This window comes from Lagenorhynchus albirostris, chromosome 17, assembly GCF_949774975.1.
Source record: "Lagenorhynchus albirostris chromosome 17, mLagAlb1.1, whole genome shotgun sequence".
Classification (NCBI taxonomy): Eukaryota; Metazoa; Chordata; class Mammalia; order Artiodactyla; family Delphinidae; genus Lagenorhynchus; species Lagenorhynchus albirostris.
Genome location: NC_083111.1, coordinates 15,420,216 through 15,983,609, shown reverse-complemented (window position 1 = coordinate 15,983,609; position 563,394 = coordinate 15,420,216). Strand labels below are relative to the sequence as shown.

The 563,394-nt window shown below is 39.4% G+C and overlaps 1 protein-coding gene and 1 non-coding gene across 8 annotated transcripts; one reads left to right on the top strand and one right to left on the bottom strand.

Moving 5' to 3' along the window:
• The first annotated feature begins 91,172 nt into the window (after nt 1-91,172).
• Nucleotides 91,173-419,333, top strand: EYA1 (EYA transcriptional coactivator and phosphatase 1). 7 transcript variants are annotated; one of them, XM_060127902.1, is made up of 19 exons: nt 91,184-91,204; nt 102,718-102,825; nt 263,608-263,657; nt 265,211-265,329; nt 288,918-288,995; nt 300,606-300,675; nt 301,003-301,145; nt 304,883-305,005; nt 322,246-322,328; nt 322,739-322,925; nt 343,142-343,281; nt 344,610-344,693; nt 369,818-369,907; nt 399,013-399,071; nt 399,182-399,342; nt 400,277-400,391; nt 400,507-400,628; nt 404,542-404,642; nt 417,300-419,333. In XM_060127902.1, exons 2-19 carry the CDS (start codon nt 102,793-102,795, stop codon nt 417,378-417,380), a joined length of 1,839 nt encoding a protein of 612 aa, XP_059983885.1. In that variant the 5' UTR covers nt 91,184-91,204; nt 102,718-102,792; the 3' UTR covers nt 417,381-419,333. The 7 variants fall into 7 exon arrangements, with proteins under 7 accessions (XP_059983888.1, XP_059983887.1, XP_059983885.1 ...); XM_060127900.1 differs by having other exon boundaries at nt 304,868-305,005; XM_060127901.1 differs by having other exon boundaries at nt 301,000-301,145.
• An 82,024-nt stretch (nt 419,334-501,357) lies between these two features.
• LOC132508475 (small nucleolar SNORD12/SNORD106) lies at nt 501,358-501,449 on the bottom strand. The gene has a single exon (XR_009536610.1). It is a non-coding gene; the product is annotated as a small nucleolar SNORD12/SNORD106 (small nucleolar RNA).
• Nucleotides 501,450-563,394: the final 61,945 nt, after the last annotated feature.

Below are 563,394 nucleotides of genomic sequence, written 5' to 3'. Positions count from 1 at the left end.
TGGAGAATAAAATCCAAGCCCCTTTCCATGTCCTGTAAGTCTTGTGTGCTCCAGCTCCAGCCTCTTGTCACTTTTCTAACCTCACCTCATCAGGCTCTCCCTCTCGATAAGCAAGCTTTGGGCCCTGGACCTTCTGTCCCTTCCCACCACGTGCCCTGCTGGGTCCTGCCTAGGCACTCAGTGCCTGAGATGTTCTTCCCTCCCCTCTTCACAGGGCTGGAGCCTTCTCCCCCTCGCCTTGGATGCCTTAACGCAAATGTCCTAACGGCGTATGTGGCTTAAGCAAGAAAGCTTAAAGGGAAGCATTCTTGGACCAGCTGGTCTTTACTCCCTTCATTTTATATTATCAACAAACCCTGCTTATTTTCTTCCCAGTGCTATTAACAATCCATTATTATTACTATTATCATAATCATCTTATTGTCTGACCCCAAAGGAAAATAGTGTTCTTTTGTTGGCCACACTATCCCTGAAACCTAGTATTTTTACTGGCCTGCAGTAGCAACCTGGTAAATACTTGCGTTTAAATAACTGAATAAAGGAGTAAGGCTGCTATCGATCTATTGTGTGGCAAAGCATGTTTTAAATATTGTTATTGAAGTATAGTTGATTTACAGTTCTGTGTTAATTTTTGCTATATAGCAAAGTGATTCAGTTATACATATTTTTTTTCATATTCTTTTCCATTATGGCTTATCATAGGACATTGATTATAGTTCCCTGTGCTATACAGTAGGATCTTGTTGTTTATCCATCCTATGTTTAATAGTTTGCATCTGCTAATCCCAAACTCCCAATCCTTCCCTCCTCCACCCCCCTCCCCCTTGACAACCACTAAGTCTATTCTCTATGTCTGTGAGTCTGTTTCTGTTTCATAGATACGTTTATTTGTGTTGTATTTTAGATTCCACATATGAGTGATATCATATGGTATTCGTTGTTCTCTGACTTACTTTGCTTAGTATGATAATCTCTAGGTCCATCCATGTTGCTGCAAATGGCATTATTTCATTCCTTTTTATGGCTGGTGGTATTCCATTGTATGTATATACCACATATTCTTTATCTGTTCATCTGTTAATGGACATTTAGGTTGTTTCCATGTCTTGGCTATTGTAAATAGTGCTGCTGTGAACACAGGGGTGCGTATATCTTTTCAAATTAGAGTTTTGTCTGGGTATCTGCCCAGGAGTGGGATTGCTGGATCATATGGCAACTTTATTTCTAAATTTTTGAGGAAACTCTGTACTGTTTTCCACAGTGGCTGCACCAATATACATTCCCACCAACAGCGTAGGAGGGTTCCCTTTTCTCCGCACCCTCTCCAGCATTTATTATCTGTAGACTTTTTAATGATGGCCATTCTGACCAGTATAAGGTGGTACCTCATGGTAGTTTTGATTTACATTTCTCTAATAATTAGCGATGTTGAGTATCTTTTCATGTGCCTGTTGGCCATCTGTATGTCTTGTTTGGAGACTCGTCTACTTAGGTCTTCTATGCGTGGCAAAGCATTTTGAAGCCCTTGATTCAATATCATCCCTCTTGGCAAACTTCTATTTACCACTGAAGCATTTAACAAAACACCAGCGAGGGCTGAAGGGAAGCAGCAGCAAAAGCTAGAATATTTGAAATTTGCTGACAATATCATCAGGTCACACATCTTTTGCAGTCACTTTTGTAGTCACAAGTAGGGACCATCTCATCACCAAACATGGTGTCAGGCTTCTCTTGCCTGGGACCTTGACCTTGTTCACTGGGCCTGGAGTGCTCTTCTCCCAGATACGTATCGATTTTTCACTTTCCTCAGCTAATGCTCCAGTGTCACTTTCTCAGTGAGGAGGTCACTTCTCTGACCATCCCATAGAAACTGCAGTCCCTCCACACCCACACAGGAACACACATGCTCCCTACTGCCCTTCCACACCCTATTTTTTTCATGACACTTGTTAATATCTGATATGTTATATTTATTTATATGTTTATTCATTCATTCATTCATTCTCTGTCACATTTCAGGAATTTTTGTTTGTCTTCTTCACTGTGGTATCCCCAGCCCCACAAAATGATCCCTTGCACCCTGTTGGTGTTCAATAAATACAGATAATTAGATAGGGCTGTGTCACAGGAGTGAGAAATTTGGTCATTTTCCCAGTCTTCAGTTCCGTCTGTGTTGACGTCATCTATGATGTGTCAAAGAGTTATGTGCCATCAGACCAGTTAAAATGGACTGTATTCGCAGACCTCTGCATAAGACCTCCGTTCAGGTTGTGCACTGCTCAACTCTAGTGGCTCACGTTCACGGAGACTCACCCCCTGGAGCTGGATGGTCTCACAGCCTGCACAGCCAGGCCCAGAGCCCCAGGGAGGAGTGAATTCATGTCCTTGTGGAGGGGAGGAAAAAGTGAGAGGAAAGAAGGAAAAAGAATAAAATGGCGAAAGAAGTAGAAAAAGAGACTGAGGAGGAGAGCAGGAAATGAGTGAATAGTAGGAGAGGGGAAAACTAAAGAAGAAAGGGAAAGCTGAAAAGGCCAAGGGAGGAACCGGATCCTGGCTTCACACCTCATTCCTCCCCCCAGCAGCCCCAGCCTGTTCACCCAGGACCCTCCTCCCACTCTTCAGTGATTCCCCTGCTATTAATCATGTACAAAACTTGGATTATATATAAAACTCACTTAGGCCACTCAGCTTCAGCTCCACCGATATCTAACATATTCACATATACCTAATTGTCCACTTTAATTTTTAAAAGAATGCTTTCCTCCTACAGCTGAATTTTAATTCATTTACAAAATGCCTGCTTTTGATGTTTTAGGGTGACCAAGCCTGCAGCTGTATGAACAATACATTGAGACAGATCGAGAGGTAGAAAGAGGACAAGCTAAGAGACTGTCAGTGTAACAGAGGTGGGGGATCTGGCAGTGATGGAAGCTTGGGCAACAGTGGTAGCCATGGCAATGGGCAGGAATTATAAAACTGAGAGATACGCATGAAGAAATAGGCAGATTTGATAATGATTGAATGCAGCAAGAGAAGGAATAAAATAGGATCCCAAGTTTAGGGACCCAAAAAACTGATATTTGAACAGAAGATTCTGTATGGGAGCAATTGGGTAGAAGATGGAAAATTCATTTTTAAATATGTTTAGAGGAAATTAATCCTTTGGAATTTAAAGCCAGTCCTGTTGAATGGAAAGACTTATTAATAAAACAACATACCGCAAAGGTATCTACATAATAAATTTCTCATTTTTATCCTTAGTTCTGTGAGGACAGCTCAATTATGTAAGAAAAAACTTTGATTTAGACTGTATCCATTTTCATTTCCTCTTTGCTAATGAAGTTATACAGGAAAAATAGCAAAAATACAAAAATTTGAACATAATTAGGAAAGGAAATTTTTAAACTAAACTACACCAGTTTCCAGAGATGTTTAAAGAAGGAAAAGAAAGAGGTTGCACATATTTTCTTTGGCTCATAGCCCAAAAAGTTGTACTTCAAGCTTCATAAGAAATGAAAGTAGGGAAAGATCTAGCAAAAGCAAAAATAACACAGGGATTGGGAAAGTTTTCAGTAGATTATAGCTTGGTTAGAGATAAAAAAATTAAGGAAAAGAGTAGCATTTTTTAAGAACTATACTAGGAATAAAAACTTTACGCCTTATTCATAAGAAACAGGTAAAGAAATATAAGGATTTCGCTGATACGGAAACAAAAGAATATGCCTTTTCCACTTTCTGCTGGTAAATCTTAAATCCGCTTCTGCACTAACATATAACCATGTGACACTGGACAATAAGAGTATCAACCTCAAAGGCTGTGGTGAGAATTTAGTGAGATGATCCACCGAAGGGCTTGGCATAGTGTCTGCCATTGAATAAGCTCTTCCATAAGCTGTTGCTCTTCCAACTCTCTGCTGATTCCACAGTGAGATCTCATGTTTGCTAAAAGACTAGATACTGACTTTTCCTTGGTTTTTCCCATTGTGCATTTAGGTCCTGGGCAAATACCTTTCCAGCTTCATAGCAGAGGGCAGGATAAAATGCCTGGCTTCCAGACCAGTGTTATTGGCTCTTGGGCATTTACCAAGGAGAGTCATGCTCTTCTGGGTAGGATCATTGACTCCTTTGCTCCTAGTTTCTAAAGCACTGAACCAAATATTTGAAATATTTCAATCCCTAGCATGTGCAGTACCATCATTCTCTGTCTGTCTTTGCCTTCTGTACTGTACTGTGGGGACTCTACCTCTTGGGAGGCAGTAACCCCCTCAGTCTCCCTTTATCCCACTTAAACCACCCTCACCCTTAACTTTCTTCCTTACATTTTTCTGGGAGTTTCAGTTTTCCAGTGAATATAGAAGTGCTTGGGATTAAGTTGGCCAAGGATAATAATAGTAAGAACCAACAATATTGGGTACCATGCCATGTTCTATATATTTTATATACTCCCTGAAAACCTCATTTAATTCTCAGACCAACCCTATAAGGTAGGTTGTCTTACTATCTTCGCTTTATAGACGAGGAAACAGGCACAGACAGTCAAGCTCTTTGTGGCAGTAGGTGAGTAGTAGAGCCAGTACTTGATCCTGGGAAGTCTGGTTCTAAGGGCCATCCTCTTAACTGTACACTAGCCTACCTATCTACAGAGAGTGTCCCAGCACCTGGGTGGTAGAACAGTGGCAGTCAGTGGTATTATATGTCCCTGGTCTAGAGGCTGCATACCCTTTACAGAGTCAGGAGGCAGATGACACCTCCCCTATTCTTTCAGGAGAAGCAAAGCACAGGCAAGCCACTTTTATTACTTTTCTTAATGGAACCCTCTTCATCTTACTATCAGAGGAAATTCCTCCTATAGACCTCCTCCACACTTTTCTTTGGGCTGGATCCTGGGACTTTCTCTTGAAAATTGGAGGAGGGGGCCTCTTCTTTGGTTCTTAGTAGCCGCATTGCTTCTTCTGCTACACAGTATCCCCTCAAACACAAGTTAGGCTCCCAATTCTGCCATCAAGTTACTACCCAGTGATAAAGACACAGCACAGAGACCTCACCACAGCTTCCAAGGCTAGAACGGGGGCCGCCATGAAGAGACGTGTCGGTTGGCTACTGCATGACCCAAGGGGGCGCCATATGCACTGTTGACATCATAGATACACATAGTTATTATGACAAAATTTTTATCAGATGGCAGTGAAGTCTCTTGTTCTAATAAAATGTGTACTGTCCAAATTTTCTGACAGATGATGGACTCTTGAGGAAAGAGTGCCCTTTCCTCATTTTTTAAAGAAGGTATTATGTGGGATACTGATGGCTCTAGCTGATGTCAGCAGTATTCAGGCTTCTCAGGCAGGCTTCCTCTGAGCTCCCTAAAGCGCCTCACAGCCATGGCCCATTCCCACCCACCCTATTTAGACTAAACACACTAATTTTCTAGCCTCAAACTAGCCTAGTCCTCAAAAAGAAATTATCTTCCAAGAAACTCTACGTCCAACTGGCCCTGAAATACAACTATCCCTTTTTTCTTCCCAGGAAGAAAGGGGTAGGAGTAACTGGTAAAAGAAATATGTACTTTCATTTTTCTTAGGGGAGTATAGAACAAGAAAAAAAAATAAAAGGCCCCAGTTAATCCTCCCTCCCCCAAGGAATCCTCTTATTGGGTTAATATTTGCAATTCCCCTCTCTGGTCTTTAAAATAGGATGTGTCCAAAGAAATTTCCCTTTGATTGGCTGAAGGGTGGAATAGATGAGGATGCATGTGAGGTAGATCTCAGTGTTAATGAGCTTGCGAATACTTAGAGGGGGAAAATATTTGAGAGGGACCATGGGGGCTGGGTACAGGGGACAGGTTAGAGAGAGATTTGTGGTGATGCAATGAGGCACAGAAATTAGGGAAAGGGTGAAGGATATAAATTGGATTTTTAGGAAGTTTTGCTGTATTTTGTGCTATACCACCCTCGCCTCAGTTTCCTTAAAGGACTTCAGAAAAAAATATGCATTACTTTGAAAGGCATTTGAGGGTCAGGCTTTATTTCTTAAGAATATGACACTATGCTGAGAGGAGACTTAAGGGAAGACCAAGAAATATTTGGATTATGTTAGTTTTTGGTATGATGTTAGTTTTTCCTACATCTTTGTTGTTCAATCTTTCCTAAATATTGTTACTTAAAAAACTTGTTTCTAGAGGCATTACTAGGTGATAACAAAGAAAGGCTGTAGTTAAATAAGTATAAGAAATCTCACACCGTAGACTCCTCTATTCCTCTTAGCATGTTAAAGGACACAGATATCCTAGAGAAAACTCTATAGCACTTGTTATCATCCTGCAGCGTTCCATGGGGTACTGATTTGGGAAATGCAATAGATAGATGGATAAAAATTAAAAGTGGCTGCATCAGGGTCTACCACCTGACACCATCTAAAACGGGAAGGCAGTTTTGGTTTTGTTTTTGTTTTTCGCGGTACGCGGGCTTCTCACCGTTGTGGCCTCTCCCGTTGCGGAGCACAGGCTCCGGACGCGCAGGCTCAGCGGCCATGGCTCACGGGCCCAGCCGCTCCGCGGCATGTGGGATCTTCCCGGACCGGGGCTCGAACCCGTGTGCCCTGCATCGGCAGGCGGACTCTCAACCACTGCGCCACCAGGGAAGCCCTGGAAGACAGTTTTTTTTAATGTAGGGATAAAACGTTTTTTCCAAAACACTATGGCCAAAGATTGTTGACTCAAATTAAAGTTGTCACAGCAAAACAAGTAAAAATGAGAAATTTCGAAACAACTATCGTGTTGAAGAGTAGGAAACAGTAGAGAATTATTATAAATTGAGGCAAGTTTGGTTTCAACTGAAAGAAATGTATGTGAAATTATCTGTGATTCTCTTAGAGTAATCATATACGCAATGATCAGACTTGTTTCATTTCATTCGGTGGCAATGCTTTCTCAAAGGTACCTTTTAAAAATTAGTAGTAATGCAAAAACTACCCCAGTGGATCAGCATTCTATCATAGGTGGCAAATTTTGGCAAAGTTTGCTTGTTGATATTGTTTAATCAGCTAGCACACTTGGCTTTATTAATTTTGAATTTTCTGTGATGAGCAAAGATCTATTAAGTTTCTGAGGAATTACTCCCAATTCACCTGTAAGTTCAAATGTTTATGTGTCACTTAAATGCATGTATGTAGGAGATAATGGAAGGGGTAAAGGAAGGATAATGACCTTAGGGTTACAGACAACATTTAAGTTCATTTAAATCAATGGCTCCTGTTTATTTTCCTTTGGGACTGTGGGCTCTATCAGATTTCATCACATCACACACCTGCATCTTCTCGGTTTGTTTACTTTCCACCCCATGACTGCATTCAATAAACAGTACTCAGAGTGAATAAAAACAGAGATGGAATGGTGGAGAAAATCAGTGATAGAAAATCCATACTTTATTCTTAAAACTTAATTTGAGTAAATGCAAAATGTCATTATCTTAGTATTGGGTAGTTAGTTGAAATCTCATGTTTTACATATAAACTTTACAACAGGTGACTTTACAACAAAGTTATTTTTTACATATCACTTTACAACAGAAAATAAATGCATCTGAGAGGGTGCATCTGAGAGGATTATTGTTTTCGCATATAACAATGTTGGTTTCATTTTTAAAAATAAAGGAATACCATGCTTTACTCATCTCAGCAGGAAGCAGAAATCTGTCACCATGTCATTTCTGCACAACTTCTTAAAGAGACACCTTTCCATTTATTCTTTGAGATTTAGTTTTTTAGGATGAATCTGAATGGTTGTTTAGAATAATGTAACACCTCTTCATGTCCCTGTAGTCATGGAATTGGATTTGAAATTTTCACACTCCGGTCAGAATACCTTCTTCAAGGAAGAAATGCACACCAAGCTAACAAGTAACTATTTGGTGACATCGGTCAGCACAGAGAGAACATTAGAACCCTTCCAGTAATAGAAACTGTGCATACTGGAATGTGCTAGTTTTGTTTTTTCACACAGTGTAAAACCAGCTTGAGGACACATCCCCATAACCAGGTATAAAACCAGGTTGAGGACACATCCCCATAACCAGGTATGTGCTCCCCTCAGACGGAGAGCCTGAGGAGATTGAGTGAAACCCCAGTCTCTGTACCTTGCATGGGGCCTGGTATGCAGTTGACAAGGAGTGGATATTCGCCGAATTGATTTGAAACTCAATTATATAAAATCATCATATATAGCAGATTATAGGATCAGAGGATGTTATAACTGAAAAAGTAACAGTGATTACCTTAACTAGTCTTCTCATTTTTTCCATGGGAAAGTAAAGCAGTGGACAAGAGCAAAATTACTGATTCAGTGTTAAAAGGCTTGGAATGTGGATACTCACTTGCCTTCTCAAGTTTACAGAATCATGTAATCTCAGAGTGGGGACAGGTCTGAAGTTAGAGACAACCTGTGATGCACAAATATCCTTTACAATATGCTCTTCAAATAATCTCTCGAGAAGACTGGGCCAGGTGACTTGATTCCCTGGGCACGCAGGGGAGGTTGTAAGCTCCTAGAAGAATCCCTTACATGGCAACTTCTGACATGGTGCAGGAGCCAATGTGAGGAGGTGTCAAGGCAGACAGGTAAGTGAGTGAGCCCAAGGCACGTTCATGGTTCTCATGGGACCTAGAGAGGGTACAGGAAAGGTTCATGATCACAAGATATAGGATGAAATAGGTGGGGACTATTGACACCAGTGGGAAATAACTGGAACCATGGACTCCAGGGATGAACCAAACCACTGTCCCCAAAATGCCAGATGGGACCAGTCGCACCCAAAGGCACTGGTTCATAGAGCCATATCAACCTATCTGCTTGTATCCAGAGGACACAGAAGGGATTATGAGGACCTGTACTTTACTGTTAACATTAGATTATGCAGAATGCACACACATGCACATGCAAGCACACATGTAGATACACACACCTCCCCAATTCCCCAGATTATCATGGAGAGAACTGGGATCAGGAGATAGAGACGAAAAATCCAAGAGGCTGGGCATTTTTCATAAAGAGGATGAGGAATTTCTTGTGCCAGCCAAATGGAGTAAGCCGACTACTGCCTATCTCTTCTACTGATTTCAACTAACAACTCCAGACAGAGTAAAAAAGCAACTACGTGAGCACTCTGAAAAGTAAACAATAGCAAGCAGATTCGGGAAGGAAGTCAAAAGTTGCAGAATGACCAGGATGGCACTGAGTTTACTGGGCTCTTTTCCCTCCTTTATCTTTTGACTTTGACGTGAGGGCAACTGATGTCCTGGAACAGAGTAGCAGTGTGGACAGCAAGACCTCCAAGAGACACCTCCCTGTTTCCAAGAGGACAGGGAAATGGGGACCCTGTGAGCTAGAAAGTGTGTAGGAGGGGGGAATCTCCTTTCTCTCTCCCTCTCCCCTCCTCTTTCTCTTGCCCTCTCTCTCTCCTTTAGCTCTTTTCTGAGGGCAGCACCAGTGATGGAATTGCATTGCCAAGTGATGGTAGCAGTAAAGGCACCTACCATCTCTAAAAGAAAATGCATCTCTCTAGCCAAAATTGGGATGAGGGGGGTCCCTGCAGTCTGAAGAGTGTAGGGGAATCTCATCTTTGCTATTTTTGTCTCTCCTTTATCTCACTGCTTAGCACTTAGGGTGAAACCAGTGCTAGGGGCTAAATATCTGAGAGAAATCCCAGATTTCTAGCCAGAGAGCTAGGAAAAAGGACTTCTGAAAGCCAGAGAGAGTGGGAGAAATTTCAGAGAGGACAGAGCTGGAGAAAGGGATCCCCTATCTATATATCAACCAACCCAAGTTCCAAGCTCACCCCTGAGCTGCATCAGCAAAGAAATATAGCAAAAGCTTTAGGGTCTGAGCTATGATAAAAACTACTACCCAAATCTCAGACTAAACACTAAGTGACACACATGCAGAGCAGATTCGAAAACAGCATAACAAAGGCTTCGAAAACCTAACTGGAACCACTACTGAGGGAAGGCGAGACAGAATCTGTGAGCTGAACACAGCTGGGCTTATTGTCTCCTAAAACAAACAAGCAAATCAACATTCTCCAGAGGGTTTTAAGAGATCCCAAAGTCTCACAAGATTATATCCAAAATGCCTAGCATACAATCCAAAATTATATACCAAAAACAAACAAATAAAATCCCAGGAATATATGGCAAATTTCCAAGGAAAAAGACAAAGAACAGTTGCCAGTACCAAGAAGACCCAAATATTTAAATTATTAGAGTCTTTAAAAAGTGAGATAAAGGTGAACACAATTGAAAGGAGTGGACGGAAGTTCTCAACAAAGAAGTAGAAACTATGAAAAAGAATTAAACGAAAATTTTAGAATTGAAAAATTCAATAGTTGGAACAAGAAAATTCACTTGATGGGCTCCATAACAAAACAGAGAGAACAGAGGAAAGATGCAGCAAACTTGAGAGAAATAATCTAATTTGGAAAAGAAAAAAGTGGGAAAATATTGAAAAATATGAACAGATCCTGAGGACTTGTGGGGCAATCACAAAAAGTCTAACATTTGTGTCATTGGTCTCGAGAGGATAGAAGGTGAGGCTGAAAAGATATTTGAAGAAATATTGGCCAAAAACTTCCCAAATTTTGTGAAAGAAATCAATTTACAGATTGAAGATCCTCAGAACATGTACCCCCTCCCCAAAGGAATACACTCAAAGAAAACCATGCCCAGTCACATCATGATCAAACTGCTAAAACCCAGTGATAAAGACAAATCCTGAAAGCAGCCAGAGAATGATACATTACATAGAGGGGAACAATTATTTGAATGACTAGATTTCTCATCAGAGGCCATGGAACCTAGAAGACAGTGGAACCATATCTTTAAAGTGCTGAAAGACAGGAACTGTCATTCTATGTTCAACAAAAAATATCTTTCAGGAATGAAGGCTAGGTAGACATTCTCAGATGATTGAAAACTGAATGTATTACCAGCAGGTATGACCTAAAATAAATGCTAAAGGAAATTTTTTTTCAGACAAGAGGGAAACATGGATCATCAAGAATGAAGAAAGAGTAACAGAAATGGTAAATATCTGGGTAAAAAAATGACAGACTATTTTTTCCCTGAAAGATCTGTAAAATATTTATGACTAGGGCTTCCCTGGTGGCGCAGTGGTTGAGAGTCCGCCTGCCGATGCGGGGAACACGGGTTCGTGCCCTGGTCCGGGAAGATCCCACATGCCGCGGAGCGGCTGGGCCCATGAGCCATGGCCGCTGAGCCTGCGCGTCTGGAGCCTGTGCTCCGCAATGGGAGAGGCCACAGCAGTGAGAGGCCCGTGTACTGGAAAAAAAAAAAAAAATTTATGACTATAAAAATAAAAAATTATAACATTTCCTGGTTGGACTTCTCATTGCGTGTAAGACCTGTGGCAACTATAACATAAAGAAACTGAGTATTTACCTATTGATCTGTGATAATTACTGAATCAGTACACTCTACTGACTTTTCCCCTGCTACCCACTGGGGTGAGTGTTTGTGAAGAAAATCAGAGCAGTTATAGAGAAAATAATCTAAAGTTTCCATATACAACTCAGTTGTACTTAAGTAAATTAGAGACGTTGTCACACATATATTTTTGTTCTTTTTGGAGGGAGAGAGTGAGACAAACTATTTGCGTGATTACCATGTAGTTTCTGATGATCTTCATATTCCAAGTTGACAGCCCAATTCAGGACTTCCAAAAAGTTTGATACAGGTGGAAAATTCTTCTGCATGCCACTTTCTTTTACCTGATCCCTGTTTATCTCCCACTCCAAGAGACCATTTGTAAACTGGGAAATTATGGTATTACCTGTTTTTTGTAAACTGAACAACTTTTGTTAGGTAGCCTAAGCTCTATTCTCCCCCGCTGATTTTGGTAACTGTCCTGTCCCAGATTCAGTACCACCCAGACCCCAGCCCCAGCTGAGATATATTTTATTCCCTGGGGGCATACTCCTGCTTTGGATCTTTAAGTTTAGAGCACGATCTCCTAAAAATTACTGAACACAGAATTTTTTCACATCTCTGGTAAGCTGCTGATGGTAGTAGCTAGGGGCTCCTACTCTTAAGAATTTTTCCTCTAATTTTTAAAATTGCATACTCATTCTTTTAGGATACTTCCTTTCACACAGGGGCATGTAAGGAAGATTCCTTTGGATTTTCTTGTCTCACTTTCTTTCCCTGATACTGTGTTTTTGGAAGCACAGGGGTGATGATTGGAAACCACATCGAAATACTGGGTTTTTTTCTAAATTTCATGTCCTGTAGTTTTGTCAGTTTCCTTATCAGCTTGCTATTGGTATTTTTATTTTTTTGGTTTTTCTCCTTTTGGTTGGGGGTAAAGGAATCTCATTTTGTGAGGTATCAGGGGAGGAATTACTAATGATCTGGTTTTATTCTGCTATCTTTATTCAGAAGCCTGAGCATGAGATAAAGGTTTTGGCTTCAACACAATATATGCATTTCTGAATAACTCCACACCCTGCAAAATTGTACTAAAAATAACTGGGCTAATAGAAAAAAAGAAAATTATGTATCGATCACTGAAAACCTGCGCAACTTTGTAATCAGAGCATCAACAAAGAAAATAATCATCTAATTAAAATACTGGCATATGGGATAGGGAGGGTAGGAGGGAGACGCAAGAGGGAGGGGATATGGGAATATAAGTATACATATAGCTGATTCACTTTGTTATACAGCAGAAATTAACACAACATTGTAAAGCAATTCTACTCCAATAAAGGTGTTAACTTAAAAAAAATAAAGGTGAGATATAATATTATACAAATGCAGTAAGACAAAAAAAATACTGGCACAGCTAAAAGACACTGATGTTTTTTTTTTAATGGAGAACGTAGCTTGGTGGAAAAAGAAATGAGGAAAGGTTGAGGTTACTGAGTTATGGAGGCCAGGACAAAATGCCCACATGTCAGGAGGACGTCACAGCAAGGACTTCAAGGACAGAGCATATAGCTAAAACGGAGCTAAGAGGATGGTTGTCAGGTACGAGGGCATCCATGTGATACTGAATACCTCTGCAGCTTGTGGTCAGTGGCACTCATGTAGTTTGTGCTTTACTATTATTTGATGATGTAAAACATTATTGTGCTGGGGAAAAGCCCATAGGAAAATTTCATATGAAGATTCTCAACATATCCACAGTATTCTTTTATTTCCCAGTCAGCATGAGCTAGCTTGGATTACTGAAAGACACACGACAATGAAACAGATTGTACCTATTCATATGTAATATTTTCTAAGAGGATCATTTCAGCAAAATCTCTGGCTATATATTAACTTATAAAAATGATGCTACGTCACAGATTTTAAAAATGATCTTGTCAGTGTTTTAAAATACTAAAATAAGAACAACTAAAGGCAGAAAAAATAATGAACATAATGCTTACTAAACATGCTTATGTTGTCATTCAATATGGAAAGACTGGGAATAATCTCTACGTGCAACAGGAAAAAAATTGATAAACTAGGGTACATCAATTCACTGGAATACAATGTGAACATTAACAAAGATTTATGATTACATGTATTATCAAGGAAAGATATTTAATATTATGTAAAAAAGTATGTAATATACATAACTCTGTGTGCATATATACCAAAATGTTAGCTGTGGTTATCTCAGCATCTCAATGTAGTAGGATTCCAGTGATTTTTGGTTTTTCCCCCTTATCTGTATTTCCGTTTTTTCTGTAATAAACTTATATTACTCTTGCAGTAAGATGAAGGGAAGTTATTTTGAAAACTCACATCTGAAAATATTTTAGCTCTCTCAGCATTTTATAGCAGGAAACAGCAAGCAATATAATTTCAAAACCATAGGGGGCTAGTTTTAAAGAGCCTCTTCTGCTTTGACCTACTAGCATGGTAGAGCTTGGTGACGTGTGGACATGGCATGAAATGTGGGGCTGGGGTCTGGAGAGGTTATACCAACATTCACTTAAAAGTCTGTTAGATTTGGTCTATTGCAACATCCTAAGCTTATCAACAAACTTTATTTTCAGGGACCATCCATCTCTTATGGAAACACTATTTCCTCCGAGGCACATGTGTATGCAACACAATACAGACTCTTTGCTGGGGGAAGAAATGAGTGACTATAACAACAGGAAAGCGGGTCAATGCTACAGCATGAATCAAGGCACCAAAAGGACAAAAGAAAAAAAAAAAGTGTTTTCTTGCATTTGCAAGTGTGACCACAGCATGGTTTGGGCCATCCAGAACAGGGACGATTCAGTTGGGTCTCTCTTATTTCTGAAACCGAGCAAACAGGGCTGGATCCCAGTGGCTCTGAAACAGATATGGTTCTTTGTGTTAGTAACATCTGCATCACTGTGAGTCAATGATTTACCTCCTCTGGGCCTCAGCTTTCCTAGTTGCAAAATGTTTGTGATGATCCCAGAGGTTCTCCTGTGGCTCTGAAATTCTACAGTTATAATTTAAGGGAATTCAATTAATATTAGTGGAGCACCTACTGTGTGCAAGGTATTATGCTAGGTTCTTCAGTGGGTACAAAGTGAGCAATATGTAGTCTCCCTCCTCAAGAAGCTGATAGTCTGATAGGAGATATAGACATACAGATAATTAAGGCAAAGTAAAAGTGCCACTAGAGCAGAATAAATACGATGCCCTGAAAGTTGTAAAGAGCTAGGATAGCCTCAGTAAGAGTTCTAAAGCGTTTCTCCTGGACTGTCTTCTTTAGCCATTTTCAATTTTTTGGCCCTCTAGCTCTCTAAAATATGAACACATTCTTTTCAAAAACTCCAAACTGTAACAAGCCAATAAAAATAGGAATCTGCTTTGTTGCAAACACTAAGGAATTCGCTCCAATAAAATAGAATAAACCCTCAGTAATTCAGACCAAGGAAGGTAAGAATTGAGATTTAATGTGAAGTCCATTATAGGATATGTGCATTATGTGATTTTAATGACTTGTAGTTTTACTTTCAAGGGTATACAGAAACATTGCCTAGAAATCTTTACAAAGTGACTTTTGTAGAATATAAAATTTGAAAGCCCCATATATGTCTAGTCCAACCTTCTCAGTGTACCGGTGGGAAAACTCATACAAACAAGGCCCCAGAGAGAGGAGACTTTTTAAATGACACAGCAAATGTTCATAAATGTTTATTTGATGAGCTTGAATTTACTTGAAAGTGCCTTGTTCTCCAATGTTCTCCACATTTCCTACAGTCTTGTTCAGTCTATTAATTTGAACTTTATGAATAGGAGAGAGATTTGGTAGCACAAGTAAGCCTTCATCTATTTGCAGCTCTTTCCATTCATCTTGGTGCCAAACATGCAATTTCTAGCCTATATTGTTAACATGAGGGGCACTGGAGGAGGAAGAAAGTCGACAGATATTAACTATCCTGGTGGTATTTTTCCAGGACAGGGGCCTGACCTTCTGCAGATTAGCTAACCATCTAGCAGATATTATTGAGAAAGGCTGTCAAGGCATCTTAAGGCCCCCAATTTTTCCTCTGCTGGACTGCTAAGGCTAAATTACATTGTTCTGAATTCACTCCTCTGGAATATAATTTTGTGTCACCAGCTGTCATGTGTGAGAGGTAATAAAACTTCACCTATTAGGTTAAATCATGTAAAATTGCTGCTTTGGTAGGTCCAAAAAATGGCAATTTCATTTGGTTGAACCTATATTTCACAGAATTAACTAATTAGATATTAACCACCCTCTTAGCAGATAATAGGACTCTAAAGGGAAGAGACACAGAAAAGTTACATATTGACAGAAAAAGGAGTTAGGAAAAAAAGGCATAGGATGGGAGGTTGCCAGGATAGCAGATGTGGGTGGAGCATCAAAAAGGGAAAGGATGAATAGTATATAAATTTGGTCTACTCTATATGGTCTTCAATGCCAGTTGTGTTCAGAGGTGCAAAAGAAAGCAGAGACATGATCTCCCTCAAAAAGAAAAGAGCATACAAATTGCTAGTGAGCCATACAAGCCTATATAAAATCAAGAGCTGGATTATTTTCAGACCACACATATTACAATAATTCCAGAAAGAGAAAGATCACTATAGGTGGTCAGGCAAGAGGCTAAAGAGGTAATATCTTCAGCTGAGCTTTGAAGGATCTGAGTAAGTAGGGGGACATGTACTCTACTCATGGCAGATTTTATCCAAAAAGAAAGTTGGCAGTTTCTAATGTGGATACAAAAAGGGGCCTCCATGCTCCAAAAACTGCTCTTCTTCTCTTCTTCCTTCCCTTGCTCGGGGTAGCATAGCATTTCATCATTTGTGGTATAATTCCATGTGAATTAATTGATTATGTCTTCATCTTTGGATGCAAAAGAAAAAAAGGGGTGGATAGAGAGAGGGAAAACTCCCCTGGAAACAATGCTTATATAATTCCTGCCTCAATTTCCCTGTCATTGAGTGAAAAAACTCATGGGAATCCAAAAAATTAAAGTCCCATCTCCTAGGCTTGTGAATTCAATTTGTTTGAATTGGTTGCTAGAAAATAAATAAATAGACTGAAGGCAGGACCAAGTCCTTAACATCAGCACATTGAGGTTAAGCATGCAAAGGTTTTTAAGCATAAACAGAATACCTAAATAGCCCAAGAGGGAAGAAAATCATGCATTTGGGCTCAGTACAGGTGGTGTGACAGGGTGGCCAGGAAAAGGTAGAGGTATTCTGAGCAGAGTTCCCAGATGCTTCTGCATAAAAACAACTCTACCGCAATTATACCCCAATAAAGATGTTAAAAAAAAAAAACTCTACCTATATTTCTGAAAATATGTCAGATAATGTATTTAGAGAAGGTATTTTTAAAGCTGTTTGCCCGTTTTGAACATTTGCGATCTTTGGATTTCTAGTGGGTTTCTGTTTTGTTTTTAATCATACAAACCGAAATATCTTCAGGATATGTTTTTACTAAGGATCGGGTGTGGAAGATATGAGATAAGGTGTTGGCAATAAAATTTTTTTAAAAAGTGACATCAGAACAAATCCAATAAACTGCAAGAACATTATCTATTGCAATAGTTTTTAAACTTTTCACTACCAGGCACAACTTTTATTATTCCTTCTCCTCACCCCAGGATTTGTGTTTTATAAGATAGTTATTGCTATCCAATAAAAATTTCATTCCATCTCTGTTCCCACAACTTTTCTACTTCTGTTGTATTCCAGATTTTTAACAATCTACACTTAGGAAAGGGTCACAATATTATGAAATCATGTATCTAACTATGTAAAGTTAAGAAACAATAACACATGCTAATCGTGGTATAGATTTGACTGTTCCTCTGTACTCACATCTAATAGGCATGGCATCCTCAAAATTCACGTCATAATCTTCAAGAAATAATCAGTGGTTTGGATCAGGGAAGAATAGCCTTTTTATTCCTTTTCCCCCTCTTCTTCTTTATCTTCAGCCCTATTTTATTTATTTTTTCCTTCCAGTTGTATTAAGGTATAATTGACTTACAGCACTGTATAAGTTTACGGTATAGCACATAATGATTTGACTTACATACATCATGAAATGATTATCATAACAGATATAGTGAACATCCCTCATCTCATATACATACAAAATCAAAGAAATAGAAAAAATGTTTTCCTTGTGGTGAGAACTCTTAGAATTTACTCTCTTAACAATGTTCATATATAACATACAGCAGTGTTCATTATATTTATCATGTTGTACATTAAATCCCTAGTACTTATTTATCTTATAACTAGAAGTTTGTAGCTTTTAACTGCCTTCATCCAATTCCTCCCCTAACCCTGGCCTGCCTCTGGTAACCACAAATCTGATCTCTTTTTCTATGGTTTGTTTGTTTGATTTAGAAGTATGATTGACCTACAACGTTATGTTAGTTCCTGTTACACAATATAGCAGTTTGATATTTCTGTACATTTCAAAATGATCACCAGGATAAGTCCAGTTAGATATAAAGATATTACATAGTTATTAACTATATTCCCCACACTGTACATTTCATACCTGTGACTCATTTATTTTGCAACTGGAAGCTTATACCTCTTAATCTCCCTCACCAATTTCTTTCCTCCCCCCACTCCCTCCACTCTGCCAACCACCTGTTTATTCTCTGTATCTATAATTGTTTGTTATATTTGTTCACTTGTTTTTTAGATTCCACATATAAGTGAAATCACACAGTATTTGTCTTTCTCTGACTTATTTCACTAACCATAATACCCTCTAGGTCCATCCATGTTTTCTCAAATGGCAAGATTTCCTTCTTTTTGGTGGCTGAGTAATATTCCTTTATATTCATATACCACATATGCTTTATCCATTCATCTATGGATTGCATTCATATCATAGCTATTGTAAATAATGCTGCAGTGAACATAGGGCTGCATATATCATTTCTAATTAGTGTTTTTGTTTACTTCAGATAAATACCCAGGAGTGGAAATGCTGGGTCATATAGTAGTGCTATTTTTAATTTTTTGAGGAATCTCCATGTTGTTCTCCATAGTGGCTGCACCAGTTTATATTCCTGCCAACAGTATGCAAGGGTTCCCTTTTCTCTACATCCTCTCCAACACTCGTTATTTGTTGTCTTTTTGATAATAGTCTTTCCGACAGGTGTGAGGTAATAATATCTCATTGTGGTTTTGATTTGCATTTCCCTAATGACTAGTGATGTTGAGCATTTTCATGTGCCTGTGGGCCATATGTATGTCTCCTTTGGAAAAATATCTATCCAGATCCTCTCCCCATTTTTAAATCAGGTTGTTTGTATTTTTTGATGTTGAGTTGTATGAGTTCTTTGGATATCAACACCTCATCAAATATATCTTTTACAAATATCTTTTCCCATTCAATAGGTGGCCTTTATGCTTTATTGATAGTTTCCTTTGCTGTGCAAAAGCTATTTAGTTTGATGTAGTCCCATTTATCTATTTTTCTTTTGCTTCCCTTGCCTGAAGAGTCATATCCAAAAACATACTACTGAGAATAATGTCAAAGCGCTTACTGTCTATGTTTTCTTCTAGACACTTTATGGTTTCAGGTGTTACATTTAAGTCTTTAATCCATTTTGAAATTATTTTTGTGCATAGTGTAATAGAGTAGTCCAGTTTGACTCTTTTGCATGTAGCTATCCAGTTTTCCCAATGCCATTTATTGAAGAGGCTCTTTTCACCATTCTATGTTCTTGCCTCCTTTGTCATAGATTAATTGCCCATATAAATGTGGGCTCTATATTTCTGTTCCATTGATCTATGTGTCTACTTTTGTAGTACCATACTGCTTTGATTACTATAGCTTTGTAGTATAGTTTGAAATCAGGGAGCATGATATCTCCAGGTTTGTTCTTCTTTCTCAAGAATGTTTTGGTTATTTAGGGTCTTTTGTGTTTCCATGAAAATTTTAGAATTATTTGTTCTAGCTCTGTGAAAAATGTCATTGGTGTTTTGATAGGGATTGCATTGAACTGTAGATTGCCTGGGTAGTATGGTCATTTTAACAATATTAATTCTTCCAATCCATAAATACCATATATTTTTCCACCTGTTTATGTCAACTACAATTACTTTCATCAGTGTCTTATAGATTTTTGAGTACAAGTCTTTTAGCTCCTTAGTTAGATTTATTCCTAGGTATTTTATTCTTTTTGATGCAATTGTAAATAGAACTGTTTTCTTATTTTCTCTTTCTGAGGGTTTGTTGTTAGTGTATAGAAATGCAACATGTTTCTGTATATTAATTTTGTATCCTGCAACTACCAAATTTATCGATGAGTTCTAGTAGTTTTTTGTGGTCCTTTTAGGATTTTTTATGTATAGTATCATGTCATCTATCATTTTATGTATAGTACATGTCAACTGTAAACAGTGACAGTTTTACTTCTTCCTATCCAGTTTGGATTCCTTTTATTTCTTGTCTGATTGCTGTGGCTAGGAATAATAATGTCTTATTGAATAAAAGTGGCAAGAGTGGGCATCCTTGTCTTGTTCCTGATCTTAGGGGAAATGTTTTCAGTTTTTCACCATCCAATATGTTATCTATGGGCTTCTCATATATGACCTTTATTATGTTGAGGTATGGTCTCTCTGAACCCACTTTGTTGAGAGTTTTTACCATAAATGGATATTGAGTTTTGTCAATAGTCCTTTCTGCACTTATTGAGATGATCATATGATTTTTATTCTTCAATTTTTTAATGTGGTGTATCACACTGATTGATCAGAAGATATTGAAAAATCCTTGCATCCCTGGGATAAATCCAATTTGATCATGGTGTATAAGCCTTTAGTGTATTGTTGAATTTGGTTTGCTAATGTTTTGCTGAGGATTTCTTCATTTATGTTCATCAGTGATATTGGCATGTAATTTTCTTTTTTGTATGTGATATCTTTGTCTGGTTTTGGTATCAGGGTGATTCTGGCCTCATAAAATGAGTTCAGAAGCACTCCTTCCTCTGCAATTTTTCAGAATAGCTTGAGAGTAGGTGTTAAATCTTTAAATGTTGGTAGAAATCATCTGTGAGGCCATCTGGTCCTGGACTTCTGTTTGTTGGGAGGTTTTTTTAAATTACTGATTCAATTTCATTACTGGTCATTGGTCTATTCATATTTTCTATTTCTTTCTGGTTCAGTCTTGGGAGACTGTACATTTCTAGGAATTTGTCTATTTCTTCTAGGTTGTCTATCTTATTGTCTAATTGTCTGTGATAATCTCTTATGATTCTTTGTATTTCTGAGGTATCAGTTGTAACTTCTCTTTTTTTCATTTCTGATTTTGTAGATTTTGGCCTTTTTTTCCTTGATGAGTCTGGTAAAGATTTGTCAATTTTGTTTATCTTTTTAAAGAAACAGCTCTTAGTTTCATTGGTCTCTTCTATATATTTTTTACTCTCTATTTCATTTATTTCTGTTCTGATCTTTATGATATTTTTCCTTCTACTAACTTTGGGTTTTGTTTGTTCTTTTTCTAGTTCCTTTAGGTATAAAGTTACAATATTTATTTGAGATTTTTCTTGTTTCCTGAGGTAAGCTTGTATCACTATAAACTTCCCTCTTAGAACTGCTTTTGCTGTGTCCCATAGATTTTGAATAGTTTTGGTTTCATTTTCAATTGTCGCTAGGTATTTTCTGGTTTCTTCTCTGATTTCTCCAGTAATCCACTGGTTGTTTAGTAGCATATTGTTTTGCCTCCACATGTCTGTTTTTTTTGCATTTTTTTTCTTGTAGTTGATTTCTAGTCTCATAGCTTTGTGGTTGGAAAAATGCTTGATATGATTTCAGTTTTCTTACATTTACTGACCAAATTTACTTAAGTTTGTGGCCTAGTACGTGATCCATCCTGGAGAATGCTCTATGTGCACTTGAAAAGAATCTGTGTCCTGATGTTTTGGGATGGAATGTCCATATATTTTTTTATATATATATATATATATATAAAGTTCATCTTATCTAATGTGTCATTGAAGGCCAGTGTTTCCTCATTGATTTTCTATCTGGATGATCTGTCCATTATGTAATTGGTGTGTTAAAGTCCCCTAGTATTATTGTGTTACTGTCAATTTTTCCCTTTATGTCTATTAATATTTGCTTTATGTATTAAGGTGCTCCAATGTTGGGTGCATATATAATTGTTGTATCTTCTTAGATTGATCATTTGATCATTATGTAATGTCCTTCTTTGTCTCTTATTGTCTTTGTTTTAAAGTCTATTTTGTCTGATATAAGTATCACTGTCCATTTGTTTGGAACACTTTTTTCATTCACTCAGTTTCAATCTGTGTGTATCTTTAGATCTGAAGTTAGTTTCTTGTAGGCAGCATATTTATGGATATTGTTTTTGTTTCCATTCAGCCATTCAGTGTCTTTTGACTGCAGCATTTAGTCCATTTACATTAAGTAATTATTGATAGGTATGTACTTATTGCCATTTTGTTCATTGTTTTCGGGTTGTTTTGTAGTTCATTTTTGTTCATTTCTTCTTCTTTTGCTTTCTTGTGGTTTGATGACAATCTTTAGTGTTTGGATTCCTCTCTCTTTTTTATGTGCATATCTATTATAGATTTTTGGTTTTTCATTACCATGAGGTTTATATATAGCTATATATATACATTGTTGTTTTAGTTTATTGATCTCTTAAATTGAAATGCATTTTAACAATCTTGTATTTTTACTACCTGCCCCCCCCCATGTTTACTGTTTTTGACATTATATTTTATGTCTTTTGGTTTTGTGTATTCCTTAACTACTTATGGTGGATATAGATGATTTTACTCCTTTTGTTTTTTAGCCTTTCTATTAGCTTTATATGTGTACCAGTGAGATTTTTCCATTCATAATTTTCATATTGCTAGTTGTGGTCTTTTCTTTTTTGCTTAGAGAAGTCCCTTTAACAATTCTTGTAAAGTTAATTTTGTGGTGCTGAATGCTTAGCTTTTGCTTGTCTGTAGGACTTTTTTTTTTAAGTTATTTTTGGCTGCATTGGATCTTCATTGCAGTGTGCGGGCATCTCATTGTGGGGCTTGGTAATTGTGGTGCACAGGCTCAGTTGCTCTGCGGCTTGTGGGATCTTCCTGGACCAGGGATCGAACCCATGTCCCCTGCACTGGCAGGCAGACTCCCAAGCACTGAGCCACCAGGGAAGCCTGTCTGTAGAACTTTTCATCTCTTCTTCAAATCTGAATGAAAACCTTGCTGGATATAGCATTCTCTCTTTTTTTCATAGTAATTGTAATAGTTAATATTTATTGCCATTTAATATATGTCAGGCACTGTTTTAGGATCTTTATTTAATGAATGTTGATCTTTAACATTGAATGATCTCAATCCCAAAGAATTAAAATTGTAAGTTTAGTGTTTTGCTGTTTTAAGACCTGTCAACTAGTGTGTCATTGGAGTTCTTCCTTCCTAGAAATTTCTCTTACATAGGAACTATTATATGATGCAGTTGACAAACATAGGGAAGGGATGTGGATACAAAAACTCTATGATCACCCTCTAGACCATTAAAGATTGAGTCATTATTCTATGACATAAGCCAAAATTGTGTTTGTTTTTGCTGTCTCTCATTAGTGTTTTGTTTAGGCACAGAGGGTAGGGCAACAACTCCTCCTCCTACAAAAGCTCCAGGCTTTACCTGCTATCACCTTACTTTTTTTTTTCTAATTAGTTATCTATTTTATACATATTAGTGTATATATGTCAATTTCAGTCTCCCAATTCATCCCACCAGGATATAGTATTCTTGATTGTAGGTTTTTTGCTTTCATCACTTTAACTATATCATGCCACTCCCTTCTGGCCTGCAGGGTTTCTGCTGAAAAGTCAGCTCATAGCCTTATTGGAGTTCCCTTGTACATAACTTGTTGCTTTTCCCTTACTGTTTTTAATATTCTCTCTTTATTTTTAATTTTTGCCATTTTAAATACAGTGTGTCTTGGTGTGGTCCTCTTTAGGTTGATCCTGTTTAGAATTCTCTGTGCTTTCTGGTTCTGGATGTCTGTTTCCTTTCCCAGGTTAGGGAAGTTTTCATCTATTATGTCTTCAAATAATTTCTCTGCCTCATTCTCTCTCTCTCTCTTCTCCTTCTTGGACGCCTATAATGCAAATGCTAGTACATTTGATGTTGTCCTAGAGAGTCTCTTAAGCTGTCCTAATTTCTTTTTATTCTTTTTCTTTTTTTCTGTTCTGCTTCTATGATTTCCACTACTCTGTCTTTCAGATTACTGACCCATTTCTCTGTATCATCTAGTCTACTGTTGGTTCCTTGTAGTTTATTTTTTTTTCAATTATTGTATAATTCATCTCTGGTTCTTCTTTATATTTTCTAACTCTTGTTAAAACTTCTAAATTTTCATTCTGCTCATCCCATCTTTCTCCAAGTTCTTTGATCTTCTTTATGATCATTACCTTGAACTCTTACTGGGTAGATTGCTCATCTTCACTGTACTTATTTCTTATTCTGGGGATTTATCCCATTCCTTCATTTGGAACATAGTTCTCTTTCACCTGATTTTGCCTAATTTGCTGTTTTTACTTCTATGTATCTGGTAAGTTTGTTACATTTCCTGACCTTGGAGAAGTCGCCTTTTGTAGGAAACATCTTATGTGTCCCAACTCTGGTCACTGGAGCTATATGCTGTAGGGATTCCCCCTATTTGGGTTGCATGGATCCTTCTGTTGTGATGGGTTGACTGCTGTGGGTGGTCTTGTAGGTGTGGCTGGCCCTTGGTCTGGTTGTTTGTCAGGTCCTGCCTTGGGCAGAGGCTGCCAGCTGCTGGTGGGCGGAGCTGGGTCAGGAAGTGGCAGGCTGAAGAGCCCAGTGTCTCAGGGCTAGTGCTGGCCCGCTGGTGGGCAGAGTTGGCTTCTGGGATGAATGGTTGCAGGGCTGGAGGTCCCCAGTCTAGTGCTGGCCTCCTGTTGCGGGGGGTGGGGGCAGTTATTTACATGGCTGGCTGCAGGGTCCAGGTTGTCCCAAAGCTATGTTGGCCTGCTGGTGGTGAGACAGTATCCCAGGTTGATTGGCTAAGGGGCCCAAGGTGTCCCAGAGCTGGTGTTGGCCTGCTTCTTGGCAAGGCTGGAGCCCAGGGGGTTCCAGGTCTTGTGCGGGCCTGCTGGTGCATCAGTTGGGTCCTGACATGGGCAGGCTATGGGGCTGCAGTTGTCTTGAGTCTGGTGTCTGCCTGCTGGTGTGTGAGGCTAGGCCCAGGGCTAGTGCCCACCCACTAGTGGGTGGAAATTGGTCCCAGGGTCTCTGGCTGCAGAGCCCTGGTGGTCCCATGGCTAGTGCTGATGCACTGGTGTGCAGGACTGGATCTTGGGGTAGCTGTGGGGTCAGGGGACCTTAAGGAAGCCAGCCTGCTGGTGGGTGGGGGTCGTGTCCTTGCCCAGCTAATTGCTTGGCTTGGCCTGAGGTGTCCCAGTACTGGTGCACACAGGCTAGTAGGTGGGGAGGGGTCCTGGTGCTAATAAGCTAGAGGGAGAATTCCACAGTGGTGCTTGCCAGCAGCAGTGTCCTCATGGTAGAGAAGCTTCTACAGATGGCTGACATCAGGCCAGTGTCTGTGTCCCCAGGGTGAACTCCAGTTGCTTCCTGCCTCTCCGGGAGGCTCTTTAAGATCAGCAGGTGGATCTGAACCAGGATCATTTCAAATTACTGCTTCTACCCTGTATCCTGGAGCGTGTGGGATTTTGTGTGCACCCTTCAAGAGTGGAGTCTTTATTTCCCACAGCCCTCTGACTCTCCCAAAAGTAAGCCCCCCTCTCTTTCAAAGTCAAACTTTCTGGGGCCTCATCTTTCTGGTGCAGGACTCCTGGGTTTGGGGAGCCCAGTGTGGACCTTGGACCCCTCACTCCCTGGGGAGAACGTCTGCAATTGTAATTATCCTCCTGCTTGCGGTCCACCCACCGGGGAATGGGTACTCTGTCTCCATCCCTCCTACCTGTCTTACTGTGGTTCCTTCTTTATCTCTTTGTTGTAGAAGATCTTCTCTGCTAGATTCCAGTCTTTCTCATCAGTAGTTTCTCTGAAAATAGTTGTAATTTTGGTGACCTGTGAGGGGAGGTGAGCTCAGGCCTTCTCTACCATCTTGGCCACACACTCTTAGCTGCTTCCTTCTAATGAATAGAATATGACAGACGTCTCCAGCCCTATTTTTAATATTTTATTCAGTCCTTCTGGTCATTGTTTCCCTAACGCTAAAAAATTCATGTGTACATCTATGTTCTGATTTTCAAGTTTTAACAGAAATTAGTAAATCTTTCCTATGCCAGATGAAGAATTTGTTTTACAGTACTCACTCTCCCTTTCCCATCCTTTCACCAATTTTGTTACTTATATTTTGACCTTAGTTCTGCACCTGTTTATCAATATAACTTTAACTGGTAGACCTAAACTTATAACTCTTAATACATGAATCTTCAACAGCATGCCTTAAACTCCCATTATAGAAGCTGAACTTCTTTTCAACTCCACCTTCCAATCTGTTAATCCTACCACTATAATTTTTTATTATGAAAATTTTCAAATATGTACAAAGTAAAAACAATAATATAGTGAACTCCCCTATACTCATCACTCAGTTTCAACAATTATCAAAGATCTGCTATTCTTGTGTCATTTATATCTTCATTCTTCACTCCTTCATTTGATTATTTTTTCCATTACTTTATTATTTTCCATTACCTAAAACTGTCAAATGTTACATTTGCCTTCTCCAGCCAGTTTTTTATTTTCCTGAGAAGTAATATAATTCTAGCAAAAAGTTTAAAAGTTTATTTATTTTTGGCAACCTGAGTAGACTATTTGAAAATGGATGTACAATTTCTGTTAGCTTCTTTGAGGTGATAAGAATAGTTCATGGCTCCACCATGACTATCATCCCCATCTCCTGAGTCCATAGTTCAAGTCCATAATTCCCCTGAGAAGCTCGTAACCCAAAAGTGCATACAAGATTCTTACAGCTCAAAAGCAGTACGACGTGGATGACAGATGCAATGTCTCAGCAAGACGAGGCAGGAGAGGAAAGGTACTGTTAATTAATAGAAGGATTTGACTGCCAGGCTAAGTAAGCATTTTGAAGTGCAGTAGAAAAGATGCTCGATGAAGAAAAGATATTTGGGGGTCAATGAGATCTAGTATTTTCTTCTGGATTTCTCCACTAGTATTTTTGCATATTTGTCTGTTCTAGATTCAGTGTCTACTTTGTAGAACAAACGTGTCCTCTGCTGCAGTTTGCCTCATATTTAACTTGAAACAGACTTGCCTAATTTCCCGTTATGACACCACAGAACAAGAATTAGTTTATAATAATAAATCTCTTATGAATGTCAAGTGTCACTGTGATAAGCAAATACAGTGTTGGGGGCAGAGATTTGTTGGGAGTGGAAGGAGAGCCCCACTACCCAGCAAAGAGGCTCCACCTGCCTGGCTCTGGGTGGGAGTGGGTAGAGTATGGGCCTGCTTCGGACAGTTCTGACATGGTACTTATTTCCCTTACCTTGTCCCTCCCCTCCCCCCATCCCCCGTCTACTGCTGCAGCCCTCTCACCTGCCTAGGACTTTCATGCCATCCTTTGGCTTCTGGAAACTTGATACAACCTAATACTTCATGTCTGCGATGGACTTTTGATGGGACCACTTAGCTGGGCTACAGTCTCCAGTTATACACTCAAACACTACTCTAGGTGTTGCAGTGAGGTATTTTGTAGATGTGACTAAAGCCCATAATTACTTGACTTTAAGGGAGATAATCTGAAATAATCCAGGTGGGCCAGATTCAGCAGCTGAAAGGCCTTAAGAGCAGAGCTGGTGAAGAAGAAATTCCACCTTTGGACAGCAGCTTCAGCCTATACAGAGAGCTCCAGCCTGCCCTTCCTGAGAGCATGTCCTATGGATTCCAGACTTACTGAGCTGGGCTTCACCAGGATCTAAGCCAATGCCTTGTAATAAATGTCTTATATATTATCTCCTATTGGTTCTGCTTCTCTGGTTGGACACTGACTGGCGCAGTGTTCCACAGTTTGCCCCAGATTGTATTTGGTCCTGGAGCAGAGCTAGAACTTGTATGTGAAAGTTAGGGCAGCCTCGTAATCAAGAGATGGTATGGCAATCTGTCAGAGAAGATGTAGGAGCAAATGATTTTACAATTTTACAGCTAGAGAGTCCTGCCGATCCCAAGTGGAATTTTGGCACAGGCGATAGTAAACTCTGCTGCCAACTACATAAGAAAAAGGAGCAGAGACAGAAGGGGGAAGGCCTGTCATTCACAGACCACTTGCTAGGGAGACACATTCTTGCAGAGACTGCTGCAAGGGCAAGAAAACCACCAGGTCCTTGAGCTGTCCCCAGTCTGAATTACCTCTGCCAGAGGACCTCCCTCTCTTTAGGAGGCTTTTCATATCCATTAGACTATCTGATCACGTGAGCCACGCACAGTTGACTCTGGGAGTCCAGGAATCCCTGTATTTCCAGATCTAACTCTGGAATTTAAGAGATAAAGTCGAATTAGGGAGAAGAGAACAAGAAAGCAATGTTAACTGGTTGGCATTAACATTTGCCTTTGGGAAACATTTTTAGGTCCATGAAGTAAAAGAAATAAGTACAAGCTTGAGAGCTACCCACACTGAGAGCTTTAGCAAACTTTCTAAGCAAATCCACTCAGCTTTCCCATTTGTGGGACAGAGACAATACCTACCATAGGCTTTAGAGCAAACAAAGTATGTTAAGTTCTGGGCACATGGAAATGATGTTCCATAAACCTTAGCTCCCTTCTATATGCACAGACTCACAGGGAAAATAAAACGGTTGCCGGAGCCCTAAAATGAAGATTTCCAGCATCAGAGCCTATTCCTTCTTTCCTGTATATGTCTTTGCTAATGTTTTCTGATGACGTTTGAATTCATATTGTATTCTTCCCTTTTGTTTGAAGACAAAAATCATTTTACTTTCCACTCTGGTGAAAAGTCACTAGATTCGGGGTGCTCAGTAAGCATCGTTTATCCAAATACGTGAGGATTGCAATACAGTTTTGAAAAACAGATACATAGGGCTTTCCCAGTCTCCTGAGTCAACGAAAGAGTCAGAAATAGATTCTAAAACTGCTGATCCATTGTCCTGTGGTCTGCTAGCTCAAGGAATTTTTCTTTTAATACCTCTATATGTAATTAAGTGTTCAGTTCTTCAATCATGTAGTTTCCCTCTGCTTGTAACTTTTTTGCTGATGGCCAAGGGCATTAACTCCTTCCTTCCTTAGGCAGTAGAGCCTTGGGAAAAAACTCAAAGAGAAACTCTATAACCCTGGGAATGCACCACAAAAATGTAACGAAGGAGACGTTTATTGGCTAATGATAGAAAGAGTTACCCAGCAGGTTTGAAACTGAAGATGGGCCTCTAATCTCAGTGATACATCAAATACAAAAGTTAACGTTTCCAAATTCCTAGAAATATCACATTTCCTTATAGTCTTCCGCTGCTTTATGTTCCCTAGAGATTGTTTTTCCCTATTTCTTAAAATGAATTTGCTTTTCTCCTGAGGAGCTTCATAAAATTACAGAATTGTCTCACAATAGAAAAAAATTCTCTGAGCAAGAGGGTGAAAAGAGCAATATATCATATCCCAAGTTGTGTGAAATTCCTCAATATGTGATAGGAAAGTCAAGACATAGATACACAATGGATTCTTATTTTCCATGTTCTCCTCCAGTGGAAAGGGGCTCAAGCTCCAACTCAGAGCACATTCAAAAGTGTGCTGTGATCACGCTAGGGAGGAACCTGAAAATTCAGCCAAAGTGAGTTAATCCATTGTTGAGCGGTAGTTGAACTAAGGGGTGAATCAGCAGTTGAACACTTTTGAGAATTTCGGTTGATTCTAGTGGTCACAGGGTTGGCTACTTTGTCCAAAACAGAAAGGGAAAAACTAAAAATGTGTTCCAAGTGGATGGCTATAGGAAAGCTTTTCTTCCTTTGTTGGTGTTTCTGGCATTAAGTCTTCACCTCTTTTAAGCAGCGTGGACTGGTTGGAACTGGAGGCAACACAAAACCCTCCCTCCCCAGTGAAACCAAATTTGCCAGCTGTGGAAGTGATTATGGTCCCTGTTGCTAAGACTCCCTCTGACCAGTGGGAAGAGATCATTAGATCTAAAGTTGGCCTTGGGCCTGGCCTTGAATAGCAAGCAAATGGCAACATTTGGTACCATTCCCTTAGTGTTTCTATTTCTATTCACAGTACAAAATGGTTTTCTCAGCAGGATATGAACAATGATACGAAAGACCCAACATACTTGCTCTATTGAAAAATTGGCCATGAAAATTAAAAGCAGACATGTGTAAGGAAATTAAAACTAGAACGTATTAGGAATGCTTTCAGCAAAAGCAATAGAAAACCCAACTAAGAGTAACTTAAGCAATAAAAACATTGAATTAGCTCACATAATAGGCCTGGAGGTGGGTGGGCAGTTCCAGGTTTGGTCTGAAAGCTCACTAATATCATCGAGGTACTACTCTCCTTCTATCCTTTCTGCCCTACTGTCCTCAGCATGTTGGCTTTTAGCTTTATGGTCATAAAATGGCTGCTGCAGCTCCAGTCATCATGACCTTGTTCTAGCATCCCAAGCAAGAAAAAAGGGACAAGAGCAAAAAGCTATTTTCACCTAGGTCTAATTTTTAGTCCCAACAGAATCTCCATTATATCTCTTTGATGAAACTAAATGTCACATTCACACCTAGACTGGCTAAGGGGCATAGATGGGCCCAACTTATTATCAGTGTTCATTAACCAGTCGTGACTTTTATTCCCTGGGTCTGAGGAGGGGTGTACTTTCAACGAGATCAAGGGGCTCCACTTACTACCTGAATAACATCTAGAGTTCTTTTAGGTAGGAAGAATGATTGCGAGGCAATCACAATCACCAGTGTCTGCCACAATCCGTCCTCCCTCTCCCATCAGGCTGAAAAACAAGGTGGAATAGTACACAGTTGATGCCTCTAAACTTATTCAATCCTATACCCAAAATTAAGAGTACTGGACTCATTCCTTTTTTTTTTTTTTCCCAAAGAATTCCTAAAATAAAGATCATACAGTTCCTTTCAGGAAAACTTTTCTGGGACTAATCTTTTTTTGTTTGAGATACTCATTTATCACTCCTTAGGATTTTTTAAAAATTCATTTAAAAATATGAATTGACACCAGTGGTCAGCCTTGTTTAGCAAAGTTCAACATTTTTGAAACATACAATTGTGAATTTTTTAAGAAAAGGGGGGGTCTATTTGAAATGTGGTTGAATAAACGTGATATTTGTTGCACTATGAAATGCTGACAAATGACACAGCTGAAATGTTGCTCTATTTTTCTCAAAGGACTCTGTTCTGTTTCTCGATGTAGGTGATGTTTTGGGGAATGTTTTCAGGATGTTTAGGAATTTTTACTCAAAAATAAATTTGAGGTGATACTAACCAAACTCTCTCTCCAGAGACAATTTAAGTTATTTTTCCTTATCTCCTTATAGAGTATTTAGTTATGTGGCATAGAAATTGGAGATATTTCTTCCTACGTATGACTCATAGTTAGTTTTTTCCACAAAGCATTGTACTTTGTACATTAAAAATGTACTTTGAGAAATCTCTATATGTCCAGAAATGCCATAGTTTTTTTTTTCTGACAGTCATTTAACCTGTGGGGTGGGGAGTACTATCTATAAAATTACACATGTGAAAATGAGTTTCACAGCTTATTTGCTTTAAAATTGCAATGCAGAAAACTTAGATTATCTCACAACAGAGGCACAAAACTGGTGTTGACAAATGTAGTAAAGGAAATTAATCATGTGAAACTTTTGGAATTCTTATTTTTAGAATACCTGTCTGAGAACCTTTAAGATATTTTTTAGATTTCTTTATGTTTTAGTCATGGAGCAATACAGCAAGCATTTAGGAGCTTGGATTTGGGGCAAACATATAAGTTCAAGTTTTGCTTCTATCAGTTACTACTTGTCTAACCTCGGGCAATTTGATGAATTTCTTTGAATCTAAATCCCCTCATCAGTTAAATGGGATTAAAAATTGTTAAAGCATAAGTGTTTATAAAGGTAAAATAATTCTCATACAAATATAAAATGAATGCATATCAAAGATTTTTAACTCATTAATTAATGAGCAAAATGTTTAACTGTTGTAACTGGCACAAAGGAGAATCCACACACACACACACGCACACACGCACACGCACACACACACACACACGCACACACACACGCACACACGCACACACGCACACACACACGCACACACACACGCACACGCACACGCACACACACACGCACACACACACGCACACGCACACACGCACACGCGCACACGCACACACACACGCGCACACACACACACGCACACACACACGCACACACACACACGCACACGCACACACGCACACGCACACACACACGCGCGCGCACACACACACACGTGCGCACATTTCCACCAAACTTTATTTACATTTCAATTAACAAGAATCATTTGCATTGCATCAGTTTTCTACAACTTGCCAAGTTGTAAAATAACTCAGACAATGAAAGAGGCAGATAACCCACCCACCTGGAAGAATGTGCTAGATGGGACGGACTACCTAAGGCATCCATTGACTGCTTCTAGGGAGAATGAATGCAATCAAAAATATGAAGGCAATTTTAGACAATAATCGGGTACCTGAGTCTGAAATCAAAGATCTTCTGATTTGCAAGAGCTTGGCTTTTGAGAGTAAAAGATTTTCCTAAATTCCAAACACTTCCTTTAAACATCAAGAAAGGGTCTTTAAACACCAAGAAAGGGTCTTTAAACAAGAAAGGAGAGCACACTGGGTGCGGTGTCATTTTCTCACTCTTTCCAAGTCTGAACTGAGGAGGCTGGAGATAAAGGGAGAGGAAACCCAGACTGTGACTGAACGTGTTCCTCGATACTCGCCTCAGGGTTGTTACCTACAAAGGGCAAGAGAAGCTCCAAGATGGAGTTCTGGATAAGGATGCTGAGAGCAGAGGAGACTTTGACTCCACTTCCCACCTGGAATTCTGCAAGGAGGCATCCTCACAATATTTCCAACTTTTGTTTGGGGTGGTTGTGATAAAGAAAATGTGGCAGTATGAAATATGCAGGGTGAGAGAAAGCCCAATATAACAACCTCCGTCCCCGATGCCCTAGACCTGGCTTGGGGGACATCCCACAGGTGTGTATCCCCACACACACATTTGGGGTATCCTCAGTGCTGGGTGAGGAGAGGAAGGTGCAGAGGGCTCAGATCTCCAGAACCTGGGGCTCAGACAGCAGGAGATGCTGGCACTGCCCACAGGCAGACGAAGCCAGGTACAGCAGCTGCAAGACGCTGCAGGACAGAGGCCAGAACCATCGTCCACAGGGGACAAGACATCTCAACAGAGACCAGAGAGAAAAGAAGCAGCATCCCGGCATCCAGACAAGGCCCCATACACACACTCAGACACTCAGACAACCTCCTGAGGTTCCTTGAGAGAGGAGGAAATTCAGTATGAAGTTTGACATTTCCAATAACTGAGCTTGAGCCCTGAGTAGATTATTTACCCGCAAGTGTCTGTACTCCAGCCCACAATGACTGAATCAACCTGAACTGGACAGCTTCAGTTATTTCCACTATGGCGTTAGGCATTAGGCACAACAGTGACACACGTGAGACCACACATCGCTGATGTTTTACAAAAATACTATGAATAAACCCATCCTCCCCAGTAACTTACTCGCATTTTGTAAACACCTCTACTGGAAGCATCTCACCCTCTTTTATATATTATAATTATTCTTTATATAAGTATTGCTCTCTTACTAGATTCTGGTGAGGCCCACTAGATTCTGGCCAGACATGTTTTATGCATCATTTTGTAACACCTACCCTGTATATAGCAGGTGCTCAATAAATATTTATTGAACTGAGTTATGGGTTTTTTCTGAAATTAAAGTTTCAGTATTTCTTTTTTCAGTGGATAAATGTATTTTCCACTCTGCAACAATTTCAGAGCTAAAAGGGTATTAATGGTTTTAATTTTATTTCTATCATGTATCTTCTTTTTTATTGAGGGACAGCAAAGTGATTCAGTATATATATAACCGAATCACTTTGCTGTACACCTGAAACTAACACAGCATTTAAAATATGTATATATATATGTATATATATTCTTTTTCAGATTCTTTTCTATTATAGCTTATTACAAGACATTGAATATAGTTCCCTGTGCTTATCATGTATTTTCTAATTGCAAAATCATTAAAGTGTATGTGTATACACTCATACATGTATACATATGTGTATATATACATACATGTGTGCACATACCTATATAGTGATGGCATCACATGGCTCTTCAGTGGCTTGATTTCTCTGTATTGACCAGTGTGCCTTCACCATACAGGCCATGGTCATGGTCTTGTACTCCGCTGGAGTATTTGAGCAAAATCATGCGGGCACCCACGCCTCTCCTGAAGCAGGAGAGCACCTGGCTCCCTTTTCACGCAGCTGACCACGGTCGGGTTGCCGCCAGCCATGACACACTAAGCCTCCATTGAGCTGTCAAAGTTGTTTTATCCCACATGGCTAGATCATTTTTTTCCCTGACATGTTGAAATTAACCCGGAACTCATCACTGCACAAAGTCGCTGAATTGTTCTTTCCAATAGATATTTCCTTTTACTTAACAGTCTTGTTTTTACCTGCCTGAAATTACAGTGTCTGGCATATAGAGGTGCAAGCTGCATGAGTACAAGGACGACAGAAGCATGCAAATCTCAGCATTGCAGAGTGGCTGCTTGGCCCAGGCTGCTATCTGGCCCCAAGGACAAGTCCCTAAGTACCTCCTAGGAAGAGGACCTGCTGGCCAAGATGTTGCTGTGAGATCCCAGAGCATGACGTCAAGTGCTACCCCTCTCTCCCGTGATATCTTCCCATTCCTGGTGACTCTTGCCTCACTACTGATTCTGCACGCTGACTCAGCGCCCTTGCTCTGTTTGCTGACACCGGTCATTCCTCTTTTGAACTGTTCTCCACGATACTTGACTGCATCCTGATAAGCATTATCCTCCTCCACCCGACTCGTCTCCCACTTGCTAAAGGTGGTCTCAGGCTGCAGAGGTGAGTACCATTCTGGCTTGCCTTTAACTCATTCTCTCCCTGGATACTTATGAGATGTCTAAAGTGATAGCTCTGTTCATTGCCAGCCAAGGGAAGATTTCATGACCCATTGTGTCATCTCTCCCTGACAACCAATTCTAATGGCACTTTTTAAGCATTCATTAAGAATGTGCTTAAGTGTGCCTTACCAAACAGCCTGAGATATCACCAACTTTTGGTGGACTGTTCTCAACACGTGTTAATGGATTGGTTTTTTTGTCTTTTTACTCTGGGTGGCTAAAATGTGAACTTTTATGACTACTGAAAAATTTTGCGCCTTTGTAGTCCAAAATATGGGGTCTTCATAAAATCTTCCTGACTTTCCAACTGCAACAACTTAAGTTTAAAGTGCACAATAATGTTTAAACAGCATTCAAAACAGATTTATTAACGTTTCAGACCATATAACACAACTCTGCACAACATACTCTTATTTCAGATTCTATTACAAAAGATGGCTACCATACATGGGGAGGTTTTGCTGGCCCCCTTGGCTTATAGAATTCAAGTGCAGGCCAGCTGTGAGAAGGAAATTCACTGCTTACAACCAGGAAGATGCAGATGGTTTATATCATTCCTATCATCTAAATTATTAAAGTTAAAATGTTTAAAACAGCACCTGGACTTTATAAAACCTCTGTGCTACAGATAGATTCCAAATTGTTTAGCAATACAATCATAATGGCTTATGTTATTTTCTAAGAAATTTTCTTTTGAAATTATATTACTGTTTGATGCTTTCCAAAGTTGATTTGTGGGTAGGGGTCTAGTCTGAGAGGAATCTGCTTTTATTTTTGAGTGATAGCAACATGAAAGAAACATATTTTTACCTCTTTTGCCTTTTTTGTCTTTCAAATTTCTCAGAAACATCTAAACTTTAGAACACCAGGCAGTCCTTGTAGGTTGAGCTCAATGAGAAAAGCAAATTAGAAAAAGTTCTCCAAAATGTAATAAAGTGGTTTGAAAATGTCAGACTACTTATATGAAACAGAAGACTGTATTGGTTAAAACAATAAAGATTTTGGCCCAGTTAATTACAGCAAATTAAAAATTTCACCAATGGTTACTCCCTAGATACGAAGGCAGAAACAGTCAATTTAGATAACCAGTCAATTTGGACTTTTAAAAAATTAAACAGAACATTTGATTGAAATGGTTGCTGGACAAATTCTTTTCAGTGTCTATCTGGCTTTCTGTGCCCAAAAGGTCATGAATCGTGTGTGCAAAAAAAACTATAGGGCAACCAGTAACTTACCTAGGTAATACACATTACACTGAACCCCAGGTCTTCACTTGCAGAAGCACAGACTCAATAGAGGTTCTATCAAAATAGTGAAAAGAATACAGAGAAATGTGCTGTGGGACTCTTTTGAAGTCAGTTATTTTCTTTTGCATAATTTACTCCAATTTTGTCAAATTCATATGGAATTGACTTTTAAATAAATAAAATGACAGGAGATAGTTCTGGCCAATTAACTTTCAAAAAGATTTTGTTGTTTTTGCCTTTGTTTATAACTCTTTATACAACAGAATAGGGTCTTTACTTCTTGTGTAGGATCATTCAGGGTCTCATGCTCCTAATTCTGGACTTGAGTTCTTTTTCAAGACACCATATGTATATGTGAAATGTAGGTGATGAGGCTGAACATGGACTATCTCCAGGGTACAGGATGAGAGTTGTTTTGTTTTTACATATTCTATGTTACGAGTTTCTTTCCATCTTGTTCCCTTCTTTACTTTAAAAATGAATTGCAGTGTACTATCAATTATATGAGACTCTCAAAAAAAGATGCTTGCCTGTCATATTATTAGTATATATATATATATATATATATCTTTATACATCAATTTTTAGGTTGCATAATCCATTTTACCAATATTTTATTCTCTTAACAAATCAAATTCAACCTATGGAAGCAATCTCTCAAGACTGTCAGCTGAGAGTACACAAAATTTGCAAAGTACCTAAATTAGAATTTTGTTGCCAATATTTGAACAGCTGCAGGAGGCACACAGAGAATATGTTGTTATCACAATTTACTTACTTATTTGTGCCTAAAATATTGATTCCAAAAGAGTTTAGGGCAAAATGGGAAGTAGAGCCTTCTGATTAGAGATGAAACTATTATTCCATTTGCAAAACTACCAAATGGGACAGAAGACAAGCAGCCTATCAAATAACAGAGTGGTAGAGCTCAGGTTGAACTTCCCCTGTGTTCCTTTCAACATCATTCATCGTATAATCATCGAGAGCCTGCTGGATACCAGATAAGTGCTGGGTACTGGGAATACAAGGGTAAATAAGACATCATTCCCACCTTCCGGAACTGCAGGAAGAATGGGTGGATGGATAGATAAATGGGTAAATCACTATCAAATATGGTAGCTCTGGAGTTAGAAACATTAACTTGGTGAGCACACATGTGTGCGTGCGCGCACACACACACACACAGACAGTCTACCTGGTCTACCTCTAAATCTAAGTTTTTCATACACTTTAACCACAGTGTTCTTCAAAATGCAAATCCAATTACATCATCATTGCTCGCCCCGATTAAAATCCTTTTATGGTTTTCTACTCCTTTGAGAATAAAAACAAAACTCCTTAACATGGCAGCCTGCAAGACCCCAGATCACCCTGCTCTGGTGTCCCCCTGTGTCCTCTTCACTCTCTGGGTTCCAGCCATTCAGGCTTATGATTTTTCTAAACGACTTTATACAATCTATTGATAATACATACATACCATAATAGTCACTCTTCACCTGTTTAAAGTGAACAATTTAAAAAATTTTTGGTGTATTTAGAGTTTTACAAACATCATCACAATGTAACTTTGGAACATTTCCACCACCCTATAAGGAAACCTTACCTCCATTTACAGTTATTCCTTGAGGCAACCCCTAATCTACTTTCTATCCTTACATTTTTGCCTTTTCTGGACATTTTATGTAAATATAACCATATACTATGCATCCTTTGGTGACTGGCTTCTTTCCCTAAGCATTATATTTTTGAAGGTCATCCCTGTTGTGAGCATGTATCAGTACTTCGTTTCTTTTTATTGTAGAATAGTATTCTATTGTATGGATAGACCACATTTTGTTTATCCATTTCTCAACTGATGGACATTTAGGTTGTTTCTATCTTAGGAGTATTATAAACAATGCTACTCTGAACATTCATGCACAAGTCTTTGTGTGGGCATATATTTTTGCTGCTCTTGGGTAGATATCTAGAAGTGGAATTGCTAGGTCATATGATGTCTATGGGTTTTTTTGTTTATGAAAAACTGTTTTCCAAAGTAGTTCCACAATTTCATATATTCCCACCAGCAGTGTACAAATGTTGCAATTTTTCCACGTTCTTGTCAGCCCTTGTTACTGTCTACCTATTATAGCTATCTTTGTGGGTGTGGAGTGGTATCCCATCATGGTTCTGACTCACATTTCCCTAATAACTGATGAAGTTTAACATCTTTTCATGTGTTTATTGAATATTTGTATATCTTCTTTGGAGAAATATCTATTCAAATCGTTTGCCCATTTTTATTGGGTTGTCTTTTCATTATTGAGTTGTAAGAGCTCTTTATATGGATACAAGTCACTTCTGAGATATAAGATTTGTGAATATTTTCTCCCATTTTAAGGGTTATCTTTTCACTTTCTTGATGGTGTCTTTTGAAGTGCAAAAGTTTTTAATTTTTGTAAGTTCAATTTATCTATCTTTTTCTTTTATTCTGTGCACTTTTAATGATTTATCTAAGGAATCATTGCGTAACTCAACTCTGGCTTATTCTTACTCTCTTCTTTTTGTTGTAACCCCTCCCACCCCAACCGTTGTACATGCTATTCCCTCAGCCTAGAACACTCTTATCCCCCTCTTCCTCAGCTATTACCTTGAATCCATCCTTCAACTCTCAGCACAAACATTACCTCTTCAGAAACGTCTTCCTTGACAAACCCTTCAATAGGTCAAATGCCTATTGGATCATGGCATGTGAAACTCACTTCCATAGCACTGACTGACACAGGTAAAGGTTTTCATTTGCTTGGATGATTATTTGATGAATATTTGTCTCTCCCACTATAAACTTCTCAAAAATTTTGTCTATTTTTGCTTACCATTATAATCCTCACACCTAACGCTCTTCTTGGCACATAGGAGGTACTCGATAAATATTTCTTGAATAAATGAATAAACAATAAATAAATGTCTTAGAAAGATTTCACTGGGAAAATGTCATTTGAACCGGATCCTGAAGGACGAGGTAGGAGTTTAACCAGCAAAAAAGGCAGAACAGGGAACTGCAGGCAGAAAAAATAAGCATATACATACAAACGAGTTAGGAAATGGTAGAGAATGATGAAAGGGCTTGGCACGATGAGAAGTTCATTAAGACATACACACATTCATGCGCACGTGCATGCATGTGTATATTTGCATGTGAAGGTCTAAGCAGCTGTGCAGGGAATGGCAAAAGATAATGGATGGGATGAGGTGTTTCGACGTATGTAGGAGAGTGACTGGCAGTAGTCTGAGAAGTGGGGAGAGGGAACTGGAGTGAGAAGAGCCTGTATGTGCACAGAGAGATCTGTGAAGAGGTTATGCAGTGTCCTAGAGCTCCTGCCTTCTCTCTCTCGCCCCAGCATCTTGGATACACTAACGGAATGCATTGTAACTCCCAGGAGTTATGCTTTGTCAAAACGGTGTCAAAGAGAAGAATCCAAAAGGAGCCTAGTGACGGAATGTTAAACACCATGGCCCCTGTTTAGGGGAGACATTTTGGTTAGTAAGGCTCTTGTGTCGTTCAGAGTACAACCTGTAGGGAACAGGGGCCATCCCTAGATAGGAACAAGAATATTCAGGTTATCCTTGACTCTGCTAGTTCAGTGTTCAACTCCACAAACAATGCAATTGACAAACGGCAAACTCAGACACATTTTAAGGGCCCATCTAATGAGGAACTACAGTAATCCTAAGAAAGTTGAGCTTTGATAGCAGAACTCTGCACAAACTAAATTAATCCACCAAAGGGACTGTCACATGGCAGTCTGTAGAATAATTTGGGGAATCACATATTTCCACACTCTGTCTTTGTTTTTTAGATCATGTTTTTAAAAAAGTTGTGGAGTTTATAGTTTTAGCAAAAAGAAAAGATTGTGTTTACAAAGTGTTTAATCCTTTCCATTTGCACTCTGGCAAAACTGTTTTAGGTTTACCTTCTTAAATTGGATTTTTTTTGGCTCTTTGCAATGATTTATTTATGTTTTTGTTGTTTCTATTAGCATTTTAAGGATTGGATTTTTAAGGTGCTTAACATAAAATAAACTCACATACTGGTAAGTTTGGAGCCCAGCAAAATTTTAAAACCACGTGTTCACAATGAAACAGGGAGAGCTTTGAAATTCACAAATCCAAGCTAAGCTTGGGATGAAACCAGAAATGTTGCAGAAATGTCTCTGTGTTCCAGAGTTGGAGTCTGTGTGTACTGGTTTGCCTTCTTTCACTTATGTGATGGAAAATCCCAAAAGCTATCAAATGAGGTCATATGAAGAAATGAACACCTCCTGAAGTTAAAGGTTTCCATCGAGTCTCCTTTCTGGTTATTGCTCCCCTTGCCTATCTTCTTCCAAACTTTATGAGGGTATTTTCCCTTAAAAATATATGTACCAGATTCAATCCCTTCTCAGATTTAGCTAATTTGGGTGGTATGGAAGGGAGACTTTGCTAATATCTGTGAAACAAAGTTAACTTCTGTGCTTTCTTTTGATTTGTATTGATCTTGAGCTGAGTTATTTGTTCAGCTTTTGTTTAAGATAAATATTTCTGCAGATCTTTGCAGATTTGCATTTAAAAAAAATAATGCTCTCCAGACATTTTTCCAGACCCAACGGTTCATAAATTGTAGACTAGCATTTTTAGTCTTAATGTATGACAAAAATAAGTCTGTGTTGATATCTCAGACATGATTTAAAGCTACTATCTTTTATTTTTAACATTGTTGAAAAATGATTCCTTTTATCTGCTGTCATCCAGTTTGTTTCATAGACGTGAAACTTAAAGGCAAGACATGCATTTTCTATTCTGGCCACTTGAGGGAATCAGGCTTTAGAAATGGCAGATAATTTAGATCTTTATTTCAAAAGCTAGGAGAATAAATATTTATTTGTTGACAAAATGGTTCTCCTGTCTCCCAGACATGAAGAAGATCACAGAGCCCAAGTTCTGAGATAAATTACTCGTTATATGTTTATATGCAGGTGGAAAAGAGGAATTACTGATAAATGGGAGTCCTGGGAGGTACTGAGTGAGGGCCCCACATACAATTTATGATCAGCACTCTTGGACTTCAGAATGATTAATACCGTCTATTCTCACTGGAATAAGAGCTGTTTTAGCCTAGGAGAGGACTGTATATTACTGTTTATAGAAGCAGATAACATCAAAGTAACCCATGGCTTGTGTTAAGCAAATACAAAATTCTGGGTCAACGCAAATTAATCCTAAAGGAGTAACGGAAAGTTCTTAATGACTGTGAGATCTATGCATTATCACTTTTCATCCAAGTAGTGGAAACTGGTAGAACTATTGATGAGATTTGCAACTGGCCTCCTTTACTGCATTGTGCTAACAGCTGCTCAATAGCATATTCTCCAATCTAGAGCCTTATTATCTGTACATCTGTCATTTGTTAATGAAGTGTAGAAGTCTATGCAATTTTAAAATTACATTTGGGAGCTTCTGAACCATTTTAATATTATGTTTCACAACAAAAATGCAGCAAATCACATTATACTTTACATATCCTTAGACTTTAAGTGGCTGTGTGGATGGATGAATTAAAGACTGTTCTCCTATCTACATTATACTAAACAGATGTTATTTCAAGGGCATGTCATAAAGAGATTATTTTTCCCCCCAAATGATGTTACTCACTGAATAATTATGTATTTCTTTGATTTTAGGAAGATGAGAAATTTGTAGACAAAAGAAAAATATATGTAGACATTAACGTTAATATTTAAATGTTTTATGTACACATCTTAAAAAACGTCTTGGGGATTTTGAGCACAATTCAGAGGAACTGTGGATAAAATAATTTACTCAGCAAACATTTTATATTTCTCATTCAATACAGTTGGGTTTTGCTTTAACACATTTTTACCCAAACATTTTAAATTATTTCATTGCCCCATTTGGGTTAGGTCATGTATCTACATTATTAATTATTTCCAAATGAATTACAGAATGCCAGTCTTCTTCAGATAAACATAGTAATGAATTTAAATTTATTAAAATCAGCTTCACATCCTCTGTCTGCCATAAAATGTATAAAGTAACTTTTCCTTTTTTCCCCTACTGCTTCAAGTCTTTTACTAATTTCAAAAACCTAGGAATCTAATTGCCTTGAATTTCACATCCTTTTCCTCCTTGCACAGATTTTGCTAAAAGTTGAAATGACAATTGCCAGCCTGAATAATTTGCTAATTACTTAATCCAGTCTCTAATAGATTAAGTTGATTTCCTTTGGAAAACACTCAAAGGAAAAATAAATTAGTCAATGAAATTATGCTGTAGTAAAATATATTATTTAAATATTTAAAGATTATTTTATTTAAATTAGTGGCTTGAACTCAGATTCCTAACATTAGTATTTGACCATAGGTTTTATTACACAATTTAGGGCAAAAAGATTCCTTTAGTATAAATGATACCAAGAGAAATTAGATTATCCCGATGAAGCCTTCATATGACCTTCTAATTATTCAATGTTTACTGATCTGTGTGTGTTTCCAACAAGTCATGTAAAATTAGGACTCACTTTGTTCTGTTTAGTCATGAAATGGTCCAGACTTAACCAGCCCTGGATTTGAGCATTCAAACAGTAGTCTCTAAACCACTGGTTGCTCACACTTAAAAAGGCTGTATCCCTTTACAGAATCCTGAATATGTGTCATTGCTGATGTGATTTTCTTGGAAACTTAGCTCATAATGTAGGAGATTTTATCCCTTTAAATTGTTTACATCCCTTCTCTGGTAGGCCACATTTTCAGTGTTACAATCCAAATCCAATGATGTGTTTTTGACAGAGTGTTATGGTTACATTAATTTGCCCTTTGTATACCATTTTGTATTTATCAAAGCTATTTCACTTTTGGTTTTGGATTTTGGAATTTTTTTTCTTTTTTTTTTTTTTGGATTTTTGAAATGGCATGAGCTTATCAGGGAAGATAAAAGCCCATTTAACACATGAGAAACCTGAGTCCCTGCGATCCAAAATGAAGCCTAAATTACTAAGTCCAAGGTCAAGTGGCAAGTTACTTTGCTTCAGGAACCATACGCAGGTATTATGACACCTATTCAGTGATTCTTTTCATAAGCCAGTTGCCCGAATCAGTTGCACAGTTTTAAAGAAGCTATTTTCCAAAGCCCTGTTTGGGTAGCAGATTATTTCAACATGTCTATAAACATCATTCGTATTAGGTAAGTGACTCAACCATTGGGATTCTGATCTATGATCATTGTTGATGGTAACCCATGATGGAGATGCTGCCACAGAAAGAGTAGGGAGTGTATTGGACTACAGGATGATGACTTGTTTTGTTTTATTGCTGTTTTATATGCAGGGAGGAAAGGAATTCATTCCAATCTCTGATTTTTCAAAAAATAAAACTTTCTAAACCTTGTATTTATATACATATTTACCTACTGCATAAATTTCCAAACCAATATCTTTAAGGAATAGCATTTTACCTATCAATCGTGACACGATAGATAATTATTTCAACTTCTCTCAAGCACTTTCCCATTATTCCCCCTCCCCCCAAATGAATACCTTATATTTTTCTATCACTTATAAGGGGCAATGAAAATACTACCCCTCGACTGGAAGAGTGTAGGGTGCTGGCATGCCGTTTATTAAAATGGAGTTTATTCCACCTCTGGTTAGAATTTGCAGCTATCACTTTTCTTGGGTTCATATCAGTCATTTTATTAAGTACTCGCCACTTGGGCTACCCTGAGGGTTGAGAGTTTATAGCAACTGTAAATCTATTAAGCCACAATTTGCACATAATAAAATGAAACAGCAAGTAGTTAAATGAAAAAGGCTCAATTCTGAGCTGCCGGAATATTTTCCAAGAAAAGTCCCCGAAACTGCTGCTGCTACTGCTTTTCTGCCTTTGAGAAATTCAATCACGCTGATTGAGGAAACCTGGAGAGAGCTGGCTGTTCCTTCCTCCAGTTCATAATCGCCTTGTAGACCATTTAATCATCTGTAGATGAAACAAAGCGGGTGCTGTAGAGGGCCGGAAGCAAAGGCATGTGCTTATCAATTGCTTCCTACCACCCTGGAGAGCCAGCACCCATGTCTGAGCCATCCTGCCGGCAAGCAGGGGAGTTGCAAGCAGACTGGATCTTCCGGTTGTCAGTACGGTGGCCTTCCTGAACGCCTTGATTTTATTACAGTAAAGCGCACGCTGGCCAAGTTTTTAAGAGCTCAGTTCAGAGCAGAGAATGAAGTCTTTCTACTTGCCGGAGAATGCAGATGGGCCTGGATAATACTAGCAAGACCAGAACTTGCTGTGGACAGATCTGACAAGAAGACATTGAAGAAATCCTAACGCTATTGACTAAGCAAAACAAAATAATCGTCCTCCTCTGAATGACCATCTGCAAATAACTTTCAATATCAGAATGACATATATCTAGACTACCAATATTATCTGTGATATAAACAATCTGGTGCTTATATATGCGTATTCGGGCGCATCCCCAGGAAAGCTGAGTTTTTGGTTAGCAGTGGATTTCATTGCCCCGTGTTGGTGGGTGACCCTGGTATAGCACACAAAAGGTCTGGTCAGAAACCACATGCCCAGTTTTATTAAGTAAGGAAAGAAGACGGGCTGGCAAGTGGAGACACTGAAAACCAGAAAACCTGATACATCATGCTAATTGACTTGGAATATTAGTCTTTTGTAGAACCATGGAATTCATTTCCTCCTGAATATAGACAATGCACCCAACAGCTTAGGCCCCATAGGTAACTCTGTGAAGTTGTCATAAACCTCGACACCTGATTTGAAGAATGAATTTGGGTGAATGTGATGTTTACAAAAGAATTCCAGAAAGAATAGTTCCATTGTTTGGAGCCGTCCATTTGATAATCACAAAACAATCTTCTACGTTTTTTTTCTTTTTTAAGCTTTTCTTGTCAGTGGGAAATTTTGAAGGAATTTTAATTCGGAACAACACTCACTTCTGGCTAATGTGTGCCAATTAAGTTCTATTCATTGAATCAACAGTTTTCTGTTACCTGTTCCTTCAGGTAGAACAGAGTCTGATAGCCCTGCCCTTTCCCAGGCTTCTGTGCAGAGACCTTTGCTGCCTGCAAACAGTAGGGGCACCTGTTTTCTGAGCGGGGACGGCCAGCATCTGAAATCTTAGGAATGGGGCTGCTTTTGAAAAAGGGGTGCTTGATAAGGCAGTCGCTGTGATAGGCAGCGGAAATTTGATAATGAAAGGAGATGCCTAATAGATTAATCTGGTGCGATTTGCCAAAACACAGGGTTTTCTGGAAGATTATCCACACTCCCAATAGGAAGCTCTTTGTTTTGTGAAAGTCCCCACTTATCATTGTATTCTTTATCTCAGTAAGAAACATAATGGTTTGCTTGTTTACATGCATGGTAGATATATTCCGAGCTGGGTTCTGGGGCTGTGAACTCCCTTTCATTTGAAATGTCTCCACCATGCAAGTTATTAGCTAAGGGGGAACAAGCAGTTGGACACATATAAAATTTAAATCTGCCTTGCTTAGATTGGCAGAAACGACTGTTATTTTATCCACTGGGAAAAGGTTTTATTTCCTGCTCAAATACTTTCAGAGGAAAATCGCAAGGCCATTTGTAGCCATCATATATCAATGTGTATATGTTTTTAGAGCTAAGTGGTTTGTCTACAGAAGTGGACTTCTTGCTGTCAACCAGTTCTTTTCCACTAGTTTTAATTATTTGATTAGCTTGTCCGCCTCCTTCTGTTTTGTCCGGCTTACCATAAAGTGTGACTTACGCCTTTTCATTATTTACATTGACTGTGTAGCTCAAATCTGGCCCTTGTTGCATCTTGAACAGTACTGCTTTGGTTTCTGGAATTGATTTTTAAATATCTCACACATCCGGCGGGACAGGACTACCAAAGCACAGTTTTCCTGCTCTAAAAATAAACAAAAAATATCCCCATGCCTGAGCACAACTTGATTAAAGCTCTCCCTACTCTATTTTTTTAAAGTAATTCCCTCTATCGACAGAACTCTTTTCTTGTATGTGCTCATACAAAATAAAGCTTGCCAGAGCAAATAAATATCTGTACAAGGTAGTAGAAATACAGAATTTTATACGCCGTGCTCCCAGTGTCTCCCTGCTGGGGTTCAAATGATTGCATCTCTGACCTTTAGTACGAATAGCTAATATTTATTGGCTGATTATAATATGCTGGGCATTGTGCAGGGAACTCTTTAGGCTTTTTTTTTTTTTTCATGTAATCCTCACAACAATTACTCTCCCTTTTACAGGTGGGAAAGTGAATATGAGAAGGTTAGCAATTGCCTAGGATTGCAAATCTAGCCGTGACAAAATTAGAGCTCGAACCTAAGCGTTGGATCATCCAGAGAGTGTGCTCCTAACTCTTCCATTGCATTGCTTCTTAGGTGACCTGACTTTCCTTGGGATTCAATATTTCAGGAAACTGGGAGTCAGGTAGGGGGTGGTTATTCTTATGGTAGGTGAGGAAGGAATGATTCCCAACAGTAAAGTTTGGGAGGCCTGCAGAATCCACCATCCACCGTTCTTCTCTCCTGCTCTTTCCGCTGCTCTCGAAGACTTTAGGCCATTAATGACCTTCACCAGTAAATGTCATTATATCACATGTGCAAGCAGGAGAGACAGGAGGAAGTAGAAAATTATAAAGGAAAAATGGGGGTGGAAATCTGATAAACCTATCAAAAGAGAATGAATCTCAAAAGAATTGTCTGTCTAGACCAACTGACGGCTGCAAACAAAAGTGACTGGTTCATGGGGCTGAAAATGGATCCAGTGCTGGGAAAATGGCCACCAGGTAACACATGGCACCGTATGAACATGGCCTTGTGCCCTCTTCACACAGGTTTTAGACGTTGAGAGCACTGGAAATCTAGTCTTTACATTTATAGTTTTTGTTTCATATTTTATGGATGGTTGAGGCACATGTGGCTTTTCTGTCTCTCTTTTCCAGTCCTCTAGCTAATCCAAATTGGGGTTATTCTTGTCGAAAAATAACTTTTCATGGGGGGATAAATCTGTATCACATATTTTGAAGCTACAGTCAAGTGGTCTAACTTGAGTTTGTGATTTCAAGTTGTTCAGCTATTTTCTAAGATGTTTCCTGATTAAATATTTGCTTCAGGGTAAGATCCTAATATATTCTCATTTATTCAGCATTTGCTTATATACATATAAGCAAATGCTGAATAAATCAATCAGCATTTGATCAATCAAAGAACAGTAACTGTCAGTCATTTTGTCTCATGGGCAGCCGCACATATTTTCAATCAGTTTATTTATTTAAGAAATACACCCCCTCCCAGTTGTTTCTGAATGGAAACGTATGGCTGCGTGACCAGACCTGAAAACCATGGTATTTCCTTTTCATAGATGTTAAAACACCATGAATAAGCAGGATTCCTCACCATCAAGCACCTTCATGGTTAATTAAATCTCTGCACAGAGACACACAGAAGACCCATGTCTCTGTGGTGTAGTAATGGAGTCCCAGGGTAAACACAGGAACAAAATTGCTTGTTGGGCTTGGAATGTTTTCACTAGAATCTGACTACTTCAAATAAGTTATTTTTCCTTGACGATAATTATTTACTTCGACTAGACTGATTTTATTTTCAGGACTAGAAATGGTCATGTACCCTCCAAAATATCTTAGCCATGAGGAGTCCCATGTGAAAAAAAAAAATAACGTAAACCATCACATTACATTCTGGCTACACATTTATAGAAAGCTTTGAATCACATGAAAGTCTCCATTTTATAAGCCTTTTCTACCCAGCTTGTGTATTCAGTGCAAGCCACATGAGGTAGGATTGTTTTGGTGCCTTGAGGGTTCAGTAATTCTGCCTAGTGCAATGTCTTAGATATCTTATTTTTACTATTTATTATTAATTTTTTATTATTTTTAAAATTTGTCTTTTTTTGCATAAATAAATGCCTTTTCCCTCTCTGTATTTATATATATATATATATATATATATATATATATATATAAACTCTGTATTAAAGTGTTCAGTTCTCAACCTAAGAATCAGAAGCTGATCTACTCTACAAACGTTCTTTATAGCTTTTTCTGGGAAAATGCACACCTATATACCAAATATTTCTCAAGTCCCTTCCTGTGAATATATCTCTTCCACTCTCACCCTTGTCCAATCTGCCATCACTTTTCATCAGGGCCACAGTAGTCCCCTACCTACTTTACTGCATCTACGCTGGCCTCCCCCAATCCATTTTCCACCTTGCAACCAGAGGAAGTGTTCTGAAAGTGCAAATCTGATCATATCACTTTGTTTCAAACCCTTGAAGCCTTCCAGTTGCTCCCAGGATCAAGCCCAACATCTATGCCATGGTACAACCCCTCCAGGCCCCTTCTCATGCTCCCCTCCTGCTCTTTCCCTGCGCTCCAGGGACCCCAGCCTTCTTTCAGCGTCTTGAGATCCCTATGTCTTGTCCCGCTGCACAGAGTTTTGCACACATTCTTTTATCAGCCTGGAATTCTCTTCCTTCTTATCACTTTCCTTGAGATGCTTCCCTTCACCTCCCTGACTCAGTCAAACTTTCTTATGATCTCTCCTAACCCTGGGAACCTCTCTTCTGAAGTACCTGTTGCAGTAGCACTTTTATACTAATTTATGTCTCTCTTCCCTACTGGAAGTAAACTCCGAGACACCATCACAAAGGCCTGTCCTCCCTGTTGTATTCATGTAGTGGGCACTCAGTGAATATTTGTTGAATGCAGAATTAATGGATTAAAAAATGGAATGCTATGGTATTGGCACAAGAACAGACACACAGATCAATGCAACTGAATAGAGAGCCCAGAAATAAACCCACACACTAATGGTCAATTAATCAACAACAAAGGAGGCAAGAATATACAATGGAAGAAAGACAGTCTCTTCAGTAAGTGGTGCTGGGGAAACTGGACAACTACATGGAAAAAAATGAGATTAAAACATTTCCTCACACCATATACAAAAACAAATTCAAAATAGATTAAATGTAAGACCTGAAATTGTAAAACTCCTAGAAGAGATCATAGGCAGAACACTCTTTGACATAAATCGTAGCAATATTTTTTTTGGATCTGTCTCCTAAGGCAGAAGAAATAAAGGCAAAAATAAACAAATGGGACCTAATTAAGTTTAACATCTTTTGCCCAGCAAAGGAAACCATCAACAAAACAAAAAGACAACCTAATAAATTGGAGAAAATATTTGCAAATGATATGACTGGCAAGGGGTTAATATGCAAAATATATAAACAGCTTATACAACTCAAAATCAAAAAACCAAACAAATCAATCAAAAAAGTGGACAGAAGACCTGAATAGAAATCTTTTCAAAGGATATATATATATATATATATATATATATGGCTAACAGGCACATGAAAATATGCTCAACATTGCTAATCATCAGGGAAATGCAAATCAAAACCACAGTAAGATATCATCTCACACGTGTCAGAATGGCTATCATCAAAAAGAACGCAAATAACAAATGTTGGCAAGGATGTGGAGAAAAGAGAACCTTTGTATACTGTTGGTAGGAGTGTAAATTGATGCAGCCACTATGGAACAGTGTGGAGGTTCCTCAAAAAACTAGAAATAGAACCACCACATGATCCAGCAATCCCACTCCTGGGTATATATCTGAAAAAACTGAAAACACTAATTCAAAAAGATACTCACACCAAAATGTTCATAGCACTATTATTTACAATAGCCAAGATATGGAAGAACACAAGTGTCCATCAACAGGTGAATGAATAAAGAAGATATGATATGTGTATATATATATGTGTATATATATATATACACAAACACACACAATGGAATATTACTCGACCCTGACAAGAATGAAATTTGCAACAATATGGTTGGACCTAGAGAGTATTACACTTAGTGAAATAATTCAAAGAAAGACAAATACTGTATGTTATCACTTATATGTGGAATCTAAAAAATACAACGAACTAGTGAATATAACAACAAAAAAAGAGACTCAGATATAGAGAACAAACTAGTGGATAACAGTGGAGAGAGGGAATAGGGGAGGGGCAAGAAAGGGGTATGGGATTAACAGATACAAACTACTATATGTAAAATAGATAAGCAACAAAGATATATTGTACAGCACAGGGAAATATAGCCATTATTTTGTAATAACTTTAAATGCCGTATAACGTATAAAAATGTTGAATCACTAAGCTGTACACCTGAAATTTATGTCATATTGTAAATCAACTATACTTCAATAAAAAAACAATGCTAGATTTTGCTAATATATTTGAAGTAAGTCCCAAGTGCACTAAACAACCTGAGCTGACATTTCTTTTCAGTACCAAGAATAAGATATCAGTCGCTTCCCACAAACGGTGCTATCTGAGGCATAGTCAACAGCTGATGAAGTAAAATAAATATCCCTCTTGCGTGCCAGCCTAGAGCTTGGGATCCCTACCAGTGCTCTTTGAGTCAGGCAGATTTCTCAGCCCTTCTCAGGGATGCATCCTGTTGCCCCCAGCCTGCAGACCCCTGGGGGCATAGACACTACACTTTCCAAATATATAAACACCAGAATTATGTTAACAGGTGAGCGAGCATAGGAAATTCTTTATGAAATCATGCTCTGCTGTCTTTTATTTATTCAAGAAATTGATTCTGTGCACACTGTGTGCCTTATGATGAAGCTGATGCCCGGGAATTGTGAACTTCTGCAGAAAATAATTAATTTTTATCGACAGTTTCAGTGAAGGCAAGGGAAAATGTCCTTGCCCCAGCAGTTCATCCAAGCAGCATCACCTGCTGGGATGGTGAGACCTTGATACTGTCGGGGGACACGAGATTCTTCATCCAAAGCTGTCAAGAGACATGGTAAAGCAAAGCCCATTCAAGAGGTCTTGTCCCCAGCTGTTCCAACCGATGACCTGCCGTAGTGACAGCTCACCAAGGCTTGGGGCAGACTTCTGTTCAACAATCCCGTGATGTTCTCATGGCTCAGGGGCCACGAGAATTACCAAAAGCAATCAGGTCGGACTTCCTGCTCCCCAAATCCTTATCTTCGACAAAGGAGATCTGAAGCACAGAGAGACGAAGACATTTATTGCACCATGAGCTGGAGAACAGGAGGAATTCTTCACAGAGGAAATTACGCTTGAGCCAAACCTTAAAAGAAGAGTCAAATTTACCAGGGAAAGTCAGGGATGAAGAACACCTCAGGCAGAGGAAAGAGCTTGACCCAGAGCGGGAAGATGTGAGACTACAAGGCAAATCCAGAGAGCCAAGGCTAATTTATCGTAGCTGGAGCTCCATGAGAGGAAAGGGCAAAGAAAGAAGGTAGAACAATGCTGCTAATTCTCCATTCGTGGATTCATGGATGGGAAAAATAGCTGTGGCCCTTCCTACCTTGAATCCACGTGTGGCCTTTTCAAATCAAGTAACATTTTACATAATCTAACCTGTCCTCCTGCAACATTTATTGCTGCTTGTAGGGTTACATCTGCCATTTTGCCACGCAATGTTTGAGCATTAAGTGGCAATGGAAATGGGCAATCTTGAGCTAATCCATTACTATATCCGTTTTCTATTGCTGGATGACAAATTACCCAAAACTTAGCTGTTTAAACAACAAAAATATATTGTCTCACCATTTCTCTAGGTCAGAAGTCCAGAATGGCATGGCTGGATTCTCTGCTCAGGGTCTCGCTGGGATGAAATCACGGTGTCAGCCGGTGCTGCTGTTCTCATCTGGGCCTCAGGGTTCTCTCCCAAGTTCATGATTATTGGCGGGTCTCACCTCCTTGAATCATAGAAGCAAACCTCCAATTAGCTGAAAGAAATGTACTTAACCATAAAATAAAATAAAATAAAGTAAAATAAAATAAAACAAGATATTGAATACCAGAGGTCAGGGAAGGCTAGAGACGAGCTGGTCCCAGGACAACTGAAACCATTCTCCTCACTTGCCTCCAATCTCTGCTGCTCCCTGCACATCACTTTCTTTTGCCCTTGATATGAAATAGCTTCTTAAAATGACACAAAACATAGCTGCCCATGGTTTCCCCGCATTTGTCTTCCAGCCACAGAGGCAGGACCTCTCTGCATCTCTATCTCAAGTTTAGACACTTAGCCAAGAGAACAGACTTGGAAGTGATATCTTTTCCCCGATTAATCCATCAACTGTGGCTGGTGGATGGGCTACCACGAAGGGCCCTGTGTTACCCCTAAGCGGTTGTGTGAGGTCATATAAGGACATGGGAAACCCCTGTAGTAAACCATATGGACTGCGGGGGCAGGGTGGTGTCCTGGGAAGGAGCGTCCAGCAGTCATTTGGGAGCGAGGGCACTCAAAGGAAGCTTATTTGAAACTTTTTCCTTGAAGTCCAAGCAATTAACATTAGGTCTGGCTATACTTATATTGTTCCTTCAAGGTTACTTTAGTTCAGTTCAATAGCAACTTGGAAAGAGCATAACGATCCTGAGATGCACAGCCCAGTGAAACTAAATTGAAAAAAAAAAGAAAAAAGGCTTCGTCGAGCACACAGCAGAACCTCATTAATGGTGGCCTTGTTAAACACAGCTTATAGATATAACTGATGGGACCCAGCCCAGACGTTGAAAACGGTATCTGTAAGCAGGTCCAGGTATCAGAGCCTCGGGGCTCTCTGGACAGCTCCATTGTTTGTAGACCTTTAGCTGGAGCTGGAGCTTGGTGCCCTGTTGACGCCAGAATCTGTCTGCCAGGTTCCCGAAGGACTTGCTGGATTTCTGGATGCAGTACAAGTCCCCTGTGTGTTAGTTCAGTTGAGAAACTTTTCCATGTTCTTTTTTTTTTTTTCTTTTTCTTTTTGTAAACCCAATTACACAATGGCTGGGGCTAGAGTGTAAGAGGAGAGAGAGGCAGAAGGAAGCTGCTGGCCTAACCGAACTCTCTAGTTTTCCACAGAAAACAATAAATCATCCTGGTAAACCCACAAGCTGATTCACATCTTCTGGACCTAACAAAGATGACCGGAGGGAAATTTTTTATTTTGATGACTTCTGAGCCGTGGTTCTGAAAACTCAGCAGTAATCTGAAGGAAGAAAGAAAGAAAAAAACCATCAGCTCTTCCACCTATTCTTACTACATGCATGGAGGTCAACACCAGTGGTCAGAAAACTTGTAAATGACAGAGCAACAATCACTAAATCTTTTTTCTGCAACAACATAGGAGCCTGATGAGGATTTTAGGCTAAACCAGAGCCAAAAGAAATTTTAACAATCCAGGCCAACCCTCGGAGCCAGAGGGAGAAAGATATGTTATTCTTCCCTCCCTACTTGTGCAGATAAATGGTATATAGATAAGGGGGGGCCAGACAATATTTCTGCACCTCAGCTCCCAGATCTGTTTTTACTTCTCTGCAAAATGTTTCTGAGGTAAATTAAAGTTAGAGGAAAGGCACAGATCTAATCTGTCGGCTTGGTTTTGAAAATCTTAGGCCTATTCGTCTAAACAGTGCTTTTCAAACATTTCTTTTTTTCCTCCAGCAGTTCCACATGTAACCTCATTCAGAATTCCGAAATCTAAAACAGAAAACTGGGAGCTGTTGGCAGACATGAGGCGGGAGGCCCGGAGTTGCTCATGCTTGGCTTCCCCTCTCCCTCAGGATTCCACAGAAAACCACTCACCTAAGGCACTCTTAAATTGAGTCTCTGGACAAAAGTCACACCATGGTCGCTCCTAGACGCTTGAAAGAAAGATCTGGGCCAGATTCTCCAGATGGTGCTGCAGGTGGAGCCTGCCCTGGTGTCCTTGGTATCAAGTTGGTCATGCCACCTTCATGAAGGTGAGAAGACACAAATGGGAGACATGGAAATGGGGAGTGGACCACCTACAAAAGCAGGCTGGCCAATTTCCCTTGTCATGAAATTAGGCTAAATTTGCAACGAAGCAGTTATTGGCAGTCCTTCCCACCCCTAGAAAAGTACAAAAAGACACTGAGCTACCACACCGATCACCACCCCTGTACTCACTCCCTGGGAAAATCCAATCTTTGTCCCAAAGATTGAAGACCAAGGGTGTAGGGATGGAGAGCAGCCCCCGTCATGGCGGCCGTGGCAAGTTGAGACCCAGCTTACTCAGCTCTCAAACTAGGACCTCCCTGAGGTCCCAGCTGTCAGGCAGCAGTGAATTCAGATCGAGATGATGGGACTACAATCTAAGGGGATTTGTAGGATTTGTGGAGCAACTTGCTGCCTGATGGCTCCTACCTCTGAGCTCTAAGAACTTAAATCTGATCAATATAAAATCTCATAAGAATTTCCTCCTTTTTTCCTCAGAACATAGATTTCAGTGAGCTAAGTTTTAAATTCCAATCCAACTGCATTTTAAATTCAATTCAAAATTTAAATTCAAATTAGTATATCATTTGCAAACCACATTTATTTTCCCCCAATGACATCCTTGGGAGGTAGACAGCTGATGGCTGCTACGTATTTGCTCATATATAACATACCTAAGGCAGAATTCTTTGTTCTTCTACCCATGCACTCTCCGTCCCTGCTTCATCCCAACATTCCCCTAGTTATTTATGTTAAATCTTTAAAATCATCCTTAATTCCTCTCAGTCCTTTATATCTACATTTAGTGAATTAGCAAATCTTGTCAATACTACCTCGAATATACCTTCTTAATCTGACCACTTCTTGGCGTCACAAAACTCTAGCCTGAGCCATCATCATCTTTGGTATCATCTTATTGGTTTCCTTGCTGCCTACCCTCCATTCTCCAGTTAGCAGTCACAGTGATATGCTCAAAGCTAAACCAGATGATATCACTACCCTCCATAAAATCCCCAAATGGCCCATTATACCAAGAAAAATTCCAAACCATTCACCATGCTCTGAAGTGCCTAGTAATCTAACTAATCATTGCCTACAACTTTTACCTTCCACCCCCAAACCCCACATGAGTGGGGCCTTCTTTAGGTTCCTCGAACCCACACTCATTCCCATTCTGGGCCTTGGCGGTGCTATTTCTTCTAGCTGGAAAATTCTTCACTCAGGTCTTTGCAGGGCTGTTTCCCTTTTATCATTTACATCTCAGGTCAAATATCACTTCCTCAGTCATTTTTGACTATGTGAGCTAACATGGCCTTCCCCATTACCACTGACACATGCTCTGTGTCATTGATGTATCTTATTGCCTTTACGATATTAATCACTACTTAAAATTATTCACGTATTTTATTAATGTATTTTTTGCATTTTTCCCATACTAGAATAAAATTTGTGAAGTCAGGGATTTTTGCCTTATTATTCTACTTTCAGTGTCTAGGACTGTGTCTACCACATAGTAGATAATCAATAAGTATTGGCCAAATGAATGAATTTTTTTTCTCCCCTAACTGAGAATCAGGTGCTGTGCTAAGCCCTTTGTATATATTCTTATAGCAATAGTTAATCAGGGTGGCAGTAGAACACAATGGTAGAGTGTGGACTCTAGCACTAGAGTTCTGAGATTGAACCTTAACTCATCACCTACTAGCTGTGAAATCTTGGGTAGTTGGAACTCATTTTTTTATCTGAAAAAAGTAAAAATAAAAATAATACCTAAAAAAATAAATAAATAAATAATACCTACCCCACAGATACTCACGACAAACTTAGAACAATATGTTACCCATAATAAGCATTTAGTAAATACTAGTTATTCTTACCACATTGTTTCACTTTATCCTCACGACAACCCAATAATACTTATCTACATACTACATCTTAGGAAAAGTCCTTAGCCAGATAAAATAATTTCAACCCTAGTCCATGGAGCTAGTATAGGGTAGCACAGAGATTAAACCTCTGATAAGACAATACTTTCAATACTCTACCATGCTGCTTCATACTGTGGGCTATTTCCAGGATTCTCCAGATTTCTAGGTAATTCATTATACAATCATGTATAAAGCAACAACAATGTGCTTTATACATGATTGTATAATCATGGACAGTATGGTAGCCTTGTAGATACAAATATGGATATTTCAACATGCCTGCCTTTACTATTACACTTTAGAGGGGATAACCAACTCTTGTCCTGGCTAACTTTCTAACAAGGATGGAAAATGCCTCTTATAGTTCCCCACAGTGAGAAGGTAGGAGTGAGTGCTTACTGTCTTTGGGCAAGAGAACAGTTTCCTCCTCTTTTCCTGATACATGCACATGTTTCTTACATGCCACCATCATCTCTTAGATTTCCCTGAGTGCCTTCATTCAAAGAAGTCTTTCGTTGAAGCCCCACCCTTAGCCTCGTCCACACTGTTCCCCTACACAGGGATAGGCATTCACACTTGCTCCAGCTGGCCACCCAGGCTGCTCATATGGAATAATAACTCTCACTGGAGTAGGATGCTGGTTCTAGAATTGACCAGAGGCTGCATTGGGATGAATAGATGGAAGCCCGAGGAGAAGGGACAATGCTAAGAGGGACTCTGGGAACTTGAGGAGAGAAAAACTGAACCATATGTTTCCAATAGAAAACTTCTTTCTCTGTCATCTTTTCCTTGGAAAAGTTTAATGAAGCCACATAACTATTATGGATTGAAGTCTATCCGCAAAAAGAAATTTGGAGCTATTACACATCCATGGCACAAGGTGACAAAACCCATAATTCTCTACAAAGATGCTTGTATGAAAATAAAATGGATGGATGATAGGGTGAATGGATATATGAATAGACAGATGGATAGATGGATAGATAGATTGATAGGTAATAGATTTATGTCTTCCTCATTTTAAAAATATTTTGTCACCTTTTTAATCTTATATATTACCATAATATGATACGCTTATATATCTCAACTGTCTCCATATTGCAACAGATGTTGAAAATAGGCAATTAATCTTTGAATTCAATCGTTCCTTTGTTTCTAATCTTAGTGATACTTTTACAATAATCTCTTCTTTCAGGTATATTTCAACATAATTTAGTAGAAGAAACTTGAATATTAAAAGAGAAGTAGCTTTATTTTGGCATAATAGGAAGTCAAACAGCATTTTAAAACTTTCCTGCTAATCATATGAAATGACACATAAAGTGCCTGGCAGAGGGGTATGCACATGGCGGGTGTCCAATAAGTTCAGCATCATTCCTTTCAACCCTTACATATAAACCATCACTGTGTTGTGGATGTCAATGAGAATTAAACAGTAATTAGCAACTAAATACAAAAACTTCCTTACCATTCCTCATGATGATTTAAACATCCAGATGTGCGTTTTCCCCATTGTTATAGATTCTCTGAAGTCAGATTTTCTGGGGACCAAATTACGGTTCCACCATTTTCCAGCTGTGAGACCTCCCCCGCTTCCCATCGAGTCACTTAACATCTCCAGGGCTCAGTTTCTTTGTCTGCAAAGTGGGGACAATAAGAGAGTGTTATGATAATTAAAGAAGACAGTAAGACATATAAGGGCTTAGAGCAGTGTCCTGCATGTGGTAGATATTCTCTGAATACAGTGGTCTGGTCTTTTGGGTTGTAAGCTGGAGGAAAATTGGCTTCTTCATCAGAAAAACACCTAGACATTTGAAATGTACCAAACGCAGTGCATAGAAACCACACATAGGTACCGCTGCAACAGAAATAAGGCAATGATTTGAGCTTCGAATAATTCTTTTACAGACTTCATGGGATTAATTAGCTTTATGTCTCTAAAATCAGCAATTAGCATTTTAGGAGTATGTGAAAATATGCCTAATGCAGGTATAAAACAGCATTTCCCACCTTCTTTACAATGGTTTGTGGTTGTGGAATTGAATTTCAGCCAAATAATATCAATCAAAAACTAATTTAGGAGCAGCCCAAAATATGTAACATGGAAATATTACATGCAACTCGAAAGTAAATTATGTTTTTCACAAGAGTGAGGGAGAACTACAGAGTCTGGATTTTTGAAATGAGAAAGCTGTTTGAGGCTATTTGAATGATACTAAGTAAAACAGAGTACAGTTCATCTGTTCTTGGAATTACCACAAAAATATACTCGATTATTTTATGACAGCAATAAAGCAAAGATAAAGCAAAGAAAATACAAGCAAGAAGGTGATCTGTAAGAAAAAGAAATAAAATGCATCACTTGTACACTTGCAACATACACATCTTGAGGTTCACATTTGCAATTCTAATAAGCATGAGACCTCATTGGTTTTCTAAGCATGAATATGCCCCAGCACACGGTGATGTCTCTTGAAGAGAGTAGAAGAGGCATTCTGTGTACTTGCTGTCCTGTGGTTAGCATGTCCCATGGAATAATTTCAGCATGGAGTCTCAACTTTTAGATCACAGTTTTAGACACATAAAGAGTATGCAACTCAGAGCTCATCGTTATGAAGGGTAAATAAGACGAGAAACCATTTTATTTTTGTTTGAATTCCTAGTTCTCCATATTAGCAAGCTCTAGCAGCACCAGCAAAAAAGAGACCAGGAGAGAATTTGTTCAAAATAGCACAGAGAAGGAGGGGAAAAAAAATCCTGGAAACAACAACAACAAAAGGCCCCTTTCTTTTGGCATTGTTACCTCGGATCCCCATTTCTGTATATTTTAACTTTTATTCTGTTTATCAGTTTCTATCTAAAAAATAATGTCTGAGCCAAATTTTCATCCTATGTAACTCTATGAGGATTCTCTTTGGCTTTCTTGGAGTCTAATTCTCCCATGGCGTTGCACGAGATGTAAATCTGACCCTAAGGGAATATTATTTCAGTGAGAGGAGAAACTGCCTTTCATGGCAGCATGGTATCATTTAAGTGTTTTTTTAAATGTAATCTTTAAGGGAGATATAAAATTTATAAGTGGTAATGATATCATTTTAATCATTTCAAGCTAATAGGCCGACACAAAATGAGGTTGTTTTCTTCCTAAGTGTGTTTAATCAAATGCAGAGTTTGGGAGTCTCCAATTTAGAGATACTTCTTCAAATAAGCACTCTTCCTGCTGAGTCACTGTGGTTTTCCTGGAATGGGTTTCTGAAGGTTGGAATTTACATGGTGTAGCATTTTTTCTGTCTTAAAGAGCCTTTTCGACCCCCTACTCCAACCCATTCTCTGGTTCACTTGCTCTCCTAAATCACGAGCCTGAGGACATCCCTCCATGAACAACCTGCAGGATTATGTGGCTTCATCTCTTCCTGGTTGACCACACAGAACTCTTCCTGAAGACAGCAATGAGATCTAAGGGAGTCCAGGCTACAGAGATCCAATCCATTCTCAGTAACCAAGATATTCATCTCAATGCCCACGTACAATTTGTACTATTGATTTTTTTCCCTTACAACTATAAAGGTTTAGTGTCAACCAGTTCTACTACTCTAATACTGGTATGCCTTTTCAGTGCCTTGCCAATTAGTAAAGTTTAGGCTATGTTTTTAAAGAACTGATCAGTTTTTGTCAGCAATGCTTGCTCTCAGAAAAAATATACTATTGCTTCAAAAGGACCAGAGAACAACTTTTTGGAAAGTATGGATTTTCTGGTTAAATAAAAATTGAAGGAGAGAAAAAGGAGGAAAAGAAGGACCAACTGTGCTATGGATACTGTCCATGCACAGGATTTAGGCTCTTTTCCCTTTGATACACACGTACCTTTCCTCTCTTCTATTCTAGAGCAGTGCTGTCCAATAGAACTTCCTATGGTGATGGAAATATTTTATGTCTATGCTGTCCAATAAAACAACCACGGGCCGTATTTGGCTACTGAGCATTTGAAATGCTGCCAAATGCATTTGAGGAAGTGAATTTTAAACTCTATTTGATTAATTAAAATTTAACTTTAAGTAGCCCTGTCTCACACTGTTGTGGTTAGTGCTGGTCTTGAATCTTGAGTTGTGTAATTTTGAGTTCATTTTTATTGTTCCTGTTAGAGTAAGAGATATTTATATTTCCCCATGTCATTTTCAAATCTGATTGCAAAGGATGCAGCACAAAAATTCTTTACCTTATTTTTATATATCCCATGGGGAAAATGTTCTTTATCAGTCTCTCTAAAAACTTACCCTATTGCTGAAAGTTCGTTCACCTTTTATTTATTTAGACAACAGTTTATTAAATGAAGATAGGAAAAAGCCTAGCTTGATCTATAGTCTGGGAAACCCAGCTCCTAAGTGTAGTTTTGGTCTCTTTAACATAAAATTACTATAAGGTCAAATTTGATTGTATTGACTTGCTAACCACTTTTTGATTTTTAATTGTTCATTATTGCTCTAACAGAGCCTTCAGGGTCCATGCTATAGGACCAGGTCATAATAAATTGCTTCCAGCATTTCTAGATTTTTAGTAACTAACCTCTCTCGGAAGGAACCCCTAACATATTAGTGTTGTACCAAATTCTACCCAATCTTGGGTTACAATAAAACACCCATGCATTTTGTAATTTTTTTCTGAATGCTTTGTAATTTATTATATAGAATACAACTTTATTTAGGAAAATTATGATAAAGGTGTTTATAATCTAATTGATGAAATTCTAAATAAATGAATTTGAAGAAAATTAGGTATGTGTATTAGTGAAATACCTGATTTTCGTCTTTCAAATGTTTCAGTTTGTGAAAATTGTATAGAACTCATGTAAAAATCTATAAATTGATATTTTAAGTGTTAATATTCCCTACAAATATCACTTGATGGGTTACTAGTGTGTTGTTTAAAATATTGAGCACCATTTGAGATTTATATTAACCATTGTAATAGCATACTTTCTAATAGATAGCTATAATAAAATTTTTAAGTAAATTTAAAAATAAATGTGGAAGGATTCCTTAAGACTACACCCATACCTGTGGTAATATTAAAATTTATGTGTAGGTAAAAACAAATCCTGAAAAGTAGTAATCCTTAAAAGTATCTTTAGTTACACTTGAAAAATATCTCAGTATTAAAAACATATAATTATTCTATTCTAGCCCTGTTAAAAATGCAAGCTTGATAAAGTAATCAGTAAAATAATAAAGAAGAAAGTAATTAATATTTATTTGCTAAAATAAAATTATGTATTTAAAAGAAGTGGGCAAATATTTTCTTTTCTTAAGCTTCCTTCAACCATAGCTGAAATACAGTAAGAATTGTAACTGGGGAAACATAGGTGATCTTAAGCATGACAATGTGAACAAACCATAAATCACAGAAGATGGGAAAAAATGATACCCATGTGTATAAATCCTTTTGATGCATTACTAGGATTTAGATGTTAGAGAGCTAGCCTTGACATTAACCATTACCTCAATGCTTAGATGTTTCTGAAGAGATAAAACATAAGACCAGGAGTGGCTTTCAGACATTGGACACAAAGCCACGGAGGTCTTTGACTAGAGCTGGTTTACAGGCTTTGCTTTGTGAATCACCCTCTCTCCCTACTGAGCTGAGAAAGAACAACTGATGAGTTGGAGGAAATAGAGAAATTCCCTAACTCTCTACCAAGACATTAAAACCACCTAGATATTCTAATGGAGCTTATATATAGAAAAAACTATTAGCAATATGATTCATTCATATACTCATGAAATCATAGAAATGAGATACAAATTTAAAAGAACACAGTTCAAGTAAGTAGTAGATATTTAGGCAAATAACTTAGCTGTACATTAAGGAAGTAATGATTCTCAGGAAATTTAGATGAGAAATTTTGTTTAAATGCTACTTTTTTTTGCTGTCATTTAATTTAAAAACTGTTAAGGCGGGGAGAAATATGAAAGTCAGTTTGGAAATAAAGCCAGTCTCAAGAGAAGAAACATGATATGTAAACTGAGTATAATGGAGGAGAAAAGTTCAGGAAGTCATGAGCAAATTCAGGGATGTTGAGAAACCAGTTCAATTTCCCCGAGTTTTTATTTATTAAGTATCCTGATTCCAAAAGTAGAAGCTAAGTGATGAACTTCTAAGTACCCATATGCAACATTATTTTGACTGACCTAGAGTCTTACTAAAACGACTTTAGAGTTTATCAATGATGATGTAAGCAAAATAGCCTCTTGGAGAGTAAGTTTTAGCAGTGGTTTCTAACAAAATTCAGAAAAGAGCTACAAAGCCATTAACACTTAGAGCCACTCTGGTAGGGCTGTTGTGTTTGTAACCAAAAGGCATCATGGAGTAAACTTGCAATGGCTTTTTGGTAAAAAGCGCTAAAGTTCTCATCTATGGTTGTTGAATTAGAGAATCTTAGGGTTAGAAATCATCTTAGATGTTACAAATTCATCCCAACCCTTTCTGCAATACCCCTGCTGAGGGCTCATCCAGACTCTTCATAAACACTGACCGCATTAGAGAATTTAGCAGATGGTTTTTATTTTCAGAGAGTTTTATTTGTTAAAATGTTCTTCTTTGTAGAGTTCCTAAGTGCATCTATCTTTAACTACCCTTCTCTAGTACTAGTTCTATTTTCCAAAGACACTCAAATTAAGTTGACACCTCCTGCCCAGAAAACCCTGGCCACTTGTTAAGTTCTTTCTTCTCCTTAGTTGCTTTCATCATTGCTCACTTACCATGTCTTCTGGTCTTTGCCATCTTTTCTGGGTCTCTCCAGTTGGCCCACGTCCCTGTTAGACTAGGGCCCCTTGAAACCAGCACAATATCCCAGGTCTTGTCTCACCTAAGCAGAGTAAATAAAGCAGGACTTTGCCTTCCTGGAGCAAAGCACTGTGCTTCCTTAGAAGATCGGGTCAAGTGCTTTGGCAGCTACATCACACTGCCAGCTCATATTGACCATGTGATTCACAGTGTGATGTTAGCTACAGGCGTTCCGTAGGTAAGGAAGTTCCTTCTATGCCCAGTTTGCAAAGAATATTTACCATAAGTGATTGTGAATTTTGTTTCTGCATCTATTGAAATAACCATATATGTTTTCCTTTATTCTATGAAAGGAATGAGACAAACCTCACTGAGGCATTTTATAAATACATAAGTGGAACCAACATGGCATTCCTGCAGTCAATCCAATTTGGTCATAATACATTGTCTAATATATGTATTGCTGCATTCTACTTGCACGTATTTGCTTTAGAATATTTGAATCTATTTTCTTGAGTAATATTAGCCTTAATTATCCCTTTCTTATAGAAACTTTGCCAGTTTGAGTAGTAAGGTTAGGCAGGCCTCATAAAAATGAGGTAGGAGGTGTTCCCTCTTTTTCAATTCCCTGGAAAAGTTGGTGTGCTAACTCTCCCATAAATGTTTGGTAGAGTTTGCCAATGATCCATCTAGTTCCAAAGGGTTGTTTGGTTTTGTTTTGTTTGTTTGGGTTATTGTTGACGTTTTAAAATTACAGCATTAACATCTTCAATAGCCATGGGTCTTTTGGATATTTTTTCATGATAGCTATTTCATTAATGTCTGGCCTTATTTTATTATTTCCTTCTTCTTTTTGGATTGAGCTGCAGTTCTTTTCTAACTACCTGAGATAAATGGTTAACTCATTTCTTGTCAACCTTTGTTCTTGCTGTATATATGAAAACAGCACATAGTTTTTATTTAATCTGGTATAATTTTTGCCCTTTGATGGCATAATTTAGTATATTTAACTTTTAATGTAATTACTAATATATTTTGGGTTAAATCTATCATTTTACTGTGCCTTTCTGTTTGTTTTGCTTGTCCTCTATTACTTTTTTGCTCCATTCTTGTCTTATTTTAGATTAATTAGCTTTTCCATCTATTTCTTTATTGGTTTGGAAATTATATTTGGGGGAAGATATTTTATTAGTTCTTACCTTAGAAATTATAATATGTGCCTCATCAAAATCTGATGTTCGATTTCTACTGCCAAACAAAACTGAGAAGCAGGGACTAGATTTATCCTCCCACCTGAAACAACTGAAAAACTAGATGAAATATATGAAAAAATATCTCTAAAGACTCTGGACATAAGGAAACTAAGGCCTGTGCTCCCTGAAAGGCAAGAAATCAAGGTGTCAGGACTTGCAGTGACCTCCGCTTACTGCCTAGAGCAGGTCAGTAAGCCTTTGCAGGGGAACCCCCAGGAAAGCTGGTGGTATCTCTGAGGTGTGGAGATGGATCTGGGAGCCAAGGAAAAGCAGAGTTGCTAAGGTCTGTAAGGCAGAGTACTGAAGAGAAGAGCACTGCAATGGGGAGGCACTCTGGATGTCTGTAAAAGGTTTGTCTCAAGTACTCAGTTGGGTACTGATCAACACATGCATTTGAGGAAAACTACCCAAGTCCAGGGAAAGAACCACCGAAAATATTAAAGGGAACAGTGCCCCCAGATCACCAGGGCCAGGAAAAGTGCCTGCACCTATATTAACTCTATTTTCTGTATTCTTGATTTTCAGGCATCTGGGGCTTCACTGACAGAGGTGAGGCTACTCCTCCCAGGGCCAGCTAATTCCTAGAGAGACAAAAGACTCCACTGCAAGCATACCTTTCATATGTATACCAACCAACCCAAAGCCCATACTCCAGCTGTCTTCTTTACTGAACACTCATACTCTAGGAGTTAATAGTCCTCTGCCCTAATCTCCCTAGGGCCAGGTACCCAGACACTTAGGGATCACCCCTGTATCCCAGAGCCAACTTTAATTATTCAACCTATCGAATCCTAAGCCTGGTCAACTGCTGACCTTACTGTATTTCTTTATATTTACCTGCATTTTATCATTTTTCCCCTATCTTTTCTTGTATCTCTCTCCTTCTAACTGGGATGATTTTGATTCTGTCTGAAAAAAAAATCCTTAGGTATTTATTTTAATGTAGCTCTTCTGGTGACAACTGTTTTCATTTTTTTTTTTTTTTTTTTCTTGCGGTACGCGGGCCTCTCACTGTTGTGGCCTCTCCCATTGCGGAGCACAGGCTCCGGACGTGCAGGCTTAGCAGCCATGGCTCACGGGCCCAGCTGCTCTGCAGCATGTGGGATCTTCCCGGACCGGGGCACGAACCCGTGTCCCCTGCATCGGCAGGCGGACTCTCAACCACTGTGCCACCAGGGAAGCCCTCATTTTTTATTTGAAAATATTTTGTATCACCTTGATTCCTGAAGGATTTTTCGCTGGATAAAGAATTCTAGGCTGACAGGAGATTTTTTCATACATTATTGATATCATTCCTCTGTCTTCTAGCTTTGTTGCTATTAAGAAGCAGCTGTCAGTCTAATGTTGCTCTTGAAATAATCTGTCACCTACCACCACTACCCCTAATACTTTTAAGATTTTCTCTTTGTCTTTGGTTTTGGGCAGTTTGTCTATTATGTATCAAGGCATAGGTTTCTTTTTATTTTCTGTGAGTTTAGATTTGTTAAACAATTAAAATCTGTGGATTGATAGTTTTCAAAACCCTTGGAAAATTTTGGTCCAGAATCACTTTAAATATTGCATCTTCTACACTCTTCACCTCCTTTAGTTCTAGGTCCCCAATTGAATCTGTGTTAGACCAACTCACTGAGCTGTCTGTCTTTCACTGTCTTTCATGTATTCCTCATCTTTTTGTCACTCCATGCTTTATAATGGACAGTTTATTCTTAGCTACCATCAAGTTTACTGTTTGTCTCTTGCTAAGTTTATTTTGTTCTTAAACTCAACCATTGCATTCTCAATTTTAATTATTACAGTTTTTAGTTCTAAACTTCTATTTGGTTCATTTCACATCCACAATATCCATTTTAATTTAAAGCTTTTTGCTGAATTTAAGTTGAGCTTTTATTTCTCTAAACATAGAAATCATAATTGTTTATTAGTCTATGTCTGGTGCCTTTTCTGTGTGCAATACCTGTAGGTCTCTGTTCTTTGTTGTTTGTGCTGGTTCTTCTTCATGTTTTCTTGTCTTCTCATATGCCTAGTTATATTTTATTGTCTGTTGCACATTGTATTTGAAAAATAAATTTTGAACATGATTTGAGACCTAAGATGATATTACTTTCCTCCAGAGACAGCTGTCTTCTTTTGCCACATTTTTTTAAATGTTCAAAAATATTAAAAAATTTAAAGAATTTTACAGTGAACATTTGTAGAGTCACCACCTAGACTTTACCTTTAACATTTTTTAATGATTTACTACACTTTCTTTATCATGTATCTATCTATCTATCCATGTGAGAGGGTTTTTTTTTTTTTTCTTCCCTCTGCCAAACACAATTTGTTAGGAGAAAAATAACAATCCAGGATCATTTCAGTCTAATTTCAGGGCTTTATATTTTTCTGGACTAATAAAATGAGTTTAAGTGTGCATCAGTGTGAAAGCTGTTCTACTCCTTCCTTTTTCCTTATTAGCATGCATCTCTTCAGGGCACTAACCCAAAGTGTATGATGATTTAACAAGCCTCTCTCCCTTGGAAAACTCTAGACTAAAACTCTGGCTACCCAATTCTTTGAAACTACTAGATGTACTGCTCACTCTTTCATATTAATAGATACCCCAGGGCAAAAACAGCCCCATATTGCAGATTTCCATTCCCTGGATTAGCATCTCCTCCTTTATAGTATCTTTGTAGTGATTCAATATTTTGTCAGCTCGTTTATGCTTTTAGAAGTTTTTACAAATATTTCATCCATTTTTGAGTTTTCTTAGTGGAAAGAAATGAACGACCTAGGCTACCATGACCAGGGCATAAATCTCCCATTCTCTCATGAACCCATTCAAATCATAATTTCATCCCTATCACTTCATTAAAACAGTTCTTCTCAAGGTCACCAGTGACTCCCAAATTTACAATTCCAGTGGTGGATTCCCAATTTTCATCTTGACATTTCAGTAACATCTAGTATTAATGATCAAATTTTGCTTTATTCACTTGCTTTCCAGGACTTCCACCTCTCCTGAATTTTTCTCCCATCTCAACTAACTGGTCCTTCCCCAGAATCCTTTGCTGGAATCTCTTCCTTGAATTAGATCTTAAGTATCAGTGTGGACAGAGCTAAATCTTTGCAAAATTTCAGTTTTCTAGGCCTGCTTCCTAGGTGGTCTACTCCTGTTTTAAATAACATATACATCCATCTTGACTGTCAATATTTTTAATCAAATCCTAAATCTAACTATCAGAGACATTTACCTTTCATCTTTTTTTTTTTAGTTCTCTCTCTATTATAATTTGACTAGTTTAATTTCAGGCTGGTTTGATTTAAAGCTAAATTTTAAATTTAATTCACATTTAATATTTGAATTAAGGATTCCTCTGCAAGATTTTCTCTTGTGATACAGCCACCCTTCCCCACCCCATCCCTATGTTCACTCTAACTTTAACATTCAGACAAAAAAAGGGTGATACATATCATTGATTATAAAAATCTGAAGAACTCCATTGATCATCAGTTACAATCATGCCAATGAGAGCTGCGCAATCATAACCAGCTGCAAAGTACTTAGGATCTAATAAGTTCATCCCTTAAATTTCCACAAAGAGAAAAGCATGGAGTGGAGAGTAATAAATGCAAGACAAGATGACTGAATCAGTCCACTAAAACTCTAATGAGAAAATGAACACAGCCATACCAGAATTCCTCATGGCTCATCACCAGCAGCTACATTTCTTCAAAAACCAGATTTCAGATATCCCACAATTTATTTTGAATACAGATTCAAAATAACATTAAGTACTCAAATAGTCTTTGTATTTGAATAAAGTTTTTAATCCCTAATGAAAAATGACAAGTAATTCGTAGAGAAAGGAACTGAGAGTAATGTACCAACTGTCGCAAAGCAGCCTGGTAGGTAGAAATAGAACAAAAACCTATGGGTTCTGATTTTTTTCACCCATCTGTTCTGTATCAAATTGCCTATGCAACATTTTCAAGATATAATAAGCATCTTGACATTAACATATCTAAAACTGAATTCTTGATTCCTCTAATCCCACCCTGGTTCAAGCCTCTCCTCCTCAGTGTTACACATCTTTAGTAAATGTCATTATTATTAACCCATGTTTTCAGACAAAAACCTATATGTCATTACAAAATTTATAACTTTTATGGCTTCACCAATTTTGGAAAATTTTGACTTCTGTATCTTCAAATCTTTGGCCCCATTCTCCTTGCCTTCTTTCTGGAATTGAAAAACCAATTTGCTGAATCTTCCCACCATGTTTCACATGTCTCTTATACATTCTTCATACTTTTGTCTCCTTGTGCTTTATTTGTGTTGACTTGCCTTACACTTCATTTAATCCTCTTTATGGCTGTGTCTAGTGTGCTTTTAAACCTGCTGTTAGGTCTCTAATTGTATTTATTTTATTTTTCAGCCTTAGAATTTCTATTTAATACTTTTATTAATATCTAGTTATCTTCTGGGCTTCACCATCTTGCCGTCTATTTTTTAAATCATATGTGTTTTTTTCTTTGTTTGTTTGTTTGTTTTTTGAGTTCATGTCAGATACTCAAATAACTGAATCTCCAAGTGGTCTGTTTATATTCTATTACTTTCTTGGTTTTCAGTTATTTACTTACGTTTCCTGATATCCTTGTTTATTTTTGGTTGAATGTCAGACATTTGAGGATCTGCATGATATTTTCCTTTAGAGAATTTGCTTTTGCATTTAACAGGAAGTAGCAAAAAGTCTGAAAGACATCAGTGTTTGAGCTGATTCTGATTTGATTTTCAGTCTTAGGAAGCCTGGCCCATTTTTAGTTCAATTTTACTCATAGAGTTTAGCCCTTTAGTGGTCCCAACAGAGTATCTGAGGTTTTTCCAGGGCCCCTCTAGCTTGATGAGTCCCAAACTTCCATTTTTGTCTCCCTAGCTCCATGAGAGTGCTGAGAGTTCTGCTCAGTTTTTCAGAACATACGTGGATCTGTAAATGTCTCAAGGTGAAAAGCAGCACTGAATGTTGGGTTACTTCTCTGTACATACTCTTTTTGGGGGAGGAGAGTGGTCTTGGAACTTCATATTTTGGCTGTCTTGGTGGTTCCATGATGACTTTATACCCATGTTTTTAATATTTTATCCAATTTCTCCAGTTCTTAGTGCATGGTCTGATAAATTCAAATCCACTGTAGCCAGAGCAGAACCCATAGGAGTCAATCTTGATATTTTTTTTCTTTCTCCTGTATTACACCCATGTTTGAGCCACCAGAAGGTGCTGTGTATCCTACCTTATGAAAATACCTTGAGTGTAACCAATTATCACCTTTTACTCTAGGCTGACATCATATCCCACTTAGACAACTACAGTAGCCACCTAAATGGCAGAGGAGTTAGCTTTAGATGAAAAGTTAGAGGTTATTTTGAAATAGAGAAGGAATATAAAATAGATACGGATAAAAGTACTTTTGTATATTTGGTGTTAACTAAAAAACATGAGCAGGTTTCTCTCTGGTTTCTTCTGTTTTCTTTGTAACTTAGGAGGTGAGGTCATCTGCTGGGGAAGGGGCAGAGGTGTCAGATCAGAGGTTTAAGGAGAATGAGAAAGTGATTTGATCAAAATAATGAAGCATTGGTGAGGGCCCATTTGAAGTTGGCCATGAATGTAGTAGAACCAAGCTGCCATGTTATATGACACAGAGGAAATAAATAGTTGGAGTCACCAAACCTAGTGATTTGTAGGTAAATACAGTCAAAAGATAAGAGGTGGAGGAAATTTAGGTTATTGAAAAGATTGTTTTTGTTACTGGAATGATGGCTTTGGATAGGAATGAAATATTTTTTAAAAAAGCAAAGGCTAATATATTTGTATAAAGTGAAATGGTCAGTGACCTAGAGGTGCCAAATGAGGTGAGATGAAAGAAGCATCACCTCATGGGGTGTAGTTGAACAGACAAGCTGAAAGCAGGAAGGTCATGGTCACATATGGATTCCAAAATTAGTGATATTGGAGTTAGGGAAATTGCAGATGACGACAGTGTCTGGTGTGAGGTTATGGCCTGATGGACAGAAGTGGAGTGGAGACTGAGGTCAGGAGGAGATGAGGAACCAAGAGGCGTTGATTATGGCAGTTGAAACTGTGGGTCCTAAAGTAGCTCAAGGTGATGGCAGGGCTTGAGGGAGAGAAAAGGACCATAGCCAAAGGCCAGTGTCTTCCATTGGCTGGGAAGTTGGAAGAAGAACGGCCTAGCCAAATGGGATGGGTTTCAAACAGGAGATGACTAATAATCTGAGAGCAGCAGTGGGGAGGACCACTCCTAGGTCCAGAGTAGTATGAGGTGCTAGAAAATAGACAATTACTTGCCAGTACTTCATGAAAGTGGTTTCTTTGTCTCCCAAGTCTCAGAGCTGGGTCAAGGAAAAGTAAATAAAGGCTATTTCAGGAATGACTGAGAAGTGGAAGATGGATGGTCAAGTGTTTATAACACATACCTTCCAAGCTGCTATCCAACCTTGAGACCCTACAATAACAAGATGTCATAAAGTATTTGTATTGTCTGGGCATAATGCTTCTCAAATGAGACATACCAAAAAATTCTTATTTTCTGGAGGATGAAATTAGTTTGTGGTATTAAATAATATCTAAATATGAAAAAGCTACTGCTAAATAACTGTCTCATGGTGAAGGAAAGAAAAAAGACATTATTAGCTGATACTTATTTCTCAAGAATTTGAAGGAACATGCTAGTCATAAAAACAGCTCCCTTAAGAGAAAACAGCAAAGTTGCTCATTTTGTTGAAGAAGTAGCATTCCTGTGTCTATGAAATGATTTGTGTGGTTTCTCTCAGTAATGTGTCAATAATGGCTTGATTTTTTAGTAAATAATATGTTCATATTCATATATGTGTAGCTTCCAAAAAGAGGTAGAATGTGGTTTTCTTTTTACATAGAAATTTGGAATAAGGAATTTTTTCATTTGTTGATTAGCTCTGAATTATCCAGAGAGTTCCAGATTAACCAAAAACATCTTGGTTCACTTTTTCATCCATTCAACAGATATTTACTGAATACCTCATAAGTGCAACATATTGTTTTAAAAGCCAGAGATATAACACAAAAAGAAAAAGTTATATTTAGTATTCAGTTTTTAGTATTTTCCAAAAATGGTCGTGTAATCTAATTCAAAGAACAACAAATAGCATGGAATAATATGAATTTCTGACAACTCTCTTGTTAATTTGAAAAATTATTAGGTTTTAAAGATCCTTGTATATTTGTTTTCAATATGCTCTGGTATCAATATGGGTATTAATTGATAAAAATTGTGGCTTTTTTTCCCTGAAACCACCAACTTATTCCACAGTCTACAGAATTAAATCCTTAGGTTGATTAAAACTATGCTTATAGGTAGGCTGACTTTCCCTCACTTTTTCCCCAGGACAATCCCTGTTGTTCTGGATAATACTCTCAAAATATCCTGGTTCAGAAAATAAAATATATGGTCAGGTTACTCACAGACAAATGAGCTACAGGACAAAACTTAAGATTATATTTTAAAAGAAATAAAGAAAATATATAGGGGCAAAATATGAGTTTATAAAATTATAATATTCGAGTTAAAAGTTTCTATCCATAACCAACTATAGATTCTCTATAACTTTTTAAGTGTTATTTTTTGCATTAATTATTTGAAAATAAAGAACAATGTTGATTAATGGGAATTTGGGTTTTAGAACAGATTTTTAATGAGTGGTGACATATGATATTTATCTGCAGAATCAGTAAAAGCTATTAGCTTTGGGTTCTGCCACAGAAAGACAGCAGCATGTTATGCATGATATCCAGAAAAAACACTAAAATAGTTTAATGAGCAAATTTCACTGTACCCTCAGGAGTGATTTTTAGTCAAGATCACTCCAAGTCTGCTATAACAAAGGTCAGGATATAAAGAACACAGAGGTACTGTCCAAAGTGTCTTGTGACTTACAGTGTAGCTGTCATCCATGACATTCTCAACTGACAGTCTTTCCTTTAAGTCTGGAAATATTATCTTATACTTTCTTTCACTTATCTTTTCCACTGGCATTTGTAAGTTGTTGCTTAAAAACTATATGTATATACACAATGGGTTTTCAAATAAGGAAACATTTGTCCTGAAACTACTTTTTTAGAATTAAAGCTGTTTGGATAAATTATCATCCTATTCAAGCCAATGAAGCAAAATTACCCCCTGGGTTTCTGAGGTTAAGAATTTAGCCTAACAAAATTATAGCTCATGTCTAACTAAATGTCAGTTCATTAATAATTTTTATGTGCAGTACCATAGAGATTGCATTTTAAGAAATTCAATTCCGTGTAAAGATGGCTTAATGATATCTTCAAAACTTAAACCACGACAGAGTTAGAGGGGATATATACCCATTTCATAGGTGAAAAAAACTGAAGTTCAAATGTAAAAATCACAAAGGGAAATAAAAAGGAAATGTAGAACCTAGGCTTCCACTATATGGAAAACAGAAATTTATTATTCAGATTTTTTAAAGGGATTGTTAGAAAGGGAATTCAAATCCTATTGATTTGTTTTACTCTTTCTCAAGTAATGTCAATAATTATATTGGCACTCACTGAGCATTTACTCTACGCCAAGAATTCTATTAGGTGCTTAATCTACATTATCTGATATAATTCTCAATACAGTGTGGTAAGGTGGTTGTGTTCATAACTACTTTGCAGAAGAGGAAATGCAAACTGAAAAGGTTCTTTTATTTACCTCGGTCTCACAGAGTCGGGATTCAGACTCAGCTGTCTAATTCCAGAGCATCTGCCTTAAACCAGGCTGCTAAACCAGTTAAGGGGACATTGACACCCAGGATGCTCAAAAACCAAGAGATTGTCCTACCTCCATTTTGCAGATGGAAAAACTGAGGCCCTAGCCCTGTGCGAGATCACAGCCTTGCTTGATTCAAAGCGAAGCTCTTTCTCCTGTACCAGGCTGTCTCCTTAATCTCACCTTCCCCCTTAAAATTATTTTATTAAAAAAAAATGTAAGACGTAGAGATTGTCATTCTGAGTGAAGTAAGTCAGACACAGAAGGACAGATATCATACATCGCTTATACGTGGAATCTAAAATAAAAGGGTACAAACGAACTTACTTACTTACAAAACAGAAGTAGGGTCACAGAGGTAGAAAACAAACTTATGGTTACCAGGGGATAAGGGCAGGGGCGAGGGATAAATTGGGAGATTGGGATTGACATATACACACTACTATATATAAAACAGATAACTAATAAAGAACTACTGTATAGCACAGGGAACTCTACTCGATACTCTGTAATGGCCTCTATGGGAAAAAAATCTAAAATAAAAAGAGTGGATATATGTATAACTGATTCACTTTGCTGTACACCTCAAACTAACACAGCATTGTAAATCAACTATACTCAGATAAAAACTTCTTTTAAAAAAGTAAAATCCATATTCTTCCATTCTCCCTTTGTATAGGCTAGTACTTTACTCTTCCACTGAAGAGAATTTCTCTATGTGGCTAAACAGAAGTGTTTATACTAATGCACTTACAGGTCGCCTACCTCTCCCTGTCTCAGTGAGACCCTTTTATGATTGTCAACTGGCATGAAGTGTATACACATGATGTGTATATTTGAAAGACAATGGAGTGATGGGAGGAAATGACATTATCTCAAACTAATATAATAATATATTTCCACAGTAGCTATTTTTTATCTTTATTTGCCTATTTTTCACCTGATATTTTCAGATACTACTTCCGGTGCTAGGAAATTTTTAAATGAGGGTGGAGTTTTGTAGACACTTAAATCACCTTAAAAGTTGTTTTTAATATTTTCTGCACACTTTACAGCTTAGTGTAGGTCCCAGTGGAACCAGTGTTTTATCATTTGCCAAGAAATTACTTATGCTCTGATTTCCACAAGTTACTTCTCTATGACTCAGTTTTGTCATAAAATGGGAATAATAAATTCACCTACTCCAAAAGATTGTTGTGAGGACTGATTGAGTCAATTCATATAAAGATCTGGAATTAGGTCTCAGAATTCGTATAAAGAACCTGGCAATTGGGTGATCAGATTTCAATTTTCATTATACTAAGATTATGAAGGTACTTAAACACACACACAGACACACACAGACACACACACATCAAAGCCTTCCAATGATTTGTTGCTTGTCCAACTTTCCCTTTCCTTTGGCAATATCTTCATGGTAAATCTAAGCTTCATGAACACAAATTACATACCCTCCCTAGCTGCAATCATTTTGTTTTTGAAATTGGAGAAATGCTAAACTACACCAGAAGTGACCCATGACAAAGAAGACATTTTGAAACTAACAAAATAAAGAAACTTCCTACTAAAAAATGGCAGTTAAACATTGGACTCAAAATTGGGTAAGAGATCATCTTGTCTATATTAATCATCAATTATCTTCTGAAATAGATGGTGGCTATGGTTATTGTCAACCTTCACGGAAAAGAAATCTTGACCCAAATGACTACACAATGTGATGCCTTCCAAAAATTTTAGGGGGATGAAATATAGCATGTTCCTCATAACAGTGGGAAATCATACTTCTAAAAAGGCAAACCAAATACAGATTTTAGGCCCAAGAATATTAGCAACAAGTTCGCCTTGTCTATAAAACAAACGTGAGTGACAGCCACAACACTGAGATCGTTGTCAGAACTAAGCGCATACGCTCTACTGTAGGTCGTCCTCAAGGTAATAATATGATGGCTATAAGAACAAAAGGAGGGTAAGCTTCCAACATACACCATATTTGGGTAATTTTAAAAGACATCTGTAATGGAAATGCTGAAGTATACTCTTTCCCAAAGATTTATTGGCAAACTTAGATTAGCGTGTGTGCACACGCATACTTATAGTACATGTGGTTTTGTCCAACCTCATGAGTGAAAAACTTCCCTGGAAGTTTCATTGTTTCAAACTATATATTTTTTTTCTGTAAACTTCGCTGTTATGGCAAAAGTACCACGAATTTTGTTGATTATTATTTTCAATTGCTTAGATTTTCTCTGCTCTGAGCTGGTGCCAGAACCTACTCAGTGAAATCTGCCCGTTCTGGAAAGATTGTAGATGCAAAGCAAACATAGAAAGTGAAGGAAGACAAACATGCTCCCGAATGATAATTAATACAGTACATCACTGAACACAGCACACAGATCTTTCATGTCCATATGTGTATTGTGCCTATATTTGTAGTCCTGAGTCAACAATGTGACTGTTATCTTTTTCTGTGCACATTGCATGTTCTGATTTAAAATTTCAGAACGCTTTCCCATGTCAATGACAATCTTAATAGAGTCCAATTAGTTCCACAAGGCACTTTCTGATGCACAAGCCTCTGGCTTGATTGCGGTGAATGGTGGGTATTTCCTGTGTTTAAGCCCACATATGGATTGAGTAAGGCAGTGGCAGAGGGACTACTGTTTTCCTTCACTACATCTTCATTTCTTTTTCACAGGCTAAGGCTTTTTTGTTTTTCCTGGCTCTGTTGTCAAAATACTGACCAAAGTTTTGGCTCATGGTTTGGAACACCAGGCCAAAACAATCCTCTGGAAACTAGTGTGGCAAAACGTATTTTAATCTATACATTCGCCATTCAACCGTGTGCACTACCACACCCACTGACCCACTCTGTGGTTTAAAAACAACATGGGTTTGCCCCCAGAACAGCTTGATTTATAGGACAAGTTTTTTCAAGTCTGCTCTATCAACATTAAAAACTGTTCTGAGGCTTGGTTTCATCACATCTCTTGTGGAAAAAAAAAAAGGTATTACCTACACTGGGATCATTTTTGTTTCTGTTTTTAAAAACAAGGTGAATTCCTTTTGCATTCTACAGAATTTCTTTAAAAATGTGTTCAAATAATAGATTATTTTGATAATGCATGAAAAATATGTCTGAATCAGAAAGCAGTTAATGCAATTATTAAAAGTATCTCCTATCATGTTACAAATAAGAAAAGATTAAGAACTTTCCTAGAATGAGTCTTCATATTTTTCTTTTTAGGCTAACTCAAAGTGGTTAATTCCTTTAAGTGTCAGAAACCATGTTTTTTCCTTGTCTTTCCAGAAGTGCTGGATTACTTCTTTAACTCTGTCTCACAGTACAAAAGCATCAAGGGTTGATCTCCCAACCAACTTTGAATATTGCTTGAGAGATCAGATTGTCCAAAGGTATCCTAAAGAGCTTTACCAACAGTGACCCTGCTCTTAATTATTCATCCATTCCATTCCCTCCACTGAATATCCACTGAACCCACTTTTAAAGTTCTGAATATTTTAATGAACGCTAATTGCCTCTCTGTCAACAAAAAGAGATTTTGATTTGCATCTAATAATACCTGTTCCACTCAAGATGTTTGCCTTGAACAAGGCTACGTGGAAAATTTTGCTGAATGACATTAAATTTGCCACCTGGATTTTCTCCCAGATGAACAGGAAGAGCTAAAATGGTCAAGAAAATATCCTTCGATTTTAAATTAAGTATTAACCCTTTCAGCAAAATGCAGTTTATAGCATGTGCTGCAGAGAATTTTATGGCTCCCCCTTCCTCCTCTAGAGAGAGAGGGAGAGGGCGAGAGAAAGAAGGAGGGGAAGGGAGAGAGAGAGGGAGAGGGACAGAAAGAGAGAGGGAGAGGGACAGGGGGGGGGGGAGAGGGAGAGAGAGAGGGAGGGAGAGGGACAGAGAGAGAGGCAGAGGGACAGAAAGAGAGAGGGAGAGAGAGAGGGAGAGGGAGAGAGAGAGGGAGAGAGGGAGGGAGAGGGAGAGAGAGGGAGAGAGAGGGAGAGAGGGGAGGGGGGAGAGAGAGAGAGGGAGAGAGAGAGGGAGAGAGGGAGGGAGAGGGAGAGAGAGGGAGAGAGAGGGAGAGAGGGGAGGGGGGAGAGAGAGAGAGGGAGAGAGAGAGGGAGAGAGGGAGGGAGAGGGAGAGAGAGGGAGAGAGAGGGAGAGAGGGGAGGGGGAGAGAGAGAGGGAGAGAGAGAGGGAGAGGGAGAGAGAGGGAGGAGGGGCAAACTTTAAAAATGTTGCTTTCTCTCTTTCCCTCTCTCCCCTCTCCCTCCCTCCCCGCCCCCCTCAGATCTGACTACCTCAGTCTTAGTAAACGTTTATATCTCTAGTAGTTCAGGAAGGGTAAAGTTTTCGAAGGTCCCAAATCTAGAGTCTCCCTTTTTTTTTGAAATTAACGAACAATGTCGATTTGAGAACGCTGACATCAAGAGAGAAGGTGGAAAAAACGATAGGGCAGACGCCATGGCTTTCTGATTGCTGGTGGCATACCCTGGGCTATCCGATAGTGCAGTGTTTATGAGATATTTTGGTTAGCTGGAATCTTTAGACTTAATTGTTCAGTCCCCTATTCTCAACCCAATTACCATTTCCTAAACTGTACATTTCCATAAGCTAGAGACGTTCGCAGTTCGAAATACATTTGCATTTTTAGATTCCGGGGCTACTGATACCACCTAAAGGTTTTCACGTTCATTTGGGACAAGGGTTTAAGATCTTAAGTCAGAGGCCGCTTTCGGCGCTGTCACCGTCTGCGGGTGCCTGAGCCTGCTGTTACCGGACACGCGCGTTCTCTGCGCACCTCAGCAGCCCTGGCTGCCAGCTTTCTTCACCTGGAATCCGTCGAGGCTGCACGAACCACAGTAAATGCACCAGTGCCAGGCCCGCCCAAACCCAGGCACCCCAGAGTGGAGGAGGGAGTGGTGGCGACGTCACGCCTTTGAGTAGATGTCTGAACTGAGGACGCTGCGGCGGGTAACCCGGACTGCAACGCCCATCCACCCAGCAGGGAAAATCCACCAAAGAAGGCCGAAGGCGGATCTCCTGCACCCAAACGGGCTGTGACTTCAATGCGCCGAATCGTGTCTCGAAGTGCCCCTTACGAACAATTAAAAACGTTTAGCCATTTCGTAGGAAACAGAGAAAGGCTGCAAATACCTCGAGCAAAGAAAACAAAAGTGGGTTTTTTTTGTGGACAAAGGGCTTTTATTTATGATCTGTGATCTGTTTAAATATCGGTCCTAGAAATATTGGCTATTGAATTATCGAAGTTTTTATTCACTATACAACTAATAAAATATATCTCGAAAGGCTGAAAAGAATCAAGAAATTGTTATATTGCATTTATTTTTATTAGGAATGTGGAATTTATTACATATTAATAATACATTTTCACTCTGTAATGCAACAGGACTACATCTGTTTTCAATACTTGCTGTATAGATCATTAGCCTACTGGTCTTTCTGATCTGTTTCTGCAGTTGCAGAATAAATATCATAATTAATGCTATTTTTGTGCCTATGTGTGCCCTTTTTGCACAAGATCAGAGAGGTTATTGGGCCTGCCAATGTGACCCTAGTTTTCAACTCAGGTGATTAGCATAGGGAATTAAGTGTGTCTACTTATTATCCATTGAAGATTGCAAAGATACAGCAGACAATCACAATCATAATTCCAAATGAAAAGAAAGCATGATTCTTTAAAAGTGTTTAGGAGGGTGCACAGCAGGGCATATTTTCTTTCTTACTGGCAAGAGTTTGTAACTGGATATGTTAACATTACTGAGAACATGAAAACATGAAACAAAAGTATTGATTCAAGAATTCACTGAAGAATCCAAGTGCACGCTGGTTGGTTTTATTTTATTCTTTTAAAGCACAAGTTGCATTGGTTGTTTACGGCAGGCAGGTACAATGTGGCTGGTTCTCTCTTCATGCATCTTTCAACATACATGAAAGAAAGTGTTATTTGTATTGTTAAATTTACATTATCTCCTCTTTAATTGCATCAGCTGCTAACTAGATCTAGAAATAATGACATTTAAAGGGAAAATGGCAAGCATGTCCAAAAGACTGCAGTATAATGGAAGAACCTAATTAATTTAACCTCATCATCTTCCATAATGGCTGAGTTTCATCATTCCCACAGATGGAGCTCAGAGGAATTAACAGCGCTGTGCATCCCCGCAGACTCCACGGGATGACTGGCTAAGGGTGATTTGTCTTTATATTGCTTCGACTCACATGTTGGCAACGCTTGCTTGAAGTATACTTGGAAATACACTAAGAAGACAAAGTGTGGGGCATTAAAAGGTGGAATTAAAAAAACAAAAACCAACCCGTCTTGCCAAATGTCTTGCCTCTAGTTTTATATGGTAGAGGCAAAAGGAAATCTCTTTGTTGAGAGATGTGGCACGAAGAATTTCAGATTACCTATGATTATTCTTTCAAGTTTAAATTGCAACAGAAAGGGAAAGCAAAGGTTTAACCTCAGGGAAGTGAGAGATTTGCACGTGTCTACACGTCTTTGAAAATGCCATTATTCATTTTTTCCCCCTAAATGAGTTGTAATATTTTCTGGAATTTTTGCTAATATTAGAAAATAGATGTGGGGTTCTGTATGAACACATGGGTACAGCAATATACTGGGGATATTTTTAAAAGATAGTTGCATCATGAAAATAGCTTTACTACTATGATTTATTTCTCTGCTACAGTGACCAATTCCCTAGCCATTATGTACTGCCCAAATTCATTATCAGTAAAGAGATCTGAAAGCACCTTCCCCAGCCATTTTTTCTTCCAAAGAAGCCAGTTTCTTTCCACTGTCAAAAAAATAACTGTATCTTACTTTTTACATCCTTTAATTGTGCATATAAGCATGGATTCCTGTTTCTCTGATCACAATGAGCAGAGTTAATCTCAGAAAATATTGACAACAGTGTTTGAAGGAACCTCAATGTCAGACCATCCGTATCTCACTTGCATTCAATAGGCTGATAGTCAGGAAGTTGAAATTATTTTTGTGGGTCCCACAGCAGTCTTAAAAACAGGGAAAATGGTAGCTGCTGAGGCTCACCAGAGGAGAGAACGTGAAGTTATTATTGCATAGGGTCACGCTTATTCATTCAATGATCATTATACTTTAATGTGCCAAGTCCTGTGGGTCTTTCCCACAGGTGCTTCTCCAACGCGTGTCGAGTTTTACACACGCTTTTCTGTCAAAGAGTGGTTTGTAAGCTGCTGATCTAAATTTCGAAAATGCCCCACATCTCTCTCCATCTCCAGAAAACTGGCGAATCTGCCCTCTAGGGAAGCACGTCTTTATCTAGAAAAAGCCCTACTGGTCTTCAGGTGGTACCTTGGCCGAGAGGAATCACAGCCTCTCAAGCGCCTTCGCAAAGGTGTTTCTCCCGTCACACTGTGGACGGACGGTCCGGGCTCCTGCACGCTTTCCCGCGCCTGGTCACCTTTCCTCCCGGGACTCTGCCCCACGGTTCCCCCAGAGTAGTGGTGGCCCCAGAAATTCTAGGAGGCTTTAGCTCAGGGCAACAATTGGCTTGGAGTGTGGCTGGGAGTTGGGGGACAGAGGGTCTTCAAGCTGTGATGTACTGCACACAGGTTTTTATTTTCCACTTAGATTGTATGTTCACTGCGGGGGTGTTGGGAGGGATGCTAAAGCCTCCCCAGATGACCTTTAAAAGCTCCAGCCCTGCCCTGGAACGCACCTTGGCCGAGGTAGGTCGCCGGAAAAACAGGGGTGCAGGGTGGTATTCCTAAAGGAGAAAGGAGACCGAGGAGAGAGAATTCACTCCTTGTCATTTTCTGCTGCGGCAGTTCCTGATGCTGAGGAAATGATACTGACCACAGCAGAGTTGGCAGAACTGCGGAATGAAAACCGAGGAGGGGGTACGGTCGGGGCTGGAGATCGCGGATTCTTAGAGATCAGTAAAGGAGAGCGAAGGGCTCCGTTCGCCGGAATCTGTGGGCAAAGGAGCATCTGGGTTTGGGGATGCTGTAGCCTGGCCTTGGAGCGCGCGGGATTGCGCGGGAAACGGCCTGGCACGTGGTTACGCTTCGGTTAATGAGGGCGCACTGGGAGTCCGACCTCGGTTCGGATCCCGAGTCTTCGACCACCTGGCTGGGTGTTCATTCACTGAACACACATTGACTGATGGCTCGCCCTGCGCTAGGCATTATTCCAGAGGCTGGGCATACAGCCGTGTCATCCTGGACTGGTCACTTGACCCCTCAGAATGTCATTTCTTCATCCATACAGCTGCAGGGTTGGATGACTACAAGGTCACTGAGATCCCTTCCAGCTGTCAAATATGACACAGGCGCGAATGGGTGTGCCCTCCGCTGACGGATGAGCCCCCTACTCTCGGCGGTGGGCGGGGAGAAGGACCCGATAGGCCCTTTGCTTCGGTCACTTCTAGGCTGGCAAGACACTATTGGGCTAAGCCGGAAAAACACAGCTGTGCGAGGGTGCGGGAATCTAAGTCATCGCAGCCCCCGCAGGCTTGTTTTCCAAAATCCTACCGCACGCCTAGGTGCAACCTCTCTTCAGAAGCGTATTCTTACTTATCTGACCATCCTCGGTGTCAAAACAGGCCTCTGCAGCAAGCCGGCCGGCATCAGGCCCCTTTCGAGCCCGGGGCCAGGGGCCCGGCCAGTCCTCACCGGGCTACTCTTGCTGCGGCCCGGGGTCCCACTCTCGCCCGGCGCTGGGAGGAGAACCGACTCCAGCCCGTGGAGCCAGGACCACCGCGGTGGCCGGGTCCGGGCCTGCGCCCCCCGGCATTGCAGAGCCGAGCCCTGGGTCCCGCGCTCATCGCGGCGCCCCCCCACCCCCCAGCGTTGGCTTTCCTGTCCCAGTTTCCATCGAACCTTTGTGAGCGCCTGTTCTCGCCTCTCGGGTGTCTGTTTCTAGCTCACGCTGAAAGTGGAGTTCGAAGACGAGGGAGGGGGCCGCCCCGGCGAGCCGTGCCTCTGGGGGTCACAGAGCGCACTCCCAGTGCCGGCGCGGGCAAGCCGTTCCCGAGCCCCCGGGGCCCCGCGCCGGAACAGCAGCGCCCCTGCACCCTCTCCGCGCGTTCGATCTCCCCGACGCTACAGGTGGCGAGCAGGGCCCGGGCCCCCCTCTCTCGCCCAGGCCTCCCGCGCCTTCTTCGGCGCGCCCTGGCGGGTGAGAGGCAGCGGTCTCCAGCGAGCCTAGCCCGGCGCCCTTCCCGCCTGCGGCCTCCTAACATCACCGCCGCTGAGCCTTCCTCTAACCTCCCTCGGTGGGCTTAAAACCTCGTGGTCCTCCTGGCTCATCCCTCGCGCTCCCTACCCCAGCTGCAGCATCCCGGAGCTCGGAACCTGCGCGCGGGTCTGCGCCGCGGCGTCGACGGGCCGGGCCGCTGCGAAGCTGGCGGGGGAGGCGGGGAAGGGAAGGGAAGGGGAGGGAGGGGCGGGAGGAGATGGAGCCCAGTGAGAGGCCGTGGGTTCGGGCAAACTGATCCTCGCAGGGCTAAGCAGAAGCAGCTGCTGGTAATCGGCGCCGCCGGGGAGGAAGAGGGTTTCCCAGTCCCGGTCGCTCGCGGCTGCGGCGGGCGCGCGGAAGGCCAGAGCCACCGCTGGCAGGAGCGAACCGCACGCAGCGGAGGCGCCCGCTCCACCCGCGGGCCTCGATGCAGACCCCCTTCACCTTGCGGGGGACCCCTCAGTCCCAGAGGGCTTTCCTGATACACCCTCCTCACCAAGACGGGGTCGAAAGCCCCTCACACCCCACTTCCTACTTCTCCCACCCGAACGAGCGCTCTCCTTTTCCCTCATTGCACCCCAAGAATGGTGCTTAGATGGGTGTTATTCAAAGCCTGCTAAGGAGGTGGGACCACGGCCCGCAACCGAAGTCCCCTCACCTCCTCCCCCCACACCCAGCATCCTTGCAGAAGTGGCCAAACACTTCCCATTGTTCTGAGATCAGGCAGTAAGGACGCGCTTCACTTAGGAGTGTTTCTTTGGTTCTCTTCCCATGTACTTCTAAGAGGGGAAATAAGGAAATGGTGCCTGTTGCAGTTTCAGAAGCTTAAAATATTAGACAAGTGTTTGTAAATGAAAACGTTTAGAAACTTCGGAAAATTAATAAGCACCTGAAAATCCACGACAAGCCATAACAACTGATTTTTGATCTATCATTTTATATCCGTCCATGATCCATCTAAATATGAAACCCCCGTGATTTTATGTAGTTTACGTAAACCACAGGCATCTGGCTTTTGCTCTTGAGTTTTTATTCCAATACATTCATGAATTGGCAATTGGCCCTCAAAACCTACTGAATACGTATTTTAACCCTGGAAAAATAAAATTCAGCTCCATTTATCGCATTTACATCTTATGGAGTTTTTTTTTTTAATTGGGGGAAAGTTCTCCAAAGTCGTCCCCTCTCCCACCCCATCCCCCCTAGAGTCCTACTTTCACGGCCTCTGGTTCCACTACTTCAGCGATATCTAGTAATAAAATCTTTGCGGTCCCAGAATATAATCAATCTAGAATTTCTTTCTTTGAATGTTTACATCATGCAGTTTTCGTTACAATCTTGTTAACATGTTTTGTTTAATTCAAGACATGTTAGAAAAGAAAAACAAAACTGAACGTCCTTATGGAGGCAATAATTTTTCTTAAATCTTGATTGAGATATCAGCGGTAGCACTTTATCTTTCCTTCCCAAAGAAAATTTGTGTTCGATTTTATTGATCAAACGGTGCAGCTACATTGACAAAAGTTTGTCTTTAGATCCTGTTTACAATCATGTATACTTTTAGCAAGCAGAAGGTACATTTGGAAGCAAAACACCTTCCAGAAGAAAACCACTCTCTTTCACGCATCTGCCTACCTGTTTAGCCACCCAAAATATATCCTAAAGAGGTGTCTTTTCATCTTTACTTCTCTGGTACTTGAGGGCTTCAGATCTCTCTAAATAAATGAAATTCGAATGTCTTGTTGAAGGGAGACTATGCATTTCTGTATCTTGGATTTGGACAAAGGAACTGTTCATAGTCTTTGCGGGAAATAATCTACTCCTACTTGGAAACAGCCCGGGGAACAGCATCTCTCTCTGAGGTTTCCCGGAAAAATCCCCACCGCGGAAGCTGCTCCTACATTTATTTCCGTAGACGCGTCGCTGTCCCTCTTCCACTTCTATTGGATAAGTGCGGCTGTGAAGAACCAAAAACAATATGTATTGGGAAAGAAGAAGGGAGATTCTCGAATTCTAAAGCTGTACCGTAATTTCTAGTTTCACTTCTCTCCTCCTTACCTCCCCCATCCTCCTATCCAATTTTCAGGACCACGTGTGCGGTTCTACATCCCACAGTCTCTTCTCGAGTTTCTTAGATAGTTTTTGTTTTTTTCCTCTCAAGTAGTCAGAAAAACAATGCCGAGGTGGAGGGGGTGGGGGGAAAGGGCCTGAAATCGAACTGCAGAGCCAGCAGGCAGAGCGACCGGACGCGCCTGCACACAGTACCAGCAACCCAGAGTCTCCGGGGGCTTTTCCGAGACTGCCTCAAATGCAAATGTGCAGCGTCCTGGGCTGGAGGAAAAAGACGAGTCTCACGAAAGGAGCTAGACTTCCGTAATGTGAAGGCGAAATCGACAAAGACAATCCTCCTACCTGAGGTGAATTTCGCTTAACTATCTGAACCGGGCTCAAGTCGTTCCACGGTCTTTGGTCCTGCGATTCCTCCCACGTCGCCACAGACCCCGCGCGACCCCAGACTCTCTCGCTCTGTCCCTCTCCTCAGGCTTTCTTGCTCAGTTTTCACGTCAAATGAGCTCCTCGCAGCCACGTTCGCAGTATTTCTTGAACAGTGAACCCCTCTTTCCGAGGCAAACGGTTCGATTAGCATTTCTAGCCCACGTTTAAATTTCAACAGACATTCATCCCCCCCTGTGCCTCGCCTCGCTGGAAATCCACTTGCAACGACACAGGGTACAGGTAAACGCTCTGTGCGTGCGTTTTGCCTCCGACGATGTCATTGCATCTGATTGAACTTCAGTATTCCCCGTGTTACTGGAACAACACCCAAACCTACTGAATGAGTGACTTGAGGCTGCTGCGAAATTTTACATAACAACAAAGATGAAAAAATTGCTATAAGCAGTCGCACTGCAGTGACCACAGGGATGTTGTTTTCTTACATACGGAAGAATAACTCCTTTTTCACTCCAACAAACATTTTGCCCCAGCTGATCTCCAGTGGTTTCCTTAGCTGATCGTGAAGTGGTTTGAGTTTTCCTCTTGCCTACATAAATCAATTTTATGATTTGAAGGGAAATATCTGTATCGTGTTAGATTTAGGCAAATTATTGGGCTCGCCATTTACTTCAGAATCTACAGCAAATTAAAATATGAAATCCTGGGACAAATGAATCTACAGCAAATTAAAAATGAATCTACAGCAAATTAAAATATGAAATCCTGGGACAAACAGGAAAATGGCCATGAGCTGTCAGTCAGCATGCTGTGTGTTCTGAAAACTGAATGATGAAAAGTATCTGTTAGATTCCTTCCTTTCATACTCACTATAAACATCATGGGTTTGGGCTATGATTCAGTTAACATATAGATATAATATCATGTAAAAGCACTGGTTTAAATGATGCACAAAGCAATGTAAAGTGTTGTTCCTTGAAGGGTAGCTTAAGCTATCAGACATTTGGTAGATAAAATAGAATACCCTATCAAAACAAAGCAAGCAAACAAAATGTCTGGTGTTAGGAGAGAAACCACATGGAGGCAGAGAATAAAACAAAACCAAGGGAAAAAACAGACATAAACAAAAACAGGAACAAAAGAGTCAACCTCAATCAGCAGCTCAGCTCTCTGAATGTCTAATATTCAAGGACATGTTAGGTTTTCATTACCAAGAACATCTCTTCAGTGCCTCTTGTTACATGTTAAGAAATAAAGACAATTACAGTGTTGGAAACATAATTTTTCTCTAAATATTTTATGCTTACCAAACAAACAGTGGATTGTTTGCTCTCTCCTTTTCACTACTCCTTTGGCACTAAATTCGGCACTTAGATGGTGCTGGGCTTAGCGTGCAAGGCAAGGCAGTTTGAAAATTATCTTTACAGCTACCTCTGGTGCTATTCTTCAGGCGTATTGTTGGCCAATAGAGAGCTGATTGTTTCGTCTAAATGGGCCTCAGCCCACAATCTATGCTTTTATAGAATAACCCTTTATATTACATCTTTTCAATGAATCCAAGCATTCTTATCTTGGGCCTTCTGAAATCAGAGTGTACCTGCTTAGTTTTATTTTTGCATGATGACCGAAGTCACAAAATGGAATCGATTTTTAAAAAGTTCAACAGTAATTTACAACTGTAAACCTAAAGTCAATAAAAGTACTATCAGCTATCTGCCAAATACATGGTTAGGAAACAGCAAATGAGATTTAACCTAGATAAGTACAAGTAGTATGTCTGCAGAAATATAATCTAGAAGTCATAAACCAGAGGTCCAACTCCATACTCTTCATGAGTCAAACTCCCAGATATTTCCATTCTCCTGGCCATTAGAGTTTACTTATGAAGCATGCAGTTCTGTTCTAAACTACACTGGAAGAACAATTATGTTGGATATATATATTTTTTTAATGCACCTGCAATTTTATTCTTGGAGGAAGAGGTGCTATTTCTTAAATTTCCTAGTTGTGAGAAAGAAGAATAAATCTGATGCTTGTTTGTCATGTGATATTATAGGAACGTAAAAGGAACAATCAAGCCACTGCCTTTGGGGTGGAGGGAAAAACAAGTGATTTCCACATTGAGGAATCATATTCCCCCAAAACACTTGTTAAATATCCTCTCTTTATAAAGGTAAAGGCATAAAGATATGTTAATAAGTAGAATGATCTGGATAAAAGAAAACTGGAAGCTCAGGAAAGTTCCATCTATAACAGTAGTTGACAATGAAAAGCATATATATGCCAAGAGAGAAAAATGATAAGAAGAAAAAACAGGCAAGTTAGTTAAATATGCAGACGGATTACATCTCAACCACTTTGGAAGGTTCACCTAAAAAGAAAAGATCAACAGGTGTGGGTTGTTTTTTTTTTTAATTAGTGAAATATACAATTAAGTTTACCATAGTAATGATTTATGAGACAAAGGATATGGGTAAAACATCACCTGAAAATTATCCCAAGTCTTTGCTTTAGTAGAAATCTGGCCAAGGATCCTAGTTTTGCACCCCCCAGTTGGTGTCCTAAGCTAGAAGTGCATAAGGATGAAAGTAAACTTAAACTTGTTCCCTTCACCCCAGGTCCTCTCACCGCATATCTCCAAAATGCCTGGTGTGATTAAAGCATTTGATGATGTCCTTTTAGAAGTCTTGATAGGGGGAAATGTATTTCCTGACATGAGTCAACAATAAATGGTTTAGAAAACCAATCCTAATGTAACAAGAAATTGGATGGAAAAGTCAAAAATTTATGGTTCATGTAGTAAGTTCCTATGTAGTGAATAGACTTCTCCCTGGTTTATCTCACATGTTTTTTTAGGGGAGCAATAAGCATTTAGTCCAGCAAACTAAAAAGCACATGTACTTTTTATATATAAAGGTCCTGGAGTATAGGGACCATGCCTTGAGTCTTGTGTGTAAGTTTTCTTGGTATTATTATTCTAGTACCTTAAGTTGATGCTCTTCAGCGAGGTGCACTCTACACTGAAGGAATTAACATGGTTCCTAACAGTACTAAGTGATTTAACTGAGTGAAAGAAGAGAGGCCAGTATGGGGAAAATGACTGGTCTTTTAAAAGTTTCTTTAACTGGTTCCTGTACATAAGAGCATTTCCAACTCACACCTGGAGAGCTGACCTCCCTCTTGCCTGTTCCCATAGGGTCCAATCTTCTCTCCCTGATGCTTAGGGGTAAATCTTGACTTAAACCTGTGGGCTGGATCTTCACATCCTCCTTATGAAAACTCCCATTAGGTGCATTTGACAAGTTTCTCATGAAATTACATTGCCAAACTAAATAACAAAGGAATTTTAAAAAACGTGGTGTGTATGTGTGTGTGTGTGTGTGTGTGTGTGTGTGTGTGAGAGAGAGAGAGAGAGAGAGAGAGGGAAAGACAGAAAAGTCTTTTGAATCAGGACTAGTCATAACATACCTGTCAGTATAGGCAGAATACAAATACTCAAAGAACTACAAAACTCCTGTTGATTTTTGCCCACTGCCTTGTGTGGATCTGTATTTGAAACTTTGATATCAATGTACATTTCTGTCACATGTGTTCTATATTTATGCCATAAGCCACAGGATAACTCTACACTTAAGGAATTTTTGTGCCTTTTTGTGCAAAAAAACTTTGTCATTTCTTTATTGTACACAGTGTAGGTTAGGCTAGCAGTTAGGATTAGCATTTTATGACATGTAAACAGCTGAATGTTCTAAGTCCAATATAAACTAACAGATACGTAATTGAGTCCTTATGGCATTTACTAGTTACTCACAGGGCAATTCAACAGATAAATATATCTCTATATACACATCCATAGATGAATATAGACTCTCATATATATTCTCAAATGGAGAATTGTGAATATATGTTTTATTGGGTTTGGGCTTGGCGTTGCAAAGGACATTTAAGTTTTTATTGAAAATTTTATTCATAATCGCATTCATGTCAAATGAAAAAAATAAGTATATTTTAGGTAAAAAATAAACCGATCTTGGGTGGTATAATTCATTTGCAGATTGTGACCCTATGCCCAGGCAGGACCGTAAATCCACACCATGTGCCTGTGACTGATTTAGGATTTGGATTTCTGATTTGGCTGAGAGATGTGTAAAAACCTCAAGTAGTCAACAGCTCCCTACTGGCTGTGCATCTGAGGGGCTCAAGAACATTGTTTATTCCAGCAAGTGTCTGGAATACATTATCCTCGATAAATTGGCTCCCGCTACTCCCGTTTTGGAGAATAGGAAGAATTTGTATACTGCGCTAAAATAAATGTACTTTGCCCAAATAACAATTTTCCTTAAAAGAAAAGTCTAAACATGACTCTATCTTCTGAATCTAGGATTGCCAATATTTTAAACACATGGCATTTCTGAAAGAGCAATAATGAAATAATTCTCCACACTTTCAAATTCCGAAACTGGTACAAAATTTAGATCTGTTTCTATCCAAAGGCCATATGAATCTAGGTTTCGAGAAGTTAAAAAATTAAAACAATAGGACATTTGGGTTGAGAGTTGTTCTATATATATATATTTTAAGAAAAGACCAGGGCTAAGGATCAAAAGACTCCTTGTATTCAAACATAAACATTTTAGACTGTATGTTACTTCTGAATTACATTGATTTTTCAAAATATGATTTTCAAATAAATAACAAGCCTGTAGTTTTTGACAAGAGAAACTTTCATTGTCTTTGGTGAGTTCTTAGCAGACACATATTTGGTAGTTTTGGGTTATTGTTTGCTCCTTCCTGAAATAATACTTTTGATCACATACGCCTTAAGAGATTCTAGATTCGCTTTTTTATGTTATAGAAATTCCTTATATTTCTGAATGGGTAGAAATGATAAGCAATGAATTCAAAAAGGCAAAGCCATCCTCAACAACTGGCTGGTTTGGCTAATGTTTCTGTTTGGACAAGGTATTGGGGTCTTATTGGGCTAACATAATTTAGCAATGCTTTGACTTCTACCGGAAGTCCTCTTCACCCAACACACAGGGCGTATTTTGAAAAGTTTCCGGGTCTGCCTACATATAAACATCCAACAGTCAGGATCAAAAATCAGTCTTTGTGTAGATTTCCAATTATCTCCTGTGTGTTGGTTTTATCTTCCAATCTATAATCTGTGGTCTTTGAAGGTGAAGGATTAGGTCTCATTGTTCTGACTAGAGCTTCATAGTACTTACTACAAGTCAACAGATACTCGATGACTGATAGAAACAACAGCAAAGCGTGTGAATCTAGCTGATTCTGAAAGAGCCTGTACCATAATACCCGTATTCATGCCCTGCTTTATACTTTCCGAGGGCCTTTTGCTTACATTATCTCATTTGATGTGAATAATTGAGTGGGGGGTGGGAAAGGGATTTCATATGAGAGGGAGAGAGAAGTGCTAAAATTTGAAGGCTCACTGGAGGCCGATGAGTCCTTATAAGAGCAAATCATCAAAGTATTTGCATATCTTTCGCTGCTTGTGATTGGATCCTAATCAAGTAAGAGGAAGTTCCCAAAGAAGGTGTAGCTCAGATTACCGGCCTGTAATGGGTGCTTCATCCAATGCTGAAATACCTTACGCGTTGAATCAAGAGTCTCTCTGGCCCCTATTAAGTCACAGATACAAAAGAACTTTGGGGTGACAGAAACTTTCCCCTACCCTCCCAAAGGGTTCCTTGATGCCAAGAAAGACAAAACATTTAGTAGCGAGGATACTGGGCTAGACGTGGACGTTTCGTCCAGGCCCCCACGCACAATTCTGGGGAATCCACTTACCGCTCTTTGCCTCGGTTTCCCTAGCTCTAAGAACAGTACATAATTTTAAGACCACCTGCAAAACTATTTGATTTCTGATGTTTTGATAAGTTTCAGTCTGACGGCTTATTGCTTTATATCCTCCCCACACCACCAGGAAAAATAAAAAAATCACTGTGTCACTCCACCCACCTTTCCTTCGGGGCCACCTCCTGCACACCTATCTCCCCCGTGTTAACAGAGAAAATGCTACCACCCTGTGCCTCAGTGGAAACACTGCGAGGGCCCAGGCGGCGGAGCCACCCCTCGGGGCGTGGGCACCAGGCCCAGGCTCCAGCTCGGGCGCCGAGGGGAGTCGGGGCCCGGGGAGGGGGGCGGGGAAGGGCGGGGAAGGGGGTACTGGGAAGACCGGGGGTGCCGAGAAGAGGTCTCCCCTCGCCAGCGCCGGCCACCGCGTCGCTGCGCACTCAGAGCCGCGCCAAGGGCGCCCCGCGACCCGGAGGCACAGGCGCATTTCCGAAGGAAAGAAAGAAAAAAGCTTCGACTGGCTCGAATTTCTGGAAGCCAGAGCCGTTTGGGCCCTAAACACCGACACAGAACCCCTCTTAGCGCTGCCCCGGCCTCTCCGTTACCCATTTTCGGTTTGGTTTTGGAAGAACCGGTTCCTCGGCCCCGCGTCGCCGAAGCTGTGACCCAAGTAAGTCCAGCCGCCGGCCCCCTGTCGCTGGTCACCCTCCCCTCGCGCGCTCCCTTCCCACCTTCGCCCCCGGCGGCCGCGCTCCCGCCCCTGCCCCGGGCCGCCCGGCCGGCTCTGGCCTCCAGTGGGGTTGCGGTGACCGGGAGACTTTGTTGTGAAACGAAATCTGACCCTTGGGCGCCGAGGCCGCGGCCGAGAGCCCGGGACCGTGACGCTCGCGGCCCCAAACGGGCCAGGAGGGGCGGGGGCGGCGGAGGCGGCGCAGCCGGCGCGGCGCCCCGACCCCCACCCCCCACCCCCGCCGACGATCGCGCGCGCGCGCAGCGCCCGCTCCGCGGCCCGTCCGCCGTCTCCTCGGCCGCCTCCTCGGCGTGGGCACCGCCGCCAGGTACGCGGAGCCACCTGGAAGGACGCGGCGGCGCGCGCGCAATAATGGGGACGCGCGTCCGGAGAGCAGTGAGGGGACGCCGGCGTCGCCCCCGGCCCCGCGGCATCAGGGCGCTGCACGTGGAGGGATGTGTCTAGGGCCGGTGGGTTTTCCTTGAGGGAGGTGATGACTGATGGGGACGGAAGTGGGGGGCGTCATCTTGGCCTCATTTGCTGTTGTGATTGCCGTCTTGGACGTGTGCTTGCGTTTGAAGCTCCAGTGGTAGGAAATACTCGGGGAGTAGGCTGAACAAACGAATATTTATATTTAGTGCTTTCTGGCCTCCCTTCTTTTGGCCCAAAGTGTGTTGTTTGGTCCAATTAACAGAGACCAGTTAAAAGAAGTAGCAGATGAATTGGAGGAGGTCAACGACGGCGAGGCGTTATTATTATTCTATGAATAATTAGGAAAGCAAGGGAAAATAAACAGGATCTCTGCTTTAACTGTGGTGAGAATAATGCAAATGGTATAAACAACTTTCATTGTTTCCTTCATGTTAAGACCCACCCAAGTTTTTTGTTCTGGAAGCCAGACTGACTAACGCTAGCTAGGTAAGTCATCTCATAAAACTCAACGCTTCTTGAAAACATTTGGGTAGGAGAAGGACTCAAACCTGTCAAGAAATGTGAGTGGATTATATATTCAAAAGAATCAGTGGCGACTGTCAGCACAGAGGATCCCAGCTAGGAGTGGGAAGTGCAAGGCTACTGGAGGAGCAGTGTCTCTGTGGAGGCCAAGGAAGGCATTCTTCTATCCTGTTCAGAGACCTTAGTACCCTAAGAATCCTCTGTCTCTAGTCAGAGCTGCTCATTCAGCCAACACTGGGAAACGTGCCATGTACCAAACATCTTGTTACATGGATTCAAATGGTTTCTGCCCTGAAGGAGTGGTCTGGTAGACAGTTGTGACCTAAAATGACTAGTGCTAAGATGGGGAAACACAGATGGACCGGGCTTCCCGGAAGCAGGGCTGGATGGGCCTTGAAGGCTGTGTAGCAATCTGGGTGGAAGGTGCGTCCTCCAGGCAGAGAGCTGTTGGCACCAAGGGCATCTGGAAGTGGTCTGGTGTAGCTGCAGGTGAGCAGGAGAGACCTGGGATGCAGGACAGATGTGTAGGGACTGTAGCTGGGGACAGATTGGAAAGGGCTTCCATGTCAGACCAAACAGACTAAATCAGACTTGTTCCCTATTTGGAAGAGAGCAAAAGCTAACAAGTTTCACAATTTGGAACATGTGAAGAAAGCCTTGGGGAGAAGGCAGAGGAAAGTGTTAATGAAGATGTTACAAAATAGGAGGTATAAAAAATGATTAGTGGGATTGTGTAGCCTATAAAAAAGTCAAAGTGTTCACAAAAGGTAATTAAACAGAGGGAACACAACAAGAGCAATATTGTTTTACTAATTGTTATCTTAGTAACCTGAAATGCAGCTCTGAAAAGTGTCCAGTTATCCTATTCCACGATAATTTTTGAACGTAAAAACTAGAGACGGTTAAGCATATTGCATTATAGTTTTATGACCTTTCATCCTTTACAAAGTGATTGTTATCATCCACTCACACATTCATTGAGCATGTATTATGTGTAAGACGCATTATCAATCTTCTCCATCCCATTAGATGGTATTGATGTCATTGTGTAGATGAAGAAACGAGCTCAGAGACGTTCATTAATTTTTCCAAGATTGCAGAGCTGATGAGTGCTCAAGTTACTGACTTAAATCCCTACCCAGCTTCCCCAAGTTTTCCGTAGTCTTTTCCTCTACCCTTGGACGCATTGGGACTAGCTGTAGGGGGCTTTCTCTCCTTTATCATTTCTGTCAGTGACCTGAAAGAAGAAAACTAAAGGAATGGTTTTGAGGTTGGCATATTATACAAAGCCGAATGGATGCCTCCGGTCGTTTGCAGAAGCGTTTGTGTATCCCTAAGCTCAGTAAGTGCCCGTGGTGTTTGGATCCAGAGGCCACTGATCACAGACATGTCCTGTGGAGGCGGATCAGAAAGTTAAGTAACTTGTTTCTAAAAGGATGAGTAATTAAATTTTGAGCCTAGAGAGGAGATCTGATTGTAATTTTAGGAAATGTCATCGAAATCTTCAGATGTTTCAGGGATTATTTTGTATCAGGGGCATATTAAAATACATTTGTGCTTGTGCAGAAGAAAAATGGACCCTAGAAGAGAGGGTTTTGATCGGTCTGTTTTGGCTCAGTAGAAGGGAAAACCTCGTAAAGGTTAAACCTTCCAGCTGTAGACCAAATGGCTTGCCAAGTTGGTGAATTTCTGTCCCCAGAAGCGTTCATGCAGAAGCAGGTTGGCTATCAGTCAAAGAGGTTTCGGGTGATTCCTGCCCTAGATGGAATTTGGATTCTACGACTTCCTTCCGCGGCTCCATCACAACATCCCATACCATGTATATTGCCATTACATTGTACCACCCAGTAGCTGTTTTCTTAATGAATTAAGGGGAGAGAGATTTCTTAAACTTTTCAAGTTTCACTGTAAGTTGTCCTTTGATTTTTATTTATTTATTTATTTATTTATTTTTGCGGTAGGCGGGCCTCTCACTGTCGTGGCCTTTCCCGTTGCGGAGCACAGGCTCCGGAGGCGCAGGCTCAGCGGCCATGGCTCATGGGCCCAGCCGCTCCGCGGCATGTGGCATCTTCCCGGACCGGGGCATGAACCCGTGTCCCTTGCATCGGCAGGCAGACTCTCAACCACTGCGCCACCAGGGAAGCCCTGTCCTTTGATTTTAAGAAAAGAGTGAAATCCAAAGAAATCCTGAGTCAGCGCCTCTTTTCTGACAGCTTAATGCTTTCTCCATTACCGTCTTTATTTTCGGTGTTTTGGCCTCTGAGACTGCAGCCCTGCAGTCTTATTCTGCATCGAGCAATCCTTACTCTGGTGGAGACGCAACTAAAAATAAGAGTCAGCATCCAGGAAATGAGGAAATTGCTTTGCTAAACTTTGCTTGTGATTGTCAAAGGTAAAGGAGCAGGGAGGCATTTATTCTCCAGTTCCTCCTAAACTACACATGTCATCTTCATGCATTCTAAGGTCTAATGAGGAACGTGGGTCCCCTGTAGTAAATACGTTACCTAATGAGCTGAATATTGAAGTCTCTGCCTCTATCCATGGTTCAAATTGCCTTTGAATTTTAGCAGTGAAAGAAAAAGAAATGTCAGAATCTGAGAAATATGTTTTCACCTTATTTTTATGAATAAAACTGCTTTTTCTTGACAGCTGAACTTATTGTGGGTTAAACAGTCAAGCAGGAATAAATGTCACGTGCATCAGAGAGGAGTGTTCGTGGGTGAACACCGGCACTGACATCATGTTTGACTTGGAGGGGCAAGAACTTACCATCTCCAATGAAGAAGGCAGTCACTCTCAAAACCGTTTGTTGCTTCATTAATGGTACTGGGGGAAGAAAGATGTTGACAATTGTTAGGAAATATGAACTGTGGCACATTAAAATTGGGATTGACATATATACACTAATATGTATAAAATAGATAACTAGTAAGAACCTGCTGTATAAAAAAATAAAGTAAAATTTAAAAAATCAACTTTATGAAGTGTATAGTTCAGTGAATTTTGACAATTATGTACACCCATGTAACCACGACCTTCAAGATATAGAACACTTCTAAAGTTCCCTCATGCCCCCCCATAGTCCAATCCCTCCCCACGCCCATCTCCGTCCCTGGCTCCAAGCAATATCCTGCTTTCCGTCCCTGTGGATGAGTTTTGTGATGTTTTATTAGCATCTTCAGAGGCATTCAATGGTAGAGCTTTCTATGTAAAAGCAAAGGAGTAGATATTTCAGATCCCCTTTTCTTTTGAATAAAGTAAGAAAATTCATCATTTAGTTATAGTTGTTTGGACAGTAGCGAGCAACCACTGAATGGAACCAGTTTCGTTTGCTACCAGTTGTTCAAGAGCATAAGTTATTTTAAAAGTACAAGTATAGGGCTTCCCTGGTGGTGCAGTGGTTGAGAGTTCGCCTGCCGATGCAGGGGACGCGGGTTCGTGCCCCTGGTCCGGGAAGATCCCACATGTCGCAGAGCGGCTGGGCCGGTGAGTCATGGCCGCTGAGCCTGCGCGTCCGGAGCCTGTGCTCCGCAACGGGAGAGGCCACAGCAGTGAGAGGCCCGCGTACCGCAAAAAAAAAAAAAAAAGTACAACTACAGTTGTGGGAAACTGAGAAACAATTTCTGTGATACATTGTGGACTAGCAATGCCCCAAATTCAGTAGCTGCAGCAGAATTAATATGCCAGCCTGGTGAAATTTTAGGTGAATTTATCACGTGTGATTACGTTTTAGATTTTTCTCTTAGATGCCTGAATTTCCTTATTACATGTAAGATACATAGGCCTGTAGTTCTCAGGCACTGTGCTATCATAGCACACCCATATTCCTCAAATCCATCCTGGGCGTGCCGTCAGTCATCATCCGCGAGCAGCACTGACTTTTTCTGTGCTTCAGTAGAAATTATTTTCTGACAATGGCTGTCAGACTCAATCGACTAAGTCATGTGACATGGTGATTTACCTTGCTGAAGATAAGAGGGGAAAATGATTAGAACAGTGGTAAAAGATCCCATGTTCACTGGAATGCATTTTCACCGTTTTGTTTAAAGACTTTTTCTTTTTTTTTTTCAGATTTTTACAAATTGAAGCATAGTGGATATAATGTTGTGTTAGTTTCAGGCGTACAGCAAAATGATTCTGTTATATGTACATGTATATCTATCTTTTTTCAGATTCTTTTCCCTTATAGGTTATTAGAAAATACTGAGTATAGCTCCCCGTTTTGACTTTTTGTCTTGAGTCTATGAGAGCAGATTCCATTCAAAGAGCCGTGTTCAGCAAAAGAAAGAGCAGTTGACGAGTGTGTGATAACCATGCTTACATTTATCGGCACGGTGATAGCCTACGCCAGTGATTTAGTTAAGGCTTTCAAATGTCCTGCCATGGTCTTTGGTATTCAAAAGTTTGCCATGAACACAAAAATTCTGTAACCTCTGATATAGGGAGGTTCATGAATGTTGTCAGGTTCCTTTGTAGCAACTTTATTTGACTATTTTAAAATACGAAATCTATGTTTCATCCTTCCACTAGGGCCAGTGTTGTATGAGAGAAAAATCTGCATGAGTGAATTTGACTTCACCTTAAAAGAATTACTAGTTTTAGCTATCATACCTCTTGATCCTGTAATTAGATTGTTTGGATTGTTTGGAATTTATCCTTAAAGAAATAAGTTAAAAGAAGGAAAAAACTTGTTGAGTAAAGATATTCAAGTGTTATATGCTATAGTGAAAGAGTGGGAAAAAAAACCCCCAAATATCCCACTTTATAGGAATATCTCCCTGATGGAATATTACATGGACATTAAAAATGATAAGGATACAGACTGTAAGATACTTATGAAATGATGTTAAGAGAAACCAGAAAAACACATGCATGAAGATTTGCTCTGATTATATCTACGTAAAACTATGTACACATACAGACAAGTTGGGTTGATGGAATTACAGGTGTGTCTCTTTAGAGTTTTCTTTATATTGTTAATGTAGAAAGTACTACATTGAAATAATGTGTAGGTCTAATGCTCTTGAAAACATCATTTGAATTCAACTTTAGTTACTGAATAAACACATGTCATCATTTTCCTAATTAATGTCAACTCATTGGGTTGCCTTACATTCTTCCTCTGAAGACAGAAGGAACTTGCATATGGTGGAAACAGAAATCTGATCATATTTATTCAGAAGTTCTATATAGAATGGATGGGCTTCATACTTAAAACTTTAAAACGGCAGTACCAGTAAATCAGTGGAAAAGCTATAAAAGCAAATTGGTGTCGACATTTATTTCTATAGAAACTACATCTCCAGCTGTAGAAGACTTTCACCAGTGTAAAGAGCTGAACTTGATTTTCGATAATAGCTTCCGTGGTTGGGATGTGGTCCTTACAACAATTGGAAAGAGAATCTAGTTTCTGAATCTGACTCACCTGGGCATGCTCAACCTCTGTTTTCCTCGATATAACCGTATTTCTTAGGAACGTGAGGAAAGCAGAGGTCACCTTCAGACACAGCTGCTTATGGCTTCTGAAGCCATGGAACAGTGAGTTGAAGAAGTCTCTGGAGGTCATTTATCCAATGGTTCATTTCACTGCAGGCTTCTGTTTGTAAATTTTCTTAAAGACCCCTTGATTTGATATGTTTATTCAATCTGCAGTTGTAGTCTTCTGGGGACATACTTCAGAATAGCCCTTTTCTTTTCTACAAAGCAATGTTCAACCACTAGTTTCCTTCTGCCTCTCAGGAATGTTAGAAAACTCAACACTTGGTGAGAAGGCAAAGATGAAAGTGATGGTGTGTTGTAATGAAAATACTCTTTCATCCAAGGAGCCGCAAGTTATTAACAGTGTCTGATGGGTCTCTGGTTCATTAGAGATGATTTATGTGTCATCTAAACTGTAACCCATTTTTCAAACCCAGCAGGAAAAATTAAAATATACGTGATGTATAAAGTTTTTAAAAAGATTATTTTCTTCCCAATCATATCAATCCTCACCTCCAGGCCCACCTTGTTTTTCTTCAATCTAGAAAGTCTGTTCCATGCACCTGCCTAGAGCCTTTTTCTGCCTGCTTCACGCCTCTGTCACTTGCACACTTATCCCAACTTTTCTTCTCCCAATCTTTTGATCTGACAATAGATGGGATGTTTGTGATGAGCTAGAACTAAAGTAAAAGTAAGAAATGTTTACAGGTAAGATGAGGTGCAGTTGCTTATTTGATCAACTGCCTGATTTTAGCCAATGGGTGGAAAAGAATAGGAAGTGTGTATGTGGGGTGGTGAAAATGGATTTCCAGAATCCAGAAAGCTTGAGGTTCAAAGCTCTTGAGTACTCTTTTTAAGTAGCAAGTGCTGTCTGTAGAATTGGGGAGAAAAATTGTCATCCTGGGGAGAGTTTAAATTATAGCAGGAATGCACGGAATAGATGTGTTGTCTCATATATGTTAACGTTTTTGTATTTAGAACTATTTTGTATTTTAACAATAAGCTTGTTAGTTGCAGTGGGGCATAAAATATCATTTCCAAATATGCGTCACTGAACTCTATAGGCATCATTGTAATGCCATCACCAGGGGTGCAATTTCCTAATGCCTCTGTGCCCCCAAAGGGGATTTTGTGTGATTGCAAGATTTGTCAGATTGTCATGCTGTTTTGGTGTTTTCTGTAGAGTCTGTTTTATCAGTGTATAAATCTAACGTTTATTTACCATTGTGTATTCGCTAGTATGTCTACACTAATTTCAGCCCCTTCCCAGCCCACTCCCCCAAGAGTGCAAAATGAAGTTCCTAAGGCTTCTGTTAATCTTGTGTCAGAAGAGTCTTTGTAGTAAAGTTCACTTTTCCATGGTGTTTCATCAACTGTCCATGGGATTGGGACCGAAGAAGGCATAGTTCCCTCAGGTGTTGGAAAGATCATTCCAAACAGAGCCAGTACTTCCTGTTTCCTCCTGTCCGGGATGCCTCCCACTGTCCTTCTTGCCACCTGCCCGCTTCTGCTAGCAGCAGATGCCAAGATGGGCCTATGGCCTGGGGCTGTGAATGCAAGTCAAGAGCTCTAGGTGCCCCTTCCCTGTCACCTGTGGGCTTTGGTGGCCTTGGAAGGGGTTGCTTACCACTGTCTGTCCTGGAAGAGCATCTTCTTTAGGTGGCCTCATGCAACTAGCAAATATGAAATATGTGCCCAGCTGTACAGCTTTTTCTCACTGTTTTATTCAGTTGATCTCTTCTTCCTCCTTAAGTGGTTAGTGCAACCCATTCCAAGAAGAGGCTTCCAGGCTTTTTTGCTCTATGCTCAGAGTGGATAACTGACTCTGGAGTGTTGAATTTGGGTGGCAGAGCCCCAGGATGTGTCTCAGTCCCTTTTCTCTTTATTAGGGAACTTGCACTTGAGTGGCTAATAGAAAGGTGGCCTTCCATTGTGTACAACTCCAACCCACCCCCTACTTCTGGAGGGTACCAAAGAGTTGGCTCAGGAGTGCGTAAATCAAAGGTTTCGTCTTTGGAGATAGATGCACAAATGGGTAATTAACCCAACTCCCTGCTTTGGCGTGGTGAGTGCTGGGGATGGGCGTAAGGATGGGTAACTGCCACCAGGCTTATGGCATCCAGACATGTGGGGGTACTTTTGATATCAAGACACCTCCTGCCTGTACTGCCCCACAGATGTCCTGAAACAAATTTCATGTCACCGATCCTTCCATCAATGTGCACCTCCCCACACCAACACCTAGATCAGCCTCCTTGGACATTCTTCTACTTTTTTTTCTAGGAAGCACTCCTTGGTTTAAACAAAGTCCCTTTGAAGTTCACCTCTAAGTACTCTATAGGTCTATATAGTTTTATGAATAGCTACTCCCTATGTGCGTAATGTGTAGGTAGGCAGGTAGGTAGATAGATATGAACCAATTAACCTGTTTTTGCTTGAGCCCGTTTCTTAGGGTATTTGAACAAATATTGACGACCTAAAATTCGATGAATCATTTTTAAGTTGACTGAATGATAGCACCACCATTTAACTGCCCATCTAATTCTAGCTCAGAGTTTACATGTATTCAAAAATTGTCATGTATCAATAATATTCATTCATTCACTCATTCAGAATATTTAATGAATGCCATATGTGACCAGAACAAGAGAGTAAGGCGTGGTCCTAGCCCTCATGGAGCTACGGTCTAGTGGGGGGCAGGTAGAGAAATAATGAGATAAGAGCTATAATGGGGGCAGGCTTATTTATAAACCATGAAAGATCAAGTCCAACAAGGGAATTAAGGGTTTACCAGAGCCAGGCTCCTAAATATCAGTAGACCCAGTCATGGCATATATTTCATGGTTTGGATTGACATGTAGAAATCTGGAAACAACTATGCTGATTTAGCAAGCGGGAGGATTTGTAAATAAAGTCCATGGGTCTCTGTGATTTTGTGACTTCTGAGTGGTAGTCGTTCTTAGTGGAGACATCTACCTGAACTAGATGAATGCTGACTGTTTGGCTTCTCAATAATCTCAGTCTTTTCTTTTCAGGCCAGGAAACAATAACAAACAGAGTATTTAGTACAGAATAGTTTCATCTTCAGAAGAAATAAAATTACGAATGAAATACCTTTCATGCTCATGTAACTTGACCATTCTTAATACCTTAAACTGTTCAGTAAGTTCAATATGGAAATATGGAGAAGAAACACATGGGAAATAATCCTGGAATATCAAATATACAGACTTTGATTGAAACATGTTCTCAGGACAGGTATGGAGAGGATGGGAATTTAGGGGAAATCAGAGGGGGCTTTGTCTTGGGCCTGCCCCCTTCTGTGAGGAATGAGACCGGACTTTGTCTCAGCACATATAGGTGCACTGTGGGCGATTTATGTGAAGGTACTTTGTAAACTGTAAAGTGTTTTCCCAATGTAAGGCAGAATTATTATCATTATTTTAAAATGCTACTTTATCGCCTGGAAAAGTTAACGTGCCTCCAGAGAGTAACGGAAGCAATGAAAAAAATCTAGTTTCTGTAATATCTCTTCCCTAATTATGCAAGAAATCCTCTAAAAGCAATGCCGGTGGATTTTAAGATTTGGTTCTGAAATTTTGCGCAATTCAAAATAGAGTGGTATATTGTGTTTCCTTGGGTTAGCAGAACTTAAATACATCCATATGATTTTTATTTACTTGTAACCTGAAATTATGACATTGTTTTTTGTTAAAACTACAGAAACAGTCTGCTTTAATAGGGATTCTCCAAATTTTAGGAGTTAGTTAGTTATGAGTTTTGTTTTTTAATTAATTAATTAATTAATTAATTTATTTTTGGCTGTGTTGGGTCTTCGTTTCTGTGCGAGGGCTTTCTCTAGTTGCAGAGAGCAGGGGCCACTCTTCATCGCGGTGCACGGGCCTTTCACTCTTGCGGCCTCTCTTGTTGCGGAGCACAGGCTCCAGACAGGCAGGCTCAGTATTTGTGGCTCACAGGCCTTGTTGCTCCGCGGCATGTGGGATCTTCCCAGACCAGGGCTCGAACCCGTGTCCCCTGCATTGGCAGGCAGATTCTCAACCACTGCGCCACCAGGGAAGCCCAGTTAGGAGTTTTATGTTGTCCAAGAAGCATCACTTTTGTGTTAATGGCGGGTAAGGCATATGTTTTCCAGCATTGATAATTGTGAACAAAAAATCATAAATGAGAATTACTCTGGCATTTCAAAATTATATCCCAAATGAGCCATTCTTGGAATATTTTACCTGACAATTAGTGTGTAAATGCATACTTTCATTAAATTATAAATCTAAAATATATAATATCATCCAGTTGAAATCTCCCATTTCACAGATAATAAAACTTAGGCTCAGGAAGCCAAAATTATTTGCCCGAGGTCATTCAACTAGTTAGTGACGGAGTCAGAACCTGAATTCAGACCTTTTGCTTCCAACTGCGGTGTTTTTCCTACCATGCTGACATGCAGAAGTTTAAGTACCTGTACGAGAAGTGATACTAAAGTTTACACTACTACATGTTCTCTGTTCTGTAATTTTACCTTGGGTGATATTAAGATCGTGTCTATTTTTTTTTGGTTAAATTTACATGTCTATTTATCTGTGTTGAAGTTGATGTGAGGTGTGTAGATTAATTTCTTAGTTGCTAAGACCGAGCAAGAAAAACTGGGAGTTTCTTTTGGTTCCTCATTTGAGCATCAGTATGAAAATTAATTCTGAGAGTTAGGAAATGAGAATGGGTAGCTAGATGGCTATATTGTTATTATTTTCAGATAGCTAAACATAGACTGTATTTCAAAATACTACATTTATCGTCCATGTCTTGAAGCATGCCCAAACCCCACTCTTCTTGAAGGTGTTGAGTCTCTGAAGGTTCAGAATTGATCAACTGTGAAACTGTGACCTAAAATAAACTTGCTAAGAAATGGTATAATAATATCCTTGCCCTGAGGGTAAAACACTCAGCTCTAAATTTTTCTCTTTTATCCTTGCTCAGACTACAATCATATTTCTTTGTGAGTATTTCCTCTTGGCATTGTGATACAGCTGACGTTGATAGATAGCATGGAGAAACCGAATTCAAAAAGAAAAAAAAAAAAAGGGGGCTCTTGGACTGTTGGCTCAAAAATAATGCGTGTAGAAAGCTCTCTATCTGCCCTCTTCAGTCTTTTTTTTCCTTGGGCCGCAGCTGCTGACAGCAGACACACTGAGCTATAATTTGGCCACATTTGGCTCATGTAAATTGTGATAAACAGTGAGCCCATAATATTTATTTTAAAGATTCAATCAGTGAAGGTAAGCATTCTTGACTTGTGTATACATGCTAGTAAATAGAAAGCTACAGACGTAGAGATCAGCTCTTAATTTCATGCCACACAATTAATACGGCGGCTTGATGCTCTGTTCATCACAGGTGCTGGAGTGTTGGAACCCTTTGAAGAAGTGTGTAGCTAATAGCCCATATATAATTCGGAAGAAGAAATCTTCAATGGAAGACCCCCAGGGGATAAATGGACAGTCTGTAAGTAAACAGAATGTCAGTCCTAAGGCAAGAGTTATTACTCTTAAAATCGTAATTACTATTTTTGTTGTAACTTGAGTGTCTGGAAATTCCTCAAAAGCTCTGTACCAATTTTTAATGATTTTTAAAGTTATGAATTAAGTGGTACATTATTTCATCAGCCTAACCTAATTTATATCTTTTTTTTAAAGGTATCAGTTATCAAAAGTAGAGGTCTAGAGGAAAAAGCCAACCTTTAGTATTACTTAATTATACCAATACGCTTAACAAAATTTTTAGACTTACATTTTCCTTTGCCTCAGGGAAAACATAGATTTGTCTCGTGAAACTTGAAATTAATGTCTAAGTTTGGATTGTTTTGTATGTATTTGTTTTGATGTATACGTGTGTGTGTGCGCGTGTATCTTTAAAATGTGTGATAAAAAAGCAAAATAAAATAAAATGTGTGGGTGGTGTGGTAGTTTCACAGTTTGATAAACTCTTGAGTGGACTTTAAATTAAGGAGAACCTGAGATTTTATTTTGTTTGTTTATCTTGTGAGCACAAGAGAAAGGGTTCAGAAATGTTCCTCAAGTTCGTATCGGGAAGAAGAAAAGTTTCCTTTGGCTCATAAACAAATATTCCCAATAAGAGTTCATCTTATAAATAGCCTTTGTTTCAAACTTAAAAAAGTCAACGGATTTTAATTTTTAAAAAGCCTATTTCAGTAAGTTAGAGTTGTTTCCTTGGAAAATTTCCATAGCAATATTTGGGGTGGCACTATGTGACTTTGCCTTTAAAGGTCTCTCATCAGTTAAGATGCTTTTAGACCTGTGGTTTTGTAGCTCAGCTTTGTTCACCATAGAATTATTACAAACCGGAAGTGTGATCTTTAGTAATGACATTGTGGTTCCTGTAAATGTGTGTTTTACAAGACCTTCTGGTGGTTATGTAATAAGCAGTAACTGCTAATGGATTAGGATTTTAATAACAAAGGGTCACGTGCTATCAAGGTGCTTCTGCAGTCATACTGCATGCAATTACAGAGTGTATTTCATGGCTCTCCTAAATCATCTTGTGAGGTAATTCACATAAAGCATTTCGAGATCATTCTGTATGGTGTAGCTTTCACCCTAAACAGGAAAAGCACCCTTAACACGTTTAAGTTGTTTGTTTGGCCTTTTAAACTTATGTTATGGGCCTGTGATATTCGATGTTCTTATTATATGAAGAATAGTTTCGGAATGCCTATAAAATAAGTGAAAAATAAATGCACGAATAACTTACTGTTTTCTGCCCCTTGTGTGTAACTTTGCTCCCAATGTTCATGCAAGTTGCAGTGTTGGCGAATCCCTAACAGATTTAACAATCTCTGCCAATAAATGCTGCAGATAATATTTCTTTTGAGGTTTTGACATTCTGCCAGTTCTCATTTAAAACTTAAGAAATTAACTAAGATTTGAGACAAATGAAAAAAACAGGTAAAGAATAGAATGATTAAAATTTTTGTACCTGTCCTAACAAAATGGTGTTTATTGGGCCATCTCATTCCATATCATTTGGAGGTGTTTTGAAACGTGAAAAGTGAAGCAGTTTTATTCTTGAAAGATACTTGGCTGCCTCAGAAGTAGAAAGCTAGGGAGTGATGTTTCTCAAGGGCAAACAGTGTGTGGCATTGGAGAAGCCGTTTCCGGGCATTTTGGCCCCTGCCTACTCAACCACGAAGGGCAAGCAGTCTTTTCAGAGGTCCCTATGTGTTGGGCCCCAGGTGGGCTCCTCCAGGCTCACTTTCTTTGGCTCTCAGGTTTCGCCTTTTCTTAGGAAGGTGCGGAAACAGGCTTAAGATGGGAAGAGGGCCTAGAACTTAGCTGAAAGCAGTAAGGTAACTCAAGAAACTGAAGGAGTTTTTAAAATTTATTTTTTTATTGAAGTATAGTTGATTTACAATGTTCTGTTAATTTCTGCTGTACAGCAAAGTGACTCAGTTATACGCATATATGCACTCTTTTTTATATTCTTTTCCATTATGGTTTATCCCAGGATATTGAATATAGTTCCCTGTGCTATACAGTAGGACCTTGTTGTTTATCCATTCTATATGTAGTAGTTAGCCCCAAACTCCCAATCCATCCCTCCCCCACCTCCACTCCCCGTTGGCAACCACAAGTTTGTTCTCTATGTCTGTAAATCTGTTTCTGTTTCGTAGATAGGTTCATTTGTGTCATATTTTAAATTCCACATATAAGTGATATCATATGGTATTTGTCTTTCTCTTTCTGACTTACTTCACTTAGTGTGATAATCTCTGGATCCATCCACATTGCTGCAAGTGGCATTATTTCATTCTTTTTTTATGGCTGAGTAGTATTTCACTGTATATACGTACCCCATCTCCTTTATCCATTCATCTGTCAATGGACATTTAGGTTGTTTCTGTGTCTTGGCTACTGTAAATAGTGCTGCTATGAACTTTGGGGTGCATGTATCTTTTCGAATTAGAGTTTTTGTCTTTTCCAGATATCTGCCCAGAAGTGGGAGTGCTGGATCATATGGTAGCTCTATTTTTAGTTTTCTGAGGAACCTCTACACTGTTTTCCATAGTGGCTGTACCAACTTATATTCCCACCAGCAATGTAGGAGGGTTCTCTTTTCTCCACACCCTCTCCAGCATTTATTGTTTGTAGATTTTTTAATGATGGCCATTCTGACCAGTGTGAGGTGGTACTGCATTGTAGTTTTGATTTACATTTTTCTAATAATTAGCAATGTTGAGCATCTTTTCATGTGCCTGTTGTCCATCTGTATGTCGTCTTTGAAGAAATGTCTATTTAGGTCTTCTGCCCATTTTTCGATTGAGTTGTCTGTTTATTTTTTTGTTGTTGAAGGAAACTAAAGGATTAAAAGGAGACTTGGTACCAGAAATTCTTGTACCTCCCAACGTGACTCTCACTGTCCCTTACTTGCCACATTCATCTTTCAAAGTTTTGCTTAAAAAAGTCAATATATTCAGAATAAACACAAGAGTATACTGTACCCCCAATATTCCTAGGATGTAGCCTCCTGACCATAGTGGCACTTTGGAAATACATCTTTCATGTGACCAGACACCAGGGGCAGAGGTGAAGTAGCTTCTCATTTTGATCCTAAAGAGATACAGTCCTGGGCAAAACATTTAAATCAGAAATTCCACCTTTCTTATTCTGGAATTTTCTGCTTGTGTGTTTTCCGCATCTAGAAAGAAGTAGCTCATGAGATTTTGTAGGTTTTGTCAACTCTTCAACTTGCCTCATGAGGACCAAAAGGAGAGGAGGACATTTGTGGGGCTTTACATCATTTGGGTGATAATTCTAGCCACTCCAGTATCCCCTCTTGAGGAGTCCCATTTGGATAAGCACGGCCCCATTCTCTCTCCGTAGGTCCATGGTTGGCCTCTCCGAGGTAGACACCTCTGAAACACAGACATCGAAGGGCCAGGCTATAGCTGCATCTTTCAGTTTCTTTAGTTTATGAGGATTTCTATAGGGAAATTATGTCAAGATAAGAAAAGCATTTACGAACTCTTTTTAAAAAAGTGAATTAAAAAATAAATCACTATCTTTTCCTTAGAAGCTGTGAGCTCTGCAGTTACCTAAACCTTGTGTCTGATTTGGATGGAATCCTGGTATCATGAAAACTACGTTTTAGATATGGAATACGAAGACTGGGTTTTAATTTTTACTAATTGTATGATCTGGGGTAGATTTCCAAGCATCAGTCTCTTCAACTAGAAAACAGAGATGATAATATTTACCTTCTCTTATTTAAAATTATAATTTTGTAGGTCAAGTGGGGTCATGTATTTAAAAGTTCTTTGATAACTGAAAAGTACAATACACCTCTCATGCACTTTTATTGTAAATATCGCTAAAAAAGTGTGGTCATGGATAAAAAGTTATCTGGCCACCTTCAAGTCCACAATAAAAAATTTTGAATGCAACCATTATACCAGTGCCAAGTATTATAAACACCAACACTACATATGTTTGTTTATGTTGTTAGCTGTCGAGGGAATCAGGTCTCCTGAGACTCTAAAGGAGCTTTTTATTATAAATGGTAGATTGTTAATTTACTTTTATTACAAAAATTTCAGATGGTAATATTTTAGAGCTTTTTGGAATAATTATATCTTTGGACTCCATTGTATTCTCATAACTGCATCTTCTTTAGATTATGGTAAATTTGAAATGCTAACAGCAGTTTTTGCTGAGATGCTGGGTTTTGCAAGAAAACCATGAACTAAAATATGTATGTACCTTATTTCTATGTTTGGACATTCTAAAAAGGCAAAGTGACTTTTAACCAAAATGGTAAAGTTAAATATATATTTTATGAACAGAGAGAAGAACACTATTAAGCAGAGATTTCTAAAAGTAGTATATATATATATATATGTACATTACATCTGTATAAGTCAAATTAACTGGGAAATTATAAATTAGGTCAAGATTACATTTATTCACCTTTATCATGAGTGAGATATTTTACGTAAGTGAAATTTTTAAATAAATTAAAAAATATAGAATTCAGTAGTTTTCAGTTTCCTTTTTAAAATCATGAGCTTCTTGTTGGAAGCCTGTATTAGTTCCGTCAGGCTGCTGTAACAAAGTACAATAAACTGGGTGGCTTAACACAACAGACGTTTATTGTCTCATGGTTCCAGAGGCTAGAAGTCCAAAATCAAGGTGTTGGCAGGGCTTCCTCTGACAGCTGCTGAGGAATTCTTCCTTGCTGCTTCGTAACTTCCAGACCTCTATAACAATCCTTGGCATTCCTTGGCTTGCAGCTCCTGCGCTTTGATCTCTGCCATGTTGTCACATGGCATTCTCCCCCTTACCTCTGTCTCTCCTCCTCTTCTTGTAAGGACATTAGTTATATTGGTTTAAGGACCAACCTAATGACCTCATCTTAACTTGATAGCATCTGCAGAGACCCTTTTTCCAAATAAGGTCACATTCACAGATACCAAGGATTAGGGCTTCAACCTGTCTTTTTCGGCTGGGGTGGGGTGGGGGGATACAATTCAACCCATAACAAAGCCCAAGAAGAATGTGAGGCTTCAGACCTTATCTGTTTGCCTACCCATCCCACTTCCCTCCACCTTAGCACTTTGAATAACTCTAGTTTATTTGGTTGCAAGTAGTGGAATTCCCATGAGCTGGTTTAAGCAAACAAAAGAAAAGTCTTAAGAAAGACTTAAACAAAAGGAAAGTCTTAAGAAAGGAAATTCAAGCAATTTTCTTTCCATTTTTCTCTGCATATGTTTTTCAGTCCTCTTTTTCTTTGTAGACTGGCTTTTGTACTCCCCTTGTGTAGCATTGGCTGCCTGCTGACCATGGTTTACATGTTACTGAACCATCCACCATGCAGAAAGAAAGACTGCTTGGTGCTGCATGAGTCATGATTCTGCAGCTGATGCCCAGAGAAGGATGCCCAGATCATCCAATAGGTGCCCACCATGAACCTTCAAGAAACCCCCAGTTTGTACTCAGGGAGGCACTGGTATGAAACCACAGTTTTAGTCCTATCACATCATCTTACAGATTTAGCCTTTGATGTACCATCACCTACATGCTAATCATTTTGATGGAAATTTCTACTGGTGAATATATATATATATAAAATTCTTTCCTGATGATGTAAGTTCTTTGTTACAACTATCACTTATAAGTTGGATCCCTAATAAGTTAGTTTCTCTCTCTCACTTGATCTGACAGAAGCGGTGCTTTGCATTTTCAGCCCCAGGCAGTAAAGCCTAGAACTGGGGCTAAACTGGCTATGATGGGTGCACAGCAAATAGATGCTAACTTGAAAATGGAAGGCAGTTGGGCATAGTGAAGAAAACCTTGACTTGGAATCAGAATACCGAGTTTTGAGCCACAGCTTACTGACTAAGTCACCTTGGGAAAGTTATTTTAACTTCTAAGCCTCAATTTTGTTTTTATAATTACAGATAATTAGATCTATATTGCTGGGTCTCTGTGACGAAGAAATAAGATATCCCATGCCAAAGCACTTTGTAAACTATAAAGCAATATATACGGCCACTAGTATCAAGCCCTGTGGGGCATCTTTTTGGAAAGGGCAGGACACTTTGTGTCAGACATATCTGCTTCAGTCTTTGCCCTGCACTTGGTCAAGTATTTAAACCTCTCTCAGCCTCAGTTCCTCCTCATTTGTAAAGAAGGGATAAGAGTACCTTCTTATAGGATTAGAAATAGCATATGAACGACAGCTAGTGAATAAGAACACGGTTTTTGGAGCCTGACTCCCTGGGTTCAGATTTGAGCTATGATACTCACTGGCTGTGTGATGTCGGGCACGTCTGTGTGCCTCCCTGGGGCCATTTTCCTTGTCTGTAGACGGGGATGATGGTAATGACTTAGGTCACAGGGTGGCTGAGACGATTGAATGAGGTTATATGTGTGAGAGTACTTAGAATGGTGCCTGACATACAGGAAATGCTGTCTTAGCATTTGTTGATGTTACTAATCTTATCTCCACCATGCCAGGCACACAAATAGTAAGTGCTTTAAAAATGCTCATTGTTATTTAATTAAAATGGATTTGACTAGGGGGATGAGATACTATTTCTTAACTGAATTGTAATGGACCCACATTCACATGGTTAAGGTGAGATGATGTCTTGGGATGTCAGACCATGCTGGAAGGAATAAGACAGTACTTCCCTTTGCATGGGCAAGGCTGGTTTGGGCCCATTAAAAGAGCCCAGGTTGGAATGCGATATGAGAGTTTAGAAGAGACTGGCTGTTAAAGTTCAAATTGGGTACCAGGCTGTATTACCAGTTGGGTATTTTAGGTGAAGAATAAAACCTAGACAGGAAAATTGCTCCAGAGCCAGGACGGTGACTTGTTTATATTTCTAAGCCAAACACAATGTCAAGCCCTTTACGTGCACTCTGTAAACGTTTGTTTATCTGAGGTGACCAGCATCTTGTGTCCTGGGATAGCTCACTTGGTCCCGATGCATCAAACAAATAGAGTGTGACAAGGATGAAAATTGCTTGTGGCTGATGCTGGAAAAAAAGGAGAAAGGGGCTCTAACCATTTAGACTCACTGCCTCTGACCTTCTTCTGACCTGCACTCTTAAACATGCAGGGGGCTGAGAGCTCAGTGACCATGGTGCTTGGAACCGGATGTATGAGCAGAGCAGTTAGCAGTGATGGCATCTGCATCTCTCTTTCTGAGGCAAAGGCACAGACTTTGGGATCTCTGTTTTTGTTTTGTTTTGTTTTGTTTTGGAAGTAGAAGGGCAGCTTAAATACTTAAAAGAAAAATAAAACCACTTTCTGGTCTAGAGCTGTGATGTTGAAAAGTTACCAAAAGTGTGAGCTAGAATAAGAAATCGATTTCTTTTTTAAGAAATTGAAGTCTAGTTGATTTACAATATTGTGTTAGTTTCAGGTGTACAGCAAAAGTGATTCAGTTATACATTTTATGTATATATCTATTTTTTTCTTTCAAGTCTATTCCATTATAGTTTATAACAGGATATTGAATATAGTTCCCTGTGTTATACAGTAAATCCTTGTTGTTTGCTTTATATATAGTAGTGTGCATCTGTTAATTCCCTGCTCCCAATTTATCCCTCCCTGCCTCCTCTTTGGTGACCATAAGTTTGTTTTCTAAGTCTGTGAGTCTGTTTCTGTTTCGTAAATGAGTTCATTTGTACTATATTTTAGATTCCACATATAAGTGATATCATATAATATTTGTCTTTCTCTGAGAAAGCCATTTCACTGTAGTGAGAATACAATAAACTTTTTCTTTAAAGGATCAGATAGATATTTTGGGCTTTACAGGCTAGAAGATCTCTATGGCATGTGTTGTGGTGTGAAAGTATTGACAATACAGAACAGAGCCCCAGGGCGATATTAATGCCTGCAGATAAATGGAGGATCCCCGCCTTTGTTCCCATTAGCACTTGCAGGTCAGTCTACCATTGCACTCCCACCTCCGTCAAGGTTTCTCATTTTATTTCTATCAGGCTTGCTCCATCATCCTGGATTTGACTTATTTCTGCCCTTTGAGCCTCATTTTCTTCATTTATAAAATGAAGAACTGAGGAGAAGTTCTTTTCTGGTTCTAACAAAGTGTGAATCCATTCATTTTCCTATGGTACTGGATAATCAAAGTTAATAAAGTTTATGCATCACAAAATAAATATGTATTTGTTGCCAAGGGATGGGCAGGAGGACCCATCAGGACACAGAGTAACTTTGCAAACCCAACAAGTGCTCAGTTTGATGATCCAATACCACAGTTCCAGGATTGCATTTGAACCCTCATATGACGCATCTTCACATTTCTAAGGTCTCCTGATCATTCCTTTTGCAATCTCCTTCATCCCTCAGTCAATGAATATTTTTATTTCTAGAGCCCATAGGATATTTTTATATTGGCACTGATGTTGTGATAAGGGTTCTTTGATGTCCACATTTCTTCTGTACATATATAATTTTGTTTATATGTAATATCAACTATGTTTCTATGATTAATTTTAAAAGGTGCTTGGAATACATAAAGAAGCACTCCTACATTTTGTATCACCTTCCTGAATGTGTTTGTAGTGATCTAAAAATATGTTTACAGTACTCCTCCCTTTAAGACATGGAGTCTCTTGATGATGAACTCCTTGAGATGAATCCCTCCCCTTGGGTATGGTCTGGACTTAGAGTCACTCACTTCTAATAAGTAGAAACGAGAGCAGAAGTGGTGTGCCACTGTAGGTACTAGGTCATGAAAGCCACTGTGGCTTCCTCCTTGCTCTCTCTTGGATCACTCACTCTGTGGGGAAGCCAGCTACCATGTTGTGAGGACATTCAAGCAGCCTGTGGAGAGGCCTGTGTGCCAGGCTCTGAAGCCTTCTCCTTCCTCTCTCCATGTGAGGGCGTCTTCTTGGAGGTGAATCCTCCAGCCTCAGTCCAGCCTTCAGATGAAGCAGCCCCAGCAGACAGCTAAGGTACATCCTCATGAGAGCCCTGATATCCAGTAACACTTAGATAAACTGCTTCCAGATTTCTGACTCTCAGAAATTGTGTGAGATAATAAATTCATGTTATTTTGAGATGCTAAGTTTTGGGGTAATTTTGTTACACAGCTGTAGATAACTAATACAGTGATCTCATCAACCTATTTTTGCATTAAAATTATCTCTACTCAGTAGTTATATAAATATTATATAAATACAATTAATAAAACTCTAATTTTTCCTATTGCATTTCATTTGCAACCTGGGGACATCCAGATGTCGATTTATTTATCTTTTCTGTTCCCCCAAACAGAAGTTTTTCTTCTTCACACAATAAATGCTTTGAACTTCTAATTAGCATATATTTTATTCTATCTTAAATTGTCCACACTTATCTACAAATCTGCTTGCCTTCTAGACTGTGAGTTTTCTGAGGGCAGAGAATATGAGAGAGGAATAATCACCCTCCCTCTGACATTTAGCCCTCTCTATTTTGCACATTGTAGATGCAAAAAATCTTTGGTTGAATGAATGAATGAATGAATATAATTGCTATGTAAAAGGAGAGAAATATTCACATATGCTAGTTTGGACACTTTGCTACACGTGGCTCCAGGGAGCCAAGCATCTTTGGAAACATACCAGAATCAGGCTCAGAGCTTTTCCTGCTCTATTAGGTTTCATGAAAGTAGAGGTCCACTGAAAGCAAACATCACTGCTGTGAAACCTCATTAGTTGGACCTCCATTAATGGAAAATTTCTGATAATTTAAGCAGAGAATGAAGTAAATTCTTACATATGTTCTTTTATGAAAATAGGATTATAAAAGAAAATAACAATATAGATTCATTTTAACTGTATGTGAATATAGGAAAGTAGGTGGGCAAAATAACCTGACAATCACATACCAAAAATTTCATGTGCTTTTTGCAAATAAATCTTATTCATGGGCTTCCCTGGTGGTGCAGTGGTTGAGAGTCTGCCTGCCAATGCAGGGGACATGGGTTCGTGCCCCGGTCCGGAAAGATCCCACATGCCGCGGAGCGGCTGGGCCCGTGAGCCATGGCCGTTGAGCCTGCGCGTCCGGAGCCTGTGCGCCACAACGGGAGAGGCCACAACAGTGAGAGGCCCACATACCGCAAAAAAAAAAAAAAAAAATCTTATTCATTGAAGAAATCTTTCCAAAGTGCTGTTTTTGGTTAAACTAGTTCAATTAATGTTTATATTTCAAAGGAATTCTTGAAATTTCTTTGTGAGTTCTCCCAAATTCAAACTTAACATAAATCAGATTAACAGTGTCTTGTTTTTAAAAATTTTGATTCTTGCAAGGCTATGAACGTATACTCCCATCTCACATCAATAAGGCAATAACTGAGCTTATGTTCTTATCAGTTCAAGTCAGTGGATACCTGTGAGGTACAGGAGGGAGCATGGATTTGGCAGGCAGCTGGAGGCTGGGGCTGAAGTTCTAGCTGGAGTGTGTGCAAATCTCTCTGATCATTTCTAGCCAGGGTCTTCATCTCTAAAATGGGATATTTCAGTCCTGTGTATCTCAGAATTGTTGTGAGGACCAAAAGGAGAACAGGTGTGCCTTTATTAAGCAATATATGTACGCATGTTATGTGTTTATCAGAAAACAATAAATACATCTGTCTTCTTCCAGGTAGTGTTTAAAAAAAATAATCCTGTGTCCTTTTCAAAAATTCTCCCTTCTTTTTATAAGAGAAAGGAAAAATGAGAAGTTTTCTTTTTAATTACTGATTTTATTTCATTATTTTTTTCATTTTGAAATATGGTGTGGTATAATATAAGGGGACACAAGAGATAATTCCTAATGGGCTGTGCAGATATTGAAATGGATGGTTGTTCGTTCACTAGTTCTTGTTTTTACTTAAATACTGTATAAACTAAAATTCCTTTTAGGAATCCTAAAATGTATTGAAAGTAATTTTGATGCCTAGAAATTCTCAAATGTTTTATTATATCAAACATCATTTGGCAAGGTGTATAGTATATGCTTATTTATTTCTTTAATGAGGCTGTTGTATTTCTTTCAAAGGATAGCCATCTCGAATGTTTTTCAAGAATAAAATTTTATGCTTTGGGTAACCACATATTAACCTTAATATCAGTCATGTTTTACAAGGAAAGAAAAGATAACTGCTAGATTATTTATGATTAAAGAGATATGTTATTTAAAATTGCATTTCTAATTTCTATTTAAATAAAAGAAATAGATTTTCTTGGCATAGGAAATAATGATCAAATACACATTTTACTTTTTTTAACCTTGGTGTTTACGTTAGTGATTTTTAGTGGACCTGTCCATCGAAGATTCTCTGAAACATTTAAAAAACATACGTTTACCTGACCTTATCTGGTAGGCTGGGAGGGTTAACTTTAAAAACTTCAAAAATATTTTGTTTTCAGGTGTGTGAAATTATATGCCCTGAAAAATGTTCATAATTAGTTAGTTATGCCTGCATTTAACCACTTGTATTCTCAAAATAGGAAACTGTTGGTGGCAAAATGGAACCCAGGCAACTTAAAATAGTTTCATCCATGGAGTTGACTTTTATTAAAGTTCACATTAGACACTGGAATTAGTTGTTTGCTAAGATGCCAAATTATTTTGGAAAAAAATAGACTCATCATTTACTATGGACTAAAAATCAGATCTATATTTTAATTTAATCAATTAGCATTTCATTTTGTCTTTTTAAAAATAGTTATCTTTTGGGGCTTCCCTGGTGGCACAGTGGTTGAGAGTCCGCCTGCCGATGCAGGGGACACGGGTTTGTGCTCCGGTCCGGGAAGATCCCACATGCCGCGGAGCGGCTAGGCCCGTGAGCCATGGCCGCTGAGCCTGCGCGTCCGGAGCCTGTGCTCCGCAAGGGGAGAAGCCACAACAGTGAGAGGCCCGCCTACCGCAAAAAAAAAAAAAAAAAAAAAAAGGTTATCTTTCTGTCTGCCCTAGGGTAGTTTTTTAAATACAGTGACTGATTTTAATCAAAATTGACGCACCCTTTATTTATTTATTTTAAATTCAAACTGTGAGTCAGGCTACCATCTTAAAACAATAGAGCTGCCAAAAATTTTCAAATGAACGTGTGATCTATTTGTGATATTGAATGGGGACTGTAATTCACAGAACCATCTGCAATGGCAGCAGGGAGAGTACTGGGCTAATTCATACGTGACCATGAGTCTATGGTGAACTTCTTCATTACCTGGAGCATTAGAGTCCTTTGAAGTCTGTCTTAACTTGTTGGGACAAAGGTGATCCGCTGCAATTTTAACTGAAAATAGTGGCTTTTACCTATACTGCCAATAAGAGTTGAATAGATTCTGGTATTATTTTGGAAGACCAGGCTTGAAAATCTTACAATGTTCTCGCCTACCTTGAAAAATGAGAAAAGATAGTATAATATGAAGGGCATTTGGAAAAAATAAAGTTTATAATCCTATAGTTCAGTGAAAAGTTTTAAAATTGTAAATGTATTCTGCATTTATATTATAAAATATTACATATTAAATTGAGATTTTGTTCTGAGTCCTTTTAAGTTGTTGCCAAAAAAGTTGTTTGCATTGGTAGCTAAATTCTCCATACATTGTAATTTTTGAGTCATTGAACCAATGATAGTCCTTAAACACTACAAGTTACAGGAAAAGATGAAATGGGCTGATTTTCTTGGGAGGCATCAGCTTTAGGTCCTTGGAGATATGCAGTGCCTATTACCAAAAAGAATAAATAACGTTTATTAAGCACTTACTATGTAGCACTGCTATTCTAAGCATGTCACACATATAGCCTTAGCTCATTACTACTTGGTGATAATCTGTTGAAGACTCGTGCATGGGAACAAGGTAGAACTGGATTACCTCAAAAATCCCTTTCACCACTGAGATTTAGTGAATCCATGATTTATTACCTAGTGCTTAATGAAAGAGAGGAAGTAGGGCTATAAGGATCAAGGTTGTTTTTCCATATTCAAGTAGGCAAAATGCATAATGCTCTCTGTGTTCCTTTGGGGTTAACATATAATTTTGAAGAAAATGTGCTATATTTTTCCAGAAAGGTTCACACAAAGCACATACAGATTAGAAATACTTCTGCTCTTTCTTGCCATTTTTCAAGCCCTCTGTGAGTTCCAAAATATAGGAATTATTCCTTTATTTTTTTATAATATCTAACAAAATTACGTATTGACCCATGATTAAGTAGTATAAGCTTTAGATGGTTATAATTTAACTCAGAGTAATAAACTTCTTCCTATTCTTTTCTTTTCCCTTTTCTTTTTCCTTTCTTTTTTAACAGAAGTTCAGATCAATAGTTACAGATCTGACCTTAAAAAGCAAAATCTAACTAATAACTTGTTGAATAAGTAATAAAAACCTTTGAAAATATGTGCAGCCTTGAAAGAAAAGTATAACAGGGCTTTATTGTGAAATGTTTAGAAAACACAAAGCTTAGATTTTGATGGTTTAAAAAACTATGTTGAGACCGTATTTCCCCCCATCTAAAGTTTTACAGAAGTAAAGGAATTCTACAATGATTTCTCCAGTTAATAAATGCCTGCTTTTTCACGCATTCTACTTTTATAAATTTCTGCAGGGAATGTACTGACGAATCTTCGTTTTGCTTTGAACAGTCTTTGAACTTTTCTTGTTTCTTTATATATACATGAATCGCTTTCCATATGTAGTTCCAAATCTAAAAAAAAAATTAGTCTATGAGTATTTTCAGTTAAATTAGAATAAAATTCACAACTATGATCATCTTATTAGCCTTAATTCCATTTTACTGAAATGTGTGTGATATTGAGCACAGATTTGGGATATATGACTGAAGGCATCATATTCAGCCATTTTTATAGTTTTTTTCTCATTGTTGAGACTGTTTCCATCTATTATTAATTATACTATATACACATTTTTTTCTTTGCTTCAACTCCAAGTAATGCTGGCTTAATTTGAGTTAAAATAAATTTATTTTTTTTAAAGAGGGGACCCAAATATAAGGTTGGGGGAATAATTAATCTATTATGTCCAGTCTCATGATAAATATTTTTTTAAAACTTTTGCAAATGTAGTTACATGTTGAGATTAATGGAACTTTGGGAACCAGGATATATTTGTAACTAACTACACATACAGCTAACTGTAATTCCTTATGTACATTTTAGAATGATGTGCGGGTTTTTTTTTTTGTTTTTTTTCCGGTACGCGGGCCTCTCACTGTTGTGGCCTCTCCCGTTGCGGAGCACAGGCTCCGGACGCGCAGGCTCAGCGGCCATGGCTCACGGGCCCAGCCGCTCCGCGGCATGTGGGATCTTCCCGGACCGGGACACGAACCCGTGTCCCCTGCATCGGCGGGCAGACTCTCAACCACTGCGCCAACAGGGAAGCCCCCTGATGTGCGTTTTTTAGTGAATTTCTTAAAAATTCTTGAAAATACCGTACTTGGGGTTCATTTATCTTATATGTATATACTTTGGGATCTAAAAAAAAAAAAATGTTCCCAGCTTCAGTCTTTATTTCTAATCTTCATTACCTCTTTGATAGAATTAGCACAAATTGACTAGGAACTAGATTCAGTTTACTCAAGCTGAACTCTGGCCTGAGGGTGTGGAAGTGAGGAAAGGAAGCTTTTCTTCATCTCTTTCTCTGAGGTGTGGTTCTGTTTACTTTGGAAAGAAAAGATACAAGTATCTCCTAAAGTGGATTAGACATGGTAAGACAAGATGATACATTTGCACTATAAACTCTCAAGCAGCTGTGAGAAGGCCTTATGTGTGAAATTTCTTACCTTCTTAAAAATCTTGATAGTTGTAGCTAAGCTCTTAACAGTCAAAAACAAACTGCCAACGAGGTTTATTTTCTTTTTTGCTGAGTTTTCTGGGCCATTGTTCCGCTTGAGGGGCCCTGTTTGTTAGTTTTGGCTCAGGGACTTCTCTTCCTTCAGGATAAGCTCTCCTAAGGCACTTGTACAAGTCGGTACTCAGGGGCTGCTTCACAGTTTATTCACGGCCCGCTAAAGCACCATTCAACTGCATGACTTCCTGTCTCAGAGGAGGGGTGGCCGACTAGGGGTTTTGTATCTGTAATGTAAAAATATAGTGGATTTTGTGGAAAACTGGGACATTTTTGTTTGTTCTCATAAAAGATTCCTGCTGGAAGTTTTATTTTAAAGTTGGCTTTTAGCCTTTTTTTTTTTTTTTTTTTTTTGCTGTGACTTGGATCCTGATCTGATTTTCTGCTTTTACAGCCCTTTTTGAAAAATTTAAAATATTTAATTCAACATTAACTGTGCTTACAAGCTACATAGCAGAATAAAATCACATTACAAACATTGTAGTATTAGATTTTATCACCATTTATTTCTTTTAGCCTGTCCAGGGATTTCTTCATGTTCAGTAGAACTAATTTGCAGTCAGACATTGAGGTCTTCTAGAAGGCCAGCAGGCTCCAGAAATTAATTTATCCAAATAACCGATCCCTCCTAGGCCAACCATAGAGGGACACCAAAATGGCCTAAGAAGGCAGAGCCTCCTTTTGAAGTCTGGAATGTTTTGACTGACTTGAAACAGGCGGCTGGAATGAAAGGATAATTTTCAGTGACCCAGGGGATTTTTTTGCCATTTTCAAATATTAGGTAAAACAAAGAGAAATTGCTTGCTCTAATTTAGAAAGACTTAGTAATCAGGAAGGCAACCAGACTGAGAATAAAGTTCCAAGGTATATATAGCAGAAGCTTATTTACTAAGCTTAGATTGCTGGCAAAAATCAAAATTATTATACCCTTAAAAAAACCTTACAGGGGATATATTTTAGTCAAATAGCTGCATTTTCATCACCTATGCCTGCATTATTTTCTTAGTATTAAAAAAAAAGAGAAAGTTAACTGCTTTGATTTATTGCCATCTAAAATATTTCTATATTACAATCTTAATTTTATTAAACAAACAGGAGGTTATAATTTAAAATAGTCTACTCAGCTAAATGGGTTTACTAGAAACACTGAGTAGATATTTCATATTTGTCAAATTTTCAAAACATTAGTGGATTTTAAGGCCATTAATCCTTTAAAGCAAACTGTAACATGAGCTGAAGCATAGGAGTATCCAGGTGTAACAAACGTTTTTTGATGACCAGGTCAGAGGGGTAGATCAGAGTAATTTTGAAGAGATTCCTTGGTTATACTATACATAAATATTTATTGTTGCAGAAGAAAAAATACCTTTTCTCATTTTGGTGAAATAAAATGAATTAAAAGTAGGGATTGGTAGCCAAATAACTGCACATTAAGGTAGAAATAGGAAATGCTTCTTTTTACACAATACATTCCATGTCCCCGATAACGCAGTAATGTACTTAATGTATAGCATTATTTAGGAAAAAAGGATTAGGTAATATTTGTCATTTAAGAGTTCTGGATATGAGTAGATGCCAACCGACTTTATGGATTTAGGCTTTATTTTACAGCTTGGGAGAATTACAGAGTAATTTAGGTACTGATGTGGCCACGAAGATGCCAATCCTGTTGCTGGCACTCGGTCCTTCTTAAACTGGTGAAGTATGTCTTAAATCAATTTAAATGAAAAATAAATAGTACTTTTATTGATTTTGATTTGTTCTCGGACTTGTTTGCTAGTTTTGAATTGGGGTGATTGGAGCTCTACATTTGCATTACTGAAGTTGTCAGACCTTTTTTCTCTAAGTTGCATCGTTTTGTACCAGTTTTCCATTCGATTGGCCGCCCTTGCAAAGCCAAAGTACATGATAAATATAAGAAAATTCTCTGAAAGCAGAGTGTTCTAATGGGAGGTGACATTCACATTATTCTTGGGTGTTACAGAGAGAAAATAGTATTGCCATTCACCTTTATATCATCTTCAAGTTTTTCTTTTGGCTACTGAAATTCTGAGTAAAAAAAAAAATGTCAGCTCTTTAATAAGTTGTGAGAAATAGCCTTTGGAGAAGAAGGTAATTGAAAAGTTTAAGTAATGATTGACTGGGGCCAGCAATGTTGATGAATTTAGGTAGAAGGGAAATTAAGCTATCTTTGGTAATAAGAACCAAGACTCTATGTAAGTACATGGCAGAGATTGGAGAAACGTGTGCAGAGGAAAATGTAGGAGGAAGATTAGGGGGTAATAGTTGCTTATACCAGTGGACTACATAGAAGAATGTCTACTAGCCCTTGAGTCATGGGAAGAAAATAGAATGTCTAATTTTTAATTTCATCCTTTTAAAAAACATATATTTATTTTGTGTGGGTTTTATATATAATATATTAGTAAAGCACTGTTTGAATATAATGTATAGATATGTGTTGCTCTTTTTTTTTTTTTTTTTTTTACTGATGAGGAATTAAAAGACATTTGGAAATGGTTAGTTTCAATAATAGTTAGCTTTATATTCATTATCTGGCATATTTTCCATTAGGAATCAGTGATTGTATATGTTGATCAGGAATTTAAGTAATTGAAATATGAAAATCCTTCATACTCATGGTTAATAAATGCATATAAATATTTTCATTTTGGAGATGACTATTTGGTATTTTTCTCTGTGTTCTGAACAACATCTCTCAATGGGGCTTAGCCATATTTTATCTTTAAAAGGTAATACTATTTCTTTACCTAAAATCACTGTAATGTGAATGTGTATCATTACATAAATATTACCTTATGTTGACATACAATAATGAGGAACCCTAGGTAAAAGGTAGCTGATTCTTTCTTTGAGGTTATGCTAAATTGACTCCATGATAACTTTATTTTTCTCAGTACTATTCACAGGTTTATCATTTCTTTCTGTTTGAAATTACTGTAACTTTGACTTCTGGATAATTAACACTACAGTTACTTGGTAATAAAAGACTTAGTGAGGATTGAGTGCTCTTTTTTCTAAATACTTAAGAGATTTCCATGCAGGAGAAGAGTTCATCTTAGTAGGTTTAGCTGTAGGTGACAGAGGATAATGAGTTCAATTTTGGGCAGTTTGAGAGGTTTTGCAGATCTGCAGGTGATTTGTGTAGACAGTTGAATATTTGGATGTGGGTTTCTAGAGTGGATTGGCCTAAAAGTATAGGCTTGGGGCCATCAGCAAGCCATTATGTGAGGCCATTATGTGAGGTAACAGAGGAAAAGTGTGTTGAGGAAGAAAAGGACCAAACAAGAGAAGATTTAAGGGGATATTAGAGCCAGGGAGAGGACAAAGATCCAGGTATGAAGTCTGAGGTACAGTTGGAGAGGTACATGAGCCAGAGATAGAGATACAACTTGCAGGAGAGGAACGGTCAGTGGTGCCAGGTTCCTCTGAGGGATTAAGATGCGTAAGTACTGAAAGGTATACAATGGACAGTAAGCCACTAGTCCTAGCAGTTTGATGGGATAGTGATGGGTGGAATCCAGATTACTTGTGTTGATAAGTAAATGGGAACTGAGATATTGAGATTCAACTACCCTTTCGAGCAGTTTCGCTGAGTTGGGAGAGTTAGAGACTTAAGTAGAGGGAGATGGACTGCAGGAGGATTTTCAGAGGAGAAAGGACTTTCCCATGCAGGGGAAGTCCATGGAAAGCCCATCCTTCCTCTTCTGATCCTAAACTCCCTGCAGTGTTGCTCTGTCTCTATAGGTCCCTCCTCTCCAGAGAGCATGACATCGTAGGACATGGGAGAAGCACTTAAAAAAGCTATATTTTTGGCCATAGGATATTTATATTTGCATAGTAGCTGAGGATCAACCTGTACTAACCGTCGTGGTTCTAAAAGCTATACTTTTTTCCCTTGCTTCATGCATTCTGTGCCCACTTCTCTGCCTGGCAGAAGCCTCCTCCTCCTATTTTGAAGTCAAAGGCCAACCCCTATGTGAAGTCTGCTTTGGTAACTTCAACTAGTTGGATTCTCTCTTCTGTGATCCTTTAAGAGCTCTACTGTGGCTCTTAGTAAGTTGATTTACAACTGGCTATTTACACATCTCTCTTCCAATGAACTGTGAATTCTCAGAGGAGCACCTGTCCTGTCTCTTAATCACTAGCCTATCACGTTGCCTAGCACTTAGTGGCTACTCGGTCAACTTTGCTTGAATGAATGAATGGATAAGGGAAGACATGAGAAAAGACAAACTGTAACTGTTGGGAGAGGCACCAAAAAAAAAACTGACTTTGTGACTATTGGTTATTTATACTCATTATACTCATCTGTGTGTAACTAGCTAATGGCCAGCTTGATCTATAAAGAGTGACTAATTATTACAGTTAATTGAGATTGTGTTTTACATCTTGGTCCCTGTTTATTTAAAGTAGGAACATACTTAATTTATTAATCTCAGCCTTTTGAAAAGAATGTGTTTGTGTAGGTTTTATACTGTATGTAATATGTCAAATAGAGATATACTTAGTTTATTATATTCATCATTAGTTGCCAAGTATGAGAAAATAAATTAATTTCAAAAGGAAGTTTGAATTGCAAACTGTCCTGTTGGGAGTATTTAGAGTATACAATTATAGTTTTAATAGAGACTGTAATGCTCAGTAGGCTACTGTTGAAAAGTTTTGTTTGCTTTTAATTGTTTTCTTTACAACGTTTGCTACCACCGCATAAGAATCGTCAAAGTTAGTAGAATGCAAATTAATGTAAAAAAAAGGCTTGGGTTAAGAAATTCTTTACATAACTTTCTGTTTCCCATCATTTATTCTAATAATTCTAGACTTGGCGCTTTTCTGTCATGGTAGTGTCCTGGTATAAGCTGTATCAGTAGTCAAAATGTGCTATCACATAATTAATTAACTTATTCTTTTGACGTTCAGATTCAACTTGATTGTGAGCTTGTGGTTAACTGCATACTTTTACAGAGCCAGCAACTGAACACTTTATTTATTTTAAAAGGATAAATGAGATTAACTTCTCTTAGATTTAGGGTTGAGAAATTGGGAAGGAGAGGATTGGCGAGGGAGAGCATGGCTTTCAGGTCATGTGTCTTGGGTTCTCACTGGGCCATTGTCACTGACTGGCTTTGTGATCCACATCACATTATTTACCTGGCCTTCCTTGTCTGAAAAATGATCTAGTAAAATGTCATGGAGTTGCAAGAAATACATGATAGAGTGGTTGGCATATGGTAGCTACTCAACTAACATTTGTTGGTCTCTCTCTTTCTTCCAAGACAATTTTGTTCTGCTTTCTTTTACTAGACACCAAAAATATGTACCTCATTGTTCTTTTTTACCTTGCTGCCAGAAAGGAGGATCAGTGGCAAGTACAATGAAAATGAAATGTCCTCATACAAAAAAAAACTAAAAATAAAGCGAATCACCTCGATCACCTCCTATTGAAAAATAACCATTGATAGTATCAGATATGTATCATTCCAGATTTTCTTGATGTGTATGTGCATAAAACAAACCTTTCTTCAATGCTATTATTCCTCCACATAAGGTCAACATTTTATAATTCATACAATAAATTATTTATTTTAGAAACTACCTTCATGCTAAGAGAAGAGGACAAAAATTAGCCCACTTCCTCTTTCTCATCTGACAGTTTTTGTTAGCTATTCTTTTGACATTGTCAAGGTTTCTAACATTGTTTTGAAAATCCTAATAGTTGTTTAATCTTAAGTACTGAATACTGTCTGCTATTTCAGTGAATCTAGTATTTGTCATTCTTTTTTGTTTGTTTTGAAATTTTTAGTAGAGTGATTTTTCAAGAAGAGTTCATGGGGTGCTATGTTCCCTGATTTTGTGCTCTCTGCACATTGCAATCACGGTCTTTTCTCATAGCTGTGAAATAGCTGGTTTCCTTACTCAGCTGGGACCATGTCTGATTTTGACTTCTTATTGCATACATCTGGTAGTAATGCTAGAATATAGTAGGTACTCAAAAGATGTTTAGTGAAATGAAGAATAGCTCAACAAATTAATTCAGTCTACGTGGGGTTGTGTTGAAGGTTTCTCAATAGGAAATTTACACTCTCAGTTTCTTTAGCACCATGAATCTGGCTTTTATGGACAGGGTAGTTTAAAGAGACTAAGTGAAAAGACTCCTTTGGAGACACTTACAGTAGTAGGTGAGATATGAAGATGAATTCAACATCCTCTTCAAAGATGTCAAAGCAGTTAGAATGAAAAGAAAGGAAGATTGGAAGAAATAATGCAAAGAAAGAATGACAGATCTCAATGACTGATTAATGGGATGTCTTTACTAATGTGGTTCTTCAGCCTGGGAAGCCCTTTTTCTCCTTTTCACATATTTACATTTAAATATTTATGTTCAATTCAAAACCCATCATCCGTCAGTTTATGCCATAATAATGTCGCATAACAAACAAACCCAACATCTCCATGGCTTATGACAGCAGACATGTATTCTACTGCCAACAGTCTACAGGTTGGCTGTGTTTGGCTGATCCAGGCTGGGCTCAGCTGGGCAGCTCTGTTTCAGACTGTGGGTTGGCTGTGTTTGCTTTAGAGTTTGTTTTGGTCAGATTTGCTCCCTAAGTCTCTCATCTCACTGGGTCTAATGACTACCTGAAACAGCACAAGTGTGAAAGCAAGCATGCTTAAAGATTTTACTAGTGTCACATCTACTCACATCCCATGGGTTGAAGAAAGTCACGTGCTCAAGCCCGACTTTAATAAAACAATACCATATTTTATTATAGATTAAAGTAATAAATTATTGTGGGAAGGTAAGATAGTGTATAGTTACAGGACAACAGTCCAAAATATAATGCCCCTTATCTGTGATTCTCTCAGCTAGGAACACTGTGTTTTGGTTCTGAATTCTTGTGGCACTTTCTTCGTTAATAGCACTTTCTTCTTTGTACTGTTAAAGTGTTAATACTTTAAACCAGAAAGTGATTCATTATCTTTAAGGACAATGACATTGTACTCTCCAGTGGAGCAGATGCAAGTGTATGGTAAAAATGCTGTGTATTTAAACCTTCTCTAAGTATAATTTTGAAATAAAAAATGGCATTCTGTTTGCGTACAATTATAGCATATTTGTAGACATATCCTTAATGAAACACGTAGAGGTATTTTCTTTCTACATTCTGTTGACCCACATTGGCTAAGATGCTGTTGAGCTTTATATCTGAGGTAATGGAAGTCGAAATGCATTGAAGTTCACTCAGAAAGGAGCATGTGTAGTCCAGTGCCAAATAATTAGTTTCCTCTGTTTAAGAAATTCAAAAATTCTTTTCTAGACAGATAAGATATTTTGGAGTTTCTTCCTACATTAGCAGACTTTACAAAGTAGCTTTGTTAAGTGACAAACTGTCTACTTCTTTCTGTATGAAGGTAGTTTCTAAAATAAATAATTTATTGCATAAATTATAAAAAGTTGACCTTATGTGGAGGAATAATAGCATTGTTATTTTTTTAATAAAATATTTACAAAGTTGTGTGATTTAGGCTACTTCCAGCAAAATGATATATTTGCTTACTTTAAGAAGTCAGACAAAACAATCTATTATGAGAAATATGGTATAGTAATATATTTTGGCCACCTCGGTAGGTACAGTAGAATAAGGGTGACAAAATATATTTTCTCTGGATAACCCGAAACAGTGCCTTTTTGAAAAACCAGTTTGTTCTGGTGAGTTCTGTATGTTTATAGCGTCACTGAAGACCCAAGGAAGAGTTTGAATAATAAGTTTTTCTGTTTGATGAAGAGAGATGTGAGTCCAAACAAAGGAGAAAGTGCAAAGCAGAAGCACAGAGACATAGGTCACCCTACTTGGGCACCATGACGTGTAGGGTCCCTTAAGCAGAGCATCATGTTTAAACACAACAAACCATGATCAGATTCATTGACAAAGTTGGCTAGAGATGCATAAGAATATAGTGAATTCATATTTTATCATTCTATTTTAACTTAAAAGACATAAGGTATATTTATTTGTCAATGTTTTGATATTAGGCTAAGACTTTTCCTTTGAGGATGGACTCAGGTTTGGAATTCAGAATCGTGTTTTCTTGCTCCCTTCCCACACAATGAATATATATTCTTATTTCTTCTCTCTGTACAAAAGACAGCTCACTATACACACTGGTCTGCACCTTGCTTTTCGCATTTACTGTATCTTGGAGATCATTCCATATCAGTACACAGAGCGCTGCTTTATTCCTTTTACAGATTCATAGTATTTTATTGAATGGCTATGCCATTATGATGGACATTTGGCGGTTTTCTAATTTTTCTTACTATTACAAGCAATGCTGTGTGAATAATGGTCTTAGAAACATGTCATATTGCATGTGCACGATTATATATGTAGGATAAATTCCCAGGAGTGGGATTGCTGGATCAGAGAGCATATGCATTTGTAATTTTTATAGCCACTGTTGGATTGCCCTCAGTAGGTATTGCAACTGCTCTCACTTCACCAGCGGTGTAGCTGAGTGCCTGTGTTCTCCACTTTGCCTAGAGAGTATACAGTATTATCAAACTGAAAGTTTTGTCAGTCAGAGAGTGGGAAAAATTGTCAAAATCTCAATGTGGCTTTAATGTGCTTTTCTCTTATTAGGAAAGGAAGTATGCATAATGCTTAAGAGCACCTAAATTTGGGCTCCACCGCTTACCAGCCCTGTGACCTTGGGCAAATTTCTTACCTTCTTAGTGCCTCCATTTCCTATGCCTCTATTGAAAAGAATATTAACTACCTTATAGGGTTGCTTTAATAATTAAATACGTTAACATATGTAAAGAGCTACACTAGTATCTGGCACATGGTATGTTTGAGCTTTTATTATCGTTGCTCTTATTGTTGGTGGAGTTGAACATCTCTTTATGTATTTAAGAGCCAATTACTGTTCCTTTTCTATGAATTTTTATTCTTTCTCTTTTCTATTGTTTGTTGGTCTTTCTCTTATGGATTTTTATGAGCTTTTAATATGTTGAGATTAACCCTTTATACACAATCTGCAGATGTTTTTGCACAGTCTGTTGCTTGTCTTTTATTTTTGCTTGATATTTTGTCATGCCCACTTTTGACATTTATGCAGTTGAATTTATCAGTCTTTTCTTCTGTGGTTGTAAGATTTTGCTTCATAGTCAGAAAAGACTTTCCCACTTTCAGGTTGTAAAGCAATTCTCCAAAGGGTTTTTTTTCAAGTACTTTTATGATTTCGTTTTTTACATTTAAATCTTTAATCCATTTGGAATTTGTATTGGTATATGGTTACAGAAAATATTTTAATTTGCTTTTATCAAAGACCTTTTCCTAAGCATTAGTTTTTAAGCAACAACAACAGCAAACTCTTTTCACACACAGAGTGCATTTTACGGAGTATAATTAAAATTGCAAAATCACAATAACCAGTGTAATAGGCACACGTAGGTTTGAGGAGAAACCCCCATAACATCTGCCTCCCTATTGCAGTGGTGGAGAAGGATATACGTCATGTCTCATAGGCAGGGAGAAGGATACTTTGAGGTAAAGAATACTGAGGTAACCAAACAAAACCAGGGCCACCCTGTCTCGCTGAATTGACAAATTAAGTGGAGCCTTGAACTGGTACTTCTTTTTTTTTTTTTTTGAACTGGTACTTCTAAAGGCTGGCTTCCTTTGCAAACCCTCTTTGCAAGTCGACTTCTTTCCTTTTTAAATGCTTTTGCATGTGGATCTCTCTTGGCACATCTCATCACGGTAGTGGGGTTTTACTACTCTGTGTGGAAGTGAATGAAGATTCCACCTTTTCACTTTCTCTATTTTAATACAAAATAATCCAACCGGAAGTTCAGAAGGGTAACAAAGCTGACGGTGCGAATGAACTCTGCTTTCCTGGTTTCCAGGGCATTTGAGGGACTGATATTTGAGCAAGGAGCTGGCTGGGTCCTCCAAGCTGGCCATGGCTGTTGAAGCACCCACAAGAATCTGTTAGATCAGAAAACTATGGAATGCAGAGGGTGGCAAACTCTGCTGCCGTAAAAGCATTCGTAAACTTCACAGTCTTTTTGGACACCAAGGGGAGAACATGGCTTCTCCTATGTGGGTGGTCACCCCAAGAGTCACCTATTCCTGTTACAAGTTGCTAAGGAATGAAAAAGTGAAGAAGTTTAATAAAAGCCTATTTGTTGCCTTTGTTACTTCTAAATACAGGGTTTGCTTATTAAGACATATTCTACAAGCAACCTAAGGAATTGTGTCACAGTACCCTGTAGTCATTCCTCATATTTTTTGAGCCAGTAGTTCTCAGCCTTGACTCTAGACCAAACCTAAGGCACTTGGCCTGGCTCCAGACCTAGAGATTCTGATGTGCTGCCAGTGTTGAGAACCAGCACATTAATCTTCATTTTATTTTATTTTTGTGTGAAGTACCATAGTGGGGGACAGAAAAGAGTTTCTTAAAATGAAGTCTTTGGTCCACCTGTGTTAGAATCACCCCCATTGTTAAAAGGGACTTAGAGACTTTACCCCACGTTTACCAAAGCAGAATCTCTGGAGGTGGAGGCCAGAAGTCGGAATCCATAAGCATCCCAGGTGCTTTGGATGTTCACTGAAGTTTGAGAACTGATGTGAAAGTAAGGCCTGGAATATTTGAAACTAAATCGGATGAAAATCTAAAATCTGATGAATTTTATCATTGTGGAAATAGGGAAGAAATTTTGTCTCTCTTTCTCTGAACAAGTTTTAGAAGATCTACTTTATAAGAGATTTAAAAATAGATGTAAACTTAACTATGAGTTTTAGTAGCAAAAATATACATCAAGCAGAGAGTAATAGAAAATTCGTTGGGTGGTTTATAAAGAAATTAGATAGTCATCTTAAAATGGGACTTGAAAAAAATCTAAATAGTGTACCTGTATTTTACATATTTTAAAATTCACTTGATTTATGAATTTGAAAGTTTTTTTTAATGACTTGAGTAAAACTCAGTTACAATTAAATGCAAGCTGTACACCAGCAAAAATCTCCCTATACTTAGAAATTCAATTAGTGATTCTATTTCTACAGTGTTACTTTTTTTTTTATTTAAAATTGGAATCCTTTCAAGTTAGAGTAAATGAAAATGTGATCTGTATTATCTGTTACCCGACCAGAAAGAGATGCAGGGTAAAGCAGATGCATTAACACATTCACCGCCTAAAAGATAATTTCATAAAGAATAAATACATTAAAAAGCTATTTAAGGGGCTTCCCTGGTGGCACAGTGGTTGAGAGTCCGCCTGCCGATGCAGGGGACACGGGTTCGTGCCCCGGTCCGGGAAGATCCCGCATGCCGTGGAGCGGCTGGGCCCGTGAGCCATGGCCGCTGAGCCTGCGCGTCCGGAGCCTGTGCTCCGCAACGGGAGAGGCCACAACAGTGAGAGGCCCGCGTACAGCAAAAAAAAAAAAAAGCTATTTAAGCCAGGAAGCGATCATGTTATCTATGAAAACTATTGATGTAATTTAGGTGCCTCTCATTCCAAGGAGTAGCTGATATTGAAATATCCAACAACTGGAGGCACCACTGAGATGTGACCTCACCAGTAGGACCCCTACAGAGTGGTAGGTAGTTAAGCACATGGGCTTAGTATTGGAGACACCTGGGTTCAAATCCAGATTTTTTTTTTTTTTTTTTTTGCTGTGCTTTATGGGTGCATTACTAACCTTCAACATTGGCTGTCATTTGTCATAGAGGAAATATTTCCAATATCAGATTAGCATCAAGGCCCATGTAGTGTGTATTTATTCCAACAATGGCGTTGTATTAGTCAGGGTTCTCCTGAGAAACAGAGCCAGCAGGAGGTTTATTATAAGGACCTGGCTCCCATAATTATGGAATCTGAGAAGTCCTGCAATCCCAGTAGTGAGATTCAATCTCAAGTCCTGAGTCTGAAGGCCTGATAACCAGGGGAGCCCATAGTATAAACCCTAGTCGGAAGGAAGGAGAACATGAGATGAGATGTCCCAGCCTAACAGTGAGGCAGGAAAAAGGGACAAATTCCTCCTTTCTACAGTTTGTGTTCTAATCAGGTCCCCAATGGATTGAATGATGTCCACCCATTTTGGGGAGGTCAGTCTACTTTCCTAAGGCCACTGATTCAAATGCTAATCTCATCTGGAAACACCCTCATAGACACCTCCAGAAATAATGTTTAATCTGGGCACACTGTGGCCAGTCAAGTTGTCACAGAATCAACCATCACAGCCTCAAGGATTACTTTGTGAAAGAGTGCTTTTCGATATTCCAAGTATGTAGACCTCAAGGACAGATCTGTACTCTGGCTTTCCCATCTTTATTTGGGAGTACCGAAAGCTGTCTCTTTCACTTTGAACAGTATCTGTTTATTTAAACTGTTTCACCATTTTTAGAGTCTTTATTGAGAGGCTACTGTCACCAGGACCCTGTGCTAGTCACTGAGCACATAGAGATGAATAGAGTTCCTGACCTCATGGAGTATATATTCTTGTTGGAAAGAAATATATGTATAGAAGCAATTGTAATTCAATATCAGAAGTGCTATGATGAAGGTAATAGTTAACTGATTACCAAGTTTATTACAAAAAAAGGCCTTGTTATAATGGGGGGAGCAGGGGCAGAACCAACCATTCAGTGTAATAAAAATGCCCTCTACAGGCTTCCCTGGTGGCGCAGTGGTTGAGAGTCCGCCTGCCGATGCAGGGGACACAGGTTCGTGCCCCGGTCCGGGAAGATCCCACATGCTGTGGAGCGGCTGGGCCCGTGAGCCATGGCCGCTGAGCCTGCGTGTCCGGAGCCTGTGCTCCGCAACGGGAGAGGCCACAGCAGTGAGAGGCCCGCGTACAGCAAAAAAAAAAAAAAAAAATGCCCTCTACCCTTGGAAGCTAGTAATGACATGTACTCAGCTAAATAAAGGCAAGTGGATAAGTTTAACCAGATGCTTTTACAAAGAGGCAAGATTGTTGAAGAGCTCTTGACTAGGGGTTTAGAGGTCTAGGTAGTTGTTAAGGCTGCTACTGTCAGTTTGAGTTACACCAATCTCTTTATCACCATGCTTGAGGATCCTTACCTGTAAAGTTTTAAATTTTAAGTCATAATCTATGATTTTATCAAATAATTAGTATTGCCAGATGAAAATACAGGATGCCCAGCTAAATTTTTCTTTGTTTGGTAGATGTACATTCCAAATGTTTCATGGGACATACTTATACTAAAAATTATTCATTGTTTATCTGAAATTAAAATCTAACCAAACATCTTATACTTTTATTTGCTAAATCTGGCAATCCTAAAAGAAACCTTGAGTGAATTAGAATTCCTAAACTCTAGCCCTGCCAGGTGGGTGATGAGAACTGAGAAGTCTGGTAGTTTCTTTCCCTGTAAAAGAATACATGGAGCACGAGAAAAATAATGAGAAAGAAAAGGATCTGAAAAGCAGGCGTAAGAGAAGATGTACATAGACTCGGAGGCATCACACGGCTCACACATGTGTCACTCCAGTGTTCATCAAATCCTTTTTATATCATCCAGTCTGATAGAATGTCAGAGGGGGAGAGAGATAATCTGGTGTTGCATTATTTGAAGATCCCAAAGATGAAAGTTTTTTGAGAGATGTGTTTTAAAAATCTTTTTGTTTTCCTGGGTTCATATTTTACAAACACTTGTCAAGCACATAGTATATATAAGGTACCATCCTAGGTACTTTGACATGCTTGTCTCATAAAATGAAGGATCCTGTTAGTATGTCCTAGAATTAAGAGAGCTTCATTGAGTCTGAAAATTCCTAGTATTAAAAGAGACAAGATGCTGTGCTTGCTGTTGTTCTGGTTATACATACCCACCCCACCCCCCATAAATCCACAGTTTCCCATCATTTGAGCCTGAGAATTATGAGGAAGACTTCTGTAGCTAAAAGAGTTAAGTGCACAATATTTGACATTTCCAGAAAAACTGACTTACGAGTTGGGTTGTTTCAAACCCTATGGAGTTCTACAGTACTCAGTGGACCATTTTTTTTGACTTTGTGTAGCTGTGGCAGGATGGCTACTGTATTTCCGAGTGTCCATTTCCCCCAGGGAGCATGCTACTTCCACTACAAAGCCCAAAGTTGTTTGACATCCAGCACGCGTGAACTCAGAGTTTTCCTCCTTTGCTTTACATCGAAGTAATATAAAATATGGCCTGGTTTATGCTTTCAATCATCTAAATTTGTCCAGGCATGATAGAGGATGCCGTACAATTTTCTTTTGGTAGTTAGAGCTTTACTGACATAATTGCAGCCCAATCACATTTCTAAGATAACTAGTACAATATGTACATATTTAATTCAAAGTTTCCTGGAGGATTTCAGGCAAATAATGACCATATTTTAAGTCATCTCAAAAAAGCAGAGACTCAAAAGCGAAAGTGCTTTTTCATCATCTGGGCAAGGTTGCTCTAGGTAAATGTGTTTATTCCTTCTTCTTTTGACATCTTTCCCCTGTCCCCCTTCCCCCAGGACCCCCTGCTTTCCTTTTATCCCAGACTTTGCCTTATATTGTAGACCATTCTCTTCCTTCTGTCCTACCAGCCAAGTTTAATATACTATACTGTCGTCTTAAAGTCATATCAAGTGACTTGTAGGTTAATATGATAAGTTTATTCTAGTATGCTAATAAAACTTAATGGCTGGATAAGTTATTACTCCAGATGACATATTTACATTTTAGTGGTGACCTTTTATGGATTAACACCAAGTTCAGGCCAAGGTGGGAAGGTAGGCATAAATTGGAATGGGTAGAGGTTAAGGCGGGAGTTTTTTGGCACAAAATGTCTCAGCCCTCATCAGATCACACCACTAGACCTCTCTTTATCTGGCCTAAGTTTGAGTCTGACTTAAAATGTAAAGATTCTGAATGTTCAGCTGAGATGAGGAATCCAAGTTGCTTGTAAACGTCTTTACTCTTTTTTTTTTTTGTCCGATGTGGACCATTTTTTAAAGTCTTTATTGAATTTGTTACAATACTGCTTCTGTTTTATATTTTGGTTTATTTGGGTGTGAGGCATGTGGGATCTTAGCTCCCCGACCAGGGATCAAGCCCGCAGCCCCTGCAGTGGAAGGCAAAGTCTTAACCACTGGACCACCAGGGAAGTCCCACCTTTACTCTTTACCGTGGAAAATAAAGTCATGATAAAACTCCCTCTGTGTGTGTGTGTGTGTGTGTGTGTGTGTGTGTGTGTATATCTGTGTGAATAAAAACTCTTATGGTATAGCGAAGCGGTAATAAAATGCAGAATATAGATAATTCCCCCTCATTTGGATCACAGACTTGATTGAAGCAAAAATATAGAAGTATCAAGATTGAAGAAAGCACGTACATTTATTGTTAAAGTAGCCAGTTGGCAGCTTACTTAGAGTAAAAACCAATTGAAGGCAGGTGATTTCCTCTTCTTTTTACGAAGTGTATACACCCGACTCCTCCAGCAAGTAGGAAGATCCCAAATGGAGGAATACCGGGATACCACTGGCAAATTCGGAGTGAAAGGACAAAACAGTGTCTGAAACACAGTGGAGAAGGGAAGAGGGCTCTTTGAGGAGGGGATGAAAAATCCAGAAGAATCATTCTGGTAATATCCCAAGAAGTCGTCTCCTAGCTATTAAGTGTTGTTGTAGCTTCTGACAACAGTAGAAGTTGTAAACCATGTCTGGTTTCTATTTTCCTCATTCGTGGAGGTCAGTCTTTCAAATTAGGTTGCTTTTATGCATATTAGTTTCCTGGCAACATATGTGATCTTTTTTTTTTTTTCTTTTAAGATGGTTGCAATGGATCAGAACAAATATATTAATACTCTCACACGTTTATCTTAAGCTCACACCTCTTCCCTGAGGGTTATAGTCATACATTCAGATGCTTTCTGGGCATCCCTATCCCTTGTACACAAGACGTGGAGAGATATTCAACATACCTGACACTGACCTCATTGTGTATTTCTGCTCCATTCCCTTTCACCTTAAGAGTCGTCTTTTACTGTTCCCTGCCAATTCCTCATTTTTAAATCCAATCAATCAAATCCTGCTAATTTGACTTTCAAAATATTTCTCAATCCTTACTGTCGAGTCCATCCTAATTACCACCACCCTATTTCAGAGGATTTGCTCCTTACATTTCCCTGACTGGATTATTTCAGTAATTACCAGTTTATCCATCTGTCCTCATTCTTGCCCCTTTTATATCTGGCACATGCAGCCAGAATGGTCTATTTAAAAGACAGTTTTACTAAAACTACAGTAAAAATCCCAAGGTCCTTCGCACAGGATGTTCTTCATGGCCTGACCATCTCAACTATTCAGCAACACTTCAGCCCATTTCTCACTCTGTATTTTATAATCCAGATTGAGTTAAATGCCCCATTCATAAATCTGTTACAGTCATATCACTCTGTATTTAAATAATTTGTTGAGCTTTCTTTAGCCTTCAGCTCACCCGTGTTCCTGCAAACCAGCAAATAAACAATCAGGCAAAACATCGATGGTCTCCCAGTGGACAGGGACAGAATCTCATTCACTTTCATGTGCTCAGCATAGCATAATGGCTCTCAGCAGGCCCTGGAATCAGACTGCATTCAATCATCGCTCTATCATTTAGGAATGAGCAGTCTCTTGTAAGTTACTAGCAGCTCTGTGCCTCAGTTTCTGCATTTATAAAATAGGGACAATAGTACCTGCTTCACAGTCTTGTTGTGAGACATAAATATCATGCATTCGGGACAGTCAGTATTTGGCATACAGTAGGCAACCCACTGTTATAAATTATTATAGATAACATGCTCAATATCTTATAAAACTGAAGGTGTATAAAGAGAAGTCATTGTGGGAGAAAGACCACTTGGGATTTGATGAGGGTCTGACTCTAGTGATGAGAGTTGACTTACTCTCTACTTTTCGTTTGGAAGTAGAGTTGGGCCATATGTGCTGGTGGGCATTAATTTAGGGTGTGAGGGAAATCCCTAAGCCCAGGATCCCCGACTCCATACTCTACCACTGGTTGAATTAGTATCCCAGTATCCATGAGGCCTGGCCCTTTCTATGTAGAATATGCTTCTCCTTCCACAGCCAGAGGAAGACATCTTGTCTTTATCTAAATTAAACTTGAACAACAACTGGGTTCCTGTTTGGGAGGATAATGGATACTGTTATCAGCAGGAAGCTTCCGAGGTCATGACCCAATAGTGGCGTGAAGGTGATGGACACTTGGAGTCCAATGAATGATCATTCTTTTTTTTTTTATATATACAATACTTTTGGCTTATTTATTAACTTTTTTTTTAACATCTTTATCGGGGTATAATTGCTTTACAGATAATTCTTTTTTGGTACTTTTTTTTTAGCTCTTCTTGTGACCACAATGTAGTCTCTGATGATTCACTCAAGTGACCTTCCGAGTCCTTTAGCTACCTTTCTACCATAAATGTAGATTCCATATACTGTAACAGACATGGCGATTGATTGCCCAGTGGTAGAAGAGGTCTTCCCTGATTTCTCTTCTGGTCTTTGGGACTCTCTTCTCCTCACATGCAGAGAGATCCTGAGAGTACCCGTGTTGAGCCTCTCCAGCCATGTGGTCTGGTAGACAGAGTATGGTTCAGTAGCTAATGCTCATAAGCATTACATTCACCGAATGATCAACGTTCCCAGAATGAATGTCCTTGGTGTTTTCCTATCCTCTTGTTCCTTTTTTACCCACCACTTCTCATTTGGTGTGAAAACAGCATCCAGAAAAGTTCTGAGACCCCCGGTTAGTCACAATGGGAAAAGGAAAAGTTTGAAGGCAATTCTACTCTAAATACGAGCATATTTTGATGCCGATGTGCAATGGCTCCTCCATGGGAAAAAGAATGTCCTGTGATTGAATTTTAATTGGTGGGCCTTCTACCTTTTTTTTTTCCTTTTGAATCTTTTCTAGAAAGTTTACTGTACTAGAAAAAGTGAAAGAGGTAAACAATGTGGGATAGATATCAGATTTTTCTGGCTCTTGAGAATTTAATGGACCAACAATAATTGGTGGTAATTGACTGATACAACTGGTTTCCCTGTGGTTCCCTGAAAAGACTGTGTGGTAAAAGATTTAAAGACAGAGGGTAGAATTTGCGGCCATTTTGAAGTTGCTGCAACTCTTTTAGGTCACTAAGGTACCATTTAGTAAATTAGTGTTTTGTTGATGAATTTTAGTTTCAGAGGTTAGTTCACAGAATAAGAGAAATTGGCTTAAAACACTGAAGAAATACTGATATATTCTCTCTGTGGGTAACTGTAACTTCTAAATTACAGCAAGCTTAAGTATTTTAAATTAGAAACAGAATAATCTGTTTGCCTATGAATATTTAACACAGTTTGAGCTATAACATTTCAGTTAGACATAAATAGAAATTACAACTCATAGTTAATTAAACAGTTCGAAGATCCCTTCCTGTTTTACAACCTGTTTTCGGTATCAGGGTATAATCTGAGTGAATTAAGTGCAAAGACCCATAATACAATGATTTGCATAAGGCTGCCAACAAAAATAAACCCGGCTGTGATTAAGGCTATGACAATGGTGTTAGCTTAGCTATACAGGCTCATGGAAGCATGCAGAACAAGAGCAATTAGATCCACAAACTGATTTATTACGTAGACTGCAGGTGTTGAGTTTTATGGGAATTGGGGATTATCAGATTTGCCTCTACATTATTTCAGTTTAGTTATATGACCTTTTCTTAAAAATCATTCACTGGAACATTTTTAAAAAATTAGAGTGTCTTAATTCATGAGCTTAAAAAAAAAGTTACTTTGACTTAAAAATGTAAAAATCTTGGTTTGAGTTATGTCAGAATAAAACCAGTGTTTAGGAATAATAATTCACTTTTCATTCATCGCAAAATTTTACTTTTGAGTAAACAATGTGAGCACAGTGCCTGCGGGACCATTGCTGGGGAGAGTGATCTCCTGGCAGGGCATCCACTGTCACAGTGAGAGTCGGGAGGGAGCTGCGAGATATTGTCCCATCACGGGGGAAGGCCACTCATATTCACTAATTATTGAATCATGCGTGTCATTTGGATGGATTTTTTAAAAATAGAGGACTTCTAAGGAGTTAATTATATTAGAGAAGAAAAAATAACCAGCACAGAATGTTGACTTAAAACGAAACATAAATGCTAGTAGTTCCAATAATTCCTAGAATTTAATTTTAATGAACTTTCAAAATAAATTTCACATCAAATCAGAGCTATCGCCACAGCTTGTTTGCTATTGTTTTTATTGTTGAAGAAAAAAAAATCGTTGTAGCCATACTGTGGTAGTAATTTTGAATATTTCAAGCATTTTATTGCAGAAGAGAATTATCTTTCACAGCAGTTAAATTTTAGAGAACCACCAATGTTTACCTCTCTAATATGTGGGTTTTGTTTTTCTCAATGTCCGTTCTTTTTTTAAAGTAGAAAATCGCAAGGTCATCAGCTTCAACTTGGTGGTTTGCCTGAGTATGTTCTGTATTGTAGTATCTTCCAGAAGCACAGAAAATATTCATAAGCTACTCGGGAGTTTGCTATTGCTGTGTTTGTAAATACAGTATTGCTTTGGCCTTAAGAAGTGGAATGAACCTTATACAAGTTTCAAAACTTATGGTTCAATTTTTTTTCTGTGAACTTGTTTAATGGATATTTTATTGACTTTGGCTTAAACATATTCACATATGTGTTTCTCATGCTTAATTCTGTTATTTACAGGGTGTTTTCCTTCTACATACTTTAGATTATAAATGCTTGACTTAAAGCAGCTGTGTGTTCGCTTCCTTTCTAACCCTTGGCATGTAAGGCTTGCTCTAGGCCTTGTCTTCATTTACCTTTCACCAGATTTCAAATGTGCAGCATTTTTCTTGCACTTTTTGAAACCGAGCAAATTATTCACAAATGTTATATGGTGACTGAAGCTAATGGTCTACTTTTCTTAAAATTCTTTTGCCTCCATGCTTTACTTGAAAGAATACTGACTTTGGCTAGGTTATACATTGCTGAGGCCGTAAGAGTAAGTTGAATGCACAAGTAAAATGAATTTTTCTTATTAACTTATTATTCATTATGTCTTCATTTGGATAATACAGCATTATGTTACATTGCTGAAATTGCTTAAAATAATGCATTGATTAAATGGAGGAGAAGTTGTATAATCTAAAGAAATAAGCAAACTGGAACTCTTAAGTGAACTCACATTACAGTGTAGAGCATTTTTGTTTGCAAGAAACCAACAGTTTTTATAATTTTATGATTGTCTTATAATTTTGTTGTTTCTGAGGTTTGTGTGGAATCTGTGAAATGAAGCACTATCTAATTTCAGATCTACAAAGACAAGCTTTGACATTATGTGCAAAGCTATTCTGCTGGAATACTGTAATTATAATATATAATGAAACTTTCAAAAAGTTAAACTGAATTTTATTTTGAAATTTTCTATAATTGATCCAGTCCAATCCTATGTAAACAGAAGTGGTCTCTTGAAATTCGCTACAGAAAGTTTCACTCAGAAAAAATATCATGTATAATATATAATGAAACTCACAGTATTTAAAATGTTCCAAAGAATGAAAGTACGTTTCTCTCCCAGTGGGAATAAAGTGATCTTTACATGTGGTATTGAATAAGAAGGATTTCAGAAAGCTCATATGACACAGTTTTCTCTTAGTAGTTAATTTCCCGTGGTATTTTTATGTAGTAAGAAAGGTGCAAATTCCTTATGGACAGTTTTAGTGTTTGTATACCAATAGCTATTACATTACTATTTACTTGATAACCTACAATGGTATAATTCCAGGCCTTTTAGCTGTTAAGTGAGTATATTCAGCCATGGACCTAGAGCGGTGAGGCTGGTTAGTGGAAGAAAAAAAAAGATGGTGGGTAGTGGAAGAGGTATAGCTCTTCCTAAAGAACATATGTGTATGTGTTGGTTTATTGTCAAAACTATCCTTCTTCAGTCAGGAGGTGTCATCTGCCCAGGACACATCATTCCTGTCTCCTCCTGCTGCCATCTCTTCCACATAGTCTTTTTTTTTTTTTTTCAGGCAAGGCTTTATTGGAGCCCCTGCTGCAGCAGTGGGGAGCTAGAACAAGTAACAGGTTCCCTTGCTCGCTCGCTCCCTGAGGGGGGTGGTGAGCTTGTTCCTTATGTGGCGTGGCCTCTACATATTCTTATTCCACTGAAAACATGTTGTTTTCATTATTAGTCTATTAAGACAATTTTCAAAAAATAGCTGAACATAAAAGGGAACCAACCTGCAGTTAACAGGTCTGCAGTTGGATGTTCCACTCTCTGGGGCATCCGTGCTGCCGTCACACCTCCTGTGCCTATGGTGGTTATTGCTACAGGCATTCCCAGCCAGCCCCCTATTACATGGATTAGAGTTGGCACTTGACCTGAAACGCAGTGCCATCCTGCTTAGGGATCATAGCTCCTGCAAGACTGATAGTTGCCATCCAGAGTAAGATAAGTCCAGTAGTTCCTTCCCCGTAACATGCTGGTTGGTATGAACTAGATGCTGGGTACAATCAAGTCAAATTTGCTTGTTAAATAGAAATGCAAATTATAACTAAAATAACTATAAATTGGTTATACGTTTAATAAGCTAAATACAGTCACAGGAAGCAACACATATTTCACACCTTCATCTACTTGTTAGTAATCACCACACAACTGAATTTGGGGTTGCAGGTTTCATTCTGACTCTTAAGGGCAGTAGTTGTCAATACTTGTGTATGAGTTTGCTAGGGCTGCCATAACAAAGTACCATGAACTAGGTGCCTTGAACAACAGAAATTTGTTTTCCCACAATTCTGGAGGCTGAGATCAAGGTGTTGGCAGTGTTGGTTACTTCTGAAGCCTCTCTCTTTGGCTTGGTGATGGCCATCTTCTCCTTGTGTCTTCACATGGTATTCCTTCTGTGCCTGTGTGTGGTTTTTTGGGGGGTTTTTTTTGCGGTACGCGGGCCTGTCACTGTTGTGGCCTCTCCCGTTGCGGAGCACAGGCTCCGGACGCGCAGGCTCAGCGGCCATGGCTCAAGGGCCCAGCCGCTCTGCGACATGTGGGATCCTCCTGGACCGGGGCACAAACCCGTGTCCCCTGCATCGGCAGGCAGACCCTCAACCACTGCGCCACCAGGGAAGCCCTGTGTGTGTTTTAATCTCTTTGTCTTATAAGGACACCAATCATATTGGATTAGGGCCCACCCATGTGACCTCATTTAACCTTAATTGCCTATTTCAAAACCCTATCTCCAAAATACTGAGGTACTAGGTGTTAGGACTCTGGAATATGAATTTGGAGGGACACAATTCAGCCCAGGACAACCTGTTTTAGTCTCTGGTTAAGAGCTCTCTTCTTGTTGAGCCTTTTCTATCAGAATGAAGAATTAATTTTCTCCAGGTCCAGCAAATAACTACAGTGTTCAGCTTTCTTAGACAACACTTCTTTTTCTCTTACTGCTTTCTTTTAAAAATAAAAAGATAACACAGTGACATGCAGAAAATAGTGACCTGGGAAGCGGAAGTCCTGGGTTTTAGCCCTACTGCTGCCACGACTTAGCTATGCAGTCTTGCAGATGCCACTCGGCTACATGTGTGTTCTACATTCTCTATAAAATGAAGAAATGGGACCAGATGATTGCTTAGGTTTCCCTCAGACCTGATATTTTGAGACTCTACTTAGAATTCTATTCAGTCAGTAATTTATTCATTCTCCAATTATTTGAGTGTCAGTAGCGTGACTCACTTTGTATGACCTTCTCAAGAAGGATCAATCCTTCCGAAGTATCAGAGGATACCTCAGAAGTATCCAATTGAAGTAGCCAGACGTGTGTTTTAGCTACTCATTCCCTTTCTCTCGTTGGCCCTCGTATCTGTGGGTTCCGCATCCATGGAGTCAACCAACCAGGGATCAAAATATTCAGAAAAAAAAAAAAAATCCAGAAAGTTCCAAAAAGCAAAACTTGAATTTGCTGGGCACCGGCAGCTATTTACATAATATTTACATTGTATTAGTTAGATATGTAATATAGAGATGATTTAAAGTATATGGGAAGATGTGTGTAGGTTATATGCAAATACTATGCCATTTTATATAAGGGACTTGAGCATCCGCAGATTTGGGTATCGTGGAGCGGGGAGTAACATGGTCCTGGACCTAACCCCCACCCCGGGATTCTGAGGGACAACCGTACTCTTTTCTAGTCAGTGCTTCTTTATAGCATGCAAGTCACTTCCTCAATGAAAAATCTTTAAGTTTTCACAGGTTACAACCTTCTCTGCTAAACAACTTTTCATGTTGTGGATTCTTTTCCACTTGATTTTTGCTTCTAAAAGTTATTTCCTAAAAAAAAAAAGTTATTTCCTAAAGCTGTTAAAGCTTTACACTGTGTGTTTTAAAACACGTTTTAAAACATAATTATACAATAGTTTCCCAAAGGAGGTTTACTTTGTAAACTTCCTAAATCATACCCTTCTCTCATATACATGCTCTACAATCTACATATATACATATATATTATACGTATATATATAATCATATCTATGTACTAGCCCATCAAATATTTTATTTATAGTACTTCTGTGTTTTCTATAAACATTGGTATTGGTGTATCCAATATTCCCAACATTTATAATATATGTGAAGTATCTGTTTATAAACAACCAATTTTCTAATTATTTCATTAGAAACATAAATTATAGAAGCTTTTATGGCTTTGTTTACTGTGTAGAATAACATTCACACAAAGAACCAGTAAGGTTTAATTCTGAAATAACTATTCTAGCATTAGCTACCCCATGGTTACTTCATTAAACAAATCAAGAAATCTTGTCGGTCAGTTCTGATGGTGCAGAAACATCTCCCTTCAGGAAGTCTTGTGGTCAGTGGGCAAAAATGGCAACCAGCTTCTCAAAAGTTGAAGGCATTATTATGTACTAAAGGTCACCCACAACTTTTATAATAGAGGACCAGCTGTGTAAACTGCAAGATGTTGTCAAAAGGAACTGCCAAGCAAAACTCTGGTGCTGTTTGCTGACTGTGCTGAAGGGCAGAGAAGCTAAATTCTTGCCAGGAAGAGGGTAGCCTCTGGGAGGTGCCTACACCCCAGGGCCTGGGATCCAGTCCTAGAGATCACGCTTGGTCTCGCACCTTGGTCCTCAAAATCTTCCTAATGACAAGGCCCCGATCCTGCAAGGTCGGGCTTGGGAAGCAGCTGGGCAGGCTGTGCTCCTAACTGGCCTCGTTAAGTGGCCAGTTCTTCAAACCTGGAAGTAATTCTTGAGATGGTTTGGAGTCAGCATCAGCTATGATGTGGTTGCAGCGTTGTCAACTGAAGTTGATTAAAATACATGTCGTTTTCTATGACACTGTAATTAAAATAACCCAATTGCCAAATAGTGTGCAAGTTTTTGCAGGCTTAGAGCAAGAGCTCTTTCATGGTTGGAAAATGTGTTCATGCCCCACACCACATGATCTGAAACCATTGCCATTAGGTCTAATTGCACAGAAGCAGTCAAATGGTGCCTTTTATGCCCCTACCTCTACCTGAAACTGTTTAAAAACTCACACATGGAGCTTAGAGTATAGCTGAAGGGGTAAGACAGGCTTTATGTGAAAAGATTAGTGAGGGGGAGAACAGTATTTAACAGTAATGTCCTTATGTATGTGTTATGTATGCATCTAAGTATTTGTTTTTGTTCGTTCAAAAACAAAACATTTGTAGTGGTTGTTACATAGTACAGTAAGAGTCCAGTAGGATAAAAATATAAAGAAACTGAGGTGTAGTGAAAATAAGGATAGAGATAGAATGAAGCCAAGGATAAAAGAAGTTAAAGATGAACATTCCAGAAAGTTCAAAAAGAGAATGGCTTGAACAGTAGGTGGAAAGTCAGGAGTGACTAGCAACTCAATGGGGATTTTCCCTTTTTGTTCTGACTACTAGGAAATTCAGCTACAGAATTAACAGCATCCATCAGATAAAAACATACCAATTGCTCAAGAGAAACAGCTTTCTTGACGTGAGCACTGACAGAATTTCCTCCAGTACTTCTCCATAAAGGGGAAATGGTAGAAAATGTTCTCAAACAATGTCCTTATAGGAAAATAGCATCAGGTTTCACTTTGTTTCTTACAAAGCCCTTGACATGGATAGGAGGTAACTCTAAAGTTTAGTTCAGTAAACTTCGAATTAGAAACTAAACATACACAGTGCAATTGAAGAGGTGTGTAGATCTGCTTTTAGTCAAGAGTAAAATTTAGACTATCAAGAAGTCAGTGGGTGGATACTCTTCAGTTAATTCTCAAGAATGTTGTTTTGTGAATCTGGGCTTTTATTACTGTTTTGTTGGCTTTTAAAAATTGAGGCATACCATACACGTAGTAAAGTATGTAAACGTCAAATCTCAAGTGCATGGTTTGGTGAATATTTACATAGGTACACATTAGTTTAAAACTATCATTCAGATCAAGATTTAGAACAGTTCCAGGAGCTCAGAACGTCCCTTGTCCTCCTGCCCTGTCAACACCCATCACTGTTCTGACTTCTAGCACCATTGATTCATTGTGCCTCTCAGTGAGCTTCATATAAATTGAATCATATAATATCTACTCTCTTGATTCTTGCTCAATATATTGTCTGAGGATTTATCCCTGTTTTTTTTTTTTTAATATTTAGAGGTTGTTCATTCTTTTTCGTTGCTATGCAGTATTCTTTTATATGAGTGTATCACAATTTATTTACCCTTTATACCTTTGATGTACATTTGGATTGTTTCTCTTTTTTAAAATAATGCATAAAACTGCTATGAAAATTCTTGTGCATGTCTTTTGTTGGACATATGCACTCATTTCTTCCAGGACTGAAATTGCTGTCATAGGGTGGATGCATGATTAGATTTAGCTGGTACTGCTAAACTGTTTTCCAAAACCATTATACGTACACTTCCACCAGCAGTGTTGGAGCTTTCCAGTTGTCTTACGTCTTTACCAACCCTTGGTATTGTTAATCTTTAAAAAGTTTAGCAGTTCTGGTGGTTGTGTAGTGTTATCTCACTGTGATTTTAATTTGTATTTTCTTGGTGAGTTGAATACCTTTTGAATAACTTTCCTTAGGCCTTAGGTCATTTGGTTAGTTTCTTTTGCGCAATTTTTAAAAATTGGATTTTTTTGTCTCTTAATCATTTGTAGGAATCTTTAGACATTCTGAATATGAGTCCTTTGTTGGGTATATGAATTACAAATACCCTCTCCCAGTCTGTGTCTTGCCTCTGTACTGCCTTACTGTTTTCAGATGAACAAAAGATTCTGAGCTTTTGGAGGAGTTGGGTGGAAAAGAGACGGATGCAAATGACATTCTCTGGCGAGAACCTATAGTACAGTATAATGTTACGGTAAAATGCTTAAATTATAGGTACAGGTAGAAAATAGAACAGTGAAGAATAAGGTAGTAATTGTATGGTAGACAAGTATAGGAAAAGTTACAGATCTTTGTAGATTGGTTTGGGCTCAAAGACTTAGAGAATGTTCACACTGGGTGTATGTTTGAAGATCATCTACTTAAACTCCTCACTGTACAGATGAAAATGAGGCCTAAGAATGTTAACTAACCACAGTAAGTAATTAGACTTGATGTAGAAAGTGAAATCAGAGCTGCTTCTTAAAGAATATGTGAACTACACCTGGGAAGATTTTCTGGCTTAGTCCTCACTTCAAATAATTTGTCACGTTATCCCAATAATACACTTGAATTTCTAAGATTGTTTCTTGGTATTAAATTTTTCCAAAGGAAGGGAATTGAGAAAATGTGGTTACTCCTGACAAACCACCTACTAGGTGTGTGATGCCGATTAAATCATTTAGTGTCGGGCTTCCCTGGTGGCGCAGTGGTTGAGATTCCGCCGGCCGATGCAGGGGACGCGGGTTCGTGCCCCGGTCCGGGAAGATCCCACATGCCGCGGAGCGGCTGGGCCCGTGAGCCATGGCCGCTGAGCCTGCGCATCCGGAGCCTGTGCTCCGCAACGGGAGAGGCCACAGCGGTGAGAGGCCCGCGTACCGCAAAAAAAAAAAAAAAAAATCATTTAGCGTCTATGAAACTCTTGCTGGAATTTTAAGGGACAACAAGGAGTCAGACCTCATTCCCCACCCCTGAATTTGGAACTCCCTGAGAAGTAACATAGGGTCACGAAGATAAAGCTATAAAATAGTACCTTTATTACCAACCAGGCTGAATTAGAAAACGGGACGTCACTTGACACAGTTGGTGTCTCTAATATCCATCCTCTTTCTCCCCTTCCCCAGCATGGCCTCGAGACAGCCCTCTTGAGGAGGGAGAGTTTGTGTCTGCAGGGCAGATGTGCTTACCCAGAACCCCACCCTCGCATCCTTTGGGGACAGAAAGAGAAAGAGCGCCAGCCCTGCAGACCTGCCTCTGAGAGCCTGGCCTGGGCTGGGGGCATCTGGGCTCTGACCCAGGCAGGGCTGCACAGAGGAGTATGGGAACAAAGCAGCAGGGAAGAGGCTGAGTAAAAGATGCTCTGTGCGTGGCCAATTCCTTCCCGACCCGTCGGCTAGCGAGAGGAGACGTGACCCAGCAGCAGAGAAAGGACCCCGCAGGTTCTTCCCAAACGTATTCCTTGGGGGAGAGAAGCAGAAGCTTCATGATCTAAAGATCATAGTAGGAGCATGAGGGAAAGAGATGATTCCTCCTTACACCTTGCTTTCTTCTGTGTACCTCCCAGGATTGTTGAGGGATCAGAGGCACCAACCCAAGAATGCCTCTAGGTGTAGGGTCTCACCATCAGAAGGAAACGCACTGTGTTTGCATAGCACTTTTTTCCACCGTTAGATTTCTGACTTTGCCTCCACCATTATAAAGAGAATTTCTCCAAGTCAGGCATGGTGCCTCAGTACCAGGTCTAGTAGTCTGAAGTCTTCAACCACAGCAGGCGTTCAGTACTTGCTGCCATGGCTCAGCCCTACCCCTCAAACCACGAAACCCGATACTACAGTGATTCCCCCCCAAACGGCTGGCACTAATTAAACTCTGTTTCTGAGATCCTAATCTTTGGAGGGAAGATGGGAATTTCACAGGTCTCTTAAAAAGTTGGCAAAAGTGATGGACTCTTCTTTCAATAAAAAGGACATCAAACAGAATTTTTTACCTGTTTCAGGAGACACATAAAAGCCCTAAACTCAAACACAGAGCCCTTAGGGTGCCTTGGACCTCAGTGAAAAACCCCTGTAATTGGATTAAGAGAATAACTCTGCAGGTTTTAATTTAAAACCCAATACACTTTAAAAATACAGTATAAAGAAAAATAAAAACCATAATCCATTTATCCAGTGCTAATTAAGAACTTGGGATGGCAGCTTCCAAAACCAGTAACTTCTTTTTTTTTTCAATTGGTTTACTCTTCTGTTCACTTGTACTTTTATTGTTCTAAAGTCTGTTCTTGTCTTGTTTAAAAGTTCTTACATGACTTAGGGACCTGAGAAAACAGTGGGTTTGGGATTTGAAATTCTTAGCCAGTGATGTTTCTTCATTCCTAAGCTCTTTCTGTCAGTGTTATGTCACCCACGACTTTTAGAATGAACCCATTATTTGTATTTAATGGATTGACTTTTGCCAAACTAAATGGAAATGTTTTGAAATATGAAAATAAAATTCTTATTACTTACACATAGATGAAAAATCACAAGTTTTTCTCAACATGAAATATCTGATCATTTAAATATTTACATGAATCTTTCATTGGAGGAAACCATCTTGACACTTTATGTAACATTGCTAAGGTTGAATTTCAAAAGCTATGTTTTATTCACAACAGTAAATACACAAACTTTAAAATGTACCAACAAGCAGTTTGGATTGAAATGTACAACAGTCGGTGAGATCCTCCCCAAATTTTCATCCTTGGAATCCAGTCCCGCTTATGAATGACTATGAGGCTGTTTAGGGGGCTTGGCGCACACAGTTGAAGGATGCTGAAAGGGGCACAGAGCTTTGCGTATGGCTTACGTGTGGCCTGTGAAGAATTCACAGGCATGGCTCCCAGCCCAGCACTTGTTCTCTACTCTAGAGTTCCCCTGGGACAGGTCATTGTGGAGACAAGGCCTGTGTTCTCAGCCAGTAAATGGAAGGGAGGGGTGTGGTAAGATGGCGCTCCTCAGGGTTGGCAAGGTGGGCAACATGATGATCCCTGATGGCAGGAGGTGTAATAGATCCCTGAGGCTTTCCCAGGAGTCTGCAATAAGGCGACAATGGAGAGTCAGTATTTGCTACTGGACAGCAAATCCAGCTCTTTAAGGGTCTTCTTTGTAGACAAGCAAACTAGACTGTTGTATGGTTACCGGGGAGAATTTCTGGAGCTCCAGAAGACAAGGCACCACAGTCAGGGGCTTTGTCTCTGCCTGGCCCAGCAGAACGTGGGGGGCTGCTTTTGAATGATATATAAATAATTCCCTGCTACAGGTGAATGTATATATAAATGATACATAATTTTATAAAAAATATATATTTTTAAAATATATATTTTATAAAAATTTTTATAAAATTTTATAAAAAATATAAAAAATGTATATATAAATGATATATAAATAATTCCCTGCTACAGGTGGCATGGCCTTTCTTCAGAATACTAGGGCTCTATGCTGTGATTCTTCTGCTGATGCTGGCCATATACTCCATGTAGCATCTTTTCCCACTGCAGATATCACTAGTACTATAGACCCACTGGGTCATTCAGCCCATTTGGAAGGACTGCTGGCATCACCTTCTGTTTGCAAGGTACCTGAGAAGTGAGTGGAAACGGATCCCTTTGTGTAGAATATGTTGCCTCCAAACCCTGCTGAGGGCTGGGAAGGTTTGTGCTTCCTTCTTGGTGGCAGGAGGAATATAACTTTTCCCATCCAGTGAAGAGGATTTCCCTGCATGCCCAGTTCACTTTACAGGCTGGCTACATCATTTGCATAACGAAAGTGTGGAGCACGCACAGGGGTAGGGAAGCCTTTGTACCCTTCCCGTGTGTCCACCACCCTGCAGCAGATGGACGACCCCCAAGGGACTTCAACCTCCATGCCTGGACATGCTCGGTGCCTAGATCAGGAGTCCCCTCATTCTAAGTATCAAGCTGAGAGTCACTTATGACAGTAGCAAAACCAAGCCATTACAGCCAGTGCATTGACTCGTGTGGTCCTCACGACCACCCTCTGCGGTAGCTAATAAAAGAAATATGGAACACTTTGCCTGGAAGTTTACAGTTAGTATGCACTTTCTCTTTCATTGACTAATTTGATGCTCACTTTCCTGTCCTTTGTTCTTCTGCAGTGCACACTTCAGCAAAACTGATTCTTGTACTTTTCTGACTACAACGTGCTATCTCTCTTGTTTGTCTTTTTCCACAGGACATGGCTTTTCTGAAATAGAAAGGTCTTTCCACACCTTCGTCTCTTAAAACACTCTTGAGACAAGTATCAGTCTTTTCCTGTTTCCCGGTAGGAATGGGTAATCAGGTCATGCAGAATTATCTTCCTGGACCAGTGGGGTCGACCAGTGGACTGAAGTGTATGTCTCAAGTTTCATTCAGAAGTTGCCCCTGCATGTCTGTGATAGACCCTGTGGAAATTTCAGATATATGGGAATTCTAGGGCTGAGACACCCTTCTCTTTTTTGCTAAACTTTATCCCATGACAGAAGAAAACAATTCACTGTCTCATTCTGTTTCTGATTCACCCTTTGTTCCCTACACCCAATCCAGTACCTCAAACTTACTTAGCCAAACTCGTTTCCTCAGCTTGAAGGAGAAATGAGAAGCAATCTTTCTGTTGTGTCTGGGGGTCGGTATAAGGATACAATGAAGGAAAAGCTCTTGTTAACTTAGCATCCGGGCCCATTTTTATGTGTTACATCACTACTTTCAATCCTTGCCTTCTATCCTATATGTTTGCATACTCAGGAAAACACACACACACACACACACACACACACACACACCACTACTCAGCACTACTGAGGATATGGTCATATTCTTCCCACATCCTGCTGGTTTTCCCCAGCTTCCCCAGAGGCCATATAAAAAGTTTTCTTGTATATTCTACATACTTGCTGAAGACTAAAGGGGAAAGAATGTGAGTGGATTTTGCATATTGAAAATAACTGCCTTTTTTAAGAAAAACCTAAATATATTTGTTTCTTGAAAACTCAAAAATCTTCAGTTTCTTTTCCATTTCTTCTCCACTGTTGTCAATCTGACTGTGATTGGGTCCAGTCAATTCTTCTCCCCCTTCACCTCCCCACCCCGCCAATCCCACCAACCCCCTCCCCCCTTCCCCCTCCTGCCACATACACGCAAACTTAAATGAGGTCTATGAAGTTTTAACCAGGAAGAGATCAGGGCTTGAGTGAAATGAGGTAGGGCTTGAGTGAGAAAATGACATTTGAATAAAGTCTTGAAGGAGGTGAGAGAGTGAGCTTTGTAGCTCTCTGTATCTGAGGGAAGAACATTCCGGGCAGAAGGAACAGACAGGGCTTTATTATTTCAGAATAAATGAGGAGAGTAGTGGGGGCCAAATGGTGTAGGTTACTGTGAGCCATTATAAAGCACTTGACTTTTACCCTGAGTGAAATGGGAACCACCAATGGGTTTTGAGCAGAGGAACATCCTGATACGGATTATGGCTTCAAAGAACGAGGTGACCGGTTAGGAGGTACAATCATGGTGGGAGCATGGATTTTTATTTTTATATACAAACCTATAAACATCACTAAGAAGGGATAAAATATTTTCAGCATCTCCATTGTATCCCCTTTTCCGGTTGATATTCATCCACAAAGGTAACAGCTACTTTGACCAATGGATTTGTTTTCCTCTTTTTGTTATCATATAAATAGGAATCAATAGTATATTCTCTTTTGTGTCTGGTGTCTATCGCTCCATATTTTGTCTGTGAGTGTTGTCCATGGTATTGGATATGTCAGGAGTTCATTCTTATTGTTGTTTCATATTCATTATATGAATAGGCGACAACGTATTTATTCTATTGTTGGTGGATATTTCATTGTTTCCAATATTTGGCTTTTCTGCATGAAGTTGCTGTGAACATACTTGTATGTATCATTGTGTGAACAACCGCATTCATATTTCTTGAGTACATACCTAGAAGTGGAATTACTGGGTGATAGGCTAGGTAAATGTACAGGTGTATGGTACAGTTTTCCAGTGTAGCTGAACCAATTTAAATTCCCACCAGCAACGTATGAGTTCCCCATTATTCCACACCCTTAACAACACTTGAGATTATTTTAGCCTTCCTGGTAGGTAACTTTGACCTTCCTGAGTAAATTATTATGGGTTAATTTGCATTTTCCTGATTAATAATGATGTTGGGCACCTTTTCATGTACATATTGGTCATTTAGACTGCCTTTTGAGGAAGTATCTGTTCCTTTGCCCACTTTTTATATAGGATTGTCCATCTTTTTTGTTATTGATTTGTGGGAGTTCTTTATAAATTCTGGATAGAAGTCCTTTGTTAGATACATATTTTGTGAATACATTTTCCTATCTGTCACTTGCCTGTTCACTTTTTTAACAATTTTTTTTTTGACAAATAGAAGCTCTGAACTTTAATGAAGTCTATTTTACTAATATTTTCTTTCATGGATCCTTTCTATGCCCTGATAAAGAAAGTATGATCTTCTCTTAACTGTCTAAACAGGAAAGTTATAAAAATGGAAGCAACTTTGTTTGGTTTAACCCAGTTTTCAGGTCTGAGACTAAACCACCCACTAAAATATCTTGTCTCGGGCTTCCCTGGTAGCGCAGTGGTTGAGAGTCCACCTGCCAATGCAGGGGACACAGGTTCGTGCCCCGGTCCGGGAAGATCCCACATGCCATGGAGCGGCTGGGCCCGTGAGCCATGGCCGCTAAGCCTGTGCGTCCAGAGCCTGGGCTCCGCAATGGGAGAGGCCACAACAGTGAGAGGCCCGCGTACCGCAAAAAAATAATAATAATAAAAATAAATAAATAAATAAAATATCTTGTCTCTTCTCCTCCCCTCCACTTCCTCCTGTCTCCTTTCCCTTCCTCCTTCTTCCCCACCCCCTCCTCCTTCCTGTCTTCCTTCTCCTCCTCTCCTTCTTATTTGTCCTTCTTTGCCTTCTCTTCCTCGTTATCTCTTCTTCCATTTCCTCATCCTCCTCCCTTTTCCTGCATCAGAAGATAAATTCCTGGTTTGCATTTCCCATGTAGCACCTGCTGCTGGTCATTTCCAGGCCGTGTGCAGGCCTGCCCAGCTGGATTACAGGAGAAGCGGGCGGCAGAATGTAACAGAGGACTCTCGTTGATCAACTTGTTTTACAATTGTATATTAAGCTCATCATGTAAAGGGAATGGGTTCAGTTATGCATAGACCAAGTGTAGACACCATAAGGCGAAGACAGTATCGATTTTATTCCTTACAACATCCAGCATCTTGCATAGCCCCAGCACGTAGTAGGCACTCCGAAAATATTTTTTGGAGGAGTAGTGAATTGATTCTGAAGAAAAAAATCAAGAACTGTGTTCTTGTAGTCAGTATAACAGCTTAGAAGTTATCATTATTTCCACTACAGTATGGGAGATGGTGTAACTGTGTTTCTGGTCATTCGGTGACTCTCATCTTAAAACTGATGACAGCCTTGGTTAGCATATGCTTCCTCTTTTTCTTAACAAAAAAATACTATTCATTCAAATGCAAATATATATTGTGTACATTTGCTGCCTCATTGGTTTTTGAAAGTTCATTCATCAGAAAAATAAGTCTAATTTTCTTGCCCATTGAGAAAAGCCATTTTTACTCAAAGAAATTTCATCAGACCTTTTATAGTTAATATATGCATAGAGTCAAAATCTTTGAATTTGTATTGGGTAGCTATAAATAACTGATGTTTGCTTTAGAATATTCTAAACAAGTTGATATTTTGCTTAAAGATCTATTTAAAATTGAAGCTTAAACTATCCCTTCTGCTGAGTTTTTTTTCTAGTGAACCAGGTATAATGTTTCCATTCCTTAGTGCTGAGTCCATTGACATACATTATTTTGGACTCCACAGGACTGAGAAATTAAGCTCCCGTTTGAAAACAAGAAAGGCATTCATGGGATTTTTACTTTTTGGTTGAAGTTGCCTGAATTTTTTTTCACTTTAGAAGGTAAATAAAATGCTCAGAGGCTAATCTTAATCTCTCAATTTTACAGACAAATCAGTGGGATTAGTTGAAATGGTTCAAGACAATGCATATCTACAAGTGACTTAACTGGTGAGGAGAATAGAAAATAGCGTCTGCTTTCAGCTAAGGTATTGCTTTTGTTCTGTTGTATAAAGGCAAACAAAGGTGCCTTATTCTGCCCCATTTTGTGTCCTGATAATCTCATGTCATATACAGATAATCCCCATTTACATTTTTCACACATTTTTAAATGAACATTTTAATAATGAAGTCTTACCTGTTGATTAGAACTGTCGTGATTAAATGGCCTCAGGGTTTTTTAGCCTGTGAATGTACGAGATTAGACAAGAATTACAAACAAAATCAAGGAAACTTTAACCATACATTATGGATAAACTTTACTTAGGAGTAAAGCACCAGGGATTCTTTTCTTTTTCTTCTTTTTTTTTTTTTGAGAGTGAAAGAAATAAGAACAAGAGGAGGAAATGAAAATTGTAAGTGACTGCATGTCTTGCTTGAAATACCAGGGATTATAAAGAATCAGAGACGACTTAGGAAAAAAGAGTAAAAACAACTCTCTTCCATTTCATTGTTTCCAGTCTCTTTAGATCTGTTTGTGGAAGATGCAGACCATTACATAAGAAACATTTTACATAGAAATCATTTTTGTCCGCCCACATAGCTCACTGACAGGTATTAATGGGAGATGGGAAGCACAGTTGAGTGGTGTTCAGGTATCTGGGGAAATGCTATCCACTGTTGAGTGATAGGGTGTCTTCATCTTCGTATCTCAGAGGCTGGGTGTAGTGGCTGGTGCCATGGGAATACAGCTATGATTTCAGATGCACGAAAATAGTGTCCCCAGAGGGCCAGTCCAGGGGGACTTTCTTGTAATGAAAGTGTTCTAAGGGTATTGGAATCGATCACTTCTGTTCGTTTCACAAATATGTACGGAGCATGTGCCACTGTAGGTGCTGGAGAGACAGCAGGGAGCAATCCAGACACAGATAAATCCCTACCCTCGTGGAGCTTACAGTGGGGAGTGGGGCAATACAATAAACATAGTAAATAAGGAAATTTGATAATGTGTGAAAATGGAACATAGAAAAAAAGTTCGAGCAGGGTAAGGGAAATAGGAAATGATGGGGCAGGTGGGCTGTAATTTTAAATAAGACAGAGTAGCTAGGCCTCATCAAGAAGGTGTAAATTGAGCAGAATCCCGAAGGAAGTAAAGAAGGTGAATTATGAGGAAATCAGGGGAAAACTTTTTTTTTTTTTTTTTTTTTGCGGTACGCGGGCCTCTCACTGTTGTGGCCTCTCCCATTGCGGAGCACAGGCTCCGGATGCGCAAGCTCAGCAGCCATGGCTCACGGGCCCAGCCGCTCCACGGCATGTGGGATCTTCCCGGACCGGGGCACGAACCCGTGTCCCCTGCATCGGCAGGCGGACTCTCAACCACTGCACCACCAGGGAAGCCCCAGGGGAAAACTTTTGAGGTGGATGGACCACGAGGGAATGAAGAAGCATGCTTGGTGTGTTGGAGAATTAGCAAAGAGGCCACTGACTGTCATGGAGGGGAGAGAGTTAGACAAGTTGGTGAGGCCAGAGGCCAGAGAGGTGAAAGAGGTGGCTGGAGTGGGGAGTGGCCCAGTATCATATGGAGGCTCATAGGCCATTGTAAGGATTTTGGCTTTTGTTCTTAGAAAAATGAGGAGCCACTGCAAGATTGTAAGTGGAGAACCCTGCCGTTTTGCATTTTTCTTGATACCTACAAAAGAATGTTATGCAAAAATAACTATTTCCTTGTATCCTCACAGTACTTGGTGCGTGGCAGTGCTCAGTGAATATTTGTCGAATGGATGAATGAAGATAGTGACCCACCCATTCACAGGTTTTGATCAATCTGCTGATAAAGTGCCACATTGTGGGATAGTTGTGTTTTCTCTGCCCAGGACACCATGACTAATTAGGCTTTCCGTGGAAGGCCTCACATGCCTCCTTTCACCCAGCCATGAGCCTGCGCAGGGTTTGGCAGAGCTGTTCCTGGAGGTCAGAGCACAATAACTGGAGAAGGATCTTCAGAGCACTTTATGTGGCTGGTGTCCACAGCTTGCAGACAGTATTTCTCTTGCTAGCTCCTTCTCTGGCTGTTAATAGGAAGAGGTCATTAAAGTAAGACCTTAATTTGTATAAAGCCCCATTCATTCACTCCATCATTTTCATGGTATCCATGGGTTCCCCAAGGGCAGCATTTCTTTTTATTTTATTAAACAGAATTATTATTTGTAGTATTTAATACATAGTCTTCCATGGTAATGTTAAAGTTACCATTTTCTTCAAATGCCCCTCAAAATAGCACACTTTGCCTTCCTAAGTGAATCTTGGACAAGGAAATTCAGTGAAAGTGATCTACTCCTGACTGTGTCCCATGTCCCTTTTTTTTTTTAAAACATCTTTATTGGAGTAGAATGCTTTACAATGGTGTGTTAGTTTCTGCTTTATAACAAAGTGAATCAGTTATACATATGTTCCCATATCTCTTCCCTCTTGTGTCCCCCTCCCTCCCACCCTCCCTATCCCACCCCTCCAGGTGGTCACAAAGCACCGAGCTGATCTCCCTGTGCTATGCGGCTGCTTCCCACTAGCTATCTACCTTACGTTTGGTAGTGTATATATGTCCATGCCACTCTCTCACTTCATCCCAGCTTTCCCTTCCTCCTCCCTGGGTCCTCAAGTCCATTCTCCACATCCCAAGACAGCATTTCTTAAAGTGACTGTTGTAGAAAGTATGATCATACTACTCCCTTGTGTTACCGAGTCTAAGCTTATGTTGCTCACCACACGACGGGCCAATAAATTGAGAGATGAGTTCTTGGGGCAAGGAATAGTGGCTTTATTCAGAAAATTAGCAGACCAAGAAGATGGTGGACTCGTGTCCCAAAGAACCATCATACGCGAGTTAGAATGCAGGCTTCTTTTATTCTAAAAGGGGAGGGGGTGTGGCTGGTGGCTGCAGACTTCTTGGTGCTGGAATCCTTTGTTCTTGCAGCTGTCCGAGTAGGTCAGATGCTGATGCTCCTGTAAACCTCCAACAAGACAAATGTTATTCTCTATTCTGCAACTTTTTATCTCTATATGAATGGAAAAGTGTTTATACCTTTAATGGTTAGAGCCTTGAGAATGAGCTATCCTGTATATTTCAAGCTACAGGCAACATTCTTAACTTGTAGCCAAAGCAATAGAATACAAAGGTTAAAGTAAAAGAAACAGATCCAATATGGAGTCAGATTTGTTCTTCCTTATTACACTTACTGTTACCTCTTTGTTTATATAGATAGCTCTACTGGACGATCACTAATTGTGCTGTTTCAATGTAGTATCAGTGATAGATTTGCACTGGTACATTTATACCAAATGATGTCTGCAGATACCTCTGTTTATAAAGTTGGATGTTGATCTTTTTTCTTCACCTTTCTTTTTTTTTTTTAAATTAATTAATTAATTTATTTTTGGCTGTGTTGGGTCTTCGTTGCTGCGTGAGGGCTTTCTCTAGTTGCAGCGAGCGGGGGCTACTCTTTGTTGTGGTGCATGGGCTTTTCAGGGCGGTGGCTTCTCTTGTTGCGGAGCACGGGCTCTAGAGTGCAGGCTTCAGTAGTTGTGGCATGCAGGCTCAGTAGTTGTGGCTCACAAGCTCTAGAGAACAGGCTTAGTAGTTGTGGCACACGGGCTTAGTTGCTCCGCGGCATGTGGGATCTTCCTGGACCAGGAATCGAACCCATGTCCCTTGCATTGGCAGGCGGATTCTTAACCACTGCACCACCAGGGAAGTCCTCTTCACCTTTCTTAAAAATAACTGTGGGCTTCCCTGGTGGCGCAGTGGTTGAGAGTCTGCCTGCCGATGCAGGGGACATGGGTTCATGCCCTGGTCCGGGAAGATCCCACATGCCACGGAGCGGCTGGGCCTGTGAGCCATGGCCGCTGAGCCTGCGTGTCCGGAGCCTGTGCTCCACAACTGGAGAGGCCACAACAGTGAGAGGTCCATGTACCGCAAAAAACAAAAAACAAAAAAAAAATTGTTGCTGACCTTTATTCCCCCATGTTAGCTTTATTGAGTTATAATTTACATAGAGTGAAATGCACAAATCTTTTTTCCCACCATTTTAACTATATTAAATTGTACAATTTAGTTTTATGTATATTCACAGTGTGTGAAACCATCACCGCTATCTGATTTTAAAACATTACCATCACCCTCAAAGGGAACTCCATAACCATTAGTAGACACATCCAATTCCTCCCTCCTCCTAGCCCCTGGCAACCACTAATCTACTTTCTCTCTCTATGGATTTGCATGTTCAGGACATTTCATATAAATGGAATCATATAAATATGTGACCTTTTGTGTATGGCTTCTTTCATTTTACATAATATTGTCAATGTTTATCCATGTGATATCATGTATTAGTACTTCCCTCCTTTTTATGGCCTAATAATACTCCATTATATGGGTATACCACCTTTTACTTATTTATTCATCAGTTAATGGACATTTGGATTGTTTCTACCTTTTGGTTAATATAAATAGTGCTGCTATGAACATTCTTTAACAAGTTTTTGTGTGAACAAATGTTTTCATTTTTCTTGGGTATGTACCTAGGAGTGGAAATGGCAGGCCATATGGAAACTTTATATTTAACTTTTTGAGGAAAAACCAAACCATCTTCTACAGAGGGTGCATCAATTTACAGTCCATCAGAAATATATGAGGGTTCCAATTTCTCCACATCCTCCTCAACACTTGTTCTTTTCCTCTTTTTTTTTAAATTTTTAAATTATAGCCATTCTAATGCGAGTGAAGTGGTATCTCATTCTAGTTTTGATTTACATTTCCCAATGACTAATGATGTTGAGCATCTTTTCATGTAATTTTTGGTCATTTGTATATTTCTTTGGACAATGTCTACTCAGACTCTTTGCCCTTTTTGAATTGGATTATTTGTCTTTTTATTGTTGAATTGTAGACTTTATATAGTCTAGATACTATTCCCTTATCAAATATATGATTTGCAAATATTTTCTTCTATTCTGTAGGCTGTCTTTTCACTTTCTTGGTGATGGACTTTAAAGCATAATAGTTTTTAATTTTGATGAAGTCTAATTTATTTTTTCTGTTATTGCTTGTGCCTTTGTTTTGTATCTAAGAAGTCTTTGGCCAACCTGAGGTCACAAAGATTTACTCCTATGTTTTTTTTTTTCAAGATTTTTATAATTTTAACTCTTACATTTAGGTCTTTGATATTAATTTTTGGTTATGATGTGTGATAGGGTTCTAAATTCTTTTTTTTTCTTTCTTTCTTTTCTTTTTTTTTTTGCACGTAGATATCCAGTTGTCTCAGCACTATTTGTTGAAAAGATTGTTCTTTCCTCATTGAATGGTTTTGGCAGTCTTGTTGAAAATCAATTGACCATAAATGTGTGGTAGCTTTGTAGAAAGTTTTTAAATCAGGAGGTGTATGTCCTCCAAATTTGCTCTTCTTTTAGGATTGTTTTGGCTGTTTTGGGTCTCTTGCATTTCCATATGATTTTAGGATCAGCTTGTCCATTTCTGTAAAGAAAGCAGTTAAAATTTGCTATTACTAAGCAAGTTCAAAGACTTGCTTAATAATAGCAAGTCTTCCAATCCATGAACATGGAATGTATTTATATATTTTTTATCTCTTCTTTAATTTCTTGCAAACAATGTTTTGTAGTTCTCAGTATACAAGTTTTGCCCCTTCTTGGTTAAATTAATTTCTAGGTATTTTATTCTTTCTTGATGCTATAGTAAATGGAATTGTTTTCTTAATTTCACTTTCAGATAATGTGCAAATCTTAAGTGTACAGTTCAAACATATTTGAGAAATGAATACACCTGTGTTGCTGATCTTTGGTAAATTAATGTAGCTGGAGATTTGGGTATAATTATCCCTTAATTAGAATTTATCTGGGCTATAGGAATGTCACGGTGATTTAAAGATAAAAGCACTTTTGAATATTTGTCATGTTTGTCCCAGAAGAACTGAGTTTTGTAAATTTTCTATATAAGCTCTGTACTCTGAGACCAACAGATAATGCAAAGAATGTTGTGATTTATAAGGCTTGGAGAACATCATGTGGTTAAAGTAGGTATGAGGTATTGAGGGGTTGGGGTAGGAAGAGGGGACCAAAGACTCAGGTTTTTTCATTCATAGTTATTTGTAAGATCAGCTGAGCCCACATCAGTTCACTAACCATGAAGTTTTGGATGAGAATTTCAGGTGAATCATGACTTAGAGCAGTCATTCTGTTGAATGGCTATTTTAAATTGGGAAACCAAATTTCAAACTATTCTATGACCCTTAAGAGTATATCTAGTGAAGACTAAAAAAGTCTTGAAGAATTTGTTTATCAGTTTGAAATTTAGTTATGTCAACAACAAAATGGGTAATAATTTAAGGTTCTATTTCAGGATAGACTGAGTAATAAAATAAACAAATGAAAATTATAGCCAGCAAGGATTTTTGTTTATAAAAAAAAATTTCCAATCTCTAACCATTTGCCCAGCTATGCAAACTGGAAAGGAGGAATTTAATGGCCATGAAAGGAAATTGGAGGAGGAACCAAAACTTTTGTCTTTGCCTGCCAACAATTTTACTGTCATGCTTATTTTGAGTCTATAGAATTAGACTTTGAGACAGATGAGAGCAGGAAGCAATAATATAACAACAGAAAGTTCACTGTGATTTACTACCTAGTTCTTTCTGGTTTTACATTATTATTATTATTATTATTTTGCCTATGTCTTTATCGCAAATAGTTAACATTTGAAACCAAGCTTAGCTTTTTTTATTATTTTAAAAAAGCATATGCACATGGTTGAAAATTATTCAAACAGGACAATAGATCAATGAAAATCAAACCTTCCTTTAGCTCTAAACCTCCAGTCCCACACCTCAGACAACCATTCAAACTGTTTCTTATTTACCTTTCAGAACACTTTCATACATATATGTATACCTAACCTTGTTTGACCCAAACTATACACACTATATGTACCTTGTTTTTTTAAACTAAATAGTCTCTTGTTAGTTCCATGTCAACACATAAATATCTATTTCATTTTTTGAATAGCCATTACAGATTATTTCATTGTACAGATGGACTGTAATTTATTTAGCCAGTCACCTATTGCTAAACATGTAGGTTTTCTTTTTAATTACAAATGATCTTTACATATCTTTGATGTAGAAGAGAGAAATAAAAAATAGTGTATGTCTTTTCATTGACTATAAAAATTATTCTCTGTGTTCTATACTGAAGTGTTTTATGTACATGATCATTTTCACAAATTTATATAATATATCATTATCTAATAGATAGTTTCTTAAGGTTGATTGTGGGTGTTATTGAAAACAACTTATAAAGTTGACAGTGAGTGTGTATGATAGCTGTGATCTTGATAATGTATTTCTCTAGGAAAAAGCTTTATTCTGTCATACTGTAAAACAACATGGTGCTGTAGGATGGCTGGATGTCTTTATGGCACAGTTGCTGGGTGGAGTTGCTTAAAATATGTAGTCCTCTACTGTTGCTCTTGCTTGTATGTTCGTTCATCTTCACCTCTGGAGCCCTTCAGTGTTGTGCATTCATCTGGAAAGTGGTTCCCAACCAAAAGGCACTAGAGAAGTTGCATTTGAATCTGAGCTCCTCTTTTCTTTTTCCTAAACCCCTTGCCCCCAACACAACATACACAGAGACTATTGGACAGGTCTGGTAGATGGAGCCAGCAGCCAGGATTTTGTCCAGAACTAAATATGATGGGCTGGAGCCCAAATAACCAAGTATGAACAAAGGAGATGCAGACTGGAGTTTCAACAGCCTTTATACCGGCATTTGCCAGGTTGAGAGAGCACTGGTCCACTCTGAGTAAAGGCATTGGATGATCAGGTTTTCATTCAGTAAATGACCACTCCTTGGTCATTTTTTCCCCCCCCTTGGTCATTTTTGACTCCCTACTTTTCTCCTCTTCTCCATCTGTCTAATGGATACCCATTCTTGTAAGGCTAGGGAAGTCCCATTATCTTCATGAAGACACACCCTCCCACGGAGATCCTTGGTGCACACCCTTTCTCTGATTCTGGTGAAATCATTATATACTAATCGTTCTCAATTTGCATGTTGTGATAGCATCAGTTATATGATATTTGCATATAATTTGTTGTTCTTTCCAGTGACTTGTACTAATATTTTTATGGATTGGAACAGATTGGAAGCTACTCCTGTCTATCTCTTGCCTTCTCTAATGCTGTGTTCTCTACCACCCAGCCCCCCAATATCCACAGGAACCTGATCCCCTCACAGCCCCACAGATCTTCTGTGCCTCCCATTTGCTTTGCTTCCTTCCACCGGAGTCTTTGAACAGCCTGTCCTCTTTGGTTGAAGCACTATTCCAGCTCCTTTTTGCTTCCTCATCTTTCAGATCTATAAGCAACTACTGCTACTTCAAGGGAAACTTTATTGACGTTCCTGACAAGTACCTCCCCTACGGCTGGCTCCTTTTATGGCACTGGCTTTGGCTGGAATTTCACATATGGGGTTATTTGATTAATATCTGTTTTTTCCACTAGACTGTTAACTCTGTTAAGGCAGGGGCCTTAATATATTTTTCTTCATCATTATTTCTCTTGCTTAATAAATTTTTATTGAATACATAAATGAATCAATCAATTCATATTATAATGTTATTATTTTGTATCTTCCTTCCTTTATTTAAAGCCATCAAGATGGAATTGGACATTATTTGGGCTCCTTTTTTTTTTTTTTTTTTTAAAGAAGATGTTGTGGGTAGGAGTTTTAGTAATTTATTTACTTATTTATTTTTTGCTGTGTTGGGTCTTCGTTTCCGTGCGAGGGCTTTCTCTAGTTGTGGCAAGCGCGGGCCAGTCTTTAGCGCGTTGCGCGGGCCTCTCACAATCGCGGCCTCTCTTGTTGCGGAGCACAGGCTCCAGACGCGCAGGCTCAGTAGTTGTGGCTCACGGGCCTAGTTGCTCCGCGGCATGTGGGATCTTTCCAGATGGGGGCTCGAACCCGTGTCCCCTGCATTAGCAGGCAGATTCTCATCCACTGCGCCACCAGGGAAGCCCTGGGCTCCTTTTTATCTAAGCTATAACATTTTGGTTGAGGGTATGTTTTACATGTATGTCTCTCTGGAAAAATATTTAAAGACCATTTCTTTTTTTTTTTTCTGGAAGAAAATATTCATAACAAATACATATGACAAAGGACTTATATTCAGAATGTATAGAGAGTTCCTACAACTCAATAATAACAAAATATATAATTGTATAAAAATGGACAAAATATTTAAGCAAACCCTTCACAGAAATGACATAAGAATTACTAATAAGCACATTAAAAAGTGTTCAACATCACTGATTCTCAAGGAAATGCAAATTAAAACACAAATTGGAAAAAGATTGACAATACCAAATGCTTTAGAGGATGTAGAGCATCTGGAAGTCTCATACATAGCTGTAAAAATATAAAATGGTACAATCACTTTGGAATAGAGTTTGGCAGTTCCTTCAAAATAAAAACCATTTCTTTACACTATTAATTTAACAATTATGTACTCTTCCCCCTCCCCCCATTATACTGTGTTTTACTTTTTCTGTCAAGATAGTAAGCTGGCAATATAAATAAGTATAAAAATATATGCATAGGTACACAGATACGTACATGCATGCATGTGTTCATGGATACATACATACATACAGATACACATCTACATGCATATATATTTCCGAAGCCACATCTAAAATGCATGTGCTCAATACATGTGTACTCAATACATGCAGTGTACTGGTTAAAGTACACGACTTAAGCAACCTGAGTTGTACTTTGGCCATGAAGTCACTTAATGACTGGCAATTACCTTATGTAAGATACTTACTTTCTCTGAGCCTCAATTTTTTCATTGTAAAAGGAAAATAATATTATTACCCTAAGTGGATTATTGTGAGGATTAAATGGGATTATGCATTGTAGGGGATTTAGATAGTGGAGTGTTTCATACCTCTTATCTGTTATAATTAATGATTAAATGGTCATGGCCTTGCCCGATTTTCAATTCAAAACTGCATATAGGGTTAAATCAGCAACCAAAACTACAGGGAGGAAATTAAGAATTTGGGAAACACCATTCCAAGAAATGACCTGCAGTGACTATCTATTAGACATCACCACCATCTCAATAGAATTTCTCTGCTACTTGACTGGAGTGAGCCTTACAGCTTCTTTTTAAAGGTCATGTGCTTTTTCTTTAACAAAAATGTTGACAATGAAAAAAGGACAATTGGCTAGAAGTAGGCAGTGTTTAAAGTTGGCTGAATGCCTTGTTTTAAAGTGAAAAAAGAAACCAAGCTGTAAACATTAGACTAGTACAAGCTTACAGAACGATTTCATAAAAGAGAGAAAGGCAGTTGCAAAGTGGGATAAATGTTTTTATGGTTGAATATAAGACATATATTAAGCTCTAAATGATCTTTGTTTCTATTAATTTTCCCAGTGCAAGCAGGATTCTTGGTTCCTAGGGAATAGTAGTGGATCCTTCTGCAGAATTGCTTTCGTGTTTGGAGGAGCCTTGCAAGACTTATCATAAGCATACAGAGGGTGATTTTGCATTGGCCAGTTTAAATGACCAGTTTATGATGGAGAAATGGTGGCCTATAAAAGGGGTTTGCAAGATTTGAAATCAAAAGCAAAGTTTAGATGTTTGATAACCACAAGTATGCCACAACTCCAGAGACTTCATTTCCATTATATGATAACATCCTCTTCTCCCATCCTTCCCCAACATCCAACCAACCACAACACGGCAAGAAACAAAACAAAACAAAATTCTTTTTATACTTTGGGAGGTTGGAAGCTCTGTGCTATGGGAGAATGTGTCCATAATCAAATAATTTGAAACAATTTCAAATTTTATTAATACTTTACTCAGGGGTAAAACTATAACTAGGACAAAAGTAATCTAGAAACTGAGTACTAGATAATAATTTTTGTGTTTTATTTATGAGAAAACAGTTATTTTTCCCCCCAGGTTTAGTTTACACACACACATACACATAAACACAAAATATTATACAAATACAATCCTTATACACACATATACGATCATTATGTTAAAATTATGTGTGTGTATAATGTCAATATTTATCAGTCGGCTTATGTTATAGTTTGTTTTGTGTAGAATTTTTAATATCAAACTCTCCATACATTCAGAAAATAAGGATTAAATGCCTCTGTCATTTCTGAAATGAATTGTAAAAGTCAGTTGTGCAACAATTGTTTTCTATTTGTGTTCACATTATCTAAATGATCTGAATTCTGACCCTTTCCCCAGAGAAGGAAGCAATTCAGATTCTATGCTAATTGAATCCTGTGAGTCTTATGAAATATCAGTTTTATTATAGGGATTGCTAGTCTCTGGGGCTTAACTAGGACCACCAAATATAAAATTCTGAACCACACATGTTTGAGGACTACTAATGTCTCAAGATGAGTTAAGTAAGAGCAGGCACTTAGGACCATTTAAGAAACTCCCAAAATTAATTACAAAATAGTGAGTTTTAAATGATACCCTAGAGACACAAAAGATCATCTGTGATTCCAAAGGTGCCAAATTTCCTTGGAAGCAGGGAATAGCTTATAACGTATTTAACCTGGTAAATACAGCATACAAGTAATAAAAACATACAAGAATATAAGTAAACTCACTTCCTTTTCCTAGGTACTAGTAATCTTCTATTGTTGTTCCTTCTCAGAAGGAAATATGCCACAAAGGAAGGATATTGACTTATAAAACATTTAATACTCTGCAATAATACCCTAGCTGGCAAACAGCTAAGATGGCTCTAATGCCTAATTCTTTAGACACTGTCTTAAACACGAGGGATATTTAAAAATATTAGACTCTGGAAAACATTAATTTCTTGTATGTTTCCAAAAATAAAATGAATGTTTAAAATGTGTATTTTAAATTATGTTTATTTTTAAAATCATGATATCTTTTTTAAAGCAGATATAATTCTATCTCCCATATTTAGCTGATTATTACTTTTGAGAGAAGAACTGGGCTCCAACATACCAGAATGAAATAAATTTACAACTTTATTAACCTAAAAAGCCTGAAATGGTTTAGAATATGGCTGTGTACCTATTTATTCCCAATTGGTATTTCATCTGATAATGTAAATAAGTGTTTGAAGGTACATGTAGGAATCCCATTGCTAGTAAGCATCAAAGTTTAAGCAAAAAGTCATTTTTAAACCCATGGGTCTGAATGGCTTTTATCCAAACCCCAGTGGTAAGAAGGATAGATGGAAGACTTCTGAAGACCAACACTGTAAGACTCTTGTTTCCTAATCTTAATTTCCAGGGGTTCGCTTCTTCTTCAGAGATTCTGCTTGTAAATATACAAAAATCTATTTTCCTTGCTCAATTACTTTTATTCCCTTTTAATGGGAAAACAATAACATGTTTAATTCAGAAAACTACTTTTAAAGTGCTCCATTGGGAAACATTTTGTTAAGAAATATGTCTGAGGTCATAAGTTTATAGTGTGTGCAGCTATCCTCTGTTGATTAAAAATTGTGTCTCTACACCTGCTTACATAAAATGATATGTATTCTTGTTGATATTTTGCAATCACTGCATGATATTATCATTCTCTTTTTGAAGGCTTTGGGTTTGAATATAATTGAGTCAAGTTACTTTAGGTACACACAGTACTGCAAATTACATCACTCAGGGCAAAATGTAAATTTGATTAAGTACTATCCTCTTCTCCAAATGGCAGAGTTCCACGAACAAGCATTGCTTTGCGTATGTTTTGCGCTTGCCTGTGTAGGCACAAAAACTTGATCCTTCCATATGTGCTCTGACATAAATATCATGTCGGCAAGAAGTTGTTGCTTGCATATTTTCATGGTCATCCTGAGGTCACCACAGCTTTTCATGTGGCTAATCTCCACATGATTTTAGAAATATTGCTAGCCCTAGTCTAAAATCTTTTGATTAGCCTTTTAATAAAATAAAATTATTTCACTGCAAAAAGGCATATCTTTCCAGAGCAAGGCTGTAGCTACCCATCTAGAGCAGGATGTTTTGTTAGACTATTTTTTCATATGTAAATCCTTTTTTTTTTCCTTCTATGAAGTATGAACATGACCTTTTGTTTCATTTTGTAGAATCTGTGTCTTTCCATCACTTTGGAAATAATAGGTGGTCAATAAATATTTGAATAAACGGATAAATACGTAAGATATAAGATAATTATATTTAAATGTGTGAATAATTTTGCCTTGACTTTTTCTGAATTCAAAATACTTTTCATAAATACGTTCTAACTTTAAAATTAGTATCTGGAATCTCCAAGAGATTTGAGGGATTATCTTAGGTAGGTGAATACTGCTTTTCTAATACTGCTGTGAGTTGTGAAGCCTAAAATATGGAATTCCTACTTTCTCTAGGAAACTGTATTAATAGTGAGTAAGTTTTTTCTTCTCACCGCTTAAGCGCTTAAGAACTTCTGAGCATCTTAACACAGTCTGGCAAATGACATCAATGCAACTAATCATAATACAGGAATGCCAGTGGTGCAGTCATGGTGGAGGGACACGCATGATCAAAATTTTAACCAGAAAGTGGGCATGTAGTTGGCATGTTCTTCAGAATAAGTGATCTAATTTATAAGAGTGAGTTCTAATCCAGCATTCACAAACCTCCCACATGTCAGCCACGGACTTTGTGTTGCTGGTGCGGTTCTTGTAATTTGAGGACGGGCAGCAAAGGCTTGGCGGTGGGGAGCCGCAGCGCCGTACCCACTCTCTCCGCAACTGCCTCCCTGCTTTCCTGTTCTGTTTTCTGGTTTAAATCTCTTCCTGATGTAAAATTGTTTTTCTTTCACTTTTAATGAGTGAAGGAGCAATATAACTTTTTCTGGGTAAAGAATGCACTGCTGACATTTAGAAAAGAAAGGAAAGTTGCTGTGATTTTGCTGCTGTGAGCAGGGGATCAGGGATACGACTAGTATCTCTAGCCTCAGGAAGGACTGGGTGCATGTGCCCGTGAGACCTCCTGTCTGCAGGAGGACTGCGTGATATTCACCCACAGGGGATGCGTGAGCCATCATCACCACCTTCTCTATAATGCATACTAGCAATGCAGACAAAAGATGAGAATGATGGGCTATTATCCATGCATCTGATTTTTAGTTATTTTTATTGTGAAAAAGATCATATATGCAAAAGCATGCATAAAATAATAAAAACAATTTTGTTACTGAGTACACAAGGTGAAGAAAGGGAACTCTACCAGTATCATGGCTTACCCTGCCCCCCCATGACATCTCACCCTTACAACCTCCATCCCAGAGGGAAATAGTCTCCTGATTTTCTCTTAAATATCCCTTTGCTTTTCCTAAGTTTTACCCTTTATGTAAATGTCCATAAACACATATTAATTTAAATTATGTTAACTATGTGGTTAAGTGTATTTTTTAACTTTTAAAAAAATTTATTTATTTTATAAAATTTATTTTATTGAAGTATAGTTGATTTACAATGTCATGTTAATTTCTGCTGTACAGCAAAGTGACTCAGTTTTACATATATGCATTCTTTTTCATATTCTTTTCCATTATGGTTTATCACAGGATATTGAATATAGTTCCTTGTGCTATACAGTAGGTCATTATTGTTTATTCATTCCATATATAATAATTTGCATCTGCTAATCCAAAACTCCCAATCCTTCCCTCCCCCACTCCCCCTTTCCCTTGGTAACCACACGTCTGTTCTCTATGTCTGTGAGTCTGTTTCTGTTTCATAGGTAAGTTCATTTGTGTCATAATTTAGATTCCACATATAAGTGATATCATATGGTACTTGTCTTTTTCTGTCTGACTTACTTCACTTACTATGATAATTTCTAGGTCCATCCATGTTGCTACAAGTGGCATTATTTCATTCTTTTTTATGGCTGAGTAGTATTCCATTGTATATATGCACCACATCTTCTTTATCCATTTATTTTTAAATTTTTAAACTAGCAAAAAATAAAAATAATATCCAATGCTGGTTAAGATGGGAACAAATTAGAATTTATTGTACTGCAGCTGTGTTAAAATAGCTCTGCAGTTAAACTCTGTATGCCCTTACTTTCTTCCATCTCTCTTATGTTATCAAATGCACACAATTGTATTTTATGCATTTATTCCTTCTATTATACATTACTGAACATTATAAAATTTATCTACTTTCTTACAGTGTTTTATACAAAAAACCATGTATGTGGTACTATATTTTATGGATATAAATCCATCGTAACAAAAAGCAATTTGGTAATAAATATTAAAAATCATAAAAACTTTAGGGCTTCCCTGGTGGCGCAGTGGTTGAGAGTCCGCCTGCCGATGCAGGGGACACGGGTTAGTGCCCGGGTCTGGGAAGATCCCACATGCCGCGGAGCGGCTGGGCCCGTGAGCCATGGCCACTGAGCCTGCGCGTTCGAAGCCTGTGTTCCGCAACGGGAGAGGCCACGACAGTGAGAGGCCCACGTACCACACACACACAAAAAAAAAATATATATATATATATATATATAAAAAATATTGTGCAAACCAATGAAATTGTATGAAAGGAATGAATTATTTGTAGCATTATGTTGAAATTCTTTGGAAAGACTAGTTTAAAAATGCTACTGTCTAATTAGGTGTGGTCATAACAATAGCAAAAGAAGGAAAACAATGAATTGTACAATCTAGAAGCATACTACATTAGATTGTTTCATGAGTGTCAAAGTTCTAATTCCATTCTAAAGTGGAATTTGTAGATGATACATCATGAGTGTGGTTTATGTAAGAATTGGAGTGGACTGGCATTCTCCTGGGAGCCTGAAAGGGGTGGTGGGCATCTTCCCTGCTATCTCTCTCCAGCTTATTCCAACAGTAATTTTCTTTAGAAGGTTATCCACACGTCTAGCACCCCAACTGTTACAGCTGCAACCTGAGGGCCTAGCCCCCAAATCACCTAGCTCTGGGACCTAATGGCACACAGCATTCCCAAGTCCCCAGGGACCACAGAAAACAAAGAGGCAATTCTATTTGGGCACAAAAGCACTCTTAGTGGCCATTCCCTCTGACTCAGCACAGAATGAGTAGGCCAAAATACCCAGCTCCGGATTTCTCCGATAGGCACTAGGTTGCATATCCAACATCCTGACTTCCCTGGCTGCCACCTGAAGGTTGGGCTTCCAACTAGCCTGCATTGGGGAGCTGAAGGAGCAGGCAACTAGTAATCTGGGAGGCTTAACAGGCTTGGGGACATTTCTCACAGCTTTAGGACACTCTTGGGTTCTGGCACCCCCTCATCTACTGGGAGTCTCGCTTGGACAATCACAAAGGTTTGACAGGCAACCAGGAGCTTGGGCTGGGCATACTGATGAGGTGCATCTCCTATATGAGGTGTGCGTGTTGAGACTGGGACAGGTGGCTTTTTTATCTAATGCACATAAACCAATACAAAGAGTGAAGAAAAATGAAAAAACAGAGGAATATATTCCAAACAAAAGGAAAAGATAAATCTCCAGAAACTGCCCTTGATGAAACAGAGATAAGTGATTTATCTGACAGATTTCAAAACAATGATCACAAAAATGGTCACCAGGGTCAGGAGAGCATGAACAAAGTGAAAATGTCAACAAAGAGGAAGAAAATACAAAGTACGAAACAGCAATCATAGAGGTAAAGAATACAAAAACTGAACTGAAAAATTCAATAGAGGGGTTCAACAGCAGGCTAGATCAAACAAAAGAAAGGATCAGCTGGACTAATTAGGAAAAAAGAGAGAAGACTCAAAGTTAGAAATGAAAGAGGAGACATTACACTGGATGTCTTAGAAACAAAAAGGATCACAAGGGACTGTTATGAACAATTATATACCAACAAATTGGATAACCTAGAAGAAACAGACAAATTTCTAAAAACATAGAACTTACCAAGACATAATCATGAATAAATAGAAAATCTGAATAGACCAGTTATGAATAAAGAGATTGAATTGGTAATCAAAAACCTCCCAACACAGAAAAGTGCAGGACCAGATGGCTTCACTGGTGAATTCTACCAAACATTTACAGAAGAATTAATACCAGTCCTTCTCAAACACTTCCCAAAAATTGAAGAGAAGGGAACACTTCCAAACTCATTTTATGAGGTCTGCATTACCTAGATAATAAAGCCAGACAAGGGTACTACAAGAATAGAAAATTGCAGGCCAATGACACTGACAAACATAGGTAGAAAAATCTACACCAAAATATTAGCAAACTGAATTTAACAGTACATTAAAAGGATTATGCACCGTGATCCATTAGGATTTATTCTTGGGATACAAGCGTAGTTCAATATCCACAAATCAATAAATGTAATTCACCACAGGAACAAAATTAAGGATAAAAATCATAGTCATCTCAGTAGATGCAGACAAAGCATTTGACAAAATTCGACATACTTTCATGAAAAAAACTCTCAACAAATTAGGTATAGATGGAATGTACCTCAACATAATAAAGGCTGTATATGACAAGCCCACAGCTAACAAACACCATACTCAACAGTGAAAAGCTGAAAGCTTTTCCCCTAAGATCAGGAACAAGACAAAAATGACCACTCTTGACACTTCTGTTCAACATAGTACTGGAAGTCCTATCCAGAGCAAGTAGGCAAGAAAACGAATTACAAGCAGCCAAATCACAAAGGAAGAAGTAAAACTGTTTCTGCTTACAGATGATATGATCATATATGTAGAAAACCTAAAAACTATTAGGACTAATAAACTAATCAGTAAAGTTGCAAGATACAAAATCAATATACAAAGTCCATTTGTATCCTATACACTAACAAGGGACTATCAGAAAGGGACTTTAAGAAAACAATCCCATTTACAATAGCATCAAAAAGAGTAAAAGACTTAAGAATAAAGTTAACCAAGGAGATAAAAGATCTGAACACTGAAAACTGTAAAACATTGATGAAAGAAATTGAAAAAGACGCAAATAAATGGAAAGAGAGTCTATGTTAACAGATTGGAAGAATGAATATTGTAAAAATGTCTATACTACCCAAAGCGATCTACAGATCGAGTATAATCTGTATCAAAATTCCAATGGCATTTTTCAGAGAAACAAACAAAAAAAATTCTAAAATTTGTATGGAACCACACAGATCCCAGATAACCAAAGCAATTTGAGCCAGAAGAACAAAGACCGAGGCATCGTACTTCCTGATTTCAAACTATGTTACAGAGCTATGGTAATCAAAACAGTATAGGATTGGCATTAAAAACAGACACATTGATCAATGAAACAGAATAGAGGTCCCAGATAAACCCACGCATATATGGTCAATTAATTTTTGACAAAAGTGCCAAAAATACACAATGGGGAAGGGATAGTCTTTTTAAAAAATGATGTTGGGAAACTGGATATACACATGCAAATCTACTAAATTGAACCCCTATCTTACATGATACATATAAATCAACTCAAAATGGATCCTGACCTGAACATAAGACCTGAAACCATACAACTCCTAGAAAAAACATAAGGGATAAGCTCCTTGAAATTGGTCTTGGCAGTGATTTTTTGGATTTTACACCACAAACAAATGAGATAAAAAGAAACAAGTGGGACTATGTCAAACTAAAAAGCTCTGCACAGCAAAGGAAGCCATCAACAAAATGAAATGGCAATCTATGGAATGGGTGAAAATTTTTGCAAACCGCATATCCAATAAGGGATTAGTATTCAAAATATACAAGGAACTAATACAAATGACCCAATTAAAAATGGGCAAAGTATCCAAATAGACAATTTTCCAAAGAAGACATACATATGGCCAACAGGTACATGTAAAGATGCTCAACATCACTAATCATCAGGGAAATTCAAGTCAAAACCATAATGAGATATGATCTCACATCTGTTAGGATGGCTATTATAAAAAAGACAAAGGATAACAAGTGGTTGCCAGGATGTGGAGAAAAGGGAACCCTTGTATACTGTCAGTGGGAATGTAAATTGGTACAGTCATTATGGAGGTTCCTCAAAAAATTAAAAGTAGAACTACCATATGATCCAGCAATCCCCCTTCTGGGTATATATCCAAAGGAAAGGCAATCACTATCTTGAAGACACATCTGCACTCCCATTTTCATTGAAGCAGTATTCACGATAGCTAAGACATGGAAACAGGCTAAGTGTCTATTGATGGATAGATGGATAAAGAAAATGTAATATATATATATATATATGTATATATATATATACATATAAATATATATATAGAAATTTCAGCCTAATAAAAGAAAGAAATCTTGCCATCTGTGACAACATAGATGAACCTGGAGGGCATTATGCTATGTGAAATAAGGCAGGTGGAAAAATAAATACTGCATGGTATCACATACATGGAATCTAAAAAACAAAACAAAACCAAACAAATCGAACTCACAGAAACAGAGTAATTTTGTGGTTGCCAGGGGCTAGGGATGGGGAAAATGGGGAGAGGTTGATAGTAGAAGGGTACAAACTTTTAGTTATAAGTAAGTTCTGAGAATCTAATGTATAGCATGGTGACTGTAGTTAGTACTGTATTGTATAATTGAAATTTGCTGAGAGAATAGATCTTAAACATTCTCGCACACACAAAAAAGGTGACTATTTGTGATGACAGATGTGTTAATTAACTTGATTGTGGGCATTTTTTCACAATGTATATGTATAGTTGACCCTTGAACAATCTATGGGTTAGGGACACCGACCCCCTCGTAGTTGAAAATCTGTGTATAACTTTACAGTCGGCCCTCTGTATCTGCAGTTCTGTATCCTCAGATTCAACCACCTGTGATTATAGTAGTACTGTAGTGTGAATTTATTTTTTAAAAATCCATTTATAAGTGAATGCACACAGTTTAAACCCATTTCAAGGGTTAACTGTGTATCAAATCATTACTTTGTACACTTTAAATATATTATAATTATATTTATCAATAAAGTTGGGGAAAATGGTCAGGAGTGAAAAAAAATAAAGTCACTGAAAAAGCTTTAAAAATTGTTAATGTAATTTGCTTACTACCCAGGTACCATGAGTATGACAACACAGCAAACGTATTGTAAATGTTATTTTCTATCTATAGCTGTTAGGCCGACTAGGTACATTGCACTGCCTATTTGGTTTGGCTTTGGAGTGCCCTTTACCTGTGTAAGAGGCATAATCTGAGAAAAAAAAGAGAAAGTCAGCTGTTTCTAATGAAGTAGATTTGAATAGACTGTAGCAGCGCAGAAAGGTGTCTCTTGAAAGGAGGTGGAAGATGTAATCAGTGATGAATATTTGTCACTAAAGGTGAGGAAGAACATGAAGGAAAAAGCCATAAAATCAGTACCAGAAAAGTGTGTGAATTTTTTGAAATATAAAGGTCAGTATCAAATTTGTAACTTCTAGAAAAATGGCTGTGGGAAGAGTTTGGAAAGAGGCCCACAGGTGAAGGCGGGAGAATAAGGAATGTAGAAGAACACAGTAATAATAGAGAGCAGTGCTTGGGCGGAGTGATGGGGGAGAGTATTGCCTGGAGGAAGATCATTTAAATGTGGTAAATAAAAAGTTACATGAATAACTACCTAAAGAAGGTCTGCATAGTGGACTTTGTAATAATTACATAGCGATGGTGATCATAAAAGGCACATTTGATGAGTTTAAATCCCAATTACATAGTACTCTCCATCAGCTTTAAATTACAGAGAAATGTTCTTCACACTAGAGAAAATATAAAGGTTAGAGGATTCCAAGAAGGGGAGAAAGATTTAGGGTTGATGACAAGAAGGCCAGAATTAAAGACTGCGTGTTCATTACAAATTCAACATGGTCCAAAGGAATTTTTTATTTTATTATTTTTTTAATTTTTATTTTATTCTTAAAATTTATTATATTGAAGTATAGTTGATTTGCAGTGTTGTGTTAATTTCCATTATGGTTTATCACAGGATATTGAATATAGTTTCCTGTGCTATACAATAGGACCTTGTTGCTTATCCATTCTATATATAATAGTTTTCAGTTGCTAATCCCAAACTCCCAGTGCATCCCTCCCCCACTCTCCTTCCCCCTTGGCAACCACAAGTCAGTTCTCTATGTCTGTAAGTCTGTTTCTGTTTCATAGGTAAGTTCATTCATGTCATATTTTAGATTCCATGTATAAGTGATATCGTATGGTATTTGTCTTTCTTTTTCTGACTGACTTCACTTAGTATGGTAATCTCTAGGTCCATCCACATTGCTGCGGATGGCATTATTTCATTCTTTTTACGGCTGAGTAGTATTCCATTTTATACATGTACCTCATATTCTTTATCCATTCATCTGTCAATGGACATTTAGGTTGTTTTCATGTCTTGGCTAATGTGAATAATGCTGCAGTGAACACTGGCTGCATTAATCTTTCCAAATTATAGTTTTATCTCGATATATGCCCAGGAGTGGGATTGCAGGATCATATGGCAACTCTGTTTTTAATTTTTTGAGGAACCTCCATACTGTTTTCTCTAGTGGCTGCACCAATTTATATTCCCACCAACAGTGTAGGAGGGTTCCCTTTTCTCCACATCCTCTCCAGCATTTGTTATTTGTAGACTTTTTAATGATGGCCATTCTGATGGGTGTGAGGTGGTACCTCATTGTAGTTTTGATTTACATTTCTCTAATAATTAGCCATGTTGAGCATCTTTTCCTGTGCCTGTTGGCCATCTGTATCTCTTCTTTGGAGAAATGTCTATTTAGTTCTTCTGCCCATTTTTCGATTGGGTTGTTTGTTTTTTTTGTTGTTGAGTTGTATGTGCTGTTTGTATATTTTGGAAATTAAGCCCCCCCAAGGCATTTTTAAACTGTTCTGTGATGATTGTGGCAGACCATTAGGAATAGGAGACTTGAGATTGTATTGTGGTTGAGTAAATGATACACACTCACACATACATGTAAATATATGTGTATATATGTTGTGCGTGAGAGAGACAGGGAGAATATATATATGTCAAGAAATAATCTAAGCCTGATGTGTGATTGCAAATACAGTGTGTCAGACCTGCAGTGTCTGAGTGGGAATTAACTTTAGAGATCATGTCATCCGACTTTTTGTGTCATGATACATGAACCCCCTCCTCAACATTTTACCAAGATTGTGGTCTAACCACTGCTTAGAGTTAATCAGTGAAACTGAACCCATTGGATTTACAAGGCAGTCCTTTCTACTGTTTATAAACAAGTGAGTACATCTACGGGGAAACACATTTCTCTCTGTCCTTGTGAGATTCACCACCATAGCTCATCATTTTGGCTTCTTAAGCCATGGGGCAGAAAACCATGTAACTTTTGTCTAGTTCAGTGCTGTCTGATACAGTAGCCACTGGGCACATGGACCTCTTGTGCACTTGAAGGGCTGTGCGTCCCAAACTGAGATGTGCTGTACACCCCAGATTTTGAAGACTTAGTGTAAACAAAAGAATATAAAATATTTCATTAATAATTTGATATTGATTATATGTTGAAATAATAGTATTTTGGGTATATTGGGTTCAATAAAATACATTACTTTTAAAAAAATGTGGCAACTAGAAAACTTTCAAATTACATAAAAACAGAATTATATGCTCACATTATATTTCTGTTGGACATTGCTAGTCTATATCATATTTACAGCCAGTTCTTTTATTTGCATATTCTCTTTTTCCTGCATAAGCTCTAGATTTCATCAGATAATATGATTAACACAAAATCCAAACTTCCAAGTTAATTTCTAGCCAAAGACTTTAACGGCCCTACAGCTACTCTCCCATCTCCTAGAGATTGTATTATTTAAGTTGGTGTTTCCCAAACTCACAGGATCATCAGATGACCTGAGGTATTTGCTGAAGTAATGCTAGCTGAGCCTCTTTTAAGCCTACTGAATCAGCTTCTCCTGGGGGCTTCTCCTGTGTTGGCCATGATGGCAAACCCTGCAGTAGGAAGAAGTTTCCACAATGGTTTTCCATTTCTGTAGGACAAAATGTGAACTTTTTGAAACCTTTCTCAATCCAGTTAAGTCCTATCTTTGCATGATTGTCTCCTCCTCTCCACCCCATTCACACTGTCTTCCAGCTACGCTGACCTACGTGTTACAGTGTTTCCTGCCTTGGGTTTACGTCTGTTCTTCCACTTACCTGAAATGCTTCCTCCCGACCCTGCCAAGCCTGATGTGCTGTCCTTACCTTTCACTGCTGGCCCCTGTAAAAAGCTTTACTTTCTTCTCACTCCAGGCAGAGATAAGTACTTTCTACTTTGTTTTCCTACTACAAGGGTGTGCAACCCAAGCCACACATTTGAATCACCTGGGAACTTCAAAAACCTCCTGATGCTTAGGTCAAATCCCTAAAATTTTCACTTACTTGATCTAAGAGAGGTCATGGAGATTGGACTATTTCTTCTAAAGCTCCTCAGGATGCCTCTGTTGAGAGTCACATTTGGTGGTTTGAGCTTTACCACACATTGTAATTATTTGTTCACATATGTCTCCTCATTTTAAACTGAGCACCTGGATAATGTGGACATCTTATTTTCTTTGTATCACAGATACTGAGTATGAAAAAAATGCTCAAATACTTTTTGAATGAATAGTTTAATGAATAGATGAGGGAGGTGACAAAAAGTAGCATGTGAAGGAAATCATTTAAATCTATTTCAAAAACCTTAGGAGAAAAAAAAAAAAACCTTAGGAGAGATACTTCTCTAATTTCATATGCTGATAATCTGGAATACGCTTGCAAAATTGGAAAATGGGCTTAATTATAGGATTAATTTATTTACCAAAAGCCAGATAATTGGATATGCAAATTGAAAGTTACTTTTGCATAATCAGAAAAAGTATAACTGAAGTTAAGTGGACAAATGAGAAGGACTAGGAATATAAAAAAATATTAAGAGCAGTGTTGGAAGGACAAATAAAAAGCCTATAATCTCTACTGTCAGAGTACCATGAATAATACAGTATTTAACATGAATATGAAGAAAACAGTAAAAAGGGAGGGAGGAAAAGCTTTTTAAAAAGAGAATATTTATATTAGAAAAATAAACAAGGAATGTTAAGGAAAATTCATTTGAAACAAAAATAGCAAAAATAAAAGTATAAATAATAAGCCTGTGTAGACCTCGGCTAATATGGAAATGAGAGAATCAAGGCACATCCATAGATGTTTTAGAGTTCTATGTTGTTGAAGAGAATGAAGATCAATGGTGGCCGATTGGGGGAGTTAAAAAAGCCTACTATGACAAAAGTTAAAGATAAAATAGTTGAAAATATTTTGAAAGCCAGTGTAGATATGAAACAGAGGAAATAATTGAGTTAGGTAGAGGTTTTGCAGAAATTGAAAGCATAAATTACAGCTAAGGAACTGGGAAATGCATATAAGGATTTAGTCACGTAGTCTAATTCTACCAGATTTTTGAGATTTCTCCAGCAAATGTCAGTTAATAGGAATTGAGGTATGAAGCAAAGGCATGCCATAATGAGCACTGGAAAACATTGGAAGAAGTCCCAGACTATGTCAGAGAAATGTGGAAGGTCTCTTACTAAGCCTAGAGTAGGAAAAGGTTTTAAAGCTAGCCCCCTGCTCACCCCTCCAAAATCTCTGTGAATATAAGAGTATTAGACAAGCTCATCACATAAAGTCATTGCTTTGGAATCTTAAAGCTGGAGGATACCACTGAGATATCAATTTAGCAATTTTACAGATAGGATCACCATCAACAGTTGGTGACAGAACCAGGATTTGAAACCAGTCTCACTAATAACAGCCTAGTTCTCAAATAAGCAATGGTAAGTGAACATTTGACTGACATAACAATATTTAGATGCTAAGTGAAGACATCTGGAAAGCATATATAAAAATAGAGGAGTGTGCCAACACTCTCCATGACTATATGTATGATCGCCACAACCATGATAAGCATGAGAGAAACCAATGGCGTCAAGAAGAAAGGCATATCACATCTGAGGGCAGAACACGTAAAATGATTTTGCAATGCTAATCATGAGTCTCTCTCCTTCTCTCTGCTTTGTTTTTGTTTTACCTGTTTGGTGGTTAATGGAATATGACTAATGAGAAAAGAAGGCAAACTCTGGTCATGTAAAGGGCTCTAAGAAACTCTTAGGATTACACTAAAGGTTTAGATGAAAAGACAAATAATTAGTGAATTTCTGTCCAGATAATGAATATTGAAAGTGTCAGGAAGTATCACGATTGTTCTTCACATTGATATCCTTAGGAACTTTAAAAGAAAAATTCCGAAGTCCATGGCCCATCTTAGACCAAATAAGTCAAAATTTTAGGGTTTTCACCTGTACATCAGTAGTTTTTGAAAGTTCCCAGGTGACTCAAATGTGTAACTAGGGTTGAATACCACTGATACAAGTTTCTTAAACTTCTATTTTCTTTTTTTTAAAACTAATTTTTATTGGAGTATAGTTACTTTATAAATTTGTGTTAGTTTCTACTATACAGCAAAGTGAATCAGCTATATGTATACATATACCTCCTCTTTTTTGGATTTCCTTCCCATTTAGGTCACCACAGAACATCAAGTAGAGTTCCCTGTGCTATACAGTAGGTTCTCATTAGTTATCTATTTTATACATAGTATCAACAGTGTATATATGTCAATCCCAATCTCCCAATTCCTCCCACCCCTCCCATCTCCATTGGTATCCATACATTTGTTCTCTACCTCTGTGTCTCTACTTCTGTTTTGCAAATAAGATCATCTATACCATTTTCTAGATTCCACGTATATGTATTAATATATGATATTTATTTTTCTTTTTCTGACTTACTTCACTCTGTATGACAGTCTCTAGGTCCATCCACATCTCTACAAATGACCCAATTTTGTTCCTTTTTATGGCTGAGTAATATTCCATTGTATATATGTACCACATCTTCTTTATCCATTCCTCTGTTGATGGACATTTAGGTAGCTTCCATGTCCTGGCTATTGTAAATAGTGCTGCAGTGAATACTGGGGTGCATGTGTCTTTTTGAACTATGGTTTTCTCAATGAAATTAGTAAAGTCGCAGGATACAAAATTAATACACAGAAATCTCTTGCATTCCTATATACTAACAATGAAAGATCAGAAAGAAAAATTGAGGAAACAATCCCATTTACCATTGCAACAAAAATAATAAAATACCTAGGAATAAACCTACCTAAGGAGACAAAAGACCTGTACGCAGAAAACTATAAGGTACAGATGAAAGAAATCAAAGACAACACAAACAGATGGAGGGATGTACCATGTTCTTGGAATGGAAGAATCAATATTGTGAAAATGAATATACTACCCTAAGCAATCTACAGATTCAGTACCAATGGCATTTTTCACAGAACTGGAACAAAAAATTTTACAATTTGTATGGAAACACAAAACACCCTGAATAGTGAAAGAAATCTTGAGAAAGAAAAACAGAGATGGAGGAATCAGGCCCCCTGACTTCAGACTATACTACAAACCTACATTAATCAAGACAGTATGGTATTGGCACAAAAACAGAAATAGAGATCAATGGAACAGGATAGAAAGCCCAGAGATAAACCCATGCTCATATGGTCACCTCATCTTTGATAAAGGAGACAAGAATATACAATGGAGAAAAGACAGTCTCTTCAATAAGTGGTGCTGGGAAAACCGGACAGCTACATATAAAAGAATGAAATCAGAACACTCCCTAACACCATACACAAAAATAGACTTGAAGTGGATTAAAGACCTAAGTGTAAGGCCACACACTATAAAACTATTAGGGGAAAACACAGGCAGAACACTTTTTGACATAAATCACAGCAAGATCTTTTTTGACCCACCTCCTAGAGTAATGAGAATAAAAACAAAACAAAACAAAACAAAACAAATGGGACCTAATTAAACTTGAAAGCTTTTGCACAGCAAAGGAAACCATAAACCATAAAAAAGACAACCCTCAGAATGGGAGAAAATATCTGCAATGAAGCAACTGACAAAAGATTGATCTCCAAAATATATAAACAGCTCATGCAGCTCAATATCAAGAAAACAAACAACCCAATCAAAAAGTGAGTGGAAGACCTAAATAGACATTTCTCTGAAGACAGCATACAGATGGCCAACAAAAATGAAAAGGTGCTCAACCTCTGAAAGTTATTAAAACACAGTGCCACATCATTTTCTAGAACAGTTTATCAGTTTTTATTCCCATCATCAGTGAACAAAAATATTTGTAATTTCACTATATGCTCATCACATTAAAAATATGGTTTAAATTCTTCCCAATAATATGGGTGATAATAGTATTATAAGGTACATTTCTCTGATGATTAATGCAAATGAACATTTTTCCTGTTTATTGGCAGTTGTCATGTCTTCCTTTGCATATTTTTAGTTCATGATCTTTGCTTACTTGTGAAATCATTTCAAGGAAGTTAAAAGAGCATTCGAGAAATGTAATTCCACTTTAATTTATACACTTACAGTTATAACTTTATAGTAAATCCAACAGCCACAAATTGCAGTCTCTACCCTGGTGAAGCCCTTTGTGGGAATCTTTGTAGCTCCTTTTGTATACATTAGCATTCAAGAGCTATGAATTACTACAATTTAATTCAATGCAATTAGATAGAACTTTTCCCTTAAATGCAAGCTACACAAATCAGATTAATCTGAATAGTCTAGAAATGTAGGTAACCAGGGATAGTTATTCAGCCATGTGGTAATGTCAGTCGTGTGAAATAGCTTTAGTGAAAAGATGAAATGCCATGAAATTCCTGGAGCATACACAGAGGGGGCTTTTGAAGAGGTTCTTCTGGGTTTTTTGCAGACTTTGAAGTTGCTTATATTTCAGACTTTTTAAAGAATGGATTGGGGTTGATAACCACTAGCCATTTAGCAAATAGTGTAAGGCAAGATATATATTAGATGGTTGAAAGTTGGGGAGGCTGAGGACCCCAAAGAAATGGAAGACCTAGTAGTGAGTGAGTGACAAAAGATAAATAGGGCTACTGCCTTTTCTAGTGGAGGAAGCACAAAATTCAGGCCTTCTGTCTAAGACTGGTTACTGGTTGCATTCAACTGTATTCTCCTAGTGTGTAGTTCTGGAGAGCAAATGAGTTAAATGGGAGTAGAAAGGAGGTTACGACTGCAAAATGAAGGCCTGTACCACTCACATGCTTCTTAATTTCTGAAAAGTTTAGAATGATTTGTGACAACAAGAAAAATCTTAAAGCAAAATACACATCTACAAAATAAGAGCCTAAATTAATATTAATTAATGTCATTACTTAAAAAATAATCTCCTAATGCTTACATTCTTACTGTCATTAGATATCAAGCCAGACAAAAGGATCATTTTGTCTTCAGCATAGTCTAATTTTGCATTTTACTTCACTGATAGTTTTTCTTACAAAGTGTTTTATTAGTCAGTCTTTGATTTTTCTCTTAATAGAGTCTCCACTTCAGCTATCAATTTCAACTTCTATTAGATCACTAGGCAAAGTTTAAAATCCAACCTCTTTTCCCAGAATAAATCATGCAGTATAGCAATGTACAGTAAAAGCGGTAATGAGGAACGGGAGTTAAAAAAGAAGAATGGATGACAAAGGTGGATTTTGAACTGCTGAACTCAGCCAGATTCTAGCAGCACATGCAAAATCTTTCAAAACACATGCACAAACTATAAATTAAAATAAAATAAAACCTGGTTTCCCCTGGTAGCACAGTGGTTGAGAGTCCGCCTTCCGATGCAGGGGACACGGGTTCGTGCCCTGGTCTGGGAAGATCCCACATGCCGCGGAGCGGCTGGGCCCGTGAGCCATGGCCACTGAGTCTGCGCGTCCAGAGCCTGTGCTCCGCAGCGGGAGAGGCCACAACAGTGAGAGGCCCGTGTACCAAAAAAATAGTAAATAAAAATAATAAATAAATAAATAAATAAAATAAAACCAAACAAAAGGTTTTTTACTAGTGGCAATGTTAAAACAGTGGGTTAATTATCTTGTGAAAACACAGAGACTTTTTTTGATAGGGTCTGATTTGAGTTTCATTTCTCTCCAATTTCACACATGGTTTGAATTAACATCTCTAGTTCTTGGAAAAAAAATATTACATTTTAAAATTGCACTTAAACTACATATTTTCCACAAATAGATTGGTAATGGCCATCTTGAGGAATATTTTTTCTAAAGATAGTTTTACTATCACTACCTCACACGATGTGAAATCTAGTTAATAGGGCAGACAGTTCAAATCCAACTTCAGTGGTTAAGGGCATAGTCCTGTCTAAGGGTATAAGTTCAAATGTATAATTTTGTCTCCTATATTTCCAGATTCTCCATGTAGAATTAGTACTATGAGCAAGGAACACATAAGGATGCTTATGTCCTCAGCACCAAGTTTGCTCTCTGCTCACCTGGGTACCAGTTGGTTCCCACCTAATACTAGAAGCAGGACCTCCTTACATCTTCATCTTAGTTGACTAAATTCTCAATACCATGATCTATGTCTTTAGTACCAAAATCTTTCTTGGTCACTGTCTCTGCTGCCTTTTTGTCTGTGATCATGTGTTCTGTTCTTGGCAAATGAACAAGATTGTGTTTTCTGCTTTTGAACTAACCTCTCTTGTTGTTGCCCTCTTTTCTGAATCTGTGTCCCCACAAGTCTTTCCTTAGAACAGCAAATGCCTGACTGTGGGCTCATGTTTAGATCTAATCCTGGAAGTCTACTTCTCCTCCCATTCTGACTTATCCTGCTCACGAGCCACTTCTCCTTTGTTAGGAAGGAAGATTGGGCTTTCATTCTCTGCTTGGAGGAGATCTCATTTTATGTACACTGGTCACCTAAGTTGAGGTAAATTTATGTGATAGAGGTCACTTGGGCACAGAATGGGTGGAATAAACACAACAACGAATTATTCTTCTCCTTGGAAAGTAATACCTGTAGCAAACCAACTATTCACTTAGTCAGTAGATATTTATGGAAAACATAGTTTTGTCACATAATTAGGAATCCAGGGTATAGAGGCTTTTGGAATCAAATTTTGAGATTGTGTGTCTCATCTTCCTAGAAAAAACAGAGTTAATGTCATTTGTATTGGTAGACTTTTTAAAAATTTTTCCTTTACATAAGGGCAAAACTTAGATGGTAAGATAACTTTTACTAAGGAGTCTCAGAACTTGTACGTTTTGAGGGTGGACACATGACAGAGTCATATCATTCAGTGATATGTAAGGGCAAACACTAAATGTGCACACCCAGTTTGGTTTGGCAGGTGGGCAATGGGTGAAGTATCCTGGAAATGGGAGTGCTAATGAAATCAGCACTGGGTAGGGTTGTGTGTCATCTGTATAGCACAGTTCTCTTGGAGATGCATATTACACAGTAAAAACAATTCTTTCATTTTCTTCAAATCTCTTACCTGTCTCTGGCCATAGATTTCTCCAGCTGAGAATCATAGAACTGTTGAGCAGTTATGGCAGTCTATGTGATGTCAGAGGGCTTGTTCATCATTCTCTCTCTGTCTTGGACCATAATCTTGAAACTGTTTTTGATACCTAGCATGATATTCTTTCTTATGCTTCTTTGTGACAGATCCTACTATAGGTAACCCATCTAAAATAGTCTAGTAGATAGCTGGGTTGGTTAACAGTATTTGCTGTGTGGTAACTTCTCACTAGTTGAGAGTATATAGTCAAGTGCCCTGTACTGGCTCTCGTTTGCCTCTGAGTGTAAAGCACAGGAGAATAAAAAGTGAATTGTAAGCACATAAAGACAAGTATTTCAGAGATAAAGTATTATGACGACATAATTGGCCAGGACATGTTAAACAGGGTACACAGGACCCCACTCTGTGTATTAGCCCTGTGATTTTCCACCGTCAATAACACCCTGCTCTGTAAAATGGTCCACACTGTATTACGGCCACCCTCTGGTCAAGAGGCAGAACCAGAAGTTGCATACATCTTATAGAACTTCTGAGATACAGGCTTCTATCTTAATCACTTTCTATTTAAACTTGGAGAAGGTCACGTGCACATATGTTATGATAGCTTGTAAAAACACAAAATAAGATTCTGTTATCTAGGAATCTTGTTATCTAGGAAGCCGTTCAGTTGCCTCAGGATGAAAATGTCTTTGAAAGGAAATGTCTTTTTCCCATGAGACCCATTGATTAACGGTTCAGTCCATTCCTTCAGAGAGCTGTTGTAAGAATTAAAAAGATGGTACAATGCAAACTATTATATACATGTATAGCTGAATCACTTTGCTATACACCAGAAATGAACACAACATTGTAAATCAACTGTACTTCAATAAAATAAAATTTTAAAAAAGATGGTACATGTAAAGGTGTTAGCACTTTGCCTTACTCATACTGAGAGCTAAATAAATATTAACTGTTATAATTTATCTAATTTTATCCTCATGCACAACAAACTATAAGTGGACTATATTATTAGATTGAATTAAGTATTAGAAAAATGGTACTTGGACAAATTCATTAACTTGTCCTTAGTCACATTGTTAGTAAGAAGAGGTTTGGATTTTGAAGCCAGAAATACCCAATTTATAAGCCAATATTTTTTCTCATTCTCTGTGTAGATACCGTACTGTGTTGCTTCAAGTCCATTGATAGAAAGCTGTAGTGTGGGCTGTTTGAACACTAGATTTGCCCCCATTGCTCTTACAGTATTGTTTCTATGGGAAACACATAGAGATTAGCCTTTCAGTCTGATTTGGGTGGTTTTAACTGTCTTCAATATGTAGGTAAATCCAAAGCAAATTACAGGTGTATCTCTCTTTACTGCTCTCTGCTGTTTATATACAATATTAACATCTTATGAAAACTCCTGGTTATGACTGTGATATGGGGCCTGTCACTCAGGCCCCAAATCTTTGAAGTTCCTTTCGGTTTTTTTCCTCTCCTTCGTGCATATGTACCTGGGTCTGTTTTTGGACTTACTAGTGGTTTCAATGAATGCCAGAAAAAGGTTGACTTTCATAATCAGTATAACCTGCTCTGTAAAATGGTCCACATGTGGATTTAAGTGGGCTTCTTCCTAAGCATGTGTGTGTCCCTAGGAGGGCAATCTTAATTAGTTCTTTCCACTTTTAGGGATCTTAGTAGGAGATCCATCTCGTGAACTTCTTCTTTCTTTCTCATTTATACATTCCTTTATTTTCTATATACACTTCCTAGGCAACTTTATCCGTATTATGTGTTAACTACAATTTAGAAACTCAGAACTCAAAAGTTTATATCTTTAGTGACATCCAGGTAGAGATGACCAATAGGAACTTGATGTATGAGCTCCAAGTTCATATCCAGGTACCTACTGCACATCCTCACCTGCATGTCCCACATTTTAGACTCAGCAGGTCTGAACCTGAACTCATCATTACACCCCTAAATCTGTCACATGTTTAGTCTTGCCCATCTCAGAAAATGGCCCATCCCTGACCTACTTGCCCAAGAGTTGGAACTTTTGTCATCCTCTACTTCTCTCTCATCCATTTCCCAGGTCTAATTAGTTATCAAGTCATATATAGACTTCCTCCAAAGCTCCTCTTGATTGTGTCCCTTGTCTTCATTTTCACCAGCCCTCCCTTATCTCAGGCCCTTGCCACTTCCTGCCCTTGTTGCTCAAAGATCTTCCAGAATGATTGTTTTTGTCACCACTGCCAGAACGATCTTTCTAGAGCACGAAACAGATCATGTCATATCCCCATCAAAAAATCTTCCAATGGTTTCCTACAGCTTTAAATAGAAAACTCAACCTCCTTAGCTTAGCATCCAGGGCCTTTGCAATTGGCTTCTACTTCCATATCTTTTGTCTCCAGGCAGAATGATCAGTCCCTATCTTAGAGCCTCACACCTCCATTATTTTCATGGTCAATTTTAATCTGCCTCAAATGACCTTCTCTTATTTCTTCTAAATAGAAAATGCCTACAAACACCTCAAAGTTCTACACAAGTGTCTCCACCTCCAGAAAACGTCTTTGATGTGGCTTACCCAGTCTCTAAAAATAGTAATCATAATAACTAACATTTATTGAGAAGTAATATGTGCCAGGCCATGTTCTAGGCATGTTACATGTCTGAACCCACTTAGTCCTCGTAATTACCCTATGAGATGAACGTGTTCCTAGCAGAGCTAAGGCACACAGCTAGTATAGTGGAGGAACTGAGAATTTGCCTGCTCATTAAACAAAATGCTACTCACCATACTTCCCGTAGTACTCATAGGTGCCTAGCAAATATTTGTGGAATGAATAAATTACAAACGTTCTTGCAACTGAGTATCGTTATGGGAAGGATTTACACAGCCATCACGCTTTACAATGCTACCTCCATGCCACTGACACCAGAATGAATGGTAAGCCAAGTAATTCCATGAAGTCAAGGAGTGATGGAGGAACCCAATGAGTATTTATTGAGTGAATTAATTGGAAAATATGAATCTACCCTGAAGTACGTGTTCCAGAATCGTGTTCTAATGGAAAAGACATTTAACAGCATCAAGGGGTTTCCTGGGAGACAAGTTGGATGACCAGTATCCTAACTAATTCATGACTGTCAAACTTCAGCTTAGAGCAGGCACTCCTAAGTGTATCACATATCCCCTTCTCCAGCTTATAGTAGCTGGAGTAACTACCTGGTCACAATCCTTTCCGTTCATTGGAGACCAAACAAGCTCAAAATGTAAAGTGGCTAAGTGCAGGGGAGCAGGGCACTTGAGAGGTGGTCCTTGGGAAAGAGCTATGAACAGGTGGTTAAGCATTCTGCGTCCTAGCCCTAGCTTTCGTGCCACCTCCTATCGTGAGCGTGGAAAGACACATTAACCTTTCTGAGGTCTGGACTTACAGAGTTGTCTAGGCCTTCACTGGCTTCACTGTTTCAATGACTGAATATCCTTGTATGAAAAATCTCTGACCTTGTCTTTGGTTCCTTGCTTAGCTGGCTCCTCGAAGCCCAACTGATCCAGTGTAGCCTGGCTGTTTGAGTTTGACTCTTTGCCTGTTTAGGCCAATCCTTTCTCCCTCAAGGTTTTCCTTCTAGTTTATTAACTGCACGGAACTGTAAGATGAATGAAGACATTCTTCAAATCTTAATACACAGACTTGGCCCTTCCTTGCAAGTTTTGCCACGTCATCAGATAAGCTGCAGCTAGAGATCTGTCTCCTGCTCTTCTCCTTCTGCCTGGAGATCTTACTGTGGCTAAGCCAGTCTCAGCCACATCCCTGCGTGCTCCGTGCATACCGCAGCTCCTTTTGGGCCCTCCACTTGGATGCCCCCTCCTTTCTCTCCACCTGTGTACACCCTCCACATTCCAGGCATCACTCTAACAACCCTCACATCCTTCAGGAAGTCATCACCCCTCATCTCTCTGCATTGATCAACCCTAACAGCACTTCCTGCCTGTATCACTCACTTTCATCTTATTAACTATTTTAAGTGTCTGTAATTCTTCCATGCAATTTGATGATCTTTGAGGACAAGACTGTGGCTTATGTCTCTGGCGTTCTTCAGAGCCCAGCAACACTGCTATGTATATAGTAGTAAATGTCTGAATTTACTTACGTCATTTCTTGATTTAAGTTGTTTATTATACATAAATATATTATGTAAGTTAATTTATTTAATCCACGAAAGACCATTTGATTATGATCCAGTGAGTTGGTTATGAGAAATGCATAATCTTACCCATTTTAAAGACCTATATCTTATCTTACATATTTTCGAGGTGGAGAAACTGAGGCTTCAAGGATGTCTCAGGTTTCTGGTTATAAAGATGCTCCTTCATAAATATGTTCTTGGTTTTAAATCTGGCACAGGGAGAGCTAGAATTTGAACTCTGCTCTTTCTAACACAATCCACTGATATTTTAGTAGAGGGGATAAATGACATAAAAATATTTACTTGAACCATCAGGACTGAATTTTAAAAAAATCGTGCCAAGAATGAAACTATCCAGAAATCTAAGAAATCCTGAAACAACAGCTTTTTCTCCAACTAATGGACTGAACAAAATGGAAAACTTTGTTAGCTTAAAAGCATATATGTATATGTATATATTCATATATATAATATATATAGTGTGTATATACATGTATATATGGATATATGCTTATACTCTATATAAAGTGTATACACACAAAAGCTGAAACACATGCACATAATACACACACCTGGAATTAAACATCATGTAAAATCATGCATATTATGATTATAATACTCAGGAATGCACTGAAGATAAACCATAAATGTCTCTAACATCATCACACTGTTTCTCGAAATAGTTTACAGAAAGGACATCACATGGTTAATTTTAAAGTCCCCCTGATGAGAGGTACTGTGTTGGAGGCAGGATGACCTCTCCTTTATTACTGTGAATTTACCTTCAAGGCAAACATTTTTCAATCAACACTAATTTGCATATAATTTATCAAGAGAGAAGTGCAAAATAATTTTGTTGAAAGATTCCCCTTTGTTTTAAGTGACATTAGCAGTCCCGGCTAATCCGATTTTTACAATCTTATCAGGCGCTTTTAGAAAATCTCACTGAACTCATCTGGAGGATGCATTTATTCCTGTGTCCCATATTGCATTACAGCACAGCGGAGAGGCGCAGCCTGCTACAGATGTTTATGTGAAATGCAGTTAGCGCTCTGCCAATTTCGTTTTTATAGGGACACAGTCAATTTTTATTCATTTAAAAACCAGAATGCTTTCTTTTATTGTGTGCAGCCTCTCCTGATTATATAGCTAAACAAATTATTTCTCTGTTTGTACTAAATGGTACTATTGGGGAAGAGCAATGGCGTGGTGTAAGTGTACCATATATACATCAGGCAAATAAATAATGGTTCCCTCTTAGGGTATGTTCCTTGCAATGGGTTATTTTAAACTTTTTTTTTTTTTTCAGTTTTACTTACTGTAACTACGCATGAATGAAATGTAAATCTTGCATTGGGTAGTCTGTGGGCTCTGTCATCTGAACTTGAGTTTCCATAAAGTTTAATGGTTTATAAGCTATTCTCATGTACATTATTTCACATCATTTAAGATGTTTAGGTTCTATTGTCAAGATGTTGGAATAGTCAGGTGTTCCCATTGTTTTGCCAGAAGATTCCTACAGCTCTGCAATTTTATGGCACTACAATTTAAAAAATGTTTTGTTGAGTGTCAATACTCTTGACAATATGGAGCAAAAGATTTAGAGGACTAAAGTTAAAATGACCTTGGTGATACGGGAGAAATATATTTCTGTATTTAGATACTTGAAAATCCATCATGTCTAAGTTTAGTGGAAACTCTTAACCATGGAGTGGAGAGACAGTTCCTAAACTGGCATTACAGACTACTGCCTCTAGACTCTTGCTGTATTTGAATCCATGCCCTATTGAGGAGGGTTGAATGTTGCTGAGAGAAGGCTCTGAGTCAGGAGATTTTCTTAGGGACTGATGCTAAAAGCAATGACTAGAGATCCTCTCCATAGAATTCAGTAAATCCCCTTTATAGGATAACACTAAATATATTATTTTTAATTATGGTTCTATCTAGTAATATATGTTTGAGATTTAAGCAGCATGGAAAATACCATAAATGTGGATAGGAAAACATAGAAAAGAGTCTAAATAGTCTTCTGGTTAACTTAATATTAGCTTTTTATCCCTCAGAATTCTTATTTAAGTGTTTGGATCATTTCCATATACATTTTTATCCCTAAGATAAACCTTTATTTTGAGGCTGACTTTTATTAAGCCTACATTCCCATAGATAATTTTAACAATTAAAAGGAAGAAAATGAATCTATTACCAACTATATGTGAATCAATTTAAATATTCAATTAAAGCATCATAATGCCCCTATATACCACTACATAATTATCTAATAAGGAATAAGCCACATGTACTCTGCCCTCAAGAAGCTCACAATTCATTTGGGTAGCACGGGTTAAACACCAAAATGACAAACAAAAAAAGCACATTAAAAGTATAGTCTTGCAATACAAGAGATATCATGAGCATGTGATTACGGATCATGCTAGTGGAATCATATAGAGTGAGTTCAGAGAAGAACCTTTGTGGGTTGGAAAAATCTAAGAAGGCTTCCCAGAGCCTTGAATGATAGATAAGAATTAGGTAGATGAAAGCATAAATCTGGAGAAACTGACTTTGCTTACTTGAAAGGTGAATTTGCCACACTTTCAGAACTGTGAAGTTTTTTATGATTCTATGAAAGAGAAACTACATGGGCATGTATTGTGTGTGTATGTTTGTGTATACATATATGCATACTATTGAGTAAAACATATACGTGTGTGTGTGTGTGTGTGTGTGTGTATATATATATATATATATATATATACACACACACAAAATTTTTTTTTACTTAAATAGCGCTTGCTTTGGTAAAATTGCTTTGAGAAAGCTTGAATTGCCTCTTTAAATACATTTAGGCTTTTAATTGCACACATACTTTTTCTAGAAATTATACTCAACTCTTCTGTTTTGGTTTATTATTCAAATTTAATAAAACTTTGATCACCATACAGTGTTTTTTCTCTATATATATGGCTGCTGAGTTAATTCACCTCTAACTATCCCTAAGAACTCACATCTACCTGTATTTAGTTAGAAGCTGAACAGCTTCACAGTTAGAATGTATAGCATTCATGGTGAGGCATTGTCACCAGATTTCTAAAAGACCTCGTTTCCTTGGCAACCTTCTTCAACTTTCTAAGTAACCTCTAATTTTTCTTTTTGTAAGAAGTCTGTGTTATTCCACTCATCTTTCACCAAAAGAACCAACGTGAATAACTTTTCAGGTTGAATTAATGCCATAACTTATCCAATTATATAAAACTTTTCCTGCTGCAAGAATCCTCTTATCACTGAGGTAATGTGCAAAGAATGTCCTTTGAAAGACAGGTTTACAGAGAACTGAAATGCTTTTTGCTATTACTTACACATATTTTATTATTGTATTTACCAAGGAAACTTTGGAGTGCCTCTATGTGTGAAATTGTGTGCTAGGTGCTAAAGCATGTCATTTCTCAAAGTATCAACTTGCAACTTAAATAATATCTGAACAAATTATTACTATCATTGGGAGTGAGTCATAGGAGTGCAAATATTTAAATATACATTTAATGGCTACTCCATCCTTCAGGTGATTTGGCCCCTGAATCTTGGAGTTGTGATTGATTCTGCTTTTCCCTTCACACCCCATATCCAGTCCATTAGCAAAATCAGTTGGGTCTACCTACAAAAGTCAAGAATTGACCACTTCTCAGCAACTTCACTGCTATGACTCTGGAACAAGCCACCACCATTTCCCAGCTGGAGTATTAAAATAGCCTCTTAATTGCCTGTTCCATCTGCTTTAGTCTGTTCTCCATAGCCAGAGGTGTCCCACCTAAAATGCAAGTCTCCTCTTGTGACTCCTCTCCTCAGAATCCTCCATGGTTTCTCACATCACTCAGAGGAATAGACAACGGCCTTCAGGCGCTGAATGATCTGGTCCCCAGGTACTCTCCAACATCACTGCCTGCCCTTCACAATCTCTCACTAACTCTACTTCAACCACACTGGCCTCTCTATTGTTCCCCAGACCCACCAAGCACACTTCCACTCAGGGCCTTTGCATGTGCTGTTCCCATATTCTAGAATGTTCTCTCTCCCTAACATCCCCACAGTTTGTTCCCTCTCCAGTCTCTGGCCTTTGCTCACATGGCACTTTCTTCATGAAACTTTACTTGCCCCAGTCCCCATTTTAATTGCAACTTTCTCAGTTCCAGTGGGGAACTATTGTTTCTATTGCACTAGAATAATGTACTAGGTATTTCCCTTGTTTCTTTTGTGCCTTTCTCCCTATTTGAAGGTAAGCTCCATGAGAGAGGGAGTTTTCTCTGTTTTATTTTAAACTATTCAAGTGACATTGGAGTATATTCTTGTCCTTATTTAATTCCTCATATTGAAATAGTCTAAGAAGTCTTAGAAGAAACTAAAAAGCCATGAAATTTTCATATTCTTTTTTTCTTCCTCAAATCTTTCTCCCTACCTTTTCATATATACAATATACTATTATTTTCTAGATACCAGAGCTCTAAAAAAATGTGAAATTCTAAGGAAAAATTTCCAAGTATATCCCTTCCATGCTTCCAGATGCTACAGTAGTTGGGACTAAAGATGGGCTTCCTCTGTGTAGGGTTCCCGAGTGTGGGCAGTTTGGTATTCGACCACATGGCTGATCAATCCTAGCAATAGTCTGTGTCTCTTTAACTATGACATTAGCTTATATGTTTCCTGAAACAGAGAAGGTAATCACTTTTAGTTTCAAAAGCTTTATGACCAGGCACCAGGCATTATTCTGGAGTAAAGAATAATATAAGTTAACAGAAAAGTAAGGCAATTCAAAAATGAAAATTTGAGTAGTACTGTGGTGGTTCTTCCAATGTCTAATTGTCTTCTTTTAGTCTTTGTTCAATCTCTCAGTCTGGTTGGTTCCACTCATCTGAATCCATTTTTCAAAGGCATCTATTATGAGCTGATTTTTGTCCCCCCAAGTCTTAACCCCCGAGCACCTCAAAATTTGACTGCACTGTATTTGGAGATAGACCTTTAGAGAGGTAATGAAGGTACAATGAGCTCATATGTGTGGGCCCTAATCCAATTTAACTGGTGTCCTGATAAGAAGAGGAGATTAAGACACAGACCTGCACACGGAAGGACCATGCAAGGACAGAGCAAGAAGGCAGCCAACTGCAAGCCAAAGAGAGAAGCCTTAGAAGAAGCAAAGTCACCTTGATCTTGAACTTCTAGCTCCAGAACTGCAAGAAAATAAATTTCTGTTGTTTAAGTCTCTGCAATCTCTGACATTTTGTCATGATGGCCCTAGAAAACGAATATAGCATCCCATTGATGAATGCTGGATTCGGATATATAATGGCCACAAGCCCTTCTAGGTGAGGCATTCTGAAAGCACACTGCATCAGCCTTCTTGTTAGGCAGATGTTTGGCAAAGAGCTTTGCTGGGTTCTAAAATATAATAGTTTATGTTTATTATTTTTCTTATATTGTCATCTTTTACATCTTTGTGTAGAGAGCATTTTTCTAGATCCTTGAGATATAAATAACACAAAATGAAACAAAAAACAAATATGTTTCTTAACCATGAGAGGCTTATCATCTATTTAGGGAAAACAGAATGTATGTAGTTCCTAAAATAAGTATGGAAAAAACTCAAAGAAGGAAGCAACTATGAGAAACTCCAATGATACTTAAGCAAAATCTTAAAAACTTTGCAAGACCAAGACTAGTGGAGCAGGCATAATTCTACTCCATGAAATATAAATAACACACAAGTATGTGGAAGCTGTAATAATCTAGGAAATATGAGTTGAATGGAGGGGACCTATCTTGACCGGTTGCCAAATTTGGACTTCATTAAGTAGTCAGAGAGGAGCCTCTGAAACTTGTGATTAGGTAGCTGATATATCCAAAATAATACCTTTGGAAAAACATGGTGGAAATGTGTGCAATCGTTTGGGGGAGGGGAGTGAGGAGGATACTCCTTGGAATCTATTTCAGTCATACAGACTAATGCTTCCCAAAGTGTTATCCTGCGTTTCCTCAGACGAAAATTTTCCTCAAAAGAAGGGACTCGTGGTTAAGTCACACAGAGATCTTCCTTGACTTCCAATGGGGTTTCATCCTGATAAACCCATGGTAAATTGAAAATATCGTAAGTTGAAAATGCATTTAATATGCCTAACTTACAGAGCATCATAGCTGAGCCTAGCCTGCCTTAGACGTGCTCAGGACACCTACATTAGCCAGCAGTTGGGCAAAGTCTCCAACACAAAGCCTATCTTATTATAAAGTGTTGATTATCTCATGTAATTTATTGAATATTGTGTGAAAGTGAGAAGCAGAATGATTGTCTGGGTCCAGAATGGTTGTAAGTGTTATCAGTTGTTTACCCTTGTGATCCTGTGACTGACCAGGAGCTGCAGCTCACTGCACTGCCCAGCATCACAAGAAAGTATTGTACAGATATCACTAGCCGAAGAAAAGATCAAAATTCAAAGGACAGTTTCTACTGAATGAGTATCACTTTCGCACCATCATGAAGTTGAAAAATTGTGACTCGAACCATCATAAGTTGGGACCATCTGTAGTGTGTTCTTGGGGATGTTCAAAGCTAGTTAGCATATTTTAAAGGCCCAAGGCAGTTCCTCAGTAAAGACACCTGTTTAATTATGTTTAACCCTGTGTTTCCTACACTTTTCTACCCCTGAAACTTTGTTGTTGTTGTAGTTGGCAGAGTAATGCCTCTAAATATCCTATGGAATTAGTCATCCACAGGAGAGCAACGTTAGGAATTGCTAGTCTAGGCTTGTGGGCCCAGACTGGAGTGGTGGAAAAGGGAAAGTAAAAGAAAGTATTGGGTTCAAGAGACATTTCAAAGGCAGAGTGAGTTGACATGATCTCTCTGTGGGTCAAGTGAGAGAGATGCTCACTGAGTGATTATAAAGTTTGGAGGAGGAGAGGCAGGGAGGTTATTCCTCTCTTCCCAGCCAGAATGTAAGGCCAAGGGACAAGGATTGTATCTTATTTCCTTTCTCTTTGTCTTTGCACTTAACAGAGGACTGAGAACATGATCCATATACAACAAATAGGTAGTAATAGATTTCTTGTTTAGTATTTGAGTTAATATTAGAGGGAAGACTATTTAGACATCATATGTTAAGCTATCCATATCTATCAAAGCTAGACTAAAATTCCTCTTAATATCCTGTGGGTTTTAGGGTATCTACCTTGACTCTGCAAAGGCTTTATCCACTTAATAAAAGCCAAAGTCTCTTGTCCTTTGTTCTTAGGCTCTGCAGGTTTTGTTTCAGCTTCCTGTTCTCTTCCAGCTTTATGGTTGTTCCTTATCTTCTCCCACTTCACTTTTTGGGCTGGATCTGAAAATGACTTAGGTAGCTTTTGACTCGGCACTCTACAAGGACTCTGTTTTTATCCTTTGGCTTCTCTATTTCTGGCTGCTTAAAGAACCTTTACAGCTCCCACCCCAGTTGGTTTCAGGGATAACAACCCCTTGGCCAGCATCCCAGATGGGCTGGCTCCAGCCTCTCCTAAGGGAATTAATTATTTACCACGGGTTATTTCTAGGCTTGACTCAACTGGATGTTCTTAGCCCAAATCAGGGTTGATGATGCAGGGCACGATTCCAAACAGTACTGATTCATGACTTCCATCTTATTCATATCTCCCCTATTTCAAGATTTTAATATAGGTTTCCCAGTATTCATTTACCTAATTTATTCCATTGCCCTACTGATTTCTCAGGGTAATTTTTGTACTCAGGTATAGTTAGCAGGTTGCAAATTAAGGCTTACAGCCCTACCATGGACTGGTTGTATGTGACTCTGGGCATTGTATTAACCTCTCTGAACATCACTCTCCTGAAGCTGTAACATGAGGATAAAAATTATCTTATCTTAATGCTATCTCCCTGATGATTATAGGAAAAGAGATAATGCCTGTAAAGGATGTAGCAAAGCTGCCGGCACATAAGTTGTTCAATAAAGCCTAGTTATTATTGAACCTCTCAGAGAAGATAAAACCTGTGAAGTAAGGTTTTTATTATAGGATTAATATAGTTTAAGTAAAATATATTTATTTCTTTCAAATTTATACAGTGACTCAGGCCATACCAACAAAACATTGCTTCATGAGTATTTGTTATTTTTACTAGCACTAACTTACTTGCATTTTAAAGCCATATATATATATATATCAATCATCCAATTTTCATAACTGATTTCCATAGAGTACTTGATTATATTGATAATGTCAAAATTAAATTACAGGGTGGTTTTTGTCCAAATGATCTAAAAAACTTAATTTGGAAAGTCTTAATAATTGCTAATTTATAGTTCACCTTTTTTTTTTTTTGGCCACACTGGGCAGCATGTGGGATCTTAATTCCCGAACCCACGGCCCCTGCAGTGGAAGGGCAGAGTCTTAACCACTGGACTGCCAGGAAAGTCCCATATAGTTCACCTTTTTAATCAGTAGGACTAGTATAGCAGCAGTGGTAATATGAGAACCATCCTATCCCTTCTATACAGAATGTCCCACTCACAACATATCTTTGTATCAAATCATCACATTGTATACCTTAAACTTAGACAATATTGTATGTCAGTTACATCTCAATACAGCTGGAAAAAAATTATTTCAAAAGAGCAAATTGGGCAAGGAATTAGAAGTGCTATCAGGAAATAGCATGAGTCCCTTTTCCATGAAATAGAATGATGATAGATTCTTGGCTTGTCCCCTCTACCTCTCTATTCGATAAACATTTGTGAGCGCCCAATGTTTATTGAGAGCTTATTTTGAGTCAGGCTTCGTTTTTCCATCTATAACATTCTGAACAATTCATCATATTAGATAAGTGATCTTTGACAAAGATGTATTTCATACTGGGATCGACGATTTCTGTGCTGCTTTTTCAACCACAAGATAATTCTACATTTCTCCTATTACCAGGCGCTTACCAATGTAGTATATTATTATAATTTGACTTAAATTATTTAGAATACAAAGATTTTTATTACAGAGATGTATTTAGCAACATTTTTAAAGTGTGATTAAAAATATAGTTTTTTTTTCAAATCAACCCAGATGTGTACTTCAGTGATGAAACATCTTTAATCATTTACTAAGATGAAAGTAATTTGGGTTATATTCACATGCAGTTTATTGGTTAAAATCTGATGCGTCTGCCCTATAAGTCCATAAAATATTTTGTTTCTTCAAGGAAATAAGTATCTAAGTTCATTTGTTAATTTCAGTGGGCTAACACCTTCTAGAAAACAAAGGAAATGTTTGAAAAATAATGACTTTGACATTCAGGATAAATTATATATTCAAATGAATTTGGCAGAATAAAGCAGTCTGAGGCACTGCGTTTAAATTATTTTGAACTGATTTCTCCTCCTATAGAAGGTGACCAAATACTTCCATCAAAGGGGCTAATACCAGTAACTCACTTTCAAGCTCAGTTTTCCTGGGCCTCCCTGCAGAGGGGAGTTGAAGGCCTCTGGGGTATTCAGGTTCAGTGAAGCCTAGTTGAATAATTGCAGAAAATAAACACCCCTAGGAAGTATGGAAAAGGTGAATGGTAGTAAAATGTTATTAAACTTAGAGATTTCAGCTTTCTCCCTTGTTTCTCCTGGCATATTTCAAAGGAAATGCCACAATGACTCTGAGGTTTTTTAAGTCACATGCTGAACTTGCAATAGTATTAGAAAGGAAAGCCATTGTGAAATAGAAAAAGAAAAGAGCAGTTAGGACACTTTAATGAACACTTGAATGCACCTCAAATGAAAAACAGATGTTCTTTGTTAAATTTAACAGCGATTCTTATTCAGATTGAGGTAACTAGCCGAGACAGTGGGGTAGAATTGGCTACAGCCGGATCTTGTTCAAGAAAGTTAGTATATTTCTTCTTGTTCTGTACCAAAAATTTCTCCCCGTTTTTTCTGCATTTAGATAAAAGTGAGCATTTGAAAGTTTAAGCCTTGAAAATTGATTTTATTCATGTATTTTTCATTGCTAATTTTTTTCTATACAAACTTTAATTCATGAGACAGTTTTAGTTTTGTAACTATTGCATAAATCTTATTCTGGCATTTCATTAGTTTTTTTTTTTTAATGCATCAATGTCACATAACACAGGGTGCTATTAATGTTTTAGAACAGCAACTGATGTTAAGTACATTTTATTAATACCTTTTCCCCCTAAAAAATGTTTATCCACACCTCCCCTGTCACCCTCCTCCTCCAAAAAAAAAACCCACTAAACAAAGCTTTTCTGGGCAACCCATTTCAGTCCATCAATCAGCGGTATTTTCTCCCATGCGCCAAACTTTTGCTAACCTATCTCATCTGATTCAATGGAAACATGGTCACAAGCCAATACAGACTCACTCACATGACCCTTTTCTGAAAGGATAAATTATATTACTACTCCAGCTCTAACTCATTTTGAGATGCACTAGGTTTCCTGGTTTGGGGTTTTGAAAGTTTTTTAGCATATATATTGAACGGCACCTTGCATTCTATTTAACCATACGTGTGCCAGAGACTACAATGGTAGAAATCAAGAAAAAAATAGTGAACAAAAAAATTGGGTGGGGGGTAAGGGAAGAGGCGGATAAAGCATTTTGTGTGTTAACATATTATTAATTTTTAAGTCAATGACTTCACTATGCATTATCTAAGGTGTAAAAGGAGACACAATCTTAGTCCACAACAAGGTGAGAGAAGTGTGTGATTTATTCAGTAACAACCAGTGAGGCAATGATGAAAATACAGACAATTCGGACTGTAATCAGCTGCTCTGAATGGAGGTATCTTCTTACGTGTTCCATGTCTTTTTATTTCTCTGTATATTTTTGTTTGATGCCCAGGAAATTTATCCTCTTTTGTTCTCAATCTTTATCATTTAAAAAGAAAGCCCAGGGCTTCCCTGGTGGTGCAGTTGTTGAGAGTCCGCCTGCCGATGCAGGGGACACGGGTTCGTGCCCCGGTCCGGGAGGATCCCACGTGCCGCGGAGCGGCTGGGCCTGTGAGCCATGGCCGCTGAGCCTGCGCGTCCGGAGCCTGTGCTCCGCGGTGGGAGAGGCCCACGTACCGCAAAAAAAAAAAAAAAAAAGAAAGCCCATAAAACAGAACTACAACCAGGTCATTAAACAGCAGGGAGACTATATAATAAGCTAAGTAAACAACGGAGGAAGGAAAGCATCCCCAAACTGTCATAGTTAAGCAGGGCTTGCCTCGTTGAAATTCCCATCTGAGTAACATCAAGGTCAACTTCAATACTCAACTGAGAGATGGGGGCAAAAAAAAGGCAATGTTTCAAAAGAACAAAACTCATAGCTCCAAAACCACTTCTAAGTTTAGATCAGTCACGCTGAAGAAGGGAAAGGAAAGACAGTGCTTCAAAGCAGACCAGCTTAATACTCTGTTACAAATCACATGTATCTCACAAGTTGCAATCGTGATTTACACTATTATACGATCCATTACATGCACATTTTAGGTCAGGGTGTTAAATTTCTCATTCTTTCTTCCTGTTTGTTTCTTTTCTCCTTTAGGAAACTTCAGGGTTAAAGGATAAATTCTGTGTTTTAAGTAGGACAAAAATTTCAGTCATACACAAAAAGTCACTTTCTTAAAAACAACTCTTTATTTCAGAAAAAAACCCTAATAATTAAAAGTCCAAGCACTGCCATATTAAAAGAGGTTAGATTTGGGAATCAATCTTTCTAATTCATAAAGCAAAATGATAAGTTATTGATCTTTTACATGATGAACATTTTTATTTGGTTTTGAGTAAACCAGATCTCTATTTTGCAGACCTAGTTGTTTAACCCAGTTAGGGGAATGTTGGAGAAGTCAGAAAGCAAGGGGGATTATACCTCACCTGTCCCGAGTTGGTGGTTCCCTGCATACCTCATCCTCCCCACTCCCCTGACTCTTTCTCTCATCTGAACTTCAGTGATATTTCCCTTGGCCAGATTCTTTGGCAAATGCTAGATCTTGTACATCAGATACATCTTGAACACCTACTATCCTGCCATCCAGACGTGGTTCCCATCCTCACTTAGCTCTTACAATTTGAGGATGCTTCACATGTAAGTGATAATTCTACTTTTCTTGTTAATATCTCTATGTGAGAATGAACAGATTGCCATTTAAAGTTCTCTTAGAAGTTACAAAATCACGTTATTAAGAGCTATGATTTACATCCTATACTAGGGAAATTACCCGCAGCAGTCAATTTAAGCCCTGCCAAAGTTGATTAACTTATAAGTGCATACTCATTATTATTCACCATTATAAAATATGCACCAGAATGGGTGATGTCATATTTCCTTCCGTAGTCTCACTCCCCTAGTCCAAACATCCCAGTAAAAGAAATATGAAGTTGTGTTGTATCAAATTCAGCCTCATGAGGTCTCTATGGTTTTAATCAGGACCTTTTCACCTTTTCTGCCACACCTCCCTTGAGACTTTTGGACATCCAGCCTAGAGCTGAGTTTGTCTCAGAACTTCCCTTTTTGGATTCTTTGCCCATCGTTGGCCATGCCTCATAGCAGTGCCGGCCTGTCCATCGATTCCCAGGAATATTATCTTTCTTTCCAACTATTCCAACAAGCATGCTTGTTTAGGTTAGAATACTAAGACATGATCCCAATGATACCAATGGAACAAGTATATTCACGTACACACACATACACACACACACACACACACACACACACACACAGAGTAAAGATTTAATGGAGAATTCACTTTTTAAAGAAGCTATGATCCAAGAATATCCAAATCTGGAAAGAAGTTAGGTAATTATAGATATTAAGGTGCTTAGATGAGGGGCATTTCCCACTAATCAGTTGTACACAGAAGGCTTTTCCCACTGCATGTGTGTTGTGGGAGAGATGTTTAATCACATTTCAGAATATGTAAGAATTAAACACCATGTAAAAATTTCATAGGCTTATTGAAAAATAAGGATGACTTGTTTTTTAGATTAGTAAATTCATTAGCATTATCTTATTCTTACAAATGATATTTTACTGTTTCAAAAGTGTCTTGTTTGCTTTCTCAACCTCTCCCAATTCAAGAATTTGTTAAAGTGTACATTTTTTCTAGAAACAATGAAGAAAATGACTCAGGAAGCTCTTTTTTCCTCTCTGAAGTTCTATGGGGAATTTTCTTTAGGAGTTTTGGTGACAGGTCCTACCTAGAGGCCTGATCAGGGCTCCCAGTCTAGGGCCTGGGAAGGCAAGTGTAACCTGGCAGGCCATAGGAAACCATCCATCAGGCCAGGGTGAGGACAGACACCTGGAATGCCACAGAAGACTTCTCACCTTATACAAATTAAAGTGAAACCCTTAGCAGGCAGAAAGTTCAAGGGGAACTAGAATTGATCACATAGAGCAAGAAAAAAATGTACAGACTGCAAACACACTTCTCTAGCTGTGCAGATAAGATGACATTCACCAGTTCTGCCATCTTACTGTGATCAACATTCCCAGTCAGAATACTTATGTTGTCTAATAAATTTGTATTTGAATGAGCTTCCCATTTTATTTTATTTTTTTAACATCTTTATTGGAGTATAATTGCTTTACAATGGTGTGTTAGTTTCTGCTGTATAACAAAGTGAATCAGCTATACGTATACATATATCTCCATATCTCCTCCCTCTTGCGTCTCCCTCCCACTCTCCCTATCCCACCCCTCTAGGTGGTCGCAAAGCACCAAGCTGATCTCCCTGTGCTATGTGGCTGCTTCCCACTAGCTATCTATTTTACATTTGGTAGTGTATATATGTCCATGCCACTCTCTCACTTCGTCCCAGCTTACCCTTCCCCCTCCCCGTGTCCTCAAGTCCATTCTCGACATCTGTGTCTTTATTCCTGTCCTTCCCCTAGGTTCATCAGAACCATTTTTTTTAAGATTCCATATATATGTGTTAGCATACGGTATTTGTTTTTCTCTTTCTGACTTATTTCACTCTGTATAACAGACTCTGGGTCCATCCACCTCACGACAATTTCGTCTCTTTTTATGGCTGAGTAATATTCCATTGTATATATGTGCCACATCTTCTTTATCCATTCATCTGTTGGGTGAGCCTTGGATTTGGGGAACCTTACATCTTCATGCATGATGTCTGTTCATGGCTGTAAAAGTCCCAGATTCTTCTTAGGCAAAGCATTTTAGGACATTTTAAGTGCAATCAGGGTGTTGGTTCTAAAAGTTTAGTTTTAGAACCAACAATCATACTTATTTTCTTCTATATTTTATAAATCAACATTACCATCGGAATCACTGAATTTTGACTTGTGAGGACCTATAAGTATATTGTAGGACTGAGTGTATTAATTAAAGATCATGGATCTGACTATAACTGTTGTAGAAAATCTGGTTGCGTATGTGATTCTCAAGATGTATATTTTTTTGGCAACATTCTATTACTGAAAAATCTTTGGTCCTGGAATTGGTGGCGCTCAGGAAGTAGTGGGTATCTTTTAGGTCCTTCCATCAAACTTTTTGTTTTATATTTGAAAATAGCAAGAAGATTGCAACTTCCATAAAGAATAGACTGTTTTTCTAAACCTATAAGGCTGTTTCTTAACATCAATCTAAGCTAACAACAACAACAACAACAACAAAATAGAAGCATTAGCAAAAGATAAGGGAGGAAAATAAAAATAGTTCACCTAGCTAGAAAGTGATCCTAACCTGCTACCCAAGACCTGTATCTACTCAGCTCTTTTCAAGTTTTGCTTATATAGTTTCTGGAAAAACTTGTATGCAGTAGAGTTATTTGGGGAGGTGTGCCTTCAAATCAAGAGTTTTTTATATTTTGCTGTTAACTATTTTATTTTAAAAAAAAAGTTGATATACAGGGGAAAATATCAAAATGATTTCATTAGACATTTTCAAATAGAAGTATTGTATACACGAATTATATGAAATGAAGTCACCAAAGGAGACATGTGTTCCATTCCTTACCTTGTCTGTCGCATATCACTAATCCTTTATGCAGAGATACAGCCTGCAAGGTGAAGAAAATGGGGGTCACTACACAAGAAAGTCAAGGGAATCGTATACATTTGTTGAAAATTACTACTATTATTTGGATATCCTAAAGAAATAAAATCATTTATGGATTTCTTTCACAAATTTGAAGAATAAAACAAATAATATCCCATTAGAATGGGATGGATCCGAGAACATAAAGATAAAAACATTCCAAGAACGATCATGAAAGTCGCATTCTAATTAAGGTCATTGAAAAGAGCATGAATCCTATTTATACTGTTGTTGTCAAGGGAAATTATTTCAGATGTTTAAAACAGTATGTTATTGTCACTATTTAAATCCAGTCTTTTTTTTTTAATGGAGAAAGATTGAGATTTATTTCAGATAATATTTTCAATATAATTATAAAATAAGAGAGATTGGTTGGGATTTTTTAGATAAAAATTTTAATATTATTCCTCAATAGTCCAGATCAGGGTTTCTCCACCTCAGCAATATTGACATTTTTGGTCTGTATTGTTTGTCATAGAGGCTATTCCTGTATGTTGTATGATATTTATTTATTTTTAAATTTCATTGGAGTATAGTTGATTTACAATGTTGTGTTATTTTCAGGTGTACAGCAAAATGACTCAGTAATGCATATACATATATTCATTCTTTTTCAGATTCTTTTCTCATATTGGTTATCACAGAATATTGAGTAGAGTTCCCTGTGCTATTAAGTCCAGTCTTTAAGAATATTTTTTTCAGCCTGGTTTTGTCCTGTAAGAGATTGGTAGCAAAGATGCACGCCTCTCCCCAACCACAACAGTATGAAAACATAATGCCTTTCTGAACAATAGTATTTTATGGCATCTTATAATGAAGGGAAAAATACATTCTTTAAATTAAAAAAAAAACAACAGGATTTAGATCCTGATTTTTGCCATTTATTTTTGTGATTTGATTTTGGATGAGTTTCTGCAGGTCTCTGAGTTTAGAATCTTCAAGTATAAAATGAGACTAATCAGACATGTCTCACAGTGTTGTTTCTAGTAAAGGTAGGTGTCTGTGTACAAGTTCCTTTCCCTGAGAATGCGCTGACAACTAGTTCTGACTGGTTGTCAGAACTAGACAGAACTCTAGTTATGAACAGATTAGGAGTATGTCTGCCTAAGGGACTGTACTTTCTATGCTTGAGAAGCAACAGAAGCAAATATTCCCATTTCCATTACCAAAGACCAGTAATCAACCGAAGAGTTTCTGGAGAGACTGCGGCCCTAGAAAATAAAACCCTTAGTGTCCCCAGAGGAAGAATGGATTAGAAAAGTTGTACGAAAGGACTTCCGTCCTTCCCTAGAAAAACTCACCAGATTATCACTGACTTCTTTGTAAAACAGAACAAAATAAAACTGGGAGGTTTCCTTATCAAAAGCAGAGTAACCACTTTTTTTACAGAGTCTTTCAAAACAAAGGATATTTACATCATAAGAAACTGACAAATACAGAATACTCATCTTTACATTAAGTGAAACCAGACATTCATATCAAAAAATATCTGAAAGGAGGTATCTGACCATTATAGAAAAATCTCCTTTAAAAATTGGTAGTTATGGGTAATCACTTCTCTCAACACTATGCAACATACCTAGAATATTGATGCCCCTGCTTTTGAAATCTTAGGGTCAGCCCTGTCCCCCTTCACCCTTTGCACACCCATATTCATGCGGACAGCACAAGCCTTTGTTCGTTTTGCAGGTGCAGTGGCAGCAGCTGTTAAGAGCACATTAGTTCAGTGTTTCAGCTACCTTTCTGACATCCCATATGTCTTAATTGAAGGTTAGCAAGCAGGGAGGAAGTTTGGAGGAGGCCAAGTGAAGAGCTGGTTAAAGCCAATTCACTGTATTTGTGTAACCCACGGTTGACCGCTGCCACCATCAAACAATTGTCCACAGAGCTGCATCGTTTATTTCCTCAACCTTTTAGGACTTCCCCCTACACAAATTGCCCCTCCCCACCACGCACACACTCGAGCTTGTAATGATGGATATAAATTTTGAGATACGCTATTATGTCACCATCGTTAAAAAATCCTTTCGGCCAATTGGCAATAGTAAAAAATAATTACCCCTAAACTGTCACTCCAAAAATCTAGAGGTTCAGTTTTGTTCTGCTAATAAACAGTTGGATGACCTTGAGCAAGTCACCTTTCTTGGCCTTGAAGTACTGGAACTAGGAGATGTCACAAGTCCTTTCAGCTATAATCCTGTTATAAATTCCTACCCGGGAGAAAGATGCATCAGAGTTTCAATGGGATTCGTGGCAACAGCACCAACATTAAGGGGATTGATTGATCACTCTTGGGGATTGAAGTAGCGACCACTGCTCATCAATCTCCTTATCCCTGATGAAAACAAGGAGTTTCCCTGTAAACAAGGTGCCTCTTTTCCAAGACTTGGAGAGCCCCATGACTCAGGTTTCAGGGGATGAGCCATTTGCCCCAGATACAGACGCTGTGCTCTAAGGCCAATGGGTTAGTTCTGTGCTGGGTTTTTGTGTTCTTTTTTCTGGCTGAAAGATTTTTTTATATATATATTTTTATTGACGTATAGTTGATTTGCAATGTTGTGTTAGTTTCAGGTGTACAGCAAAGTGATATATATATCTTTTCCCATATAGGTTACTATGAAATATTGAGTATAGTTCCCTGTGCTATACAGTAGGTCCTTGTTATCTATTTTATATATAGTAATGTGTCTATGTTACTCCCAAATCCCTAATTTATTCTGTACTGTTTTAAGTGCAAATTTGGACATGGTCACCACATGAAATTACGTTTAACTTAAAATCAAGAGTGTGCTCGGTCTCTACAATGGTATTCGCCATGTTGTTGGAAGGGGGAAAAAAAAAACCCTGCCTGGGTCACCTGGCTCAAATTTTGTGGTGTTTGCACCTTTACCTCTCACAAAATGATGCTTTTAAAAATAATATCTGATAGAAGAATGATGCCTTTCACCATTCATATTAACTCATAACTGATCACCTGTAACTGAGATAACTACTTAGACTACAATTTTACTATTCTAGTCTGGCTAAGTGCTTCGGGAGACTTGAAGCACAAAACTCTGCTCACTCAAAAAGCTTGTTAATGGGTCCCTCATGACTCAGCTACCAATTTTTTAGTATCAGATATACATGCTGTATCCATTATTACTTTCACTTAGAGCCAGATCTGACCTGATTGTACAGCAGCTTATGAGATTTTATTTATTTTTCATTTTAGTAATAGATCAAAAGGAGAAATAACAGTGCATGGAAAATGTGTATCTTAATCAAAACTTCCAGTATAATATTATGAATGTAGCTGCTTTGTCCTTTAAAAGAATTGTCCATTTTTGCATGTTTTCTACCTTTAACATATCTTAGGTCGTTTAAATGTGCTTTGTAAGCAATGATAAAATGACAAGTTATCATTGATCTGTCCTTTCTTCTATCTCAGAGGGATGCATTAAATAATGCATGCACCCATGTGAATTACTTTCTTCACTATAGCATCCCCAGACCATTAGCCAAATATAGCAACATTAACATCTTTCAACCCTCAGAAACCCTTTGGCTTTCATTTAATTAAATTATCTCATTATGAAAACTCTTATAATGAGATTAAATTTAATTATTTATTAGACACTTATTTGCACTAGGGAACCTATCAATTATGCATGGTTGAGCTAAACATTTTTCAATCCATCACCTTTTCTTTTCAAGGAGGGTGAAATTTATTAAGTACGTTTAGGATACTATACCTCGCAGACCTTAATGTGAATAAGTATCTAGCCCTCTTAAAAACTGCTATAATAAGGATTAAGATGACTATGTGTGAAAAATAGATAAGAGAACTGCTGCCAGATATTCTAGTGTTCTAGACTTCCAGTTTTTGTAAGTGCTCCTAATATAGTTTGTAGCCCATCTTAGAGAACTTTTCTATTATTATGCACCTACCAAACATATCAAATATAGCTGAAATTTTATATATAGGAATAATTATAGAGCTAGTAAAGTATGCATTTAAATCATGAAGTTTTGTAGCAATTCTATATTAAATATGTTAATATTAGTAGTATCTTAAATGCTGATTTAAAAATCTTTTAAAGTTTCAGGATATACAAAAATAGCATGGTATAGTGGACCACCTAGGTAACCATCTTCCACCTTCAACAGTTTTTAACTCAGAGCCAATCTGGTTACAACTGTCACCCTCCACCTGCTCTCCACCCAACTGAAGCAAATCTGAGACAAATCATTTTGACAATCTTTATGAAAAGAAAATTGAGTGTCTCAAAGACAAAATTTTTTTTTACAATGGAGTGAGTTTTTAGTGAATGTTATGATGATAAATGTCAATTCATGGCATGGGTTTTCCTATCAGTTCCCATCAATATGTAATTAATTATTCTTCTGGCTTGATTTGCACTGTCTTAAGATGGTAGGAAGCATATTATTTAAAAATTATAATATATATCATATTGATTACATATAATGTACATATATATATATATACACACACATATGTATTTAATAATGTGATGGACTATTGCAATAGCTCCCTAATTGGCCTCCCTGCTTCTGCCCTTGCCACTCTAAAGTTTGTTTTCCGCACAGCAGCCATGGTGATTCTTTTAAAAGGAGACATTATGTCATGACTCTGCTCAAAACCCTCCAATGGTTCTTTTTTAAAATTTATTTTATTGAAGTATAGTTGATTTACCATGTTGTGTTCATTTCTGTTGTACAGCAAAGTGATTCAGTTATACATAGATATATTCTTTTTCATATTATTTTCCATTATGGTTTATCCCAGGATATTGAATATAGTTCCCTGTGATGTACAGTAGGACCTTGTTGTTTATTCATTCTATATATAATAGTTTGCCTTTGCTAATCCCAAACTCCCAATTCATCCCTCCTCCACTCCCCTCCCCCTTGGCAACCACAAGTCTGTTCTCTATGTCTGTGCGTCTGTTTCTGTTTTGTAGATAAGTTTATTCGTGTCATATTTTAGATTCCACATATATGTGATATCATATGGTATTTGTCTTTGTCTGACTTACTTCACTTAGTATGATGATCTCTAAGTCCATCCATGTTGCTGCAAATGGCATTCTTTCATTCTTTTTTATAGCTGAGTAATACTCCATTATATATATGTACCACATCTTCTTTATCCATTCATCTGTCGATGGACATTTAGGTTGTCTCCATGTCTTGGCTACTGTAAATAGTACTGCTCTGAACATGGGGGGGGGGTGTATATTTTCAAATTAAAGTTTTGCCCAATGGTTCTTTATTTCACTCTGGGTAAAATAAAAGCTACCCAGCATATGCCTACAAAGGTCCGCATAGTCCAATTCCCTAACCAGTTGTCTGGTCTCATTTCTCACCTCTTTCCCCTTTGCTTATTTCGCTCCAGCAGCAATGACCTTGGAGATGCTCAGTTACCTGGAGCGTATTCAGACCTCAAGGCCTTCCCATTGCTCTTCCCCAGCCATCTCCATAGCCTACTTCCCTACTTGCTTTAGCTCTCTGCCCATGTTATATCTTATCAAAGAGGTCTTCTCTGACCACCATGTATAAAGTGGCATGTCTCTCCGCACTGTATGGTTCTTTGTCCTCATCCTTGCTTTGTTTTTCTTCACAGCACCCATCACCATCTGACATATTTGTTTATTTCTGCCTCTCTTACCAGAAGATGAATTTCATGGGAAGAGGCCTTTTGTCTTTGTATTTCTTTCTTCTGTATCTCCTATGCCTAGAACAATGGCTGGGATATAATAGGGTATTCAATGAATATTTGCCAAATAAATGAAAGAAAAGAATTTGTTCGATTTTCTGAAATAATGTATATGTTTGAATACCCATAATGATGTAGTAGTCCTTTTAGATTGCTGGGGGTGGGGGAGGATGAGATGGAGAGGTAAATTAGGACCCATGTGTGTGACCAGCATTAGAAGTCAAATTTAAGGCTTTTAGGTGTTATCCTGCAGGTGCTTAATGGGGTCAAGGCAAAAGAAACAGGTTCAGGTATGACGGGAATAGGGGTGAGGTGGGGAAACTGAAGAGCTCATGACCCATCAAGAGAGAGAAGCAGAAACAATTTATATGAGACTCTGAGCTCAGGGTTGATTCAACTTCTAATTTTTTATTTTTTTTTATTTTTTTATTTTTTTTTAATTTTTTTTTTCATAGGGTTTATTTATTTTTACTTGTTGACAGTTTGCTTTATTTATTTATTTATGACTGTGTTGGGTCTTCGTTTCCGTACGAGGGCTTTCTCTAGTTGTGGCAAGCGGGGGCCACTCTTCATCGCGGTGCGCGGGCCTCTCACTATCGCGGCCTCTCTCGTTGCGGAGCACAGGCTCCAGACACGCAGGCTCCAGACGCGCAGGCTCCAGATGCGCAGGCTCAGTAATTGTGGCTCACGGGCCCAGTTGCTCCGCGGCATGTGGGATCTTCCCAGACCAGGGCTCGAACCCGTGTCCCCTGCATTGGCAGGCAGATTCTCAACCACTGCGCCACCAGGGAAGCCCCAACTTCTAATTTTTTAAAAGAGAATCTGAAAAAGTGAAATTTTATATGAAATTCCCCAATTTTAAAAATGCTGTGTGAACTACGGCAATCACATTCAGTGGTGACGTTCTGCAACTACAGCACTAAGCGTTGGGGATCAAAATAGCTTTTTCGACGGGAAATAGAAAGTCCTCCGGGAAGTGGCTCAGGTATCGTTGTGAAGAGTGGCCTCACCTGGGGAGAGCCAAGAGGCAGAGAATCTGGCTAAAGCCTGCCATTGTGGATGAGGCAAGAATGACGCAGGTACGCATGAAGGCAGTATCAGAAGAGGTAGGAGTGACAAGACTTTATGAGTGATTGGATGAGGTAAAGGGAGGCATTCAGGATCACTTTCAGTTTTCTAGCTTAAGAGAGCAGCCGTGTTTGGCTTGAAGGCTTATTGAGCTCTGGGAATGATGATGGTGATTGGAAGAGAATGTGATTTGAGTTATCTCCAGATATCAAGATAGATATATCTTTTAGGCAGTCAAAACTAGGGGCCAAGGGACATAGGAGATGGAGTGAAGCAGGGTTTCTCAATCTAGGCATTATTAACCTTTGAGATGGATAAGTCTTTGTTGTAGAGGACTGTCTGGTACCTTGTAGAATGATTAGCAACATCCCTGGTGTCTTCCCAGTCGTGACAACCAGAAATGTGTACTTCCCAGTCGTGACAATAGTACTTCCCAGTCGTGACAACCAGAAATGTGTCCAGACATTGACAAATTGCCCTGAGGGGGAAAATTGTCACTGGTTGAGAACCACTGAACTAAAGATATAAAATTATGTCTGTCTGATGTTTCTGAATTTTTATGGGAGTATGAATAACTGGGAATATTTTCAAATACAGATACTGATTCAGTAGGTCTGGAGAACGCCTGAGATCCTGCATTTCTAACAAGATCTTAGATGATGCTGAGGCTGCTAGTCCAAGGACCACACTTTGAGTGCAAGCTTTTGTTTTGTTTTGTTTTTATTGGAGTATAATTGCTTTACAATGTTGTGTTAGCTTCTGCTGTACAGTGAAGTGAATCCGCTATATGTATACATATATCCCCTCCCATTTGGACCTCCCTCCTGCACCCCATCCCACCCATCTAGGTCATCACAGAGCACCTAGCTGAGCTGAAATCTTCAGAACGTATGAGGACTGCTCTGGAAGGCTGTAGAGAGCAGTGGTTTTAACTTTGCAAACGTGGGCTTTAAGGGAGTTATGAATTAGGCTTCCTAATGATGATTTTCTTTCATTTCCTTCCTTTTATTTTAAAACTTGCTGTTTTTCTTTTACATCTCAAGTATTTTTATTAGAGGAGCATTGTACTCTTTTGCTCTGGATCAGAGTCCTAGCAGAAGACAGAATTCCCCTCAGATAATGCAAAGGAAGTGCATTTAATAAAGGAGCTGTTTACACAGATGTAGGTAAGGTTAAGGAAACCAATAAGGCATCGTGAGGCGGCAAGAGACTGGCAGCCATGGGATGTCCAAAGAGCGGTGGCACCATGGAGGAGGGGAGGTTGAGGACGAGCTCTGGTCCTGGAGCGATGCAGCCCCTGGGAGAACCACAGCGCTAAGCAGGAGGGAGAAGGGAAGAAATACCCCTCCCTCTCTCGCTCTTCTAGCCCTCGGACCATCCTCCTGGAGCTTACTATTGGCCAAGTCCAACTGAAGCCCATCGGATGGGAGCTTGGGTGATATAGTCTGTAGAGATCAGCCTTCTGAGACGAGAGAGATGGTGGAGAAGAGGAGAGAATGGGTCTGGAGTGAGGAGGAGACATACAAAGAATAACTAATATACACTCCACATAGATATGAAATATGTATACTCAAGCCATGTGTGTTTGTCATTATCCCCATATTTTGATATCAAGTATATTCTCCAATATATGGGGGTTAATAATAGATCCTGCTATTATGATCATAGAAATTTGTCTTGTTTGTAATGACTCTGGCCTTAATAGGAAAATGTTACCAAAAGTGGAACAGAGCTCAGCTGTCTTTGGTTCTACTTTTGTTGCTGAACATACAGCAAGGATCCCCAGTGCTTCCTTGTCCTATTGATGGAAGCATGAAGCCAGTGAAACTAAAGAAGGAGAGTGTGTGTGTGTGTGTGTGTGTGTGTGTGTGTACAAAGCAGAATTCTTTGGAGAGAGGAAGGCTCAATTAAAAAATGTTGGGATGACTCCCTAACTATGATTTGTCCCCCAGAGATGCTTGAAACACCATGTAGTGTAGTTAAGAGGGTAGACTCAGAAGTCAGGCAGCCGTGTGTGTTTGAATCCAGGCTTCCCACTCTCTGGTTATGGGAGTGTAGGCTGACCATTAACATCATTTGGTATTGATTTTCTCATCTACAAATGGGAATCTGTAAAATGGGAGATATAGTAGTACTTGTGTCATTGTGAGAATTAATTAAGGTAATACAAGTGAAACACTTAGAGCTATATGTGGCATGTGGAAGGTCCTCAATAATTAGTAGCTTTATTGTTGTCATAAGGTTGATTGCCTTGTTTCCAAATAAAAGGAGTCAAAATTAGTGAGAACTTTAAGTGCTCTGGAAGTGGTGAAAGAAGCAGAGGAAGAAAACCGAAGAGGTTTCTTCATCAATGAATGTCACCTTCTAATGAAACTGATGTTTCTCTGATTCCCTTCAGATTGCAACTGGATAAAACATCTGATGCCCTCAAAAGCACCCAGTTTCGCTGGTTTTCTTCTATTATGTGTATACTGATGCCATGAAAAAAGGGCTTCTATTTTATAAGTTTTTGGTTAGAAAAAAATATTGATCTTCTGTGAATCAATGGAGTGTCTGCAATGCTACAGAGCTTGTCAGATTTTGTTGTTTTATTGAAGGGTTTTCCAAATAATCATCTTATATGAGAGTCATGAATTCAATTAGAGCTATAGATTAAATCGCTATCTTTTCCAGAAGTTTAGTTCCGAAATGAGAAAACAATATAAGAGTGTTCTCTGCTTCTTCAGAACACCGGAATACCCGATGTTCACAGGTATTCCAGAGGTCAAGGCTTTAAAGCCCTTAACCATCCAATGGACATCTCATTTCCTCTGAGTTAATCGGGAAGCCACTCTTAGAATATTTGACCAGAGTTCCAACCCAGCTTGACATACTTTGTATAAAATTTTGCCATATATGATTGAGGTAAATATTTTCTTTCAAGAATCTGAAGGAACTCTTAGAAAACAGTCTAAGAAAACTAGGAGAGGCAATTTCAGGTGGGTTTTCATGTGAAATTTTAGTTGAAAAAGTGTGTCTATGGGCAGAGAAAAGAGTGATAATGCTCTAGCCATTTCTCTGCAGCCAAAATTAGAATGACGGCAAACCTTGTCAAAGGTGGAGTATAAACTGGACACAGAAATGATGGGATAAGAATTCAGTTCAAGGAGTCTTAGAGAATTCTGGTGTTTCTTTCTTTTTTTTTTTTAAACATCTTTATTGGGGTATAATTGCTTTACAATGGTGTGTTAGTTTCTGCTTTATAACAAAGTGAATCAGTTATACATATACATTTGTTCCCATGTCTCTTCTCTCTTGCATCTCCCTCCCTCCCACCCTCCCTATCCCACCCCTCCAGGCAGTCACAAAGCACCGAGCCGATATCCCTGTGCCATGCGGCTGCTTCCCACTAGCTATCTACCTTACGTTTGTTAGTGTATATATGTCCATGCCTCTCTCTTGCCCTGTCACAGCTCACCCTTCCCCCTCCCCATATCCTCAAGTGCGTTCTCCAGTAGGTCTGTGTCTTTATTCCTGTCTTACCCCTAGGTTCTTCATGACATTTTTTTCCTTAAATTCCATATATATGTGTTAGCATACGGTATTTGTCTTTTTCTTTCTGACTTACTTCACTGTGTATGACAGACTCTAGGTCTATCCACCTCATTACAAATAGCTCAATTTCGTCTCTTTTTATGGCTGAGTAATATTCCATTGTATATATGTGCCACATCTTCTTTATCCATTCATCCGATGATGGGCACTTAGGTTGTTTCCATCTCTGGGCTATTGTAAATAGAGCTGCAATGAACATTTTGGTACATGACTCTTTTTGAATTTTGGTTTTCTCAGGGTATATGCCCAGTAGTGGGATTGCTGGGTCATATGGTAGTTCTATTTGTAGTTTTTTAAGGAACCTCCATACTGTTCTCCATAGTGGCTGAACCAATTCACATTCCCACCAGCAGTGCAGGAGTGTTCCCTTTTTTCCACACCCTCTCCAGCATTTACTGTTTCTAGATTTTTTGCTGATGGCCATTCTGACTGGTGTGAGATGATATCTCATTGTAGTTTTGATTTGCATTTCTCTAATGATTAATGATGTTGAGCATTCTTTCATGTGTTTGTTGGCAGTCTGTATATCTTCTTTGGAGAAATGATAGAAGCCTCCTGTAGTGGACACTGTCGTGTGCCACCCAGACCCCCCTTTAGGAATGAAGACGTATTCCCTAGCCGCTGGGATTGCCACCAGCAGGGCTGCGGGAAGATGCTCATCAGCTGTCAGCTCTCTTTCAGAGCTGCCTTGACTGAAAAGCACAGCCTTGCTGATGGCATACCTTTCCTGGGGCAGCGTGCATCCAAAGACTGTTTAATATGGGAGTATAATGGCCCTGCTTCTAGTCCCAACTCAGGTTACCTCTGAAGGGCCTGCCCCTGGTGTGGCCAAGGCCTTCCTGCAGGCTGCCTTGCAGTCAGTCTCTTTCTCCGCCCATCCTGCTTTTCTCCCTACCCTTCCACAGTGTTGATCCCAACAGCACCCTCTCACAAATTGACCAAGTGCTAATCATCTTAGATTCTACTTTCTAGGAAATCCAACTTGTAACACTTACCTTCAGCCTACAGAGTGACAAAGCAAAATAATTCCTTTCTTGCTGCCTACCTTTAGGAGTAAGAATTTTAGCAGTAGTTATTAACTAAATGGAAATTCAAAATTGACTATCTAAAGATGACACAAATGTACTGAATCATGAGCCATACAACAATGGCAGCATTGCTGTCAAGTTTAGCAACATTGGAATGTACTTTTGAACACAATTAGGTTACTTTTTCTTTTGCATATACCATAGATGTTTTTCCTTTCTCATCATCAGAAATGGCTAACTTTTGATTTGTGACATGAAGATTGTTTTATAGTCTGCATATTTCAAGTAAATTTCCAATGCAATAAAATAAATGGCATGCCAAATTTTGTGCATAGGTGTTTATGGGCATTTTATCCTGGGGAAATGGTTCGTGCCTTTCATTGGATTCCCAAAGGAGATCATGCCCCCAAAAAGGTTAAGAACAATTGGTGTAAGTAAAATGAGAAGCAGAACTAGGATAATGTACTGAGCCTGTGGAAGGCACTCAAATACTTGCTGAATATCCAGGGGTACTGGGAGTTGATCATGCAGGAGTTTGAGCAGTTCCTGTTGGAGAGGTGGGCTTCTGGCCCAGGGTGGCACCTGGAGCAGTCATCACCTCCACCATACAGGTGCTGGAGAACTCCTTAGAAGGGCGTTCCAGAACACACTTGTATTGACATTGTAAAGATAATCGTTTTGCCTTTTTCCTCCTTTTTGATTCTGCTCTACTTCGGAACCTCCAAACAACTACCTTTACAAGTTTTTTCCATTTTGCTCCTTCACTCATTTTGTAGAATTGAACCTTGGCACTTGTACCTATGACGGTGGCTTTGGATGACGATTCTGTTTTCTCAGCCTGACTCTGCTGCTTCACACGAGTCTATCTCAGACCCTCTAATTCAGTCCTGGAGTCCCCTTCCCTAGTACGGTCCCCAAAAGATATTCCTAACAGGCTTTGTGATCAGGACAGCAGAAATAGAGGAGAATGCAGAGAGAGGTGACCTTGAAATCAAGATGGGGTAAGTAACAGAGTCAAGAAAACAGGGACCACGATAATGACTTGAAAAGATCCCCATGAAGTTGGCCAATTTGGTCATTAGCGATCATACCCAAAGCAGTTTAAACAGGATGTTGGGGATGGAAACTATGCTTCTTTTTAACGTTTTATTATGGAATATTTCAAGTACAACATGATAAGCCCCCATGTATCCATTACTCACATTTAATATCAACTCATGGCCTTTTTTCATATATACGTCCATCCACCACCCCCTGTACTATTTTGAAACAAATTTCATCCATCATATTACTTCATCCCTAAATATTTCAGCATGTATCATTAAATGATAAGATCAGTTAAAAATGTGTAATTATCATACTGTCAATATACCTAAAATCAATGAATAATAATTTATTTATATCATCAAAATTCCAATTAATGCTAACATATAATTGCCATTTTCCACAATTTGCATGAATGTCATAAATTGCTTTCTAAAAGTTTGTTTGAATCAAAAAACATGCATGGGCTTCCCTGGTGGCGCAGTGGTTGAGAGTCCGCCTGCCGATGCAGGGGACACGGGTTCGTGCCCCGGTCCGAGAAGATCCCACATGTCGCAGAGCGGCTGGCCCGTGAGCCATGGCCGCTGAGCCTGCGCGTCTGGAGCCTGTGCTCTACAACGGGAGACGCCACAACAGTGAGAGGCCCGCGTACCGCAAAAACAAAAACAAAAACAAAACATCCATGAACTGCGTTTTTTTGCTATTATTAAAATCTATGTTTACTTCCCCTCCCTCCATTTATGTCTTGTTAAAAGAAATTTGTCATTTGTTCTGTAGAGTTTGTCATAGTCTGGATGTTGCTGGTTCCATCCCTATGCTGTATTTAATTTTATTTTAATTAATTATTTATTTTTTGGACATCTTTATTGGAATATAATTGCTTTACAATTTTTTTATTGATATTTTTAAACTGAAATATAGTTGACGTACAATATTATGTTAGTTTCAGGTTTACAGCGTAATGATTTGACATTTGCATGCCTTATGAAATTATGACCACAATGAGCCTAGTAACCACACATAGTTATTACAATATTATTGACTACATTCCATATGCTATATAAATAAATCCCCATGATTTATTTATTTTATAACTGAAAGTTTGTACCTCTGAATCCCCTTCATCTATTTTACCCTCCCCCAACCCCTCCCTCTGGCAACTAGCCATTTGTTCTCTTTATCTATGAGCCTGTTTTTATTTTGTTTTGTTTGTTTGTTCCTTTTTTTTTTTTTTTTTTTAGATTTCACATATAAGTGAGATCACCGAGTATTTAATACAGAGTATTTATCTTTCTCTGTCTGAGTTATTTCACTTAGCAAAGTACTCTGTAGATCCAAACATGTTCTTGCAAATGTCAAGATTTAATTTTTTATGGCTGAATAATATTCCAATGCATGTATAAATACCACATCCTTTTTTTATCTATTCATCTGTTGATGGACACTTAGGTTGCTTCCATATTTTGGCTGTTGTAAATAATACTGCAGTGTACATAGAGGTGCATTTATTTATCTTTTCAAATTCGTGTTTTTGTTTTCTTTGGGTTAATACCCAGAAGTGGAATTATTTGATCATATGGTAGTTCTATTTTTAATTTTTTGAGAAATCTTCAGACTGTTTTCCATAGTGGCTGTACCAATTTCCATTCCCACCAACAGTGCATGAGGGTTCCCTTTTCGTCCACATAATCGCTAATACTTGTTGTTTGTTGTCTTTTTGATAATAGCCATTCTGACAGGTGTGAGTTGGTATCTCATTTTGATTTTGATTTGTATTTCACAGTTGATTAGTGATGTTCTGCCTCTTTTCATGGGTCTGTTGGCCATCTGTATGTCTTCTTTGGGAAAAAAATGTCTATTCAGATCCTCTGCACATTTTTTTAATTGTGTTGTTTGTTTTTTGATGTTGAGTTTATGAGTACTTTGTGTATTTTGGATATTAACTCCTTACAGGATATACCATTTGCAAATGTCTTCTCCCATTCAGTATGCTGCCTTTTTCTTTTGTTGATAGTTTCCTTCAGTGTGCAAAACCTTTTTCTTTTGATGTAGTCCCATTTGTTTATTTTGCTTTTCTTGCCCTTGCCTGAGAAGACAGATCCTCCAAAATATTGCTAAGACTGTTGTCAAAGAGGATACTGCCTATGTTTTCTTTTTCATTATCTATTAGTTTCTTTTCTTTCTTTTTTTTTTAAATAGATCTTTATTGGAGTATAATTGCTTCACAGTACCATGTTAGTTTCTGTTGCACAACACAGTGAATCAGCCATATGCATACCCATGTCCCCATATTCCCTCCCTCTTGAGCCTCCCTCCTATCCCACCCCTCTAGGTCTTCACAAAGCAGTGAGCTGGTCTCCCTGTGCTATGCTGCTGCTTCCCACCAGCCAACTATTTTACACTTGGTAGTGTATATATGTTGATGCTACTCTCACTTCGCCCCAGCTTTGCCCTCCCACCCCATGTCATCAAGTCCATTCTCTACATCTACCTCTTTATTCCCGCCCTGCAACTAGGTTCATCAGCACCATTTTTTTTTTTTTTAGATTCCATATATATGCATTAGCATAGAGTATTTGTTTTTCTCTTTCTGACTTATTTCACTCTGTATGACAGTCTCTAGGTCCATCCACCTCACTACAAATAACTCAGTTTTGTTTCTTTTTATGGCTGAGTAATATTCCATTGTATATATGTGCCACATCTTCTTTATCCATTCATCTGTCGATGGCCATTTAGGTTGGTTCCATGTCCTGGCTATTGTAAATCGTGCTGCAGTGAACATTGTGGTAAATGTCTCTTTTTGAATTATGATTTTCTCAGGGTATATGCCCAGTAGTGGGATTGCTGGATCATATGGTAGTTCTATTTTTAGTTTTTTAAGGAACCTCCATACTGTTTTCCATGGTGGTTGTATCAATTTACATTCCCACCAACAGTGTAGGAGGGTTCCCTTTTCACCACACCCTTTCTAGCACTTATTGTTTCTAGATTTTTGATAATGGCCATTCTGACCGGGGTGAGGTGATACCTCATTGTAGTTCTGATTTGCATTTCTCAAATAATTAGTGATGTTGAGTATCCTTTCATGTGCCTCTTGGCCATCTGTATGTCTTACTTTGTGAAATGTCTATTTAAGTCTTCTGCCTATTTTTTAACTGGATTGTTTGTTTTTTTGATATTGAGCTCCATGAGCTGTTTGTATATTTTGGAGATTAATCCATTGACTGTTGTTTCGTTTGCAAATATTTTCTCCCATTCTGAGGGTTGTCTTTTCGTCTTGTTTATGGTTTCCTTTGCTGTGCAAAAGCTTTTAAGTTTAATTAAGTCCCATTTGTTTATTTTTGTTTTTATTTCTGTTACTCTAGGAGACGGGTCAAAAAAGCTCTTGCTGTGGTTTATGTCAAAGAGTGTTTTTCCTATATTTTCCTCTAAAAGTTTTATAGTGTCTGGTCTTACATTTAAGTCTTTATTCCATTTGGAGTTTATTTTTGTGTATGGTGTTATGTAGTGTTCTAATTTCATTCTTTTACATGTAGCTGTCCAGTTTTCCCAGCATCACTTATTGAAGAGGCTGTCTTTTCTCCATTGTATGTTCTTGCCTCCTTTGTCATATGTTGGGTGCCCATATGTGCGTGGGTTTATCTCTGGGCATTCTATCATGTACCATTAATCTTTATTTCTGTTTTTGTGCCAGTACCATACTGTCTTGATTACTGTAGCTTTGTGCTATAGTTTGAAGTCGGGAAGCCTGATTCCTCCAACTCTGTTTTCCTTTCTCAAGATTGCTTTGGCTCTTCAGTGTCTTTTGTGCTTCCATACGAATTGTAAGATTTTTTTGTTCTAATTCTGTGAAGAATGCCATTGGTAGTTTGATAGGGATTGCACTGAATCTGTAGAATGCTTTGGGTAGTATAGTCGTTTTCACAATATTGATTCTTCCAATCCAAGAACATGGTATATTTCTCCATCTGTTTATGTCATCTCTGATTTCTCTCATCAGTGTTTTATAGTTTTCTGAGTACAAGTCTTTTGCCTCCTTAGGCAGGTTTATTCCTAGGTATTTTATTCTTTTTGTTGCAGTGGTAAATGGGAGTGTCTCCTTAATTTCTCTTTCTGATATTTTGTTGTTGGTGTATAGGAATGCCAGAGTTTTCTGTGCATTAATTTTGTATCCTGCAACCTTACGAAATTCATTGATTAGTTCTAGTAGTCTTCTGGTGGCATCTTTAGGATTTTCTATGTATAGTATCATGTCATCGGCAATAGCGACAGTTTTACTTCTTCTTTTCCAATGTGTATTCCTGTTATTTCTTTTTCTTCTCTGATTGCTGTGGCTAGGACTTCCGAAACTATGTTGAATAAGAATGGCAAGAGTGGACATCCTTGTCTTGTTCCTGATCCTAGTGGAAATGGTTTCAGTTTTTCACCATTGAGTATGATGCTTGCTGTGGGATTGTCATATATGATCTTTATTATGTTGAGGTAGGTTCCCTCTATGCCCATTTTCTGGAGAGTTTTTATCATAAATACGTGTTGAATATTGTCAAAAGCTTTCACTGCATCTATTGAGATGATCATATGGTTTTTATTCCTTAATTTATTAATGTGGTGTATCACATTGATTGATTTGCATATATTGAGGAATTCTTGCATCCCTGGGATAAATCCCACTTGATCATGGTGTATGATCCTTTTAATGTGCTGTTGGATTCTGTTTGCTAGTATTTTGTTCAGGATATTTGCATCTATGTTCATCAGTGGTATTGGTCTATAATTTTCTTTTTTTGTGATATCTTTTTCTGGTTTTGGTATCAGGGTGATGAATTTGGGAGTGTTTCTCCGTCTGCAATTTTTTGGAAGAGTTTGAGAAGAATAGGTGTTAGCTCTTCCCTAAATGTTTGATAGAATTTGCCTGTGAATCCATCTGGTCCTGGACATTTGTTTGTTGGAAGATTTTTAATTACTGTTTCAATTTCATTACTTGTGATAAGTCTGTTTATATTTTCTAATTCTTCCTGGTTCAGTCTTGGAAAATTGTACATTTCCAAGAATTTGTCCATTTCTTCGTGGTTGTCCATTTTATTGGCATGTAGTTGTTTTTAGTAGTTTCTTATAATCCTTTGAATTTCTGCAGTGTCAGTTGTGATTTCTCCTTTTTCATTTCTAATTTTATTGATTTGCATCCTCTCCCTTTTTTTCTTGATGCATCTGGCTAAGAGTTTATCAATTTTGTTTATCTTCTCAAAGAAGCAACTTTTAGTTTTATTGATCTTTACTTTCGTTTTCTTCATTTCTATTTCATTTATTTCTGCTCTGATCTTTATGATTTCTTTCCTTCTACTGACTTTGGGTTTTCATTGTTCTTCTTTCTCTAGTTGTTTTAAGTGTAGGATTAGATTGTTTATTTGAGATTTTTCTTGTTTCTTGAGGTGATATTGAATTGCTATAAACTTCCCTCTTAGAATTGCTTTTGCTGCATCCCATAGGTTTTGGGTGATCGTGTTTTTGTTGTCATTAGTTTCTATGTATTTTTTTATTTCTTCTTTGATTTATTCAGTGGTCTCTTGGTTATTTAGTAGTGCACTGTTTAACTTCTATGTATTTGTGTTTTTTACAGTTTTTTTCCTGTAATTGATTGCCAATCTCATAGCATTGTGATCAAAAAAGATTCTTGATACGATTTCAATTTTCTTAAATTTTCCGAGGCTTGATTTGTGACCCCAGATGTGATCTATCCTGGAGAATGTTCCATGTGCACTTGAGAAGAAAGTGTATTCTGCTACTTTTGGGTGGAATGTTCTATAAATATCAGTTAGATCTATCTGGCCTAGTGTGTCATTTAAAGCTTGTGTTTGCTTATTTATTTTCTGTTTGGATGATCTGTCCATTGGTGTAAGTGGGGTGTTAAAGTCACCTACTATTATTGTGTTACTGTTGATTTCTCCTTTCATGGTTGTTAGCATTTGCTTTATGTATTGAGGTGCTCCTATGTTGGGTGCATAAACATTTATAACTGTTACATCTTCTTCTTGGATTGATCCTTTGATCATTATGTTGTGTCCCTCCTTACCTCTTGTAACAATCTTTATTTTAAAGTCTATTTTATCTGATATGAGTATTGCCACTCCAGCTTTCTTTTGCTTTCCATTTGCATGGAATATCTTTTTCCATCCCTTCACTTTCAGTCTGTATGTGTCCCTAGGTCTGAAATAGGTCTCTTGTAGACAGCATATATATGGGTCTTGTTTTTGTATCCCTTCAGCCAGTCTCTGTCCTTTGGTTGAGGCATTTAATCCATTTACATTCAAGGTTATTGTCGATATGTATGTTCCTATTACCTTTTTCTTAATTGTTTTGGGTTTGTTTTTGTGGGCCTTTTTCTTCTCTTGTGTTTCCCTTTTAGAGAAATTTCTTTACCATTTGTTGTAAAGCTGGTTTGGTGGTGCTGAATTCTCTTAGCTTTTTTTTGTCTGAAAAGCTTTTGACTTCTCCAATGAATCTGAATGAGATCCTTGCTGGGTAGAGTCATCTTGGTCATAGGTTTTTCTCTTTCATTACTTTAAGTATATCCTGCCTCTCTCTGAGGACCTGCAGAGTTTCCACTGAAAAATCAGCTGATAACCTTCTGGGGGTTCCTTTGTATGTTATTTTTTTTGTTTTTCCCTTTCTTCTTTTAGTATTTTTTTCTTTGAATTTAATTTTTGTTATTTTGATTAATATGTGTCTTGGTGTGTTTTTCCTAGGGTTTATCCTGTATGGGACTGTCTGTGTTTCCTGGACTTGGGTGACTATTTCCTTTCCCATGTTAGGGAAGTTTTCCACTGTAATCTCTTCAAATATTTTCTCAGACCCTTTCTTTCTCTCTTCTTCTTCTGGGACACCTATGATTTGAATGTTGGTGCATTTAGTGTTGTTCCAGAGGTCTCTGAATTGTCTTCAGTTCTTTTCATTCTTTTTTCTCTATTCTGCTCCTCAGCAGTTATTTGCACCATTTTGTCTTCCAGCTCACTTATTCTTTCTTCTGTCTCCATTATTCTGTTTTTGATTCCTTCCAGTGTAATTTTCATTTCAGTTATTGTGTTGTTCATCTGTTTGTTTGTTTTTTAGTTCTTCTATATCTTTGTTAAACATTTCTTGTATTTTCTCAATCCGTGCTTCCATTCGGTTTCCAAGATTCTGGATCATCTTTACTGTCATTACTCTAAATTCTTTTTCAGGTAGGTTGCCTATTTCCTCTTCATTTGTTTGGTCTTGTAGGTTTTTACCTTGCTCCTTCACCTGTGACATAATTTTTTGCTGTCTCATTTTTTTTTTTTTTAAGAGTGGGATTGTGTTCCTGTTTTACTGGTTGTTTGGCCTGAGGCTTCCAGAAATGGAGTTTGTAGGCTATTGGGTAGAGCTGGGTCTTGGTGCTGAGATGAGGAACTCTGTGATACCTCACTCTGATGAATATTCCCTGGGGTCTGAGGTTCTCTGTTAGTCCAGTGGTTTGGCCTCAGAGCTCCCATTTCAGGAGCTTCCACTTGACCCTGAGCTCACAAATCAAGATACTGCAAGCCACATGGGGTGGCAATAAATAAATAAATAAATAAATAAGAAAGTAAGAAGTAAAATTAGACTAGGAAGCTAACAGATATGTTAGAAGGAATGTAAAAATAAAATTATAGATGAATCAACAACCAAAAAGTATATCAGTACCACAATAGTAAAAAGAGGAAGAGGGAAAAGAAGAAAAAAAAAAGGAAGAGGGAAAAGGCCTTGGCTGTGGAGAATGGGGCTTAAGCAAGGGCGAGATTTGGGTGGTGGGCGGGGCCAATGCTCAGGACCCACAGGGCCGGAAAAGGTCCTGGGGGCTGTGGGGGGTGGGGCTTAGGCTCAAGGAAGAGAAGGGACCCAGGCCTGCCCCCCACCCCTGGTCTCAGAGGGCAGGGGACCTCACCTGGGATCCTAGCAGGATTCCTGGGCTCGAGTGTTTGGGGCAAATGCCCTCCTCTCCTCTCCTGCTCCTCCCATCTGGGGTCTGGGAGGGCCCCTCCTGCCTGCATCATCTGATCTCCCTGGCCTCTCTCCGATGCCTGCGGGACCAATGAGGGGGTGGGAAGTGGGGGCCTTGGAGAGCAGGGGACCGGCCTGGGAGCTCAACAGGCTCCCCGTGTCCGAGTGGGCAGGGCAATTGCCCTCTGCTCCTGCAGGACCCCTCCCGCCTGCCTCTCCTGATCTCCCCAACCTCCCTCCTATGCCCCCAATGACCCACGTAGCCTGGAGCAGGGTTTGGAGGGCAGGGGATTGGCCTTGGAGCACAGCAGGCTCCCCATGTGGGTGCGGCAATTGCCCTCTGCTCCTCTCCTGCTCCTCCCGAGGGCCTCTCCTGCCTGCCTCTCCTGATCTCCCCAGCCTCCCTCCAATGCCCCCAGGACCCATGTGGCCTGGATGGGGCTTTGGAAGGGGGGGAACTGGCTTGGGAACTCAACAGGCTCCATGACCTCAGTGGGCCAGGCGATCACCCTCCGCTCCTCTCCTGCTCTTCCTGGAGAGTCCCTCCCACCTGCCTCTCCTGATCTCCCTGGTCTCAGGGGCGCTGATCTTATCTGGCCTCCACTTCTCCTCCCCCCTCGGTCCCCCTACGTCCTACCGGTTCACTCTGGGGTTCCTCCCGTCTCCTTGGGGGTTAGAGTCCCCCACCAGTAGCCAGCAGGCACCCTAGTTGTGGGGAGATGCTAACTCCACATCTTCCCACACCGCCATCTTGACTCCTCTGCCTGTGTTTTCTTTTAGGACTTTTATTATTTCAGTCTAATATTTAAGTCTTTAATACATTTTGAGTTTATTTTTGTATATGGTGTGAGAAAGTAGTCCAGTGTGATTCTTTTGCATGTAGCTATCCAGTTTTCCCTACACTATTTATTGAAAAGGCTCTTTCCCATTGCACATTCTTGCCTCCTTTGTCATAGATTAATTGATCATATAGGTGTGGTTTTATTTCTGGGCTCTCTATGCTGTTCCATTGATCCATGTATCTCTTTTAGTGCCAATACCATACTGTTTTGATTATTGTAGCTTTCTAGTATAGTTTGAACCAGGGAGTGTGATACCTCCAGTTTTGTTCTTTCTCAAGATTGTTTTGTCTATTTGGGGTCTTTTGTGTTTTCATACAAATTTTAGAATTATTTGTCTTAGTTATGTGAAACATGCCTTTGACATTTTGGTAGGGGTTGCAATGAATCTGTAGATTGCCTTGGGCAGCATGTTAATTTTAACAATATTAATTGTTCCAATCTATGAGCAGATTATATCTTTCCATCTGCTGTCCAGACTTCTGTTTCTTTCATCAGTGTCTTATAGTTTTCAGAGTACAAGTCTTTTACCTATTTTATTCGATTTATTCCTAGGTATTTTATTCTTTTTGAAGCAATTGTAAATGGAATTGCTTTCTTAATTTCTCTTTCTAATAGTTTGTTATTAGTGTATAGAAATGTGACAGATTTCTGTATATTAATTTTGCATCCTACAACTTCAGTGAACTTATTTATTAGTTCTAATAGTTTTTTGATAGTGTCTTTAGGATTTTCTATATATAGTATCATGTCATCTGAAAATAGTGAGTTTTACTTCTTCCTTTCCGATTTGGATCCCTTCTATTTATTTATTTTTTCACGTCTGATTACTATGGCTAGGACTTTCAATACTTAGTTGAATAAAAGTGGTGAGAATGAACATTCTTGTCTTGTTCCTGACCTTAGGGAAAATTCTTTCAGGTTTTCACTGTTCAGTATGATGTTGGCTGTGGGTTCGTCATATATGGTCTTTATTATATTGAGGTATGTTGCCTCTATACCTACTTTGTTGAGAGTTTTTATCATAAATGGATGTCGAATTTTGTCAAAAGATTTTCCCCCATCTATTGAGTGGATCAAGTGATTTTTATTCTTCAGTTTGTTAATGTGGTATATCACATGGATTGATTTGCCAGTATTGAACCATCCTTGCATCCCTGGGATAAATCCTTCTTGTTCATGGTAGGATTGTTGCATTCAGTTTGCTAATACCTTATTGAAGAATCTACATCTACATCCATCAGTGACATTGGACTTTAATTTTTTTCCTGTGGTATCTTTATCAGGTCTTGGTATCAGCGTGATGCTGCCCTCGTAGAATGAGTTTGGAAGCATTCCTCCTTCAATTTTTTGCAACAGTTTGAGAAGGTTAGGTGTTAACTCTTCTTTAAATGTTTGGTAAAATTCACTTGTGAAGCCGTCTGGTCCTAGACTTTTATTTGTTGGAAGTTGTGTGCTTCTAATTGAATTTCATTGCTAGTAATTGGTCTGTTCATATTTTCTATCTCTTTCTGTTTCTGTCTTGGTAGAGTGTACATTTTTAGGAATTTGTTCATTTCTTCTAGGTTTTCCATTTTATTGATGTATAATTGTTCATGGTAATCTCATGTGATCCTTTGCATTTCTGTGATGTCAGTTGCAACTTCTCCACTTTCACTTCTGATTATATTTGGGCCCTCTCTTTTTCTTGATGAATCTGGCTAAAGGTTTATCGATTTTATCTTTTCAAAGAAATAGTGCTTAGTTTCACTGACCTTTTTAATTTATTTTTATTTTTTTGTCTCTATTTCACTTATTTCCACTCTGATCTTTATTATTACTTTCTTTCTACTAACTTTGGGTTTTGTTTGTCTTTTCCTAGTTCTTTTAGGTGTAAGGTTCAATTATTTACTTGAAATTTGTCTTGTTTTCTGGGGTAGGCTTGTAGTGTTGCAAACTTTGTTATTCGCAGTGTTTTTGCTATGTACCATAGATTTTGGAACCTGGTGTTTTCATTTTCATTTGTCTCCAAATATTTTTAATTTCTTCTTTGATTTCTTCAGTGACCCATTGATTGTTTAATAGCATATTGTTTTGTCTCTACGCGTTTGTGGTTTTTCTCTTGTGCAGTATATCCCCTACATATGAACGAGTTCCATTCTGAGAGCATGTTTGTTAAGTCCAATTTGTTCGTAAGTCCAATAAAGTTAACCTGGGTACCCAATTAACACAATCGTCTATATAGTACTGTACTGTAATCGGTTTATAATACTTTTCACACAAATAATACATAAAAAACCACAAAAAATAAAGAAAACATTTTTCATCTTACAGTACAGTACCTTGCAAAGTACAGTAGTACAGTACAACAGCTGGCATACAGGGGCTGGCATGAGTAAACAGGCAAGAAGAGTTACTGACTGGAGGAGGGAGAGGAGGTGGGAGATGGTAGAGCTGCAGAATCATCAGCAATAGGAGACGGAGGGCAAGCTGCCATTTCACTCATGCCTGAGGTTGATGGCACAGGTTCTGGTTCCTTGCTGCATTCAGTTCTATCTACTCTCTTTAAAGAACAATCCAGTGATGTCTGGGTAGGCTCTTTTTTTCTCATCATAGATAACACAGTAGCATGGGATTGCATTCTGAATGGTTGCTGCAACCTTCATGTACCGTTCTATGTTCGGATCCTGTGCCTCAAAAACTAACAGTGCCTCCTCAGATAAAGAAAATCCCCTTGCCATTTCCTACATCATGAATCTTTTTGGTTCTTGTTACTTCTTCTTCCTCTTGTCGCTCCACTCTCTCAATTATTTTCACTTTTGTTTCCATTGTTATTGCTTGGCGCTTCTTAGCAGTACCAGCTATATCACCGCTGCTTTTACACTTGTTTCCAGACATCCTGGGCTTGAAATAAAGATACTGTACTACTGTACTCTATACAGTACTGTACGTACACAAAAGCACAACCACTTGTAGAGGATGCACACACATGACAATGTATGCCAGACATGTGAACTAACTTACATGATTGGACACGTGAATGCACGTTCTCATCTCTGAAAGTTTGCAACTTGAAGGTTCGTATGTAGAGGACTTACTGTAGTTAATTTCTAGTCTCATGCTGTTGTGGTTGGGACAGATGCTTGATATAATTTCAATCTTAAGTTTATTGAGACTTGCTTTATGGCCTAGCATGTGATCTATCCTGCAGAATGTTACATGAATGCTTGAAAAGGATTTATATTCTGCTGTTTTTGTGTGGAATATTCTATATATATATATATTAAGTTCATCTGGTCTAATGTGTTATTTAAGACCAGTGTTTCCTTATTGATTTTCTGTCTGCATAATCTGTTCATTGATGTAAGTGGTGTGTTAAAGTACCCTACTATTATTGTGTTACTATCAGCTTCTCCTTTTTTTTTTCCAGCTCCTCCTTTTATGTTTTAATATTTGCTTTATATATTTACATGCTTCTATGTTGAGTGCACATATATTTGCAATCATATATTCCTGGATTGATTCTTTGGTTGTTACATAATGTTCTTTGTCTCTCGTTATGGTCTTTGTTCTAAAGTCTATTTTGTTTGATATAAGTATTGCTACCCCAGCTTTATTTTCATTTTCATTGCATGGAATATCTCTTTCTATCCTCTCACTTTCTGTCTGTTTCCTTAGATCTGAAGTGAGTCTCTTGTAGGCAGCATATATATGGGTCCTTTTTTTTTATTATTATTCATTCAACCACTCTATTTCTTTGATTAGAACATTTATTCCATTTAAATTTAAAGTAATCATTGATAGGTATGTACTTATTGCCATTTTGTTGATTGTTTTCTGGCTGTCATTGTCATTCTTTTTTGTTCTTTTCTTCTTTTACACTTGCACTTTAAGAGTGGAGATTTTGCACATGCCCTTTAAGAGTGGAGCTTCTGTTTCCTATAGCCCTCTGGCTTTCCCAAACATAAGCCCTGCTGGTTTTCAAAACCAGGTATTCTGGGGGCTCATCTTCCCAGTGCAGGATCCCTGGCCTGGGGAGTCCAATATGGAGCTCAGACCCCTTCCTCCTTGCTCCTTTGCAATTGATATTCTTCCTCTTTGTGGATTGCCAGCCCTGGGGTGTAGGTCCTGACTATATTCAATGTCTGCCCCTCCTACTGCTCTCATTGTGGTTCTCTCTTTATGTCTTTAATTGTGGAAAATCTTTTCTGCTAGTCTTTAGATTGTTTTCATAGATAGTTGCTCTGTAAGTAGTTGTAATTTTGGTTTGTCTGTGGGAGGAGATGAGTTCAGCGTCTTCTTACTCCACCATCTTGGCCACCTCCCCTATGCTGTATTTTAATATGTTCCTCTGTCAATTGTATTTCTTGTAACTTACAGTTGGATCTAAAGTTTTGATCAGGGGAAGCCATATTTTAAGGGTTGAGGAGTGAATGCGTGTTAAGAAAGTGAAGGCAGAAAACTTGACTAGTTTTCCAGAATGTTGTGCAGTGACATGAAGGAAGGAAATAGTTTAATATGGGAAGTTCATACATACTTATTGAATAAGGAGGGGAAAGATCCAGATGATAGAAGTTTAAGGTACAGGAAAGATAGACATTTATGAAGAGAAAGCTTGAAAGTTATGGAGTTAGAATTTAGTGGGTGACTTAGCATGTATTCATTTATTCACCTATTCCAGACTGTGTACCAGACATAGTGCTAGGTGCTGAGGAAATAAAGATAAAAGCAAAACAAACCAAAAAAGGCTTACCCTACATTCAAGGGCTTTATGTGCTAGGAGACAGAGATCACCATGTGAACTAGTAGGGAATTAAGTGTTGATAACAACTTTGTAGGCACCTTTCCTGGGAACAGTGGGTGGCTCAAAGGAGAAAGGGGTCCAGTCTTTAATTCTGACTGGTCCACATTCTGTGTGTTAAAGAGATGGCTACCCAGACAAAGGTTGGAGAGGAGAGGAGAAAGTGAGGAGGAAAGTGAGGATGAGAGTGGGGATGACTTAAGGAACCATTGTTCTAAATGGAATCTCTTGTTTAAAAAGAGAGAGAGACAGACAGAGACAGAGACAGAGACAGAGCTGGACTGGAATGGACCATGATTCAGAAAAGGGAATGCAATAATGAAAGAATAATAAGTCCTGGAACAGGGGGCCTATTTATAGCCATTTACCTTCTTGGAATGCCTGATATGATACCAGGTTGGCACCTCTATACTACTCTTATTTTTAAGAATTGGCCTGGATCCTAATTTTGTTCTGGCATCTGGGAGTAGTTGTTAATTAAAGATATGGATTCCTGGATGTGGCTATGGCCAAGTGAAATAAGATAGAGTATATTTTTCTTTCATTTTCTAAACTTCTGAACCTTAAACATCATTTGATTCTCTCTTCCTTTACTTCACAATCTATCAGTTGATGTGTTTTGTCATTTTTACCTCTAAAAGCAGTGACTTTTAAACTTTTTAAACTGCAAACCACAGTTGGAAATATTTCCCATCACAATCCAGTACAAACACATTTGTATGTGTGAACATCTATATGCCTGAAAAAAATTCGTAGAGTGATGTTGACTCTTATTAGGGGTGATGCCCTCTGATATTTTATTTTCTACTTCATTTTTCAAAAATGTTAATAGCAAGCCATTTATGTCACTTCAACACCCATTAATAGGTTTTGACAGTGGTTTGAAAAACACTATTCCCATATTTCTCCTTCCTCTCCATACTGGTACTTTTTATTAGCTCTATGATCTGTACACCTCCAAAATCTCCTACTCTTTTTCCAAAATGTTATTGCTTTTTAAATGTACATTTCTTATTAGGTCACTTTCTTTAACACAGAAGATTCCTGAATAGAGCTAAGTATGTTAGTCCTTCATAATCTGAACCCCATCACCATTTTCAACCTAACTTCACAGTGCTTTCTTTCTTTCCCAATCACTGTGCTATAGCCAAATTAACTTATAATTTGTACCCCAACAAGAACAATTATTTTTAAAATTTTTTTAATGTTTGTTTTTAAAGTTAAAAAAGCCAAGTATGCAATTTAAGAAGTGAAACAATCCAAATATGTTTAAAGAAAGGGTGAATAACCTTCCCTCAATTCCCTTCCATTCCCATCCTCTTGAAGTGACCAGTTGCTAACAGCTTGGGTTGTATGCTTTCTTAACTTTCTCCATCCTTTTCTAAATATATATATTATTTATTAGGTTCTGGTTTTATTTTCAAAAAATGGTATAGTATACAAAAAAGCAAGCCTAACTTGCTTTTTTACTTGAAAATGCATATCCCTTCAGGTTTATAGATATAGCTCTATCTTATTCTTTTTAGAAGCAGCATGCAATTTTTTAGAGTCTGTGATCTATCCATATATTCCTCAGATGATCAAGTAGATTCCATTTTACCTTTACCAAAATGATGCAGTAGCAGTTCTCACGTAGTAATCTTTTTTTTCTTCTTCTTCTTCAATAGGATGCATTCTCAAAAGTGGAATTGTTGGTCACAGCATCTGCAAACTTCAGAGTTTGTTTTAATAAATACTACCAATTTATGCTTCCAAGATGTTGTGGCATTTTTTTTCTTCCACCATCATCATATGTGAATTTTCATTTCTTCACAACTCTACCAGCACTGTTAGTTACACCTTACACACCCATTTTTTTTTCAATTTCTTTGGTTTGCCGGTAATGATGCATTGCTTTTTGTAAGTTATTGGCCATTTGGATTCCCTTCTCTGCCAATTTCCCACTCATGTTCTTTGAACAATTTTCTATTGGCTTACTTGTCTTTTTCTAATCAATAAGTGGTGCTTTGATTATTTAGGATTATTAACCCAATTTCTGTCCAACATTTTCCCAGTCTATTATCTTTGACTTTAGTTATGCTGTCTTTTGCTATATAATAATTTAAAACTTTTATGTAGTCAATTATGTTAATCTTTTCCTTTACACCTTTTGAGTTTCCTGTTTTGCCTAGGAAAATAAGACTGAGTCAAAACTTGTACAATTGGTATCCTAGTTTTCTTTTTTAATATTTTTAAAATAAGTTATGCTTGAATTATTAATCCATCTGGAATTAATTTTTGTGTAGTGTACAAGCAAAATTGTACTTTTTTTTCCAGCCAATTATACTTGCACTGTTTCTTAAGTAAACTCTACTTTCTCCACTGAATTGAAATGTCACCTTTGTCATAAATTAATATCCATTTATACTTGGATTTATTTTTGGTCTTCCTTTTCTGTTTCACTAATTTCTGTGTTTATTCCTATGCCAAAAGCTCACCGTTTTAATTAAAGTAATCTGATATTAACTTTTATTATCTGGAAAATCAAGTCCTGCCTTAGTCTTCAATTCAAAATTTTGAGGGATATTCTTGAACGTTTTAAAATTTCATATGACTTCTGAAGTAATTTTACCTAGATCATCACTCCCATTCAAGATACCTTGCTTTGAATTACATTATTATATACGTTAGGATGTAAAATTTTTTTTTTTTTTTGCAGTACACGGGCCTCTCACTGTTGTGGCCTCTGCCGTTGCGGAGCACAGGCTCTGGACACGCAGGCTCAGCGGCCATGGCTCACGGGCCCAGCCACTCCGCGGCATGTGGGATCCTCCCGGATCGGGGCACAAACCCGTGTCCCCTGCATTGGCAGGCGGACTCTCAATCTGTACATAGAGGGCTTCCCTGGTGGCACAGTGGTTGAGAGTCCGCCGCCGATGCAGGGGACACGGGTTCGTGCCCCGGTCTAGGAAGATCCCACATGCCGCGGAGCGGCTGGGCCCGTGAGCCATTGCCACTGAGCCTGTGCATCCGGAGCCTGTGCTCCGCAATGGGAGAGACCACAGCAGTGAGAGGCCCGCGTACCACACACACACACAAAAAAGCAAATAAATATATCATGTGAATTAAATATAGTCTACAAGCATGAATTTATAGCTTTAAATTTATAGCTTTAAATGATTTTATTCTGAAAAAAGTAGGAAAATAAATTATTTAGTTGCAGTAATGAAAAAATAACCAGAAAATACTGGGATGGTAGTAATTCATACAGACTGAAGTTAAAGAAATAAAAATAATGAAATTGAAGTCTGCTTTTTGAAAAGACTAATAAAACAGAGAAACTTTTGCTATGCCTGATTTTTTGAAAAGGGAGTTAAAACAAAGATATGCCACATTAGCTATGAAGAGATAGAACCACATATATGGAAGAAATATGCTTACGAAAACATTTGGTTTTTTTGGTAAATCTAAACTAATACATTTGAAAAATTAGAAGAAATGAATGATTTTCCAGCAAAATATCAACTGAAAACATGGACTAAAGAAGAAACTAAGACCCTGAGAAGACCAAAAACCATAAAGCAGTTAAAAAGATAAATAAAAGTTTGTATTTTAAAAAGCATTAGTACTTCCAAGGGCAACCAAGATGGAGTAAGCCCACTGTAGCCTGTCTCTGTCACTGATACAAGGGAAACTCTGCACAAAATACAACAAGTCACCATTTGGAACTCTGAAAAGTAAATAAAAGCAAGAAGGTTGGAAAGGAAGGTCAAAAGTTAAGAAGCGAATTACACAGGAGTGTGAGTCCCATTTTTCTTTTTTCTCTTTTCTCTCATGGCTTTAACTTGAAGATCATCCCCCAGTCATGATTCTGTAGCTGCAGAGTTTTGGGAAGAAAGAATGGAACCATCTCACCTTCCTGACAATAAAACCAGGGAAAGGAACCAATGGCAGCCAAAGAGTGTGGAGGTAAATTTTTCAGAATTTTTTTTCCCTTTTTTCATCCCTCCCTCTCCTGACAGCAGCCCCAGTTGTGGAACTATGGGAATAGAAGGTACAGATCGCTAAAACTCAGAGAAACCCAGTCTTTCTGTCCCTAGGAACTGGGGAAACAGACCCCTGTAGTCTGAAAAGTGTGGGGTAAAGTCCCGGTTATTTTTTTTTTCCTATTTTAATCTTTCTGTTTTGACCACAGGCAGGCTCCAGTCAAGGAGCTGCAGCTGCAGTTCTGAGAGAAACTATCTTTTTAGTCAGAGAATAGATAAAAGAGGCCCCTGAGAGGTTTAGTGTGGTGGGATCCCAGAAAGGAAAAATTTGGAAAAGGGGACTCCCTAATTCTGTGTATAAATGCAAGCATTCTGGGCTCACATCTGAGCTCAACATGCTTGGAACAGATCCAAAAGAACAAAACAAAGGCTTTGAGGATTGCACTACTAGATATACCACTGTCCAATTCCCAGACTAGCCCCTGAGTGGCTCACACATGTACCAAAGCAGCATAGCAAAAGCTTTGAAACCTAAACTGACATTGGGACCACCACCCAAAAAGGAGATAGAACTTGCAGTCTGAGACTAACCAGATTCATTGTCTCCTAAAACAAGAAAAAAACCAACATTCTCCCAGAGTTTCACAACATAATAATCAAAATGTCCAGGATAAAATTCAAAATTACCTGACATAAAAAGAATAAGGAAAATGTGACCATTTCTCAAGGAAAAAAACAACCAGTAAATGCCAACTCTAAGTTGAGATATTGGAATAGTCAAAGATTTTAGAGAAGCTATTATACCTATGCTAGATGGGGTAAAGACAGTTGAAATGAATGGAAAGATTCTAAGAAGGAGAGGTAAGAGAAATTGTGCAGGAAAAGAAAAAAAATTGAAGAGAAAAGACACCAGACTAGGTTGCTCTGTCTTTAAAGAAATAATAATTCCTAAAACTTTTAAATTGTTTCACATTATACAAAAAGTTAATTTCTTCTATTCATTTTATGATTTGGCTTAACATTAATATCAAAACCTAAATTTTAAAAAGGGCAAAATTGACCAATTTCATTTGTAAATGCAAGATTTTCAAATCTTTAAAGGAATTTCATTAGCAAATCAAATCTAATAGTGTACTAAAAGCATAACACACCATTACAAAGTCAAGTTTATTCCAGTAATTTAAGAATTGTTTAACATAAGGAAATCTATTAACATATGACACTACCTCAAAATTTTAAAGGAGAAAAACTGCTATGAATACATCACTAAATGCAAAAAAAATCATCTGGTAAATATAACAGCATTCAAATTATACATTCAATAATACTACAAAAAACTTAAGCATCTACTAGGGAAAAGATATATGTAAATAATGCTAATTAAACAGAGGGATAGACTGGGAAATGCAGAGGATTGAATATTGACCTAGAGACCTTCACAGTTTCAAATTGAACTATTGGCATTACAATACAAAAGTCTGGTGGACACCACAAAGGAAAGAGACCAATTGAATAGAAGCTTGTATCAAAGTCAGTTTCAAAAGAATTTTAATGTTAATCTTTCACTCATACATGGACCATCAGATATTTTTGACGTCAATTTTTTCTAGGTGTTAGTATCATTTGCTTGAGAACTTTTTCATAATTTTGATTTTTCTACCTTTAAAAGCCAAGCCCAACTGTTGATTTGAACAACACTGTAGCACAAATGGACCTAAGAGATATATATAGAACTTTCCACCTAAGCAGAAGTTTACCCATTCTTCTCAAGCACATGAAGAACATTCTTCAGGATAGATCACATGTTAGGTTACAAAACAACTCTTAAGAAATTTAACAAGATCAAAATTATTCAAAGTATCTTTCCTGACCACAGTGGAATGAAACTAGAAGTTGATAACAGTAAGAAAATGGGAAGACTCACAAACACATGGAAACCAAACAATAACCTTTGGATCAATGAGGATATCTAAAGGCAAAGTATCTCAAGACAAAACAAAAACACTACATACCCAAAATTGTGGGATGCAGCAAAAGCAGTACTAAGAGGGAAATTTATAGCAATAAATACCTACATTTTAAAAAAGAAAGATCTCAAATAAACAACCCAACTTTACATTGCATCTGTTTGTAGATAACATGATATCATATGTAGAAAACCCTAAAGACTTCATCAAAAACTGTTAGAACTAATAAATTCAGTAAAGTTGAAGGATACCAAATCAACAGGCAAAAATCATTCGCATTCCTATACTCAAACAACAAGCTATCCAAAAAGGAAATTAAGAAGCAATCCGTTCACAATAGCAACGAAAAGAATAAACTACTTAAGAGTAAACTAAACCAAAGAAGTAAAAGACTTGTATGCTGAAAATTATAAAATATTGGTGAGGGAAATTAAAGAAGACAGATAAGTGGAAGCCATCCCATGTTCATGAATTGGAAACATTAATATTTTTAAAATGTCCATACTACTCAATGGGACCTACAGATTCAATGAAACCCCTATCAAAATCCCAATGGCGTTCTTTACAGAAATAGAAAAAACAATCCTAAAATTCATAGTTCATTTATATACTCAGTTTCAGTTATTCAAGATGAATAATTTCTGAAGAGCTAATGTACAGCAGTGTGACTATAGTTAACAATACTGACTATATGGTGTATTTGAAATTTGCTAAGAGGGAGCCCTTACTTGTTTTCATCACAAAATAAAAGAGAAAAGAAAATGGTAACTGTGTGTGGTGATGGTGATCTTAATTAGCTTGATTGTGGTGATATTTCACAATGCATAAGTGTATGGAGACATCAAGTCATACACCTTAGATATAAAAAAAAATTGCCAGTTATACTTCAATAAAGATGGGGGGGGGAGCCAAGCCCAGTAACAAAACATGAAATTTCTAGATTGACCCCTTTGACAAGAGCTGTTTAAGTAATACAGAATCTGCTTTGCCAATTCACTTTCTGAAAATCTTGCCAAGCACTCCTGGTTATATGTAGTGTTTTTAATACATCTCATTAAGGGGGATTTCTGATATGTTTCAGGTCTTAGTTAACCTGCATAACATGGAACTGTTTTTGTATTGTTGTTGTTAATAATTAATAGAAGAGAGAACACATAGCCTAACATGTTTGCTCTAAAGCAGAGATTTAATAATGTAAATATAATTTGCTATATTTTAAAATATTTATATGTTCAAATAAGTAGAGAAGAAGATAAACAAGTAAGCCCTGTACTGATTTACTGAATGTTAAATCCTATTAGAATAAAAAGAGTAAAAAGATCATTAGAGTTTCCTGGCAGAGATGTATCTTCCCCCATAAAAAAGGGCAGGGGAGGTAGGAGAAACTTTGATGTTTTTCCTCTCTCCCTTTTTTTTTTTTTGGTTGTTTGTTGTTGCTTTTGTTGCTTAATTGTCTTGGTAAAGTCTTGAGGTGAACCAGGTTGGCAGGCATCCTGGTGCAGAGGGGTGAGGGGAGCCCAGAAGAGAATGCTCTACATCTTTTCATCTATAGAGGGACTTGTGTGTAGGAACTGGCTGGCTTCCCAAATACCCAGGAACTAGCTGGATGCTGTGAAGTTGCCAGCATGATGTTTAATAACCAAGACCAGTCTGCGTACGTCTTGACTTATATAATTCAGTTCATTTCCAAGATGATTTTGACTCTAATTCTCATACTTATTAAGGTATACTTCCTCTGATCTGAGCTACAGTGCCAAGAAAGACCTGCTCACTTCCTCTCCCCGAACATGTGTGATAGGGCTTCAGTATCAGAGTGTCATAGGAGCTCTGTATCTTTTTTTTTTTTTTTTTTTGCGGTACGCGGGCCTCTCACTGTTGTGGCCTCTTCCGTTGCAGAGCACAGGCTCCGGACGCGCAGGCTCAGCGGCCATGGCTTACGAGCCCAGCCGCTCCGCGGCATGTGGGATCTTCCCGGACCAGGGCACGAACCCATGTCCCCTGCATCAGCAGGCGGACTCCCAACCAGTGTGCCACCAGGGAAGCCCGGAACTCTGTATTTTTGTTTGTTTGTTTCATTATTAGAAGATTGGATAATATTATCATTCTCTTTAGCTCCTATTCCTAAATAGCTGGGATTGAAGCTAGCTAGAGATGATCAGTAGAGTCATCGTTCTGGAAAAGTCCTTTCACCATCTCTCTCTGTATTAAATGATACATTAGCCATTATAATAGTGAACACCTTGTAAAATTCTTAATAGACAACTGAATAACTATGGTCACCCTCACTATCTAACTCATGTCCCCCTCCATTTTCTTTTTGCTATCATCATAGCCAAGCTCTTTTATAGGAGTTGTATGTATTTGCTAACTCCATTTCCTGACTTGCCAGTCATTCCAGATACTTAGAGATTCTAGCTGTGATTACCAGTGGCCTTTATATTGCAAATCTGGGACACTTTTCACCCTTGACCACTTCATTATATGACCTTGAGGATCACTGACATCATGATGAAGTAGAAATTTTTCAATCTTTGAAATGTGGCAGGACTAGGTTTGAATTACAGGTGTCTTAATTCCAGAGTGACCTTGAACAAGATATTTTACCTTTTTGGGTAGTTCAGTTTCCTTGACTGGAAGATGAGTACAATATAATGATAACTAACTTTCGGGATTATGGACAGTATGTGTAGGTTTAGCACAGTTCCTGGCATGTACTAGCTGTACAATACTCTTTCTTCCCTTCTTGAAATCTTGTCACATATTCTATTAGTTCTTCCACTTCTCGGATGATTCTTCATCTGTGTTAAGTAATGGTGTTGCCCTAGGCTTCTATGTTCTTCTCGTTACACACTCACACTAAATGTTCTCTCTGCTCTCATGCTTTAACCACCAACTTTGTTTCTAAGAATTCTCAAAAGTATGTTTCCAACTCACATCTTATCCCCAAGATTTAGAACTGAAAATCTCCACCTGAATATCCCATAGGCACCTCTAACCTAGAGCATCCAAACTGAATGTATCACCTTCCATGACACCTGTTCCTCTTTATTCTTGATCACTTTGTAGGGTAGCGGACACGACCACTAGCTATACTATGAAACAAAGGTAGAAATTTGTGAGTCATTGGCATTGCTTCCCCTCAACTCTACCATCATATAAATCATTCAGTTCCAATAATACATCTCCCCAATATTTTTCAGATCTCTCCCTTTTCTCTTAAAAACCCTTATATCTTCTTTTCGCTAGTCTAGGTCCTTATCCCTCAATTGGACCACAGCTATGGTCACTTTAATGGTGTTTCTACCCCATGTTTGTCTCTCTTAATTCTATCCTTTACAAAGTCCATCAGGATTATCTATCTAAAATAGATGGCAAAGTTCCTCTTTTTCTTAAATGTTGTAAGTGGCTTTCTGCTTGTACATTGATACAGACACCATTTACTTCTATCTTGCATCCCTTTGCAAAGGCCGTTTTGTTTGTCATTCTCAGTTTACCTAAATGACTTCCATTCCTTCTTCAATATTTAATTCCATGATCACCTGAAGTAAGTCATCATTGACTTTCACAATCTACTTCCTCTGTGCCTCCCAATCTTTTCTTATACTTTCCTAAAGGCCTTCAAATAAATCTATTGCATCATGCACCTGTTAGATGATGAGCTCTGTGAGGGCAGGGAACGTATCTCATTCATCTGTATTCTCAGCACTTGGCAGAATTTGGCCCACATGAGGGACCATAAGATGTTTATTGACACGAATTGAACTAACCCCATCTGTCCAATCCATGTCTAGAACCATTTCACAAAGCCATTAGTCAATAAGATGATACTAAGTAGTTTGACTCAGAATAAAAATTTCTGTTTCCAAGTATTTTTTGACTCCTTATATCAGATTGTCATAAAATAGAAGGTTACATCTCTTCCTTTTTCAAGTTCCTTATTCTTGGCTTCTCATCAACATTCACTTATGCTGACGTGAGCAAGCAATTTCTTTCTCCATATTCATTCTGTCGCTCTCTAACATTCTAATTATGTGTATATCATCCTATTTTTTCCTAAACTTGCCTAGGAATTGGATTGTAACCATGGAAGAAGACAGTCTTTCCTACTGAAATCTGACTTTGGGTCCACCATTCTGCACGTTGGAATAGAAAACTGAGTCAGCAATTGTAAACTCAAGGTCCACAAATGCCGATTGCTCTAGAAAATGTTGGTCCATACACTTAAAAAAATTATTTTTAATTGTAACCTTATGAAAAAAAATACAGATTTCTGGCTTCTCTCAAAAACTCTGAAGATCCAGTAACAGTAAATCCATATTCCTGTATGACACCAACCCACATGGGTTGAACAGCAAATGATCCATTCATAAGAGCTTGCACTGCACTGTGCCCTGTCCCCTCCCCATTTTTCTTTCACACAAACTGGTTCCTGAAGGCGTTGAAGCTTGCCACCTACATCATTAGTGTTGACCCAGGTCTTAGAGACATTGCTGATCTTAGATGCGTGGGAGTTTAAGATTTTTGAGGCCCAGAGATTCAGAAGATGGTAAAATTAAAGAAACTAAAAGAAGTGTGATGGAATAATTTGACCTAAATGGGAGAATTAGCGTTACTGGAAAGCAGCAACATCTTTCTAAGTGATGTGAGAGTAATACAAGTTAAGCGTATTTTTCACTACAAAACCAAAATAAGCAGGAGTGTGCTCTAGAGCTACCTAAATGGTAAAAAGTCGGGGTCAGATTTTCGAAGCATCAGATGGGAATTTACCCACCTGATCTCTGTTAATCTAATAAGAACCACACCGCTCAGTGCTTTGAATATTCCTCTTAGGTGTTTATCTTTGAACATTTATGCAATTAGAAATAAACTATACAGCTAAGTTTAACCCAGACAGATATTATTCAATTATAGAAGAGTTTCAAATTTTTCTAAATTCCATTTCAACTATACTCACTTAGAAGCATTATTTTTTAAGTGGAGGGAAATTAACTGAGGGAGAATGACAGTACCACATTTTGAAAAGAGACTGGATTAAATATAAAAAATATTGGGTTTCAGTGTCACTTCTGACACTCCCTCTTTGTCCTTAGCCCCCCTGAGCCTCAGTTTCCTCATCTGTAGAACAGGTAATGTTACCTGATCTTTTTAATCTCAGGACTGTTGTGGCCTTTAATGAGATTACATGGGGAAAAGTACTTTATGAATAAAATAAAGCATATATAAAGTCAAGATCTTGCTGTATAATCAGTAGCTACTGTAACAGGTAAAATTTTTTTTAATTTTTATTGAAGTATAGTTGATTTACAACATTGTGTTAGTTTCTGCTGTACAGCAAAGTGAATTAGTTTATATATATATATATATATATATATATGGTGTATATATATATATATATATATATATATATATATACATATATCCACTCTTTTTTAGATTCTTTCCCATATAGGTTATTATAGACTATTAAGAAGAGTTCCCTGTGCTATACAGTAGGTCCTTTTTAGTTATCTACTTTTTATATAGTAGTGTGTATATGTCAATCCCAATCTCCCAATTTATTCCTCCCCCTGCCCCAGGTAAAATGCTTTTAATGCTCTTTTCTTAACTCTTTTCTCCCTCTGTACCTATATTCCTCCCAGTTCCTGTCTTCTGTGGTGGCTAGTATGAGATCGACCCTTATTCTCTTAGGGTTACAGGGTGTTCTGTCATACTGAGGCCTGGGCTCATCTGTTTTCACCACTGGCCCACTGCCTGGCTGCTCCAGAATGTTTATAGTCATTTGGTTTATGTTTTGGCTTTTTTGGCCGCGAGGCATGTGGGACCTTAGTTCCCTGGCCAGAGATCGAACCTGCATTGGAAGGTGAAGTCTTAACCACTGGACCACCAGGGAAGTCCCTGGATCATATTTTAATATTCTATGTCTATGGGGGTCTACTCACCACAATTTGGCATAAGAGTATTTAGTACTTACTTAAAAATCACTGCATATGCCATTCTGAGAACTATTCATTATCAGGTCAAAGCGTTGCAAACTATATGCCTTCATGCTCAAAACTTGGACTCAAGGATAAGTTGTATTTCTCCCTCTGGGGAGCATTGCCATTTCCTAAGAGAAGGATTCAACGATGATTTTGCCTTTCGCCTTTGTAAAAAGCACCAGCTAAAGAATAATACTAGTGGGGAAATATTGATACTGGTGTTTTTACAGCTTCTTTCTTTCATTTATTCATTCAGGAAACACTTACCAAGTAAATATAGGACTGCACTAAGATCTTGAAAAGGTAACAGCAGAACTTAGTTGCTGCTTTTAGGAAGCTTATATTTCAGAAGAGGAGATAGAGTTATCTACCAGACAGCAGGGTGAAAAATTCTCCAATCCAGATATTTGTGGGAACAAAGGAAATTCCAGGGAGGGGCCCCAACCTGGCCTCAGTTGGTCAGAGAAGGCAACCCAGGGTCGGCCCCACCTGAGGCAAGTCCTAAAGGATGAAAAGTACCACTGTGAATGGGCAGTGGGACATGGGGAGGGATAAATCAGCCCCACCCTGGATCTTACAATGCTTAGAAAAGAAGAAACCTGTCCAGAGAGGTTAAGCTATTTAAATAAACCTTCCTAAAAATGTTCAATGTGGAACAGACACACCAATTTAAAATATATGCAGACTGATCATGTAAGCAACATGAAAACAACCAATTACCTTATCAGATAGTGTATCATCAGAGGTCTAAGCTTGTCTCTTAGTGAGGTTGGGAAATTCGATGCCCTCCTAAAGATCTGGAGAAGATTATGAAGTGGAAAACACTTAAAATTGTAGTTGCTATCTCTGAGATACAGTGAATTTTAAAAAGGTATATAAAAATAGTAATAAACGTTCTAGTAATGTTTATTAGGGTGAAGAAGTAATTGTTTTGCTCTTAAAAATTGGAAATATATACACAGAAAATTAGAAATAGTAATATAATTAATACCTGCATACATCTACCCAGATTGCCAAAATATAATAGTTTTGTATTGTTCAAATGTCTTTTTCTCTTTTTCAAGATATGAAACATTATTTTTTTTTAATTTTTATTGCAGTATAGTTGATTTACAGTGTGTTAGTTTCAGGGGTACAGCAAAGTGAATCAGTTATACATATATCCACTCTTTGTTTTTTTTTAGATTCTTTTCCAATATAGGCCGTTACAGAGTATTGAGTAGAGCTCCCTGTGCTATACAACAGGTTCTTATTAGTTATCTATTTTATATATAGTAGTGTGTATGTCAATCCCAACCTCCCAATTTATCCTTCCCCCCCTTATCCTCTAGTAACGATGTTTGTTTTCTACATCTGTGACTCTACTTCTATTTTGTAAATAAGTTCACTTGTACCCTTCTATTTAGATTCTACATATAAGCGATATCATATGATATTTGTCTTTCTGTGTCTGACTTAGTATGACAATCTCTAGGTCCATTCATGTTGTTGCAAATGGCATTATTTTGTTCCTTTTTATGGCTGAGTAATATTCCATTGTAATATTCCAATATTAAAGTAAAGTAATATTCCAATATTCCATCCACCACATCTTTATCCATTCATCTGTTGATGGACATTTAGGTTGCTTCCTTGTCCTGGCTTTTGTAAATAGTACTGCAGTGAACATTAGGGAGCATGTATCTTTTTGAAACATTAAAGAAGGCGTTGAATCCCATGGTTCATTTTCTGTCTCCTTCCTTTCTTCCCAGAGTTGATTACTATTCTGAATTTGGTGTTCATCATTCCCACTCATGTCTCTATAGTTTTACTACAAATCTGTATCTATAGGCACTTATTATTGCGTGTTTTAAAACTTAAGTAAAAAATAGCCTATTATCTATTATCATCCTTAAACTTGCTTTTTTGCTTCAAGTGTATATATATACATATGTATTTTTAAAATATTTATTTGAAATAATGTTGTGGTGGTCTTTTGTGTATTTTTCTTTGTGTTCATGTATAGGAGTTTCTCTAGGAAATATGCCTAGAAATGAAATTGCTGGGTGTGAGAATGTCTTTCCTTTTAACAAAATTGATATACTTTTTCATACTTCTAACAGCAGTGGATAAGAATTCCTGTTGCTTCAACTTCACCAACATTTAGAATTGTCAGAATTTATAATTTTGGTTGAGCTGAGAATGAAATGTTACGTCTTTTTAATTGGCATTTTCTTAAATGAGGTAATAAAAATTGGTATAAAAAAGGTAATCTTAGAAAACAATGTAACTACGGATATCATATATTCATTTAACTGACCCATGGAAGAAAAGTTACTTAAGCAAAGGTGCACCTCCCCACAAAACTGTGGCTTTAGAATTTTTTTTTAATTATGATTTTTTATTCACGTTGGTCTGACATGCCACGTCCATTTAGTTATGTCATTCTTCCAAAATGTGGAATGGTGCAAATTTTCTGTTCATACTAAAAATTAAAATTATTCTCTCATTATAGAATTTTCTTAAGAGCCTAGAAATTTACGTGCTTTCTATGAGCTTTCAGTTTATTCTATATTATGACCTAATACAGATATTGAAGCACAGAATTGCTGAATTTAGAAAGCGGAGGCCACCAAATCATAGAATTCTGTAACTAAGTTTAACTTGGATATATTGGGTTAGCCAAAAAGGTTGTGTTTCTCTGTAACATCTTACAGATCATCTGACTTTGTGAGTAATCAGAGAAAACTTTTGTCTATACTTATCTAGTTTGACTGTCCATGCTACGTAGATTCCTTAGTTTATCACCAGCTCTGCTTTATTTTGTGCAGTGATTTAAGAAACAAGCATGTATTTCCAGTACTAGTCAATGAGAAAATGCCAGGCCCTTTAAAACATAAACATGGCTTATCTGTTTCCTATTAATGCATACCTTTTAAGGAGATAAATTGCAACTTTAAAAAATTAGAAGGAAATCTTTGTAGTATAAAATAATATTGTGTGCTGAAATACATGTGAAGTGAATATAAAATTAAATTTAATATACTTACTATTTAAGGTGGATACTTTACATCTAATATACCTTTAACCATTTGGACAACAGTTGGGACACTTGATCTTTTTAATTTAATTTATGTCTGTTAAGGTAGGAAATCTTGAGATATTTTTTATGTTACAAATTTATGTATATTTTAGCAACTAGTAATGCAAAGTAATACGATATTCTACATGGTAATTTGTTACCACTGTATAAGTACTAGTTCAATTCAGTATAATATAATTTTAATTACGAAAATAAAGCTTTTATCTACTTTCATCTGGTTTTGATTTCTTCATTTTTATTATAAGATCCCTTCATAAATATTATGTAATTCATCTGTGGTTCTACTAAAATGTCTAGTTTTACTCAAATGGGAGATCAGACGGTAGCCTTAACATATGTGTTCTGTTTCTTCTCATCTTGTATGTCATTAGTAAAAATAAGGATGGTTATGATGTATAATGAAAATGCAGATTCATAACATGATTAGCTTGATGTAAAACAAATTTTAAAGTGCCCCAGGCTTTAAAGACATTACTTTGGATCTGTGCCCATGTTGTGTATACAAAGTGCTTTTTATATTATAAGAGTCTAGAATCAACCTGTTAGTGAAAATACCAGTAAATCCCAAATGACACACGGAGGGAGACAATTATAAATGGTGTCTGCTCACCAGAGTGTGTGTGATGGGGGCGGGGGCAGTGTGTGTATGTGTGTGTGTGTGTGTGTGTGTGTGTGTGTGTGCGCGCACGCACATGCGTGTGAGGGAGCATTTGAGGATGAGTACGTTGTATGTTGGAATATCTTAGATTCCTCTAAGAGGATGAGAAAGGGGGAAATCTTCAAAGCAATTTTAGAACCAAAGCACTAATGTGTGTCTGCACGATTGGTACTCACATCTGTAGAACCCTGGCTTTAGAGATAACACCATGAGGATAAATTTAATAAAAGACGTTTACCTTAGCCCTGGTAAAAGTGAATACTAATTTTTCACTGTCTTTCAAAAAACCAAAACCTTACCAAACCACTTGCTCCGAAGTCATTGTCTGTGTGTGCCTTGTCCCTGGCTTCAACCTGGCCCCTGGTTATAGTCTGCTCTTTCCTCTTTCTCCCAGTTTCCCAATGTTCTCATGTACCAAGTTTCCAGATGAGTGAAAAGAAGTTACAGGCAGTTTCATATCACGTTGGCATGGAAAATACTTGAGCATGCCTGTTAGACTAGGCACAAGATGGGGTTAGGGGTTAATACAGAGACAGGAAGTGCAAAAGGCTCTTTCCTTCTGTTTTGTTTTTCCTACTGAAACTTACCTGGAGGTCTACCATGGACCTAATTGGCTTGCTTTTAATTGGTATCTAACTGAAGGTTTCAAGGGCATTTCAAATGGTGGGGCCAGTATGAGTAAAGGTGTCTTGAGGAAAAGCATATGTGTCCTGGGGGAACTATGGACGGTTTAGGGCTAGAGCAGAAAGGGCAAACAGGTCATCCTGGCGGCCAAACTGGAAAGGTGGACAGTGTCTAGACTGTGGAGAGCCTCCCAAGCTGTTTTATGGATTCAGTTTTAATCTCTGAGAATGGAGTCAGCTGTTAAAGGATTTTCAGCACTGCAGTGAAATCATCAGAGTCCCAGTGTCTGAAGTCGACGCCGCCTGCAGTGTGGATGGAAGAGAACACTGGACGCAGTGGGACCAGCTGGGAGGCTGCCTGATTGGGGCAGCGGAAACGGGGCAGAACCTGAGGAGACTGCGTGCAGGATATGGAGAGGTGGCATCAGCTGACATGGCACTGGCTTTGGATGTGGAGAAGGAAGAATCCAAGAAAACCTTAACATTTTCAGCTTGGCTCACTGGTTGTGTCCCCAAGTGAAAGAGAGAAATAGAGAAGCAGGTTTGGGGCTAAGAATATGAGTTTCCTTCAGTTCAGATTGCATCCCAAGTGTTTATGGGAAAGCTAGCTGGTGACACTACAGGGGGATAAGATTGTAAGGGAAGTATGTCCAGAGGGATGCTGAGCTGAACTCTGATATACAGTAGGGACTGGAAATTTCAGGCACAGGGAACAACACAAAGGCAGGAACCTGTGCGTCAGGTTTGAGAACTAGTTGTGTCTCAGAATGACTACAAGGAAGCAGGGGTGTGCAGCAGGGTGGGACTTCAGGCTGAGGAAGGAGGCTTGTGCCGGATTACCCAGGGCCCCTGTGATAAACTGGTGAGTTTGAACTTCACCTTCAAATCTATGAAGGATATTTTAAATCAGAGATATGATGAGATTCGTATTTTATAAAGAGAGTGTGGCAGTGTGGTCACCGTGTTTTGGATAGATGGGGTTTGGAGCTTAGAAGATGTCGTCTGTTAAGGCTGTGCTGTTACAGTTTATGCAGGACTCAGACGTGAAATCGAAGTTAATTTTATTTTCCACAATCAATGGCGTCCTGCTTCCAAGCACACACAGTAGCAAAACGAAACCTAACAACAATTACAACAGTAACAACAACAAAAATCCTTAAACGTGTCTATTTCAAGGTAACAGAATCTCTTAGGTGAACAGGTGGTCCTTTCAGGATGTAACCCCTGGTAGCTCTGGATTCTCTGGGAGCGCCTTTGCTCACCTTTCTCCCTGGGGTGACCTAAGTCCCCGGGGGACTCATTCATGTACCATCCTGGCCTTGGGGATGGCCTTGGGGTAGCTGTAGCTCTTGCATCTCTGGTACATGTGCTGTGCTGGGTGTTGCCTGTGGCTCACGTGGACATATCCTCTGGTTGCCGTGAACCCTGCCTGGTAGCAGGCACAGGTGTGGCTAGAGCACCATGCTGGTCGCTCTTCTTCAAGTCCTTGGTCCCCACAGTGGCCTCCAGGCTCAAGTGACCTACTAGTGGCCTCCTCATTTTCACAAAAGTGAAACTTTACTTAGTTGATCAAGTTTCTTAACACTTTTGTGTCCCCGCTGGAGACCCAGGAATTCTTGTCCGCCTTCTCTCTGCCATACTGGGATGGGTTTTCATGCCTGAAGAACACTTTTGTGTATAGAAAGGAATTCACATATTCACCTGTGTTTTAATAAATAGTTGTTTAGCCCAGAGCTTAAAGAGTCAACTCACAGAACTTATTTTACTTATAAATCTGGTTATTTTTCACAAAATAAGAAAAGTTACTTTCACTTAGCTATCTAACCAATTGAAGCTTCTTTAAACATTAACTCCATTTAATTAATCAAATTCCCTTAGCCATTTCAAATTATAATCACAAGTCTATGATTTCAAGATGCAGTAAAGATTTCCAATATCCTAAAAAGTTGACTAAGAATATACAGAACCCAATGAGTATAAAATATATTACCTTATTGATCCTCAAACTTTTAAGTATTAACAGTAAAAGTCTCTGCTTTCTTCATTCATGTCTGCGCAATTTACATTTTTATTGTAAAATATAATGCATATATATACATTTTTTATTTTTATTTATTTTTTTAAAGAGTTTATTTATTTATTTTTGTTGTGTTGGGTCTTCGTTTCTGTGCAAGGGCTTTCTCTAGTTGTGGCAAGCGGGGGCCACTCTTCATCGCGGTGCGCGGGCCTCTCACTATCGCAGCCTTTCTTTTTGCGGAGCACAGGCTCCAGACGCGCAGGCTCAGTAGTTGTGGCTCACGGGCCTAGTTGCTCCGCGGCATGTGGGATCCTCCCAGACCAGGGCTTGAACCCGTGTCCCCTGCATTAGCAGGCAGATTCTCAACCACTGCACCACCAGGGAAGCCCCATTTTTTATTTTTTTAAACGTACTTCTGTGTATTCCTGGAGTTATATGATAAACTTATCAGATCCCAAGAGAATACCAGGTAAGGTTACTAGTTGTTGGTTATTGACCATTCAGTGAGACAGAAGCCAGCAGTGGATAAAGGGTAGACTAAGTAGAACGAGGGGTAAAGACATTAATATCAGGCTGGTGGGTATGGGGAAACATAAACAAATACATAGACACAGGAGTGAGCGTAGGGTATGGGTGACAGAAAACAGGATGGTGTGGACTAAGTGGGTGCGGGGGAGGGGATGTGTTAGATAGTTCAACTAGATAGTCATGAAAAAACTTTCAGTTAACTTTCAACTATTTACATTCTGATTATTCATGTTCTTTGTGTTTATGTCATGTTATTGTATGAGCAAGAAAGCAGAAAGAAGAAACGAATGGAGATGAAAGTCAAATCAGGGGTGTTTATTGTTTGTGCGGAGAGACTGGAGTCATCCTTAATTTCTTTCTTTGCCTCAAACCCACATCCAATCTACAAATTCTGTTGGCTCTAGTTCCAAAATATGCCCTAAATCTGACTACGTTATCATCTCCCCATAAAACCCTGGTCTAGATTATCACCATTTCTCACCTGGACTACGGCAGTAGCCCCCTCATTTGCCTCCCTGCCTCTGTTCTTGGTCTCCTGTTGTCTATCCTACACCTACAGGCAGCAGCCAGAGTGCCCTCTCTTACATATAAGTCAGATCATGCATTTTTCTGCTCAAAAACAAAACAGAAGCAAGCAAACCAAAAAATACAAAATAAAACAGAAAGAGAAAAAAAAACCTCTAGTAACTTTCCATAACACCTAGAGTAAGATCCCAACTCCTTACCTAGCCTACAATGCCCCGTGCTCCACACCAGCCCTGGTCCTGTTCTTTTCTTCATGTTCTCTGTCCTCCGGTTCTTTCTTTCTTCCCTCCTACCTGTCAAGCTGTTCACTTTGAACTTGCTGTTTTTTGTGTGTGGACCACCTTCCTCTCCCCTGCCCACCTGCCCCAAGATTTTACAAGTCTATCACCTTTTCATCATTTGTGTCTCAACTCAAGTGACTCCTCTCCCAAGAGGCTTTCCTTGACTAGCTGACACAGCACCCACCACTTCCCTCATGTCCTTCTCTACCAAATTTTACCGGAATTCTTTTCTCTGCTTGTCGATAACCATTGCGTGTGCACACACACACAGGAGCAAGAAAATGTCTATTTTTCTACAGTATATTGATTTTAATCAAAATTATATGTACATCATCTTACATGTCAAAGAATTCTATAAAAATAACACCACCTACATGTATGCGGTTTACAGCCACAGCATGTAGTATTCTACAACTCTTTTTAATAATTCAACTTCATACTCTCTCTGATTGTTTAACTCTCCTTTCCATATATTCAGATGTATCTACTCTTCTATCAATTTTTTCATCTTGATGAAAACTTTCCTGGTGCCTCCTGACCTTCTTCAATCTGGACAGCCATGCCTGGTTTAGAGCTATCCTCCTAGAAATTCTCTTTATCATCAACACCAGGGATAGGAGACTTCTCTCTCCTATTTCATTTACTTATTTTGTAAAGGAACTTTGCTTCCATATTTGAACGGAACGTATCATCTCTTAGCTTCCTGAGAAAGGATATTTGGAAAATAAATTTTTTGAGATTTGACACATTGGCAAATATCTTTAATTTAAATGTCTTCAATTTTCTTACTTGCTATAAAGTTTGTTAGGATACAAAATTCTAGGTTGAGAATTATTTTTCTTTAAGGAATTTGAAACATTGCTTTATTACCTTCTAGAAATACATGTTCCAATTAAAAAGTTTGAAGTCATGACCCATGCTTTGTATGTGATCTGTTTTTTCTTTCTAGAAGGTTATAGGCGCTACCCTCTCTCCTAGTGTTTTGAAATTTCTCAACAATATCAGTTGGTATGCTTTTTTTTTTTTTTTTTGCGGTACGCGGGCCTCTCACTGCCGTGGCCTCTCCCGTCGCGGAGCACAGACTCCGGAAGCGCAGGCTCAGCGGCCATGGCTCACGGGCCCAGCTGCTCCGCGGCATGTGGGATCTTCCCGGACCGGGGCACGAACCCATGTCCCCCGCCTCAGCAGGCGGACTCTCAACCACTGTGCCACCAGGGAAGCCCTCTGCTCTGTTTTTGAAACTCCGGTTATTTGGATGTTGGACCACTAGGTTTTCTTACAGCTCCTCCTCATTTTCTTATATTTTCTGTTCTTCTCTCCTATTTTCTGTCTCTTTCGCTCTATTCTCTGGGAAACTTCCTCAGTTTTATTTTCCAAACCTCATTGAATAACACATTTCTGTTATCCTACTTTTTATTTCTAAAGGCTCTTTTCTGTTGTTAGATGTTCTTCTTTTTTAAAAAATTATAATTATTATTATTTTCCTCTCTTGTTTCATGGTTACCGTATCTTATTTCTTGAGGGATATCAGTTTAGTGAGAGTTTGTTTTTGTTTTGCTTCCTTTTGCCTGATCTCTGTTTCCTGCAAGTTGCTTTTCTCTATTCATTTGGTTTCTGCATTTCTTGGTAGAGGCTCTCCTCAGACATAGATAATCCAAGTTGGTGGTGTAAATTGGGATGCTTTTCAGCTTTTCTCACTGCCAACACTAGATGCAGCTTTCTCAGATCTGCTAAGTCAGTTAGCAGTCAGTAGTGGTCTGCCTGTTTTTTCACTTATAAAATGTGTTACTGTTTTCTTATTACCTTCCCTTTTAGTTCTTTGGGATTTATGCTTTTAAAAAACTCTATTTAGTGTTGCTCTAGTGGGGTTTGTAGAGAAAGCAAAACATAAATGCTCATGTCCAGTTGGCCACCTTTTCATTTATCTCCTCTCTTTTATGCATACATGATAAGCGGGACTTCTGCCTGTCTTGTTTACTGCTTCATCTCCTAGTGCCCACATTTCTGGCACATACTAAATGCATGATAAATTTGCTGAATGACTGACCGGCTGGCTGACTGGCTTGGTTAGTTAGATTTCTGAACAGTTTAAAAGACGCAAAATTTTAAAATGACATTATTGTTGGATACATCTACAATGAGGTGTTTCTGAAAGGCAGAGGAGGCAGACTTTATTTAAAGATACTTTTACTCTATTGTGTATCCTTACATTTTTTAAATTCATTTTTCTAGATTTTTTGGTTAAGAATTGAAAAAGGAAATATAAACTGATGTTGGAGTAACAGGGCACTTCAGGAGAAATATGTTGGGTGTAACTAAAATACAGCGTATGGTAGGTTTTTTAAAAAACTGAACATTAACTTTTTATTCCGTTTTCCTGTCTCACCCAAACACATATACCAGGTGAATACAGTGATTTCAGGTCTCTTCTAATTTCTTAATTTCCTTAGAGTTTGGTTATTCCCCAATGTTAGGATGGCAAATTTCTAGCACATTTTCCATGACTCAGTTTTGTTCCATAAAGTATTTTAAGTATGTTTTGAACATGAGACCAACATTAACTCTCTTACGATGATAAGTCCAACTTTAGAGTTTCCAACGGGGGACAAATATAACAACATGTAAGGAAAATAAAGGAAAACATAGAAGCAAAGAAAATTCAGGGAAATCATTTTTCTTTCACAGAGCCCTGGCATGTTCCCTCAAGTAGCCAAGTATGCATGTATTAATTAATTTGAATAAAACTTATCGAGTACCTATTATGTGTACCAAGCTGTGCTAAAACTGGAAACTCAACCATGCCCTGTCTGGGCACTTATTCTATACTTGTATAATTAAATAGATTTGAAATTCAGTTTTCTATTGCTATTTTACTATCCGTAGGAGCTTTCCCATAGCAGTAAATATTTTAATCCCCATGCCATTTTGGAAAGTTGTGGAACCTTCCTGCATCCTTTTTATTGGTTAGCCTGTTTACAGATTATAAATTGACACTGTAAGTGATATGACCACAAAGGGCACAGAAGAAACCCATGCTGAAGCCAGAATTAGAACCTGAATCTGTCGTGCATTTGTTTTAGTCTAATGAGTAGTACCCTCTGAACTGTAGATAGATTTTAATAATTCTACACATTTATGGAAAAGGGCACCATTTAAACCTTGAACAGTAATAGAAATACAATCAAAGAAGATGGAAACATAGGGGAAGGAAATCAAGATTATCATATGTTGCTTCCTGAGGTCTTCACATGAAATATCTCATTTAAAATATCTTTTTGGGGATTTCCCTGGTGGTGCAGTGGCTAAGAATCTGCCTGCCAGTGCAGGGGACACAGGTTTGAGCCCTGGTCCGGGAAGATCCCACATGCCACGAAGCAACTAAGCTCGTGCGCCACAACTACTGAGCCTACGCTCTAGAGCCTGCAAGCCACAACTACGGAAGCCTGCGTGCCACAACTTCGGAAGCCCATGTGCCTAGAGCCCATGCTCCACAACAAGAGAAGCCACTGCAGTGAGAAGCCCAGGCACCGCAACGAAGAGTAGCCCCGGCTCGCCGCACCTAGAGAAAGCCTGCACGCAGCAATGAAGACCCAACGCAGCCAAAAATAAATAAAATAAATAAAATATCTTTTTTCAAATCTAGGTCATTCATTGGTTAGTAATAGGCATGATTTTGGGAAATTGTAAACAGAAAGCTTAGAGATGTAGATTCCTCCTTTTAAATAATCTTCAGTAATTCATCATGAATTAATTTATCTGTGGAGAGTTAGGTCATTTTTTCTTAAATTTATCAAATGCAGCGCCTCCCCAAAGAGATGAGTATACTAGTAACCGTACTGTAAATGTAAAACATACAAAAATCTGCGTATCTAACAATGTTATCTTTTTTCTCCTTTAGAATGTCTAAGTTACAGACACTCCTTCTTTAAAAAAGGCCTAGGATCCAGCTGGCTTTCTGATTATTGTCTTGAATAACTTCTTTCTTGTTTTTGTCCTGGCCCTCCCGCACCTCCTCCCTAGCCCTCTCCAGCCACTTTCTGCTGGTGAGGAAGAGCTGTCCTCTCAGGCAAGGACAGGAAGGAAAGTGAACAGCTCTCCCAGGAGGCCAGAGCTAATGGGGGTTTTGCGGATCTTTCAGCAGGGGCTGTCGATGCTAACCGCGCGGTAGAGGTCTCCTTTACTGGCTCTCTGACCTCTTGGTAAACTATTTGTTTTTCCTTATATTGATTAAAAAAACAAGCCACCAGCCTGTGACTCCCTATCAACCAGGTGTTGTTTTTAAGAATCATGCACATTTAAAATACACGATTTCAGGAAAAAACCCTGATCCCGGACTTGGTTTTACTTTGCAATTCAGGTAAACCAGATCATCGATGATATTACAACAGAATCCCTGAAAGAAGCAGCAGATGCTTCCAGACTTCTGTTTTTTCAAAGAATATGAACTACAAATTTAAAGGATCAGTCTAATATACTCAACATTAGGCCCTCTGAAATCAGAATTCTTATTAATTATGAGCATCCAAAGACTAAAAAACTGGAAGCTTTGATTACATTTTGGCCATAAAAAGGTACTCTTACTATTCAAACAAACTGAAGCTATTGTTTTCCTTAGCATGTAATGCAGTCTACTTTTTCTTACTCTACAGCATTCTAAAGTCAAATTCAAAAACCCAAGGCAACTTGATCGCCTGCAAGTATGAATCTTTACAGTAGAGAAACCTCTAGATTGCATACCTATTGACATTGCTTCATAAAAACATCTAGAATAATGGTGCTTCTGGTTGTGTTTCCAATAGCAGTGTGATTGCAGCACCCTGTGGATTAAGTTACCGATCCTTTGAATTCTGACCTTCTGTCTAAAACAGCTTTAGAGGTTACTCTTTTTCTCCGATTTGGGAGCCTAGAGGGGGGAAAAGTTAATGCTGTTTGAAGGAAGGAAAAATTTCTATAGGTTATTAGATTTTGGTTTCTTTATTTATCCCCTTCCTGGCAAATCCTTTGTAGCAATAATAGAGCCTCTTGATTCTGAGTACTTAAACTACACCTCCAAATACATAAGGAGAATTGGAGTGCATTTTGAATGTAATTATTTCCTCGATGAATAAATCAAGTGTTTATGATGGAATAGCTATTAAGATCCAAGCAATATCACATTGGATAAATAAAATTAAGGACTACAACAGGGAAGAAATTGATAGAACTGTCCATACAATAGCTTGTAAACCCAGACCCTTAGCTGCTCTTTTTAATATAAAGAAAAAGTTGGGAATATTTATAACCCTGCTTTAGGAAGATAATTCACATATTTTGGTAAATAATGAGAAAAAATATATAGCTCCTGATTTGATCATTCAAGTTTAAGGATTCATCACATTTTTGCCCCAATTGACCATTTAATGTATGTACTTTGATTTTTGAACCAGCAAATTAACTTGCAATATGTGTTTGTAAATAATCAGATATTATTTAGTGATGATGTCTATTCTCTATTAAATATATCATTTCCATATATCACACACCTTTCTGGATTTATTAACTTTATGAGGTGTCGCCTTGCTCCAAAATGATGATACAACCAGGACACAGTGATGTCCCAGTGCTCCATCTACTGTTTAGCGGTAACTTTGATGGTGCTAGAGAAAGAAGGCAGATTCCAGAACAAATAGTTGGAGGCGGGGGGAAGCATATTTTTAAAAAACAGGATTCATACAGATAAGCTGTTACATTATGTATTAAAAATGAATGAAGAGGACTTCCCTGGTGGTGCAGTGGTTGAGGGTCCACCTGCCGATGGAGGGGACACGGGTTCGTGCCCCGGTCCGGGAAGATCCCACATGCCGCAGAGCGGCTGGGCCCCTGAGCCATGGCCGCTGAGCCTGAGCGTCCGGAGCCTGTGCTCCACAACCGGAGAGGCCACAACAGTGAGAGGCCCGCGTACCGCAAAAAAAAAAAAATGAAGAATGTATATAGAATGCCGAGTAAGCACTCAATAAACGCTAATTCCCTTCCTTCTTCCGTGAGAAAGTCATCATTTCCGAAGAATTTAAAAACTGTGAACTCAGCTGTCATGAAACCTGGAAAACACAGAGCAAATTTCCAGATCCTCTTAAACGTATTGGGAGGTGCTGACAAGATGGGTTTTGCCCATGGCTTAGAGAAAAAAAGGTTGAAGAGACAACCTGGTTTTCTAGGTTGTTTCATGTCAACAGAAATCCATTTTTTAGCTTGAGAAAGCAAAATAGCTTATTGCTCAGATTAAGCATATGATCCCAAGACCAATTATTTACATATTTTTGGCAGAAGGAAGAAAAAGTAACTCTCTTTGCCATTTTGGGAAATCAGTTGATTTTAAAAGAGAAAATCCAATATGTCCTATTTTGTTTTTAGATTAAGTACCTCTATCATCCCATTCCCTCTTCTTAAAAACCTACTGCTGCCTTTGTTATCATTATTAGTTTCAAGAAGTGCTGCTCAAACTTTCTATTAAGAATAATAATTAAAAAAAAAAAACATCCTATAGGCAGTCATTACTACATCTGATAACAAGTCTCCCACTCTACATAAATAAATGGGTATTATTCATATGTAATAACCAATGTGCTTATTAGGGAGCCAGGAAATAGGTTATATTTCCATATTGTGTTGGTATAAAGGATCTAATTTTTATTACAATAATGTTCCATGGTACAGTGAATAGTTAGTAATTGCCTCCTTAAATTTGCTGTTAAAAGCTATTCATCTTGGAATTTGAATGGGAAACATTTAGCAAAATACCGGTAGACATTCAGTTTGGCGGATTTAATATCATTCTTAAAATAAATAGAGGATGTTTTACTTGGTTACGTTTCCACAGAAGGCTACTGGGAGCAGGGCCCTCATTGCAGGTCTCGTGCCACTGGGAAAGAGTAGGTCGTGGAAGTGACCACTCCACATGCCAGCAAGGATGGTAATGTCAGCCATCTAGACACTGTTCCAAAGGTTCCATTAAAAGCCAGGAATGTAGAGCCGTGGCATGGACCACGAGAAAAAGAGTTACCTGGAAGCAGAGGCACTGGAAGTACAGTATTTTGGAATATTTGCTGTTCTACTTTGAGCAGTTTAAATCACAAAATGTTGACTATTTCCAGGTATTACTGATTTTAAGAATGTGGAAGAAATAATAACTAGGATTTCGCTTTTGAAGAAAAAGCACTGATCTTTAAGTGCTAATTCTATTTTGCAACTTACTGTACCATTATTCTTGAGTAAGAATCTTCAAAAAAATGGTAGAAACAGAGAGGTAAGAGATAGTGGGCATCAGACCAGGTAATTGCATGCATGCTTAATTCTAAAATGATTTAAAGGTAAACAAAACTAGAAGAAAAAAACTTCTGAGTCTGTCTTTTATTGGAAACTTCACAACTGCTCAAGAACTGTATTATCGTTCCTGGAATGGAAAAAGGGAAAGGGAGACATGTTTTAGCTTTTGCTTTCTCAGTGTTTGTTATATTTAATTGGATTAATCAACTGTATATTCATGTCATTTTAGGAAAGTTCCAACTTACCTTTTCGATTGTTCTAATGGATCCCTTATATCTACCCATGTCTTTTTTCTTTTTTAATTAGGCACATTTATTTTTGTAATCATGCCTTTATTTAAACTTCTCTGTTCATTGAACAGCACTAACAACTTCTGTCAAAATTGCAGACTTCTATATAACCAGGCACATATCTAGACAACAGTTTGCTCTGTATGATAAAACTTGTTTGGAGATACATGAAAGATATCATCCTTTTTGAGGGTATTCAAACATTTTGTTACAGTTGACTATTCCAAGCGTTTTCCTTTTCCAGATAAAATTTATTTTTGTTTTAGTGTGGAAAAGGCATATTAGAAATTTTTTCCTCCTATTCATATGTTTATGTGTTGAAATTTTTCCAGGAAATATCAGATAGTAATGTTTTCTACTATCACCTGTTTTTACTAATGGCGGATTTTCAGCAAGTTTTCCTAATTTCTGTTGTAATGGGTATGACTTTATTTAGGAACACCTTGGTCCTTAAAGTATATGGTTAATTCATGTAATTATAGTTGTGAAAATTTAGAAATAGGAAGTTAACAGTACACTACAAACTGGGTCTTCTTAGTAATGGCTTACATTTTTGCTATTTATCAGAGGATAACTTATTTTGGTGTGAGTTGTATGGTATTTATTACATATTTGATATTCAGAAGTAGTAACCAGACAAAATTTATGGATATGCATGTGATTGTTTTTAGGCCATCTAATTTTGCCTTAGGAAAAGGAAAGCATTTAATAGTGATACACACTTTTGAAAAGTTAAAAAAATAAATGAGTGGTATACATGGATATTTCTTGTAGCCAATGACTAAGCTCTTTGTGACATAACTATGCCGCATGACCTATATCATATCAATTAGTGCTCACATTACATTCATCATGCTTTTCATCATTTTCTTCATAATGACATGCATCATTTCTTTAATGGTTCTTGTTTGGTTATATAAATAAAAATAATTGAATTTCAATATAAAAACTAATATAATGTGGTAAATTTGATTATATAAAAGTCAGATATGTTACATGATATTCCTGCTGACTTCATATGGTTTGTGTCTTCTAGATTCATCAGTATAATCTTTCATGGATCAGAAAAATAATATTTTATCTTATTATACCTAAAATAATTTTTAAACTATGGGAAACATGGCCACAATAGCTTAAAGTTTCAAATACGGTTGAATTCTCCAAACAGCATCTCAAATTTTATATTTTATGGAGCTTAGAAATAAATATGATAGCAAAAGCAGTTACTGTGCAGGTCTTTGATATCATAGATTGAATTATTTTATGTCACGGCACTAGAGACCTCCATTACATGCTGTATTTTATTTTCTGCATATATACTCTAGTATACTGAATAACCGATACTTCTGGTCTGGGAAAGAGCCGTAGGTGGTAACGTAATTCTATTTCGGCTGCATGAACAGATCCAATAGCAAACAACTGATTTTTGACCTTGCTTCCCAAATATGGTAGGTGGCTAGCCCATGATTCCTTGCCAGTACCATACAAAATGAAATCCTAGGTGAGTTTGCAGTTTAAGCAGTCTCTTAGGTTTGACAAAGTGTTCTCTTCTGAGGAATTTAGATTGGCATCCTTGGTGGGGGGTAGGGGGTGGGGAGTCCATATTGAATTTTGGTCATTAGAAGTTTCTTCTTTGTTTGCATTGGAATGGTGCTTTCATTTACAAATTAGTAAAGTAAAGGTAAGACTGTCTGTTTTATGAGTTGATGATATGAAATGTATTATAAAATCATTTAACAAGTAACTGTGATTTTTAAAATGTTTTTCCATACCAAGGCAGGAGCCTTAACGAAGAAGATGCTTATTATTACTAATAAAAAGACTAGATCCGTAGAGTAGTATTACTGTTAATGACGAAACAGTTTTAAGGAAAATCCAACGGGTATAAAGATTCTATTTTAGAGTACAAAATCGGTTATGATGAGTAAAAATAAACATTTGTATTTGAACTATGGTATAATGCTGGCAAAAAGCAGTATAATAATTAGTCATGTAAGTGATGCCTTCTTTAAATGTTTGAAATCAATATAATGGTTAAGTTATTGATTTAATAACTGAAGTCATTTATTTGCCTAAAACATGATAGTAAGTAAATATTTTAAACTGTAATTTAGTCATAATCTGAATAGCTCAACTACCTAGGTGAGCATTGTAGACTTTCATGCATAGATTGAGTTTAGTTAGAATTTTTTAAAAGAACAGACTGTAAGGAAAGAGTTCTAGGTAAAATAAATCTTTTCCCCCAAAATCATTTTAAAATATCAACACTGAAATATTATCTGGTTCATATCCAAAAGAATTGCTCCTGTAAAACTTGCCATTCTAGAAATCACTGCAGAATTAACTTTCAGGCTTTCATTGTTAAACTGATAATAGCTTACACGTTTGCTTTTTCTCTCCCTCTGCTTACTTAATATGGAAATGGCCATTCTAATTTTCATTTTCCCCAGACCTGTTAGTTGTTACATTCGGAAAAAAAATTTTTTGTGGGGGGGGGAAGTATCGATTCCCTAAGTTTCAGGGCCTGAAAACAAGTTTTGGAAAAGTATGAAAGATAACGTGTAACTACTCCCCAAAGCTCGTAATTGGTAGCTGCTGTAGCAAGAGATGTGTGTTGACAGTGTCTCTGAGAAGCGATTCTCACACAGCTGTTTATTCAGATAGCATGGGGCGCGTTCATTTACATAATAAATTTTTTCGGAGCAGCAAGGTTGAGTCAGAGAGAGCAGTGCTCCTCTCAATTGTTGCATTTAAACCAATAAGGATAGGACAAGAGAATAGCTGTGGTTTGCGTTGCAAAAACAAAAAAAGCCCCGAGGCTCCACGGGCAGACCTACAAGGCTGCGCCAACAAATCGAGGGATGAGATGGTGCTGTTTCTTTGTCTGGGCTTCTCAGATGCTATCAGCTGCTGCTGTTTAGAGGGAAAGAGCGCGGGGCTCAAAGCGGTGACTAAACAGAACGGTGGGAGCTGATGGCTGCGAGTTTGGGGCGAGGTAGAAACTCTCCAGTGCCACTTCCGACTCTGAGCCTTCCTGTTGCCGTCCAGTGTGGCGGTTTTCTCGCCGGGGCCAGCGTGTGCGCTCAGTCGCTCGGCAGCCCGAGCCTGCAGCGGCGCCCAGGCGGCGGTCCTCGCGGCCCCGCTTCCCCCCGCGGACGCGCTCCGCTTCCCGAAGCGCCGGGCTCCGCCGAGAGCCCCTAAGAGCCCTCCCGCGTCCTTATCCAGGAGCAAAACTATGTCAGGAATGGAGGTTTGCTAAACCAGAAAATTCGAAGGAGCCCAGGAAACTGGTGGATGCAGCAGATGTAAGCGCTGTAAGTACAAGCTGACTGTTTGAAAAACTGTTCTGAATGACAACAGCTGTCCTGTGGGCAAAGCCGAAGATAACAAGAGCGCTTTGAGTTATTGTTTTGATTTGTTTTAAAAGAAAAACATTAGGGCGTGGGGAAGATTATGACACTTTGTACCCAGTGCTTTATGGGCCACTGGGTTCCATCGTAAAAGTATAAGTTTTAACCCCCAAATTAGCTGAGCGATTAGAATCATTAAGAGGTAATTAGAAATTAATTGTTAACGATGACTTTTGTTGTGCTCTATGTAAATAAGTATATTGCATGGCTATATTCTTGTAGGGAGATCACTTCATATCTCTTTTCTGCACAAACCTCAACTATTACTGTGTGATATTGATTAAAGCGGTATCTGTCTATATCCATTGCAACACACAGATAACTTTTCCTATACATTTTAGTGGGATTGGAGAAAAGGAGGAAGGAATTAACATTTTCAGAGGACAACAGATAACAAAAATAAATTGAAACCACTTTTAAGGAAGGAAATCCTTTCATTTCAATAAACAAATTTCCCAAACATTATATTAAAGGGCTCATCTTCAAAAGGTGAAATAATAAACATTTGCCAAATTAATATATTTCTCACTTATTGACATTTAACAGGACTTGAATGGACCTTGAAATTAAAAACAAGGTTCTTAAACTTTTGAATTACCACTTAAAATATTTGTCATTCAAAATCAGTATATGAATTGCTAATGACTCATGGGGTTATATTTCTTGGGAGGAGTTTTTGAAACATTTAAGCACAGCTTTTGCACGAATTCAGTAAATTCAGAGCTGTCACTGAATGTAGACAAGTGTTTTTATGTTTCATTTCTTAAAATGACAAGGGATACAAAAAGTCGCTAGTTAAGCACATAGTGTAGTTTTATAGGCTGGGGGTTGTTTTCTTGATGTGACTCTCCTAGTAGGTTTTATTTTAGGCGTGTGAGTCTTTTCGCCCACCGTTTGGGATTTGAAGACATGCACACACGAATAGTCATGCTTTTTTGCATTATCAAATATTTGATATTTGACTTTCTCGCTGCTTGAGTTCTCCTAAGGCCCAAAGTGTTCAGTAAGTGAGCAAACAGCCATGGATTTTCAATCCTGAAAATTCTTCGCGGTGACAGACAGAGCAGCCTAACTGAGCCACTGTTCAGTTTTAGAATGCCAAAGGGAAGTCAACAGCTCTGGGAGTTTGGTAGACATAATAAATGATTTTCTCAAAAGAAAATTTCCTCTTGAATTCGAAAATTTATTTTGTAAGAATACCTTGGGGAAAAAAACACTCTCAGTGAGAATAAAGCCCCTTCCATTTCATCAGCTATCGAAAGTATTACATTCAACATCTTAAATAAATGCTAATTTTGAAAGCAATCCGTCAAGTCTATAGGTAGAATCAGTGTCCTTCACATACTTGTTTTTGTTTTCCTGGGGACTCTATTTTGTCATTTGCTTTAAACAAGATACTTTAAAAAGTGATACAGTATATTACGTTTAAAATCAGTAAGGGTATTAAAGAATTCATTTTGTGGAGTCTGATAAAGAAGGAGGTAAGTGTTAACACTGAAACGACATCTACCTCTTCCTGGAAGTTCATTTTAATTTTAGGTTTAGATTTTTATTACATCATTGACACCATCGTTGGAAATGTTGATTGAGGAACATTTTAGCAAGGATATATTGTGATTTAAAAGCAGGCTTCTGCCTAAGGCACATTTTCTTTCCTATAAAATACACTCTGATTAGAAAATTGCCATTGTCTTTCAAATTTGGGAGTACTCAGGTTGATCTGTGGTTGGGCAAAACTAGCTCGCCTGCCAACTCTATTTATTTAGATAAGTTCAGTACTTTCACTTTGAAAATTTCTTTTGAGTTTGAAAAAAAAGTTTAAAATTATAGTCATTTTATAAAAATTGCTTCTAGCAAGCAAAAAAGCCAATGGAAAACCCATAATTTAAACAAGTACCTACATTTTATTTGCTCTCTGCTGCTGAGATTTAGAATCCCTTTCCATTTACAGTTTACTTTTCACAGAACATTATTAACTTTTTGGCTTCATACATGATCTTCTGTCAGATGCTTTTGATTTGTAATTTAGCAAAGTATAATAAACAGTGCAAAAGTCATGAAGTTTGTTCTGCATCCTGAGCTCTGTGGTAGGGAAAAATGTGATAAAATGTGTACCTTAAGTCTTGTTTGATGATCTCTCAAAGCAAGTTTGCCTTCTGGAAATAATTTCTGGGGTTGAAGAGCATGGTATTAACAGATTTAATGTGGCTATTCAATGGATTGGCGAAGTACTATGTGAGGTTTAACAAAATGAGAGAGACAAATTGAACATCAACAAAAGTTACATCTGTGAAGAATTAGAAATTTAATTAGAAAAAAGGCAAACTTAAAAGACCTCATTAACTAATCAGAAGTCAGAGTTACTAGTTGCGGATCCTTGAATTGAAATTCTAAGAAGTTCTGCTCTCTTTTTCTCTGTATTTTCACAACTCTGTCAGTACGCTACACTGGGTATTCTCTACAAAGAGTTTTAAAAAGCATTAAAGTGAAATGACTTCATTGTAATCTAAGATGACCATTTATAATGTTATGGGAAATATTTTTGCACTCCTAGGAGCATTTGAATTAAAAATACCAGTTTAGGAGGAGACAAGAAACATACTAGGTTTATGGATGTAAGGCAGAGAATATGAGCTTACTGAATGCCTAACAGCATTTTTCTGAAAACCATGAAATATTTTGTTTTCTCTTTGAATGGAAAGGCGCCTAATTAATTATTTTTGCAGCACATTATGTTTTTAGACCTTGAAAACCTAGAACCTTCCAGAGATATTGGCAAACATAAGAGAAAACTAACGCCAATCAGAAATAGGTGTTCTTTTTAGATAAGTCATTACAAGAGTATGTTTTCTTACTGCACTGTAATCTTGTACTACACATAAAAAACTAAAAGCATGTGAAGTGTAGCATTTTGTAAACTGTAACTAATTTTGCTCACATCTGTGTCTAATTGTTGTCTGCATTCGCATTCTTGAGAGTAGATTTATTTTTCCTGGACCACGATGTGGATTCAGCTGACCAGCCTAAGTGAGGATTAGTTGTTTTAAAGTTATTTTGATTAAAGAGTCATTTTTAAAAACAGTAACACACAACACATGGTTTAACTAATCCTTGAGACACAAAAGAATATATCTGATGTATACTTAATGAAATGAAGATCATGGATACGGGTTCAAAAATTGTAGTGTACGAAGTACAGTAGAGACTGAGTCCAGCCAGCCTAAAAAAAAAAGTACGTTGTTGTGAAAATGCATTTTTTTCAGTGAGAAAGCGTGTTAGAATGATTCTTATTTTGAAGTTCATTTTTTTAATTAACAGATTGACTTTGCAATTAAATAGGATAGGTTAAACCTCAAATATAAATGTAATCAAACTTTCAAAGTATACAAGGAAACTAAAATTAGGTTTTTAAGATGATACTATCTAGCCAAGGTTAAAATAGGAATGTATTTTAATATGTAACAAAAAGTATGTTTTACATAGTCTTTCACATAATTAAGCCAAGAGAGTTCTTAAAATTAAGTTAGTTCTCACCTATAATTTATTCCAGGTGTATAAAAGTGGAAAAAAAGAAAAAAAAGGAAATTTATCCTTGAGGTATATCGCTGCAGTTTCTAAAGGAAAACATTTCATCTTGTGTGAGAACATTAATTTCAAAAAAAAATCAGAAGCCAGTTATCACAAAGTGACCTATCTGTAGGCATTAAAATGAAACTTTTATTGAGTACTCAGGCATCTCTTTAAAATTATTTTTCATCCCGCACATATTTTAGAAAAGTATACCTAGAAATTTCGTGTAACATTATACCAAGATATTTAGACTTTAACGATGCTTTATTCTTGCCAAAAAGGTAGTACTTTTTAATTTCATAAATCATAATTAAAAAATAACAGGACTCAACAGAAGATGCTTGGCTGGATAACTTTAATGCCATTTGAGATGCTTCAGTTTTTTCATCTTTGTTCTGTAACCCTAATTGATGTCTGTTCCGGTTGAATGAAAATACACATCAAAGATTTGGAATTCTGAGTCATTTTAAACGTTATGCAGAATTCCCTTTACCTCCGAGGCAGGCGTTAGCCTGAGCTTGTGGGCCAGCAGCCCACCCTCACCTGAGCTTATCACCTGCTGGCAGTTTTGCTGTCTCTGGACGAAGGGCAGTGACTAGCAAAGCCTGCAAGCTAAGTTAGCTGTTCAGTGAAATGCCAAATACAGATTCATCTGGAGACAAAAGAGACCAGAACTCTGGCCAGCTGAGACACTGAATTGATTATTCAACTATCCATTCTCTCTCCTGGTTTAAAATGGGGAAAATTAAACCAAAAGCGAACGGCTTTTGCTATTTCACCAGGCAGTGATGGATTTCCCTGAATTTAAACATTCACTGAATTTTCAATTTGCTGGGGTACATGAGCACATTGCTCCACGATGGGACTTTGGGGAGGAGAACTTGCCTTTGCTATTTCTCGTTGAGTCCGGCACTGCCTGAAAAGTGGCCGAGAAGCCGTTTTGGTGAATGTTCAATAGTAAATATAGGAGAAAACCATCCCGATAAGGATAAGAACTGTCAGGTGTCAAAGGCATGGGTGGGAACTCTATTTCAGCTGGTGATAGCAGAAGATGAAAGATCTTCTGAGGATGCTGGAGGGTTAATGCTTGAACTACTGCTGTGAAACACACTCATTTTGCTAATAGCTATTTTTTTTTCCAAGCACCTTGTCCAAGCTGCCTGAATAAGGCTGCTTTGCATGTTGATTGGGGGAGGGGTAATCCCGTTTGCAGCTGTCATAGGCCAGTGATGAATCACTATCCCGTCATTTGGCTGCCTTCCCCCCCTAACAAGGGGAGGAGGAGGGCAGACCTGGAGGAGGAAACAACAGTGGAGACCTCAACTTAAAGACAATATGCCTTTCACCGCTGCAGTATCCTCCTTTTTCTCTTTTGGTTAAAAGAGAGCATTGTAGTCCTGAGCCACGTGCTCTGTATAATTAAGAACTGACACTGAAGCAGAGTAACAACAGCTTCTAATTTTTTACCCCTGATCACAGGTGCAAACATCTCAAACCAGTTCAGATGTTGCTGTTTCCTCAAGTTGCAGGTAAGGATATCGTTGATATTTGACATTTGGGGAGATTACCTTTCTGTGACCCCCCTATCTATTTTTGTCTAGTATTTCTTAATTATTTCTATTAATAGCCTTGGTTGGAAATTACTTAACCATTTGTGTGTGTGCCTGTAAAAAATTGTTAAATATGTAGAAAGGGAAGAGGATCCTGGGTTTGAAAATGATTAGGGGTTCTAGTTTCTGGGGTTAGGAAAACTGTGAATGTGTCATGAGAATTAGGGGAGAAAAATTGGATTTTAAGCCATTTCCCATTTGAATCCAGACGACTTGGGGAAGTCAAAACTCACTTTGGAAGTAAAACGGTTCATGTTAAGCCGTTTTAAACACTGACGTTTACAGTCAGTTTAAGTGCAGCCTCCAAATTAAAACGACTGGAGCTTTTATTGGCCTGGCGGGATGAGCAGACAGTCTTAGCTTCATACATATTAACCCCCTTCCTTTTTTTTTTTTTTTTTTTAGAAAAACACAAAGTTTAAAACAAAGTGAATGGGTCTTAGACTTTCAAACACTTGGCTGTCAGAAAACAGAACGGTATCTAGGTGTGTTTTTAGTCACTTTAAACAAATGCTCGCCTCTCTTCATTAGGAAAAGATGCAATATAAGTGAATGGCTCTGAAATTGTGAACATGAGTAGTGGCTTCTGTACCCTGTAGGGCATACGCAACTGCCGAGTGGAAGAACTTTCGGGGGGATTTCGCTGGTTTTGTGTTGTAAAAATGCCCAATTTGAGCAGGGAAGTGGCATTGTTCTTATTTCCCTGAGTGGGTGACAGCTGAGGTATTCTGACTACTCATGTTGCTGGGGACTCACTGTATGCTGGCCTGCTCCCTCCTCACTTGGGCAGGCTGTATGTAATCCACAAAGCAAACAAGTGAGCCGACATCAGGATGTTTTAATGCTGCATTTGTTTCAAGGGAGGCAGAGGAACAATTAAGCAGTTTACCAGAGTAAACACATGCATCAGGGACAACTCATTCCCTGTCACTGGACTATAGGCTTCAAGTGTGGTATTTGGTTTGGAGACCCATTAAATTACAATTGGGCGGTAAATTATAAAGGAGTACCTAGTGCTAATTTATCAGATGAAAGAGATTCCATAGAAAAGTGATTTTTTTTTTCAATTTTACACTTTCGTCTTTTAGAAAAATAATGCCTTGGGGTTTTTTTCCCACCTAAAAAGAAAAGCATGATGGTCTGTTTTCTTTGATAATAAAAATAGATGGAATTGTCTCATTAGATCTTGGGACTTGATGAGCTATCGGAGGAGAGAAAAAGAGATTAAAAAAAAACTGTATGAATGTTTGGCTGAATAGGTAAGGCCAGTGACATCTTGTAATAGTACACGTTACATTTTCACTTCAGCCATCCTTTCATAACGTAAGACAAACTATTTTGAGTCGAAGAAGATAGATACAATGGGACTTTTGTGCGAATGTGTTTCAAAGAAGGTGTCAAGTCGTTAGCGCATTAAATAGTGGGGTTATGAATTTGGTACATCTGTCAAACGGAAGGCTTCTTGTCTTTAGGTCTATGGAAATGCAGGATCTAACCAGCCCGCATAGCCGTCTGAGTGGTAGTAGTGAATCCCCCAAACTCGATAACTCTCATATAAATAGTAATTCCATGACTCCCAATGGCACCGAAGGTGAGTGTCTGCCTTCTCACTGTTTACTTTGCACCTTGTTTCTTCATCAGTATACACTGTGTTACTAGGTGGTTATGACTTCAGTTGTCAAATCCATGAAACCACTGTTTTATTTCTTGTTTAGGTAATTTGACTTACGAATCAGTATCCACCCTTACTTAGGGACTGCATGTTACCAGGTTATTATGACATTACACAGACTGGTTTTATTTCACATAGATGCATATGTATGCATGACATATTTAAGCTTTGAGTGTGTTTTTTCTTCTTGTTGATCGTTCTCCACAGCACAGTATCAATCTGCAATCGTTTTGCTCTATGAGCCATGAAAATTTGGATTATTTCCTTTATTTTACTTTCCCTTTGTTACTAAATATAACCAAATTTGTTTCAAGGCAACATTAGACTGGATTGTCTCTAAATATCAATAAAATAATTTGTGTGCCTAATGTTCTTGGGGCTTTGGCCATTGAAATATAAAGAAGTAAAAAAATACTTATTGTTTACAAATATACGACCTTACTTGGAAGATAACATGAAATTCATTTACTTTCTTAAAGATTAAGTATATACTTCAAACATAGTACTGTTACAATGATTTTTGTGTACTTAATACATGTGAATATTTATGTAAATTTCATGTAAATAGGAACGCCTACTTTAATCCATATATACCTAAGTCTAAACATAGAGGTAAAGCTATTTGTATCGTTAGCTGTCGTGCACGTTTATTTAGGTACTATACATATTTTTAAAACTTCATAGAAGGGTATGTTACATATTGCATTGTATTTATTTCTACTTTAGCCTACTGAAATATTCCTTCTTCACAGATGATATTTTTGCTTATTTATTCCTTACTAAGCCTTAGGACCTTGATGAACTTAGAACCTAAGTTTCACTAGAATTATCTACATTAGAGTTCCATCCATAAGCAAAACCCTTAACCATCATTTCTCAATCACCATGATGATCTTTCATCATAGTTCTTAAAAACGACAACAAAAAAAATCCCAAATGCCATAAACTTGTTCGTTTGGTGCAATATTCCCGTATGTGTGAGGGAAGCCTTTTGAAACTGATAATGATGTGAAATTTCTGGTAATGGATACAATGTAAAATCAGTTGTTTCTGATAGGAGATAACTTTTACAGCCTCCGTGATTGTTTTTACATGTAAGTCGTCTGTATTTTCCTTTTTGAGTAAATACCTTCATTTATGGAAAATGGTCCCTGTCAAAAGTAGAAACTTTGCTGACGTAGCAAAAAAAAATCTCTGAAAAAGGTTCCTTTACATGGGAAACTCTTTTCTGCCCATTTCGATAGGCAATCAAAAAGAAATTTCAGTTATGTATAGGAAAGTCATTCTAGCATTTAGGAAGATTTTATAGAGCAGTTGAAATAAACACCAGCAGTCCTTTTTTCCTCTCCTTTGGAATTTGGCTTCAGGTGTGAGCATGACAGCTGCTGCAGTGTGGACTGGACCGGGTGTGTGCACAGACACACAGACCACTGCAGGGCCCTGGACCGGTAGGCCCCATGCCAGTGTCAGCGTGCAGGGCGGCCGCTGAGGGCAGCATCAGGGGACCAGAGGTGGAAACCTGTAACAGTCATTCTCATCACTGTGAAGTCCAAATAAGACAATCATTTAAAGTAACTTAAAAAAAAAAAAAGAAGCTCTAAGTATGTTATATTGTTTTGATTTATAGAATAGACCAATACATATTGGTAGGAGTAATTATGAGTTAATTTTCTTATATATGAAGACATGAAATAGGGGTAAGATGTTTTCATTTTGTCATCGTTTTACTGGCAAATCAACTCCTACAAAAGAAGAACCAGGCAATATTGAAACAGGGTACGTGTTGGAGACTGCCCCCTTGGATGGCTTTGTGTGAGTGATGCGTGGTTTGCTTTTTAAGGACATGTGAAATGATACTATTTCTGAATATTTATATTTCATAGCTTGATGTCATGTTTGTATTCAGTAATATGTACTTGATCAGATTTTTGCGTAACTAAAATAAATCCAAACTAAGAAAATGTTTTAGATAACTGCGTAATCTGCTGAACTATCAATTTGGGAAATACTTAGAAATTATTTCTCTCCTAAAAAAAAAAACTCTTAGTTATCTTATGGCTTAGAAATGGATTTTTTTTAGACCTATTTCAGACAGGTACCCAGTTACTCACCTCACTCTGTTTTCGGGCATTCTTTACTGGTATACTTTGCAAAGGTTATGGTAGAAAGTGAAGTGAGAAGATATCAGTATAAATTATCCAAAGAATACATGAAATTTTAGTCAGTCGACTGGGGCATCAGTTTTACTTTAGTGTACAGTTTGAAAACATGGACCCAAACTTTCTTCACCACCTATGCTACATGTCTGTTCAGATGCAAACGATATCAGAAAGTTCTGGGTTATTATTAAGTTTGTGAATCGATTTATCATGCTGCTTACATGTTGCATAAGGCATTTGTGTCTTTTCTCTCAGTCACCACTAGAGGAGTTCAGTTTAAAAATCAGTGAATTCACAGTGGCTGACAAGCTTTCCTGGAATAGAATCATTATAGATTTTCCTATTCCTTCTTTGAAATCTTATTTATTTTGAAACCAGCAGTATTTACCAATGAATTAGAGGAATGAAAAAAACAAGAAATCCCTTAACTTTTTAAAGAGTGTTTAAAATATCAATCACCTCCCCTAGGTCCATAACAAGTATTTCTAGCTATCCCTGCCATGATGGATATTTAAGTGACTTTATTGCAGCCCAGTTGCAATGAGTCTCCTTAATTAGGTCAACAAAACTTCCATTGAGTTTACATAGTTGTTGGCCCTCCACCCACTTAGATAGGTTGTCTTCTCTCACCAGAGCCATTTTTTATTTCCTGCAGCCACTTGTTCCTATCATGAGGCTAAGAAAACATGAAAATCTCCTGTATCAAAAACCATAACTTCATCTGCAGAACAAACAAGAAGGGAATGGAGTGGAGAGGCAGAGAATATTAAGTTTCTTCTTAAGTTGGCTGCCAAATTATCATAAGACTCAGTGTTTGTAGGTTCTGTCCTCACAGGCTAGTGCCTATTTTCATGGTTCATCTAAGGGATAAAGACAGAAAGACACTGAGCTGCAGCCTCACATATTGGGCTTTTCTCCTTCCTAGTTGAAATGTTCTTTAGTGAGATTCGTTGTTTGAATGTTTCATATTTCAAAAGTTTCAACTCTTCATATTTGTATATTCTATTCCAACCTCTCTGGGAGTTGTTATTGTTGCAGTGAACTGTGGGTTTCACCCAGTTTATACATCTTTGAACTAGAAAACATAAAGAGGCAAAAATACAAAATAGTATAAATGAATGCTTGACTTGCATTAAGAAAAGCACTGTTAGAAGTGATATGTCTCCAGATGAGTTAATAACTATTTTAGATTATTGTTCAATAATTAAAGCTTGACCTGGAGAGACTGATGGAATGGTTATGGAAACATCAGTGGTGGCTTTCCTTTTATAACTGTTTTCTTCTAGTCTTTTCGTCTTTCGGGACAGAATGGAAGAGGAATTTATTAGATTATTAAAGCTTAATTTTTAAGACATAGGCTCTTGGGTGGTGATACTCCTATTAGATAAATATGAGCGTCGGACCTGAGAGGATTTCCAGCGTGTAGGTGTACGTTCCGGCCTCTCTTTGGTAGAGGCTGCGTGTTGACGTTTGTGTTGTGTCAGTGTGAGATGTAGTTGGGAAACGTTTCTTCAGAAGGACCTAGGGCTCCAGCAGTAAAAGGATTTTTATTTACGTACCTAATTAAGGCCTTGTTTGCAAAGCAGTGATTCTTTCCATCTTTGTTTTTTCTGCTTGTCTTAAATCCACGGGAGCATAAGATTGGTCGGTTCGTATATTGCTAGTGTGAGTGTTTATTTTTGGTTGTCTAGGGGTGAGGAGTGGTGAAGGGCAAAAAGGAGTTGTGAGCAAGCAGAACTCAAAGCTCTCATTCTGAGTTTTCTTGATTGTAAATTTAGAGGCAAACTCAAGAAGAGGCTAAACTTGTCTTAAAGCAGAGGAATTTGTCTTGAAGTGACATAAAACCAGATGCAACTGGAATCTTCACTACAAATAGGGTTTCAGGGATTCTGATGGTAATTCAAGTAGTAATTTTGAATTGGTATATCAGATTTCCCAGATGATAAGAGATGCAATCTTGGATTAGGTGGTTAAATTTTCTGCATTTTAAGACTGATTTAGTTGTGTATTTCATATTTTAGGCTGATAGGTTAATTCAATTTTACAAATTTCTATTATCAGAAGTTATTTGAAAGTTGCTTTATCCTTTCTACAAAGCTTAGAATGCAAACAAATTGTCAGTATCTTGAATTTGTTTTCCTCACTGTAATTTTAATTTCGTAAAATACAGTTATATCCAACTAGAGTATTTTTAAGAACTCTTACTTATGAAAAATATGTAAACTGGAGTGAATGTGTATAACATTATGGTTTGAGGCTACATTTTAAAAGCTATATTTATATATTTGTGGTCAAATTTTCTGTTGTCAGTAGAAAAAACGGTAATCTAATTTTATTGTTGTTTACATTCTGCACATGATTTAGTTTCTGGAAGATGAAGGGACATTGTGAGTAAAGGAGTTTCTAAGTGACATTTTTAGAGTCTGTAGCCACAGAATTGGCCTCTTTTAAATTGTTCTTTAGCAAAAGCTGTGAAAGGATGAAAAAAATAATTTGTTAGGATTTAATGTTTGCGTATACAGTGTATGAGAATAATTTTCACATGCCTGTTGGTAGTTAATGAAAATAATAGCTAATTTTTAAGAATAACTTATTATTAGTCACTAAGCTGACCATTCTCTGTGATTCATTTCTTTAGTCTTCAGAAAATCCTTTGAGATCGCCAGCATAGTGGTTGAGACCCTGGGTTTGAATCCCAGCTCCTTTTGCTGGCTGTGTGAGCTCAGGCACGTTAACTTCTGTGTGGCTTGGTCTCATCTGTACGGTGGGGATAACAGCAGGTCTTATATCAGGCTTGCTGTGAGGATGATAAGTAAAACTTGTAACACACTAGGAACTTACTAAGTGCTCTGTGAATTTCTAGACCATATGTAAATAATAGCCCCTTCCAGAGTACCATTATTGTTTCATGTACAATAAAACTGAGTCTCCGAAAGTTAAATGCCAAGTTGAAAGACACATGATTTGTAATTGGTACCACTGGTATCTGACCTGGTATTTGAATCGAGTTCTATTTGAGTCCAGAGCCTGGGTTTTCAAATCACTGTATCACTCTAGGGAGAGAATACATGATTCCACCATCTGCCAATACCTTTTCTAATACCTTCGTACTAAACGTTGGTACCTCCACTGTCCTCATGACTGGGGAACACTATTCTCTAGCAAACAGCAGAGCTGTAAAAGGACCAATGGCAAAGGCTTTGATGACAAAAGGACTTCATTATAAGGACAACTCCCCAGGGTAGTCATACTCTGGTTTTTAAGTTCTTTTGTGCATGAGTGTGTGAGATTTCTTCCTTGTGTCGTGTGCACATAGCATATTGCATCAATAGGTTAACTTCTAGGGGATTGTCTCTTACTAGTTTTCATTTTCAAAGCTTTAGACTTAATTATAATTCCACCAGCCGTCCATCTATGTTAAGCCTCTCTGGGATCAAACGGAGTTGGGAAGTCATCTCTGCTTTTCATTATAATAGTCATTATTATATGCACATTTGGATTGAAGCAGTATTACTGTGAAATTTTAAAAGTGGTTGCAGTTTTGCTACTGCTCAGAGTAAGTCTTTTCGGCCTCAGATAATATTTTGAAGTGGGTGATGAATTTGGTCACATTTCTCTTGACTTTAAGAACCAGGTTATAGTAACCAAGCAAAACTCAAAGAAGAAGCTTAAATGGCATTTGTTGGGGGCTCCATAGGAAGAGCAGTTTCCAAAGCCATAAGTTGGGAACATGCGTGCTACATTCTAGGAACAGGAGGAGAGAGAATGACAGGGAGTGGAAGAGGTCAAGTGGGAGGAATAGAGGGTTGGCATGTGTAGGGCTTGCAGGTTGGCAAACATACTCTAGCCAATTACATATCACTAACTGTATCTTTCATAGTAAGAACAGGAACTATAATACTGCCTGAAACTAGGCTCAGAGTTTCTAGAGGGCCAGGCTTCTTGATAAACTAATGACTCGATGGAGACAGTTTTCATCTACTCCCAATATCTAATAGTTCAGAGAATTACAGTTCTGGGGCACCTCTCCCCTAGCTGGGCCAGAACTTTCATTGGAACAGAAGTATGTATAACTTCCTAAGGACATCCTATCTCTGGGAGAAACTTTGGTTTCCCCCAGAGGGACGTGCAGACCTTTAGTGAGTGCCAGTATTTAGGCCAATCCTTATCGCTTTGGTCATGAATTCCCCGATTTAAGTAATTTCTAATTTCTTAGGATGCCCAAGGATGTTTTGGGGTGAGCAGTATATAGATAAAAGTGGTGTGTGTGTGCGTGCACGCGTGCGCGCTTATTCTCACCTTGCTTACTTGGAATAAGGTCCAAGAATAATTCATTCTCTTCTTTTTGCCTCCAAACTTACAATATAATAGAAAGAATATATACATAATTGTAAATTTTCTATTTTTCCCTTTTCACTTTAGGTAGGAAGAAGTCATCTGTCACACAGACATCCTCAAAGACTGCTATAATATTGCCTTTACTAAAAGAGAACATAAATTTTGAGAAGCTAATCGAGGATTTACGTTAAGCTTTAGGACGGCCAAGTAGTTTATAACTAAAAGCTTACTATGATTATGTACAAGGTAGTTTGCTGGGTTTGCAGGTTTTTCAGTTCTATTTCATGCCTCCAGTATCCCATTACACTGAAAAAGGTGGGTGAACTCTACCAGACACATTCCAAGGAGTATTTTAAAGTGCTCCCTGTAATATATGACAGAGACATTTTTTCTTTCGTAAGATTAATCTAAATCAAAATCTAAAATATTTCCTTGTTTTATCACTGCATCTATTACTGATAAGGGGAATTTTGTGTGGGGAGAATACTGTTTTAGCAAAATAAGGACTATGAATTGAATAGACTAAGTTCTTACTATCTATTTAAGGATTTCTTTTATTCCCTCCACCTACCTTATTTTATTTTATCCTAACAAAAGTTAGGGTAGCTTTTCTGCACCTCATTTTAAAGAGTTTAAGTGATTATTCTATGCTCCCACAGCATATTATCTGTGTTGGAAAAGAGATTCAAAGGCATGTCAGGCTAATTTTAAAGGCTGCATCCTTTACACTCAAAAAAAAAAAAAGGACTTCCTAATAGCCTAAAAACTTAGCACTTACTGAAATACTTAACCTGCCTTAAGAAGTTTTTATGTTACTTTATCTAAGATTATTACCCGTTGAAGGAACTACAGCTTCCATTTATATGTGTATTTCACCTAGTAGAGGCTCACGGGTCCCTAAGGCAGGGATAAGTCTGTTCACTGTTGTGTCCTTAGCAGATGGCAGAAGGCTTGGCCCTGAAAACAGTCAACAAATATTTGTTATTGCATATTACTAGGTAAATAATGCAGGTGAATGATTCCAAGAGGAGGCTCACTAATTTTATTTACAAAGCATTAACAGATTCAATAAGTAGCTAAAGCCCATTTTGCAAATTTTTGAAAATGATCATTGTACAGACCAATTCCTACAGTAGCCATAGGCCGTCCATCCAGAGAACATCCGCAGTCAGCATTCCTGCTGAGTTTGAATTTGCTCCACAGGAACTAACTTGCATTTGATATGTACTAATTAACTGTTTTATAAATGGAAACTTCCACTTGGACTCAGTATTATTCAGCAGCGATGAATTAACTTTCACATAGTCCAAGAAACAGCTGAATGATAAAAAGATCAAGCAGTTAGCACACTTGGGTTTAGTATCCTTACATAGATGGTAAGGAGTCATGATTGGAGGTCAACATTTTTAAGGTGGGGAAAAATTGCAGGAGCAAGGATGTATACACACAGCAGTGAAAAGAATATACATATCATGTAAGAATATATATCGTGCTATATATCCACTATTGCCTTGTTAATTTAAGAAATAGTTATTGATTGTGTCTAGAAATTTACCAAATACCATTCTTGCCAAGGAGAAGTTCACGGTCTACTGTGATTGGCAGACCAATAATCAGATGACCACCATACTTGATGCTCAGGGCTGTATTCTCCAGAGGAGGAGGGATGCCTAAGCATGACTGAGGTGATCTAGGGATGGTTTCTGCACACTGGTAATGCTTAAACTGAATCTTGAAGGAGAGGTAGAAAACCACTGGATGCCAAGCCAGAAAGGCAGAAAGGGAGGCCATGGATTATTCAGGTGTAGCAAAGCCATCCCTAATCCCGGGGGCTGTGGGGGGGGGGGCGCGGGCAGGGGGGTGTTGAGAGACATGGCAGACAGATGATGAATGGCCTTATGTACCAGGTTCAGGAGTTTGGATTCAATCCTGTAGGAACTGGGTGACCTGAAGTCTTGCAAATAGGAGAGTGATGTGATAGAGTCTGTGTCTTGCAAATACACTTAGGTAGTACTTTGAAACTCTATTCAGCAGGTGGTAGGTGGGGAGAAAAGACTCCAGGTGAGACGTTATCAGGGCATTTTTATCTAAAATCATGTACTTATTTATATATTTTTATTTCTTTCAGCACAAATTGCTATTTGATACTTGCCTTAAGGAAAGCAGAGAATGGATAATATTTAAAATATATCAGAGCAGTATTGCATGATCATGAGAGGGTGGATTTTGCAGTCAGACTAACCTGGGCTTAAAAAGGTCAGTTTAGGGCTTCCCTGGTGGCGCAGTGGTTGAGAGTCCGCCTGCCGATGCAGGGGACACGGGTTCGTGCCCCGATCCAGGAAGATCCCACATGCCGCGGAGCGGCTGGGCCCGTGAGCCATGGCTGTTGAGCCTGCGCGTCTGGAGCCTGTGCTCCGCAACGGGAGAGGCCACAACAGCGAGAGGTCCGCGTACCGCAAAAAAAAAAAAAAAAAAAGTCAGTTTAACAATGTAACTGACATGTGGGTTTTGAGAGACACCAGAGCAGGGGGTTGGGGGAAGGCTGGGAAGCCAGGATGCTAGCCCTGCCCCTTACCAGTTAGCAAGTGTGATGCCCTTTATCTCTGCTTCCTGGTCTGTAAAATGAAGAGAATAATAGTACTGACCTGTAGGGGTGTGAGGATAGTTAAATGAGTGGGTAAAGCACTTACAACAGTCTGACTCCTAGGAATTACTTAACCATTGGCTGTTTTTGTTGTTACTGTTATTATCGTATATGATCTCTGAGCCTCTGCTTTCCCCACTGTAAAATGGGGGTTATACCTTTTTCACTGGGTGTATTTCACCTAGTAGAGGCTCAAGGTTCTTTAACGGCAGGGACAGACCTAAAATGCTAAGCACAGTCACTGCCATACTATATGCTCAAAGAATAGCAGCTATTATTAAAGAATAATACATATTATATATTTTTAAGCAAACATATGGCTACTGCATGCTGGCTGGCTACTGCAGTGTTTCCATGGAAAGAGAAGATGTTTCCTTCCCTTGTGAGATCTGCACATCTCTTAATAGCCTTTGCAGGTACTCTGAGTACCTGTGGTACTCAGTAAGTACTTTCTCAATTAATACACAGTAAGGGTAGGAGTTAGTTCTGGGTGCTTCTGTGATTCGGTGAAGAATGGGAAAAGGTATGATCTGAGATGTAAATTTGGTAGGTTGATTACATTTTAGGCAAGTAAACCATTTTTCCAGATTGATATGATTGAGGTTATGAACCCAAGCCAGCTCATCTGCTTCCAATCTTCATACACTAGTTTATTTTACCATCCGCTAATTTGCAACATACAGTGATACACTTTTGTTCAATGCCCTGCTCTTCTGGGACTTTTCTATTGCTGTGCCCTTCACTGATTGTTCAGATCTCCATCAGAGGAATGATTAAGGATGATAAAACCGTAACTGGACAACGTTTGATTTTTCAGTGGTTTCATAAAAGGTATGGTAATCAAAGAAATTTGAAACCTAATTGTGTGACCTTAGGCTAGTTTTTAAATGTCTTTAAGCTGCAGTTTCCTCATCTTTCAAATGTGACAATTATAATAAATATCTCATGATGTTGCCACGAGAAGCAAATAAGCTATTGCGTATAAAGTGCTTAGCACAATGCCTGGCATGTGGTAAACGCTCAATATATATAAGCTATTTTTAAAGTTACTACTCTTCCACATGAAAATTCTATGTAAATATTGCCTATGCCATAAATTGAGACTGTTATATTGCTAACTCAATTCTTAAAATTGGAACAACCTTTTCAGACCGTTGTGCCATGTTTCCATTCTTATAACACACTAAAAATGTTTAGATCCCACTTTGGCATCTAAATGTAGGTATCTGTTAAACGTCATCAAATGGCACATTTAAGATTTGTGTGTTTCATTGTGTATATTTTACTTAAAAGAAAAAAGGACCATAAACAAATATGAACTCTAATGATATGAGTGCTGAAGTGTTTTGGGGAACTATATTATGTGTGCAGCTTATTTTTAATGCGTGTAGAATAAGGTGGTTTTATGAGGAATAGATGTGGGACAGTAAATAGATTAAAATGTTAATGGTGAAATCCTGGTGGTAGGTTTCTGGCTGTTCACTGTATAATTCTTTCAACTTCTCAGTATGTATGAAAATTTTTTGTAATAAAATATTGGTGAAAAAAGTGAACCTCAGATACTTAAAGTGTCCCAGGAAGGAAACATTTATTTAGTTTTCACTGCGTACAAAGCACTCTGCCAGGTTCCAGCACATATACAATGAAGTATGACACTACCTCTGCCTTTAAAAGCTCACAGTCTGGTTGGGGGAGATAAGACTTTTTAAAAATTTTGGCAAAAACTGAAAGATCATGTTGTGTCAATTAAATTATGAAGGCAGAGATTTCCAGTCCGTGGCTTAGAGATCCCCAGGAGTTGCAGAGCTAGTACTGAAAGTCAGCAAGTTCTGTGCAAAGAGCTCTGTCGGAAGGATGAGGAAATTAACAGGTCACATCCATTTTTAACTCTTTTTCACATACGGACGTTCTGTTATGTTTATGAAAATATAAATTTTCTTGTCGGAAAATTCACAGTAGGTTTTTGTCATCGGGTACTTTCTCCATCAACAGATTAAAAATAGGCTATCATTTGGGTTCTGAAATGTTTTGGTGTTAGAAAGAGGGCTTCATTCTCAAGAAGGTTAGAAGCCACTGATCTAAACAAAAGTGCTCTCAGTTCAGAGAAAAGAGCTCTTCAGCTTGCTGAGGTCTGGCCAGGCTTCAAGAAGGAGATGGAATCTGAGCTGAGTGTTTGGGAAATGGGTAGAATTTGAATAGGTTGAGAAGGGATGGAATGCATTCTAAATGAGGGACCAATACGAACAAAGGTAGGATCGTTTGGGAGACTGGGAGGAGACCAGTTGAGCTGAAGAGGAACTGATAGTAGATAAGGTTGGAAGAATCATCTAGAGCCAAACTAGGAGGTGGAGGACCCTGAATACTAAGCTAAGGAATTTGGACTTTATCCTGGAGCCAGTAGAGAAGCCACTGAATATTTTGAGTGAGGGATTGATAGGGTGCAAGTGTTTTAGGTATGAATCTGGCAGCAGTTTCAAGGATAGATTGGATTGAGGGAGAGATGTGCAGCAAAATGGAGGCTCATCTGATCTGCCAAGATTTCGTGTGTTAGAAACCTGAGCTTGTGTGGCAAGAATGAGAATTGCCAAAAAAAAAAAAAAAAAAAGGAAAAAAGAAAGTGAAATCGCAGGAGACATTTTACTGGAGCAGCTGTCACTTACCAAGTATCACTTCTTTTACCAAAAAAAGTCAACTAGTCCAGACCTCGACGTAAATCATTGCACAGGGCTACTCCAATATGCTATACTTTCTGTGAATAATGAGTTTTGAAACTGAATAACATTTCTTGTTGGCTGTGTATACCCTTAAGTTCCAGTTTAGTCTAGGTATGTTGGTTTGGTTTTCATAAGGTTGTATTGCTATTTTGTAGAGTTAATATTTTTCTACTCTCTTTTAAGAGAAAGAGGATGACTTTAAATTTTTAGAGGAATAATAATCATATTCCAGATTGGGATACCTCATTTTCCAAATGGGTATTAACCAAAGGTAGATATATACACTTTTAGATAAAGAAGAAAGAGTTGAATGGCTGCTTATAATCTTTAATTTATTAATTCAATTATATGTCTAAAATAAGATCTATAAAATATATACATTTGGGAATATTGCTATCTTGCACTTTCATATTTCATGTAACAATTTTATTCTGTTTACATATGCATTTGGTATCCCTTGATGCCACTTTTTGAGTCATTGGACACATTTTTAAAAAACATACATTTCCGGGCTTCCCTGGTGGCGCAGTGGTTGAGAGTCCGCCTGCTGATGCAGGGGACACGGGTTCGTGCCCCGGTCCGGGAAGATCCCACATGCCGCCGAGCGGCTGGGCCCGTGAGCCATGGCTGCTGAGCCTGCGCTCCGCAACGGGAGAGGCCACAGCAGTGAGAGGCCTGCGTACTGCAAACAAAACAAAAAAAAACCAACCCCCATACATTTCCACTTTGGCCTCATGATTTGAGCAGTCATTAAATCTGTGAGTGATACTATCATTGAATCCAAACTATAACTTAATATTATGATGGTTATACTTTTGTCTTGTAGGTTATTTGTCATCTGTACAGCATAATTGTATCTCTTTAAAGGGCTTTTTAAGGCTTACTTACAGCAATATCTAACATTTGTCTTGGGCTGATCATGCCCCACAAATTATTATTAAATCTCTGTGACTTATTTACCTCTCTTTTTACTGATTCAGGAAGGGTTCTCTCTAAACACACAAAAATTCCAATGATTGATATTCCTTTATGCGAAGGTATCTTCTCCAAAGAGTACTTTGCTCAAAATAACATGAGGGGCATGTGTCCTGTAAGTGAGAGGCTTTACAAGAACCTGCCCATACGTTGACAGAGTGATAATTTGGGAAGAATAAAATGTAATCTTCTGTGTGATCATACACAGTGTGTTTAATTGCCTTATGCAGTATGCCTAGTGGTATGAAGTCAGTTGTAATCTGTTTTTTAAAGTCAGTTGTACGTTTTTACCTTCATCCATTCCTTCAATGAATATTGTGTTCCAACTCTGTGTCAAGCATGGTGCTATGTTCTGTAGAGATATAAAAAGCTGGAGTTCCTCTCATGAAGAAATTTATAATATTCAAACGGATAAGACTGTGAAATGTAAAATGAGGTTGAGTAGGATATGTGTTCTGAATGAGGTACAAGCTCAAGGAAAAGAAGAATCACCCCTGAGTAGTAGATTAGGCAAGACTTCACACAGCAGGTGGGACATTGGTTGACGGGAATTTGTAGAACCTTTAATGTCAGAAGGAAAGGCACTAGCCATACTGTGGATTTGAGGAAGCATTAAACATTCAGTAGACCAGTTTGGTTTAAATGTTGACTGTATATATGGACATGTGGTTCTTTGTAAAAGGGAGATAATAAGTGTCACACAGGAAAGTTAGGACAATTAGATGTGACCTTATATTTTGTAATATTCTTATATTCTTGTAAGTTACCGTTTGTTATACAAATGTAAAATGTGTATGGAAGAACTGGCAAGGAAAGGAAAAAATAAAAGTATAAAAAGCTTGGTCTTAGAGTATAGAGGGCCTTATGAATACGATAAAGGAATGGTAACTTAATTTGGGAGAAAATCGAGAGCCTGCTCTTAGACCTCAGAGCCAGGAGTGACTCGCTCAAATCTTGGCTAAGGAAAGATAAGTATCTCTGCTCAAAATAGAGTAGAGACTGAAAAGCAAATTGGTCAGCTTTTCCAAGAGAAGAGGTATAAGGTAATTAGGTTAGTGGCTGTGAAATTAGGGGGGGAAATGGTTGTAAAGAGTGGAATGGTAGAAATGATAGACTTGGCAATGGAGTGTGAGGAAAGAGTTGCTGGGAGGAATCAGGGTGAAAAGGAAACTTTCTGTCTAGGTGGCATGACCATTACAAAGGGATAGAATGAGGAGTTTGCGTTTGAGCAGGTTGATTTGACCTTGATCCAGGCAAGGGCCTTGCATAATTGGAATGTGAAGATTGGTCTCTGTGAAAAAGTTGTGCATGTGGATAGAGATTTGAGAGTTGTCTACGTGAAGGAGATTTTTTTTTAATTGTGGAAAGACATAACTGTGAGGGACAATTTAGATAGGTGAGGAGGTAGAATTATAGAACCACAGAGTAGGAAAAGGAAGAAAATCCAGAGAAGAAAACATATACAGGTTAAAAAAGGGAAACACTGCTGTGTTGTGTTGGTCAATGATGAGAAAAGTGTCAGAGGAAGGCCCACTCCACAGAAGAATTAAGGAAAATCAGGATGGAAAAAGTTTGCATCGGGTAATTAGGAAAATCCTTTTAGTAAAATAGTAGCTATAAAGGGATGATACAAAGGATTAAAGACAAAGTAGATATTAAGGACTTGAAGGCAAACTTTCAGAAACCTTAGTGATGAAAGAAGGGAGAGAGGTAGATCATGCTTGAGAGAAGTTTTTTTAAAATCAGGGCAGACCTGCCTTATTTATTTATTGGATTTTTAAAAAATTTTTTATTGGAGTCTAGTTGACTTACAATGTTGTGTTAGTTTCAGGTGTACAGCAAAGTGAATCAGTTATACATATATCCACTCTTCTTTAGATTCTCTTCCTGTATAGGTCATTACAGAATATTGAGTAGAGTTCCCTGTGCTATATAGTAGGTCCTTATTAGTTATCTATTTTATATATATGTCAATCTCAAGCTCTTAATTTATCCCTCTCCCCTCTTTCCCCCTGGTAACCATAAGTTTGTTTTCTACATCTGTGACTCAATTTCTGGTTTGTAAATAAGCTCATCTTTACCCTTTTTTTAGATTCCACATATAAGCAATATCATATATTTGTCTTTCTCATGCTGACTTACTTCACTCAGTATGACAATCTCTGGGTGCATCCATGTTGCTGCAAATGGCATTATTTTGTTCTTTTTTTATGGCTGAGTTATATTCTGTTGTATATATATCCCACATCTTCTTTATCCATTCCTCTGTTGATGGACATTTAGGTTGCTTCCATGTCCTGGCTATTGTAAATAGTGCTGCTGCCTGTTTTTAAAATTAGGGGAAGTAGAAGGAAGTAGTCCCTCAAGATGGAACGATTGAAGATGTTGAGACCAAACAATCAAATATTGGAGCGTTTTTGCAAAGAAGGTATGGACGTGGCGTAAGAATAAAGGTATAAAATTCAAACGCTGCTAGAGGAAAGAAAACCTCTATTGAGATTCATCAGTGGGAAAATGGGAAATGTTGTAGAAAGATCATTGAAAGATTTAATGCAGCTTCTACATTCTTTATAAAATAGTTGGTGAGGACATGTGCTAAAGAGGATGGGGGATAAGGTGCGGTTTGGAGTTTTGAGTAAAGTAGAAAAGACTTGATGGAAACTTTCAGGCAGAAGAAATGGAAAGGTGGGATTGTCAAGCAACAGGATGACTCAGAAGAATACAGAAAGCATACATTTTAGTGGATTCAGTTAGCGGGTGAATTGTGCTCTCCTCTCCTATGCTCAATCAGCCAGAACAGAGCCGAAGAGTGAACAGTAAGAGATTGCCAATCCCGAGAATGGAGCTTGGCAAAAAAGATGCTTGGAAAAATGAGGTGACGCTTGGGATTCTAGGGTGGGAGTTCTGGGTTCCAGACTGGGCTGGTGTGGTTGGAGTGGGAGAATGGATAGGGGTTTAGAAAGACGGGATATTCTGAGGAGCATTAAGAGCTAGTCCAGCAGAAGTGAGCAAATGAAAAAGGTAAAAGGTGGCGTTATTTAGAGGCAGTGCGGTTCTAGGAAGTGGTGTAGCTGAAGTATTTAATTACCAAAGTGGAATGAAAGTAAATCTCATTGAAATAGAAGAGAGAAAGGAATCATAAAGAGTAGTAGAGGGATAATGAACAGAGTTTGTAAAGTCCTGGAGCATTGAAGTAGGAAACAAAATAGAGAGGAAGACCAAGCGTGTGCCAAGCAAAGGCAAGCTGTACTGTCACAGTTAGAAGAAAAGTTATGAGATGAGCTTAGATACTACCTGGGGAGGATCTACGGCTTACCCAGGCTGGTGCCTTTGCTGCAATCCTGGGCAAATTCTTTTTTTTTTTTTTTTTAAGAAGATGTTGGGAGTAGGAGTTTAATTTATTTATTAATTTTTGCTGTGTTGGGTCTTCGTTTCTGTGCGAGGGCTTTCTCTAGTTGTGGCAAGCGGGGGCCACTCTTCATCGCGGTGCGCGGGCCTCTCACTACCGCGGCCTCTCGTTGCGGAGCACAGGCTCCAGATGCGCAGGATCAGTAGCTGTGGCTCACGGGCCTAGTTGCTCTGCGGCATGTGGGACCCTCCCAGACCAGGGCTCGAACCCGTGTCCCCTACATTAGCAGGCGGATTCTCAACCACTGCGCCACCAGGGAAGCCCCTGGGCAAATTCTTAACACAGAGGCCGGCTCCCAGTCCATCCGGCACAGCTGTCCTCTGGGGGAGAACGTGCTTTAACTGCCCTCTTAATTTATAGTGAGAAATATAGCTAAACAAATGGACTGGGTACTTATCTCCTCTGATCAGCCTGTCATCTTCCTGGAGATTATGTGACTGCAACATTCAGATTATAATGAGAAGTTGCTTGATAGCAAGGAATCATGGTATGATGGGTGCGTTGGATGATCTTTATAGCTAAAGTCCCCAAGCTCCAATGATCTGATAGCTCTGTCTCCAGTTAAATTTATGGTGAACAAATACAGGGTTCTCTTTTCCATGGGCCACTAAGCAGTGCTGGAGAGAAATGCCCACATTTTCTCCTGGAATCCTCTATCACAATTGCCATGTTCACCATCCTCCCACTAGCTTGTTTCTTCAGAAAGATTGTAATGACTGAGGTGTATGTTTTCTTTTTTTTTTTAATTTTTAAAGGTTACTTTCCATTTACAGTTATTACAAAATATTGCCTATATTCCTCATGTTGCACAATACATCCTTGAGCCTATCTTATACCCAGTTGTTTGTATCTCCCACTTACCCACTCCTATATTGCCCCCCCCAGTGGTACCCACTAGTTTGTTCTCTATATCTGTAAGTCTGCTTCTTTTTTGATATATTCATTAGTTTGTTGTATTTTTTAGATTCCATATATAAGTGATATAGTATTTGTCTTTCTCCAACTTATTTCACTTAGCATAATGTCCTCCAAGTTCATCCATGTTGCAGCAAATGGCAAAATTTTATTCTTTTTAAGACTGAGTAACATTCTGTTGTGTGTATATATATATATCACATCTTCTTTATCCGTTCCTCCATTGATGGACTCTTAGGTTACTTCCATATCTTGGCAATTATAAATAATGCTGCTGTGAACATTGGGGTGCATGATCTTTTCAAATTAGTGTTTTCATTTTTTTCGGGTACATACCCAGGAGTGGAATTGCTGGATCATATGGCAGTTCTATTTTTAGTTTTTTGAGAAACCTCCATACTGTTTTCCACAGTGGCTGCACCAATTTATATTCCCACCAACAGTCTACAAGGCGTCCCTTTTCTCTACATCTTCTCCGTTTGTTATTTGTGTTCTTTTTGATGATAGCCATTCTGACAGGTGTGAGGTGATATCTCATTGTGGTTTTGACTTGCATTTCCCTGATGATTAGCAGTGTTGAGCATCTTTTCATGTGCTTGTTGGTCATCTGCATTTCCTCGTTGGAAAAATGTCTAGTTCTCCTGACCATTTTTTAAAAATTGAAATATAGTTGATTTACAATGTTGCGTTAGTTTCTGCTGTACAGAAAAGTGATTCAGTTATACATGTATATGTATTCTTTGTCATATTCTTTTCCCTTATGGTTTATTACAGGATATTGAATATAGTACCTTGTGCTGTACAGTAGGACCTTGTTGTTTATCTATTTTATATATATAGTAGGAAGTGGATGGACCTAGAGTCTGTCATACAGAGTGAAGTAAGTCAGAAAGAGAAAAACAAATACCATATGCTAACGCACATATATGGAATGTAAAAAAACAGTACTGATGAACCTAATAGCAGGGCAGGAATAAAGACACAGGTGTAGAGAATGGACTTGAGGACACAATGGGGGAAGGGGAAGCTGGGATGAAGTGAGAGAGTAGCACTGATATATATACACTACCAAATGTAAAATCGATGGCTAGTGGGAAGCTGCTGCATAGCACAGGGAGATCAGCTTGATGCTTTATGACGATCTAGAGGGGTGGGATAGGGAGCGTGGGAGGGAGGCTCAAGAGGGAGGAGATATGGGGATATATGTATACATATAGCTGATTCACTTTGTTGTACAGCAGAAACTAACACAACATTGTAAAGCAATTATACTCCAATAAAGATATAAAAATAAAAGAATAAACAAATGGTACCTAATTAAACTAAAAAGCTTTTGCACACCAAAGGAAGCCATTGACAAAATGAAGACAACCTACTGAATGGGAGAAAATATTTGCAAATGATATGACCCATAAGGGATTAATAGCCAACATATATAAACAGCTCATACAACTCAACATCAAAAAAACAAACAACCCAATTAAAAAATGGGCAGAATTTGCAGCAACATGGATGGACCTAGAGATTATCATACTAAGTGAAGTAAGTCAGAAAGAGACAAATACCATATGATATCGCTTACACATGGAATCTAAAATATGACACAAATGAACTTATTTACAAAACAAAAGCAGACTCACAGACATAGAAAACAAACTTATGGTTACCAAAGCGGAAAGGGAGTTGGAGGAGAGGGATAAATTAGGACTCTGGGATTAGCAGATATGTTTACTTAATATAATCATGATTTAGTCCTTCCTCTTGAGTTACCGCCAAGTTACCTTGATTTGATTTTGGCTGTCCTGAGGCAGTTGCCCTAATGGTTGATCTTAGACAAGTCACTTAGCTTTAGATTATTCTAATTTACTTTTCAAAGGGTAAACTTAACTTTAATGTGAAGTTTGTAACAGATTCTGTCCCAGAAGAAACACTTTGATTTCTCATAATTACTTTAATAAAGACACTCTAATGATAGAAGTAACTATAAAAACATGGCCTCTGGACCTAGCACAGTGCTGAATGATTTTTAAGCATTTATCTTTTTTAATCTTCTCGTGAGCATGTTATCCCCACTTATAGAGCAGGAAGCTGAGGCACACAGAAGTTGAGTAATTTTTCCAGGTTCATACTGTTAATAGCAAAGCTAGATTGAACTTCAACTGATAATTCCAAAGCTGGTGCTTTTAACTCTTTATTCCTTCCCTTATTCATTCATTCATTTATTTATTATATATTTTAACTCTGTTCCCTATTGCTCCCTGGTACTATTCCCCAGGAGAAAGGCATTCAGGGTAGGTAGGTATAATACTGCTGCTACTAATGATGATGATAAATATAGTTTCAGTTCCTTATTTGTATCAGGTACTTTACGTACGTTTTTATGGATCCTTATTGCATTTCTATAATATAGATATTTTCTTTGCTTGTGATGAGAACTTTCAAGATGCACCCTTCTAGCAACTTTCAAATATGCAGGACGATATTATTGACTGTAGCCCCCATGCTGTACATTACATCCCCATGGCTTGTTTATTTTATAACTGGAAGTTTGTATTTCTTGACCCCCTTCACCCATCTCACCCACCCACAACACTCCTCTGGCGACCACCGATCTGTTCTTTGTATCTATGAGTGTCTGTTCTCTTTATGAGTTTTGCTTTGTTTGTGCGTTTATTTTGTTTTGTAGCTTCCACATATAAGTGAAATCGTATGGCATCTTTCTCTTCTGACTTGTTTCACTTAGCATAATACCCTCAAGGTCTATCCATGTTGTCACAAATGGAAAGATTTTATTTGTTTTATGGCTGAGTAGTGTTCCATTGTGTGTGTGTGTGTGTATGTAGGTGTGTGTATATATATATATATATATATATATATATATATATATATATACACACCTACACACACATATGTGTGTGTATGTATATATCACTGTAGATATTACTTTTAAAATATTTTATATGAGATAATTAAGGTTGAAGAGATCATATAACTTTTACAAAGTCTTATAGCAGGTAGCTGGATTATTTGCCTCCAGAACCAAAGTGCAAAGAAATTGCTAGATGGAAGTTTGTGGCACTTCTGGAGGGTAGCAAGTTGCCCAGGATAACTCAGGCCTAAAGTACATGGACAGGTGAAGCTGTTGAGGGGATCAGGGAGATTAAAGGGGTAAAGGAGAATTTCTGAATATTTTTAAAGGATGAGTAGGTCCTTAAGTATCAGATGGAAGATTGGAAATTTGGAGTGGTAGGAAAAAGAGAGACTCTTGAGTGGTGGCAAAAGAGACTAAAAGTTGTTATTTTCTGATAGACTGAAGTCACGTAATGCAGGAAAAAGTATGGCAGAGATAAAAGAATTCTACCATTATTTAGAGGAGAACACGTCACTCAGATTTTTCTTTTCAGATAAATAGCTCAGATGGGATCATTGTTCTCAGACATGACAGCATTTGAAATCTCTCAAACTTACAGAAAAGAATTCAGCATGTTGTGTTTTTAAATGCAAAGCTTTAGAAGGGTGCTCTATTATATCACCTATGGCATATTTATAAATGTCATGGCGCTAGTGAGGATGGGTGAAGTTCTGGTGGCCAGAGATGATTCTTTTTAACTTTCTGGTGGATGTATGCTTGGCAACCACAAAGCCAGCAGTGGTCTCCGTTTATTTGGCTTTCGTTCAGAAACTATTTTCCATCACAATAAATCACCAGTCTCTTTAGCATCAGGTAGCGGGTGATCACAGATTCAATTACAGTACCTGATAAAATCGCGAATATCCTGGTAGTTCCTTTATATACTGCCTCTTCTCTTCAACAGTGAGCCTTTTAAAAACTTGGGTTCATCAGGAAAAGGGAGTCTTTATTCTTTAGTGTATAGATGAGTATATTTGAACAATGGCAAAAAGCAATGGGCTGGGGGCCTAAAAGAAAAAGTATCCTCTTCGTTTCCTTCCTATTCTTTTTGCCTAGTTTTAATGGCATTGCAAGTATAATTGAATGCGCCTCTTGGGAGTGAAAGCTGTACTTGATTAAGCTAATTATGGAGAGTAGCTGGGGTAGGTCTTGGTAGGAGTGGTTTGGCGTAGTCAAGCTTTCGTGAATTTTATAGTCCAGTCTACAGATTCATAGACCTTAGATTTGGCCAAGACTTAGAAGTCATCTGGGCTAACATCTCACACTGTAAATTTCTTCTTCACCATCTTTCCCAGGCAGACGGGTAGGCGTGGACTTTCTGCTTGAGATCTTCCAGCAAGTTCACTAGCCTGGAAGCGTGAACGCTCTAGGAAGACAAGGACTGCAGGGGTTTTGCTTTGCACCGTGTCCACCAGGTGTGGCAGTGCCTTGCTCTGTTGTCGAGTAGCTCTAATTATTGGGAAGTGCCGCTTACTGCTAGTTTTCAAGACTTGGAATAAAATATATCCCACATGAAATCCCATTTCTGCCACTTACTGTGTAACTTTGGGCAATTTCCTAACCCCTCTGATTTCAGTTTTTGCCTGTGAAACAAGAAGGCAGTACGTAACTAGTGAGTTTGTGTGTTGTGTTCCGAGACCTACTTGTAGAATTGTTTAAAGAGATTAATCAAAATGTCTACAAAGAATCTGACACGTAGGAGGTACTTTGTAGGACCCATTCCCCTTGGGCCTAATTCTGATCTTTTTCTGGGTGTGTGGTATTTGATACTGAGTTCAGATCCCATGGTAATTTGTCCAGTATAGAGTGAAATAGAACCATTGTTTTTTATGTACAGGGCGTTATATGAGTTCTTTTTAAAGATGTAAAATAAGGATGTGGACAACTGGGCATGAAACCGTGCACCAGCAGTGGTGTCCCTGCCTTCCTAAATCTGTAGCTATATAATGGTTATGAAGAGCAAAATCATTAGGTTTCCTGGAGGCGTGAAGAGAGGAGGGAAATACAGGCTTATATCAGAATTTATTAGCATCAACTAAGACTTCTAATCTGAAACAACTGGTGGAAAAGAGAAAATTTCAGTTACACTATTGTTTGGTCTACATTAAAGCAATCAATTGAAGTGATTCCCTTTGGACTCACTGGTTTTATTTTTCAACTTGGTTTAGAGACAGTCTAAATAATTTTTTTTTTGAAACTATCGGCTGCAACTATTTATAATGTGAATTTTCGAATTACTCATTATGCACTCGTAAAAGATTTGAAGGCCCAAGAGGGTGAATTTGTCCTTTGCCTGATGTTTATAAGAGATTGGCAGTGTTGAGAGAAGGAAAAGCTTCATTTTCTCCATCATCCTTTCCCATTCCAGAATGTGTTTACTTGGTGAGAGAAGCCACCCCAAATATTCTCTTGTTAGGGCCTTCATTTTGGGAAACATGTTATTGATTTTTAAGTAACCTCTAAAGTATTATTACACTCTTCTTGAAAACCTGTTAATAGGGATGTATAACTTCCACAAAGTAGGCTAGGCAAATTCCAGTGATAGAACTTCACTAGTAGTTTCTAGGGAAACAAGAACTTCACTAGTAGTTTCTAGGGAAAACAATGATACTATTTTTTTATTATTATTTTAAAAAAGCTAAAACTAGGGGAAATAGGGTTCTGAGGTATTCTGCCTTATCTGTAGGGATGCAATAATCCCCTCACTATATCAGTAAAGTAGATTTCCTTTGGAGAACCTATAGCATAAAGAGAAATGTTTTTAGTTTACAGACCCAAGGGACTTTACTGAAGGTTATGCTTTCCACAAACTGTCTGCTACTGTTACTTTGAAATGGAAAATTTTATTTCTGCTTCATTTATATTTAGTGTGGTTTGGGTACTAAGTGTACATCAGACCTTGATGAATTGTCATGGCTGGGTGGTAATAACAGTCCATTAAAGTGAGCACTCTGTTTTTTAGCCATGCTGGATAACTGAGAAAGTGTGTGTGTGCGTGCACCTGTCCTTGAGCATCATGAAAGCTGGTGTTATTTCCCACTTCTTCAAGTCTTTCTCTTCTATCCTTTGGACTCTATTTGGCCGAATGGCTACAAACCCAAGGAAATAATTTCACATCCACATTTTGTAAATTTTGAGACATAAGTTATTTATTTTAGTAAGCAATTTAGTAAACATTTAAGACAACAATGAACTGAACTACTTTTAAAGTGTTTCTATTAAAAGGTAACTTGCCACAATAGATTGTTTCCTTAGGAAGAAAAACTTAACATGGGAATTTCTTTTAAAAAGACTCTTAGGAATATTAATCTGATTTATATTCAAATACGAAAAGATTGATTTTTAAATGATTTTCTTATAATTATTTTGAATGTTATATCTTCTCTACTATGCCTTTATAAATATTAATTGGGTATATGATATATGTTGTTTATTTTTGTAGTTAAAACAGAGCCAATGAGCAGCAGTGAAATAGTTTCAACAACAGCAGACGGGTCTTTAGACAATTTCTCAGGTTCAGGTAAGGAATAAATATTAGATTTTCACAGTAATATGAAACATTATTTTTCCTAGTTTACATATACAAATATATGTGTGTATATGTATGTGTGTGTACGCATGTGTATATGTATATATGTGGATATCATCTGTGTAATACTGTATAGTTTTTCTCAGCGTCACATATTTGCAATTCTGATGTTTTTGTTTGGTGTGATGAAGTGTTTGCTGAAAATGTTGGTATTCTGTAAAGGAGAAAAAAATCAAAAGGGGAATTGTTCTCCGTCTTCTCTAAATTATCTTTATTATGTTGATGACTCCTTCCCTCTGTCTCTCATCTGTGTGATTTTTTCTTTCTTTTTTTTTTTTTTTAACATCTTTATTGGAGTATAATTGCTTTACAATGGTATGTTAGTTTCAGCTTCACAACAAAATGAATCAGTTACATATATACATATATTCCCATATCTCTTCCCGCTTGCGTCTCCCTCCCTCCCACCCTCCCTATCCCACCCCTCCAGGCGGTCACAAAGCACCGAGCTGATCTCCCTGTGCTATGCGGCTGCTTCCCACTAGCTAACTACCTTACGTTTGGTAGTGTATATATGTCCATGCCTCTTTATCGCTTTGTCACCGTTTACCCTTCCCCCTCCCCATAGCCTCAAGTCCATTCTCTAGTAAGTCTGTGTCTTTATTCCTGTTTCACCCCTAGGTTTTTCATGACATTTTTTTTTTAATTCCATATATATGTGTTAGCATACGGTATTTGTCTCTCTCTTTCTGACTTACTTCACTCTGTATGACAGACTCTAGGTCTATCCACCTCATTACAAATAGCTCAATTTCGTCTCTTTTTATGGCTGAGTAATATTCCATTGTATATATGTGCCACATCTTCTTTATCCATTCATCCGATGATGGACACTTAGGTTGTTTCCATCTCTGGGCTATTGTAAATAGAGCTGCAATGAACATTTTGGTACATGACTCTTTTTGAATTATGGTTTTCTCAGGGTATATGCCCAGTAGTGGGATTGCTGGGTCATATGGTAGTTCTATTTGTAGCTTTTTAAGGAACCTCCATACTGTTCTCCACAGAAAAGTTTTCTTTCTTTTTTAACAAATTTATTTATTTATTTATGGCTGTGTTGGGTCGTTGTTGCCACACGCGTGCTTTCTCTGGTTGCAGGGAGCAGGGGCTACTCTTCGTTGCGGTGCGTGGGCTTCTCACTGCAGTGGCTTCTCTTGTTGCGGACCATGGGCTCCAGGCGTGCAGGCTCAGTAGTTGTGGCATGCGGTCTCAGTAGCTGTGGCTCGCGGGCTCTAGAGCGCAGGCTCAGTAGTTGTGGCGCACGTGCTTAGTTGCTCCGCAGCATGTGGGATCCTCCCAGATCAGGGCTCGAACCCTTGTCTCCTGCATTGGCAGGCAGATTCTTAACCACTGTGCCACCAGGGAAGTCCCTATGTGATTTTTCTAATCACGCACAATTTGGCTTCTGATAGCCCCTAAACAGACTTGCCACGGCATCCTCCTAACTAACTCTCATGTCAACTAGAGATCAGACTTTGTCAAGCAGCTTTAGATCCTTAATTAATTTTTTAATCTCTTTCATTTTGAGAAAGCCTGCCTTCAACAAACAAAACATACAAGTTTCACCTCCATGATGATGAAATTGCTGATAAGAACGTGACTGTGATAATAAATTCACTGTGAGGCTCTGATTGTATCTTTTCCAAATTACCCAGCTTGGACTCTTTCAATTAAAACTCATTCTTATCGGAAGTAATTCTTCAATTTTTTAACCCTTTTCAAGTGATTTGCTGTGTTTATGAGACCTCTCAATTGGAAATGCTATACTTTTCTAAGTTTGTGATTGATTTCGTCTAGCTCTTGGGATCATTTCACATACACTCCAATTAGAAGGAGTTATAAATAGATATAAAATGAAATGCAGATGCACAACTTTTATGCTGATGATACCAGCTGGAGGCAATAAGGAGATAACAACAGGTGTTACACCCATAGTTCTTTCATAAAGCATTTACTAGAATTTGACTTATGTCAGGCAGTGTGCTTGGTGCTGTTATGGATTCAAAGGTGTATGAGAACGGTCCTGCCTTGCGACTTAATAGGGCGAAGTAATCACCAGGCCATCATAGTACAGCTGGATAATGCTGAGGGAGGCCCGGGGACCCCTAAGAATACCCAGGAAGGACCCAACAGAGACCGAGTTGGGGTGGGGTGGTCAGGGAGGGTTTCCTGGAGAGGATGCCTGCACTCAGCCTTAAAGAATGTGTAGGAATAAAGCACATGTAGAATTGAGGATGGGGAAGCTGGACGGGTGGAGTGTTCCGTGGGAGGAGACCAAGGCACGGAGGTGTGGAACTTGGAGGCACCACTGATGGTTCAGTATTCTTGGTGTGTCCGGTGTGAGCAGTGCGGGGTGTGCTGCACGGAGAGGAAGGGACCAGAGTCTAAACAGGCAGGTGTGTTCCACGTGGCATGTGTGTTTTATCCTGAGTGCCACGGGAGGCATCAGGTTGCGTGATCACTTTCCCTTATGGAAGGACTCAGGCAGGATGGAGGGGAGGTTGGGGAACTGAAGGGGAGAGAACAGTTAGGGGTTTTTGCAATCATTTTCACAAGAAATGCTGAAGACCTGAGATAGGGTGCTGGCAATGGCTGTGAAAAGGTGATGGATTAAGATGTATTTATGAAATAGAATTTATGGTCATAGTGCCCAATGAGCATGGTGGGGATGAGTGAAGCAGAGAGAAAAGGGAGGAGTGAGGGAATCTGAGAGGTATGACTGAGGAAGAAAGGTGGTAGCTTCTGTTTGGGGCTTGTTAGTGGTGATTTAACACGCACCTGAAGATGTTGGAGCTCAGGAAAGATCTGGAATGGAAATTCTGAAAGTGTACAGAGAGTTGACGCTAGCAGGGTATAACAAGGTTGAAGACAGAACCCAGGGAAAACCAATACATAAGAGATGGGTAGAGGATAAGATGAAAACACAGGTGATTAGGGAAGAAGAAAAAGAGTATTGAAATGGAAGTAAAGGCAGGAAAGAAACTTCAAGGAAGCACTTCTATATGATAGATTCATATACAGGTTTTAAAAATGGTTTTTTAAAAAAACTTAATGACATGAGAAAATGTTTACTTATATTAAGTGTAAAGCAGATTATAAAAGAGTAATATGTTCCGTGTAATCACAGTTTTGTTTAAAAAGACATTTATTTGTATGTATTTGCGTCTGTGTGTATGTGTATAAAAATTAATGGTTGGCTCTCTCTGAATGGTGGAATATAATTTGAATTTTATTCCTTCTGCCTTCTTCATATTTTTTTGCAGAGCATATGTATAACATTCATACTTTTAAAAAGTAATCATGTTAAAGTACAAGTTAAAAATCACATACTAAACTGCAAAGAGATAATTTTTTTGAAAGTATCTGTGAATAATAGTATTGCATCATGGTTTCTCCTGATTTTTATCACAGTACCGTGGGGAAGAAGTTCCTCGTTTTTAAGAAATACATATAGAAGTATTTATGAGTAAAGGGACATCATATTTGCAACTCCAAAAAAATGTGAGTTATACATGTGCGTAATACACACATATAGAGAGAGAAAGAGAATAAAGGATAAAGTTAATCTCATAAAACATTACCATTTGTGGAATTTGGGTGAAAGAGATCTGGGAAGTTTTTCTACTATTCTTGCAACTTTTCTCCAGTTGTCGAATTATTTCAAAATAAGAAAATAAAAAGTGAGAAGCATGAATGAATTTAACCTATGGCAGTTTCAGTGGACAAGCGGGCTTCATCTCCCCCTGTGCCCGCTGGCCTACATGCCCTACTTCTGGGTCTCCAGCATAGTTCCTAGCAGATAGTTTGTGCTCATAAAGTTTATTGAGTGGATGAATGACTCAATGAATACGATGAGGAAGTGGAGACAGGAAAGAGAAAAATGTCTTTCACGTCGATAAGTGGTAAAGGGAGAAGAAGAGAAGGTAGTCTGTTAGAAAGAGGGCTGGAGGGTTGGGGATGGCATTTAGGTCAGGGTGTTTTGGGCTGCCAGCACGAACTTTATAGAGGCAGGGGTGAAAGGTAGAGGTGACCCTGATGGGGCAGCAATGGCTTAAATTCAGAACAGGAGTGGGTCAGCCTAGAAAAGGAATAACTTTTCCACAGAAATATCAGGGAAGATTGATGGAAAGTAACACAGATGAGTTTGAAGTGGAGGAGGAGGAGACAAGACTTTGAGGGAATTCCTGCCTGATTCCTCTGTTCGAACCTTCCAGTGGCTCCCATTCCTCTCTGAGTAAAAGCCGATTCATTACAATCAGCCTGCAAGCCCCGTCAGACCTTATTGCCTGCTTCCCTTGCCTCCTGCTGTTCCTCTAATAAGGGCCTCTGCAGGGGCAGTGCCTCTGCCTGGAACACGTCTCTGTGCACCTGCCTGACTGCTTCAGCACCTTCAAATCCCACCATTGAGGCTCACCCTGACCACCTTACTCAGTGTTACAAAACTCTTACTATAGACTTCCAGAATCCCCCACCCACCCAATAACACTTCGAACCTTTTACAAACTATATCATCCACTTGTGTATTAGGTTTATTGCTGGTCTCTCACCCCCACCAGAATGTAAGCTTGAGATGGCAGGGATTTGGTCTTCTTTTGTTCATTTGTATCCCTGACACCTGAAAACGTATCCAGCTTGTGTTAGGCACTCAGATATTTACTAGATAAATTATTGAATACATGAATGAATGATGGCTTCTACTTTTCTCTCTGAAGTGACTCAACATGAGAAGAAAATTGAGGATGCCAGTAAAAGACGAGTTTCAAATAACTTCATGTATCTAGGCTAGATAGAAAAAAGTGAAGGAAGGGGATAATAAATTGAGAGAGGATAAGGATGTCAGGGGGCCTGCCTCTCTTGATGGGTTGGAGAATAGATGAGATGGGAATAAAGGAATGAAAATTCTGGAAGAAGAGGATGTTCCTTCCTTAATCTCAGAACTCAGTGAGGCCTCCACCTGATGCTTCTGGAGTTGGTTCTCTGTACTTCCCTTCCTCAGCCTTTATCACTCCTTTAAAAATTACTGGATCATCTTTCCTTCTGCTAAACTGTGCGTCATCTTTGCATCATCTTTCCTCCTGCTAAACTGTAGCCCTATGAGAACAGATACTGTTTGTCTTGTTCACACTTACAATCCCAGTGGCCATCATAGAATGGAGCTCATACGCAGTGGTCAGTACATGTTTGTAAATAAACAAATGAAATCAGTCAGTGCTGTTGTGGTTTAAGACTGGAATGGAGAAAGAGGTCCAGGATGTGGTCTTGAGCTTGATGGTTGACGTAGAAGGCCAGAGTTGAGGCCAAGACAGAAATGAGAAAAGCGCTGGATGCATGACCCAAGATGATGTTGGGATGTGTCAGGGGACACAGTCAAATACTAAAGTTTTTGATAAATGCAGGGAAGTGCTTAGGAGGTGGGTCATTCATGGAAGTGTTAAAGAGTTGTCAGGAACCTCAGAGAAGGGAGGGTTTCGTGGGAGAGCAGAAAAACAATGATTTGGAAGAAACAACAAGGAGGATGTGTTTGTAGGTCTGGAATCTGAGAGAATGAGCAGCCTCTACTGGGAAAAGATACCCAGGAGAAGTAAGGGCCTTGGAGGAGGGCTTAGCGGAGGGTGGAGGAATAGTTTGGTGAAGAGACTGAAGCTGTAGAGAATCTCATTTGCCATAGATTGATGGTCTGTGTTGGACGCAGAGGAAAGGATCAGGTGACCTGGGGAACTGGGTCAAGGCATAGGAAGCACAGAGCACCATGGGGATGGACCTTCATTTACTGTTGTCTTTTACTTTTTCTCTTCCCTTCTCTCCTCCTCTTCTCCTCCTCTTTCTTTTTCTCCTCCTTCTCCTTCCCCCTCCTCTTCCATCCGCTTCACCCGCATCTCCTTCTCTCCCCCCACCTTTCATAAGTAAAGATGTGAAAACCATGGCATGCTGGAGTGGCTGTGAATAGGACTTAGGGTTTATAAGAGGAAGAGGAGGCTGGAGAAAGCAATCTCCAAGAATTAACTCCAAGATGGTCTTTACCTCTGTGGTCACTATGCCTACCTTCCTTCCCTATGATAACTTAAAAATTCACATCCCTAATATTCTGGGTATCTTAAGGAAATAGCAAGGATAAAGAAGATATGGAGTCATCCTGACACTGGTAATAGCTGTTTCCACCTTTGTCCTTCAAGGAACCCTAGCATCTTAAAGCATTAAGGAGGCAGTGAGGCTCACTCTTCTCCAGTGAAATCTCCAGTTATCCTGGTGTGGGGAAACTGGAGGAGAGAGGTTGATTTTCCAAGGCATGTGGCTGAATTGAAAAATGCAAGGTTGTTTATTGTGTTTTTAAAACACAGTGACGTTCTGCTCATTTACTATTGACCAATGAAAAGCAATATTTTAATGATTAAAATGTTAAGAACAATTGGAGTTGAAAATAATGTGCTTTGAGGGATTACAAAATGTCTTTGCCTGCTGCTGCTTCCACTTCCACAAAGCCCAAATTTGTTATTCATTTGTTAAATAAAATGTCAATTGATATGGATTCATTCAACATTGATGTCTGGGGGTATTTGAAAATCGGAAATTTCTGGAGGAGAAAAGAATCACATCTGACAAATATGATTTCTTGTTTTCGTAATTGTTCATGAAAAGATCTACCTTTTGGGATCTGATTCATTCATTCAACAATTCTGTATTGAGCACCTACTGTGGGCCAGGCAATGTTCTAGACAGTGGGACTATAGAGGTGAAAAAGTAGACAGGTCCCTGCTCTCATGGAGCTTTCATTCTTGTGGGAGAGACAAATGATAAATAGGTAAGTGGTAAGTGGTAATATAAGTAAATAGGCAGTGAAAAGTGCTCTGAAGAAAACGAAAGCAGATCAAAGACTATGGTGAAGAGTGGGTAGGGGTGTCTTTTAGAAGGAAGGCTTCTCTCAGGAAAGGGCATCTGAGCAGAGGTCTTAGTGAAGTGAGGGAATAAGTTTGGGTTAATCAAAATGAAACAGGATAACAGGGTTTGGAGTTGAGGGCAAGGAGGGGTTTGACATGATGATCTAATTTATGTTTTTAAGAGATCACTGTTTGTCATGTGGAAAATTCTCTTTGGGAGAAGGGTGGGAAGAAGGTAAGGAGAAGCAGGGAGACCAGCATTTCCTGGTGCAGAAGAAGAGGACTGTGTTAGCCCACGTGTTTCCTGGAGGAACCACTGAAGCAGGATGCAGTGTACCAGTATCCTATCTGGGAGGGGAGGGAAGGTGAGGTCAGGGGGCGGTGCCCGGGCTGCCCTCTCTGATGGCCACGGCCAACGTTGGTGACTGGAACAGAGTGGCAGACAAGAGAGAGAGAGAAGTTGTCACTTTTAGCCTATATTGGAAGGGAGAGCTGACTGGACTTAGGATAAAAGGATATGAGGAAAGGAGAAGAATCGAAACTTAACTTTTAGGCTTTTGACCTGTGCGTCCAGCTGAATGATGTTGACATGGACGAGATGGGAGCCCAGGGGAGCCGTGAACTGAGGACTTGCTAATTTTTAGATTTCTATCGACTTTCTCAGTGGCTTCTCTAGCTTGTGAATATTAGTTCACCATGGGTCCTTCTCTCCCTTCCTGCAGTAAGATTTGGGGAGCTTCTTTAACTTACATGTGAGAGGTAGGAGAAAGAATGCAATGATAGGAAACAAGAGTGCTAAAACAAAGAAGGACCTGTTGTCCCTACATCCCCAGGGCTCTGCCATGTGGCCTTTGGAGTTTACTAATGGTAAGAGAACCAATTTATTTACCTTGATAAATGGCCTGGGAGCATTCTTTTTGCCTTAGCTTATTCTGGTCTCATGAAATTAAAAATAATCTGAATTCTTAGATTATTATTAAAAAGTTTAAAGTGTTTTAGGCAATTAAGGAAAAAAGTACTTGAGGTAGAAGGTGGAAGATTCTTGACTTTAGGCTACACAGAGATCACAGGGGTTTGAATTTAGAGAAAGCCCTAAGGGTATGGCTGTTTACATGGCATTACATAGTCAGTAATTTTAGGTGCACACAGGTAAGTAGCAGCAAATACTCGGGCAGCATCATGGTTCTTATTCACATCTATTTCATAAGGAAAACTATCGACCCATTTATATTGCCAAAGATCAGGTTTATTGTTGTGTGTTTATAAATAACTTAAAATAATTTAACCATCTTTCAAGTTATTATGGTTTAAAAATATCTACTTTGCTTATGACCTAAACCTCACAGTCTCATTAAACAAATGTTATTTATTGATTACCTACCACATGCCAGGCCCTACCAGGTGCCAAGGAAACAAAGGAGAGTAGGAGGTCCTTGGCCCTGGAAGCTCACGGGTAGCCGAGGAAACTAACATCTATACACTACATAAACTAACCATCATGTAGTGTGGTGAGTGCAACTTTGCGAGTGTTTACAACATTCCAAAAAGTACAGAGAAAGAAGATATTATCCTAAAGAGAAAATAATGTTTTAGTCCCAGTGGAAGAGTGTTTGACAGGCAGAGGAAAGAAGAGCATTAACGTGGCAGTAGGCTCTGACATGAAGACCAGCCAAGACAGACAGGAAAATGCATGGCATGCACGGGCAGTCCTCAAGTCCAGGGATGCTGTGTAACTCTAAACCCACAGGAGGGTGGATGCTTGAATATCTTTATATAATCTTCCAAGGAATTTGGAATTTTTTTCTAGGGATAGTATAAGTGCAGGTGAGAGATTGTAAACTGGAGAATGGACGTGAAGAAGTTTCCGGGTAAGGAAGATCAGTGTGGTGGCAGAAATGAGAGTCAAAGGGCAGTGGGTGGAATGCAGGGTGAGTAGCTAGATGGCCGTTTCTCTAGTCCAGGTGAGACATAATGAGGACCCGCCCCGGGACAGGAGGGTAGGGCTGGAGAATGCAGCACAGCTCAATGGGTGTTTCTGAATTGGAGATGGGTGACTTGAGAGTCACAGAGGGAGAAAAAAAATGAGATGATTCTGAGGTTTCTAGTTTCTATGAAGGGGGGTCAGGGGATAGTATGTTTTGGTGGAAAGAGTGGGCAGATGTGGGTTCAGATACCAGCTTTCCTATTTATTTGCTTGGACATGTTACTTAATTTTCTAGCCCCATATATAAAATGGGGATAAAGAAATCCTTTTTTAAGCATTTTGCTGGATAGATGGTGATACTGTCCATCGAGTAGAATTAAAAATACAGAAAAAGGGCAAATGTGGGGGCAAAGATAGTGGGAATTTGGGAATCTGAGATGTTAAACATTTCTTACACAAACACAGTATTATTTGCTTTATGTCATTACTTCATTTACTCCTCACAACCATCCTATGAGGTGTAGGTAGTATTACTGCCATCATTTTACATGAGAACATGTCAAGGCTCAGAGGGATCAAATAACTTGACCAAGACCACGTAGAAGAGTTGGATCTTGAATCTGAGCTGAAATTAAATTCTAATTCCAGAAACTGTGTTTGTATGACCACACTCTGCAACCTCCCAAATCTTTCTCCATGTGTACACACATATACTATGCATATAATCTAAATCAGAGCTTCATGGAACCTACCTTATGCTGTACAATCACCCTGATATCTTCTATTCTGTTATTCTATTTGTTTATAAAAAATTGCTGAGCAGAACCTATGAAGTTGAGTTTACAATCTTTTCATGGGTTGTGACCCATAATTTGAAAAACACAGAGATAGAGCAAGAAAAGAATAAAAGGGATTTCTGCGGCTTCCATCCTCAGATGGCTTTGGGGTTTTTTGTGTGGTAGTACATATTTGTGTTGTGGTTTCATTTTTTAAAAACTTCTTTCTATCTATGATGATCCAGGGAAGATATTACCCCTCCAGCAGCTCTGCTGGATAAATCTTCTCTGCCCTTGGTCTCTTTCCAGGCCTAGAAGAGGGGATTAGAAAGGTTGTAATTGCAGGTGGCCTGGGCAAGTGGCAGCGCTTGTGGTCCAGGCATTCTCTCCCTTCTATAAATTGTATTTAATCCTCGCGTAGCTATTTGTATGTTGGCCTCCCCACGTGTGACGACAGGACTTGTCTTTGCATGTTTGCATCTGCAGCATGGAGTGCAATGCCTGGAACAGAGTAGTGACCCAACATGTGCCAAGAGATGGGGGACACCAGCCAAGCTGGCCTGCCTTCTCTCATTAATATGGCCTCCATCTCTGCCAGACCAACAGCCAGAGGGTTGAAGTCTGGCAGGTCTCATGAGTACTGCTGACCTTCATCTATTCTCTTGTCACTGGGTTAGGCCTATTTGCTTTACCCGGAAAGGATTAGTCATAGGTTTTGAGATTCTAACCCAAAACCACCACTGTTTTCCCAAACACGAGCTAGAAAATTACATTTGAGAAACATAACTGTACTGATGTGATATCATGAAAATGTATAAAACCCAGAGTTCATGGAAGCTTATGAAAGGTTTTAATGTAGAATATAATGAATAAATAATAGAGCCTCTGCAGACAGTGATTATTCGTAGAAGAAAATAAACATATTACATCTTATAATAATTGTACCCAAAGCATATGCATCTTAGCCAGGAAAAGCGTAGGATGAGTTTGAAGGGAAAAGGGGAAATACATATATATATGTGTGTGTGTGTATGTATATATGTATATATTTATGTAAATGTGTATATATGTAAATGTGTGTAGATATTTATGTACATAAATAGATGGCCCATATTAGCAATGAAAGAAGCGGAGAATCACCATTTTAAGGCCTCATGTTGGAAAAAAAAAAACGTTTTTTTTTTTTGCTTCTTTAGTTCAGAATGATTGTAGAAGAATATTTGATAGAAGAGTTTCGTGCATTTCTGAGACTTATTGAATCAAGTATATGTGATTAAAAAGAAATGAGATTCTGCTTGAATGCTTAAATAATCTCTTAAAAAAAAAGCTTTGTGACTTGAATGCTGAAGTGGAGCATATATAACTGAAAGGCAAAGGAATATCCATCTCCATGCAAGAAAAAACGGGCTTAGTTTGCAACTTGAGAAATTTTAGATGGTTGTAGGAATGCATTCTTATTTTTAAAAAATTGCTGAATCAGTGCAGGCAAATGAGGATCTGTCCTATTTCTACTTCTCCAAGCGGAGATTAGACTGCATTTCTCAGTAACACAGTCTCAGGGGTGTGTGTCCCCTTGAACACAATAAACCAGAGGACCTTCCGGTCCCGCCCAGCCCTGTAATTCAAGTTCATCCCTCCCCTTTCAGCGAGGTGGTTCCAACCAGTGGCCGGGACTCCTGTGCTCCTAAAGTATTGCCACTGTAAAAGCCATCACTGACAGGTATTTAAGAATATTATGACTGTGTTTTCTAAGAGCTGATTTAAAATTCGAATCACTGGATCAGTTCCTATAGGTTCCTTAATATAGTTTAACTTTCTATTAGGTTGACTTATGAAATTGCCATTTCTGCGGGTCCAAAAGGTCTACGGTTTCATGTGGCCACAACCTATAGTTGAAACTATATCAGTGCTTTATACATATTTTGTATTTTGCTTGGATTATTGTGCATTATTTTTCTTTTTCCAGCCATTGGGAGCAGTAGCTTCAGCCCAAGACCGTCTCACCAATTCTCCCCACCACAGATTTATCCTTCCAAGTAAGATATATTTTCTCTTAATCAATAAATAACTTTTCTGAGTAGTCTTTTACCTTATTTCAAGTCGTGTCTGGTGCCCACGTGTTACATCTTAATTTAAACTAAAGCGTGTTTCATAGAGACCTGAATGTATTTACGCAAATTTATTTGGGGCATCACCTAGGAGGGACACTGTAGTATTTTGGTTCTTTGTGTATTACACTTGAAAGTTATACATTAAGAAACAGTCTTAACTGGAATTTGTGATTTGGTTGTTAATCAGTTACCTTGCATGTTTCCATCTAATGCATGGGCTTTCTATTTTCTGTCATTTCTGACAAATAGCAGACCATACCCACATATTCTCCCTACCCCTTCCTCACAAACTATGGCTGCATATGGGCAAACACAGTTTACCACAGGAATGCAACAAGCTACAGCCTATGCCACGTACCCACAGCCGGGACAGCCCTATGGAATTTCCTCCTATGGTGAGTAATCCCTCGGCTTTAGCACTGACGTTGCCTAGTGGGCACACCTGTACGTGTGAAAGTTTCACAGGAGTGGTACTTAAAGACGGTCCTCTTGGGCCACTTGAGAAAGGGTGGTCACCTTTTGTGTCTAAATTCTTAAAATGATCGTTTCTAATGAGCATTGGAAGAGCTGGTAGTTACTTATCTTGAGGTCAGAGGTGGCAAATACCATGGTTCATATGCCCTCTTGCTCTCGTTTTGTTTTGTTTTGTTTTGTTTCCATTTATATCTCAATTCTTAATTTGCCACTTGAGCGCTTGGCTCTGGAATCCAAAGTATTTTGGTGCATATTTCTGATAAAACTTCTGTGAATGGAGTCTTTTGGGGTGAAGATTCATTTCCTATTTATCAGATGCTGAGCTATGATTAGAGAAGTACAAGCAGAGTTCAACAAACCCTGGCTCTAAACTTGAGGGGGGGTAGTAGTCTCAAATTTCAGCATTATCAACCATTAGGAAAAGTGATCTATATCATGGCTTGGGCTGCACTTTAAAGAGGCCAATCAGGAAACATTTAAAGCTCACATCCCTATTTGTTCCTTCCCACCTGGAGATTATCTTTATCTTAGCATAATTTAACTCAATTGTTACAGGGTCAATACCTGTAAATTAAAAATAAATCCAGCCAAACCTCAAAGTTTAATTTTTTAAAAGCTTAGGATTCTAGAATACCTTCACTTCCATTGAATGGTAGCTGTAATTTTAAACAAACTGCAACTTGTTGGAAGAGAAAAATATGGATTATTGGCATTTTATTAAGAAATAAATAAAACCTAGTGATCCAGAAAAAAATACATGAAAGTTTGGAAGCAAGACTGATAGAAAAAACTGGTGGAGTGTTTTGTGATCAATATTCTAATTATGCCTCTGCTGCTATCGTTATTTCATAATAATCTTTTCTCAGTCTGAAAGAAATAATGTTCTTCTTTAAGCATTTCATTAATCATTAGAAGGTGAATTATTTTTTGCTTTTTTGTTCTGTCTTTACCCCAAATTGGCCATATATATAAATTTCTTATAAAATATATAGAAATTAAAATCTAAATTATGTATGACTTCAACATTCATAGTTTTATTTTAAAAAGATCACAACTGAATGTGATCTAGGGAGGCGTTTTTCAACCAGACTTTAAAAACAGCCATAAAATGGACTTTCTAGAATTATCTTTCATTTCCATGACTTTTAGTCGTTTCTCAAAATAACGTTAAATATAGATTAAATTTGTCTGTAATTTACTTTTAAACTATTCTTATGCTAAAAGAGGGAAAAGAGTCTATGGTTTGAATTGTGTAACTTCAATTCTATAATGTGAGTTAAGGCAGTCCCCAATTTATATCCTCAAAATTTATTTGTAAGCTGATTATTTGAAGTAGAAATGTATTTTCCAGTACAAGCAATACTCAAGTACTGTAGACCTGTCAGTGCTGCCGGGGGAAGGTACCATTCCTGTTACCGCCTTGGCTGCCACTCACACAACTCTCTTGTTTTTCTTTCTCTTCCCCATTCAGTCATGGAAGGGCCCTTTGCCAATTTCTGGGCTGCGGGGTAAGGACTTCTCTAGTTCTAAACCATCAACAGATGGCCCTGTTGTCTGAAATAGTTGTTCCAGTAGAGTGAGATGAGCAGAGGTTCGGAGGTTAGGCTCAGAACTAGTAGGATGAAGATGGGGATTTTCATGTGGTAGGTGGGGATAGGGGAGGTGGTGAGAGTGAGTCTCAGTGTAGAGGGCTTTGATCCCAGGACCTTCCATGCTTATAAATCTCCTGGGAATAATTCTCAGTCCTTAGTATTTTTCTGATCACCTCCTTTCTTCTCTTTTCGTACCTTGAGGACAAGGAGATGCCCCAGTGCTTCTGACCAGCCATTCTCTTTTTCTTGGGCCAGTGCATGGAAAAATATGGCAGCCTTCTCCCTATTGCTTGCTCTGAAGGAAGAGCACATCGTTTAGGGGTTTTAACTGCTGATAGTTAAGGTCCTGATAGTTCTAGAAGACTTTCTCCAAGGACTTGTGTCCCCTGACTTTTCACCTAGACCCAATAAGAAAAGATAGGCAAATCTTTTCATAGTAAGAGCAAGGGGTCCACGAGGAGGAAGAGGTCGTGCCATTCTTCACTGGATCTGCGTGGAGTCGACCAGTGAGATGAGTTTGACAGCTTGTGGATAGAAGCTATGGACACAGGTGTGGCTATGGGTGTTTTCTACCTCTTCCTGCTTTTCCTTACCTGTTCTTATCACAAAGATTCCCATCCTGAGCCTCCAGGCTAAAAACAGAGGTGGCACAGGTGAAGACTGAAAGCAGATCATTATAGCATCAAATGGAGAGAGAAGGGGGAAAATCTCTACTGTGACACCATGAAAAGGAAGGGAGTTTTCTAGAGCCATCTAACCACCTGTCTTGGGCACTTGTTTTTCCAGGGACCATTTATAAGTGTGGGTTATTCATTGGTTTGAGATTGCCTGTACAGGGAAAGTCACATTTTAAAAAAATGCTAAGGTTGTGTTAAGACTGAAATGTAAGGCCATTATGAGGTTACTTCGAGATACTTCAGGAATTAGAGTAGGCTCTCTTCGCCAAGAGTCAGATTCTTCCACTGCCTTAGGAAAGTTACCTAACTTCATTCTACTGATGAAATTCCCCTAAAATGGAAATAAACAGTGAGACTACTGTGTATTCTAGATCCCAAAGATATTATTTATCTTAAGTGAAAAGTAAAATTATTCCAAAATGTGAATTCCCTTGGCAGAAATTTTCATCCCCTCCCTCTGTGGGAATTAAGGACAGTTGTTAACTTTCATGAGTGTCTTTAATTATGATCCAGGGCTGAGCCCTGTACAACGATACCGCCAAACCCAAGTCCTGAAATTAGGATGTCAGCTTGGCACTTTGGGAAGTATTGGGGGGCCACAAATACACTATTTTTACATTATGTGATGAAAAGAAAGTGTACTTTATGTTACACTTAAAACAATTATATTTGAATAAAAACCTGAAACTATAAGGGACAGAAGGAGAACTACTTGTCAATTTCTCTGTGCTGTTTATAAAGCACTATGCTGTTCTATAGGATTGAGTTATCATTCTTCTTCTCTTGTGCTTACTGCCTGTAGGATCTGGATATCTGGGAGAAGGCTTCCCCCTGTGTTGCTTAATTCTATGCCCAATATTGCTACCTCTGACCTCAAACTGTGATGTGTACTAAAATCAGCTTTGTGGTAGAAAGAGTAAAGAAAAAAAATGTTTTTAATGTTATGAGGCTAGAGACTCTAAGTAATCACTTTTTAGAAAAAATATTTTGATTCTGATGTTAATGCAACAACATTTAGAATAATGTTCAAGTTTAATTATGGCCATTTCTGGACTGTAAAGATGATCTTAAACTCTTGTAAAGCAATACAACTAATTATAGAAATGATATCACTGGAGTTAAATTTTATAGAAAATGGAATTCAGGAAAACAAAAGAAAAGAATAGTGCAGATACGCATTGAAATCTGTAATAATCCTGGTTTTATTCTTTTTAATTGAAGTTACAGTGAAGGGTATTTCACTCTATGGCCTTGGTTATTGAGATAACACTGCGGGGGGGAAGCGTTTGTAATTGGATAGTTGTGGGAGTGTTTTTGTATATGGACCAGCTTTTGAAAATGAACAGATAGATAAGCTATCACTAACTGATTTAGGTGCATTGTGGGCAGGCATCAAGACTGAAGGTGGATTGTCACAGTCTCAGTCACCTGGACAGACAGGATTTCTCAGCTATGGTACAAGCTTTGGGACCCCTCAACCTGGACAGGCACCGTACAGCTACCAGATGCAAGGTCTGTATACACACTGGCATTGCTCTTTTCATTAATCCTGTGGGACAATAATTACTTTCTAAAGTGGCACGTGATATTCTGTGTAAGGAGCGGTTGATGGTGAAAGTGGGCTGGGCTTGGAGGCAAGATACCTGGTTCTAGTCTGGTTCTTTACTTCCCTGCTCTCTAGGCCTAAATTTCCATATTTATAACATCCAGGGGTTAGACTGGATGATCACTCAGGTTCTTTTACAAAAAGCTCTAAAATTCTTTGTGTCATTGAAGTTTTCTGCCTTTGCTTCTATCAACTAAAAAAAGAGTGAAAAAAAAAAAAAAGCAAAGTCAATGGTGTAAGAGGTTGTAGTATGATACATGCTAAAACCCCTGGCACTTGGTGTCGCCAATCAACCTGTCTCAAAGGGGTATGTTTTCTTCATTTTCATTTTCACGGCTCTGGAAATAGAGCATGTGATAGGTGTTGACTAAATGATCTGCCAAAGACCAGGAGATCAAACTGACAGCCACTAAATGCATCTTCAAGCTATTGCTTCCAAGGACGCATCCCTGGGTTCTGATTTTTGAAACTATAGACAAAACATAATGTAAGTGCAAGTCATGTGGATGACTTGTAAGCTGAAAGCTTACAGTTGTCAGAGCTGTTTCACGAGTAGGCATTACTGTAATTAGATTATTATCATGCAAATGTGTCTAAAATACTTGAAAATTGTTCTCACCTAATTTAAACATTCTCCTAATATTTTGTTTTTACCGCTAATCAGTTTAACAAATGATATGCATCCTTTCAATAGTGCCAAGCTATAGTAGATTTAAATACCTGCTATTTTTTAAAAAATTATTTGTTTATTTATTGAAGTGTAGTTGATGTACAATATTACATAAGTTAGAGAAGTACAACATAATGATACACAATTTTTAAAGGTTATATTTCATTTACAGTTACTACAAAATACTGGCTATATTCCCTGTGTTGTACAATACATACTTGTAGCTCATTTATTTTATACATAATAGTTTGTACCCCTCAATCCCCTCCCCCTATCTTGTCCTTCCCCGCTTTCCTCTCCCCACTGGTAACCACTAGTTTGTTCTCTGTATCTGTGAGTCTGTTTCTTTTGTGTTATAGTCACTAATTTGTTTTATTTTTTGGATTCCACATATAAGTGATATGATACAGTATTTGTCCACCTTTGTCTGACATTTTTCACTTAGCATAATACCCTCCAAGTCCATCCTTGTTGCTGCAAATGGCAAAATTTCTTTCTTTTCTTATGGCTGAGTAGTATTCCATTGTGTGTGTGTGTATACCACATCTTTATCCATTCATCCGCTGGTAGACTTAGCAACCTGCTCTTTTAAGTAACAGATATGTTATAGACATCTTTTCACATCAATAAAATCTATTTTATGGCATCATTTTAATGGCTGCATGGTTTCACAGATATATCTTATTTAACTAACCCTCCTATTATTGGACGTCTGGAGCAATGCCACGAATATCTTAAGTGCATGCTTAATTATTTCCTTTGAGTAAACTTAAGTGTGGAATTGCTAGGTAAACTGTTTTCAACTCTTAGGGATTTGTTATATATTTCCACAAGGAAGGGCTGTGAATTAGCGTGAACACGTTAAATATTTTACTTTAAAAAAAAATTGTCATTTTGGAAGATCCGAGATTTTATTGTTGTTTTCATGTGTATTTTTAGAAAATTGAGCTGATAAACCAGTTTTTCTTTTCTTGCATGGTGGTGTTGGTCTTTTCTTATTATTTCTTATATTATGTCTCTTAAACTTTAGTAATGTTTTATAGATTTATAAAACTATATATAGTTTATCATTTTTAAGAGCTTTTTTTCCCGCACGGGAAGCTAAAATTTTGTGGGACCAGATTCATTAATCCTTTCATACTTGGTTTTGCCTTTGGTATAAAAAGGCATGGATTGTAAAAGTTTGATATATTTGATGGCTACAAAATTAAAATTACCTTATGACAGATAGCATTTAGTGTTAGAAGGATATTACTCATGTGCTTGATTCCAAAACTTGAAAGCTGCTCTTGGAAAAGAGCTATGTTTCTCCACATGCTGAATATCAGTTAAGTAAAGGGATAGAAAGAACAAACATCGATGAGACTTCATTAAAGGATCGAATAGTCTTAGGCTTTAGTAATGAAACGGATCATAAGGCAAGCAAAGTCTGTTCGCTCCTAAAGCTTTCATTGGTGTCAAGGAGAGAGACAGTAGGCAAACAGACAAATACATTATGCAATTGCAGAGTCTTAGGAGAGTTATGGGGAAAAAATCTGGCACTATGGTCGGTTCCGTTCTACTCCGGGCATCCAGTCTCTTTAAGGAGAAGTGGATCCTAAAGGTCAGAATGAAACAGGCGAAGCGCCTTCCGGAGAGGAGAGGTAACTACATGTGTGATTCCTGGGCTTGAGCGCATGTGCGGCCCTTTGGTTACCATCCACAATGGGCTGAGTACAGAAATTGCGAGTTAAGTGTTTAGAAACTTTCATGGTACGTCCGTAGTAAATCTTATGGTGGTGAAATCAGACATGCACTCTGCGTCTTTTCTTTTTTCATCTCATTCTTTTAGTCATACATAACAATTATATTTTGCTAAATTGTCAGCCTGGGAAGGATTAGGAGACGAGAAGCATGCTGTGGGTCTCAGAGTTCGAGAAATATTGCCCTTGACTTAGCTTTATCTTTCTGTCCTCGCAGATCCAAAGCTTATGTGGCAAGAAAGTTCCTAAGAGGACTAACTAGCTGTCAGAGTTGTAAGCATAGCGTCAGTGTAGAGAGCAGAGTGGACATGAAAGAGGAGAAAAGAACGTTAGTTTGGAGGCGGAAAGAAGTCTATTTTAAAGCCGAAATAAGGACATGTGTAGCACCAAATATAGCATTGCTTTTCTAGTTATAGGTTTCATTGCATCTGGGATGTTGCATTACAACTTTCTGTGTTTTTAAGCGTCCCCTGGTTGAATGGCCTTTCCAGTGGGATTTTAGAGCCCTTTTTCCATGACTGAGGTATTATTTCATAGGGATATTTCTATAACGGCACCTCACTCATTTTCAGAATAAACTATGACTTTCACACACCAAGCCAAAGAATAATATGCTATTAACTTGAAAGTTGCCAGTCTGATGATGGATAATGATACGTAATATGCTATAAACTCCTTATGGTCAAATGTGGATAATTAAGTAAACTCTGATTAATATGTATTTCTTAAATATTAAGTGCATTGTAGAAAATGAAGTGGATGAAATGATTTTATGTGCCCAGTCATGGGAGTCTATAGACCTTTGGCTTTTCAATACTTCTTTTTAATATAAAACTTTCTATAATGTCTGAAATTATTGTCAAAATTCTCTAAATTCTATTATCCTTAATGAATAACAGTGATTTTTGCTTGTATCAATCTTATATCTGTTAAAAGATCTTAGAATCTTGGATGACAGTATATGTTTTTTAGTGATTTGGGAGCGTTTTACCTAGTACTTTCTTCAATATCCTTTGAACTTTTAAATATATACCTTTTAAATATAAGGTATGATGATGAGTTATTCAGAGATTTAGTTACTAAGATTTCATAATGTTAGGATTTCACGATACTAGAAGGAATGTTCTAGTAACCCAGATGACTCAGTGAGTGTTATGCTGATTCACTTCAGGAAAATTTTTGATGATCACCTGTTTGGTTCTGTGAGATTTAGAAGGTTGGACTTAAAGGTACAGTGAAATCTTGCACTGTGGCTAACAACGTAAATTCTAGAGTCAGACTGCCTGTGCAACAGCCCTGCCCTTGCTGTCCGTGGGACTTCAGCATGGGGCTTGACGTCTCATGTCTCCATTTCTTCGTCTCAAATGTGGGGATAATATTATCTGTTCCCACAGTAGCATTGTGAGGCTTCACTGAGATTATCCGTGGATATCACTCTGACCAACATCTGGCATGTAGTCCGCATTCAAAGGCTTATTTTTCTTTACTGTGTTCATTGTGGCAGTGATGTGTAGTGGTGGGGGAGGGGTGATTATTATTATTATTGTTATTATCATCATCATCATCATCATAATCCAGGCTTCTGAAATAGTTCCAGATTAGGAAGCATTACCTAAATTCTCCTTCTCTCCCCTTCCCCAGGAGGAAAAAAAATTCTCTCTATATGAAATAAATATAAAAAATTTAATATGTATACTATTATATATGTGTCTGTACACATATATATGTATATATATATATATAACCAGCAAAGAGAGCTCCAAGAACCCAGTAACCAAACAGGCATAGCAAAAAAAGAGCCAGATCTAACTCATGTGCTGGCAAGGAAGGAGAATCACTATCAAAAGGGTCAGGGTTTGTGTACACGATACAAATGTACAGAAGAAACAAGAGAACAGCCAAGAATGTGAAGAAGAAAATCAGAAGAGAGAAATGGCTGTGTTGGCAGCAGCGGTGGTGGGCGCTGGAAAGCAGGAGCAGTGGGTAACACAGAAGGGCCACGCGGACAAAGAAATAAACTCAGCTCTGCAGTGATGGGGAAGAAAGCGGCATCAACCAGGTCCTTACGCCCCAGGAATCCCTGCAGCCACAGTGCGACTTGAATGCGAGGAACTGGTGGGGAAAAGGGAGGTAATAGCCGTGTAAACACCAAATTATTTAGTTAGGAAACCAAGATTAGGGAGGAAGATGGGAACGTGACAAGCTATGCTCTATCGAGATGGAAAACTCTGCTGCCCATAACACAAAAAAACAGCTACTGTTTATCAGATGCACTTACCATATGCCCAGCACTTTTCTAATTATCTTACATATATTATTTCATCCCTGCAACGACCCTGAACAATGGCTTTGAAGGTTAAGTATCTGAAAATGCTGACGAATACATCAAAATGGAGAATGGTTTAGAACTGTCAGACCCTGCCATGTTTTCTATACGCTTAAATGACCGCACCTATAGGGGAGGCACTTACAGAAAACGACAAAAACAACGAAATGTTGTTGCCTGTAGTATGTTTCCTGAAGGGTGGATTTGCTCTTTTGGGAGCTGAGATACTGCATTACACGGCTAGCTATGTAAGTAGTAAAAAAAATACCAGCTCGTGAAGCTTAGAAAACTTTTTTTAGAGAGCTCATTTCCGAGCACTGTCTGTGTTTTAACATTTTCACGGCACTTAAGGAGAAGGTTGAACTGGTAATTTGTGGGCATTTTGGCACTGCCTTATCTTGTGAACTAGGCCAGCCTTGGTGCCCTCGTTTAGTCCAGGTGAACCTTCTGGATCCTTCCAGCTCCAATGTTCAACACTTACGTCCATGGCAGGCTTCGGTGAATCTGGCGCATGCCGCTTTAAGGCAAACAAGGAGCAGAGTTTTAAATGCACTAGTTTTTAAATGCACTAATACTAAAAGCCCACAGAGTAAAACCTCAGGGACTAGAAAATCTGATTGCTTTTACCTTTGCTGCAAGATTCTGGAAAATTCTATCTCTGCTTTTATTGGATCTCTTTTGTACATCCAGTGAAAGATTAGAAACTTAAGTTTAACAGAGAAAGACAAGATGTTTCTGTTCGTGGACAACTGTAGAGTTCACCCTGAGGAAGTGAAATCCTTGCTGGTAGTTTTTGACATCTGCCTGCTCCCCAGGGTCAGCTTCAGTGTTTCTGGAAGAAGTTTTGGATGGTGTGAGATTTTCTTCACACGCCATTGACAAACATGCAAATGAGTGAGTTGAATGAGGGAGTGTGGACGGACAGAGGGTGCCTGGAGACCCCTGGGTCAACCGTGCAGATCCTGTAGATAGTGTTTTCAATGCTGCCAATCAAAGGGCACTGACAACAGGAATGAAGGGGGGGGCGTGTGAGTTTATGTGTATGTCTGTGTGTGTGTGCGCACACGTGCGTGCGTACATGTACCAAGGGCAAGAAACTTAGGAGAAACTGCTTTAGCCTATGATTCACTGACCCGTTTCACAGAATATCTGCTAAGCTTGTCATAAGCAAATTTTATTCTCCTTTTATGTAAAAGAGGCATCTGACTTGAAATCAAGCTTTTAGTTATAATTTCTTAAAAACACAAGTTCCAGACCTATTGCTGCCATCCCCATTCATTCATTTACCACCACCCCCCCCCCGTCCTATACACTATAGACTTAAGAGTACCATCAACCACAGAAAACAAGAAACTGTTCAAAATTTTGAGGCTGAGTCATAGGAAGAAAATGACATTTTGTTTAGCAATCTGTTTGAGGTAAGGAAGTGCAAACGATTTTCACACGAAAAGTAATTCAAGTTAAGTCTGGTCTCTTAACTGGTTAAGCTTCAGCTTTGAGGCAAACCCAGGTTTCCCTAATAACTTAGTTCTATTGATCGACAGTTGCAGGGGGTGACCATCTCTTCTCATATTTTCATTTTATTTGGTAGTATGTCTGAAATATACAAATGTTTTGCTGGGAGTGGAGAGGTCTGTTTCACAATAGCAGTTGGAAGTTAAGATTCATAAGAACTCTAGTTCTCTTCATTTGGGAAAACGAATTTGGAATTTAGCATCGTAAAATCCTTGGTTACTTTATTATCGTAGTTTGTTCAAAGCAGTCTTCCCCTGTGTTCACCCTAGTAGGTGGAGCTGGATGGAGACATCACAGAATTACGGTGGTTGTGTGGAATGCCTTTCTGAGTGTTTTAGTGCCCCAGAGAAGCAGTGAGGTGGGGACATTCCTGTCATTCTGCAGCAAGAAGGTGTCAGGATTTGCCACGATAGATGGGAGGGACTACACAGATGCGCATGCCCGAAACCCAGAGGGCTCTGGAAACCCCGCTTGGTTTATTTTCCTTTCGGGTTTATTGCTCTCTTTTAGAGGAGAAAATCACACGAATTCTAACTCCGTCTTTGTATATAATGTTGTTTGCTCTGTTAGAGAGATTGGAGTTCCAACCAGTGAGGAGAGACAAAAAACAAGGACAGGGGTTTGTTAATGGGACGCTGAAGGGTGACAGCTCCACAGTTCTCTGCACCTCGCCGATCTGGGGCTCGTTATGAAGCGGGAACCGTCCAATAATAATCTAATAAGGACAACCACCCCGACTTCCGTTGGTCTGCCTGTCTATAGCTTTTCAAATATATAGTTGAAGTCTTTCAGTTTATTAGTTTTTTAGAACCTCAAAACTGCTTACCAAAATGTACTGTTAAAGTTTTTTCATTATCTATAGAAATGGTATTTTTCCTAACTTCAAATATATGGTTTTAAGAAAATATTTATTAAACCTTTTTAATAATCTGCTCTGATAACGCCTTCGAGATGTGCACTTTCTGGCATAAAATGACAGATGAGAGTTACAATTGGAGAAAAGCTATTGCAGCTTGCACTGATGTTCACAGTTTCTCTTAATTGCTTTGCCATTCTACTCACATTTATATTTTAGTTTGTGGAATTTTTGCATTCTAGAATTTTTTTTTGGCTTAAGTTGATTTTTTAACAGTAATATTTTGTTTCAGTTCTTTTGGCATCTTGTGTTATTTTAAATGACAAGTGTTGAAAATTGTATGGAGATCTTTTGAAATCCAGTAATAGCGATAATTAATCAGAGATCAATACCCAAATTATTGCCGGTATGAATTGGTTTTTAGTAAAATATAGAGAAATAGATGAAGAAAGATAAATAACGAGGTTTTGTAGTCTTTATTACCCTAGTTACAAATTGTCTTTGAAATAGAAAAACTATTACTGAGATAAAAAGGAAAACTTGGTCATTTAAAAGCCTTCTTGTAAGAAAAGGGGAAGACTTTGGTTTTAAAGAGCCCATCTGGCCTTCAGAGGCTTTTCCGCAGGGAGCTCCACTGACTTCTGCCACATAGATTGCGCCCGATGATGGACATAGCCCATGGCAAAGAGGCCAGGGAAGGAAAGCAAATGGACTTCTGTGAAAATACACGAGGGACGGATAGCATCCTGCTTGCCGAGTAAGTGCTAGAAAATGCTCTAAAACATGGGAAATACAGACAGGCCCCAGCAGGTTCCAGCATTCTTATGTTGGCTGGGATTCTGGGTTTTAATGTGAGTCCTTGTTCTCTGTTCAGTAGACCTTTGACCTACATGTTACCCTTTTTTTTTTGAAGTTATAGCTGGGCAGTGTTCTCCAGGTTAAGTCACACACAAAACTTTGACTTGATATTTTAAATCATGTTATAAATCAACATAGGCTGGGTTCTTCTTCACTATGAAACAGTAGTAAGGATTTATTAATAAAGGTTTGGAGGGGTTGGTTTATTTTTAAACTACAATCGCTTAGCATCTATAGAACTGGGTGGCCACACAGGGTCTTCTAGCAAGACTGTTTCTTGTTTGTTACGGTTGGTTGACGAGACCACCACCTTTTCCCTATAGCAACCCCTGATGGTGACAAGAAGAAAGCCAATATTTCTGATCACTATCCTTGGGTGACTATATAATTTCCTTTTAAAATTAACCGGCCTCAAAAGAGTTACAATGAAGAAGTCTTTTAGAAATGAGATCATTATTTATGAAATTTCTCAGATGCCCTTGTCTCTACCCTTTGTGTGTCTGTGATGTTTGTCCAGCGAAAAATTAATACCACTTTTCTGTCCTCCCCACCCCTTTCCCTTTTGGTAACCATAAATTTGTCTTCTATGTCTGTGAGTCTGTTTCTGTTTTGTAAGTAAGTTCACTTCTATCATATTTTAGATTCCACATATAGGTGATTAGCAGATACAAACTACTATATATAAAATAGGTAAACAGCAAGGACCTACTGTATAACACAGGAAACTATATTCCATATCTTGTAATAACCTATAATGGAAAAGAATATGAAAAAGAATATATATATATGTGTGTAAGTGAACCACTTTGCTGTATACCAGAAACTAACACAACATTGTAAGTCAACTCTACTTCAATAATAAAAAATTGAAGTTAAATTAAAAATATGACTTTTTACAATATATAATTCACTTTCAACATCGCTGAATCAGAGCATCTAAAGGGTGCGTTTTGTGTGGTAGAATGGTAAATGGTGGCCTGGAAGTGGAGATAATGGCCAATCCCTAACTCAGAGTCCTTGGGCCAGGAAATCACCATTCTCTCTCTGACAAGGATCCTACCTCACATACTGATGTGGGAAATAACCTGAGACAATGGATGTGGAAATAATGAAACATAAATGGACTGTAAAATCATAGGATGTTATTGCGTTCTAAATTTGAGATTTTTCATCTGTAAGCAAGGCTCTTATTTTCATTCATGTACCCATGAAATACCAATATCTGAGCTGGATCAGTGATATTTTATGAGCTGTTCAAAATTCACGATGCTTAATTAATTTAATATTTTATTTGATTTAAAACCCTGCTGGATTTTCTTTCCGGAAATTCAGACATATTTTAAATCCTTCCAGAAGGTGCTTCTAAGTCCTGTATTTAATATTCTTCATGTAATTTACATCTAAAGTAGTGATTATAATCTAATTTTTTTTTTGTGTGTGTGATACGCGGGCCTCTGACCGCTGTGGCATCTCCCACTGTGGAGCGCAGGCTCAGCAGCCATGGCTCACGGGCCCAGCCGCTCCACAGCATGTTGGATCCTCCCAGACCGGGGCACGAACCCGTGTCCCCTGCATCGGCAGGCGGACTCTCAACCACTGCGACCCCAGGGAAGCCCCTATAATCTAATTTTTAAAGCTAGGCCTTCATATATCATCCAGTTTAAAAGAATCCAGTAAAGTGTGTGTCCTTTAGATAAAATCTGAGAAATAAACAATTATTATTTGGTTATTTTTCCTTTCCCCACTGTCTTTTTCATTGCCAAACACATAAGGAAGTTGAGAGGTGGGCCTTCAAATCGCTCTTCCAAACAGCCTTCTGCCATCATTACCCCCCCACACACACACACACACACTCACACTTACACACACAACTGTGGAAAGATTTCCTCTTGTTACTACACCTGCTTCTTTATGACAGTCGTATTCTCACTGGACCCTGTTGTCATTACCATCCTGGATTGAAACTCAAGTACCAGTTCTGTCTCCTACTGGAGCCTACACGAAACCCTTCAAAGTCAGACGTGGTTTCTCCTTGTCCATGTGAGACTGGTGAATAAGCAAAACACATGAATTTAAGGAACTTATGGTGAGGATAAAAGCAAGGCCAATGAAGGCTGTTCTGAGAACAATGGTATCAATTATTAGTGAGCTCGAGTTCCCAGAAGGTAAACTCAGTGCAGAGAAGAACAGTCAGGGAAAGCTTATTGGGAAGATAGGACCTTAGCCAGATCATGAAGGATGGGAAATGGGGATTGACGGAGAGAAGCATTAAATAAGAGGAGCAAGAATGAATAAGATGCGTTTTCAGGATAGCGGGGACCCCATCCTGAATTCATGTAGTGAGCTGTGGACAGGCAAGCCTTGGAAAGTAGCTTGGTGAGCATATTCCTCTCCTGGGCACCTCCATCCCCACCTCTCCACCCCAAACGCTAACCCACCCCCATCTCCAGGTCCAGTCATATAAACAAAAATATCTTTGCATTTATAACACCTCCTCCGATCCTTAAAAGGAAAATCAGAATCATGACATTTCCCACGTCCCAATATGCTAATATTGGTATGATCAATATTCAGATTCCTGGGTTTTTCTGATAAAGAATGTCATTTTGCTGAACTGTTATCCTTTTCTTAAATGATCAAGAAATTTCTGTCACCTACCTTTAGTCTCTTTCCCTACTTCCCTATAAACCTTTCACTCTCACATCTTCTCCTTTGGATAGTTTATACTCACTGTGTACCAGGAACACGCTCCTTGACATTTTCTGTGTCTTGTCCTTCTCAGTCTAATCAGATGTTTTCATTTCATTGACTGAGCAGCTCCATGTCAGAACTTGTGGTGCTCATGTACATAACACAAGCTAATGTTTCTTCGTGGTGCCTTCATGAGATTGTGTGTTTTTAAACTTTCCTCAAAGGATAGACTCATGACACCCGCTTCTTTTGGTCCACAACACCCTCTAGGGTAGTAGGTGTGCCAATTAGATGTGTCAGTAGTTGCTGTGGACTGAACTAACTCGGAAAGGTTTCTTTTTCATAGTGTAACCTATATCATCTTCCCGTTCAGAATATAAAAATGTTCAACTTTAAAAAGAAGACAGTAGAATGAAAAATAATTTTGTCTCCTAGAGGAGTTCTGAAAGGAAAGTTTTTCCAGTGTTCTAGGCTGGAAATGAGTGTCTCCCCTCCATGCCAGAAAAGAAGGATGGCTATGATTTTTCACAATAGTAAACTATTGAAACAGATAAGATTTCCTTTTCACTAGTGGGGGAGAAAGTGTCACCACTGCCACCCTGCTTGGAAGGTAACTTAATTCCAAACTCTACCAAGAATGCTATTGGGCATTATTGGAGCTCCATTTGAACCAATCTCTGCCAAACTCCTTGAGTGAGAAATAATGGATTCGAAATGGGAATTCTTTCTACTTTGGGGAATTTTCATGATTTGTTACGTAAAATGTAAAACAATTTATCACAGAATATTTCTGTTCTCTTTACCTAGAGGTGACTTTTCATGTAAAATCTTTTGCATCTAGGAAGGAAAATACTTCTGTATTATTTTGATAAATGAATTCTCAATGCTAAGCCTAATTCTGTGACCTAACGTTGTAAGTGAAGACTCTTGCGAATCGAACAGAAACTCTCAAGAGGAAGGATCTTAATGGAAGAAGGAGGTCTGTTTTACCTGGTCATGTCCTGCCCTTTCTCCCCTGTAGCATACATGCTTAAGTCTGGTACGTGGTGGCCTTCTACACAAATGTGCCTCGTCTCCCAGGCCTGTGTAGAGTAGGAAGTGGGTTTAGTAGCTACACATGGACGCTTTCTTAGGAGCAGTGTCCTTGCTATTTTGCCTTTGTGGTGTTCTAAGCTTCATCTGGTGAAATTCCTCTGGTAATACTGGCACCCAATCTGCATCAGATCAGCTCTCGGACCCTTTACTCCCTATGAGCTTTGTTTAGCCCAGCTCAAGGGCCACAAATACCCAAAACAGTCTCTGAGACGCTTCCATCCTTTAAGTTCCTGGTGAGTGTGATTACTTTCCTAGTGTAAAAACAAAACTTATACTAGCGGGGGTTTTTGCAGCAGTTGCTAAAACACCAGTTGAATTGCTACTAAAACATAGTGGCTAGAAATCAGGGACTTTAGGTGTTCAGTAAACCTGTGGATTTTCAGGTCACGTCCTACCCCTCCTGCCTCAGTAAGATGGTGATTTCTGTGTCTGGGGAAGGGCCCAGATTTGTGCCATTTAACAAACACCTCCTGGTGATTCCGTGGCAGATAGTTAGCCATATGTTGAATATGTTGGTTAAAAATATATATATTAAAAGAAAAAGAACCCTGGTTACTTTGAGAGGCAATACACGGCGAACTTCAACTCTGGAGCCAGATGGCCTGGGATTGAACCCCAGGTCTGCCACACTGCTTGTCATCTTGGGCAGCTTCTTAATCTGTAAAATGGGGTATAATAGTACCTTCCTGAGGGGTGGTTGTGAGAGCTCGTGAGTTGTAACATGTAAAATATTCGCTTGGCCTGGCTCAGAGTAAGCCCTTGATATGTTTTAAGTACGATTATTCTTGTCACTCCTATTTTGATTCTATGTTTGCTTCCTATGGTTTTTTGTTTGTTTTTTTTCATCCTTGTAGAATGATCCCTGGGAACACTTTAGTAAACTTCAGATCTTCCCATAAAGCAACAGAGAACAGGGTAAGAGGACATGAGAGAGCATCGTATAGACGCTAAAACCAGACGGAGCTATGTTTAATTTTACTTCCATGCCATGGAAGCTATATTACCCTAACCTAACCCTCTGGTTCCCTATAGTATCAAGTTATTTTGATAGATAAAGCATGTGAAAGATGAACTTATTCCTAACATATAGTAAGCATTCAATGCATGTTTTCCATTTTTATTGTTCATATATGTCATATATATAAAATATAAACATCACAGAGAAGGAGCAGGAGACAGAGAGAAATTCAGTAACCCAGGCTTAGGAGGAAAGAGGAGAAGAGGAGAATTCAGGGAAGGTTTTTCTGAGGAAAGGAGTTTCTAGTCTGTGCTGAATTGGGAAGCTGATTAGAAGTTAGCCAGGATATAGTGGGAGTGGGGAGGGAGGGAGAGGTGCAAAGAGTAACCTTCAGAGAACCGCGTGTTGCTTCCCTTGTATGAGGCTGGAATGTGTATCTGGGTGGGTGAGGGCTGGGAGTTTCTGGGAAGAGATCAAAGAAATCTAAGAGAAAAACTACAGTCAGACCAAGTAGGGCCTAATAAATAAGCCCTGGTAAGGAGTTTGAATTTGATCCTGAGGCTAATAGGGGGCAGTTACTTTTTTAACAAGGGAGTGAGAAGATGAGATATGCACCTTAGAGAAAATATTCTACTGCTGGTGTGGAGAATGAGCTGTAGGGGCCGGAAGATGGGCAGGAGACCAGGAAGCAGGCTGTTGAAGAAATCCAGTGCTGGTGGCCTGGACTAAAAGTTATCAGCTCTCTTCCCTAAGTCCTCCGTGGAGGCGGGTGGGGCAGCCCTGCAGATCTGATTCTGGGGTTAAAAATTAATACTGCCTGAGCCTGATTCTCCCGCATGTCCATCTCTGCCTGACGTAAGTTAGATCCTTGTGGAAGTTGCGTTAAGTCTTGTAGGCCACTGGAGTGCTGTTAAACTCCTGCATGTGAAATGGAATGGAATCTCAGTCTGCAGTCAGCCAGTAAATGAGTATAACTTATGTGGAATTCCAGCTAAAGTACAGCCGTCGAAGTAGCGTGAAGTCTGGGGAGTCACTGGGGTACCGTTTAGAGTACTGAACAGTGATTTACTTGGTCAGACCCCAATGGCCTATATGTGCCATTATAGCTTCCATGGTCTTTTCTACTTTGTTCCAGGGAATAAGTTATGGAATAAAAACGTCCATTTTTAAAATATATTTTCTATATCTTAATTCATTTTCTTGGTGGATGGGGACTATTGAGGTCACTATTTATTGTTCAAAAATGTGTAGTATAAACCAAAGTAGCAAGTCATAACCTAAAAATGTGTAGTTTAAATGAAAGTCACAAGTCATAACCCAAAGTAATTTTTCCTATAAAATGTATATAATACAGTTTTCAAAAGTATTGATATTCACACTCTTACCCAGAATAAATTTGAATTTTTATAAGGAATTTTTTAAATGCTCATTATACGTTTGTGATATATAGGTATAGATATAGATTTAATGTTAATTGTTCACTGATATACAAATAATGAATGAGTCATATGCCCATGAAGTCCAGTGTTTAAAAAGAAAAAAAACAGAACTAATGTTAACCTGGTAAGTCCTAGAGGTCCAAGCCTGTATCTTCTGTCCTCATGTAATTATCACCACAAGCCCTATATTTAATACTTGCTTAGTAAGTATGTGGTTGCCACGTGCAAATGATCATTAATATGAAAAGCTTGTCTGTTGTTGCCCCTGCGTTTGTGGTGAAACAAGTATTAGTTGTGTGAGAGCTCGCAGCTTATCTGTGATAGGTGTTCTGGGCACTTTGAACAACCGATGTTCCTAAAATTTACAAATGAGGAAACCTCAAATATGAGCCTGTAATAACTACATTTAAAACTATCTTAGGAAATATTTTCCCCTCTTAATAAAAGTAACAAATCCTTGAGATTAGCTCAAGATGGCGGAGTAGAAGGACGTGCTGTCACCTCTTCTTACAAGAACACCGGAATTACAACTAACTGCTGAACAAAAAAGTACTGGAACCTACCAAAAAAGATACCCTACATCCAAAAATAACAAATCCTCTGATTGGGTTTTCCAAGTGCGTAGATGCTTGATAAATAAGTAGGAAAAGAATTTTAGATATGCAAAGAGATTAAATCATATTTATCTAGTTTGGGAAAGTCAAAAGAGGGAAAAGATAAATACGGTGGAGAATTTTAGAAACGTTTACTGGGCTAAACGGTAACGGTTCCGAACATTTGTGTGTCACTGTGGCTTGTTCATTATGTTTTCCAAAACATTACTTCATTTGATCTGTTTAAGAAGCCTATGAAATAGAGTTTCTACAGCTAGGGAAATTATTTCTTAGAGCAGTTAGGTGATTTGTCCAGAGTCCAAACAGCTCATAAGTAATGAACTGGAAACTCTATGTTTTCTGACTCTTTAGCCAGTACTTCAGTGTTCAGTAGCAAGTAAATAATTGGCATATATTAACTACCACATTGTACCTGAAGGCATCTGTGACTAGGCAGTTCGCATCGAAGATGTCCTCCTTAAACTGCCCATGCACTTACTGCCTAGACTGCTCATTTGCCATAAAATTTTAATTTAAAAAAATGGTTTTTCTGTTTACAGAAGTAACACAGTTCTGAGTGGAAAATTGAAAAATGTACATTGGCTCCATGAATATTATGTGACCATAGATTGCACCCCTCCATAGATTGAGATTTTTGTGCTTTCTGGAAATACTTTATGCTTTAAAAATATTTCAAATGAGATCACAAAGAACATTTTTGTTGCTTTAGTTTTTATTTTAACAAATTAGTATGAAAAAATTTCCTGTGTCTTTAAACGTCATTATGATACTATTTCAACAGCTTCATAATATTCCATTTTCCAAATAACACCTATTAAGAACTTGGGGATGCTCTCTATGTTTTGTTATTAGAAATAACACTGAAGAATATCTTTACTAACTACCTCATTGTATAAATCCATATTTTCTTAGATAGCCTGGCAATAGAATTGCTGGGTTAAATGATATATAAAATTTCTTGATCATGACCAAATTCCCATTTTGTTGTGTATGAATGCCATTTTTTACACGTTTGCAAGTCCCTGATCTTTTCAAAAATCTTTGCCAAAATGTTCATCAAAAATAGTGTATTATTAAAGGTACATGCACCCCTATGTTCATAGCAGTGCTATCACAATAGTCAAGACATGGAAACAACCTAAATGTCCATCAAGGGATGAATGGATAAAGAAGATGTGGTATATATATACAATGGAATACTACTCAGCCTTAAAAAAGAACAAAATAATGCCATTTGCAGCAACATGGATGGACCTAGAGATTATTATACTAGGTGAAGTAAGTCAGAGAAAAACAAATACTATATGATATCACTTATATGTGGAATCTAAAACATGACAGAAATGAACGTATCTAGGAAACAGAAAGATTCAAAGACATAGAGGACAGACTTGTGGTTGCCAAGGGGTTGGGGGGTAGGGGAGGGATGGAGTGGGAGTTTGTGGTTAGCAGATGCAAACTATTACATATAGAATGGATAAACAAGGTCCTACTGTATAGCACAGGGAACTGTATTAAATTTCCTGAGATAAACCATAATGGAAAAGAATATTAAAAAATGTATATGTATGTATAATTGGATCACTTTGCTGTACAGCAGAAATTAACACAACATTGTAAATCAACTATACTTCAAGAAGAAAATGGTGTGTTGTCACTTTGTGTGTTTAAACAGTAAGATAGTAAATCCATTGAAGGAGGGGACCAAGATTTGCTCTTTGACTTGAATCCTGTACAAAGCCTGCTGTATCTTTTGACACAGAGACATTCAACAAACAGGATGTTGCCTACACAGCACATGTAATACATAAAACACTGGTCATGTTCCTATTTGATCTTTGTTTTTATCAAATACGTCAAGTGCTTCCATTCATTCTTCTGTGAAATGAAATAACCAGCTTTTTTGGTGGCCATTCAAATGGCAAGTACAAGTTGGAAAGCATTTTGCATTTTTGGAAGTAGCATCATAGTTTTTGAGCTAGCAGGAACTTTAAAGATCATTCAATCTGATCCTGTTACTTTACAATAAGCGTATTTAATGTAAAGACATGAAAAATCCTGGTATGTTTTACAAATTGAAATGGAAAGCTCAGTGTCTAATATTTTTGCACAAATGTATAATTTTGTCCATAGTTTATATGAGTTCCTCATGTCCTCAGAAATGTAAACCTCTGTACTTTTTAATTATTTGTAGTATAGTGAAACTAAAATTGTCAACCATTTTAAGAAAACAAAATTTTAGCCATGGCAATGGATTCTGGTTTCAAAGATAAACCAAACACATTTGCAGTGAACTCCAACCCTGCTTTATCTAAATAATAATTTCCTATAGGCACATTACTTGGCATGGCTTAGTCAACCATATTTCTTTTCATTTTTTAGGTAGCAGTTTTACAACATCATCAGGATTATATACAGGAAATAATTCACTCACGAATTCCTCTGGATTTAACAGTTCACAGCAGGTAATGTTCAAAGCCAGTTTAACTTCTGAAATTTAAAGAAATGCAACAGATGAGTTTCTTAGGTAAAGAAAGATCCATTTATATTACACTATAAGCGAGACCTTTCTTAAGCCTTCTAATAGTTTTTTTTTTTTTTTTTTCCTCCTTCAAAAATCTCTTTAGCGGTTCTATATGGTGAGTTGTTTGGTTCTCAGATTGGTTGCATTTTACCTAGAAATCATGGAATAGAAATATGAAGAGGGAATCTGATCTTACATAAAACTGGCTTGCAAGTCTGCTCACTTCAGGCAGCGTGTGCTTGTGTGAAGTCAGAGAAGACGGAAGTGCAAACACATTCACGGTTACGTTCTGAAAACGCTAAGCAGCAGCCGTATTCTGACAGGTTGCTCTTGTGTGGTTTGATTTGCTAGGACTATCCATCGTATCCCAGCTTTGGCCAGGGTCAGTATGCACAGTATTACAACAGCTCGCCGTACCCGGCACATTACATGACAAGTAGCAACAGCAGCCCAACGACACCGTCCACGAATGCCACTTACCAGCTTCAGGAACCGCCATCTGGCATCACCAGCCAAGCAGTGACAGATCCCACAGCAGGTAATTACGTGCATTTTTATTAGTCCTGCACGCTATGTTTCTGGTGGTTGAGATGCATTTTTCCCCAGTCATATATTCACGACAGTGGTCGCACACCTTTGACAAGTTTTGGCAAGGCCTTAAGTCAAGTAGCGTGATGGTGACCTTAGCTTTATTTCTACTTGCTTAAAAATTTTAGTACAAAGTGCGTAACTTCAAAAGTACATGAAATAGAGATTTGGTTTAGTCGTACCTATACTCAGTTTTCAAGATATATATAGCTTTTTAGATGCATAAGTATAAATGTTTAGCTATAATGCTGACCTATAATTATAACTGTTGACATATGAATATGAAGATAAATGACATCACCTCGAATTTAATGTTTATCATCATGAAACAGTTAATGTTTTTCAAAAAAAATCAAATAGCATCAAAGGGTTGATCATGGAAAATAGTGATTCTCCTGGCCTAACCTTTCCCACTCCTGACTTGCTGTGAACTTTTTAACAATGTATCTGAGGGTGGGCATTTTTTGTACTCCTGCACAACCTTTGAGGGGCCTTTTCAAATGCAAGTCTCTCCATCTCTGGAAGTTTATCTGCTATGTTTTTAACATTTCTTCCCCTCCATTAATTCTTTCTGGAACTCTTAGTATTGTATGCTTAATTTCCTGAATTGGTCTCTAACTAGGTTTCTTACGTTTTCTCTCGCACTTAGAAAACTAGAATGTTTTTCCCGGACCGGGGCTCGAACCCGTGTCCCCTGCATTGGCAGGTGGATTCTTAACCACTGTGCCGCCAGGGAAGTCCCTTCTTTTGCCTACTTTTGATTTAATTTGCCCCTCTTTTTCTAGTCTTCTAAGGTTTGAGAAACCTTAGAAGTTTGATTTGGTAGGACTGTCCATCGTATCCCAGTGTTTTACATGAACCATCTGGGTCCGTGCAAGCTTCTCAAGGATCAAAAGGAATTTTGAAATGAGGATAGCTATGTGAATGAGAAATAGAAAAACTCTTTAGGGTCTGTGGAATAAGAGATTGAGAAAAGGAGACAGCAGAATAATTTTACTTAATTCATGACATTTTGGTTGTGAAGAGAACAGAATAAAACAAACTGGTGAAGACTTAATCATGTTTCTTAAATTAAGGTTGATTAGAGCTTTAAAAAAAGGCCATTTGGACATATAAAACTTTATCTCTGAAACTTGACATTGTTCTGAGTGAATTTTATTTATAAAAGGGATGCTGTGTGAGAGAGTGGGGATGAGTGGGCACGAAGCCACGCCAGATGGGAAACAATGCGAAATTATAATTTTTGAAAGGTATATATAATTTTATTTTAAGATTGAATGATCTATCTTAGGTTTTATTTGAATACATGCTTAGTGTTTTAGGTACTTATTTCAATTTCAGTATCTTTATGGCTACAGAATAGGAATGAATTGAAATGGGGAGAAAATAATATTTTTCAGATTTTTTTATATTCACCACTTCCCACTAAAACGCATGTGTAGGGATCAGCCTTTCTTGTCTTACATAGTTAGGAGTCGAAAGTTCAGTGAGTTTACACATTGAAAAAGAAATGTGGATTACTTTAAAAATTCAAGGAAAATTTAGTCTTTTTTATTTTTTAAACTTTGTGGTAAGATTGTGGATTCAGCCTAAGTTGTTTGGCATTAACTTTCCTTTCTTACTAGTCATGTGTAAAATTATAGACTTATCCTTCTTGATGAAAAGTAAGTGTTGGTGATAAAGTACCTAAAAATCATTAAACTAACGAATTAGAAGGAATGATTTATTACATATAACCTAATGTTTTTGTTTCAAGATTGAAATAAAAAATAGTTAAAATAATGAATGTCTATTTTTGTTGAAGTTATTTCAGGTGGTTTTTTTCTTTTAATAGTCTATTGGGTTTAAAGTCAGTATTTTCTAAAACTGGAAAGTTAAATTCTAGTCATTATCTGATCTTATGTATGACCAGGTTTCTGCCTTTCAGTTTCATGGAATTACGCAGTACAGATGAATCCACAGTACATGAGTTCTTCCATACTTTATATCTGTTCCTTATTGTTCATAGAATCGTTATGTCATAATGAACAAATAAGATAGCCTTGTAAGGCTTTTTCAGGGTAAACATGTAGGGACTCATTTATTTTTAATTGTGCATTTTAAAATTGGTATGAACAATAGTAATCTTTCAAGTCCGTGATATTATGCAGTATTACTTATAAATATGTACCTCCTCATGAATCTTAAGTTCAAAACTTATTTTAATATGTTTGTAATTAAATATTGAAAACTTTATCCTCTTTTCATTAGGCATGTGTAATACATTAAAAATAACATAACTTGCATATGAAAGCTTACTCTCAAATTTTAAAAACTAAAAACAGTGCCTTTGCATTCATTTAAAAAAAAATGAGTTTATTAGTCATGCATTGACTGTCTTAATAAAATACAATTTACATCATCTGGAGATATGTAAGAATCCATATACTTGAGAAACATAGTGAGATTTATCTGATCATTCACCAATGTTTTAATTTACTTATTGGATTCAAGAAAATAGTGCCTACTCTTCAGCTAGCAGTGCCAACCTCCCCACTCCCTGTTGAAGGACATCTTGGTTGCCTCCAATTTTGGCAATTATAAATAAAGCTACTATAAACATTTGTATAGGTTTTTGTATGGACATATGTTTTCACTCATTTGGGCAAATTCCTAAGAGTCTGATGGCTAGATTGTATGGTAAAAGTATGTTTAGTTTGATAAGAACTGCTAAAATGTCTTCCAAAGTGGCTGTATCATTTTGCACTTCTACCAGCAAGAATGAGAGTTCCTGTTGCTCCACATCGTCACCAGGGTTTGGTGGTGTCAGTTTTCAAATTTTGGCCATTCTAATAGGTGTGTTGTGGTATCTAATTGTTTTAATTTGCATTTTCCTAATGAAATATGATGTTGAGTATCTTTTCATGTAATTATTTGCCATCTGTGTATCTTCTTTGATGAGGTATCTGTTCAGATGTTTTCCCCACTTCTTAATCAGGTTGTTTGTTTTCTTATTGTTGAATTTTAAAAGTTCTTTGTATATTTTGGATACAAGTCCTTTATCAGATGTTGTTTTGTCCCAGTCTGTGCCTTGTCTTTTCATTCTCTTAACATTACCTTTTGCAGAGCAGAAGTTTTTAATTTGAATGAACTCCATCTTATCATTTTTTTTCTTTCATGGAACATGCGTTTGGTTTTGTATCTAAAGACTCATTGCCAAACCATAGGTTTTCTCTAATGTTATGATCTAGAAAATTTGGGGGCATAGAGTTGTTCATAATATTCTTTTATTATCCTTTTAACGTCCATGGGCTTGCTAATGATGGACCCCCTCTTTCATTTCTGATATTAGTAAGTTTAATCTTCTCTCTTTTTGTCTTGGTTAATCCTCTAGAGTTTTATTAATTTTATTGACCTTTTCAAAGAGCCAATTTTTAGTTTTATTGATTTTTCTCTGTTGTTTTCCTGTTTTCAATTTCATTGGCTTCTCTGTTATTTAGTATTTCTTTTGCCTACTTTTTTATATATATATAAATTTATTTATTTATTTTTGGCTGCATTGGGTCTTCGTTGCTGCACGTGGGCTTCCTCTAGTTGCGGCGAGCAGGGGTTACCCTTCATTGTGGTGTACAGGCTTCTCATTGGGGTGGCTTGTCTTTGTTGAGGAGCACAGGCTCTAGGTGTGTGGGCTTCAGTAGTTGTGGCACGCGGGCTCAGTAGTTGTGGCTCATTGGCTCTAGAGTGCAGGCTCAGTAGTTGTGGTGCATGGGCTTAGTTGCTCCATGGCATGTGGGATCTTCCCGGACCAGGGCTCGAACCCGTGTCCCCTGCATTGGCAGGTGGATTCTTAACCACTGTGCCACCAGGGAAGTCCCTTCTTTTGCCTACTTTTGATTTAATTTGCCCCTCTTTTTCTAGTTTTCTAAGGTTTGAAGTTTAGATGATTGATTTTAAGTCTCTTCTTTTCTAATATACACATTCAATGCTATGAAGTTCCCTCTAAGCACTGCTTTTGTTGCATACCACAATATTTGATAGGGTTTTTTTTTTCATTTTCATTTAGTTCAAAATATTTTTATTTTCATTACCATTGAAGCCCTCCCTTTCAAAGAGGTGTATATTTATAAACATCCTATCAGAGAAAAATCTTAGAAATTTGATGGTATACAGTAAGAATCGTTGTTACAGTCATAGTTATTCACATCCTCCTACTTAAATGGCTTTCAGTTCTTAGAAAATGTGTTTAGTTTCTGAGAGAAGGGTATTATTACATGGTCCATTCCAATTCTACTGTCTATATAAGATAATTTTGGTCACAGTCAACTCTTTTTTTTTTCCTTATCCAAATCTAAGTAATATTAAAATTACATCAATATTACTTTAATTTTTAAATGATGGATTTCATTTAAAATTTCTTTTAAACTTTTAAAAGAAAATTTTCTTTTAAATTTCTTTTTAAAATATTTTTCTTTGCAAAGTTACTGATTTTCTTCTATGTTTAAAAACATAGAGGTGAGAAATAAAAAAAGAAAAAGACATTTTAGGATGTTTCCCTTTTGTGCTAATATCTAAACCCTCATCCCTCCTAGCCACTGAAGTGTAAAGAGTATATTAAAAAAAGTGGTATTTTTTAAAAAGTGGTAAAAAATAATTTAACACTCGAGAGTTATTCATGAAGGAATTTTTTAATTGATGTTTATCAAAAGAACACTTAAGCCATTCTTTAAAAAATGTTTTTCTTTATCATATGTCAAAATATGAACACTCATTTGTAATCCAATTACTGTGCTATATTTAAATAATTTGGCTTGAAAACATTTTTTTTGTCCAAAATCTCTTAGAACATCTCATAATAATTATGACAGTGACCGTAATAATAATACATAATAAAAACACAATTACTGTGTTTAGAGCTTTACATTATATTACCTTCAACCTTATAAATATACCCATGAATTAGGTACTATATGTCTCCATTTTACAGATGAGGAAAAAGAGGCACATGGCTCTTGAATGCTCAGTAAACGTTAGGTGTTATTAACTTAATCAGGAATTTTGAGGCCAAATTCTTATGAAAGGGCTATTCACCTGTAACATTGTATTTTTAAAATAGTACAAAGCAATCAGAGAGAGAGGGATAAAAGTAAATGATAAATCATCATTTTAGGTTAATGTGAAATAAAAGCTAATTATGTATTAGGAACAAATTTTAGCACGGATGCTATAGAAAAGTTCCTTTTTCAAAGGATTTGTTCATTTGAATTTCTTACAAAAAACTTGATGTTGAAATCTACCTTTTCATGCTCTGACTGCATGCAGACAATTTACTGGTTAAGGTGATGTACAGGAATCTTGCCAATATTGAATTTCAAGTGACACAGGAAAAATCAGTATAAGAGGGAATTCAATATGCATGGGAAACCATTTGTTCCCTTTGCTTCTTTGATCCTTGCCAAGGCCCAGGAAAGTAGAGCAAAGCGCATGAAAAACAGGGGAACATTCTTGTGCAAAGTGGCAGGAGCGCTCTGAGCTCTCACAGGAATTCAGTGTGACAGGATGAAAAACTAAACTGCCGGCAGTCTTCCCTGTGAATGTAGGAAATTTGGGCCACATCTATACTACCTAACATGTCTATGTCTGTTCGCTATAGATATGATCCTGAGGTTTGCAGTAAGCTTCCATTTTGACTCCTATATTTTGCCAAGTGAGCGGTTTTGCAAATCTTTAGGCCATATTTTTGCTCCACAGATGCCTTGTGGACTTTGGAAGAGTTTGCAATGTGTTCAGCTTGAAAAGCAACTATTTCAGCAAAACAATTTTAACTAACATTTTGGAAACATTTGTCAGCAAAACAAATATTTGTATCTGAAATAGCCAGGCTATTGAGATGTGAGAAAACAAAACAGATGTTTGTTTGGCGTTCTTGTGTTTGGTTGTCTTGATGGAATTTGTTTTCTTTCTTTTTTTTTTTTTTTAACCCCCAGGGGATGTACAGCGTTAACCTTAATGAGATTATAAAATTCTTGGAAATAAAATTCACTCTTTTTCTATATTGCCAGGAATGTAATAAAAATGAATTTCCATACCTGTGAATTTGGGACTCGTTTCTAAGAAGCGAAAAATTCACTGTTTTAGCATTTACCCATTTTGTGCCTCGTTACTGGTTTCACTCATTTTTTCAGTTAGCTGGCATGAGCTCAGGATCCCTTATAGAGTCAATTGTAGTACACTTGGATTCCAGTATGTCATTCTTTCTGATATTTTTACATAACAGATGATTTGAATATAAATAATAAAAATCAGAAAGCATACATTATAGAGCTAATTAAATTAGTTTACTAACCTCCCAAACATTTATTATTTCATCTTCTTTTGTAGCTAATTGAGTCATTGTTTTTGTAAAGTATTGGTATTAAGCATCCTATGGGGCCAACACAAATCAATGTAATAAGTTCCCTTGTTTAAGTTGAAGGATATCAGAATTTACTGATTCAATTTTTTAATTGGAGATTGCTGGGGAAAAGGACCTTGAAAGTTACCTGTGTTTGCCATCCCTCCACCTCATTTAATTGGGATTGAATGGTTTAGTGGATGAGTTTGGGATTAACTTTTCAATAAAGGTAGTTTTGATGATTAATGGCTATCAGTTTTATTCCTAGCTTCATAGCCAAAAAAAATTTAAGTGTAATGAATGTCTTTTAAATTTGTTGAATACTAACAAAAGAGCATGGGATAGAATTATAAAGGTCCACGAGGGTTTACAGAGAAAAGTAAAACCCCTTTCATCTTCTACACCCAGCTCCTTGGTTTCTTTCAGCAGAGTTTCCTGTGTATCCTTCTACAGATACACTTTGCTTATATAAACATAGACGTAGCACCTGCCCCTGAGCACTTTTTTTTTTGCATATTCAAGTATGTATACTTCTAATTAGTTTTCTTTTTCCTTAAAGATATTAGAATACTATACATACTATTCTGTACCCTACATTTTTCTCTTAGTAATATACAGAGAAAAATTCAATATGTAGTTTTGTTGTTTTTTATATTTCATATACAAATATAACAATGGCGAATATATTCTGAGCACTTACTGTGTACCGAGCAGCATTCTAAGCACTGTTCGTGCACGACTTAGTTTGTTTCTACCAGGTCCGAGAGAATAGGCAATGTCATCATTATCCCCATTTTACAGGCAAGGGCAGCTAAGGAGAGGTCAGCTGCAGTGCTGGATTTAACCTCTGGAAGCTTGACTTCAAACTTGAGTTCTTAATCAGGAAAGCATGCTGCTTCTTGAAACCACTGGGTTTGAGATTTCAAACAAGCGGAAACATGAAAATGTAAACAGAGAGTCACAAAAGGTAGTAGCTATATGGTGTTCATTTTCTTTAATCATTCATAGCATATATGAGCATAATTACTCAGCAAAGGCATCTATTAGGAGGCATTCAGTTAAATATATGTTCAATGTTTGAATGAGCTCTACTTGCTAATAAAAATAACATAGGTCTGTCTGAAATTATAGGGACATGGTATGTAATATATCTAAGGTGATCTTTTACTGTATTTCCTGAATTATAAGATCAGTTTGTGGGTCTCTTGAATGATCCTACAACCAGTTGTGCACTTTCTTATCTTCCACTTTCCTGCATCTGTTCTGTCCTTACTCGCTATTTATCCTGTTTAATAATTACCTACTGTGGACCTGCTTAGGAAACGATAATCACAACAGCCCTTTACCCTTTCCTTTCCCTTTCCCTGCAAGGACCTCGTTCTCTACCTTGGGAACTTTTTCTTTTTTTCTTTATTTCTCCACTCACAGCTCACAGTTGATGAGTGTTAAGTATAGGGATAATGATATTCTTGTCTCAAGGAAAGCCATTCATTTTAAAGTGAAAGCAGGCATCTTAACCCAGTACAATCATCTTCCAACACTTTTGAAAATATTTACGTGACCCCCTTTAGAAACTTTATAAAATGAAAATTGCATTTTCTTCAGAACCATTATGTAAGACAAATTTTTCTGTTTTTCACTTTTACGTAACTGCCGATATTTGAGTACAGTTTTCTAATGTTTTACGTTGCGTGTGTGCAGTTTTCACCTGGATTATTGATTGACTTGATAATCATGGATTGGTTTGGAAATCATGTCTACCATTGTTTCTGTGAGAAAATAGTTTCTGAGTTTCAGACAGCTTATGTAAAAATATTTAGAACATAGCTGATTTGAAAATGGGCAACTCTTTTCTATCTACAAATCCACTTGAGTAACTTTACCCTGGAGCAGTTGAACAATTTTAAAGTTAGAAGTGACCTTATAGATTCTTTTGCCTAAGACTTTCACTCTACTGATTATGAATAAGGAATCCAAAAAGGTTAAATTTTTCCAAAGCCGCGTGGCCTGCCATCAGCAACATGTCTTTATGGCAAGTTGGAGTGACAGCCTTGGGAGATATGACGTGGTATGGATTTTCCCACACTGCCCCAGGCGGCACTGCTATCTCCTGAAGATGGAGATGGGTGTCCTTTAATGAGTTCCAAGGTGGAATCAGTTAGAGACACAAGATGTCAGGTTTAAAGTTATCAGGGTTCCTTTACATTAAGTCTTCTGTGATCCTTTGATACAGTAATACTCACTGAGAATTGAATATAATGCACAGTGTCCTAATCACACCTGCCTGGGTACCACTCTCCACCCACCCCCACAGGGCATATCTGTGAACTTCTCTTGGGCACCACACACTACCTTGGAATATAATCGAGAGAAACTGGAGTGGTACCTACGGATTCGGAGTTGGGCTAACCTGGCTTGGAATCCTGGTTCTGTCATTTACACTGGGCACATCACTTAGCTCTTTAGTGTATCAGTTTTCTATGAAATGAGGATGATACCACTCTTGTGTATAAGATGAACGAGGGAGTGAAATTATGTGGTGGCCAGCAAAGTGACTGACAGATACTAGGCTTTCAGATATTCATTTCTTCAGCTATGCGTTCAACAGACCTGTACAAGTGCTTGCTGTGTGCCAGGCACTGCGCCTGGTGCCAGGGACATAGAGGTGACAAGAAAGGCAAGGTCCCCAGCCTCGCTGTAGTGCGTTGTGCATTGTGGTTATTTCAGAGATAAAGCCCTCAAAGTGTGTCTCACCTGTTCTCTTCACATAGAATGGCTGTCGGGGATTTAAGCCAGAGGTTGAAGCATGTGAGAGGACGATAGATGTTTGTACGAGGTCGTTCCATAGAGTACTGGAGAGTGGATGATGGCCTGACTCCAGGGATGATAAAGTTCTCTTAATTTAGTCACTAGACCTTGTCTGAGGACCTAATTTACCTGTGGTAGTAATTCGTGAAAGGGAAGCAATAGTCATGGAAGACAGAGAAATCAAAGCAGTTCTCTAAAATGAATTAATACCTACTGGTCTCTGACTTCTGGTTACTTCTATGAGACTAGTCAACAAGTATACTTGCCTTGCCTTATTTTACACAAGTTTTTGTGGGAGGATTCTATGACTGGTCACTTGAAGTTATCAAAGTTTCTTTAAGTCTTCTCTTATCCTTTGATGAGGTAATATTCACTGAGAGTCTTATATGATGTAATGTAATTTGTTCAAGGCTTTGATGAGGTTGTTTGTTTGTTTGTTGCCAGGATAGATAGCTCCCACTTTAAAAAGCTCCCAGTTTAAAATTGGCGTGTCACTTTGGAGGCTTGTTGGCCCGTTACATTGTAGGTCTCTGTGGGTCCTAAATTAGCTTTTTGAGGAACGTCACTGGCCTTCCCTCAGGGCTGCGGCCTTCCATCTGGGAATCGTCCCTGGACATGTCTCTTGGTTTTCATAGGGGAATATCCTTTCCATTCTCAGTGCAGCTAACTTAGTAAGAAAGTTCAAGCCTCCTCTCAAGCCAGCAGCCGAGAATCACTCTCTTCCGAGTAACTCATCAGTATAACCTCCTCCCTCATTGCCGTCTAAAACCCAAGTGGAAACTTGCTTCTGTTAGCTGCCAGAAGGGTAAGTAATGGCCTCGTTCTTCTAGATATTTTCAGTTTTACCCTTAAGATAAGCAAGATGCCTGCCGTCCATGTTCTGTGCTCTGAAGCGCCGAGTCGGCCATATGGAGTCCAGGGTAATCAGCCTTAGGAGTTAGAGTCTTGTGAAACGTGTTGTTTTATTTACCAGGAGGGTATGTTCCTGGCATCATACACACCCTCTCAATGAGCAGTCCCATGAGGTGTTTCCTTCTCGTTTCTGTAGAGAAATTGGTTCGTCTCACCTTATATGCCCCATGAGTCTTTGTGCCTCTGCCTGTGTTGACTGCAGACTTAGGGCAAGCAGACCTGTGCTGACACTCTCCTCCCAGCTTTATTTTATTTACCTTCCCCACTCCAGTGTTTCGTCTCATGCCCTCGTTCATTGTTTTAAAAGACTGCTGTGGAGTTATTGTGTATAGATTTGGTGTGTATCTTAAACCCTTTTTGGAGAAAGGTAGGATATAAATTACTCAGAAAATAAAATAAAGAATGTAAATGTTTGATTCAATAAGAATAAGGGCCAGAGAAAAGATTCACCACAACTACTCACGCTCAGGAAGCACCTGTTTTGCAAACGACATTACAACCATCTTTTAAATGCTGCCATTTTGGTTAATGTATGCACAAAAACCTCTTCAGGATTCTCATAATAATAGCCTCCCAAGAGCACACGTGTCTCCATCTCTGCTTCTCTCTGCCCAGAGTCTCATACCTCCCCATCTAATTCATAGGCTTGTATTTATTTCAGTTCAGCTAATTTATATAAAGAAGTATGTTGCCAATTGTAATATGTTTCCCAAAGGTCAGAGTTCATTTTCTCTACCTCTGACATCATTTTCAACTTCTGTAGTTTCTTTTCTTTTCCATCCCCGATGACATTTTAAATGTTCTGAGCGTTCTAAGCATTTTCTTTCTGAGGGATCCCTTTTCTTTCCAGCTTCTCATTTAGTGTTTTCCCTAATGTGTCCGTTTCAGTACATTTGTTCATCTAATTACCTCCCTTGACTCAGCTGTGATGTTGAGAAAGGTTATAGAGGAAGTATGTTTCTCCTGAGGTTTATTCCTTAATCTTGCTGTTAAATTTTGTTACACTGCTGCATAATTGAAGGAAGGGCAAAAAGCGTGGTTTCTTCTACTGCTACCTGTAAATGAGGATTTGACGATGTTCTCCAACATGGCCTTAGCTAATCATTGTGCATCTCTTAATTACAAAGTACTCTTAGGTGCAGTGGGGATACAGAGAGCAACAGGGTTATTCTCTGTCCTTAAGGAGCATTCTGTGTGAACAGTCAAACCTAAGAAAGGTTGAGTTGAAACAATGTAGTGCTAGGAGCAGCAGCAAGGCGCTCCAGAAGAATGCAGGAACCAGAGATTTCTCATGTAAAGTGTTTGGGGAAAAAACTAATAAAGGAGGTAAAATATATCCTCAGCATCAGAAGATGGGAATGAGTGAGGGACAGAGGACAGGGAAGGGATATTCATCCAAGGCTGGAGATACAGACCCTTTGCAATGAGCTCAATGATGGTATCATTTCCATCAGAACAAACTTAAACTATACTTACATTTCACTGAAGGATGAACAGCATTTCTAAGCTGGAAGATCACTTTATGACTGTCTTTACCAATAAGACACCTGAATCCAGGGAGGTGACTTTGAACAATTCACTTCACACGACGGCACTAACACGTTGTACAAAATACTGCAGCATAAAATCGTTACCTACTCTTCATAATGGTGTCATCCTCATTTTACTGTTGAAGAAGCTGAAGTCCAGGGAGTGTGCAGATAATTATTTAAATGACAACTTACCACGCCCATTCAGATCATACTGTCTGGATTTGTAGGTTACACTGTCCACTGTGATGACATTTGAACTGCTTAGTTTTCCGTGTTCTGTCCTATAAGTTAGAGAAAAGTGGAGATGGACCAAAGCCTGCAGGATCCACCCCCTCCATAGGTGGATTATTTCCCAAACACTGAAAGAGAAGAAGGTCATATTTTCAGAGTCGGTGCAGGTTCCATAATTGATGTGGCCAAACCTGGGTCCTGGGCAGCTCCCCTCCCCCAGCCCCAAACCCCTGGGAGAAGGTGGTGGCCAAAGCTCCCCATCCAGGAGCCCATCAGAGGCTGGACCACCTGACGCTGTTCTCATCACTGCAAAGCAAGGCTTGTGGCATAGAGAAGTGACGCTCTCTCTGAGAAAAGTCAAGGCAGGTCCGGTTAAGTGTATGAGGCAGAGAAGGCAGGTAGAATGAGAGAAGTCATCTCAAAGCCTAGAGGAAGCCCTGTTCAATCTACCCTCCACTTTTCAACCCAAATATGACCTCACTTTTCTTTTACTGTGAAGGGTAAGGTCTACCCCTAGCTCTGCACTGGATGAAGTCAGCTGAACCCAGAGGATGGAATAAGGAACCGCGTGTGTCTGAGTTCTCCTTCTGTCAGATCCTCCCTGAACGAGTGTGACGCCACCTTGATAAGTACTCACTTGTGACACATTCCTTAAGAGAGTGTTTAAAATGTTTGCTCTGCGGATTATCGGTGACCATGTGCATTTTGTGAACCAGGGATGTCCATGTGCCAGGTTGTTAGTTCATTCAACAACACATGTGTTTGGAGCCTCCAGAATGTTCCAGGCTCTGTTCTTGACACGGGGGACTCAGCAGTGAACAACATGAAGTCTCTGCCCTCTGGGAGTTTACATTCTACCGGAGCACACAGACAATAGTAAATATAAAAATGCCTCTAGTCGACAGAAGTGCCTGGAAGGATGACCTGGTGTGTAAAGAGAAGAGAGTTAGGACAGGTGAACTGTTGCAGAAGATAGGTCCAGCAGGGTGAAATTGATGCAGCTAATACAATTCTTTCAGTTGCTTTTGCTGTACACTATAGGGTAATAGAGAAATGGGGCAGAAACTAGAGGGAGAATTTGGGGGTATTTTTAGGCAGGAAATATATCCAGCCTGTATACGTATGTGAGGGATCCGGAAGAACACTGGCTGAAGTAGGTGACAGGGTGCTGGGGTCTCATGCCCAAATGAGGGGCTGGCCGTGGGAGTGCAGAAATTCATCCATCCTAACAAGAGGGGAGGAGACTGTTCCTGAAAAGTGCTGGCAGGGGGTTTACCCAGGCATGGAAATTGTGGAGAGTGGGTGCTTCTGTTTTTTCAGTGAATGAGGGGGCAGGTAGGCAGGTTTCTTGCTTGAGGCTAGAAGGAGACTTGGTCCTGAGGGTCAAGCTGTCCCATGCTGTCGCTTGCGACGCCTCAGTATGTCATGACTATAGGCGACGCTGAGGTTCTGTGAAGGCAGGAACCGCCATCCGGCTCAGTTGGGTCCCCAGTGCTTAGCACGCTGCCTGGCGCAAAGTAGGTGCTGGGTCTCAGCACGTAATCCTAAAGTGGCATTTGCTCCACTGGTTCAGGGCTTTGTTCGTGGCAGCCACAGGCAGGATAGCTACCTGGTTTGTGGGCCCTAGGGCACAAAATGCAGGCCCTTTGTTCGTAGATCAAGACTTTCAAAACCACACAGCAGAGCCTTCAACCACGTGCAGGGCCCATCTGAGCACAGCCTTGTGACCGCTCAGGCCACAAGTCCATGGAGCTGGCCTGGTACACAGTTACCAGTCGAATCTGATCAAGTACATCCGTGGGCAGTAGGCCAGGGGCACTGGCTGGAGCCAGGACTTCCTGAGAAGATAGCATTACGTGTTTACCTTTCTCTCAGAAGTTTAAGAAAGATCAAATCCGAAAGAGAAGCTGCTGGCATCACAGATGGAGAGAGGTGAAGGTATAGCAGCATTCTAAGAAAGTGAGTGGAAGATGCATCAGAGCTGTTTAGAAACCTTTATCACCAAAAACATTTGCTAGCGGTGTCTCCTGAGTCAGAATTCCCCAAATCACAACAGTGGAAAGGGGAAGGTGGGAAGAACTGAAACTCGGCAATGGAGTTTACAGTCCATTATCAGTATAGATGTGGCATTAATGACTGATTTAAAAAGAAAAGACATAAGAAAATCCTCCCCATTCATTCCTCAAACTCCAGCAGAGAAGGATAGTATGAATGGAAGATTAGATCCAGGGCAAGGATAAGATGACCAATTTTTAGCTGCTTTAAAATTGACTTGTTTCAAAGGTCTTTTTGAAGACCTTTCCAACATTGTTCCCCTTTTATTGGGGGGCAGAAAAAAGCAAGTTAGCTGAATGAGTGTGTGTATATACATCCGTGCTCTGCTGTGAGCATTTGTCTTCTATGGTAGTGACTCTGTCACCAGACAGTGCAAGCGTGAAGTTTAGGCCACCACTGGAATTTCTTTAGAGTTTGGAGAGTAATGGGAATTTCGGGGAGTTTTTTATTGTCTGAACCTACTTTATTTTCATTTTCATTCAGGATGACTTCAATCTATTAATAAGCGAACATCAAGAAAGATCAAGAGCATTAGTTTAGAACATTAGATCAAGAGCAATTAGTTTACCTAATTGTACTTGTTATCCAGTTTTATATCTTTAATTGTTCCCAAAGTAACACGAGCCTTGTCAACTGTATTTTTTTAAGTGACAACATTAATTTATTCTGTTTTACTGTCAAAGACTATCAAGCTTTAAAAATAAATGTCAAGGGGCTTCCCTGGTGGCGCAGTGGTTGGGAGTCCGCCTGCCGATGCAGGGGACACGGGTTCGTGCCCCGGTCCGGAAAGATCCCACATGCCGCGGAGCGGCTGGGCCCGTGAGCCATGGCTGCTGAGCCTGCGCGTCCGCAGCGGGAGAGGCCACAACAGTGAGAGGTCCGCGTACCGCAAAAAAAAAAAAAAAAAAAAAAAAAATGTCAAGAGCCTAATCAAATTTAATCAGGTCTTTTCACCAAATATATAAATGTCTACTGTACATTGTATGCAGTGTTCACAAATATACATTATATATAATGCTCACATTGACAAAAGATCGCTAGCTCTCTATCTCAATACACCATGTCAAAATGAACATTGACTGGTTTTCCTCTTCATGAATAGGAAGCAATGAATACACAGCAATCATTATCTCAAAAGAAGTATCAATGCTTACCAAGTGTGCTACAAATTCAAACTGGCCAGAAACCCTTGTCAGAAAACTTCCAGGAATATCAGTTTTCAACTCTGAGGATCTCTGACTAGAGAGGTTGATTCCAGGCTGACTTACAGGAGAGGAGAATCCGTTTTACAGAGTGTTGTTGGGTGACTGGGGGAGAACCTGGGAGGGAATAGCTGTCAGATTCAGGTGTCAGAGGTGACTGCAAGTCAAGGAAAATCTAAGTGTTCGGTGTGCCAGGCATATGTGCTCCTTTTCCAATTGCCCTTTCACCTGATTTCCTAATTCTCCTGTACAGTCATCCCTCAGTGTCCTGGGGGATTGGTTCCAGGACACGCGCCCTCCGCACCATACCAGAATCCACGGATGCTCAAGTCCCTTATATAAAATGGTGTAGTTGTTTGCATATATCCTATGCTCATCCTTCTCTATACTTTAAATCCTCTCTAGATTACATATAATACCTGATATAATGAAACGCTATGTAAATAGTTGGCAGCACGTGGCATATTCAAGTCTTGCTTTTTGGAACTTTCTGGAATTTTTTAAAAACATTTTTGATCTGTGGATGTACTACCCTTGAGGGGTACTACAGAGGACTGACTGGTTAGTGAACAGTATGGCTTGACCATGGCAGGCAGGGCCTTTGAGTTTTGCTTTTCCCATAAACAAACTTAGCTCCTCATGCAGTGTCACTGTCATTTGTGACTGTGTCCTCCGGATTCAGTCAACCGCGAAGAGCCCAGTCAACAGGTGTCCCCAAGGTCACACACCTGGAACAGTGCCCGTCGTACAGTGGTTTCGTTAGGCTTGGTGCCTGCACGGAGGTCTGTTCTGTTGGAGATGAGACCACAGAATCCCTCCCAGGATGGAGGTGTCGGTGTGTCCGTATCAACCCGAGGAGAATCTGTAATCTGTTTTGCATGTCAGGTTACTGTGTCCATGAGAAAAACAAAATCCTATCCTCCTCTTGCTTTGTTTGCATTTTCAAGATAGGGATGTTTTGACAACATGATGGCTCAGGTCTCTTAGCACCTGGGATAGGGCCTTTTCAAAAGTAGATATTTAATTCCTTATCTGCTTGTTATCAGCTCCCCCAAAATTAGCTCCGTATTTTGGACCTTGTTCTCCAGTTAGTTCAGCAACATGTTTCACTTACTATCTTTACTACACAGTTTTACCGTTTACCATTTAACAGGTTTGAAGAAGTGACACCACCCAGAAAAGTCAGGTGACAGTCACTTGCTTGAATCTCAGTCACAACAGAGTCACTTACTTGAATCTCATAGTCACACGGTTACATTAATGAATGCAATTATATCCTCCCACAAGCCAAATCTGCTTTGTAAATAAAGTTTTATTGAAATACTCCCATACTCCTTCACCAACATCCTGTCTGGGGTTGCTTTGGCACCATAATGGCGGAGTTCAGTCACTGCAACAGAGACCACATAGCCCACAAAGCCTAAAACGTTTACTATCTGATTCTTTGCCAAAAAAATGTGCTGACCTTCAATTTCAATATGTCCAAAGCTGGACCCAAATTCTCACCTACATTTTTCCCTCCATCCCTCCTTCCTAAGCCCCATGCTCATACTACAGTCTGCCTAGTTGCCAAACCACTAGCATGGGCATCAACCTTCCGCCTTCTTCTTTATCCCATTAGTTATGGATTTCGCTGCCAAATGACTTTTTTTTTTTTTTTTTTTTTTTTTTTGCGGTATGCGGGCCTCTCACTGCTGTGGCCTCTCCTGTTGCGGAGCACAGGCTCCGGACGTGCAGGCTCAGCGGCCATGGCTCACGGGCCCAGCCGCTCCGCGGCATGTGGGATCTTCCCGGACCGGGGCACGAAGCCGTGTCCCCTGCATCAGCAGGCGGACTCTCAACCACTGCGCCACCAGGGAAGCCCCCAAATGACTCTTTGAACCTGTAACTCTTCCTTATCCCCACTGCCTGCATCTGGGCCACCAGCGTATGCATCACCTGGATGACTGAGTTATCCTCCCGACTGATCTCACTTTCTCAGTCTTCATTTGTCTCCAGGACCCTTGCTACACTGGAGCTAGAGTCCTCCATCTAAAAATGTACATTTGATGACATCAGCCCCTTGTTGAATTCTTTGCTGCCACTCCAGCCTTGTCTGTGTACTCTATCTCTATAGAGTCAGGTCACATTGATGGTTTTTCAGTTCTGCAACATGCTCTCTCTTTCTGCACCTTCACACGTGCTCATGTGACTACTTGGAGCACATTTGCATACCCTTTTTATTGGCATGTTTGTCTTCCATCATGAGGAACCTTCTATGACCCTGCAAATCGGAGCTATATGCACTTCCTCTGTGGTCACCTAGCATTCTGCTTTTCCCATTTCATAACCTTTTCCAAGTTGTTTTGTAATCTCTCATTTTTATTGATGAATCAGTGCCTTCCTCTGAATGTTAAACTCCAAGAAGGCAGGAACCATATCTGTTTGGTATACATCATTATACTTCAGGCTTCTAGTACGGTGCCTGGAATAGTGTGAACGTTCAGTCAGTGTTTGTTAAATGAAATGAATGCTCTTCTGAGTGTTTTCACATCCATTATCTCAGTGGGGGTAAAGTTGAACAATTTAGAGAGGATTTTAATGAAACATGAGATGTTAGTGGATTAGAAGATTAAATTATTTGTTGTTTTGTACTTGTAGGAGGAAGGAGAACTAAGAGACGGGAAAACTGGTTAGGAGAGTAGAAGCATTTAATTCTACCTCGTAAAACAAAGAGGAGGAGTTTTTGAAAAAACTAGCTTGCATTATTCAAATTTCATATTCCTTCTAATAAGTTGTCAGATTGTCCATCTTTTAGGGCTTCTTTTCTTCACCTGGAAAAACTTTACATAGCGTGATTTAAAAGTCTTCTTGTAGACTTTGATCACTGAATTTGTTTTCTTTGGGGGGAGGTTTATAGAAGTAAGTAATCGATTTCATTATAGCTTTTCTATTTCCAAACAAATTGAGAAGGAATGTATTTTTAAAGATTTAATTGAGTTTTTAAAAAAGGGATAAAGAAGTAAACACCAAGAAATAAAGGAATAGGCAATCAACTGGAGGAAATCTAGGCTTAGAAAACTTAGGTAAGATAAACGACTTTGAGGACAGAATTATCTCTAAACTATCTGGAAGTTGAGGTGTAAAGCATGATGCGATAAGACACATTGCTTGGTGTCTTTAGCTTCTTCTCAGATATGAACTTCCAAAGCTGGAGAGCTGAGCACCATTCAAGATAGACTTTCCAGACAAGTACTTGAAGTCCAGCTCCGTTTGGAAACTGTTAAAAGAGATTGGTGTGTGTTCTGTATAGGGTGGTGGCTATAAAGATTCTGTATGGAGATGTAGATCACAGAATATTTAAAGAAAAAAGAGGTCAAGACTTTTTCTTTAAAACACAACTTTGAATCTAATGAACTCCATAAAAAATAAATTCATTTGAACTTCCTGATTCTCTATAAAGCATGGAAGAGAGATGCTTGGTTTGGAACATCTTGAGAAGATGCCACAAACATCTACCTCTGCAAGAAAAGAATCTAATATAGATTTAGAGAATGTTTATCGTTCACCAGGCGGCACAGTATTCTAACAGTTCTATGAGATGAGTTAGCTCAGCGTTTATGTTAATCATCCCGATTAACACAAATTGAGCATTGAGTGGAGTTGTTTTGAATTTTCTTGCCGTAATTAACCAAGAGCCTTGAAGGTCATCATGGTGGTTTCTAGGTTCAAGGATCACATATCCAGTTTATATGAGGAAGTTTGCCATCTTGTTTGCTATGCCAGAGGACATGCAAAAGCTACATCTAAAAGTGATAGGAATCAATTAGGTTTTCAGGTTAAACAAGAGACGTAGGGCTGTTTCATGTGATTTAAAAACAGAATTTACTCTGTCAGAGCCCATTCCTATCTACCCTGACTCATAAGGCTTTGGAGAAGCACGTCAACTTGGAGGTAATACTGAGATCGCACAGTTTGACACATGGAAGGCCTTGTTGGTAGAGTCAAGGCTGATAGTACATTAATAAAGCCTACCACGTCTTTAGCTGTTCTCCACAGTTCTCTGTTTGGTGAAATGTCACATCAGCGTCTTCATGAGAATAAGCATTCCTCTTATTAGACTGAGAGATTCCAACCCGTATCTAGTAGAGTGATCTGGCAAAGAGGTTGGGGGAGAGCCAGCATGCCGGCACATCTGGAGTTTGGGCAGGTAGAGACTGTCTGATGGGTGAACTGGTTGGACTATGAAAAGAACATACCTAGGGCTAAGAGTAGAGGGTTTTTTGTTTATGCTGGAAACAGGATAAGAGTCTCTTCCCGACTCCACAACCATTGCCCAGCTCTTCCTCTGAGCTGGTTAGGGGTTGTTTTTAATTTTGTGGTTTCTCTACGATTATTTCTGTGGTTTTTCTGAGTTTCCCAGATGAGTACTTTTAATGTGCTGCCTGGTTTGGGATATTTGGTTCAAAGAGATGAAGACACAGGAAGAGCCTGTGATGAATGCCGTACAGAGTATGGCATTGCTCGTACATGAGCTCTCCTCATCTTGCCGCTCCCTTGTTCTCACATAAAATGAGGGAGAAAATGGAGAATTTTAAATTTTCAAAGAAAAATCCATCTGATTCCATTTTCCCTGGCCCAGGGGTTTTTCTTTTCATTTCGTTCCATGAACCAGAAGCTTTTCTGTAGGCAGGAGCATGGCTGGTAAGGCAATTGTGTGGACGTCTCAGTATGGCCAGGAGCTATTTGTGGGATGAGAGAGAAGCAAGTGGACCTGGAGATGGGGGTACGTTTTCTCACCACAGAGAACCACAAAGAAAATCTCCCCCACTTGGTACAACCTGTTGTCTCCCACCTTCCATTAATTTTTAATTATTTCTAATCACACCTTTTTTCCAAACAAGTCTAGCATCAACTATCTCTTAAATTATTTACTGATGTCTGTAAAAGATAATGTAGAATTTGAGCAGAATGAAATGTGCTTTACTTTTCCAACTTCCCTATGGATTAAAACAAGGATAATCTTGGCACCGTGGTGATAGAACAAGAGATGAAAGTCCTTGCTGTATTTCCACAGAGTACAGTACAATCCACAGCCCGTCAACACCCATTAAAGATTCAGATTCTGATCGATTGCGTCGAGGTTCAGATGGGAAGTCACGTGGACGGGGCCGAAGAAACAATAATCCTTCTCCTCCGCCAGATTCTGATCTTGAGGTATGTCATTGGCAAGGCCTGAGTAAATAGCAAGGTGTTTTAGTAGCTAACTGGTGATTCTGTATACCTGCTGTGAGCAAGGTGTCCAAATGCCTTTGTTACTGCATTCTGTTCCATATTAACTATAAGTAAGCCAGTTTTTTATCCATATTGAAGATAGAGCAGTTATTTATTTCTGTTTTCTCTTCCACTTTAACTATGTAGTAAAGCATTTTTTTTCTCTTTAGTGAAACATCATAAATTATATAATCCTGCTTTGATTATAATTATATAATCTCTTGTACTGCTCTGTCATTGCCATTTAAATTAAGTGTTGTACGAAAAATGCTTAATAAAATCCACTCGGAAATTAAAGACACGCTATGTATATTGAGAAAGGAAAACCCAGGATATTCTAAACAGAAGTGGTTATCACCTTACAAGACATATTTTGGTGGAGTTCAAAGCAGGAGGGATTAAATAAAACTTTAAAGGGTGATAGATTTCATAGCCTTGAATCCACTGGAATTGTTTCTTTTTATTGCCCAAGTGAAACTGATGGTAGAAAACATGATTCTTTTGGCTGAAAAGATGGAAAATTTCCAGCAGAACTTGTATGAATATGTACTGGTGTAAGTGGGATTGGTAAGAAGAGAAAAGCAGGCTTGGGAGGCCTTTTGTGGTATCTCAAAGACCTTTTTGAAATGAGTTCCTTCAATAATTCAATTCCAAATACCCCAAGAGTGTGTCAGGAGCATGTGTGTTGCATCTGCTTAAGTTGTTAACTCTGAAATCTGAAGAAAATTGGGCAGGAACAATATATCATCCATTTGATAACATCGCAGCAGATAACCTAAGAATAGATGATGTAGTTTCAGTTTTTATGTGCAGTTTTTAAATACTTGGCTTGATAAGAATAAAACACAAGATTAGTTATTTTAACACTTCTTAATGAACAGAGAGCAGAGATAAGGAAAAGATCAATTGAGTGATTTTTCATTGATTGCCCCTCTCTGTCTTAGAAGTTATAAACAAACTCATTTTAGCTTATGTTTCATTTCTTTAGAACTAAGACTAAGAAACAACTACAGAAGTAGGAAGGACCTATAGTCTTTTTTCCTATATTTATGTCAGTGTTGCTAATGTATTTATCCTCTTGCACCTCATTTGAGGTTATATCTGAGGAAAGCTAGGAGATACCCTTTGGAACAGCTGTGTTTAAAAAAAAATAGTAAATTCATATTTTTCATTTGTCTCCCATCTAAAGACTACATTTTCATGTTGAAGTTAGCTGAATAGCAGGTTTCTCAACCAAGAGAAAGACACAGTGATTGGTTCTTCCTTTGTAGAGGGTGTTCATCTGGGACTTGGACGAGACAATCATCGTTTTCCACTCCTTGCTCACTGGGTCCTATGCCAACAGATACGGGAGGGTGAGTACCACGAGGCATCAGTTTTTAATTTCTTTAGAGTAAGTATTCCTAGAATTGAATTTTTTTATCCAAATGGGAATGTGGCTTAACTTTAAATAATACATTTAAAATATAAAAAGGAAGATAACTTGATTTATTGAAATAGTCATATATGTAAGACAAGGACATATAAATGAACAGAAGGAGTTCTTTTTAGGCTCTTAAAAATGAGATAAACTTCATGCAATTACATTCATTCTTATTTCAGACCCCAATGAATACAGGTGATTGGATGCTATTCTAGGATGAAATAGTAAAATATATAGAAGATACAGAAAGGTCTTTTGTGTTGTATTTTTTTGTCATGTCCTTTTATTCTCTTTATTCCCAACATATTCAATGGAGCAAATATTGTGCTTGATATTGTCTTCTGTGATTACCAGTGTTAGTATTTTATTTTCAAAGCACCTGTTATGAATGTCTTTATTAGTCCCTTTGCTATGGAGCTAAATTTACACGAATGCTTTGTAAAATTGGGCCTCTGAATGACAAAGGACCAATACGTCCAATTCTGAGCCGTTACAATATTTATCTTGGTGGTATAGGTACAGAATAATGTTATAGATCACCTTCCATGAGTACAACTTCAATTTCAATGTTCTGCATTTGGGTTTCTCAAAACCTTGGAAATCCTTTCTGATTGCTTGGTGGTTGCATAAACCTTTCCCATGCAAAAATCATGTTATTTAAAGTGCGTTTAAGTAATTTCTGAAATATCCTGTGAATATGATATTTTTCATCTTTTTAATCTTTAAAGAAAGATTTAAAGATTAAATCTTTTTGAAGCCTTAGGAAGTGAATCCTTGTGTCTTGGTGACTCCAGATTTGTATCACAGTTGAATGTTAAAATTGGGGCTTCCCTGGTGGCGCAGTGGTTGAGAGTCCGCCTGCCGATGCAGGGGACATGGGTTCGTGTCCCGGTCCGGGAAGATCCCACGTGCCGCGGAGTGGCTGGGCCCGTGAGCCATGGCCACTGTGCCTGCACGTCGGAGCCTGGGCTCCGCAATGGGAGAGGCCACAACAGTGAGAGGCCCGCGTATCGCAAAAAATTGATACATGTAAAATGGTCATGCTGTCTTTACAGATTTTATGCAGGTATTCATTCTTTCCATAAATAGTTATTTCAGTAAATACATATTGAGTGCCTGATATGTAGGTGTCTGAAGGTGAAAGTAGAGAAATGATCAATGAGCTTCACAATGCAACCTTCCTTCTTTTAACCCTAAAGCTACACCTAACCCAAAAAAGGGTTGGAAAAATGCACATTTATAAGAACAAGAATATTCCACCATTTGAATGTCTGTCAGAAATAAGATATATGTAAAACACAATATGTCCCATCTTATTGTTAAACAAATTTTCTATGAGAAGACAATTAACAAAAACACAGATTATAAAAAAATAAGGTCATAGAATCAGTCATTCAAAATAAGTCTCTATTTGTGGCTAGCACATAATAAGGATTCAATAAATATTAGTTGTGATTTTTTATATTATTTCTTCTATCAATACTATTACTATCCCTATTTCTACAAAAACTACTACTTTAAAAGCCTGAAATATCAAAGTGCAATGAATATGAAGAGTCTTGAAGATCATCTTAACAGAACAATTTTAATCTCCCTACAACTAACTCCTAAGGAAGAGAGCTGGCTCCTGGAACTCAAGGAAAAGTGTTGAAAAGGGCATGCACTTAGGAAGCCAACATTTGAAAACCACCCAGAAAGTCTCAAGTCTTTAAAAGCTTTGTCACTAGAGGCCAAATTGATGTAAAGAGAGTTGTCTTGATCAGTGTGCTGTTAGCCATTGAAAGGGGTCAGTTTAGGAAGAGGTGCTGAACATCCCATGACCGCACGACCTCGTGTCAATCTCTGGCCATAAATTATTGGTTTACACATGGAATTCACACCTAACCTAGAAGCCACTGGCAGCTTAGAATTTTTCATTTGGATTCTTGACAAGATCTAAACCAAACATTACAAATATCATGAATTTTATTTTTACAAGTGTCAACCATTAGTATTTTGAGACTTCAACTGATAGTATTTTGTTTGTTTGTATGTTTAGTTTTCTCATACTGGGGCATGTGATAAAAAGTTTTACCCTCTGTAATTTCCCAAAGCCAAAGGTATATATTCTTTCAGCTATGGATGATTTGAGATGTTTAAGTGTAAGCTTACCCTTTGTTTATAAGTTGATGGGGGTTGGGAAGAGAGCAACTTCAGAAAGCCTGGTTGGGGAAAATCTTCCTGAGCGTGACCCTTTGAGCCTGAGGTCAGAGTGACCTGAAGGGTCCAGTTGAGAATGTGCCTATCAGGAGAAAGAGTGTTCTAAGCAGAGGAAACAGCAAGCACAGAGGCAGGAAAGGGTTTGATGTTTGAGAGACAAAGAGGCTGGTGTTGCCTAGCTTAGTGTTGGAGATGCAGAGTCAAGAGAGGTGCGGGCTGGGATGAGGGCAGGTACAGAGTGCCTCCCAACCATGGTCAGCAGGGTTAATCTCATTGCACGCGCCGTAGGAAGTCCTTGGAAGACTTCGAACGGGGACATGACAAGGTCTGATTTAGATTTTTAGACTGCTTTGGTTGTGTGGAGGATTAATGGTACGGGGAGAGGGGTGGAGGAACAGAGAGGAAGTTTCAGGGGTGATCTGATGCATTAGCAGCACAGATGGAGAAGCTGATTGGATGATGGATTCTATTGTGTTACTGCATCTAAGCTCGTACTCCTGACTGCACGACAGGCCAATACTCGAGAGACAAGTTGTTGGGGCAAGGAATAACGACTTTATTCAGAAAGCCAGCAAACCAAGAAGATGGTGGACTTGTGTCCCAAAGAAACATCTTGCCTGGGTTAGAATTCAGTCTTCTTTTATACTGAAAGGGGAGGGAGTAAAGTCAAACATTTGCTGGTTCCCGTCAGCCTCTGGAAGGGGTGTGTTAATTTCTTCCTCCCTGCAGTCATTCACAGGTGGGCCTACTCAGAATGTTCGCTGTGAGCTAAACAAAGGTATTTTAGCTTAATGCTCATTACCCGGGAGGCAGGGTTCCCAGAGATGAGCCATTATGTATAATTTAAGCTTATAGGTGACATCCCTTTAGGGATTAACTTGTAGTAGAATACAAAAGGTTCTTCCCTATTACAATTGCAGATAGAGAATTAGGATTTAATTGGACTGTGCTTATTGGCAATAAGTAATAGGCTCAGGGTTTTGTCCTGAGCAACTGGGAGAATAGTCATAGATTCGTTGAGATGGGGAAGAACTAATTTGGAGGGAAAATGGAGAGTTCAGTGTTATACTGGTTTGAAATGCCCATTAGACATCCACTTGGACTAGGCAAGGAGATACTTGGAAGGTGAGCCTGGGGCATGGGGGAGTGGTCGGGGCAGGAGATGTCAGATTTAGTCAACAGTGCACAGCTCAGGATCAGAAGGTCCTCAGACAATATTAGCTTGCTTTCTTCCTAAACACCTTCTTTGTGCTGTGCACTCTTGGTCAGCCTGTGGTCCCATTGCTGGGACACGCCCCTTCCTGACTTTTGAAGATGCTATTGCTGAGGATGTTGAATTGTAGCCTGAGGTATGCAAGAAAGCTTGCTCCATGTTCTCTTTATTAGAGAACTTCAGAGTCTGGCAGAACTGCTCTCAGATCTGATAATCATGTCTCATAAAACTGTGGCTCAACAAGGATTCTTCCAAACAATAATAATAACCAAGCTGATCAGAACTTGCATCCCCCTAGAAAAATGATACAGATGAACCGGTTTGCAGGGCAGAAATTGAGACACAGATGTACAGAACAAAACGTATGGACACCAAGGGGGGAAAGTGGTGGGGAGGCGGGTGGTGGTGTGATGAATTGGGAGATTGGGATTGACATATATACACTAATATGTATAAAATGGGTAACTAATAAGAACCTGCTGTATAAAAAAATAAATAAAATTTTAAAAAAATAATAAGAACTTGCATCCCTCTTGTTTGCTCGGGGCACAGGAGAGAAATCTTAAAGCAGTTCAGGGGCGGGCCGTCTTTCTTGGAGCACAGGTTCAGGGATGTTACTGGGCTTTGTCAAGGGAGCATGTGGCTGTGCCTTACTCTTCAGGCATATAAAGCATTGAATACCCGACAATATGATCGCTGTCCGGTCTCTATGGGAACCAGATACTTGAGAAGTAGCTTAGTCACAGTAGCTTAGGCTCCTGGATGAGTAGGCTATTCAGTAAGGGGATACAGGATCTGGTTGATATAATGCAAAATTAGGGCATGTTACAGCAATATGTACCCAAAAAAAGTTTGAGAATGTCCCACCTTCCATGTAATCCTAGCTGTGGGAAGCAGTCCTGCTGGGTGTTATAAGGAAGTGTTGTTTTATAACAAAGGTGATGGGAACAAAAAGAGGGTGCTAGCTACAGTTCAGATTTTAGGGAAGAGAAAAGAAAGAGCATATTAGCAGGAAAATGAAGTCCATGGGTGTTACTGTAAATTAGGTTGTTGTTAATAATATCCTAGCTTTTTTTGTTTAATGCTTCTTTTTAAGTTACTTTCAAACTAAATCCAAATTCCCCAATTTTACTGAAGAAAACTAGTCTTGATATTTTTTGTTGAATGTTCTCTTTAAAATAGACAATGTAATAATCTAGTTGTTAATATCAAAGCACAGACCCCAGATTTGTATTTAAAATAAGTATTGTGCTTATATCCCAAGCACTATTCCCTTTTGGTGGGAGGACTTCCCAAGATACCCAGTATGTTGATTGTTTTAATACTTTCTTTTTATTGTTGCTTTACCACCTGTGTCTCATACAGATTTGGGCTCGAATAGGTCTTCAAAGTCTTGAGCTTCACTCCTCATTTTATACAAAAACCTAAATGTGTGAACACTTAGGACAGCATAAAGCTTAGCATTTTTAATTTTTTTTTTTAAATTTTTTCGCGGTACGCGGGCCTCTCACTGTTGTGGCCTCTCCCATTGCGGAGCACAGGCTCCGGACGCGCAGGCTCAGCGGCCATGGCTCACGGGCCCAGCCGCTCCGCGGCATGTGGGATCTTCCCAGACTGGGGCACGAACCCGTGTCCCCTGCATCGGCAGGCGGACTCTCAACCACTGCGCCACCAGGGGAGCCCAAAGCTTAACATTTTTAATTGTATGCCCTACTTATTAAGAATCTCCTGTGTGCCCAGGACTCAGTTAACTCAACTTTAGTGCTCTGAAACTGCTATTGCCAAACCCATTTACAGATGAGGGAACTGAAGAGGTAGAGACCAAATGTGAAAAACACTTAGCATCATGTCTGGCATAAAATATGTATTAGTTGTATTTTAATGTAGCTGAACCTTGGCTGTCAAACAAAACAAGACAAAAAAACTCCTTGAATCTGGCTTAGTTGCTAGTGAGTAAATTATGGTAGTGTCTTTAAATTGTTGAAGTACCAATATGTGATAGGCCTTATGGTATAATAGAAAGAGCATCAGATTTGAATTCAGATAGAACTAGACTCAGATCTAAGCTCTGATTTTCAGTTCATTGACCTTGGGCAAATTGCCTTAGTTTCCATATCCATAAATCTGACTACTTATAATTGCTTTAAGAATTCATTGCTTTAAGTGCCAATGATTTTGCAATAAGGCTGGAGGGGAAAAAAAAAGATGTAAGTCGTGTGATGAATTTGAAGGGCCTTATTAATAGCAATAATCCAATAATAAAAACAGCCTATGTCACTGATTGATCTTGTATCTGCTGTCTGAGCGTTTGTTTTCTAATGTACCAGCCTTCTAGGAAGGTCCCCATTGTCATAGTGAATTTAGATCAACTGAACCTCCCTAGTGAGTGTATCACTGTGGTCATTCAGCACATTGATGAAAGAAAAATTTGACAGCAGCTTATCTAACCTGTTTCATCAGAACATTCTAGGTAGCCAGTAAAGATAGCTGTTCTTACCCTGTTTTAGGGTAAGAACTCCCTAAAACTCCACACTCTGTTGAGCCACCTTCCTTGGTGGCTATAGATGTCAAGTTCTTAGCATGGCACCCAAGCAGCCGGACATCCAGGGTCCTCCTTGGGCTATAGAGGATCTGGTTACTTAAACAGGATGATCTCTCTTTTGGAACCTCCAGACCAGGGTTTCATAAACTTTTTTGATAAAGGGTCAGATAATAAATATTTCAGGTTCTGTGGGCCATATCCTGTCATAACTATTCAGCTCTGCCCTGGTAGTGCAAAAACAGCCACAGATAATATGTAACTGAATAAATGTCAATAAAACTTTACTTATAGTTCCCAAGTTTGAATTTCATGTAATTTTTACATGTCATGAAATATGATCCTTCCACTGGATTTTAAAAATCTAGACCAGGGATTGACAGATCACATCTCATAGGCCAAATCTGGTTCATGGCCTGTTTTTGTAGAGCTTCCAAGCTAAGAATGTTGTTTGAATTTTTAAAGGGTTATATATATTAAAAAAAAAGAGAGAGAGAGAGATGAAGAATTTGTCTCAGAAACCGTATATGGCCTGCAAAGTCTAAAATATTTTTTGTCTGTCCCTTTAGAGAAAAGGTTTGCCTGCCCTCGCTCTAGATCATGCTCTGAACTTTGTGTTAGTTAATATTACTCCTGCCTTCAGGACATCAGGATAATTCAATGACGGCCACAGTGTGGCTCACTAGACAGTAAACTCAATGCAGGCATTGTGTGTCTGCATCTGGGGCCCCAGTGAAGCACAAGGGAGCACATGAATTTGTTAGGGTAGGTAAAATAGTGGTAAGAAATAGGCCCCAAATCTCATGGCTCAAACACAACAGAAGTGTATCTGTTTCCTGCTGAATGGTCTTGAGTGGATCTCGCAGGTTGCTTGGTTTAGGCAGGCTTTGGCACTGCAGATGATGGTTGTACCATCTCACCGTGTAGCTTCTGAGCCTTCCGTGATCCTTGTCATCAGCTTTCTAGCCCACAGGGAGAAAAAGCAGGGGGGAGCACGAGTGGCAGGCTTTATGGACCAGGCTTAGAAGGGTACATAACCTCTGCTCCCTTGGCCCAGCGCAAAGGGGACCAGGAGATGTAGCCTAGCTGTGTGCCCGGGAAGAAACAGAGAATGGGTTTGGGTGCATGGGTGGCCGTGGCAGCCACAGTTCTCAGCTAAGAAATATTCGACAAATGAGTAAAACCCAGAGCAGACTTTCAAACCTTTGTGGTGGCTCTGGTCATCCCAGCAGAGAAGTGCCCTAGGGCTGTGTGACAGGTGTGCTGAGTGGCCACTTACTCGCAAAGGATTGTTCCCTGATTTTATTCTCTTCTTTGTGTATCAATGCCAAGTTAGATCAAAATGATGAAATAAATTAGGGTTTCCAATATAACCTTTGGATACTGTGAATTGACATGGAACCTAAACTCTCAAAATGAACCAAAACACAATGTTTTTGACTATCAGAGGGATTTCCAGCTGAAAGAGCCTCCTTCATCCCTTTTTTTTTTGCCCTTATCCCGACAGTGGTTCTCTTTCCCTTTAACTGGCGGCCTCTTCCTCCTTACTGGCTATAACATAGACTGAAATGTATGTTCCTGCTACCTTATTGAATGAAGCCTATTTTTCATGTTCATACATGTAAAAGGGAACGCAGTGAACAAACGTGAATCATCACAGCTTTCCAGCCACCGTACTGGCCTGCCACCACCAGCTTTGGACCTCCCTTGCTCTAAGGCCTGGAAAAGCCCCTTGGAGATAATGCAAGTCTCACTTGTTCTGTCTTCATCTTCCCATCTATAAAATGGGAGCAATCACAGGGCTGTTGGGAAAACAATGTAAAGCACCTAGAAAAATACTCATAGGCACTTTGTAAATAAGAGCTATTATTGCTTACTTTGGGGGGTTCAGAGGAGGGAGTGAGCAATAGTGAATACTTTGTCGTTCCAGGTAGCAGACTGGGAGAGGTGGAAGGAGAGTGTAACCGTTTGGGGAAATGAGAGGCAAAGTGGCTGGATATCTGTTAAGTACATATAGAGGATCGGAATTGCAGAAGATGAGTAGCAGAATATGTACTGAAATGGTAATAAAAATACTGCACCTTTGTTCAGCTTCTACAGTCTGCACTGCCATCTCACATTGATTAAATATCCAATTAGTTCCTTCTTTTTTTCTAATGAGGAGGCTGTGGCTCAGAAGATTAAATGATTGGCCCAAGGAAGCACATCTATTAACTGACAACGTCAGGAATTTCATCTAGTCTTCTGATGGGCCCATCACCCTCAAAAGGGGGGTGCCAGGAGCCCTGAATGCCAGGATTTTGTGACGTGGGCATGGAGATGCCATGAACGATATTGAAACAGTAGAGCGACATGATGGACGTGTACCATTTGGAAGATGGATGTGATAGCAGAGAAGATTATTACAGTCCTCCCCGTAGGAAATAATAAAGGTCTAAGAGAATGGCTGTAACACTAGGAAGGAGAGAGAGATAGGAGAGTGGTTACAAGTGAAATCTAGATGTCTTTTGATTGGATTTAGCCGTGTAGGCTTTTTGCTGGCACTGCATGGGCCCCAACTTGGCTAGATCTGTTCTGGCTTTCTTCTCCTTCCTCCCTCTTTGTACCACATCTTGGCATCTGTCCCATGTTTGGGATTCATTGGGTTTTCTCCACAATCACAATTCCTCTTTGGAATGGTGAAGTTCTTACCCTTATTCTCTACTTGGGTATTATTTTCATGATGTTGAAAGAGAGTCTCTTAAATAGGAGAAAATTAGAGCAGTCGAGTGTCACGTATCTAATCAGTAAAAATGACCTGATTAGCCCTACCACAGGTTTGGATTTTTTTCTTTTTAAAATCAGTGAGTAATTCAGCTGTGATTTATTTTTCATGTGTGTACCTTCTCTCCTGGTAATCCAGATTATTTCTTAATTGGCATCAGAACTATGCCCAACTCCTAAACCTTGGCATTTCACACCAGCTGTTCAGTGATAGGGCCTTATAAAATTGCAAAAAGTTAATATACCATTGACGGTGTTGATAACTTTAGACAGGTTAGAGAAAAGAAAGAAAACAGTGGAATCTTTGGGTCTCATAGGTTGTACATATCATTTACATAACACTTTTAGAAATATTTTTAAATGAAATAATACTTTAGCATATTTTTTTTTTCCTTCTCTCCAAGAAGGGAGCTAATTTTCTCATCTTATCTTTAATCCTTCCCTTGTGAGCAACCAGCATGGGGCCTTGAAAATAAGCCACTCCTGGACTCAGAGCGCCTGCCCATTCCTGTTTTTCAGCTTCTTTTTCTCCAAAACAAAAGATCCTGAATGGGGAGAATTTATTTTAAATGGCATTTGGGCCCTGTCTGCGGCTGTAACATTAGCATTCTAAATAAGGAGTTGCTTAAGGGGTCCAAAATGGGTATTTTTTTTTTCTTTCCTTTGATTGAGACTGGCCAAGATTTGTTGTTGCTTTGAGGAGACTTTACAAGATTTTCACATTGACCAACAAATCCTCATAAACCTGTTCACATCCTTCGCATCACACCTCACTGGGCCACTTCAATCCCAGTAATTGTTCGCCAGTGGAGGCTTAGCTGCCCACATAGGATCAGAGCAGATAGAATTTTTAGAACCTTACCTTTTAGTCCACAAATTAAAAATGTAAGTACCATATCCCAGGGAACTAGTCAGACTTTCTGAAATAGTTGAACCATCTTCTGGCACCTCTTTCTAGCCTAAGATAAACTCTTTAAATAGCATTTTTAAAACATGATAGATTCCACTTTTTGATCCAAAGTATTAGGATAGCAATTGCCAGGATTCTGTATAGGTTTGATCACATAGATGTAGTGGGGTATGTATTCAGATAGGAGAGATGCAAAAGACATTTATCATGTATTTAAAAGGTACTTGGAAATTGGAAATAGTAATAGATAAAAATTAAAAAGCAAAATTAAATTTTTCGGCTTTCAGTAAAATAAACCCCCCCAGCATCACTGGTACTTTGTAGAACCCTGTTACTATTACTGTAGAATTACTACAGTAATATTACTATATTACTATACTATATTACTATTACTGTAGAATTCCTATTACTCGGAATGCTGCAGCTATCTAATATTAGAACAACGACTTAGGTATTAAAATATTTCTTAAAGGTCTCAGCTAAAATAATTTGAATTGGATAAATGTATATTACCTTATACTTTTGCTTGGTTTATTTCACTGTTAAATTTTTTTGCTTTTCAGTGTAGAAAACTAAGATGGTAAAAGAAAAGGAATAAAAGGGCAAAATTTCAAGGGTGTGGAAATAGGAACCAGAGCTATATTAACAATACGAACAATTTTTTCTTTTAATATTTTACTCGTATATCTAAGCAATAAAGAGAAATCGCTTTCTTTTTAACATTTGGTGCTATTTTTAGTTGTTTTTACAGTAAAACTTAAGCGACTTATTCTTTTTGGACTACACAAGATCTAATGTAATATTTGGCATTGGAACATTGTTAAACCAAAACTAAAAATCTTGGGTTGTATCTTTTAAAATAGTCATATAAAAAAAGATATTTTTATGGCTAGATGAATGGTTAGCTTTAAGGTTTCTAGAGAAAGGACAAAGTATTTTATTTTTGTACTCAGAATAACATTCTGGATACTATTCTAAAAACCCAAGAAGAGATAAACAGGTATTCCTCAAACTATCTATTTTGAGGTTCAAAGGGCCATGGACACTCTGAGCCAAAAATAGAATTTTGAGAAAGTAATGAAAATGGGTTAAGAAAAGCAATTTTTTTTTTTTTCCCGGTACGCGGGCCTCTCACTGCTGTGGCCTCTCCCGTTGCGGAGCACAGGCTCCGGACGCGCAGGCTCAGCGGCCATGGCTCACGGGCCCAGCCGCTCCGCGGCATGTGGGATCTTCCCGGACCGGGGCACGAACCCATGTCCCCTGCATCGGCAGGCGGACTCTCAACCACTGCGCCACCAGGGAAGCCCAAGAAAAGCTTTTTTTAATCAGTCTCAGTTCGAGGGGTGGTAGGTATGGGGGGTGCTCGTGTTTGCCATTAAAAGTAGATTAAATTGCCATTGAAGCCACGAAATGAGAATTAGGGCTGAGTGCCTCCCATCCTTCCAAACAGTTTTACAGATAGTTAAGATCAAATATCATGTACAAATACTGGAATTAGCAATGCAGATGTAACTATGATACTTCTCAACGTAAATGGCCAACGAAATAATCTGAGCAGCATGAACTTCATCTTGGTCCCTGGAATAGAGCACAAGTCATGTCAGAAAGTACCCACCGCTGCTCCTCCCCACACATCTGGGTAAGAGTCCACGCTAATGCCATGTGGTCTCCATGTTAGGACTAACCAAAATTTAAGACCCCATCCAAAGAATTTATCATAGTAGAAGCAGTAGATGGTACGCAGTTCCTTAGCCTTCTGGCCTGTAGTAATTTCGTTGCGAGTAATGATCACTGAAAACATCCATTAAGTAATTCAGAAAATTGTACCACCAAATGGCACCGTTCCAAGTTGCACACGCAAAACCACCCATGTTATACAGGCTGTAGTACCTAAGACACACTTGGCTGTGAACCCCTCTCCTTCCTGAGTCACCATTTATCTCCTGGTCTGATACCAATGAGTCATTCAGAATGTCAGTCCTTTATGATTTCTTTTTTTAAAAATTTATTTGTTATACAGCAGGTTCTTATTAGTTGTCTGTTTTATACATAATAGTGTATATATGTCAGTCCTTTATAATTTCTTGAATACATACATAGAAATGTAATAGGTGCCTAACCGTAATTCCCGCCTTCAGGGAGCTTATAAATTAATAAAGGAGGCAGTCGGTAGGAAATGGATGAGTCTTCAGCAGCAGTCCTTCATTGGGGCAAAACTGATCTAAGCTAACGCCACTCTAAATCCACAAAGAGTGAAACCACAGAATCTCCAAAGGAATAACAATACTAGGAAGGAAACAAGTCTTCCTGTATTACTCATGACAAGTGTTCTCTAATAGCTACAATTACTTAGCTAGTAAGAAAGAGCCAATAATAGGATGTCAAATGATAACACTAGTATTGTGAGCCAGAAAAAAAAGATCAGGATCCACAGGAGCTGCACAACCAAAAAATAAATGCCAGAGGTACTAAATGAGATGCTTCTAGGGTTACCGCTCTTCTTAAATTACACTGGGAATTCTCCTTTGCAGCCGATCAGCATTGCAATGTGACACTGCTGCTCCTAAACGTATAAGACATAGGTCCTGTGGCTTCCATTATGAATGTAGGAGTTTCTCTGGTTTTCTGGAAAAGACCATCCCATATGATAAAAAATTAGTAGAGTTAATACAGGAAAAGCATTGTCTTCTGACCTACATCCTTCTGTATATGACAAATCTCACTTAAGTCTGAGTACAGATTACCAAGCAACTCCTAGCATCTTTTCCATAAAAGGGAGATGCTGAGGAATTTTGCAAGACTTTTGCAATTTTGACTTAAAAATTTCTTTTGTCATTTTAAAAGTATGGTTTGAGTGTGCTTTACATTTTCAAAATAAATATTTTTAATCTATAGTTTCACCACCAAAAGACAACCAATCTGGACTCAGTGAATATTTTTTAAAAATTTATTATAGAAACTTCTAAACATCTACATAGGTAGATGAAATAGTATAACGAAACCCAGTGTAACCTCTGCCAGCTCTAACAATGATCAGATCCTAGTTAATCTTGTTGCATGTATGTCCTTTACCACATCCCTCCCCTATCCTGCTCTACCCTAGGGTTATTTTTCAAAGCAAGTTCCAGAGATCATATTATTTCATTTGTATGTATTTCAGTATGTATTTAAGACTCCATTAAAAGAATTTTTAGAATAGAAATAGTAGATGTTACTCAGAACTTTAGCCATCTAGCAAAATTAATAATAATTTCTTAATATCATTGAATGTCTAATCAACAGTTACATTTCTCCGATTCTTTTTTTGATTTTAAATTGTAAAATACACGTAAGATAAACTCTTAGCAGTTTTTTTTTGTTGTGTTTTGTTGTTGTTGTTGTTTTGCGGTACGTGGGCCTCTCACTGTTGTGGCCTCTCCCGTTGCGGAGCACAGGCTCCAGACGCTCAGGCTCAGCAGCCATGGCTCACGGGCCCAGCTGCTCCGCGGCATGTGGGATCCTCCCGGACCGGGGCACGAACCCACGTCCCCTGCATCGGCAGGCGGACTCTCAACCACTGCGCCACCAGCGAAGCCCTCTTAGCAGTTTTTAAGCATACAGTTCAGTGGTATTAAATTCATCCACATTATTGTGCAACCAATCTCCAGAACTCTTTTGATCTTGCAAAACTGAAAGTCTATACTCATTAAATGACTCCCCATCCTCTCCTCCCCACAGCACCTGGCAACCACCATTCTACTTTCTGTCTCTATGATTTTGACTGCTCTGTTATTTATTTATTTTTATTGAACTATAGTTGATTTATGATATTGTGTTAGTTTCAGGTGTACAGCAAAGTCATTCAGGTATATATATGTTCTTTTTCAGATTCTTTTCCTTTATAGATTATTACAGGATGCTGAATACAGTTCCCTGTGCTATACAGTAAATCCTTGTTTTTTATCTTTTTATATATAGTGGTGTGTATTTGTTAATCCCATACTCCTAATTTATCCTTCCCCTTTGGTAACTATAAGTTTGTTCTTTATGTCTGTGAGTCTGTTTTGTAAATAAGTTGATTTGTATTATTTTTTAGATTCCACATGTAAGTGATATCATATATTTGTCTTTCTCTGTCTCACTTACTTCAGTTAGTGTGATAATCTGATTTTGACTCTCCTGAATACTTCATATAAGTAAAATCATACAGTATTTGTCTCTTTGTGAGTGGCTTACTTCACTTAGCATAATGTCTTCAGGGTTCGTTCATGTTGTTTGCATGTGTCAGAATTCCTTTCCTTTTTATTTAAGGCTGAATAATACTCCATTGTATGGGTATGCCTCATTTTGTCTATTCATCTGTCAGTGGACACTTGGGTTGCTTTTACCTTTTAGCAATTGTGAATAAGGCTGCTATGAACATGGGTGTACAGATATCTCTTGGAGACCCTGCTTTCAATTATTTCGGGTACCAGAAGTAGAATTGCTGGATCACATAGTAACCCTATGCCTAATTTTTTGAGGAACTGCCATACTGTTTTTCATAGCAGCTGTGCCAACAGCACACAAGGGTTCCAGTTTCTCTATATCCTCATCAACACTTGTTATTTTCCAGATTGTTTTTTTATTTTATAATAGCCATCCTGATGAGTGTGAGGTGGTATCTCATTGTGATTTTGATTGGCATTTCCCTAATGATTAGTTATGTTGATCATCTTTTCATGTGCTTGTTGACCATTTGTATATCTTCTTTTTATTTTAGCTTTTTTTTCTTCCTGTTTTACTGAGATATAATTGACATCCAGCACTGTATAAGTTTGTGTACAGCATCATGATTTGACTTACATACATCTTGAAATAATTATCACAGTAAGTTAAATAAACAAAAAAGAAAAAGTATTTTTTACCTGTGATGAGAACTCTTAGGATTTATTCTAACAACTTACATATATATCATACAGCAGTGTTAATTATATTAATCATGTTGTATATTACATCCCTAGCATTTATTTTTTAACTGGAAGTTAGTATCTTTTGACCACCTTCATCCAGTTCCTCATGCCCCCACTTCCCACCTCTGGTAACCACAAATCTGATTTTTTCTATGAGTTTATTTGTTTTCTTTTTAAGTATAATTGACCTACAACACTATGTTAGTTCCTGGTGCACAACACAGTGATACGATGTTTCTAATGTATATCTTCTTTAGAGCATATCTATTCAAGTTCTTTGCCCATTTTTTAATCTGGTTGTTCATTTTTTGTTGATTAGTTATACTTTGTATATCCTGGATATTAACCTCCTATCAGATATGAGTTTCAATATTTTCTACTATTCCATATGTTGCCTTTTCATTCTGTTAATTGGACCCTTTGATGCACAGAGTTTTTAGATATAGTCAAATTTATCTATTTTTTTGTTTTGTTGCCTGTGCGTTTGGTGTCATAGCCAAGAAGTCACTGCCAGATTCAGTGTTATGAAGCTTTTCCCCTAAGAGTTTTATAGATTCACTCTTAGGTTTAGGTCTTTGATCCATTTTGAGTTCATTTTTGTATACGGTGTAAGGTAAGGATCCAACTTTATTCTTTTGCATGTGGATATCCAGTTTTCCCCACACCATTTGTTGAAAAGACTGTCTTTTCCTCATTGAATAATCTTAGCACCCTTGTTGAAAGTCATTTGACCATATATGTAGGAATTTATTTGTGAGCTCTTCGTTGTATTCCATTGGTCTATATGTCTGTCTTTATATATCACTCTATACTACACTGTTTTGACTACTGTGGCTTTGTAACTAAGTTTTGAAATCAGAAAATGTGAGACTCAACTTTGTTATTCTGTTTCAAGATTGTTTTGGCTATTTGGGGTCCCTTGAGATTCCATGTGAATTTTACGGTGGATATGTCTGGTTTTGCAAAAAACATCATTGAAAACTTGATAGGGTAAATCACTTTGGGTATATTGATATGTTAATATTAAGTCTTCCATCCATGAACATGGACTGCCTTTCCATTTATTTGTGTCTTCTCTGATTTCTTTCAGCAACATTTTGTAGTTTTCAGTATACCAGTCTTTTGCCTACTTGGTTATGTTTATTTCTAAGTATTTTATTCATTTTGATGCTATTTTAAATGAAATTGTCTTAACTTCCTTCCTGGATTGTTCATTATTAGTATATAGAAATGCAATTGATTTTTGTGTCCTGATTTTGTATCCTGTAACTGTGCTGAATTTATTTATTAGTTCTAACAGTTTTTTAGAAACTCTTTGGCATTTTCTACATATAAGATCATGTCATCTGTGAACAAAGACATTTTACTTCTTCCTTTCCTATTTGGATGCCTTTTATTTCTTTTTCTTTCTTACTGAATTGCTCTGGCTAAGACTTCCAGTACTATGTCAACTAGAAATGGCAAAAGCAGGCATCCTTGTCTTGTTCCTGGTCATAGAGGAAAAGCATTCAGACTTTAACCATTGAGTATGATGTTGCCTGTGGGCTTTTCATATATGTCCTTTGTGGTATTGAGATAGTTTCCTTCTATCCTCTGTTCCTAGTTTGTAAAATGTTTTTCTCCAGTGGTTTTATAATTTTTTTTACAGTTTATTGTATGTCTCTTACATGTCTTTAAGCTGTACATTCTCACTCAATCTTTTTTTTTAACCTTGAGTATTTCTGTTGAAATAACCAGATCATCTGTCTTATAGAGGGTTTGAGACTGGGTTTTCTTGATTGCATCTCCATTGTGTTCCTTTGTCACATATTCTTTTGTCCCCTGTATTTCCTGTGAATTAGTAGCTAGATCCAGAAGCTTAATTAGATTCAGGTTTAATGGTTTGTTTGTTTTGGCTAAGACTTCGTAGGTGAGGTATATCCTTCCAGTAAGAGATGTGTAATGTCTGGTTGCTCTTGTTTTAAACTTCAGCTTGCTGGTTGGACAGTCTCCTCTAACAATCTATTGTAATTATCCTGTAAATCCTCTCTTATTGGCTCAAAGTTAGTTGATTAGGAAGGAGAAAACTCCAGAGTTTTGGGCGGGGGCGGGAGGGGAGTTAAACCACAAGTTCATTAACTCAGCAGAACCAAGTATATGTGGATGCACATCAGAAATAAAAAGATGTGACAGTGCTTGTTGCAAATAACTAACCCATAGTTACTTTTGGTGAGGCAAAGTGTTGAGATAAACCTAAACCACTTTCTGAATTTAGAAATTTTCTCAAATATCTTCTGTCCTTGAATATCTCTCCAGTATTAGTACACATCCTTGTTAAGGATCACCTCTAGGAGACAGATAGCTGTCCTCAGTGGCTCATGCAGGCGCCACATTCCTTTATTATCTTTTCAACAGCATAGTGAATTTCAGTTTACCAGCCATAGTTCTGAGTCAGTGAACTAATGTGATTAATCTATAGGTTTGCTTGATGCTTGGTGGGTAACTTTAAAGGTAATTCCAACTCTGCCCCTTGAGGCTTAAGCCTAGCCTTAGGCATTTAATCTACAGGCAGTTTCCTTGTAAATCTCAGTGTAAGAATACTATTTAACAGAGGTTTATGTACAATGTGTATACATTGTAATCTTGACTTGGAAGTGATCAACTATTTACATTAGGGAAAGAATGCTATGCTCACATCAGAGAGCTGAGAAATGGAATACCTTTCCCTGGTAGTTAATCACATGACAATCAGAGTTGCTATTTGTGGAAGAACTAATACTAGAAGACTCCACTTTTCTTTCTTGTTATGTTAGCTGATAATTTTATATGATGTTGATATTCTTAAAGTAGTCCCACAAATTTATCCTTGACCCTACCACAAACAAGACCTCCCTGAATTATTATGTTGTTCCTCAAATGCTAAAACATAACATCATTTTGTGAATACTGAAATTTTTCAGGGACTATACATTGAAGGTACTAAATTTGGAATGTACCTCAGTAATTAACTGTTTATTGCCGTTTATCACTACCAGCCATTTGTTGATAAACTTGGGCAGAGTCAAGATTTTTCCAAGACCTGTTCTTCCAAGTCATTTGTTAATTGACTGTAAGCAATGGATTTGGGCTGTGTTTAAGTGCCTGTTCACATCTGACCCTTTAATGACTAAAGGGTATAAGCTAACAGGTATGTGACCCACCCATGGAGATCACACCGCTTGGCTGTGCAAGTAATTGGTTTATTTTTTAAAGAACACTTCTAGGTTTCTACTGAATCGGTTCAGTATTTGGATCCTATCTGAATGACACTTCCTTCCCTTTAGTTCCTAGATCTTCAGAGTATGGGACAACACCTTTGCCAGTTTGCTAGAGTTGAGTCATCTCTCCTAGTGATGAGAAGTCACCTCAAAAATATTGGCATGAGGAATTTAGGGTTGCCCTTATCTTTAAAAAGCATGAACTTCACATCCAATCTGAGTGCAGAATGCTAATGCATCTTTTTGTAGTGGAGACATGGTGTCCCATGTTCAGATTGATCTGCTGTTATAACTGTAGTATAGTGATAGTAGAAATCACCACCACTACCCTAGTAGCAGCAGCAGTAGCTTAATACTTGGCAGGCGCTATGTTCAGAACTTTAAATGTGTTACCAGTTTAATCCTTCAAACAAACCTGTTGTATTCCTGTTTTACTGATGAGGGACCTGAGGTCCAGGGGTTTAAGTAACTGAACTTGCCCACCACACAGCTAGTAAATGGCAAAGTTAGAATTCCAATCTAGACTCCATGACTGCAAAGCCCATGGTACGACCACCATGAGAGTGTGCACTTCCAGTGTCCTTCTACCCTGTATGCCTGCAGGTTGGAAGCACAATTACCTTGGAAGAAGCTCCTTCAATTTCTGTGACATGTAGCAAAAAAGTACCCCTGCCAATGCCTTGTGTTGGGGTTAGTGTTAGACCTAGTTCAGCCCAAAGATGAACTGGATGGCATCCTTGTAAGCTCTGATCACAAGGAGTTTCATTACTTGTCATCCTGAGAGAATTCCTAGATGGATGTGTGGAAGTAATGACACAGCCCTGCAGTCACAACAGTGTCTTCGTTGGTGTTTGAGTCTTGGTGAAATTAAATTTCTGAACTGCTGTGGATTGTGCTTACTGAAAAGTGCATTTTTAGTGATGCTTGAAGTTTATCCAATGCCCTAGCTCATCTGTAAAGCAAAACAAGGCAACAAGAGCCCACATTCCTAGTCCTCCAGTGTTCTAATACCCACATACATTTACGGACACCCTTTTCTTTCATTTACTTCAAATCACATTATAGTTTTTCTACATGTCAATTCAAGACTGACAGACATGAATCCCCCTAGAAGATGAATTTAATGGCATTTCAGCATTTCTATGCACTGATTTTGTCGAGAATTTCTTCTCTTTAAAGCATTTTCATCACATGAGGATCTAGTGTAATAGCAGTGATCAGGCTAAAAAAAAAATCAAGGAACAGTAAAAGAATGACAACAGGCCAGGGATGGTACTGATGATTTGAATACAGGATGATAATAACTTTAGTCTCTGTGGGCAGCTCTGTGTTCTAGAAACAGGAGAAAAAGATCTTGAGGGAATGGGATAATTAAAGATCACTGGATAGAAGATGAGAGCAAAACAATTGTTTTAGGCTTGGGTCTAATTTATCTGTATAATGTTGCTTTCTCTTCAATAGACATAACTATTTGTGACTTACACAAAACAGCCCTGGGTAGCCTAGCATTGAGACGAGTTCCTTCACCTTATTTTCATGACTTTAAGCAGACAACTGCAATTTTTTTTAAGTTGAAGTATAGTTGATTTACAATGTTCTGTTAGTTTCTGGTGTATAGCAAAGTGATTCAGTTACATATATATATATATATATATATATAATATACATATATAGAATATATAGAGAATATATATATATAATATACATATAGAGAATATATAGAGAATATATATATAATATACATATATAGAATATATAGAGAATATATATAGAATATATATATATATAGAATATATATATATATATATACATATTCTTCTTCAGATTCTTTTCCATTATATGTTGTTACAAGATATTGAATGTAGTTCCCTGTGCTGTACAGTGGGTCCTTGCTGTTCATCTGTTTTATATGTAGTGATGTGTATCTGTTAATCCCAAACTCCTGATTTATCCCTCCCTCCCCCACCTTTCCCCTTTGATAACCATAAGTTTGTTTTCTATGTCTGTGAGTTTATTTCTGTTTTGTAAATAAGTTCATTTGTATCTTTTTTAAGATTCCATACATAAGTGATATTATATTTGTCTTTGTCTGACTTACTTCACTTAGTATGATAATCTCTAGGTCCATCCATGTTGCTGAAAATGGCATTATTTCATTCCTTTTTATGGCTGAGTGATGTTCCATTGTATATTTGTACAACATTGTCTCTATATATTCATCCATTGATGGACATTTAGGTTGCTTTGCAATTTACTATCATATCAAAATAATTTAAGATCAGAGTTAAATTTAATTCCTGTGTGTGTGTGTGTGTGTGTGTGTGTGTGTGTGTGTGTGTGTGTGTGTGTGAGGGGCGGTGCTGGATGCTGTCTGTCTTGTCTTGTGAAGGAACAGCTAGTAGAATTTCCTGGGCAGAAGAACTATAGTAAGTTTACACTGTTTATTCATTAAACAAGAAAAATGATAAAGCATTTGATTGTATTTTCTCTGTTTGAGCCTCTTCACTGAACTATTCAGTTTTTACTAGGGAACTAGATTGCAGAGAATATGAGAATATATTTTGCAAGATGTTGTAACGCATACCACTGATAAATTTTAAAAATAAATAATTGTATGCTGATCTTATGTTAATCTTATTCACTGCATCAAATAGATAAGTAAGGCTTTGTAAGTAGCTCTTCTAAGAATGAGCTGCTCTTTAATCAGGTACAAAGTATGAATGAACATGTATAATATTGATACCATATTATGTAGATAGAATGACTTTTAGGAATCAAATGTCCTTTTTTCCCCCTAAGCTAGGTATCTAGGATTTTTTTTTTTTTTACTGACACTAAACACTAATAACTAACTAAAGATCAAATTTAATATTTTTTTCTTCATTACAATTATTTGAAATATCTGCTGCTTATTTCTTTCATTCATTTATTCCTCCACCAAACTTTGGGAAAGCCCTGTGCCAGGCATTGTGCATGGTCCCAAGGATGGAGAGAGAAAGATAACAGGGATATGTCTCTGACATAGACAAGAGCACATACAGCTGTGGTACCCAGCGGCTGATGAGCCCGGCTGAGAGGATTCGGGGAAGAGCCTCTGGATTGATGGAGGGGCACTGAAAGAAGCGCTCTGTGGGATGCAGGACTGAGCATGGGGGTTGAACAGAGACTTGGTTGTATTCATGTCGGTAACCGGGGGAGACCTATCCAGTGAGGGAAGCTACTACAGATAGCTACAAACGAGACACATGCGAAAAGGTAATGGTGGTGAATATAAGGAAGGTATGAATTCCAGGTCCAAGGGGCAGGATCATGTGGTTCATTTGATGTGGGAAATATGATGAATCCAGGTTGCAGTCCATTGAGTTTCAGGTGCTCTATGGGTCATCAAGTACAAAGGACCAATAGGTGATTGATATATGGGCCTACAAATGAGGTCTGAGGTTCAACAGAGGGGAATGGGGTGATAGTTGAAGGTATGAGTGTGTTGGAGTCTGTAAGGCAGTGTGAATAGAATGAGGAATGGATGAAAACAGTCCTAGGGACCAACATCACTGAAGGGATAGAGGATGGATAATCAGATTCCAGGAAGATGCCCAGAAGAGACTGATGATATTACAGACATAAGGGAAGAAGAAATGTTAAGAAGAAATTAGAAGTGGTAAATACCACAGAGGAGTCAAGTTCAGAAAAGAATGGAAACATTTGGCAACAAGGTTTACTTAAAATGAAATGTTTCTTGGAAGTGGAGGCGAAGTTCTAAATAATTTTTCAAAAGTGACGTAGCAAAAAATGGTGTTTTAAAAGGCACCATTTCACAACTACAGCTCTGGAATTCGTTACTGCAAAGCACAAGGAAAGGAAGATTAAGCCAAAGACATGGTGACTTTAATGTCTCAGTTTGGGTCTAAAAAATGTGTTTTTTCCTTCTTCCTCTATATATGCCAAAATAAACCATCAAGCTAGGACTAATTTATTAACTGTTCAGTGTTAGCTTTTTTGACATTTGACTTGTATCAGCCATGTTTGAAAAATATGAAAATATTGAAAGATTATTATAATAGGAAGATCCAATCTAACCTTGATTTGAGAAGAACTCCAGTTGCTAGAATGTGGAAGCAGATCTGTCACCATGGTTACCTATCTGTTCTTCTGGCTAGTTTCCTTTCAGGTAAAACACTTAGGGCGAGGTAGCTTTGTACCCTAACAGCGCTGTTACCGCAAGCAAATCATAACACGGCTGCAAATCAGTTTTCCTGTCTCTGAAATCAAAAGTAGGTGTTCTTCAGGACTCTGCTTTTCAAACCGTAGACTTCGACACATTAACGGGCGCTGAAATGGAAAGTAACAGAATACTCTCCACACAGTGTGGAAAGCCTCGTTTTGCCAAGCTCACTTTTCAGCTGTGTGTGTGTGAGGGACAGAGAGAGAGATGTTACTAGATCATAGTATAAAATGATTTTTCTTACTGTGGATTATGGTTAAAAAATATTTGAGAAACACTGCTTTCAACTAGATCCCCTTCCTATTCTAAAATTCTTTCATTTCAGTCGATCGTCAGACTGTTCTTTTGGTGGTGTAAATGTTTCCTAACAATACTGTGGAGTGGCAGGTATGAACACTGTTAAGGAATGACAGCTAATAACAAAAGAGAAAAACATTAAAAGGTAAATAAGGCCAACATCTATGTTGTATTTGACCACAAGACTGAACAAGCCTTTAAAATTTATTAGTATTCCAACTCACAAGTCATTACTGTAATTTATGAAGAAAAGTTAGAGTAGGCTATATATTCACAAACAATGGAGTAATTCTTTTGATGGTGGTATAAATAAGCAACCATATCAAGGAGAAATAATCCTTTTTCAGAAGTAACAATACCATGGCATATCAATTCTAGAATTGCCCATTAAATAATTGCAGTGAGTCTCCTTCGCCTGGCCACATAGAAAGATTCATTGATGTGGTTATGAGACAAGTCAGTGTATTTTTATTGGCCTCAACTAGAGGGAGGACACACCTGAGTCAGGTGTTTTGTTTTAGAAACAGCTGTTTGAACTTCCCTTACTGGTTAATTCTGCTCTAGGCTGTATGTGTTTGAGCATTTGTTTTTTCCAGCACACTTATTGATACTTGGAATTCTTGGAAGTGAGCAATTTACTATAAAACCAAGATTCAATGAGAGTTTTTCTTTACTTATTTGTAAAGTTTTTAATTCTTCTACAACCTATGAAATTTCATAGATTTTAGGTGGTATCAAGCAGGGAAGATTTAACAAGCCTTAATCATTGTACAGGAAATTTGAGGGAAGTGTTTTTATTTGTCCCTCCCTGCACAGCTCTTGGACACTCAGTTGGCCTATGTGTTTTATTTCCTGTCTGCCCTCTTACAAACCCTGGGGTATTTGCTTTGCCCCTTTGCCAATCTAACCCCAGATTTTTGGCAATAATGTGTTTTCTCTCTCCTTTACGTTGCCAGTCAGCTGGCAGAGAAGGCCTAGGTGGGAGGGGAATTGAGACCAGCAGTACCATCCTGCCTTATTTTCCCCAAACCTCCTCTTGTCCATCTCTGGGACTCCTGTGAGATAAACCATGCTGGTGCTGGAGCTGAGGGTGTGCTGGTGGGGTGGGCGGAGCTAGTGGGATGGGTGGTGCAGGGATGGTGTTGACTCCGCCTCCCTGGCCACAGTTGATTGGCCCATGGCTGGCACCCAGTGAGTCTCTGCCCCCTCCACCATCCCAGGCCCCTCCTTTCTCCCAGGTGTATAAACACATATGATTGTGACAAATGAAGAGATGGAGGTTTTTTTTTTTTTATTCTATGGGAGAACAACATATTTGCCATCTAGCCACCTGATTTACTAGATGAGCAAACTGAGGCTCAGTGAGATAAAGACACCAAAGTAACTAAGAGAACAAGGATAGGGCTTGGCCTCTGGGTCTAGGGCTCTTCTTCCACCGTTTGTCGCTGCCTCCCAATGCCCATGAGAAGATGGGGCTTGGTGTTGATGGACTTTAGATACTTGGAGGGTAGGGGGTAAAACACAGGCAAGTCTTGAGCTTTGAAATGAAGACAATAGAGAAAATGTACAAGGTTTATATTGGACAGTATTAGAAAGCAAGAGTTATTTTCTCTGGGTTTTTCTCCACTCTAAGACTCAAAGACAGGTGATACACAACGTACACCCCAGCTAGATGGGTGGGCGACATGAAGGCATAATTTCTCTAGTTACAGTTTCTCTAATTAAATGATCCACATAGATTCCAGAGGTTTGCTGTGATAATAAAAGAGTATATCAGAAATTATTGTTCTTTGGAAAAATTTAAAGGCCATAAAGGTGAAAGTTGGTATTGCTATTAAAATGCCAATAAAAATTTGAAGAACTCACAAATCCTTGAATACTTTCTCTACAGAATATTTTTCCTTTTTCACTAATTATGCAGGATATTCACCATGAACAGTGTTGCTTCCTGGGTTGGATGCATTACGAATATAGTAACACCATTAAAACCTTGCAAATATCTCTATATCCCCCATCTTCAGTACCAACAGATGTCATCAGGATGTGTGTTGTGTGGGACAAACTGTCTATCACTAGTGTCGAAGGCTTGAAGCGTTGGGTAGAAGCCACTGTGCTCCCCTGTGTGTGTTACTGGCTGTTTGATGACTGGATAGTGTCACATGAATGTCAAGATCAGCTTCCTGCACTGGCATGGTGCCAGCTGGTCAGAGTGGCCACCATCACTTCCGTCTTGAGTATACTCAAAATTGGCGGGCAGTCTGAATAAATACAAAATAATGGTAGTTATCATCTGGAGTGAAATTGGTATTTTCTGTCCTTCTGAAATTAATCTATATTATATCTATTTTCTGATATTTGTGGCAGTGCTTTTAGACACTTCATGGATTGAGGTGGAACATAAAAAAAAAATGTCTTGCTGATTCACTGAATTTCTTGCTCCTGAAACAGACGTGTGAAGCTGTATTTCCTCTACTCTGTATGTCTAAGTAACCCTAGATTTTATATTTTTTGCAATATTATAAGCAGCAATTTTTTTCTTCATTATGCAAAGTACCAACAACCTTAGAGGTACTTTTTAAATAAAATAAGTCACTGAAGTTCAAATACAGAATAAGCCACGCACTCTAAAAGCAGCTGGAGTCCAAGCCTTTTGTCCTTTCCTGATGCTAACTCCCTCTCAGCGTGACACTGTATTTCTTGTACCCTGAAGTATGTATGTTCTTGACCTGTAAAATTCTTCTTTTAGGATCCACCTACTTCAGTTTCCCTTGGACTACGCATGGAAGAAATGATTTTCAACTTGGCAGACACACATCTATTTTTTAACGACTTAGAGGTAAGTTCTGATTATTTTATATACTCTTCATGTTGCATGTTTGGAAATAGGTGATTGGTCCTAAAATAACAATGGGATATTATTTTTTGAATATATAATTGGAATAAGGAGATAAAGTAATTATTGATTATATGGTCATGCGTTTTGCCTTCATGGAATTTCTGTTTTGCTTTACTTTGGCTGCTGTATTTCAAAATTCGATTCCACATGATTATTGATAGGGATTAAAAGTTGATGTCAACAATGTTTTATATTAAACTGTGTTGATTATCAGAAGCTACAGATTTCTCAGTTACATAATCACTGTTGAGATGGGTTACCTTTAGAATCCAACAGAATTTGTGATCCTTTCATATGCTGTCCATGTCAGACTCTTACCGTATTGGGTCAGATTCTTTTCTGTCTGGCTGGCCCAATTGGTCGTATAACATTTTAGTCAGGCCTCTGCTCTTCGGGTTGCCAGAATTCCTTATGTCAAACTGCTGATGATTTTATTTGTCCTTTATAACCTGGGGGGAAACTTTTGTAAGATGGTTAAATGTGTTACGGGCAATAACAAACATGCTGATCTTGATTAGAAGCTTTTTTTTTTTTTTAATTTATTTATTTTTGGCTGTGTTGGGTCTTCGTTGCTAGGCGCGGTCTTTCTCTAGTTGCGGCGAGCCGGGGGGCTACTCTCCGTTGCGGTGCGCGGGCTTATTGCGGTGGCTTCTCTTGTTGCGGAGCACGGGCTCTAGGCACGCGGGCTTCAGTAGTTGTGGCACGTGGGCTCAGTAGTTGTGGCTCACGGGCTCTAGAGCGCAGGCTCAGTAGTTGTGGCGCACGGGCTTAGTTGCTCCGCAGCATGTGGGATCTTCCCGGACCAGGGCTCGAACCCGTGTCCCCTGCATTGGCAGGCGGATTCTTAACCACTGCGCCACCAAGGAAGCCCCAGAAGCATTTTTAAGAATAAAGAATATTGGTTTTCATAGCTCCATTATGAGAAAATATGCCTGTAACTACATTTCACTCCCTTCATAATAGAGATAGTTGTTTATTTAAATCCTGCTATTAAGCAAGCTTGTGGTAGGGCTGCCAACAGGCATTAATCATCAAGTTGTTGTTTTCCTAGATTTTATAAATGTATGTTATTTCAGACAGGAGAAGAATCTGAAAGATTCAAATAGAACTTTTACTGATCAAAGTTAATTGGCAGCAATTGGCCTTTAAATATTTCCTTATGTTTCCCCTTTTCAAAATCAAGCAAAATGCACCTTATTTCATAGATGAGCCAAAATCATTTGAAAAATGCCAGTGTGTGACAGAACTTAAATGCGGTTTGTTCAACATCTGTCCTGTATTTTGATTTCTTTTCATCTGCAATGAAACTACTCACAGACGAATTGGCAACTTCCAGTGCAATGAAATTATTTAAATGTGCTTCATTTTTCCCCCATTCCTTAGTGAAATATTTATTTTTACACTTAGGGTGAAATACAGAATTTTATTTTTTGCATTTTAAAGTGTTTGCTTTCCTTAAGGAAATTACATGTAAGGCATTACTATTTTTTAAGGTGGAAATATTCCAAGTGAGTGACAAGTTCAGAATTGCCTTTCTAAAAGCTTAATAATCATACTTATTTTTCAAAAGCTGTTTCTGCCTTATGGTTGTGATTCCCTTCATAAGAGAACAGCACCAAAAAATTCCGTATTTTACTAATATGTTAGAATTCCTTTCCTAAGTTTCGGTTGTTTCCAACGATACAGACTAGGCTGATATTTTCTATTGGGTTCAAACCTGTTACTCTTACTGATGTTAATAGGTGTTAATAGCATCCATCAAGAAGAAATTAGCCGTAATTTTCTATTGTTTTTAAACTCTACCCTCTTAAAAATGACAAAGCTTGACTGTACAGTGCCCAAACTATGTGGTAAAAAGTGAGAAGTTAGGCAAAGTAGTTAACTTGGCATAATATAGACAGAAAAGCTTCCTAACTCAGTTTGGATATAATATAGCCAGATTTTTATTTGTTTACTAACATTATTCACACTGAACTGTATAGAGAAGGTCTGAAATAAAAGTAAATATTAAAAGTTCTAGTTTAGGTTTGTAGTGGATGTAGTTTTTTCATAAGCCCAAATTAAAAAAGAAGAACTAGGGATCCACACAGATATTGAAATATCAGATTTTCCTCTTGGCATGAGGACTCTTTCTTATAAGTAAAGTAGAAAAGAGAATGAAGGAATAATTCAACCGAATGTAAAAATCAATAGTGAAAAATTATTTAAGCTTGTAACCTTCCCAAAATTGATTTTATTTTACTTGCGAATAATATAAAGCAAAAGTATAAATGGAAGATTCACTTAGCCTCTGGCTTCGGAAATTATTTACCTTCTTTTGATTTGTGCAATATTTAAAAAATACATTGGTTTTTATACTTATTTCAATCCTTCATTTTACATTTTTGTAATTCAACAAACCTGAGACTGGTCATTGCAAATATTAGTTTCTTTCAAAATAGAGTAAAATTATTTCCTGGCAAAAATAAATGTATTAGCTTAATACCCTTTAGAAAACCAAAATTGTCTCATCAGGCAAAAATGATGTGGTAATGCTTGATTTCACATGCCAATTAGCAATGTACTGTGGTAAAGGACATGAATATTTTAATATATTTTAATTACATGTTTTTAGCTTTTGAAGATCTAGAGTACAGGTAATTTCAAGGAGATTAACAATCTATTGGTTAGCTTGAAGTGTGATTTCTGAACTCGAATTGTTGACTTAAGCCTCGTTTTCTTTTAAAATCTTAACTTTTTGCCAGCCGCTCTGTCTAATTTGGTTAGTTCAAGCTGTGACTTAAAAGAGATTCTCAATAATGAAATACACTCCGTGAGGAGATTCCAGTAACAGTTCTTGTGTTATCAAAGTATTTGCTTAAGATGGTTATTAGGATATTATTTAGGAAATTTTCGATATGATTTTCAAGTAATTTAGAAGTATCGTCACTGTATTTTAAGACATAAAAAAGTTAACCATTTTAGTTTTAGAAGTCTTATTTGTCATCTCAGTTGGTGTGAGTTTTTAATAAAAGCAATCACAATTTAATTCTGTTGACACTTCAGGAAAAAATAAGTAAAATGGAGAAAGCTGGTTTTTCGAACCATTAAAAATGTCTGACATGTGAAGGACCATGAGTGACAGGGAGGCACAATTATCAGAGGAAATAATATTTCCCTCCCACCCAGAGAAGCGTTTAGACTTGAGTTCCATGCACTCCTGGCTTTCCTATTTCCAAGTCTGACTAACACCCTGCGTATCATTTTACCAAAAGGTCTCCGTGTGCAATCCGACGATGCTTATTATGGAAGTCATTTTTTATGAATGACAGTATGAAATTGGAGGGTTTTTTCCAGCTTCTTTAGTAAAGTCTGTCTCTTTCTGACTGAATGGAGAAAAAGCTCTTTCTGTTGGATTTTTATTGAAAGGTGATCGACCTTCTGAATACGATAACATTTCAGTTTAACTTGCCTTTTGTCGATTCTCCTGCTGGATTTTTCCACAATTAAAGGACGATATTTCATCAAGATTAATATGAGTCTAAAGAAAAATAAGGCACAAGCTGATGTCGAATGTTCTCTTTCTGTCTGGTGTTAGGTAATATCATCTCACTGGCGTTATGGTTGCCATCCTAACTGATGTTATCAACATGGTAGCCTCCAAGAGTCTCAGCTCTCAGGCCACAGGGGTCAGGGTTGGGAAGTAGCAGGGACCCGCCTCTCGTCTTCTGGTTGTACACACCACGTTCGCCTAGTCAAGTGTGAAACTGTGCTACAACTTTCTCCTCCACGCTCCTAGTATGTTGGTTAGTTGGGACAGACCAGAGGATTCTTCGGTGTCAAGCTTTACAATGTGAATACCCCAGACCTTTCTTGGGCCTTTGACATGTAGACTCCTGTCCCAGGTTTGATTTTCAATCACCTACTCTTATAGCTCCTTGTTTTCACATTTTCTATTTAGAAAAGGCCTGGGACCAAAGGTTCTAGTCTCAATAGAGCTGGGTTTGATGAGTCAAAGGCCAAGGAAAGGCACCATGGACAGTCTCCAAGTAATGCCATAATTTAAAGCAAGTAAGCTATAATGAGTTTTCTTATAAAGCAAAGAAATTAGTTTGCCCCTTGGTTTCATTCAGTCTTTAAATTTGCAATAATATGTTATGAGTCTAAAACTTAGGTTATCGTCTGTTAATTATTTTAATATATCTTGTTTATAAATTGATTTTCAGCTAGGAAAAAAATTCTTCCTTCAAAATATCAGTCATGCCAATGCTAAGTAGCTTTGATCTCAAGCGAAGCGTTCTGTAGTGACCTAATGCTTGTGCTTCCAAAAGTGGAAAAGTTGTAAGCTAATTGAGAAGTTGACTTTTTTGAGTGGAAAAGTATAATTCATCTAGAAAGTGCTTTGTTGCTAAACAAGAATGAACTCTGATGCCCAGGGTCCAGCTTCTTTGTAGACACAGGATGCTCTGCTTCCATAGGTGCTTGTAAAGAAGACACTTCCAGAAGAGCTTGAGCTGTTTTCTTCTTTCAGTGCATGTCACAGCCAAGAAACAACTCTATGAAAGTGTGTGGGCCTATCAGTAATTGCATTCTAAACATAAATGTACCCGTAGGCATGTGTATATGCCACTTGTCATTTTCAGCTCTGGACACAGGCTTCTGTATATGTATTTAATTTTCTTCTGATAAATTTAGCAAACATAAAGGATTCCATTTTTTAAAAAATCCTAGTAACATCCTTCATAACACCTAGAATATTGCCCTATACATGTTGACCATTAATGAGTATTTGTTAGATTAAAATTCTTATCTGTTGTCTCAGATAGAAGATCGATTTCTGTGTCCTTTCCCATGGAAGACAATGGACTTGACCTTGCCTTTCTGTTTTAAGATGGGTTGCTTGACCTCATCTGTTTTCTTAGTTAATAAGAGTAACACCAAAGCCCTCAGTTTAGGAGGCAAAATAAGTTTGCAAGCAGCAAATGATTATTAGACAAAATACATATTGTAACTGGTGATCAAAATGAAGCAATACCCGTATTTTATCCATTATTGTTACTCATGAATAAGTATGTATTCTTCCTATCTCATCATTTCTCACAAGATTCTATCATCTTTATTTTATCTGAAGCAAAAAAATAGAAACATAAACCTATATTCCAAGACTTCCTTGATTCGGATGTTTACCAGAAAGTTAGGAGTCAAAATATGTGGCTGTTTAACATAATAAAAGATATTTTCCTTTTACCAACAGCCAACGTTGTACTTAGCAATAAAATAATAGAGGCAAATTGTCATAAAGATGGAAACAAAATAAGAATGTCCTCTGTCACTACTATTAGTCTGCATTGTTCTAGGAATTTGGAGCAGCGCAGTAAGATATGAAAGAAATAAAATGAAAGATTAAAATTATTGTTTTTTTGCATAATATTTGATATACATAGAAAACTGAAGAGAATCTCCAGGAATTGTTTTAGAATTTACAGTGGGCTTCAGAAAAGTAAAAGACTATAGAATTAAATTGAAAAATCAATAGCCTTCTTCTAGCCACCCATGTAGAAAATTTAATTAAATTATAATTTTTAAGTAACTGCAGTAACTGTAACACAAAAAAAAGATTAAAAGGAAAGATAAGGAGTAACCTATATAAGAAGTGTTTATAGGAAATATATGAATAAAACTTTGACATCCTACTGAAGGATCCTAAAGGAAGATTTGAATAAATGAGATTTCTTCCATTCCTTTTCTTTTCTGTAATATGACAAAATTGTTATAAGGTCCATTTGAAGGATAAATAGGCAAAAATACCTAGAAGTTTTGGACAGAAAGCAGTAATAGTGAGCACCCAGCTCCACCAAATATTAAATGTTTTATAATTCGACAATAATATGAAGATTTATGTTGGCACGGCTTTGACATTGAACTATAGGGAGAAGAGAGAGCTCAGACACAGACCCAACTTGTAGAAAAATTTTGTATGTGTTAAATGAAACCAGACAAATTAACCAGTGAAGGAATGGATTATTCAATTTATATACAGAAATAGGTAAATTACAGAGTTAAAATGTGAAAGAATAAAACTCAAGGAGAAAATATAGGTAGATCAAAAGGAGATCTCACATTGCTTACAGGAAATAAACTTTTGGGTAGCCATTTGGCGGTAAGCGGAGCCAAATAAGGATTAAAAAGGTAAAAAGGATTGATACCATTTGTGCTAATTGTACATCTAGGAATTTTTACTTGTCAAAGACAAAGGCCACTATTTATAAATATTTCCAAATTATGGAATTCTGATCATGTTTCATTTCTTGTCCCAGGAGCTGGTTACATGACTATGTTCCATTTGTGAAAATTCATTGAGCTATAATATATACTTTCTTCAACAAAAAGTTATTTTTTAAAAAGTAACATTTTGAGGACTATACACACAGACATAGTTTGCTCTCGATTCTGTTAAAAAATTGTATACCCTATGTAAAATATAGGCACTACTGTTTCTCTAGCACAGTGCCTGGCCCATAGGAGGCACCCAGTAAGTACGTGTTAAATAATAAATGGAGGAACAAAAAACAGATGGAAAGAGGTACTCTAGAATTTTAATGTCATTTCTATCTGAGATCCCAGGTTTTATTTTCTTATTTGTACTTGTCTGTGTATTCCAAATTCTTTATAACATATATACTAATTTCTTTCGTAGTCAGGGAAGAAAACAAACACTGTTTTTGAAAGCCATAGATAATATTAAAAGACAAAGCTATTTCTAACTAATAAAATAATCAATATTATTGCAACTCATTAAGAAAAACCTAAAGAAATTAACAAAGGACATGAACAGATAATTCACAAGAGAAAAGCATTCAAATTTTCAACACATAGAAAAGAAAATGTTGGATTTCACCTCTAGTAATCAGAAATGTTAGACAGTAAGTGTTCAGCCTCTTGCCCATCAAATTGGCAAAGCTTTAAAATCAGTAATATGGTCTACAGTGCAGTAGGAGGAACACTTGTGTACATTGCTGATAAGGATAGAAATTGGTACAAGTTTTGAGAAAAGTAGCTTGATAATATGTATTCAGAACCTTAATGTATGGATCCTTTTACTCAGTAACTTCACTTTTAACTCCTAAGAAAACAGTTATAGGCAGAGAATTGATACAATATTAATGAACATTTATTGAACACTTGTCCTAAGTGCTTTACATACGTTATTCCACTTAATACCCTGATATTTCTGTGATAAGAGCATTGTTATTATCTCCATTTTATAGAATAGCCAAGAGAAGCTTAGAGTTGCTAAAACAAAACTTGTCTAAGGCCACACAGCTGAGTGGCTTAGACAAGTGACTCAGGTCCAGTGCTTTCTAGAAGTCCACTCAACCCCATGCTATATCTCCCACATGGTGTTTTTTACCACTAAAATATAGAACTATTTTAAATATCCTAAAATAGATGAATAGTGATAAATGATACATCCTCATTGAAAATTGTTTTCAGACTGCTTATTAAATATAGGGAAAATATTCATGGTCCATTTCAAGTTTTAAAAATAGACTGTTCAGTACAGTGTAGGCTTAATGTTAAAATTTATGGCATATTATCTGAAAAGGCTACATACTGTGAGACCAACTATTTGACATTCTGGGAAAGGCACAACTGTGGGTCAGCTGGCTGCCAGGGGTTGGGGATGAGAGGGATGAATTAGTTGGAGCACCGAAGATTTTTAGGGCAGTGGAACCATTCTATGTGATACTACAATGGTGGCTACATGTCATGAGACATTTGCGCAAACCCATAGAATGTACTACACCAAGAGTGAACCCTAACGTCAACTATGGACTTTGGGTGGTGATGGTGTATCAATATACGTTTATTGGTTGTAAGAAATGTACCGCTCTAGTGTGAGATGTCAATACGAGGGGAGGTTATGCATGTGTAGGAGCAGGGGGTAGATGAATAATCTCTGTATTTTCTGGTCAGTTTTGCTATAAACCTAATACTTCTCTAAAAAATAAGGTTTATTAATTTTTTTAAAAAGTGTGGCGTATTAAGAAAACTGGAGGAAAATACAGTTTTAAAAACTACCATTATGTAACTTTAAAAATAAGCAGTCTACAGAATAAATTGTACTGTATAATTCTGATTTTAGCATCTGTGACATATTAAAAATAACTGGAGGTGAATACACTATAATGTTGCTAGTCTGGATGATGGGGTTATAAATGCTGTGTCTCTGTTGTGCTTCAAAACTGAGATGCTTATAGCATTGCGTAAACTCTTTATACCTTCTGCCCTTCATTCAATAGTCAATATATATTTATTAACTAACTTTTTTTTTTTTTTTTTTTTTTGCGGTACGCGGGCCTCTCCCATTGCGGAGCACAGGCTCCGGACGCGCAGGCTCAGCGGCCATGGCTCATGGGCCCAGCCGCTCCGCGACATGTGGGATCTTCCCGGACCGGGGCACGAACATCGTGTCCCCTGCCTCGGCAGGTGGACTCTCAACCACTGCGCCGCCAGGGAAGCCCTATATTTATTAACTATTAAGTGCCAGGCACAATTCTGGATGCTGAGGATGCAGCGATAATTGAGTGAAGGTTACCCTCTTCGTGGAGGGGAAGTAGGAAATAAACACTATGTAAATAAAATAATTTCAGGTAGAGATAAGTGCTAGGAAGAAAATCAGAGTGTAATTTAAGGGATAAGGGCTCTTTAGCTGAGATGGGGCATCTTTAGCTGAGAGTGGGACATTTTTAGCTGAAATATTCAGGAACAGGTGTCTCTGAAAAGAGGACATTTGTGAAGAAACCAGGAAGTTGGGAGGAAGCAGCTGGAACAGCAGGAAGTCATTCTGGAAGGGGAATGGCCTGTGCAAAGGCCCTGAGGTAGGAATGCAATTTGCTCCTTCAAGAAATAAACGAGAGCTTCATTCGGTTGGGGCAGAGTGAATGGGGGAAAAGTGACAGGGTCCAGATCATGAAGGGCCTTGTAGACTGTGGTAAAGAAGTTGGAAATTTTTCTAATTGCAATGGGAAGCCATTGGAGAGTTTTACGCGTGAATATGATAGACTGGTGTTTACTATAGACTGGTTATCATATGAGGAACTGGACTCAATGAGACCAGTTAGGAGACGGTTGCTTTGGGCTGAGGATGTAGCAGTTCCGGACATGGTGTGAAGTTGCAGGATTTACAGTATAATTTGTATTATAGAATCTGCTAATGGGTCAGATGTGGGAGGAGAAGGAAAGCAGAATCCAGGATGACCACTAGGTTTTGACCTGAGCGACTGGATGGGTGGTCACGTTATCTGAGATGACAAAGAGCGCTTTGGGGTGGCGAGGTTGGGGGAAGAGTTGTCCTCAAATATTTTGCAGGGAGCATATTAAGCTTGAAATACCTATTCAACATTCAGGTCAAGAGATTATGTACATTTAGGTTTGGAACTCAGAGGAGACAGGCAAATGTGAAGATATAGTTTTGGGAATCATATAGGCATGAGACAAAACATCTCATAGGGGAAAGAGGAAATTGAGAAGAGGGCATAAGATTGAGCATCAAACACTTAGAAACAGGACCAAGAAAGAATTTGCAAGAGAGAGTGGTAAGGAGTAGACAGTGAAGTAGGTGGGAAAGTACAAGGCATCACAGAAATCTAGGGACTAGTGTTTCAGGAATGAGGGGGTTGCACTACTGTGTCGAGTGGCTGTTGGATTTGCCAAGAATGTTGGCTGGTAATGACCCTGGTAAGCGCCGTGTCAGTGAAGCGGAAGACGTAAGCCCAATGGGAGTGGGTTGAAAAGAGGATGAGGGTTGACACCGTGAAAACAGGAAAGATTGATTGAGAGTTTCCACAATGACAAAATGCAAAGAGATGGGTAGGATGTGGAGAGGGTCATAGGATCAAGGTGGGGGGGGAGGGGTGGTGGGTTAGTGTTAAAATAGAAGATATTTAGACATGTTTGGGGGGTCGGGGGAATGATCCAGTAGAGATGATACAAGGTGTGGCAAAGGGAGGGAGCAGAGGAAGGAGTGAAGTCCTTGGGTTGCAGGAGAGGATGGGATTCAGGACACCAGGTACAGGGTTGGGCTTCAGTAAGAAGGCAGGCAGTCTCTGCAGGTGTACAGATGCAGGCAGGCAGCTGGGGTTCCATAGTGGGAGAGGAGGCTGTTCTCACTTTAAAAATACCTCCTGTAATATCTTATGATTTTCTGTCTACCTCTTTCTGCACCTGCACCCCACCCCCAGGCAGTCCCTCGAGAGCAGGGACCGTGACTCGTCCACTTGAAGCCTAAGCACTAACACCAGATTTGGTTACACGGAGGGCTCTCCTATGTCTTTTTAATTTTTTCCAAATTTTTGAAAGTAATATATAGTCTACAATGAACCCTACTCTTTTTGCAATTTGCAAACATTAACTTTCTAAAAGTAAATGACTGATCACAAATCCTAAATATAACTGAAATTGTCCAAGAGGTTAAACTTTGATATTATCCTTTTTTTTTTTTTTTTTTTTTTTTTCGGTATGCGGGCCTCTCATTGTTGCAGCCCCTTCCGTTGCGGAGCACAGGCTCCGGACACGCAGGCTCAGCGGCCATGGCTCACGGGCCCAGCCGCTCCGCGGCATGTGGGATCTTCCCGGACCGGGGCACGAACCCGTGTCCCCTGCATCGGCAGGCGGACTCTCAACCACTGCGCCACCAGGGAAGCCCCGATATTATCCTTTTTTAAGTCGTATTTTCAAAGTCTTTAGTGGCAAAACACCATGGACGTGCAAGAGGTACGATATAAAATGATATTCAGTGTAGATCCAATTTAAGGTTTTTCTAAAAAGGTGCATACATCCAAAAGAAGATAAAAAGATTTTCCACATTAAAAATGTTACAAAAAATAAATAATTTCTACAGTAAAAAAGGGATTTACCTCTGGATATTTCTTATAATAAGAAAGTTGTTGAATAATCATGACTCAACTATTCCAACTTGACTCAAAGCCCTATATTTATGTGGTGTGTTATCTTACAATTCTAGGGGTACTGGAGGTTAAACTCACAAGTTCATTCATTCTTGAGGGACCCCTCTGTGCCTCAATTTCTCATCTGTAAAGTTGGATGGTGATAGTACCCACCTCCTAGGGTCAGTGTGAAGACTCAAGACGCGAATACCTGTTAAGTGCATAGAACTAGCTCTAGCCCACAGGAGGCACTAAGGAAGTCCAATCTGCTATTACTCTTTATCGAGTATCTTTGATGCAAAACACTGAAGAGTAGGGCCATGGAGCAAGAAGAGGGGGTGACTTAGGGAGTGGTTAGGAAATGAAGCGCGTGAAATAATAAGTGGTTTGGCGCCAAAATTCCCGTGTAGAATTCCAACAGAAATCACACGAGAAAAACAACAGAAGTTCTGCCGGTGTTCAGTTTGCAAATGCAGATGGTTCCAGGCACATCACAGTGTACTGTACTCCTTTTGTTCTTTCCTCATTCACATGCTCCTCCCACCCCCAGTTCCAAGAGGGGAGGTTTCCTTTGGGCAGTTAAATAGCTACTGTATCTGGCTTCCCTCACCCTGTGCTGTCCCTTCATGGAAAACGAGGATGCTGGCTTCATGGCCATGGATTGTGCTGGTAAGTTGTCCTTTCCTTGTCTTCCTCCTGCTTCGTGTTTGAAGGGTGGCTCCTGGATCTTGCCGGTGGCGTCTACAGCGTGGAGCAGAGCCTTGCTGTGTACAAAGCGATATAGGAGGGAGAAGGGCAGCAGGCTTTAGGGAAACTCTTCTCACATCAGTACAGAGCATTGACTTTGAGTCTCCGTCAGCACTGGGAACTCAGTCTTCTTATCTCCAGTGTACGTGTGTGGACAGTTGAAGTGAAGCGATTTTTGCCCAAAGCCACTTGGTTAGGTGATGGTAAAGCTAAGGTGGGAACAGGGGTTTCTGATCCCAAATATCATTGCACAAACCTCTCTAGCCATGTCCCATGACCTGGCTATTTCTCTGCAACAACATAAAGGAAGTAGTGGCATGTTGGTGCTGTCACATACTGTTGTCATACAGCAGATCCCAATAACGAACGTGTTTTCTCTAACGGATTATTTGTTAGCTTTGTTTCTCACTACATCTTACTCTACTGTTAGTGGTCACCAAGCAAGCTAAAATCTGTCTTGGAAAGGTTTGGAGGTAGATGGGTAGGTAGATAGGTTGTCAGACAGATAATGGACAGACAGACATGTGCTTGTAAATTCCTATTGTTGAGTAGACAAAAATATTTTAGCTGCCTGTATCTACACTGCACAGAAAAAGAGCTACAGTGCTATAAACTTACTCATGCTTACTCCATTCTGGACACTATGCTAGGCATTGAGGAGAAGAGATGAAATATATTCACTGCCCTCAAAGAGCCACGATGGCGGGTGAAGATAGAAAAGCAAGAAAACAGTTAGAGGGCTTCCCTGGTGGCGCAGTGGTTGAGCGTCCACCTGCCGATGCAGGGCACACGGGTTCGTGCCCCGGTCCGGGAAGATCCCATATGCCTCGGAGCGGCTGGGCCCGTGAGCCATGGCCTCTGGGCCTGCGCATCTGGAGCCTGTGCTCCGCAACGGAAGGGGCTGCAACAATGAGAGGCCCGCATACCGAAAAAAAAAAAAAAAACACACACACACACACAAAAACAAAAAGAAAACAGTTAGAGCACAGTATATCTCCACAGTGACAGAGACACATAAGGATCTTAATAGAGTCCAAAGGCAGGGTGGCTAACCCAGCCTGGGAGAGAGGTGGCAAGGCAGAGAGGACAGGAGATATGACTTCCCCATGACGTAACGTTTGGTGTGAGAGAGCATGGCATTTAGGAACAGTTTGCGTAGACATAAAGCTCAGAGCACATGTAGAGCAGTTGTGAGATAAAGAAGACAGAAAGGGAGACCGAAGCCGGATCATAAGAGGCTTTGTACACTATGCTAAGGAAGTTGAATGTCATACTGAATGCCAAGGGTAATCACTAAGGAATGTTTAGCATTGCTATGGAGATGAATTGTATTGTGAAGTCAGAGGTGTCAGTAAGATAGGTTAGGAATCACCAGGGTTCGTCTGTAGGAACAGAATACGGGGGCATTCTTAAGAAGAGGGAGAGCTCTTCTTAAGAAGAGGGAGAGCTCTTAAGAAAGTCGTCTAGAGAGCATGGGAGAAAAGATTGGATGTAATGGGCTGGGAAACAAGAATCTTACTTTCCGGCCTGAACAATAAGGTAGAGATAGAAAACCCAGGACAACTAGCTGGCTTTGGAAGGAAGATGCTAAGTTCGATTTTGAGATGTTGAATTTGAAGTGTGTGTTGGACATCAGGCGAACTACAGCAAGCAGCAGTGTATGCGGGTCTGAAGCTCAGAAGAGAGAATTGAGCTTGAAGTCATCACCCATAAAATTGGTTGCGATTTCTCAGGAAGAATGTATTGAATGATAAACATTATCTCAGAGCAGGGATATCTTTGTGAGATTTTTGTTTGGAAACACAGACTCTAAATGTTTGTGGATTCCCTGTTCAGAAACTTAAATAACGTATGTAAAGCAAAAGTGGTCGTTCTAGCAAACTGATAATTGACCTGCCTGTGAAACTATCTTCCTCGTTTTACCATAGCCTCTTTTTTGATTATTTTTTATTGAGGTATAATTGACTTACAATAATATGTAAGTTTCAGGTGTACAACATAGTGATTCACAGTTTTAAAGGTTATATTCCATTTATCGTTATTATAAAATACTGGCTTTATTCTGTGGATGAAGCCACTGGGAGGCAGCGTGGTCTGAGGAACGAGCGAACACTTCTTTGGAAGTGACGCAAGTTCAGGTCTCGCTTAAAACTAATGCTCGACCTTCACCCATCCACCCCGGCAAGCGTCAGAGGTGGCCCAGGGGTACAGTGCAGTTAGGAGAGAGGGTATCTGGAGCCCCAGCCAATGCCTGGTGCATGGCGCTGGGCCTCAGTATTCAGGGGTGCCTTTCCTTCTTGCCAAATAGAAGTGCCACTTCAGCTTTCACGTAATTGGCCGATGGCTGTCAGTTTATTTAAAAATCCTGAGAAATTGACCTGTTGGTGTCACCTATGACAGACTTTCTGTTTAGATTCTTCATTTTGACAGGTGCTCAGTAATCTTCAATCTGGGAGATTTTACTCGCTTACCTTCATAGGAAGTTTGCTTAGTAGAGAAAAAAATTCTTTTTTAAAAAAAAAAAAATTGACGAGTGCAAGAGAAAGCCTGTAACTTCAACTTCCCCAAAATGTGCTTAAGTTGTGGTCCCTGGAGTCTTCTCCCGTTTCGGGGCAGTTACAATAGAGCCTCTATCTGGGCTCAGCCAGGCCAGTACGCTAACAGCATTTCTAAGTAAAAACTTTCTCAATCCTGGATTCTTCTTGCTGCTAATTGTGCGCGACTCCTTTGTAAGGCAGGTAGAGTGCCGGGGCAGGCGGAGAGGATGCCGTTTCTGATCAACAGTATTTGGTGATTTTGTTTGTCTCTTCGAAAATAATGGCCGAAGAAGCATCTTCTAGTATTGGTGTTTTGTCAAAAAGTTAAAGGGACCTCTTAGATCCAAGATACCATCCCTTTTAATTGGTGGGAATTGTTTGTTTTAAACACATACTAATGCAGTCCCCCTGGACTTGCAGATAAGATGTTTCTACTAAGCAAAAAGTAAGTAGCTTGGAACATTAGCAGTTGAAAGATAGTATTTAGCATGTATATAATAAGAACATGTAGAGATGCGGCGAAGTACTATTTTCTCTTTTAAAGTAGTAATTATAACCTTTACTTTCTTTAAAATATAAGGAAAATTACTTGAATTCAAAATGACAGAAATGAATAATTCACTCTACTTTCAGTCACATACCTGTTCAAATGGTCGTAAGCAGAAGTCATACCCCCTAATTGGCCAAGGCCTGAAGGAAATTGACAAGGGCTTTTCCAAACTCCAGGAGAAAATTTTTAAACTTTATATTTGAGTTAAGAAACAAATGAATTTTGTAAAACTTTTTAGGGATGATAGTAAACAAGATGAAAGTCATGTTCTCAAGGTGCTTAAAGTCACGTAAGCTCAGCGTAAGGAGTACTCAGAAAGATGAGGGTGACTGTTGAAACTGTCACAAAGGATTAACGGGAATAAACAGAGCTGTGTGGGGTGGGCTTTAGAGAAGAATGTTCTAAGCAGAAGGTATATAGTGAACAAGGCTCAGAGATTTGAGTGATTAAAAATATCACGTAAGGAAAAGTATAATGTAGGCTAAAGAGATAAATGAATGTCATGAATCTGTCTAAGCTTGTTCATCAGCGTGGTCCTTCACTTCAACATTTATCAAGTGATGACTGTTCTATGCACAAAAATGCTTAAATATTAATTGTTAATGAGTAATTAATTTAATTAATAATTAAATATTAATTATTTTAGATGCTTAAAATGGGATTGGAAGGAAGATTGACAGTTGTTGCCCTACTTAAATATTAGGGAATTAAGAAAATATTAGAAACTACCAGCCATCGCTTGGTTAAAAGAAATATGAGACGTGCATAACGTGGAATAGTATACAGCAATTTAAAAGATAATACAGATGATTAATTGATATTAAAAGATGTTTATTCCATATTGTTGAGTGGAGGGGAAAGTAGCTACAAAACGTGTATCTGGTTCTACCGGCTTTTTTGGTGCGTACCCCGCGCCAAAATTTAAGCTCTACGAAAAACGTGAAGAACGATGGATAATTGAGTGAGTAGGACCAGGAAGAACAATGGAAGAATTTTAAGACTGGCTCCTTCTGAGGGATGGAATTGAAGTTTATTTGTTTTATATATTTTTGTGTTTTGCCTGCGTTCTCTACATGAATATGTATCTTTTATAATCAGATAAAATAATAAATTTATTTTCATAAAACTACTAAATTTTTAACACCGCAATGACAAAATGCAGTAATGTTAGCAACTAATTGCTGGTTGGGTCGCCCCATTTTTTCATATTAAATTCTGGCAGCCAGGTAATCTGGAAGGTTTCCTTCAATATCGTCCATGTGCTTGGTCCACACAGAAAAGGAACAGGCAGGAATAAGGTTCTACTTAGAATACAAATAGGGAGAAAAAGACCCATAAAAAGCTCTCTCTTCCTTCAAAGCATTTATTACCTGGTGGGATACACAGATCTGTGTAAGCCTTCATTTCCTTATCCATCAAATATAGAGTTTAAGGGAGGATTGGACATAGCGTGCAGTATATGTGCCTGACACATAGTGTCTCTTAATGATTGTTGCTTCTGTTATCCAGACAGTGAGCTCCAGAGCATACATCAGGGTTGAGAAAGAAAAGAATCCATCAATTTTATTGGTCAAATAATAATAATAATAAAATGCTTGCCAGAGGAATCTTGCCTTGACAGGAGAGAAAGGAGAGAGAAGACATTCCAGCAAGCAATAGACACAACCGTTATGTGGCGAAAGAGGGAGGTGGAGGCCAGGCTGATTGAGGCTGGCCTGAGAGGAGCGTGTGCCTCCTCCAGATGGGCTGTGAAGGAGAGACAGACAGCATTGGATAGGCAAGGTTTAGTCTCATGATTGAAGCCCTTGAATGCCCATTTGCACTGGAATATATAACGTATTTCTAATTTAATTTTTCCAAAGCATCTATTGATCACCTTCTGGTTAAAAGGCAGAGACAGACAGAAACAGAAGGATTAGCCCCCAAGAAGCTAATCCTCCATAATGGATTAACTGGAGGATTTCCACCAGCTCTCCCACCGTATTTCCCGGGAGAGCAAAACCTTCTTTGAGAAAACTATATCTGAAGGTGATTAATGCACAGGCTGGGTTGAAAGGAGAAGGGCGAGAAGCATGATGAATCCCACGTTCCATTCTTGTAGCTTTGTGAGAATTCTAGTCCCTTCTCTGAGAGAAAAATCATAGTGACACTCACTTATACCCTCTCTCTCCAGCCCCTCCCCGTGTTTATAAAGGCTTACTGGCATTTTCTGCATCTCGTTTATCTTCTTGTGCTTGGTGCCTGGTATATAAATAGGTGGTCAGTCATTATTAGTTGAATACATGACAAATGAATGAAAGAATACAGAATGTGTGTCCTATATATTTTCTAAAGATATTTTTTCCAGAGGTAACATAGATCATGTTAATGCTATATAATATACTGTTTTCCTGAATAATATATAAACAACCAAAACATAGTCTTTGTGGCTTGAAATATATAATTCATGGGAAAAGGGGTGGTTTTGTAGGGAGTGAGACTATGAGTATGAACAAGATTTTTCCTTAGTTTTCAGGCACTTGCCCCTCCCCCCTCCCCTACTGACACCCATTGGTTTGGGGCACACCAGAGCCCCCATGCTGGAGGAAACTTACCAGATAGGACAGGTCACACCAAAGTAATGGAGCTTAAGTCATTTACCCTTACCAGAAGTCTTTGTCTTATAAAAGAAGATTGAAAAGGGATGATTTCCACGGGTGGAATTTCAGACCCACTGATACTTGGAAGAGAGGAGAGAACTTTTTGAGTAAGAAAGTGGCCTCCTCTGAGGTCCTCACTCCCCCCATGAGGGGCTGACAGTGAGCGAAGGTGATGATGGAACCTTCCTGAAGCTCATGGGGAAACTTTTTTTTTTTTAAGTGCCTATGTCCGTTTCTGCCTACTTTTCTCTCTGGAGTCAGCAATAATTATACGACAGAGGAAATCAGCCTGGAGAATTTTTATTCACTTATGAACTAAGGATGTTATTCCGAGCTACACATTCTTTTATACAAAACTGATTCTTTTTTACCATTATAAAGTCATCTGGCTATATGATAAAAGTTAACTAAAATTAATAAAGTTTAAAGTTTCAAATTTTACTCCTCACCCCTGCAAAAAAGAGTCACTTAAAAAATCAATTGCACTGAAATATGTCCTTAAAAATTGTCCTGACATATGGTTTGCAGTTCAATAAAGAGGAACCGATAGACATGAACGGTAATAAACCGGAACTTCTGTTTGTCGCAAATATTGAATTTTAGAGTGAAAAATTATTTCAGAAAAAAAGAGCTCTCTTACAATATGACCTGTTTAATTATTACAGCTTTAGTTCATTGGTTTATGTGTGATCAAAACAGAAATATTCCATGTAAATGAAAACATCTAGTTAAATGCTTTGTGAATATATTAGTATGTGATTAATTTTCTTCAAATGGCAGTGAAGGTTAAAAGAAAGTGATTACAGAAAAGTATAAAAGGTTTCCTGGTTTGGGTATGTTTCCATGCTTCTAGCAGCAGGTTTGCAATAAAAGGAATGATTTTTATGAGAATATGGTTATTCACAGCAAGACTAGAGCTCGTGTCACTGTGAAAAATTCTTCTTTGGTAGATACTCTCAGCAGGAATAATAGATCTAAAAGAAAGGCAACAGGAATTACAAAGAACACTGTGGCCAGTGACAAATTATGTTTGCAAAATGATGGGCAAACCCACTGAAAACGGAGAAATCAGTTCAGCAGTAAATCAATGTCTTATTCTTAAGAGTAGTCCTGACATTCCAAAGAATGACATTTATATTAGATATGTGCTGAGTTGTCCTTTTTTTTTAAGGCTCTGAATTATTATTTTGTACCTTGTCAGCCTGTAGTCTTTTACTACTTGATTTTAAGTTACATGATATAATTAAAAACATGTATGATCTTTTAATGAAAAGCTGTATAATACAATTTGACATATCAAACACTGATGCACTGCCCTATTTTTGTATTTGAAGGTATAAAACATTTTCACTGATTTCTCTGCAAATGTGTAAAATGCCGTATCTTTTTGTATTAGCTGAATGATAAATGGAGCTGTGTATTTGGGCCAAAGCTTTTTATGTATAGTATCACGCGGTAGGGGTATAGAATGCACTGAAATATAGTTTGTGCTGTTGCACAAAACATAACTTAAACAAAAAAAGATGGCTCTTGTAGCATTAGATATTAGGCATTCACTGTATACCTTTTCATTCACTCTGTGCTTTTTATTCACTTTATTTTTTTATTCATTGTATATTTTTTAAAAAGTAAAGAAAGTTATGTGTTGATATCATTTGATCAAATGTAATAATATGCCATAATTATCAATTAAATGAATCCACTACTTTTAGAGATACAGTGTTGAACGATTTTAAATAAGCCCATTTTATTTTAAAAGCTCATTTTCAATTCTTTCTGGCTTTCATTAGTAAGCCTTTCTTTTCCTCACCCTAAGGTGGAGGGTGTAAATAAAGACAAATATATTTAATATAACCGTGAGGTAAAGAAGGTATTCATGCTTAGAAAGAAGGAACTCCAAGCAGAGTGAAACTGACATATTTATTAACACTGTACCACTCTCTAAGAAGGAACCAGCTTCATGTAATTCCTTTGGGATTCTTCGAGCAGCGTGCTGCGGTGGTATTGTCATGACATCTTACTTTTAATGAGCACATTTTTAAAGGAATTAATATTATAAGAAAATATTACAAATTTAAAAACACGCTCTCATCTTTTCTGTAATTATTGTTAATAAGAAGCTTGAGAGTCCTGTAATTTTTATTTAGTGATCTTAAATATTTAGTATAACTTCGTACATATACGAAAACATAGCTTAAGCGCTTTATCTTTTGCCTTAATATGCCATCTCCAGGTACTTTCAGTAAAGATTTTATTCTCTAAATGTTTTATGAATATTCATCTAAACAGAATGAGATTGAAATAGTTAATATCTTGCCTTTGTTGAAACTGCTGTAATTCAAATCTTGGGTTTTGAATCCAGGTACCTAGTTCTCCTAGCTAAAGTAAACATGATTCTAGTAAAATATCTCTCTCGTTTATATAATCCCTACAGGGTATGGTAACATTAAATATATTAAAATACTGTTTTTCTAAGTAAGAAACAATAATTAAAAACAGCACGTGTCTCCACAAGTTGCATCTTACTACCAGATCTTAAAAATAGATGTTAAAATTCCTCTTATCGGTTTCTGAGATTCAAAATTCTGTTTTTATTTTATTTTTTCCTACTGGCTTCTATAGTTGTGTCATCCTATTCCTATCAAAACAGATAGGGATATTTAAACATTGACTTAAAATGCGCGTTGGCACTGACGCTGTGCCGAGTTTAAAGTGGGAATGTGAAGATAAATTTGTCCAGCTCTATTTTAATTCCTTAACTTGGTGTTTCCCAAACTGTCAAACAGAATGATTTCAAAAACTCCCTTTGTTCCTCATCTCCCGTGCCTTAGCCCTGGGTAATCTGCACCCTTTTCTTTTGCAAGGAAGCATTGTAGTGGGGTAGCACAGGCAATCGGCAGGTCACAAGGTGCACCCCAGACAGGCATGAGGGGTCCTGCCGCTGAGCGCCAGAGTCACCGGGCTGCAACCCGGATACCCTTCTTTCCAGGTGGCCCGCGCTGCAGGCTTGCCGCCAGTCCATGGTGAGGGGCACAGGGACGCAGCAGTTCTATGGCTTCTCATTGCATCCATTTGAAAGTGCAGTGAGGGTTTGGACACACCTATAGAAAGCACACTACAAGCATATTATTCCCCATCAGTAAGTCTAAGTACACAGCACGTTGATCGAACGGCCTCCTTTATAAAGCAAAAGAGCGAAATATGCAAGTAAAACCCTGGTTTCTGCAAATTTACTCTCAGACAGAATTTCTTTCTTTTTTTAGTTGAAGTATATAACTGATTTACAATGTTGCGTTAGTTTCAGGTGTATAGCAAAGTGACTCAGTTATACATATATATTTTTTTCAGATTCTTTTCCATTATAGGTTATTACAAGATATTGAATATAGTTCCCTGTGCTGTACAGTACAGACAGAATTTCTTAACCACCGAGCTCAAAGCGCTGACTCTAATTGTCAGCGAATTAGAAGCAGGATTCTTCACATCTTTGTCATTAATTAACTTGTTTGTTGACCACTCCTTCCCCCTACATAGAACTTCTGAATAACAGAAAATCTCTAGGGATGACCCATTTCACCTTATTTTTCCAACAAAGCTATGCAAATATCTAGGCAGTCGGGCGTTATTTCCAAAAGCCGCCATGGAAATCACTCCCTTAAAACCTGTGTCACTCAAATACTGGTCACCCCGTAATGCCATCAGTACAATTTAGATTTTCTATGAGAAAGAGGATAGTGTGGGCAGATCCACAGGTGCGGGGTGGGGGGGGGGTGTCTTTTTTTTTTTTTTTAAACATTTTCAAGCACCGCTGATCACTTGTTAAAGCTTTCAGACAATTTGTATGAGTTGTCTCTAAAGTACTAGAAATACTCCTGTACTCTGTATAATTATACATTTTCATGTTTAGGAATAAAAGGAAAACTTCCTAGTAACTTGTAGATGTCTAAGGTATCAGGCAAGTATCTGTATTGTTGGAGGGGGCGGAGGTCAGAGCAGTGGATGTAACTGCTTGATGACAGACGTGGGGAGAGAGAACCCAGCCGTCCTTTCCTTGGCCTTCACCAACTCCAGGGGGTCTCAGTAGGTTCGCTGATGTAGACAATGAAAATAGCTCCTTCTCCGGTGACTCTTTCTTCCTTCCTTCTTTACTTTGTAAAGAAAGTTATTGATACAATTAGTCGGCAGTAAGGTGTCCGTTTTCTCATGGTAAATTTGGGAAATGGAGCAAATACCGCTTCAGTCAGCAGAATCAGGGCTTCTGTAACTCAACTTCTCCAAAGACGTGTTTGTAAGAATTTTATATTGTTCCCTTTCATAACATGCAGGCTGCCTCAAAGTCTTCTAAGTGTCTCTGTTTATTCAAAGCCTGCAGGTTTATTTGGAGTTTATGTTTCTAGTGTCGGATTCAGGGGTATAAACGCCTCAACATCCTGGCGATGACGTCACTGTGCTTGGCACAGATAATAGGACCCATTGTAACTGTCTTAATTCTTTTTATTCATTTTCCTAAATGAATGTGAATGGTATGGTGTATTTTTACATAATTATGGCACAAGTGAAAGGCTTGGGGGGAAAAGTCCAACCACTACGGTATCAAAGCAGAATAAATATTTGCAGAAAAATTCTGCCATAACTTAATATTTTGCATATGAGCCCCTGTACAAAATCGGAGTTATTCCCGGGGCTTGGTCCAAAAGAACATGTCTGTGGCCCGGCCCTGGAAGGCCAGAGATGATGACGGATCAGAAAAAGGTCAGCTTGAGTCGCAGTGCCAAAAATAATGACAGAAGGGACCAAAAAGGCAGAATAACAGTGCAACCAGAGTTCTGAGAGAGACTGTGCCTTTGCCGCCTGGCCGTGAGGCGGTACCCACGTGGCTTGCTTCCGCTCCCAACCTTCCCTCTCACCTCTGGGACCTGCTCTCTAACTGCACAGAGTCCCTGTGCATCTCTAAGTCTAGACCTGGTATTCAGTTCTGCTTCATGCGTTGGCAGTTTTCCCCAGCCACGCATGTGAGCATTTTATAATCCAGCCCCACGAGTGCTGAGATGCCTGAGCTGAGGGCCGGGAGTAGCTGAAGCTTGCTAATTTTATTTACTTTACCGCTCTGTGAAGCACAAGCCATGGAACATAAAGGGAAGCCAGGCGAGGGTAAACTTCGGTCATTTGGTTTGTGCTGTTTATCTAAAGGATGCTCCTAGGAGGCTCTCAGGTAGAACAGAGCCTGTAGGCCAGCACCTGTAGGCTCAATCTCACGCCTCCCTGATCGTCGCCAACTGCCCTCATTCAACTCTACCGTGACTGTGGCCAAAATCCTTGTTCCTGGCTTCAAGGCTCCTATGAGGACATGTGTCAAAGTCACACTAACACCTACGCTCTCACTGCCTACGATTGTGCCCTGTCCCCTCCACCCCAGTTCCCATGATGGCTCTCCTTCCGGAAGTTTCTCTCTAGAGTGCCATTTGGAGGCATGGTGGAGAGATGAAAGGGCGGGGCTTGAACTGGAGAACGGAGGACTCACATGCCGAGCTCCGGGCTGGGAGAGGGGCTGTGGTGACAGACTCTGGACCCAGGTGGGTGTGGGGCAGACGAAGGGGAGGATGCATCCTGGAGCAGGGGTCCCCTAAATGTGAAATAACGGGCGAGGTGCCAGTGGCCCAGGTCGTGGCCACCTGTCTACACTATGTGAAATCCAGGGATCCCGGGAAGAAACAGTGAATGGGGGTCAAAGACCTGTATAAGTGTCTCAGCACTTAGGTTATTTAACTTTTCTGAATCTTCATTTATTTGCATCTGTAAAATGGGTTATAACATTAAATACTATTTTGTGTTCTACACAAATAACAGTAATTCAACTCAACAAGAAATAGGAGTCTGTATAAGAGAAACCGTGGGCCTGCCTCTGCAGGAACTCCACAGAAGTATAAGAAACGACTCAGAGTCGCTCGCCGTCACTTTGAGGGAAGGAGGAATACGCTCTTTGCGGGACACGAAGTGTCAACACGGGACACTTTGGTAACCAAATGTCAACGGATGGTGCTTTAGGACTTCTGAAAAGGGAGGGACTGAGCTCAGGAAGGCAACAGTGGGCCAAATGCGTAGCAATATCTAATTCGGTATTGTGAAATTTTCCTAGTGAAGGTTAATCACAGCTGTGCTCAGCACTGGCGTGACTCTTCCTTGGAATCTCTTTGTGAGGTGTGGGTATATGTGAAAACTGGTTAACTAAAAATGTTAATTATATATTCCTTTAGGATTGACGTGACACAGAGCCTTTACGCAAAAATACTGATTTTGACATGCCTTTGGAAAGCCATGAACAACAAATAACTCTTTGCCCACCTCTTGATCCCTTTCCAGTCCCACATTAATTCTCACATCTATAATTTGGGGGGCAAAAGAAACTATGTCCAAGAACCTTCCCTCTCACCTCTGGGACCTGCTCACTAACTGTACAGAGTCCCTTTGCATCTCTAAGTCTAGGGTATTTCCTAGAGAGAAGGATGGCTTGCCCCAAAAGTGCCACCTTCCCCTACTCCACCCCACAGCCATTCAAAAGTAGAGGACCGGCGTTGACAGTCTGGGATCAAAAAGCTATGTTTTGTTTCTGTTACCGCAGCTTCAGCGATTGTGAACCACCTCTAGCTGTCCACCATGTATGTCTGTATTTGATTACTTTAATCACAAAAGCAACCAGAATTAACAGTGGGCCAGGCTGTCCCTCTCTGATCTAGCAAACTATAATTTCAGTTTTTCAGAGCTCTGCAACCCTCTTGGACTAAACAGAATTCCACCATTCAGCAAGAGGATAGTCCCTTGTTTTTATTTATTTATTTTTTGGGAAACATGTACATCTATACATTCTTTTTTTATACTCTTTTCCATTATGTTTGATCATAGGATATTCAATATAGTTCCCTGTGCTATACATTAGGACCTTGTTGTCTATCCATTCCAAATGTAAGTTTGTATCTACCAACCCAAACTCCCAATCCAGCCCTCTCCCTCCCCCTCCCCCAACCCCGGGCAACCACAAGTCTGTTCTCCATGTCTATGAGTCTGCCTCTGTTCATTTGTAGATAGGTTCATTTGTGCCATATTTTAGGTTCCACATATGAGTGATATCATATATTTGTCCTTCTCTTTCTGACTTCATTTAGTATGATAATCTCTAGTTGCATTCATGTTGCTGCAAATGGCATTATTCCATTCTTTTTATGGCTGAGTAGTATTCTATTATATATTGGTACCACACCTTCCTTATCCATTCATCTGTCGATGGACATTTAGGTTGTTTCCATGTTTTGGCTATTGTGAACAGTGCTGCTGTGAACATAGGGGCGCATGTATCTTTTTGAATTATAGTATTGTCCAGGTATATTCCCAGGAGTGGGATTGCTGGATCATATGGTAGTTCTATTTTTAGTTTTCTGAGGAACCTCCATACTGTTCTCCATAGTGGCTGTACCAACTTAACATTCCCACCAACAGTGCAGGAGGGTTCCCTTTTCTCCAAGAGGATAGTCCTTTGGATTCCAGGGGGGTTCTGCAGCATTTACCACAAGTGTAATTAACTTAGCACATGTGTAGCTGGTTAAATTAACTTCTGGCCCTCCTGCTAAACTGTAGGTGCCTTGAGGGCAGGGACTGATAACTTGATGCTACTTCCAAGGCAGAGCCAGCTCCTCACTTGCCACCTGCTGGCCCATGTAACTCTTCCCCTCCTGCCTCAGGGCCTTTGAACGTGCTCTTTCCTTGGCCTGCAAAGCTCTTTCCCCAGATACCACCACAGCCTTGCATATTCCCCTCGCCTGCTGTATTTTTTCTCCTTAGCACTTATTACTGTCTGATTGTACATTTTGCATATTTTCTTGTTCGGGTGTCTCTCCCAACTAGAATGTTAGTTCCAAGATGGTAAGGATTTTTGTGTTAAGTGGTGTATCCTTAGCATCTAGAACAATACCCAGAACAGTCACCCCTTAATAAATAATCAGACACATGAATAAATAAATGACCCCCTTTAAATCCAAGGCATCCATTAGCCTGCTTGGATGGGTATTGAGTGCAAAGTCTGCCAGGAGTCCAGAAAATCACTACTCTGTGTCCCCAGGTGAGACCCCAAGCCTGACAGCCATATATGCTAGGGGTCCCTTAGGCATCTCAAGTCTCAGTAGGACTGATTAATGTGTGAAATATGCTAAATTGGCTGAGCTGGCAGTGGGAGCCCCCCATGTGGATGCCACCCCAAGACTTGGATTCGGTAATGACATACTCCTTAAAATCCTATCACATACTTTTTGGAAGTTTATTTCAAAAGTACATTTTCAGCACATTCAGTCTTTGGGGAATAAAAATGTATTTTCTTGTGGAATTCTATATATCTGCACTCTGCGTATTAAGCATTAAATTAGGGCTTGTAGGGATATATTTTGGCACGTGAAAATACAGAAAGCTTCCATTATTGTCTTCTGTGTCTACCAGTGGGGGATTTAAACTTTGTTGCTGTTGTCGTTTCAGTGGGTGCAGAGCCCCCTCTGCTCCCTCCCTCAGTTACCGAATTGTCTCGGTTTATGACGAATTTGGAAACTAAAAGCAACCAAATTTGGAAAGCAAAAATGAAAACCTCAAATTAGGCTCTTAGGAAGACAAACATAAAGCTAGATGGCTTCTGAAAAGTGGGAGAAGGGGAGCCTCATCCCCACAGAGGAGACAACTGCAGGATATCAGAATGTAGGGAACTGCAGTTTCTAATTTGAGGGTGAAGACACTTAGCACAAGTTCACACGTAACAGGGCTCTGTTGGGAAATGAAATGATCTTTCAGTATCTTAATGCTCCATTCTTTAAGGAATTAACGTTTTTCATAGGTAGGTAAGCATCAAAAGTAATATTATAGTTTCTCATTAAAATTTTTTTTAAATACATAGCTTGCTTCCCTAGACATTTATACCATTATTTGTAAACTCATACAGAGACTCAGCGGGGATGCATCTTTAATATGTAGCTTATCAATTCCAAGTCTGTGCAACATAGTACTTATCTATTGTTAAGTAAAATGAGCACCCATTCCAAAAACACATTTTACATAGACATTTTAACGATGTTTTAATTCCTAAAAGTGCTAACCAGGCTCTTTTAAAAAATGCTCTCGATTTTTTAAATCTGTTTTGATTAAAATTGTTCTACAAAAATTCTCCAGCTAACGAGCAGGATTTCCTTGTTGCCACCACGCCAAACTTTGCTTTAATCAAATCACCGTGAAGTGAGTTTGGTTATCTGCAGTTAAAAAAGCTGGAAGCTGTTGACACTTAGCGCGAACCAAGATATTGAACAATACTTCAAATGAGGGCCTCAGCCTGGGAACAAAAAGTCTTAAGGAAAGCTGGCAGGAGAAAACAAATACAGGATGTGGATGGACAATAGCCACGGTAGAGTCATCAACAGTCATTAGAAGATAACGGCTGCTCTGTTAGTAATGGAGATTTTCAAGAGCATTAGCTTAAGAAAAGCCTCTTAACACCCTTTTTTTGCAAAGAATTCCTCCCACCCCTAGAGTTAACCAAGTAACTTTAGGTCACCGTTGATTCCTTGAATTAAATTCGCTTTAACATATCTTTTCCTCTTCTAATTTCTCAACTTCCTCCTCCTCTCCGTTCTCTCTCCCAAGAGAGAAAAATCCTCCACTGCGGCGCTAAGGCTTTAGGGGTTTTTGTTTGTTTGCGGGGAGTATACTTTTCTGCATTTGTTTGTGTTGTAACTACATGCACCCTAAAAGAGTAGTTTACCAACAGCGTAATTTTTGTATTTCTGGCTAGATAAATGGCTAGATAGCAGAAAGTCATGATTTAGTAATTCTTTAAACCCAGAATAAGTACGTTGTTGAAAAAACACAACTATCATTCATCTTTCACCCTCCGAATTATGTATAATGAATAACTCTGAGAAGTTTCCAAACATGTTTTGCAGGAATGACCTGTTTTTTTAAATGTTAAATTCACAGTCCTGCCTGTGAGGCCTCCTAGACTTTTATTCTTTTTTTTTCTTATCTGGGGTTACGGACCTGGGAGAGCAGGGGAGGGTTACAAGGTCAAAGTCCTTTCCTCCTTGGAACTGGCTGCTTGCTGGGAGAGGGTTGCCTGGAAAATAGATGCTTTAGAAAGAAGAGGTTGGGGGGGTCAGGATTTTAATTCTGTTAAGCAACAGCTGGTTTGAGTTTCTTTCCACTTCTATCTCCTGCTCCTTTCCTCACAAATCCATGGAGAGAAAAGAATTTGTTCAGAAGGAACCAGCAACATAAAAATACACCTTCTATTCCTGTGGTGCTTACCTGTGTCATCTTGTTATACATTGGATGTGAAGCATTAGAGGGACAGATAGGCTAGATTCTATAAAATTAACTCTATAGGAAAGATAACCAGAGCTTTAGTCTGAAGAACATTTTTAAAATACAGGATGCACGCCTGAAAATTTCTTTTAAAATTTTTTTAACTAAAACTTTTAATGGAACTAAGTGTCAGAACGGCCTCTGGGGTACCTGGAGGCTGACTGCCAAGAAGAGAATCATAACTGAAAACATTAAAGCATGCCAAGTGTGTGTTACTCGTTTCTGGACTAGGGACCGTGTCTGTCTCCAAATTAGTTTGCCTTCATTTGTTCAACAAATGTTTACTGAGTGTCTGCTCTTCCCACAATGATGCTGGGGGCTGGGGACACAGCAGTAAGATGTGGGCGTGCTTATATGTGAGCAGGTGTATCAACGTGAACCCGTCCAACTGAGCTTTAACCCACAGTTACACTTCCTATTCTAAACACTTTACACATGAATTGGGATTTTAAAATCAGGTCTGTTCAACTCGTATTATTCTATAATCAACTCATCAATCCGATATTTAAAATGAATATGTAATAATAGTGAAACAGGTAAAAAAAGTTAAAAAGTTTTAAAAACAGTAAAAAAACACCTCGTGGTTTGGTTATTTTTATTTAGGTTGTGAAGTCTCCCATGCTTTTTTCCTACACACGCACACACGCACACACACACGCGCGCACACACGCGCGCGCGCACACACACACAGAATAAAACTTGCATCTCTCAAATCAATGGCAAACCAGTAACAGATTTTCTAGTCTGGGCTCCTCCACACGCTGGCCTCAGGCTGTGTTGGTGTGTGGCTCGACAGCAATCAGAGGTCATAATTTCATTGGCAGTTAGCATCAGGTTTAATTTTTCTAGCATGTTAGATTTACCGAAATGTCTGGTTTCAGTTACGCTTTGGCATTGACTGAATCAGCTCGGAGCAGCACGATGTCTTCAGGTACCTGAGGTTTATGAAACACATATGCTAATTGTTTTCAATCAATCACTTTCCTTTCTAAACACAAAAAATGTGTTTTCTGAACCTGAATAACAGTAGTCCTTAATGACATTGCTGGTTTCTTATATTGTAAAAAGACCCGAAGTAGGTAAAAATGTCAATTTAACTAGACTGCCACCTACTGATTGCCGTGGTTGGAAAACACTCCAATTACAGTGTTTGGGCTTTTGTTTTTAAACAGGCTTGTGTGGATTTTCCCCCCTCCAAAAAATGTAGATAAATGTAGATGCTTTTTGAAAATTAACATGTATCATTTTCATTGCATTTTAGGAATGTGACCAAGTTCATATAGATGATGTCTCTTCAGATGACAATGGACAAGACCTAAGGTGAGCCCATGAATGGGAAGTGATGGGCTCCATGTTATAGCTTAATTGCTCAGCTTATTAAGATGAACTTTCTGTTTGGTTAACTTTGGGCTTTTCTTGCATCTAAATAGCACATATAACTTTGGAACAGATGGCTTTCCTGCTGCGGCAACCAGCGCTAATTTATGCTTGGCAACCGGTGTGCGTGGCGGTGTAGACTGGATGAGAAAGTTGGCCTTCCGTTACAGACGAGTAAAAGAGATCTACAATACCTACAAAAATAATGTTGGAGGCAAGTGACTATCACCAGTAGGTTACTGGGTTAGTTAAGATAGTCTTGATAAGATGCTCAAAGTACCACACACTTTTACATCACACTTTTTTGGATAGAATAGCTTTTTTTGAGAGCCGTTTCATCTAACCAGTGATTATTCTGCTGTGACTGAGTGACAGAAGTAACAGACTAGAGCCAGCTGCCCTGGCCAGGCTAGTCTAGTCCTCGCTCCATTCCTTAGTAGTGGTGTGACCTGGAGTAAGTTTCTTGACCTCCTGCCTAAAGGACTTAAGACGAATCATAAAGCTCCTTCTACCGGGTAGATGTTTGCATTAGCTTGGATCTTTTGATTGTGGTTCAAAATGGCTTTGGCATGAAAAGGAACATATTGACCTAATGAAAAGTTTAGGTGGTGTTGGTTTCTGGCATGGCTAAATCCAGATGCTCAGATGATGCAATCAGTAATCTTTGGCCTGTAATTTCCTTTGGAAAATTACCACCTCCCGAAAGGTGGCAAATGTGCCTACCAGTAGACCCAGGCTTATATGCTACCAGTCTAGCACCTCCATGGGGTGGAAAGTGTCTTTCCCAATAGCTTGAGCAAAAGTTCCAAAACAGCCTTTCACTGGCCAAGCTGAGGACATATGGCTATTCTGGGAGCCAGAGGGTAGGGTCTGCTCTGCTCAATCTTCATGGTTGGAGGAATGGGGGAGAGTAGGCTCCCCCAAAAGAAGAGATGACGTCTGTAGCCAGAAGAAGGATGCTAGGAGTGCAAAACCAATATATGTTCCCCACAGTGCTAAATATTTGTCAAATGAATGATAACGTGAAAAATTGCTTAGTATATTATAAAGCTTGAGGGTAGTATTCGAGTAGTTTTAAGTGTTTACTGTTTATAAAGTTGACGAGACACGTTAGTGAGGAAGTAGTTCATGTGCTTTTAAATCCACAGGTCTGCTTGGTCCAGCTAAGAGGGAAGCCTGGTTGCAGCTGAGGGCCGAGATTGAAGCCCTGACAGACTCCTGGTTGACACTGGCCCTGAAAGCTCTCACACTCATTCACTCCCGGTAAGTTCTCCCCAGGTCACTTCATACAAAGTGCCTTTGCCTGAAAACGAGCTGTGCTTGTTCATTTTGGAGATTTAATTTTCAACTGTCTTTTTTTTTCTTTGTATTCTCACAGGACGAACTGTGTTAATATTTTAGTAACAACTACTCAGCTTATCCCAGCATTGGCGAAAGTCCTGCTGTATGGATTAGGAATTGTATTTCCCATAGAAAATATTTACAGTGCAACTAAAATTGGTAAGCTGCTTTTTAATTAATTTATTTATTTAACAGTCAACCCTTTGCTTTCAGGCTAGTAAAAATGGAAGACAATAAACAGGACTACTTTTTTCAGAATGCTAAATATCAGAAAACTAGAAGAATGATTTAACCCATTTTATTGTCAAAATTGGCTTTAGATATCAAGAGAAATGTAAAGCACAATCCATGTAGTTGAACTCAGAAAATTTTACTTTACTGGCGAACATTAAAACCTATGCGTTTTAGCTATAGGCAACTTAGCATCACTTCTAGAGTATTATCTTATTTTTATTCTCTTAGGCAACATCAATGAAAATATTTTATAAGCTTAAACAAGTAGTTGTATAGAAATATACAAAGTAGAAATTAAATAGCTAATAGCAGCTTTAATTAAACAACTCTAATAATAAATTATTATTACTGGAACTATTTTTTCACCTTATTTTACAACGTTTCACCTTATTTTACAACATTTTTTTCACCTTATTTTACAACTATTTTTTTCACCATATTTTACAACATGTATAAATGATTGAGTTCCCATTTTTGTTATGGGGATCAAAAAAATTAAATTCTTGCAAGAAGGAAATGTAGTTGGGAAAGAAGACTAATGGGAAATTTAGTTAAGATATAAACCAAGGCAAAACAGAAGTAGGGATAAAAAGAAGACATGGCTCTTTCCTTAGGGAGTTCATTATCTCTAGCAGGGGAAGCAGACATCAGAATAACTATAATATGACAAAGTAGTATGTAAATAAGCATTTATCAAGTATCTACTAGATGCTCAGAATTGTACTAAACATTTTACATATTAAAGTCAGTCTTTGAAGCCTTTCCATTTCTCAGCTGAGAAAACTAAAGCTCAGAGACTTAATTGTTCAAGTTAACAGCTAGTAAAGTTAAGGTCAAAGTAGATCTCTCTGATTCCAAGGTCCAGCAGACTCCCTTCCACAGCCTAAGGGGTCTTACCACTAAGTGCCCAAATGTGCACTTCAATGGGAGAGTATTCACTCCCACCCAGGAGGCAGCAGAGGGCACGTGTCAGTTAAGAGTAAAGGGAAGATATGACATTTGAGCTGGGTAGAGAAGGGTAAATAAGAGTTTACTAGGCAGATGGCTAGTGAGAACAAAGTGACAGAGGAATTAAAATGTGTTCCCTGCTGAGGGACTTGTGAGTCGTCCGGGGTGACTAATATGCAATGCCCATGGGAAGCTGATGCTGGAAAGGTAGACTCGGGTCTTATCATAAGTGGCCTCGTATGTTGCCCTAATGAGATGAATGTTATGTGAGTCCTAGGAAAGGAGGATGAGTATCCTGGTAGGTGGAAAGAAGGTTGTTTCTGGCTAAAGAAAAAGGTGCAAAACAGAACCCCTATCTATTTGGCTTGCACTTCTCCTTCAAAGAACTTACTAAATTGTCACTAAAAAATTGCTTGTCCAGTTATTTGTTCATAGTCTCCTTGATAACTGAGTCTGTCCATCTCACTCATCATGGTGGCTACAGGGCCCAGCACATGGTAGGTACTCAATCAGTGTTGAATGAAATGGGTGAATAAATGGTTGTTTATTCAGAAGAAGGCTGACACAGAGGTTTCTTTTAGGCAACTGGGTCAGCAGTGACACTGTTAGCTGATGGGGAAATCAGGTTTGATGGCAAAGATAATAAGGGTTTGATCTTACCAATGTGAGTTTGAAAAACCTATGGGGTATTCAGATAGCCCTGTCAAGTTGGAAATAGTTGGAGTTTGAGAATGACTGATGCCTCCTGAGAAGGGCCAAGGAGAGAATACTGGAAAACACTTATAAAACGAAAGGAGTATACCAAATAGAATTCCTAGTAGCCCAGTAGAACTTGAATTTTTATATGTTGTCATATAAAATAGCAATCAGTTTCCACGAACTCAGGTCTTTATTCTATCTGTATCAGTAAAGAGGAATCATTGTGTTTTGTAAACAAGGATCCAAGGGAAAGGTTTATCAGCACATGAAAGAAAGAACATATTCCAAATGAGCATATAATACAGAAGGGATAGCACTTAACTTCCCAGAAGAAAAGAACAATTAGCGTATTACACGTCACGCACATTGAACTTTAATCCCAAATAATCTGAAAATGCGAGGATAATAGGAAGTTGCAATAACACTCAAGAAAGTATTTTTTAATGGGCATTTTGTTTGCCATATTGGACTTAATTGTTTTCAGTCTAGAATAAAAATTTGATTTAAAAACTGTACGGTGGTAGAAACGATCTCAAAACCATAGGTAGAATCACTTTTCCATGATATTTCTAATAAAAAAAAGTAGGGATTGAAACTCCTGTAAGTTGCTGCTAGTTTTGCCATCAAATGAGATCTAATTTGGGGATCAATGCAGAAAACCACCCAGGAATTTTCCTCATAGGCCAGGGTTCCCCACCCCACACGCACGGCAGGAGCTGAGCGGCGGAAGGGGGAGCAAAGCATTGCTGGGGTTGCTGCCTGAACCATCCCCATCTCCCGGCCCCTGACCACCCCCCACCCCCACCTCCTCGGTCCATGGAAAAACAGTCTTCCATGAAACCAATCCCTGGTGCCAGAAAGGTTGGGGACTTACTTTTAAATAACATTGAGTTTACCTTCCTTTTTTCCATGAAAAGGAAACTTTACAAAGCCACATAAACATTTCCCTCTAAGCGGGGAAAGAAAGTTTCATGACATCTGACTGTTTGGTTACATATTTTTTGCAGTGAAAACCATCCTTTGTATTTGTTTCTCAAGGTGATTTAATATTTCACAGGTTAGTGGGCAACTGAAGAAGCATTGAAATGACATCCTTTGAAGAAGGCTGGCCTTATTTCGTTCTGTCAGATGCAAACTAGAGATTTTAGTGCAAAATACAAATATAAAGCAGACATTTGTTTAAGCAAACAAGCAATTTGTTCGTGTGTATATCTGATCCTTATTTGAAAGAGGTACAGGCCCCGTTCAGCCATTCACATTTGAAACCTATAAACTGTCCCATTGTCCATTAAAATGACCTTATTGGCAGCCCAGGACTTGGAACCCCAGTTCCTGCTCCAAGAAGCAACAATGGCCACATTAACTACAGGGACGTGCTTACAGTGTAGCTGCCACGGGCGCCTAAACTAAGTCTTGACATGGGAAAGATAATAGATAGGTACAGGTATCCTGTTACCTTTATCCCACTTTTCCTCTAGGAAAGCGCTTTACTGAGCATTAGGTGTCTGGGCCAGGTAAGCACGCTCTCTCTTGTAGGGCGCCAAATTACCTGACATTCATTTCAGAAACAGTTTTCCAAGAATATTTCAGGTCAACGCATTAGGCCTGGGTGGGGGGAGGGTGTCTTTCATTCAAAGAGCATCCCAACCTGAAAATGAAGGGATAAACTAAGTCCAGTGTTGGATTTCTCTTGCCGTAACAAAACCAATCCTTCGGTTTTGTTCATCCTTGTCAACAGTCTTTCGATCAGATACTGTATTCAGAGTTTGATAGATCATGAAACATTTTTTAAGTCAAGTTAAAATATTTTGCCAGAATGGCATGCTTTCATTTAGTCTCAGCTTGTAGGGGGAAAAGTACTATTTCCAAACAATACTTTTTCCACCAAATGCTCTACTGAGATCTAGATTCTACTTTCTAATAAATGAGTCTTGGGGGAGAAAAAGTGCTAAAATTGTCCATTCCCAAGGGACAGGACACCACATGGGTCATTCTTGTACAGTTTTTGCTGTATTGTGCTGTTCTACATACTCCCCAAATGGCATATAAAAGCACTCTTTTCCTAGTTTGCACAAGTACGATAGACTTGGATCAGAAGCATGGAAAAAGCATTTTATATAAAAAGTTTAAGCCCTAGAGTGCTGACTTACTCAAACTTTACATTTTTTCACAATGTACTTTTGTTCATTAGGAAAGGAAAGCTGTTTTGAGAGGATAATTCAGAGGTTTGGAAGAAAAGTGGTGTATGTTGTCATAGGAGACGGTGTGGAAGAGGAACAAGGGGCGAAAAAGGTGAGTGTTCCTCCGTGGTGCCTCTTGTGCCCTTTAATTTTTCTTACTCCTCAGAATCTTCAGAACTGGATCATTTCAACACATGCCATTTCTCTGAAACAGATCATGAATGTGTTCTGAACCGTAAGTGCTGACCAAGGGCAGAGTAGAATTAAGTCATTATTGAAGCGAGCTTTTTGAAGAGTGGTATTCACAAGCTCGGGGGTCACGGATGGCTGGTCTTCACAGAATGTAGACTTGGGGAACAGAAAAGGAGGCTTAGTTCTGCAGCCATCATCCGGAACAGAGACAGCACACATGCCTGCTCTTGCCGCTTTCTGCACCCATGGCAGACATCGCCAGGTGATTAGACGTCCGTTACCTGAGCCTGGATGCAGCCTAAGAACCTTCCAGACATCAGTTCAGAAAGATTCTAGGAGCTAATCAGAGCTGGCTTGCAAAACTATTTTCTGCCCTAGAGTACGGTGCCTTCTTTTGATCACGAGGTCAATGCTTGCCTCTTTTGGGATGCTCAAAAAGGAGGAAAGGAGCAGGTCCCTTGACTCCCCGTTTGCCCATGATACTTCTTTTTATTCTTCTGCATCCCTGCAAGTGTGATTCTGTCATTTCCCGTAGCAAAAGCTTTCTCATGAATGTCCTTCATTGTATTTTAAAGAGGGGGAAGGAGCCACACTCCTTAGCCTGGCACTCAGGGTCTTCACAATCGAGAAACAACGTAGGCACGTTGGTCTGCTTACCCTCCTTTGGCCACGCCCAGCACCTCCTTCCTGCTGCTGTTGTGCCTGGAATGCTCCTCTTCCCAGTGCCTTACTGTCACTGTCTTACTCATTTTTCAAAATCCAGTTTACATACCACCTTTTCTATTTCCTTTGTTTATACGAACTCAGTTATAGTAGCACCACTTATACTTTAATTGCAGAAGCTCTGGTAAATAACTTGGATTCTTGAGCCAGATACCCTGGGTTTGAAGGACAGCTCTACCATTTTACCAGTTCTGTGACTTCGAAAAAGTTACTTTACCATTCTCTTTCCGTAACTGTACATGGAGATTACAGCAGCACCTAGCTCATTGGCTATTTTAAGGATTAGATTTAGTTCAGGTATAACACAGAGCCTGATACTTATGAAGTATGCAACAAATGGCAGCTCTTATTATTAATTATTTGCGCATGTGCGTGTTTCAGCAGTAAAGTGTGAGCTCCTGAAATGTAGGGATCTTATTTTGCTTGATTGCTGTTTGAGACTCTGTCTTCATTTTTTTTTTTTACAGTTCCCTAAATCTTGGCACAGTCATGCACTAATATTTCTTAAATGGAAGAGCATTAATTATTTTATGAGATTAACCAATAGAACAATTTTTTTCTTTTCCCCATACACTCACTCATAGAAGTCACTTTTCCATAAAGGAGGCAGGCTCTTCTGGAATATTCCAGTATACTCCAGAAATGGCACCAGCCCATAGATGCAGCATTAAGCATGGCACGTGGCCAGCCTCCTTATAGAGTCCAAGAATACTTAATTCACCTTCAGTGCCTCTGAATTCCAGTAAAAGCATAGAAGCTGACCCTAATGCTATAAATAATAGATTTCACTTACACCCATAGATACACAATGTGCCCATGATTACAGTCTCCCCACATGTGTTCGGTGCTGGTAGAAACCCACACACACTTTTTTAAAGCTTGATTCTAAGCGGTATTTGCTATCTAAGCACTAATTCTGCATTCCAGCTTCACCAGTGGCCAACCACCATTGTCATTAGGTACATCTGTTAGCCCTTTGGGCTGTCTTCATAAAAAGAAATCTGTCCCAGACTAAACAGAGTACCCAAAACTCAACCCTGGAGAGTTAAAGAGAATATTTGGTGGACATCCAGACTCAAATCTTTTTCCTGAGAAAGCCTCTGGAATCCCCTGCCATTTCTAGACAGGACCTCCTAGTGGCTATGGGAACATGGAATAGATTTGCACCTCTGAGCATCACAGAATTGAAGAGCAGCATTTCATGCCAGTATGGCCCAGGGCCAAGGTGTGTGAATCTGCCTTCCAAGCTGGTCCTTCTCCACCTAGTACTCACCAAAATATTTTAATTTCAAGAGGAGGTTGCCAAAATGTGGCTTTCTAGCTTGTGGTAGACAGAAGAATGTTTATGAAAGTGATGACCTAAAATTCAAAGAACACAAGTATGTTTCTTAGATATTTGTGTGGGTGAACACAAGCTGGGAAAAGTAAAGGAATTCGTGATTTGATGTTAGAATTGAAAGTAGTAACAGTACTGGGTATTTGCTCCCTTTGAAGAACAGTTAAAATTGTTTCCACTGTTTGTCTTTGGATATGTTATTCTTTCTATTCAGGACAAACACACACACCTATACCAAAAAGGATTAGGCAGTTTCCTACGACGAACATCCTCTTTAAATTTTTTGACTGTAAATGAATGCTTGTAGCTTCAACTTTCTGTTCTGATTTCTTGGGATAAGTGTATGTAATCAGTCCAGTACTCTCTGTTACAAAGGAACTCTTTGCACCTTGAGAGCTACCAGCATGGGAACTCTAATGAAACTGTAACCAGGAGTTGTAAGAACTTTATGTGTGTTTGTTAAGTGTACAGATTTTTCAGAAATAGTCAGATTCCTAATAATTGTGCCTATGATTCAGATGTCATAAATCTATCATCCTGAGGGACAAATTGACCATTCCTTTCTTATAGTCTGTCTAGCCTTTCTAGGTTAACTAGTATTTAAACAGCAGTACTTAGTGCATGGGTTAAAAGACAAGGATCTAATAGTTCACAGTAAATAATGAGTATATTTAATGTGTGGGGTTCTGCATAGAAATAGAGAATATTTAATATTTAATTTAAGGGAAATATTTAATTTAAGGGAAGACTACAATTTGGCAAACTATATGAAAATTCAAGCTAAAGAAATAAAGAGATGGTTATCCTTACTATTAGTTATAAAGCCCTTATTATGTCCCAGAACCTCTTTTAGGCACTTCCTATCCATTATCTCATTAAATCCTCACAACAATTCTATGAGGCAGGAGCCCTCAGACCTCTTTTATAGATGAGGAAACTGAGGCACAAGAAGGTAAATACTTTGGCCAAGCTCACACAGCTAGAAAGTCACCAAACTAGGATTTGAAGCCAATTATATCTGTGAGATTCAGCACAAAATTCCTTCAAATTACAGACTTTACTTACATATCTTAAATATGATTTGATTTACAAAAAAAACATTTTAATGCTTTTTTTAAATTGTTGGAATATAGTGTGCACTGTTTCTTTCTTTTTGGGAGGTAGATAGAACTATGTTGTGTTCTCTTTCTCCCAATTTTACACTCATGATTAAAATTTAACAAATAAATCATTAATTCTAGTTTATAATTTGGTTCACAAGCATTTCAGATTAAATAAAACTAACAGTGAAGTTCTGCAAGTTTGGGCACTAAAATGTTTTGCAAAATCAAAACATTTTGCATTTCTTCTAAATCAATTTTAACCATTTAGCTGCCTCTCTTCATTTCCTATGTCCTTTTAAAAATCTAATACAACACTCTCCTCTCTTCCCTGTAGAGATGTCTTTCATCTCCCTAAATAATGTTCTTTTGCTAGAGGTAGTTATTTTTTTAAGCCCGGAAATGAAAACTAGTAAGTATTCTGCCAGTTACCTGTTTTGTTATGGTCAATGGAAGTCTGCTCTGTCACCTTTGTTCTCTTTAGCAATACAGTCCCAGGAGTTTCATCAGTAATTTTATTTAATTCTATAATCCATATCATTAAAAAAAAAAAACCCTTCAAAGAGAAAAGGTTAGAAATACCTTTGTTTTTTTTAAAAAACAATGTTATTCTAAAAAGATCTTTTTTCAAAATTTTTATGGGAGTATAGTTGATTTACAATGTTGTATTAGTTTCAGGTGTACAGAAAGTGAGTCTGCTATACATATGCATATATCAACTCTTTCTTAGACTCTTTTCCCATATAGGCCATTACATAATATCGAGTGAAGTTCCCTGTGCTATACACAATGAAGTTCCCTGTGCTATATACAGTAGGTCCTTAGTTATTATCTATCTTATATATAGTACTGTGTTTATGTCAATCCCAATCTTCCAATTTATCCCTCCCCCACCACTTACCCCCTGATAACCATAACTTTGTTTTCTATTTCTGTTTTGTAGATAAGTTCATTTGTACCTTTTTCTAGAATCAACATATAAACGATATATAATACTTGTCTTTCTCTGTTTGACTTACTTCACTCAGTGTGACAATCTCTAGGTCCATCCATTGTTGCTGCAAATGGCATTATTTTGTTCTTTTTTATGGCTGATATTCCATTGTATGTACCACATTTTTTTCTGTTCCTCCATTAATGGACATTTAGGTTGCTTCCATGTCCTGCCTATTGTAAATAGTGCTGCTGTGAACGTTGGGGTGCATGTATATTTTTCAAATTATAGTTTTCTCTGGATATATTCCCAGAACTGGGATTGCTGGATCATATGGTAGTTCTATTTTTAGTTTTTTAAGGAACCTCCATATTGTTCTCCATAGTGGCTGCACCAGTATACATTCCCACCAACAGTGCAAGAGGGTTCCCTTTTGTCCACACCCTCTCCAGCATTTATTGTTTATAGATTTTTTTGATGGTGGCCATTCCCACAGATGTGAGGTGATACCTCATTGTAGTTTTGATTTGCATTTCTCTAATAATTAGTGATGTTGAGCATCTTTTCATGTTAGTTGGCCATTTGTATGTCATCTTTGGAGAAATGTCTATTTAAGTCTTCTGCCCATTTTTTAATTGGGTTGTTTTTTTGATATTGAGCTGCATGAGCTATTTGTGTATTTTAGAGATTAATGCCCTGTCAGTTGCTTTGTTTGCAAATATTTTCTCCCATTCTGAGGGTTGTGTTTTCGTCTTGTTTATGGTTTCCTTTGCTGTGCAAAAGCTTCTAAGTTTAATTAGGTCCCATTTGTTTATTTTTATTTCCATTTCTCTAGGAGGTGGGTCAGAAAAGATCTTGCTGCTATTTATGTCCAGGAGTGTTCTGCCTACGTTTTCCTCTAAGAGTTTTATAGTGTCCAGTCTTATATTTAGGTCTTTAATCCATTCTGAGTTTATTTTTGTGTATGGTGTTAGGGACTGTTCTAACTTCATTCTTTTACATGTAGCTGTCCAGTTTTCCCAGCACCACTTATTGAAGAGACTGTCTTCTCCATTGTATATTCTTGCCTCCTTTGTCATAGATTAGGGGACCATAGGTGTGTGGGTTTATCTCTGGGCTTTCTATCCTGTTCCATTGATCTATGTTTCTGTTTTTGTGCCAGTACCATTCTGTCTTGATTACTGTAGCTTTGTAGTGTAGTCTGAAGTCAGGGAGCCTGATTCCTCCAGCTCCGTTTTTCATTCTCAACATTGCTTTCACTATTCGGGGTCTTTTGTGGTTCCATACAAACTGTGAAATATTTTGTTCTAGTTCTGTGAAAAATGTCAGTGGTAGTTTGATAGGGATTGCATTGAATCTGTAGATTGCTTTGGGCAGTATAGTCATTTTCACAATGTTGATTTTTCCAATCCAAGAACATGGTATATCTCTCCATCTGTTGGTGTCATCTTTGATTGCTTTCATCAGTATCCTACAGTTTTCTGAGTACAGGTCTTTTGCCTCCTTATGTAGGTTTATTCCTATGTATTTTATTCTTTTTGATGTGATGGTAAATGGGATTGTTGCCTTGATTTCTCTTTCTGACCTTTCATTGTTAGCGTATAGGAATGCAAGAGATTTCTGTGTATTAATTTTGTATCCTGCAACTGTACCAAATTCATTGATGAGCTCTAGTAGTTTTCTGGTAGCATCTTTAGGGTTTTCTATGTATAGTATCATGTCATCTGCAAACAGTGACAGTTTTACTTCTTCTTTTCCAATTTGGATTCCTTTTATTTCTTTTTCTTCTGTGATTGCTGTGGCTAGGATTTCCAAGACTGTGCTGAATAATAGTGGTGAGACTAGACATCCTTGTCTTGTTCCTGATCTTAGAGGAAATGCTTTCCCTTTTTCACCCTAGAAGAAATAGACAAATTCTAAAAAGATCTCTTGTAAGAGTTTTCTCTGAGCACCTCTTTGTTCCTAGAAAGACCATTCAGAGAAGCCATCTTACTACTGGTGGATATCTTTCTTTGATATATGTCTTTGTTGTCAAAATCTGCCATGCTTATTTTTTTACCATAAAATTCTTTGTTTCCCTAATACAACATTCCTCAAGTGAAAATAATTAGGCCTATGTATGATTTAAAAAAAAATCAAAATGTAAATAATAGTCTTCTGCACACTGACAGCAGTTTTGGTTTCTAGAGTAAAAACAGCCTTGTTTTATAACTCTGACTTTATTTACTTTTTAGAGAATTACTTAAAATGAATCTCTTGTGAATAACATGGAGGGAAGGGGGGATGGCAAGCACCATTATTCTGCATAATGACAAACGCTTCATCAAAAAATGTCCATTTTCAATGTGCATTCCAAAACTTGCTGAAAACCAAGATGAAGCTGAGAATCTGCTTAATAATGCTTGATTGTGAGTTTATTTAGGAGAAAAATAAGAACTTCTTTTTCTAAAAGAACATTTTTAATGCAAGTTTTTGCTTTTAGTTTTATTTCAGTGAGACATAGGGATTACTGAGTACAGAATTTTATTACTCTAAAGCCATTACATTCATTTAACTTAATGAGCACATACTGTATGCCAGGTCTTAAATTGGATTTCATCTTTATTCTTAAAGAGCTCACTCCTGTCCAGAGGGGACACAGATATACAAATAGTCAAAGAGCAAAGCTGTGCAGTAAGCTTCATGAGTTCTCGTCTCTTTATTTACAATTTGAGAAGTATTTGTACCTCCATATGCAAATTTTCTAGAGATAATATATGCATAGGAAAGCACAGATCTGTTCTTTATTTTTTATACAAATGGTAACTATACACTTCTTTTTCCATGCCTGCTTTTTTCACTTAATATATATCCTGGTAGTTATTCCATATCAGTACATGGAGCTCTGCATCTCTAATTCTTATAAATGGCCGCATCACAATTCCATTACCTTGATATGTTGTAGTTTAACGAGTCCCCTGGGGCTTAACATTTCAGTGGTTGCCAGTGTTTATTATTATAAACAGTTCTGCAGTGAGTGGTCTTTACGTGGTTCATGCGTGGGCAAGTATATCTGTGGGATAAATTCCTAGAAGTGCAATACCTGGGGCAAAGGTTATGTGCTTTTATGGTTTTGAAACATTTTCTTAATACATTTTTAATAATTCAGCAATATTCAAATTACATGTGTCCACACACCCAGCTTTTTATATTACTGATCTTATGTATAACCAGAAGGGATAAATGCAAAATACCAGACAAGGAGGAAAGTTGGCAGAAGGGGATTTGGAAAGCTGCACATGTGGGCAAGAGGAACAAAGGATGTGTCCTTGTTTTATCATTAGGGAATATTTTGGTTCTAGTGATCCCAAAACATGTGCTACTTCCCAAGATTTAGGTCTTGGTGCCCACTTCTCTCAATTTATGCTAATCTTGATAAACTAATCATATACACATCAGTTTAGGCTATCACTGTTGTTAAGATTTGTGGTTTAGCTGTGTTTTAGTCCCCTGGCTCTAGCTACCTGATGGACTCTCTCCATGTAGGTATCCCATTTCATCCACCTGCATATCAGCAGATGAATTCTACTGTCCCAAACCAGTTCGCCCACTCAGATTTGCTTTGGTGTTCTCTACCTCCAACCCATCCCCCATTAGCAAGAACTCTGTCTTTACAGTGTGTCTCCCATCGGTTGCACCCACTCCATTTCCACCGTTCCTTTGCCTAGTTTCTCTGCTACCAGCCAGCCACACCTCCAATCCATCCTTCCTTTAGTGCCTCATTAAATTGCATAACATACTTCTACCTGGAAAAAATATCTCCTTTCTTATTAGTGTTTGTTATGAACACACCATTCCAGCCCCATCTCCTCCCCACTAAGTACTCTGTGCATCCCACCTTTGTCACATACCATCTCCTGACTGGGAGTCCCATCCCTCTCCATCTACCTAACCAAATTTGCCCATTTCTCAAATTCAATACAGGCCCAATTTACCCTCTCCAGCTTACAGCTGAGTTCTCTCTGAATTTATCATTTTGATTCTTTGTTTTCTTGAGATATAATTGGCATTCAGCACTGTATAAGTTTAAGGTGTACAGCCTAATGACTTGACTTACATATACTGTGAAACATATACTGTGAAATAATTACCACAATAAGTTTTGTTGACATCCATCATCTCCTATAGATACAAAAAAAATTTTTTTCTTGTGATGAGAACTCAGGATCTACTACTCTTAGCTTTCACATATATCATACAGCAGTGTTAACTACAGTCATCATGTTGTATGTTACAGCCCCAGTACTTTTTTATCTTATAACTGGAAATGTGTATCTTTTGGCCACCTTCATCCAATTTCCCCTCCCCCACCCTTTGCCTCTGGTAACCACAAATCTAATCTCCTTTTCCATGACTTCCGTTTTTTTTTGTTTTTTTTAGCTTCCACACATAAGTGAGATCATACAATATTTGTCTTTGTGTGACTTATTTCACTTAGCATAATGCCCTCAGTGTCTGTCCATGTTGTCCCAAATGGCAGGATTTCCTTCTTTTTTATGGCTGAATAATATTCAATCATGTATATATCACAATGCCTTTATCCATTCATCTGTCAGTGGACACCTTGGTTGCTTCCATGTCTTGGCTATTGTAAATAGTGCTGCCATGAACATGAGGGTGCAGATATCTCTTTAACATAGTGTTTTCATTTCCTTTGGGCATGTATATACCCAGAAGTGGGACTGTCTAATCATGGGGTAGTTCTGTTTTCAATTTTTTGAGGAACCGCCATACACTTTTCCATAGTGGTTGTACCAATTTACATTCTGACCAACAGTGCGTAAGGGTTCCCTTTTCTCTACATCCTCATCAGCATTTGTTACCTCTTAACTTTTATGATGAAGGCCATTCTAACAGGTGTGAGCTGGTATCTCATTGTGGTTTTGATTTGCATTTCCCTGAGAAGTGATGGTGAGCACCTCTTCATGTACCTGTTGGCCATTTGTATATCTTCTTTACAAAAATGTCTATTCAGGTCCTCTGCCCAATTTTTAAATTGGATTATTTTTGTTTTGCTATTGAGTTGTATGATATTAACCCCTCATCAGATATATGGCTTACAAACATTTTTTTCTCACTCCATAGGTTGTTTTTTTCATTTTGTCAAATGTTTCTTTTGCTGTGCAAAAGCTTTTTAGTTTGATAGAGTCCACATGTTTATTTTTTATTTTGTTGCTTTTGCTTTAGGTGTCACATCCAAAAAATAATTGCCAAGGCTGATGTCAAGGAGCCAAACATTTTTTTCAGTGTTTTCATATAGGAGTTTTATGGTTTCTGGTCTTACATTTAAGTCTTTAGTCCTTTTCAAGTTAATTGGTGCATTCTTATACATGTGAATAGCCAGTATTCCCAGCAACATTTATTGAAGAGACTGTCTTTTCTCCTGTGAGTATTCTTGGCTCCCTTGTAAAATATTAGTTTAGCATATATACATGGGTTTATTTCTGGGCTCTTGATTCTGTTCCTTTTTCCATGTGTCTGTTTTCATGCCCGTACCATACTGTTTTGATTACCATACATTTATAATATAGCTTGAAATCAGGAAGTGTGTTGCCTCCCACTTTGTTCTTTCTCAGGATTGCTTTGGCAATTTGGGGTCTTTTAGTTCTGTATACATTTTAGGATTGTTTTTTCTACTTCTGTAAAAGAACACCATTGGAATTTCGATAGAGATCACATTGAATCTGTAGATGGCATTTTAACAGTATTCTTCTAATCCATGAACATGAGATACCTTTGCATTTATTATTTGCGTCTTCTTCAATTTCTTTCATCCATGTCTTATAATTTTCAGTGTAGAAACCCTTCACTTTTTAAGTATTTTATTGTTTTTGATGTTTTATTGTAAATGGAATCACTTTCTTTATTATCAGATCATTTGTTCTTAGCGTATAAAAATGCTGATTTTTGTATCCTGAAACTTTACTGAATTCATTGATTAGATCTAACAGTTTTTTTCTTGGAGTCTTTAGGATTTTTCTATATATAAAATCATGTCATCTGCAAATAGTTTTACTTCTCCCTTTCCAATTCTGATGCTTTTATTTATTTTTCTTACCTCATTTCTCTGGCAAGGTCAGTTTGATTCTTAGTCCCACACTGCCTTACATTGTAATGAAATAGTTTCAGCAGATATGTCTTGCCTGCTGGTTCTTGGCAGTAGGATCATATGTATGTATATTACTTTACAAATCTGCTGTAGCTACAGAGCTGTACAAGTAATAGAATATTTTAATGAAAAAGTTTATAGACTTTATTAAACCGAGAAGCAACCCTGAGTCATTTCCCCTAAACCCTTATTTTGCAAATAAACAAACTGGGGCTCCAGGGAGATTAGTAACATGACTTTGAATCATGACAAAAGTCAGAGTTGAGAGTATAACCCAGGTTTCCTCATTCTAGAACCTGCTTTTCTTTTCCTCTTTTGCCACCATCTCTCTCTGTCTTCATATAAGAAATATTTGTTCCACGCTAAACATTGATTCAGGAAAAAAAATTGTTTACTTTGCACCCAGTTGCCCTGGGAAGCTCTTGTAGATCCATAAAAGCGTCACATCAGTATGTGCTTAGTTAGGGAAAATGTTATTTTGCAATATTAGTTCTAATTACTTGTTAACACATTTGACTCCCCTGTTCTCTCCACTAGACTCAGTCTTCTTAGAATTAGTCACTATTAAATGTTAATCATAACTATCATTATTATTAATAAACTCTTTAACAGGGCTAACCAGGTCCTGCACCACTTGGCTCCTACAGCCGGTAATGTCACAGCCATGTCTTTCTCTCTCACAGCCAGTATCCTAACAATGAACTTCTCCTTTGTCCTCTGCCCCAGCCCCCTTCACACGCACAGAGACATTACAGTGCTCTCCTGAATGATCAGCCTTTCATAACTAGCTCAACTATGACCTCCTCTTACCAGTGTCTCTCCCAGTTCCCCAGGCAAAGGGAATTACCCCCGCCTATTCCTTTTAGGTGAACATTCATGATTGTTGTTCATTTCTTTTTTTTTTGTATTTTTACTGTAACTTTTTTTTTTTTTACATCTTTATTAGAGTATAATTGCTTTACAATGGTGTGTTAGTTTTTGCTTTATAACAAAGTGAATCAGTTACGTTGTTCATTTCTGCTACTCACCCACAGACTGTGAGAGGGTGGGCTGGGGATGTCTTCTACACCATGCCTGTGAATGCGAAAAATCACTAATGAATTAATGCAAAATAGTACAGTCTACTTTTATGATCTAAAATTGCCAAGTGGAACATCATAAAGTTTTTAAAAGAAATCTCTAGTACTTGGTTCTGGACAGTTATTGAAGGATAACAAAAATAGAGATACTCCAAAATAGTATAGAATCCAGAAAGGTCTACATGTGATATTGGACTGTGGTATATGTTTTTAGCAGATTACTTGTTAATAAGTAACAATAGTTTGCATCCCCAGAATAACAGCTATGTGATCTGCACCAAAATAGCTAGTAGCTCCTACTGTCACTTACAGATAGTCCCCCAAAAAAACTCCTCACTTCTAAATTCTGTTTGCTTTCATGCCATCTTCTCCTAATAGTGTGAATTGTTTAAAAATTCCCTAGGCCTATCATTGCAAATTATACTCAGGCCTTCACATTATTTTTTGCATAGAAAAACCCCACAATGTTTTCTGTGGGCTTAATAGAATTGTGTTCTCTGAAGTGTGATGATTATCTTTCTCTTACCAAGAAAAAGATTTTGCTGAAATATAAATACTTAGTATAGTGCTTTTTGAGCCGTAAAGTTTATAATCATGTTTTTATCCCTCATGGACGATGTAACCTCTTTTTTGTGTGTGTGTGCTGCTTTTCTTGTCTCTGGTTAATTCAGGTGTTTCACAAACATTCCCATCATTTAGATTTCTAGATGTTTTAAACTACCACCAAGAAAAACAAAAAACTACCTTAGACGTTCATTTAAAATTTCCCATGTGGTAAACCTGTTTCAGGGTCAATGCAAAAAACGAAAAAAAAAGTTGCTTCTTACAGGAGTAAAATTAAGTTTTGCAAAATGTAAAATACTACCAACTAAGGAAAACCGCTTAAACTTGCAGCATGAAAAATGCAGTGGATCCAGATTTTGAAAGGCAAATGTTTGACAAGGTTTTGTTCATAGCTACTGGATTTTATTTGAAATCGGCATTCAAGTCGCAGTGTAGGTCTGCTTAAGAAATACCCAGCACCTTCTTAAAAGAAACAGACTCCTGAATTACATTTTAAAACGCAGTCCAGTATTCTTAGGGGAGGATTAAGTTTGAATTTGTGTTTTAAACAGATGTGATGTTGAGATCTTAACTGGCAGTTTTCACGGTACTGAATAAGGGGGTGTGGGCAGCATGGTGGAGTGCCAAAGCAGCCTTTTAGGGCCTGTGCTGGGAGTGTTCTCTGTCTTCACCACGTTGTCTGCCCCTTTGCAGCACGCCATGCCCTTCTGGAGGGTCTCCAGTCACTCGGACCTCATGGCCCTACATCATGCCTTGGAACTGGAGTACCTGTAACAGCCCCCTAGCACTTTGAAACCACACAACCGCCCTGTGACCAGGGACACATCCAGCAGGCTGAGTCCCGAGTCGGCGCCGGACTCCAAACTAGCGATTTCAACATTTTGATGCCCAGCTGCTGTGGGTCCTCGCCTCTGCCCTTGTGGTAAATGAAGGACCACATCCCTTTCTTCAGAACAGCTGTTGACTCTAGTACTGTGAATCCAATGCAAATAAGCCATGAGAATGTTCTAGCACAGTGTAACGTGTCTTGGCCACATTAACTACATGGTTCGAACCTGTGAAGAAAGGACCCACAGACGCTTTACGTTTTTAGCATCTTCAGTGTGACCTAAACAGCTTCTCCAATACAGCAAACCTGATTGCACAACAGAGACTGAAATGGGTTTCCTGATTACCAGTGGGGGAATCTTCTTGTAAAGGTTTACTTTTTTGGCGTCTCATACCCAGGGTCATCTGTACATCTCTACTTATTTATGAACAGACTTCTTAAAAAAAAAAAAAAAAAACAGCTTTATCGAGGTATAATTCAGGAACCCTACAATTCATGCGAACAGACTTTTTTGACATCAAATAACTGAAGAGACAGTAGCACGATGAGAAGCGACTGAAGGCTTTGGCCTCATGACACAGCAAGTACTTTGAATTTTAGCACATTGCAAAGTAGTTTAAAATATGTCTAATTTAAACGTATAATATGTACATCACTGAGACAATCATGTACAGAAAGAATTTTGGGTGTAAATTTGTAATAATGGATGATTCTTTTACATATTGTTTAGGAAAATGATATTGAAAGGTAGCAATGCCTTGATAGTGAAGTATGAGGCAGGATATGCACAGACGTGCAGTGCCTTCTTGAAGTACTGGGTATAAATATGTAGATAATGGATTTTTTTTTTTAAGATCATGTTGTCAAGACCAAAAGCATGGATGTCAAGTGTCAATAAGATTTTGTTTTCCAATTTTTTTTCCCATCAGTTCTTTTTTTATGCTGTTTGTTAGGAGGGCCTTGGTAAAAGAACACGGCAGTGTCTGTCTTAAATAATTTTGGGGAAAAAAGCCCTCTTAAAACCTCACTTTTTCATTTTCAACACTAATGTAGTATATGTAACTACTTGGAAAAAGATGATTCAAACGCTCCGTCCCACAGAAAGAATGTAGATGATGGATATATTTTATTAATGAGATGGTTCATGAATTGGACACTAGCAAAGTTTTCATGTGCTCAGATGATATTTTGTCGTTTAAGGAAGGACATTACCACATATCTGGAAATCAGCAAAACTTTGTATTACTTCCTACATTCATGTTCCTTCTGTTTTCCTCCACACTCACCTCCCACCCCAGCCTCCCAGGAAAGTTCATTGGCAGCAGGGGACACAGCCCGGTCATCATCACCAAGAAAATAATGCTACTCTTCACCCCCATTCTGTATTATATGACAAGCGTAAACCTGGGAAATAAAATTTGTCACCTTTGTAATACCCTAATAAAGTTTCTCCAAAAGTGAGCCATCAGTTTATCTAGACACTAGTTTCTCTCATCTAAAGCCTTCCATTGTCGTGAAATTACTTTTCGGATGAATTTTCTTTAATGGTATATTTGGGGGGAAAAAATAACACCAGCTTTGACCCAAAGTAGCTAAAGAGCTACTCTATCCTTTTCTGAAGTTTCATGTTGCTGCTAGAATTAGTCAGTTGTGAATTTCTCAAAATCGTTTAATCATTGAATTCAGTTTGTTTTTCCTCTTTTGCTTGAAGCAAACAGAAGTCGACAATTTTTCAGCCTTTCCATTTTACATTTTTGTACTCTGCAGACTGAAAAGACAAAGTTTATCTTACCCTTACTGTATAAAGGTGTGTTGTGTTGTGTCCACAACTGTGTACAGAATTTTTCTTCATTCAATTTGTGTTTAAATTAATAAAACTGATTTGTGAAGTACTGTAAGCTCCTTGACTTGTCGGTATTTTCTTCATCTCTTGGTTCTAAGAAATAGCAGGCTCTTGGTTGCATTAGAAAGCTCAGTCCAACAAAAGGAAGTTGTACAGAGCAACTGTAGGAATGGCTTTATCAGTCCTTGAGAGGGCTAAGCTAGAAAAATTACAGCTGTTTCTTTGATCACTGTTAAGAACAGATGAATGGAAAAGCTCTTTACTTCCTCCGAAACTATATAAACTAGACCTCCACTCAGACTTATATGCTATAGAACAGAATTCAGCATCAAGTGTCTTGGATGCCAGAGCATAGATTTAGCCACTTAAATACCCAAGGGACAGCAACAGAAATGAGCTTCATCTGTAAAGAACGCCCACAACATAAACCACTAAGATCTGGCCAGATTAATCACTGACCAAGAGCTATAAAACAGCACAACTTGCTTCCTCCTGGGATTTCATCTTAGAAACACAACATTCATACATACAAACACGTGACCATCAAACATGCAGTGGTCTGACTCATTTATCAGGCCCAGGATGTTCGTTTTTCACATGCACGCACTAGTGAAGTGTGTGCGCATGCTCAGACACCCGAGAATGAAAAGTTTGGGGAATGTCTGTAAAGAGAGGCAGGGGTGGGGAGCAGAGGGACTTTTAGGTCTCAGGTGAAGAAAGTATGGAAAACAGGCAAAATGGAGAGCATACCCTCAAAAGGTGGATTTTCTAAAGCACCACTTCTAACGTGACCCCCCACTCCGGCCAAAATGCTTAAAGGGCTCCCCTTCAACCATAGATGAGAGCCCAAATTTCTCTACCTGCCATTCCAGAGTTTCCAAGTACAGCCTCTACTTTCTTCCCAATGTTGTCTCTCGTTATTCTTAGGAACAAACCTTCAGTACATATAGACTGGGCTCTTTAATGGTCCAAACAGCCCGTAAGCATCCCCACCAAATCTCTGCTCAGAGCTCTCCCATTGCCATCAATGACTTCCTCCACCTTTAATCCACCCAAACCGTGTCCAGCTCCAGAGCCTTCACCTCTGTAGAACCTTCTTTCCCACCATGGCACACAGTGTTAGCACCTTCTCTTGGACTTCTCTCACCCAATGTCCATAGTCTTACTGGCCGTCCAGACTACTCCCGTAAATAAAGGCTCGCCAGGCCCCCACCACAGTCCGAGATGCTGAGGATAAGAGGTCTCTGCTCACGAGGATGGAGTTTACATCAGAGCAGGTGGGAACAGACAAATGAATTACTGAATGAATGAGTGAATAAGATACATTCAGTTGGAAACATTCTTTGTGGAAAATTAAAACAGGGAATATGGGTAGGTGACAGGGCTTCCCTGGAAAGGATGGACTGAGACGTGTGAACTGAGACCGATTGCTAAGAAGCAGGCAGCACGTGAAGATGAGGGGCAGAAGATATAGGCAAAGGGCCTCAGAGGAGAAGACTTCTATTTACTGTGTTTTAGGAGTGAAAATCACACTCATGGGTCCAAGAAGAGATGATCTGGGAAAGGAATGGAGACGGGGAAAGTCTTGGTGAAGGATTTGGACGCTATTCTAAATGGCCGCTGAGGGGTCTACACAGGGTTGTGACCCAATCTGACACACACTTGGGAATGACCACTCTGGCTGCTGGGTGGAGGATGGGCTAAAGAAGGCTGAGAGAAGAAGTGGGGCAACGAGTCATCAGGCCAGTAGGACAGTCCAGGAGAACAACAGCCACATTCAGATTAGGGTGGGGAAAAGGACACCTGGATTTATTTTTAGTGACAGCAAGGACAGCACTTGGCTAATGGGTTGAATGGGGGGAGCAGTGAGACACAAGAGGAGTCTGGACACCCCCAGAGTGAGGGGTCTCCTCCGCACTGTGAGATAATACACCTAGTGGTTAAGAGCCTGGCCTCAGCAGGCAGACTGCCTGGGTTCGAATCCCAGCTTCCCATTTTAGTTAGCCAAGTTGTTTAACTTCCCTGTGCCTTAGTTTCCTCATCTGTAAAATGGGAATAACAATAATACCTACTTCAGACCGTTATTATGAGGACCAAGTAAGTTAACATGTGTAAAGTGTTTGGGACACTGCTTGGCATATTTTTTAATGCTGCCCATTACGATGCTGGCTAAGTATTCAGACTTTTTTTTTTCTCCCCAACTAAAGAACCAGCTCTTTGACAGCACAGACCATTTACAAGGGGACTGCATTTTTCTGACCTACTCTAGGAAACAGGATGAAAAAGGCCATCTAGTTCCTGACCCCAAGCACTGGGATGGTGGCTATTAAAAAAGAAACACAATGATAAAGGAGGCTTCCGTGAGTGGTCCTGCTGGCGTGAGAGGTGGGGAGAGCAGGGCAGCCTGGGCAGGCAGGAAACGCCGCCCCGAAGCTGAGCCCTGCCGGCTAGAGTTGGCCTGAGCAGAGTGGGGAGAAGGGGAGCACAGGAGAGAGGCCGAGAGGGAAGATGAGAAGGGAAGAAAGGCCACAGGACTACAGGAGCGCAGGGAGTGTGGATCAGAGTGGCCAGGAGAGGGAGGGGTGAGGGCGTGAACTGTCCTTCACTTCCAAGTAAAACTTCAGGGTTAGTGCTTTTATTGCCCACGAGCATGGCTATTCCTCTTTCACAGGAGAAAGATAAGAGGATAGAAACAGGTTGCATTCAGCCTCCTGCCTTATAGCACAAACAGCCTGGGACCCTTCACTGGGGCCACGATTCCACATTAAACTAGACTTAGATGTTAGCCCTAAGTAGTGTCTAGTGGAGCCCCTTTTATTATACCGATTACAAAACTCAGGTTAAATGCTCTGTGCAAGAGGTCACAGCCAAATCAGGCAGAGTCATAACCCCAGGCGACGCTTGGATACAACACAGAATCATGAAAAGATCATGGGCTCTCGGGTCAACAGAAGTTGGCTTTGCCCCGTGCTCCCTGGCTCCACACCAGGGCTTTCCATTTTCAAGGTGTATTTGGCATCCTGTCCACCGTTAGTACAATTGTCCAATGATGTCTGAATGCTTTGGGTTGTAAACCTCAGCACCTATGTCATCCTTCCAGAGATTGGTTTAAAATTTGTCTTGCAATCAGCATTTACACATGTCCAATGCACATGCATTCTGTCATAACTTTTAAAAGTTGCTTTTCAAAACATTTGAATAGGGCTTGGGTGTTCCCCAATTCAAGTGACTATAAAAGGAAGCCATTTGCTTAGCACAATGTGGAGATGCTGCCGCGGACAGCCTGTGTTCATTTAAGATCTGTAAGAAATTTCCTTCCAGACCCTGGGATCCCCGACACTCTCTTTCTGCAGCTACAGAAGCTTCAGCTGACTCACGTCGCCCTGTCCATCCCACTCAGGATGGTTTTCTGACAATCCAGAAGGAGACAGTTAGCAATAGCACTTCTTTCTTTCAGTGTCTCTCAGAAACGTTTCCATTTCTCTCCGTTCTGTGCAATTATCCAAACTGACAGGCGAACTTGTGGCAGAAGAAATGAAAGGGTCTGTAATTTAGGAAACCTTTGGCTCCACTGACTGAAAGCAGGTTGTTTGTAAAAAGGAAATCCTGACCTCAGCTAACTGGCAAACTCTGTCAGAAGCAATAGAAGGAAGCGAAGGAGAAAAAACAGCGCCGGGGATTTTTATTGGCAACAGAAGAAAAACGGATGCCCCGCCAGAGGGAAGCCCTTCCGAGAGAACTCTCTGATGGGGGGACCGAGTGTGCCCAGAGCTAGTGCGTGTGCAGATACACACCGCCTGGTGGCCCTGGGCTGGGTTTGTCGGCTGGTCTGACTGGGGGACTTTGCTGCCTGGGACCATAGCTAGACTGACCATCCTGAAAATGGATTTTCTTCACTCCTCTCTGCTGCTCCCAGCACTCCGTGGCCTGCCCCACCTTGTCTCGTGGCTTGACATAAAACCCCAGGACCCAGAGGTGGGAAAGGAGATAAGCTACCTCGTGTTTCCCATGTTGGTGCTGTCCACCTCCTCCCCCCACCTCCTCCCTCTGTCTGCCACCCCATTTGGCAGGGCTCTGCAGGGACCTCTGGGAAACTCCCTAAGAGAGGAGGCCCCCTCAAGCTCTCATATCCTTCCGTCAGTGGTCCTCAATGGGCTGCCCGTTGAAATGGCCTGGGTGCCTCGAAAACTCCCTGAGCCCCTCTCTACAGATTCTAATTGAATTAGTCTAGGTTGGGGCCCCAGCAGCAGTCAAGGTAAAGAACCATTGCTTTGGGCCAACCAGGTATGGGAAAGACCTCCATTCAAGGCAACTCCCAGCAAGGCTGGGCCATGTGTGGAGTGTGAGTTCCCAGATCCTGGCCTTTCCCTTCCAAGCCATTCCAATTCCCGGTTGGCCATGCCTACGCCCCGGAAATCCTTATGACCCCCAACTCGATTCCATTCAAGCATCTAGGGGGCTCCTCCTGTGAGTGAAGAGTTCCGCCTGCTGTCAGGGGTGTCCCCAGGGGATTGGCCATCTAGTGGGGAAACAAAGAGAATGTGAGAAAAGGCAGATGTGACGAGGGCCTCACTGGATGACCAGGACACTGGAAATCTAGGGGGACAAATGTTGCAAAGAATTTTAACTTATGATAGAAGCGCAGAAGGGACAGCAATGAATGTTGGCTGGGGAAACAGTTCTCATTGAGGGGATGACATTTTCATCGACCTAGATGAGACAAAAGAATAAGATGCTGATAGGCTCCTAGGTTCCTCCATCCTCTTCCGGATCAATGAGACAGAGAAATATTTAATAACTGCCGGCTGCAATAACCCAAGTGAGATGTAAGGAGGGTCTGTCCTAGGGCAGCCCTGGGGATAGAAACATGGAACCCGTTTCGCAGGTGTCCCAGAGGCACACCTTATCACTCCTTATCAAGGAGGGCCTTCCTATCACCCTCCAAAAACATAACCTGGAGATGGGCTGGGGGGCAGGGGGCAGGGGACAGGACCTTTGCAGTGCTGTAAGCAGATAGGTTATGGGGTCCCCGAAGAAAGAGAACCAGGAATGGCTTTCTTGACATAAGAGGAACCATGTTGGCCTCAGCATTTTGTGATCTAAGCCTGGCCACATGCTGGCCCTTGAACAGGTCTCAGTAATCAATGAGCTTTAGGGAACAAAGGAATGCAGGACGAGAGAAAAGCCAGCCGAACCATATGCAGTGACAAAGCAGAGTCCTCCTGCCTCCTCAGGGGATACACAGAATAATAATACATCTCTGAGTTCTGCAGGGTCTAAGGTCCCCACCCAGGGGAGGACAGAATGATGAAGTTGACCCTCCTGACTTCAGTCAACTCAAGTTCGGATTCTGTCGACCTTTGTCCCAATTTTATGCTGAATTCTCCTCTGCTCAAGCCCCTTCATGAATATACATGGACCCTTAGCTTAAAAGCTCCCCAGTTTTGCTACTGGGGAGACACTGCTTTGGGAAAGACCCCTAAGGTTCTCCTTACTGGCTGCAAGGAATAATAAGCCCTTCCTTCTCCCCGTCTTTGGCTTGGTTGTGTCTATTGGCTCAACACCCCCCAAGAGGCAGACCTAGTTTTCGGGTAACAGTATCTGCAGGAGGACGAGGGTCCCCCGAACGCTCACTCCTCGCACCTCCCTTTAAGGGACGCTGTATCCTCGGAGAGACGAAATTGGCACCCAGAGGCCTCTCCAAGGCCCTTCGATGCAAAACCCCTTTGACTGTGTCCCTTGCATTTACAAGCACGCGACCCATCTCAGATGGATGGCAAAGTGTCGACGATGAAGAGAAGAAAAGAAAGGAAAGAAAGAGCAGGAAAACCAAGACAGTGTGTGAAGGAGGAGGGAGGGAGGGTTTGTTGTGTCAACTTGGACGTTAAAAAGAACGAAACCACTGAGCAGGATCCCCCCGTACTTGCCCTAGCCCTGATGTGCAGGCGGCCTGGACAGGGGCCCCCTGAAGTCGCAGGGATCAAAGTCCCGGTGAGCACGCGTCCAGACAGCCCCCGGGGCGGAGGAGGAAGGGGAGAGGGGCTCTGAGCGGAGGCGGCCCTGCCCCTCCGCTGGCTCTTCAGAAAGGGCCTCTTTCACCGCCTCCCCCATGTTCCTGTCTGTACCAACCTCTCACTGAGAAATCACCGCAGGCCCCATCACCTAGCCTACTCAGTGGTTCAAAAATACCAAAGGTTTTGCAGAACTTCCATTCTTCTCAAAGTAGTTAAAATGCAAGCGGGCGGGGGCCTGCACTGATAGAGGAAGCACACGCCCTTAGTGGAACAGTCTTGTTTTGAAAAACTTCTGCCCTCTGGGGTTGAAAGCATTTCTTGGCCCAGTGGAATCCAAAGGTGCCATGAGAGCTCCAGCAAGGCTTCCAGCCCCTGACCTTGATATTTATTTGCAAAGCCTTACAGGAAATCAGTGCTACGTGTTCCATGAAAAACAAAGGGAAATGCAGGAATCAGGAAAAACAACAGACTGCTCCAAACAGCCTGACATCAACAACAGGCTTTAAAGAAAATGAGATGCTGAAAAAATAGTTCCCTTTGACACGTCACCTTTCAGCATGTACTGAAGACCCACTGTACGCCCAGCCCGGTGCAAGGTGCTGACAGGGTCTGGGTCCTGAGAAGTTCATGTTTCCCAGGGTGGAGTCTGGGTGGGCTGCTGAGATAAAGGCAGCGTTGGGTGATTTGGGCTTGAACGGTAAGGATCAGAATGAACTGGAGGCTTTGGGCGCAGGGGTCACTGGGGAGATGAGTGCTTTGGGAAGATTCCTAGGCGAATGTAACATTTAATCTGTACTGAGGAACAGGTGGGAGTTTCACAGATGGAAAAAGAAAGAAGAGCAAAGCTGGGGGGAAAGAGCATAACGTCTAAAACAGTTTCAGAAATTGAGCCTTAAAATTGCTATAAAAATTAAGCATGACATAGGATGGTCATTTATAACCATTCACGGAGTGCTTTCTACCTCCTGCGAGAAATTCATAGAAGGGCAAGAGAGATGTGCTCTGCACACCAATGCCCAGAGTTCATTTCACCAAAGGTTACAAACTCAAATGACAACAGGGGCCAGTAAGTAATATAAGTGGGTGAGGGATTCAGGCCTATTATAGAAATCCCAGGGCCCTCTCATTTAAAAACAACAACAACAAAACCTTATTCTGATTTGATAGTGACAGTTCAGAAGTTTTCCTACACTAGAAAAAAAACATGCAAAAAAGTATACTGTTATCAGCCCTAGGCATTCATCCTCGGAGGGAAGAGGTGGGGATGGTCAGAAGAGAGCAGGGCTCTACGAAGCTGACAGCTGCTTCTCAGCTCTACCCAGTTGTTGCCACGAAGGAATGCTGGCTCAGAGTGTCAGGTTTTCCAGATTTCAAGGAAGCCAGATATCCTGATATGGGGGGGGGGGGGGACGGGGGGGGCGAGGAAACGGTTGTGGGAATCTCAAACATTGTAAATTCTGGCTCCAAATTTTAAATTCTGTAGATGGATTAAAATAGGACAGTGGGCATAGTTTAAAACATGCAGATAATGGAAAAGATTTCTGGCTGGAATGTCTAGGAAGACTTCCTGGAGGAACTGATCTCTAAGCTGGGCCTTTGGGAAGGTTATTGGCCTCAGGTAGGAGCCTGGAGGGCAAACGGACTCAAGTGACAGCATCAGTCATACTTTGGAAAGTCATGTCATTCAGTGGTACCCAATGTGGCCATGTACCAAAATGAACTTGGGAATTTTTTTCACCACATTTATGATCTTTTAAATATTTTTAAATGTTTCTGTACATGCTACAACATGGCTTAACCTAAACAACATTATGCTAAGTGAAAGAAGTCAGACACCAAGGGACAGATATTGTATGATTCTAACGTTGTATGAGGGACCTAGAATAAGCAAATTCATAGAGACAGAAAGTAAAATAGAGGTTACCATGGGCTGAGGGCAGAGAGAAATGGCCAGTTATTGTTTAATGAGTACAGAGTTTCTGTTTGGGATGATGAAAAAGTTCTAGAGATGGACAGTGCTAATGGTCGCACACTATTTTAATGTACTTAATGCCACTGAATGGTATACTTAAAAAACATTAACATGGAAAACAAAATAAAAGTTTATGTAATATAAGCATGCCTACTTATCAGAAATGGAGAAATATGTAAAATTGTAAAAGGATTTTTTGTTCTCAACCTGCCGCCACATGAACGTACAATGAACCATCATTTCCCTCACAAACTCTTAGGAATTCATGCCACTGGACTCCTGAATGCCAGCACTGACTACTTCACTGGCAAAAACCCCAACTATTTCCATTTAGAATCATCCTGGGTTTCATGTACTTTGACTCTGAATCACTGACTGCACTACTGCTCAGTTACAGAACTTAAGGAGAGAGGGATGACGGGAAGCAGGAAAGCTTCAGATTCCCCAGAGGATACAGTCATGTGACTGCCTTTATGTGTGTGCACATTTGTGTGTAATGTGTGCATGCATATGTAGGTACATACTGGCTTATTTTACATAATTTCCTGCTTCTTGATATTTTAAAATTTCAACTATCTTAGATATCTTTCCATTTCAGTATTTATAAACCTAGTTCCTCACTTCCCACAGCTGCCTAGTATTCCACTATATGTGAGTAGCATACCTCTTCCACTGATAGGAACTGAGGGAGTTTGCTATCTTTTCCCTTTACAAACTATGCTGTAATAAACATTCGTTTATATGGGTATTTATAAATGTGCACAAATAATTCACATAATTTAACTTCCTAGATATTTAAGTGCAAGCTCAACAGGTATGACTATTTAATGCAATAAAATTTGCCAAATTATTATGCAAAAAAAACTGCACTAATTTTTACACTTCCACCCAAAGTATTGTGAAATCTGGAAGGCTTTTGAGACTCTCAGAGCCCTGCTGCCAGAGATCCTGCTGCAGTAGTTCTGAGGTAGGATCTGGATTTCCATATTATTTAAAAACTCTACAGGTATTTCTAAGACTTGCCAGCCCTTGAACCCAAAAAGTAAAAGCTAAACATCAAATTGTGTATCATCTAATTGCAACAAAAATTTAAAAACTAAGGAATATTGTTGACAGAAATTGAAGAAGTCCTAAATAAAAGGAAGGATGCCCCATGTTCATAAATTAGAAGACTGAATATTACAAAGAGAGAGAAAACACACAAGCTGATTCCTTCAACTAAACAGAGCAGGAAGACTTATACTAGTAGATGTCAAAACCAGTCACAAAGCTATAGCAATTAGTGTGATATTGGCCCTAGAATAAACAAGGAAAAATGGAAAAGAATAAAAAATAGAACTACATATATTCTGTCACTGATGACTAGGACAGTACGTACAGTAAAGATGGCCTTTTCAATAAATGGTGCCGATCGATTTTATTTCCGTTTGGGTAGAAAATGCATCTTGACCCTACCTCTCACCACACACAAAAATAAAATCCTGAAAGACAGTAGGTCCAAATGTAATATAGATATTAGAAAAATACATATAAAAATAGCTTTATGAACTTCAGAAAGATTTATTAATAGGACAAAAAAATTATTAACCATTTTTAAAATTATAATTTGGACTAAATTAAAATTAAGATGTCTGCTTATCAAAATACACCATTAAGAGAATGAAAGAGCATATAACTGAATCACTTTGGTGAACAGCAGAACTTAACACAACATTGTAAATCAATTGTTTTTCAATAAAAATTTTACAAAAAGAGAGAGGATGAAAGGGCAAGCCACAGTGGGAAAAGAGATTTGCAGCACATATATCTGACAAAGTACTCATAAAATGAATATATAAAGAACTCTTACAAATCAATATGGAAAAGACCAAAAAAATAAAAGATTTTTTAAAAGATTGAACAGACACTCCATCTAAGAGGATATCCAACTGGCTGATTAAAAATAGACAAAGTTGCTCAACTTCATTGGTTGTCAAAGAAATGACAACTAAAACAATAATGCAATACCTTCCCATACAACCAGAGTGACTGAAATAAAAGAGAGAGTTAATACTCGTGGAAGTGCAGCCTCTTTGTAAAACTGTTTGACAACACCTGCTCAGCTGGATCATGCTGCACTCCTCTGATTACTAAGGAAGATACTCTTTATACCATTTATTTAGTATTATCCGTTACCTTGCAAAACAGTAGTTGGTTCTCATATATATATTTCTTAACCCCCTACCCAGCATTTTAAACTTCTTGGAGCAGGAAGAGTGCCTCATTTCCTATACCATCAGAGTATCCAGCCCATCACATGGTAAATCTTCAGAAGTTATCAGTTGACGGTGCCATTGATTTATAGTGTAGATCAACAGGCACATTTTTATGTTACCCCGAAAACTCTAATCCATTGTTGCATTTTTCTTTGATGTCTTCTACATGTTAAATACACTAGTATCTTATATTTCAATTAAATAAGCTGCTATAAAATTCCACTTCTGGGGATTTATTCAGAGAAATATTATTCATCATTTATTCACCAGAAGTTGTATTAGGCATAATACAGCTAAGGATGCAATGGGGAGCAAAAAATATATAATTACCTGGCTGGGCTAATCATGATCAGAGCATAAAAATGGATGCTTGCCTTCTGGTTCAAGATGGCAACATAGGAGGAGCCTAAATTCACCTCTTCCCATGGACACCCTGAATCTACAGTACATATGGAACAACTCCCTCTGAAAAAAACCCTAAAAACTGGCTGAGCAACTCCTACACATCAGGTGAGAGAAGGCCCCCATGAAAGCAAGTAGGAGAGGCTGGGCCACAATCTCTCCATAAACCCCATCCCCGGCACAGCAGCCCACAATTGTGGGAATTTGAAACCTGAAGTACCTCCCTGAAGACCAAAGGGTTTGAACCCCACAGTGGGCACCCCAACTTCTAAGACCTGAATCTAGCCTTGAAAACCAATGAGGCCTCTGCCCATGAGACCCACAGGCTATAACCATCTGAGAAACAGCTCTTAAAGGGCTCACGTGTAGACTTACCCACCAAAGGGCTCTGAGCAATGGCAGCCCAAGAACTGTCTCTCCAACTGTTACTCCAACTGTGGGATCCAGGATTCAGAGCCAGGTGATCAAGTGGCATTCCCTGGGCAGCAGCCCCTAAAATTTGGGCACCAGATGTGAAAACCAGGGTACCAGATGCATATAAAAGCTCCCCTCCAGAAGATATTTGCAAATCTTAAAGCATCAGTCTGAGAAGTAGACATCTGATTGAATGCACGTCTAGGGGTCTGCTGGCTGGTACCATTTTGGTGCTCTCGCTCTGCCACGCTCCAGAGCGCAGTGCTTGGCAGACTAATGCCCCCAGGGCACTGTACAGGTAGCTGATGGAAACTGTTCCCCAGTCTTTCTGTGAAAGAGGCTTTAACTTGTCCAGAAGTTTTGGCCTGAGGGGCAGGCTTCTGGTTTGGCACTCATCTTGAGGCCTACAGAGATGCCCTCAGGAAACGGAGGACCGTGGACACAATCTTTCTGCCCTCTCCAGCTCGCCTCACTCCAGCTCACCAGTATCTTCCAGAAGGAGCTTATACTTGTCTGGTGCCCTGATTTTTATGGCTGCCACCAGGCGAACCTCTACATTGTCTGGCTCTGGAGACCAGTGGGGCTCCCTAGGACTGTAGCCTTATGTTCCTAAATGGCTACCACCACCCCACCCCCAGGCACAGTAAAAAGCAACAGACCAAAGAGCTCAGTCTTTCTATGAAAGAAGCCTATTATCTTATCATCATAGCTGCAGCCTGAGGGATAGGCTTCTAATTAAACACACATCTAAGGGCCGACTGTAATCCCTTCCAAAGATCTTGGAGAGGATGGATGGTATCTTTGTGCTCTCCCTCTGCTATGCTCCTAGAGGGGAGCTTTTATACACATCTGGTACCATGGTTTTTGCTGCTTCCACCCAGGGGATACCCCTTGATCACTTGGCTCTGGTGGTCAGGTGGGCTTGCGTTCCTAGACCCCACAGGACGGTAACAACTGGAGAGTCAGTTCTTGGCTACCACCCCCAGTGCACTGCACAGACAGTAGACAGAAACACAACCCCAGTCTTTCTGTAAATGAAGCCTACTTGCTTGTTCTAGAACTTCAATCTGAGGGGCAGACTTCAGGTTTGGCACACATCTAGAGGCTGATGGAGGTGCTCTCAGGAGACATAGGCCAGTGGACACCATCTTTGCACTCTCCCTCTGCCCCAGTACAACTTACCAGTATCTCTCAGAAAGGCACTTATACACTCATCTGGAGCCCAAATTTTTGCAGCTGTCACCTAAGGGACATTTCCAAATTGCCTGGCACTGGTGGCCAGTGGAGCTTACACCTGTGGTCCCACAGGACTATATATATTTGCATACTTTAAAAGCTGTCGCCTGAAGTTCAGGCTTCCAATCACTCTGAATCTCAGTGCTAAGATCTTCCCTTTCAGATCACTGATAGGTCTTGGAACACCCTCAACTACTGGGAGCCACTAAAAATAAAACAGGCCTCTTAGACAATAACAAAGGTTTGAGAGACAACTAACAGCTAGAGCAGGGTTGAATGATAAGATGTATCTCCTACACAAGGCTAACCCTTCAAGACTGGGAGAGGTGGCTGTTTCATCTGATGCATAGAAACCAACGCAGAGTCAAGCAAAATGAAGGAACAGAGGAATATATTCCACAAGATAAAACCTCAGGAAAAAACCTTAATGAAACAGAGGTTAGTAATTTCCCTGATAAAGAGTTGAAAATAATGGTCATAAACATCAGAAGAAGAATGGATGGACACAGTGAGAACTTTTAAAAAGAGGTAGAAAATATAAGAAAGTACCAGTGATAGAAGTCAAAGAGCTGACTAATATAATACTGAACTGAAAAATACACTAGAGTGGTTCAACAGCAGTCCAAATGAATCAGAAGAAACTATCAGTGAACTTGAAGACAGGGCAGTGGAAATCACCCAGTTAGAGCAGCAGAAAGAAAAAAGAATGAAAAAAAAAAAAAGTGAAGATAGTTTAAGGGACTTAAAGGACAGCATCAAGCAGACTAACATTCACATAATAGGGGTACCAGAAAAGGAAAAGAGAGAGAGAGGGGCAGAAAACTTATTTGCAGAAATAATGGCTGAAAACTTCCCTAATCGGGGGAAGGAAACAGACATCCAGCTCCAGAAAGCCCAGAGAGTTTCACAGAGATGAACTCAAAGAGACCCACACCAAGACACATTATAATTAAAATGTCAAAAGTTTAAGACAGAATCTTAAAAACAGAAAGAGAAAAATAACTTGTTTCATACAAGGGAACCCCAATAAAACTATCAGTAGAGTTTTCAGCAGAAACTTTACAGGCCAGAGGGAGTGGCACAACATATCAAAATGCTGAAAGAAAAAACTCCCAAACAAGAATAGTCTACACAGCAAATCCGTCATTCAGAATTGAAGGAGAGAGAGAGTTTCCAGATAAGCAAAAGCTAAAGAAATTCATTACCACTAAACTGGCCTTACAAGAAATGTTAAATGGACTTCTTTAAGCAGAAAAGAAAGGGTGCTAATTCACAACAAGAAAACCTATGAAAGTGTAAATCTCAATGGTAAATTTAAATATATAGTAAAGCAATGAATTAGTCATTTATAAAGCTAATATGAAGGTTAAAAAACAAAAGTAGTAAAATAACTATAACTCCAATAATTAGCTAGGAATACACAAGATAAAAAAAGATGTAAAATGTGACATCAAAAATATAAAATGAGGTAAGGGAGAGTAAAAATGAAAAGCCTTAGAACGTGTTCAAATTTGTTATCAACTTGAAATAGACTGTTGTAAATATAAGTTGTTACATGTAAGCCTCATGGTAACCACAAAGCAAAAACCTATATTAGATACACAAAAGATAAAGAGAAAAGAATCTAACCATACCACTAAAGGAAGTCACCAAATCATAAAAGAGAGAGAGAGAAGAAGAAGAAAGGAAGAGAGAGGAACTACAAAACAGCCAGAAAACAATTAACAAAATGGCAATAAGTGCATCCCTATCAATAACTGCTTTAAATATAAATAGACTAAATTCTCCAGTCAAAAGATATAGGATGGTTGAATGGATTAAGAGAAAACAAGACCCATCTATACTCGCTTCATATGTAAGGATACACATAGACTAAAAGTGCAGGGATGGAAAAAGATATTCCATACTAATGGAAACCAGAAGAAAGCTGGGATAGCTCTACTTATACCAGACAAATAGACTTTAAAACAAAGACTGTAATAAGAGACAAAGAAGGGCATTACATAATGATAAAGGGTCAATCCAATAAGAGAATATAACACTCGTACATATTTATGCACCCAACACAGGAGGACCTAAATATATAAAGCAAATATTAACAGACATAAAGAGAGAAAAAGATGGCAAAACAACAATAGTAGGGGATTTTAATACCCCACTTACATCAATGGATAGGTCACCCAGACAGAAAATCAGTAAGGAAACATTGGCCTTAAACAACATATTAGAGCAGATAGACTTAACAGATATACACAGAACATTTCACTCAAAAGCAACAGAATACACATTCTCCTCAAGGAACACTGATGGAACTCTCATGGACTCTCATGGAACACTGTCCAGGAGAGATCATATGTTAGGCACAAAACAAGCCTTAATAAATTTAAGACAACTGATATCATATCAGACATCTTCTCCAACCACAATGGTATAAAACTCGAAATCAATTACAAGAAGAAACCTGGAAAATTCATAAATATGTGGAGAAGAAACAAGCTACTGAACAACCAACGGACCAAAGCAGAAATCGAAAGATAAATTTTAAAAAACCTTGAGATGATGGAAAATAAAAATATATCAAAGTGGGACTTCCCTGGCAGTCCAGTGGTTAAGACTTTGCCTTCCAGTGCAGGGGGTGCAGGTTCAGTCCCTGGTCAGGGAACCAGGATTCCACATGCCTTGGGGCCAAAAAGCCAAAACATAAAGCAGAAGCAATATTGTAACAAATTCAATAAAGGCTTTAAAAATGGTCCACATAAAAATATATATCAAAGCATATCAAATGCAGCAAAAGCAGTTCTAAGAGGAAAGTTCATAGTGATAAATGCCTACATCAAGAAAAATCTCAAGTAAGCAACCTAATTTTGTACTTCGAAGCACTAGAAAAACAAATGATGACCAAAGTTAGTAGAAGGAAGGTAAAAACAAAAATCAGAGCAGAAATAAATGAAATAGAAACTAAAAACACAAGAGAAAAGATGAATAAAACTAACAGCTGTTCTTTAAAAAGATAAACAAAACTGACAAAGCTTTAGCTAGACTCACCAAAAGAGAGAGAGAGAGAAAGATAGGACTCAAATAAATAAAATCAGAAATTAAAGAGTAGATGTTATGAGTTATGGTCAAGACAGCAGAGCAGGAAGACCCTAAGCTCACCTCCTCTCATGGGCACACCAAAATTACAACTATATACAGAACAACTATTGATGAGAAACACCAGAACGTACCAGAAAAGACCTGCTACAACTAAAAAATATAAAGAAGGAACCACAACAACACAAGTAGGAGGGGAGGAGATGCAGTACTGTTGAGAGCCATACCACTGGGTGGGAGACCCGCAAACAGGAGGAAAATTATAATTGCATAGTTTCTCACCAAGGAATGAGGAGTACAAGCTCCACATCAGGCTCCCCAGCCCAGGGCTCCTGCACCAGGAAGATAAGCCCAAAGAACACTACCACAAAGACACTGGTTCTGGCAACTGCTCTATTAGCATCCTCCCTCTAGCTTGTTAGCTGGGAGGACCCAGTCCTCCCCCCACACCAGTCTGTCTGCACCAGTACTGGGACACCTCAGACCAACACAGGACCCAGCCAACACAACAGCAGGCCAATACCAGCCCCAGGACCACCTGCCTCCAGGCCATCAGTGGGCCAACACCAGCTCCAAGATACTCTGGACTCCTCAGCCAGCCACCCTGGGACCCAGCTCCTCACCAGCAGGACAGCACAAGCTCTGGGACACCCCAGAGCCAGCTGTGTCAGGAACCGGGCCCACCCACGAGCAAATCAACACTAGAAAACAATCCTATTTACAACTGCAACAAAAAAAAATTAAATATTTAGGAATAAATTTAATCAAGGAGGTGAAAGACCTGTACACTGAAAACTGTAAGACACTGATGAAAGAAAATGAAGATGATACAAAGAAACGGAAAGATATTCTATGCTCACTGACTGTAAGAATACTGTTAAAATGTCCATACTACCCAAAGCAATATACAGATTCAATGCAATCCCTATAAGAATTCCATTGACATTTTTCACAGAAATAGAATAATTCCAAAACATTTGTATGGAAACACAAAAGATCCTGAATAGCCAAAGCAATCTTGAGATAGAAGAACAAAGCTGGAGGCATCATGCTCCCTGATTTAAAACTATATTACAAAGCTATAATAATCAAAACAATATGGTACTGGTGTTAAAAACACCATAGATCAATGGAACAGAATAGAGAACGCAGAAATGAACCCACACATATATGGGCAATTAATCTATAACAAAGGAGGCAAAAAATATACAATGGGGAAAAGACAGCCTCTTCAACAAGTGGTTTTGGGAAAACTGGACAGCCACATGCAAAACAATGAAATTGGACTACTACCTTATACCATACATGAAAAGTACCTCAAAATGGATTAAAGACTTGAATGTAAGAGCTGAAATGATAAAACTTCTAGAAGAAAACATAGGTGGTAAGCTTCTTGACATCAGTCTTGGCGATGATTTTTTGGACTTGGCATCAAAAGCTAAGACAACGAAATAAAAAATAACAAGGGGGACTACATCAAATTAAAAAGCTTCTGCACAGCAAAGGAAACCATCAACAAAATGAAAAGGCAACGTACTGGTGGGAGATAATAACTGCAAATTATATATCTAATAATGGGTTAATATCCAAAGTATGTAAAGAACTCACAACTCAATAGCAAAAAAAAAAAAAAAAAAAAAAAAAATCTGATTTTTAAAACGAGCAGAGGGCTTCCCTGGTGGCACAGTGGTTGGGAATCTGCCTGCTAATGCAGGGGACATGGGTTCGAGCCCTGGTCTGGGAGGATCCCACATGCCGCAGAGCAACTGGGCCCGTGAGCCACAACTACTGAGCCTGCGCGTCTGGAGCCTGTGCTCCGCAACAAGAGAGGCCGCGATAGTGAGAGGCCCACGCACCGCGATGAAGAGTGGCCCCCGCTTGCCACAACTGAGGAAAGCCCTCGCACAGAAATGAAGACGCAACACAGCAAAAATAATTACTTAAAAAAAGAAAAAAAAACGAGCAGAGAATCTGAATAGACATTTTTCCAAAGAAGACATACAGTTGGCCAACAGGTACAAGAAAAGGTTCTGAACATCACTAATCATCAGGGAAATATAAATCAAAACCACAATGAGATATCACCTTACACCTGTCAGAATGACTATCATCAAAAATGACAATAACAACAAGTGTTAGTGAGGATGTGGAGAAAAAGGAACCCCTGTACACTGTTTGTGGGAATTTAAATTGGTGCAGCTACTACGGAAAACAGTATGGAAGTTTCTCAAAAAATTAAAAATAGAATTACCACATGATCCAGCATTCAACTTCTGGGTATTTATTTGAAGAAAATAAAAAATACTAATTAGAAAAGCTATGCTCCTTATAGCAATATTTGCAATAGCCAAGACATGGAAAAAACCTAAATGTCCATTAATGGGTGAATGGATAAAGAAAATATGGTATATATACACAATGGAATATTATTCAGCCATAAAAAAGAAATTGTGTCATTTTCAACAATATGAATGTACCCTGAGGGCATTATGCTTTGTAAAATAAGTCAGAAAGAGAAAGACAAATACACTACAATTTTACTTATGTGTTGAATCCCCCACCCCCCCGAACACCCCAAAAAACTAAAAATACAACCAAACTCATAGATACAAATAATAGATTGTCAGTTGCCAGCAGCAGGGGTTCAGGGTGGGTGAAATAGGGGAAGGGATCAAAAGGTACAAATTTCCAGTTATAAAATAAATAAGTTATGGGGAGTAATGTAGAGCATGATGGCTCTATTTAATAATACTTTATCACACCTTTGAAAGATGCTAAGTGAGTAGTTCTTAAAAGTTCTCATCACAAGAAAAATAAATTTGTAACTATGTGTGGTGTTGGATATCAACTAGACTTACTGTTGTGATCGCTTTGCAATATATACAAATATCGAATCATTATGTTTTACACGTAAAACTAATATACAGGGGCTTCTCTGGTGGCACAGTGGTGGAGAGCCCACCTGCTGATGCAGGGGACACGGGTTCTTGCCCCAGTCCTGGAAGATCCCACATGCCGCGGAGCGGCTGGGCCCACTGAGCATGCGCATCCAGAGCCTGTGCTCCGCAACGGGAGTGGCCACAACAGTGAGAGGTCCGCGTACCGAAAAAAAAAAAAAACCTAATATACAGACATACCTTGTTTTATTGTATTTCATTTTATTGTGCCTCACAGATAATTGCATTTTTTTTTTTACAAACTGAAGTTTTGTGGCAGCCCTGCCTCAAACAAGTCTATTGACACCATTTTCTGAACAGCATTTCCTCACTTCATGTTTCTGTATCACATTTTGGTAATTCTTACGATAATTCTAATTTTTTTGCTATTATTATATTTGTTATGGTTATCTGTGATCAGTGATCTCTGATGTTACTATTGTAATTGCTTTGGGGTGCCACAAATCATGGCCATATAAGACAACAAACTTAATACATGTTATGTGTGTTCTGACTGCCCTATTGACTGGCCGTTCCCCCATCTCTCTCCCTCTCCTGGGGCCTCCCTATGCCCTGAGACATAACAATACTGAAATTAGGCCAATTTTTTCTTTTTTGAGAAATTAGGCCAATTTATAACTGCACAATAGCCTCTAAGTGTTCAAATAAAAGGATGAGTCACATGGCTCTCACTTTAAATCAAAAGCTAGAAATGATTAAACTTCGTGAGGAAGGCATACTGAAAGCCAAGACATGTGGGATCTTGCCGGACCAGGGCACGAACCCATGTCCCCTGCATCGGCAGGCGGACTCTCAACCACTGTGCCACCAGGGAAGCCCCAGGAAAAATTCTTGAAGAAAATTAAAAGTGTGACTTCAGTGAACACCCAAATAAGAAAGCGAAACAGCCTTATTGCTGATATGGAGAAAGTTTTAGTGGTCTGGATAGAAGATCAAACCAGCTACAACATTCCCTCAAGCCAAAGTCTAATCCAGAGCAAGGCCCTAACTCTCTTCAATTCTATAAAAGCTTAAAGAGGTGAGAAAGCTGCAAAAGAAAAGTTTACAGATAGCAGAGGTTTGTTCATGAGGTTTAAGGAAAGAAACCATCTCCAAAACATAAAAGTATAAGGTGAAGCAACAAGTGCTGATGTAGAAGCTGCAGTGAGGTACCCAGAAGATACTTAGCTAAGATATTTAGCTAAGATAATTTATGAAGGTGGCCACACTGCACAACAGATTTTCAATGTAGATAGAACAAGCCTTATTTTGGAAGAACATGCCATCTAGGACTTTCATAGCTAGAGAGGAGAAGTCGATGCTTCAGAGCTTCGAAGGACAGGCTGACTCTCTTGTTACAGGCTAATGCAGCTGGTGACTTGAAGTTAAAGCCAATGCTCACTTACCATTCCAAAAATCCTAAGGCCCTTAAGAATTATGCTCAATCTACTCTGCCTGTGCTCTATAAATGCAACAATAAAGCCTGGATGACAGCACATCTGTTTACAACATGGTTCCTGAATATTTTAAGCTCACTGTTGAGACTCACTGCTCAGAAAAAAGATTCCTTTCAAAGTATTACTGCTCATTGACAATGTACATTTCTAATAGAAATGTACAAGATTCATGTTTTTTCATGCCTGATAACACAACATCCATTCTGCAGCCCATGGACCAAGGAGTAATTCTGACTTTTAAGTCTTATTGTTTAAGAAATACATTTCTGACTTTTAAGTCTTATTGTTTAAGAGATGCATTTTGTAAGGTTATAGCTTCCATAGATAGTGATTCCTCTGATGGATCTGGGCAAAGTAAACTGAAAACCTTCTGGAAAGGATTCACCATTCTAGACGCCATAAAGAACATTTGTGATTCATAAGAAGAGGTCAAAATATCAAGATTAACTGGAGTTTGGAAGAAGCTGATTCCCACTCTCATGGATGACTTTGAGGGGTTCAAGACTTCCGCAGAGGAAGCAACTGCAGATGCCGCAGAAATAGCAAGAGAACTAGAATTAGAAGTGGAGCCTGAAGATGTGACTGAATTGCTGCCACCTCGTGATAAAGCTTTAACAAATGAGGGGTTGCTTCTTCTGGCTGAGCAAAGGAAGTGGTTGCTTGAGATGAAATCTACTGGTGAAGATGCTGTGAAGATTGTTGAAATGACAACAAGGGATGTAGAATATGACATAAACTTAGTTGATAAAGCAGCTGCAGGGTTTGAGGGGATGGACTCCAATTTTGAAAGAAGTTCTGTTGTGGGTAAAATACCATCAAACAGCACTGCAGGCTACAATCTTTCCTGAAAGGATGAGTCAATCGATGGGGCAACCTTCATCATTATTTTAAGATGTCGCCACAGCCACCCTAACCTTCAGTAACCACCACCTTGATCAGTCAGCAGCCATCAACATGGAGGCAAGACCCTCCCCTAGCAAAAAGCTTATGACTTGAAGACTCAGATGATGGTTAGCATTTTTTAGCAGTAAAGTATTTTTAAATTAAGGTATGTACACTGTCTTTTTTAGACATAATGCCATTGCACATTTAAGACTATTGTCTAGTATACACATAATTTTTATATGCACTGGGCAACCAAAAAGTTCACATGACTTGCTTTATTGTGATATTTACTTTATTGCAGTGGTCTGAAACCAAACCCGCAATATCTTTGAGGTCTGCTTGTAATGTGTCAATTATACCTCAATAAAAGAAAAAAATGAAGGCTTAATGACAAATATAGAGGTACTAGGAATTATACTTAAATGTGCCTGTAAGCCGGGGACTTCTGCCTCTGTGCTGTAAGAGAAACTTCTACCCCCAAATCACACTTACCATACTTTGTTTGTGTGGGTTTGATCGTCTGAAGTCCACTCTAACCCCTCAGTCCTATGAGGGCAGGCACCATGTCTGTTTTGGCCATTGCATCTCCAACACATAGGACATGTTAGAATTGATTTTTAAAAACTGAAGTACATCTATGCAATGAAATGCTGTGCAACCATTAAACAAATTATATAGGGCTATACCTACAGTCATAGAAAGCTGTCCACAATATACTGTCTCATCAAGAAAAAAAAAAGTCAAGATACAGACAGCACACACTGTAAAAGAGACTAATACATACCAATATATACAGTGGTAATCTCTGAGTGGTGGAATTTTGAAGCATTCTAACTTCTTGATAATGTCTTTATTTTCTGAAGTTTCCAATGAGAAAATGATATAGCTAAAATAATTTCAAAGCTTTTTAAATTTTAAAATAAAAATTTCCCTATTTTCTAATCAGTACATTTGGCAAGATTTGGCTCAAACACCATGTACTCAGCAAAGAGAGAATTTCTCCCCTGAAGCTGAGTGTTTTGAGGACCATGCCCAATCCAAGGGGTGAAGTTTTCTGATTTTCCATGATCTCTACTTTCTCTTCTGCCTGCCCCGTCTGTGGGGTAAAGGAACACTGGGTCACACAGGCAGGTCAGCCCCCTGCCACTGCAGCCTTGGCTTGAACCTCTCCTTCCACCACCAATACCATTTCCCGGTTCACAATGTATTCAGTGACTATAAGTGCGTAGACCCCGAACATCTATGCACGATGTATTCAGTGACTATAAGTGCGTAGACCCTGAACATCTATGCTAGACCCTGGATTAGAAGGAAAGCCTGGGGGATTGGCTGGCAAAGAGTCTATGCCCTCAAGGATATTTCAGGCTCTCTGGGAGACAAAACCCATGTGCACAAGCACACACACACACAAACAATCCCACTTCCTCAAGGCCATGGTGTTCGCACTCTTCCGGTTATTAGGAGCTACTCCTAGAAGCTAGTGTGCCAAGTGGCAGTAGACAGTGTGGACTGCTATGCCTCTTTCCAGCTTATTTCACTGCGTTTTAGTGTTTCCGATGACCAAAGTACATGCTCATGGTAGAAATTCTGAAAAGTCCACAAAAACATAAAGAAACAATAAACCCATGCATGATTTTTCCATCTCAGGAATGACCACTGTTAATAGTTCAACAAGTTTCTTTTAAACTTTTATTCTGCTTTTATTCTTACATAGTGGAGATCAAACTGCATATTCAACTTTTTATGCTGTTTTTCCTGACAGTTTATGATTACTATTTACCCATGTCATTAAGCACTTCCTAAAAGCCTTTGTTTAGGGCAGCATGATGGTTCATTATTTGAGCACGTACTATTTGTCCAACACTGTACTGAGCACTGTAGCAGCTGTAAGAACCAACACTGGGGAGTGTTAGCTACTTTTCTAAGAGCTGGACAAGGGGATTATTGCATTTGATCCTTACAACTTTGAGTACTATTACTAATTCCATTGTTCAGATTTTTTTTTAAAAAAGCCTCAGGGGACGGAGCGCAGGGAGAGGACTGGGGTTGGCGGCTTGAACATAGCCTGAAGGGTTATGTTCCGGGAGGGAGTCCGGGGAAAAGTCTGCACCTGCCGAAGAGGCAAGAGACTTTTTCTTCCCTCTTTGTTTCCTGGTGCGCGAGGAGAGGGGATTAAGAGCGCTGCTTAAAGGAACTCCAGAGACGGGCGCGAGCCGCGGCTAAAAGCGCGGACCCCAGAGACGGGCGGGAGACGCTAAGGCTGCTGCTGCCGCCACCAAGGGGCCTGTGTGCGAGCACAGGTCACTCTCCACACCCCTCTTCCGCGGAGCCTGTGTAGCCCGCCACTGCCAGGGTCCCGGGATCCAGGGACAACTTCCCCGGGAGAACGCACGGCGCGCCTCAGGCTGGTGCAATGTGACGCTGGCCTCTGCCGCCGCAGGCCCGCCCCGCACGCAGTGCCCCTCCCTCCCGCCCCCCCACCCCGGCCTGAGTGCGCCAGAACCCCCAAATCAGCGGCTCCCTTAACCCCGTCCTGTCTGAGCAAAAAACAGACGCCCTCCAGCGACCTACACGCAGAGGCGGGGCCAAATCCAAAGCTGAACCCCTGGGAGCTGTGAGAACAAAGAGAAAGGGAAATCTCTCCCAGCAGCCTCAGAAGCAGCGGATTAAATCTCCACAATCAACTTGATGTACCTGCATCTGTGGAATACCTGAATAGACAACGAATCATCCCAAACTGAGGAGGTGGACTTCAGGAGCAAGATCTATGATTTTTTTCCCTTTTCCTCTTTTTGTGAATGTGTATGTGTATGCTTCTGTGTGAGATCTTGTCTGTATAGTCTTGCTTCCACCATTTGTCCTAGGGTTCTATCCGTCCATGGTTTAAAAAAAATTTTTTTTCTTAATAATTAATTTTAATAACTTTATTATACTTTACCTTCGTTCTTTCTTTCTTTCTTTCCTTCCTTCCTTCCCTCCTTTAGACAATGAATCATCCCAAATTGAGGAGGTGGTCTCTGACAGCAAGATTTAGGATTTTTCCCCCTTTACCTCTTTTAGTGAGGGTGTATGTGTATGCTTCTGTGTAAGATTTTGTCTGTATAGCTTTGCTTCCAACATTTGTCCTAAGGTTCTATCCGTCCCTTTTTTTTTTCTAAATAAGTATTTTTTAATTCAATAACTTTATTATACTTTATTTTATTTTTACTGTATCTTCTTTCTGTTTTTTTCCTTCTTTCCCTCCCTCCTTCTTTCCTCCCTCCCTTTCTTTCCTTCTTTGCTTTTCTTTCTTTCTTCCTTCCTTCCTTCCTTCCCTCCTTTCCTTCTTTCTTTCCTCATACTTCTACTAAATCTCTCTACTTTTTCTCCCTTTTATTCTGAGCCGTGTGGATGAAAGGCTCTTGGTGCTCCAGCCAGGAGTCAGGGCTCTGCCTCTGAGGTAGGAGAGCCAACTTCAGGACACTGGTCAACAAGAGACCTCCCAGCTCCACATAATATCAAATGGAGAAAATCTCCCAGAGACCTCCATCTTAACACCAGCACCCAGCTTCACTTAGCGACCAGCAAGCTACAGTGCTGGACAACCTATGCCAAACAACTAGCAAAACAGGAACACAACCCCACCCATTAGCAGAGAGGCTGCCTAAAATCATAATAAGGCCACAGACACCCCAAAACACACCACCAGATGTGAACCTGCCCACTAGAGAGACAAGATCCAGCCTCATCCACCACAACACAGGCACTAGTCCCCTCCACCAGGAAGCCTACACAACCCACTGAACCAACCTTAGCCACTGGAGACAGACATCAAAAACAGCAGGAACTACGAACCTGCAGCCTGCAAAAAGGAGACCCCAAACACAGTAAGATAAACAAAATGAGAAGACAGAAAAACACACAGCAGATAAAGGAGCAAGATAAAAATGCACCAGACCTAACAAATGAAGAGGAAATAGGCAGTCTACCTGAAAAAGAGTTCAGAATAATGATAGTAAGGATGATCCGAAATCTTGGAAATAGAATGGACAAAATGAAAGAAACAGTTAACAAGGACCTAGAAGAAATAAAGATGAAACAAGCAACGATGAACAACACAATAAATGAAATTAAAAGTACTCTAGATGGGATCAATAGCAGAATAACTGAGGCAGAAGAACGGATAAGTGACCTGGAAGATAAACTAGTGGAAATAACTACTGCAGAGCAGAATAAAGACAAAAGAATGAACAGAACTGAAGACAGTCTCAGAGACCTCTGGGACAACATTAAACGCACCAACATTCGAATTACAGGGGTTCCAGAAGAAGAAGAGAAAAAGAAAGGGACTGAGAAAATATTTGAAGAGATTATAGTTGAAAACTTCCCTAATATGGGAAAGGAAATAGTCAAGTCCAGGAAGCACAGAGAGTCCCATACAAGATAAATACAAGGAGAAATACGCCAAGACACATATTAATCAAACTGTCAAAAATTAAATACAAAGAAAGAATATTAAAAGCAGCAAGGGAAAAACAACAAATAACACACAAGGGGATCCCCATAAGGTTAACAGCTGATCTCTCAGCAGAAACCCTACAAGCCAGAAGGGAGTGGCAGGACATACTGAAAGTGATGAAGGAGAAAAACCTGCAACCAAGGCTACTCTACCCAGCAAGGATCTCATTCAGATTTGATGGAGAAATTAAAACCTTTACAGACAAGCAAAAGCTGAGAGAGTTCAGCACCACCAAACCAGCTTTACAACAAATGCTAAAGGAACTTCTCTAGACAAGAAACACAAGAGAAGGAAAAGACCTATAATAACGAACCCAAAACAATTTAGAAAATGGGAATAGGAACATACATATCGATAATTACCTTAAATGTAAATGGACTAAATGCTCCCACCAAAAGACACAGATTAGCTGAATGGATACAAAAACAAGACCCTTATATATGCTGTCTACAAGAGACCCACTTCAGACCTAGAGACACATACAGACTGAAAGTAAGGGGATGGAAAAAGATATTCCATGCAAATGGAAGCCAAAAGAAAGCTGGAGTAGCAATTCTCATATCAGACAAAATAGACTTTAAAATAAGGACTATTAAAAGAGACAAAGAAGGACACTACATAATGATCAAGGGATCGATCCAAGAAGAAGATATAACAATTGTAAATATTTATGCACCCAACATAGGAGCACCTCAATACATAAGGCAAATCCTAACAGCCATAAAAGGGGAAATTGACAGTAACACATTCATAGTAGGGGACTTTAACGCCCCACTTTCACCCATGGACAGATCATCCAAAATGAAAATAAATAAGGAAACACAAGCTTTAAATGATACATTAAACAAGATGGACTTAATTGATATTTATAGGACACTCCATCCAAAAACAACAGAATACACATTTTTCTCAAGTGCTCATGGAACATTCTCCAGGATAGATCATATCTTGGGTCACAAATCAAGCCTTGGTAAATTTAAGAAAATTGAAATTGTATCAAGTACCTTTTCTGACCACAACGGCATGAGACTAGATATCAATTACAGGAAAATGTGTGTAAAAAATACAAACACATGGAGGCTAAACAATACACTACTTAATAATGAAGTGATCACTGAAGAAATCAAAGAGGAAATAAAAAAAATACCTAGAAACAAATGACAATGGAGACACAACGACCCAAAACCTATGGGATGCAGCAAAAGCAGTTCTAAGGGGGAAGTTTATAGCAATACAAACCCACCTTAAGAAGCAGGAAACATCTCGAATAAACAACCTAACCTTGCACCTCAAGCAATTAGAGAAAGAAGAACAAAAAACCCCCAAAGTTAGCAGAAGGAAAGAAATCATAAAAATCAGATCAGAAATAAATGAAAAAGAAATGAAGGAAACAATAGCAAAGATCAATAAAACTAAAAGCTGGTTCTTTGAGAAGATAAACAAAACAGATAAACCACTAGCCAGACTCATCAAGAAAAAAAGGGAGAAGACTCAAATCAATAGAATTAGAAATGAAAAAGGAGAAGTAACAACTGACACTGCAGAAATAAAAACGATCATGAGAGATTACTACAAGCAACTCTATGCCAATAAAATAGACAATCTGGAAGAAATGGACAAATTCTTAGAAAAGCACAACCTGCCAAGACTGAATCAGGAAGAAATAGAAAATGTGAACAGACCAATCACAAGCACTGAAATTGAAACTGTGATTAAAAATCTTCCAACAAACCAAAGCCCAGGACCAGATGGCTTCACAGGCAAATTCTATCAAACATTTAGAGAAGAGCTAACACCTATCTTTCTCAAACTCTTCCAAAATATAGCAGAGGGAGGAACACTCCCAAATTCCTTCTACGAGGCCACCATCACCTTGATACCAAAACCAGACAAGGATGTCACAAAGAGAGAAAACTACAGGCCAATATCACTGATGAACATAGATGCAAAAATCCTCAACAAAATACTAGCAAACAGAATCCAACAGCACATTAAAAGGATCATACACCATGATCAAGTGAGGTTTATTCCAGGAATGCAAGGATTCTTCAATATATACAAATCTATCTATGTGATAAACCATAATAACAAACTGAAGGAGAAAAACCATATGATCATCTCAATAGATGCAGAGAAAGCTTTTGACAAAATTCAATACCCATTTATGATAAAAACCCTGCAGAAAGTAGGCATAGAGGGAACTTTCCTCAACACAATAAAGGGCATATATGACAAGCCCACAGCCAACATCATCCTCAACGGTGAAAAACTGAAAGCATTTCCACTAAGATCAGGAACAAGACAAGGTTGCCCACTCTCACCACTCTTATTCAACATAGTTTTGGAAGTTTTAGCCACAGCAATCAGAGAAGAAAAAGAAATAAAAGGAATCCAAATCGGAAAAGAAGAAGTAAAGCTGTCACTGTTTGCAGACGACATGATACTATACATAGAGAATCCTAAAGATGCTACCAGAAAGCTACTAGAGCTAATCAATGAATTTGGTAAAGTAGCAGGATACAAAATTAATGCACAGAAATCTCTGGCATTCCTATATACTAATGATGAAAAATCTGAAAGTGAAATCAAGAAAACACTCCCATTTACCATTGCAACAAAAAGAATAAAATATCTAGGAATAAACCTACCTAAGGAGACAAAAGACCTGTATGCAGAAAATTATAAGACACTGATGAAAGAAATTAAAGATGATACAAATAGATGGAGAGATATACCATGTTCTTGGATTGGACGAATCAACATTGTGAAAATGACTCTACTACCCAAAGCAATCTATAGATTCGATGCAATCCCTATCAAACTACCACTGGCATTTTTCACAGAACTAGAACAAAAAATTTCACAATTTGTATGGAAACACAAAAGACCCCGAATAGCCAAAGCAATCTTGAGAAAGAAAAATGGAGCTGGAGGAATCAGGCTCCCTGACTTCAGACTATACTACAAAGCTACAGTAATCAAGACAGTATGGTACTGGCACAAAAACAGAAAGATAGATCAATGGAACAGGATAGAAAACTCAGAGATAAACCCACGCACATATGGACACCTTATCTTTGATAAAGATGGCAGCAATGTATAGTGGAGAAAAGACAGCCTCTTCAATAAGTGGTGCTGGGAAAACTGGACAGGTACATGTAAAAGTATGAGATTAGATCACTCCCTAACACCATACACAAAAATAAGCTCAGAATGGATTAAAGACCTAAATGTAAGGCCAGACACTATCAAACTCTTAGAGGAAAACATAGGCAGAACACTCTATGACATAAATCACAACAAGAGCCTTTCTGACCCACCTCCTAGATTAATGGAAATAAAAACAAAAATAAACAAATGGGACCTAATGAAACTTAAAAGCTTTTGCACAGCAAAGGAAACAATAAACAAGACCAGAAGACAACCCTCAGAATGGGAGAAAATATTTGCAAATGAAGCAACTGACTAAAGGACTAAAGCAACTGACTAAAGGATTAATCAATAAACAAGACCAGAAGACAACCCTCAGAATGGGAGAAAATATTTGCAAATGAAGCAACTGACTAAAGGACTAAAGCAACTGACTAAAGGATTAATCTCCAAAATTTACAAGCAGCTCATGCAGCTCAATAACAAAAAAACAAACAACCCAATCCAAAAATGGGCAGAAGACCTAAATAGACATTTCTCCAAAGAAGATATACAGATTGCCAACAAACACATGAAAGAATGCTCAACATCATTAATCATTAGAGAAATGCAAATAAAAACTACAATGAGATGTCATCTCACACCAGTCAGAATGGCCATCATCAAAAAATCTAGAAACAATAAATGCTAGAGAGGGTGTGGAGAAAAGGGGACACTCTTGCACTGCTGGTGGGAATGTGAATTGGTTCAGCCACTATGGAGAACAGTATGGAGGTTCCTTAAAAAACTACAAATAGAACTACCATATGACCCAGCAATCCCACTACTGGGCATAGACCCTGAGAAAACCAAAATTCAAAAAGAGTCATGTACCAAAATGTTCATTGCAGCTCTATTTACAATAGCCTGGAGATGGAAACAACCTAAGTGCCCATCATCGGATGAATGGATAAAGAAGATGTGGCACATATATACATGGAATATTACTCAGCCAGAAAAAGAAACGAAATTGAGCTATTTGTAATGAGGTGGATAGACCTACAGTCTGTCATACAGAGTGAAGTAAGTCAGAAAGAAAAAGACAAATACCGTATGCTAACACATATATATGGAATTTAAGAAAAAAAATGTCATGAAGAACCTAGGAGTAAGACAGGAATAAAGACGCAGACCTACTGGAGAACGGACTTGAGGATATGGGGAGGGGGAAGGGTGAGCTGTGACAGGGCGAGAGAGAGTCATGGACATATACACACTAACAAACGTAAGGTAGGTAGCTAGTGGGAAGCAGCCGCATGGCACAGGGATATTGGTTCGGTGCTTTGTGACAGCCTTCAGGGGTGGGATAGGGAGGGTGGGAGGGAGGGAGACGGAAGAGGGAAGACATATGGGAACATATGTATATGTATAACTGATTCACTTTGTTATAAAGCAGAAACTAACACACCATTGTAAAGCAATTATACCCCAATAAAGATGTTAAAAAAAAAAAAAGCCTCAGTTACAGAAATGTAAAGCATTTGCCCAAAGTCACAGAGGTGGTAAAAGATAGAACTAGGATATGAACCGATAACACATGACTTCAAATCCTACCCAACTTCACTACTGTCTTATGTCGCCTCCCACTTCCCCCAAATGGATAGGAGTGGCTGATAGTAAGCTCTATGCCAGACACCAGCACTGATTAATTACATGCATTAATTTATCTAATTCCCACCATGGTTCCATGATTGTCATCTTTTTACAGATGAGAAAGCTGAGACCTAGAGAGGGTAGGCAATGTGCTTAAAATCACACAGGTAGGGAGTGGTGGTCTTGGGTTTGAGCCCAGCTCTCTGACTCTAGCCCCCAACTTGACTGCTCTTCTCTACTGGAACATAAAACACAGTCTCATTGCCACATCCAATGTCATGAAGTTTTTTCCTCTGCTTTCTTCTAAGAGTTTTATAGTCTTAACTTTAATGTTTTGATCCACTTTGAGTTAATTTTTGTGTATGGTGGGAGGTAAGGGTCCAGCTTCATTCTTTTGCATGTGGATATCCAGGTTCTCCAGTCCATTTGTTGAAAAGACTGCCCTTTCTCCACCGAATGGTCTTGACACCCTTGTTGAAAATCATTTGACTATATATGTGAGGGTTCATTTCTGGGCTCTCTATTCTATTCCATTTTTCTACACTTTTGTCTTTATGGCAGTACCATGTTGTTTTGATTAATTTAGGTTTGTATTAAGTTTTGAAATCAGGAAGTATAAGACCTCCAACTTTATTCTTTTTGTCCCCAAGATTTCTGGGGGCTATTTGGTATCCCCTGAGATTCCATATGAATTTTAGGATAGATTTTTCTATTTCTGCAAAAAAAAAAAAAAAAGTAATTGGGATTTTGAAACCGTCCACAACAAAAACATGTACATCAATAACTGTAGTAAAACGTTGTGAGTGTTGGGAACCACTAATCTTCCCCACTAAACTGTGAGCATTTCAAGGGTAATCATTTCATATGTATCCTCCTCAGAATATTTACTGAATCATGTGCTGGGCAGCACTCGATGCCTCTGAATGAATCAGGATTACAGAGCATCAAATACTTATTTCCTTGTCTGACAAAAAATCAAGATATTTTAAGAACTGAACAGAACAAACTGCAAATAAACAGATATCTTCTTTATGATCAGACTTCACATTTCTACATAAAGTAAAACAAAATTGAGCGCCGGCTGGCACTAACACGTCATAATTTCCATGATCATATAGCTTCGAGGGGTGCAAAGTAAAGTGTATGGGGCATTTTTCTATAGTTTAAAACAAGTAGAACCTCTCCCCACCCCCGAGCCAGCTGTAGTTTAATAAAACCTAAAGGTGATATATAGAGATATCTATATCTATCTATCTCTCCTGACCGTCAAGGGTAAGTGGTTTATTATTTCAGAGACTATTATGACTGGCTGCATGCTCATTGTAGATGCTCAGGATTGGATGTGCTTTATTCTGTTTATAGCATTAGTACTGTTTTTTAAGTTTAAATAAACTAAACAGATTGAAGAATTGAAGTTTGCATAGTAATGTTGTTATATAATATAAAAGGTATGAAACATAAACTTCTTCCTTCCTTCTGTGGAGTCTAATGAAACTGCCAGTTATTTATTTTAGCACAAGAAACTCTTGGCCTGCAGAGCACAGGAAAGACAGAAGAAACGCTTGCTTTGATGCTTCTAGAATTAACCCAAGAGGCCTTGTAAACCAAGATAGCAAAACTGCCCTTACACTGCCAGACCAGGCACTGTCTCCTCTGTGCCCCCTTTTCTTAGCAAACAAAATTCCAAGAGCTCATGGAGAAATAGTCCAGCAGTGGTGATGTGTGGGGAGAGAATTCACTTTTATCTAGGCCAGGAGGGCTCCAACTTTTATGGAACACAGACCTCTTTGAAATCTGATGAAACATTTGAACCGTGATTCCCCCACCCAAACCCAAATGTAAACATACTTGCAAAATTTTACATATGATTTCAGGGGGTTCACAGACTAGAACTTCTGGTCTACTGAATGCCAACTTTGTATTACATACTGTGCTAGGTGAATTAATACAACGTCATATACATTAATCTGGCAAGTGATGATGTTTGGGTCCAAGGGTTAAAGGGAAGTGTTACAGAGTAACAACTTTGCTGGTTTATTTTAATTGATTTGCCAGGAAAAGAGCTCCAGAGGTTGAAGAGCTGGGCATAGTAAAAAGACCTGCTAAGTCACTGTCTGGTAAAGAAGGTGGACTTGTCCAATGAGAGGTCTGGCCTTTGCCCTCAGGCTCTGGGAGGGAATCAATGTCGTACCTGATAGGAGGGTCTTTGCTTAGGGAGAAAGCTGGCCACACCAGATGTTAGGGTAGGGCCAGCCATATACAATAGTCTGAGGTGGGACCTGGCCACCTGAAAGAGACCAAACACGTACTTTTGAGTGAAGGCTTTAGATCATGCAGTTGACCTGGAGACTGAGATCAATGACCTGGGCAATCAATCAATCATATCCATGTAATGAAGCCCCAGTAAAAGCGCTGGACACTGAAGTTTAGGTGAACCTCCCTGGTTGGCAATATTCCATGTATACTGTCACATGTTGATGCCCAAGGGTAACACGTCCTTGAGGATGATGGAAGCTTTGTGTTTGGACGTTCCCAGACTCTGCTCTATGCACCTCTTCCTTTGACTAATTCTGGTCTGTATCCTTTGCCCATAATAAACCACAGCTGTGAGTATAATACCTTTCAGTGAGTTCCATGAGTTCTTCTATCAAATTATCAAACTTGAAGGTGATTGAAGGACGTGCCCCCCAAACTTGCTGTTGGTGTCAGAAGTGAGACTGTGCCCTCCAACTTTGTTGTTAGATCGTAACTCCTTGCAGGGCCTTGGGCAGACTTGGCAGTCTGGAGGACTGCACCCTAATCTCACCGTTTGGCTAGCTCTGTGTAGCCACTTTCAAGCAGCGCTCAATCAGCTCCCCCAGGGCCTGCCGGTAAGTTGTCAGAGGATTTCTAGACCCTCTGTCCTGGGGCAAGCCTAGCCATGGGAAGCCCCCTGACTCCTGATGTGGAGCAGTGGGGAGGGACCCATGAACACTCAAATCAAGGTAAGTCCATACCTTAGTTAACTTTTCTCATGGTAGAGTCACTCTTTTAACCTCTCACACCCAAGTTCACCCCAACAAAACTGGAAGGAAACTTAGCAAAAATGGACTCTCGGGTGCAGCAGAGACCTCAGTTTTGCTCTCTAGAACTGCTTACAACAGTCTCTGTTTCTAAGACCAAGGAAATACCTTCCTAGGTAGGCACCATAAGTACCAACAACTGATCCATACAGAGGTTTCCCCAAAAACATTTGGTTCTGAGCTTATACTGACTTGAGATCTTAAAAGAGCACATGACATTCACGACTAAACGGAGCTGGCTTTTTTTAATAGGTACGTCCATGTTTATTACCTATTGAAGAAGAAACCCAGGAGACAAACATTTAGTCAACAAGATAAGCAAATGAAATAAGCTAGAAAGATGCCTTAGAATGGTGGAGAGGCAGGTAATCGTCCAACTATTTCCAACCCTTTTCTTTCATCCCTTCTCCCAAACTAGCATGAGACTCAAATCTAGAGATTAAGTGGAAATCAATACCACTCTGCTCCCAAAGTGCGCTGAGGAATCACAGATTCATTAATAAACGTGCACCGAATACTTTATGGGCTTGAAGTACTTTGTTAGGTGTTCTGAGGTGGGTGGGAGCTTTGGTTCAAGACTTTTTAAGATAAGACCCTGCTCCAAAGGACTCACAGCCCAGTAAGAGAAATGGAACACATGCACCTAACATAAGAATATAAGAAAAGCAGGGTTCAAAAGAGACCATGTGGAATATAATAAAAATAAATAACGACTTCATGGTAATTCAAGAGAGGGATATTTTGGGGGTAAACAGAAGAAGTACCAGATTTTACATGGAGGAATTAGTGTTTTAGGTCACCTAAATAAAACTGTGGTCATTACAAAGAAATACCATTAACTAGAGACTTAGAATATTAGTACTCTGGAAAGATAAAAAGCAAAAAAAAAATGAAGGAAATAATTTTATACCAGAGTTTCCCTAAGACAATTGAGACTAAAAATCAGAAAGGGCTAGCTGTCCTAACCCAAGGGGCTAGATCTTCTCATCCTGGGTCTCATCAGAAAGCAGTTACAGCAGGACCGGAATGATGCAGGGGCTTGGACAAGATCCTATGGGGAGTAAGTGGCTGACCGGTGACTCTAACTCAGGCCTGTTTGGTGTTAAAGCACGCAGCAAGTCCAAAGGGCAACGTGCCACAGCTTGGGGGCAACGGCAGGGCTCAGCATCAGGAGGGACGAGGGGTGAGAGCCTTGAGGGGAAATGAGCGCATCAGCGGAGGAGCCCCAGAGGCGGCAGCAGCAAAGGTAGACCCGGCACTGGGGTTTCAAACAAACCACCGCTTCTTGGCAGGATGCGAGGACACGGCTGAGGGTGGGACTGGGGTAGGGTTGCCTCTGGGAGAGATGGAATGCTGGTCCAGACGAAGAGAGGTAAAGCCTAGGTTTTATGGACGTGTGAAATGTTTCCTGTGTTTTCCTTTGATCCCGCCGCCCCACCAAGGCGAGGGGACCAGCAGGGGCTCCCCCTCTGTACTCTCGCTGCTACCTGAAAGGAAGTTCTATTTTCTGGACTTGTCCTAGTGAAAACACAATTTACAAATTCTGTCCCTGATACCCACCTAGACTAGTTACTGGCTTAAATACTGAAGCTCTAACTCTTTAAAAGAATAGAGAAATAAACCTGCCTTATTGCTCTCCTTATCTGCAGCCTTCACTTCTCCCACAAAGAGCCGGGGAGCTGACTAGAGCACTCCGAAGAATTCTAGAAACTACCAAGGGAAACAGCAGCATCTCACCTCCAGACTCGAGGGCGCACTGCCCAACTTTTGTACTTCGGCCACTCTTTCTTCTGAAATAATTCAGGAAAAAGCTACAGACACATGGAACAGGAAAGCAGTATGAGCTGAACTCTGAGCTTCTGAGATTCTACTAAGGCGCAGTTAAGATCAGATAGTAAGGTGGAAAGGAAGGTACTCAGAGAAATCAACCCAAGCTCAACAGGAAGAATGAATTTGCCAGGAAAAAGAGGGAAGCAGTGTAGGAACAGATTTGCGTTCTGAGAGACCACTGTTTCCCCTCATTCTCTGTAGCCTTCGTTTTCCTGACTGTAAATGGGAATAAAAGTACCTGCCTGAGGGGAGACTATTTTGGACAAAGAGGTTTAACAACCAAATGATAATGTGTGACCTTGTTTGGCCCCGGGGGTGAACAAACTAATTTTAAAAGATACTTCCAAGACAATAAAAAAAAAATCAAGATGGACTAGGTCTTAGATGATAGCAAAGAATTACGATGTTTATGTTCTGAAGAACACGTCTATATTTTTTCGAGGTACACAGATGTAGAGGTAACATGATATGAGTTCTGGAATTTGCTTTGACATCCTTAGTAACAAGGAAGGGAGAGGAGGAGGGAGTTCGAATTTTCAAAGGCTTCTTTCCATCTCCACCCAGCTGTAAACAGCCAATTCATCCCAAGCTGCCTCCTCGAAAACGTACGGCCACATTGAACACCCAAACCTTCCTAAAATATTCTCCAATACGAGCCACACGAGATGCTGGCTCCCAGCAGGGGCTACCTGCAGGAATTACATATTCTCAAATCAATCGCTTGACGTTTTTACGGCATCACAAAATCTACACCTTTGCTCCAGCCTAAGTCAACAACAAAAGCATTGGCCACGGCTGCGTATATTACAGGATCCGTGTAAATCAGCAGTTGCCTGTAGGCTCCAGGGGCCTCCAAATTTGACCAGCTGCTCAAAACAGTAAAATCTCATTAGCTCAATGTCCAGCCACTCAACAGTGAGGCTGACTTCAAAGTCACACTCTGCCACCAAAGAGAGAATAACCAGAAAACTTCTGTATTTATAAGTTACTTAACAAGCTGAGAACTTGATTTTTTCTCAATAGGAAAAAAGGGATTGTGTGCTATTTAAGGGTTTTGTTTTGTTTTTTTCCTTTTTAACTACTTCTCCCCTTCCTTTTATGAGGAGAAACTTTTTTCCTGGTGGAAAAGAATTGATAGGACTCTACTTCCTTATGATCAAGATGGGAAATTAGATATTAAAAGGCATTTGCACAAGCTTGACGTTGACTGTTTTGATCCACTGAAAAATTCCAATTAGTGATCATTTTTGACTTGGGCATCAGGCTGGGAAAAGATGGCATTAACTCTTCTCTCTGCTGAATAATGTTATGGAAGGAGGGGTCGCGTTTATTGGTATTTATGTCAGATTCATTCTATACCAGCCATCTTTCTTAAACACATCATCAGCACTGAAATAGCTGGTTGGCAAGTATATGGGACATGAATGCTGTCCCAATATCTATCAGATGGTGAAAAAAGAGGAAAAAACTGCGAGCGTGTGTGCGTCCATTAATTTTTATTTTTCTTGTTTTGGGCCGGGAGATGGGGATACTGAGAGAAGCTATTTACAAAGCCCAGTTGCTCTCTGATCCTTCGCTGCTCCAGGCGATATCTGCCACTCATGTTGTCAGTGAGCACCAGATGTTTTCATCACTTTGTTAGTGGTCTACAGATAGCCAGAGTCTGATGACCATGCATGTGCTTATTGGTTTGATGCAGGGTTTATGGAGGGCATGGTGGTGAGCAAGGGCACTGGGAGAAGGCGGGCGGCGGAAGCTGGTGAGCTTGACTGTATCCCACCTACCTTTGGCCAGGGATAAGCTTTTGCATGGAGCATGTCAGGACGGCAAAAGCCCACTGATGGGAAACAAGCTCTCAGGGCCAAGACTTGCTAAGAGTGGTCCAGCAGGCGCATTGAAGGATGGAAGCCCACACCTGCCTGGACCAAGAAAGCCTTCCCCGGAAAAAATGCTGCCACGTGCACGGCCTGTGCTTGTGTCTTATTTCTTTCACACTTTATTTTTATCATCATAATCCATCCCGCCTCTTCCAGAAACTATTCTGCAAGATCTCAGCTTTTAAGTCGAAGAGAATAAAAGGGATATTGGTCATCATGTCACTGTCTTTTTTTTTTTTTTTTAAAACCAGTCTCCAATTATTTTCACGGTAGCTTTTGAAAAGGAGGCCGAGTGACACTAACATGTTTCTATTCAAATTGAACACTGCTTCACTATTGCATGATCTCACTACACGAAGTTTCAGGACAGCACTAGTTTGTTTTGTTTTGTTTTGTTTTAACTTCTACAAGCACACCTTGTCATACTGTGCTTTGCTTTACTGCGCTTCGCAGAGACTGCATTTGTTACAAATTGAGGATTTGTGGCCACCCTGCAGCAAGCACTATTGGCACTATTTTACCGACAGCATTTGATCACTTCATGTCTCCGTCACATTTTGGCAATTCTTGCAATATTTCAAAGCTTTTTATTACGGTTATATTTGTTAGGGTGATCTGTGATTAATGATCTTTCATGTCACTATTGCAAAGAGATTAGGACTCGCTGAAGGCTCGGATGATGGTTAGCAGTAGAGCATTTTTTGAATTAAGACGTACACATTTTTTAGATATAATGCTATTGCACACTTAATACAGTATAGCATACATATAGCTTTTACACGCACTAGGAAATTTAAAAATTCGTGACTCGCTTTACTGTGCTATTTGCTTTATTGCAGTGGCCTGGAACCAAACCCACGCTATGTCTCAGGGCTGTCTGTGTATCATTAGTGTAAGAATAGTGCTGTCACATAGCGGGTGCTCCAAAGATGTTTGTTAGATGAATGGATAAAGGGAAATCAGTCCTTTTTACCTGTTGTGTGGTGGCAACAGAAAAGCTGTTTGGCGGCAACAGAAAAGCTATCTCCCATTAGGTTCACAGGGTTATGCGGCTGAGAATGAATTTCACTCCCTCAGACTTTTCTTCTTTCCTTTGCATCATGTTTCTCTCATGTCATAAATTTCCTGTGTTTTCCAAAGATGCCACTAATTTGTTTGTCACATGGATGGCAAACACACTTGCCAAAAAGGAGTAAGCAGGAATCCTGCCGTGCATGTTTTGTATTCTTTAAAAGCAACGCCAAACCAACCACGGAAAACCACTAAGAATTAAACCGACAACTTCTGTGGAACAATCAGCCCTTGCTGGCAAATCTTCCAAATCACCAGAATGGTTTTAGAAACCGGACCAGAGACAACACGAACGTACAAAACCCTGCCAGATTCTCACACAAGGTTTTAACATCACCCTCCATATTTGGGGGCAGATGAAAGGGTAATTGGAGGCCTGTGGAAAATATGAGTTTTTCTTTGCTTCTCATATATCCCTTCACATTCTAGAAGGGAAGGAAACGACTTATGTAATGTTACGATAGTATGAAATGACTATTGTCTCCATGCTCGTGCTACCCACCTCAGGCAGGTCGGGGTATGGATTCTGGCTTTCCCGTGGAGGGAACCACACAAGTCAGAAGTGTGCCTCAGGCTTCTCCCAATGTGAATCAAAGAACAGCACCAGACACAAAGAGTTCCAAAAATCGGAGGTTCTGCTCTTCTAGCCCAGTGATGTGCTTAACAGGAAAGAGGAAATGAAAGTAAATGAAAACAGGTTTCCAGAAACATCGTCGTTACCGGCCAAATCAAAGTCCAAAAAAATGTTAACAGCCCGTGATTATATCCTTGGTAAACGATGATCCAAAACATGCTCCATCAGGAAAAAGACAGTTGAGTCCAAGATATTCCTTGAAAGGGAATCCCAGTAGTATAGGAACGAAGTAGCTCCAACTGTCCTCCCGGCGGGGAAATGCAGCCCATCTTCTCCCCAGTCTGGTCCGCGAGTCCACCCGGCCAAAACCCCATTACAAAGCCGCCTCCCCCCCAGCCTGGTAAGATGAGAAGAGCCCAGCAGAGCAGGCGGCCACAGTTCTATGTTCCAAATGTGTCCTGCATCCATCGAAGGAAAATGAAACAGTTGGTTCCTAAGCTTTATGTAAGCATGCTTCCAGACCTGGAAGGAGCTCCAAAAAATGAATGGACACTTTTTTCTCACATGCTTATTCTATTATGGCTAATGTTATGTCATCACGCATACACTTAGGCTCCAGCATGTATTTGTACACCTGGATCCTGCCGGGTATTTCCCAGCAATTAACATCGTTCCTTATGCCTATTTTTATCTGCACGTCTCAGCTCTTCTGCTTCATAGATACAGTTTTGTGATTTCGACTGTGCCTCATATCTTTTCGTGTTATTTACAAGTTCTCCTCCAAATTTACTTGGATCCAGATTGACTCATGTAGCACCAAAGACTTACCCTTAGAAAGTTAAAAGTAGCCCTAGTTTACTCACCAGATACTGATTTTGAACAGGAAAGCATATAGGGCATAAGCTTTTCTCTTTTAAGTTTGTCATATCAGAAAAAGAATAGGGGGCTTCCCTGGTGGCGCAGTGGTTGAGAGTCTGCCTGCCGATGCAGGGGACGCGGGTTCGTGCCCCGGTCCGGGAAGATCCCACATGCCGCGGAGCGGCTGGGCCCGTGAGCCATGGCCGCTGAGCCTGCGCGTCTGGAGCCTGTGCTCCGCAACGGGAGAGGCCACAGCAGTGAGAGGCCCGTGTACCGCCAAAAAAAAGAATAGGAATCACACACACACACAAAATATGGGTTGATATTTGAGCTTCGAATGAGTTGGGAATCCCATCATTTGTTGTTCAGTTTATCTGCTGAAGTGAATTATAAGAACAAAAATCCATTTTAATCGGTTGTACTGCCTTAAAATTCTCATTAATCTAGTCAAAAACTCCCTATAGATCGTCCATATGTAGACTTCTTTCCTTTTGTCCTCCTCCTTCCCTCTCTTCTTCACTCTCTCCCTCCCTGTCTACACTGGACCAGCTACTAGAGATATTTATTGAACAAAGATTTTTTTATTTAAGTATAGTTGATTTACAATGTTGTATTAGTTTCAGGTGTGCAGTAAAGTAATTCAGTTATATATATTTCATATTCTTTCCCATTATGGTTTATTACAGGATATCAATTACTGTTCCATGTGCTATACAGTAGGTCCTTGTTGTTCATCTATTTTATATATAGTAGTTTGTATCTGCTGATCCCAAGATCCTAATTTATCCCTCCCCACCCCCTTTCCTTTTTGGTAACCATAAGTTTGTTTTCTCTGTGAGTCTGTTCCTGTTTTGCAGATAAGTTCATTTGTATCATATTTCAGATTCCACATATAAGCGATATCATATGGTATTTGTCTTTCTCTGTCTGACTTACTTCACTTAGTATGATAATCTTTAGGTCCAGCCATGTTGCTACAAATGGCATTGTTTCATTATTTTTATGGCAGAGTAGTATCCCCGTGTATATATGTACCACATCTTTATCCATTCATTTGTTGATGGACATTTAGGTTGTTTCCATGTCTTGGCTATTGTGAATAGTGCTGCTATGAACATAGGGGTGCGTGTATCTTTTCGGATTAGAGTTTTCATCTTTTCTGGATGTATGCCCAGGAGCGGGATGGCCAGATCATATGGTAACTCTATTTTTAGTTTTCTGAGGAACCTCCATACTGTTTTCCATAGTGGCTGCACAAATTTACATTCCTATCAACAGTGTAGGAGATGAACAAAGATTTATATTGCTCTGTTTTAAAGTATAACATCTCTTACGTTATTGGCCAAGTTTTGACTTGTTCTTTCTTTTAAATTTATTTATTTATTTTTGGGTGTGTTGGGTCTTCGTTTCTGTGCGAGGGTTTTCTCTAGTTGCGGCGAGTGGGGGCCACTCTTCATCGCGGTGCATGAGCGTCTCACTGTTGCGGCCTCTCTTGTTGCGGAGCACAGGCTCCAGACGCGCAGGCTCAGTAGTTGTGGCTCACGGGCCTAGTCGCTCCGCGGCATGTGGGATCTTCCCAGACCAGGGCTCGAACCCGTGTCCCCTGCATCGGCAGGCGGACTCTCAACCACTGCGCCGCCAGGGAAGCCCTTAACTTGTTCCTTATCCATTCATTTAACTCACATTTATTAAGTGGCTGCTGTGCACGAGTTACTCAAGAGACTTAGATTACTAAGGAAAATAATGTATGCACATAACCATACGTAATGCAAGGTAAGAAGACAAAAGAACCACAATGGAAGCACAGAGAGAAGCCTAGGGCAAGTCAGGGGAATAATTTTAGGTGGAGAACATTCAGGGAAGGCTTCCTGAAAGAAGTTGTTTTTTAAGATTGAAGAAAGAATTCATAAGCATGTGTGTGGTGCATGTAAATTACTCCCATGTTATTTTAATAATTTGTCTATTTGTCTCTCTGTTATTACACAGCAAATTCCTTGAGGGCAAGGGGTACAGTTTTGTCCACATTTATTTTTTTCTAATACCTAGGGCAAGTGCCTGGAATGTGCTCAGTAAATGTTTATTGAATAACGTTATTAATAATTAATTTGGTCACGGGGAAAATTCCAGGCAGGGGCCACAGAGAGCAGTTGACTATAGACAGAGTCTTTTGATTCCATCGTTTGGCAAATACAGAATCTTTCAGCTATGAAAAATAAAGCAATATGTTTCTTGTTCCATTTGAAAGTTTATTTTGATTTGAAACAAACTTCCTTGTCTTCTCCCCACGTCCTGCTGCACGGCTTTGCTGGCCATGCCTGCGTGGGCTGAGAGACAACGGAGCTCAAGGTAGAAGCTTCCTTTTCTCACCCGGGTTCCTGAGCAGCTTCCTGGCCAAGGGGGGCTTCATTCACGGCCCCTCCATCATGTGGGAATGTCTCACTATGGCTACACTGAGGATTAACCAAACTGGGGCAAGTGTTTGGAGAGATTTAGATGAAGGTCCCTGTAGACCCACAAGGTATTAATGGGATGGAATGTTTAGAAAATCATGCAGCTTGGCTCAGTTTTTCAAACTTGTGAGGCTCCCTGTTGGAGTTATTGCTATGTTCCTATTTTCAACAGATTATAGCCCGTTACCATCCACAGCATGGGAAAAGACTTAGGGAAAGGAGAAAGAGAAAACAAAGTCTGAAGCCTGTATCACTTCAGTGTGTGTGTGTGTGTGTGTGTGTGTGTGTGTGTGTGTGTGTGTGTGTGTGTGTGTGTGTGTGTGTGTGTGTGTGTGTGTGTGTGTGTGTGTGTGTGTGTGTGTGTGTGTGTGTGTGTGTGTCTGGGGCAGGGGGAGCCTGGTGGGGAGGGACTGGGAAAACAGTGTGTTAAATAACTAGATGGAAAAACCGCATCCCAAGAGGTTCCCCGAGAGGATAAAAGAAGGGAAACCCTTCGCCATTAACTGGAATACTTGGAGGGACTGGATCTTTCACAGCTCCTTTACTCTCAGCATCGTTTGTATCAGTTAAGTGAGAGTGAAGACCGTTTAATTTTTTTTAAAGGTACTTAATAGTAAATTCATTTCATTATGTTTGAGAGGAGAATAAAGACAAGGCAAACCTTGTGATCTCAAAGTCATATTCTTTAACGATCTTCACCTTGGTCAGAGTAAGTGCCTGGGAAGGGCATCAACTCATCAACTCTTAGCAGAGGCGTGTGACGACAGCGCCTCACATTCGCAACTTAGTGAGTACGGTCACATTTATGACTTATTGGACCCTGGGAGAGTCCTAAGCCAGACATGTTAAGCCCCATTTAATAGAGAAACAGAGTCAAGTTAAATACGCCGATTTCCATAGAACTGCTAACTGTGGATTGAGCCACTCGGTAAATGTCATTTTATTCTCACACGGGCTCTCCTCTTTTGTTGCAGATGAGGACTTCTTCAAATCAGAGCAATTAGGTTCTTTCCAAAATATCACAGAATTTATCAAAGGGGGACCACGCTAGGTTAACAGACCCTTAGAGCATCCACACTGTTCTTTACTAACACTCCTTTATTAATCTGACAACCTATATATGGAACACCTATGTGTCAAGCACTGTTCTAGGTACTTTAGCTATATCAGTGTCTTGTAGTGTTTACATGTTCAAAATAGAGATAAATGAGCGACTTCACAATCGTGTGTGTGTGTGTGTGTGTGTGTGTGTGTGTGTGTGTGTACAACCAGTGAGTCTCTATGGGAGCAACCAATTTGAACGATTTGAAGTGAATTTACCAGGATTTAACTTCACAAGTAGAAATAGCTTCTATGTTTTCAGTACATCAAGCACTGTTCAAGTGATTGCCATGGCCGCTGCCAAGATTCCCCTGCGCTGTTTAGCCAGAATCCAATGACTACATCTCGAAAGAACCACCCCCTGGGGTCTTAACGGCTAAATATAATTTCTCAACCCACAGTCTTGATCTCAGACCCCACTGTCAGAGAGAGGATAAATTAGTGGTATAGCGAAGAGCACTCATATTAAATAATGTCTATGATTTGTCCATGGTCCAAAGAATCTGATGATCTAAATTGGAAAATAAAATGTTTACATTTTGTTTAAGAATAAGTTGTGTTATGTAGAAGTGATTAGTTACAAGGTTTGGTGCAATTCCGCCATCCCAGTTCAGGAATTTGGAGAGTGCTATGCTACCATTCAAATATTTTCTTTCTTTCTCTCAGCCCCAACTTTTTTTTTTTTTTAATGTTAATTGATTTGCTCCATGAAATGCCCTGTAAAGTGGCCAGATGTTGTAACAGAATCTTGATAGTACGGGAATTCAGCAGGAGACTCCAGCAGCATAAAATGGTCCAGTTTCCCCAGCTCTCAACTGAGCAAAGACAAAAGCTCCCACTTTAAGTGGGATTAGGAAGAATCTCCTGGATTTCACTAGTATTGTCTAAAGAAATACTGCCCAGTACCCCACCACTCAACACACCAAACAGGTGCTTTGAAACACAGAAGATATTACCCTGGATGAGTAGCCAAGAGAACCTGGTTCATTCTCAACTCTGCTATTGTCGAGCTGTGTGACTTTGGAAAAAAGCATATAGTCTCTGTGTCTCACATTCTCACTTATCAAAACGGTCACTGAACACCGCTGTGCTAGGGATGAACAAAGTGCTGTGGGGAGTTAGGGCAGCAAGGAACTCTCCCAAGAGAAGTTAAAGAGGGCTTCACAGAGGAGGTGACCTTTGTTCTAGTTTTGGAAGGAAAGTAGAATTTTACCAGCTGAAAAAGACAGGGACAGGACTGTGGGATAGGAGGGGATGCGGTGACTGTGTAGTCACAACCAAGAGCTATTTGCAGAGACAAACACAAAAGGGGATGGAGAGATGGTGTATTCAGGGGTTAGGGAGAATCAGGGAATAAGCACAAAGGGTGCATAGGCAAGGCTGTGAGATCAGTTCCATTCAAATTTCAGGACCTGTGTGTGTCTCACTTAGTTTAAATTTTATCCAGAAGGTAACAAGAAGCCAACAGGAATTTGTGTTCCATCACTGCTGTTTTGCAGGACAAGATTTTTCTTTTTTAACCCAGGAAGATAACTCTGTTGGCTGTGTGCAGGATGCATTGGATGAGAAAGTAAGTGAGGGTTAAGAAGCCATTTAGGAAGTCTTGCCACCAGGCAAGACATAAGGGTCTGAATTTAAAACCTAGCAGATTCCCATGGCAGGAGAAATTTCTGAATTTAAAACCTGGAAGAAGAGCTATAAGGCGGAAGATGGCGGAAGAGTAAGACGCGGAGATCACCTTCCTCCCCACAGATACACCAGAAATACATCTACACGTGGAACAACTCCTACAGAACACCTACTGAAGGCTGGCAGAAGACCTCAGACCTCCCAAAAGGCAAGAAACTCCCCACGTACCTGGGTAGGGCAAAAGAAAAAACAGAGACAAAAGAATAGGGACGGCACCTGCACCAGTGGGAGGGAGCGGTGAAGGAGGAAAAGTTTCCACACACTAGGAAGTCCCTTCGCGGGCAGAGACTGCGGGAGGCGGAGGGGGGAGCTTCGAAGCTGCGGAGGAGAGCACAGCCACAGGGGTGTGGAGGGCAAAGCGGGGATATTCCCGCACAGAGGATCGGTGCCGACCGGCACTCACCAGCCCGAGAGGCTTGTCTGCTCACCCGCCGGGGCGGGCGGGGCTGCGAGCTGAGGCCGGAGCGCAGGGAGAGGACTGGGGTTGGCGGCTTGAACATAGCCTGAAGGGGTTAGTGCACCACAGCTAGCCGGGAGGGAGTCCGGGGAAAAGCCTGCACCTGCAGAAGAGGCAGGAGACTTTTCCTTCCCTCTTTGTTTCCTGGGGCGTGAGGAGAGGGGTTTAAGAACGCTGCCTAAAGGAACTCCAGAGACGGGCGCGAGCCGCGGCTAAAAGCGCGAACCCCAGAGACGGGCGCGAGCCGCGGCTGAAAGCGCGGACCCCAGAGACGGGCGCGAGCCGCGGCTGAAAGCGCGGAATTCAGAGACGGGCGCGAGCCGCGGCTGAAAGCGCGGAATTCAGAGACGGGCGCAAGCCGCGGCTAAAAGCGCGGACCCCAGAGGCGGGCGGGAGACGTTAAGGCTGCTGCTGCCGCCACCGAGGGGCCTGTGTGCGAGCACAGGTCACTCTCCACACCCCTCTTCCGCGGAGCCTGTGCAGCCCACCACTGCCGGGTTCCCGGGATCCAGGGACAACTTCCCCGGGAGAGCGCACAGCGCGCCTCAGGCTGGTGCAAAGTCACGCCGGCCTTTGCCACCGCAGGTCCGCCCCGCACTCTGTGCCCCGCACTCTGTGCCCCTCCGTCCCCGCCGGCCTGAGTGCGCCAGAGCCCCTAATCAGCGGCTCTTTTAACCCCATCCTGTCTGAGCAAAAATCAGACGCCCTCCAGCGATCTACACGCAGTGGCAGGGCCAAATCCAAAGCTTAGCCCTGGGAGCTGTGAGAACAAAGAAGAGAAAGGGAAATCTCTCCCAGCAGCCTCAGAAGCAGCAGATTAAAGCTCCACAATCAACTTGATGTACCCTGCATCTGTGGAATACCTGAATAGACAACCAATCATCCCAAATTAAGGAAGTGGACTTTAGGAGCAAGATCTATGATTTTTTCCCCTTTCCTCTTTTTGTGAATGTGTATGTGTATGCTTCTGTGTGAGATCTTGTCTGTATAGTCTTGCTTCCACCATTTGTCCTAGGGTTCTATCCGTCCATGTGTTTTTTTTTAAATTTTTTTTCTTAATAATTAATTTTAATAACCTTATTATACTTTACCTTCGTTCTTTCTTTCTTTCTTTCCGTCCTTCCTTCCCTCCTTTAGACAACGAATCATCCCAAATTGAGGAGGTGGTCTCTGACAGCAAGATTTAGGATTTTTCCCCATTTACCTCTTTTAGTGAGGGTGTATGTGTATGCTTCTGTGTAAGATTTTGTCTGTATAGCTTTGCTTCCAACATTTTTCCTAAGGTTCTTTCCGTCCCTTTTTTTTTTTTTCTAAATAAGAAGTTTTTAATTCAATAACTTTATTATACTTTATTTTATTTTTACTGTATCTTCTTTCTTTCTTTTTTCCTTCTTTCCCTCCTTCCTTCCTTCCTCCCCCCCTCCCTCCCTCCTTTCTTTCCTTCTTGCCTTCTTGCCTTCTTTGCTTCTTTCTTTCTTCCTTCCTTCCTTCCTACCCTCCTTTCCTTCTTTCTTTCCTCATACTTCTACTAATTCCCTCTACTTTTTCTCCCTTTTATCCTGAGCCTGTGGATGAAAAGCTTTTGGTGCTCCAGCCAGGAGGCAGGGCTCTGCCTCTGAGGTAGGACAGCCAACTTCAGGACACTGATCAACAAGAGACCTCCCAGCTCCACATAATATCAAACGGCGAAAATCTCCCAGAGACCTTCATCTTAACACCAGCACCCAGCTTCACTCAACGACCAGCAAGCCACAGTGCTGGAAAACCTATGCCAAACAACTAGCAAAACAGGAACACAACCCCACCCATTAGCAGAGAGGCTGCCTAAAATCATAATAAGGCCACAGACGCCCCCAAACACACCACCAGACGTGAACCTGCCCACTAGAGAGACAAGATCCAGCCTCATCCACCACAACACAGGCACTAGCCCCCTCCACCAGGAAGCCTACACAACCCACTGAACCAACCTTAGCCACTGGAGACAGACATCAAAAACAGGAGGAACTACAAACCTGCAGCCTGCAAAAAGGAGACCCCAAACACAGTAAGATAAGCAAAATGAGAAGACAGAAAAACACACAGCAGATAAAGGAGCAAGATAAAAACGCACCAGACCTAACAAATGAAGAGGAAATAGGCAGTCTACCTGAAAGAGAATTCAGAATAATGATAGTAAGGTTGATCCGAAATCTTGGAGATAGAATGGACAATAGATTGGACAAAATGCAAGAATCAGTTAACAAGGACCTAGAAGAACTAAAGATGAAACAAGCAACGATGAACAACACAATAAATGAAATTAAAAGTACTCTAGATGGGATCAATAGCAGAATAACTGAGGCAGAAGAACGGATAAGTGACCTGGAAGATAAAATAGTGGAAATAACTACTGCAGAGCAGAATAAAGAAAAAAGAATGAAAAGAACTGAGGACAGTCTCAGAGACCTCTGGGACAACATTAAACGCACCAACATTCGAATTATAGGGGTTCCAGAAGAAGAAGAGAAAAAGAAAGGGACTGAGAAAATATTTGAAGAGATTATAGTTGAAAACTTCCCTAATATGGGAAAGGAAATAGTTAATCAAGTCCAGGAAGCACAGAGAGTCCCATACAAGATAAATACAAGGAGAAATACGCCAAGACACATATTAATCAAACTGTCAAAAATTAAATACAAAGAAAGCATATTAAAAGCAGCAAGGGAAAAACAACAAATAACACATAAGGGAATCCCCATAAGGTTAACAGCTGATCTCTCAGCAGAAACCCTACAAGCCAGAAGGGAGTGGCAGGACATACTGAAAGTGATGAAGGAGAAAAACATGCAGCCAAGACTACTCTACCCAGCAAGGATCTCATTCAGATTTGATGGAGAAATTAAAACCTTTACAGACAAGCAAAAGCTGAGAGAGTTCAGCACCACCAAACCAGCTTTACAACAAATGCTAAAGGATCTTCTCTAGGCAAGAAACACAAGAGAAGGAAAAGACCTATAATAACGAACCCAAAACAATTTAGAAAATGGGAATAGGAACATACATATCGATAATTACCTTAAATGTAAATGGACTAAATGCTCCCACCAAAAGACACAGATTAGCTGAATGGATACAAAAACAAGACCCTTATATATGCTGTCTACAAGAGACCCACTTCAGACCTAGAGACACATACAGACTGAAAGTAAGGGGATGGAAAAAGATATTCCATGCAAATGGAAGCCAAAAGAAAGCTGGAGTAGCAATTCTCATATCAGACAAAATAGACTTTAAAATAAGGACTATTAAAAGAGACAAAGAAGGACACTACATAATGATCAAGGGATCGATCCAAGAAGAAGATATAACAATTGTAAATATTTATGCACCCAACATAGGAGCACCTCAATACATTAGGCAAATACTAACAGCCATAAAAGGGGAAATCGACAGTAACACATTCATAGTAGGGGACTTAAACACCCCACTTTCACCCATGGACAGATCATCCAAAATGAAAATCAATAAGGAAACACAAGCTTTAAATGATACATTAAACAAGATGGACTTAATTGATATTTATAGGACACTCCATCCAAAAACAACAGAATACACATTTTTCTCAAGTGCTCATGGAACATTCTCCAGGATAGATCATATCTTGGGTCACAAATCAAGCCTTGGTAAATTTAAGAAAATTGAAATTGTATCAAGTACCTTTTCTGACCACAACGCCATGAGACTAGATATCAATTACAGGAAAAGATCTGTAAAAAATACAAACACATGGAGGCTAAACAATACACTACTTAATAATGAAGAGATCACTGAAGAAATCAAAGAGGAAATCAAAAAATACCTAGAAACAAATGACAATGGAGATACAACGACCCAAAACCTGTGGGATGCAGCAAAAGCAGTTCTAAGGGGGAAGTTTATAGCAATACAAGCCCACCTTAAGAAGCAGGAAACATCTCGAATAAACAACCTAACCTTGCACCTCAAGCAATTAGAGAAAGAAGAACAAAAAAACCCCAAAGCTAGCAGAAGGAAAGAAATCATAAAAATTAGATCAGAAATAAATGAAAAAGAAATGAAGGAAACAATAGCAAAGATCAATAAAACTAAAAGCTGGTTCTTTGAGAAGATAAACAAAATAGATAAACCACTAGCCAGACTCATCAAGAAAAAAAGGGAGAAGACTCAAATCAATAGAATTAGAAATGAAAAAGGAGAGGTAACAACTGACACTGCAGAGATAAAAGAGATCATGAGAGATTACTACAAGCAACTCTATGCCAATAAAATGGACAATCTGGAAGAAATGGACAAATTCTTAGAAATGCACAACCTGCCAAGACTGAATCAGGAAGAAATAGAAAATATGAACAGACCAATCACAAGCACTGAAATTGAAACTGTGATTAAAAATCTTCCAACAAAGAAAAGCCCAGGACCAGATGGCTTCACAGGCGAATTCTATCAAACATTTAGAGAAGAGCTAACACCTGTCCTTCTCAAACTCTTCCAAAATATAGCAGAGGGAGGACCACTCCCTAACTCCTTCTACGAGGCCACCATCACCTTGATACCAAAACCAGACAAGGATGTCACAAAGAAAGAAAACTACAGGCCAATATCACTGATGAACATAGATGCAAAAATCCTCAACAAAATACTAGCAAACAGAATCCAACAGCACATTAAAAGGATCATACACCATGATCAAGTGGGGTTTATTCCAGGAATGCAAGGATTCTTCAATATACGCAAATCTATCAATGTGATAAACCATATTAACAAATTGAAGGAGAAAAACCATATGATCATCACAATAGATGCAGAGAAAGCTTTTGACAAAATTCAACACCCATTTATGATAAAAACCCTGCAGAAAGTAGGCATAGAGGGAACTTTCCTCAACATAATAAAGGCCATATATGACAAGCCCACAGCAAACATCATCCTCAATGGTGAAAAACTGAAAGCATTTCCACTAAGATCAGGAACAAGACAAGGTTGCCCACTCTCACCACTATTATTCAACATTGTTTTGGAAGTTTTAGCCACAGCAATCAGAGAAGAAAAGGAAATAAAAGGAATCCAAATTGGAAAAGAAGAAGTAAAGCTGTCACTGTTTGCAGATGACATGATCCTATACATAGAGAACCCTAAAGATGCTACCAGAAAACTACTAGAGCTAATCAATGAATTTGGTAAAGTGGCAGGATACAAAATTAATGCACAGAAATCTCTGGCATTCCTATATACTAATGATGAAAAATCTGAACGTGAAATCAAGAAAACACTCCCATTTACCATTGCAACAAAAAGAATAAAATATCTAGGAATAAACCTACCTAAGGAGACAAAAGACCTGTATGCAGAAAACCATAAGACACTGATGAAAGAAATTAAAGATGATACAAATAGATGGAGAGATATACCATGTTCTTGGATTGGAAGAATCAACATTGTGAAAATGACTCTACTACCCAAAGCAATCTATAGATTCAATGCAATCCCTATCAAACTACCACTGGCATTTTTCACAGAACTAGAACAAAAAATTTCGCAATTTGTATGGAAACACAAAAGACCCCGAATAGCCAAAGCAATCTTGAGAACGAAAGAAGGAACTGGAGGAATCAGGCTCCCTGACTTCAGACTATACTACAAAGCTACAGTCATCAAGACGGTATGGTACTGGCACAAAAACAGAAAGATAGATCAATGGAACAGGATAGAAAGCCCAGAGATAAACCCATGCACATATGGACACCTTATCTTTGATAAAGGTGGCAGTAATGTACAATGGAGAAAGGACAGCCTCTTCAATAAGTGGTGCTGGGAAAACTGGACAGGTACATGTAAAAGTATGAGATTAGATCACTCCCTAACACCATACACAAAAATAAGCTCAAAATGGATTAAAGACCTAAATGTAAGGCCAGAAACTATCAAACTCTTAGAGGAAAACATAGGCAGAACACTCTATGACATGAATCAAAGCAAGATCCTTTCTGACCCACCTCCTAGAGTAATGGGAATAAAAACAAAAATAAACAAATGGGACCTAATGAAACTTCAAAGCTTTTGCACAGCAAAGGAAACCATAAACAAGACCAAAAGACAACCCTCAGAATGGGAGAAAATATTTGCAAATGAAGCAACCGACAAAGGATTAATCTCCAAAATTTACAAGCAGCTCATGCAGCTCAATAACAAGAAAACAAACAACCCAATCCAAAAATGGGCAGAAGACCTAAATAGACATTTCTCCAAAGAAGATATACAGACTGCCAACAAACACATGAAAGAATGCTCAACATCACTAATCATTAGAGAAATGCAAATCAAAACTACAATGAGATATCATCTCACACCAGTCAGAATGGCCATCATCAAAAAATCTAGAAACAATAAATGCTGGAGAGGGTGTGGAGAAAAGGGAACCCTCTTACACTGTTGGTGGGAATGTAAATTGATACAGCCACTGTGGAGAACAGTATGGAGGTTCCTTAAAAAGCTACAAATAGAACTACCATATGACCCAGCAATCCCACTACTGGGCATAGACCCTGAGAAAACCATAATTCAAAAAGAGACATGTACCAAAATGTTCATTGCAGCTCTATTTACAATAGCCCGGAGATGGAAACAACCTAAATGCCCGTCATCGGATGAATGGATAAAGAAGATGTGGCACATATATACAATGGAATATTACTCAGCCATAAAAAGAAACGAAATTGAGCTATTTGTAATGAGGTGGATAGACCTAGAGTCTGTCATACAGAGTGAAGTAAGTCAGAAAGAGAAAGACAAATACCGTATGCTAACACATATATATGGAATTTAAGAAAAAAAATGTCATGAAAAACCTACGGGTAAAGCAGGAATAAAGACGCAGACCTCTTAGAGAACGGACTTGAGGTTATGGGGAGGGGGAAGGGTGAGCTGTGACAGGGCGAGAGAGAGTCATGGGCATATACACACTAACAAACGCAGTAAGGTAGATAGCTAGTGGGAAGCAGCTGCATGGCACAGGGATATTGGCTCGGTGCTTTGTGACCGCCTGGAGGGGTGGGATGGGGAGGGTGGGAGGGAGGGAGACGCAACAGGGAAGACATATGGGAACATATGTTTATGTATGACTGATTCACTTTGTTATAAAGCAGAAACTAACACACCATTGTAAAGCAATTATACCCCAATAAAGATGTAAAAAAATAAAAAAAAATAAAAAAAAAAAACCTGGAAGAAGAAATTTCTTAGGGAGAATTAACAAGACTTTGTGACTGGAGAAGAAAAAGTGACTGAGAAATCAAGGGGGCTGTGGCATTTCTCATTTGAGAGGCTATAGCGTTTGCCCTCCACAACCATGGGCTCTGCATCTGTGGATTCAGCCAACCATGGAATCTGTGGATGTGGGGAACTGACTGTACTGCACCACTTTATATAAGAGACTTGATCATCCGCGGATTTTGGTATCCACAGGTGTCCTGGAACCAGTCCCCCGTGGATATCGAGGGACTGCTATATAGTGATGCCATATAGACAAAGGTTCTCAAACTTGAACGTGCATCAGAATCACCTAGAGGGCTTATTAACATAGATTTCTAGGCTCCACTTCCCAAAGTTTAAATCCAGTAACAAGTTCTCAGATCTGCTGCTACTCTGGGGAACACACTTTGAGAAGCACTGATGTAGGATTTCAGGGGGTGAAGAGTTCATTTAAAAAGGAAGTAAGCTTAAAGGTTAGCATCTAAGCACATTTTGTTTGAGGAACCTATGGGGCACGTTATATATTTGTTGTCTAACCACCCCTTCAGATGTCAACTCTAAGAGGGCAGGGATGTTCTCTGGTTCACATCTGAACCACCAGTGCCTAGCATAATGCCTGGAACGTATCAATAAAGATCTGCTAAATGAACAAAAGAAAAATTAATCCAGGTAGAGATGACCAAGAAGCAACCGGAAATATGGGTCCTTGAATTTTGTCAAGAAGTCATATCAGTTCATATGGATTGAAATATGTAGTCTGAAGAAGTATGATTGTAAATAAGGCAGTTAGAAGCATTAGAGCTGACATTTTTCAAACCCTTAAGGAATCTAGCAAAATTAGGTACACGAAGTTCCACTGAGTTCGTAAGCTTTGTAAGTGCCAACAGAGGGTTGAAGACAGAATCCACATTCAGAATGTCTTACAGTTTGAGCAATGAGGGTACAGCGTGCAAAGCCGAAAACGATTTGTTCCTAAAGTGATGGAAACAACTACTAAAGGGGTACCCATGTGGACTACTGAAGGAAGGATTTCCTTACTTCGTTTCCTGTACTTGAAGGAAGGAGGACTGATGGTCCGTCAGGCCCATTCTAACCCTAATAGATATTACAATTCTATGACTTGAGGAAGGCGTAGGGAGCAATGGCGGATTCACATCAACTTGAGCTGAAGAACACTGTAGTTGGATGCAGCAGTACAGCCAACCAAAATTTATTTCAGAGTTGGAAGGACAAGCATCATGAAAATACAAGAGCTACGATACTTGAGGGAAAAGAAACATGTGTGAGTCAGGGCACCCGTGACGTGCCGGTCTAGAAAGGTAGTGAAGTGCTAACCTGCTAGAAAGGGGCGATGGACCATTTCAGCTCCAAGTCAAGATCATGCCACACATAGCATAATGAGCCTGTACACCAGGCAGCATCAACTTTTCGGAATAACGAGGCAGAGAAGACAGAAGTTAATGATCGTTATGAGAGAATAAAGCTCTTGTTTATCAGAATATCCTAGGACATCCTTGTGCTAAAAAGTCACAATTCTGAGCATTAAGAAAAGAAACATATATTCTAACTTTGGCACTTAGAGCTCACACAGGATTATTTTTAGAAAGAAGGCATAGAACTCAGGCAACATTTTGCTGAGAAGTAAATTCTTTTTATCAGTAAAGGAAATCTGGGGCCTGATGGTGATAGAACCGTGGTCCTCTTAAGTTAGAATATGTTTTACCTCTGCTACTGGTTTAGAAATGCTTTAGAAATACACAAAGGATTTAAAAAAAAATAGGAGTGTAGTGCCTCGGGGAGTACTGCTAGTTTAAATAACACATGAAAAGTATTTATGAGCCCTTTTTTATGAGGTGGTCAAAGAAAAGACCATCCAGCATGTAACATAAGACTGGCTGAAGAAGAAAGCATTTCCAAACCACATCGGAGAGTTAAGCATGAATGGAATTTTATTTCAGTCTCTACTGCTTATTTAAATGAATGGTGTTTTCAGATGGGGTCTAAATGATAATGCAGATCAAGGTAAGGCTTGCCAGGAAGAAAATATACAGACTAGTCCACTATTCCAAGAATGTTACTAGGTAATGCTGGAATCATCTGAAATATAGAGGTTTAGCAAAAGGGGGGTTCTGGAAGGGGTAAGTGGTTGTAATACGCCCAAGTCCATTTTGAATTCTGCGTGTTGAGCTTTTTGCTAGAGTCAGGGCTCCGGAACGACGCCATGTTCAGCAAATGTGGCTAGGCTGTCTACAGCCAACCATGCCCAGGCACCGTACACACACGACCGCAACATGTGGTGACAGCCTCGGTCCTGTCGGCTCCAAAACAGACTGTTCTCCATTCACTCAATTGTTGCAACTGCCCTGTCTAAAGAGCGCATGCCTGTAGTTTTATTCCTCTTACATGGTAATGGGTCTGAGCTAATCTGCTCACAATCTCCTTTCTGGGCCTCTGTGTGACAAAGAGCATGCCCTGGTGTGTGACAGCTGGCAAAGGTTATGGGTTGTGGATGCAGCCTTGGAACAGAACAAAGATAACTGGCCCCTAGAGGCATTCAACAGAGATCCTTGGCCTCATTAATTCCCTGTCTTCTAATGAGCATCTGTCCCGTGAGTTGTATCAATAACAAATTGTAACGGTAAAGTGTTCCCTCAGGCCACCAGTTGATTGAGTTCCATAGCTGTGTCAAGAGTATTGATGTGCTTAGCCCCTAAATGAATGCTAAATGCTCCTGGCCATTCACTCACTCATCCCACAAACGCTGACTGAGCACCAACTGCATCCTAGGCACTCTGCTGAGCTATCACCTAACTTTGTGATTTTCCAACAAACTCCTTTTGGACGCTACAAACATCACATGGTGTTTTAAATCTGCAGCTGGTGTCTCCAGATGAGAGGAAAAAATTGTTTTTGTTTAATAATCTAAAATGGGACCCATCGGATCATCACCATCAAAAAGCCCACATTTCAAGTTCAGAAGCATCAAACAAGGTCCACGTTTTATAAATCTTACACTTAATAGTGGCATCACTGAATGAGGCGTCGTTGAACGAAATTTAGAAAAAGAAATACAATTTTAGGCAATTTGTCGCGTGTGTCTACACAACAGCTTCAAAATATTATTAAAGGTGAGGAAAAAAGAAATTTGGTGATAGGAAATTCAGTTTTCAGGAAATTCAGTCAAATCATTCAATCACTGTTCAGTCCCTTTTACAAAGCCAGACCAATTTTGTTATAAATTTCCCTTTAAACATTCATGTTTTCCATTCCTTGTTCATCTGTCTTCCTTACCCTCAAACTCTGGGCTTGCGGTGGATTGGAGAGTGATGGAAATGACTGATGCAGAACAGGGAGCCTGATGGTACCCATTTAGAAGGGACACTGGCCAGTGCACAGTGCAGCTTGGCACACATAACCCCACCTCCTTGGTACTCACCCTCCACTTCCCTCTTTCTTTCTAACCTCCTTGCCAGATGGAATAGTAGTTTACCAGCAGGAGGGAACTCCATCCTGTGACTGCCTCTACGTGAGACCGCTGGGTGTAGAACCAAACAGTGTCTACCCTTAGCAGCTGTCAAGCCCGACCCATGGTAACTGATCACTTCTTCATCTTGTGGCGGGAGCCACCCTCCAGGAAGTAAAGGGGAAAGTTTAATTCGCTTCTATTAAGAGTTAATCCACAAACCCTCATTTTTCACTCTAGCAAAGTGATTTTTTTTTTCAAGTTTTTGTTGGAGTGTAACTGACTTACAATGTTGTGTTAGTTTCAGGTATACAGCAAAGTGAATCAGTTATATATATATATATATATATATATATATATATATATTTTTGTGTGTGTGTGTGTGTGTGTATCTCCATTCTTTTTCAGATTCTTTTCCCATATAGGTTATTACAGAATATTGAGTAGAGTTCCCTGTGCTATACAGCAGGTCCTTATTAGTTATCTATTTCATATATAGTAGTGTATATATGTTAATCCCAATCTCCTAATTTATCACTTCCCCCCATGTTTCCCCTTTGGTAACCATAAATTTGATTTCGAGATCTACGAGTCTGTTTCTGTTTTGTAAATAAGTTCATTTGTATCATTTTAAGCAAACTGATGTTTAAAATATATCCTGCCCTACCAAATACAGAGCAAATAAAAACAGGATGTTGCCTCCATTTTTTTTTTTTTTTTAATTCCTGTCTTTGCCATAACTGGTGAAGGCTGGAGTCTCAGTCTTCTGGGCAGGAATTCACTCCAAAGTTTACCAGCACAATGCCATGTGGAGGAAAGGGTTTCCAATCCAATTCGAATATGGTTTTTCAGCCATATTCGAAAGGTGAGAACTTGTGATCCTTTTCTTTCTTCAAATAATCTATCTTACAGTTCAGCGAAGAAAAACGGCCACAAGCCCCTACACGTTTGCTTTTTTCCTGCTAAAATAAACAGCGCAGTACCTCAAGTATATCTGACTGATTGGAGGCCATTTCATTGGACTTTATGCTCAAATTCTTCTTTTTCTTCCCCAGAGGCAGGCATACTTTTAGTTTTAAAATGAAAAGATGTAACAGCTGAATCCAGATGCAGCCCCAGTTTCTCCAAGAATCTTCTGGATTATCTAATGGTAACTTACTTTGTTTAGAGTGTTCCAGCAGCTTCAAACTCATAAGCATTCAATCCTACCAGTGTTTTCTCAAGAAGCCACTTCAGTGCATCCTCAGAGGGAGGTGGTAGAAAATTATTCATAAAGCAAAGCTTCCAGCAACATCAGTAAGGTGATCATTGTAGCTGGGAAGATCGCATGTTGTCTTGGCTCTCTCAACAACTAAGTCTAAAGCAGTATTTTTTAATAGATAATTTTTCTATTTATGGATATCCCATAATCAAGAACAGAATTACAATTCACACTCTTAGCCATTGCTAACCTACGGTTCAGATACTGCCTTTTTTTTTTTTTTTTTTTTTTTTTTTTGCGGTACGCGGTCCTCTCACTGTCCGTGGCCTCTCCCGTTGCGGAGCACAGGCTCCGGACGCGCAGGCTCAGCGGCCATGGCTCACGGGCCCAGCCGCTCCGCGGCATGTGGGATCTTCCCGGACCGGGGCACGAACCCATGTCCCCTGCATCGGCAGGCGGACTCTCAACCACTGTGCCCCCAGGGAAGCCCCAGATACTGTCTTGATACTATTACCTGCCGTTTAAATGTCAGGACCCTGCTAAGTGCTGGGATATCTGGGTTTCACAGATAGCATGCTCCCTGTGGCATCCAGGAACCTCTGAAAATAGAACCACCTCTGGCTATCCCCAACAAGGGATTAATCAAGACTCTTCTCTGCCTTGGGCATAATGACTGCCAGTTCATGAGATGCTGCAATGGTCTATGGACTCCTCCACAATAAATTTTGAAAGAGAGTCACTGAGTTAAGTCATTCATTTACTCAACAATATTTACTTAGCATCAACTTTGGATCAGGCACCGTTCTAGGCCCTAGAGCCATTCCTCTTACAGAAGCTGCGCCCCACATCTTTAAACCTCTAAACATTTTATTGAAATCATTTTCCACAGACTGCACAGAGGTGGCCATATCTGAAAAGACTTTCGGTTTCCTAGAGCCCGCAGCTTCCATTCTGTACTGATTCTATTAGTGCTATCTGTTGGGATACGTGGGGTAGGGAGACATCGGGGAAGAAGCTGTCCCTTGGTTTCTGAGACACGTGGAAGTAGTCCCATTGACTAGGGCGTGGGTATGTGCTGCTGAAAATACCAGGTTTTAAGATTACGTCCAGCCATGCAGAGCCACCAGAGGACTTCAGCATGGGTAAGGCACAAGCCTGGAGAAGACACTCTCTCCACATGGCCTCCAAACACTCCCACCCATGTATGCCCCCCCAAAACACAGACACCCATCCCAGCATTGACACAAGATAGGAAGCTGTGACAAAAGCAAGGGCACATTTATCATGCTGGCTACATTTGCAAATATCTCTTAACATAATGGGGAGCTTGGGGCTGATGGGATATGATTTCAGTTAAATTTCATCTATTATCGTTCTGGGGAAAATGAAGAGTAATGTGAGAAGCTCTGATTTATAAAGAGACTTTGTAGTCACACTGGCCTGAGTTCTGGTTCTAACCCCGTGAGTGTCCCAAGCAAGCCCCTTAATCTCTGAGTCTTTATTCTCCCATCTGTGACGTGAAGATTATGCCGCCTGTGCCCTGGTGCTCTTCAGAGGGTTAAGTAAGATAAAGGGCCTAGCATCTCGCCCAGTACAAAGAAGGGAGCAAACAGTGTTAGAAATACAGCAAAAAGTTCTGCCTGCATGTATGACTGGGAAGAAACACAACCCACTCAGATCGGAGTTCTGTAGTTTACAGTAAGAAGAAAATCTCTATATAATCATTCAATCTGTTTGTTTGTTCTATCTATTGGTCATGTTCTCTGTGAAAGGAACTCTCTCAAGGACAATTGTCATCAAACTCTTTATTATTACATAGCCATATAATCTCAGATCTGCACGGTTTTTAGGTGAGGCCTCGAGTCAATTGCTTACCAAGAATATTTGAAGAAGATTCTTGTTTTTTTTTTTTACACTTCCTAAGTATGTCCAATTTGTTTTGAAAAGGCAGGATTCCAATCTAACAGTCAGAAAATATGGTGTTTGGCGTGGCAGTTATAATACTGTGACTATATTTCTCAACCATAAACTGACATGCGGTCTGACAAGCATAAAGTATACTTCTGGAGACAGTGGGATAGAATATTTGAAATCAGAACTGGAAAATTTGGGACATATGAAGGCTATAAATAGTGGGCAGAGATTGGGCTGGTTCCAGCAGAGACTCAGCTCCTACTAAGAACCACATAATTAGCCAGTCCCCATTTGTTATACGTATACATACTGGTACATAAAAGAGGCAATTTAAACCAGAATGATAAACAAGCCATGCCTCTGCCAGGGGGGCTGCCTGGCACACACATTCCCTGTTCCCAGAGCTCCGTGAAGCCCTGGACAGGGGAAGGCTGTCCTTGGGGAACTGACAATATAGCTGGGAAACAAAACGTTGAGACCCAAACACCCACACACAGGGCAGTGTGTTCATTGACATGACATGGTCAACTTCACTGGCCCTTCATCCTATAGGATGATGGTAGAATGATGTCACACAGGCAGTTTTAGGATGACCATGTCTCTTCCCAGTGGGAGAACTCACTTTCTGCCCAGACCCGTTAGGAAGTTATTCCCCTTACGAGGCTGGCCAAACAATGCTGGGGTTAGAGTAGGCAGAGAGCTGGGGCAAAGAGTTAAAGCACCAGCAGGCAATGCATAGAGCGTATTTGAGGGAAGTTATGCTTTTTTATTACTCTCACATTGTTTATTAGGAATGAGGTATGGCAGTCCTCTGCAAACTATAATAAGGACCCTGATACAAAACTTTGACCACTCCAACACAGGACAATGGCCAAGATGTGTGGGGCATGAATTTATCAGGATAATGACAGGAAGAGCTCATTTGATGAGCCCTACTCATGGCTGGTAGATACCAGAGACACGGCCAAGCATACCTCCTCTCTTAATCTCAACAGATCCTATGACCGTCTCACCTTTTACAGGTAAGGACACTGGGGCCCAAGCTTACACAATAAATTGTGCAGTCCCCAACTGAATTCAAGTCTTCAAATTCCATGAATCCCAACCTAACACCCTGGCAAGAGACAATATATTTCAGGAAGGACCAGAACAGAGACTATTCTCCCCACCTTACGCTTCTCCACAGCAAAGCATCAGAATCACTAAGGAACGTTTTGCAAATATATAGGCTTTGGCCCCAGTGTGGAATTCTGATTCAGAGGGCCTGTATGTCCATATTCTGAAGGAGCCCACCACCCCCATGCTCGTGATTCCCAAACACACTTCCTGTTAAGAACCTGACAAGCCAGCTGTATCTGGCTGAGTTTTCACTTATTTCTCAATGAGAAGAGATTAGAAATCAACGTTTAATATTACCATTAAGCATTTGTTATCTACGCAGTATAAATCCACCTCTGATGAATATGCAGTAACGACTGAATAGCCCTAGATTCATGGCGGTGGTTCAGACGTACTCTAACCACCTCTCAAGATCTTCTCTTCGGTTGACGTCTACTCTGGGTGACACATTCTTGACTACCGCAGTAAGCCAAAGTCAGATTAAGCCAAAACTAGGTTAAAGATTGCTCCTTAGAGAATGCTCTGAGGATGGCCAAGTTATGAAAAACCGGGGGAGGCAGCAGCCAGTGGTGTACGTGTAGCAAACACAACTCAAGTGGCTTTTGGTCAATGGAACATGTCAATTTAAAAAGTATGGAACATACAATTGGACGAAAAGCAAAAATTCCCAAAGTACTCAAAATATGAAGGCAGAAAGGATGAAGGAAACAGATGCGTCCATTTCCAAAGTCTGCATTTGAATTTTTCTGATGCTGTGACCAAGGAGACGGGTATGAAAAAGAAACTGGACCAAAATATCCAAGTCCGTATTTCTGTATAACCCAAGTCTCAGAGGTTAGCCATTGTTTACCGCCTTACATGTGCAACTGAAGAACGGAGTAAAACACATTACACTGGTCTCTTGGCTTGATGACAGACAAGAACATGATGCCAAGGGCAATTTATATTCCCAAACCGTCTCTGCTACTCAGTGACTTAGGTCAAAGATTTGACTCCGATGCCTTGATTTCTCAATCTGAAAATATGGGTAGAGAACAAGAAGGGGGCTCTTGGTAGATGAGAGACACCACATTTGTACTATACTTATGCTCTAATTGCAAACTACCCACAGTTATGTACATTCTGTTTTATGTGCTTTATAAGAGTCAGATGTGGAATTCCCTGCGGCGGTGGTTGTTTTAACTCTCTAGAAACTTGAAGGGAAGTCAGAACTAAAAAGAAACTAAAGAAATAAGGCTTAAGAATGAAATGTTTCAAATATTTTCCTCCCTAATTTTCTTTGTAGAGAAATGGAAGACAGACTATCATCGGTGGGATGTATGCAAGTGAATCATAATCAAATGTGTGTGCAAAACCATCGGTGAAGCCTAGCCGTGCAATTAAATGCCTAATTATGCTTAAAGAGCCCCTGCATTCTCTACTCCCTGACTGCACCCTCAGGAAAACACACAGTAGCCTTCTGTCTCGGTACGGGTTCTTTAAAGTGTTTAAATGGCATGAAAGTGCAACTGTGTGCCCAATTAGGGGTGCAATTGCCGGGTCAAAGCATGAAACTCAGCCTATCCCCTGCCATGCTGGGTTAGCTCTCCAGATCCTTGTTCCCAACCCAAAGGGCCATGTTAATCAGCTTCCTCTGTCATCCTGGGGCTCAGTGAGAAGTATTGGATGCTTTATCCTTTGTCAGTTTGAGAGATGGTACAAGGGAGAAAACGTCAAACTCTGGTGCTTCCTTCAAGGGCTTTTATCTATTTCCTCAACTAAGAGATTGAAAGTTATCCTCAGATATTGCCCTGCTGCGTAGGGTGAGTACTGAGGAAAGAAGAATAGGAACCTCCTTTAACTGCATCCCTGAATACCAATTCTGGTCAGATTAGGGACTATCACAGTATACTCACTACTAGGGACCCACAGCACATGTTCTGAAAAGGTCGTGTAGTGAGGATTTAGAATTTTCTCTTATTTCTCTTTCTCTTGGAAGTCACAGATAAATCTTTTTCATCAAAAGGTCTGGCATTTGTTGGTCACCCATCTCCCCAGGTCCAGCTGCCTTCCACAGATTTTTAAGTAACTGCTAAATCAGGTCATGGCCAGTGGGAGGATGGACAGGGTGGAAAAAGCCAGAGTCAGAGGTTAGACAGCCCCACCCCTCAGGGCAGCTAAGAAGAGGGTCCCAGTGGTGGAGAAGAGGGAGGGGCTTCAACATGGCAGGTGGATGTGTGAGGAGGGGTTTGGGGAGCAGGCAGGAAGAGGAGAGCTGGTGGCAAAACAATCTGTAACAGCCAGAGGAGAGGTGCTTCAGAGGCAGAAGAACTTCAGGCCCTAGGGAGACCACTGGGATGGCAGGATTTGAGTCCCAGAGGACGTGGTAAATCCAAGGAATCAAAGAATGGTCCAAAGCAAAGCCAGGGTAAGAAGCCAGAGAACTCAGCGCTGGACCAGAGTATGAGGACAGGGTTTGGTCATGAGAAACGAGACAAGAGTCCAAGCATTGGGAATTTTTACTTTAAAAACTTTGAAGGACCTGCTGTAGAGCACAGGGAACTCTACTCAATACTCCGTAATGGCTTATATGGGAAAAGAATCTAAAAAAGAGTGGATGTATGTATGTGTGTAACTGATTCACTTTGCTGTATACCCGAAGCTAAGACAACACTGTAAATCAACTATACTCCAATAAAAATGTTTTACAAAATAAAAACTTTGACTCAACACCTACTACGTGTCGGGTGTTGATTACAGTGGTCAGTGTTGATAATACAACAGTAAACCAACAAATAAAACTCATGATCAGAAGGAGACCGAACAAGAGGCTGGGATACTGAACACACGGTGGTAGTAGACTCAGGGAATCTTTTAGCTCCCTTCGGAGTTTGCAAATTCTGAGATAACATGCAAGTGGTTTCAGCTACAGTAATCCCAGTGCTGTCAGAGCAGTGCTCCAGCAAGCAAGTCAGGACCCCGACTTACTGGGATTTGTTTATGATTCTTCCCTCCTATTTGTCCAAGCTGCTGCTTTTCTACATTCCCAGTCTTCTTTAAAAAAAAAAAAGAGGGACCTCCCTGGCAGTCCAGTGGTTAAGACTTTGCCTGCCCATGCAGGGGGCGTGGGTTCAATCCCTGGTCGGGGAGCTAAGATCCCACATGCGACACGGCCAAGAAACCAGAAAAACATAAAACAGAAGCAATATTGTAACAAATTCAATAAAGACTTTAAAAATGGCCCACATCAAAACAATTTAAAAAAAATGAAAAGAAAAAGAAAAAGAAAGAGGAAGGAAGGAAGGAAGAGAAAGTCACCTCCTTCCGACTTGGTTTAGGAACAAAAATCCCAGCTATTGATATTTCATGCCTTGTCATGAAACAGGGCTGACCTCTCACTGGCCGAGGTGTCCTCCATTTTCTGGTGGGCTCACAGAGCCTGTCCTACAAACCTCCTTCTTGCTTTTGCCAAAAGAGGTTCATGTGACTGAGTCACGGAAAAAAAAAAAAAAGTTCAAGTGGTAGAGGCCAGTCCCAGACTCAAAGAGAAACGCAGTGGCCAAGGCGCAACATGAACAACAAAGGTGCATTTATATAGTAAATCTAAATAATTATTTGGAATTCATTCTTATCAGAAATATGCAACCCTCATGGGCAGTACTCATAAAGTGGGAAGGTGCAGGCTGCACGGTACCTTGGTTATATAGAAATCAACAAAGTGCTAAGGTAAACTCTTTATTTTTTGAGGGGATCCATTTGGTCATAGTTACTGGCTATTACTGGATTTGACATATTCATATGATTTTTCCCAGGCTATAAACACCGAGTCACAACAGTGATGTGGCTTCTGTTGAATTAGAGAAACGAAGCTGGAGAAGCTGCTATGCTGAAGCTCATTAGCATAACGTGAGGCAGGGTACTAAGGCAGAGGCATTCAATGCACGGAAGTCAGAATCATCTAGAACTATGTTCTGCCTTGAAGCTTCACCCTACGTTACTGCAAACATCCCATGGGTTAAAAAGGACTGAGGAAATAGCTGGGGGTACCCTGATACACTATGACACAGAGGCTTCCTGGGCAGATTCTTGGTCACCCACAGGCAGCCAACAGCCCTGACCCCGCCCCTGACACGTCAAGGGCCTCACGTCAGGCACCTCCGTTCAGGTTCTCATTCTCTCTCCGTTGCATTACTCAGTGGCTTCCTGCTGAGCGCCCCACTTGCAGTATTTCCTCTTCCTCACAGACACACGTGCTAGAGAAATCTAAAAACCACACTCTACTGATGCCACCCCATTGCCTAACAACCTCAAGGACACGTCTCTACTTATTAACGATGGTAGCTGCCATGTACTGACCGCTAAGCTTGTGCTTTGCCTTGGTTATTGTCATCTCACAATGATAAAATATGAGGTAGGATGAGGTAGTCCCTTCATCCATTCCGCAAACAAGCATGAATACATCCTTACTGAGGTCATCAGCAAGAAAACTGAAGATCAGAGAGTTTGAGGCACACTCCCCAGCTGACGTGTAAGTGGTCACGTTACTATTCACATGCAGTGGTATCCAACTGGATGGCTGGGGATCTCCCTACTCTCCCAGACTACCCTAGTGAGAAAAAAAAAATGCAAACTCTTTATCTGGCATTCAAGGCCTTATGGAGTCTGGACCTAAGATGTCTCCAGCTGGACTTTCCCTGCCCATATCCTCTATTTTGGTCAAAACAAATTATATACAGGGGCCTGGAAATGACCAGCTTCACAGTAATGTCTAGCACTTCTATTCTGGTCCTTCACAGGATGCTTCTTTCCCATGTGTTGATAAATTTCACCCACCAGTCCCAGGCATGAACTGTTAAAAAGCTACCTTTGCCACCACACCTTCCTTGTAAGCACACCTGCACCACAAACACACCAGCTAGAAGTGACTTCTCCTTCCTCTGAACCCCCAAGCAGCCTTGTGACACTGTCTCTTGAATGGGCATATCACAGGCTCGGACGTCAGAAGGACCAAGGTTTAATTCTTCACTTTTTCACTTATTACTTAAACTCCAGGACCTCTGCCTCCCTGTGCTGTAGGACTGTTTTCAGAAGTCAGTTATGAAACAAATGGAAAAGTGCTCAGCATAGCCTGCCAAGGAACAAATGTCTATTATTATTATTATAATTATTATTAAAATTATTTTTACCTACACATTATTCTGTCTTATGACCATAAGCTCCTTGACGAGGGGAGACTACCTGACTTAGTCTTCTATCCCCACTGTGATAGGAGTGGCACACAGTAATGTTTGATGAATGAATGACAGACCTGATGGAGTTTCCAATCTAATTTCAGGTTACAACTGATACCAAAGATCTATATACAATGCAACTGCAACAAGAATTTAATGAGACAAATACATATATGCTTCTGAGTTATTATTTTGTTTACTTAGATGAGTAGGGTGAGGATCCATAATGTCACAGCTACAGTTAAAGGAGAGAAACATGCTCAAAAGATACCTCCCATCCCCCATACATGGATGAAGGAACACTCACAAGGTTTGGGGAGGACAGCAGGGGTAGCAGAAGCATCATCATAGTAGGTGGTAGGAATAGCAGCAAAAGTTTACCAAGCACTTCAGTAGGTACCAGACAATAGTTTAAATGCTTCACGTGTGTTAACTCACTAAATCCTCACAACATCCCATGTGAGGTAGCTTCTATTCTTTCCCCATTTTCAGATGAGGAAACTGAGGCAGAGAAAAATTAAGTAATTTCTAAGGTCTCACAGGATGTGGTAGAACAGGGATTTGAACCAGAGCCCAGGTATTCCACACATCGTGGCAGAGACAGTCTCAATGCTGTGCTGTCCCACCACACCGGTAAGGACACCAGTCCATCCAGACCTCAGGAAAGGTTCCTGTCCCTGATCCACCAGTCACCACACTAACTGGGCTGCTTCCTTTAGGAGATCCCGATGCCATCAGTGGGGCGGAAGGAAAGTACTGACATGAGAGTACACTAAGCACACTAAGATGACTGTGAGTGAAATGACCCACTCAGATGGAGCTTCAGAGTACAGGTCAAGGACCTCGTGAGGACCTTGGAGAGCAAGCTTTCTGAAGAGATCACAGTGTGTGAGGAAGCAGATACAAGCCGAGGCAAAAGAATAAAGGGTTGCAGCCTTGCTCCTGGATGAGTTCCTTCAGGAAGACATATACAAGCAATTTGATGACCGTGTTTTTAGAATCCCACATTGCTTTAGGCATCGACTAGCCACGGTTGAGGCTCTAGAGCCATTTGATGAGGAGTTAATACTGAAATTGCTGCTTAAGCTAGTTAAACATAATGAGAGCTCTTCCTGATGGAAACCATGAGAAAAAAAATAGGCCCACATAAATGCAGCCCAGAATGGCTGCGACCACTCATTAATATCGCTCTCACATGAACCACCCGCTCCTGAAGGGCCAGAGGCGACCACACTCTGGGGCATGCAGCTAATGAGTTTCAGAAGAAGGAATTTTGCAAACCCTTCTTAAGGTTGCCAGAGGCTGGAACATGATGAATCCCTGCTCTGTTTCACTAAATATATGAAAGGTGGACCTTCTACTACAGGGTGATCTGTGCACCAGTGCAGGGCCACAATATGAGTGCCTGGCTGACATCTCAAGTCTGCAGAAGAGAGCACTGGGCTGGCCATTTCACTCGCTAATTTAGACCAACTCCTGGACAAGCTTTCTTTCATCCAGTTGGCCCTAGAACATGGATTTTCAATGGAACGACAAAGAGGGCAAAAATTGGCTCTTGGGGGATGAAAAAAAAAACCTTACTCTTTTTTGTATAAATCACAGATATACATAAGGTAAATAAACAGATATAGAGTATATCTGTGGTATTAAAATTCCGTGGTGAGGGAACCCATTAGGGAAAAAATACACCTCCTTGTGGGAGTAGGACAAGAATGAGCCCACTTTTTTAAACACTGGAAGAGAGAAGCACAAAAAAATTGGAAAAGGTTGCTGACGGCAGAAGCAGGAAGACAGGAAAAACAATATTACCCCATCTTCCGTTTTTGCCAAAATCTACCCATAGTCTCTAAGGACATGACTAGAGCCTACATCCAGGTCCTTCTTTAGTATGACTCGGTCCAACCAGCCATCATGAAATAACATAATGGAGGCATCCCACTTGTACAAATGAGGACAAACCCAAAGGTCAGCTGTGCCCTGCAATTTGGGAAAACATAATGAGGCCTCAGTAGAAAACAAATCTGATGACACCTTGATCTTGGACTTCTAACGTCAAGAAATGTGGGAAAAGTTAACTTCTGCTGTTGAAGTCACCCAGTCTAGGACATTTTGTTATTGCAGCCTTAGCAAACTAATACACCTGCTATGGTATCTATGGCAGGTCTTAGTTCATCCCTAGTGCTCACTCATACCAGGTTCTCCTCTCCTGGGCACAGGAAGACAATTCCCCCAAATCTAACCAATTAGGTGCAAGCAGAAGTAACATATCACATTTCTGGGCTAAAACATTAAATTGCTGTGTCAAGACACTCCATAACTCTCTTCCATGCCACAGTGATCAACGAACAGGAGGAGATGGAGGTGCCAGGAGATGGAAGTAGCCGAGAGTCCTAAACCTTCACTTCCCTGGAGAACTGGATTGGGTCTGCAGGGGACATTGTGTGAACAAAAAATAAGCTTTGCTCTGTTACGCCATTGAGATTTTCAACTTTATTTTTTACACAGCATGACTTAGCCTATCCTTACTGATGTACCCACCCACCCTACGTATGTTTGGGAGAAGGCCTCCTGGTGGTACCGGGGTGTCTCCTTGTGGGCCACCTATGACATGAGGCATCTTCCCTCTAACAAAATCATAAGGAAATGAAACAAATTGGCAATGAAATGAACAGTTCAAAGGGGCTGATCCACATGGAGTATCAACAAACCAGAGACAAAGAATAAGAATCTGTCCATGTTTCTCTACGCTTGTCAAGTTGGGGGAGACTTCTGGGGGCGTGAGCAGTCAGGGGCCACAAAAGTGGGGGGGCACATTTTGGCATAAGGCAGGGCAGGCCAATGGGTTCTGTAGTGGCCTTAAGGAAATGTCCTTAAAGACCTTCTCTGGTTTCCTTCTCCCCAGGAAGGCCCTTTGATTCTTGGAGTTTGATTTCCTAGTCAAGAATAACTCTTCCCACAAAATATATACACCATTGAACACTGTAAATAGATTTCCTGGTACATGTCAATTTAACTGTGCATTTAGCTAGAATTCTGACAAACACCTCAAGACTTCATTACCCCAAAGGGCACCAATTATCCATGTTCCAAACTTCCACAAAGAATTCCACATAGACTAAGCCACCAGTATAACCCGGCTTTATGACACAAAGTATGAGGGGATGACGCCCTCAACTTGTTGGTAGATTTCATTAAATGTAACCTCTTTTCACCTGTGCTTTCTTGTTCATGTCTTAATCCCTTTAGTCCTCTTCTCAACACCATGATTGACTTATCTTTTGCTCTTGACACTTGACTTCTGTCTCATGTGGAAATCCAGCAAGGTGAGTCCAAGTCACGTCCTATAAAAAGGATGCTTGGGCCAAAAGGTCAGGAGAGGCACCTGATTTCCAAGCAGAGTTCCACATGCCAGGCCATGTGGCTTCCATACGCTCTTAACAGCGACCAGACCGAGCCCTTATCCTAACTGGTCTGCCCAGAGAGGGGACCTTTCTGTAATTCGCACAAAGGTCCTTGTGAGCTGGTGTTGGCTATGCCCCACATCACACACCCCTTTCCAAAGCTTTGACTTTTCCCTCAATGCCATATCCACACTGTCGTGCACATACTTCAAAGCAGACAGTCCCTGTAACAGGGCTTCCCCATTGCCATTGGCTCAGGCATCATTTCTGTGAGTGGGTTTTCCCTGGCATCTGGTGGACAGACGCCATACCCACATCGTTACTTAATTCTGTGGTTCTCAACAGTACCACCCAAAGGGGCAATTTGGAAATTTGTGGTGGTGGCTTTTGGGGTTCTCGCAACAATTAGAAACACTACTGGCTTTAGAGAGCAAGGGCGATGGATGCTAGCTGTCCTGCAGGGTGTGGGGTGGTCCTGCACAGCAAAGAATTGTCCCTCATCCTGCGTGATTCTCAAATGTCCCTCCTAATTTCATGGAGCTGATAAACTTTCAGACATTCATGCAAATATAAACTAAATGTGTGCCACGTGCTAGCCCCTCTTTCAGGGGTCCTGGGTGAATGAAATTCTCTGATCCCCAGAGCTTATAAAAACCTATTATAACTTTCTGAGCCTGGAACATGACCCAATTTTATATACAAAGAAAGTACTTTTGCACTGTCTTAACATCCCATTATGTTTCCTGAAATGCAACCGCCATGCAAATTGAGGGAAAAATTGTAATTAACTTTGTTCTGAAGTCCACCAAGAATTGTTCCCTGTATCAGAAAACCACATCACCAGTTGCATCACTCCTCATGACAACCAAGCCACCAGTGTAATTTGTCTTTCCAGTTTACATTTGCACCTGTGCCATTGACAGGGACTCTATGACTAGGCAAACATCAGACTCCTTCATGAACTCTTTGCTCATAGCCACGCCCAAACACATTCAGAAACAGGTGTTATTTTATTGTACATGGCTTTCCTTTAGTTTCAGCTACATCCTAGTTAGGGTATTATATTGTTATTATTTTTTTAATGTGTGTGTGGTTGGTTATATTATCAGTGAATCTCATTTCAAGATGGCAAATGTAATGTAAAAAATTGTGCCTTTCTTTCATAGAGGGGGCACTGCATCTGATTAGTTGAGTATCCATTCCTTAACCACTGAAGTACTCAGCCTCCCAGCTTTCAGTGAAAAGCCTCTTCCCCAACAATTTTCTAGAAAGCCTTTTGAGAGCAGGAGATCCCTCATATCCCCCCCTTTTTAAAACTTAGAGTCCCCTCAGTCTAATGAATTGAGGAATACCTTCTCAAGGGGCTATATCCAATGAAAGTCTCAGCACATGGGGTAGAAAAGCCCATGTGGTTATTTATAGGGAAGTTAGTGAAAAAAACCTGAATTCCATACACACAAGTAACTTTCATATCAAGTTAGGTAAAATCCTGAAAATCTCATATTCCCTAATTCGATACAGTAAGTTACTCACAAAAATTAATAAAGTTGCAGGCAAAATTCTTCTTCAGAGAGCCCTCATCTCTGCTCTTCAGGTCTTTCAACTGATTGAATCAGGCCCACCCAGACTATTTAGGACAATCTCCCTCAGAAAAGTCAACTGATTATGGTCTTTAATCACATCTACAAAACACCTTCACAGCAACACCAAGATCAGCGTTTGATTGAATAATGGGGTGATAGCCTAGCCCAGTGGACTCATCAAAAGACCTTAACAGTCCACCTCTTGTCCACTGGGCACCCGTCTCTTAAAATCATAATCTCCAAATAAAGAGAATAACAAAGCCATACCTCTGCCTACCACAATGCAACTATCCTTCATATAACTGAAAACACACCGACCCTTTCCCCAGAAGAGAATGCCAATTCTTGGGGAAAGTTCATACTTCTCCTCTGATGTCCTGTTACTGAAACACTGTGCTATAATGTTCATCATTATTAATAACGTTTATGTTAGATGGTAAGAGGGAAAGAGAAAGAAAAAACCAAAAATACTTGCTTAGTGTGTATATAAATATATTAATAACAAAATAAGGACAAAATAGCTGGTAACTATTACCAGCTATAATATCCTCAACTTCAAAATGAGAATGACAAGGCTCATCTCACAAAGTTGCTGAGGGAATTAAGTGATGTGATGTGTTACAAGCACTAGATTCTAAATATCATCCTGAGTGTCAGTATTACTACTGGACGGGCACCTGTAACGGTATTAAGGTGAGAACAGTGACTCAGAAGAAAAGGGAATTAAGAAATGGCTGTTTCTAGGACAAAAGAAAAAAAAAACCCAGCAACAGAAATAAAACCTTGGTGAAACATACCGATTTCTTGGATGAAAAGACTAAATACTGAAAATATCTAAATTATTCTCATAGGGTAACAGAGAAACCGACTTCCATTTAGAGAGCAAAACTGTCCTTTGATAAGCAAAATACCTAAATAACATCTTTAGTTGGAAATAATCGGGCCTCCTTCTTCCTCCTCTCCAGTCATACTCCTCCACTAGCCCACACAGAGGGACCTCTGGATTAAAATAAAGGAGGGATAGGGAGTGTCCGTGATTTCCCTACATGAATATGTTGAGAATCTGGAGGACCGGAGACACAGAAAGAGACAGACACAGACAGCCAGAGAAAGACAGACAGAGCTTGAGACAGAGACCAGGAGAGAAATGAAGGCTCCCAGGGCGGGCACAGCCGTGCGCAAGAGGACAGGCAACCAGGCGCCAAGGGGGCTTGAATTGCACTTGTCAGAACCGTAACATTTTCCCTAAAAATGAGTTTATTATATGTAAATTTTAACCCAATAAAGTTGATTTTTTAAAAATTCTCTGATGATCTTAATTTTTATAAAATGCAATATGTTAGAAAAACCTGGAAGGAAAGAATAAAACATTAGCAGTGCTTATTTCTCGGTAGTAAGAGTATAAGCGATGTTTCTATGAAGCAGTCTTGTATTTTCAGTTCCTCAAGTGTACCGATTTTTTTTCAGAAACGGAAAAAGTAAAATCTTACTGAGGGTAGTTTTTCCACCAAGCCCGTGCTTAGCTCAGAACAGTGCTGACCCCTTAAAACCTACCAATTTCAAATTAATATCGGTTCACAGGGAATGATCCATCTATTGTTTTGATTGCTACCCAAGCTCCAGTTCTCTTCAGAATCTCTGTTTGTCTTTGAAATTAATCAATAAAGCGAATGAACAAGGAGCAGTAAAAGCATTCTCTGGTCTTGAATAGAAAGGGCAACACACGGAAAGACTCAAGTCTCGGGTTTCCAGACAGCTCTGCTAAAGAATTCACCGTGGCCTTGGGTGAGACACTTCCCCTCCAGGCCACAGCTTCTTCAGCTATAAACTGAGGGCCGTGAACGGGATCATCTCTAAGGGCCCCTCCAGCACTGACATCCCAGCATTTTACATGCCCCTCGGGGAGGAAAAGAAAGCAAAGCAGGAATCCATCGCTGAGTCATCTCATCATGGCATTGTGATAGAAATCACACCTCGGCCCCCTTCTCTCTGCTTCTCTCTTTCATCCTCACCTTCTCAGCCTTCCTTCTCTTGCCCATCACATGGCAGTAAGATTATCTTTCACTCGCAGCACTTCAGCTATTCTGGCTGTTACTCCGAGCGTTCAGTCCTTACTGGTATCTATTCTGGCTGTTACTCCGAGCGTGCAGTCCTTACTGGTATCTATTCTGGCTGTTACTCCGAGCGTGCAGTCCTTATTGGTATCTATTCTGGCTGTTACTCCGAGCGTGCAGTCCTTACTGGTATCTATTCTGGCTGTTACTCCGAGCGTGCAGTCCTTACTGGCATCTATCCTGGCTGTTACTCCGAGCGTGCAGTCCTTACTGGTATCTATCCTGGCTGTTACTCCGAGCGTGCAGTCCTTACTGGCATCTATTCTGGCTGTTACTCCGAGCGTGCAGTCCTTACTGGCATCTATCCTGGCTGTTACTCCGAGCGTTCAGTCCTTACTGGTATCTATCCTGGCTGTTACTCCGAGCGTGCAGTCCTTACTGGCATCTATCCTGGCTGTTACTCCGAGCGTGCAGTCCTTACTGGTATCTATCCTGGCTGTTACTCCGAGCGTGCAGTCCTTACTGGCATCTATTCTGGCTGTTACTCCGAGCGTTCAGTCCTTACTGGTATCTATCCTGGCTGTTACTCTGAGCGTGCAGTCCTTACTGGTATCTATCCTGGCTGTTACTCCGAGCGTGCAGTCCTTACTGGTATCTATCCTGGCTGTTACTCCGAGCGTGCAGTCCTTACTGGCATCTATCCTGGCTGTTACTCCGAGCGTGCAGTCCTTACTGGCATCTATCCTGGCTGTTACTCCGAGCGTGCAGTCCTTACTGGTATCTATCCTGGCTGTTACTCCGAGCGTGCAGTCCTTACTGGCATCTATCCTGGCTGTTACTCCGAGCGTTCAGTCCTTACTGGCATCTATCCTGGCTGTTACTCCGAGCGTGCAGTCCTTACTGGTATCTATCCTGGCTGTTACTCCGAGCGTGCAGTCCTTACTGGCATCTATCCTGGCTGTTACTCCGAGCGTGCAGTCCTTACTGGCATCTATCCTGGCTGTTACTCCGAGCGTGCAGTCCTTACTGGCATCTATCCTGGCTGTTACTCCGAGCGTGCAGTCCTTACTGGCATCTATCCTGGCTGTTACTCCGAGCGTTCAGTCCTTACTGGTATCTATCCTGGCTGTTACTCCGAGCGTGCAGTCCTTACTGGTATCTATCCTGGCTGTTACTCCAAGCGTGCAGTCCTTACTGGTATCTATCCTGGCTGTTACTCCGAGCGTGCAGTCCTTACTGGCATCTATCCTGGCTGTTACTCCGAGCGTGCAGTCCTTACTGGCATCTATCCTGGCTGTTACTCCGAGCGTTCAGTCCTTACTGGCATCTATCCTGGCTGTTACTCCGAGCGTTCAGTCCTTACTGGTATCTATCCTGGCTGTTACTCCGAGCGTGCAGTCCTTACTGGTATCTGATTTTGCTCTGGCACTCAACAGGGCTCTAAATATTTCCTCCCTCTCCACTCCAGCTAATTCCAGCAAAACTTCACACCCTCTCCTTTGCTGAAAGCTTCCCCTGCCCCTCCCCACAGTGTCCTCTCTTCTATTAATACATAAGTGCGTGGGGAGCAGCCTCCAGGCTGGTCCCACTTCTGCTCTCACAAAATGATGCTGGCATTTAAGAAAACTCTGCGTGAACACAGGGAGGCTGGGGGAGCGGGGGCGGAGGCCCTGAGATCTTGATGTGATCGTGCTCATTTTAAGATTTACAGTCATTTGTCCTTGGCTCTATCTTCCCAGAAATGACTGGCACGGGAAGCTTTTTCGAAGGGCTGTTGACTCAAGGCTCACTTGGCGGGTCTTGGGGGGATCATTTCAGTTATAGTTTCATCTGCCAAGTTTGTATTCCCTGCTGACCCCGGTTGGATTTTAAATTTCCATCAAGGCCACCTGCCTGGTGTTAATTAGTTATGGTTTCTCATTTTATATGCAAACTTGTTTTAACTTGTCTGTGAACTGGCGTAGCATCTTGGGCAACTCCCCTGGTTCTACTGTACAAGCAGCAGTCTTAGCTGACCCAGCTATTTGTACTTGAACAGAATGATGTAGCCAGGATGATAGAATATCCAGCAAAAATCTGAGGATGACCATTGCAAAATCTAAGTAAATCCCAATTCCTATTTTTCTCCTATTGTTTTTTTCGAAAATCTTGAATTTATAATTTAGGATAATTTTTTCTTATTCCCCCACCCTGCATACACGCCCTATACTCCTTAGTAATATACCTTATTACTTATATATAGGAGAACATTACAGAGAAACACAAACCTATTGTTTTTAACGCTGCTCTAGATATCTCTGATATCTAGATATCATTACCCATTTGTGATGTCTTCACCAACTGACAATTATTAAATCAGATCAACTGGTTTCCTCTTACTTTACCAGGCACTGGGTGGAGGAAATGATCTTTTCAGACCAACTAGCTTTCCTTTAGCATGAAAAATCAGAGGCAAAGTGTTCTTTCCTCCACTGATGTGAGCATGTTCTCAGAAGACATATGCTGACCAGATAACTTTCAGAAATTGATCCTAAGTTTTCCTTCAATCCACCGTACAAAAGTAAACAGAAGCACGTTAGAATGGTGGACATAGCAGCCTGCAGTATAAAGATTTGGCATTAACACATAAATGAAGTGAGCCTAGACCTCTGGAAGGGCTAAGAAGCCCTCTTTTCTCCAGGGCTCAGAAATAAAAATTGAATCTGAGGGAGAGTCAGGAGTCACTGGCTTTCAAAGAAGAGCTTGTGTCTGTAGGTATTCCGATGTTAAAGCCATTAATTCTCACATAATCTTGGACCAGCATTAAATGGAGGTGTAAAAAATGAACTGGTATCGTTGTTGTCACTTTACATTTCCTTGAGTCGCCTGTCATAGAGATTTCCTTATCATTGTTAGAAATGTTTTTCATGTGTCCCAGACTATCTGATTTTATGTTCGACTGTGCCAATGACTAAGTCCAGGGCTAAAGCGGCTGGAAAGAGAGGGTATGGAATTACTTTGCTGTCATAATTTAATGGACAATTTTCTGGGTGCTAAGTATTAAATGGTTTTAGGAAATGATGAATGGCACCAGCCTTGGGAGTTGGAAGGATTCCATTTCCCCAACTGCTCTCTTTTGGATCCACAGATAATCTGGGATTTGCTGGCAATAGGAAAAGCCATTGGCCAGGGCCACCTCAGCTTCCCGACACAGAGCCACGGGACGCCTCCGGATGAGGGAAGAAAAGAAGCTGTGACATGCAGGTCAGATCACTCTATGGTGCCCAAGTCAGGTTGGAAAAAAGCTAGCTTTGGGCCAGATGATAAACATAAAAATGCAATATCTAAAAGCAAACGTTCTTTTGTTTTAAACATAAGTGAGTTACTGAAATGCAGTTTACTGAAGAATTTTCACCTTTTGGAAGGTACAAATACTGACAGGTCCTAGATACTATGGTCCGTATATGTTTTTATATTATGCATGTGAATGCATATGTACATTATACATGTATTGCATATTTATTAACAGGCATATTAACAAATTATGCATTCTTCTAGAGGTGATGATGAACTAAACAATTACGTACACTGTGTTGTAATGAGTGTGTACTGGTATGTACTGGTTAGGCATAGCTCTAATGATTCTCAGCACAGGAGCAGATTCCAATCTGTCAAATCTACATTCAGCCGTTTATTGGAATTTTTAAAAGCAATGTTGCATGATTACAGAAGAAAACAGTGATTCAGCTCAACCTGTAGTACTCTGTACCTTCACTCGATCAATATTCTTTTCAAGAACAGATATATTTGCTTACTTTCATGGCAAGTGATTACACATTCTGATCTTGCCCTATGCCAGGTACAACTGTCCGACACATTCGTGTTTTTGCTATTCCTGGGGCTCTGGGCTGAATTCTTTTTTCTTCCGAGGACCAGAATTTTCCTTTAGTACGTATCACTTGTCTTTGAAATAATCACCGTTTTGCTGTCATTTTCCCCTCCTAAATCACTTTATTCTCTGACTTACTGATCTCAAACCCTTTAAAAAAATTCCTAATTTCTACTTCCTTCAAATCAAAGTCCAGTGTTTGAGTCTGTCATTTATGTAACAAAAGTGCTATTTTTACCCTTGGATCCTATTGGATTCCCTATTGAATCAAAAAGTGTCAGATTTGTTACTAACTAGAAAATCATTTATAAGAATGTTACTTTCTTGTTTTGAATCATTAAATATCTGTGTCATACTTTTCTTGAAAGTATGAGGCAGGGGTTAATTTGTCATAAGTAAGCTACCATTTGACTTAAATTCAGCTTGTATTTCTTAACTTTCAAGTTAAAAATATACTCCTTTTAAGAGTTCATTTAAAACAAAGGGGGTGGGGTGGGGCTTCCCTGGTGGCGTAGTGGTTGAGAGTCCGCCTGCCGATGCAGGGGACACGGGTTCCTGCCCCGGTCCGGGAAGATGCCACATGCCGCAGAGTGGCTAGGCCCCTGAGCCATGGCCGCTGAGCCTGCGCGTCCGGAGCCTGTGTTCTGCAACGGGAGAGGCCACAATAGGGAGAGGCCCGCGTACCGCAAAAAAACCAAAAAAACAAAGGGGAATGTATGTGGGTGGATGGATGGATAGAGAGATAGACACCCTTTAAAAAATAAAGCAGATTCAGTAAACAGAAAGAAGGGCTATTAGAAAACAAAAAAACTACAGGAACTAAGTGAGTCAGTTATTCGACACTAATTGAATACTGTCGAAGAAGAAAGAGTATGTTAGAAGTATACCCTGAATAAACATGGATAATTATTGGCTGGAAGGATAATCACAGAATCCATATTTTTAGTTCTAGGGAGGGAAAAAAGAGACAGAGAGGAGAAGCCACTTACTATAGAAGCCATCCTCTTAGACACAGAGACTAGTGAGCTGATGTCAACGAGTAGAATTAAAAAAAAAAAAAATCAGCCAAACTACAAAATAGTAATTAGCATGAGAACTTCAAGTACTTGGCAAGAAACCATGACTAGAACCCAAGCTTGACTCTTAAAGTAATTACACAGCTATAGATGAAAAAATAAACTGATTTGTACCTTAATATTTGTGTTTCTTTAATTCCTGGGCTGTATCTGTATAGTATCTCTGAGCTTCTAATTATAATAAATGATTAAATATTTACTATCAGGGCCTGTATTAAGTCCCTCATCTGGCCACACTTGGGGAAATTCTAGCACACATATAGAGGTAACTACCTTAATTGCAGGTAAAATGTCTAGGGGGAGTCTTCCATTGAACTGGCTTTATATGACAGCAAATTTTGCAGACAGACATATAAAAGAAGGAGTAAAGCCTTAGTCCATTATGTAAATCGCTGAAGATAATATACTATCTTTTTCTATAGCTTGGGATTAAACTATTTATCCACTATCAAAGGGGTCTTTGCATTGTTTCTTTAAGAAATGGTAATGATTAGTTTTTATGCATTACGGATTCTCTAAGTCTCCCTAGTGATTAATACTGCGCATTTTCAAAATACCTTCTCAGCTATTATGGCCTGAAAACAAACCACCCCGTCAAGGAAACTGAAGCTATGCACACCTGTCCCTAAGGACAGAGTCAACTGAGATAACCAGGACCTTGGAACATAGAGTGAGGTGACAAAAAATACTTTTCCTTTCAAGATTATTTTAAAGGAAACAAAGACTGCGCTTCTTTCAGTTTTGTTTTCTACAAACTATATTTTCTACAAAAAGCACGTATGGCTTTTTCAAACGAAGATAAAAGTCAGAAGAATTATTTTTCATACCCGTGTAGAAGTCCAGAAAGCAAAATGGTCTCGACTGGCTGCCTCTCACTCAGATGGCCATGGCATGTACCACCCTCCTCTTCGTCCCACCCTCTCTTCGCTCCTTCTTCCTCTCATTCATTCACAGAGCTGTCTTAAGGAATTTAATACACTATTTATAGGATGACTTAGGGTGACAAGCACTGGTCGCAGCAAACAGCTAGTATATCTAGGATGTTGTGAAAGGTATACAACTTATTTGTGTACAAGGAAATCAAACAAAAATCTCAATGTAATCTATTCACTAGTTGTCAGGAAAAAAAGATTCACCTAAATTGTGTTGTACTGAATACACAGAAACACCTAAGCAACCTAATGTTTCACTCATTAGGGACTTCCCTGGTGGTGCAGTGGTTAAGAATCCACCTGCCAGTGCAGGGGACACAGGTTCGATCCCTGGTCTGGGAAGACCCCACGTGCCGCAGCACAACTAAGCCCGTGCACCACAACTACTGAGCCTGCACTCTAGACCCCGCGAGCCACAACTACTGAGCCCACGTGCCACAACTACTGAAGCTCACGCGCATAGAGCCCGCGCTCCGCAACGAGAAGCCACTGCGATGAGAAGCCACTGCGATGAGAAGCCCGTGCGCCGCAACTAGAGAAAGGCCACGTGCAGCAGTGAAGACCCAACTCAGCCAAAAATAAATAATAAATGACAATTTTTTTTAAAGTTTCACTCATTGATTGGCACCTATAACACAGACCCAGTTTGGGACAGACTTCAAGATTTGACTTAAACTTTGCATGGCCTTTCATTAGCAAAGGCTTAACAATATCTATATACTAAACGATGACAATTCCACCACATGTAGAATTTTTCACTATCTTTTTTAAAGATATGGTTTTAACGCTCATATCTCCAGACTATGAAGCATAAAAAATTTCATTTCTTACTTCTTGGTTAAAAAAAAAACAACTTAGTTTTAATCAGTTTTAACAGTAATCAAGCAATTTTCCAGGAACTTGACTCAAAAGCTCTGCCTAATATATATCATCCGAATGATTATATGAATAAAAACCCAGGTAATGTGCTTGATGAATAACAGATTGATTTCAGATTCCTATAAAACCTAAAGCAATTTCATAAAAGTCACCATTGTTGGGATTTAGTGTGGTTTCATGCTTTTCCTCCATCAATCCTCCAGTGGGTGGGATTTATCTTTTTATGTGAAATGCGTGACAAAATATTTGACTGGTTATCAATTCATTAGGAAAGTCATTACATGGTTTTTCCAATGAGGTTAGAGCAAAATGATTTTGGACTTTCCAGAATTTACAGAAATGGAAGGAAGCCTGACCAACTTTGAACTCTGCTCAAGGAATAAAAAGTGGGACTGATGCCATTTTGAAATGTTGGTGCATATGTGTGTGCCAGGTTCTCTTCTTGCCAACTGCAAAATCTCCTGAAATGTCATCCAAATTTGATTAAAGACAGGTTACTCCAAACTCACTCTTTTACATCCATGTAATAAAAATGGGTACATGTTTCAAAATTATTGACAGTAAAGTAAAATAACCAAAACCAGGTGAAAGGTTGGGACTAACTTTCTCTCTTTAGGGAAGTACGGGAGATGTTCCACCTAGTGTTAGCACACTAGGAATAATAGGTACTCCGGGAAAAAAAAAAAAGTAATAGCTATTTTGCCATGTTATCTTAACCGTCTCATTAAATAAAGTTACCCTCCCAATTTAGTGCTTCTGTGATGTCAACCGATCCTAGAAACACAGATGTAGTAACCTCAGCGTCCTAGACCATTTTAGAAGAAACAAGAACTAATGTTTGATTGTTCAAAAGAGAGGAACTGCTGTGGAAGAAGCACAATGAACTGTTTAGAAGATCATTAGATGACACTGAGGTCCACTGGATGCCCGACTACACAGGGCTACAGAGACATCAGACAGTGCATGGTCCCTCCAGGCACTCACAGTTGGATGAGAAGGCAGACAGGTCATATGAGAAACACCAAAAATAAAGAAACATATGGAATTTCTTAGGATTGCTGAGGAAGGAAAAGCTATCACACAGGTAGATGGGCGGCAGGGCAGGCAGCAGAGCCCTGAAGGATGAGTAGAGCTCAGATGGACAAGAAACCAAAGGGGAAGGGAAACACAAGTCACAAGGAAAGCAAGCCATAGAAAAAGAAGTAGCAATTTCCTCATAGAAGAGAGAGCCCCTCCTTTGTCCAGACTGTCTTTTAGTCTCCCCACTCCAGAGCAAAGAGCAGATGTTTTTACCATCCAGTCTAGTTAAGATAATGTCTCCCTCTGGAGCACAGGTTGTGCAGGCTTGCTTGCAGATCATTGTGAAAGGCTGGGGGGTCCTAAGCCCCCCTGTTCCTCAGCAGGGATGCAAACCCAACTTGTGCGCGGCATCCACCTGGATTACTCCGTGTCATCGCTGGGGGTCTTGTGGGGATGTAGGGAAACCTACACAGTCACGAAGCTCATGCTGCTTACTGTGCCCTGAGTAAAAACGTCCTTTGTCTCGGGGCTGCCCTGGTGGCGCAGTGGCTGAGAGTCCGCCTGCCGATGCAGGGGACACGGGTTCGTGACCCGGTCCGGGAAGATCCCACATGCTGCGGAGCGGCTGGGCCCGTGAGCCATGGCCGCTGAGCCTGTGTGTCCGGAACCTGTGCTCCGCAATGGGAGAGGCCACAACAGTGAGAGGCCCGCGCACCGCAAAAAAAAAAAAAAAAAAAAAGTCCTTTGTCTCTCACCCAGGAGACTTGTGTCTTCTGCCAGCATCCATGAAACTGTGGCAGGCACGTCTGTGAGCTTATAAGTAGGGTCAAATCTCAGACCACTCACCCTTTTTAACAGATGGGTAGTGAATCAATCCATTGGGTGAGACAGCAAACAGAGGGGAATGAAATAAGAAATTTGGGAGAAAGATGAGCTTGCTTTTGTTCTTGTTAAACTTGAAGCAGTTGTGGGGGCAGGGAGTTGGCAACACAGATCGGTATTTTATGAGAGAGGTCTGGGCTAGAGATACATATCTTAAAATTATTAGAATCCACATGGGAGTTAAGACCTTGAGGATGAACAACCATATCCTGGAGAACACCGATATTTAAGTGGTAGCTATGGGGGTACAGTCTATAGGAACAGACAGAATGGAATGAGGATACTGTGTCTCTTGGAAGCCAAGAAGGTGGAGAATTCCCAGGAGGGAGTAATCACCGGTGTAATTAGGAAATTTCCAATAATAGAAAAACTAAAATCCCACTCGATTTGGCACCTAGAAAGTCACCGTTGTCCTTGCATGACGTGCTGGTCCTGGATCTGTCCGCCTTTAGCTCCCCTCTTACCCTTCCCCTCACTCTGTGTTCCAGATGTCTGAACCTGCAGGCTGCACTTTCCAGGCTCCAATGTCAGCTGGTCTCCAGCTGGGCTGAGTAGAGCCAATGGTTGGAATGGATGAGAAATTAAAAGACGAAGGGAACAGAGAGGTCAGGTATTTCTGCTTCTCCTCTCTGCTGTGGACAGCGTGTCTGGCAGTACGTGGGCTGAATCCCCTCCATGGCTTCAGCTGCCACAGGACACGCCAACCAATCCAAGGGTCTCCTAGGGTCATCTGCAGGCCAGGGTCTGAGAGCACCATCTTTACTTTGTCCCTCCATTCCAAGTGTGGGAGTAGCTGTGACCACCTCTGGGATACCGCACCATCCCCTGTCTGGTTTCTCAGTTACTCTACCACCCACCTAATCAACTTTCCTGCTTTATATTTTCTTTGTCACAAATCACTGAAGTTGTTCATTTTTGCCTGGTTGCATCCTGATTACTAAGAACAGGTAAGAACGAGTGGTAAGAACAAAAGCCAAATCTTATGGGCGAAAGAATGGAGAAAGAAGATGGCGATGACCAATCAAATAGATTATTCTTCGAGTAGTTGTGCAAAAAGAGAGACTTGACGGTCGTTAGAGGGTTGGATTTTTTAAGCTTGATGCGGGGTTTAGATTGGGTAAGACATGAGCTTATTTTAGGCTGAGGGGAAGACGTGTGAAAAGAGTGAAAGAATAAAAGGTAGAGGAATTGAGGGATTTTGATTAATGGAACAAGGTCCCAAAAGAAACAGGAGGAGGTGAGGGGTTTCACAAGGTCCAGACAACAGGTCCCATCCAGCTAACAGGGTTTTTTTCCCCAGTGCATCAGAGAAAACTGGCTAATAGCTCAGTTAGATCAACATGGTCTATCTGATGGGGAATAAAGTTATGTCATCAGCTACCCAGCTAACAAGTTTGACCCCAGCCTGAAATTGGTACCTGGAAACCGGCAATACAAAGGTAAGGATTGATGTGGCTATAAGTCACCTTGTAAGTAAAGTGGGTGAAATTTTCTGGTGGACTCAGTCTCTCCCAGAAGTTTGAGGCTTTGTTGAGTTTAGAGGTGAAAAGGGGGGCTGGAGGAGAGTGGTGATGCTTTGGAATTCCTCTGTGTGGGGAGTGGAAACTGGCCAAGGATCTCTGAAAGGATTGATGGGTAATGCAGAGGGTCCAGCTGAGGTGGGGAGAAGGAATCTTAGTGGTACTGATCTGCATAGTTGTTTGGGTTTATTTTTTAAATTTTATTTATTTATTTTTGGCTGTGTTGGGTCTTCGTTTCTGTGCATGGGCTTTCTCTAGTTGCAGCAAGCGGGGGCCACTCTTCATCGCGGTGCACGGGCCTCTCACTGTCACGGCCTCTCCTGTTGCGGAGCACAGGCTCCAGACGCGCAGGCTCAGCAGTTGTGGATCACGGGCCCAGCCGCTCCGCGGCATGTGGGATCCTCCCAGACCAGGGCTCGAACCCATGTCCCCTGCATTGGCAGGCGGACTCTCAACCACTGCGCCACCAGGGAAGCCCTGCATAGTTTTATAGTTTGTTTTCCCTCCCTCAGATATCAGTTGCCCCCTTTTGGGATCCAGGGTTGGGGTCTTGCAAGATGAGCATTGTGGAGGACAGGACTGCAGGAAGTCATAGATGAAAAGTGGTTTGGGCGGTCTACCATGGAACAGAGGCAGCATAACCCAGAGAAAGAATGCACAGGGGGCTTCCCTGGTGGCGCAGTGGTTGAGAGTCCACCTGCCGATGCAGGGGACATGGGTTCGTGCCCCGGTCCGGGAAGATCCCACATGGTGCGGAGCGGCTAGGCCCGTGAGCCATGGCCGCTGAGCCTGTGCGTCCAGAGCCTGTGCTCCGCAATGCGAGAGGCCACAACAGTGAGAGGCCCGCGTACCACCAAAAAAACAAAAACAAACAAACAAACAAAAAAGAATGCACAGGGTTGCACGGGTGGGCAGGATGGACTTCCCATCCCAGCTAAGAAAGCTTGGGCAAGCGACAACCTTTCTAAACCTCAGTTCCTTCATCCAAGAAGTGAAAATAGTCCCTACCTCAAAAGGTTATAAGACTGAACAAGAAAACGTATATACAGTGTGAATTAAAGATTCTGACACACACAAAGAACTTAGCGAAGAGCAGTGGAGTGGGATATTTTCACTAATCAGATCCCTATGCAATTTCATACTAAATCTGTCGATCTCTCTTTGAGGATGAGTCTCAATCAGAGAACAATTCAGAAACTTCTCTAAAACACACAATGTCAGGTTCCAAAACAAGCCCATTTCAGGCCACCCTGTGGCTCCAAACTACACAGGAAGATGCTGGTGAGACTCCGATCCACCGTCCTCTAGAGCAGCGGCCCCCAACCTTTTTGGCACCAGGGTCTGGTTTCAAGGAAGCCAATTTTTCCACGGACCAGGGTTGGGGGCGGGGATGGCTCCGGCGGTAACGCGAGCGACCGGGAGCGGCAGATGAAGCCGCGCTAGCTCGCCGTTCACCTCCTGCCGTGCGACCCGGTTCCTAACGGGCTGCGGACCGGTATGGGTCTGTGGCCCGAGAGGTGCGGACCCCTGCTCTAGAGAGAATAGAGCTGTTTGAGAGCTCTATGTGAAGATTAGACTCTACAGGGAATATGGGCCTCTGGGGAGCCACAGAACAGGCAATTCAACTGGGGCACAAAAATGGACCAGGAAAGACCCTCCTGGGCCCAAAGGCTGAGATTCAGAGCTCGTGGAGGCATCTAGGAAAACAATCAGAGACACATCATCTGACAGTCCAGCGGAACGAGGGTTCCGGTGAGTCTCCCTTCCTGCAGCTTATTTATCCCAAAGTGATCACTTGCTCTGCTGATTGCCTAGGCTCATTCCTAGCTCATGGCTTTCTGCCTTCCAACAACTTGTTTTCTCATTACCCTAACAGAGGTAAGAAGATTCCCCATAGAGCCATCATTCGCAGATGGATCAGAAGACAGGAAACCCACATAGAACAATTTCATTTGTTCTAACAAGTTGTTATGGACAAAATTATTGCCTCGAATGAGCTTTCTGGAATAAAGCTTGTGGGCTTACTTCATTTATAAAGAACTGTCCTGGTTCAGATCTTTGAAACCTTACAAAGCGGAGAATTGCTAACGACTATAACCTTACCCCTTTAAGGAAGTTTAATGATATGAAAATGACACACGTCATCACTAATTCCTGGGAATCAGTGAGAAAATATACAAAAGGCTTAATGAACAGATGAAGAAAGAAAACTGGTAACTGACATTTCTGGCTCAGGAATACGACCATCCACAGGAGGGCTACTGGCCAAATCTTCTTAGACACCGAAAATACTAAAAGCTTCGCCCAGAGTCAACAAATGCCATGTTCTGAGGAGTGGCGTCTTAGGGGACAGATCTGTTGACCATCAGTGGGCGTTTTTCATCTCACCGCTTACGGCACGCAAGTTAAAGGCGGCTTTGTGTACCTGCTTTCCAGCAGAAGCCCGAGCTCCCGGCACAGGAAAGCCGGTCCTACCCTGGGGCCTGGGACAGATAACATATACACACATAGTACATAGACAAAGACACACACAGCACAGTCTTCAAACACTTTTCCTTCAGGCCATTTCCCTCCATTTTAGACTCACCAAAGGAAAGCTGGCGTCAACTGCAGGTCAGAAGGATGTGACAGAGAGACTTTTTCCTTTGGTTTTGTATTGAACATAGATTTGCCTCTTCAGTAAAGTCAGAATGGTTTGATAGCTTTGCCAAAAGCCACTCTCATACTAAAGAGCGTACAGAAAGACAATTTACAGATAGTCTGACGATGGACCTAGAGATGATCATACTAAATAAATCAGACAAAGACAAATATCATATGGTATCACTTACATGTGGAATCTAAAATACGATAAAAGTGAACTTATTTACAAAAGAGAAATAGACTCACAGACATAGAAAAGAAACTTATGGTCCCCAAAGGTGGGGACGGGGTTAAACTAGGAGTTTGGGGTTAACAGATACACACGACTGTATATAAAATCAATAACAAGGAGTTACCATGGAGCACAGGGAGCTATAGTCAATACCTTGTAATAACCTAGAATGGAAAAGAATCTGAAAAAAGTATATATATAAATAACTGAATCACTTTGCTGTACACCTGAAATTAACACAATGTAAATCAACTATACTTCAATTAAAAAACATTTTTTTAATGAGTCTGACAGCGAAGTTGCCTTCATGGTATGCCCTGTTTACATACCACATCTTAGTGTCATCCAAAAACAACTGACATCTGCTTGATGGTCTTATTAGCATGTGCTATAAAAGGCCAGATTTCTCCAGCAGTAAGGACAGGGTCAGAGAGGGAAGGACAGTGGGAGTTGTTCAGATGCCATGACAGCCACCACTGCACCCACTCCTGGGTAAAGATTCATAGTTCTGAGCATCTCCCTGCGGGGTAAATGCTACTAAAGTTGAAAAGGTACAGCAGAGGGCAGACGGAACGACTCAGAGCTTCCAGAACGAGGCCCTTATGTTGACCTCACTCTCCCGTTGCAAATCCACAGTAGTAAAGACCCCAACAAGACGAACCTCCCAGAGCCTTTGCTTACAAATCTCAGCACGGGGTAGAAACGGTCCTTCCTGAGCTCCTGGATGTTTTGGGGAAATTTTTTTCACACCTGGTCTTAAAACCCATTCAAACTAACTCATGTGTCCGTCAAAATCCAATCTTTCTGTCTGGTCTCTTCTCAATACTCTGTAATGACCTACATGGGAAAAGAATCTAAAAATAAAACTAGATCTATGTATAACTGATTCACTTTGCTGTATACCTGAAACACACTGTAAATCAACTAGACTCCAATAAAACTTTTTAAAAATCCAATCTTCCCATGGCGTCAAGACAATGCTTTTTTCTTTGATGTGGTGTTAATTTAAATCACATAAAATAGTGTCTGGCTTATATTAAAGACCTTACAAATGATAAGATCTCTGAATAAAGGATAACATGATAAAATAAAAAATAAACAGATATTTTTATTCAATTTGCCTTTCCTGAAGTCACCAATATAAATTTTACCTAAAAAATGATAAAATAAAATGATAAAAAAAATTAAAAAATGATAAAAAAATGATAAAATAAAAAATAAACAGATATTTTTATTCAATCTGCCTTTCCTGAAGTTACCAATATAAAGTTACCAATATAAGTTCCTACTAAAAAAGTAGGAAATGTTTTATTTCCCTTCTCTACAGATTATTACCTAATTAATGTCCACAGTCCAGGTGCCTTTATCTATTCAGTGACTATTAACCCCTTATCGGATATACCTTTTGCAAATATCTCCTCCCATTCAGTAGGCAGCCCTTTCATTTAAAACAATGCTTTCTGATCCTACATTCTTATTTAACACTATGCCAGAACGTAAGAACATATTTACCAAATGTTACAAAGCAGAAAACTGACCCCCAAACCAAGACAGCAGCAGAGTCGCCTGGAATGTTCCTCTATTTTATTTTAGCTATGCTGTTTACGAACACCACACTTATTTTTTTTCCTTCCCTTGTTTCCAGGGTAACCAGTTCATTTGGTTGGGGGGCCGGAAGTAGGAGGGTAGGGGAGGCACAGGCAAGAAAACATTTTTGAAGTGAGGCATAGCATGAAGTCAGCCTGAGTGAATTTAATTTGCTGTGGCAGCGCAACAATACTGAAAGGGTGTGCTCGACCCTAGTCCTTTTGGGTTGTTTCTGACTGAGTAATTTGAGGAGAGTTTCTTCATAATGGTGCCTTTTTCACACAGCAGGACTTTTGAATCCCACCTGTAAATCAGGGGGGTCTGCGGGGATTTGTCTCTCTTTCCCCTCCCCTTCTCTTTTATCTCTACCTCTTTTTCCGTAATTTGTGAAGATAAAATAGTCCTCGTAATTCTTTAATACGAAAGAAGATTGGGCTGTTCTGCCCTGAAAGTGGCAGATTAATTGTGATCAACAATTTGCTCACTGAAATTCAATCTCAAAGATATTTACCCTACCTTCTTGAAAAGGAAAAATGCCTCTCTGAAATTCTTGGTCTATAAGAAACAACACTAATGTTTTAAATTAAGATTTAGCACTTACTTTATGCACCTAGCCTAGACAGGTGTATGCTACATACACAGATGAATTAGGCTATCCATATTGTTTAATTTTCTTAAACAACTTGTAATTGTTTCTCTGACTAAATATAAAGAAGGAGTATTCAACTGGTATTAATGCTAATGTATATTATAAAATCACGCTGCTATATCTGTCTGCATCGGGACAATTCTGTATTTCCGTCTCAAGTAAACTTTAAATTGAAGTTATGAAATGTTTTGACTTTGGATCACAGAATCAAGCTGTTTAAAAAGCATGTGTGTACATGACACACACACACCATACTTTAATAGTATTTACAATGGAAACAACTTAAATGTCTATTTCGGATTGGTTAATAAACTATGATATATCCACACAACAGAATACCATCCAGCCACCAAACATAAAACTGTAGAACCATGTTCACTGACATGGAAAGATAATACCACCACAAACAAGAGAACACCAACAGTTGCAAAGGAATATATATAACATCCCCTTTTCATTAAAAAACATATGGATCCTTACACACACGTAGGAGAAAAGCCTAGAAGATTTTATCAGAATGTTAGTAGTCACTGCCTCTCAGCGGTTAGATTACAAGTAAGTGTGTGTTTATCCTTGTCAGTCCCAGACCTCATCCCCATCCCCAAATTTACAGGGAATGGGATGAATTTTAAAAATCCATTATTTTTCAATAGTAATGACTTTTTTAACCAAGGCTGAGAGAGCTAGAGAGGTCCCACTAGCAAAGGGCCCGCTCCCATCGAGTCTAAGTACGGGACAGCCAAACCAGCTGAACTGAACAAAACCTCAAAAGGTTAGGAATGAGTTAAAGTGTGTGCCAAGCCGTGATATGCACTAAGTAGAAAGGAAACTGGCTGCATTACTTGTGAGACAGTTTGATTACTGCAGACCTAGCGCTCCTCTCCCTCCGTCTCTTAGATATCTCCAGGGCATCCCTTGGATGCTTTCTGGGACTTGGGTCCAGAAACAGCAAGTGAAGAGTGGCATGAATGCATCTTGCTCTTAAGCTGATAGAAACACTGGTTGTCTCTACTCGTGATGACCATTTTGATTAAGTTTTGTGTGTCCAAGGCATACTGTAAATTTCTTTGTCAAAAAGCTACAGCTGTAATAAAATAAGCACTCAGATACTTACAGATTAAACAAATTATGTCTCAAAATGTCCCTTTTGAAGAAAAAACACTTTTTATAAGACATATTTAGCATGGCAGGAAGAAAGGAAAGAAGGAAGGGAGGGAGAAGGGGGGGATAAAAACCTTAATGAAAAGAAACGTAAAGAAAGAAGATAGCCGGGGTGAGATTAGCATACCGTAATACCCTATACACTTGAAGAAAATGAGCCATAAATTTATATTTAAGCTTCTTAGTAGCCAATGCCACAAATGAAACACAGTCAATTCTGTAATTCACAGCATTTCTAAGACAAAAAGAAGTCAGAAGCACAGTAGAAACAAGAGGGCAGTTTCTCCCATGAACCCTTAATAAGAAGCACTATGTCACATAATAAGCAAAATTCTCAACAATACCCCCTAGAGTACATGCCTGCCTTATGGAGTTTTTCACAAGGGACCACAATGTAGGCTGACGGTGCCACGCAGTTCACAGTTTATATAAGCAACTCAGAGGATGGAAAAGTTAACACAGTGGTCCAGGTTCACAGCTCAGTGATCTTGCTTCATCTTAGGTTATGTTTTTTCATATGCAAGACTGCACGAACAATGCATTTTTCCAATGCTCCATTATTAATTGTCAACCCAAGTTTGAAAAGCAGAGTGCAGCAGTGAACTTGATATGCTCTTCCCTCATACCAATATTTATGGTTAAAAGCAGACCTGCATGTTTTAACACTGTACTAAATGAAAAGTTGCTATCCTTTTTCATTCATGCATTCCTCCAATCAATTAAAAGTAATTCTACAAACACTTATTGAATCATTCTTATTTCCTAGAGATTGTTTGCATGCTAGGTTAACAGAGGTGACCGAAGCAGGCTTGGCCAAGGTGGGGTCCTTCTGGGGATGGCAAATCAACCTGGAGCAACGTCAGTGCTATGACGTTTGGGGTTGGATAACTCTTTGCTGGGGTGAGCCGCCGGTCCTGTACAGTGTAGAGGGTTTGGCAACATCCCCGTCTTCTACCTCCTACATTCCAGTAGCAACGCCACTGGTTTGGCAAGCAAAACTGCCTACAGATGTTGCCAAATAGCCCCTGCACAAGCACTGATCCAGAGAGCATTGACCCTAAGAAACTACAATGAATCAGTTCAGAGAGAGAAAGTAGGGGTGCTCAGAGGATGTAAAGAAGAAGAACTACCCCAGAACCGTGGCCCACGAAGGCCTCCTTGAAGAGGTGAACTTTAAAAGCTCCAGGAGACAGTTGTCTAAAAAAGGGTACTCCAGAGAGAAGGGAACTGGGCTATGTATACAGACGGGGCCAAGCTCTTCCTCAAAATACCACCCAAAGCCAAGAGTATCATGCAAAAGGCACTGATAAGACCATTAAAAAAAAAAAATCAGCTAAGCACACCTTGAGAGTAATGCAACTTCCTATTATCCTTCCTAAGGTAAAACAACCCCAAAATGCACCTTTAGTAACTGACTGAGTTGAATTTCAGTAGACAGTTGTTAGCTGTGACCCAGTTAATGTTGGAACTAATGAATTAATACATACATTGTACCACAGGGAGTTATTCAACATGCATTAAGAGAGATGTTTATACTTAAAAACATAACATTAAATAGAACTTTTTGCAAAACAATTATACCAATTAAAATAAAACACATCCAGTAACTAGATTGGCATCATTTTATTAATTTTTTATTTTTTAAATAATGTTATTGGAAAATAACTGCTTTACAATGTTGTGTTAGTTTCTACTGTACAAAAAAGTGAATCAGCTATATGTATACATATATCCCCATATCCCCTCCCTCTTGAGTATCCCTCCCACCTTCCCTATCCCACCTCTCTAGGTGGTCACAAAGCATCGAGCTGATCTCCCTGTGCTATGCGGCTGCTTCCCACTAGCTATCTATTTTACGTTTGGTAGTGTATATATGTCCACGCCTCTCTCTCACTTCGTCCCAGCTTAACCTGCCGCCTCCCCATGTCCTCAAGTCCATTCTCTATGTCTGCAACTTTATTCCCGTCCTGCCCCTAGGTTCTTCAGAACCATTCTTTTTCAGATTCCATATATGTGTGTTAGCATACAGTATTTTTCTCATTCTGACTTACTTCACTCTGTATGACAGACTCAAGGTCCATCTACTTCATTACAAACAACTCAATTTCGTTTCCTTTATGGCTGAGTAATATTCCACTGTATATATGTGCCACATTTTCTTTATCCATTCATCTGTCAATGGACACTTAGGTTGCTTCCATGTCCTGGCTACTGTAAATAGAGCTGCAATGAACATTGTGGTACATGACTCTTTTTGAATTATGGTTTTCTCAGGGTATATGCGCAGTAGTGGGATTTCTGGGTCATATGGTAGTTCTATTTGTAGTTTTTTAAGGAACCTCCATACTGTTCTCCATAGTGGCTGTATCAATTTACATTCCCACCAACAGTGCAAGAGGATTCCCTTTTCTCCACACCCTCTCCAGCATTTATTGTTTGTAGATCTTTTGATGATGGCCGTTCTGACTGGTGTGAGGTGCTACCTCGTTGCAGTTTTGATTTGCATTTCTCTAATGATGAGTGATGTTGAGCATCCTTTCATGTGTTTGTTGGCAATCTGTATATCTTCTTTGGAGAAATGTCTATTTAGGTTTTCTGCCCAGTTTTGGATTGGGTTGTTTGTTTTTTTTGGTATTGAGCTGCATGAGCTGCTGGTATATTTTGGAGATTAATCCTTTGTCAGTTGTTTCATTTGCAAATATTTTCTCCCATTCTGAAGGTTGGCTTTTCATCTTGTTTATGGTTTCCTTTGTTGTGCAAAAGCTTTTAAGTTTCATTAGGTCCCATTTGTTTATTTTTGTTTTTATTTCCATTTCTCTAGGAGGTGGTTCAAAAAGGATCTTGCTGTGATGTATGTCATAGAGTGTTCTGCCTATGTTTTCCTCTAAGAGTTTTATTGTGTCTGGCCTTACATTTAGGTCTTTAATCCATTTTCAGTTTATTTTTGTGTATGGTGTTAGCGAGTGTTCTAATTTCATTCTTTTACATGTAGCTGTCCAGTTTTCCCAGCACCACTTATTGAAGAGGCTGCCTTTTCTCCATTATATATTCTTGCCTCCTTTATCAAAGATAAGGTGACCATATGTGTGTGGGATTATCTCTGGGCTTTCTATCCTGTTCCATTGATCTCTATTTCTGTTTTTGTGCCAGTACCATACTGTCTTGATTACTGTAGCTTTGTAGCAGAGTCTGAAGACAGGGAGCCTGACTCCCCCAGCTCCTTTTTTTCCCTCAAGATTGCTTTGGCTATTCGGGGTCTTTTGTGTTTCCATACAAATTGTGAAATTTTTTGTTCCAGTTCTGTGGAAAATGCCATTGGTAGTTTGACAGGGATTGCAATGAATCTGTAGATTGCTTTGGGCAGTACAGTCATCTTCATAATGTTGATTCTTCCAATCCAAGAACATGGTATATCTCTCCATCTGTTTGTATCATCTTTAATTTCTTTCATCAGTGTCTTATAGTTTTCTGCATACAGGTCTTTTGCCTCCTTAGATAGGTTTATTCCTAAGTATTTTATTCTTTTTCTTACAGCGGTAAATGGGAGTGTTTCCTTAATTTCTCCTTCAGATTTTTCACCATTAGTGTATAGGAATGTAAGAGATTTCTGTGCATTAATTTTGTATCCTGATACTTCACCAAATTCATTGATTAACTCTAGTAGTTTTCTGGTAGCATCTTTAGGGTTTTCTATGTATAGAATCATGTCATCTGCAAACAGTGACAGTTTTACTTCCTCTTTTCCAATTTGGATTCCTTTTCTTTATCTTCTCTGATTGCTGTGGCTAAAACTTCCAAAACTGTGTTGAATAAGAGTGGTGAGAGTGGGCAACCGTGTCTTGCTCCTGATCTTAGTGGAAATGGTTTTAGTTTTTCACCACTGAGAACGATGTTGACTGTGGGTTTGTCATATATGGCCCTTATTATGTTGACAAAAGTTCCCTTCTCGCTATGCCTACTTTCTGGAGGGGTTTTATCATAAATGGTTGTTGAATTTTGTCAAAAGCTTTTTCTGCATCTATTGAGATTATCGTATGGTTTTAATCCTTCAATTTGTTAATATGATGTATCACATTAATTGATTTGCATATATTGAAGAATCCTTGCATTCCTGAGATAAACCCCACTTGATCATGGTGTATGTTCCTTTTACTGTGCTATAGGATTCTGTTTGCTAGTATTTTGTGGAGGATTTTTGCATCTGTGTTCATCAGTGATACTGGCCTGTAGTTTTCTTTTTTGTGACATCTTTGTCTGCTTATGGTATCAGGGTGATGGTGGCTTCACAGTATGAGTTTGAGAGTGTTCCTCCCTCTGCTATATTTGGGAAGAGTTTGAGAAGGATAGGTGTTAGCTCTCCTCTAAATGTTTGATAGAATTCACCTGTGAAGCCATCTCATCCTGGGCTTTTGTTTGTTCGAAGATTTTTAATCACAGTTTCAATTTCAGTGCTTGTGATTGGTCTGTTTATATTTTCGATTTCTTCCTGGTTCAGGCTCAGAACGTTGTGTATTTCTAAGAATTTGTCCATTTCTTCCAGGGTGTCCATTTTATTGGCATATATTTGGTTGTAGTAACCTCTCATGATTCTTTGTATTTTGCAGGGTCAGTTGTTACTTCTCCTTTTTCATTTCTAATTCTACTGATTTAAGTTCAAAATTATAGTTGAACACTTCCCTAAAGGAAATTGTCAATCAAGTCCAGGAAGCACAGAGAGTCCCACACAGGATAAATCCAAGGAGAAACATGCAAAGACACATATTAATCAAACTGTCAAAAATTAAATACAAAGAAAAAAATATGAAAAGCAGCAAGGGAAAAGCAACAAATAACATACCAGAAAATCCCCATAAGGTTAACAGCTGATCTTTCGCAGAAACTCTGCAATCCAGAAGGGAGTGGCAGGACATAATTAAAGTGATGAAATGGAAAAACCTAAAACCAAGATTACTCTACCCAGCAAGGATCTCATTCAAATTCGAAGGAGAAATTAAAACCTTTACAGACAAGCACAAGTTAAGAGAATTCAGCACCACCAAACCAGCTTTACAACAAACGCTGAAGGAACTTTTCTAGGCAGGAAACACAAGAGAAGGAAAAGACCTACAAAACAAACCCAAAACAATTAAGAAAATGGGAATAGGAACATACATATCGATAATTACCTTAAATGTAAATGGATTAAATGCTCCAACCAAAAGACATAGCCTGGCTGAATGGATACAACAACAAGACCCATATATATGCTGTCTACAAGAGACCCACTTCAGACCTACGGACACATACAGACTGAAAGTGAGGGGATGGGAAAAGATATTCCATGCAAATGGAAATGGTGGAGTAGCAATTCTCATATCAGAAAAATTAGACTTTAAAGACTATTACAAAAGAAAAAGCACACTACATAATGATCAAAGGATCAATCCAAGAAGAAGATATAACAATTGTAAATATTTATGCACCCAACATAGGAGCACCTCAATATATAAGGCAAATGCTAGCAGCCATAAAAGGGGAAATCGACAGTGACACAATAAGAGTAGGGGACTTTAACACCCCACTTTCACCAATGGACAGATCATCCAAAATGAAAATAAATAAGGAAACACAAGCTTTAAATGACACATTAAACAAGTTGGACTTAATTGATATTTATAGGTCAAATATGTGTGACCCCTATAATTTTAAGGTTGGTGCACTGAATGCTGTCCCAGAGGTCTCTGAGACTGTCCTCAATTCTTTTCATTCTTTTTTCTTTATTCTGCTCTGCAGTAGTTATTTCCACTGTTTTATCTTCCAGGTTACTTATCTGTTCTTCTGCTTCAGTTATTTTGCTATTGATTCCTTCTAGAGAATTTTTAATTTTATTTATTGTGTTGTTCATCATTGTTTGTTTGCTCTTTAGTTCTTCTAGATCCTTGTTAAATGTTTCTTGTATTTTCTTCATTCTATTTCCAAGATTTTGGATCATTTCTCCTATCATTACTCTGAATTCTTTTTCAGGTAGACTGGCTATTTCCCCTTCATTTGTTTGGTCTGGGGGGTTTTTACTTTGCTCCTTCATCTGCTGCGTATTTCTGTCTTCTCCTTTTGCTTAACTTATTGTGTTTGGGGGTCTCCTTTTCACAGGCTGCAGGTTGGTAGTTGCAGTTGTTTTTGGTGTCTGCCCCCAGTGGGTAAGGTTGGTTCAGTGGGCTGTGTAGGCTTCCTGATGGAGGGGACTTGTGCCTGTGTTCTGGTGCATAAGGCTGGATCTTGTCTTTTTGTTGGGTAGGACTGCGTCTGGTGGTGTGTTTTGGGGTGTCTGTGGACTTATTATGATTTTAGGCAGCCTCTCTGCTAGTGGGTGGGGTTGTGTTCCTGCCTTGCCAGTTGTTTGGCATGGGGCGTCCAGCACTGGAGCTTGCTGGTTGTTGAGTGGAGCTGGGTCTTAGCGTTGAGACGGAGATCTCTGGGAGAGCTCTCGTCGATTTTCATTACATGGGGCCGGGAGGTCTCTGGTGGTCCAGTGTCCTGAACGTGGCTTTCCCACCTCAGAGGCTCAGGCCTGACACCCTGCCGGAGCACCAAGACCCTGTCAACTACATGGCTCAGAAGAAAAGGGAGGAAAAAAAGGAAGAAAAAATAAACTAAAAAATAGTTATTAAAATAAAAAAAGAAGAGAGCCACCAAACCAGAAAACACATCCACCAATGATAGCAAGCGCTAAAAACTATACTAACATAAACATAAAAATCAGAAACTAGTCAGTCACATACAAAAAACCCCCAAGTCTACAGCTGCTTCCAAAGTCTACTGCCACAATTTTGGGATGATTCATTATCTATTCAGGTATTCCACAGATGCAGGTACATCAAGTTGATTGTGAAGCTTTAATTCGCTGCTCCTGAGGCTGCTAGGAGAGGTTTCCCTTTCTCTTTGTTCGCACAGCTCCAGGGGCTCAGCTTTGGATTTGGCCCCGCCTCTGCGTGTAGGTCGCCTGAGGGCGTCTGTTCTTTGCACAGACAGGACGGGGTTAAAGGAGCCGCTGATTCGGGGGCTCTGGCTCACTCAGGCCGGCGGGGGGGGGGGGGGCACGGAGGGCGGGGCGGGCCTGCGGCCGCAGAGGACGGCGTGACGATGCACCAGCCTGAGGCGCGCCGTGCGTTCTCCCGGGGAAGTTGTCCCTGGATCACGGGACCCTGACAGTGGCGGGCTGCACAGGCTTCCCGGAAGGGTGGGGGGAGAGTGACCTGTGCTCGCACACAGGCTTCTTGGTGGCGGCAGCAGCAGCTTTAGCGTCTCATGCCCGTCTCTGGGGTCCGCGCTTTTAGCTGCGGCTCGCGCCCGTCTCTGGAGCTCCTTTAAGCAGCGCTCTTAATCCTCTCTCCTCTCGCACCAGGAAACAAAGAGGGAAGAAAAAGTCTCTTGCCTCTTTGGCAGGTCCAGACTTTTCCCCAGACTCCCTCCCAGCTAACCGTGGCGCACTAACCCCCTGCAGGCTGTGTTCACGCCGTCAACCCCAGTCCTCTCCCTGCGCTCCGGCCAAAGCCCGAGCCTCAGCTCCCAGCCCCACCCGCCCCGACGGGTGAGCAGACAAGCCTCTCCGGCTGGTGAGTGCCGGTCGGCACCGATCCTCTGTGCGGGAATCTCTCCGCTTTGCCCCCCGCACCCCTGTGGCTGCGCTCTCCTCTGTGGCTCCAAAGCTTCCTTCCCCACCCACTCCCCATTTCCACCAGTGAAGGGGCTTCCTAGTGTGTGGGAACTTTTCCTCCTTCACAGCTCCCTCCCAGAGGGGCAGGTCCCATCCCTATTCTTTTGTCTCTGTTTTTTCTTCTTTCTTTTGCCCTACCCAGGTACGTGGGGAGTTTCTTGCCTTTTGGGAGGTCTGAGGTCTTCTGCCAGCATTCAGTAGGTGTTCTGTAGGAGTTGTTCCACATGTAGATGTATTTCTGATGTATTTGTGGGGAGGAAGTTCATCTCCAAGTCTTACTCCTCCTTATTACTCCTTACTTATCTTGAAGCGTAATCCATCATTTTAAACAGTCACTTAATTGTTGTTTCTACTACCATAAAAATCACGAATTTGGATGACACAATTTCCTAAAGGTTCTGGCCAAATTTTAAGTTTTGTGAATTTAGATCTAAACTTATTTTTTTTATTGTAGATTATTTCTACCCTGTTTCTAAAAGCAGATTTTTGTCATTAAAACAGATGAGTAATAGATTTAAAGGTTGTTTAAAATTTAGAAGAAAATACAGATTCTAATACTTTTCTTCTCTTCCTATGTTTCGTGCTTACTTCACCAGTTGATGCCCTAACGATAGTGGCAGATAGGACTAACTCTTAGGTTTTAGTGTGATAAAATGTAGTATTTTCACCCTCCTCATCCTTTTTATAATTGAAAAAATTGAGGGTCAGAAATGTTAATTGATTTTCCCAAGGTCACAGACAGTAATTGGCCAAGCCGAGAGTCAAACCCATACCTTCTGACTCCATACCAAAGGGTAGGTAGAGGAAGTACAGCACAATACGCTTTCAGGAAAGGAAGGATGGGTGGGAGATACTGGAAAACAACCTAACAGCACTGGGCACAGACCCAAAAGGAAGGCGAGAGCAAAACAGATATTTACCCTAACCCTATATTTGTAGGCCCTCCCAGAACACTACCTTCTATTCAATCAAAAAAGGGAACGGTAACAAAGGGTCCTTTTGATATGGCAGACACTTTATATTTAGTATCTTTAATCCTCACAACAACCCTGTAGAACAGGCTTCACTGAACCTTACGTGCACAGGAATCACCTGGGGATCCTGTTAGCTCTAAGCAGATTCTAATTCAGCAGGGCTGGGATAGGGACTGAGAATTTACCTTTCTAACAAGCTACCAGGTGATGCTGTTGCTGCTGGCCCTGGACCACAGACCCCACCTTGAGTAGCAAGTACTTATATGCAGAGCATAATGGTCGCCTAAGAGGTGAGTTCAAATGCACGATTCTGGGCCCCATCCCCAGAGACGCTAATGCATCTCTACAGTTGAGTCTAGGATTCCTCTGGTTACACGCGTTCCGGGTCATTCCAATCTGGTGGTCTAAGGGACTATGGAGTCCAAAAGACTTGGATTAAAATCCTGTTTCTATTACTTTCCAGCTGTAGGAAAGGACCTTGAACAAATGAAAACTTCTGAGGTTTGGTTTCCCCCATCTGCAAGATGGGGATAATAAAACATAGCTCATTGGGTTGGATGATTAAACACAATTATCTATGTAAAATAACTAGCATATTACAGGTATTTGGGAAGAGACAGTTATTGTAATGGTGTTGATGTGATCATGAAGATACACATTTAATAGATGAGAAGCTCAGGTGCAGAGGGGTAAAATTACTTATTTGAGCTAGTTTACTAAGCAAGATTTGAATCCAGAGCCATGTTCATTTCACTGCATCAGATCACAAGTACCAAGTTTTAGACAGTCGCCTACATTTATGGAAATCACTCCTTCCTCTGACCCTATCCCGTTAGTTTTGCTAGGCTCTTCCCTATTGGACTTTGTTTTCTGCTTCTTCCCCTGCAAACTTCCCTCTCCCACCCCGCCACCAACCCTTTGGATTTTGTTCCCAGCGCTTGACCTTGAGGATTCTCCAAGGACCCTCTGTTTCTCTGCCCTTGGTCTGCTGGGGCAAGGTCTCCCTCCCAGCCTGTTTACCCAGTTCAAGAGGGAACTTGTACATATAGAAAAAGACGATAGGTGGAAGACAAAATCTAAGTCTGAAGATGCATACAAGTAGTTTTTGGATCTCAGTACAATGTGCAGGCCCTGCCTTTTACCACTGGGAAATTTTATTTTTTAATGAACAATTCCTGAAAGAACGTCCATCATAGCTATAAAATATCTAGGAGAGAAGAGTCAAAATAGAATTATTTACCCATTGTTCTCCAATACACGTGGAAGGAGTACCAAATATATTATGCAGCTAACACAATCCCATAATATACATGGAAAGAAAAGCCACAGACTTACATTACTACTGCTCTGGCTGAAGAGATATTTCGTGGAGGATTGAGGTGCTTCAAAATGTTGGGAAACACCCAGGATCCTAAATAAGCAAATTGTTTTAGCATTTCTGTTCCAAGCAATAACATTCAATGACCACATGCAGATTATTTTTAGTCGCGATTTTATGGGAAAACTATAACTGGAAATAAAAGGAATATTCTAGCCATAAACATGACGTATCTCTTGTTGCACATGTTGGTGATGACAGTGAATGAGATCTCCAAGCAAAATAAGAGTTATGATGTGTGGTGTCCGCATAATAAAATAAGACTTCCCTCTCAAAGGTCAATTCTTGAGCTCATAAAGATGTACAGAATTTCATAGCCTGAAAACTATGTTAAAGGGACACTGAGAACCAGATGGCAAGAGTTTTAGGAAAGGAAAAGAGAGCCTTATTCCCCTGACTTAATTTGCTGCAGAACAAATCAGTGTCTGAACCTAGCTCTTCTCTCCAGTCTTTTTAAAAAAATGTTCACATACGTGAATTCTCTTGAAGAATGTGTCTACACAGAAAAAACACATAGAGAGTTAAGCTGTCGTCTTAAATAGCTGGCATCGATCATTCTGTTTCTTCTTTACTAGGTACAAATTTAAAAGGCTATTCACAGTATTTAAATAGCTTTTAGCCTCCATTTTTCTTTCCCTATGCTGATACAAAGAGTATGACCAAGGATGGAAAAAAATGCAGTAGATAGAGATAAGTTGGACTAAAATAAGATGTCTCCTCAGCTAGAAGAGATCCATGGTTAATTTGGGGCTTCACAAGCACACTGCCTGCTTTCATCTGTTACTTACAAGGTATATGACCTGGGACAAGTTACTTAACCTCTCTAAGCCTCAGTGTTTTTCATTTGTAAAATGGTAATAATATTCCCTGCTAACAGGGTTGCTGTCACCGTTAAACAATGTAATGGATGTGAAAGACTTGGCACGATGTCTAGCTCACAGAATCAATTTTTATATATACACATAACCATTTTATTGAGATAAAGGGGTAAATTGTATGGTATGTGAATTAAGGCATAAAATTCAATGTCTTTTAGTCTATTCACATATTCAAAGTTATGCAATCATCAATTTTAGAACACTCTCACCAAAGAAAAAAAATAAAAAGCTGTCTCCATTAGCAATTACTCCCTATTTCCCCACAATCCTCTCCCCCCCACCCTCCCATCCCTCACAGCCCTAGGCAACCACTGATCCACTTTCTGTCTCTATAGATTTGCCTATTCTGGACCTTCCATATAAATGGAATTGTATAACATGTGGTCTCCTGTGCCCTTAAAATAATGTTTTCCAAGTTCAACCAATTTGTAGCATGTATTAGTACTTTATTCCTTTACATTGAGGATTAATATTCCAATGTATGGACATACCACATTTCATCTATCCATTCAGCAGCTAACAGAAATTTGAGTTGTTTCTACTTTGGGTCTCTTATAATGCCACTCTAAACGTTCACCACATTGTCACCAACACTTTTTGATTCTAGCTATCCTAGTGGGTGTCAAGTGTTATCTCACTGTTTTGATTTGTATTTGCCTGATGGCTACTGACGTTGAGCATCTTCATGTTCTTATCAGCCATTTGTATATTTTCCTTGGAGAAATGTCTATTTGGATCCTTTACCCATTTTTAGTTGGGTTGTCCTTTATTATTGAGTTGTAAGAGTTCTTTATGTAGTCTAGACACCAAATCAGACAAAGGCATCACAGGAAAAAACAAGCCATTCTCTTATGAATACAGATGCCAAGATCCTTAACAAAATTCTAGCAAACCAGATCCAGAAATAAAGGATTATAAATTACAACCAAGTGGGATTTATCCCATGAATGCACGGTTAGTTTAACATTGGAATATCAATTTACTTAATATACCATACCAAATAAATAAAATAAAAGACAAGTCACATGATCATGCAGACAAGCGTTTGAACAAATTCAACGTCTCTTGTGATGAAAACACTCAGCAAACTAGGAATCAAAGGAAACTTCTCCAACCCGATAAAAAGCACCTACAAAAACCCACAGCTAATATAATACTTAATGATGAAAGACTGGATTTTTTATCCCTAAGATTAGGAACAAGACAAGGATGTCCATTTTTGCCACTTTGATTCAACATCTTACCGGAGGTTCTAACCAGGGCAATTAGGTAAGAAAATGAAATAAAAGGTATCCAGATTAGAAAGGAAGAAGTAAAACATTCTCTCTTTGCAGGCCACATAATCTTGTGTATAGAAAAATTCTAAAGAAGCCACTGAAATCTATTAAAAGGAATGAGTTCAGCAAGCCTGCAGGGTACAAGATTGATATACAAAAATCAATTGTATTTCTATACATTAGCAATGAACAATCCAAAATTAAAGAAAATAATTCTATTTACAATATCATTAAAAGGATAAAATACATAGGAATAAATTTAACAAAGTGTAAAAATTATACTCTGAAAACTACAGGAAATTGTTGAAAGAAATTCAAAAAGATTAAATAAATGGAAAGACAGCTCATGGTCATGGATGAGAGAGAGGACTTATTATTGTTAAGATGTCAATACTTCCCAGGTTGATTTAGAGCATCAGCAAAATTCCTATCAAAATCCCAGCTGACTTTTCTGCAGACGTTGGAAAGCTGATCCTAGAATTCATTTGGAAACGCAAGGGGCCCATAACAGGCAAAAGTTGGAAAATTCGAATTCCCAAAGTTCCTATTCAAAAGTTCCTATGAAGCTACAGTAAAGACTGTGTGATGCTAGTATAAGGACAGACATATAGATCAATTAAAAGTTCAGAAATATACCCTTACATTTAGGGTCAATTGATTTTTGACAAAATTGCCAAGACAATTCAGTAGGCAAAAGAAATGTTCTTTCCAACAAATTGTGCTGGGACAACTGGATATCCACATGCAAAAGTATGAAGTTGGACCCCTACCTCACACCATACACAAAAATTAACTCAGAATGGATCACAGACCAAAATGTTAAGAACCACAGCTATTAAATTCTTAAAAAAAAAACACATAACAGTATTTACATGACCTTGGGTTAGGCAATGATTTCTTAGATACAACAGCAAAAACCAGCAATAAGAAGAAAATAGGTAAATTGGATTTAATCAAAATTTAAAACTTGTGCTTCAGAAGAAACCAAGAAAATGAAAAAAGAACCCACAGAATGGGAGAAAATATTTGCAAGCCATTTATCTGATAAGGAGCTGTATCTAGACTACTTAAAGAACACTTACAACTCAGTAAGAAAAGACAAATAACCTAGCTAAAAATGGGTCAAGTATCAAAATAGACATTTCTTCAAAGAAAATATACCAATGGCTAACAACGTGAAAAGATGCTCAACGTCAGTAACCATAAGGGAAATGCAAATGAAAACCCACAAAGAAATAGCACTTCCTACCCACCAGAATGGGTAGAATTAACAAGTATTGATGAGAATGTGGTAAAATTGGAGCCCTCCTACATTGCTGGTTGAAATGTAAAACGGTACTGCCACTTTGGAAACATTTTGGCAGTTCCTCTAAAAGTTAAACATAGAGTTACAACAACCCCCAGCAATTCTGCCACATTCTGCTGCCTCAGTGGTGCACTGAAAGATTGTGTTCTTATTCTCATCTCTGTGATGTTGACTCATCACTAGTGACTTTTTCTTAGTTCATTTTTACCTCTTTTTTGCCCTTGGCAAGCCTGGAAATTATTCCCCAAACCGTGTTTCCTGAGTTATCTTCCCTTAAGAAGACTGAAGCATCCTGTTTTGGGACAACCATCTTCAATGGCCTCCAGCCCACAGGACTTTCTTATGTGTTCCTGGTCATTATTTGCCACGTTGCAGTTTTATGAGAAAGGTTCAGGCTGATCTCAAAACAAATTAGTGCTACCTATTGATAGCACCTGCCCTCTCCACCACTAGGCAGCTCTGAGATTCCTTGTTGACCATCACCCTATCACCTTTCTCACTGTGGGCTTTCCAAGTCTTTCAAGTGCTCCTCAAATGGCCAACCATTTCCACCTCATTCTCAGTAAATAACTTTTACTGATAAAATATAAGTTATTGAAGACAAATAAGCTCTTCCCATTTTGTTCCAGACCACCTGATTTCCTCATCAACTGCACTCATTGGTCTCCTACCAACTTGGTGTTGGGACCTTAAGGTCACAGATTGTGATATTTTTTCATGGTGATTTTTTCACCTAGCCCAGTGCTTTGCATGTAGGAGACAGTTAACTATGTAGTACGTAAATGAATGAGTGAATAAGCAGCAGCTGAAACAAATTCTTTACCATGGAAATCCAAGACCCCCTCTATTTCACTGATACGCCAATCCAGAAGGTTCATTTAACACAGCTGAAAGATGGGCCCAAACCACATTCTGCCACATTCCACACCACTTACCCCCAGTCCAGTAGCAACGCTAACCTGGTCCCAAAGCGAGAACAGAGATTGTACTTCTAGTTTTGTCCTTTCAGAGACTTAAGCCATACATCACACAACTTTTTTGGTTGCAAAATAGTTCCCTGTGGTTGTTCACAGAAGTTATTTAGCCCACTCTAAAGTTTGTTTCAATTACTTCAATGCCAGTTATCCACTACTTTCCTTAAGATTTCTATCAAAATCCAGCAAATCACCCTGGTTTCTTTTGAGGACATTCTGAGAACTAAAATAGTTGACTTGGTTTTCTTTTCACGAGAGATAGGCTTCTGCTTCTCTCCTCCCTTTCCTCCCCACCTGCATGCCCACGGAAAAGTATTTTAATAATGTCATTTGCTTCATGGAAGACCATATTTAGCTACTTGCAAAAGAAGCTTCAAATCACTCTCATGGATTTGACATCTCTACCACCGCCGGGACCCCCTGTACCTTCTCTGAAACCTCGAAAAGCCACCAGACCCGCTCCAGCAGTTCTGGAAAGGATGGTACAGGCTGGGGCCCATTTCTCCCCCGGGAAATGAAATTCAAAGTGAGAACACTATTTGCTTTTCGGCATATTTAAATTCTTACTCAAGCGTGTGACCCGAGTCACCAGGTCGGAGAGGCTCCCTAGCTTGCACCTCTGAAGGCACTCACCTGCGCGTGATGCCCGGGAGGCCAAGTCACCCCGGGGGCGACAAGGTGAAGATTTACGGCTCCAAAGGGCGGCGGGTTCCTAGCAGCCGGGCTGCCAGACAGCTGCCTCGGGCCTGGCCGGCTTTCCTGTAGTTATTCCTCCGAAGACAGTTTATGATTTGGCACATTTGCTTGCTTTTGGCAGCAATACAAAGGGCATATTGATCTTCAAAAGCCACTTTGGCTGTTGAAGGAAACAAAATAAATCTCTGGATGGAGTACTCCTCCTGACGCAGTTTTTCACTTTGGATATTTGTACCCAAGGAAACTCATCCTACCCCGAGCGTTTGACCACAGAAATCCTCTTCCACTGAAACTGAAGTGACGTATCACAGGGAAAGACCTGAAGTGATGGTCAAGCAGGGTGAGGCAGCTTCTTAAGAAAGACGTTCCTGCGTCGTGACGTTGCCCTCTGGTTTGGGCGAGGGGGAGGCGGGGCTTATGAATTGCTTCACAGGTGAACGCACTTCCTTTCAAAGAGTTTTTCAGGCTTCCTGATTGATCCTCCGAGATAAGCAATCCCATCTTAAACGGCCACACCAGCATGGACAGTATAGGTCTCCATTCAAACATGCCTAATATTCAAATACTTCTAAAGTACTAATTATTAAGCTGGTGTCATTTACAAGTCAGCTTGCTCTACTAGATAGTGATTTCCCAGCAGTCGGGATCTCTTTCATTCATTTGGTGCATGGCACGTTGCAGAGGGTACTCAATTTGTTGGCAGAATAAATAAATGATATAAATAAGTGAACTTGTAAAAATTATTTAGAATTGAGCAATAATGTCTTCAAAATTTGGAGGACAAGCAACTTCTTACAAGAGTAGCATCTAAACTAACCACACGTGAATCACTTGGCATTACTGTAGAGCAGATGCACCGACTCGAGTTTAAACAGGCCGTCCTGTTACAGGAGGTAGTGGTAACAAGCCTTACCCAGCTCTCAGCAGCGGATGTAAGCCGCAGGGAGAAATTCTGAGTTCTCTCTCCTGGACTTTTGTTTCAAAAACACCATAAAGTCAACAAGTAAATTATGTGTCCATTTTACATATTTTTAAGGGCCCGGTGGATATTAACTTTATCTTAGAAAAAAATCCAACTGTTGAAGGAAAGAGAAGAGAATCTAACAAAATTAACTACTTAGGCCTAATTCTGAAATCATTAGTTTAAATAAGATCACCTGCATTTCTTAGTCCCTTAACAGGTTCTTGATACAATTAAAGGGGTGGTATGCATGACTGTCGCCACCCCACTCCCCCGCAAAGAGCAGAAAAGAGTAGATATGAACACAGTGGCAAGAAGCAGCCACATTGCCCTATCTTTTGTGAGAAATCACTTGTTCATAGTTAGATTATTTTCTTTGAACTCTTATGTTTGCTGCACCTAGAAAAATAGATTGAACAGTAGTCAGGTGAAATAAGCTAGGGTCTGTGCAGGACATGTATTAAAATTCGATCCCATTCTTCATACTCATTGTCACCAGCTTAAACACATACTGCCAAAGAACCATTCATTGAGAATAAGCCAGCTGACAGCTGTAAGTTATGTTTGCCAGAGTTTTCATGATTTACTTGCAATACGGGCTGAATACACAGCACCCCGGCATTTCCTGGAGTTTAATGCAGGAGAAAGGAGACTCCACTGAAATGAAAAATCGATCATTTTAGAGGCAAATGGTAACTTTCTTTGAGAGCATAAATAAGTGCTGCTCAGCACTTGTTCAGAATCAATGTCCATCTTTGTGGAGAATTATAGAAGCTTTGGAACTTGTTAATAGACCTGAAAGTCTACAGAAGCTTAAACTCTCCCTAATCACCATTTCCATAAACCTGTGAAATGACTAACAGTTACCTTTCTCAGGTGTTCCTGAACTTCTTTAGCATCACCCCTTCTGGCCCATTTAGCTCGTTCAAACCTGACAGTGGTCCATCATTTCCATGCTGCGACGTGGATTGAAGAGTTTACACTGAAATGCAACATTCAAACAGGTGAAGACAAAATAGTCTCAGGTAAGGACCAATTACTTCTCTGGCTCCTAAGGGTTGCCCTCAGCTCATTTTCACAATGAAACAAGAATCCAGCATTGATCTAACCTTCCCCACCCCCACGCCCCCCAAGCTAGGTTTTGATGCTATTTTCTCAAGAACTTCATTTACCCTTTCTTAGTTGCTCCTGTAAACTCTTGGTCTTAACCACTCTTGCCCTTCAAACATGCTCGATTCCTTCCAGGGAAAGTACAAAAGCACAAAAAGTTTTCTTCTACCCACTCTACCTACCTCTCATTCTCTGCCATCTGGTTTTTTCCCCCTTCCCTACCACCATTTTGGAAGAGTGGTCTACATTCCTACCCCTACTCCTTACATTCTGCTCCCTTCCCAGCCCCCGGACTCTGGCTTTACTACCAAATGCCCTGTGTAGCTTTCTAAAAATTCAGATGACAGGTGTTCAGGCCTCTCTTCTGGAAATCCCAGTTTAGTACATACGGGCTGGGAATCAGAAATTCCTTTGGTTTTAAATCTCCTTAAGGAGGGTTGAGAAGAGTGGGCTTTGACCTCTGCAATCTAACTTCTATCCTCATCATGATTTTCTCTCTTGAACATCTCTGATAACCTCTTGATCACCAAGTTCAACCGCCTTTGCTGGGTGCTTATCCTCCTGTAGCATATGCCCTGATGAATCCACTCTCCTGAAATGAGTAAGATAGAGCTCTCTTCAACTTCCATTGTCTTTTCTTTGTCTTCTTCCCCAGCAAGCTTTCTCCTCTGAGGTCCACCACTGAAGGTATTCTCCAATATTTGGACCCCGGCTTTCCTTTTCTATGTACATCCTCAGCAGAGGCAGCCTCAGCCCTCATACGTATCCAGGCTTCTAAGTTCCAGATCTGCTTTTCCTACTGTCAAGAGCAAAGCATGGAGTCAGAATTCCCTGTCCCTGTGGCCACTACAAGGGAAGGCATGGAAACCCAGGCTTCAACCCTTCCTGAACATCAGAAATACTTATGAAACTTATTGAAAATTCACACATGCCGGTTCCACTGGCAGAAACTGATTCTGGAGGTCTGGTTTGAGACCCTATCTATAGCCTATATTTTTTTACTTTTTATATTTTTGTGGTACGCGGGCCTCTCACTGTTGTGGCCTCTCCTGTTGCAGAGCACAGGCTCCGGACGCGCAGGCTCAGCGGCCATGGCTCACGGGACCAGCCGCTCCGCGGCATGTGGGATCTTCCCGGACCGGGGCACGAACCCGTGTCCCCTGCATCGGCAGGCAGACTGTCAACCACTGCGCCACCAGGGAAGCCCCAGACTATATTTTTTTAAAGGTGCATAGATAATTGTGATGTACACCAAAATTTCAAAACTCTGCTACATATTGGGATCAGAAGTCCAGCAACATTTACCCTAAAATATTCCAACATTCGAGGAAAAACGTGTCATTCCTTGAACTATCAAGAGCAACTATGATTTATCATGTCAGGAGCAGCTCCAGGGAGTAAATCTAAGTTTAACCAGATGACACCAAGAGGCAGGTTTCCTGAATGCAACCAGACTCTTTTTCTCCCTTTGAGCTCAGGCTCAGGACATCGCTCCATCCAAACAAACCCAACTCCAAAGCCTCAAAGACTAATGGAGCTCCTTCATTAAGTTTTATCAAGGAAAAAGAGGTTACATCTCATCATATATAGCACAACTTGATTTTAAAAATCTTTTTTAAAAGGGAACCCTCCTACACTGTTGGTGGGAATGTAAGTTGGTACAGCCACTATGGAAAACAGTATGGAGGTTCCTTAAAAAATGAAAAATGGGGGCTTCCCTGGTGGCGCAGTGGTTGAGAGTCTGCCTGCCGATGCAGGGAACATGGGTTCGTGCCCCGGTCCGGGAATATCCCACATGCCGCGGGGCGGCTGCGCCGTGATCCCTGGCCACTGAGCCTGCGCGTCTGGAGCCTGTGTTCCACAATGGGATAGGCCACAACAGTGAGAGGCCCACGTACTGCAAAAAAAAAAAAAAAAAAAGAAAAAAAAAAGAAAAATGGAACTACCATATGATCCAGCAATCCCACTCCTGGGCATATATCTAGACAAAACTATAATTCAAAAAGACACATGCACCCCTATGTTCATAGCAGCACTATTCACAATAGCCAAGACATGGAAACAACCTAAATGTCCATAGACAGATGAATGGATAAAGAAGATGTGGTATATATATACAATGGAATACTACTCAGCCATAAAAAAGAATGAAACGATGCCATTTGCAGCAACATGGTTGCAACTAGAGATTATCATACTAAGTGAAGTAAATCAGACAGAGAAAGACAAATATCATGTGATATCACTTACATGTGGAATCTAAAGTATGACACAAATGAACCTACCTACGAAACAGAAACAGACTCACAGGCATAGAGAACAGACTTGTGGTTGCCGAGGGGGAAGGGGTTGAGGGGGAGGGTTGGAGTGGGAGGTTGGGATTAGCAGATGTAAGCTAATATATCTGGAATGGATACACCACCAGATCCTACTGTATAGCGCAGAGAACTATATTTCGTATCCTATGATAAACCATAATGGAAAAGAATATTTTTTTAAAAAAGGAATGTATAGGGCTTTGCTGGTGGCGCAGCGGTTGAGAGCTCACGGGGACGTGGGTTCGTGCCCCAGTCTGGGAGGATCCCACATGCCGCGGAGCGGCTGGGCCCATGAGCCATGGCCGCTGAGCCTGCGCGTCCGGAGCCTGTGCTCCGCAACGGGAGAGGCCACAACAGTGAGAGGCCCACGTACCACAAAAAAAAAAAGAAAAGAAAAAAAAAGGAATGTATATATATGTATAACTGAATCACTTTTCTATACATCAGAAATTAACACAGCATTGTAAATCAACTGTACTTCAATTTAAAAAAATCTTTTTAAGCATTTTTATCTTAAAGTTACCCTCTGAAACTGCCAAAATAATCTCCCCCCACTCCCTCTCCCTCTCCTTCTGCATTTTGACATTTTTTGTGGGGATTGATCTACTTGTCTTTTAAAACCATGACTTCTGAAAGTTCTCCCCCTGTGGGAAACATAAGCCTAGAGTGATGGTTATGGCAACCGTGGTCACCATCTTTACCTGAACCCAGGTCCATTTTGGTAATTTGCAGACCCTATTCCTTCGTGTATATGGTATACCTTCCAGTAACACAGGCCAGACCCATCAGAGACAGGAAGTTTAAGAGAGGGTTGGTAACTAAGCAATGGGCAGCTGTGAGGTCCAGAAGAGAGCAATTAAGAAAACATCAAAGAGTAAAACTAAAAGAGGATTGATTACCTATCAAGAAATGTATCCAGAGAAATTCAATGAGAACTGATGAATGCAGTGAAACAATGCAAAGCATTAAAACAATAAATCACAGCAATGGTGAACAGAAAGCTAAGTTGAATGGGGGAAGGACCAAAGTACATAATAATATAAGAATAAGCTAAGACCAATGTCCTAAAGTAACATTCATTGCTGAAAGAATTAAATAGTCATCCTGTCTTGGCTGTGTACTTGTCAACAGCAAGGACCAAGTTTCATTTGCCTCTGTGTAGAGCCTGATGCCTATGTTGGTACATGAGTGGAGGCATGAACAAATGAGTGGATCACAGATAGATGACCTGATGACCTGAACTCAGTTGTACGGCTTTTTTAATATATAGTTGACCCTTGAACAACATAGGTTTGAACTGCGCAGGTCCACTTATATGTGGATTTTTTCTCAATAGTAAATACCCTAGTACTGTAGGATCCACGGTTGGTTGAATCTGTGGTTGTGGAACCACAGATAAGAAGGGCCGATAAAAGTTATATGCGGACTTTCCACTGTGCGGAGTGGGCACCTCTAACCACCCCCTTCCCCCATGTTTTTCAAGGGCCAACTGTACTAACTTCTTGCTTGTTGACACAACTTCAGTGATTTGTTTTAAAGGACATGGTATCACTCAAAATCATTTTACCATCTTGCTTACTCCTCATCAAGTCTTTCTCTGTGTCTTTGAAATGATCAGAAAAACTATGTTTATTTGCATGTCTCTGTGTGTTTTTCACAGGAGAGTCATAATACTCCCTGTCACCTTCCCCACAAAATCACATCCAGGTTCAATAATACAACCTCAAACTTTTCGGCAGTCATGAACGTTGCACAAAGCCTAGGAAAATAAGACATTAGCCATATCATAAATAAAATGCTGGCTATTTAGATATAGTCAAAATATATATATCGTTTTCACAAATGGATTCAAATTACTAATATATGTTTGCATGTGGTCTTTCAGGTACACAATAAAATGTTAGTGTAAATACTAGGTTAATTTTAATAAATACTATTTGTTTAGGCTGTGGATTATGTTATAAAATCAAAAAGAATTTGCTGAGCTAATTAAAATAACAAAATGCACTAAAATAGTAATGCAGAAGTGTTCATATCTGCATTCAACACATAAAGTGAAATATAAATTCTTTATTCTGAAGATATATCATCAAATATAACTTGAGTATAGATGATTCAGTGCTTTGCACACCATGTTGGCTGACTGTTCTATTCCAAGTAAGATTTAAGGCATTAATTTTAGTTTTCAATGTCCCTATGTTTCAGGAATGATATCTTTGAACAAATAACTAGATATGTTAAAAATATTATTGCTATAGTCCCCTATATATAAAGTTTGGGTTATCTTTGACCTAATGTAGTTAAATGACAATCTCTTAAATTTCAGGTACACAATAGTACACTATCCTAAAATCATAATAGGTTCACCCCATTTAGAAATGGCTATGGACCCAGGTTCTATTAACCTGATACTACTAATGTTAAAATTAAAATTTTTTCTTTCCTCACCAAGCACTTTTTGGATAAAATTTGACTTTCCTTATATACCAGTCTACACTCTAAAAAACTCATAAGTTACAAAAAAAATCATAACTGTCACACAGACCAGAATGTTTTTATTAGCACAACTCTTACTGATGCATATTTTAGTCTGTGTGACAGTTATAGTTCTAATTTTCCATTAGTAAATTGGCATTCTAGTTTTTAAAAAATAAATTACTTTCTCCTTCGCCTTTGTTCATCTTGCCATGAAACCACCTGGAGTGAGGATCATCTTGCAGCAAATGATACTGACATTGTTCCTCATGGGCTGACACATATGGTGCCAATGGCAGGAGCAATTAAGGACAAGGATAAAAATTAGGTGGCTGGGGGAAGTAAAGTAGGAGCAATTAAGTTGTTGGAAGACACTCCCATCAGGAAACAATGAAAAACAGTATGGTGTCCCATTAATTCTCTCACCACTCTGAAGAATCCAGGAGAGCTGACTCCAAATTCAATTCCAAAATCAAGTAATGTTGAAAAAAAAAAATCAAATACTGGTTATTATCCATAGTTTGGAGAAATAATTTGCAGATTCATTACAGTTTCTTTGTGTACAGCTTGTCAAGGTTGGATTACATGTTCTCTGTTTGATTGAAGCTACTAATCTTAAAACAAGTGAAAAGATTTTTGAATTTTGATGTTTGAATTTCATATTGATATTTTCAACAATAGAGACTTTCACTGAACCAGTCTTTCCATGTTGAATACAACTGTAATTTACTCAGAAGTAGAACTTCAATAATTGTCCCCAAAATAACACTCCAATTGGGTGTTAGCAAAATGTTGATTCATTTATGAATTTTTTCTCAAATGAAGACCATAATTCCCATCTGAAATACACAATCAATGTATATTTGTATACAGTATATTGACCGTATGCTGAACTATACAGTCAATGCCCTATTTTCTTTTTCTTCAACTCATTAATCACATGTTTTTCCATTTTGCACTAATGACAGTTAACTTCTGAAATTGAATTTTACAAATAATCGTGAGGAAATAAACAACAACTAGGCTGTAGCATCACTATTCTGATATTTTAATAAGTAGATATATTTTAATTATTTGTGATATTTTGCAACATGCAGTAGATGCTTTCTAGTGCTTATTGTAAAGGCAATGAAGTCTTCATAATTTTTTATCTATCATTCCTTACTAGTAAATTGTTCACTGGAAATGTAAAGTGACACTGCTGATAGGATTATAAGAATTAGATTTGGGGATCACTGAAGTTTGAGCCATTGTATGTCTAAAATTTCTGTAATTAATTATCCCAGAAAGAATTTCATTTTGTTATTCGCTGTTGTCATTGCTTTTATATCACTCCTTGGAATGACCTTTGTGAACATGTTGATCATCAGTAAAAACCAAATGCCCATTTTTTAAATTGAAATATAGTTGATTTATGTTATAGTTATAACAGTTATGTTTAGTTATAACTAAATATTATGTTAGTTTCAGGTGTACAGCATCGTGATTCAATATTTTTATAGATTATACTCCCTTTAAAGCTATATATTACAAAATAATGGCTATATTTCCCTGTGCTGTGTCTATCATAATGACTGGTTAGTTTGCAGGGGATACTAACTCTCAATCTGCCAGTAACCACTTGCGTGACATTGAACAAATAATTTCAATTTTCTAGGCTTTTGCTATTCAAAGCAGAGTTCAGTTCTAGGTTCTTGCCGATGTCTGGTACTAGATCTCAGTGCGTCAGTGAATGTCCCACCTGAGAGTAGCTGACCCTCCTAACTCCCTGTTTACCTGTGAAGAGCCCTGTGGTTGGGGAATTCCTCCACAGTCATCCTTGGTATCCCTGGCTTGTACCCCTGGGTTCACTACTAGACTCTCTGACCCTCACTTGTCCCTTTGGATTAATATGCTTATGGGATCTGCCCAATATTAAGTTCACTTTCTCCCCTGGACATTGCCTTCTTTACCAGCCTTTTCAGCCCCGTACTCTCCTCCAGGCTTCTGTTTTATGGAGGAGGAGGATCAGATGGGGGAAAAAAATTTATGGATTGTATTCTACTTGTTATTTACTGTCTTAATCTGCCCAGGCTGCTATAACAGGATGCCATAGACTGCGTGGCTTATAAACAACAGAAATTTATTCCTCATAGTTCTGGAGGCTGGGAAGTCCAAGATTAAGGCACCAGCAGATTCAGTATTTAGTGAGAGTCCACTGCCTGGCTCATAGATGGTGGTCTTTTTGCTGTGTCCCCACATTGTGGAAGGGCACAGGAGCTCTATAGGGTCTGTTTTACAAGGCCTCTAATTTAACCCATGAGGGCTCCACCCTCATGACCTAATCACCTCCCAAAGGCTCCACCTCCTAACACCATCACATTGGGCTTTAGGTGTCAATATATGAATTTTGGGGAGGATACAAACATGCAAGCCATAGCATTTACATTCAATTTTAAGACTTTTAGAACTTTATATTAATAAGTAAAAATAAAATTTAAAAAAATTATAAAAAGGACTCAGGCATTTTTGAACAACTAGTACTTTAAATTATTAAAATTGAATAAAATGTAAAATTTAGTTTTTCAGTTGCACTAGCAACATTTCAAGGGCTTAATAACCATATGTGCCTAGTGTCTGCCATATTGGGCAGAGCAGATAGAACACTGACATCATCACAGAGACGGCCACACTGAAGAGTGGTGCTCGAGATACTTTACATAACTTCTTCGCTTACGCCTAATAGCAGCCGTATAAGGTAGGACATTATCCCGACATTTACACGCGAGGACTCAGATTCAGAGGGCCTCGGGAGGCTCACCCAGCTATCAAGTGAAAAAGCCAGAGGTCGGGATCAGAATTTAGAGTCATTCAGACTCAAGATTTATATACAGATCTCTTTGATCCTAACTTTCTACTATACTAGATTCTAGACTCCTGACTGCTAATGATATGAACATGTATCTTAGAATATAATTTTGCCATTGGTCATGTGTTTCAATTCCCTGGCTTTACATATGAGACCAGGAAAGAAAACTATTTCAAAGTCCAAATGCTAGTAAGTGACAAAGTGCTAATCTTTCACAATGCTGTTTCCCATGCTGCTACATCTCTTCTTCCTCAGACCTAGTTTGATGATAAGGTGGTAGGAAAAAATTAAGAGAAAAGGAATTAATATTTAATGTCCTAACTTTATGCTAAACACTGTTGGTTTGTAAAACAAGAATGCCGTCAAGTAGGTATTATCCTCATTTTGCAAACAAGGAAACAGGCATAGAGAATATGTGATAGATAGGTCGATTCCCTTGAGCCTTTCCCATAGCTTGACCAGCGATTTGTCCTAATGATCAAGATCAGTTATTTTGGATTTAATGTCACTTCCTTTGTCATCATCCTTGTACAAGTATTCACTGAATCTCTTACACGCTGCTTTGATTTTTACATAGTGTGATAATGTGCTAATCCCGATGACATTCATAGTCTTGTAATTTTCAGTGTCATCCAGAAGGAGATGACCTTTTAGAAAGATGACATTGACCTTATGACTCAGTGATAATACCTGGCAATACTAGGATGCTGTCTTGAGGGAGGCAACATGTACTCTAGGCCTGTAGCCTAAATATATTGCCATTTCCTTAATGGTTAGAATATAAGAAATCTGGGAAGCCATCTGGGTAGGTGGAGCTGGTGCTTCTCATGAATGTACCTAATGATCCATTTGCCAAGTAACTGATTCCTGGCCAAGATTTTAAGCTCCATTGATTTAAGACTTTAGTGCCCCAAAGAGAAATGTTTATTCCTAGAAGATAAATAATGATTCCACCGCATTAGAAGGCAAGTCTTCCATATGCAATTTGAGGAATGGGAGGTGGGGGGCACAGATCATGGTTTTTGCTGGGAGATTTCTCACAGCATAGGGAAAATAAGGTGGCTGCTTCCCCATGGCATGTAGAAGGAATATAGTTAAAACCTGAGGAACCTCCACAGGGCACCTGCATGTACTATGATGCCAGTAGTAAGGATTCGGAAGACTGCAGTTATCTTATACATGCAGAATCACAAGGGCCTTCAGGGAGTGAACTTTTCTCTGGTTCTAGTCTCCTCTAAATAGAGGCAGCAGAGATGGGGCAGGGAAGGAGGAGAGGGGTTGCGTTAGACCAGTAAGCTCTCAAACTTAGGCAATCATTGGAATCATCTGTAGGGGTTGTTGAGACACAGGTTGCTGAGACTCATCACAGAGTTTCTGCTTCCCTCGGAAATTTAAACATAGAACACAGAGAAGAGCTGAAGCTGAGTCTCATTAATGCAGCGTCTTGAAGAAAATATTCATGAAATCCTACTGCTGAGAACCCCAACCTTGCTCTGGCATGTGCCCTGCCCAAGATTTAGTAATACCTTCAATTCTGAGACAGACAGAGAGACATACAGAAACTACAGTAAATTGATTTTATGTAAAGCTAGCCAGAATCCGTTTATTTTTCTTATAAACAAAAGAATATTAACTAATATACAGGTCCTATATCACAGTTTTTAGGAAAATGATTATACTAAATCATGACTTAATAACTTCCTGTGATGCCAGAAATTATCCTTACTTCATAAATGGAGAAAGAAATGTAGTCTCTATATTTACACACCTAGAGAATAAGACCAACCTGAGATTGGGCCTCAGGGCTGACTGACTTCAAAGTTCATAGTTTTTCTACTACTTCACTCCTGAAGGAATTGGGGCTAGGACCATAATGCTGTCTAGATATCTAATTTTAAGCCACCTGGTTTCCAGGACCTTTAAGATCCAGTGCCTCTTTTCGGAGTTTAAAGTATGATGGGGAAATAATTTTTTTAAAGGAAATCAAGTAAAGAAAACCACCAATACCAAAATAGTATCTCACACTACATAAGAAGTCAAAAAAAATTGCATAATTTCTGAATTATAAGTTTTTTTAATGAAATGTGATGTTATTTCTAAATACATAATGGAATTCTAGTGAGGTCAGGAAACAATGCCTAGAAAAGGTCATAGTTTACTAATGAGTAGAAGGATTTATAATTACTACTATCAGAAAAGTATTCAAAAGCCACATCTCTGATTACATGCAATTACACTGAAAAAGTAAGGCAGATGCTTCTAAAATTGTTAAAAATGGTTTGTTCTCTTACATAATTAAGGAATTTATCTTATTACTGCATTTGCAGCATTAACTTTTTCTAAGTCCTCTCAAATACTTAACATACTGATAACCATCCACCCAGACGCGGACCAAATCATCATAAACTCCAAATTAATCTGATTTAAGGAGATTTTATTATAAGTTCAGCTTTTCATTAGCTCTTCACAGACATCTCTGAACATAAACATTCGAAGCCCTTGAAATTTATGAACACATTGTAACTTTTGATTGGGCTATCTATCTTTTGATTTTCAGCCAAGTTAATCCTGAAATGAAGCTAACACAGAGAAACAAAGAAAACAAAATCATTTTCACAACATCTAAGGAATTGTGTCCAAGGACACAGAGATGTTTTCCAAGAGCAATCCAAATGCCATGAATTATTGATAAAGTGAAGAAATGAACAGATAAAATTTGGAACTACTAGATCAGAATACATAAAACATTATTGCTGCTGTGTGGTTAAATATATGACAGATGATTAAAATATTTCCCTCTTCTAATTACAATTCAGTTTAAATTAAATCTGAAGCCTTATGCTGCTCTCTAATTGTTTCATTTGTTTTTGTTTTTCCTTAAGTAGATTATAAACTCTTCAAAGAATTATATCTCATACTCATGTTTCCCTACAATGTCTAGCACAGAGCTGAGTAAATTACAGATCAGGAATAACAAATGTCTTATTTCCCATCTTCACTTTAGTGGCAGTGTCTGTCTGAGGAAGTACTTTGAGAAAAGCTAGGAATTCACAACTAGACTCCACCAAGAGAGACTACAGATGATTGATTAGTGATGTCTGCTCTGAGCTCAAGATAAGGAAGTAGCAGCTTGCAGGCCACCTGTTTTTCCATCTCACCAGTTGACATTCATTTCATACTTGTTAAATGAATTTTAAAAAATGTACACAGGGAGAAACGGATGATGTCAGTTAAATATTCCCATTGAGTTTAGTTTTCATCCACAGTCAATAAAAATTACACTGCATGTGATTTCATTATTAAGCATGGAATCCATAAACTTTGCAATTTAAAGGAAAAGCAACTAGCTTACAAAATCATGAGATACTTTGTGATCATATCAGATCTGTTCTTTCAGATCCTTTATTCAAAACTAACTCACTTGAAATCTTCATACCTCTATCTGGAAAATGGCAAGATCAAGGATTCTCAGAGCTAAATATGTATGCACAGAAGTATACAGACAGAAGCTGGCCCAAGGGCAAAACACGTGTGCAAGTGAGCTAATATTTACTAGCCCCAAATAACCATGGGAGTCCTTCTTGTTTTAATAGCTGATAGTAGTTCTAGTAAGGAGGGAACAGATACAGTTATATCTTCCCCCCCCACACACACACACAACATACATACATCTACCCTGACCATTCATCTCTAAACCACACACACACACACACACACACACATATATATAGATAGATAGATAGATAGATAGATAGATAGATAGATAGATAGATAAACAGGCCTGTCTCTGTGATATGCAGAAGTTTCAGGGAAGGCCAAGTTTTGCATTGAAAGCCAAGTTTTCCATTATCAGTAGCTCTTTGAATATCATTCTTAACGATCAGAAAAAGGTGGAACTAGATCTTGTTGTCCTTTGTGTTTTGTATTACAGAGGAGGGGCATGAAGGATTTGGTACTTGAGGCAATTTTTCACAAAAAGTAGGTTAGCAAAAATACTTATTCATTGAGTACCATCTTTCAAATAAAGGAAAATTTTTAAATATCATAATTCTCCACTTCAGTCCACTTCAATATCTCACAAAACCCTAACACTTACAAAAGTGGCAAAGGATTCTACCTAGTGAGGTGTATTTAATTCAAATTATTGAAGTATATTGAAAAAAATTAGGGAGTAATTATTCTAATCATGGTTGTGTAAAACTCTCATAGTGTTTAGGCTAAGAAATACAGCAAGTTAAACAACAACAAAAACCACACGGATGTGCCTTATAAAAAATGATTAAAAACCATGAGTTTGGTGCTAATTGCCTATCCATAGCACCTGCTACCTGACACTGTAAAGTCTGTACTAAGCGAGGTGGGTGGCCAGAAGAATCCACAAGACCATCGGGTCTGACCCCAATTATCTTTTATTGTAAATAGGCCATATGTCAAATTCCAAGATAAATTGGAAACATTTGATCTATCTCCTGTTCCTAGATTAATTTTAAGGATTCATTTTCTATTCTTACAGATCCTTTATTTGGGCTGCTATTATGTTTTAAAGAAAAGGCACCTTATATTTGCCTTTATCTATGCAAGAGGATTGTCTCTTTAAGAATAATTTGGGAAGAAGAGAATTTAACAGTCAGAACACATTTTGGAGAAAAATGCCAGAAATACGCACACCAGAATTTAAGGTAATGACCAATACTATCCACTGTGTTTCTTCATAGGAATCTATGTTTACTCAGGGGAAAGATAACCAAGAAAACATTACCATGTTTTCTTAGTTATCTCCTCATTCCCCCATGCAAATCATTGCTATATCCATGCAAATCAACACAAATAAATATATCACAGATGAAAAAAATAGTCCTATGAGCCTTTGAGGCCTCTTTGGAACAAAACTTCCTTAAGACAGACTATTAAACCTCTGAAAAGATCCTGATTTATTCAAAAATTAAAATAATGTTAATGTAAACCAACATGACCTACAACCAAATAGATTCTACATGAATGATTCAGGACAATGTGATTTTCCTAAAACAATTTGACATTAAAACTCAACAGCATAGAAAAATAGAAGCCACACTGCCCCATCTGCCTCCCAGACACTCATGGTCCTGTACAACTTAATATATGCTTTTGAATTTTGCACACAAATAATCTATTGGAGAAAGAAGTTATGTAGAAACCAGTGTTTTTTCCTTAAATTAAATGGAATAAAGATTTTTTTTAAAGTCTAATTTTGAAGGGCTTTGTCTATTTAGTAGAATACCCCTGAAGTTAAAAAATGTGTTGGTAGAAAATGTGTTTATTCAGGGTTATTTTTTTTTCTTTTTCTTTTTTTTTGGAAAGATTATTCCATGGGCGTTAGCCTGCCAGACTAATTGCCCTTGAAACCATGGGTAAAGCCACTTTTGTGCTCATTCGTGTATGACCAGGCCTATAAACTCAGAGTTATCATTTCCACTCCACAGACAACACAAACAACAGCTTCAAGCAGTGGAAAGATGAAACACAGCTGAAAAGGGCAAGAGCGAGAAAAGCAATAAAGGGCTGAGTGAAGGAAAGAAGATCTTACTGTAATGGAGAGAAAACAGCATCCTGCTCTAGTCCTGTCTGACCTTGCTTGCTACTTAATTTTGAATTTTGTGTAATGATACTGAAGAAGTGAAGAGAGGTACTTGGTGAGGTAATGACCTCAAAGGCCCCTCAGGTCACACTCAGGTCTCTCATACGCATATCCACTGACCTCTTCTCCCTGTCCCGGTGTTCCTTTCCCTCACATGACACCAGGTTCCCTCCTTACAAGGCACTTCTTCCTCCAAAATCATCCTTTGCTCTTTCCAAAGCTGTGGAAGAGCGTCATTTTATGTTGAGAAAATAGCTAAGAAAGAAAGTGTAGAAACATTTAGCTTAACCTAAAAAATATATGTGTATTATACATACGCACATACATATACATATGGTTTAATGAACTTTCCACCTTTCCACAATAAAGCATTAATAAGAATGAAGGAAGATCCTCACAGTATCTATGATCATTAATGATGTATTCATTACCAATAAGTGTTAGTGTCACGTTGATGATGTATCTATATATATATACCTAATTACAATATTAAATAGCCGGCATGTATGATTAATTTATTTTCCTAATCAAGTACACATTAAGAACTTGTTTCTAGAAAGTTTTTAATGAGAGTCTCTTGTTACAATGATATACAGGCTTTAGCCACATGAGAAGTTCATCTACTCCTTAGACTGATCCTTACCTTAAAAAAAGTAAAGTATTTATTGTTCGTAAGATCACTGAGAAGAACTGAGCACCCTCAGGAGACAGAAAAAGACAAAGGCTCTCTAGACTTCTATTTATTTATTCAGCCAAGCTTCATTTTTCAAATATAATCTGAAATATATAATGTATAAAAGTGGTTCTCTGAAACTTCAGGAAGAGAACAAGTTCTGACTGCAGTTGTTTACCATCCTTGCCTCTATCACCATCTCATTGACCCAGAGAAGAAAGTAAAAACATGGCATTCAGGGCAATCTAAATGGGCAGCATTATTATACACATCATGATCTTTGATGAGCTTCCTACACATTCTGGGCCCAGAACCTAACTGTTCAGGGAGATGTCATAGAAATGGCCGCCCCAGCTCTAAATTAGAAATTACTGCTCACCCAGATGATATCCCAGCAATGCCACCAGCTAACTACAGGATATTAGACAAATCACCTTATTTTCTGGGTCACTCTGCAGCTATGAAATGAAGATCCCTAATACTCCTGGATTCTAAACAAATATTGCTCAAAGGAAATTGGGAAAATTAGTCAAAACATTTTTTTTACATAGTTTAGTATTTATAATCAACTCCATCAATATCTGAACGTCCAGGTTGTAGAATACTGATAACCCTTGTTGCTGGTATTGTATCTAGTTTTCTTCTATAATTATAATATTTTCCTGATACTAAGGGGAAAGGGGTTACAATATGAAACATACCATTCCACTATTTATAACAGAGCTCCTAAAATGTTCAGTATGGGGGACAGTTGAAGTTAAATGTCCTAAAATGAGGTTTGGGGATTTAGTATTCCATTTATCTGTATTTTTAATTTGTATATCTGAGGACATTTCAAATTTTAATTGTACATAATGCATTTCTGAAATGAGCAAAGCACATACTGGGCATAATCTAATTAATAATTTTAACTTCCTTGGAAAAGAGGAATAGATTCCTATACATTGTAGTTGAGGAGAAGAAGGAGAAGAAGGGGATGGGGAAGGAGAGGAAGGAGAAGAAGGGAACAGGGAAGGAGAGGAAGGAGAAGAAGGGGATGGGGAAGGTGAGGAAGGAGAGGAAGGGGACGGGGAAGGAGAAGAAGGGGACAGGGAAGGAAAGGAAGGAGAAGAAGGGGACGGGGAAGGAGAGGAAGGAGAGGAAGGGGACGGGGAAGGAGAGGAAGGAGACGAAGGGGACGGGGAAGGAGAGGAAGGAGACGAAGGGGACGGGGAAGGAGAAGAAGGGAACGGGGAAGGAGAGGAAGGAGAAGAAGGGGAAGGGGAAGAAGGAGAAAAAGGGGACGGGGACGGAGAAGAAGGAGAAGAAGGGGATGGGGAAAGAGAGGAAGGAGAAGAAGGGGATGGGGAAGGAGAAGAAGGGGATGGGGACGGGGAAGGAGAGGAAGGAGAAGCAGGGGACAGGGAGTGAGAGGAGGAGCGGGGGAGGAGGGCAAAAAAGAAAAGAAAATTAAGAATGAACTGACAAACAATAGGTCCCAAAGTGATGCATTCCTTCCACTGCCCATGTTGCCCTACAAGCAAATGTGTACAAATCTATAAAACTATTTATATAACCAAGATGTCTAGAACCTGAGGGCTCTGCTTTATTTCAACCTAAGCTTCAAGATAAAAGTTTTCCTTCACTCTGATGAAGGACACATGTCCTAACAGTTACTTTCAAACTTACTTTTATTATATTTTTAACATCTTTATTGGAGTATAATTGCTTTACAATTAGTTTCTGCTTCATAAAAAAGTGAATCAGCTATACATTTACATATATCCCCATATCCCCTCCCTCTTGCATCTCCCTCCCACCCTCCCTATCCCACCCCTCTAGGTGGTCACAAAGCACTGAGCTGATCTCCCTGTGCTATGCGGCTGCTTCCCATTAGCTATCTATTTTACATTTGGTAGCGTATATATGTCCATGCCACTCTCACTTCGTCCCAGCTTAACCTGCCCCCTACCTGCATCCCCAAGTCCATTCTCTACACCTGCGTCTCCATTCCTGTCCCGCCCCTAATAGCATCTTTTTTTTCTTTTAGATTCCATATATATGTGTTAGCATACGGTATTTGTTTTTCTCTTTCTGACTTACTTCACTCTGTATGACAGACTCTAAGTCCATCCACCTCACCACAAATAACTCAATTTCGTTTCTTTTTATAGCTGAGTAATATTCCATTGTATATATGTGCCACATCTTCTTTAACCATTCATCTGTTGATGGACACATAGGTTGCTTCCATGTCCTGGCTATTGTAAATAGAGCTGCAATGAACATTGTGGTACATGACTCTTTTTGAATTATGGTTTTCTCAGGGTATATGCCCAGTAGTGGGATTGCTGGGTCATATGGTAGTTCTAGTTTTAGTTTTTTAAGGAACCTCCATACTGTTCTCCACAGTGGCTGTATCAATTTACATTCCCATCAACGGTGCAAGAGGGTTCCCTTTTCTCCACACCCTCTCCAGCATTTATTGTTTGTAGATTTCAAGCTTACTTTTAAATGTTAATGAATCTGTAAAAGGAAATAAATCTTAAACCTTTTTCGCTGCTATTTTGCTCCATCCCTAGAAAGTTGAAATTATCCATCCACTCGGACACAGTTATTTTTACCTCGGTTCTAAATACAAATGCACCTGTTGAGTGTGCCTCCTGTGCTCTCAGCATCACATAGGTTATAGGAGTCAACCAATCAATAAGGGAGGAAGACAGCAAGCAGATTATGTTGAACGGAGCACTCGGTGCAGGAAATTGCATGCCGGAAGAAAACGGGGAACAGAGGCTAGAAACAAAGCATGAAAGAACACATCTTCTTTGAAAATCAATTGGACATTTTATTAGGCAAAGGAGGATTATCAAAGTTGTGTGTCTGCGTGGTTCTGTTGTTCTTGTCTTTCGGTTGGTTGGTTTGTGTTGTGATTGTTTGCCTAGAAGAAACATGATTAGACGATCTGAGCTTTGGGAGAATGGGTTGGGCGTCCATGTGTAGGATGGAATGAAAGGAGGAGAGACTGGTCATAGGATAGTTGAGTCATAATGAAGGCACAAACTAAGGCAAGAGTAGTATCAATAGCAAGGAAGGGAAACAAAGTTTAGCAAGCCATAGAAATAGAATCATTTGAACTTGGCAGTGGTTTGGAGGTGTGGATGATAGAGGAGGTATTGAAACTAATGCTTCGGTTTTGAGTCCTGGGGAGTAGGTAAAGAGAGATACCTTAAATGAGATAGGGGTCTTTGAAAGGGACATGGAGCTCCGACTAAATATGTTGAATTTGAGGTCCCCGCGAGCCCTCTGGTATAGATGTGCAGCAGGAATCTGGAAATGCATACCTGGAGCTCAGGAGAGAGGTTGAAACTAGAAATGTAAATCTGGAAGTCTTTTGTCAACCGAAGTCCTAGAATTGACTGAAATGGGTCACTGGTGAACTATTAGAGGAAGAAATATGAGGAGAGATGGGGGTTGGGAAATTAAATATAGTCTGGATTTCCTGTCAGTCACAGACATTGAACCCAACCTGTCTCAAAGTTCACTAATTCTTCTTCCTCACCCCCATTCACTTATCCTTTTTCACCCCCAAATGTATCCTTCCTTCTGTCATCACCGCTTCTTATATTACATTCATTATTCATATTCTCATCCAAGAAGGAACTCTTGTAAGTCACCCTTGGATTTCCTTGGTCCTCAAATCCTGTACATCCTTCTCCTCGAAAATCTCCTCCATCTAGCACTCTTTTTGCCAACTTAGTCCCTGAGTTTTGGGTCCTTCTTATGCTTGACCTAAACTATCGAGACCTATTCCTTATTGAATGCTTAATCTTTGGTCCCTCCCTGCTCTGGTCCATTCTCCCAATTACCTCTAAGAAGTATCTTTCTAAGAGATCAAACTGATCACATCCCCACCCTTTGTTAAACCTGTGATGGCCAACTTTGCATAGAGTGACATCAACATCTGGGTATGGCTTATGAGGCCCATGTCTACCTGTAGAAATGCTGATGGTCAAATATCACATTTTCTGTGAGACCTTTTCTGTTTGGTCCCATCCTTAGCTAGCATTCTCTACCCAGCACCGAGATTAACAATTTTTGTGCTATCTGCTATATCCACACCAGCTCTGGAGTAGTAGTGGGAGAGGCTGAGGAATCATAAGACCAGTACTTGAGAACAATCAATAGAAGGGAGGTTGAGGTCCTAGAGAATAATGGTGGGAGATGGTAGAGACTGGAAAATGGACACCCAATACAATAAAGGCCAAAATCCTTCATGTGGCTCTAAAGGCCAGATGATCCAACCCCTGCCTACCTCTTCAGACTCATCTCAAACCATCCCCCTTGCTCTCTGCAGTCACATATCAGTGGCCTTCTTGCAGTACCACCCATGCCGCTTTCAATGTGCTGCTCCCTCTGGCGGCATCACTCTTACTTACCTCTGACCTACTAACCCAGATCCATCCCATCTCCATTGCAGTCTCATCCCCCCAGGACCTGACTCTCAGACTAGGTCAAGTGCCCCGCAGGTGTTCTTCTTGAGCCCTGCGTTCTTCCTTCACAGCCCTTAATGCTTGCAGGTAGGTACTTACTACATGCTTTCAGTGATACACACACACAACTCTGGCAAATCTTAGTAGTTAATAAAGCATTAACACATCTAGTTCATTTCTGTATATTATTCAAAACATGATTAACAATCTCATTCTGAAATACTATCCTTCAAAAGTCCAAAGATGAACAGAGTAACATATTATCTATGACCTAATACAGCTTTCAGAAGGTAAAAGCAGATTCTCAATGTGTGCCCCTGTTACAGACTCAAACATCCATGCAACTCTTATTAAGAGTCAAGACCTGTCAACATTTATAAATTAAACACATTTCTTATGATCATGGAACACTTGCATGTGCATAGCTCAGTGAGCATGTGAAAATTACGCCCAGCTGAATCCAAGAGAAACACAGATATAGATGAGTACGTATTCCTGCCAATCTACACTCTAATAGAGCAGGGAGCAGAATAACCATCTTTTCTCTGGCCCTAGCATGGTAGACCTACAATAAATATTTATTAAATCAAGGACGGTGCTGAAGTCCTTGAGAAATGAGCACTATTGAGTCTTTGGTAGCGGAGAAGGATGGAAAAAGTGTGGGATAATTGCACAGTGCAGACTTCCCAGGATGATGATGAGCAATTGTGGTTAAACAATAGTTTGGAAACAGGAGTGGAGAGAAAGAGGGTTTCAATAGCAGGGAGCAGTACTGTTGAGCCAGTTAAAAAACAGAAAAAGTTCTAATTATGCTTAAATGGGAAACTGAGGTAGAATTTGGAGTGTGGGGTTAAGACTTTATTTTATTATTTTTTTTAAAAACCCAGATGTAGACAGAGGCTTCAGGTTTTCCAATAGTGTGACGAGTGTGCTATTCACGTGGCTCTGGCATTGGGGATGCTGCAGCAATCTTCGAGATTCTGTTTATGCAGCATTTAGCTCACAACCCTCACCCCGAGAATACCTGATGAAAAGAAGAATTGCCAAAATTACTTGGCAGACTTATCACCACCAAAATCTTCAGATTTATATGATTGAGAGCATGGCTTGTTTTCTGAAAAGTGGCATTGAGTTGATGTCTAGCAGGAGCTCAGCATCTATTAGGTCTTTGGAGATGCTTGAGTGAAAGGTGTTATATACTAAAATTATTGAGTTTCACCGTATGCTCCCAGTTGCTCACAGAGGTGAGAAACAGCTGGTTCATCTTTGGAAGGCAAATCCACAAGCCCCGTGAACCAACAGCCTTTAGGAACAGTATTTGTCCGTTGTAGAATTCACTTCTGATTTTTCTTCATAGTAGCCTTCTAGTCTAAAATTATTTATTTATCCACATGTACCTATTTCATTCTCTAATTGTACTTAAAATCTTTCAGAGGAAAACTGTTATAAAACACATCCTTGTTACATAAGGGAGCCATGTCTGGACAGGTTGATGGCATACTAATTTATCAATATCTAGAAATATTATGAAGAAGCTGTTTGAAAATACCAGAACAGGACCAAAGTTTCATTCATTCATGAAATGATTGATTGCATATACTCGGCAGAAATGGATTCATATTTCTGAATACATGTTACTTTATATCCCACAAAGAGAAAAATACATTTGCACTCAATATGAATTTATAGGATAATATGACACAGGTGTGGTGATGTTAGAAAAGAGAAAGCCTACTATAAAGAAGAAAAATAAAAGCTTTTCTAGGGAAGAAACTCAGATTTCAGAATGGAGTTGTGGATTTGGAAATAGGAAAACAGCCAAACCTGAAGGATGTTTTTTATATTACAGGGAAGTTCAGTCTACCAAAACGCTCACAAGCAAGGGTCTTAGTAGGGCATGTTATAAGACAAAATCAAGTTTTTGACAATGGAGATCTTGATTTCAGCAACTGAGGCCCTTAAGACAGGTTGAAAAGAAGGCTGCTACTCAGCATGGGGCCAACATGAAAAAGACACGCAGGGGAGGCAACATAAAGTATCTGAACACTCACCCCCTGCAGAGTTTCATGTTGTTGCTGTATTAAATGACACACTGCTGTTGTTGAAGAAGCATTCAGCACTGATATAAAAATTTAAATGTCTCGATCTTTCTGGGGACACAAGTATTTTATATACCGTCCCAGTTACGCACATTCTTATACTCGACACTATTTCACATTAATTTTTAAAACTGAATTCGTAGGTTCTTAAGATCTAGTTATTCCTAATACATTTCAGGACTTTGCAAGATGGAAAAATAAATTGTGCTCGAAATTGAATTTTTTAAAATTGACCAGAACGGCTTTTTGCTGACACGGCTTAGAAACTATACATATCGAAGTACCTGTTACTGCAAAACACTGAGGTTGGAAATGCCAGAAAGAAATTTTTGAATTAGAAACAACTGCATACTTTTCAACGGATTTTATGATGAGAGTTAAAGTAAAAGACAACTGGGAATCCATTTATTTTAAATGCATCTTGGCAGCCAAGTGAAAAGTCAAATAATGATAATGGGGATGTTAATAATAATAATAATTCATCTGGTAGCATTTACTGAACATGAACGTGCCAAGCATTGAGGCTTTAAATAGGATCATCTAACTTAATGAGACAATTTCCTTTATATGGACTTTTAAAAAAAATCATCCTAACAAACCCAACAGGCAGATACTCCAGGGTATATGTCCTGAGAGTTTAGCCTAGCAGTTAAACAGTTGAGAGCATGGACACTGGAGTGAGACCGGGCTGGTATTGGTTACACCCCTAACTAACTGCATGACCTTAAGCAAGTTACTTAACCTCTCCACGTTTCTGAGTTTTTCATCAACAAAATAGGAATATTAGTGACAATTAATTCTTATATGTAAAATGTTTGAAACAGTGCTGGTATGTATTAAATGCTCAAAACATGATAGCTGTTATGATTATCCCCGTTTTAAAGATGAGTAAACTGTGGCTGAGAAGTTCAGAAACTTGCAAAGGCCACACAGCTAATAAGCAGCAGATTTAGAATATGAATTCCAGTACTATTACTCCAAAGCCCAGGTTTGTAGCCGTACGCCATCATGGACACAAAATCCTGAATATACTTTAGCCAGCTGATTCCCACCTCGCCCACATGGTCAAACATAGGTTCAACATAGATGAATCTCCACAGAATTATGCTGAGTGAAAAAAAAGCCAACCCCGAAGGTGAAATACTGAATGATTTCATTCATAGAACATTTTGAAATGACAACATTTTAGAAACAGGGGACAGATTAGGGTTGAAGTGCTTTCCCCTACCAGGAAGTGGGTGTAGCTATAAAACAGCAATAGTAGGGAGCTTTGGTGATGGAAATAGTCTGTGTCTTGACTGGTGGTGGATACACGATGCTACACGTGTGTACAGAACTAAATACATACATGCACCACAACACACAGACACAAATGCAAGTAAAATGAGAGATCTGAATAAGAGCAGCAGTGTTTCAATGTCAGTAGCCCGGGTTGTGATGCTATGTGTGGTTTTGCAGTGGGGAAAACTGGGTGAATGATCCATGGGATAGCTCTGTCTTATTTCTTACAATTGCACGGAAATCGGCATTAACTCAATAAAAAAAATATTTAAATTTGTAAAGCAAACAGGGTCTGCTATGGCAGGAACAGCAGTGGTGAAAAGGAAGGCATAAAGAAAATTAAAGCCTGGGGCCACTGTCCCTGTCCTCCCTGAGTGGGTCTCACTTTGCCCAGCCCCTGGGGCATTTAGGCTCTGTCCTGCTTTCATCCCTTCAGGCCCATCTGTGCCCCTTAACTTGCAGGTTCCCTTCCCCGCTGCCCACCTCTGATGAAGAAGGCAAGGCAGTGCATGGGCTCAGTCCTTCCCTAGACACCTGACCTTGAACTAGCGTCTCAACCTGCCTGAGTCTCAGTTTCCTCATCTGTAAAATATGGGTACTCGCCTTCAGGGGCCTGTTGGGAGGACTGACAACAGCAGAGTTAAAACACTAGAAGCAGGGGTTCTACAGTTCCTTAGGCTTCATGCACAAATGCCCACATCTGTATCCCTTGTGAGATTTTCATGGAAAAGGAGAAGAGTAAGGCTGCACAGAAGGACCCATTATCAGGCCCTCGACTGGTAACTCAGAGCAGAACTCCTTCGAAGGTTTAAGCGTGTTCTGGGATGAGAAAGCAGTGGAGAAGCAACAGGATGTATTCTATACCACGTGGACCAAAGAGGAGGGAGGTGGATAGAAAAAGGCAGGGCTCACAAGGGGAGAGTGGAGCCATCGTTCAGAGGGCACGCTGGTGTATGACGTATCCGTGAGGATCGGGGTAAAAAATCAAACAAGAACTCCTCCTGTCTTCAAAAGAGCTTATGGCCTAATGAGTGGGTGTGGGGAGGGGTGAGGGGGGGCAAAAAATCCTACAAGTACTATCAGTTTGAAAAGGCGGTGTTGGAGGCGGGTAGCATGCTTGATAGGACACAGAAACCCACCTGAATCAGACAAGAGGGAGGTAGGAAGGCTTCCTGGAAGAGGTGGCCTTTGAACTGAGTTCTAAAGGACAGGGTTAGTAAGGCTGGAAGCTGGGGGTGGGAGGAAGCAGGAAAAGGGAACAGGTGGAAGGTTGAGGTGTGAAATGCCCAGAGGTGCTGGACCACAGGAGCTTCCCATGGGGAGGCCCACCTGGCATGATGGGGGGAAGGGGGCAGGGGGCGCAGGGAAGGGAAGGAGGAGGAGGGGCCAGACAGGAGCCAGCGTGAGGCCATAAGGCACTCTGGTTGGGGGCCACAATGAATCTTATCCTAAAAGGAGCCATCAGAGGACTTTAAGTAGGTGGAGACATAATCTGACGCGTGTTTTAGAAAGATCAGCCCACTGCTGAGAAATGGGAACATGTTGGAGGTCAAAAGAATCTTCCTGAGTTGCTCCACTTTTGAATTTTGTATTTTTGAAAAACTCTTTGCTGTAAGAAACACGTTCGTGAAAAAGGGGAAGGAGCCCTTCTGAGATTGTTTTAGAAGAGCCCGTGTAAGGGCATCAGAGTCACTGTCTTCCACGAACCTCCTGAACCCAGCCTGAGTCCCCTTCCCACGGCCCCTCTGCTGACCACGGTGCTCGCAATCTCTGCTCACTGTGCGTTTCTCCAGGAGAACACACAATGAGATGTCCAGAATGTATTCCTCCTACGCTGTCCCTTTATCGCGGTGCAGGACACTCTCACACCCCTCCTAGACTACGGGGAGGGACTTCTGGGGAGCCTGCCTGCAGGTGGGGGCACCGGGTTTCAGCAGAGAGGATGCTGAGGGACACAGCTGGTCTGGTGGCGAGGGGACAGGAATATGAATGCTGCCTTCAGCACTCACTCCCAGGACCAGTGCAGGGTCCCAGAGATTGCGGTGAGGTCACCCCCTCTCCGAGCCCTTGGGGTTGGCTCACCTGTTTACTAGTCCACTCTCTCCCCATTGCCAGATCCACAAAGTAGGGCCAGAGGGACCACGCCTGGCCAGCAGGAGACCCGTGTCGTTTGGCAAGCCGCTATTCTAATACAAAGGAAACAACTGCCGACATTTAACCATTAGGGGATTTCACAAAAGTATGCAAATTTCAAGATCCTTTGGGGGTGGGAGAAAAAAGGAAGATCTGGCAACCTTGGGCTCTCACTGAGGCAATTATTTTAACTATTGCCCCGTAATTAGCGAGGATGCTGACACTGGAGGAATAGCTCTTTTCTAACACACAGGGTACAAGGGAACAGCAGAGCAGCTGATCCCTCCCAGCGGTGGCTTGAACTGCTCTGTTCCTGCTGCGAGGGGGATCCTCCCAGGACTCCCACCACCTTCTCTCTGGTGCTGGGTTGCACACATCATCACTTCCCATGGGAAGGACTGCTGGTTCCCTCCAGAGGGCTCTGGGTTTTGCTACCAACACCCTTGCCTCCTGTTATGGCATGCTGGCCGGCTGCCAGAACCTCTCAGAAGGATGGCTCTCCCCCTAGACTGAGTGCGCTGAGCAAAATACAACTTTTCATCCATTACAGTATCTGAAGCATCTTGCACAGGTCCTGGTGAACAGTAGATGCAAGTAATAATAATAATAATAATAAATTGTGAATATTAAAAAAAAAGAGCAGTGCCTGGGCATTGACGTGAAACCCTACTACAAATCTTAGCTCTTCTTCTCTCTTACAGGCAAATGACTTAATCTCTGAACCTGGCTTTCTTTTCCTATAAAATGGGCTCCATGATTACTATGAGAACTAAGTCACACAATGAAATCATTCTAACTCAATACCCAGTTCAATGAGGTCAATCAATGTGACTTACGTCCCCCTCTACCTGCTGGTGGAATAAATACTTATATAAATAGACAATAATCTATTGTCTTTATTACCAACAGATTTTCATGATGTTTTTGGCCAAGGAGCATTTTTCTGAGAAGTATGGCTATCTGGGGAAGAGGAAATTCAAGGCCTAGGGCTGGGCTGGACTGTCCCTGGCATGTTTAAGGAACCACGAGGGAAGGGTGGGAAAGGGAAAGAGTAGTAGGAGATAAGGAGAGAAAAACGAGGATGCTGGGAGACAGGTCACGTCTTCATCTTTGTACACTGATGCGTGAGTCAGAAAATAATCACAGAGTTTTGAGCAGAGGCATGAGACCTGACACAGGACAGCAGGATCATTGCAGATGCTGTGCAGACAAGAGGCTGAAGCAGGACATGGGCTGAAGCAGGAAAACCAGGGCGGAGGCTCCTGCAAATAACCAGACAAGGGAGCAAGGTGACGTGGACTCAGGTGGTTGGGAGACCTCAGGGGAGGTTGCGGGAAGCGGTCTTATTACAGGTTATTTAGGAAGCACAGCCAACACTATTTGCTGCTGGATTCGATGTAAGGTGTGGGAAAAAGAGAAGAGTCAAGAATGACTACGAGGTTTGTAACTTGAGCAACTGGAAGAATGGAGCTGCCATTTCCTGAGAGTGTAGGCATGGGGGTGGCGAAGTCTTTCCGGGCCACTTGGAAGCCACAGTGAGCTGCAAAACTTGCCAGTGACAGAGGAATTTAAACTCAGGTCATCGAGTGCAAAAATCAGGGCTCTTTCCCATCTATCATGCTGTGTCCATTACAATATGTTATAGGGTTTCGAGCAGATAATTCTGTTGGAAGTATCAAGAAAGACTTCAGGAAAGTTGTGGAGCAGAACAAGGGACAGAACAGAGAAACCCTAGGGCCATTTTGATATGGACAGGAGCACGAGCAAAGGTCAGGGGACCTGAGGGTGCCTGCTATGTATTCTGGTGTGTCTTCAACTGCGTGTAAGGTACATGAAGACACACTGTGGGAGAGCAACCTAAAGGGATATATCACATAATGGAAGACATTGAATGCCAGGCTTGGGAGCGATGATTTAATCATTTAGACAATGAGAAGCTGTTGAAAGCAAGAAGAGGTGAGATAGTTTGGACTATGATTTAAAAAGATAGCTTTAGAATCAGAGGAAATGATGCTTTGGAGAAGCAAGAGATTAGAACCCAGGAGACTAATGAAATAATCCAAACCCTCATTAGAATAATGTTATAAAAACAGAAAAGGTATAATTTAGGAAACATTTGGGTATTGGGTTGGTCAGATGATGAAAGTGAAGGTGGGGAACATGTCAAAGGGGTCCAGCTTGCCTAGCTTCAAGATGGATCGTGCTTCCCTGGTGGCGCAATCGTTGAGAGTCCGCCTGCCGATGCAGGGGACACGGGGTCGTGCCCCGATCCGGGAAGATCCCACATGCCGCGGAGCAGCTGCGCCCGTGAGCCATGGCCGCTGAGCCTGCGCGTCCGGAGCCTGTGTTCTGCAACGGGAGAGGCCACAACAGGGAGAGGCCCGTGTACCACAAAAAAAAAACAAAAACAAAAACAAAAACAAAAACATGGGTGTAGTTAACAAAGATGAGGGATGCAGGGTAAGAAGCAAGTTTAGATGGGAAAATAAATTGGGGAGATAAATTGGATGTATGTGCTGTTGAGTTTAAAGGGTCTGGATGCATAGCCACCTGCAAATTTTTTTTCAACAGTCTTCAGTAATCAGGGAAGAAATGAGGGCTAGAAAGCCAGATTTAGAAGTTATCAATGTAGACACAATATCCAAAGATTTAGACCTAAATGAGATGACACGGAAGAAAATGTAGTCTGACCAGAAGGAGAGCAGGCACAGAATCTTGAGAAACACTTGCTTTTGAGAGGTGGATAGGAGAGGAGGAGCCAGAAGAGGAGAGTCTCTAAAGGACGGAGGTCAAGGGGTTAGAAGAGGTGGTTGACAGTGTCAGGGTTCATGTAAAGTCAATTAACATGGGAGCCAATGTAAGCTTTTATATATACAATGGATAAACAACAAGGTCCTACTGTACAGCACAGAGAACTATATTCAATATCCTATGATAGGGCTTCCCTGGTGGCGCAGTGGTTGAGAGTCCGCCTGCCGATGCAGGGGACATGGGTTCGTGCCCCGGTCCGGGAAGATCCCACATGCCGCGGAGCGGCTGGGCCCGTGAGCCATGGCCACTGAGCCTGTGCGTCCAGAGCCTGTGCTCCGCAACGGGAGAGGCCACAGCAGTGAGAGGCCCGTGTACCGAAAAAAAAAAAATCCTATGATAAACCATCATGGGAAAGAATATTTTAAAAAGGAATGTACATGTATATGTATGTATAACTGAATCACTTTGTTGTACAGCAGTAATTAACACAATATTGGAAATCAACTCTGTCAATTAAAATAATTAATTAATTAATTTTAAAAAAACATGGGAGTGGAGAATCTGCACTGCATCTGATCAACAGGAAGCCTCTGGTTACCTTCGGGTGATCAGTTTGACTAAAGTGCTTGGAGATGAAAGCAGAATTCAGTGGAAGAAGGAACAACTTAGAAACATAGCCTAGTCTCATCAGAAGTCTAGATGCGGAAGAAATCAGAAACGACCCTGATATGTCTGGGAAAGTTTTTCATTGTTACCGTTTCTTTGTTTGTTTTTAATTTTTGTGTTTTTTTCATATGTAAGTCACCATTTATTCAAATGATATTTAGCAACAACCTGTTATGTACCACATTGTGATTAAGGCATTAGGGTAAAACAGTAGAAATAAAAAGTTCCAGTTCTCATGGAATATTCCATGAGGTAGGCAAGACATGACTAATTATGTTAGTAATAACAATAATAAACCTGGCACTGATCTAAAACTATTATATATATCAAATTTCTTTTTAAGTTTGTATTTTATATTGGCACATAGTTGATTAATAATGTGTTAGTTTCAGGTGTACAGAAACGTGACTGGGTTAAAGAATAGATACGCGTACATGTATAAATCTTCGTTTTTATTAAGACATGAAAAAACAAGATGTTTGTAAACAGAAGGAAAGGGTAAGCCAGTGGGGGGCAGGCGGGGAGAAAGACTGCAGATACAAGAGAGAGAAGGGATGTTTCATGGGGCTGGGGGACAGAAGACATTTGGAAAAGTCACCATGGAGAGGGGGTAAAGGGCATCTTAGGCAGCAAGTGACCCCAGGTTTCAGAGAGAATGGGGAACAGGAGAGGGGGAGGAAATAGAGCACAAAGGCAGCACAGGAGAGAAGAGAAAACAGGGAAGGATGGAGCCAGGGCCATTCAGTGCTTATGCTGAGGGAAAGGTGCATTAAGCACCGATCCTTTGGGGGGTGTTCCTGTTGGATGGCGAGTAATTGGGGCAACACTGGAAGGCACTGAATGGCACAGTTACAGAATCACTTTTCTGTTTAGATCCATCCCCACTGCACATGTGCTTTGACTCCCTTCAAACTTGGCCTGATTTAAAATGAAGAGCTTTTACAGTATTTACTTGAAGGGCCAAAGTCAGATGGACATTTTTTCAATTATAAAATTCCAGCCCAGCCAGAACTCAAAGCCCTGAAGAGAAATGTAAAGGCCAGTCCAGGCCCGCAATAAAACTTGGATAAAATGGGGATGTGGTTCCCATGTTAATTTGTATATCTGTCCATGTTTCTGCAACCAGTGATTTGAGGAAGAAACAGTAGGTCTTTTTTCAAAAGAAAGCTAAAGTTTCTCGAAAGCAGTCAAGATCCTATCAAAATGTCATAAAACCAGCTTTGCTTTATTTTAGGGTTGAAGGTGTTATGAGCTAAACATAGGATGGTGGGTTTATGGGTCACTGACACTAGTAACATCTCTAGAGAAACAACCATTTACCCTCTACAGTGATCCACCGGTCTTCAAACATCTGTACACTTGGGTATATTTAGATTTGTGTATTTAGAGTTCAATGAATAAGCCGTAACCTCTTGCATCAAAAATCCCATGTTGCCTCTTGGAAGGGTCTGTGGGGTGTGTCTTGGGGAGCCCTAGTTCACTGTTCCCTTTTTGATTCTTATATGCTAAAGTGATCAAGCGTCACATTAGTCCAAAGTTGGTTTTGCAACCACAGAGTATGGTTTTATTTAAGACCTACTTGCCTCTTACCTGTTGGACTGCTACCCAACACATGATCTTCTAACCACAAGGAAGGAGTCTTTCTCTCTGAAAATTTCCCAACTCCCCATCCCTGGATTTAACATTGCCTTCCTTGGAATCTTCATGGCATTTGTCTGTTATCTCTCTTAAGACAGTTCTCATCCAGTACTTTGTATAATTTAAGTTATACAAATTTAAATTTGTATAAATTTATAGGATACAAATTATTTGTATAATTTGTATATTATACAAATAACTAAATATAGTAGTTATTTGTACGCTTGGGGTATGCCCCTTGGTGCCCTCCCGCAAGAGCTGGGTACAGAGATGGGGAGCCCTTAGTCACCTCTGCATCCCCTGAAGCACCTGGCCCCTTTATAATCAATCAATACTAAGGTGAGAAAATTAAGAAAGAAACCAAGGTAACAGCAGCCACTGTGAGTTCACCGTCAAGTATAGTTTGCAGGCAACTAGATGTGTGTGCCCTTTACTGGGGGACTGGGGACATCTTGTACACAGAATGACATCTCAGGGGTATACAAGCAGTGTGCTGATAATTGTATACTTGCTGCTAATCGAACCCCAAGAACTTTGCTACCTGTTTTTCCAAAAACAAAATAGAAGGTCCTGAACAAAAAAGGTCTAGAGGGCCGGTCTCTATAGCCAAAACGTATATGGTAATGAGATTCTATAAAACCCTGCTTCATCTGGTGCCAAGACATCTGACCAGCTTGCACCATTACTGAAAGAAGTCTTTTCACCAACCTCAGTCACGATTCGGAGACTTACATTTCACAAGTAGAACCACAGCCCTGGAGGGAGTCTCTATTGCTCAGGTAACCAATTGCAGCCCCGCTTGGGAGATTCTAAGATGCCATGGGAGGTTGTTGTATGTTGAGTATATTTTTTTTCTATAAATCAGGTGTTTACAATAATTTTTTTAAAAGGCACATGTCACAGAAATGAAAAGAGCAGCTTCTAAAATACATTCTGCCCAGGCTCACCCAGAGGATCATGGAAATAAGGGAAAGGTGTTCTTTGCCACGTCTGTAACTCAGTTTAGACAGCTGAGCCTTGACCATGAACACAGAGGATTATACCAAAGCCCTGCTGGCAGATTCAAGGAAATAAATAATAATATAATAATTTATCCAGTGCCTGATCTTGGCCAGATATTATGTTAGATGCCTTACATACATTACTGCTAATCCTCACTAGATCCCTACAAGGTGAGCATTTTCCTCACAACCCGACAGATGAGGAAACTAAGGCTCAGAGAGTTTCAGTAACTTGCCCCCCAGGATTTGAAGACAAATCCCACTTTGGAGTCCGCTTGACTCCAAAGCCCCGAGCCTTTCCATTTCATGACTCCCTTTATTAAATACAGATTCTAAAACAGGAAGAGTTATCTTGAGAAAATATGACATTCATTCATTAAAACAAAGTCCAGAAAATGTAATCATGCACATTACCTGACATTGAGTGATCGAAACTATTCATAAGCAGAGGAGCCCCCAAACGCTCGCCAGCTGTGTAATGCAGGGAGTAGGGGCTTGAATTCCCAGTCAGGCTCAGCTCACACCACGGCACCATCTATTAAGTCTCCGAGTTCACCTGAAACCACCTGGAACAACCTCCCATCTTTCTGCATCCCAACATCTTAAACTCCATCCAACTCCCCAGTGGGAGGAACTTAGCTCTCCCCTCCTTCCCTCCTGCCGGAAGTGGCTCTCCTTAGGCATCAGCAGGAGTGTCATTGACAGTCGCCTATGGATAGGTCAGTCAAGGGCTAGCCTTCAGCCAAAACAACTCTTTGGATGCTTGTATGAGGATGTGTTTAGGTTGCTCTGTCTCATTCCCTGCAAGAAGTCAGTGTAAATTCCACTTCACCATGAGGCTTCAGCGCACGCCAATGTGGCATTGGCTGCCTAAAGTGGTAAAACTCCTACCAGGACAGCCTGTTGAAGGTTAAGATGACTGCATCCTGCCTCTCCTCCCCCCGCACCTTTCCCTGGTGCAAAAAGTACATTTGTGTTTTAGGAAATTAGTGCAATAGCTGAATGGATCCAAATGGCAACGTAGAAAAGTTTTTTTTAGTTGATTGATTTTTTTCTTTAATTTGTTATCTGAGAGTTGAAAGTTCTGATTCTCAGAAGGCAAAGTTCTTTCCTGTGAGCCTTCTCAGCCATGGGCAGATGGAGGATACTGTGCGAGAGAGACATGAGGAACATGGGGAATAAAGGTGAGAGGTCAGGCAGGGTGGCCGCACGAGAGAGGCAACTATTGCCCTGAAAGTTAAAAAGTGAATGGTAGACCAATAAAATAATTTTCAGAGAGATTTCATTCAGCTCTGAATTGCTTTGTTATATTAGATATGAAAATTTTAGGAACAATGTAAAATGACATCATGCTGTTTGGTCACTAACATCAAGGCTGACGTATCGTTTTATTCACCCCCTTGTAACTAGCCATACATCCTCCACCTTGTCCTAGGTCCAAAGCAGTATTACAGTAAACCACCTTGATATCGGTCAATCTGCTTTGTGACTTACATCCCACAAATTCCCCAGGCTGATGGAATATTGAGGGTGGAAACCTTACTTTATTGATTCTTTATCACCTCTCAGCATCCAGCAAAGGGTCCCTGGAACAGATGAGGTCTTTAATAAGTATGTGTTGGGTTGACCTGGATAACTGCTGAGTCACTTCAGGAATTCTAGGGCAGCGTGAGGCCACTCTGCAGAATATTAAATAGATTTCAATGGGCATAAACCATTGCTTCTGAACAGTTCAAATTACGGCTCCAAAAGGTATCAATTCCTTACAAACACTCTAATTTCTATGCATTCTCTAATTTGAGTACTGCTGGATTTTCAGATTCTACATGGAATTAGCTCAGAGAAGTTCCACTTAGCAGCTCTACAACCGCTTCCGGGCTCACGCTCTGCCATTGATTGGTACCAGTAATAAGCATATTGGAAGCTTCTTCCCTGAGGATAAGAGAGCATTCTTAATTATGTCACTGGGTCAACAGCACATACTTTTTTTTTTTTTTGGAGTACTTTAATGGACATTAATAATTACTCATTTGCATAGTAGGAGCGAAGAGGAAACAAGTATCCAGGTTACATGTGAGGACCAATCAAATCCCAAATTAATTTATTTCACAGGATCCCCAATAGCAGATGTCCCGAAATATGGTGATGAAGAGATATCCAAAAAACAACACGTAAGGATGTTCAAGCTGTTCACGAGCCACCCATCCATGGAGTCATCTACCTGTAAAGCTCAGAGAAACTGCATCCTCATTCCAGACAACAGTTATCATGCTTCCCTGAGCACGTTCAGGACGTGGTCCCAAGAACACTCTGGCTGGAAGCCACGTATGGGGCCTAAAATCAGCTCTGATACTGGAAAGATCCCAGGGAACTTAGCACAGGTCTGGATATCAGGTTAAAAGAGGCGAAGATACCTACCTGCCTTTGAGAATGAACCAAGTAGCTACGGTAAGAAGCCTATACCTTATATAACTGCACTAGAAGACAAACCCATCAGACCTGGGAAGCTCTTCTTCCAAACAACTTCAAGTACCCTGAAATAGATGATCATACTGACCAAAAAGATTCATTATTTTCTTTGTTTCTTTTTGGTTTTGAATGCTCTGAAGGAATACTTTTCTAAGTCTGATCCCCCAGTTAGATTGCTTATTCCCACTAAAGCCTGTACATTCTTCTTTGTAGCACTTGATAGAATTATAGTTTGCAGTGAACTTGACAATTAGAAATGTAAACCCTATTGGGGCAACAACCAGTCCATCTCATTTGCCATCATACCCCTAGGATCCAAATGCCTGCCCTCAGTAGAAGTAGACTCTCAGTAGAAGTTTGTTGAAGGCACGTGTGCATGTACGAGCGTCCAGTAAACAGGTATTGGCTACACATCGTGTACTGGGAACCATGCTATGTACAGAAGCCAGGCTGGCTGAATCAATCAATAGCAACATTAACAAACCTGATTAAAGAGCTGAAAAACTCTAAGACAAACAAGAGCTAATTCTAGATGCCCCTTTTCCCTCCTCCCCTTCCCAAGCCACGATTTCATACCACCATTACGGTGCTGCCCCTGACAGGGTGCTGCCCCTGACAGAATTTTGCCCATTCTGTTGAGGTCACAGGGACCCAGGTGGTACAAAGGGCAGAAAGAAGTTGGTCAGGCATGTAAGGCTGTCCTGCCAAGGAGTTTCAGTAAAGTTGCCTTCAGGCTACTGAGTTATCACCATGTCAATAAAACTTTCTTTTTTTTCCAAGCAGCACGTGGGATCTTTGTTCCCAGGCCAGGGATGGAACCCGTGGTCCCTGCAGTGGAAGCACGGAGTCTTAGTCACTGGACCACCATGGAAGTCCCAATAAAATACTTTCTTAACTGCCATGAAGCATTGGCTATTTGGCTGCACCTCCCAAAGACTCAACACAGCTTAAAAGCAGAGAGTACGCAGTAACTGGGGAAGTCTAATGCCCGGGACCTACTTGTCAATCATGAGTATACAAGACATCTTCACAGAGACTGAATCTAGTTGGGTAAAGCGTGGCTATCTCCTATAACCAGTCAGGTTCGGGGATTGCCTGCATCACCTACGGTGTGACTGAAAACAAATGTTCAGGCTCCATCCCAGACCTACAGAACGAGACACTATTGGGGAGACCCCACAAATCTTTATTTATCACAATGCTCTGATTTTTACACACACTCTAGTTTGAGTATCACAGTCTCTACTGATTTTGTACAGGTCTAACCTAGAGAAGTTTCTTTAGCAATAAGGGACGGTGATAACAGGGTCATCCCTGTTTGTGTTAATTTGGATTAAGAAACACGACTCTGCAAAAGCCTGGAAGGAAATAAGAATCTGGGGAATGGGGGTGAAGGCAAAGGGGAGGGTATTTTCACCCAGCAATTAAACAGTGAAAAGAAGAACAGGCCAATAGAAGGAAGAAGGTAAGTCATGCTAGTAAAATACAGAGAGCATTTCATGACCAAGCCTTCTGGAAATTGCCCAGCACTTTTAGGTTTAAATCCTGTACTAATGGTTTGCCAGTATAATATATGATCTTACCTCTCATAGTTGTGCCCGAATTAAAACTTTTAAAATAAACACCTCTGCTCAGGGATTGGAAAACTGGGTGCTCCCATACACCTTTAGGGGGGATCAAAATTGGAGCAGTCTTTTTGGAGAGAAATTTGCTAATAACTATCAAATAAAAAACGCACTTTCCTTTTGACTAAGTATTTTCACAACTAAGAATCAACCCTGAAGACACGCAATGCCTGTCAATCTATGCCAATATTATGTGTACTGCTAACTAATCTCTACTAAGAAATGATTTGCTGCATTCATTTATCTTGCTTGCTTTCAGTTCTTTATAAATCTAGTGTAGTACTCTAAATAATAAAATAATCTTACTATAAAGTAATATCACTAGCATCGAGAAGGCATTTAACACTTCTTGAGTCCCTACCGTGTGCCAAGCACTGTGCTAGGGGCTTTGGCATAACCTCTTCAACAAGCCAGCAATTTGATATGATTTTCTCCATTTTTTTCACACAAGAAAACTGAGACTCAAAGATGAAATGGTCCAGGTCATAGCTGACAAATGCAGAATCAAACTCTAAGACTCTTCCTTCAAAACCAATTCTCTTTTAAACGGTACCACCAGCGAAAAGAATATCCAAGAGTGCTTCTAGAAGCATCAGCACTGTCTAGTTTCTGAGTAAACTTACCTTGCTTCAGTGTAACACTTTTAAAAATCAAGAAAGAAGAGAGGGATTTCCCTGGCGATCCAGTGGTTGGGAGTTTGCCTTCCAATGCAGGGGGTGTGGGTTCAATCCCTGGTCGGGGAGCTAGGATCCCACATGCTTCACAGCCAAAAAATCAAAATGTAAAACAGAAGCAATATTGTGGCAAATTCAGTGAAGACTTCGGAAATGGTCCACATCAAAAAAAGAAAGAAGAGAAAGCATTATGTTGACCATTAGGTTACGGTAGGATGAGTCATTTCAATGAAAAATCACTCTCAATATTTTAAGTCAGTTTTAACGACTTACAGGAGTGGAAAAACACTCATGATCATTTTTCTAGCCCTTTGCAGCTGACTTCCTCTTAGCTCACAAAACTTCCATCACTGTCTTGCTGCTGCTGAAGAATTATTTTCATCCTGCAAAAGACCTTCTTTCTAATAGCTCTGTTCAGTGCTTGAGTAAATAGAAATAATTGCACTCCCTCGTTAGAACTCAGTCCCTCCTATGTATTCTGAGGGATGCAGAGGGTTGTGTGAAAATTATAGCTCAGCTCAGATTCACAGCCTGAGGTTACAAGGCTCCTCGCCAAGTTTTCACCTGTGTGGAATCACTCACCAGACTCAACCGCTCTGCCTCAACCCGAAGGAAAATACTAGCATGATTTAACTGCAGTTAAGAATTCCAGTAGGTACTTGCTAAATGTGGCATAATCTTTTCCATGCATAGAGAAAAGGAAATCATTCTGCTAATCTATGCCTCACTTCAAACCATCACGTTTCAGAGCTCCATCCTTCATCAAAGCTGAGGCAATTTAATGAATTTTAAATTTACTTGGTATGAAAGAGATAATTATGGGAACTACAACAGATTCATGGATAGAAGAGCTTAAAAAAAGGTTTATGTGGCTAAAATATATCGAAAATATTTTGCAATAACCTAAATGGGAAAATAACTTGAAAAATAATAGATACGTGTATATGTATAACTGAATCACTTTGCTGTACACCTGAAACTAACACAACATTGTTAATCAACTCTACTCCAATATAAAAAAAAAAGACAGAAAAAGCAACAAAAAACAAAACAAAAAATAGAGAGAGAGAAAATATTAAAGGGTTTCCTTTGGAAAATCATTTTCACATTTTGCTCCTCGTTTCTCTTTCACTTCATTACTGAAGATAATTCAATGACATAGAGCTAGTGATGCGGAGAGAAGGAAGAAATTCAGTATGCAAACTAATAGGAGAGCAAACTTGCTAAAGAAGAGAGAGACTGGGAGAGGGAGAGGTCTGCAAGAGAAGGCATCTCTGGCCAGACCGTGGGTCTTCAGGCAGGATGGTTATACCCCTGTTTGTAGTTTCTCTGTGATCTCTTGCCAAAGACAGATAATTTAGCAAAGGTAAGAATAAAGGAATGATTTTCCTTCTAGCTGATGGGGCGGGAAAATCACTTTAAGGTAGCATTTTTGGGGAGGCAATGGGATAGTAGAGACAACAGCCCAGGGTTTACAGTAGCACCATTTATAAGAAGAACTAGTTCCGAGAACTTCTAAGGAGCTAAGAGCACAAATTTGAAATGAAGAAAATCAAGGCCAGAAAACCAGGTTGGGGTCAAAATATATTAACTCAGAAATTCATAGGCAAATATTCCAGTTAAAAAGACAACTTGAGCTGTTGCTGCTTCTCCCAGGACAGTTTAGCAAGTTTTGACTTCAAAGTGAGCGCTGCAGTGGTTGAGAGGCTGATACTGTGATTCTACCTAAAGGTCAGGGATGGGGGTGGCGGGGATTCGCCACAGGTGGCTGTGATCAATTTGACTGCCTCTTTGGGAGGATGGTGTAAACTGTGCTGTGAGCTAAAAAGTAAACCATATGAGTAGTTTAAGGAGGTGTTTAATGCTCAACGTTGTTAGATGGGATGTTTTACCAGTAGAAATGCGTTTAAATATAAATGGCCCCAGTAATGGAAAATGCTTCAGAACTAGCTGGGGAGACACAAAACTGAAGAGTTTTCTGTGAGAGCTCCCAATCCCGTAGAACCATGTTCTGCAACGGAGATAGACAGAAGACAAATTAAAAAATCCTTATGGAGTTTCAGGAGTTGATTCTAGTCTATAAAGCGTTTCTCTAATTGGGATCTGGATATACTCTATGATAAGGAGAGTGCAGAGCTGCGAAGACCTCTCCAATAGTCAACTCATTCTCTCCTTCTCTTCCAGTAGAACCTCATGTTTTCAGGGTTGCCATGTGCTCAGTTACAAAGAACAAAATAAATGACTGCATTTTCCAGCCTCCTTTACCGCTAGGGCTGGTCACAGTTATAGTTTTAGGCAGTGATGTATAAGCAGAAGGGATTGGACAGGGCTTCAGACACTCTTTAAAAGCTACTGGTACAAGTGGGACAGTTCCTTTTGCCTTTTACCTTCTTCCATCTGATATGGGCACAGGTTGGCTTGGGCTCAGATGCCATCTTGGGAACATGAGAACAAGAGACACATTCTGAGGACGGCAAAGTGGAAGTTCATGAAGTCGCCATGCTGGTCCTGAACCACCTATCTCCATTCTGCCTTTTCATGAGATAAAAACGACCCCTGATTTATTTCAGCCATTGGGTTTTTTTGAGGAAGAGAGCGCGGGGTGGAGGGTTCCTTTTACAGAAAGGTAACTCCTCATTTGCACAGAGTACAAGGCGCATACTTGACATTTCCTGTCCCATTCTCCTGCTAGACAGCCATCACATTGGCTTACCAAGTTCAAATATTTAAAATATAAAGTTCTCGGGCAGGCCACATAAAGTATCTAGTAGTAAGGGCTATCTGATCCCATCTTCTCCCAAAGCTAACCATTTACTTAATGGAAGGAATGAGAATGTTCATTTTGAGTGCTGTATGGGTCATTCCGCAGGGAGACCACGCAGAGGTGAGGTACCGTGCTTGGGGCGTGCACCTGGCTGACTGCAACTCAGAAACTTCTACTAACTTTGATAACTACTGCTCAAAAATTCACCTGATGTTTTAGGAAAATCAACTAATTAGGAATCTAAGTCTTTCAAATATTTCTATCTTGATTATAATCACATCCAGAGAAAAAACGAAAATTGTATTCAAAAGTAGCTGTGGAGACATGAAACTAAAGAGTTTTCCATGAGAACTCCCAACCCCACAGAGCCATGTTCTGCCTTGGGGAGAGACAGAAGAAAAGACAAATGGACACAATTCTTGTTGGGATTTTAGGAATATTTTAAAGCTTTAAGAATTTCCGTGAAGACTTGTAAGAGCAATTAAAAGGAAAAGAGAAGTCATTATAAAGTGATTCAATGGCTTTTTTTACTCCTTAAGTTTCCATTTTGAAAATCATGTATCTCTGGAAATAAGAAAAGAAGATGACGGCAGCTCCAGTTCAGTGTTCAGGGATCTCATAGGATCTGTGGGTTCAAAATGTAAATAATAAACTCCTCTCCTCTGATCAGCTCTGCTCTACCACAGTTACTACAGCCACTGGCAGACAGGCTTAGGAAAACCTTCCAGTTCAAGGAAGACCAAGATGCAGAGGGAAGATGTGCCGGGTAGGAGAGAGGCCACTTCCTGCCTC

Coding starts and splice junctions, on each gene's coding strand:
- EYA1 (XM_060127898.1), top strand. CDS start 102,793: ATGGAAGACCCCCAGGGGATAAATGGACAGTCT. Junction 300,676..300,999: donor CCACAGATTTATCCTTCCAA/GTAAGATATATT, acceptor TCTGACAAATAG/CAGACCATACCCACATATTC. Junction 400,392..400,506: donor CTCACACTCATTCACTCCCG/GTAAGTTCTCCC, acceptor GTATTCTCACAG/GACGAACTGTGTTAATATTT.